The sequence below is a fragment of the Coturnix japonica genome, chromosome 18 (assembly GCF_001577835.2).
Source record: "Coturnix japonica isolate 7356 chromosome 18, Coturnix japonica 2.1, whole genome shotgun sequence".
Classification (NCBI taxonomy): Eukaryota; Metazoa; Chordata; class Aves; order Galliformes; family Phasianidae; genus Coturnix; species Coturnix japonica.
Window position 1 is genome coordinate 8,922,564 of NC_029533.1, and position 546,009 is coordinate 9,468,572.

Genomic DNA, 546,009 nt, shown 5'->3' on the forward strand with positions numbered 1-546,009 from the left:
TTACAACCGTAACACTTTTGTTTCTCCTTGAACACACCTGGTGCTGAGTGCAATCCACACAAGTCAAAAACAGCCTTTTCTTCACCCTCCTCCAGAACACCTGCAACACCCACAGCCCGGATCCGAGCTGGGAAAGTCAGTCCTACGTGCAAGGGGCTGCAAAGATGGAATGGTTTCCATTTGTTCCTCCACACGCACCCGCAGCCTCTGCCTCCTCCCATGTCAGCCTGGCAGTGGCAGAACACCGTCCTCCCTTCTGCCTACAGTAAATCCACAGTATAAAGTGCTGGTGTGCTTGAATGAGCTGATAGCAACGCGACTACTGTGCCAGCGACACGGGCTGAGCTCTGGGGGCGGATGGTTTATATAGTAACAGTAACAGCACTGCCATATCACAGAACCTCAGCTTGGTCAGTACAGATAACCACGGCCTGGGTGCAGCTCTGCGCTGTGCTACGGCAGCTCTGGCTCCAGGGTTAGGAAGGAAAGCACAGATAGAGCTGCTGCTGTTCCCAAGACGCTACGCGGACTTTGAACAATTTCTCTATAGATTTCTACAAAAATATAAAAAAAATCTATCAACGTAACGGTCCTACAGAATTCCTGTGGATTTTATACATTTTGGTTTACAAAAGTCAAATTCTATAAAACCCCTCCCCAGCGGTATTTAAAATTCTCCTATGATTATTGCACTGCAGGGCAGCTGGAGCTGTTTTCCTAAAGGGCACCTAGAAAATAACGTGTCTGCTTTAGAAAATGAACTGTTGGACACGGCTTCCTTTTTCTGAACGCATCACCGTGCAGTCTCCTACTGGCTGCTCTTTGCTGAGTATCCACGTGTGATGTCAATTCTGTGCTGCTCACACAAACTCTGCCAGGGGGTGAAAGCCCAAAGCTGGAAAAGAGAGCGGCCTTCGGTGCTGTTTGGGGCCGGACACTCAGATTAACACATCACCGCTTTGTGCCATGGCGCAGGTGAAGGAGTGGGGCCAGCAAGGTCGTATTTTCCCAGGTTATTCAGTAAATGTGAAAGGAAAGGCCTCGGCTCATTAGGAGCGTAAGACCAAAAAGGGATTAAGAATACTTCCCAGGCTTAGCACACTGTAATTTTATTGTTTCCTTAAATGTGAGCTGGGGGAGAACTGATGAAAGCTTTGTTTGAAGTCACTGCTCCAAACAGGCTCAGCTCAGACCAGGCAGGATGGTGAGGTTTCTCCCCATAGTGGAGAGGGGGAACCAAAACCATCTCTGCCTGCAGCCAGCCCTGTGCTCCTCATGGGGTGCACATGTTGTTTGTGGGGGAAAGCTCCTCAGCTGGAAGCAAAGGAGCTCAAACCCAACACAGGCTTGTGCTGGTTTAAGGACAGGAGCCAGCAGAGTCTCCATGCACACCATCCGAAGGCTGCAGCTATTCACATACTTACAGCCGTGCCTTCAAAGCCCCACTTAGCCTACACCTTCAGGTCCACATCTGCCTCCTGCCAGCCCTGTGAGGAGCGGGGTGAGGCACACAGGGCAGCCACAGAATGGGCTGCTTGCCTTGGAGATGGCTGACACTAAGGGGGTCTATGAAGGACATATGAAGGACTATGAAGGCTTCCATTTCTGCATGCTTTACATCACAAGGACTGTTGTAGGTTGGAAACAAAACTTCCATCGGGTTCTTCACATGAATTAACTCCAGCAGCAACAGGAAAAACTTATACTGAAAATCAACCAACACTTTGGTACCTACAAGACCTCCTTACATGTACTCAGTAGAGCAATTTCCCAACTGCAGTAGGCCTCCATTCTGTTCAACATGTAAACCCAGCAGCAATTTTAATCAATAACTTACTGACCACCACCCTCAGCACGGCTCTCACTGGGGCAGCGGGGCAGCTCCCTGTGGGCAATGGGCTCTGCCTCCAGACCAGGAGGGTTGAGCAGGCCCTGCAGGCAGTTCCTTGTTGTTTGTGATTCCATGAATCGCCCGTGGATGATTTGAAGCATCCCACTCTAAGTCAGCACCGTGGAGCTCCTGCATGCAGCTCCGCATTCCCAGCCCTCAGCCACGCAGCAGGGCGTCACACGGTCCTGTTTTGTGCACTTGCTTTTCCTCTGGATGCTGATTTTATGCAAGACTGGGAATTTATTTTGTCAGAAAGGAACGCTGCCGCATTCTTATATTCTCCAGAAAATGACTCAAGTCCAAGGGGAAAAATAAATTACATTAAATAATTCTTATTTACTGCTGACTGTGGGATACGTTTCCTCTGTAATGCACTAATTGGCTACATTTTGTGCTTTGCAAAACAAAATGAAACCCAAACGAAACGAAACAAAAAAAAAAAAGAGAAGGGATTAAATATATATTTTTAAGGTTAAAATGTTCATAAAAACCAACCTGATCTCAGAAATATTCTGAGACACATAAAATAGAGGAAAATCAAATGAGTCTTTAGTCACAAAATGTACTACATCCCGCAATACTAGATTCAATTAATTTAATAAAATATAATATACATATAGATTCTGCACATTGTATTGCTTTTACCTAAGCAGACCATATGCTTAAGTAAGCGTGATATAGGTGAACCCCTCCTTCAGCTGGTTCTTTAACCCTCCTTTGGAAACATTTTACCCAGCGCCATTTGGGAATACAGTTCTTTTTTATTTTTCCTTTTATTTTTTTCCTTTTTTTTTTGTTTTTCTGTTACGTGAAAGGAAGAAAACATTTGGCACCAACAGAAAAGTACCTCAGGGCTCCATCTCATTCCGATCAAAGGAAAAGCTAGGAAGCGTCAACAAGTCTTTCTTTGGGGTAGGAGATGCTGACATGCTGTCTGGAAGCAACGAATCCCCCGTATCCATTGAGTCCTTGGAGTCACAGGACGGAGCACGCCGCCTCAAGCAGGTATCTCCTCTAGCAGGTGAGATGCTGTGAGGTCCTCTGGGTAGCAAGCCCTGTTCGCTGGGTGGGTCTATAGAGATACACGGAGGGCTCAGTTTTTTCTTTTGCCGCGTCCCTTGCAAGCCTTCCATTTCACTTACCACCTGACTTATGAAGCCAGAAGAGCTAGACGTGGAATGGTGCTGAGGGCTGTTTTCCATTGAGCAGATTTCTATCGAATGTCTCCTTTGATCATCCAACCAAGAGGGTGGTTTTTTTAGAAGACCTTGGGTGTCAACACTGTGGTATTTCTTCAGGTCCTTCAACGTAACGCTGCCGGTATTGCCGATGTTCCTCTTAGGACTGAGAGGCTGCACGTCTGAACAGGCACTCGAGGCTGTGCAAGTTTCGGAAGGGAAAGGCTCCGAGGAGCTGTTTGTTTCAGACACTTCTTGGTCCATTGAGTCTCCAGGCGTCTCCTGATAGGAGTCCACACAAGCACATGATGTCAGTGCCTGCTTTGAAACATTATATTGATTGTGGGAATGCTGCTGTGTGTGAACGCTTGCCCGGCTCCACGCAGCCAGATCTTCTCCTTTGGAGGGGCTCAGGGCAGCTGGTGACTCCTCCTGGGGTGTGCTGGGGATCTCTGGGTTGGGGAGCTCACTCAGCTCGGCGTGGAGGTTCTCCTTGCTGTCCGATGAGTCATTCCTTATGGCCATCTGTATGGAGCGCAGGGGAGTCGGGAGGAGGGGAGTTACCAGATGGGAGAGACAGACCAAACAAAGGTTAGTACAGGAAGGCACAACACTCACAGGACATGCAGCTCTGCTGGGGGCACCCCAGTTCCCTACAGATCATTCTGGACCACAGGATCCAGTGCTTCCCGCAGCAATCTGCAGGCTTATCCCTGTGTAAGTGAATGGCCAAGAAAGCCTATGGCATGGTTTGAAGGCTTTGTTGTTCTGCTTCACTGCATCCCCTGCCAAAAAGGATTATAAATCAGCCCCGTTAACTGGCCCTCAAAGGCAGCGTCTTGGTTTGAGATGATTCTTAAATTATCTTAAAGATTAAAATCTTCATCAAGAAATGTGGAGGAAATGCCTCCAGCTGGTCTCAGTCCTTCAGAGGAGCACAAGGAGATGAAATTCCTTGTTTTAAGGAACGCCTTCATGACAAATTGCCCCCAGAACGGTCCCAGGATTATTATAAAAGCTGTCCCACAAGAATCGTTTGAGCCAAATGATTTCTATTCAGGCAAAGCTCTCATCAGCTGCAGCACACACACGTGCACACAAACAGCAGCACTGCTGTCACACCTGCACAGTGCCTTCCTTTGTTGCCAGTGAGAGAGCATTCAATATACTGAACAACTTCAACCAATACCAGCTGACTAACCCTTCTAGCTACAGCTCCACAGCATCACACTGGTAACCAACCACACCTGAGAGTGGAGCTCACTCTGCACTCCTCAATGCCACCAGAGTTAAGGAGTGTCTGGGGGGCAGGGACCACTTCCACATCCTGACAAGGGACACAGAGCACCAAAAAGTAGAACACGGCTGCAAAAAGTAATTCTTGCCATTACTTTTGCTTGTACACCAACCTGTGTTGCACACAAAGGGCAGAATTGGTTCTTTCTGTCCCTACAGGTCTCTGTGGCAGCTGTTAGCAGTAACTGTTGGTGGCAATGCCTTATTGGTTTGTTTCACAGCAAAAGGACTCAATGCCATTGCAATGGTGTGTCCACCCCTAGCAGGGCTTACACCATGGGCATGCAGTCCTGGAGCCAGAAAAGCAAAGCAGTTTTAGGTTCAGGTAGAAGTCCCCTGGAGAACAGCGTCTGTGCAACGCCAAGGAGCACATTCCATGTGGGAGCTTGGCTCTGTGTTCACCCAAAGCATCTCATCCGCTCAGCTTCATCTGTGCGTGCATCGCTAATTGCCAAACATTCCAGAGTCTAAACATGTTACTGTGGGACTGTCCAGCCTACAGCATGCTGGAGGGGAAGGGAGGTGAAACACACATGTCAATGGTGGAGGAAAGTGCACGGACCAGGGATGTGGTGGACAAGATTTATCTAAGCACAGATTTAGGATAGGAGAGGGGACAACGGGGAAGGGAGAGGAGAGAAAAAGAAAAAAGAATGAAAATCAGAGTTACATGCAATGTAAGTAACAATAAGGAAAATGGGCACTGTAAATCAAAATGCATTGCTGCCTTGAGCTCCAGGGATGTGCCAGCAGCACATCAGCATGGGCAACAACGGGAGCCAAGCAGGAGCATGTGAGCAAGCACAGCTGCTGTGAGCAGCAAAGAGAGTTTGCTTCTTCAGAGCCAAAGTTTCATGATGCATGGCCACCTAGATTACAACTCTAACAGAAATCAAGTCCTGTCGCCAGGACCCACTTTACTTCCATTAATGGTGCTACACGAGAGCAAGCTACACTGCTACACTGGTGTTCAGGGGGTGGGGATGGCCCACAGACCCAAAGCTTTTCTCTGCCTGAAAGGTCACTGCAAGAGTGTGCTGATGGCACTGCATGAGCAGGGAGAGGAGGGTAGGGGTATAAATTAATGTAAATGTATGAAAGGGTTTAGAAGGAGAAGCCTTCAGAAAAGTGAACAAAATTAGGCTGAGAAAGATGGCTAACATGGTAATTTATTCTAGTGAGATCAATTGAAAAAGATGGGTCTGTTATTCATTAGAAAGCAAGAGAGAGTGGTTATGAACTGGAATCATGACATCAATTAGTTCCCCTATTAGCAGTGACTGGAGGAGCTGGCCAGCCCTCCGCAAACGAATACATGCTAGGAATTTCTTATGTCAATTTAGCACTACAGACTAATGTAATTGTTAACCTTGGTACTTTGCATTCATTTCTAGAGCTTAATGAATCAACTGCCTAATTTGTCAATGTTGATTAAAAGATGAAAGAAGTGGGGACATTTTCACACAGTAAAGAAGTTATTCTGGAAAAAATCAAACAGATGCATTCTGTGTGCATAAAATGGGATGCAAACCTCCTGAAGAAGGCAGACCGTGGGGATTGGATGTACCAAGTGCACAATGAAACGCGTTCTAAAACGTGAGAGTGAAGCACAAGTTTAAGTGCTCCACTAAAAAGGATGAATTTAAAGTCATGTTTCCAATCAGGCAGCCTGCAATCTGTGATTACATCTCTCAGATCTTTGGTTGAATCAGAACTTAAATCAACGCCAGGCAAAATAACCGAGATAAAACCAGTTACAAAATAGAACAAGTTCTGTTTTGAATATACTCAACCTTTTCAAAAGCACACAGGAGGTTTGAAAGGAGCCTAATTTTCAGTTCTTGCTGTAACAACAACGTGCTTTCTGTAGTGGCTTCGCACGCAGTGAGGTGCCCTGTGAGCAGCTTCCCCCCTTCAAGAATTGAGAGGAGTGAGAGAAAGGGCAGCCTGGGATGGAGCCTGCAGTCACTGTGTCCTTCCAAGCACTTGGAACCTCGCAGCCATTAAGGATTTGTTCCTTAACCCCAACAAGACCCTGGGGAGCGTTTGGCTGCTGTTATGAAGAGACCCAAAGAAATGAAGCACAAACATTGCAGGGAACCTTCAGGCACGTCGCCAGAGGAGATGCTACACAGCACAGATCCTTTGGAGGCTCCTGAAAGGCTTTCACATCAAAACCCATCAACCTTTTCATTATTTCTGCAGGAGAATTACAGTTCTCCAGAGGTTTCTCTATTAATCCCTCCTTGAATTTAAAGTGTGGGCAACCTGGAAACACAGCAATACAAAACACGAGCCGTGGTTCTGCTTACCTGCCTGCGGAGCAGCCTCTCAGCAGAAGGGGAGTGCACCGGGGCGGCCACGGGGGGTTTGCTCTCCCTGACCAATGGATCGTGAGCTCTCACGTGGTGGAAATGGTCCTTTGGAATTTGCAGGAGAGAGCTGGTGTCTGCTGGCTGCGACTGCACCGATGCCTTTGAACCTTGCAGGAGGAAGAAGAGAGAGGAATGTGACACGTCCCCCTATGTCTGCTGCCCCATCTCAGGGACCTGTCGGGGGAAACCCCATTGTACCTTGGAGCAGACAGCCACAGCAGGAGCACTGCGTTCAACAAGCAGCTCTCCATGGTTGCACAAAACTCCCACCTACTAAAGAATTATTCCAAAATAGTCTATTATTTCATTTTTCTTGGCATTTTCCCCCAATCCAGCTGGGATCAGCTCCCATAAAGAACAGAAGACGATGAACTAGAAGTTCATCTGGAATGGTAACGTCCACGTCCCTGCTAGGACTAATGACTCTGCAGGCACCCACACATCTCAGCCCTGCAGGGATGCACTCCTGAGGGGTTCTGGAAAGGACGTCCCCAAACCTGAGCGCATGCAGAGGTCACCTGCAGCAATTCCAACACCACATGGATGCTGGGACTCACATGGCAGCAAACTGACCTGGCAGCCATCAAGAGTGGCTTTGCAGCGTAGCCCCAGAGAAGGAAACGTGAACTCTGCGGCCTCTTTCTGACCCTCGGTGGTTGCTGGCTGCTGCTTCTGAAAGGTCTGAAGCTCTGCGAGCTCCCCCCACAGCCTCAACATTTTTCAAAACAATTCATTTAACCTGGACCGGATCCCAGAGAATCTCATTTGTCCTGGAATCTTTCCCAGAACAACAGCCCCATTACGAAGGAGTATTCAAACAAATACCTCCTGCGAGCGCCAGTGTTTCTGACAACAAAACCTTTCTCAGCTTGAAATATTGTGGCTCAGTTGCTGTGATTTATTAGAGGCGACTGGCACCTTTTGCTGTCTTCACAGCACTTTGCAATATTACAGGCTGTGAACAGGTGGGGTGACCTGCCCCGTCCCAGCAGCGGTGACATTGTGGGGGGAACAGGACGATACGCACACGACAAGATTTGGGCATCGTACCCAACTTTGAGCACTTTGGCCCCATTCAGGCAACTGGAAATTCACCAGCAGGAGAAAAACGCAGCAGCTTTGACAGAGCTGTGAACAAGTCAGATGCCAGCTTTACCTTTCCAAAATACTTCTCCTATGTGTTGGTGGAGCCATTTTTCAGATGGGTGCACAAGGGAGCAATGCTTATCCCAGCAAGCCAGGGCTGCCCAGGGAGCCTGGTGGAACTGGGAAGTGCTGCCTCGAAATGGGACCCAGAAATTACCCACTCTTTGTTCTCGACATAGTTCTTGTTCTAGACAGGAGGAACGTGTCTGAATTAAGGGTCAGTAGCACAGCACTGGGAACTCCTGCAGCAAACAGGATCTTCTGTATGGCCAAGGACTGTAACGCAGAGGAATTTCATGGCTGTCACAGAGAGCCATACATGCCAGCTCCACCCAACGTATGAGAGCACTGCTCTTGAGTTCTGTGGGATTTGACCAGGATTTCAGCCTCAACTTTTACATTATGTACAAACAGACTCCTCATGGGGCAGCCCTTGACCTTGAGAACTGCGTGTTGTGGCAGTGATTCCTCACAACTCCAGATTCAGCTTCCCCATCGCATCCACATTTTCTTTCTGCTTTCTTTCTGCTCAACAGCCGCTATTCATCCGAGTTCTTATTACTATGCAAATTTCAACATCTTATTTCTAATCTTCTCAAATCTCCCAACGTTCTGAACAGGGCTGAAATGATGTTCTGCTTTCAGGCTTCCCAATGACACTCCTTGTAAAAACTTCTCTGTCTTATCTGTGACAAATGCATGGAACAACAGCCTGCCAGGAGCAAAGCTGAGCACGGGAGGCAGCCGTGCTGCACTGGGGCACCCCACAGCTGGAGGTGCAGCAATGAGAGGCAGCTGCAGCTGCACACAGAGCCCTCAGTGTCTGCAGCACGCTGTACCTAAGAATACCTCAGCTTGTCTCTGAGGTGTGCATCCCAACCACGCACCCCAACAAGGATGATCCTACACACCCCCATCCGCCAATGATCTCACACCAAGATCTCTCTCTGTTCATATTTGTTTTACAGGCACTGAGAGACACCATTTTTCCTTCTTTCACAGATGCTCCTGTACAGAGCTTGCAGAGCCTGCTGCAATAGGCACTGCTGCAAACAAGCACACGGATGTACTGCTCAGCAGGAGCTTCTGCCAAAAGCAGGCAGATGGAGATCCGGCCGTGGCCAACAAGCTCAGCCATCCCACAGTTCTCTGTGAGCTCTGCAGAGCCATTCAATGGGTCCAGACACACAGAGACATGGAAACGCAGCCCAGTTTGGTGCCTCCAAGCTTGGAAAACCTCATCCAGTTGTGGTGGAAAGCCCCACACGGGCACAGGAGGCACATCCATACCTGAGTGCGCTTTGTGCTGGGCCGGGTTCCCATCTCGCAGGGAGGCGGTGCTGGGCCGGGAGAGCGGCTGGGAGGTGTGGAACATGTAGCTGTCGTTGGGCAAGGAGTGCGTGCGACCCACCGACGGCTTCCTGACGCTCAGCAGGTCCTGGCAGGGGGACAGTGCCAGCACGGCATCCCTGCAGCGCAGCTCAGCCTATGGGAGAGAGGCAGTGAGGGAGCAGGAAGGCGCTGCCAGAGCAGTGCCCAGAGACGCGAGTGACAGCCATTGCAACCACGTGGCATGATGGGCATGCACACCGCCGGGATGTACGGGTGGCACAAATGGAGCTACTGGGAAGCTAAACCCCTCCTTCACACCGTCAGTAAACCGTCACACGGAATGGACCACAGAAACAGAGGAAGCAGCACTGCAGGAATAAACCATGACTATTTCGGGGTGTGAAGAAGGCATCATGCCTCAAGGCCAGCAGCAGTCACATGCTTTGCATAACTCTGAACTTCTGCAATAACAGTAAGGCTGTCTCCGTGTGCCCTCGTCAGCAAGTCAGGCTTTTACAAAGGTGAGCAGTTTCCTCTCCTAGCAAAAAAATACCCAAAATCAACAAAGCAAAACCCCACCAGGAGCAGTCTGCAGAGAACATCCTCTACTCTGGCTGCCAGCACCATCTTATCAGTTCCCTTCTCACACAATGAATAACTGAACCCATTTTGTTGAAAGGGAAAAGTAAAGCTACTGCTTTGGGGTTAAAGCCATCCTCAGATTAGGATGGATCTAATAGAAGCAGAGGTTATTGTGTATGTATTGACTGCGGAGTTTTTATAGCCAAAGAGTCCCTTGGGATAGGCAGCACCAGATGCAATATCAAATGGGCTACAATCTGGGTGTGATTTCATAGGGAAATACATCTCCATCCATCCTCATGTGTGACTGTTAGGAAAAATGGAAGCTAAGGCAGCTGCCTGGTGCAGTTCTAACAGAACAATTATCTCACCCTTAAAAGGTTTCCTTTGAAAACCACAGAAATCAGCCGTGATGCCACAGCTCATCCAGCACCTCACCAAGCACTTCTGGAAAATCTCAGACCTGATTTTCTGGCAAATCTCCCACTCGGTGCATTGCAAGTTTATCTGAAAACAACATTCTAAGATCGTTTTTCCCCCATTTTTTTTTCCCTCTAGCGGTAAAAATGAAATTTCACTGCACCGTTTCATTTGCACGAGAACACGTGATGAGATTAAATGGGCTTTTAAAGAAAGGAAATTAAAAAAAGGATGGACAAAGAAGAAAAATAAATAAAGAGCACTCGAAAAGTTACTGCTGGACTGAGGTCTGCAGCACTGTGCAGCTTCACGTCCACTGCTGGGGAAGCTGTGCAGGGCATCCCATGCAGACCCAGCCCGGGGCAGAGCACAGCCCTGTGCTGCTGCAGCTGATGTGCTGTTTTGGTTTGGGAAAAAGGCAAATCTGGAGTTTCCATGAACCAAAAGAAAAAAAATAAATCCCAAAGCAAATCTATTTGGAGTCCAACAAAACTTTCTGCCAGAGGTGCTTTTCAGCTCAGGCTGAGCTGAAGTTAAAAACACCAGAAAACAAAAACATTTTGACAGCACTTTGCAGGAGTTTGGGCAGATGCTTTGAGCAGAACCCTCTGCTGGCACTGACAGAAGCTCAGTCTGCCCTTTTCCCCTTTCTGTTGAGGGCAATCACCTCTCCAAGCTGTGCCCTCCAGACCCTCCTGCTGCCAGCTGTTTGAGCCTCACCATTGGGCACCTCCTCTCCCAGCCTCTCCAAACAAAGTGCCCAACACAAACACAATTTACAAAGTCTTTTGCACATGATGCCATGAAGCATGATGGGAAATATCGTCACGGTTTGAGAGGTGTTTCCCAAAGAAGAACTAGTTAGGATGACGACCAGCTAGAATGGCAGAGAGATTATCAACAACACAAACATCCAACGGCAGCTACATGAACAACAACAAGGAAAACAAGAATGGCCCAAAAATGTTGGAGGAGGAGCTGTTGTGCAGCAGAAAGAAAGCACTGGACTGCTACACAGCTAGGAATGTCTCATGTTTCCAAGAGGAGATGGTTAAGGCAGGGTTCAAAATACTGGTTATTTCATTCAGAAAGGCGCTGAGCGATCCCAGCTTGCTCTTTTTCTCAGGGAGATGACTGCTCTCAGCAAAGCAGCAGCATCCTGGAGAGATCCCCACCTGCTATCCGTGTAACAAACCAGCTGCAATCAGGCAATGAGCCCACAGTGCTGCTGCTGGCCAACATGAGGACCTGTCACCCACCCGTGTGCTGGAGCCCATCTCTTTGCTGAGGACACAGGCATCATCAGCTCATGGGTGTCTCCTCCACACAGCACCACTGACTGGTCTCACATGGAGTGGAAATTTCAACCTTGATGCTTTCCAATGTTGGTTTTTTTTTTGTTGGTTTTTTTTTTTTTTTTTTTTTGCGGACTATTTGTTTTAATTTCAGAAAACACATTGTTCTATATATGATGCCAAGGGGAAAAAAATAAAGGAAAATGGTTGTTCCTCATGAAGAGCCAATTTTGTGGCCAAAGAGTGGTAAGAGCCCATGTCCTAATGGCATTAAGGACAGTGTCCTGCCCAGGGGAAGGCTGGTGCTACTGGAACACGTGCCAGGACTACGAATGCCATTAGGAAGGTGTAGGAGAACGCAGTATTTCGAACCCTGTAAACATCAGACCGTACAGCGACCAATGTATGTACATTGCTTTCCAGAGCACTAAGTAAGTGTGTGTTAATGTCATCAGGAAAAGAGTCATCCGTCAGAGCTAAGGACCAGGACTTTTCAGAGAGAATATCTGACGTCAGAGACAGAGCCTCCATCTCAGCTAGAGGGATCTGAAGGGAGAGATGATTAAGCATAAGAAACCAGGACACAAATCTTCAGAGAAAAAAAGTATCATAATCTAAACACTTCTAGACACTAAAGCAATATCCCTGCTGTGGGAGCAACTACATCATGCACATTGTTACTAGGGACAGAACATTAAAGAAATGGAATATAACAAAGAAATGACAAGAAGAGCGGAACACTCATACTTAAATGCTTACCGAGGAGTTGTGAGGGAGTTTAAAGGCATACACTAAAGCTAGCAGCGTGTGGTGGTGTTCTCCTGCCTAGGTGAAGTGGCAAAAGCAATATTACCTTCCTACAGGTGGCATCCATCCTCCCTGTGAGGGTCAGGCACAAGAGGCTGTGCCACCCCTTGCCCTCCACACAGTGTCCCACCCCTGAGCTGCTGCTGTGAGCTCCGAGTGGAGCTGATGTGTTCCTGGCACAGAACCATCCTGCAGGGGGTGCAGGGGGTGCCCTTACTGTGCTCAGAGGAGAAAACATCCCTGTGCTGGGTCTGTCTGCAGTTCTTGTGCGTCCTGCACAAAGGCCACGCCACACGTCACCTGCAGCTCGGGCACCTGCATGCCATCATGGGCATCCCAGCCTTTTTGTTTCCTGTTATCCCTGAGCAATGTTTTCCCCGACCCTCTATACTTGAAAAGCAGAGGCCCAGACTGGCTGCACTCAAGTTATCCAAGGGCTGGAATCCCTCACTCCAAGAAATTGACATCGGTGGGCTGAAATAAAGTCGGTGATGAGCAAACTGTGAGTGGCTGCAACAAGCCTCTCCCAGAGCTCTACAGGTTGTCCATGTACAACGCCTGAGATACTCTGCAATTCCTCCTCACTTCATGGGGCCCCCAAAGAGGCAGCACTTGAACAGCAGCAGCACAGGGACGGTGATCCCAAATTGGGACAGCAACGGGCGCTGGGGTTGGCAGGAAGGAGCTGTGCACAGCGCGTTGCTTTCAGTGCTGCTCCACGTTCCTGACTGCCCCGGGAACATGACAAATGTTGTGAGCAGAAAAGCCAAAAGGTAAACAAAACAGCCTCCCCTCTCCCTGAATTGGGTTTGAGGCAGTCAAAACATTTGGTTGGAAATATCCGAATGATTTATAGGTTTGTTAATTGCGGCAAGAAAAAAAAATACAAATCTAGCCTAAATTTTCAAAGGAAAAGTCATAGCAAACCAGAGCGCTATATTTTTTCATTACATAAAAACGTCAGAACAGAAGCCTGTTTTTGCTGCAGCAGCACTTTCTGTGAGCGCTGTTGTGACAGCAGCTTCCCAAGCAGCTCCCACTGAGCACCGCGCTGCCCTCCCTGCCAGCCCAACCCCAACCAGCACAGCTCCGAGGGACACAGCTCTGCTCCTTACCCACCCTTGTCCCTAATGAACACCTGAGGTGGATAATTTCGAGCGCTGGGAGCTCGTAAATAAGCACAGTGATTTAGCAAGGAAAATTCTGCTATTTTGAGCCAGAAAGAAATGGAGAAATACAGAATTTGCTCAATTCCAAATGCAGAAAAAGGCACGTTTGAATTGTTGTTATGGCTGCTGCTGTGAGCTAGGGGAAATATTTGCTCAGGAGAACAGCGTGCTTGGAAAAGAAGGGCTTTTATTCTAAGTAAATGAACTAATTTTAAATGAGTACTACAGCCCCTATTTGAGAAAGTGCTGGGGCACACTGCTGCCTGAGGGCGTCATTAGGGGCTGCCTCGCTTCTGAGCTCAGCGCAGATCAGAGATGAGGATCTCATCTGAGGATCTCATTCACGCTGACCCACTTGCAAAAAACCTCTTTAGGAAAAGCATTCAAGACTGGATTTTCCTGCCCTGTCGGTAGGTGTGAGATGCAGAGATCACATCCTGATCCCTCCCAACTCTCCTCTAGATCAGCTCACACTGTCCTCCTGGCTCCGGGTGGGAGCAAGAAGCCAACAGAAGAACCTCACTGGAGGATGCTGCATTTTCCCCACAACACTCATGAGTGGTGCATACAATGAAAACTTCTCACTGCACTGAAGACAGAAACTCACAGCTTGTGATTTTCCTCTCACATTGATATATACAGCTTTCATAAAATCAGATATTACCTCGACTCCCACAGAACAATCCTTCCAAACCCCTGGACTGCATTACACAAAGCAAAGAACTCTGACTCCCTATTAAAGGCCTCAGTGAAATCGAGTTTGGATGGAGACTTTGCAGGAAAGAGGAATATTAACCTGGTTCTCAGAGTTGCAATATTCAGGAGCAGGGAGGGCATAGTGATGGCACACAGAGCCTGACAGGTTGTCCATCAGCTTCAGCTCTCCTTCCAGAGACTCCTGGATCAGCAGGGATATGGTATCAAACAAGTGCCTTTCCTAGGAGGGGTGTGCGCATGCAGAAGGGAAGGGCCAAGCAAAGAGAGGGATGGAGACAGAGAGAAAAAAGGACGGTGTGGAAAACCCAAATGAATAAAAGGGAGAGGAAAAAAAATAAAACAGGATAGAAGGGAAAGAAGAAAAAAGACAAACATTAATGGAGAACAGCAGTAACAAACAACAGGACGGGCAATGTGTGGCAGAGAACAGCGCAGTAATATCACATTGAGCTGCTACGGCTTTCTCCAACCCTGCGGGCAGCGCAGCAGCTGGGATGGGAGCTGCAGGGTTCTGCTCTCCTGCTCTGTGTGCACACAGGAGCACATACCCAGCAAAGAGAACCTCACATTGAACACCTCAGTGACACAGATTAGAATAACCCGACTTGAGGAGGTGCCGAGCATCCTGCCCACTAGAACTGCTGACACTCAGCACAGCCACACACCGTATCACCAACCCAAGTGGGCTGAGGATCCCCACAGTCCTGGCCTCCTTCTGCCACAGCACAGACAGCAGCAGCGTGCACAGGGCGTGCACAGACCCAGCTTCCATGGACAGTGTGGCAGCAATCACAGAATCACAGAATCAATCTGAGGGCTGCACTTTCCACGTACAAATGCCTGATGTGCACAATGGAATGAGGACTGTCATTACAGTCAGACAGCACACAGTGCAAAAGTCCCAGGGACGAGGCAAGCAAAAGAGCATGCTGACCACAGTCCTTGCAGGGTCACGTCCTGGGAATTGCATTCCTCTGCTGCCGTGCTCAGGCATCAGATTTGTCCTGAAGAGTTTGGCTGGCACAATAAATAATTGGAATGAAACGTCCCAGAGGTTTACAATGGCTCCACTTGGGTGAAAGAGCAAGAGAGATGCTCCAGAGATGTTGACCAGAATAAGCCCTTCCCATTGCTGCACTCAGAAGGACAGCTTTAACAGCTGACAGCGCCCTCAGCGAGTTCTCCTGCCATTCTGCAGTTTCCTTTTCTACCCATGTGAGGAATGCTGTGCAGCAATAGAGATGAGGAAGGTTTGCCAGCACTCTGCTCAGTGTGCACAGCAGCAGTTGGGGCACGTTGTTTCTTCCTAGAGAATATAATGAGTCTGGATTTCCCCATATTGCCCTGAACTCCTTTCTTGTGTGCCAAGGAGCAGCTTTGGACTCCATCTCTGACAGCAGCGGCTCCTAATGGAACCAGAAACTGCTGGTAGCTTAGAAACTGAAACAAAGCTTAAGCGGAGATTTACTCTCTTCACTCTTGGACTGAAGATCATAAATGAGTTTTTCATGCATTAAAATACTCATTAGTCCACCCCAGGCAGAGGCCAAGATACGCTGTTGTGAAATCATGATGTAATAAAAGCTAACGAGCTCTGTGTAGGGTTTAACCCGATTTGCCACCAGCTAAGACTAAAACAAGGGCTGGAGCATTTTTCTTGCATAATTCCAGCACCGCTCCCTCCCAGGGGACACGTCTGAGCCATGACCTCACCTCCCCATCCCTCACACTGAGCTCCATGCAGACACAGTGCTCGGAGCCCTGCTCTGCTGCCCACTGCCTGGCTGCGCCTCCAGCTCTGCTGAGCCCTGGATTGCCCCACTGTTTATAGCGTTTTTTCACGAGTTTGATCATGGGGGTGGCTTTCAAATTGAGATTCTATAAAACAAATTTAATACTTAAGCAAAGATTAGCCAAGTTCTATTCCCTTTTATGTTGCGGTTCGTGGCCAGCATTAGAAAAGCAAACTTATTATGCTCGTAATTTTGCTCTCACAAAGGGCCGAGCCCAGACTCTGCATTAGAGCTAATTTGGAGTTCAGCTCTGAACGGGGCAGCTCAGGCACATCTCCAGAACAAACTGCAAAGCTCTGTGCACCGTGGTGGGCTGCAGCCCTGCCCCGTGCTTCCTCCTGGAGCGCCGCACAGAGCAGTGAGGAACACAAACCCTGGTGTACAGCACACCCGCTCCATCATCACCCCTCATGCACATCTTCCCCCAGCAGCACCCTCCAGCCAAGCTTCTCACCATAGGGTAAACTAATGAGAGCTGAGAATCCACCTTGATTTGCAGGGGATGGGGGCATCCACGGGGGCTCTCGGGCCTTTCGCCACCAACGCCACCCATCCAAGTGAAGATGTCCGAGGGGCTGTGCTGGCCAGGGCTGATGGTTTTCATCTCCATCTCCAGTTCTGCCTCAAGCTCTGCCTCCTCCTTCGCCTCCTTGTTGCTCTCCTCCAGGTGCTTCATGAGCACGGCGATCACCACGTTCACCAGGACAAACTGGGCCGTCAGCACAAAGGAGACAAAGTAGATGGGCGAGATGACAGTGTTGTAGCAGGTGGACTCCTGGTCACAGTCTCGCAGGGTGTCCTGAGAACAGAAGGAGAAGACTGAGGGCTGTGAGGAGGCTCTGGGCTGCCAGCACAGTTCCAGTGCCTTGATTTGCAAAGCCCATTCTGCAAGGCTTAAGACCAAACATTGCAGTGTAGTGTGCAGCTCCCAGGCACAGCAGGGTGTGCTGCCATCCAGCAGCTGCCCTGCAGACACCATTCCCCATGTTCACTGGATGCACTGCAACCAGCTGGCACTGTGTGCACAGGGCTGCTTTCCCAAAGGCATGGCTTTATGGCTGTCCACCAGGAGAGGTTCACTCCCAGAAATGAGTTTTCCCAGAGAGTAAATAAATAAATAGATAAAACTTACAAAGCTGAAGCCATAACAAAGTAACACTAACAATAGTAATAGTAACTGTGGGCTTTTAAGGAAACACAAAGCTAAACTAAACTAACATTTTGCAGGTCCCTCACCTTCATGATACCGTTCCAGTTGTCCCCCGTGGACACCCTGAAGAGGGTGAGGAAGGCCATCCCAAAGTTGCGGAAGGTGGCATGTCGGCTCAGCCCCTCACAGGGGTGTGTGTCATCACACTCTGCAGGATGAAGCACAGCAATGAGACCCTGCTCACCCGGCACCCACCCGACACGGGGCAGGGCAGCACTCACCCAGGTCACCAAAGAGCTCCACTCCAAGAGCTGCAAATATGAAAAACAACAACATGAAGAGAAGACCCAGATTCCCCACCTGGAAAGAGAAAAAGAAACGGGGGGAAAAAAAACACAAAAAAAGAACATTCATTGATTTTTTTATTCCAGACCTGTTTCTTGCTGTATTCTTTAATCCAAAACTTAAATTGCTTCAGGGGGAAAATGACCTCAATGTGAGGACTGTATCTCAGACTGTGCTTCGGAAGGGAAATGTGATTATCTAATGACAGCAGAGATAAAATGATTAGCATTCCTCCGCAACAAACGCAGCCGTGGGCCGGAGGAGGCGCGGTGCTGAGGCAGGGGGTTACCTGGGGCAGCGCTTGCATCACAGTGTCCAGCAGAGCTCTCATCCCCACAGCCATCTTCAGCAGCTTCAGCACTGTGGAAAACACGGTCATGATTTGGTAACGGCAGCACTGGTACGGAGCAGAAAACCCCGTCCCTCTCACAGGAGCAATGGGTTGTAGGAGGAGAAATGTGAAATGATGGCAAGTATTCTCTGCTTCTGCCCTTTGATACGGCTCCTGGTTGCTTGGAAACTGCTGAAACCCCTGTGCCCTGCAGCATCACCCACCGAGAGCTGGGAAAGCACCACCGTTCTGCCCGCCTTCCTCTCCCCTCCCATTGGGATGGCACTCTGGCACCCAGCGGCAGCACAGGGCCATAACACTGGCTGAGGCAAGACAGCCAAATGATGAGGTTAAGACTAAAAAGCAACTTCCCTTCCAACTCTGCTTTAAAGCCACCGGCCAGGAGGAGTGGAGTCCTTTGGTGCCTCTCACAGCACTGTGCACACCAGGTTTGTTCCCAGTGGGGGTTGAATTCAACAAATGAGATGACAAATGAGTATCATTCCCCCACTTCCCCATTGCTTTCCTCCTCCCCTCCCCTCCCTTTCCCTGTGCTGTGAGCAGCTGTTTCCCAGCTCTGGGGCCACTTTCCCACTTCCATAGGCTGCCCACTTGCAAACGTGATTCACCAAGGAACTGATTTACACATCTCTTCCAGGAGGCTGCATACCCAGTTGGAAATGGTATGTATTTTTAATTCTGAAAGGAATCCAATGCACAGGAAAAACACTTTTCTCCCAGCCCTTGAGACACAGCAGCATCTCATTTCTTCCCCAGTTCCCTCTTTGCTTAGAAGAGGGCTGCAATCACAGCAATTACGCCTCAGAGCACAACACTGCCCTTCAGGAGAGCCTGGCAGTGCTTTATTAAGAGCCTGAGCACTCACATTTTGCATCTCAAGTCATTTGGACCCACGAGGTCCTGCTGGGAAAGCTCTGGCCCTGAAGGAGCTGCCTTCCCAGCCCAGTACGTGTCAGTGCAGTGCGGAGGGACAGATGGATGCACAGTGACAAGGCATGTTTTGTCACAGTGTGGAGAGATGTAAAGGCTCGAGGGAAATTAAATTTATTAGATGCTTGCCTTTTAAAGCCAATGCACTCAGGCTCATGTTCTGCAATCCTCGTTAGAGATGACTTTGATTTGACTGGCATCATTTCCCAGGTACATCTCTGGGAGTTACAACCACAGCTATTTGTCTTTTAGTTCTAAGCTCTCAGCCTTCAAATTCTCTTAAGATAGAAACACATGGTCAATTGGCTCAGCTCTTTGGCTCCTCACAAGTATTTTCCTCCATTGTTCTTTTATTTGTTTACAGACTGCTGATGCCAGAGCTATGCACATTGTGATGAGGATGTGCCCCAGCACTGTTTCCCAACGCTTAACTCTCTCTCCTGGAGGGGACCCTGCACCTCAACACAAGCAGATTCTGCTCAGTTTGTCTCACCTCGAGCAATCCTGAGAACCCTCATGATTCGGATAATAGTGGGGTTAATTGGTAGCGAAGCATTCACCTCAATCTCTTCCAAAGTGATACCCATGATAGACAGCAGCACAATTGCCAGATCTAATTGGTTCCATCTGGAGAAAACACAAAATGAAGTTTAACATCTACTAAGAAGCTGGCAACAGGAGGCAGCTTGTTTCACACAAATTCCAGGCATTTCAATGGTTCTCGCACTCAAATGAATCTGCAGCATTTTTCTGCGGGTATTATACAAAAGCAGTTACGTTATGAAATCATTATAACTAACACAGCTTGTTATAAAATCAGCCAACAGCCAACGATGCTCTTGGCTCAAGAGAATTAGAAACAAAGCAATTCTGCACCCAAAGGCTGCAGAGCTGAGGGGTGATGCTGGAGCAGCTGACGGACCCTGGCAGACCCAGCACACAGGGGCTCACTGTGGGCTTGCTCAGGAAGAGCTGGACCCTGCAATCAGTTCTTACAGCAAGACCTGCTCTGGGCATAAAAACAGCCCTGAGGGGCGACAAGAGGGGAAATTTTAGAGAAAGATGCCATTCTGTACACTGCTCAGTGTCTGCATAATAAAAGGTCCTGTTCCTACTTGATTCTGTTCTCATTCACCCAGCTCTCCTGGCTCTGCAGCCACAGGAGGAGATGCGCTGCTCAGCACTGCCTTGCTCTCCATTTTCTGCCCACCACATGGGCGCACGTCACACTCCTCCTCACACACACTCCACTCTCCAGCCCTCACCCCAGCCCATTTCTAACCCACCCCACCAAGAAGGATTCCCTCATGTTACACTGCTAACACCAGGAGGGTCACTGGGCTCTAAAACTCCACCCTTGCAGCTGTGCCCTGCAGCCCCCAGGCAGCCAAGCTGCAGCCTGCGTTACCTGTCTTGGAAGAAGCGACGGAACCCGAAGGCAATGAGCTTGGAAACAGACTCCAGGACGAAGATAACAGTGAAGATATAATTGCAAATCTTCAGGGCTTCATCAAGGACCTGTGGTGTGGACAGAGCGCAGAAGTTGGGTGCCAGCTGTGCACCAACAGGTTTGCCCTCACTGTGCTCCAGCAGAGCTGCTCAGTCCCTAACAGGACAAAAGGCTCCACCATGGCCTCAGCAGTTTGACAGATGTCCCACTATGACCACCTGTTCCAGCCACCATCCCATCCCTGCCACATCACTAAACCATGTCTCCTGGTGCCACATCCACCCTTCTAACGAACACCAACACACCAAGAAACCACCGAGTTGGGTACAAAGCTCTGTATGGCACACTGAGCCTCTGAAGTATCTGCAGGACCCTCACAACTGTGAGCAGACTGGAGCGATCCTATGGCCATGGTTCAGCCCTCTGTGCTGTCATCCCACAGCACGCCAACCCCAGGGTCATTACGTAGATGCTGCATACCAGAGGCTTAGAGACAAAATGTTATTTTCCTAAAGAAAATTGAAAACAAAAGCCTGCCCAGCATTGTTGTAATACAAGAGAAATCATAGCTGCAGAACGGCGGCGGCGAGATGCAACGCCCTCACGCGATTCCAGTGCAGGCTCTGCAGCCAAAAACATTCCTCATCACCAAACGACTGAATCACACAGGAGCTGCCCGGGTGTTTGAAGGTGACCCAAACAGAAGAAATAAACTGGGCTTGTGCCTTTCCACTTTTTGGCTCCTTTACGATAGGCTGGAGGATATTTTTCCCCTTTCTTTAATGCCTTTTTTTTTTTTTTTAAATATACATTAAATATTCAAACCCTGTGTAGTTTTAGAGAATATTTCCTTCCATTGTGTGCTGTATTTATTCATTCTGAAAGTAGCTAATAAAAATAACTACAAGTTATATGGCAAAAGCACCTATTTCCATCTCATTCTTACGCACAAGAGGCTTGACAGCTCAGGACAGGCCGTTTTTATTTCCAGAATATGACCCAAACCCAGGAACTGAGCACGCAAATACATTAAAACGTATTTTAAGGACCAGCATAGAACCCGGTGCCTGTGAAAATTAAGCCCTGTGGGACTTTGGGAGAAACTTCGCAAAGCAGAAAGATGTCACAAATGCAATTGGCTTTCCCCTTTTCCTCTTTTGTGAGTATGTGAAAACATTCAAACAGAAGGTTTTAATAATGATCCTTTGAAGCTAACAACACAAATGCACTCCCACCCTGACTGCCAGAGCAGTCACCTTGCACTTCACCAGAGGGGAGAGGTGCAACAGCTCCAGGTACCGACTGAGCTTTGGTACCTGGAAGGCAGGGGTAGAAAGGATACCTTTGGCAGTGCCAAGGGAGGGGATGGCCATGCTGAAAAGGCCCCCAGGTCAAACAGCAGAAGCATCCTTAACTGTGCCCATCAGCCACACCGCGTCGTGGCAGCACACTGACCTTCGGCTGCTGGTAGTGCTCCATAGCCATGGTGATCACGTTGAGGCCGATGACGCCCGTGATGAACAAATCCAGGTAATGGCTGGTGCACATCTGGTGGATCAGGAAGCGGAAGCGGGAGTAATCCGAATAGTAGGGCTTGCACTGCGCCTCTGCAGCGGGAGGAGAGCGGAAAGGCACCTCAAGTCACTTCTCTGTGCCTCGCTGCAGCCAGCACACCTCGCCTCCCACACTGACAAATTCTAGGCTGATTACAGCAACATGCTGTCGTCTTCCCCTCCCTCCCTCTCTGCTGCCACATTACCACCTTTAATACACAGCAGGGCTCCCATCATCTTACAACCATTAAACACCTCAAGAGGGACATGCGCTATACTCAGCCTTACGGCATCAGGGATGAGGTGAGCTGGGATCATTCTGTTGAGGAGTGTTTTCACCACTGGGAAAATTCAATTAAGTTTAAATTAAGCCGACAATTTTTGTAGCTGCTGAGCTTAGAAAGTCCCCAAAGCACCCAAAAGCCCAATTAGCAGTCAGATGTTGGGGACAGATTTTAGTACCAACGGCTTAGAAATAAAGGGCATTCAGTTAGCGGTGGGCTTTGAAAGAGAAGTAATTCGGTCCTATTATATTCTTTGCAGTAAACTGCAGAGAGAACAAAACTCAACACTTGGGCCATCAGAGCCATGAGGAGCGGCCCATAAAAATACCACGGGAAACTGATCAGTCGCAGCCTCAGTGACTAGAAAATAACAACCCTCCATTTAGACAAGATCACCACAGCACAGATTTTGCTGTACAACTCATTCCCAGGTCAGGCAGCCTCAGAATGACACGTGCTCTTTAGACCCCAAGTGCTCCCACAGACAAACTCATTTACTCACCTAATCTCTAATAAGGAAATGCCAAGGCTGAGTATATAATTCAGTACCATTTTCAAGGAGGCATTATAATGCAGATTGAAGTGGAAAGGACTGTCTTGAATATGTCAGAGTGTAACATTACTCTACTAATTAGATGATCAACTGCTTATGAAAATTGTTGAGCTGTAAGAAATTACATGGCTTGATATTTTCTGCAGATGTACAGCTTGATGCATTACTCCAAGCAGAAAGTTGGGCAGAATGGAGCCGTGAAGGCTGGGCTTCAGCTGCCCTCAGGGAAGACTGAATTTAGAAGATTAAGTTTTGCCTGGAAATAGAATTGGCTTTGTCAATAGTCAGCGACACCGCAATCAAAACCATAGGCTGAATGGCTTTGTGCACTCCCTGCTTCACAACAGGATCCCAAAAATCAGAGTTGCTTTGGTTTTTCCATACAGACAGGCATTTCCCCCACAGCCCAGGCACCAGAGAGACAATCCAGTGAGAGGTTTTATTCTGTAGGGGTTTGGAACAACCACAGTCTGGCCTCAGCCCGGTGGCATTAAAGGCAGTGTTAACATTCACTTTCTGATCTGTAACGTGTTTTAGGTGATCTGTGCTGGAGTGCCAAGGCACGATACTGATGGAAAGGTCTGCACGACTAATTTCCACACTGAATCTATTGAGTGCTTATACAGAAGCAGACCTGCAGCTGCTGACTCACTCATAAGCCCATGTCAGATATCTTGGAATCTGCATAAATCTCCATAAAGTCAAGATATCTCGATCACATTATGCTAAATTACGAGTAGCAAATTAACTAAAATGTTTGAACACAATTAAGTCAGGAACAGGACCTATTTTTATGAACCAACTTATCATCTCAGTAAGAAACACCATCGTAATTGGATCACTTCTCTACATTTATGTATAATTCACATTCAAAAAGAAAAATGTCAGTGTTTCTGCCTTTTCTTGCAGTGGATTTACTTATGAATAATCACACCGGAATTCATGTTTTTTCAGCCTTGATTGACAGGTAATTCCAAATCCTACAGAATAGCACCGACACCGTTAGAACAGAGAGAGGATTTAGAGAGAGGCTGTAAAACGTCTCCTGTGCAGGGATCTGCACCTGGATGAGCTGCTGCGTGACCTTATAAGCAGGGTTGCTAATTGCTCATCTACCCTCCCCCATCCCCGCAGCACCAATGCTCTTCCATGCCTTTCCCAGCACATCCTCAGGGTTTCCATAGCCAAACATCTCTTGGTGCCGCTGCTGGTAGACACTTTGTCCTTCACCATTAACTTTGCGAGGAGGGGATTTGTCAGCCCTGTTTATAAATCAGAGCAGCGCTCATCACACCGTGCTCCACATGCTGGCCATGCAAATCAGTGCAGTACCAAAATCACCTGGCGATGAACCAACCACACACCCACAGCATGCTGCCCGGGCACACAGCACTGTGCCTAGGGAGGCAGGGAGCTCCTGCTATCACACAAGCACTGCTTCTATAGGAGCAGTGTGTTTCTGCACATCCATTGGGTGTTACTGGTGCATAATTATCCAGGTGCAAAGCCCCTGCCCCCTATTGCACAGTGTTCTTTGGCATTATTGCAATAAAGTTCTAAACAATACCAACATCTTGGGAAATACAGACATCTGTTAAACTCCAGGTGGTGAACTTCACAACTAACACAACACCACATTACTGTACTGTTACAATACACTGTGTCAAGAACAACAAGAGCTCTGGGTTAGTCTCGGTTATCACTGAAAGGTTAAATGGCTTCCCGGCACACGTGGCATTAAAGAAACGAGGAGAGCAAATGAACAAAAGAAAGAAGAATTAGCAGAATGAGAATGTGAGAAAATGGGAAAATACAGCAAAAGCCCACTACGAAACATCAGGCTGGTAAACAGGATGTAAATCAAGCTGCTTCACTGTGGCTGCAGGCCAGGAGCGGGGGTGAGGGAGCTGTCTCAGATGGAGATGCAGCTCCTCTGGATACAACCAGCTCAGGCTGTGGGTCCTGAGCAGTTTCCTCCCAGCCCAGGTAGGAAGGTGATTTGGGAGAGGGAGATGGCGGCCCCAAGAGCCCACCTGCTTCTCCTCACCCTGGAGACAGGCTCTGTAGTGCTGCAGCAGTTGGGTTACTACCTGGCACAGCAGCACCAGCCTTCATCTTACCATTGTTATGAGCCCTTCATTCAGGTTGTTTCCCAAACAGGCTTTCCCTGCTCCTCCCTGCAGCACCCCATGGGATAGGAAGCACAGGCAATGCCTGCCAACAGCTGGGAGCAGAATGCTGCAGCCTTCCTGGCACACCTGAGCATCTCACCATGCTCTGCCCTCAGCTCCCCCTACATGAGCCCACTGCTTTAAGGCACCACTACTGATAAACCCTCTGCACCCCCAGCCCTGCACCACCCAACTGCAGGAGGCAGAATGCAGAAGGGCTCAGGGGACAGTCCTGATGCACTGGGCAGATATGACAGCCCCATAACTGCAGTCCCTCGGTGGCAGCAGGACAGCTGGTGTCACCACTGGCACAGGGCTGCCTCACAATATTGCCCTGTCAAGAGAGAAATTGCTGCTTTCCCCAAAGTGCCTTTGCAGCCGGAGCTGTGTGGGCGCAGGAAATTGGAATTCACGAGAGTGGGACAATTCCATTACAGTCTCCTCCGGCTTTTCCCTTCTTCTCTAATAAGGGAATTAACTCCTTTGCAGGTCTGGGTATATCTGGAGGACAGCAGCAAGCCGTGAGCAATGAGCCCGTGACGCAGCTGGATTTACAAACTGTATCAGGAATATTATTAGGTTAAAAAAGTAGTTTGCACTGAAGGAACTTTTTTGCTTTTTCTATTTAAACAGAGCATTTCACTTGGCTTTTATTGTACCAAATGGATTTATACTTAAAATAAATAAATAAAAAATGAAATGGAAAAATAAATTATTTCCACTGTGAAGTTTCCAGTTGTGACAGAATGCAGATTGGTGAGAAAAATAGAAGGAAAACTACAAAACTGTGCTGTCTCAGTGAGCACTGGGCAGTGGCACACAGCGCTCTGCATCTTCACATCACCAGGAAGGCAGACCCTCAAGAACCACAGAGATGAGTGTGGTCTGAGGCTCACACATGCAGGTACCCCCTGAGCCATGGGAGGACCACCCCTCACCCCACCACCCAATGGGGGGGCAGCCCCACATCCTTCAAGATGAGACCCAATGGAAAGAATCATCACCTAATGGAAAGAAACGTAGTAACACAAAGCGCAGCCTGAGTCTGCGTGGGATAATGGAGGGGACTGGAATGAGTTGAGTGCCTTAAAAAGAAAAGAACGTAAACCAGGCTCAGTGCAACTGTGCATGAGCAGAAGAGGCATCACAACCAAGCAAACAACAAATGCAGCCCCACACAGTGGGACCCCAGCACTGAGTGATGCCCAACAGCCAGCGCTGCAGGAAGGACAGGACCTGCCAAGGAGGGTGAGAGTGAAGACAAAGAAAAAGACAGTGGGAATGGCAGCGGGAAGGGATCGATTCAAGCATGTTGTGGTAACTTCCACCACAGCCCCAGAAACACAAAGGTGGGAACCTCTGCCCCCTGAGCTGTCCCCCGTGCCCAAAGCTGACAGCCCTCACCTTGCAGCTGTTACCTGTGCTCTGTGCAATGTGTGACAGGTGGATGGAGCTCTGCAGTGGGGGATTTGTCACAGGTTTTAAGAGCACAGTTTTCCCAGCATATTATTTTTGTTGAAAATTACAGCTATATTTGTTTCTATGCTGGCGCCTCTTTAATTATTCAGGCTAATATTCATGAGTTACAAATTAAACAAAACACTTGGCTGATCAAAGCTTCTTCCAAGAATAAAAGGAGGCAGATTGACAGCAGTGCACGGTGGGTCGGGTAGGCAGGGTATGGCCCGAGTCCTACAGAGGGCACAAGGCGGCACCTTTACTCCTTTTAACCCAGAAGATGCCTGCTGAGTTTTGTGCCTCCCTGTGTAGGGAGGAAGGATGAAATACCCTCCCTACGCGGCCCTGCCTTCCAGAGACTCCTGCAAATCGCTCAGACTCCTCAGCCTGAGGTTGGAAAGCCAGAGCAAACAAACCAAAGATCCCTTTCACAGTCCAGTCATTATTCTCTGAAATAAAACAAAACAAGAACAAAAAAGAACACAAAGAAAGGCCATGAGAAGTCTGACAGTGCTGCAATGAAAGCCAGAAAAATAATAATAATAATAATAATTAAAAAAAAAGAGATGACTGCAAAACGTAAGATGACCATTGGATAAATTAAGGATTGGGAAGTGCGAGTCCTGAGCCAGGTCAGCAGACCTGCAGTCAGAATGTGTGTGCCACGAGGGAAGCGCCCGAGCCTTGCACCACACACAGGGTTTAGTGGGATGCCTCCGAGCAGCGCGGCCAGAGTTAGTTACACAGCACTGCCACTCACGGGGACACAACACGACAGCTGCCCAGTACCTGGCACCACGCTGGCTGTGCTCTCCATTAACACATCATCCAGCATTAGATCTAAAAGAACGAAACGGCATTAATCATCCGGCAGGACACGCAGCGAGACCTCCCTTCCCCGTCAGAGGTTCTGTGGTTCTGCACTGCCTCCATTCAGTATCTCCTGGCAGATCCTCTCCTTGCATGGCAGGGAGGGCAGCTCAGGGATTGGGGCTCATTGGGAAAAGCAAAGGGCTCTGGTGCTTCTCCCATGATGGAAGCCTAAGAGAACACCCTGGCTTGGTGATGAGGAGGAGGCAGTCCTGGAGGACAGAGTGGGTACCTGAGGTAGGGCACACATCCTGCTGGGCCAGCACCTGGCAGCAGCCACTGCATTGCCTACACCTCACCAAACCGGGGTCCCACACACTCCTCTGCTTTGCAGATGTCAGACTGGGGAACTGCGTTTGAAAAGTCTATGAAGAAAAACAACTGTTAGATGGGCTATATCTGGCTGAGGGAAAAACAGACATCTGTGGGTGGGTGTGGGCTCTGGGAGACGCTCAGGATGCCCTGCCAGGAGTCCCCATGCAGCTGTTGGTACAGTACTTAACTTGGCATCCCCTGCAAGCTCCCGCCATGCAGGATGAAGCAGCAGCATCTGTGAGCTCCAAAGGCAAAGCTGGACATGGTCAGTTAAAGACAATGTTTTGCTGAACGCAAATGGGGAAAAACTGTTCTGAAGGGATTCGGAGGGCTTCAGACTTTGCTCTTCAAAGGTTTTTATGGCAATTGAATTTTCAGCAATATTTGATCCTCAATAAAGCAGCTGCTTATTGCCTCTTTAATTAGAGGCTTCATAGGACTGAATGAATAACTGTATCTCCAAGGATGGTTTGCAATTCCTTCCCGCTGGGAAACTGCCCAGACTTGTGCCTTCTCTTCATCTAGTTCCTCTAGCATTACAAATAAGGTCATCAGTAGTAACTAAACATCTACTTTCCTTCTACGTCTGCCTTCCAGAACTGTGACTTTAAATAGAGATCTTTCAAAAGCATTTTCTACACCATCAGCCTGAAACTGCATTTGGGAAATGGTGCTGAACAAAAGATGCTCCCAGGCAGCACCAGCTCCTTCCACCTGTACTGCACTCAGCTGAGAGCAGCCTGAAGTGCTTGCAGGGAAAGGTGACGGCAGATAACTGGTTCTAAAACAAACACAAAAAAGGATGATGGTCACAATCCACTTAGAGAAAGAAAAATTTGCTTACCCATCCCAACCAGCAGGGCTCACCAAACGCTCCAAAAGGAAGGATCTCCACGTAGAGATCTCCCTGTGTGGCAACCAGCCCTTAAATGAGGCTCAGGGAGGGGCAGAACCTCCTGGCCACACAGGTGAATCGCTTTCAGCTGCACTCCCAGGGCTGCCTGTGTCCCTTCTCCAGGTGCTCAATCACTGGTTCAGGCTGTTACTCAGCAATTCCCATACAGAGCTGTTCTCCATCACTCCTGAGGGAAACCTCCATCTTCCCACTGAGCATCAAGGGAGACAGGCTCTGGGCATAAAGCAAACCTCATTGCTCAGAGGCTGCTGTGGTAATGCTATCAGTTACAAAACCTGGGAAGGTAATGGGATCTAAGGACAAGGGAAAGTGCTGCACGAGTGCTGAATGGAGAGAGGCTGAGACATACTTGTGTTACGTGGCTGCACAGCTGCACCTGCCACAGCTATTAAGTGGCTCCTCGATTATTAAAAAATAATAAGACAGACAACATCACCAGCTTTCAGAACAAGTGCTTGATCAGACAGTCTCCTAAGCAGTACTGAAGTCTGTCAAAGATTGAGATGTGAGAGGGGACGTGGAGAGAAGCAGAGACAGATTGGGGGGAGGAGTGGGGCCATGGACACGAAGGGAGACGGAGAACCTCTGGGCAGAGGAGACCATGTGAGAAGGGTACATCTGACTTTGGCCCCTGGCTGACTTATTCCTTCATTTTTCAACCAAAATTAAAGAAACAGCACCCAAAGACAAAGATAGAAGACCATTGACAGAGTGGAGGCTGAGCACCTTTCCCTTTCAAAGCCTCCTCCAGAAGGTCTGCAAGAGCTGGGGGCTCAGTTCAGTTTGCATCACTGCCATTTTGCCTCCTCAGTTACTCTCCTCCGCAGCTTTTGTTTTCTAATCTGTATTTCTCAAGCAAATGCATTGATATGTTTCTCTGAGGGGTTTTTAAGCATTACTAGAACGAGATGTCTCCATTATTTTATTACACTCTTGAATAGCAGTGGTGCTACCGTGCCAATAAATAATCCTGCTTGATAAATGGGACAGGTGGCATCACTGTGGCATTACAAGGCTGTAATAAACCAAATAGTGAATCCAGCTATCAGCAACAGTGCTGGTGTCTTGGAAGATTGACGGTGCCATCCGGCACTGCTGATCTTTGCAGTTGTCACTATTTGTGTAACACTGAGCTCTGCCATCCAAGAAGCTCCAGCTCTGGTAATCATTATTTTTTAGATTGAAATAACCTCCAATGGGAAGGTCGTTGCAAATCACGCAGTGATTAAAAGGCTTCCACGTCTCCTTGCTCAGCCTAAAACACACACTACTTCCTTCATGCAAATTTCATAGCTGGACATGCTTTTAGGAGAAGAATGATCACCAGACGCGAGGCAGGGAGGGGAGGGAGAGGGGATTGTGTGGAAGGTCAAGCAGGACTCAGAAAGATGTGGAAAGACTACCGACCAGCCATCTGTTTCTCCTTACTCCTTCTCTTTTTCTCCAGCCGGCGAAGCCTCTTCTCCTCCCTCCTCTTGGCTTCTTCCTCCTCCTGGTGCTGCCGGCACTTGTGGAAGTTCTCCACCACGACCCCCACGAACATGTTGAGCACGAAGAAGCTGACGATGAGCAGGAAGGAGATGAAGTAGAGGAGCATCCACGGGTTGTAGTTCATGACTGGCTGCAAAGGAAGACAAATGTCAGTGAAACCTCAAAGAAAAGGAGAAATGGTCACAGCTGCTACATCTGCAGGCTGGATGGGGGGTGATGCTCTGCAGCAGGGCAGTGTGCTCTGCTCCCTGTGACAACCACAACCCTCTGAGCTGCTTCAGCAGAACAGTCCCAAGTCACAAAGTGTGCTCAGAACCACGTCTGATCTGCCAGCAGCATCCCCTGCAGCCATCGTCGCCCTCACCAAAAACCCAGACCCACGCTGAGCAATTCTTTTCTCCTGAAATGCCCAAACTGCTCTTGGATTCCAGCCTTCACTCTTCAGCAAGCAGAGTCCTCCTGCTGCAGCCCTGCTACACCAACAGTGTGGCAAATCTGTAGGGAGAAGGCTGGCTTCCAGCCCAGGGCTCCTTGCTGTGCTCCCTCCCAACCCACCACCTTTTTGTTCTGGCTCCTTCTTGCAGCTCATACCTGCTGGTCAACTCCCACTGCATCCAGGCCATCGTACATAATATCCACCCAGCCGTCCTTGGAGGCCAGAACAAAGAGAGACATCAGGGCCTAGAAGAACACAGAGAGGATTTACAAGGAGTTGCAGCAGAGATTTTTCACTTGTAACACTTTACTCCTCTTTGCCCTTTCCTGTCTGGAGATCATCATCACCTGGCTGATAATGGGGTACTTTGATGCCCAAGGTTTCTCCTGGCAGCAAAAACTCATCAGTGTCAGAACATGGTTCAGCAACAAGTGCTAATTCAGAAACCACAAAGCTGAACACAAAGCAGCTTCATTTCCACCCTCCAGGTCTCTGCTGCTCCCTGCTAATTAGTCCTTGCCATGCGGCTAAAATAAGGCAGTGTTGCAGAGATAGTTGGAAGTGTCCAGCTCTATTAGACAAGCTCTTCTGCAAGATCTATTTGGTTTGTTATGTAGCAGTGAAGCAATTAAGTACTCCACAAAGCCACATGTGCTTGTTCTGTTCTGAAAAGAAGTGTGTGGCTGCTTGGAAACACCACCTTTGGGACTTACAGAGACAGAACGCTGTGTATGTGAACTGAATATTTACTATGACTGGCGGTGCCCTGTAAGAAAATCCCACGGGATAATAATGCACAGGTTTTAAGTCAAGGAGGTAAAGGAGCAAAGAAGCAGATTACCGTGCTATTAATACCTGGCCGAGATTATCAAAATTATACTTGTGCCGGACCCATTTGTAGCTTGCTTCTGCACAATCCGATTTATTTGTGATGTTTCTGGTGTCCTCCCCCTGGCAGATAAAAAACTTGCCTTTGAAAAGCTGCAAAACACACAAAGAGGAGAGGAAAGGTAACGGCTCAGACCACAGGATTTCTCAGCAGAGGATGGATATTTCTCACAGGGAATTCTGCACAGCTCGTGCAGACCAGACGTGTTCATGTGGGTTACTGACTGAGCAGCCTGTCTGATCTGTGCCTAATGAGTAAACGCATCATTTCACACTGTTCTGGGCACCCACACAGTGCATTCAGTGCTCCAGTTCAGAGCCCTGAGAGCTGCCTGCAGCCCCTCATTGCTGGGCTCATTGCTGGGGCACGCAGGCTGGCTCTGTGACCCAGCTAACAATACTGGCCTTGGAGCCTGTGATGGGGCCGTGCCAGCTGAGCACAGGTGACACTTGGAGGCACAGCCATGAGCTCTGCTGCCAGCGGTCAGAAGGGGACACACTGCAGGGAAGCCAGAGTGCTGCAGCTGGGCTCTGCTGCACGCCAGGCTGGCAGCGCTCTGTCTCGGATCTGAATGCCACTCCAGCCACTGCTGGGCTCTGAAAATATTCCTCTTGCAAGGCGTCAGGCTGGTGCTGGGTACCCAACCCCGACCTTTCTTCCTTCAGAGTAAGCCAGGAGAGATGCAGCTCCTGGGAAGCAAACTCCAGATCTACAAACACCCGAGGAACAGCAGCTTCCCTGCACTTAGCTGCAGGCAGTGGCAGGGGATGAGGACTGCTTCAGATGTGATTGATGCCGGTGGAACAGAGGGGCTCACAGCCTGCCAGACAGCCAGGTTTATTTGCTGACAGAAGCTGCTGTTTCAGGGAGAGCTGGCAACCTGCTCCTTAAAACACCACCTGGGTATACAGAGAAGTGATGCTGATGGGTTTTGATCTGCTGTTGTAGATGAATATCAGTAGAAATAATAGCGAACAAGATAAACCCATACATTACTCCATGGGTTTCCTTCAGGAGTCCACAGCAGCAGAAGGATGTTCTCTAGGCACGTAAAGTTAATCACAATCCAACACAACCATAAAACTCCTGGATGTAAGAAGAGTATTCCCTGATCTTCCCATGGAGAAACACTATCATGTGTAAGGCAGACAAGGGAGATATAGCTCGCACAGATCAGAAAGTTTTAATTAAGCAGGAAGGTAAACAACTGTTCTAATATATTGTGTATAAATACAATTTCTCCTGGAGCCGGACCATGATGCCCATCAGGTGGGAGCAGAAACACAGCTCCTAACTGGGTCTGGAAAGGCAGAGCCTGATTTGTAAGAATGCTGATTGCTGGCGGTGCGTCAGTCGGAGCTACAGCTTCCAGCACTGCCAGGAGGGAAAGGCCGAGGGTTTGGCAGTCTGTTGCTTGTGTCTGATTAATCACCATCCACACGTGGATGAGCACCATGACAGAAGCAGTCTGGTAAAGAGGAGACGCTGTTAGAAGCTCCCAAGTCTGAACTGTCATCGCATAAAGTTCTATCAAGTGTACTTTGATCTCCTTCACATGGGAAAACCAACTGTAACTTGGAGGGATCATCTTTTTATAGAAATAGTTCTGGCCCTCATCTTACACCTAATTACACATCAACATTAACCCAGGACTTTGCTTCCCGAATACAAGATCAGCCTTGCTCACATCTACCCCCGAAGCTCATCAATAGTCACAACTGAACAGAAGGAAGCAACCACAATTAGCAGGGAGGAAATTCAAAGGGTGCTCTGCAGGTTTTGTTGGTTGGCATAAATTTTATGCTGCTTTACAGGACATGGTCAGGGTTATGAACCACCTCAGTATAAGGGGTGGAGGTGGTGGGCTGTGAGAGAGCCAGTCCAGCTGCCCCTGGTTACGGATGGCATGATTCTCTCCTCTGTTTATTTTCGATGCCGTACTTATTATTTATACAGCATATTAGTATTAAACATTATATAAGACGCTTCTCTGAAACAAAGCAAAGCAGAGCAGCTTCCCAAAGCTGGCTGCGACAGGGCAGGTAAACTTCAGAGAGAAGTAAGTGTTATGTCAGAATATTTATATGTAACAATCTCTTCTTTTCAGGTAATGAGAAACCAATTAAATTGGAAGCCCTGCCACTTTTTCCCCTGGGTTCCTGCACTGCCAGGACTGAGGATATTGCCAGCAGTGCCAGCAGGAATCAGGCTTGGAAATCTCTATTTCTGCAAGCTTTCAGTTATACAAACTGTTGGAATCTGAATGAATCTCCAGGTCAAGGTCCCTCTGGAGTTTACACACCAGCAATTTCAGCCTTGAAAGCTTCTATTTCCCTGTTGCTTTAAGCCTAGAAGGAAGGTGGAGAGGAGACGTCCCCGTGTTATCTCACAGACTGAACAGGAATGGGATTTAAGTTTCCCTGAGCTGAGATTTCTGGCAGTACGTGTCATGCTTCAGGCCTCACTCTACTGTGCTGTGGTCAGGGGAAGAAAGAAAGTGGAGAAATAGTTTGATTTATGTCCTGCTGCAGGCAGAGCAGAAGTCCTTGTGGTGGGGAAGTGATGAAGAAAGCCCATTCTGTGCCTCTGAGGGGGTCGTTGTGTTGGCTTTCGTACCACTGCATGCAATAGGAAAGCTTCCAGAAAGTTCAACACATCAAATGACACGCAGCCACGACTGGAGCTTCAGAAATAAATGTTTTGAGAGCACTAGAAAGGCTACACTGTCCTGCTGAGGTGGGACCAAAAGCTGCTGAAGCATATGGGTCTGAGTCATTCTGGGCCTTTAACTATGGCACAATTACCGATTCAAAACCAATAGACATTTCTTGAGCAGGGGCACAGGAGGGGACTCACCTGCACCCCTAAGATCCCAAAGATGATGAAGAAAGCACAGCAGATGAGGACAATGTTTCCTATTGGCTTGAGGGAAGAAATGAGTGTCTCCACCACCAGCTTCAGTCCTGGGGCTCGACTAATGACTCTGTGGGGGCAAAGAAGCACAAAGCCAATGTCAGTCCCCCTTGTGCCTGGTTCTGCCTCTGAGCTGGCGTTGCACCCACCATATGGAGCCATTGCTGGAATCTAGGGGAACCTCCCCAGAGAGATGACAGGCACCCAGCCTTTCTGCAGCTGCACTCTGCCAGGTACTACATAACATTCTAGGCTACGTGGGAAGGTGGGAAGAATAATGAGCACATCACAAGAGAAGCATGGTAGAATCTCTATATAAAAGAAGAAAAACTGTACTACACTTTCAAAGCCCATACTCTGATAAAAGAACAAGGCTTATGTGCATTGGTTTAAGCATATCCCTCCACGCTGGGAAGATGAACGAAGTGTTCAGGCTCACGGCCACAGAGGTGCAGAGCTGGGGCACTGACAAAGGCAGCTGATGGGGCTGTGTGTCTCTCTCCCGCTGCCAGCCGGAGCTCAGCGTTTTGCTGGCTCTGTTATTCTGCCACAGAAGCTTCCAACTCAGGAGATCTGATGATTCTGTGATTCTGAGCTGTGCTTTCCCAAAGCAGAAATAGCTCCTGCAGCAGAAGAGGGAAGGAGGGAGCCAGGGGCTGCTCCCAGTGCTTGGCGCTGACAGGGGCCACAGAACCTTCCCTCCTGCTTCTTGATGCCTGCTTCTCTCTTTTGCCACTGAGTCTTCTCACCACCTCTGCCGTTTAGCCCCAAACGCAGCTGCACCTCCTGGAGCACAGCTTGGAGCTCTGTTGCCTGGACAGAATCCAACTCCTTCTCCTTTCTCCCCCTTTCTGGTCCCTGGTGCTCCCAGCAGAGGTCCCCATGGGTACATCCTGGTGCCCGACGTGCACAGCCTGGCCGTGTGGTGGGGGGGACCACGGCTGAGCCCCATCCCAGATGCTGTGCCTCCCATGCAGCAGGCTGCTCAAGGCTGAATCTCTCCTGGATCCCCAGATGTTCTGAAGATCTTTGCCATCCCTCACACCTTGTGTTCTGAGAGGTCTGCAGGCATCTTGCTTCCAGTGGCTACAACAGACACTGTGTACAATGGGATCTTTGCTGAGGTCTTTTGCCCATAGCTATGCAGGGACGGATGTCAGGTCTTCAAACTTGAAGGCCTTTGGTCTAACTACTGGAACATCCTTAAATTTGGGGGGAAAAGGGCAAAATTTAGTCTCCAGAGTCTAAAGTTGATAATTTTCTCCAACGGTTATTAAGAAAACCTATTCCAGAAATAATAAAGTGATTTCTCCTGTGCTTCGCTGTTTGGTATCCAGCAGAGATGGAGAAGAGGAGGTTGCTCATCTGGCTCAGCAAAGTCGTGTGTGCTGAGAATAAAGGGCTGAGAAGATGCAGCATTTGGCTGCTCTCAGAGCTCTGATCAACAGGGGAATTCCTCAAACGAGAATGCATGAGGGTAGGAGCTGCCACCATCCCAGCTCTGTGCCAGGGCTGTTTCCAGCCCTACAGGGAGAGAACGCTTTGAAAAGATTTTGAAAAATAACAGTTCTTACTAATGAAAACCTTCAGATCTTGGAGCTGCCTCAAAATGACGGCCTGATCCAACGTCAAGGCGAGTCCATGCAGACTCCTGCCGGCTCTCTGGAGAGTCTGATAACTCTCAAAGAAGTGCCAGTGAAATTCTCAGCACTGCCAGATTATTAGTGTCAGCTCCAATATGTCAACACGCAGCATCCCTGCACCTCATCAATATTGCCTGAGATCCTGCTGATATCAGGCCTGCAAATCTGTATTATCTGACCCACCACTCCTGCAATTTACTGCTGAAGGATGCGGCTGATTTGGAGCCCTCCAGTCATACCGGTCACCAACGTGGCAATCAGGACAATTTCAGTTTGCATTAAGCATATGAAAAATGGGGGAGCTGAAGTTAGACCATTTTTCGTTCAGTGTGAAGAAATGCAAATCCTTCCCGTTCCTCCTGGATGTGCTGCCTCAGCACTCACAGTGCTGTTAAACCCCTGGTGTGACACACTCCGAAACCACTGCCCTCCTCACCCAGCTGGATCACATTTGCTGCCTTTCAGCCCGCTAGCCTGAATAGAGCACTCAGATGGAGTAGGAGCACTTAGATGAAATAGCAGATCAACATTAATGGAGACCTTCCTCCACAGATTAAAAAGAAAAGTAAAATAGCAGAGGTGATAGATGAGATGATAGAGTCTATGAAATGGCTATTTGACACCGCAGCGGTATGAAGAGTGAATAATTTATCCATTTGCTTTGAAAGCCAAAGCCCTGGCTCTGTAGGCAGTAAAACAGCACTGAAGTCCAAATAGATTAATTCTGAATACCGTTTCAGTCTTGATTTCTCTTATATCTTAAGCTACAACACTTGATCCCAACAAGAGCAGGTTGAACACATTAGGAAGGAATGTTATTGTATAAGCAATCTCTCTACTGGCTGAAACATCAGAGGGTCATGGAAACATCTTTGAATGTCACTCCTTTGTGAATATATTTTTGGAATTTTGGTCGTAAAACTGGGCTGGAATCCTCATGGACTCAGTCTGGTTGCTGATAATCAATCACACAATCAAAAGCCCATGACTGGCACGCATGGCATTATGCCCGTGCCAATGGCAAAAGCATGTGTGGCTTTGAGTGTTGCATAAAGCAGCAGGGCTGTTTTCACAGGAGAGAATGAGACAGCACAAGGCAGCTCTTTTTGCAAGAACTCCTTCCAATTAGCAGACAGAAAAGCCAAAGGTGACAAGGGCTGTCCCTGCCTTTGAGCTCAGTGCTGCTCCTCTCTGACAGTGCCCTTCTTTCTGCTCACAGGAAGAGAACACAGAGGGCAGCCAGGTCCCTTTGCTGGAGCTGAGGGTGAGCAGTTGCTTTCCAGGAAAGGAAAAGCCACAGCTCGGTCTCCAGAGGGGTCTCCATCTCAACACAAGGAGCAGAGCCACGGAGCACAAAGTGCCGTCTGGCATCCCATGTCAGTCCAGCTGCAGATATGGGGCAATAACAGGGAGCTCCTGGAGCCCCACGGGGCAGTGACAGTGCAGGGGGAGTGGGCAGAGCCACGCGGGGCAGCCCAGATGTGCGGCGCTGAGGCAGATGGGTTTTCACATGCTGAGATTTACGACTTACTGAAAAGCCCCTAGTTTGATGGCTGCTTTTTCATTTCCTACAAATCTAATTACAGGGGAATAGAACTGATTGCGAACATATTTAGAGAAAGGGCTTGTTGCTGTCTTTTTACATTTCCTTTGTAGTATGAAGCCGTATGTTGGCTGAAAACACTCAGACGCTCTCTTGAGAAAACATATCAAATGCCAGCAGGAATGGAATAGCAGAGGAAGGGTCTAACCCTGCACATGCTCCAGATGGCAGCTCTTCCTCCACCCCACAGCTGCTCGATGGACTGTTCCCCGTGACTGCAGACTGCTCATGGATGTGAGTGGCTGCAGTCAGAGATGGGAAGCTGTCCTGCTTTTACCCCCAGGTATCCAGGTTATTCTGGATTCTGGGTCAAAAATCAGCCAGATCAGAAAAGCAGAGCAGGTCTTACAATTCAGAAATAGGGCAGAAACTTCCACCAGAAACAACAGCTGACGTGGAGATGCTGGGGGACACACGGAAAAAATAAGGTCTGAATCTGAGTCAGATAGGAAGTCAGCCTATGGCCAGAGCTGAACCGCAGCACAGTGAGCTCTGTCCAGACAAAAGCAATTAAAGCAGCTGGTGTCCTAGAACTCACCAGTCACAACACACACATCACCCACTTCAACAGATTCCCTTCCACAGCCGTTGAGAATATTTGAAAGACACCTGAGCACGGGCATGGCCATTGTTATTTAGACTTATTAGTCACAGCAGAGCAGTAAAACAACACCTTCTGTCAGAAGCAGAGTCTTTTTTGTTGTCATAAAAGTGAAAATCTTGACTCAAAGCGAACCTTTTATGAAGGAAGATACGACAAGCACACGAAGGTGCTTCGAGCAGGAAGGTTAATAAGCTGCTGCATGAGCAGAACAGCAACAACGGCATTAAAGAAGGACTGCATTGAGCACAGAGGGAAACCTTTGCACTTGGGGTACAGGACAGGAGTTGTAGCTGCAGGAAGGGGTGGTTCTGGTCAGGGGCTGCTTTCACCATCCCAGGGACATTTCAAATTAGTGGGGAACAGAGGGGAAAAGGTTCCTTGCACTGTAGGTTAAGCAGCAGTTCAGTCTCTGTTTCCTTACAAATGATCTGCCACATGCTACTAATTTCCTCCTGTGTTACAAAAGCCATCGACTGCCTGAAGGAAAGGGGGGAGAAGAAGCTGTTAAGCTGCACTTTGCACAGAGCAAATGAGAACACAAATAGCAGGGGATGTGTGTTTTAATGAGCAGAAGAGGCATCGATCAGCTCACCGCCGCACGTGGGGCTGCTCCCAAAGCACTGCAAGAGCCCAGAGCTGCTGAGGGCTCAGCAGAACACAGTCCCTCTCCTTGCACAACTGCTGCACAGCCCCCATGCTCTGTAAGGTCTCCACCCTCTGCTCACCTCAAGGGCCGCAGCGTCCTCAGCAGCCTCAGCACTCTCAGCATCCCCAGGATTTTCGTGCCGCTGTCCGACACCATTGAGACGAGGATGTCGATGACGGAGATGAGGACCAGCACCCCATCCAGCACGTTCCAGCTGCTCTTCAGGTAGGCCTTCTCCCCAAAGCACAGCCCCAGTGCTACCACCTGCCCAGACAACAAGTTGCAACAAATGATGACTTGTGCATCCAACGCGTTTCTCCCAGCGAGCAACCTGCTGAGAATGCATTATTTACAGATACAAGTCTGCAAGTCCATTTGCTTCCCAGTATAGGAGCCTAATGAGACAAATCAGCAAAGTGTTGTATTTCAAGGGCTGTAGAATAACTCTGCAGACATACCCCGCATTGTCCCTTACAGCTGATATATTTTTACTGCAGCTAAGACGTGCTGCACAGAAGCGTTGTTAACATCTTCAGCTCTGGCATATAAAGTTGGATGGTGTTTTATTCCTATAGATTCCTGGAGTAAAGGTGCAGAGCAGCTGATCCAAGCAATCATCTACAAGCTTTGCAAACATGGAAACTCGAGAAGCTTTCCAGAGAGCAATTGTTCAGCGAGATCGTTATGAATTACACAAGAGAGATTTACAGCAGCGGCTTTCTGAGCCTCCCGCCTCAAACCCAGCACAGGGTTTCAATGTGCTCCAGTCTCTGCCTGCTCAAGAAGGCACAGAGCTGCTTAGGTTGTGAGGACAATGGGCTGTTGAAGACAATGGGACTTACATGCATGGCTGATGCTGAGCATGTGCTTGAGAGCTCAGCTGAATAGGGAGGATTGCTGAAATGAAGCATCCCATAATGGGGATCAATCAAGAGCAACTTCAGTGAGATTGTTTCAATGCAAAATGCACATAAGGCACATGGTGGGCATCCAGATGTGGTTCAGAAGATGAGAACATTCACCTCCCTCATCACTGGTAGACCTACAGGTTTTGCACATCCACCACAACAAAACATCACTAACACCACACAGACACTCCTCTCCTCTGGCTTCACTTACCTTAACTGTCATCTCAGTCAGGAAGATCACTGTGAAGATGTAGTTAGAGAGCGTTAGGAAGATCCGTTCCTATAGAAGAGAAAAGGAGAGACAAGGCTTTACATGGTGCTTTTAGACAAATGCTGGCAGTGGTTCTGTGCTGCCTGCAGCCATGTCAGCAATGTGGACAGGAGCAGCAGCACCAGCCCCTCTGCCCTCAGAGCCCACTGGACCCAAAAACCACCACCTGCCCCCCAAACCGCCTCCTGCCTCCCCAGCAGGCACAGGGACATCAGCTGCCCTCGAAACCCACTTGGCAAAACTCTCTGCCCCTCACTGCAGATGTCACCGCACAGTGCAAATATCACCACGCTCCCAATTCCCAGCACATGAGCTCAGTGTCAGTGTGGCTGTGCTGCAAGGCCAGCAGAGCCCAGGGGAGGCTGCAGCATGGCTGCCAGGACTGAAGCCAGTGGAGCTCTGGAGGCTGCTGCCAGCTGAGAGCTGCCCCAAAGGGTCGTTCTCCTGCCCAGAGCCACGGGCTGGAGCTGGGCATGGAGCCCAACATCCTCATCTCATCTCCCGGTCCCTGCACTATCCACCAGACCGTGCAGTCTTCACTTCCACTGTGCCGCAATAGCAGCTAGTGATTACAGATGAGACCATGGCCTGGCTTCCTATCTGTAGTTAGCAGAAACCTTTCCTTTTAATGATGATCATTAAATAAATTACACTTCTCCCTAATCCCTAAGCAATCTCTGATTGCCTGCACTGAGAAATGGACAGCAGAAGGTAAAAGTTGGAAGAAAGTGGTGAGTGTGCCTGTGTGCGTACAATTGAACCAGCCCCAGTTCTGCTAATAACAATTTGGGATTTATTTCTGCTGCTCCCTACAGAGCAATCCTGTAAGAGAAGCAGATCTCTCGAACAAAATGAGATGCAATTCAAACAGGACAAAACACCTTGGCAACCCCCTCAGTTGCCAGATCATGATTTACTGAAAGTGACTCAGGAACCACAGAGCAGCTTGTTTCCATCCTGGGCCCATAATTAATGAGGTCCTGGACCTGCAGCGTGATTGCGGGAGCTGCGATAGGAACCATCTCTGCTGGGCACACAAAGGAGTGCTGCAGGGCAGGTGGTGGGGAAGGGCAAGGAACTGCTGGTGGTGCTGGAGATAGAACAACAATAGTATGGGGGAAAGACAAGGATATTACAGCCCTTCCTGGCGGGCACACGGCTGTGTTGAAGGATAATCTCTGCAGCCCATGTCGCCCACTCTGAGATGGGGAGCGTTTGTTGGCTGGCAGCAGCATCCTGTTCTGATAAGCCAGCTGAAACTGGGGCAGGGGATGAGACCTCATGTAAAGCAGCTAGAAAATCCACAGTTTGGAGAGGCAAAGGACAATTATTTTAACCAACTGAAGTTAAACTAACTCTGGGTTTCCAGATGAGAACTCTGTCCCCGTGAGCAGGGCATGGGCGCTGCTCCTGGCAGCCCAGCTCCTCTCTGCTGCACCCACACCATGGCTCAAGCTCAGCTCCAGCCCTGGATGCCACTCTTCAGTTTCATTTTGGCTACAGACTAATACTGCTGGCACTGCTGGGTTGCACCAAGCACGACATCACCAGCTGGACAAGGCAAGAAAATTTCTGCTCTGCACCACACCACTGCTGCTCCACCATGAGCACTGCTTGCAGTTCTGTGTGCCACAGTACAAACAGGATATACAGCCAGGAGAGAGAGCCCGAAGAAGGGCTGCAGAGATCATGAGTGTCTACAGGGGAAGACATATGAAGTGTGACTGGGTTGTTTGGCCTAGAGAAAGGGTCTGATGGGAGGCCCCATGGCAGCCTCAGAGCTGGACACAGCAATGGGCTCGAGGAAGCCCACAGGATCTCCATGGTGTCCCATCTGGGGAGCAGGGGGTGATTTCCTCCTGCCACACTGGCTGGCAGGGAGCCCTGCTCTCATCCCACAGCTGCGAGGTGATGCATCATGGCTGCGTGATAAAGGAAAAAAATGGATCCGGGGAGGGACCTCCGAGCAAACTAATTCAGTAAAGAGGACTATGAGGAAAGCTTAAAATAGGCACAGAGCAGCCAAGACTCCGGTTCTGAGGTCTAACATTGAAGATCTATGAAAATGAACAGCCTGACACGCCTACGACAACAAACCGTGATTCTATACGATTGCGATATGAGCAGTCTTTGGAATACATCAGCAAGAGCCCAGCACACATCTCAGCCACACTCCATGCTAAAATAAAAGAGCAGCGCATGGTTCTGCCCCTCTGAGTGACTGAAGTGGGTGATGTGAGGGTCTGGCTTGAAAAATCTCTGCACAATCTATTAAACCAGAATGGTTCAGGGGAATGGAATTACAGTGCACATATCAGGCCAGTTTGCCTTGTGCCACAGCAAAGATCGTAGACAAAGGAGAGAGAAGAAAACAAAATGAATGGTATCCCCTGTTCCCTTCTCACCATCCATACGTGCCCGTGAACAACAGATGGAAGAAATGAAGGTTGATCAGAGAAGGAAACAGAGACAGATGTCGTGCCTGTGCCACGTGTTAAAGCTTTGATCATACTTGCAGAAATGGGATATTGCATGGGGGGCCTGGATGTGTGGCAGGCCATGAGCTCTGCTCCTGTTCTGTGAACCAGGAACAGCAGCAGCACGTGGAGCAGGAGGTGGGGAGAAGCCTTCCCTGGGACAGCATCACTCTGTACATACCCCATACCCTGCTCAGCACTTACCCCATACCCAGCTCAGCACAGACACTGGTGGCTCTGCACTTCAAAAGGGAAAAGTGTGAGGGAAATGCTCAGCAGCAGCAATCGAGCCACACGTGCTGCCTCCACAAAGAACATGGAAAACATTAAACTCAAACTCACAGCACTGTGAGGCTCGATTTTAGGTCGTTCCATGGCAATGGTGATGCAGTTGAGGAAGATGATCACCAAGACGATGTGATCAAACATCTTGTGCGTGATGATTTTATTGCACATCAGACGGAACCTGCCAAGAAATAAGAAAAGAAGACAGTGCACAGACAGGCAGTTAGCACTCAGCTGGTGGGACAGCACAGCACGCTCCTGCAGCTCCAGCACAGCCAGGGAACTGAGCTCCCTGTTTGCAAAGCAGAAGAGCCACAGTTCTGCAATCCCGTCCCTGGCAGAGCCCCATGCTGCAAGCACATCTGGATATGAATAGGAAAGGACTCAAGCTGCAAAGATCGATTTCAAATTAAAACCACAGATTTCCAGCCCCGGCAACATTCATGGGGGCCTTAGACTTGCTTGAAGCACAGCAGCTGCTTGCACAGCTCAGACAGGCAGACAGGTGTGGGTCTGCGCCTTGCCAGCTCTGCGGAGTTCAGCTTTAGATTATATACAATAAGAAATGGTTGGATGGAGTTTGGGCCATCCTGGTCTGGTGCCTGATTTAGTGGTTAGCAATCCTGCCCATGGCAGGGGGGTTGGAGCTGGATGATCTTTCAGGTTCCCTCCAACCCAACCATTCTGTGATTCTAAATTCCTCCAGTGCAAGGGCTGAGTGCACACGAGCAAAGGAACAGGAGCTATTTATTGTGACAGATGGTTGTACACTGACCCAGGATTTATAATACCATATTACATTCCCCTAAGTCTGTTTCTGAAAATCCCTCTAATCTCTGTATGAATGAACCCAAACACTGCCCAGGGCCCATCAGCTCAAGCATAGGAAACTCATTACATGCGGGCAGGGTCCAGAGAATCCTTTACTGTGTTCTAAGTGTGCACTGACTGCAGTTAGATTTCTCTGAGGCATCAGTGCCCAGCACACCCTACCACATGAACTGCCATACCTAGAATGAGGAGCAAAGACGTAGATGGACCAGGAGTCTCTCTCCTTGCAGCAGGTGGGGAGATGTGCCCGTACCCAGGCCTTCATGCGGTCCCTTTTGCTCTAGGAGGAAAGTGGAGAGCAAAGATGTACCAGGAGGAAAAACAGAGAAAAGAGTTAACATCCACAGAGCTCCCAGGCAAAGGACCCAGGGAAATTTTTAACTGAACAAATACCCCCAGGTACTCAGTAAAACCAAAGGAAAACAGCCTTCCCCTAAAGGACCTGTAGGAGAAGGGTCAGGGTTAGAGCTGTGACGGTGCCATGAGCCCCTGCAGTCACATCTTCCTTCCTGCTGTGCACAGTGCATTCAGCATGTGGCAACCTAAAAGGATGAAGATGGCAAGTAAAACCCTCATCCAAGTGGATCATAACCTGCTCAGCTCAGCCACAACCCCCCTGGCTTCTCAGCAGGTGCCTACTTGAATCTTATGAGGGATTCCTGCTGCTTGCTGGGCCATGCCTTATGTCTGCGCACCACTGGGAAGCCAAATAAACCATTTGGAAGCTACATTTCAGTGAAGGAACATGATGGCAGAAATCTGCCTCTCATTCAGCACAACCAGATCAGACCATGGATTATGAAGGCAGAAGGGAACATCGTGCCCTGTCTGACCTCCTGGATGAGTACAGGCCATCCAGCTCCCCTGAATTAATTCCTCCTTGAAACCACAGCACACCCTCAGCCATACGTATTTCAGACTGTCGGCAAGGTTGTTTAAGGGCAGGAAGGCAGACTGTAATGCTTTGGCCAACAGATCAAGAGAAGACAAGAAAATCCAGTACTGAGGTAACGCCTGGTCCTGGCTGCAGCAGCCTCAGGTTAGGTTTTACCTTGGGTGTCCAAAGGGAGTCCAGGAAGTGAACCCACAGAGCAGCGCATGCAGCATCACTGCAGCACTTCACATTCACGGACAAATTAAAGCAAGTTCTTGCTCATTCATTACCCCTATCTCCTCACTCCCACACATGATGCTCAAGGAGCAGGGCTCCAGCACTGCGGAAGGGGAGATTCTATCCTCGCTTGGAGCCAAACTGTTAGCAATTTGAGGTACTCTGGACTGTAAAAATGGGATTTGTTAGGGTAATTGAGTGGAATGGAGGCAATGCTTTCTGCTACTGTATGCACTCAGCCAGGGGTCTCATTAGCAATAGGTAATTGCTAGTGTAGTGCCCACCTTAATGAAAGCCCTTGGTGACAACCTGAACCCTTTGCAGAATGAAAACAACCTTGTGAAAATAAAAGGAGAGGTCTGAGGAACAAACCAGCTGGATTTTTCTCCCACCTTCCTTCAGCTGTTCATCATTCCATCTCTTTCCATGCCAGCACACCCCAGGCCCAGCACATCAGTGGGTTCAGGCCACATTTGGGCTGTTTGTACATTCCTTTTCCAACTCCAGGCAAGGAGGCAGAACCGCTCCCCTTGCTCTGAACTACATTTAATAGAGCACACATCCTGGGGCTGTGCTGTCCCTCCCAGCAGCCCGCTCTGCTGCATTATCCAAAGATGTAACAAAAGGAAATAAATGGATCAGCCCTGATGTCTGCTCGAAGTCACAGGCAGAGCAGGGATTGCTGCCCCAGGACACGGAGCATCGCTGCGGCTCCGTCCGGTTCATTTTGCAAGCTGGAAGCTTTCCAGGAGTATCCAGTATTCAAAGCAGTTCTGGTATTTATCATGGGGATTTGTAGTGAATGGTAATGCGTCAGCAGCACAGAATGCTTCTTTCTATTCCTTTGTCCAATTCTAATGCCAAAGATATTTTGGGGTTTGTCTAATTGTTGCAGCTCGCAGTTCATGGGCTCAGACAGATAACAAAGGCAGAAAGCGATCTTCCATCGTGACCCCACTCAGCGTGTCAGCACGAGGGCAGCACAGCGCTGCTCTGAGCGGGGCCAAGAGCTGTCCCAGAGTACAGCCATGGGAGTCTAAAGCAAAGGAATGACTCCAGATTTCCACGGGTGGAAGGGCACGGTTTGCTAATCTGTGCCAAATGCAAGATGTCTGCAAAATGAAAAGCGAGCGCTTCCAGCCCAAGTCCCATCAAACGCTTCCTCTGCGAGGTCCAGACACACATCCACGGCGCACAATCAGCCTGATTGCTGCTCAAGCCTGCATTATGCTCCCAGCCATATATCAATTATGTTATTTAAATCATACCCATTTGTCCATAAAACACACCTGGACAGGATGAATAAAGACTGGGCAGGGGGACTCGGGGGAAAGAAAACCGTTTCTTCATTTGCTTGCTGGTGGTTTCACCAAAGCCCCAATGGCTCCCACTGGCTGCCCCCCCTCTGCACACCGGGATGTGGAGATGTTGGCTGCCTTTGCCCCATAGCACAACCCCCCCCCCTCGCCCCCACTAAGGAGAGTTGTTGATAAATAGCTTCTTTTTTTAGAACTTTTAGATATTAATGTAGTTCTGAGGGCAGGATGAAAGGCAGCTGGCATTAAAGGATGACTGATGCACTCCTTGGAGTAAGGGAGAGGGTTAGATTTATAAAAGATTTATTATAAGGATAGGGGGGAACTGCTGAAAAACGCTCTATGAGCAGCAACAGACCTTCAGGCAAGCTCCAAGCTGCACAGAGGCGCTCAGGACCTGATTATTTCATTTTAACTGCGCAGCAGGGCAGGCTGGGGTGGTCTGGGGGAGCAGCAGAACAGCACAGGAAAAAGTGCAATAGCCAGAGAGGGTTAGAGCTGCAATTGCAATGGGGATTTTGCCCTTGGGAGGAGGGGACACACTGGGTACTTCTCCTCGATCCCACACTGAACACTCAGCATTTGGATTTTTCTTCCCTTTCCCGAATACAGAAGTTTTGCAACTGGCACAAGAAGGGACTGATAACACAGCCCAGGTCAGCAGATCTCCAGCACAGCCCCAGGTCCTGCCATGCAAACCCAACAGGCAGCGGATCTCAGCTCAGCTGATCTCCATGTCTACATTTGTGCCATGAAGAACAGACTTTCTTCCCCTGATTTTGTACTTCAGGGGAGAAGAGCAGGCAGGGCCTGATTCTGAGCAGTGGAAATTCCAGATAACCTCTCTGAAGGCAGCGGAGCAGCACTAATATAATGGGAGTCTGGGAGATCCAAAGGCAGCCTTCACACTGCCTTTATTTCTGTGTGGCAGCAATCAAAACCATCCAGCAAGGAGAGCTTGTTAAGCTTTGTTGCAGAAGGGCACATTTAGGATCACTTTGATCTGAATAACAGTTGTGTTCTTTTCTTCTTCCGTTGGTAAGGGAGTTCTAATTTATTTTTTTCAATTTAACAAAATAATGCCATTTTTTTCCTGACTCTGCCAAGGCTCACACAAGGGCAAAGAAAACCCCACAATGTCAGGGGAAAATCACAAAGGAAAGCTCCTCAACCTGGAGAGCCATTGCGCCAATCAGAGCAGTATTTTCTAATCCACCTGCTGCAGTGACTCACAGTGAGTTCACATCGTGGGGCACCAGGAAAGGCAGCTGCCAGCTGAGGACATCCCCGTAAACACAGCAGGGCAGGGTGTGCTCTGTGACCCTGACTTGCCTGTCCTTTCCCCACGCGTTTGAGCTCCATGGAAGAAAATCCAAGGACCTTTGGTCTAACCCTGCTTGGTCAGAGCCCAGCACACAGAAAGAAGACATTTGGTTTCCACTAAAAACAGCCACCATAATAAAGATGAAAAACACGCATCTGACTGAGCAGTGCACTGCGAGCCGTGGGGAGAGGCAGGAGGGATGTGTCCCACCACGAGCTGCCCAATGTGATGGAGCTGCCGAGGAAAGGAAGGGACCCACAGGGCATGTGAACCCAGAAATCAGCAGCCATTGGCCATAAAAGCCATCCCTAGCCAGCTATGGAGAGTGTGGTCCCTCGATCACTTGGAATAGTGTTTTTTCCAAAAATAATTACCACTTCTATTCTTAAAAATTCAATTTGTTTTATGGAGGTTAAAAACCGGGTTAAGACAATCAGTAAAAATCCCAGGCTGAGGATCCATGCTGGAGATGTAATGGGATAATGGCTTGTTTTAAAGGCGATTTACGGCTGAGCGACTCTATTCTGCCAGCACAAGCTCTCTTTCTCCTCCCGGTTGCTCTCTGGAGTCTCCACTGCCTTTTGCATCCTTTCACATGCTCCAAATCCCATTTTCATTCAACAAACTCAGTGAAATACAGTAAAATCATGCCCAAAAGCAACAGCCCTCATTACTGCCCTGGTTACCATCACGTGGCTGTACCCAAAACCCATCAGCAATCCATCAAACACCCCATCCAACCACTGCATCTTTCAACCCACAGAACAAGGAGAAAACCCTTCAAGAGCTGAAAATGCCCCAAAAGGAGCCTGTGCTGAGGCTCCAATCACACCACAACGCATTCCCTGGCTCCCCCATCTGGGGGCATTTACACCATTTGAGCAGTGGCAGCACTTGGCAAATTATGTGCAGTGATTTGAAAGTGCGGATGCAGAGAATATGCAAAGCTGGAGATGCTGCTTTACTATCTGGTGCTCTAATCAGCTCAAAATTACAGCTGATTTTTCTTCTCCTGCTGCCATGCTTTTAGCTAACATTTCCTAAATAGCACTTCTCAGGCCTGTGAAAGAGAGACACTCATGGACTAATGCCTCTTCATATTGAAATTAATGCAAAGCCTTGGAAATAATCACCATCTCTGCAGGACTAATGCCTCCACGGGACTTGTGGGCCCAACCTTGCCTTTGCACTGCCTGTTGATGCCAACACAGATTGTCTATTCCTATGGATGGGGGCTGAAATCCAAATACCGGCTGGTGAGCAGGGATATGTTTACTTACTAAAAATTTAAAAAGATAAAACCAGAGTTGTGCAGTCATGGAGTAAAATCATAGAACCATCTGGGCAGGAAAAATACCATCAAGATCACCAAGTTCAACCACAGCCTGACCTACCACCACAAAACCACGTCCTTAGCGTCCCGTCCACACACCTCCCTTGCCTCCAGAGACAGTGGCCAAGATAGCCATGGCTCCATGCATTTAACTGGAACCTGATATCTCCACCTGAATGCTCTGACACAGCAGTGAGACACTTAATGTAATGTCACCAGGCTGCTCCTGGTGACCCCCAGCTGCGGTGCTGGTGACATTCAGCCTCTGCCTTGGCTGTGGCATGCTCCCAAGAGCTACAGAAGTCATTTGGATGAGCAAAAAGAAACAAACAAAGCCCAAACCAAGCATTTAGCACCTCCTTACCATGTTGCCTTCATCGTCAGCATCATCACAGTCTGGCCGAGGGTCGTCCAGGTGGAGCTGATGGACCAGCAGGCCAGGAGAGGTTTTCCCATTGCAGTCCTGGTGCTCAGAGGCAGTGGTGCGACTGCTGTGCATGCTGCTGGTCCGGTACAGCGAAGGCACCTGCAGGGTGTCCTGGAGGTCGAAGGAGCCCTTTGCTTCCAGTGACTCCATGCGATGAGGTAAGGAGCCGTTGACACTGCCAGCCCGGCTGGAGTGTTCCTCATCCGAGCTCTCCCCATCCTCTGAGCTCTCCTTGCCCTCCCCGGACAGCAGGGACCTGCGCTCACTGCTCTGGCCCCGCCGCTTGAGGCTGGGTGCCCGGCCGATGCTGTTCCAGCTGGAGCGGCGGCTGGGCCAGCTGCTGCCAGTGCTCCAGGGGCTGTGCGGGGAGCTGCGGGCGCTGGGCTGCGGGACAGGGATGGGGTCAGTCTGTGCCACCTGCCCACACCAGGCCGTTCTCATGGCTTGGGGGGGCAGATGGACACAGAGCTGCCTCGTGTGCCCCACAAATGCTTGTTGGGCAACCACAGGATGCTCCAGTCCTTACCGGGGATTTGAGCTCATAGGCAGCAGGGTCCATGGAGACGCCACTGGCTCGGCGTGACTCATAGCCCTGAGCTGCATCCCCAAACATGGCGCTCTTGGGCATGGGCATCGGCGTGGCTGCGGTGTGGATGATGAGTGGAGGGGTGAGGCTTTTCTTCAGCTCTGGGTGCTCACTCAGGGCCATCACTGGAAGGCACAAGGCAGGTTTTAGGGTCCCACTGCTGTGGGCATGCACACAGCCTGCCATTGGATGGGCAGAGCTGCTGCATAGCGTACGTTTGTCCTCCTTACATCAGGAGAAAGGGGACTAAAAGCCATATGGGGGCTGAGAGCTTTCCAACAGCATGGTGGGGAAGAGCAGGATGTTGAGAACGGGATTGGGTACCAACAGAGAGAGCAGATCCCTTACATATGACCCCTAACCTTCCACCAACACCCCCCTACTCTTCCTCTACAGAACCCTGCCTGCACTGGGCTCCCTCCCCGCTCTCTTTCCTCCCCCCTTCCCACACTCTCAGAGCTCCCGTACTTGTGCCCCTGTGAGGACACTCCACTGGAATGGATTTCAGATCTGAATGCCATCAAATTTCTTTTGCCTGCAGCTCATGCTCCCAGCCCTGTAGCAGCTCGACAGAATGTGAGATGAGATGAGGGCATTGTCCCCAGGAGGGATTTCCCACTCAGGATAAATTACTTTCACAGCAGAGGGGGTTGTGCAGCAGGGCAGGTGTCCCGGGCTCTGTACTCACAGACTGGGTTTGACAAGTTTTTCTTCAGTCCACCCTCCTCTTCCAGGCTGCGGAGGAAGAGCTCACCCTCTGAGTCAGACTTGGATGCATCCCCCTGCAGCAGACAGAGTGTTTTAGTCAGGGGGAATGAGGGGCTGCCTGCACAAACACCCCTCGAACACACGGGACCGCATTGCCAACACCACACCTACAGATCCACCGAGCTGTGTACCACGATGCAACACCACCTTTCACAAAATGAGGCATGCACATATTTATACCACAGACTAATTAACCTCCTACCAGGAAGACTGGCTGCCTCTGATTCCAAACACAGCCCCAGAAAGGGATCAGGGAAATAAAACATAAAAAATGCATTGCTTGTGTTTTTGTGCTGCGGGAATTGCACACCAATGTCAGGGAAGGATGAGCAACGTTGGGACAAAAGTTGACCCTACTCATTTCTCTCAATTTATACACCATGGCTTGAAACTCCCCCTGTGTGGGCAATCCCACGGCTTCCTGGTGATGCTTAAAGAAGCCACCAAGGACTCAGGATGCTGACTTTGCAATGCAGCCATGAGTACACGATTGATGGAAGCCCCAGTGGTGTAGAGAGGATCCAATGTCTGCCCCCTGGATGGCCAGCAGGTCCAGCTGCAACACAACAGAGGTCTGGGGGGTTTACATGAATTTTGAATCCTGAGAGTTACTGAGAACCCGGGCTCAGCCCCCGGAGAAGGGCTGAGGTTTACCACAGCTCAGTGTGCTTGCTCCATCTCACAGCACACAGCTGGTGAGGGACTTCCCTGCACGCTTCTGTCCATTGGCACTGTGGAAAGGTGCTTAGGGTGTGGTATAGTGAGCATCCATCCAGTGGGAAAAGGTGCTCGCCAGAACCATGCCAATCCACCAGAGGAGGACTTAGGGCTAAAAATGCTCTTCTGGCAAACAGCACCAAACCCCAGCATGGTGCACATTGGGAGGGAGGAGAGGAGGGGAGGGAAGGAGGAAGGATGCTGAGGTGGAAGCCAAGCAAAGTCTCCCTTAGCTGGAAGGAACCAGGAGCCCAGAACCCCAGCAAGGCCAAGCTGTCCTCAGTCCCCTATGGAGGTTTGGTGCTTGGGCGCCAGGCAGTGGGAAAGCACAGCAACGTGGGGCTGCATTTCTGGAGTGCTCTGCAACAGCCCAGAGGAAAGTGAGAGGGTGCACAGCATGTGCAGAGATGGGAAAGCAGAGTTGCACAAGGACTCCCCCAGCACCAAACCCCACATCTGGGGACAGAAGCATCTCCTGCAAGCAGCGAGTGCCAACCCCAATGCACCGCCCATTACCTGCTCCTGCACTCCCAGCTTGCCTTTCTGGATAGAAAAGGGGTTGTGAGAGAAGAGGGAGTTACAATCCTTCTGGGAAAGGAGGGCATGTCTGGAGGGACCCCAGGGCACAGCGGCTCTGCCAGCACATACCCAAGGTGACAGGATGCATTCGGATATGTCAGGAAAGGATTTTGTGCTGAAGGAAGAGCCAGACTTCTTGGAGAGGGAAGAAGGGGAAGGCAGTGGTGAAGAGAAACACGCAGCCAGCAGCAGAACAAGGCCTGGAGTGTGCTGCACTTGTGGGATACATGGTGTCCTCAGCCTCCTGCACATCCCAACCTTCATCCTGAGATGACTGGGTGTCTCTGACTGACCTCACCCTACAGAGCATGGGGCTCTTGCAGGCTCAAACTTGATTCCATGTCCCACGTGGGTCACGGAGCAGATGTTCCTGGGGACCAGCATCACTGCCCGACTGGCATGGGTGTGAGCACACTGCTTTGGTCCCATCCACTGCAAACCCCGTGGGTGAGCTCACCTCACTGCAGGACTGCACAGAGAGCTGAGCCTGGAGCCACCCTGCTCCCCAGAGCACCCACCTTCATTCCTCCAGCTCCCCCAGAGAAGGAAGGGACTTAAAACCAAGGCTGACTCAACAGTGAGGACAACAAAAAGAAAAGAATGAGACCCCGACAACCCCTGACAGCACGACAGCTACAACGATGAGTGAGGACGGCAGCACGGCGTGTGACCAGGCACCATGAGGGACACAACCATGGGGGTGTGGGGGGCTCATGCGTGGCCGTACATACCGCTGCCGAGTCGCCCGGCAGCTGAACACAGCTCAGCTGCCCCCCAGCATCTTCCCGCTTGGAGATCTCCTGAAGGAGAAACAGGGCAGGGAGGGGGGAGGAAGGGGAAGGAGGGTTCAATTTTCACAGTTTCAACAGCAGAAATGAGAGGGAAGTTAAAAAAAATAAGAACAACACAGGGAGAGGTATGGAGGAGATGGGGAAGGGCACATGGAGAAGGGCAGCATGCAGCCACGATGAAGAGCTGGGGGAGCAGCCCCGACGAGGCCAGCCTTACCTTTAAATTAAGTGTTTCAGACAGAGAGCTTGATGCAGCTCCGAAGTGATAATTGTGCTAATGAAACACCGGCTAATTATCGAAAACACGATTTCTTCTTTCCTTTTTTGCAGCTGCATAATGGGATCTTTATTTATTATGCCATCATTAGGCAGCAGCGGAGGCTTCTAATGAATGTTTGATTAACACAACATCAGCCCTCTCACAGCCAGGTGAAATACCTCCAGCACTTCTTCTCAGCACCAGAACTCAGTGCCTCCCAACCCGCTGGGGAAGCAGCGGCGCTTGTGGCCCTTGGCTCATCAGCATGGGGTGGGATGTGTGGCCCTGGGCACACTCACTGCTCCCCAGGGGCAAAGCAGTGGTGCTCCAGCCTGCAACACACAGATGGGGAACTCGCCCTGCTCCCAGCTGGGGTGATGAGTTTAAGAAAGACCAATCCCTCACAACTTGGAGTTTTCTATGGTTCTCTGATCAGTTCAGGGGTCTGAATGGGACATGGGATCTTGCCTTGGACACTTAACTTAAAGTCTTTGTAAGAGAGAAAGAGGAGGAAAAGCCACCAAAAGAAAACACATAAACACTTTTCCTTCACAAAGACAATCCCACTGAAACCAATAGGGGTGCAAAAGATACAGGACGTAACAAAGACACCATCCAAAAGTCTCCACATGGGGGAAAATGGGCTTCAGTCCTCTGGTTGAAGCCCAAGTGCTGCTTTCTGTGGGTTCTGCTGCTCCAGCCAGAACACTGCAACACCGTGCAGAGTGAGCACGGGGCTGGGGGTGGCCCCTGGGGACCAGGGAGCAATTAAGACACAAGGTGGGGAAAGGGGCAGAGCTGGGAGTGAGGACAAGGCAAGATGAGGCCAGGAGGATCGCCAATGGAAGAACACACGTTGGAGATAACATTGTCAGGGAGTCCCTCATGAGAGCAGCTTTGTGTCTGACAGAGAGGAGCCATTGTTTGCTTCAGAGAGAAATCCCCAGGGCACAGACCTGTGCTCAGGCAGCGATTTCAAATGAGCAGCTCCATCAAATGGGGTCCCCTGCACGAACACCCAGCCTGAGTTCAATAGCAGAACATGAGCCCAAAAATAGCTGCGCTGCACCACGTCCTGAGTGCGCCTCGCACCAGGGGAACAGGTCACCAAAAAACAGAAAAAATAGGAGAAGAAAATCAACCCGGCAAAATATATTGCTCCATATTCAAAGTTTGGAACAGCTCCTTCTTCTTTCCCGATTGCTTATATACATCTGCTGCCTAGCAACTGGGGCTGCAAAGCCGTGCACTAAAATTAACGAGGTGCTTGCAGATTGAGGAAAGGCAGTCAAGGACTGGGGAGATAAAGGCAGCCGCTCTGAGATTGTGTTTCAGCCCGGAAAGCTGAAGAGAATGGAAAAACACCTCGCTCAGAGGAAGGGTTGAGTGCAAGGGCTGGAGAGGGACGCGGGGTTTGTTTACAGGGAGAGCTGATCTCGATTAATTTTGCTGAGGAGAGGATCCTTTGTGCGCTCACTAGTGAAGCCCAGAAGGAGAGGTGTGTGGGAGCTGCAGGGATGCAGGGCAGCGAGGTCCAGGTGTGGTGGCTGTGCTGGATCCCACCCGTGGGCTCCTGGCCCCAGCAGCTCTGGCTGAGCTCCCTCTTTCACACATTCCCATTTACCAGAGGAGCACTGAGAGCTCCGAATAGCAAAGATGTGGAAGGAAGATGATTAGTAAAACACCTCTCTAAAAGCCTGAGATACAAAACAGCACTGTAAGCAAAGTGGTTAATTGCATGAATCAGGTGCAAGGCCATCAAAATCGCGGTGGTTGGGCAGAGCTATTTCCCGAGGGCAGAGAAGGCTCCGGGCTTTGGAGGCTGTGCTGGGTTGTGGTCCCAGCACTCAGTGCTCACCCCCTGATGCTGGCACAACAGAGATGGACCCTTAAAGCTGCGGCCATGGGAACAAAACCGCAGCGCGTTGCGGTGAACGACAGCGAGCGGTGCTGCGGTGCCAGCTGGCTGCAAGCGAGTGGGGAAAATTGCTGCCAGCCAGAAGCAAGCAGAGTGCCACGTGCTCCAGCACCAAACCAGGTGGCGGGGATAGGGGGGTCACCTCCCCTGGGGGCAGCAGGGTGGGGAAGGGGTGGCTGCACAGCAGGGCTGAGCCTTGGGCGAGACATGGGGCTCTGTCACTCAGGCGACCTTCAGAGAATCAATTTGCTCAGCTGAACAAAGGTTTGGTTTCAAAGCTATCATCGCTCCGCAAGCAGCCAAGGAACCTTCTACCTCTTCTCACTCGGGCAAAGGAACACTGAGCTATGGAGGAGAACCTGGCGGTGACCTTCCCTTCAGGCTGAATGGTGAGGGGGGGTTACAGAGAGAAATGGCCACAGCAGTAACAATTAAACAAGAAAATGCCGACACACAATGAGAGACGATACAGAAAAACGAGAGAATTTCTTCTATCTATCTCCTGGTACGATTCCATTAATGTAACTCTAGATTGCACTGCAAAAATAATAACAATAATAAAAATAAATACGGTTCTGTGCATAGTTGTTCCCAGGCTGGTAGGATATTAGGACACACAAGCAACAAATCTTAAATAATATTCCACTGCTCCGACTCAGTTATCAACAGCACAGACAAAGTGTAAAAGCACAGCCATAGGAGTCCCAGCAGCCAGCTTTGGGCTGCTGCTCCCCCTCTGGTCCCCATCAGGACGCAGCCCCCCATCCCTCTGCACAGTGGGAATCTCCTGTGGGGTGGGTAGGCACCCCAGGGCCCCACTTTGGGGTGCAGCTCCCAGCTGAGCAGCTAAGACACAGAAATTACAGCTCCATGCTAACCCCCCAACCTTCCCAAAAGCCCACAGCACCCTGGGTGCCACATGGAGCTGGCAGGGATGAGGACCAGGTGCCTTAAAATGGAAAGCATTGTGGTGTTGGAATTAGGAGAAGCTCCATGAGCACACATCGCCAAAGAAGTCAATCATGCTCCTCATCTCCCAGCAGCCTGCGTAAGTTTTCAGGAAGGGTTTTAATCTGGCTCACAAACACGGAGAGAAGTGTTTCAAAGGCACTGTCATAGCAGTTATCCCATCTGCAGTGCCTGACTCACCGCTGAGTTCTCCCTCCTGCATTAATGCTAACAATGCTTTTCATTTAAGCCCTTCATTTAAAGGACTTGCTGTATTAAACTGTACCTCAGCTAAGCAGAAAGAAGGAATGAAGAAAAAAGACCTCGTATTTTTCCCCACTTCTTTTCATGTACCACTCTGGTAAATGTACTGTTGCCCACTTTGGAAACCACATTCCTGCTGCAGGTCTGGAGGCCCTGAGACGTTCAAAGCCAACAAAGGCACAAGTGAGAGAACATTACCTCCGCCTGGAAACCCTCCACCAGGATGGCCACCAGCAGGTTGAAGAGAACGTAATTCCCAAACGTCATGAGGGCAATGAAGTAGAGTGCTGCCCAGGAGGAGGTAGATGCCATGCCATTGTAGAGCACCTTGTTCCAGTCTTCCTGGGTCAAAATCTGCAAAGAAATTGTCTCAGGAGCATGGAGACAGAGCAGCATGCTGGCATCTGCCCTGGGTGAACAGCCAGCAAAGCACCCCAGGCTTGGACACGACCTCGAGTTATAACTAACATGCATATTTCAATGCCTCTGCAATGGCTCCACCAAGCCGTGCCATAACTGTCCCACCCCCACAGCCCCAAAGGGCAACAGGTCGCTCTGCCCAATGCTCAGTACCTGGAAAACAGTGACGATGGCCCAGAGCAAGGAGTCGAAGTTCTTCCTGTCGGGCAGAGTGTCGCCATCCCGCTCGGAAGCGAACTTGCAGCCAAAGAGGTGCATCCCCAGAATGCTGTGAGGAGAGCACAGTGCTGAGCAGGGCTGGGCTGCAGTGCTGCCGCTGGCCCCCGGCCCCAGCAGAGCCCTTCCATTCCATCTTTTAAAAGATGAGTCATTCCTTCAATGAAAAGCACACCTCGAGAATGTGCAAACTGAGAGCAAATTTGGGTCAAATCCGTCGCACGGCTTTGAAAAGTGAGCCCGTTCCTTCCCCTTCTTTTCCTTTGTTTTGTCAGTCACAACATTTTGTTTCAGCTCTTTCTAAACAAAATGTTTTGACTTTCCGCTTTGCGATGACACAATTTTCTGCAAAACAGGCTTAAACTGAGCGGGGAAGACAAAAAGGGATCCTGAGAGAAGCCTGAATGGAGCATATCAGGGGGCTCACCACATCTTTGCCGATTTTGACATGAAAGCAGAATACCTTTCATTTCACATTGATGCTAAAGGAATAATTTGTCTTCCCCTGCTCTCGGCCAGTAACCTGAATAATCACATTATTCACAGCTCCGTTCAGCATCGCGGCAGCAAACAGTGCTTTGGAGCAAAATGCCTCACTGGGAAAAGGATCATTACTGCGCAGAACGGCTTTCATCAGCCTTCCAGCACTGGGACGCCGGAGGAGTGGCTGCTGCAGGGCTTGAGTTGAAATCCAGACCCAAATCCAGGATACTGGGGCTCCCCCAAACCTGTTTCTAGCTTTCCCACCACAGATCTTCACTCCTGTGAGGAGGCCAGGGCAGGAGCACCACTTCGGCTGCTTTTATTTTAGCAACATTGCCCCCTTCCTTAACAACATTCTCAGCACCAGCCTCATCTGCATGTAATGGGACAGATGTCTCGGGGTGGTAACAAGGAATCATCCAGATGAAGGATTTTCCTTGCAAATCATCTCATGAAGACAGATGTCTCGTTTGGCCAGAATTAAAAGAAGATTGTCATCAAACCACTGTCAGTGCTGCTCTGGGACTCAGCTCAGAAACACCCCACTACAGCCCCCTCACATCCCCATGGGATCCCACTGAACACCCCAGAATGAAGAGCTCTCACCAAGCACCCACCTAAATATGAAAATGAAGAGCATCAGCAACATGCAGAAGGTGGCCACGTTGTCCATGGTCTTCATGAGGACGACAAGCTGCCGCTGCAGGGCCGGCATGAAGCGCACCAGCTTCAGAACCCGCATGAGCCGGAAGGTCCGCAGCACTGAGAGCCCCCCGCCTTGCTGCCCCACGATCTCCCACACGCTGAGAGGAAAAGAGTTTGTTGTGGGATGGGCAGAGAACACCTGGCTCAAAGGCATTGGGAGAAGAAGCAAAGGAGAGGGGGGAATTCGGAGGGAAGAGAGATGGGAAGTGGGAAACCCTCCCCAGACAGAGAGGAGCTCTCAGTGCCTCCTGGAGCTGAACCCCACCAGGGCCAGGAGCCCTCAGTTGCAACCACAGTCCTATATGTGCCCAAAAGCAGTTATTTAATCAGGCATTGGTTGTGCCACTTGGGCCCCAGACTCTGCCAAAATGGACAGCTTTCTGCATGGGCCTCTCTCTGTAATGACCAGAAAATAATCCCAAAACATCTATCAGCAATTGCGTCTAATTATGTTAACTTACAGCAGAGAGAAGTGTCATAGGAAGGCAGTTATGCCCACTCACCATTACATCCCATTTTAATGAGCTAGCCAAATGAAGGGAAACGCACATAAAGAAAGCTCTAGGTTTGTACCTAATCACCACGATGATCCCATCAAAGATGTTGTACGGGTTCTTAATGTAGCCAAAGGGGCCGTAGACAAGGACTTTGAGCAGCATCTCTAGGGCAAACATGCTTGTGAAGACGATGTTGCTGATCTCCAAGGCGTTGGTGAGCTCCTCTGGCTGGGAAAGAAGGGGAGGAATGGTTCATTGTCCATTTGTTAGGCACGGGCACACTTACACCTGGAAATATAGCCAGCCTAAATAGTACAAGAGTAAGAACACTGAGGCTGATGGTAGCGGGGCAATGTGGCAATATGTCACTTGAAGCTCAGGAGAGAGAAGGAAAACACCATTAGTTATTTCAGGTTTATACATCCATTGGAAACTGAGGAAATAAATCCAGCCGTGGACTTCACGTAAATCTCAGCATTAGCAGCAGGTTCATGTACGAGTGTCACAAACCAAAAGATTTAAGCTAAATGTGCGGGCGATGTGGGAGCCCAAAGGCTTGGTGTCACCATCCTGCTCAGAGCATCATCGGCTCTGCTTCAGAGACAGAAGAAACCAAAGGTTTTACAGTTATATGCTGTCTATAAACAGTTAAATCTCCATGGACTTCCAGCCCCCGCTGTTTCTGCGTGTTGAAGTCTCCAGGCACAGCTGGCCGAGCCCGTTTAGCTCCAGTTCCTCCACCCCAATGCGGTGGCAGCTGGGGAACCAACTGCTCTGACGTTATCTCAGCAGTGCAGCAGTCCCGGAGGACCTGCAGAGGTCCCGGTGGGACTTTGTGATGACAAAGCAGCCGTCCCCAGGTGGCAGAGCAGGAAATGGCAGCATCAACAAAGAAAAGCAATTGAAAAGGAGAAAAAGGGGATTTGAAAGCTTCCTACACCTCAAACACCCTGGTGGACAAGCATCCCCTTGGCTAGCAACTGCCAAGCACACACCTGATATCAGCTAGCATTCAAATGCCAACACCTCAGCTCTCCATATTAAACACAGCACTGGTTTAACATTCCACCCCTATGGAAACACACATAACCAACAAACAGGCTGGGAACCCATCCACCGAGTTGCACCTCAGGACAATTTCAAATAGCTGAAAGTCTACAGCAGTCCCACAAAAGCCCCGTGCTGCCGCAGGAAGGAGCATCCCAAAGAATTATTCTGCACTGGGAAACAGCACATCCCAAGGCAGAGGATGGGTGCTGTGAGTTACTCAGAGGGTTTCCTTGGGGTGCTCCCACGTGGGTGATTCCCTTCATCCAATGGTGCAGCTCATGGGGTTCCACTTGGCTCCACATCCCTTCCGGGGACACATCACTGCTGTGCCATGAGCGGCGCCTTCACACACCTGGGAATTATCCGTGGGGATGGAGGTGGGCTGAGCTGTGTGCCCGCCTGAGGGGATGCTCACCCTGCGGGGACTCAGAGCCTGGGGGCACCACCAAACCCCAGCTATAGGACTCCCAAGGAAACACAGACACATGGAGATAATGAGGCTGCTCAGAAGCTGCTGCTGCCTTTGGGAAATCACAGGCATGTCTGAAGCATCCTCCCTTTAGCAGCATTAAAATCCTGTGAGGAAGTGGCCTTTCCCATCCAGTGGGAATTAAAACTGTCATCTCAAAGTAGACAGAAGAGTTTCAGATACGGCCAACTCAACACTTTGAAAGCCCTGTCTTCCATGTCAGCCTCTATTCCCTCATCCATTTGCTCTGTACCGCAGATTAGAATAGGAAAATATAAATAAGTCAGCCTGAAGAAGAACACGGAAACTTTAGTTCACAAAATGTTCAAACAGATGCTTCAAATATCTCAGATAATATATTTAGATATATATATATATATGTAAATATATATTAAGTGAAGTCTGCTAATCTCCTCATTAGTGGCAGCAGTGATTAATTACAATGAAAACACCCTATGATTAAACAAGCAGCACCCAGAAGGAGCGAGACACAAATATCAGCTCATCCTCCATAAATCCAGAATGGTGTCTCCTGGACACTCTCCCCACCGGACACACAGACGTGGTGCCCTGGATACATCACCCCCTGTTAGCTCCGTGTTTGCGCAGTGTCAGTGTGTTGCTGTACTGTGCAGCACGTTGATGAGAGCTGGCAGCACATAAAACAGGAGAAGCAGCAAACAAACACCGTGCAGAAAAGCAACACAGCAGGGAGTGGGGCATGGGAGGGGTGAGGGCATGGGCATGCAGAACACCCCAGATTCGACTGCAGCAGAAGGAAAGCATCCATCCCATTCACCTCCCTTCCCTCATGCCAGCTTGGAGCAGCACCCTGAGCCTGACCCAGTGCTCACATGGGCTGCACTCCCCCATTCCCCTCAATGGGGTGATAGAAAGCTACCAAACACCCTGGCACACCTTGCAGAGATCTTACCTCCTCCAGCCATGACAGCAAAATGTCTGTGCCAGGACCCAGGTATTGGAATCAATGATCCTTAATGGGTCCCTTCTAACTTGGGCTATTCTGTGGTCCTAGGGCACACAATGCCCATCACCACTGGACCTACCTACAGGGTCCACATGGGCACACCTGGAGCGGCTGCACCCTGCCAAGGGGTGTCTGCACCCTGCCCAGAAGCACCCCGATGGCCTTCCCCTTTATCTATCTCCTTAACAACAAAACAGAACATCAGAACCTTCCATTCTCCAGTGCAAAGAGGTGCCCAGGGGGGAGCGAGGGCCCCGCTGAGCCCAGCAAAAAGCATTGAGGACAGCACACAAACTCCTGAGCTGTTCCCCGACTGCAGAACAGAGCCCTCCTGAAAGCATTTCCATGGCAACTAGAGAAAAATACCACAGAAAGAAAATAACAACCTCAGCTATTTCCCAGGAAACACCAACATTTTACTGAGTCATCACTTGCAGATTTTATATATATTTATATATATATATATATATATATATATTTACATTAGAAAAATCAAACAGGTCACACAAACAGGTGAATTGTCTCTCCTCAGCCTCCTGCCCTCCCACCAAGGCCTCTCTGCACTCCCTGTGGGTGCAGACGTGAGCACTGTGTCCTCCTCAAGGCCTGAGCAAGACCTGGGGCAAAACACAAAGAATTTGGATGAAGGGGAGCAGCCATCAGTCAGCAAAATGCCCTGTTTGATACTTACTGCCCATCACTTGGAGCTGACAGCTGGCTTCAGCAAGAAGCAGATGGACAAGGTGCCCAGGCTTTCCCTACAGATCCTTTGCCAAAATGGCTAGAAATGAGAATTTCCCTCTTGGAGGAGGGCTTGGGAAGCAGCAGGATGGAGGGATCATGCTCAGCTCCTCCACCCACCGCAGCCAAACATACATTTCCCCACAGCTGTGCCCCTTCACCCACCCCATAACTTCACTGAGAGCCTGAGGGCACCACAGTGTGCCACCCTGCCCCATAGACCTGCAGTCCCACAGCCCCATAACCCCACACCTGCTCCTTTCAGCCGCAGCAGCTGCTCTGCCTGAACTCCTCATCTCCCCCAGCCTGAGATCTCAGGATGAGCATTATCCCAGAAAATGCAAGAGAAACACGGAGCAGCTCATCCCTGTGCTGGGTTTCGGAGGAGCTTAAGCTGAACAAAAGCTGCATTTCCACTTGGTCACACCTTGTAAGCACTTGAGATTTAAAGCCCTCTATTTCTAGTTAAGCTCCACCAAGTTTCCAACTTATCTCCCCATTAGTACTTGAGAAGTACCGAGGGGAGGGAGGACAAAAAGACGCAGGGAAGGAGTAGGCTGAGAGGCACCTGCACAGATCTGAGATCACCTTCTGGCGCCCGAACAACATCCCTGGTGCTGACAGGCGGCTGCGGGGGAATGCTGGTGGTTTCCTACCGTCAGCAAAAGCATGTTCGTAACATGCTGAAATCTGGGGCTGAGCAGGGACACGGGCCGACCTCCATCTGGGAACCTGGGAAGACGAGAGGTGATGCCTGGGAGAGCACAGAGGAAGCTGCAGTCAGGGCATGAAAGCCGGGGTGCTCCTGGGCTTTGCTGTGTGCGGGCTCCCACACGGGGGTCACAACCACAGCCATCAAAGCTGAGCAGATAGGAACGCCTGACTAACTGCAGAGCAGGGCTGCGTCATCTGCACGGGGACGGAGCCATCTCCAGAAATCATCCTGTGATTTGGCCGAGCAGTGATAACATGGGGTGCTGATGGCAGCTGAAACAGCAGCTGTGCAGGGTGAGACCGGGCAGCACGAGGAGCTCCGACGCACTGGGGAGGATCGATGCTCACAGCTCCCATCCGCAGAGCTAAGGAGACTTCAGGGGATGTCTCAGACCTGCATCAGTTCATCCATAGCTCATGCAGAGAACTGAATTGTCTGATAAGAGCTCGAACATTTTCCTGCTGCGTGAAATCTCTTAATTCTCCAAAGATTCCATCTCCAAAACTGGGATTAAACCTGCTGTATGGGCAGGGCGCTGCTGGGAACACACCTGAGGACTCAGCTCTGCGGGAGATTGGGAGCAAGTCCATTAACAGACACGGGTTCCTACAAGACCTTATAAACCCCTCACGGCGCTGAGGAGTGGGAGAGACCCTGAGGTCCAGAGAAGGAATTACCCCCAGGGACAAACACGGCCAGCTGCTTCTGAAGGCAGCCATCCCAGTGATTAACAGCTCCGATGCCTCCCATTAGCATCGATTTGACTCCCCTGGTCTCCAACAATAAACTGTTAATAAGAACAATTCTGCTGAAGCAAGAGCTAATTGAATACAACACGTGCAAATCTATAGGGCACCTTGTTTTCCTGCAGGCTTAGTGCCCCGCGCAGCTGCAGTGCTGGGAAATTGGGATGTCGCCTGCTCTGAGCCAGCAGCTTCTGAGGGAGGGGAAGCCTCAGCCGCTGCCAGAGCTCGGAGCTTGGCTGGGATGAGCTGGCACGGGGCTGGGAGATGTGTCACAGAGTTAAATAGAGACATGGGACATGCACCAAAGTGGAAGCAGAGCTGTCTCTAGGAAGCAAAGACATGTATGAATGCGGGACTTCACAGGCTCCTGGGAAGAACATGCACTGCCCAGGGCAGGGAATCTCCTTGGTGCAGAGGGACACATGCCCGTGCACAAGTGTCTTCCTGGATCAAAACCTAACAGATCAGATTTATAGGGGGAATTGTCAAATTGCAAGCTTCATAATGACAAGATCAGGATAGGCTGCTGACAAAGGGCTAAGGGAGCCCAGCACTGCCTGGCATTGATGTGGTGCTTCCCATCCCTCTGGAATGGATGCTGCCTGGGGACAGGACTAGTCTCTACAACCCAAGTGCCACCTTGCCACCAGGCTATGCAGGTGACCCAAGCAGTGGGAATCCCACAAGCTGCAGCTCATGTGATCCTCCACCAGCTCCTTCAGGAGGCAGAGGAGCACTTGGAAACTGCACCGCTGCATTGGTTTCTATGCTGAGTGCAGGCTGCGATGTTCTGCAGCCTCTCCTGTGTACATCAATAGGCACTGTAACCCATTCCACCAGAGGGCTTCCCTGTGGCACAGATGGTTGATATTTCTGTGCCACGGCAGCCATCAGATGGTGGTGGTACCACTGATAAACACTGCATCAGCTGTGCCGTCACACACCCGGCACCTGCAGCAGGACACAGCAGGACTTCAGCTTTAGATGCTGCTGTGAGCTCAAAGCCTCAGCAGGGCCCCTTCCTCCTCCCTCTGAGAACAGCCTCCCTCTGCCGTGAGCTGCTCTCCCTGGATGCTGTCCCAAAAAGCCATTCCCCTTCGTCACCCCTCCAATTTGCTTTCAAAAACTGGGGAAAACAAAAGCATCTGTAGAGGTCTGAATGATTTCCTCTTCCTTTCCACAGCCCACAGGTTGGGTTCTGCTGAGATCCAAACCCCCACGCTGTGGCCTCTGTGGCTTTGGAGCAGCCAGCGAGGACCTTTGGGCTGGGACCATGGCTCCTGCTCCTTACAATGGTGAAATGCCGCAGAGACAGCGGCTGAAATTCAAGTGCTATTCAAACAAACGGAGATGTGGGGAATAGTTCATACCGAGAGGGTTCAGACAAGGAAAATCAGAGCAGCCAGGCAGCTCAATGCGAACCAGACTTTGAAAACAAAAACAAAACCCCGAGCCCTTCCTTAAGGAAGCTCTCACCGAATTCTTTCCCCTGCTGAGAAGTTCAGCATCACGCCTTGCATTGAGCCTCTGCATTTCATTCCAAGGAAGGGCTTGAAAGAAAGGAAAGCAGCACATTGTGGAGCACAGCCTGGCTCACCGCCAGGGCCGGGGGGAGCACAGAGCAGGAGCCCTCTGGCTGAGCAGCACATTTTGCTCCTGCACTATGGCAGAACAAGCCTTCGCAAAGCCCCAGCATCTCAGCAGAGGCTCAGCTTCCCTAAGGTGAGTCAGTCGATTGGTTCAGCAGTGTATTTAAAATCCCCCAGAGCCTACCCTGAAATCACCTTTCTATTTCCCTACCCAAAGCTAACAGTTTCTACCTGCATTTTGCTCCAGCTCCGTAACAAAACAAGCTCTTTAGCAGTCACATCAATAATCCGCAGCAATCTGCTTGTCGTTCCCCTGATGGAAAATTTCACACCGCTGCCCAGCAGCAGCACCAAGCTGAGTGCTGCCCCTGCTCGGACCTCTGCCTTCCTCCCATGGCAGAGGCACAGCTGGCTGCACAGCCTGCCCGCAGCACACCACTGCGCCCTGCCAGCTGCACCCACTGCTCACACACACACCAGAGCCATGTGGAAACAGCCCCATGCCAGGCAATAAAGTCAGCCAGGGTGCTGCCCAGCGGTGTCTGAAGGAGTTCAGTTCTTCTCCCTGGCTGTAGTGGGGATCAGCACCAGGATGCTCTGCTGGTCCCAGAACTGCTGGATCCCATGGAACCAGCCCATCCCAATCCATCCCACCCCTCCCACAGCACACAGCTGCTGGGGTACCCTCTCCCCTCCAGCACTGTGCTGGTAAGGAACACAACGCTTTTGACAGGGCATCATAAAACATGTCCTGAAAGTATTTATCCTAATATAGCTTGGTGTGCTCAGGGCTGCCTTGTGTAGAAAAAAAAAACCCAAACCAAAGCAAACCAAACAGGAAAGGTAAATTTTCATTAAGTAAGCAGAGAGATTAATATAGAAATTCACAGAGTCAAGCACTCTTTGAGCTCCATCACCTCTCTGCAAACAATCACCCAATGAAGATAAATTTGATGAGGCTGATCACCTGCACATTTAAGAAGGGCTCTTATAAAAGAAAAATCTCATGTTTCAGTGTTTATCATCCCTGCAGAAAGGCCTGGTCCAGCATTTCTCCACTCCAATTCCTGCTCTCATAACTGTCAGATTATGAAACTGCAGACTATAAGCTTCTCAAGTGAACAGAAAAACACCTCTCTGTTCTCTGCCGCCACTCTAAGCAGATGAACTAATAAAAACAGGCTCAGCTATGCACTCTGAGTGCCTGGGAGAAAGGAATCTGGAACAGTAGTAGCTTCAAAATACTGTCAGAGAAAGCAGCCACCCACAGGATCTGGAGTCCCCCACACACATCCGCTTCCTCCACCTCGTTACCAGAAAACCACCACAAAAATCTGCCTTTTGCCATCTACCTGCCCGTCAGGGCACAGTGCTGGTGGGGCAGAGGCAAGGATTTTCTCCAAGACAAAGAATTAAGGAGTTGCACTGTTGCCCTTAAGGCAACAAGCCAGGAGCCTAACCATTCCATCCATCCCTCCAAGCACCCATCCCATCCATCTATCTACCCTTCCTCCAGCCATCTACCCATCCATCCATCCATCCCATCACAACCACCCTTCCATCCCAGCAGGACAGTTCCCATGCACACACCAGTAGCCCACAGCAGCACCTCCTGAAATGCTGAATGGGTGACCAGCTTTGGCCTCCCACCCCTGGACAATCCCAGCAGATCTGCTGTCACTTTCCATGCACTCAGAGGAGACATACAAACTGTGATCAGTTTCCATAAGCCGTATCCCTGCAGGTCCCCATGAGATGAGCTTTATTTCTAAACAAACATGGACTCATGGAAGGTTCCCCTGCAGCTCTGTGAGCATCTCTGTGATGAGCGGCTCCCCACCTGTGGGACTACAGGAGCACAGCTACTAATGCATGCTGAAAACAAAGGTTAGCCAGCCAGACTGCATTAGGACGTCACAGGGAAGGCGCTGGTTTGAAGGGACACATTTAGCACATCTGAGTCTCCCTGGCGTTCAGGCACTGAGGCATTAATGCCACAGGAGGACATGGGATTTGGAGCCACTCTGCAGCCACCACCACTGGCACTGAGGGCAGGGATGGAACGTCTGCACTTCCAGCAAGCGCAAAATGTGCCAGAAGGAGAATAAACAGCAATGAGCCAGGATGCAAAGGGTTCCCAGAAGGGGCTGGCATGGGACAGGGAGAGCCCCAGCACCCCAAGCAGCTGCTGGGGCCGAGCAACAGCATGTGTGCAGAGAGATTGTGCAGCATCTCAGCACCCAGAGTCATGGCTTCTCCAGCACAAAGCACACAGCTGCAGGAACCAGCCCAGCCCATCCCGTGCAGCATCTAAGGGGCTCAGGGTAGGGGAGCAAAGCATCCAAATGCAGCCACAAAAGGGACCAGATGGTGCCTTCTGGGAGCAGAGCTTGTCATCCCTATGGAGACACTTTAGAGTGGCAACCTCTTTTCTTAATGACAATATACAGGGAAAAGCTCTGCAGGAGCACAGCCGCCTCTTGCCTGCAAGAACTGTGCTAATAGAGTGGAGGAACGGCCTGCGATGAGTCTATTTTGGATTCATCACACTGCTGCTGCAGCGCTCACCAGGGAGCTGAAGGCATTTGTTACTTCCTCCCCTGGGATGGTAAATTCAATAGACCTTCTGCCTGCGGCTGCACTGACCCCAGCTGCCACGTGGCTGTGGTGCCGGCACAAAGCTGAGCATCCCTGGGATGTGGGATGAAGGACGCAGGAAGGAGTGAGGCAGCCAGCTCACCTGCTCGTGGTACTCGATGCCCATGCTGAGAGTGTTGATGAGGATCGCGATCATGATCCCACGGTTGAAATACTTGCTGTCCACAATCTTCCGGAAGGTCTCGCACACGATGCGCCAGAAGGCCAACACCCGGCTGCTGCTCCTGGCCCAGGCTCGGCCGTGCTGCGGGTCCCGCTGGTCGCTGTAGTGGGCATCCTGTGTGAACTCGTACACCCCCTCGCTGTCTGAGTCTGTCTCATTGTCTGTCTGCTCAGCCTCGTTGGCCAATGCCTTCAGGCAGTAGGGGCAGCTCTCGGGGCTGCGGGAGCTGCCGTCCAGCTTGGTGCAGGAGCTGGTAATCTTGCAGGAGCTTGGGCAGGGACCTGCAATGCCAACATTTAGGCATGCCATTAGCCAGGACAGGAGCAACACCCTATGCACAGTGACAGCAAAATGTGCTCAATAGAACAGGCCACCAGAGCCTGCAGAAAACAATCATCTCCCATAACCCTGGCACATGGTGCTACAATTAGCAGAAGCTTCACCACCAGCAGAACTCCCTTCCTGCTCCAGCTGGTTGCAGATGCTCCAAAACCCCCAGCTTTCCCCTGCCCCCAGCTGCCAGGTGGCTCCTAGGATGACAGCAGCAGGGAAATGTTCTCCCTGGCACCAGCTGCAGAAACCCATGCAGCAGCATCAGTGCAAACCCAGCAATGCTGCAGCTCAAAGCCCAGATTTGGGAATATGGAATATGGCTTTCCCTGTACATATCCTGCCTGGAAAGGCCAAATCCTGCAGTGTTCAAGGCCACAGCGATAGGGCGGAGATGGCATTGGCTGCCTGAGAAAGCCTGACCTGGAAACGCTTCTTGGAGCCTAAATGTGTTTGAGCTCAGTTGGCTCAAGCTCTGAAAGCTCAAGATGTGGAAGGGGAATAAGCACCTTGCAGGAAAGGGGTCAAACCCTGGCTTTGGGAGAGCTGCACTTTGTTCCTGATGCTGTTTCAGTCTTCCTGAGCTGGGGAGTGAAAGGATGTGGGGAACACAGGGATCTGGGGAGGGGACCCTCTGATCACAGGATAAATAGCATACTGGGAGAAGACTGGGAAGAGAAAGAAAATGGGTTCATTACAAACAATCATTTCCCTTGGATTGGTTGAAACCTCCCTCCTGGTTTGGGCTGAGATGCACTGGGTTGGTTGGAAGATTCCCATTGGCCTCACCTCGAAATCCATCACCTTTATCCGTAACATGGACCGAAAGGAACCCTGCAAAGGTGTAATGGAAAGAGAAAAGAATGAGAATGGAGCTCCTATTCCTGCTCCACAGCCACACTGCTGACCCCAGCCCCACACTCACCCGTGCTCTGCGTCTCCAGCAGCTTGTGCATGGTGCTGTAGGGCCCAGGTGGGATGTTCAGCCCACTCAGTGTGCTGCTGCCAGCCCCCACTGCCGCCTCCCCCAGGCTCTTCTCCTTCCGCGCCTCATGGGAGGTGCTGGGGTGCACCGTGGGGTACACCTTGCTGCCCATCACCACGCTCCTGGGGATGTCTTCTGGGCTTGGCTGCGGGGAGGCTGCCCGGCAGCGTACCGGCTCCACATGGCAGTCAGCGTGGTAGATGCTATGGACGGATTCAGTGCCACTGGCCGTGGCAGTGGAAGCCATGTGGGGGTTTGGGGCCGATGGGGGAAGCATCAGCCGGTTGGTCCCATTGTGGAGAGAGCCAGTGTCCACATCGCTGATCTCCGGGCTGGCGTGGGGCGCCCGCAGGTTCCCATTGCCCAGGTGGTAGTGGTGGTGGTGATGGTGGTGGTGGTGGATGAGGTGGTGCACCGACGACCTCCTCCTGGAGCGACGCTTGCCAGCATGGCGCTCAGCCCCCGCTTTGCTGGCAGGGCTGGCCAGGAAGCCCATCCTCACGCCTGCCACCCGGTAGAGCTCCACCAGCTGCTTGCTGCCTTTCCGGGCGATGTATACCAGGTACTTGAGGAGCTCATCATAGCAGCTGCCTGGCTCCGAGAAGCTGGCCAGGGTGCTGGCGTTGGACAGGTAGCGCACCCGCTGCTCCTTCATCAGCTGGCTCTCACGCTGCTTTGTCTCGGAGAACTGTGTGGCTATCACCACCAGGCAGAGGTTGATCATGAAGAAGGAGCCCACCTACAGGGATGGGAGCCATCAGCCCCAGCCAATCCCACCCCACAGCCCTGCCTGGCCCCACATCATCAGGCACACAGACCCCAGTAAGAGCCCCAACCCCCAGGACTCCCACACCAGGGCTCTGCAGAGGACCTCAGAGATCAAAGGCAGGAGGAGATTATTTTGACAAAAAGCTTTTGCTCTTTTAAGAGGGTGTTTTTCTCTCTCCGCAGACGGCACTTGTAATTATTGCAATTAGCGGCATTACGATGAATGTGCTGAGCCTTCCCGATAGGAGCGTTTTTTCTGGCAGCATGTGGGTAGCTTGTGAGCAGATCCCTTCCCCTGCTAACGGGATTTGCAGGTTACTGTTACGCAAGGGCTGCAGCCACAGCTCAAAGATCCCAGTGCCAGGCCAGCTCCCACCAGGTCCTCCTTTCTGCAAATGCCAGACTGGACCGCAAAGAATTTCTGACGTTCTAATGGGCTCTCATGAACCACCACCATTACTGCACAGCACCCAGGAAAGCAATGCTTCCTTTCCTCTCCATCCTTATGGGAATGCAGAGGGTGAGGGGTTCCTTCTTTTGGGGGGAAGCTAACAGGTGAACCACAAAAAGTACTGTGGACAAAACAGCCTTCTCATCAGGGTTTGACGAGGATCAGAAACCTCTCCAATGGCCCAAAGGAGGACGCGCAGCTATTTTGTTGGATTTGGGCCAATTAGACAGGAAAAGAGGGACTCATCTCACTTATCTCAGCCACATCTGAGTGAGGCACCTAATGATCCTTTAGAGTCGGGAGAGAAACAGGCGCATCAAGTCTGCAATGCATCTAATTTATTTTGAATGTCTACCTTAGGAACAGATGAATCACCTCCTAAAGCACCTATTTTTCTCTCCTGATGCTGAAGGGAGTCTAGACAATGAGCTCCCCATCACAGCAGACATTGCTGCTCCCAGCCTATCACAGAGCCCACCCCACAGAGCTCTTTGCTGGCTCTGCTGTGGATGGGTGCAGTGACACCATGGTGAGGGTGGGCTGTGGGCAGGAATCCCTTCCTCCTTTCTCAACCTGCGCTCTGATGTTTGGGGCTGCCTCCCCTAAATGTCCCTTCTGTGCCTGCTGGGCACTTGGATACAGGGGAGCTCCTGGCCAAACTACCTCCCCCATCCCCAGAGAGGTGTTAGAAGAAACAGCAAGTGTATCTACCAGAGCTTAAAAGCATCTTTCCTTCATGTTTTCTACCTCTCCCACATGGCAGCAGGCTTTACATTCACTGTGCTCTCTGCCTGACCCTCTGGGTCACTCCACAACCGCGTGTCCCCACGAGGGCACTCACAATGATCAGCAGGATGAAGTAGATGAAGTTGTAGAAGGAGTGTGCGTCCATGACGAAGTACATGATGTCCACCCAGCCCTCCAGTGTGATGACCTGGGGGGGCAGAGGGGGAGGACAAACCCATCACAGCTCCATCACAACCCCAAGGGAGCAGGCAACATCACTGCGTGTTCTTACACCCACAGCTGGTCTCAGAGCAGTGCCAGACACAGAGGAACCAAAAACCACCCTCACCCACACCACTCCCATGTTGCCAGAGAGGCACAAACGCGCCCCACAGGATGGTTTCCATGCCAGCTCACCTGAAATATCGCGATCCAGGCGTAGCCGATGTTATCAAAGTTGATGGCGCCCTTGAAGGGGTTGTGCTCCCCGGCAGAGCAGTTGGTGTAGTACTGGTTCCAGTTGACGCACGACGTGTTGGTGGTGTCATTGTAGGAGTAGTAGTCCAGGGTGCACTCCAGGCCCTCCTCCCTGCGTGTCGGGATGCTCCGGCAGTAGCGCATCCCATTCTCACGGGGCTGGGAGCAGATGAAGGGGTTCTCATCCTCGTTCTCAGTCTGGTAGTACCGCTCCAGATCCACTGTGTAGGGGCTGCAAGCAGACAGAAGGGCTGCGGTTTGCATGATGGGTGCAGGCAGCCTGGCATGGTCACAGCTGTGACAAATTCTAATGTCTTTTATTCTGCATTTTAAAGGGTTGTTGGTGTTACGGAGATTCCTTACATCTGAAAGTGCTGTGCTCTGACCAGGGGCACTGAGAGCAGGGCTTAGCCCAGCTGGACTGCTCTGAAACAACCTTGCTGCACTAAAATGGGAATTAGTCAGCATAAGGTCCTGTATCTCTCATCCTCCTGGAGAAGCTGAGCACAGTGTGAGGATGTCCACATGAAAAGACCTCCAAGGTTCCTAAAGCAGTACCTTCCCAGTGCCTGTTCAGCCCATAAGTAAGCTGTAAATTCCCTCTGAGGGTGGCCTCATCATATTAAGTGTGGCAAAAACCCTTCAGGGAGATGAAACTACCCACAGCTGGCCCAAAGTTTGCTGTCTGCAGAGCAAGGAGCCATCTCCTTAATGCCACCAAGACTCCCACTAAAGCTTGCAAAGACGCTTTGAAGCCTGATTCAGCCCAGTTAATTCCTGCAGAATTGCCTTTAATGCTGTTCAAAGCTCATCTAAACCCCTGGAATTCTGGCTCAATTAACCAGCACCAAACCCCATCACTTGGTTGGAGTTACTCAATGGTGAAGCGGCCCCTCAGATCTGATGCTGTTTGCTTTGCAGGGCACAGCTCTCCTGGCTGTCCTGGGAGGGCACAGCCCTCAAGAGAGCTGCTGCTCATTCTGGGTATGCATGGAGAGGATAAGAGGTGTCCCGTGCCAGCTTCAGGCTGGGCTGCCCATTGTGACACTGCTGTGTGCAAGGCAGAGATTTGGGGCTTGTAGGGTCAGCTCTGAGGAGTACATTTGGAACAATGCACTCACACTGAGCAGCTTTGCTAAATGTATGACCAGCACCATCAGCCTTCCCGAGGGTGTTGGTGAGACAGCAAATGCCACACCAACAAACACCACCAGCTGCTGGGCAGGGTTCAGATCTCAGCGCCTTGACAAATGCAGAAAAGGTCACAGTTAATGATATGCTGCATTTACAAAGCCTGAGCTCTTTGTCCTGGTGGTTCTTTGGAGGATCTTATCAATCACACAGCTTCTCCAGCACTGGTTGAGGGCTAAGGGCAGCTCAGCAGGACACAAATGGCAAATCATCACAGTGAGCCGAGCTGGGGACGTGGTGGCATTTGGGAGCGGGGAGCACGCAGAAGGACGGGCTTATTGATAGAGGAGCATGGCTGGAGGATGGCACGAACTCACATGCTGAAGTTCTCGGGGAGGAAGCAGCGGTTCCTGAGCAGCCCTGCCCACAGCTGCACCCCGACGATGCCGAAGATGAAGAAGACAAAGAAGCAGAGCAGGAGGACGTTCCCCAGCATGGGCAGAGTGTCCAGCAGCAGCGTCACCAGGATGCGCATACCTGAGGAGAAGGGAGCAGTCATCCAAGGGGGACATTCTCTGTTCCACCCGTGGCCCCCACTCTCCTCACCCTCCCCACCACAGTCCCAGCAGCCCCACAGCCCACCCCCTCTCCCACCCTTCATCCCCCACCCCAGGTTCCCTTTCCCTCTGAAAGTCTTCTGCCAATTGCCAATCTCCTGTTTCCCCAGGTCCCATTCTGACATGCCCTTGCTCATCCGTATTTCCTTCCACATTTGGGATATATTAAAATTCCCTTCCTAAATCCCCTCATCCACCCTAAATCCTCTCTCTTGCTCAAAACACGGGCAGTTTATTCTCACAAGTTCAGGAACAGCCAGTTCTGTAACAAAGACAAATTGATGGTGACTCGGACTTGACATTTACACACAAAAAAATTGATTTCGTCTGACATCTCTGTAATATTCAGCTCATCTCTCTCCTTCTTCCCCATCTTCTGCATTCTCTCGCTCACTAATATTGATTCTCATTTAAGGAAAGTCTCACTGTTGCACCCTTTGCTTTGATACTTCAGACTTTTTCCTCGCTTCCTGCTGCTGTCATCTCCTCTATCACGTTTTTCCTTCTCCTCCTCTACTGGGGAGCAACCACAACACGTCAGCTCCTAATTAACCAAAACGACTTTCCGTGGTTACTGCATTTATCATCATATAAAACTCTCTTCTCCCTGCTCCCACCTTACATTTCTATCCCTTCGCAGCAGCACAGAAGCCAAGACAGACTACCTGGGATGTGAAAATGCATTAAGTGCATTACATCCCCAGTTAGACAGCGGCGGATGATTCAGCCATCCATCAGCTCAGCAGCTGGGAGAAAACATTGCTACCAGGAGTCTGGAGGTGCTGCACTGATTGAAAGAGCAGCAGCGTCTGGGTTAAGCATACAAGTCAGGATCAGAGAAACAAATGGAGTCCTGGCTCCTGCAGCATGGAGGGACAGGAGCGACACCAATCTGTTCTCATCTGTGCACTGGGTGAGTTCAGGGAACCTCAGTTCATAGACTCATAGAATGGTCTGAGTTGGAAGGAGCTCTAAAGCCACGTGGTTCCACTGCCTGCAGTGAACCCCCAGCTCCAACAGCCACGTTCTTAGGAAAGAAAAGAGATCATCCCTAGAGAACAAGCATTTAGAATCACAGACCATCCCCAGTTGGAGGGGAGCCACAGGGAGTTGATACAGCTACAGCAGAAGATTGGAAGCATCCATGTCTGTTCTTCCACCTACAGGGTATAGATACAAAGAGTTCCCATCCCCAGAGCAGCAAAGCCCAACTTACTGGGGACTCTGTTAATGGCCCGGAGCGGCCGCAGGACACGGACGGTGCGCACGGCCGAGAAGCTGACATTCTGCAGGTCCAGTGAGTACTCCAACATCCTGCAGAGCACAGCGGGGAGGTCAGAGGGAGCAGCACAGACATCACCAACGCAGCACTGTGTGCCCAGTGCTCAATGAGGGCTTTGTTCCTGGCAGGAAAGTTTGCCAGAGGAATTAATTAAGGGTTATCTGCATATCAGAACAAAGTCAGTGAGTGAGGACACCCCACACCATCTCACACAGGCACAGTTCTCACCTCTCACCTTTCCCACCCATTCTATTTGCTTTTGCATGGGGTCCAGGACAGAAAGTCCCCGCACACTGCAGGGCTTACAGCAACTACTTGTTTGCAGTGCACAGCTCAGGACACCGCAGCACAGCTCTGCCCAGGTCTCCCTGCTGCTGCACACCATCCCCATGCTCATACCCAGCCGTGCTCCATCCCCACAGCACCAGGACTCCTGCAGAGCCCCCCAGGAGCTGTGCACAGAGCGCTGCAATGAGGCACAGCCAGGCACACACAGCAGCACATGGGCTCCTGCTGCCCGAGCAGTCACAGGACACACATCCCATCCCAAAACCATCAAATTCCAGTTTCAAGATGGTTGGGTGGTTCCCTCCCTCCAGCTTTGATGGTCAGAGCCTCATTTCAGCCTCAGAGTATTCAGGATGAGCCTACATTAGTTCTTACACCAGCACTGACTTTTGGGTTGCAGCTACTCTTTGTGGCTGGTGTTTGCCCACCCCACACATCAGTGCAGCACACCTCTCCTTCCTGCATTTCACACAGCCAGACAGGCGCAGCTCACCCCGCCCCATGGCACAGGATCCCCTGCTCACAGGGCACAGCCATGCACAGGAGGGACCAACCCTGTCCCAGTACCCAGGGAGGGGACGTGGGGATGTCACTTTGCTGTGAGGTGACAGGTGCAGTTACCAGCACATCACATCCCCGCAACGAAAATCCACCGTGCAAAAAGCCCAAATGTCATCTCTGCTCCAACGTGAAGACGCGATGCCTGTCACAGCTCCATGCTGACAAGTGCCCGGGGAAGCTCAAGGTGCAGAAAAATGCTTGGTGCTAAATAGAACAGCTCTGTACCAAGCGCTGAGCCTCAGATGCCAGAGAGAAAGCAGAGCATTTAGGACTTTCTAAGAACCCAGAGTGCTGTGCGATGCTCTAAGGTGCAGGTGGAACCTTTGTGCTCCTCCCAGAGGGAAGGCTCCAGGGACAAACAGATGGACAGATAGACACATAGGCAGACAAGGTGTACAAGGAACAACTCATTGCTGTTCTGCCTGGGGACAGCTCTGGGCTTCCTCTCATTTACAGGAGATGCAGAGGGTTCTGAGCTGCCCCCCAGTTGGGACATGGAAGAGCTGGTGACAGGAGCCAGGTGACAAGAGTGGGTGACAGCCACTGCATGCACCGAGCTATGCAGCACAGCATCCCCAGTGCGGGCAGAGAGCCACTGCTGTCTACAAAGCACAGCAACCAGAGGGTAATAGTAACCCAAAGACAAAGTGAAATGTCTTCTGTGGTGTCACAGCTTCAAAAAGCCACAGTGACATTTCCTGGCAGCCCGCACAGGCACTGCTTCCTGAGCCTGGCTGAGGGCTGCCCTCAGACAGCAGGGCATGGAGCAGAGCTCTGTGCCATGGCCACAGCTCGGGCTGCTCCTGCCTGCTGGGGCTGAGGTCAGAGCTGCAGGCAGAGCACAGCTTGAGGCTGCGCTGCGGGTGATGGGTGTGCAAACAGACAGGGATGGAAAAGCAAAAACCTGATCACATCTCCTTAGCAGGCTTCTATAGGAGCTCCTACAGAGAAACAACCCTTGCTTCACCATCACATCTTTCCCTTGTTGTCACTTTTCAGTAGTCCATGAGTCTGTGAACAACTGCTCTCAGGGACAAAGCATGGGAAGAACAAAACTGAAATCCCACTCAGAGCACCTTGAGAACTCACTGAGAACAGCAGCCACTGCCACCCAACCAGAGCACAGCGCTGCTTCCACAGGAACAGGTCAAACATCCCCCTCGTCCTGTGCTTTGGCCACTCTCTCTTTTTATGTTTTAATTAAAAACAAATATAAAAGAGTAAGTTTTGTTACCGATGTGCAGTAACTATAACACATCTTTCACATACAGCCCGAGAGAGCTCCCCTGCACTCAGCGCAGCCCAGGCCAGGCAGGTGATCTGCACTGTGCTCTGCACTGCAGGCAATGCAGAGTGGGCAGGAAGCACTGCAGACCCAACCAGAAACGTTGGGGCAGCAAAGGGAGAAAGAAGAGGTGTCTGCTCAGAAGAGGCTGCCAAGCCCTGTTTCTCCTCAGCTGTAAGCCAAGCATTTCAAGTGTTTAACTTGGGAAGAAAGTGCTTTAAGAGGGCCGTCCCCATTACAGCAAGTACAACACAAACAGACACTCCACCAAACAGTGCTGGAGCACAGAGCTACGGCAGAGCCACGCTGCTCTGACAGGGAATGGATGGAGCTCGGCCCCAGAACAGGATGGATGGAGCATGGTTCCAAGAGGTGATGGAGCACAGCCCCAAAAGGGCATGGATGGAGCACAGCCCCAGCAAGAAGGAATGCAGAAATGCAGACACTGGGCAGAGTCTGATGACCTTCGGATGCTCCTTGCAAATGCACACCCCCCCAAACAAACCCTCTCCTTCACAATAACAGCACGTAACAGAGCGGTGCATCACAATTTTTTCCCTTTTCCCCATAACCCACAGCCAGAACTGCTTTTTGCTGAGTTTTGATAACACAGCGCTCTGCTCATCTGCAGCAAGTTTCCCTGTAATTACAGAGATATGTTGCAGACATCACACTCTCTACAATTAGCCCTAATTGCATTACATTGTCACAAAGAAGTCATTTATTCTCCATGAGCTCGTGAGATGGCACTGGGCAGTTTAACAGAGCTGAACAGCACAGGTTCCAGACTGGAGAAGATTTAGGGCAGGCTCTGATGGGCAAAGGACTGCCTGAAGCCTTGATGTGAGACCATAATAAGGACACTACTCTTTTTATGAGGTTTCTAGGAGCACGAAGGTCTGGAGCACACTCACCTCTACAGCTCGGCTCTAGAATATTCCCCAGTTCTCCCCAAGGAATGGTCCAAGCACTGCTCCCCCCTGACTTCACTTGGCTGGGACCTCACCTCTTTGGTCCTATCCTTTAAGGTGTCTTTCCCCATTCACACAGCTGTCCCCAGCTCATGGCACAGTGGCCACAGTGAGGGCGCCCAAAACATCAGTGCTGCAATGATTCCCAGGGAAGAACTGGGAGACCCGGTACCTCTGTACTGGTGGCACTGGGCCATGCTACAGCTCCCCATCAAGGTGCTGCTGGGCCACAAGCCGACATCTGCCGACAGACATCTGCTGACACTCCTCTGATGGGAAACGTCCCAGTGTGGGGGGACCCTTTCCAGGAAAATGCAGTTTGATCTGCAGCTCTATCAAAAGGGGAACATTTCCCCAAGGTAACTCCAGGCTCTCGGAGGAGGGAGGGCTCATGAGCAGCTCCAGAGCCAAAGCAACTCAGCGCCCTGGCTGGGGGCCAGGCACTTCTCATGTGGATTCCCAGCCCCAACCAGGAGGTTCTCGGCTGCTGGAGGAGCCCTAACTCAAACCAGGTGCCTCAGGAAGGAAACTGCTCCAACAGGCAAACTTGGTCGCTCTCCCTCAGAAACAACACAGAGCACAACCACGCACATCTCACTGAAATAACCTCCCTGGAAGGCAGCTCTGTGCTTCAAACGAAATGCCGATCTCCCTCGGGCAGACCGCACGGAACCCAAACCACAAGCACAGGACACGAGTGGGATGGAGATTGCTGCAGCGAGCGGCTCTTCCAACCAAGTGACTGCAGGGTGCTGGGATGGATGATGGCAGTGGCCATGACGCCCAGCAGGAGCCCCCGGCACTCACCCCCACACAGCAGCCGCACTGCAGCCCCTGCCCCACTGGCTCCAAAGGACACGCTCGCCCGGCTCACCCCGCGATGACGATGAAGAAGTCCAGGCGGTTCCACGTGTCTCCAAGGTAACACTTCTTCCCAAAGATCCCCAGCGCCACCATCTTGACTATCATCTCCACGGCGAAGAAGGCAAAGATGAAGTCGTCAAAGCTCTGCAAAGAAACAGAGCAGGGCTGAGGGGCAGCCGGCACCAACCTGACAGCAGCCACAGCGCTTGCCCGGCGCAGCTCAGTACCTGCAGGATGCGGCAGCGCGGTGAGTCGCAGGCGATGTCCTCGCAGGGGTGGAACATGCCCAGTGTCACGCAGTTGAGCAGGATCACCAACATGCTCACACGCTCAAACCAGCTGCGAAGGGAGCGGTCAAGGAAGCGCAGCACCGGGCACCCACACCCCTCAGCCCGGCACTCCACACTGCAGTCCTGGTTTTATCCCTGGTGCAATGGATAGGGAACGGCAAAGTGCAATGCACCCCGGGGTGCTGAGTGTCACCTCCGACACCCCAAGAACCACCCCCTCATTGGCAACAAAGCACTAAGCGCCATACACCTATCATAAAATGACTCTCAAAGTTAAGCATGCCTTCCCCTCTCCAATGCGTTTCCTGACCCCTCCTGCCCTGCCCTCCTGTTGGTACCTGGCACACAGAAGCTGCATCACGCAGACAGGAGCAGACAGTGCTGACCCAGTGCCGGCTCCTCACCTTCCCAGCAGGGTGCTGCCCGCAGCCACGTTCCCCTGCTCTGCAGTTTGGGATCCCAAATACCAACTGATGGCTTATTTTCCCCATGGTGACGGCAGTGGCTACTGCAAACGTGGAAATGCTATAAAACCAGAGATGCGTGGTAGGAGTGCTCGCTGCTGATATGATGGATTAAAAAATTACATTAAAAGAATGATATAAACTTTTAGGAGGAAAAAAAAAAATAAAAAAAACCACCACACCATTAATTTCTTCTCCTGACATTTTACAGAAAAGCACTTTAACAACATTACAATTTTCTATTAACCATGTCACAGCTTATCCCAGGGGCATTCCCCTGAAGACAGCGACTGAACCACTCATTCCCAGCCCAAATTAAGGCTGTCGAAAACATTAACATAGCAGGAGAGGGGCCGGCGGGGCCCAGCAGCACCCAGCTGGAGCCGTGCTCTGCGATGGGCTGCGTGCATCCCTGCCATCCCGGGCACAACGAGCATGTGCTGAGCACACGCATCCACCCAGACCACCAAGGGTGAAAAGATGCAGAACCACGGAGCGAAGGCGCAGAGCCACAGAGCCCTGGCAGCCGGCACAGTGTGCCAGCAGGGAATTCCCAGCTCTGGGGCAGGACTGGGTGCAGCTGAGGCACCCTGGCGCACAGGAGCTGCCCAAAGGGTGAGGCCACGGGATGACCCCGTGCGAACTCCTGTATGATCACACGGGGCTGAGTCAGTGGCGGGTGCTGGCAATCTGGGGCGGTTAATCTGGAGAAATGTTTACAAGCCATTGGAAGAGAAATTCCGACTGCCAGGTTGCGGCGACGAGCCGGGATGCTTATCCCAAATATAGCCCTGCAGGGGCACCGCCGCGAGCAAGCAGGGTACTGCGGCAGCACTCCCAGCTCGGGGGGCTCAGAATGCATCTGCCAGCACCACCAGCTCTGCCCAGCCCCTAAGAAAAGGAGGAATTTAAAACCCACCAAACAGCAAGATCCCAAATTAGTGCCAGAATGAGTGAGCGTCTGACAAGGGCTGTGCGAGATGCTCCGCACGGAAGCGAGGAGGCTCAGCAGAGCCCACGGGGTCGGCCGGGAGCCTGGAGAGCCAGACTGGCAGATGGAGCTCCAGCACGCTGCGTTCCTGCAGGGAGCTCAGCGCCCTCCTCATGTGTGCCCGGGCCGTCCCGCATCCACCGCTGTGCCACCCAGCCACAGCCCCAAAGAAGCATCGCTCAGCACACTGCCTGTGGAGCGTAACGGGGCTCTATTTTATGCTGGCATTTATTTTGCCCAGCTTTAATGCAGAGGCTCTTATCAGTAAGTCACTGCCTCTGGAGAGTGCATTTCAGCCCAATATAACACTTACTCCTGATTTAATGGCCCCAGGATGGGACAGGGAAGGGAGCGCAGGGCAGGTGTTAACATGCAGCTGAGAGAAGGTTGGGAGTTTTTGGTTGTTTTTGGTGGGGGTTTTTTTGCCTTTTTTTTTTTTTTTTTTTTTTTTTTTTTTTTTTTTTTTTTCCAGCTGAATGAAACGTTAAGCCCTTTCTTCTGCTAATGGGATTTCCAGAGCTGCACAAAGTGCTGATGGCTCCGGCTTTGTACCGCTGTTGTTGTTTGAGCCCAGGGGCTGACAAAGGCAAACCTCAATTAGCAGGAGGTGCTGTGCTGGATGCTGCGCTGGCAGCAAAGGGGCAAAGCCGTGCGGGTACGTGGGCTGAGGAGCCCACGCGGACAGCACCAGGCGATGGCTCTGGGCCACCACCCCGAGCCCCTGGGCAGCCATCGCACAGCCCTGGGCCTCCATCCCACTTTCCTGGGCCCCTCATCCCCTCCGGGCGGTGTTCAGCAACGACCCACACCCCCACACACACGATGCAACCTCTGCGTGCCACTGGATGTCTGAGCATCCACCCCACCACCATCAGCCCCACTGTTTCACCATGAGCAGCAGTGCTCTATTTCTGCCACAATGACATATCCTGCACTTTTGCCATCACTTCCCTCTTAAAATGTAGAACAATGAAAAGCTCACGAGAATGTAAATCCCCAGAAGTTAATTTCTTGCTGGAATGGAACCTTTGCCCCAACAAACGCCCTCGAGCCCCGCACTACACCTGCACATGCACGGCCGAGCACAACCCTTGGTAATTAAGAGGCAAGAGCCCGAGATTCAATTAGCCAGAGCTCTCCAGCTTAATGTAATCAACAGAGGAATATATTGCATTATGTTTGCTGTGATTTGGTTGCAGAAGTTGGGATTAAATTCTGCAGCAATGAATTAAAGGGCCGTGGCTGGAGGGCAGCATCCGCCTGCTCAGCTTGGGGACAGCACTGAGCATCACCCCATGCTCTGTACGGCCTGTGGGCGGCTGTTGGGAAACGTGCAGAAAGCACGGATGAAGCCTGGAAAATTTTGTGCAAACGCACTGTGAGAATTGGGTTGAAATGTGACAGCCTTCCCCTGCAGTGTCACCAATCCCAACAGCTTAGGAACGACACCGGGATAAGCTGCAGACGTTAATGAGAGTGGAGTTTGAGGCTTCATTCACATCATCAATTCCAGAAATAGAGCCTTTGACAAGAGCATAATGGGACTTCCAGGGCCTGGCCTTTGGGGGAGAGGCGAGCGGCAGCACTAAGATCCTAAAACATTAATTTGGGCCGTTTGCAAGGAACACTCAAAGTGCTCGCAGAATTAATCTGCACCGTGGGTGGAAATAAGAACCCATTCCCTGCTCAGGCTCAGAGCATCCTGCCTGCAGGAGGAGGGCTGAGCATCATGTACCACGGGGCAGCCAGAGGGTGCTGATTTGGTGGGCACAGCAGTGATGGGTTGGTGGTTGGATGGGGGGATCTTAACAGTTTTCCAACCTCATTGTGTCTACAATTCCTACACAATCCCACACATTTTGTGGCACTTTGGTTCACATTTTGAACACCATTCCACTCCCAAAAGCTGCAAAGTGCCCCCCAACACCACCAGCACCCAGCATAGCACAGCCACCTTTCCCATCCCTCTGCAGGAAAGCAGGACTGATTTAACATGGGAAAACGAGGATCTCTGGGAAGAATCACCTCAATTGCCCTTTCATTCCCCCCCTGCTGCGTAGTCTATGCTGGCAGTTGGGCCAGGGGCTCCTTGCTGCCTGAGTGCTCTGGACAGCACTGAGCAGCACAGCAAGGCCGTGCAGGTGGTGGGGAGAGGAAGGATGCTGCTGTTAGAAGGGATGGACTTTGATGATAAATATTTTGTCAAAATAAAACAAAACAAAAACCCAACAAGGCTCTGATTTCCCTCAGTGTTTCAGAATTGTTCCTCCTTTGCCTTTTAGATTTGTACGTCAAGCTTTCCTCCAGTAACCAACAGGATTTAAAATCTTACTGCTTACAGAGGAGAAAATGAAGATAAAAGAGCGCAGCAAGCTGAGTGCCTTGCATAATCCCCAAACTTCAGAAGCCGGAGCTTTCAAGCACAGCCCCACATCTCCCCTCCATGAGCTGCCAGGGGGGCAGCACAGCTCAGGGGCCAGCACTGATATGGGGGGCTGTTTTGTTAGAAAAGCAATCAATAGAATCAAACCTCTGGCCAGAGTCTCACAGCATGAATTCAGCCCTGCTCCTCCTCCTCACCCCATGGGTGGATAAGCCAAGCAGAAATAACCAACCTTGTTCCCCCCTCCACTCCCATCACTGTTTTCACACCTGGTGACAGCAGGTGACCGGTGGCTCTGCCATGGGTGGGACCACATGGGCAGGAGCTGTGCCATCCCATTGGGAAGCCTTGAGGACCAGCATGTGCCATTGGGCACAATGTCAGCTTGAGCAGCAAATCAACACCAACACTTGGAGCTCACACTATGCGCCAAAGCCATCCTTGTGCACCATGATATTCTTAAGGCTTCTCCCAGCAGCCCTTAGGAAGTGCACGGTGGATACACACAGGCCCCAGATACATACATATTTAAATGCACTGTCCCTTAGAAATGCCCTTAACGCCCCTGAGAAATGCAGCACGCAGAGAGCACCAGCTCTCTTGGGAAAGATCCCCAGTGCAGAGCCCCATCACTGCCCACTTGTAAGCACAAAACCACAACTGACAGCTGTCACCACTGCAAGGCTCCCCAACAGCCACTCTGGGATGCCTGGGATACACCATCCCTGATCCAGCTTGCTGCATTACCCAAGACAAAACCGTTATGCAATGCTCCCTAAACAAGTCACGGTGAAACCTTTACAACATCCTACACCAACACATCGTTGGGATATGTCACATATTTGTCTTATTTTGTTCCTTCTTTGTCCTTTTTTTAGTCTCCTACTTTTTCCCCCTTGGAAGTACGCTGGTTCCCATGGAAACAATGATGTTATGGGTATGGACAGAGCTCCGGTGACGTCCACAGGTTGGGTATAAAAGCGGATTTATGTAACACTGAGGAATAAGAGAGTGGCAGAGGGCTCTCTGCATGGCCATGTGTGTGGCACAGTGCTGCCGTGCCAGGACTCTGCTTGGTCAGCCAGGTTTGGCACCAACCAAGCAGGGAGGAATGAAAGGAGGAGATCCTGAAGGCAGGGGAAGGGGGACTGGGATGGATGCAGTACCCCCTGTGCCTGCCCAGGGGTGGTAGGAGGCGGCGCAGCAGTGGGGCTGGGCTGAGGATGCACACTGCACGTAAGGCCCATAAACACATTATTCAGTGCTGAGACCTCCAGAGGGGGAGCAGCTCTGGGGCATTTCCAAACAAACATATTTGTTTTCACCACACTATGGCTCAGCTTTGCCCCCATCACTATCTAATGCTCACACCAACAGCATCCTCCAAACCCCATCAAGCCAAGGCTCTGCACACTGCTGCCTTCCTACAGGTGATGGAGCTCAGCCCCCGAGCTCGGTCCATTTGCACACCACAGACAGACACAGATTGGGAATCACGGGGAAGGAACTGGGAGGGATGCGGCGGAGCAGCGACATTCAGCTCCACAGACCTGGAAGCGCACGGCTGCAGCCACATCTGCACAGCACTCCCTGCCCTTTCCCACCCTGATATTTTAATCACAGAAGGGTATGAGCTCAAAACCCCCAAGGAAACCCTGCCAAGCTCTACAAAAAGCTCAGAGGACAAATCCAAGGACAAACCTGGGATCGTTTTAACCCTATGAGCCGAGATAGGGCAGACACCATCGGAACCAGGCAGCTAAAGCAGAGCAGGGGACAAAGACCCCATGTCCCCTCCTTTCCCCTGCACTGCCACCAGTGCCGTACCCTGGGGCACCATCCTGGGGCCATCCTCCCTGCAGCTTCAGCGTTGCCACAACAGTGGCAATAACCACAGTGACAGCATCCTTGGGGGCTGTGCATGGGCACCAAGGACTGAGCCCTTCCCAATTAGCTGTCTACATTAATTGGTGCTGGGTATGGTTTTCCATAGACATGCAAAGGAATAAAGCTCTGGGGTGACTCAACGTACCCACAAAGCTTTGGCTACTTCTTCTGACCCTGCTTCAAATAAAGCTAGGAAAAAAAAAAGAAAAAAAAAAAAAAGATGTTTACAAAGTCTGCATATGATGACGAGTTTCCAACTGGACCGCTTCAATGTTTCGCTTGGAAACAGAGCCAACATCTCCCTTCTAAAAAAATATCAACAGAAAATACAATATTTCAATGCAGGTTAAGTACTTAATTAGACAGAGACCATCTTGCACGCTTCAGATTATCAAGTCCAGGACCAAAAACAAATAACATTTTCAGCACAGACAATGCAGAGCTCCCACAGCCTGGTGAGCACCATGATGAGCACCAGGCCCAGGACAGACCTGGACCCTTCCAGCACCAGCAACCACAGAAACAGAGTTATAGAATCACACAAAGTCAAAGTTCAGCCAGTTCTAATGCCTGTGCTGTGGGCAGGACCATGCACTTGTTCAGCACCTCACTGCTCCTGCACACACATCTGCAGACTCAATGGGAACAGATTCATCAGCAGCTCATTGCAGAGGAGGGGGAAGGAGACAGAAGCAGAGGTGAGGAGTGGAGCCAGGGCACACAGCCACCAAGAGCCACATCGCCACCCCACCAGCACACAGCTGTGGCACAAAGCTCAGCTCCAGGCACCCACAAGGCATTTGGTTTGGAGCACTACAACCACCACATTCACCCAATCCACCTCAGAACTCAAATTTGAGTCTTTTTCTTCTTATTCAGGGGTATAAGGGCACCTCGTGCTGCTCTAGGATGTGAGCACCTGCACACACAGAGCTTGGTACAAAGAGCCCTGCCTGCTGGAAGGCTGCAACAAGCCCCAGCAGCTAACACAGACACACAGCCCACCCCTCTGACACACCATGGGACAGGGCACCTGCAGCCCAGCACCCAGCAGGAGCGGGCACAGCCCCAACACTGCCAGCATGGAGCTGGGGTGGATTCTGCTGCAGGAGGGAAATGTACTTTAACAATTCATGTGGAACAAAATAATCTCCAGAAAATAAAAAGCACAACTTCTCTTCCATTAATAACATACCATGAGCTGCGCTGAAACGACTGCAGCCTCCAGCCTGTGCCCAGCCCTGCTCCACCACTGCTTCACCTGTCCCTGCTGCTCCCCCCACTTCTCACCTCCGCTCTCTGCTCAGGAACAGGCAGGAAAGCTCTGCCCCTGCCCCAGCCCACGGCTGCATCTCACTCCAACCCCAGCAGATCCCATCATTCGCTCCCTGAATCACAACGGGCACCAACAAAGCGAAAAACAAGAAGGATGCAGAAAATGAAGGCAGCAGGGGATCAGGTGGTGACCCCTCACCGGCAGCTGCCTGCGGTCCCTGCAAGGCCAGAGCTGCACCCGCAGCCAGGCAGGTTGGAGCCCAGAGCGCAGCCCAGCAGCACCACAGCTCTGCTGCACACAGTGGGGACACGAGCACTCACCATCCATTTGCACCTCATAAAATTCTCATTGCTTTCGCCTGTAATGAGTGCAGTGACCGCACAGCCGCTGATTAAAAATACCATTATTTCCAAGCAGCCTCCTGAGCGCAGCAAGGACAGCACTGCTCGGGGGGCTCCTTTAAGGAAAACACCACATTTTGCTCTTATCACTCATCAATAATTTTGTATTGATTAGTGGTGACACTCCATAGGTTGGGGTGCAGTGGCTGTACCGAGAGCCCCCACCACGTCCTCCTTCCATCGTGCTGCTGAGCCAGCAGAACCAGAACACACCACGCTCACCTGGGTGCAACGCAGCCGCTCACGCTCTGGAATTCATTTCTCCCACTGAAGCTCAAAGGAATGAGACCGTCCCAGGTTCCACCCCAGGGACCTGACCAGGGGTCTGCTGAAACCAGGCCGCTCGCCCAGGTGCTGAGCTACAGACTTCGGCCAGCTAAAATTAGCCGGAAAGCTGCTCTCATCCCGCTCCCTCAGCCCATGCCTCAGTTTCTAAAACCAGCCAGGAGAAGAAAAATTATTCCTCTCCGACCCTTTCAAGAGCACTCAGAGATCTCGGGCTGACAGCGCGGTTTGGTGCAGACGTCTTCATTATTCTTCCCCTCCGTGGAGCGGTGTTAAATTTTTCCCCATATAAAGTCATTTTCTAAATTAGGTGAAGACGGTGAGTTTTGCGCTGGGCACATGTGGATATTTTTATAAAATGTTTAAAACTTCCCGTCTGACTTTTCCTGCCCTTGAAGGACGATGCACCAAATTAAACCTTCCCGTGACCCCATTTCGTGCCACGTTTGAATACTCCTGAGCAAGACTTTGCCATGGAGCAACAGCAGCACGTTCACTTCGCTGGCGTGAAAATGGCAACGTTTGGTGCTTGGGGCTGGGAGGAGTCTGGGACATCCCCCATGGGGTTCACACATGGGATCCCAATGGGACTCCAGGTCCTGTTGCTGCTCCTGTAGGCCAGCCGTGGCCCCTCCCATGGCTCCCAAAGCCACAGGGCAGCTCCAGCCACAGCCTGGGAAAGGGCAAGTGCGGTCACATGCCAGGGACAGGACGGGGTCACAGGGCTGTGCAGGCTGCAGCGGTGCTTAACCCTTGGAGAGCCCTCCCAGGGTTGGTGATCCTACAGGTGTGGGGTCACAGCTTTACAGGGAGAGGGCATGGAGCTGCCCGAGGTAGGAGGTATGTCCCCTGCTGAATGGGGAGCTGCTGTCACCTGCCCACATGGATTGAGGGGCACAGAATGCCATCAGGGGAGCAGACCCTGGCTGGGACACAGAGTGGGGACAGAGGTGGCGCAGCCAAATGGTAACGCAGAAGTTTTATCCCCCCAAAACAACTTCCTGCCCTGAGGTCTTTACCATTTTTAACATTGCTGCAGCATTATAAACACCCACCCAGTGTGACACTTGCCTGCAAGCCATGGGCTCACGCTCCAGCCCAGGACAACTTCATTGCGTGGCTCTGAGAGGCGCTTACAGCAGCTGGAGGGCACGTGGAATCCTCTTGGAATATCATCTGGTGCATTCCTGTCCTGCTGACAGCCCCCATCCCACAATAGGGACTGAAGCACCCATAGGAAGGATGTGCACCTCCTGGTTCACGTAGCATTGCATGCTCAGAACCACACTATAGAGTCTCACTCCTGCTCCAAGGAGGTTCACAAGCATACAAATCCCATACACACTGGAAAATCCAAAGCCAGACCCAGGGGAAAGGCACAGGGATGGGAGCCCAGGGGCACTTCCCATCCCCACTGTGGACACACGGGAATGGGGTGCTTGTCACCTGATGCCCATAGAAGCAAAGAAAATTGGTTATTGGCCACAAAAAGCTCTGAGCTGAGCACTGCAGCTACTCACAGCCAAACCCAGTTCTCAGAGCCTTCAGGGGTCAGGAACCTGCAAAGTGAGCTGCATGTCCACATCAAAGGCAATCACCATCAGAACCCTCCAAATAACGCATGCAAACAGATGGTTTGCACATAAACTGAGCAAGCCAAAAATCACCAGCGGAAGTGATGGGGGGAAGGAATTCTCCGTGCTCAAAGAAGGTTGAGATCCACTTGTGGGCAGCTCGAGGAAGGAATGCAGTGATGTTGGTCAAGGCAGTATATTAGCTCAGTTATTCATGACGAATTATTGGCCCCGCTCTATAGGGCGGAGAAGGAAAGCAGCACCAAAGGCTCAGTGCAGGGCAGTAAGCTCTGCTGCTGGGCTGAAGCAGGAGGCACTGAGAAATGCCTTGCTGGGGATGGAGCAGGGATGGTGGATACTGGGGCTGGGAATGTACCTCAATCACCTCAGCCCTTGATACATCTATGAGATTTCTCTGAGCAACCTTTTCCAGTGCCTTTCCACGCTCTGTGTGAAGACCTTCCTTCTATAACGTTCCATTTCAGCCCAATTCGAGGTGCCAGGCAGGGGGATGATGCAGCAGGACACAAAGGCTCACAGCAATGAAACACAACCAAACCTTTGCCCCGGTACGAACTGCTCCATACAGCCCCAGGAGGAAATTTCTAGCAAACCCAGCCAGCAGCCCTGGCATAGATGGGCACAGCTATGGGGGGGTCCAAATGAAATGGGGAAAAAAATAAGTAAATAAGCACTGAGCAGAGTGCAGGATTTGAGGGGCAACTCTGCCACAAATCATAAACTAATAAAGTAATTAAAAAGGCACCTCCCAGGACGAAGCCTCCACCCAAAGGTGCAGGAGCCCCAAATACACCCTGAGCACGTGGGCTGCCACCCTCCCGCGCCCCAGCTCTGTTCCTGGCCCTGTGTGAACACAGCACGGTGCTGCTTTCCCTTCCTCAAGGCTGTCACTCCCAGGGAGCCACTTCCTCTGCAGTGACGTGACCACGCTCCCCCGAGGGCTCAGCTGCCCTGGGAGCCATTCTCAGGCCCATAAAACCGCAGCTGGGCTGGGGATGGCCAAAGGATGGGAGCAGTGGGGAGGCAGAGCCCATCCCATGCAGCCGCTGCACAGTGGCACGGGATAAGCAGAGCACTTTTTGGCTGTTCCTACAACACAGCTTGTGCAGAATGTGAACCCGTTCCCTGGGGTTATTATTAGAAGCAAGATATTTAAATCAGAAAGTGAAGCTGTGGGATGTGCCAGCGCTGAGCTCGGACTCATCCCATCCCATCAGCTCCATGCAGATTATGGGGCTCTGGGGAGCAGAAGGGCTTCTCTGTTGGCAAATTCCTCCCAGGGAAATAGTGGGTGCTACAGAACAGCAGCAGCCAAGAAAAAGTTACAGGGATACATCAATATTTTAAATAGGAGAATACAAAATTGTGGGAGCATCAGGAAGGTCACAAGTGGAGGGATTGGAGGCAGAGCTTCCAGTTGCCAATCCCCATGTCACAGCAGTGTTAGGGGACACTGCAACACCCACACTGCAGATGGGGACACTGATGCAGGATGGGTCCTCAGGGCTTCTGACCCCCTGGGACCCCACACCTCACATAGCACTGATGGATCCCTGCAGACCCCAGAAGCAGCACAGAGGCAGAATGGGGCTGGCAGCCCTCTGGATGGGGGTCCCCATCACATTCCACCCCCTCCCCATGGCAACACTGAGCTCATGGGATGCACGCACCGGGAGATGCTTCTAGCACTGCTCCCCCTTTCAGCCCCACAATTCAGTCCAGGAAGGCCAAAACCTCTTGGGTCTTCCAGCAGCTGTGCTCAGCCCATGCTGACATTTTCTGTTAACAAGAAGGGTTTGGGCAGAAGGGACCTACCAGCCCTGAGATCCCAGCACCACGCAGATGCAGCAACCCATCAGCAACCCATTCTTTGCAGGATCCCCAACACAAACTGACCTAGCATCCCAAAATCCCACACATGGCATGGCGCGATGCTGCCTCATCCCCATTATCTGCTCAGTAGCCCTCATTTAAAAGCAAGCCCTGCATGCCAGCACTCTTGGAGCAGCCACCAAGCAGTGAGGGAAGGAGCATTCATGGAGCTGTGTGAGATCTCCCACAGCCCTGATGCTCAGGGTCACTTCTGGCCACGCCACTGGGGCTCAGCTGGCAGGAGGCCGGGGGGCAAGAGGGGCCACAACATACACCGATGATGGGCAACAGGGAGAGCATCGGTGCTCAGAAGAAAGGAGGTGCCAAGGCAGCCCCTACATTGCTGCGACAGCTCCCCAATGCTCCCTGCCATTTTATAAGCATAATATCCTCCATGGTGGCACACAGCCCTGGGATGGGTGCTGGCTCCTGCACCCCAGCTGCACTGAGGCTGTGGGAGGTGGGAAGCAGGCAGTGAGTGCAGCACTGATCCCAGCCAGAAATAACCTCCCAGCCCTGCAGGTTTTGCCACCTGTCCCCACCTTCCTCCAGCGCAGCCGGCAGCGTCCTGGATTCCTAACCTGGAAAGCAGCGAGGCAGAGCAGAGCTCTGCTCTTTGGGACAGTGTGAGCTGAGCTGCAGGCAACCCAGGACAGGGATCGTCTCCACGTTATACCCAGCAACACCAGCAAATACTGCACTAGTTCAGAACCAGGGGGCTCACTGCTAACACAGTAATCTCTTTTGCCCACATGCATCCATCTGGAATCGCAACAAAGGAAAAGCACAGCGTGTTGATTGCCAGCACCGGCCACTGGCAGATCATCACCCAGTAACACTCAGCCAGATTCCAGCAGAAGGATGCTCGCTCCCCCGAGCTCTGGGAGATGAGCAGCTCACAGCAGCCCTTCAGGGGTACAAACACCAAACCTTCAGCCAGCGTCACAGTCCCTACCACCACCACTGCTCGCCCTGGGCTGGCTCCAAGCACAGCATGGCAGCTCCATGCTCCGATCCCTGGGCAGCAATGGATTAGTTCAGTCACGCAGCCCTATTGATTCAGGAGCATTAATTGGTCTTCACTGTTCAAACAACCACCTCAATTAGAGCCACTTTTCCTTTTTTCCTCTTTTTTTTTTCCCCCTGGATCTTTACCCTTGGCTCCATTTGTTTAAATACCAGAATACCTCCACTGGCCTTGGGGAGAGGCAGCGTTAACAGTACATTTGTATCCAATTTATAGCAAGGCTCTTTACAGCCTTAATGAGCATTCCTCTAAAGAAAAGGAAGAAAAAAGGACACACCCTGAGAAGAGCTGTGCCATGTCCAGCCCTGCAGCCCCCCACTTCCCTCACCTCACCCCAGCCCACTGCACAACAGCCCTTGAAGTCACTCTAATACTCATTATTTCCTTCTAGTGATTTCCCACTCACAGCATCCCAAGCCAAAGTCCCACTGGACAGCACACGAGCCCAAGTCCTGCACAAAGCCAGCGAGACCTGGGCACTGCTGAGTGGTCCCCCAAACCCTGTGCCCTGAGAGCTCCTCACCATCCCAATCCCTGCTGCCAGCCCCACAGCCCCCAGCAGGGTCACCTCAGGATAAACCCAGAGCAGAGATTTAACGCAGCGATGTTAAAAACCCACCCGGCCCGTTTCCATGGGTACGGGAGGCACATGTTGCTATGTGATGTTCGGTCCGTCGTCATGGAGATGGCAGGGATGTCACCATGCAGGGCTGATTAGTTGCCATGGCTCTTAAAAGGCAGTTGTCCTCTGGGGACCTCCAAGGACCACCGGCTTCCCCCTTCTCTCTCTCCCAGATGCCACCAAGGTCCCCAGGACATCGAGGCCAGAGTGATGGGCAGCACTGAGCTGAGATGGAGGCACTCGGCCCCACGCTGCTGCTCAGCACATCCCCCCATCCTGCTTGAGCAGAGCACCCAGCAACAGGGATCTGTGCATCACATTATAACGTGACAGCGTACGGACACCCTCAGCAGCCCCATACAGGACCCTCAGCCCTACAGGCAATGGGGTCAGGCTGTTCCCTTCCATTTGCTCCTTGTTCCTGGCTACAAATCATCACACCTGACCCCACTGATCCCAAATCAGCTCACGGTGAGGTTTGTATGCAGCCACATAAACCCCTATGGAAAATACTGATGTACTTTATTAAATAAATTAAAGGTATTATTTTCTCGTTATCTTGGTAGGCTTTCTAGGAAGGATATAATTTTTTTATTTAACTCCATTGGACAAAAAAATCCCCACAACCGAAAACCTATAGAAAGGTACATTATCCTGTAATGGAAAATTGGATTCCTCCTACACGATACTACAGTGCAACTTAACTACAATATATAGGAATATAACACGTTATTAAGTGGCATTGTACCTTTCTAGAAAGACCTACAGCACAAGATTCTAAAAATTACTCCAAAACCTGACGAGGTTTCCATTTAGTCCAGCTGGTTTCCTTTCTACTGCATTCTGCAAGGCTTTTCTGAAAGGCATCTCCAAACAGAGCCACCATCTGAGAATGCCTCCAAACACCTCCGGGCACAGCAAACCCAGGTGGGAAACCCCGCTATGGCCTTAGGATGGATGGACCCAGGCATGGCTGTGACACAACTCAGTTCTTGAACTCAAAGAAATACCACTGATGTGGAGGGACAGAGCTGGCCCCATCCCTTGGCCTCACCAAGTCAGTGCATTCTGCACCATGCTGCAACCAATGCCATCCCCTCCTGCTCACCACCACCCCACATACTGGGGGGGTCCAAGCAGCTGTCAGTATGTGCTCACATGTACACCCATCCCTCTGCAAAAATGAATGGATTAGGGATAAAAGTTGCCTCTAGCTGTTGCCATAGAGACTCCCTGGCTCAGCAGAGAAAACCCAAATCTTGTCAAAAACGGAAGAATTTAAGATTTTAATCAGAGGGAACACACAGGAGGCCACAAGCATCATTTCATAGCTTTGCCTCTGCCCTGCGCTCAGCAGCAGGCACCAGGAGCTACCTGGGGAGTAGGAGCTATAAAAACCAGTGGGAAAGGCAACCTCCCCATAGCCCCCATCCAGGGAGGGCTGTAAATGTGGGCTCTGCCCGGGAATGGCTTGGAGAAAACAGGGACTGAGGAGCAGAAAGGTTCAAACGAGCCACACAGAGGCTCCGTGCTGCTCTCCCCGCTGGCAGGCAGGGAACTGCAGCTCAGCGCCAAGCGGCCGCGTCGCACTGCCTTCATCCACTGCCAGAGGAACAGCACCAAACCCAACAACACGAGCGAGGCAAAATATTTCCCGGAACCTCCACTGTTTCTACCACAAACTTCACCTCTCTGCCAGTGCAGCCAGCAGCGAGCGACGGAAAGAAAATAGAATAAACACAGCAAAACCCAACCGCCAACACCACGAGGTGGTTTTGGGAGCGTGTTAACTCAGCGGCCACATCCTCCACACTCCCTCCTGACCTGAGTTCTGCTCTGACCGCAGCGCAGACAGCTCAGCACTCCGGCATCCCTGCTGGGCCGAGCACTACGGTGCCACCACATCCCCTTCTCCCACTGCTTGGCACCTGTGCCGGGATGGGGTGAGCCCTGAGGACGGGGCTGCAGTTTTTAGGGGAGAACCACAATGCTAAGGGAGAGATGGTGCCAAGGGAGGTTGTGTCTGTGTCTGGCTGAGAGACACGGTTTGAGGAAGACCAAACCGAGGGACTTCCAGAAGGAGCGGTGTTGGCTCATGGAGTATTGCTGTATGAGCTCAGCCCCTGAACAGGGATGGAAAAAAAATCACACAGCAATCTTGGTGGGAGGATGCAGCACACAGCGGCACGAGCACAGGGCGACCACTGCCACCACCCCAAGGGGCACCACCACAGAGCCCACGGCCGGGGGACACAGACCCCACGCAGCCCACTGAGAGCATCCCTCCCATCACACAGCACGGCCCTGGAAGATGGCTTGGGCTTGAAGGCCATTGGGAAAGGAATTTCACGGCACCTTTCTGTGTTTTTGCATCTCTTCTATACCACATAGTTTCGCACCCTCCTTGCACCCCCCAGTCCACTCCTGGGCTCAGCTTTGATTCCCTCTGCTCAGTGCAAGGGCTTTGAACTGGGACCCCCTCCTCACAGGTGCTTCCCCTCTGCTCAGCAGCAAAGCAGCTGCCTTCCATGGGCGCAGCCTGACACTGACACGACCTCGAGACGCAGCTCCAGCACACAGGGTACCACCTCCCATCCCCAGCGAGCGCCTGCGATGCGCTTTGTATGGGATTCACCAAAAGCAGGGAAAGCCCCCAGCGCCTGGCACTGAGCCCTGCCCAGTGCCCCCCCTCCCCCAGCGCCATCCCATCCCCCCGGCAGCTCCGCCGCGCTGTGCTGTGTGTGGGTGTATTTGGAAACGAGATCTTTCCAGCTGAACTGCAAAATGAAGCACAGAGATCACAACTCCTCGAATAGATTCATCGCACACGCAGCCCCCAGGCTCCATCCTGCCCCTGACGGGGTGCTGAGGCAATGGCAAAACCCTGAGGTGGGGAATCGAGGGGTTGGGGAGGAAAAAGGAAGGGATGGGGGGGGACACAATTGTGCTTTTGGAGCATCATTTTGTGGCAAAGTGGCTGGAGTGGCGCAGGCAGCCATGGAGACACAGACTGGGTGCAGGATGGGCCCGACTCAGTAGCTCAGGGACATCCCAGTGCCACTCACAAGAGAGGTGACAACAAGCTGTGGCCCCGCTGCCACCAAGCATTTTCCCCCGAGAAAGGGCTCCAGCAGCAGGGCACCAAGCTGGACCCATCCACAGCACTGAGCGCCCGTGGGATCACAAACAACCCTGGGATGTACACGAGGTACAGCCGGCTGGGATTCATGCTGCACACACACAGTGAAGAACAATCACAGCCCCACCAGCACAAAGCCAGATCTTGGGTCAGAGGAACTCAGATTTCTGACCCAAAGAGGCAGACCTGTGCCGTGACCCCGCAGATTGTGGCCTCAGGAGTATATCCCGAGACATATTTATGTTCTTCTGAAGCCAGATCAGTCAATAGCCACATACAGTAGCAGCCACAAGTCAGATATTAATCTAATTCCTCTCCTCCCCGTCTGCCCAAATAAGCATTAATCCAGCGGCACACGAGGCCCCATTATCCATCATCCTTACAGGGCGCTCTGCTCTCCAGTGAAGGCAGCAGCGCTGCAGCCAGGCTGCACAGACAGGACGGATCCCAAAAGCAAACAGCCTGCACCTACCGGCAGCCACGGCTCCTCGTGCTGTTAGCAGACAATGCCGAAGCAGAGGGTGCTTAATGTGCGGCATCTGAGAGCCTCACCCAGGGCTCAGCACAGGGAATGTCTCCTTCCTTCAGCCCCCGGGCGGGCAGGAGCCCCCAGGAGCTAAAAATGAGCCTTAGTCCCAATTAACATCTCTGTTTGCTTAGCGTGACTGTCAGCTCAACACAAAATCAATGTTTTGGCACCGAGTCAGGCGTGGGGGCGAGTCCTGCCCTGCAGGAGGGAGCTTCGTCCTCACGAGGGGTTAACAATCATGTTCTAATTGAATTAACAAATCATTAATGAGTCCTATACAGCATCTGGGCACTGCTTTGGACTGCTGCAGCCACTGACGCCCCGGGAGCAGCAGAGACAATTGGTACCACACACAGAGAGAACCAACCTGACCCCATTTGGCCCCAGATCCTACAAACCAGTGGGCATAAAGCCCCCTCCCAGCCCTGATCATGTTGGGGGCATCCCAAGGTGGGATGGGAGGATTTGCCAGGGGAAATCTCTTGGAAGAGACCCAAATGACAGACAAATAGGATGCTTTGCTATAGAAACCCTGCGAGCGTGAGGCCAGAGCCCAGATTACAGCCAATAAATCCCCTTTTCTTCATGAGCTCATCTTTGCCCAGCTCCCAGCTCTGCCATCACCCGCTCCAGGGGCTTCAAGCACTGCAGCTGGGCTTTCCCTGCACCCGGTGCACACCCCAGAAGAGCAGGACTCACTGCCTTCACATGTGGAGGGTCAGTCCTGACACCTCCGTGCCATTCACATACATCTGAACACCTGAAGGAGCTGGAGCATCCCTGCTCATTGCAGGGGAATGGGACCAGGCGGCCATTCAGAGGCCCCTCCAGCTCAAACAAGTCTGCGGTTCAATGTGCACAGCCTCAGCACAGGGACAAAGTGCTGCTCCCAGCACTGCTCAAACCACCGCTCTGCAAAGAGCAAGGAGCCAGCTCCAAACTTTCTCCCAGCAAATATCTCGTCTGAAAAATGTGCTTTTTTCCATCTGCTTGAAGCCTCCTTGCTCAGGCTTTGGTAGGAAGCAGATGTGAAAGCATCCCAAAGCACGCTCGATTGTTACTCACTCCGTTATATAAAACCATGAGAATTTCCTCCTCTTTTTTTTTCCCTTAGCGCCAGGCCGGTTCCTGGCTGTGAGGCCGCAGCTCAATGCTCAGCCAGCCCAGGTTGGGGGAAACCTCCTCGTGCATCACCAAGCAAAGGGAAAATTTCACATCTAGGTTGCTGAGCGGAAAGCCAAGGCGCGCCGCAGCCACCGCCAGGGGAGGAAAAGCCACGGCCTGGCCTCGTAACCAGCCCAGAAACACTCAGCCCTCCTAATTATGTGGAAATTCAACCCGCAGCGAGGCTTCCCAGCCCTGCAGCCTGGCCACAGCGTGACTGCCCCAAACCCCACAGTGGGACAGTGGAGCCGAGGGCTCTGCAGGGGAAAGCAATGGCACAATCTGAGAGACAAGGCCACTGGGGAGGTTGTGGGGAGAAGTTTTCCCTCCCTCCCAGCAAAAAACAGTGGGTATGAAAACAGAGAGCTGAGAGAGACCTGGGCTGGAGAACCCCAGGAGATCCCAAACCTGATTTTGTCTGTGAGGGAAAAAAGAGAGCAAAGCTGCCTTTAAAGCAAAAATAATAGAGAAGTATTTTTCAGCGCGGTGCCAAAACATCTGCAGGGGGTGCGGGGGGAGAAGAAAGCAGAGCATTTTGTATGCATCATAAAACCCCGGGCATTTGTAGAGCGGCTCCAGCACCCCACGCCACCACCCGGGGCAGGGAGCACCGCCCGACGGCTCAGGGATGTCCCCGGGATGGGCAGCGGGAGGTGCTGGGCGCTCAGCTCCGCAGCGGCCCCACGAGCCGCCCCATGCAGCCCCACGAGCCGCCCCATGCAGCCCCATTGGCGGCGGCCCGGAGCAGCCCTGGACGCTCCTCGCTTTGAGGGTTTCCCCCTGGGGGTGCGGAGCCGTCCCGCGGGGCAGCCGGGACCCCGCGCTGGATGACATAACAGCATGGGCTCGGCCCTTTGTCTGCGCGCCGAGAGGGAGGGAGGGAAAGAAAGGAAAAAAGAAAGAGAACTTCTGGAAGTCATTACGGTTCCTCCGCTCCAGTCTCCTTTTGGCAGACGGCCCCCCCCCCCAGCCCTCCCCCCAGCCCGGCTCGAAATGCCAGCCTATGATTTTTAAATGAGAAAAAGCTGCTCTCTACTCCAGCGCTTGGATAAACTCCTACACAAACTTCCAGATGTGACACAACCGCCTGGAAGGGGGAATTCGACGACGGATCTTCTTAAAAAACGCACGTGGATTGAGCGGGGCGGCGGCGCCGGATGGATCCGCAGATCCCCGTTGGGACGCGTGTGTTCCCCGGGTTGGGATCGGAGCTCCCGGCGCTGCTCCCGAGCGGCAACGAGAGGAGCCCGGTGGGGGAAACTCTGCCCGGCCCCCATCCCGCAGGACTCCGAGCGGCAGGGATGAGGCCCGGTGCTATTTGTCCCTTGGGAAGGGGAATAAAAGGGAAAATAACCATGATAATAAAACCCCCGCTGCCTGCCCTTGCTAGAAGGAGACGGGTCTTGCTTTTCCCTGAGATCCCCGCCGAGCACGGCACGTCCCGTCCCTTTCACTCCCATAGCCCGGGGGGATGTGAGACCACAGCCCTGACCCCGCAGGAGCCGCGCGCTGGGGGCTCTGTGCCCCCCATCCTGAGCAGAGGCCCTGGGGGTTGGCAGGGCTGAGCTGAGCACGGGCTCAGGTGGAACAGAGCAATTCTGACCCCTCTGTGGGTTTCTCAAACACAAAAAAAAGCCATCTTTTTCTGTTTGAACCTCTCGAAAACAAAGCACTTCAGTTCATTAAATCCAGAAGCGAAGCGTTGCACAAATGTACTGAACTTCAAAGCCCACTGCTCGTGCTCCCGCCTCAGCACACCCTGTGATCCACACGGCCCTTATCTCCACTCTACAGCTGAGCCCTCAGAGCTCCAGGCTCTCCCGCAGAGCCCGGGCACATCCCCACATCCCTGGGAGCATTGGGCACACAGACATCCCACACCAAGCAGCAGCACCCGCTTTGCTTCCTCCATCCTCACTCCTCAACCACAGCACAGCCCCCAAGAACCAGCCTCACCTCTGCCCACAGCAGCAGGCTGGCACAGACCATGCTGCAGCCTTTTGTCTTACCCTCCCCCACGGTGCTTCCATGTTATAAGAGAAACCCCCAGTAATTTTCTTCCCCCCACCCCCATAGGCTCCATTTCACAGCACCTCTGCCCAGCCCTGTGCCCACAGTGTGGAGCAGCGACCACTCAGCACATCCACCCCATCCCCTAACCTGGTGCCAGGCTGTCAGTCCAAGAGGACAACAGGGTGGATGGGGTGAGACTGAGTTTGGAGGGTTAAAAACTCAAGGTTTGATGTTCTGGAGGGTTCGATGTCTGGATCAGAACAACCTTGACAATCACTTTCCTGCCCTATGGGAGGTCAGCACAGGTCCCCCCCTCAGCCAGAGGGAAGTAACTGCCCAGGCAGAGGATGCTCCACATTGAACCAGGGTGGAAAAGTCCAACACGCAGCCCATCAGCCACAGCCCTGTCACTGCTGGGGACAGAAGCAGCATCCCAACAACTCCCAGTGCGTGGGGATGTGGAAAGCCCTGGGGACACACCAGCCCTGGGGACATGGGGGCAGTAAGAGGGTTGTGGGGACAGCAGCAGCTCTGACATCCCTCCCCACATCCATCAGCCAGGTTAGCACGCAGCAAACTGCACCATGGCTGTGCCGAGCCAGCAACCTGCATGGCCACACCATCCATCACCTGGCTGAGGGGCACCAGGGGACATCAGACAGGGCAAGCATGAGAGCCCCCAGCTCACCCAAGGACAGGTGAAAGCAGGACAAGACCCATGGGCAGCCAACGAGAGCCCCTCCATCAGCTGTCAGCCCCCGTGGGCCAGGAGGGACTGCACAGCCACATGACCCCAGCACCGTCTCTCCTCTCCAGAGCAGCCGGTGGCAACAAAGACCTCCCAGCGACAAAACTGTATGTTTTTAGCACCGAGGCACAATTCCTAGAAGATGACAGTGTGAGAAGAGCTGCTTTTCTGACCCAGCATAATAAGAACTATGAAAAGAGAAACGTAACAAAAATACATGAGCAAGCAAAGGACCTGGAATGCAGGGAGCCAAAGTGATGGGCAGGGCTCTGCTCTGCCCAACTGCACCTCAGCCACGCAGCAAGGGATGGGATGTGGGCATCCCACTGCCCAGAGCCCCCTCCCTCAGCACACAGAGGCAGCGACCCCCCTGGGGACACACGGTGCATCCAGCCCCGATCACAGGGAGGAGGGGTGAGGCTGCAGCAAAGCCAACCAAAACCACGCAGGTGTGAACACCTGCTTCCAAACAGCACCATTAGGAGGGGAGGGAGAAAAGGGGCGGCTCAAAAACATACTGAAATCAGCTGTCATAAACACTATCAGTCAGAGGAGGCGAGCAGAAGGCACAGCCCTGCAGCTGGCCAGCGCTGTTTCTTCCCAGAGAAGAACGCCTTGCAAAGTTTGGAGATTTCCTGAGGTGCTGAAATCAGTGCAGCTCTGAATTGCTTTGCAGGTGTGGAAGAGACCTGGGGGAAACTGCAGGGGAGCATTCGGGACTGGGAAGAGAATCTTGTTTTCCCTCTCCTGGGGATATTCTGGAAGGAGGCAGCCCACTTAGCAGACAATTTACTGCTAAGCCTAAGTGCAGCACAGTCACAACTCCAGCAGCCCCTCACCACCAGTCCTGAGCTCAGCCCCATGGAACTGCCCACAGTTCCCACGAGCACAAGACGTACACTGGGTCCCTGTGTGCCATGTTACACACCCTCCTGCTGCCCAGGCCTTTCCTGCTCCAGACGCGGGGTTCCTGCCCACCCACACGGCCCCACTAAGTTCCCATCCTGTTGGCAGAGGTGGCTCCCATGCACCATCCCTGCCAGAAGCTGCTTTATCTCAGTTAGATTTTTGTCTCCGCAGATAATAAGAGCAGCCAGAGTTCGGGGATGGTAAAACGCTCACACTGCTAAGAACCGTGTGCCGGCTCACTCAGCTCTGAGCGCAGCTTTACAGGCATTGAGACCGCGGCAAGAAGTGGTTTTTCCTATTGTCTTTTTTTTTTTTTTGCTTCTACCCCCCTTCCCGTTTTTGAAAGCTTGAAGTTGGCTACAGCAGCTCAGACACAGCCTGCATGGAGCAAACGGAGCTGGGAAGGGGCCTGGATGCCTCTGTGGGGCTGCAGCAAGCAGCAGCCCTGGCCCCCACGTACCCGGGGGGACCCACACTGCCTGCCCTACCCCGACCCCCTGCGCTGTGAGCACACCCCGGACCCCGCCCGGTGGGATGTGAATTATTCAGGGACCCCAAAGCCGAGCAGCAAACCAACCCCCTGAACAACCGCCTACCCCCAGATTCCTTAAAACCCTCGGGGAGGGCAGCGGAGAGCCCAAAGCGGGTGAGAAACGGGGTCAGGGAGGAAGGAGAGTCCTGCAAGGAAGGGCGCTGCGGTCAGGGCCCCTCAGGGGAGTGGATGAGGAGGGGTGGGGGGAAGGCTGCAGCCCGGCTCCCCGTGCACGGGGGTCGCGCTGGGCAGGGAGCCCCGACCCCGGCAAACTTCGAGGCCGGACAGCGGGGAAGGGCCCCCTCTCGAAGAGCAGCCCTCAGCCGCTCAGGGGACCCCGGGGGACCGCGCTCTTACCTCGCCGCCGCACCTGCAAAGGATACGGGTTGCAAACCAGGCGGAGGCACCAGCTCCGTGGCCGGCTCTCCTGGCTCAGGTAGAAGAAGACGACGGGGGCCAACGCCGGGTAAGGCAGCCCCTCCGCCTCCGAATCGCCGCTGCCGACCTCCCGCTCCCCCGGCCCCGGGCGGCCCCCGGCCCCGGACAGGTCGTTAAGGCGGATAAAAGTCTTGGCTCTTCCTGGCTCCGGCTCCTCGTCGGCCGCTCGCGGTCCATCCTCGTCCATCCTCCGGCGGGCGGCCCCGGGAGGGGCCGGGGTAACGCGGGGCGAGCCGGGGGGGCGTCTAGAGGGGCGCGGCCATAGCGGGGCCGGGGGGCTGGGGGCTGCGCCGGGGCGGCTTCAGCGGCGAGGCTGCATGACCGGGCAAGCCGCTGCCTCGCCCCCCGCCGGGCCCGGGGCCGGGCCGCCCCCCTCGGCCTGCCCTGCCGGCTGCGGGCTCCGTAGCTCCTCCTCGCCGTGCCTCCGGGGAGCCCGAGCCGGGCCGGCGGCGGAGAGGCGGCCCCCCACCGCTCCCGGTGCTGCCCCCGAGCCTCGGGGAGGGCCGCCTTTAAGGGCTGCTCCTGCCCCCCCCGCGCCCCACCATCTGCCCGGGGCCGGGGCTGCTGCCGCCGGAGGATGCTCCGCGCTGAGCCGAGCGCTCCGCACAGCTGGATCCCTCACTCCAACTTCAAGTCCCGGCTCCTCCTCCTCCCGCGGCCAATAGGGCTTCGCCCCCAGCCCCTCCGCGCCTTCTCATTGGCCGCCCTGCGTGTCCGTCCGGGCAGCACAGCTGGATGGGCAGTTCGCTCCCCCGGCGTGGCTGGACGGGGCGCACCGGACCGGGGGGGTCGGGAGGTTGTACTGCCCCGGGATGGGGTCGGCAGAACAGAACGCTGGAGGAGAGGGCGGTGTCCCGCGCTGCTTTAGACGGAGGCAGAACCTGGCGAGATCCACTGCAGCTCCGGGAGAGGGGAAGGCGGTAAGCGGCGGGGGGAAGAATGTGGGGCACCGGGAAATCGCAGAGCCGCCCCTCCTCGCTCCGAGAGGGCAGAAGAAGCGGCAGCGACCGAGGGCAGCAGGAGCAGCTCTGAGGAGCGCACAGCCCCGGTACCTCCGGGGGGCTCCCCACCCTTCCTGAGCCCTGCCCGACACCCCCACCCCGCTGCAGGGCCCAGAGCCTCCTTCCGCTTTCCCCGCTCCGCTTCCTGCACCGTCCCCGAACACGCACAGCGCCACCGGGATGGGCTCGGAGGGGGGCAGGGGGGGGCACCTCCCTTCTGACTCGGGCCCCAACCCCCGGCACATTCACTTGACCCCCCCCGGCCCGGGCAGGGAGCCCCGTGCTGTGGCAGAGCCGCTCCGACGGGCACCGCCCCGACCGCAGAGCGGGGGGAGCCGCCCCCCAGGAGCGGCGGAGCTCCCCCAGACCCCCGCACCGAGGACGCGCCCGGAGCTCCCTCTGCCGGTGCGATGGGAGCCGGCCCCGACGGCGGGGACCGCGCGGAGAGCATCCATCCGGCCGGGGGTTGCACCAGTCACTCCGAATGCCTGCAGCTCCCCGGGCTGCGGCAGAGCTCTCAGTGCTTAAGGCATCCCGGATGATTAAAAACAGCTCTTTTTTTTTTTACCCCTTTTCCTTCAGTGCTCGGGGTCACTTTCCCAACATCACATCTACATGAGCACCCCCCTGCCAGCAGCTACAGCCAGCCCCACCACCTGCAATGGGAGCAGAGGGACAGCACTCACCTCACCCCAAATGCCCCTCTGGTCCGGGTCCCGCTGGCCCAGCAGCACACTCAATCTTGGATTCACAGCCCGTGCTGTCCAGCCCCAGACAAATGACATGTTTGTTGGCACAACGTCAGGGCCAGCCAGAATTATGCTGCAGAATTGTGAGATGATGACCAGGGAGGGGGGGGATGCAAACCCTGCAGCCCTCTGCACCACCCAGGGAGCCCCCTGGTAGCCCAGGGCACGTGGGCACAAGAGGCCCACATGTCACCAAGGCATGGGTGGCAAAGGAGAGGGCTCCATCGATCCCCCATGTTTCTGAGAAGGGGATGGGATGGCAGTGCCCTGCAGAGCTCAGCCTGCTGCCATACACGCAGTGCTCACATTCACACTGCAAGGTGCACCCTCAGATCAAACAATCCAACTCCACATGTCCGGCCCAGCAGCTGCTTCTGATCCCATTCTCTTTGTATCCCGATAACATACAGATGGTCTTTGTGTGTTGTTCTGATTATTTAAATGGATTGGAAGCAAACATTTTTTTAAAAGCTGAAGCTCTGAGCCTGTAAGTGGGTTACCAGATTATACGCCATCTCCATTTTAATTACATTTGGCTCATTTTGTTTATTGCATACATTTTCAAGAATTATGCTCGTCGTGAGAATTGGAAGCACTTTGCTTTAGGAGGTACCTGCCCTATAAAGGGACCCGACATCACACACAAGAGCCCACGCTCACATCCCTGTCTCAAAGAGCTCTCCTTCCAGCCAGGGCAGAAAAAGAAGAAAGGCTCATCAGAGGAGCATATTCCTCTCCATTTGAAAGGCAACATCTGAGCATCGGGAGATGAAGGCAGCTGCAGCCCAGCAGGGTGTGGGCAGCTGTGTGCTACAACAGGAAAAAGGGCAGCGGTGCTCACTGCTATTTCCACACCCCACTTCCATAGGGGAATGCCTACAAACAGAAGCCACCGACGGAGCCATTGCCCACAGTGAGGACAAGGTCCTGCACCATCCCTGAGCGTCACCCAGGCACCACTCGCACCCTGCCAGGGTGAACCAGGAGAGGAGCGAGCAAGGAGAGGGCGCATGGCTCCCACCCAGCCAGGAGCATGGAAAGCAGCAGAAGTGACCCCAGCAAGCAGAGGTGCACACTGAGGGACCTGGGATGTAAATGAGAAGAAATTTCAGTGCAGCCTGAGAAACTATTGAGGTCACATTCCCATCGCACACGCAGCCCTGGCCTCCTAATTATACCAAAGATAGCACAGGGGACAGTGATGGGGTGAGGTGGGGACGGGCAGTGGCCGCCTTAGGGCTGCGCTGTCAGTACCGACTGTGCTGATAGCAGAGCTGGGGGATGTGGTTAGTGGGTCTGGTGGGGATGGTTGGGGTTGGACCGGTTGACCTTGGAGGTCTTTTCCAACCTTATATTAGAAATACCATGTCCCCAGATCCTCCATCAGACCGCCCATGGGAACAGGGGCTGTGCACCCCATCACAAGGAGGGGAGGAGACGACAGCTCCCGGCCCAGCCCTCTGGGTCATTCTGGAGGAACCCTCCACATTTTCCAGGTACTTCTAGGAAAAGCACCGTGAGCTCCATGTCAATGGGGAGCTCCAGAGGAGCAACCTCACCACAGCCAACTATGGTGCAGTGACGGGATCCACAGTCAGCCATACAGGAGCTGCGTGGAGCTGGAATGGGAACAGCCGACATCTGCAACTGTTTTAGCAGGAGGCGGATTGAAGACAGCCCCAACAGAGAGGCTCCAGCCCTGTGAGGACGCGGCGCTGTTTGCTCGGCTGCTGACGGAGAACTACAGTAGCTGCGGGTGATTTCAGTAAGAGGGGATAACATTTCTGTTGGTTCTGGGAGCCGTGGATTCAACCCATACCAGCATCCAGCTCAGGTCTGAATCACACTGAGACACAAAGCTCCCCTCGTGCCTCAGAGCAGTGAAAGCGCGTGTCTCTCCCCCAGGTCAGCCCCCACGGCCCCACTAAGAGCCTTGTGTTCCCCACCCAGAGCTGTGTCCCAAACCCAAAAGCTGGGAACCACCCTGGAAGGGCTGGGAGGAACATTTAGTCAATGAGAACACAGGAGGCTACAGGCTGGGCTTTGCCTTTTCTTTTTTTAATGAATATTTTTTATTATCTCTCCTGATCTTTATTAAAAGAGAAGCCAGGCAAGTAGTTGGAGGGAAAATATACAAAGGCACAGAGCAGCACCGCTGCGCAGAGGGACCGTGCACAACCATCGCCATCCCGCTGATACATGGAGCAGAATTAATAATTCTGGCTGGGGAGCAATTAGTTTGGGCTGATGAGCTGCACTTTCCTGTGTGATCAATGGTTGCACCTCCACTTTTTGCTACGCCATCAATCCGTGCCCAAGCAGGGCCGGGTGCTGCAAAGTGCTGTGTCTGCACCATGGAGCCGCTGGGCACGGGCACAGCTGAACCTGCAGCACAGAGAGCGCTGTGAGCTGCTGGAGCAGCGTGGGGCAATGGGGTCACAGAGAGATTTATGGGGAAAGCAGCTTCTGTGGCTGCCCCCCTCCCTTACCTTTTAAAAGTCTCGCTTACCTTAGTGCTTGCTATGACTTTAGAAGGAAGGGAATCATTCTTTAAAGGCTTCATTGGGTAGAGTGTACTTTAGCAGCTAGATCTCATATCTGGCCCTCAAAAGGAGCAAGAGGACATCAGCCCACAGAGATGGGTTCCTGTGTGGGACCAGGGCCTCCATCCCCCTTGGAATGCAGCCCCACACCCAGACCCTCAGCCCCAAACATGGCACAGAGACACCAAAAACACAAACAGGTCCATTGGAAAAAGTGGGGGGGGGTCAGAGGGGCTTTTCTGCTGCTTCACCATCTTTTCTCCCAGAGACACCCACACTGGAGTGCCCAGCATTGCACTGGATGTTGTCCCTATGCAGTGTCTGCAGCACCTGCTGCAGATCTGATCAGGGTCTGTCCCCATACACCCCCACCTGCAGCCAACACACCCAGCAGCAGCTGCAGCCAACAGCATACATGGCCCAGATTTTCCCCACTTCCCTGGTATAAAACACAGCTTTCAAGGAAGAGACAGCCTTCAGAAAGGGGAAAAAATCCCAACTGAAATGCAGCCTTCTGCTGCTGCTGCCTGAGACAGCCCCATCTGATGCACGGCAGGCTGTGCAGAGGGCTGGCCCTGCATCCCACAGCCCCACACCACGCTGAGCCCCACGTGCAGCAGCCTCCAGCCCCATATCTCAGTGCTGCTCTGCAGTCCCCACTCTACAGGGCTGGATTTTGGGCTAACAATCCCTGCCGGCTGCGTGCACACAGCTGCAGTGCTGCAGTCCCAAATGGGTTCCCCAGTGGGACACAGCACACGCCCCTAAGCTTCCCCAGAACCTGCCCCAAACCTCCCAAAAATCTGCATCTCTTGCTTTTCTCTCCCCAGATCTGTCAGCCCTCATTCCTCACAGTCCCCCTCCCCACCCTCTCTGCTTTCATCTGGTTCCCATGCAGCACGTGTGCTAGGAGCGAGCAGCTCGCCAGCAACACTTCTATCAGCGCTCCCACTGTAATTGAATCTTCAAATCTCGTCTGACAGGAATAGACAAGAGGGAAATGAGTCTCATCGGCCATCCCCCGGCACAGCACAGCACTGGGATGCCCACAAACATTGGTCCCAGCAGGGCTGGGAGCGCTCCCAGATCTCCCAAACACAGTAAGGCTCCGAAATTGGTCAGCGTGATCTTGGAGAGGAGGGGAGCAGAGCTGGCCTGGCAGATAACGCAAGGCTGCCACAGCAGAGGGGCTGCAGGGCTCAGATATCAGCTCTGGGGCACAATGCCCTCACTCAGCACATGAAAAAGGACCCATGCAAATGGTACGAGCCACCCTGCAGCTCTCCTGAGCAGCTCCAGAAAAGCAGCGTCCAACTCTGCACCCCAACAGCACACAGCAGCCAGAAGCACTCGATAATCAATTGACCCAACTGATTTTAAAATAAAAGAATATTAAATGAACACACATGTGTCCCTGCCCTGCAGCAGCTGAGCGCCCAGGGCTGTCCCACCTGGTGCTGCCAGTGACGGTGGCACTCACACAGGGACCCCTCCTGTGCAGTGGGTTTTCTTCCCAAACCCCTCCCCATCAGCATCCACATCCCAGCAGCAGCCCTTGATGCAGAAGAGATTTTTTACTTTTTCCCTTCTTGCATTTTTTTTCCCTTCCTTTTTAAGATCTCTGCTGGGAAATCTTTGTAATTAATGACCCTTTAAAGTAAAATATAATTAAGAATAATGTGGAGCACGCCGCAGCAGCTCGCGATGCCGGGGGGAGCGGGCGGCCGAGCGGCTCCGGGCGCGATGACGCTGCCCTCGATGGGCACCGACGGGGCTGCGGTTCATCACACGACACATCGGAGGGGACGCTGGGGCTGGATGCGGCTTTGCCTTCCCGCAGGTGCGGGACCCCCACGCGTCTGCTGCTCGCACGTGGCGCAGCCGATGCGCTGGGGAAGCTCGTTGGGCAGAGAAGCTCCGTTCCCTCCCAGAGCAGCCGCTTTCGTGCCGATCCTCCGTCAAAGCCGATCGCCCCTTTACAGGAGCCCGAGCGCCGCAGAGGCGTGAGAATGAGGGACGGGCTCATTGAAATGTAATGCTGCTGAGATCTTCCTTCTCCTTCCAGCAGAGAGCAGATGTTCCCGTTCCACGTAGGCACTGCCCCAGCGCGAGCTGGGTGCTGATGTCACCGCTCATAGGTGGTTTGTTGTCATGCTACAGACAAACCTGACATTTTCCCTTTTAAAGATACACTGGGATGGATTCTGGGCTCCTGCCACCGCAAACATCCCGGCGGAGCTGTCAGAGGGATCCTGTCCTGAGCGCTCACAATTCAAACGGCGCTTTGCATTTTCAGCAGGGTACACGGCAACACAGGCAGCAGATGGAGCCCAGCTGGGGCGGGAGGGCTGGAACACCAGGGCAGGAGCACAGGAGAGCTCAGCTGGGGGCTGGGGGCACCGCATGGCCGCGGTGGTGCTGGGGGAGATGGGGGGGGATTTATTTCATGCTTTCCAGATCTGGCTTCTATCTGTCGTTAATGTTATATTGCATAAGCAGAGATAAATCTGAATGGAGTTAATACCCACCGAGCATGATGCCGAATATTCATCTGCTGGCAACCAGAACGAGGCAAATGTGAATCTTCATTACCAGTGGAGGTTGTTAAATATTTATGTTTTCTGTTTGAGACGTACTGTGACACGTGAAACTCAATTACAATATAACTAAAACCCAGCCTAAATTATAGATAAATGGCAACAAATGAAGAGAAGTCTGAAGTTCAACGTGCACAGCCCTGAGGGAAGAAACAGACAGACAGACAGACAGACAGACAGCTGAACAGACAGACAGCTCCTGGTCCTGGTATTTGCTTTCAGCCCAGCTCCAGGTACAGCTCCTGACCCTCACCAGAGCCAGCCTGCATGCAGGAGTGGCCTCATTTTGCCAACAGATGAACTGTGCCACTTAGAGAAGAAAACAGCAATAAGGGAGAAAATTAAAGAAAGACGGGGGAATTTAAATTAAATGTGAATTACTGCCTTCTAATCCCACTCTTAATGCTGCTCCCTATTGCTGCTGTGCCTTCGCACCGTCCTCCCCCATCAGAGCAGGATGCTGCCCAGCACTTCAGTCCTGCTCTAGTCTTTCTAAACGTGGTTTCGCTCAGCCATCCCTGCTGTCTCCTTAAGGGCCTGGAAATAGCTTTGTCCTCTTCTTTCCACCTTTAGTTTCCATTCATTCACCAAAATACTGATGCACTGCTCAGCTCCCTGCAGCAATGGCACCCACACCTCGCCTGCAGTGACCTCACTGCCACCGTAAGCAGCGCTTGGGCGCCATGCAGGGCCCTGTGACTAATTTGGGATGCGGTGGACATGTTTAATGGGCTGCTATAAATATTGATGGGCTGTCAGCAGTGAAAAAGGACCTTACTCCCATTGCAGTGCTGTGTCAGAGGGGAGCAGGGGGTCAGGGGCCGAGCCCTACTGGCACCACAGAGCTCTGCATCTCCACCTCTCCCACTGCCGTGGCCCCAAAGCCTCCACGCTGGGATGCACAGCCTGTCATCTGCTTTGCTGAGAGCCTATTGATTCCTCCTGCCCGTGCTTCACCCCAACATATCGACCCAATCTACTCTCTGTAACTCAAACTAAATTAGCTGCCTTAATCTGCAGATAATTGCGGCGAGCCCGGCTCTGCCTGTCCCAGATTCGCAGGTGGTGGGGACAGGGAGGAGATGTGGGGACAGCCACCTCACAGCCATAAACGGGTCCCACATCTGGGCCCACCCAGTGGCTCCCAGCTCCCATCCCCTCCCTTTGTGCACCCCGGAGCCCCCGGCCCATCCTGGTACCAAGGAGGCAGAGCCTTCCTCCCCAGTGAGGCACTGCTCTCTGCAAACACCCTCCCCCGCCTTCTGTAAAGCCTCCAAAACACACATTTAATTTAGATTTAACGCAATAGTTACCATGGTCAGTAAATACCAAAACCATATTAGAGGAGGATTAATAGCCGTGTCATGGCCGCAAACCACTGCCTAATCCTGCTCTGAGCGCCCGCTCCCCTTCACCAGCAGCAAAAGGAACCGCTCCAGACACAGCACTTGCTCAGGACCACTGAGCACCATGTGGGGAGAAGACCCCCGGGATATCTTGGAACAGGCAAAGGGCAAATTTGCCCCACACCAGAACCCCTACAGCCCCCAAACCTGCCCTTCCACACTGATGCTAATTGCCTGCTCAGGCAGCAGCAGTTGGGTTCTCAGGTGTTGCCTAATTGCCCACCCACGCACAGAGCTGCACACCTGCAGGGGGCCCAGAAGGGGCGGTGGGAGCCCTGCAGCCCCCCCTGCAGCCACACCATCCCCACAGGCAAACAGCCTCCACAGCCCCTCTGCATTGGTGTCACATCAATACTGGGATAAAAGCGGACGGCACCGCGCCGGCAAAGCCAGAGAATGTTAATTAGAGGGAAAGCCTCATTAAAACAGAGCCGCAGTCTCAGTGGTGTGGGGGGGGAAGGAACAGATGGCACAGGGCACTGAGGGGCTGCATCTGTGGGCACCCCAAGGGGACGCGGTGGGCTGCATCACTCCCCATGGAGCAAATGGGATGCACCGCTGTGCTGTGCAGTGATACGAGTCCAGTGCAGCCTCAGGGTGAACCCCATGTCTGTCCACACACAAAATGCAGCACCACAAGTGCCACAGCAGCGTTTATTTGCCACACAGAACTTTTCCCCATTTTCTTTTCTTTGGCCACTCAGCCCAATTCTTTCTGACAGCCCCTTCCCAGCACAGCTCTGCCCAACGGCTGCAGACAGAGACATGCTGACACTCAGTGGGGAGTTGGGAAAGGCACCCGCAGCCTTTGGCATGGCACAGCATAGCACAGCATAGCACCCCGTACCCGAGCCCTTTGGGGATGACTGTCACCACGGGATGGCCACCTCCAGATCCCCAAATGACAGTGTGGGGTGGATGCAGCACCGGTCTGCCCTGCGTGCTGTGGGGATGGGGAGTCACATCAACCCCCCCAGCAAAGGTGTCCAGTTAGAAAACAATAGCAACTCAAAAAGCAAAGAAAGCAGAAGGCAGCAGCCATCCGCCAGAGGCAGCGCTTTGCAGCTGGCTTTCCAGAAACACTTCAGCTTTTAAAACATAAAAAATAAAAAACCAACAACAGCCGCCCCGTCCACAGCACAGGAAGCATTCAGCAGACGAGGTGCAACATTCCTCTTTGACTTCAAAGGCATTTCTCCTGGCCAAGCACCCAGGCCTTGGCACAGCCCCTTGGAACGCCCTGAGAGCACCACTGCCATCTGCCACCAGCCAGGGCAGCGCTGTGCTGGGATGGCAGCAGGCAGCACACAGTGGGCACTGGGCCGGGTGGGACACAGCATCACAAGGAGAGAAGCTCCTTTGGAAGCTCCCTGTGCAGGCCACGCCATGCATCCATCATTGGCAAAGCAGAGTTGTGTTGGAAGTGCTCAGGTTTGGTCTCGTGCAGCCTGTGCCCAGTGTTGGGAGCAGCCCCAATGTAACTGATGGACATTACAGACTGTCATTGAAAAGCACCGCAGCTGCCCGCAGTAACACCTCCACAAGCACCTGACCTCGAGCTCACCCAGGAGCATTCAGCAATTACCCCAGGTTGCTATAGGAACCAGAAGTAGTTTTTGCATCCGACCGCTGTGTTAACGCTGGGACTTGTATTCGTTTCTCTTCCCTCTGCAAGAAGTTGCTACTGATGAGCACAGGTGCAGGGGGGGCACCAGCAGGGCCATGCGGCCCCCCATGGCACCACAGGGGTTTGGGGTGCTGGGACTCAGACTGAATACCCAAAGCAGCCCAGTCCTCTTGGTGGGACAAAGGGGCTCAGGCGCAGAGCAGCTCCTGCAGGGCACGGGGCTCAGTGACAGGCAGGGAGCAGGTGAAGTTGCTGCAGACATAGGCGGTGGCTTTGCCCTCTTTCCTCTCCAGGGAAGACAGGAATGGCAGCTGGCGGTAAAGGAACCCAGCACGGTCTCCATCTGCGAGCATCAGCACCTGCAGAGGAAGGAAGGGGAGGGGTGGAGGAGCACAGCATCACCCCTTGCAATGGCAGCCCTGCTCCCACAGCTCCCCATGGCACGGCACAGCAATGGGCACGTGGCACCGGGAGGAAAAGGACAGAGCTGCTGGGATAACGAGCTTCTTTGGAAAGGAAAACATTTGTTCAAGCCTCGGGCCTCGCGGGCCGATAAGGACGGCTGGGAGCACACACAGCCCACCTTGCTCGGCCCCTGCCTGGCCCTCAGCCCGCTCCCCCTGCCCTCCCCCCTCTCTGCCTTTGTCTGGAATTAATTCCAGGAGTGATTAATTACCAATTCATGTCCAATCTGAAATTCATTATTCATTTTTCTCACAAGCTCCCTAAGGTCCTTTTGCGGGGCCAGGATAAAGGCGAGCCAGGGAGCTCACATGCTGCAGCTGAGGAGATAATGGGATCCTCCATAATTACCCTAAAGACCATTAATAGGGCCGGGATCTCAACCAGGATGGTGATCCAGCCCGCTGGCCCCAGGGCAAACACAGCCATGGGGAGGGCAGTGATGGGGTGGGTGGCATCTGGTCACACCGATGGCCCTGGCAGTGGCACAGGGAAGGCAGCACAGCAGCACTGCACCCCAGCACAGGGCTCCTCCATCTACCAGCGCCTGTCACAATCTGCTGGTACCCTCAATACTGCCTTATCATTGGCTTCTCATTACAGCAAGGATTTCAATGTGAGGTTTGTAAGGAATTAATTACTGGAGCGACCTAATTAATTGCATTCCAGCAGCCCGGGCTGGCCCCCAGCGCCCTGCCAGCGTCGGGGAGTGGGGGCGATGCTGACGTCTCCTCCAGCCCCAGATCCCAGAGCAGCTGCATCCCTGGGGCTGTGACTCAGGGCTGCAGCACTGGGGCTGCTGCTGGGGTGGGAGGGAGGGAGGGAGCAGCCAGAGGGATGGGAAATGGAGGGGCTGCACCTTGTGTCCTGCGCAGCCAGGAGGGGCAGGTGCAGGAGGCACTGAACACAGCCAGGGTCCACTCAGTGCCCACCTTGTGCCAGCTCTACATCCCATTGCACATCTCCTGCCTGTGCCCAGCCTCAGCCTCCCAAAGACGCTGCTGTGCTCCTGGAGCCATCGGCTGCACCCCCCGCCCAGGGGGCAGCTGGAGTGTCCGTGGGGATGGCAGAGGGGACCTCAAAGCAACACAGTGCTTTCCCAGCCTGCAAACTGGGTCACCCACTGTAATCCTTCCGAGGAAGCAAGAGTAATCAAGGCAGAGCAGAGAGGGCTCAGATGCAGCATGGGGAGCAAGGCACTGCAGGGGCAGCATGGGGAGGACTGAGTGTTGCATCCCCATGGAGAGGGCTCCTGTCCCTCTGAAACCATCACCGACTACTGCCAGGCACTCACAGAACATGGCCTCTATGGGCAGCTGACATGGGGACAGACAAGGGAACTGTCCCAGCTCACCCCCATTGGGTTACAGAGGGACGTTGGTGCCTTGGCCAGGGGATGCTACAGCCATGCTGGGGACACAGTGGGGTTGCAACAGCGGTGGGGAGTGTGGCTGCAGCCACAAGGACAGGACAGGGACAGGCTGGCTGCTCTACCTTGTTGGGGATGAAGGTGGAGTGCACACAGCGAAGCATCTCTTTGGTGTCTTCTCCTTGGGGGTCCCCACAGATCACCACCTGTCCAGAGACAACACAGGTGCAAAGGGCTGAGGTTCCGTGTCCCCACTCCTGCACCCAGAATGGAGGAGGGCACGCCAGCCTGTACCTGTTTGAGGGTGTGATGGAACAGGGCAGTGGCGCGGGCCATCTCTGGCAGGGCCAGCGGGATCTTCTGCAGCCTCTCAGAGAAGGCAGCCAGGATCTGCCCAGCCTTCTCCACCCACTCCATGTGGCCGGAGTACGAGGCTGCTCGGAGCAGGTTTGTGACAGTGACGGAGTTGGCAGCGGGCTCCGCTCCATCCTGGTCTGCAGGGGACACGGTGTCACAGTCAGCCCAGTGCCAGCACCACCCCTGCCCTGCCCAGGGTCCCCACGCACCGTCCTTCAGGCGCAGCAGCAGTGAGGGGTCACCAGCCTCACTGGAGAAGTATGCAAAGCCCTTGGGGTCCCAGAAGAGCTTGTCCTGTGTGTGCTGGAGCTGCAGGGCCCACTCCAGCCAGCTCTGGTCCAGGGAAGCTTCGTAGAGGTCAAAGAGACCCTGGATGATGAAGACGTAATCCTCCAGGAACCCATGAATGGGAGTGGCACTGCAATGGCAGACGGGGACAGACATCAGTGTCTGCAGCCCAGCAGGGCAGGCTGGGGGAAACCCTCTTCACTGCTGTCCATGACCAAGGAGACACCACCTTGGCTACTTCCCGAGCTCAGCCATGGCTGTGCCAAGGCTCCGTATGGGGCAGTGCGGGTACGCAGCAGAACAGGAAGGCTCTTACCACTTCCAAAGACAGGAAATGGAAAGGACTTGGGCTGAGTAACCCTTCCTGCACCACCACTCACCTCTGCTCCACCACATCGGCCTCGCCACGGTAGCAGCTCCGCAGCAACCTGCCACTGCCCGGCTCCACGAGGTGCCTGCGCACAAAGGCAGCCGCCTGCACTGCCCGCTTCACGTACTCCTGCTTGGCCAGCACTGCTCCAGCCTGGGCAAAGCCTGAGATCATCAGTCCTGCGTGGGCACAGGGACAGCTCAGGCACAAAGAAACATCCCACAAGGACAGGGACAGCACCCTGTTCTCACCCCGCTGACACTGGGTGGGCACAGACCTCGGTCCCATCCCTCCCTGCCCTGCCAAGCAGGCTGCACCACAGAAGAGTTTTGCTGCTCTCTGCTGGCAAAAAGAAAATTAAAAAGCCCAGCACAGCAATATCCCACACCAGCAGCAGCTGCACAGATGGCTGCAGACCCACTCACCATTCCACGAGGCCAACATCTTGGTGTCCAGGTGGGGCCGCGGGCGCTGTGCCCGGGCTGCCTGCAGCCTGTTCCTGCCCTCCTGCAGCACAGCACTCAGCTGGGCCGGCTCCAGCCCGAAGCGTGCGGCCGTCAGCTCTGGGGAGGAGCGCACAATGAGGACGTTTTTGCCCTGCAGCTCCTTATGGGGGTCCTGGAAGGAGAACTGCACTCTAAGAACACCACCCAGCCCCACATGGCTTGGACCCACGTGCCTCGGGTCCAGCAACGCCCCCAGTGAGCTCTGTACAACCCCTCACCTTGCTGGGGCTCACATTGCCCTCCTCCTTCACCCCGTAGTGGTGCATGAAGACATCTCCCAGGGTTGTCCCCTCTGCAGCCCCCTCCACCGGGTCAGGGAGCAGAGCCCGGACCTCCTCAGCTGCCCACACACAGAAAGCTCCCTCCCGCTTCTCACTGGAGGTGGCTGTCGGGTAGGAATCTGCATCCTCTGCACTGTAAAAGCCTCCAGCCTGGGGAGAAAACAGCAGATACATCCAGCTGTGGGGGCAGCCCTGCAGCACAGCACTGCATCGCAGGCAGGGCAGGTAAGTGACTCCCCTGCCTGGCTCCACTCGGGGAACACACCTGGCTGCCCAGGTCCCGCGAGGTGTACAGCAGGATGTCAGCAGCAACGTCAGCAAAGAACTCATCACCAGAGATCTGCAGGAGAGAGGAGGTGGTGATCGCTCTGCTGTGCTACAGCGGGCAGGGGGAAGAGACACGGCAAGAAGTAACAGGACACGTGAAGAGCTACAAGGGGGAGAAGTGCTGTGAGTGTGCAAGGACTTTAAAGACGAGGCAGATTTAGAGCCTGAAGGGCTCATATCACAGAGCTGCACAGAACTCCTGCCTGCACGAGGAGCGCTACAGATGGGGAATGGGAGTGCTCTGTGCCCACCGATGGGAGCCCACAGCCACACCTGGAAGGCTCTGCTGTACACAGCTGCCAGCTGCCCCTGGTCGTACAGCATCTTCTCAAAGTGCGGGACGTGCCAGTGCCGGTCGGTGGAGTAGCGGTGGAAGCCCTGAGAGGAACACACTGATGTCACCACTGAGCTCCACCCATGGTTTAACCCCTGGCCATTCCTCCTACCTGACCGATGTGGTCATGAATGCCCCCATGTGCCATCATCTTCAGAGTGTGCAGTGACATCTGCAGCGCTCTGGCCCCTTCTGGGGTTGTTCTGTGCAGTGCCCAGTAGGTGAAGAGGAAATTCAAATTCACTGAAAGACAGGGACAGGCTGCAGGGTGAGCTCTGTGCCCAGCAGGGCTCAGCCACAGGGACCGCACTGACCTGGGGTGGGGAACTTGGGGCACTGTGAGAAGCCACCATAATCCTCGTCGTAGGAGCCAGAGAGCTGCTGGAAGCAGGTGGTCAGCACCTCCTGGGCTGGGGGGGCTGCCTGCCGGTCCTGTGTGCCCACCCGGGACAGGGAGCGCAGCACTTCCAGGATCCTCTGGCTGCTCTGCAGCAGGTCCTCTTTGTTCTGCCTCCACTGAGCGGCAGGGAGAAAATCACTGCTTCCTATTCTTGCCTTTCTTTCTGCCTCCCAGCCCAACCTTCGCCTCCACTTCCCAGTGCCCTCCCCATGAGCAGCGCATCCCCCACCCCCACCCCACCCCCATTTCCTCAGTCACTGCTCCCCACCACCCCCCATTCCTGAGCACTGCCCCCAGCCGCCCGCTCTACCTGCTCTGCAATGTGGAGCAGCACAGTCCGGAAGCCCACGTGGTGGGTGCTGTCCTCAGGGGGGAAATACGTGCCCCCAACAAAGGGCTTGAGGTCCGGAGTCAGCCAGACGCTCATCGGCCATCCCCCTCCACCGCTGGTGGCCTGTGGACACGGGGCACAAGGATCTCATAGGGAGCTCCTCGGGAACACAAAATGAACCTCAAGAGAGAAGGGCAGAGTGTGCCCCGGCCCTGCTGCACCTCCCCCACCTGCACGAAGGTCATGTACACTTTGTCCACGTCCGGCCGCTCCTCACGATCCACCTTGATGCACACAAAGTTCTTGCTCATGATCTCACCGATCTCCGGGTTCTTGAAGGACTCCTCCTCCATCACGTGGCACCAGTGGCAGGTGGAGTACCCCACTGAAAGCAAGAGCAGCACACGGGGTGAGGCCACGGAGCAGCCTGACCTGGGATGGGAGCACACGGACCATCACAGCCCACACTGCACCATCCCACCCACACCCCTGTCTGAGAGCAGAGTCCCAGATCTCCCTCAGCTCTGGCTGTGCCCACCGCCCTCTGGGGCACCGCCTTTCCCAGCACCCACCCCCCGATGCAGCTCTGTGCCATAGGAGTGGAGGTGCAGCACAGAGGCATCCTGCTGGCTCATCTCCTGCTCTGGATTCCTCAGCTCCCCCAGGACAAGGGCTTTGGTGGCCCCTGGATGCAGCCCTCCTCCCAGCAGAGCTGTTACAGCTCTCAGTGGGAAGGAATCAGCGCCGGGCAGCCTCACCCACAGCTCATTTACTGACACACATAAGGTACACCTGGCTGCCAGTTACCTGACAGGAAGATCAGCTTGTTCTCCTGCTTCGCTTTATCAAAGGCTTCCTGACCCCACGGGTACCTGCAGAGGATGAGGAGCAGCTGCCGGCTCTCACAGCTGCCATCAGAGCCCACTGTGGAGCTGCACATGGGGAGCACCGTTAGGAGAGGATGAGGAGGAAGGGCACGGTGTGCTCTGTCTCACCAGTCCACGGGGTTGTGTGCGTGCTGCTGCAGGTACGGGGACCTCTCGTAGATGAGCCGGTTGGCGCGGCGGGGCGGGCTGCTCCTCCCAGCCGTGGCCATGGCCAGGCTGCCCGCTAGGAACACCGGCCTGCAGCACGGGATGCTCTCATTAGTTGTTGGCTCATTAATCCACCCGTTAATTCACTATGTTGACCGACGTGGGGTGGTGTGTCCCTGGCACGCTGCACAACCACAGCCCTCGGTGAACCAGTGAAACCCCCCCGGGCTCTGCCCCAGTATTACCGCACACCCAGGGGGGCTGGGAGGGGGACAAGGAGACCCTGGTGCTGGGAGCAGAGGGAGGGGTGCGCGGATATGAGGGGCAGCAGCAAGGGGAGCAGGAAGGAAACGTGGTGGAGACACGGTCACGAAAGGGAGGATACAGGAGAGAGAAAGGCAGGGGGGCTACAGGCAGGATTTAGGGGGATGCAGGGGAGGACACGGGGAGGATTCGGGGGACACGGAAAGCGGGCAGGGAGTGCTCAGGGCAGCGCTCGGGCACGCAGCAGCAGCACGGAGCGGCACACAGGGCGCTGCAGGGAGCGGGGCCGGCACCGCCCGACGTGCCGCAGCGCATCCCCCGGTCCCGCCGCCCCCGGGGCCCCCCCCGCCCCTCCCCGGTACCTGCGGGCCCTGCGCAGCGGCGCCGCGAACATGGCGGCGGGGGGAGGAGCGGGGCCGCCCTCGAGCCGAGCCCGCCCCGCACGGGGAGGAGGGAGCAGCCCGGTAAGGAGGAGCAGCCCGTGTCCGTTCCAGTTCTTTATTGTCGCGGTCAGTTCGTGGCTCCCGGTTGCCGGGACGGCCGCAGCGGTTCGGACGCGGAGCGGCTCTGCCGGCTGCACGCGCTGAAGCACAACGCGACGCCCCCCACCCTTTCCTGCCACCCCCCGAGCAGCGCTGCCCGCAGCACCGAGCGCTGCTCCCGGTGCTCCCCGTGGGGCGGAGCGCCCGGCCCTGCACGGCATCCGGGGGGCACGGGGGAGCGTGAAGGGCAACGCGGTTGGGGCTGACCCGGGCTGGAGAGCGGAGACACGGCGCCCAAGCGGAGAAACATCCAGAGCGGGGAGAGCGCGAACCGGCCGGGAGCCCCGGGGCGAGGGCAGCACGTGAAGGGAACGGAGCGTTAACAGGGAACGGGAGCGGACAGGAGGCAGCCGTCTGTCTGTCTGTCTGTCTGTCTGTCCGTCCGTCCGTCCGTCCGTCCGCCCCGCAGTCAGACGCCGCGCGCACAGCGGACGGTCCCGGTGCCCACGGAGCGCTCCGGGCGCGGCTCCTGCGGGCGGTTCGTGCTGCCGGCCGCCCCCGACGGGGCGAGCGGGGAGGGAGCGGCGGGGGAACGGCCGGGAAGGGGCGCGGAGCTGCTCCGCGGTGCCGGCCCGCAGCCCTCAGAGGAAGGGGTTGAGCCCTCCCTGCGGGGCCGGGGGGCCGCTCAGCGGCAGCAGAGGCTGCGGCAAAGCGCCGGGCAGCTCCGGGAACGGGCCGGCCCCCGCCTGCGGGAAGGCACTGGCGGAGGCGGGCAGGGCGGCGGGGACGCTGCTGAGCGGCAGCGGCAGAGACGCGCTGTAGGTCATGGCGTTGGCGGGCAGGGCGGCGGGCAGCACGGGCACCGGGGAGCCGGTCCGCATCTGGTTGAGCGTGGGCTTGGGCTGCTCGGCCAGGCTGAACGGGTTGGTGGGGGACGGCGTGCTGAGCCCTGCGGGAACACACGGGGAGCGTCAGAACGACCCGCCGCCCCCCGCTCCCACCCCGCGGCTCAGCCCCGCACCCACCCGACAGGAACGGGTTGCGCGTCTTGGCGGCCTGCGGCGGAGCCACCAGCGAGTCCAGGTTGACCAGCGAGGAGGCGGCGGGGCCCAGGAAAGCCTCGGGGGTTTTACAGTCCTTCCGCTCCTTGCTGGATTCGGGCAGCGACTCGGCCAGGTTGGCGAGGTCAAAGCTCTTGTCCTGCTTGGTGCCGGGGAACAGGTCGCCGAAAGGGTCCGGCTCTGGGGTGGGGGAGAGCGCCGTGTCAGTGGGCTGCAGCCGCTGGGAGCGGACCGCAGGGCACCGAGGGCATCCCCATCGCCCCCGGGCTGCACCCAGAGCAGCCTTTGGCCACGCCAGCAAGGAGCCGTGCACAAAATGGGAGCAGCTCCTGGCTGTGCCCCTGGAACCGCCAGCATGGACAGCGATGGAGGAACGTCACCGCCCGCCCACAACGCCCCGTGTCCCCGCTTACCCGCGGGGCTGCCGGGCTTCACCGAGGAGAGCGGCTGTGATTGCTCCATCTCCGGCTGCTCGGCTGCCTCGGGTTGCTTTGCAAACAGGTCGAAAGCATCCCCCCCTGAAGCTGGGGGGAAGAGGTGAGATTCAAGGATGGGAGCAAGGGGGGGGGCTGCGGTCAGTGCAAGCATCAACCCGGAGTGACCAGGATGGGCCACAGCAGGAGCTTGGCCTTGAGCAGAAAATACCCCCAGGCAGCTCAGCCAGGAGGGAAAAAGCACGAAGTGATGGTTTAAAGACCAGCGCTTACACCCAGCTCTGGTTATGCTCTTGCCCCTAGGGACCAAAAGACTGAGCAGCTCCCCATGCGTTGTGGGCAGTGGACACAGGACTGCCACGAGGTGGGAGGAAGCAGCCAAGGAGGAAGCGAGAGCAGCACCAAGCTCAGAAACAAAGATTTCTCCTATAAAGAGCCCCCATCTGCAGCACCGCACCTGCAGATACCAACCGGCCTGTCTCAGGCTGTTTGAGAGGGGGCAAAGCCAATAGATACCAATAGGGAACATCACCCCACTACAAGAGCACTCCTCTGGGAGGGCTTCATTAACTGTGCTAGGGTAAGTACAGCAGCCTGACTAGCTTGCACTACAACCAAAAGGTTCCGTGAAGTCTCCAGCACACCAAGGAGCGAGAGGAGGTCTGGTGGGAGAGCAGAGCTGGCTGCAGGAGAAGGAGGGGCACCCAGGATGTCAGGGACAGCCAGCGCAGCGCGTGGTCCCTAGCAAAACCCCATCACCACCCAAGCTGCTTACCAGGGTTAGGCTCAGCCACAGCAGCCCAAGGGTCAGTGGCCGGTGTAGTGCTGGAGCCCTGGGCCGGTGGGGACGTGGCTGTCCAAGGGTCTGAAGGGGAGAAGCCGGACAAGGTGGGTGCCTTCCCCCATGGGTCAGCAGAGGCAGGGGGGAAATCCCAGGGCCCAGCAGTGGTTTGCTGGGACGTGGTGCCTGCTTGGGGCACAGCCTCCCCGCTGCTGGATAGCACTGGCACCCAGGGGTCTGCTGTGCCAGTCCAGGCTGCTGGCTCTGCTTTGGGTTTCATATCTGAAAAGACAAGGGAAACCACAGATAAGAGTGACGCCTATCAGGGATGCACTTGAGGACTGTGGATTCCCATCAGCAGCACCACCCGGCTGTACAAAGAACAGGGCAGCAAAGGGAGGAGAAGCCAAAGGTCTTCACTGTGGACCAGTTGGGGATCAGGCAGAGACAGAGGGAGGGGAAAGGACTGTGCCGCCACCCCAAGCTTCAGCAGCCCCCACCTGGCATATCCCATGGGTCAACAGACGTGTGGCTGGAAGGAGCTGGGGCCGGCCCGAATATATCTGCCAGCTCCAGGATAGAGGACTGCAAACAGAAAGGGAATAAAGAAATGAGGGGAGCCCAGGGCTGACCTGAGAGCCCAGCCCAGGGCCACAGCATTGCTTAAGATGCTGCATGTGTGGCCGTCCAGGCCCCCGGTGCTTCACCTGGCTTTTCTTCATCTTCTCCTCTTCCTCCTCTTCCTCCCCACCTTGGGCAGTCTCCTCCAAGGCTCTTTGCAGCAGGGAGTTCTCCCCTTGCCATGCCCTCACCTCCTGCAGGAGGGAACAAGGGACGGAGCTGTGAGCACCAGCGGTCCCGCAGCAAGAGCAGAACCTTCTCCAGGAGACAAACCCAGCACAGGAGCTGCCACCGCATCCCCCAAAAGTCCCAGCATCTGAGCACAGGGCTGAGCGCACCAGGAGAGCGCACAGCGAGCAGCCCCACAGCAGGGAAAGCAAAGCGAGCGTGAGAGTGCTGCCGGCAGCGGGGCTGCTGGACGAGGCAGAGAGAAGCCCAAGTGCAAGAGACGGGAGCGCCCAGGGCTGCAGGGCACGGGTACCTTCTCATGCTCCTCTTTGCTCAGCGCGAGCGCTAGCTGCAATTGCCTTTCTTCATCTGTACTGGAAATTGGAGGAAGTGGCTTCTGCCAACAGAGGAAATCGGGTGAAATTTCAGCTGGAGCTCAGCTTGCCAAGCAGCTCGGTGGGTGCCGTCCTCACCGCCAGCACCCTGCGGCCCCTCAGCTGCCTCACACTGCCCACAGCTCACTGCAGAGCCCAGCACCGGGAGCCCCGAGCAGCCCGGGATCAGGGTCTGTCCCATACAGACACTCACAGCCAAGGCAGCTCTTGGGGAGGGTTCACCCCTGTACTGCTATGGCAGCCCTGATCACCACCCCGTGATGTGGGGGGTGTGTGTGTGCACGGCTGTACACGCATGCGGGAGCGTGCACAGCCCAGGTGGTCTCCAGCAGGCAGTGCTTTCAGGAGCGTGTTCCTACAGCACACATCATGGCAGAATGTGGAAGCTATAAATACTGCAATTCCAGGACAGAAATAGGGATACACATATGCTGTACAGTCTCCAAAAGAGCCACCAGGCAGGGGAAGCGGGCAGTGCTAAGTGCTGTGCTAAGTATGTCTCCTAGTCCAGCTAGCACACCGTGCTGTCTGCCCAAGGACACTGCCCACATGTGGGGACGCTGGCGACGGCGTCCTTTGTGTGTGTGTCCGTCCCCGTGTGCTCCACACACACTGTGCCAGCCAGCGACAATCTCAGCCGTGCAGATAATCTGTCCCCAAGGAAACGGGGCCGTGGAGCAGACAGGAGAGGGGATGAGCCCAGAGGAGGCATTGCAGTTGAGGCCACGGCTTGTTGGCTGCCCACATCCCCCGCACAGCTCCTCCTGCTCCAAAGGAGCAGCCATGGGCACATTGTCCCCTGCAACAACAGCCTCCGATAAAGGTGACAGCAATGAGTGACAGGACTAGAAGCCCTCAGTGAAAGTCAATCAGGTTTGGTGATGAAGAAGGACCACCCCCTGCCATCCCAGGTTCCCAGAGAAGTGCTCGTTGCCTGTGTCTCATCCATGGTGCTGCCTCCATGCCTGCTGTGACTGGGATGCAGGCACACTGCGAGCAGCCTGGTGCAGCTGCGGGTCAATGCACAGCCCCAAGCCTCCCCTTCTCCATAATGGCCAAACCCCTGGGTACGGGGCAGCCCCTGCCCCACTGCCCTACCTTCTCAGCCTCCTCCCGACTCATTGCCAGAGCGAGCTGCAGCTGCAGCTCCTCCTCACCCGTTGTCTGGGGACGCGCTTGCTCCAGGTCGGAGGCGAACCGTGGGGATGAGGAAGAAGCTAAGAGAAAAAAGAAGAACAGGTGAAGAAGTGGTGCTGGGACTATGGGGAGATCAGCCACCTGTCAGCCTCCTCCCAACCCCATCCAGGTCTGCAGCTCCAGTGCAGTCTCCCAAAGGGACGTACCCCAGCATAAATGCTTACAACCTCAAATGAGCCACAGCTTTACGGCAGCTGAGCATTACAACCCTAAGAGAGGAGGGGAGCGACGGGCACCAGGTGGGTGCAGCGAACCAGCACAGCCTCCTCCCCCGCAGCCCCTGGGGCAGGACTCACAGTTGAAGGAGGAAGGTGAGCCCCGCGTCCGGCCATAGTCATCCCCGTAAGGCGATGCATGGCGGCCGTAGGTGGACTGATGGCTGCCGCTGCCCATCCCCTCCAGGGCCATGCGCTCCTTCGTCTGCAGCGCGTGCGCCCGCTCCTGCTTCAGCCGCTCCTCGTCCTTCAGCAGCGCCATCACCTGCTTCACCTTCTCCCGGATGTTGATGCCCTGGTCCTTGCCGTCACGGTCCACATACTGGAAGTCCTTCAGCGTCTGGATGGTGTACAGGTTCTCCCGGCATTGGTGGGTCACCTTCTCGGAGCCTGTTTTGATGAGGTAGTCCAGCAGGGTGAGGGCTTTGTACACGTGCCGCCAGTTCTTGCCGCTGTCGTTCAGCCGTCGCCAGATCATACCCATGACCTCAGCAAAGGCCACCGTGTTGAAGGTGAGGTCCGCGATCTCCGACATCAGGGAGCTGGGGGGGCCCCAGGGGTCATTGGAGGTGGCCTCCCGCACCTTGATCTCCGCCTCTGAGTAGTTGTGCACGATGTTCTTCACCTGCCGGCGCAGGGCCGACGTGGTCATCTTTGCGCCGTGCCCAGGACCCGCTGTCTGCGGGCGCTCACAGCCTCACCAGTGCCTGCAGTGGGGAACGGGGACACCTCAGCACTGCCCCAGGCACCAGAGCCCCATCCCACAGCACCTCGGGCACCCCTCGAGGTGGAAGTGCCCATTGCCATGTTGTGAGCTGCTCACGGTCACCGAAAGCAGGCGGGATGCAGGATGGGAAAGAATCGTACAGCAAACCAACAGCTTAGCACTGCAGAGCTGCTGAGAGATTTGGCTTCAGATTCAGCAACATTTGGATGAGCTTTTAGCAGGCGCTTCTGCTGCTACAAGCACCCACCTGAAAATGGCAGCTCCCTCCTCCAGCCCCAGGCTGCCTCCAGGCCTCAGCCCCACGCAGCCCCACGCGCTGCCTGCAGCCCTGCTAAGGCTCCAGAGCCACCCAGAAGGCACCACACAAAGACCAGCCCCAGTGTGACTCCAAGCCTGCCCTGACCTACCAGCACCTGCCCTGACCTACCGGCACCTGCAGCTGCCTGGGTCATTTCTCCAAGCAAACGTGGTTATTTTGCTCCTGAGGAGGAGCCACGAGCCACCAAGTCAGAGCACTGGCATCCAGCAGTGGGCAGACAACACAAAGCCTTCTCAAAACCCCAGATCCTGCCTGAGCCTCTTCTGCACCTGGGAGGCTGCTGCTGCAATGTGGTGGCAATGCTCCTATAACTGTCAGCAGGTCCCCAAGGCAGCCTGTCCTGCAGGTTGTCCCTCCCTCCCTCACACACCAGCAGCTGCCCCGATCCCTTCCTGCTGGGCAGCACCGTCCTTTCAGGCCACACAGAGAGGTTGCAAAACCACACGGCTGTGCCGAGCCCGTTCCCCATGACCCCATTACAGCGCTGTTCCCTGCTCCACACGAGCCAGACCCTCAGCCGCCGGGTGGGAAAGAGCCTCTATCCCCGCCCGGTGCCTGGAATCAGCAGAGCCGACGGGCAGAGCTGCTGGCGCCGGGTGAAGCTCCTCGCACTCCCGCACCAAAACTCACCGGCAGTTCCGCGATAAGCCGGCGGGCCCGGGCCTATCTCGGCAGCACAGCCGCACACAGACGGCAAGAAACCAGCGGCCGCCCCGGCTCCCCGCACCTCCCCGCACCGCAGCCACCGAAGCCCCGCAGTCACACAACCGGTCCGGCCCCGCAGCTCCGCCGTCCCCGTGAGTCACAGAGTCACAGAGTGACGCTGCCGGCTCCGCCGCTCGCAGGCGGCTGAAGTTTCTCTCCCGACACTTCCCCGTCCCGGTCCGTCCCGCAGCGCTGCGGGCACTGCGGCCTTTGGCTCCCTGTCGCCTGGGGAACGCTTCGGGGTGAGGGTGGTGGCGGTGCGGCAAAGTCCCCCGGGACTCCGACCCGCACTGTGCCCTCCGACAGCCGCGATAAAGCCGCGATAAAGCCGCGATAAAGCCGCGATAAAGCCGCGATAAAGCCGCGCCGTCGGCCCAGCAAAGCGCAGCGCTGCGGTGCGGTGCGGGACGTCCCTCCTGCCGCCAACACGTCCAGGGCCTGGCACGGCCCCAGCGCAGCGGGGTCGGGATGGGAACCGGGCCCAGGTGGACCTGGATTCTGCATGGGAAGAGATGGAGATGGAGACGGGGCTGGGATGGGGGCGGGGGGGCACGGCCCGGCTGAAGCGCCGCAAAGAAGAGGAGGTTTTGTCCAGCACGGCTTTCCCCAGAATATAAAGGCAGTGAAATAGAAGCTGTGCGGGAGATAAGGCACCGCGTGTGGAATTACTGCAGTGACCTTGAGCTCGGGGCTGCCAGGTGGGAGAAGGACGCCGGGACGGGTCCTCATCGCTGCGACCCGGCACCGGGAGCGCGGAGGTGGGAGAATACGGCCGGGAGAGCACGGGGGGGCGGGGGGAGAGAGGGACCCGAGGGGAGAACGAGGAAAGGGCAGAGCGGGGAAACCAGCCGGGGAGGCCGGGGAACGCGGCAGGGAGCGGGGAGGAAGGGAAGGCTCGCTTAATCTTTAATCAGGTGCAGGGCTGGGAGGAGCGGCGCACGAAATGGAGGGAGCGGAGCGGCCCGGCCCCGAGCACCGGAGCCCTTCGGGGGCCGCAGCCGCCCCCGGTGCCGCCGGGACTCGGGCAGCCGCGGGCCCGGCTCGGAGCAGCGGCACCGCACGGCCCGGCCGCAACCCGCGTCCAGAACCTTCCTCCCTCCGTCCGTCCCTCCTCCCTTCCTCCTCCCGCGGTCCTTACCTACGCGGACTCGGCCCCGCCGTGCCGCTGCCGATCCCCCGGTGCCGGTGGGAGCGCTGGAGGCGGCCGCTGCCCGCCCGCCGACCCGCCGGGCTGGCTGGGCAGGTCCGGCCGCTCGCCTTAACCCTTTCGGGGCCGCCCGAAGCCCGGCACGGCCGTTCCCCCCCCTCGGCCCCGGGCAGCCGCGTTCAGCCCCCCCCGGTGCGCTGCGGGCCGCGGGGATGCGGCGCCGATCCCCAACCCGCCGCATGCGGGAGGCGGGGATGCTGTGTGGCTCCGTACTGCCCCCCATGGCTCACGGCCAGACGCTGCGAGCTGAAAGCTTTTTGTTTTTTTTTTCCTCCCATTATTTTTAGGCAGAACCGCCAGCCCCGCTCCGATGTGCTCCGAATGGCGCTGCCCGGCTCCCCCCACGACTCCCCCCGCCCGGCATTGCGGCTCCCTCGCTGGTACCCGGGGCTGCCGCGGCGATCCGAGTTCATTACAATGTCTGCCCGGGTCTAAATTGGGAGCGGATTCTTGCCGTGCCCCGAGCAGCTCCCGCAGCCCGGCTGGGGGCAGAGGAGGCATCGGATGACATTACAAAATAAGTCTCTCGATCGTTTCGGTGCCACCCCCGCTCTCCCGGCCTCTGCCTTCCATTTTAATCAGCGACAGGCCTTCTAGCGCTATGGATGCATATAATCTTTTTAATATCGCTGGCATTTTCCATAATAAAAGCTTTCCTGGGAGCCGGGGCATTCTGGAGGGGGGCTGCCTTCCTCGCAGCACACAGCAGATGCTGCAGCTCTCCCCGGGCTGAGGCTGCAGCCTCGGGTCACGCAGAGAGGGCGGCAGAGCCGCACACTGCACATCCCAGCAGCTGGATCTCACACCGGGGTTTGGCCACACGAGCTGAACGCACACGGAGCAGCGCGGCGCCTCCAGCACCCAAACCCTCCTCCAGGTCAACCCAAGCAGACCTGGCCCAGTTTGCGGCCCTGCAGGGGCTGTACCAGCACAGGGTTGGCTGGGTGGGCTGCAGCCCCTGCCATAAGCAGTGGTGAGCCCTGGGGCAGCCTCTGGAGGGGTGCAGCGCTTTCCTGGACTCCTTTCCCAGCCCCTCTAACAGTTACGGCATCTCCCAGCCCCACACAAGCACAGACTGTGATTTGCAGCTCACGGGCAGAAGGTCGCTCACCTCAGTGACGCAGCAAACAGCACAAATGATTAACAGCAACACAAACAGCGTGGGCTGAGCCTGGTGCTGGGCCTGGCACGGCAAAGGACTGCCCCCACTGCTGTCCAAAGGCAGCCAGGCAGCTCAGCAGGCTGTGAACAGGGACTGCGTGTTTCTAAGAGCGCCCTTTGAAAACCAGCTCTAATTTCACCGTGTTCCCGGTCACAGAACTTGCACAAATCCATGTAAATACAGTGACGGAGCTGGCTGCATGCTGCCCTCAGCCCGACCCTCCCATGCCCTGCTGTGTGCGGCCCCAGGAAGGTCGTTGTGAGTCTGCGGGAGCAGCAGCAGCACTCAGCACCACTCACTGCATTTCTGTTCCTTCTCCTTTGCAGCAATGTCAGGGCAGCAGCCCCGTGCCACCGGGCTCCTCCCGTGGGAGAAGAGAGAGCGATGCACGACGTGCTGCCCTGCTATGCCAAGGAAGCTCCCCGCTGTCTGTTCATTGACAAGCTTTGCAGAGTTCAGAGGTGGAGATGGGCCTGGTTTCTCCAGGCTGGACTGGAAGTGGGGGTCCTGGGATGGGCTTTCCCATCGTTTAGGGTGAGACCACCCAATACAAGCACTGTGAGACAACCACGTCATCTCTGTGCATCCTCTGTTCGTGCAGCATCTCTCCTGACTCAAAAGCAGGTGGCTGGAGCTGTGTGAGCTGGTAACAACCTCCAGGAGGGCAGGAGCTGCTGTCAGACCCGTGGGACACATCCCAACTTCAGGCCTTTTTCCCCCCTCTCATTCTCAAACTGTTGCTGAATTCCTCATTGCAGTAATGCTGAGCAGAGACTTTCCCTACGTGGTTCAGTGCCTGTTAAGCCAGAAGGGGCTCCTTCCCTCCGCAGAAGCCAAAGTGCTTCTCCTCAGCCCGTAAGGTCTCAGAACACAAAGGGCTGCACGCAGCACAGCCAGGCTGCATTCAGCACAGCACTGCCAATAGCAGCTCCTCCAGAGATGTGAGTTAAAAGGGGAAACAAAAGGAAAGCACCTCAGCAGAGGGAAGAGTTCTGCTCTCAGTGAGGCTCAGACACACGGCAGCAGGTTCCCAAAGTAACCCTGCACCTGCCTGGGGCACACAAGCCTGGTGTAACCACACAGCGATGCGCAGAATCTGGAACAGTCACGCTTAGCACGGATACGCATCTGCTGTCTAAGAACCTCAAAGGTATCATGAACCTAAATTAATAATCTGCACTGATGTCATTTCATCACGGAGCCAAAGCCTCCCTGCGGAATGTCGTCTGGCTGCTCCAGCAGGAAAACAGCACAACAGCAGCACGCGGCCATGGGACACACACAGCTCTGCCTTGGAAACATGCACAGCCCCGGCTGTAGGGAGCTGTGTGCCCAGCGAACGCTCCAGCCCAGCTGTGATGCACGAGGAAGCTCATTCAGAATGAGGTGACACACGTGTAGGCTGGTAGAGGCAGGAAGGGCGGCTCCATCACAGCCCCAGCCCTGCTCTCTGTACCTGGAGCACAAATTTCCTCATTTCAATTCGACTGATGAGTCCTGGAAGTGAGTAAGAACTGACTCCGAATCAGGCACGGATACATTAACTGGATAGCAGGAGACAGCAAGATCATCCACCTGCCTTTGTGCAAGCGTGGCTATTTCTTTATTTATTGAGACTATTTCTACTTACAAACAGCTTCACTCTCCCACTTTAAAGCACAGCGTTTTGTTCTAGTTCTTCTAATAAGGAAACCATCTGGCTCACCATTGAGTCCAGCAGCCCATAAACCTGCAGCAAAAGTTAACAGAAGATGCACGCGATGAAAATGAGTGATGAAATCCTGATGACAAGATGGGCAGAACAGAGATGGCTTTAACACAGGAGTGCAGCAGCCCGTGGGCACACAAGCAACCACAGAGAAGTGGTGCCTGCTCACAGATCCCAGCTCCAGTAATAGCTTTCCTGGCTATGAAGTGTGTTTAACATTGTCTGAGATACAATTAATTCTGCTGCTCCCTCAAGAGTCCCTAAGTGTGCAAAAGCCATCCCAGATAGAACTCCCGCATGCGGCGATGCCATGGCTGCCTTTATGTTAATGGGTTGCAGCCTGCAATCGAGGCCGCCTCACCTCGCACGTCACACTTACCTCACTACAGAACTACAGACACACAGTTACCTGCTTTTCAGCTTAACAGAACACTGCACCTCTCCAGCTCCGCCTCAGGGTCAGTTCAGAAGCAAAGAACAGAAACCAGAAATGAAGGTACAAACTTTGGCTGGACTCACTTCAACATAAAGTTTCTCCTGGTACAGAGCCCATATGATGGGATCTATCTGCTCCTGAGGAAGTGTGACAGGATCCGGAGCTGCAGCTTCTATGGGCTGTGCTATCTCCTTCTCTAACGAGCCGCGAGATTTCAGCCTCTTCTTCTCTTTTGCTTTTGACTTCCTGCTGGTTGGGTGCTCCTGCTCAGGGGCAGAGTTGGAAACAAGAAGTGACAGATCTGAGAGCACCTTTCAGACTGCACAGCACACATCACGGCCTCACAGGTACCACGCTGTCTCCAAAACACGATGCTGTTTTCCACAGCATCCCAACACAAACCTCCTTCTCTTTTCCAGCAGTCTTCGTTCTTTTTTTGTCCTCTTTATCCTTGCCACCAACTGATGGTTTCTCTTCTTTTTTCCCAATTGTTTTGTCTCCTTCTGTTCTTTCCATAGGTTGCTTTTCTTCCCCTGAGAATGAATTCCAGTTACCGAAAAGCAACACTTATATCCAGAAAGACACCCCGGTGCACCCAGACAACATAACCGCAGTATTTTTCTGCTGTGTTTTTATCTGCTGTGCTCTCTGGTGTGATTTCACATAAAAGCTTTGTGGGGAACTGACCGAGCTGCCATCCCAGCTGAAACTCAGTGAGTTTTTTGGCTTGCCAACGATGCCCAGAATCCTCCCGCTGTGCTGCAGCCACCGCTCACCTCCTCCCTCTGGAAGATCATCCCCGCTGGTGTCCTTCTCAGGAAATCCAAGCTGGGACCTCAACCGCAGGGAGTGACCCACCAGCCCATCCACCGCCTCACGCCACAGCTGGAGACTGAGAAGAGCATCAGAAACAGAAGGGAGACAGCACAGCATGTGGGTGTTTTAGGGCGCAAAGGGGAACTGTGTTCTACCCCCTGCCCAGGCCTGAAGGCACCTTACAGCCAGGGGCTGCCCTGTCCAACTACACCAACGGCACCTGACATCGAGACACGGCATTACTTCCCTTGGCTTGGAGCCTCCTGAGGTCTCCATGCTTCGTAAATCAATGGACTCACACAGACCCATAAATACTAGTGTGAAATTAGGCCTCCTGCTCTACTACACAACACGTGGTAAATCAGCCCTGAGCCGCGCTCTGCTCAGGAGGAATCTGCCTCCTTCTAATTTAGAAGCAACCGGCAGCTGTTAATATGGCACAGTCTGCACAACAGCGCAGAATGGAGACGCTGTGTGAGGGGGAATAAAGTTCCCTGGTAAAAGGGTACAGAAAATTGCCCAGATTTCATAAACGTATCCTAGAATAATCTTGCCAGAAATAACCCCGCATACTCCCCAAAATTACATGAATATTCTAATCTTATCTCCAGAAAGAAATGGCATTTGGATTAGATAGCTGCTACAATTAGCCTCTAAGAAAGCAGGGCACAAAAAAAGACTTCTAGACTTCCCATAATTACACACACTCTGAATCACAACACTGCAATAGAGCTTGCTAAGCTGCTGATCACAGGAGATATTTGCAAGCTCTATCCTGCAGAGGCAGCTCACCAGGTTTGATACAGAAGGTCTGACTGAATTGGCCTCTGCTCAGCACAAAGCTCCAGCACCGCCTTGTTGAGCTGGCACAGCGCTGCTTCTCGCTGCTCCTCCTGAGGGATGGACTTCAGAGCCTGGTATGAGAGAAAAGCTTCTCAGTGCTCCTTCCTGCCCTCTGCACCCCGAATTCACCGCAGCTCTTCCTGGATGCCAGTGTGAAACCAACTGGGACCAGGAATTCCACCCCCAGACACAGCCTGAGATTTGGCCAATGCACACAGGTGAGATGTGCTGCCCTGATCTCCCAGTTAGATCCACCCATAGTCAATCCCTCTGCAACTGGGAGACAGGGCTGCAGCAGGTCAGGCCTCCTGACAGCAGAGAAGCAGCTGAGAAGTTTCCAAGAGAGCAATGCAGAAAAAGTGCTGACAGAACCCCAACCACTCCTGCTTTAATCTGGGGAGGTCTGTACTCTACCCACAGCCCCTCAGTGCTCTGGTGAGCAGCAGGACTCTCCACATAGAAGAGCCCTTGGGGAAGCCACAGGAGGCTGTGGGGTCCCGCCTGCGTCCCCGTTCAGCTCTGGGATGACAGGAAGCTAATAGGGTAAGAGCTTAAAGTATCACTGCATTGTCTGGATCTCTTTTCTTCTGCACACAGCAGCCCTCATGGTCTCCCTCGGGTATTTCTTTACCAGAGCACTGAGGGTGCGGTCAGCAGAGCTGGAGTGCTTCTCTAACACACACCATCCATCACCCCTAACTCGGAGATGGCTGGAAGCAGAGCTCTGGGTGGGCTCACACTGGGGTACAACAGACTGTAAGGGAAATGGAACCATCACCGGGCTGTCCCTGTGCTGGAGGGACCCGCAGTGAGCACCTGCTGCAAGTCCTCGACTGAGAAGTTCCACCCTGAGGCGCTGGGTTCCTCCTCCTCCACATTTGCCACTTGACTCGGAGTCACTTCGATTGTGCTCTTCCAGCCGTCCACAGCACCCTCCTGGTCTGAGGGCACCTCCTCCCCGCAGGCTGATGGAGCAGCCACGTGCTGTCTCCATAGGTCACGCAGCTGCTCCACCACTCGATGCTGATAATGCAACTGATAACAAAGAAAAGGTAAATAGCAAAATGAGTTACGTCTGTCCGCTACAGACATAACTGTTCCAGCTCTTGTGGCAGGTGGTGGGAGCCTCCGAGCGCCCCATGGGCACAGCCCCACTGCTTTCCTTTCCTTGCTGTTTCAGCGGTGCAGCCACTGAACCACACAGCTCACAGCTCACCTTGGGATTCTTCCTGTGGAATAACTCTTCGTCTGTGACATACACCCCCACGGGAGATGGGCTGCGCTCCGGGGTCCGAATTTGGACAAGAAGGTCCTTCAGAGTCTCTTCTACAATCACAGCACCCTCCCGAGCAGCCAGGTCAGCCTGCAGCACAATCACACCCACGCTGCTAAGCACACGTGTTAATGCAGGATTACAAGGATAACAGCAAACCCCGCTCAACTAAGCAGCGTCATTTTCACCTTATTACCTCCTACCACGCAGTGTGATACACACAGCTATTCCCACTAACCAATGGAGTTCACTACAAATAGGAAATTCATTTTTAGAGGAGCCACTGCATCCAGTTCAGCAGCACAACCACATCTTTGTTAACAAGATGGCAACGTGCTGCAGGATTCTTCCATTTTATTTAGCAAACCTGCTTAAGCACATTCAGAAGTTTAGAAAATCAAATCTCACTCTCAGCCTTAATTGCACAGCAATAAAAATACCACGTCCTCCACTCCCTCCCTTGTCCTCTGTTTGCATATTAAGTTCAAAGCTCACATTTACCCAGTTACACGCCCGGTTACCTCCAGTTTTTCTCTGAGGTCAGCCAATTTATCCTCACACACAGCAATTCCCCACAGGGTGACCTGCAGCAGAGCTCCTCCTAAGAGCAGAGGATGCGTCCTGAGCTCCCAGGACTCACTGAAAATGCCGGTTCTCTCAGACTTGAAAAGGAAAAAAAACCTCCTGGTTTCTCCAGGCAGAATTACACCTGGAAGGAGAGAAAATGCATCGGTCTGTAAGAAACCACCTGGTTCACGTGGCCCTTTTCCAACCCCACTGAGTGTCCTCAGCTCTTCAGGAGACTCTCCTCAGCCTTCCTGGTAAGCACAGCCAGTCCAACCGTGTTTCTTCTTACAGATTTACCCCAGCCACCACATTACTGAGCTGCTATTTCTACCACTGCACACTTCCTTGACAGCAAACTCAGCACCTTCTGTGGTAGACGATGCCCAGTTTGTCATCAGAAAGTGATTCACGACTCAGTATTCCACCCATTTACATTCAGAGCAGGAACAACCTTCTTTCCTTACAGTCCCATGAAAGGGATCTGCCTCGCACACCTACTGCTGTGAGTCAGCCTGCCGAGAACCACCCATGGTTTGCTCTGCCTTGAGTCACAGCATCCCAGACAGCTCCTGGCTGTTTGCTCCATGCTCTGTGCACAGAGCTCTCAGAGATCAGCAGTTCTCGTACCTGGTCTGGCATCAAAGTAAAAACATCGCATCCGTGTCCTCGTGGTTCCTCTGGAAGGGATGTGCTGGGGAAGCCTCCTCCAGTCGTACCAGACAGCAGCCGTGCCGTCGTTGCTCACTGTCAGGAAGCTTTCAGCTTTCTCACCAACCACGGTCTCAAAAGTGATCCTGGCAGCGATGCCAACCTCATCCTACGAGGAAAAAGGACAAAGGTAACAATTTCAACTCCATCTTTCCAGAAACCAAACCACCACCAAGGGGCTGAACCCCGACTGGAGAACTGGCCCAAGGAAGCAGCCATTGTGCAGAGGGCTCCTGGGAATCCGAGCTCCACACCACAAAGCAACCATTTCTGGTTCCAAAACTCTCAGGAGCAAACATGGGACACTGGATTGTTCAGAACAAATCCCCCATTCTCCATCCTGAGCGTGACACTCATTGTACAGCTGTGACTTGGGAACTCAAACAAGCTCAGTTCAACTAAACAATAAGAACACACAATTACCCTGCAAGAAGCGATGCGGTCGATCCAACGTGCAGGCTGCCCACAGAAGTCTAAGGATGGACCCAGCGCTGTCTCTGGAACCTCTCTGCAATTGTCCCTTAAGGAGTCACTGCTAAAAAAATGACAGTGTTTCTGTGGAGTGAAACTCATTTCCAGCGGTGACTTTAGTATCAGAACACACCTTTTACTGCGCCCTTCGGAGACTCCTCTCTGCTCTGATCAGAACAGCTCAGGAGATCCCCCCATTCCAATGGTGTGTACCCAAAATTCTTTACTACCACCATCAAACAAAACTTACAAGGTCTCAGACTCTTCAGAAGCAATGGAAAATGGAACAGACAGTGCTGAGACAGACGTGAGCGGCCGCCCTTTGCCAACCACCTCCAGGCCATCCAGATCCTGCACACACACAGAAGCACCAACTCTTAACTGCCCTTTTTATATGGAAAATAAGACAATTGAGTGAAGTTCAGCTGTCTCACTCCTGCAGCAGCTTCCAGACACATCCAACCAATGTGAGAGAGAGCGAGGAACTGCTCGGAGCCCCTCAACAACCCTGGGATGGGAAAACTGCCTTCAGAGCTTGGAGGGCAGCCCAAGAGTCACAGAAAGGACAGAAATCTCCTTCATGGCTGCGGCCCTTTGGAAATGGGGGAACCTCCAGGACAAGTACTGCAAAGCCTCACAGGATCCTGACGCTTTGCTGGATCCAGTCTGTAGCTATTCTGTGTTATCCTAAAGCACTTCACGAGAGGCATTGGATGCAAAGAACATTCTCACTCCTCAGACTTACTGGCTTATAAAAACCCAGCTCCTCTAGGATACATTTCAGTTCCTGCCGCCGCTGCTTCAGGAAAAGGCTCTTATCCCAGGTCAGACGGAACGGGATCCTCTCTGGAGGCTTCTCATCTGTTGGAGCACCCACACAGGAGCTCACCACCTACTTATTTCACTCAGCCCTGCACACAGCACCCAAGGTGTGCCGCAGCACTTACAGCACTGCAGTGCTCGTGCAGCAGCCCACACCAGCCCTGTGCTTACTGCAGGCCCAACCAAAGGCAACTGGGAAGCAGCCTCTGTACCACTGGGAGGGATCACCTCGTCCTGCTGCTCCCTGCACACTCCCTTACCTGTTTCCATCTTAACAGTGTGGGGCTTCCCCACGTGGGTGACAGGCTCAGGGCAGCCCCGTTCTGTCCGTGTCAGTGTCACCGTCAGACCCGTCAGCTCATCCCCAATGCGCTCAGGTTGGCTCCAGAACTCACTTCCTACTCGGTAGCCCTATGGAAAAACAATGCTCCAACCAGCACCCTCAGGGATGTGCAGCTGTTTGCCACTTCCACAGGGACTGGCAGCTGAAAAGAAGGTGGTACCTCGCTCTGCCCGTGCAAATGTTTTAGAAGACCATAAATAATCACCCCCTGCCCCATATCCCCCTCTCTGCATGGAAGGACTTTGGCAATGATCTGAGGACAGATCTGCGCGGCTCGTATTTGCAGCAGCAGCACCTCAGCTCCTTCACAAGAACGGAGCAGCCAGGAGGCAAAGGAAGGGGGCTCTCACCTTCCCAGGAAGCAGAGCAGCGAGATTACGGTCAATGAGGTCCCGTTCTTCCTGGATCTGTCTGTAACCCTCCACGATGCTCATCAGCAGCTCATTCTCTGGCTTCTGAAGAATTTCTATAAAGGAATATGAAAGGCACTGTGCTTCTCTGGGCAGATCCTTTACTATTTTCAATGTGTAAACCCCTTATACCACCCTCATCAAGCCCACTGTGTTTCCTGCAGCCAGAACCAGCAGCTCGCCCTGCAGGGCCACCACGGGCAGCAGCACCCACAGCACAGGGAGCCCAGGGAACTCAGGTCAGTGGCAGCAGCAGGACTAACCCAGGTTGGTTCTGGCCATTGCTGTGTGCTGTGCAGCCATCAAACAGCCTCATGTGCACCCAGAATCTCACAGAACAGGGTCCCTCATCCTCTCACCTCCCAGATTCCTCTCCTGCTTCTTCCTGATTGCCATATTGCGGTGCCAGTTCTGCAGAGCTTTGTGTTCTGATGTTGGGCTCTGACGAAACCTTCTCTTTGTCTCCCCTCCACGCTGCTCTTTTAACAATGCAGCAACACGTTGACGAGGAACCTGAATGAGATCCACCATCTGAAAAGAAACAGCAAAACTGACCTCCCAGTGCACACACTGCAGGTACAGCCAGAAACGGAGGATGGGAGCAGAGAGAATCCTTCAGGCTGCAGCACCTTCATGGACCACAGGGAGGTACAAAGATGGGGCACTAAGAACACACTCAGAAATGATGGATTGAGCCAAGTAACTGAACTCAGGCAGTGACGTTATTGCAGCCCCAGCTCTCCCAAAGACGCCTGATCCCATCAGCACAAACACAAGAGGAAGCTCCTGTCAGTCTTCCCTCCACACTCTGTGCCTGCACACAGGACCTCAAAACCCACTATGCAGTTTCTCTGCAGGCAAACCCTCCCCACAGAATGATGAGGAATGAACCCCAATCCTCAGGAATTAACCCCAATCCTCAGGCCTGATGTGTGTGTGACAGGTGCTGAAATCATCATCACACATCATCATTCACCCCTCAAAAAGCACTTTTATATTCAACCTGAGTGTTTCCTCTGGCCAAGGCTTCCATCTCCAGCTCCTGGAGACTTCCCAGCACGTGGTGAGGAAGAATTTCTTCACAGCCCGCATTGAACGGTGCCGGTCCTACAAAGACACCAGCCCCGGAGCAGCTCACTAAGCACATCTGGGCTCGTCACAGCCAAAAACCAAGGGCAGACTGAAGCTCAACCCTACCGGAGAAGCGCGGCGGCTCCCGGGCTGTCCTTGTGAAGGCCGGCCGTGCCACCAGGAGCTGCGCTGCCTTCCTGGCCAACCTGGGCTGGTGTTTCCGGACGAGGAATTTCCTCCTGACCAGGATCCTCCCGGCATCGCGGGGCGGGCGAGGAGCGTGGAGCTGCGGGCAACAACCACAGCACTAGGTACAAAGTGACCTCTGTGTTCCTTCTGACCCACCCGGACACACGGGGAGCCCCATCAGCTGGGGGAGAAACTGATCCCAGCACCCAATGTGAGCCTGCACCATGAACCTGCACCATGAACCTGCACCATGAACCTGCACCATGAACCTGCACCATGAGCCTTCCCAGCCGGGTGCAATGTGAGGCCGCTGCTTTGTCTTATGTGACTGCAGACACCGGGCAGTTCCCAGCCCGCTGCTCTGAGCCCACGTTACAACCGGGGCAGGGGAAGGAGCCGAAAGTTCCCCATAGTTTCCTGTGCTGCTCGATGCTGAACGCTGCCCTGCACAGTGCAAAGGGACGGGGCCAGCAGCGGCACAACACAGTGCAGTGCATCGCATTGCATTGCAGTACAGCACAGCACAGTGCATTGCATTACACTGCAGTCCATTGCATTGCATTACATTGCATTGCATTACATTGCATTGCATTACATTGCATTCCATTGCATTACATTGCATTGCATTGCAGTACATCGCAGCTCGGTGCCGTGTCCCGCCCCGCTCTCACTCTGTGCAGCTCCTCGTCCCGCACCGCCAGTTCTCGCACATCCCGGACCCGCAGCGGACACAGCGCGGGACGCGGCTCCTCGGGTTCGGGCCGGGCCGGCTCCGGCGGCTCTGAAACGCACAACGACGGGCCGGGTCAGCGCCGGGAGCAGCCGTGCACCGCCTGGGACGCGGCCCCGGGTTTAATGATGGAGGTGGTTCCGGTGGTTCCGGTACCGGACGGGGTTGGGGACGCGTTCCGGCCCTTCCCTCGCCCTTCCCTCCTGCGCGGCGTGCGGCCCGAGCCCGGCATCCCGCGGAACGGCGACACCGCAGCCATGGCAACGGGCGGCCACCACCGAGACGAGCGGACAGAGCGGCCCCAACGCCGCCGCTCTATGGTGCCACTCTACGGTGCTACTCTATGGTTCCGCCCCGCCCCGCTCCCGGCACAGACCCACGCGGGATGTCGATGCTGTGATGGAGCCGCTGTTGTTCCGCTCCATCCGCCCGCCCCGCATCGCCCCGCACCGCGCGGCTCATCCCGCGCTCCGTCCCCCGCCGTCCTGCTCCATCTGCTCCCAGCGGTGCCGCAGTTGCCGCAGCAGAGCGGGCAGCAGCGAGTCCAGCACGGGCAGCCCGGCAGGGGAACAGCGCAGAGACCTGGACGGGATGGGACGGGACGGGACGGGACAGCTCAGCATCATCACACGGCTCAGCATCACACAGCTCAGGCCCGTCCCGCATTGCTGCCCGCCCCGTGCCCGCATCGCTGCCCGCCCCGTGCCCGCCCCGCCGCTCACCGTCCGTCCAGCCGCACCCAGCCGTTCTCCTGCAGTTCTGCCGCTTCCCCCGACGCCCCGAACGCGGCGTCCAGGCTCAGCCGTGGGGAGAAAACCCCCCATCGCTGCGGGGATGGATGTTCAGCGGCGGCTCCTTATTGCGCTGCCCGCCGCTCACCCGCCGCTCACCTGATGCGTGACGCCCTCAGCCGTGCGCAGCCCCAGCGCCAGCAGCTCCTGCAGCCTGCGGGCACGGCGGGTGTAGGGACGGGGGAAGCACAAAGGACCCCCCACCCCCGGCCCCATCCCGATGCTCACTGCTCCAGCGGGCTCAGCGCTGCTCTCCGCCGGGTGCCGTGCCCGCAGCTCCGCACCTCCCGCATCCACGTGTCAGGGTGCGGTGTCTGTACACGTGCCTCCCGCACGCGGCCGCCCTCACCCCACGGCACGAAGCGGCCGTGAGCCCCTGCGAGGGAGCAGAGAACGGACGGTGCAGAGAGCGGACAGGGCGCAGGGCACACACAGCCCCGCATAGTTACCAATACCAGCCCCAGCACTTACCCGGCCCCACACCCACGTACTGCTCTGCCCGCCAGTAGGACACGTTGTGTGCGCTGTGGGCGCCCTGCAGGACAGCGGTGCGGTCAGTGAGGAGGGGCTGCGCCCGCGGTGGGGGCACCAGGCGGGGGCTCCTCACCTGCCGGGCAAAGTTGGACACCTCGTACTGGTGGAAGCCGGCGGCCGCCATCGCGGTGCGGGCGCTCAGGTACATGTCGGCCAGCAGCTCCTCGGGGGGCTCAGGCAGGACCCCCCGCCGCACATGAGCCTCCAGCTTCGTGCCCCGCTCCAGCGTCAGCTGGTACAGCGCCAGGTGGTGGTCGCACAGCCCCAGCGCCGCCTCCAGGCCGCGCTCCCAGCCCTGCAGGCTCTGCCCCGGGAGCCCGAAAATGAGATCGAGGGAGGTGCGGCCGGGGAACAGCTGCCGAGCCGCATCCACCGCCGCACGCGCCTCCGCCGCCGTGTGGTCCCGGCCCAGCAGCCGCAGCTCAGCATCGTCCAGTGACTGCGGACGGAGCGCGGTGACAGCGGGGCCGCGTGGGAACGGAGGGGTGGGATGGAACGGGATGGAACGGGATGGGATGGGGCGGCCGCGCTCACCTGGACGCCGAGGGACAGGCGGTTGATGCCGGCCGCCCTGAAGGCAGCGAGACGCGCCGGGTCAGCGGAGCTGGGATTGGCCTCCAGCGTCACCTCGGCTCCAGCCGGGAGATGAGCGACCGCCGCAGCCGCCTCCAGCACGGCCGCGATGGTGCGCGGGGCGGCCAGGCTGGGGGTGCCCCCGCCGAAGAACACGGAGCTGACGCTGCGGGGAGGGGGAGCTGCAGGCGGCTGCTGAAGGGCGCTGTGTCCCCACGGCCCCAATGCGGGAACCAACCTCCGCACGCGGCCGATGCGCAGCAGGGTTTGCGCCTCCCGCACCAGGCAGGCACGCACGGCCGCCTCGTCCACGGCCGGCACCACGTACTTGTTGAAGCTGCAGTACGCGCAGTGCTTGCGGCAGAACGGCCACTGCGGGCACAAGGCGGCCGTGGGCACGGGGCCGCCCCACCGAAGGGGCTCGGTCCGCACACACGGCGCGTGGAGCCCCCCGTGCCCACCGCCCGCCCCGCGGGGCGCTGCCCTTCACACCCACAGCCCCGATGCGCTCGTGGCAGCGACACCCCGCGTGTACCGGCTGTACCCGCAGTGCCACGAGTGGGACCCCCCGTGTCCGAGCCCCGCTCCCCGCGCACAAAGTCCCCGCGCTCACGTGCACGTAGAGTGACGCTGTGGCGGGTCCCGCCGGTTCGGGGCCGGGATCGGAGCGGGTCGGTCCCGCCCGCAGCCCCGCAGCGCGGCCCGGACCCGTCCCGCGTGGCCGCATCGCCCCGAGCCCCGCACGGACGCACCGCGCCGCCATCGCCCCGCGCAGCCGCATCGCACCGCGCAGCACGAGGTTCCGTTTTCCGGTGACCTCCAGGTTTGAACCGAGCGCGCAGTTACTGCGCGTTAATAACCGCAGCTGTCATTAATCTGTCATTAATCCGTCATTAATCTGTCATTAATCCGTCATTAATCCGTCATTAATCTGTCATTAATCCGTCATTAATCTGTCATTAATCTGTCATTAATCCGTCATTAATCTGTCATTAATTACACGTTCGTGCGGCGTCTGATGAGCGGCCGGAGCGACAGCGCGAGGGGAGCGCGGGGCAATGGGACACGAGGAGGAGGAGGAGGAGGGCGGGGGGAGCTCGGGGCCGGTCTGCGCCCCACGGAACTGAAACGAGACACCGCGTGGGGGCATCGAGCCGGACGGCGCTGACACCGCCGACATCTGACATCACTGACATCACTGACATCACCGACATCACCGACATCTGCCATCACCGACATCTGCCATCGCCGCCATCGCCGCCCGCAGCCCCGCTCCGCCCCCCGCCCCCTCGCTCCCACGGCTGCGAGAAGAAGCGGAACCGCCTCGTTCCCCCGCTCGTGGTTGCGCAAAGCCGGCGCCGAAGGAGCGGAGCGTCGTTTCTTAACGCGGGCTATTAATGGAGGTGGAGAAGTGGAAAATGCCCGTGACAAAACGGACGGGAAAACCGGCACCGCAGGTTCCCGTTTTCAGGCCGACGTCACCGTTTCCTGCCCCGGTCCCAGCGGGGTTTCCCGGCTGGAGGCGAGGCCTATAAGACACGGCCGGGATGGGCCGCAGCTGCACGGATCGTGTATGGGCTCGTTGAGCGCTGCGACGTGCAGAGCTGGGATGAGCATCCGCGCTGCTCCGGTGAGTGCACGGCGGGGTGCGGGCAGCGATCAGTGCTGGGAGGTGGGGAAGCTTTGGGATGGGGTACGGGCGGTGCTGAGCCCCGGGGGGCAGCGCTCAGCGCTCAGCTGTGTGTGCTCATGGTGCGGGGACACGGATGGGGCTGGGGGGATCCGCGTCCCTCCGTGCTGCTGTAACCGCCCCATGTGGGGCTGCTCTCTGCAGGCTGCCCGCACACACAGGGCAGGACTGAGCTCACCTTCACCTCCCAGCGGCCGAGCCCAGGGATCCCACACCCAGGTGAGTCCATGGGGCGCCCCTGGGCAGCTGGGGCGGGACGGAGGTTGGAGGTGCCGAGCAGGGAGGAGAGAAACTCCTCCCAGTGCAACCCAACCTGTTCTGTACCTGGGTTAATGCTGTGGGGGGCAAAGGAAGGAAATGAATCCTCCCTTGGATGTGAGGCCCAGAGACCCGCTGTGTCTCCAGAGCCTTCGACTGCAGTTGCTGCAGCCCAGGAGCTGGTTCCTCCTGTGTACAAGGCTCTTACACTGTGTTACATCTTTGTGCATCACATATCTCGGGGTGGGCAGAGGGCAGGGGAGGCCCTGTATGTTAAGCTGTGTGACGGCACTGTGGGCTCAGATCTGCACGGTGTGATGCTGATGATCTGCTGTTCTTGCAGGAAGCACCTACGAACATGGGTCACCTCAGCGAGAGGATCTGCTTCCATGGGTAGACCCCACGGTCCAGCTGGGAGAGCCACTGCAGTGACCTGACCTCACTGGCACGTCATCGCTCCCCCTTTGCACCCCTCAGCCATCACAGGACGAGGCTCAGCCGCTCCAGGAGGCGGAATGAGGTCGGGGAGAGTTGGCTGCACTGTGATCTGCAGCCCAGCTGGCGTGGGACACTCGACGCAGGGGGAAAGGAGCTCTGCTCTTCAACTCCTCGTCGCAGTGTTTCATGGTTGGGAGGCACCAAACTCCCGTAAAAGCGCTGTCCCGGGTTTGCTGTGCTGCACACTTGTCGTGGGACAGTAAGTTTGGTATTTCTGTACTGTGCTTACTGTCTGCCTTATCCAAAGCTACAGAAATAAACACCACTGAGTCTGTGCTGGTGAGGTTTATTGTGGGTCAGAAGGGCTGGGAACAGGGCGAACATCTCCATCCAGCCATGGGAGCGTCTTCCTACAGTCAGCCTTTCTGCCTCAAGCCTCTGCCCTTCATTTCAGGCTGATCAGCTCTCATTTTACTGGGCGATTTATGTGCCCTGTGAATCCCAGCAGCACCCAAACAAAACAGGCGTTCACCAGGCGAGGCTGCTGCAACTTCAGATATCAGTAGAATTAGGAAAAGTGCTACCAGCATCTGCTCAGGCCCAGAAAGTCCTCAGAAATGGCTGTAGCCAAGTTGCTCAAACAGAAACAAGGCTTTGCAACCTTCACCAAGTCTTAGTAACAGGACAAGGTTCCAGAAATAAGCATCTTGTCCTCTTGGCAAAGAAACAAACCTAACTGGAAGAAAGGCTCTGTTCTATAAGCATGACAGCACCATCAGTCTGAGGGCGAGGAGAGAAGCCCTCCACTGCTCGTCACAAGGCACAGGTGAAAAGGAGACGTAAGGCTGGATGCAGTGAGTCTGATTTATCCCTTGTCTTATTCTCCCTCCTGAGCTCAGAGCTGAAGGTGCTTCTCCATCTGCTCTCTCAACTTGTATTTCTGAACCTGAAATAAGGCAGAGGTGCAGAGGTTCAGACAGCACAGCAGGGCACGGCTGCTCACCTCCCGCAGCCCCTCTTACCTTGCCTGACACAGTGAGCGGGTACTGATTCACAAACACAATGTAGCGTGGGATCTTGAAATGGGAGATCTGGGGAGAGAAAGCCAACAGCTACAGCACCTGCTGGGAGCAGCGTGTGCAGCCTGTAACATCCACTGTGCCACAGCTAAACCGGGACCAGGCGAGCTGCATCACTGCATTGGCAGCCCCCAGCTGCTGCTGGCTGTGGGGGCCTGGCAGGGCACTGGGGCGCTGGGCACACAGGAGTGGAAGACACACCTTCCCTTTGCAGAAAGCTTTAATATCATCCGCTGCACAGCTCTGCCCAGCTCTCAGTCGGATGCAGGCACAGACCTCTTCTCCCATCAGTGAATCCTTCACTCCAACCACCTGGTGGGGACAGAAGGACACGTGAGCCTGGAGACATCCCCCTCCAGCATCTCGCTGTGCCTGCAGGGGGGAGCACAACCCCGACCCACTGCGGGGTGCACGAGGTGGGGCTGTGCATTGGGATGAAACAGATGAAATGGAACAGTGATGGCCCTGACCAGTGCCTCAGAACCCCGGCCATGTGTCGATCCTCCAGTGCAGAGCAGTGACACGCAGCCCTGGGAGCGGCATAAACAGGGCTGGTTTGCATCCCATTTGCACTGGGGCTGTGCCAAGGAGACATGCCAGCCTAACACAGGCACAGCACTTACTAAATAACTGGTTTATTTATGGGGAAACTTGTCTGGAACAAAACATAGAGGAAAACAATCCCAGCAGACTGGGAGCAGCTGCTCAATGCTGCACATCATTTTTGTCTTGTGAACAGATAGAACTAAGTCTAACTCCTCATCTCCAGGGATTTGCTGGAGGAGCCTTTTTCGATTTAGAAGTGCTGTAGTTCGCTATCAGTAGGAGCTGTCCTTGCAAATGGCTTCCACGAAGAATTTCAGGGAGCGTTATGGAAGTGGACAGGCAGTTTAAAAGCTGCAGAATGAGTCACTGCTTTGCAGACGTCAAACTGTTGCACAAAGATTTTGTCTGACCTCATGTGCCTGCAACACTGAAAGGCCCAGAGGTTCTGCCCGCCCCACTGCCGTCCCCACCAGCTGCAGAACAATATTGCACTAAAGAAGCTGAAAACGGGAGGACGGCCAGGTACCAGCAGAAGTCCCAAGCATCACTGTGTACAGGTTTTTCACCCCATAAACCACCACTGTTTAGCCACCCCCATTCTCTCCTGCTCACCTGGACCTCCTCAACCTTGGGGTGGGTGTGGAGAAACTGCTCGATTTCTGCTGGGTAGATGTTCTCTCCTCCCCGAATAATCATGTCCTTGCAACGGCCTATAATCCTGCAGTAGCCATCCTCATCCAGGGTTGCAATGTCCCTGCAATGACACCACAGTCCAAGTCCTGCCCCCAGCTGGCTGGAAAAGCAACTGGTTCACCCATCAACCTGGAGGCCAGATTAGAATACCTGGAAGGTAATGGGTGAGTTGCCACTAAAACACATGGAAGAAACTCCTGCAGAGATCAGAGAGCTCCTGCTATAGGCAGACACTGTCACAGGCAGCATCTACAAACACCAGGGCTCAGAGGAAGGAGTGTCCTGCTGTTGCTGTCCTTGTCTGTGCTGCATGCCTGCAGCGCTTTGCCTCTTGGAGGAAGCACAGTCACACCAAGTAAATATCTGCGAGTCCAGGAGCAGTTTGCACTGAGGGTTCTGTGCTAAAAGCTGTTCTGGAGTTTCATGGAGAGGAACTGACAGATCAGAGAGCTAACTCTGGCCAGCTTTCCCTACTTTGAAATGACAGCTAAACCATGGACACATACACCCCCGTGCAGTGTCCCCATCCAGGAGGGACGTGGGGGAGCAGGCTGCTTTCCAGACTCACCCAGTCTTGTACCAGTTATCATCAGAGATCACTTCACGCGTCCTGGCGGAGTCATTCCAGTACCCCAGCATGACACAGTAGCCACGGACCTGAAGCTCCCCAGGAGTGTTCAGAGGCACAGGCTTCTTCGTTTCCGGATCCTCAATTTTTGCCTACAGCAGAAGAGAAGCAGAGCCTTCGGGGAGCTGAGCCAAATGCTGTGGCATGCAGCAAATCCAGGACCAGAGAAGACCTGGAGCAAGTGGGGAGGATCGTGTTCACCTCTGTGTGGGGCAAGATGGATCCCACTGTCTCGGTCCTTTTGGTAATGCTGTCAGTGGGGAATCCCATGAAGGTGACAGGGCTGTTTTCTGTGGTCCCATAGGCAACCTGTAATCACAAGAGCACAGCTCCAGCCTTGGGAAAGACGAAGGGAGTGATGACCACAGAGGGAGATGGGGTGGGAGGAGGATGTTATCAGCAGTCATTCCAGTCACAGCAAGCACTGTGCTCTTGCCAGAGACAGGCTCCTGGAGCACTAAGGCTACAGAAGCTCTGACTGCGAGCCGTGACCTCGCCACGTGCTGACCTTGCCTGTGTGCCCTTGCAGCCATCCACTCAAGGTGCTGAGTTCACCTTCCATCTTCTACAGCTTAGGGCAAAGAAAAAATCAGTTGGATAAAACCCTGGAGCCAGCAGTGGGCTCCTGTGGGAAACCACGTGCCCCGCTGCGTGGCTGTTTGCTCCAGATCCTTTTGTGCAGACATCAGCTCCCATAACCCTCCTAAAGACATCACGAGGCTGCACAGCGCTCAGCGCAGCTGCACTTACAGACCAAAAGCCTCACAGCAGGACAAAAGCTGCTTGCTGCTAACCCTCCCTCAGCACTAATCCCACCGGCCGGCTCTGAGTCACCTCAGCTGAAGGTCAATTCTCCTCAAAGGAAAATTCCAGCTGGTTGTGCCCGGTGCAGGGGCTGGAGAGCTCACCCGAAGCCAGGAGGGAAGCGCTCAGGGCAGGTTGGAGCTATGGCCAACAGCACCACGCTGCAACTGCTGCTCGGTGTCCAGCTCCTGGGAGCACTGCTTCAGCAGTGGGACATGTTGGAGCCCTTCTCCACTCTCTGAGCCACTCAGAACGTTGCCCATCATCACCAGTGGGTGCTTTGTTGGGAAAGCACAGCTTGGGAAGGGCCAAGGCAGGAAACATCTGCACCCTTTACCACAGCTTCAAGGACTGATCCATGAGCAGCTCTGATCCACAGAACCTGAATGTGTCCCTTGTCTTTAGGACTCCACGGCTGCTGCAGGGGTACACTGACACCACTGGGGTTCTGCACGGAGCTCACCAGGCTCTGGGTGCTGTGCTCAAAGCTAAACAGGGACTTCACAAAGGACCGTGACAAGGAATCCAAGAAGCTACGTGTGCATCCCCAGCAGGCTCCACGTGGTAGTGGTAGGAGTGCTTGGCACTCTGCAGCTCTGAGCTGCCAAAGGAGCTCACGTAGGGTGCAGTCTGCTGTAACATCTGATGTGCTCATTTGACTACAGTGGGGTCAGCATGAAATCCGAGCTGCAGATTTGTGGGAGCCTCTTTGCCAGGAATCTGGAGGAGATCATCTCCAAGATGCCACAGGAACCATCTGGTGCAAACTGTGACTGTAACGAGGCTTCTCCTACCAGCCATAATGACAGCCTCGCAGTCAGGGAGGAAAGAGCTGAATGCTCAGAAAGGATTTTTCTTCCACCCACTAATACGGGTCCTGTGGCTGGATCAAATGGTTGACAAGACACAAATCCAAGATCTTAAACACTTATTAAACATCCAAATGCCTTTGTTTGTCTGCTTTATCCTACTGGATGGATTGGAGTGTCAGTCCCAGGATCCCGGCCAAGCCCTGAGTCAACCCTTTGTGCCGCTCAGCATCGCTCCAGTGGTTTAACTGGAGGCAGCAGCACGCAGCCCCTCGCAGGATGCTGCTGCAGCACACCAGGCTGCTCCAGCTGCCTGGCAGCACGTTGTGAGCACAGCCATGTACCCTGAGCACGGGGGGCTGTGCCTCAGCTGGTGTGTCCCCATTACTGCTCTCACACCCTCAGGACCAGAGGTGGCACAGCTGGTGCTGCTGGGAGCCCCATGCCCTAACAGACCCAGTGCTGGGTACAGCGCTGCTCTGTACTTCTGTGTTTCTTCTCTCTTCAGACACTGCTTCTGTCTGAGTAGTGTTTTCCTCACCTGCACAGCCGGGTCTCAGCAGAGGCTGCAACATGCCCTCGCAGAGGCTGTGCTGTCCTGCCCTCACCCGACGCGTGGCAGTTCCTCCAAGGGCTCCTTTGCTCAACTCCAGCAGGGGATGAAACCACGCTTCCACAGAACTGATTTAAAGTCCAGAGATATCCATGAAGATTCATAGTTCTGGAGGCCCAGAGGGACACTTATGCTCATCCAGCCTTGTCATTCTCTACATTTCAGTCCAGAAAACCTCACCCAATAATTTCTGCATCAGATCCATAATTTCCACTGGAGCTATATCTAGTGTCAAAGCAAAGCTTTAAAGGTGGCAGGGAGCCCAGCTCGGACTCCTGGCTCTGAGAGGAGCTATGAAAGTTCAGAGTATAATCGACTTTAAAGCCTTTTTTCACCGTGAGGGCTGCAATGACCCCCAGCACCCAGCAGCCCTGCCTTCAGCAGTGACAAGGACAGCTTCAGGACCAGCTGCTGCCTTGCTTGCTGCTGCTGACAAGAGACTCATTCTTTGTGAACCCTAAGTCTGTCTAAACTGGGAATAAAAAGCACATCTTCACAGAACTCTGTTTTTTAGAGCACATTTCCAAAACATTTCCTGCTGGCGCTGTTTGAACAGCAGCCACTGCGGCATCGGCAAAACAGGCTGAAGAAGGCAGCGTCTAAAAATGACAGATCAAAACAATCGCAGTCCAGTCTGCTCAGCAAACATTTGGGAAGCAATCTGGCTCATCTGGTGGGTACAGTGGGGGCACTGAGGGCCCTGGGCTCATCCCAACCGTGACACTGATTTACTGCAGCACTTGGAGCGAGGTCCATCAGCTCCGTGCTCGTCGGTTTTCCCGAGCACCCAATGGCAATAAAAACAGCCCTTCCCTCCCTGCCCGGCTGTGAAAGGCTGCGGGGAGAAGGCTGACGGCAGCGCTGGGAACCAGGGGTTACACTGGGTGGACCTGGAGGGGAAGGTCGTGGCTGAGCAGGGCCTCGCTGAGCTTCACACTCCTCGTCAGCACCCTCCGGTTGTGCCGCACTGCAGAACGATGCCAGGCCTGGAACTGCTGGACTTAAATGTACAGAAATGGAGCTTTGCTGAAGACAATACTGGCCTCAGAAAAGAGAAGCAAATTGACCATGAAATAATAGGGATTTTCAGACTTCAAAGAGGCATAATGAACACCAGAAAGCAGCCTGACAACCCAAGAGATGTGCTGAGGGACTCCGAGCAGCTCTTTGATCCCTGCCCATTGTAACAGGCCGGATGGATCTCATTACCCCAAACCCACGCGGAGTGTTTTGTCTCACATATCCCCTCCAAAGCCCTTTCCTCAGCAGCCAGATGCAAATTGTTCTTAACCGAGCCACTATCTTTCCTCACGCAGTTGCTCACCACCACCATCCCTGAGCTCACCCATCCTCTGGGCCGTGTGTCTCATTGCCTCAGAGCTGACCCACCACCACAAGTTGTATTGGAATATTCCTCAACCTCCAGGTCAACTTTGCTGCTGCAAAAACAGCTGCTGAGCCCATCCAGCCCGTGTCACACGAGATTTCATTTCCTACCACAGCAACAGTACCATCTTTGTGTCCCAGCGCCAGGACACAAATAAGCAGCTTTTACAGGACAAACCTCCAGGGGTGGCCACCCCACTGGCATTTCTCCCCACACGAAGAGCTGCCAAATATCCCCAGTTTGGATGAGACTTTAAAAGATCCCAAAAATACCAGGTGCCCAAAGCGCTGGCTTTGTGTCGTTGCACACAACAGCTCTGCCTCACCAGGAGACCAATGCAAAAATGGCAGCACATCTTGCCTGGGCCGGACCAAACTGGCCCCAGCCATCAAACAGCCACTGCTGCACGAGCTGCTCCTTGCAGGTTGGGGTTAAACCTGCCTCCCTTCTTCAGGCTCACATGAAATCTCAGGGTTTGCAAATATTTCCCTGGCCCTGCCAGCACTTTGGAAACGCTGCCCAGCAGCAACAGGCAAAGGCACGAGCAGTTAGTTGGTGCTTTACTGACTGATCGCTTCAGAAAAGGTCTTTGTGCATAATTAACTCCACCGTCCCTTGTGCTGGGGTGTCAATGCATTTAGGAAAAGTGGAACTAAAAGGAAAAGGAGAGAGGGAACACACAGAGACAGAGGTCCTGCAAAGGAGGAAAAACACTGGGCTGGTGGAATCTGAATGCTGAAGCTGTCAGAGAAGGAAGCTGTCCAAAATGCTGGGTGCAGAGGCAACATGCAGACAGACATGGAGAGCTCAGTCCCATTGGGGACGTGGCTGGCCGTCTGGGATCTCACTGCTTTCATGCCATACACAAAGTCACCATTTTAAATGTTCTCACAGCACACTCCCGTAGCTTTGCAGCTTTGCCACGTACTTGCCCAGCTCACTGAACTGCCTGGGGGCTTTTGGGCTTGCAGGGTGCACACGGCATGGCTGGGGCAGCGGTGAGGGCAGGGCAGGTTACACGGAAGAAGCCAAGAGCATCGTGCAGCAGTCACTGGGATCAGAGAGAAGGGAAGGGTGGATGGGAGAGGAGTGGGTGGACAACTGGAGCCAAACTGGCAGCGTATCGATGGGTGGAGGCCACGCTACAGTGGAAGAAAACCATCAGATGGAAGGAGGAGCACCCACCACCACCACATCCAGCTCTACAAAAAGGCCAGGTCCTTGTCCTCACAAAAGGAATCCTTTGAGCACATAGAATAAAAGCAGTAAGTTGGACCCAAACTCAGCACTAAATGCCACTGCTACTGGTGGGTTACTTGCACTTTGCTGAAAGCTGGGGATTTCTCTGGGACTGCCTGGAGATGGAGCACCTGGACCCCATTTGTTGCTCTGGCTCTTCAAACACTGCTCCGTGCCACACCATATCACACTGCAGAGCCTCACCTGCACCTTCTCCCACCTGCTCCCTTACCAACACCAGGCAGAGACATTTGCTCAGCTGCAAATGTGGGACAGCCAATGCCACCAGGGCAATTCCTCAGGCTGTCTGAGCCACCTTTTCCAGCCAGAAAGGCAGCCTGGAGCCCAAGGGGGTGATTGTTGCTGTGCACTGATGTACAAAACTAGATCTGGATCCCCTTCAAAGCTGCAGAGTCAGGGTTAAGCAAGCAACAGAATATTTTCACGTGGAATAGTATATGAGTAGCAGTTTCAGTACACCAGAATACCAACAAAAGTACCTGTTAATACCAACAAAAATAAAGATTACGCATGGAAAAGACCATTTCCAATGTTGTATCAAAACAGCTCTGACCTGCAACACCAAAGCAACACCCCAAGTCTATATTTATACAGTTTCAAAACCTGTATTTATTTGCTCAGCCCACAACGTCTCCAAGAAGGAGAGGAGGGGAGGCCAACAGCTGCCAATTACCAGGCACAGGGAATGTTTGCTAACTGTTAATCAATTAAGAAAGAGAGGATGGCAGAAGAATCCCACCTCCTCTGCCCCATCCCAGCAGTGCAGGTCCCTGGGTAGCTGTGGGGTTCAGGGCTGGATGCTCCCCAGCCCTGCAGGAGGAGCACCAACACTGCTGCCATTGTCAGCATCGGACAGCAAGCCACCCACGAGCCATGAGCAGGACCTGGGCGAGCTTTTGAGGATCACTGTACGCTCAATGGCCAGCCTTAGTCATCCCTGGGCTGTGAAGTCCAGTGTGGGCAGGCCAGAGGCTGTCAGCAAGCAGCTCCAAACTCCAGCAGCTCCAAACTCCAGCAGCTCGGAGCCCAGGGGCCCCTCCGGCAGCCAGGCCAGGTGCCAGGCACAGCAGATGCCAGTCGGCTCCCGCCACAGGAATTTGCTCACCGAGGCATGGAAATCAAAACCATTAAGGGAAAGAACTTCCTTTTATTCCACATTTGTGCCTGGAGAAATGGAGCTGAGAGGCAGACACCTTTTCCCCAGCAGCCCTGCCCTGCTGCCACCCCACAGCAGGGCCCAGCATAACAGCATCCACCAAAGCTCTGCTGCACCAGGGAGCCCTCACTGCAGGGACATCTCTGATCTCTGTGAACCCCTTCTTTACCTGCCTCACAGATGCTGACAAAAGAGATGCTCCATTGCCCGCAGTGTGTGCTTCGTGCCCAACTGCTGCAAACAAAGACACCTCTCACCGTTATTTCCTGGCGGTCCCACAGCTGGGCATCTCTGGGGCGAGGCAGGAGGAATGACTTCACGCTGAAGTGGTGGTGAGGCCTCAGCTGCTCTATAGCAGGGTGTTGCACGTCAGGACAGACAAATATTGAGCGACATGGCCTGGTTTGCACTGAGGTCCCACATGACATCATCGTGTGGCCAACCCCATCTGCCCCAAGGGTTCATCAGAACCTTCATTCACACCCCAGAAACCCCCTCTCTCCCCAGATAAGTCATGCACTGAAAACACCATTTAAACTGACAGCTGCTGCTCGGAGCTGGGGCTGCCAGGCAGTTTGCATAACACCATCTGGAGCATGCTCAGTGCTGCTGGCTAATTCCTCCTTGCAACAATGGAAAAACCCAGAAATCTCTGTGAATAAGCCAGTCTGTGTCCTAAGTCAGCCCTTGGATTTCCTCCCTTTCTTGAGACTGTCTCGCCTCTGCAAAAGCTCCACTGGGGCTCTGTATCCAGCTTCAGCAGCAGAAATCTCAACAAGCTCGCAGTTATGTGCTCAGCTCTCAGCTGTTTGCTACAGCCAGGAACTGGCTGGAAATCAGTTCAAAATGTTCCACATCCAAACCCCACCCCGCAGCTCCTGGATCTCTCCCTTCTCACTCCCCAGAGCAGGCACTGGAGCTTTTAACTGCTTTATCTGCGAGGGACATCCTGTGCATTGCTAACACACTTCCATGTCACAACTCCCTGCAGCTGCTGCTGCATGCACCAGCGTGGCCCCACTCCTGCTCCAGCAGCTTCACCATCCCCTTTCCAATGCCCATGACTTTCTCTGTCCAGCCTCACCCCGAGAGCCTCAGGCATTGCCATCCACCTCACCTAAGCCAGTCCTGCAGTAAGAACCACCACCTAGCACTTCTCTCAGTATCACACCCACCAGCCTGTGCCTCACTGCTCCCGGGCAGGCTCTGCCATTGCTCCATCCCCCAAAGGAACACAACAGCTTCTGCTTCTTGGTGCCACATGCTGAGAATTCCCTTCACGTGCAGATCTCCTGACCGTGACCAGCCCTGGATCTACCACGCCCCACCTCCATAGGGAAGATGCAGCAGAAATCACCAACATCTTTGCTCCCCTTTCTTGGCCAGTTCCCAGGTGCCATCTAGAGCTGAAGGACTTCAACCAAAATTCTGCACTGCAATAGCAGCTACAGCTCTGCTGCCCGTTGGCATGACCCCATGGCTCCCCCAGCCGCTCCAGCCCCTTCTCAGGCAAACTCCTTTGAAATCAACAAGACAAGATCCTGCAGAACCTTTCCTCCACCACAGCAGGAAAAGGTGCATCTCCCCACAACAGCCCAGGAGCTGGCTGAAAGCTTTAGCACAGGCTAGTTTGAAGGGCAGCAGTGCTCCTTGTTGTGCCATCCCAAGGCATCCCAAGGCTTCCATTAGAGCAAAATAGGTTGCTTTTCCCCTCACTGGCAAACCCGGGCCCTGCATGGCTTGGCAGGGATCAGAGATTTCTCACGGAGCAGGTTTGCATTTGTTCCTCTTGACCATTTGCCCCCCCGTTGCAGAGAGGAAAACTACCTTTGCGCAGGCACTTCTGCAGCGGAGCCCGGCAGGACTGAGGACATTCCTTAGCCTGGTGCCAAGGGGTTAAGCTCACAGTAAGTTCCCAAAGCCACTTGCTTCCAACTGGCTGCTGCCTGTGGTTTGTGGGAAGGGATTTTGCTTTTTAATAACATTATAAATAGGGCTGTGTTCAGCATGCTGCAGACCCAGTCACTCTCTCTCTCCTACCCATCTCCCTCCTCCTCCCGCTTCTTCTCTTCCCACCACACTGATTCCAGATCTGACCATGAATCGGTCGGGCTGCTTCCTCAGTGTCCTCGGCCTACTGGCGTGTCTCATCTCTGTTGTGCAAGCGTGTCCCCCGAGCTGCCACTGTCATGGCGGGGACCTGCAGCACGTCATCTGCGACAACGCTGGGTTGAAGAAGATCCCCAAGGTGCCCGAGCAAACACGGCTTCTCAACCTGCAGAAGAACAACTTCCCCGTTCTGCCAACCAATGGCTTCCGAGACATGAAAAAGCTGGTGTCCCTTCATCTCCAGAGCTCACGGATCAAGGAGATCTCAACCGGAGCCTTCAGAGGGCTCAAGAGCCTGGTCTACCTCTACCTCACTGACAACCAGATCAGTGTCATAAAGCCAGGAGCCTTCGATGACCTCTCTGAGCTCACCTACCTGTACCTGGACCAGAATAAGATCCCAGACTTATCCAAAGGGATCCTTTCTCCTCTTGTCAATCTCTTTATCCTGCACCTAGGCAGCAATAAAATCCGGGAGCTGAAAGCAGGGGTCTTCAGTGGTGCTAAAGACCTGCGCTGGCTCTTCCTCTCCGACAACTCCCTCACCAACCTCCTGCCTGGGGCCCTGGAGGATGTCGAAAACCTCGCTGTCCTCCACCTGGACAAGAACCAGCTGAGCAGCTATCCCGTGAGTGCAATGAGCAAGCTGAGAGTGCTGGAGGAACTGAAGCTTTCCCACAACCCAATTGAGGTGATTCCAGACAACGCTTTCCAGTCCTTTGGGCGCTACCTGCAGACCCTCCACCTGGACAACATGAAACTGAAAAAGGTGAGTCCTTTCTCTTTGCCTTTCCTCTGTATACGGAACACAGGGCTCAATTCTCACCTCCTTTACAAACCTGCCAATTCATCGCCCCTCCTGCAGTTTGCAGAGGGGTGGGATCCAGGCCTGCAGTTTCTGCATGAAGTGAGGCACCTGCCAGCTGCAAAAAGCCAGACGTAGCCCACGCAAGGGGTGAGAGCTCTGCTACCCCTTTTTGGTGGGCTGCTTTATGCAAAGCCAAATTATCTGGGGCTGGTCAAGCTCATTGGAAAGGCACTGCTCCAAAGCTGGAGCTCACACCAGTCATTAAGAAAGTATTTGGGGTGCTCCAGGACAATCAGCAACCTTCCACCATCCCAGACCCCAGGCATCTGCCCAGTACACAAGGGACTGAAGAACTGAGTTGCCTGTTGCTGTCTGGAAGGGGGAGATTCCAAAGAGCAAAAGCAGTTTCTCACTCATGCCTTGCAGACAGGTAGACACGTGAATGCTCATCTTCACCTCTCCCCCATGCCTTCCAACTTTACACATTATAAAGAAAGGTTTGTTTATTGATGCTCTCTCAAAAGCAACTCTTGCAGCATCTTACAAAGGGGGTCTGTTCCCACCAGAGTGGAGAAGGAACATTCATATATCCCGGAAAAAAAACCTCCTTCTTTTCTGTGAGAAAGCATCATCCATAGGCAGAAGCATCACACTCAGGGAATGACTCACATTAGGACCTCTTGAATGCCAGGTAGAAGTGCAAGAACACAAACTAGCACAGTGTAAGATGAGCAGCACCTGATGGCAGCCTGACGTCTGAGATGCACCCAACATGGCTGGAAAGGGGGGCATCTTCTGCAGGGAACAACAGCTTTCCCTGGCATGACACATTGCCAGGAAACCCAAAAACAAAGTCCATCCAGGCAAGGCAGCATTTCAAAGCAGAGCAACACCCAGTAAGTGCAAGTGTACTCTATGTGTGGGATGAAATAGGGAACTTCTTAGTAACAAGGAACAACTCAAACAGTCTCATCTATCTGTAAAAGAACAAAGATGTTAACAGCTATCAGAAAGAGATCACACCAGCTTCCACAGGGAATAAAGGAAATTCAGAAGCTGGAGTCACAGCATGCCCGGGTGGAGACTGACACCAGCCCCAGCAGTTCGATAGCAACCAGTCAGTATTTAAGCTCTGCCAGCTCTGCATGCACCCTCTCTTCATCGCAAAAGAAATTACAACAGTAACCCTCAATTTAAACAACAGGAGATTCACCAATTCCTTAACAAATGCACACCGTGACAGGAAGCACAGCAGCTGTTCCCAGCAGGCACTGCTTATCCTCGTGGGGCCGGGAGAGGAACAAGCAGCTGAGACAGTGTCCCTCTGTCCAAATCAGAGCAGGGCCAGGGCAGTCAGGCTCCTAACCCTGCTGTACAGCCAGCATCTCCCAGAGCAATTCCGCTATCAGCGCAGCACAGCCCACTGAGATCAGCTCACAGAGGCCAGCAGTGCTGACTGTCCAACAGCTACAGTACTCCGGGAGTCTCTTAGCTAAGCTCTAAATTTATCCAATGTTGCTTAATTTGGAAGATAGCAGAAGTTCACAGCTTAAAATAGCGCGTTTCCCTGTCAGGTCCTTCAGCTCAGAGGGCCTGGCCGCAGCCCCACGGTCCCACCCGCAGTGTGACGGTGCGTGTGAGCTCACCAGAAAGGGAAGCGCAGGTCCTGACCCACAGGGTCTCCTGGCAGACCCGGTGAATCTCCTTTCTACAGGTCTGAGAAGGCTTCCCCACTTTGACAAAGGGGGAGGAGTGGTTTGTCACAGCCAGGGGAGGCTCTGCCAGCAGCCCTGTCTCTAATGCGTCGCCTCCAAGAAAGTTTGTGTTGACAGATTTGCTTTCAAAAAGAAACTCTCCAATCTGAGTAACTGCTGGCTGAGAAAAAATGGAGATGAAGCTTGAAGGAAAAGATAGGGGAGGGCTGAGGAGTCGAGTCCACAGCCACACAAAGCCTGAGCTCTCCCTTAACGCCTACCCATTAATCAAGAGCAGACGGATCTTGCAGCACCCCTTGCAAACAGCCCCCTGGAAATGAGAAAAAAACAGGAGTCTGAGGTGCTGGAAACCTGCCTCTATTTCTACACCGCTCCGATGCCAAGTGTAACTTTCCACTCGGAGCCATTGGGCACTGCCAAAGCCCACAGACGCCACAAACACTGCCTCCTTCAGCTGCCCCATGGCAGGGAAGGCAGCGGCCCTGGGCGGGTGTCCAGCCTTGGAAGGGATATACCCAGAAAATACCTTCATTAAGAACAGAGATGTATGGCTCGGAACATAAAGAGGGCTGCCCGCTTTTCCTTTATTTAGGAATGTAGCTTCAAAGAGAGTCCCATGTGGATCTGGGCTGCATCTCTCTTCAGGTAGGAGACTGTTACCAGGCACCCTGCATACCTCCCGCCCCAGCAGCTCCCACCAGGGCTCCCCATTGCTCACGCACTTGCTGCCTCCGTGCTCATGGAATGCTCAGGTTCTGAACCCAGGAGAACATCTCCCCTTCCCCATCTCGGTGTTGCTCAGCATAAACTCTCTGTTCAGTTTGCAGACAACGCGTTTGCCGGCGTCACCGTCCTGAAGACCGCCCACCTGGAGAACAACCGGCTGACCCAGCTGCCCCGCAACTTCCCCTTCGACAAGATGGAGACCCTGACGCTCTCCAGGAACGCCTGGCACTGCAACTGCCAGCTGGCACAGCTGCGCAAGTACGGGGCCACGCACGCCTTCCTCCCCCTCATCCCTTGGGGTCTCCTCGGGGTCCCCCAGCTACAAGGGGCAGCAGCAGATGGCAGAAGGCAGCACTCAGCCCGCCAGGTCCTTGCAGCCGCAGCGCCTGCTGGGCTGTGCCCCCTGTAAGCTGCTGTGCTCTCCCCACAGGTGGCTGAAAGCCAATCGCACCCGCACGGAGGACACGTGCTCCACGCCGGCGCAGTACCGGGGGCAATCCATCAGGGACACCCCTGCCCTCCGCACCTGCAAGCTGCCCACCAAGAGGTCCAGGAAGGGAAGCCGCCATTAAGCACGTAAGATGCAGAACCACTTCCTAGCAGTAGATTGCAGCCACTTCTTGCATGGACCTACAGCACACCCCAGTGCCACCAGTGCTACGGGGAGTGCTGTGTCAGATGTCACTAACATGGAGATTTAGCTGAAATCCCACTCTGAGCTGCTTGCTCTCCCTGGCCGTGCTGGACTCCACAGGCTCACAGAGCAGAGACCTGCCTGGAGCAATAAGGATGGAGTCAGCCCCTTAAAGCAGTCACAGACCTAATGACAGGCCTGGCCTGGGACGGCACAGAAGGGCAAAACATGTAATTCAGTGTCAAATCAAGGGCGGCTTTAGCCCACTGCCAGCCCTGGGGTGGGATAATGCAGACTTTGCTTTTCTAATCGACTGGAGATGCTCCTCCTGCTGTCCTAGGGAAGCTTCTCCCACGTCTGGTTTTTAAAGCAGGGCCAGACACAGCTGAGGAATCTGGCCCCAGGCCTCCCAGCCCGTACCTTCCATATGAAAATACATGTCTTCCGTAAGGAACAGTTCCCAGACCAGCACCTGCCTTTCAATAACTACAGTTCCCATCCAAGACACTCAGGTATTTAGAAAAACAAGGGCTGGTGCCTTCAAATGAATGGCCCACAACAGGAAGGATCCAGACGGCCAATATTCTTTGAATAAGGCGCTCCAGGCCAGAGGGTGACTCAGGAGACAGGGCTGTGAGCAATGGGTTTAACTGACATCCACCAACCCAAACACCGACAGTGAAACAGCATCACACAAACACCTCCAACAACTGGAAACCACTAAGAGAAATAAAGGCACAGGAAAGAGTAGCAAGAAAAGCCACAACTGTCATCAGCTCACCCCATCCTTCTTTTGCTCTACCCAGGACTAGATCTGGAGCTTGTACAGGTTCCAAAACACTTTGGATAAGCCTGAAAATGTGTAAGGGAAAGGGATCTTTGTTTATTTGCTAAGTAAAGTACAGTGACCCTGTGGTGCACTGTGAGCAAGAGCTATCGCTGTGCCCTTTGCTAAGGGAAAGGACTCGGTTGAAGTCCAAAGCCCAGTTATGGCCATTTGGCCCCCTTCCTTTCCCTGAGGAGACACATAACAGGATGGAGAAGATAAATTTATGCTCGAAATGTCAGGGATTGTGCCAGCAGCTCTGAGCTTCCTGAAGTGATCATTTATCTTGTAGTGCCAGAGACGGTATGGATTAGGGATGGAAATACCAGTCATTTCACACAGGGCGGATAAAGTTCTGCACCAGAGACAGAAAAACTTTGGTTTCTAAACCACAGTACTTAAATACTTTGCCTTCTTCTCTCCTGCCTGATCGCAATTTCAGTTCACTCCTCTAGGAGAAAAGAAAACCCGACAGTAGCAGCTGCTTTTCCTTTAGCACCTTTGGCCCAACTCTCTCTCAGAAATTTATTCCATCCTTGCAGAAGACAAAGCTCAGTATCTTCAGGTGTAAGAACCGCAGCGCAAGCACACAAACCCATTCCAGTGTGGTGACACAATTTTAAGTGATAAAAGCTCCCCTTGAGACACAGGCAGCGTTCCCAGATAGCAGCTCCCACTCAGGGTTCCAGAGACACGGTGGCTCGCTCAATGGCCAGGAGCCATATGTCAGGTGAAAGGCTGCCTGGCAGTTCCTGAATTCCAGCTCTTCTGCTTCACTTACGGGCTTTACTCACACAGTGAGTGTAAAAAAACCAACAAAGCGAATGCACAAAAGCTCCAAGTTTAATGATGTGCCTAAAAATGCCCCTAAATGTGGGTTTTTCCTTTCTTCTTCCCCAGCAGGACCCGGTATGGCCTGTCCTGGTGACCGGTCACTCCAATCATCAGAAAACTACTGACTTCTGAGTCCTCCCTTAAGCTTCTCCTATCTGTCAGGAAACATAGCTGTTATATCTGAAGACCTCCAGCCTCCTCCGAATCCCCGCTTCTCTGCTGACTGCAGGATGGAGTCCACCTTTTCAATCTTTTCCGACATCTATATATCTTAAAAGAGGCATTTTAAAAAATAAACGCTGCATGGCCATACTAAGATGAGCTAACCTAGATCCTGCCGGTAAAGCACAGTCATCTTTCCCAGAGGCAACGGAACTCATAGCCCAGATCAACCAGTGTGTCTCTGTCTCTCCCCTTCCAATAGAGTGGAAGCAGGTAGGAAGGCAGAAGCGTTCTTCCCCAGCTGCTCCATCAGGAAAATTGGTCTCAACCTGTGCAGTCCTCTGCCTTCCCCCGGAGGGGATCCCTGCAGGCCAGGGCCGAGGATGGCAGGTGAAGCAATGCCCAGGAACCAGTGCCCCTAAGAGAGAGCTGCCCTTAGCTCTGAAAGGCAGAGATTTCCCTAAGCCAGAAAAGAAATCTTTAAGTGAAGTAGTACGGGGAAAGCCTGGAACTGAAGCAAGCTGAAGACTGGATTCCCTCCCACTCTGTGGGGTCTACCAAGATGTATTTATGTCCAAGAGGAGGAGGTGTGCACCACGCTGCCTTGTTGGAGCACCCTCCTCACCCTGCCCACACTCACAGGATCCAGCAGGACACCAGGATGACTGTGGTTTATTGTCATGGCTGTTACAATACCACAGTTGCAACTTAACTGTGTTTTTTAATCCTAAAGAGTTATATAAATGTATGTATATTTATTCCTCTGTAACTGAGTGTAAATGACCTTCAAGAGGATGAAAATTCCTCTATCTCCTACATAGAAATCAAATTGTATATTTTCTTATGTACATCTTCTGTATAAAGCTCTTGCTGCAAAGATGAATTCAACAAGTCTCCCGGTGTCTGTCTGAGGGCTGGGGATCAGAGGAAACATGAGATTGGTGGCACAAATACAGACTTAATCCTCTTTACCCTACGGGCAGGATCACTGCTCCTGAGGGGAGGGGCTTATCATCCCTTTTTCTACAAAGCAGCAGCATGTGACATCTAATGTGAGTCCCAGGCAGCTGTGGTCATGTCTGGAAATATTCTGTGAAGTCAAACTCAGGCCTGCTATAAAAATAGGTGTCTATCACCTGTTGGAGTCCAGGGAATGGCATCAAAGCTGTCTGTGGTGTTCATGAAGGGTGTTGTATCCAGGAAAAAACTCTGGCTGCCTCTAAGACGGCTCAGGACAGATGCCCTGGACTCTCCTGGTCCTTTCCAGAGTATGCAGTCATCCCTATATATGTCCCACTGCTGGCAAGGTCTGGATCTGCCAACAATAACAGCCTAACCTGACTCATGTGCTCATCCATCACAACAGTACATTTCCAAGTAATGTGGCACTAAGGTAGAATTTGTTTCCATTGAACAAAAAGGCCCTTCTTGGACTCATTCCCCCTCAGGCACAAACCACTCAGATGCAGCATTGCATGGTACCTGAGATAGAGTGAAATCTGAATCAAACACCAAGTGGGAGCATCTGTGACACACTGCACATCTTCAGACCCACCAATGAAATGTCACAGAGTCCCAGCACCCCACGGGCTGATGGCCCAGCTCCTCCACACCATGGGGGTGCATGGAAATGTGATGGCATGGAAGCACATGTGCTCCAGCACAGTTTGTAGTCCTGATAGAGCAATGCTTGGTGCCACACGCATAGATTGAAGCACTCCCACGTTCAGACTCTCAAACACATGGCACGCATGAGATTTTCCATCTGCATGCAGTCCAAGATGGTGGAAGAAACCTCACAGCAAAATGGGCACCAAAATGGGCACCAAAACAAACCAAAAACTCCTCTCTCCAAATCCTTCATCCTTGTAGCACGTGCAAAGAAACAGAAGGGTTTACAAAATCTGAAATACGGCAACAGTAGCTCAGCTTACGATACACCACAAGTATGTCCCTCCCCAGGCTGCCTCCCCAGGCACCACAATGGACAGCAGGCAGGATTCCAGCCTCCCTCCCAGCCCCACTGCACGGCTGCTCCCCAGCCCGGCCTCACACTCACATTCCACCACACCTGACCACCACAGCTCTGGCACAGCTGCTGCCCAGAAATGCCCCATCTCAGGTTTCGGACACAACAAACAATCCTTGCAGCTTTTTGCACGGCAGACACAACTCACCAAAACCTCCGGCATGTGCATCTTTGTTGAAACCATCTTCATGATCTCGGGGGGAACAGGGGAACCTGCAATGATTCCTGCAAGAAAGAGAAGATGGCTATCTCAGAAACTGTGTGTTCATTCATAGGAGCAGTTCTTCCCTCAGCAGGTTCTGCACTCCCAGACTGAAACGCTGGCGAGACCTTTGGGATACACTGGTTCCTGTCAAAATACTTTCTGTTTGTACGGATACAGAAGCAAAGGCTGCAGCAAAACCAGTTTGCCTGAATGAATTAAGGGTTGGCAGAATTCACTTGTTAGGAAAATAAACTCTATAGCACAGACTTAGTCCAAGCTACCGTTCCAGAAAAGGGAAGATTGAGAGCAGAAAGAGGCACAGATTTTTGCAGAACAAATGCTCCATCAGCACCACAAAACCAAAAGCCTTCCCTCCTGCCCTGAATGGAGCACCTGTCTGGGGGAGGACAGGGCACATTTCCACCCATTCAGATGTGCCCTAGGATGACAGAGCGAGAAAGCAAAGTAATGCGTAGGCTTTGGTGCATGACAAGATGAGACAAGGATCATTTTTCACCTAACAGAGCTGATAAATCTGCTGAGGTGTTTCTTTGTGCTCCAGCACCATCTCCTCTCTGCTGCCATTTCCCCAGAAGGGCAGACAGAATCCCTGCTTCAGCTGTTGTGCTGAGTGCATCTGAGATAAGAATCCTCCAGTACATGTTATATGTTGTCAGATGAGTGTCTTTAAAAACAGGCAGGAAAGTTTGGGTCAGAGGAATATCAGAATAGCTGACAGACCACACCGGCTTGGAGCACAAAGTGTCTGCTGCCACACAGTGGTAGCTCACGGTCAGAAGAGCAGAGCGTGATCCAGCTTCCCAGTTTACCATGGCAGCAGCCTGCAGCAGGTGAGTCCCTGCCTGGATTGCTTCAGGATGAAAGAAGAGCCCTAAAAATACTTAGTTCTTCAAGGAAATCCCAAGGAAAAGAAATTCAGCACCAAATTAACGGCTCACACAACATAGCATTTCCCTGCAGAGCGGTCATTTGTTCACAAAGCTTAACATAACCTGCCAGCAAAGAGAGACTCAGTTTCACTGGGTTTTTCCATTTTCTGTCTGAGTTGTCAGACTTACCTCCCCGGAGAGTTGAAAGGTTGTAGGAGTCAAAGTCCGGCTGGGACAGCATGTCTATGAACATGGTTGGCGTGCCAAGTAAGAAGGAGCATCTTCAAGAAGGGGGGAGAAAAGGCAAAGCTGCAGAGCTGGAGCCTGGTGCAGAAACACCTCAATGCCCCGCTCCTATTGCACTCGGGGTACATCACACCTGCCCCACATCAGTGCACACATACAGATGTACAAATAAAATATACGTACATCTATGCATTTATACATACACACATCTGTAACTCCTTTGTTTTCAACGAGGTACACATGAAACACAACCTGGAAATAGCACCAGGGTAGATGCTGAAGCAGTGGGTGGGGGGCCAGGTGTAAAACACACCGGCAGTAACAAACCAAGCAGACAGATCTCTACACTGACCCAAAGTTCCCTTATACTCAGGGGAAGCTCCCAAGTAGAGCCGAGTGCCCTCCTGAAGGGCCTTTGTAAAAGCATGTAGAGCAGCAAAGCTGCCACGCTGTGGTGGGAAGGAAGCAGCAGCAGCAGCAGCCAGGCGGGGGAGGCAGGGCAGAAAACACCCCTCGGGCACTGAACGCTCCGTAGGGAGAACTCGCAGCTCTCACTTCTCTCGAGACACCGCCTCCAGTGTCGCCTTCCCCTCGAAGCTCGGAGCGGAAAAGATGCAGGAGGAGCCGTGCAGCGCCGCCACCATGCAGCCTCCCACCGACGCCAGGCAGTGGTAGAGGGGCGCGGGGATGCAAACGCGATAGTCCTGGGGTGCAAAGGGGAGGCACCGTGAGGAGCGGGGCTCATCCAGGCCCAGGGGACCCCATCTCATCTCATCTCATCTCATCTCATCTCATCTCATCTCATCTCATCTCATCTCACCACTGCAGCTCAAAGTCCTGAGCTGAAGAGTTCTCCCAGTTGATCTAAAACTGTCTGGATTCTGAACTTAGTTCCCATTGGACACAAAAGCTATGCTGATGCTTCTCGCCGTTAATGACCGTTAGTTTGGGACGTTTTTCCTATCAAAATTACATTCTGGATTCTCACAATGTCTTTTCCTTGCCGGACTTCCTGGGCTGGTGCTGCTTACTGTTATGCCATAATGTGCCAGAAGAGAAGCATGGTGGAGCTGTTTCAGATATGAAATATTATGTGGGATTTGGTACACGCTATTAATTGTATTTTGTTTTTAAAATCACCACAGGCTCTGATCGAAACATTCTCTCCTTATTATTATAATGCTTTTTTGGATCAGAGCCATGGTGTGAGAAATAACCACTCCAGAACTTCAAAAGGAAGGATTTGCACTTCATTATTGCTAAGAGGAACTAAAAACACAAAACATCAACAGGATCTTATCATGAAAAGAGTAGCAGGAGTGCACGCGTGACATGAGGTCACTTAAAAGAAATCAAAGCCCCACTCAGCAGAATTCAAAGCTCACATCTAGAGCTCTGTGACTGCTCGCAGGGTGTACTGACCACAATGAGGAGCAGTTCATTTCACCATTTTCACCCCCTACAAAAACACTTTCTAGAAAAAAAAATAAAACAACAAAAACTCCTTGTGAATCTAAAATGCAATTTCAGTGCAATTCCACACGGGAAAATGAGGGCAGAGCTTCCATCTGCAGGCACAAGGAACTGCCGGGCAGAACAGAGCCCTGAGAGCCCCCCTGTTCCGTCCCACCCCAGCACAACACCTCTATAGTGAGCAGCATCCCTCAGCACCCTTCACAGCACAACACCCCGCCCTGCTGAGCAAGCAGCAGCTCCCCACGTTTGGCCCCAGTGGCAGTGGAAGCACAGCCCAACCCAGCTCCACTGCAGGACCCACCTGCTCTGTGATCCCCAGCCTCATCCCAATTAGATTCGCATTGTTCACAATGTTTCTGTGAGACAGCGTGGCTCCTTTGGGGCTTCCTGTTGTCCCCTGAAAGGCAAAGAGCTTTCTACAATGAGGTCACCTTTGCAGAGGGCGCGTGCACTTTGAGGCCAGCTCCCAGGTACAGATCCTGGTGCAATCTTACACTCCATCTCTTCATTCCCTTTCCTGACCTGAGAGATGGGATTTTTCATTTTTTCCATTATCAGCACTCAGTCCCAAAGCAGACAAAAAAAAGTGGCTCAACTACAGCTGGAAAATTCACATGACACTTCTTGACAAAGGGCTGAGCAGTGAGAAGTATAAAGGGGAAACCCCTAGAAGAATTCCTCCATTCTGCAGCAGAGGGTGGAAAAAGGCAAAGCCGGGGCTTGGTCAAAAAGAGCATTAGGCAAAGGAAGCTCAGCATCTAACAGCCTTTTCTGGGCCCCAGCTGAGGAATGCAAGCACAAGGCAAGAAGCAAACAGAAGCACCTACTGAAGTGAACTGGATGTTGACTGGTTCATTGCAGGAGAGGGTCTTCTGCAAGGCTCTTAACTGCTTCATATGACTGCTGTCCCCAGCCTGCAGCACTTCATCCATGTGAAAGGTACCGGGCAACTTGGAGTCCAACATAATGACAGTAGATAGGTCAGGTAACCTGGTAGAAGGAAATATACCATCAGGAATGGAGCAAGGAAAAAAACTGCCCAAACAGCCATATGGAGGCTAAGTGGCTGCAAAGCACCCTCCACTACAGCGTGTTGTGTGCAGCTGAGATGACACACAGCAGGACACGGGTGCTAGGTCAGGTATTCCTAACTCACCTTTTGCTCTTTATTCCCCCTGGACTGGAGTGTTCCACTTCAGGACATGACTGCTTTAGAATATCATAGTATTTCTGCGATTTAAAATGAGCAGGAAACACCAGTGCCTTGCAGCCAACCTGTGAGGGGAGACAGAAAGTGATCAGAACTCATACTGGGGTGACGTTCAGGTCACACTGAAGAGCAGAACCTACGACACAGTGACCCCACGTGGCACAGATTCTCCAGTGGCTCTTCATGGGATGTTCTCCATGGCTGCTCTATGTAAGCACACGATCCTGACTCACCAAACTAAACCTGAAGCTTTTTATAGACCTCCCTAGTAAGAGCCATCCTATACAAGATTAAGGAGTCACTGAAGAGCATATAAGAGATCTTTGCAAAGTGAAAATGCAGCAGATGCCCTCTTGGCTGGAGGTTCAGTTCCAGCTGGGCAAGAAAGCAGAGCTGCAGCTGAGGTTCCCTACTCTCAAAGTATCAACACTCTTCATTGCATTGTGAAGGCAAAGGACAGATCTTTCAGGAGTCAACAGAAAGCCCAGACCCAAAATAAGAAAAGAATTTGAGTTGATCTGAAAAAAGGATATTTGAGGAGCCTCGAGACAACACAGAAACCTAAAAAATGCCTCTCAATTTTAGCCAAGGTTTGGGGCTTTGGGGCTTTTTGTTTTAAAAGATGCACAGATTCACAAGTGTTCTTCGCCTCCCGTTGTAGTTTAAGTTCTTCTGAAAATTGAGGCATTTCCTTTTCAACTCTTATATTCACATAATCCTGAAATGAGGCACTTGAATTACTCCAAGAATCTCTATTTATTTTTCAGCAGAAGCAGCAATGTGTGGAATTTGACCGAGATTTGTGAATTGCTTTCATCTCCCAAACACACATTTTTGTCAAATAAACTGTTTACATAGATTATTTACTGGCTGCTCTCGTTATTTTCCCAGGATCCATCAAATCAAGAGGCCAAATCTACTCCAATAAACTGCTTTATTTGACAGTTTATATTAATAAACACCCTCTGGAGTGCACCAGAATGGAAGACAAGCAAATTCTGCTCTTCCCCTTCAGCGCTCTGGGCTTACACTGCAGCGTAAGATACTGCAGCAGCAATGCTGGCAATATTGCCATAAGAGGGTTAAATGAAGGATGAAATGGCAACTCAAACTACAGCCCAGCAACCAAATTCCAGACTGATGATGCAAGAAAAAAAACATCTCATGAAGCAGCAAGAAATCCTCCACTTCCTTCCAGACAATGCAAGAACTTGCATGGTGGTCTTGTTTTTGTATGGCCGTCACCAGCCCTGTTCTCTGGCTCTCCTTGCCTCTTCCTAATATGCTTATTTGTTTAACCAGGTCATCTCTCTGTACCATCTCCCTACTATTTCCTTTAACAAATTGCTGCTTTTATGATTTCTCATAACAAATCAAGTAGAATTAACAGAGAGTGCCATACAAACCTTCCTGATCACAAACTCCAGCTCATGGGCCTGATAGGCTGGATTCACAGATACCTGAAGGAAAAACAAGAAGGGTAATCAGAGTAACCTTACCTCAGAAACCCTCTTCCCTAACACAAACTCCAACAGGAAAGTTCTCACAGAGGCAGGTCACCATATTGTACTCCCATGTCTCCGTCTCCTTTCCCAACACACTGATAAAAACCCCAGCACTTACCAGGATGATTCCTGCCTGGGCAGTTGCGAACTGCATGAGAACCCACTCATATTTATTGGGACCCCACATTCCTAGCCTGTCTCCCTTCTTCAGGCCAAGAGCCAGAAGTCCAGCTGCTGCTTGGTCTACCTGTAAAATGCAAGACAAGCACCTGAGGATCATAAACATTACACGGCAGTGGATATCCTTCCACAAAGTGGAAGCCCAGATGGGCTGTCTGTGTGATGGTATTGCTTCAGAGTAGCTTTCCTCATCCTCTTCTTCCTTTCCCCTTCTAGGATAAGCTCATTTCCTTACTAAGCAAGATGACTTCCATTGCCATTATTTCTTGAATACGGGGGGTGGGCAGATACTGGCTTGGATGGCTCAGTGGTTTGGCAGTGGTGCTTGCTGTGGGGGCTGGATCAGCTGCAGAGCCTGGTGGGGAGCTGAATAAGATCCAAAGGCCTCCTCCTCTGGAAGGCACTAATAGGTGCAGACCAGGCCCCAGCACAGGGTGGTGAGCAGCAGATCTCTGGCTTGGCCAGGATCAGGCATATCTTCTCTAAACATTCTATTGGTTTTTTTAAGATTCTGCACTTGTTCAGGATTGAAGTCCAAAACCACTGGAGGTGACAAAGTTGAAAGTCAGACCAACGTGACCAACACAAGAGCTAAAGCCTGCTCCAGGTGGTGAAAACATCCTGACTCAGCTCATAGAAATTACTGCCACCACCTGATGTATTAAGTATGAAAGTTCATTTTGGAATATACAGTAATCATTTCATGGACGCTGTCTTCTCCCTTTGATCTGTAAGGACAAAGGCAGCACTCACCCACTGGGTGTTCGCTCTGGCAGTGCTGTCACTGCAGGCTCAGAGCCAGTGCAGAGATCCACACAGGACAATCCTTGCTCCTGAGCTAACCAATGAAACCAGCCTGGATTCCTCCATTAACACCAATTGCTGTCCCAGTGTATCTGTTTGGGCTCTCTGACATGAATGAGACACTCACCTCCTCTTTGAACTGAGCAAACGTTTTCCGAACTCCATCTCGGTGGAAAACAAAGGCGTCACGGTGGGGAAACCGCTCTGCTGTCTCATCCAGGCACTGGCCTACAGTTTTGTTTAGAAGTGGAATGTCTAAGGTCCCTTGGATATAGCTGTCAGTCACCCTATGGGATGCAGAAAGTGTCCCTGTGCGCAGGGCGCTGTGAAGGAAAAGAAGCTGTGAGACAGATACCAGCAGGGCTTTCTCTACTCTCACAAATGCACTGAGCACTTCAGGACCTACCCCACATAACACCAACTCACTACACAGGTGGTCACCTCCCAGCTCACCCGATTGACTTTCTAGTGCTGTAATGGAAGATACAAAGAATTTCGTACCCACGAGGTTCAGATCAGGGCTCTGGTTACAGCAGAGTGTCTTTTTTTAATATAACCAGTCATTACAGTGCTCCCAGTCTGGAGGAACCATCAACCCGTCTGCAGCACCAGCAGTATCTGTATGAGATCTAAAAGTCTGAGCCACTCATCCCTGGATCATCTTTGCAACCTCCCCTTGTGCTGTTCCAGCCTCGGTTATCAGCCCTGAGTGGCTCATTCCCATGAGGTGTGAGCAATGCATCCCACTGAAGTCAGCAGAGAGCTTTTGCTTTGCATCAGCTCAGACAGCACTCCAGTCAGCTACCACACGATCACAGCACAGCAGCATCCAACCCACTGGCCTCCCCGCAGCCATTGCATCACCTCCTTGTTCCCCCAGATCAAAGTGGCCATCCCAGCACATCCCTCACTCACCCCAAGCAGAGCACCTCATACCAACCACACCTGCAGGAACATGACTACAGTGGAGTTAAGACCAGTGCTCCTGTGAGATGCCACATAAATATGAGGAAGGTGGTTCAGTGCCAGCACTGATAAATCAGTGTCAGAGCTGGTATTATCTTCCTTAGATTTCAAAAGAACAGACACCACCCTGAAGGATGTTAGGCAAGATCCCAGGACACAAACATGTTTGCTCTCACTTATCTCTACATGTCAGAACCACCGTGAGATATTTCCCTCATCCAGAAAGAGAGATGAGAAGCTGAATTGGTGAGCTCCAGCAAGACACAGGTACCCTAAAGGGAACCACAGGCAGCCAATTCTGTGCCTGAAGATCCAAATGACCTCCAAAAGCTCTTGGAAAGCAGCTGCCCTGCCTGGAGATGCCCACAGCAGCAGTGCAGGCACACAGCACAGGACTGAAACCAAAACACTGCTCACCCATGGGGCAGGAGCCTGCAGCAGCACCAGGGAACATGCACTGCCCAGTGCTCAGTGTTTCTCTCATTCATCTGGTGGGAAATCTACTCCAAATGTATCTAAATATCAGGAGAGATTTTGGATCCAGCAGCTTATTGAGAGATTGTAACATTAAAAAGTGCAAATAATTTGGAAGGAAAACAGTGACAATGTTTGGCAGGGATGTTCATTATAATGGCTTCCTTCTGCTGGGAAGAGATGGCTGAGAAAGTTAAACAAAACTCGGTGCTGTGCCATTTTAACCTGTTCTAAAAAGACCTGTGGAGAATGAGACAATCTTATCCCAAAGAATAAAAACCTCTTAGGAGAGATCAAAGGAGCTGAGCTTTAACTGAGAGCTCCTAGCAGGGAAATGATCTGTGTGTACAGCACTAAGTGGGCTGCACATGTTTTACTGCCTCCAGGAGCAAAACCACAAAGAGTTTGCAGCCCTGGAGACTGCAGCAATAAAATGAGGAGCTACCAGAGCAGCGAGGGGAGAGAGCTGCAGGGCCAACAATGCAGGCTGGCAGGAGAGAAGAGGACATGCCCACAACAGAGACATCAGGGATGGAGGACAACCTGGGAGGTGCTTCAGCAGAGAAGGGCCTTGGCAGGAATGGTGTGACACAGTACTCGAGGGGCACAGAAGTGATACTGGAGGCCAAACTGGAGAAGAAACAGGAGAAGTAGCAAGAAACTGTGGGCAGAGCAGTAGTGAAAAGCATTTTAAAATCACTGAGACTTTCCCAGCTGCTGCAATCAGCAGAAAAGCAGCAAATTCCTCTGAAACCACAGCTGTGAAGGATCACAGAAACAAGCAAACGTGAAGCTATTCATAGAATGGCCTGGGTTGAAAAGGACCTCAAAGTTCATCCAGTTTCAACCCTCCTGCCACGGGCAGGGTTGCCAACCACCAGCCCAGGCTGCCCAGAGCCACATCCAGCCTGTCCTCAAATGCCCCCGGGGATGGGGCGTCCACAGCCTCCTTGGGGGAGATCCAAGTGCTGCTGTTCTTCTCCCTGGTTTCTTCCTCCTGCTCTGAGCCTTTCTCCACCCAACAGGCAGGATGCAGCCCTACCAGCACTCTGCACCTGCTGGGTCCTCTCCTTATTTTTCTCACCTACTTTCCTCTACTCTGGGATATTCCCAGGACAGACAGGGTTAAGCAGCACTTTCAGGCTCTGCAGCACTGCCCTTTGTCCACAGATGTGGGGCAGAGGAAAAAAAAAACAAAACAACAGATCACCCTGAGATCAAATTTTGCCCATTTGTTATGGGATCAATGCTCTGCAAAGCCTTTGTGCTAACTGCAACCTAGAACTTGCTTTCCTGCCCATGAGAAACAAGATTAACATGGGGTTACTTCCACTGCCAAGTGGGGTTCTGCCTCCTGGCTGGCACAAGTCGAGCTGTTGCCCTTGGGTGCAGCTGAGCTGAGAGCAGAGCAGCACAGCCTGACCCTTTCCACACTCCTTGTTAGCAATAGTAGCACAGCTCCGCTCTGTTCAGGCAGCCACTTCCCACAGCTTAGTACAGCAGTTCACACTGCGGCTCTGAGGGCTGCCCCAGAAGGAGGGAGGATATAATCAAACAAGCAGAAAAGAGAATTGTCTTTTGTTTCAGAACTCCTGGGCTGGGCACATATAAAGGCCAGGAGATGAAAGCAAGCTCCACAGAAGAAAAGCCTTTGATAAGAGCTGAAAAAGCTCTCCCTAATCCACAGATGAGTGTTTTTAGGGAGGCAATAAAAAGCACTGCAGTTCCTGCCATTCACTCTGGAAATGGTGAGCTGTCAGCATGTTGCTGTGGAGCAGTTTTAGCAAAGCCCCTTCCATACCTCGCACTGTCAGAGCAGGAAACCACAAACTGCAGGGTATCACTGGAGACTGCAATGCTCACACCTCCCTATAGCCAGGGCACCTCCAGTTCCAGTGGAAGCAGAGCTCATCTCTATGGTGACGCTCCACATTTCCCCACCAGCTGCGCAGAGAAACAAGTGAGCTCCCTCGGTCAGCCGGGGTCAGGTGAGCCTGGGGGTCAGCGAGCAAAGCCGACCTGCTTGTGCAAGAGCACTTTCACCGGGGTCACCTGGAGCGCAGCAGGCTCTGAGCTGTGCTGTGCTGGGAGCTGCTCAAGGCTTTCATAGACCGCGACCCTCCTGGGACACAACCCAAAGGAACCGTTACCAACCGGGTAGAAAAACACATTTGGTCTCACATGTTCCCTCAGCACGGGGCAGACAAAACAAAAAGCAGAAAGAAAAGTGGAGAATGTTCAATTGAAATCCAGACCCTCCAGCTGATACAGTGTGATCCATGTGATTTCCTGCCCTCCTGAGCTGCATGCACAGCCCTGCACTGCTGCCAGTGAAGGTGAGACACCCACAGCGGGCAGAACAGAACTGCCCGATTCCTCCCAGGCCTGTGGGGGCCCTGAGGGGGGGGGGGAACCTCACAGGGGTCAGATCCCCACAGCCCATGTATGAGGGCTGGTTTTCAATATGAGAAGGAGCTGAAAAGCTCTTCATGCGAGTCCCAGAAATTCCCCCGCACAGAAAAGCTCCGGGGCCTCATCCTCACTCCTTAACACACAGATCCCAACCCAGCAGACGGATCACAGCCGGCCCAGAAAGCGCTCCCACCCAGCAGGCACCCATCAAACCTTATAAAGCAGTCTGGATCAGCCCCAGGAGCTGCGTGTGATTAACCCTAGCCAAGGTTTTACAGCCGCTGACATAAGATAACCAGATTCATTTCTCATCTTTTCCCATCTCTGCAGGAATCACCACTCAGGGCGGTGTGAGCTCACTGCACCGCGCACGTGGATCGGAACCGACCCAACTGCAGAGCTCGGACCTGGGGAAGCTCCGGGCCGCCACGTGCAGCTCCTCATTCGTGCAGATCTGACACGGCCACCTTCCCAGAGCAACGAGTTCTGGGTCTTTTGTATAAAGCAACTGCAAGGAGAGTGGTGAGCCGGCACTGCTCGGCGCTGCCTTCACCTCTTCTTTGCTCTTTAACGCAGCGCAGTTGGCTGCGAGGTTAATCACCGTTTGATTACTTTGTGTTTGTTGACTTTAGTCAGAGGGATGGTGAGTGTTCACAGAGTGCTCGGGTTTCAATTCCAGCAGACCGGCTGTGCTGTCCCGTGTGAGCCTTTCCCTCCTGCGCTGGTTCTGCCCAAAGCACAAGTACCGCTCAGTGCTAAGAGCAGAATTTCAGGCGTCTTCACGTTACTAGAAAGTTTATTCTCAATACTCGGTGCGAGTCACGGTTCCTGCCACCCAGCTTCACCCGGAACGCTGGGCTGGAGTCCAACCTGCAATCAGCGTTCTGTGCTGCTGCCCTCCTGATCCTCTTTAGAACAGATGTTGAGACGGTACCTCCCCATCACAGCGCAGCTGAAAAGAATTACCTGCATGCGAACCCTGCTACTTCTTAGAAGTCGCGCCTCCGGGTAGGATTAGAGGCAGAATTTCAACTAATCCTTCCAAGCATCTCCGAAGCCAATTGCTTTCCCGTCGCCGTTTTTCCCAGGAGCTCGTTTCAAAAGGCAGCGTTAAACAAAAGCAAGAGCCGACCAGCTGCAGAGCTCGGAGCCACGGCCCCGCCGGCCCCGCACCGCCCTGCCCAACAGCCTCTGCACGGCCCCGCAGTCCCCCCGTCCCCTCCATCCCCCTCACCTTGCACCCGGCCCCCGGTAGCTCCCCCCCTCCCCCCCACCTCCCAGCCCCGTCCGTACCGCGCACGCAGGAGGAGCAGCCCGCGGCGGGGCAGAGCTGCGAGCAGCGCGGCTGGAGCCATGTGTGCGGTGATGGCAGAACCGGGGGGGCCGGGCCACCTTCCCGCTCCGCTCCGTACGCGGCTCCGGTGGGGGCGGTGCGTGGCACGGTTCGGCCCGGCCTCCTCAGCCCCGGTTTGGCCTCGCCTGGCCCCGGGGAGGGCAGGGCTTGGCTTGGCCGGCCTCGCCCCGCAACACCCCGGCCCCGGAGGAAGGAGTGGGGGTGGGAGCTGGGACCCCTACTCACCGCCCCCCACCACTGCCAGGTAGAGCAGGTTGCAAAGAATCTTCTCTGCGTGAGGTATCCCATTAGAGCAATGGGGGACGGGGATGCTGCGTGTCCCAGGGCACGGCCGTGGCTTCCCGGGATCCCTCCTTTCCTTCCCGGCCACTGGCTCGCTGCTGACAGCACTGAACCCCGCCGCCCTGCTCGCTTCCCTTCCCAGCTCCCTGCCCTGCAGCAATGTCCCTCTGCTCAATCCCAGCCTCAAGCACTACGCTGCAGCCGCCCTGAACCCTACAAGCAAACCCAGTGCCTTGGCTGACACGGACTTTGCTACAAGGACTGAAATTGACAAGGCAACCAGCGCTGCTTGCTTCTGGTTTTCTGCATCTGTCAGAGCTCTATGAGTCATTAATTGATTTCAAGCCTTATTCACATGAGTTATCACAGTTACCACTTCACTAACAGCTTTCAGCACTCCCTGGCTGTCTGTGCCCCACCACATGCAAACAGAGCAGTGAGGAGATGCAGAGCTGGGCACGCCAAGGGAAGGGGGAGGCAGCACCCAGAGGAGCCCTGCAGCACACGGCAGCACTGACACAGGCGCAGAAGGGCTGGCGTGCATGGCATTCCTTGTAGCAAATGACTGATGGACTCTGGGCACTGCTGGGAGCCGGGGTATAAATGTGGTACCAGAAGGTAACCTGTGTCTCAAACATCACACGGCCATTAACCAGGCGGTGCCACCAGCAGTGGGCTGAGAGGTGGCCTGATTCTCACCCAGCCACTGACCTGCAGGACGATCACTAGCAGTTCATTTTGCAACCCCTCTGCCCAGATGGGCACCAGAGTTCAGCAATGGGAGATGCACAACAGATCTTATGAACAAGGGCATCAACACTGGCTGCAGAGAATCTCAGAAATCAAAGCTATAAAATATGCTCACAGCACAACCTCATCATGAAATGCTGATTGCAACCAGAGGAAAACAAAAATCAGTGTCCGTGATAAAAACAAACAAACAACAAAGAGGTGTAAGACCTCCTGTCCCCAGCACAGATCTGCCCTCTGAACAAGTAAGTGCACATATGTCACAATGCGTGTTTGGGCTCAGAAACTCAAAGCTTGTCCTCACCATAATCCCGTTACTGGGGAGCTCTGATTTGGTTCTATCTCAGGAAAAACTCTTCCACCGACTTTTCTGGCCGTGGGTCACCCGGGACAAGAACAACAGAGCACTTTGCTGGCGGAGCTTTTGGATCAGAGGAGAAGATGCAGAATTCCTCCTCGCAGAGCGGAACGCCTCGGTCCAGCTGCAGCTCCCGAGAGCCGAGTTCGGTGTCCGTCCGGTGGCGGCGCTCCGGGCCGGCAGGGGGCGCTGTGCAGCTCCGCGGTGCGGACGTGGACGCGGAAGTGGCTGGCGGGGCGGCCATGGCGCGGGGCGGCGGCAGGGCGAGCAGCCTGAGGGACAAGTTGGACGGCAACGAGCTGGACCTGAGTCTGTGCGGGCTGAGCGAGGTGCCGGTCAGGGAGCTGGTGAGCGTGCGGGGCGATGCCGGCTGCGGGGCAGCAGCGCCGTGACCCGCTGTGCGGGGCTGGGCAGCAGATGGTGCCGGGTCTGTTTGTCAGCGCTGCCCGTCCGTGCCAATAACTGCGGCTTTTCTCTTTAAATAAAGACACAGTCCCGGCTGCCGGCCCGTCGGGATACAGTGTAGCTCCGCGGAAGGGCCGATACAAAAGTAGCACCTTCCAGAAGCTCTCTGTGCCTGCACCGCATCCCTGCGCTCATCCCGTACTTCTCTCCCTTTCAGGCTGCGCTTCCAAAAGCGACCGTGCTGGATCTGTCCTGTAACAGCCTGGTTTCCTTGCCGGTAAGATGCCCGACCGCCCTGTGACGGTGGAGCAGGGCTGGTAGGAAATACCGGGCAGGGCTCCTTAGTGCTCCTGCAGCCCTTGGCTCAGTGTGAGCTGGGGGCTGCTGCCAAAGCAGGGCAGGTAACGAGGCAAACATCAGCAGCACTGAGCAGAGAGTGCAGAGCCCTCCTGCCAAAGACCCGGTGTGAACACAGAGCGGGTCCAGCAGCCGCAGAAATCCAGTTGTTTCAGCTGTATTGCTGCTCACCGCCATCTACATCACTTTCCTGAGGCAAAGGGAGCGGGGGGTTCTCCCCCACCCCAGCTGTGTGGGAAGCTGAGGATCTGTGGCCTGTATCAGGTGCAGACCCTCCAGCACATCCCCGCAGGCCGATGCTGAGATGCTTTCCCTGCTTTGTGCTTGTTTCAGTCAGATTTCTGCAGTTTGACGCACCTGGTGAAACTGGATTTGAGTAAAAATCGGCTCCAGCAGCTGCCCGTGGACTTTGGGCGCCTGGTCAGTCTGCAGCACCTGGACCTGCTCAACAACCGCTTGGTCACGCTGCCCGTCAGCTTCGCACAGCTCAAGGTAAAGCCGTCAGCCGGGCGGTTACGTAAAGCTTTGGGATGCAGCCCAGGGTCTTGTGATCCTGCTCGAGTTGATTTCTCTGGTGAAGCATCCATCCATCCTGCTGACTGCTAGTCCAAAATCCAGCCGTCTCTGCACCGCAGCCCGGTGGAAATTCTCTCCCATCTATTGAGAGCACCGAGCTCGCTGCTTGTCCTCTGTGCCCATTTCATCATCCTTGGGAAAACCGAGTGACTGCTTCTGCTTTGAATGTCTTAAATAGCCACGAGTCTGTCGTGCTGTTTGTGGTCAGCTGCCTGCAGTGTGCTCTGACAGCCTGTCCTCCGCGTCCCTTCCTGCAGAACCTGAAGTGGCTGGATCTGAAGGACAATCCCCTGGATCCTGTTCTAGCTAAAGTAGCCGGAGACTGCCTGGATGAGAAGCAGTGCAAGCAGGCAGCGGTCAGGGTAAGGAACCTGCCTGCTCTTTTACTCTTGTTTCTTGTCTTTGGTGGCGATGTTTCTTCCTCTCTTTACTGAGCAAGCTCTAAAGTTCCTTCAGCCAGTGAGGTGCCAGTTCTCTGCACTGATTTTACTGCATCCATGGCTACAGAGAAAACAACTGAGCTGAGCGGGACTTTCCTCCCTTAGTAGAATTAAGAGGACTAAATGCTGCTTTGCTGAGGAACTGAAGGCACAATCAGACAAAATAACTTGTGTATAGGCTTTGTTATACTCTACAGTATAAAAATCTTCATAGAAATATTATGGGAAGCCATAGGGTCATGTAAATAGCTGTTGCTGGGATTCGTGGAGTAAAAATAGTTAAAATATGTACTTCTGTTACTGCCTTGCCATGCTCCCGTGAAATAGTTCAGTCTGATGAAACAAGCTGTTCCATGATCCTCTGTAACCGATAGCACCAGTTTTCCATATCATTTTAAAGCAGAGACCTCTGTTTCTTAACTGCAAAGATTCATGTAGCAAGACTTCCCTTCAAGTCATCCCTGCAGGGCTCAGTCAGCTGCGGCCATCAGAGCAGATCAATGGTCAGATCCTCTGATCCTTCAGATACGCTGCAGCCATTCCGCTCTGAACTCCCCCCACCGTGAGCCTTGTGCAGACATCTCAACTTGTTCTCTTGGACCTTGAAGGTACTGCAGCACATGAAAGTGATCCAGTCCGAGCAGGATCAAGAAAGGCAACGAAAGCTCCAAGCAGAGCGAGGTAAGCACGAAGTCCTCACGTGCACACTGCTGAATTCTGCCCATAGAAATGATTGCCAGCAGGCAAATAGCTGTAACTATCGGAATTCTGAGCAGGGTAGAATGGCTGGGTGGAGAAAGACAACCTGGGACACTATGCTGGCTCTTGCCTTCCTGCCAGAATCATAGGATGGCCTAGGTTGGAAGCTACCTTAAAAATCATGTAATTTCAACCCTACTGCCATTAATCCCCAGAAATGGAAAAGAAGCGTGAAGCAGAACAGCGAGCCAGGGAGGCTCAGGAGAGGGAACTGAGGAAGAGAGAGAAGGCAGAAGAAAAGGAACGCAGACGACGGGAATACGATGCTCAGAGAGCTGCAAAACAGGAGGTGGAAAAGAAAACTAAAAAGGAGACTGCGCAGACCCGAAGTAAGTAAGAACTCCACAGGGAGTTCAGGTAAAGTGTATTTTAATGTCTGCATTGTGGAAAAGAGTGAACAAGACCACTGGCACAGAACTGCATTATGCTTAACCTGCATTATAGCTTTGATAATGCCAGACTTGCATTCATGCAGCTCAGGTACTGAGTGAGACCAGGAGTGGGGGAACTGCCAGATTACATTTCATGAAGTTCTGAGTGTTCCTATGAGCTTCCTTTCCACTCATTTAATCTTAGATGTACTGAACTATGGTTTAAAAACAGATCTTGTGCAGCACACGGATGCTCTACTCCTTTCTCAGTTCTTCCCATGAAAGCAAGTCTCATGCTTTTCACCTTAAGTAATGAGTTTTTTGAGAAAACGTGAGCATAGCACAGGCTAAAAAGCATGATGCTGGAGCATCGCATAGACTGTTAAGGATATCTGAATAATTCCTCACATTCTGCCTTGCAAACATTCTTTTTGCAGAGCCTGCCTCCAGTTCTCGCCCACCTCAGCCAGCCCGGCACAAGCACTCGTGGTCACGGTCGGTGCTCAGGGTGTTGCTGCTGGTGCTGCTCTGCATCCTCTGCACTTTGGCTGTCTGCAAATTGACAGAGCTGCAACACCAACCACTGTGTGTCAGTGTGAACACTCTGTATGAAGACGTAGTTGCTGCCGTGCAAAACCACAAAACCCTGCAGAACATGCTACAGCAGAACTCACAGCAGTGATCGTCCTGGATGGGCACTTGCTTTGTCAGCATCTCCTTTCACCATCCACGCAGCCAGAATTCCTATGGAATTGTGTTCTGATGAAACTGCTTTTTATCCGTCAGCATTAATTTGCTGGTCCACTCCGCATAGAGTTATTGTTTGGATCATCGTTGCTGTGCATGTTTCTCAGTTGGCCTGTCACTCCCATCATCTGCCTAGATTAACTTAATACCACTCACCTCCAAGGGACTTACACTTAGATCTGAAGACACAGAAAGATGTCAATTTATAGGAGTGGGGAAAAAAGACTTTCAGTTACCTAGGTAGTTGTAGCTCAGTAATGGAGGTATGAGTTTTTTTAATACATATCCATTTCTCGCTCTCGTTTCTATTAGTGCTAAAACTGATGACATGGCTGTATGGGAGTATTATATGTAGGCCTACTCCAGGACCAATTACATTTGTGGAATGGCTGTGCATCTGTATGTTGGAGTGAAGAAGCTGATGTACTATTGAAAGAAACTGAATGTTTTCAATATAACATTTTTTGCATCAATTTATCTGAAGTGAGTATTTATACTGCTAGCACAGGATCCTGTTTCCTCTAATTAGGTACCTAGAGACAGCTAAAACTGATTTCTGACTGCGTACAGTAATCACTCGTTTTAGCCAACTAGGACCAACAAAGGAGCTACAGCTCCATAAGGGCTTCTTGCCAGCCTGCAGTCTTGTCAAAAAACGTGTGAGAAGGGGGGGGATCTGACACATACAGACAGGAGTGAGCTGCTGCAGCAGCACACAGCGCTGGGTGGCACTGTTGCAGCAGCACAGCCTGGCACAGACTCACCTTGGGGATGTTGCAAAGGTTGGGAGGTTTGGCACATTGTCTATAGAAGAAAACTCAGCCGTGTGAAGGCATAATAATTCTAAATAATCTCCACACAGAGGAAAGCCAAACAAGTTTGTCATATCCTCACAGGGTTCGTGATTGTTAAAACAAGTTGAAATGTAAATGTAATGATGTAAGTGCAGGTTTCAGAATAGCCATGCTACAAGCTCCACAAACAAATACCTGTGTTTGTCACCTGATCTACTCCCTCTTTTGTAATACCTGGAATGACTGCTGACTGCATTATCACACTGACACGAGGAATGGCAATTCCTCTGTTCCTCTGTTATTGCACTGTTACAAGTCATTTATACCATTTCATATCAATGACCAAGGTCATTATTGAAACAGTAAACCTCCACCCTTTCATGGCTTTACGATACACCTGTACTTCTCTCATTACCTTTCAGAAGAAACCAACAGCATGGATTTAAAATAGAAGGACAGAGAGGCTTCCCATCCCTCTGGCTTAGCAGCACATTGTACAATTTTTCTAAGCTTCCTTGAAACAGCTTTAGGTTTTGGTTTTGGTATTTAACTCATCCTTTAAATGTCATTGTTTACTATCCAGAAACACAGCAAACAACATTCAAAGCAACATACCTGCTGGTCAGCACCTGGCAGCAGTCTGCAGCTCTACCATCTACAAGAGAGTCCTGCTTAGGGCAGCAAATGCACGGCTAATAAGATTTGTCGCTTTAGGTCAGAGGCACCTACTGGCCACACTGAGGCACCTGCTGTGTATAAAGCCACTGTAGCTCATGGGTACTTTTTCCATTTGAGGTAGCAGTGTTCCAAAGGGTAACTTCCATGTATTGAATGCAGTTCAATTCATACTCAGCACTCATTTAGTGAGTGCCTCTGTAGCAAAAGACCTCAGCTGTCCCTGTGCACACCAGTTCTGATGGCTCTGTGGAAAGGCAAGCATGATCCTCAATCTAATTAATAGAAAGCTTTTTCTGCCAACTGTTTAGACCTCATAATTCCAGCACATATAATCAGATTTCAAGACCCTCCATAGATTAAGCTGTCTGGAGACTGAATCAGGGCAGTCTAAATTTAAATCTGAAAATTAGTCTTACTCATTCCCATCTGGCACAGCAGAAAACAATTAAGAAAAAAAAAAAGGTCTATTTTGTGAGGTAAAGTTCTTTCCCCTCACCAGAGCAGGTGCTGGGGGCAGCACTACGCTGTTTGAGCCATTTGTCACACTGAGAAAGGAGAAGGTATCTCACTGGATACCAGTAGAAAACATTCAAAGGAAGACATGCCAGGATCACAGAACGACTTGAGGTCGGAAGGAACCTCTGGAGGTCATCTGGTCATGCCTGTCCAAAGTCCAGGAAGTGCATTAAGAAATAATTAAATTTCTATAGAAAATTATTTATTCCCTTGGAAGAATTCTTGACACATAAGAAAGGCACCACCAGTACTGTAAGGCATGTCCAATTCATGCTGTTATGGAAGACATTCAACATCTTTCTTGTGTAAACTCCAGCAATTCAGCAATTTGGTCCAGTTTCCTTCTACCATGATAAGGACTGGAAGTGCTTCAAGTCTTCGAGCTACAACTGAGGAGTCCACTTCCCAGAAGGAAGATGAATACAGCCAGAGAAACCATAAGATCTTCATTTTGGGGCTATCCAGTGACATCCAAATAGAGATCAGGATCGAGGGAAGTCATCTGCAGATAGATTCGTCTGGAAAGATCAGGTCCAACCCGGCGGTAGGTGGCCGTCACACCGGTACCGCGGCGCACAGGGATGTCTGCCAGCATGTTTTCCCTCTCCTGCTCTGACGAGCATTTACTGTAGGCCTACAAGCAGCACGAAGGAACGACGACATCATCTCTTTGCATCCATTGCTCAAAGAAAATGAATCAATAAATAAATCCTACACACCTGTGACAGCTCCACACTTTCACAATGAAAATACATTTTTCACCTGGGTTTGGAGGCAGTCACAGAACCCAAATTACTGTGGTCAGATAGAACAGGTTAATAGAAGACTGTGAGGTGTGACACTGCAGTAGGTAAGAGTGGACAAGTAAAGCAGGGCTGTGTTACTGTGATGTCACTGGCAATTTCTTTGGCTTTTCTCTCTGAAGGGGAACTCTCACAAGCTCCTCAGTTCTGTAAAGCTAAAGCAACATGTACCAAGGAACTGAGTTTCTTCACCACCTTACTAAACACCTCACACAGAATCCTCGTGTCAAAGCTAACACAAAGTTAAACAACTCCTACCATTCTTAAAGCAGCAGTCTGTCTGCACACAGCCCTCAGTACGCAGGAGGCATCCTTACCTGGACTAGAAGCTGAGGAGAAGGGTATGCAGACACAACAGCCTCAGCCATCTCCCCGCTGACCCGGTTAAATTGTTGTATCTGCCTCTTCCAAACTTCCAGGAGACCCTTTCCAGAATGATCCACTTTCACACCTCTGCACCACTTGTTCTCTAAGTAGAAAGAGAATCCTGTATTCTGCTGCTCTCGTCTGTGGACAAAGGATGGAAAAGCAAGTGACTATCAAAAAAAAAAAAGTTGCTGTTCCTTTTCATCTGTGGAAACAGCTGAGCTGTTCCTAGTCAGTAACGTCTCAGTCCCTATGGAACAAAAGCTAGTACTGTGGAGATTAACTCAACTTGCATTTCCTTCCCACTCTTAAAATCAGCCTGAGAACAGGACCTTGACTTAACGTCAAGTGAGGCTACAATTTGAAATCGAAGTCTGCCCTCACCCCTGCTATTTCCTCTTAGTAAGCCTGAAAGCAAAACCTCTCCAAAGAAAGCATAACCAAACATCATCTGCTTACTCACTTGAATGGTGCTTCAGCTACAGCTTTTGTGAACATAGCGGCAAACTCTCCAAGTTCCTCCCAGCTCTCAAAAAAAGTGACTTGGACACGTGTGCAAAGCTGCAAATCCACCAAGGCCTGTAAACATCATTGAAAACAGCAGATGGAACAACTCATCCTCTTACATCAAACTCCATTCATGACTGAAGCAACAACAACCAGTCCTAACATCTTGGTGTAAGTCACACCCATTCCTATTTTGGAAACGGCTTAAGGCAAAGTGTTCAGGGTTACTTTGCTGCTGTTTAATAGTAATTCAGTGCCAGATCAGCTGGAAGATTCCCATAACATGCAGGCAACTCACCCTGGACAGCAACAATTGGCTTTACCAGTAGGCCATGAAGTACAGGAAATGCTAACAGATTCATTTTTCACTTCCAGAATCAAGGTGAACAAGGCATGTTAGCCCATGAAAGAGCAGGTTTATAACTGAGAAGAAGGGAACTAAAAGAGCTCTGCTGATTGTACATAAATCAACAAAAGCTGAAGATCCCAGTCCTAAAAAGCATGTGATGGGGTCGAGTGTTCAAGTAGTGGCAGACAACAACTGCAGACTTGTTCTACTCACATCTTCCACATCCAGTCTGGTGATCTCCAGGCCAGGATGATTAACTTGTTTCTTCCTCTGATCTCCCCCATCTTCTCCCTGGCTTCTATTCACTGTTGTCTGTTGCAGTCTCTTTTTTGACTGAGCTCTGAGACATCTAAGAGAGGAAGATCAGATTGGGAATTCAGAAGGGCTGGGCTGCTGTGGAACATAAAACAACTCAGTACCAACACCCTGTGTTAAGAGAGGCTGAATCTGTAGAGAAGGTCTATTAAATACAAAACATTACATCTGACTAAGAAAATTCCTCTCTGCTGCATTTATTTATTTATTTTTAAGCCACAAAAGCCTTTCAAGAAAGTAGCTGTGAATACTTTTGACACCCTTGCACACTTCCCAAGATATTTATTACTGGGCAATGTGGTGACAAGTCAGATAGACCTTTGCTTCTGTTCCTATGTAAGAGATGTGGGACAGTTCTGGATGGGAATTCTTTATATGCTCCAGTCTTCGCCAGAAGGAATTGATGTAAAACACTTGCTGCCTTTTTAAGTGAAACAACACCGACATATTTGAGGAGAAAAATTCTAACCTGAAATATTTTTCTACTTCAACAACTGTTAGAGCCAGAATTTTCCCAGGCATTTTTTCCATCACACGAGCTACAAAGCTCTGTAAAGTCTCCTTCTGTTCTGCACAGCCCCGGGCCGCCTGCAAAGATCAATAGAAAAAAGGAGTGGGATCATTCCGAGTTGCACAGACAAGCCCAGCAAGGTATCGCCCGATGTTGCGGCTAAGTCTCAGCATAAGTGAAGTTCTGCTCCTGTAGCCTCAGGTGCCAGCAGACAGCGCTTCATCTAGTAACAAGTTACAGTAAAGAAAACAATAATAACAAAACATACAAAAAGCCCCACAACATACTTGACCTGACAACATCTATTAAGATAATGTTACTTCTTAAAAAGCCTCTGAAAAACAGTAGCTAGGAAAGAGAGCTTGCCAGAACTCTGCCTTAGACAATCTCAGTGTTTTTAATCAAGTACAGGCTTCTAAAAATCAGACTTATGACTTACTAAAATCATAACTTCCAACTGAAAAGGGACAGCAAATACCAGCTGCCTCTCCAGAAAAGCACATTGAGACAGCACAAAACTCGTAAGCAGACTTACTTGCTTGTAGCTATGAACCATAGACAGGAACTCTTCCAAGCCAAGCAGAACCAGGAGATTTGGCTCTTCTGTCCATTCATTACCATCCTCAGCCTGCCCAGATAAAGGAAAACAATAAAAAAAACCAGCCAAGCTAACACGCTGTTTGCAATTCAAAATCAAAGCAGTGCTCTCAACTTGAGGTAGGGAAATGGTTTAAGGAATGTTTGCTTGGGATGCTAAAAACAATTATTATCAAGTGCGAACAACGTGGGAAGAAAAGGGCAGCAAGAGAATCAAGATGTTGTCCCCGCACCTGAGCCAACACTGCCTTCCTCCTCCAGGTAACGCTGCAGGGCACAGCCTGGCTCTCCACCACACACGAGTAATTTGCAGCCTGCAAAGCAGCGCGGATCTGTGCTCCACCTTCCAGCTGTAAGAGAGCTGACATGGGCACACGGGTCAGGTTCCTGCGGCAGGAGCTGCCGTGAGGCCGGTCGTGCTGCCCGGTACCTGTGTCCAGCACGGCACTGATGTATTTCTGGCACTGCCCCGGCCGTTGCGCCTTCAGCACTTGGCCCAGCACCTTCCTCCTCTCTCTCTCCTCCTCCTGTTGCCTTTTCCGCGCTTCCCGCTCCTTTCTCCTCTCGCAGCCCGCCCTGCAAACCGCCCCCCGTTCCTGCTGGCTGTACTTGGCTTTCTTCGGAGGGGGAGATGCTCCCTCACGTCCTCCGCTCCCCGGAGCCCCCTCGGGCCGCTCGGTCACAGCAGCTGCGGGCGGTAACGAGTGTCCGCCGGCACCGGGCGCACTAACGGGGCTGACGGAACGTCCGTCGGGCGGCAGCAGAGCCGAGTCCCCGCCATCATCCACCAGCAGCAGCTCACGGCGCCCATCGCTGGGACAAAGGCCGCGTCCCCCCGCTCCAGCCCCGACACCCGCCGAGGGAGGAACCAGCCTCCGCCTCAGGCGCTCGGACAGCGGGGCGACCTCTACCTCGTCCTCGCTATCGCTGCTCAGCACCACGACGCCGCCCCCCGGCCTCACTGAGGGACACGAGGCCCCGGCGGGGGCGGACCCGGCAGTGGGGAGCGGCTGCAGCAGAGCAGCGAGGGGCGGCAGCTCCTCAATGGATGGCGGCAGCTCCTCGATGGATGGCGGCAGCTCCTCAATGGATGCCGGCAGCTCCTCCATGGATGGCGGCAGCTCCTCAGCGCTGCCCGCGGCCGCCGCCATTTCCCGCTCACGGGGCGGCCGTTGGAGCGGGCGTTTGGCGCGCTGCGCGCTGACTGGCCGGATCCCGAGCGCGTGCGCCTACAGCGGGAGCTGATTGGTCCGAGTGCGCGTGCACGCTTGTGTCCGGACCAATCGCTTCTCACCGCCCTGGAAGGGGAAGGGACGGGGCGGTGCAAGATGGCGGCGGGGTAAAGATGGCGGCGTGGGGGCGGCGGGGTGAGTGCGCGGCGGGACGGGGCTGAGGGCCGGGATGGTGCTGAGGGACGGGACGGAGCCTCTAAATCGGGAAAGATAAACCCCAAACGTTCCTTCACGTCTGTGTTGTTGTTCTCGTTCCCTTCCAGTCCTGTCGGTCTCTCCTCCGGCGCTGACCGCTGTCCGATGGGCCTCCAAGAAATCCGGGGGCAGCTCCAAGAACCTGGGAGGCCGCAGCCCCGGGAAGCGATACGGGGTGAAGAAAGTGGAAGGTGGGGCCGGGCACTGACACTCCACGCTGCAATAAGGCGCTGTGCGTTGTACGTGTTTACAAAGGGGAGAGTTACGATGTGGGGAAGCCAAAGTACAGATTAGTGCAGCAAAGCGCTTAATAATTAGTGAGTTTGCTCATGGAAACACGGCGGTGTTAAAGGTAATAGAACAAATGGCTTCAGCAAATAGAAAACACCTTGTGCTCTAGAAGCAATCTCCTCAAAGACCAAAATTGCATTTCCCCACTGTTTATCAATTGCCCTCTGTTTCCTAATGGCATTTTCTTTTAGGTGCTTTTTGCGTTTCGGTTCTTCCATAGACAAACCCCACATACAGCTCTTTAATTCCTGGAACTGTTTGTTCCTCTGCCAGCCTCAGGGCTTCAAGGAGCTCCGTTTCTCTGTGGTCTGATTCTGCCGCTCTGTTGCAGGTTCATTTGTGCACGCAGGCAACATTCTGGCCACCCAGCGATTGATCCGCTGGCATCCAGGGGCTCACGTAAGTAACAAACTTTATTTCAAAACCTGAAGCAGCAGCTGCTACTGAAGCCAGGATATCACACAGCACAGACAGAGCATCTGGTGTGCTGCGGTGAACGACCTCCAGCCTTTACTTTCTAACACCAACCTGGCTCTTTTACAGGTGGGGATGGGCCGGAACAAGACACTCTACGCCCTGGAGGATGGGATTGTGAGATACACTAAGGAGGTGTACGTACCCCCACCACGCAGCAGCGAGAGCAGGGAGGTGATCTGCGCTCTACCCAAAGGTGCAATTCTTTATAAAACCTTCATCAGTGTCATCCCTACCACAGAAGTAGGAAGTTTCAAGTTGGTCACCATGCTCTGAGTCTCCTGTGTGACACAGGAAGGGATGGGAGGAGGCAGCTGGGACAGACCACTGCTGCTGGACCGTTGTCTGAAGATGACAAGGAAATTCTTGCTCTGAAATTAACTGTGCTTTGCTCTCTTGCTCCCAAAGCACACGTAGTTGGTGTTGAGACATTGAAATCATCTGCTGGCCATTGTAAGAATGTTCAATAAATGCACTGGAGTGCTTGAGAGTCTTGACTGTTCATAGAATGTTACCTGTGCTTCTTCAGTTCGCCTTCCCCTGTAGAACCTGTTCCATTGTTCCACTGTATTAGTTCTATCTAGAATCACCCTTATGACAATACTTGTACTAATCGTTCTATCTATTTTTACTCATTTTGAGTCACTGCTGCTATATTTGTTTCTTAGCTCTAAGATATTACAGAGGAGGACAGATTCCAGCTGTACCTAACTGCATCCCAGCAAGCTCGGTTTCTGCTAGTATCTAATTCACCGCACTGATCAACTGAAATACCTGGAAGCGTTCTGTTTATAACCATGTGAGGCAATTCTGTGCTCATAGAGCTAATTTAGAGCATCTGATAAGAGGCACAAGTCTGAAATGGCATTTGAAACTCAGCAGCTGGAGGTGTCTCATAAAGCCATAATCCAGAAGACTTTTCTTTCTGTCTTTCCTCAGTCATTCCATGACCGCTCGTGTTACTTCAAAGGAGGGAGCCTGAATGTCTTATGGCCAAACTGATCTCATTTTATCTACAGATTTGTAAACAATTTGAAGCATTGGCTTTACAGTAGAAAACAGGTTATCAAAATTGGTAGTGCAGTGACATTAATAGATTGTCTTCATTACAAAAGAAGACAAGGTAAAATGCATCAGAAATGTATTTCCACCTTTGCTTTACGTTCCCCATGGAACCTCTGGCCATTTTGCCCACCCTGCCGTCCTTTCCCAGGTTTCACACCCAGTTGTGCAGCTTGTCTCAGTGATATTTGCACACAGCGCTGCCAGCGACACAACGCCTCCAACCTCGAGTTCCTCCATATCTCTATCTGAAGTTCATACAAAGCTGCTGCAAACTGCAGAGGAACGTTGCTGGGAGAGCAGAGCAATGCTCTGATGCAGATTCGTTTCTTCATTAACAGGTCAGGATTTCCACTTGGTATCTGATACATTGATAAAGTAAACAGCTTGATATCATAAACAGATGAAGTAGCTCAACACGACCATCAGAGGTCAAACACCGGGTGTGCTTGGCAGTACCTGCCACTCCCTCACAGAGGTAATGATCCACCAGCCACCTCCAGGAGCTGAGCAGACCTTCACCTTTGCTTTGCCCCTTATGCAGAGCAAAGCAGCTGGTCTGTTGCTGATCCGCTGCCTTGTGTTTGGCAAAGGGAAGAGCAAGCAGGCATCCCTGGTCACTCCAGTCAGAGCTCTGTGGTTATCTCCGTGCTGCAGGGTGAACATCCACACCAGCTGGGTCCGACCAGCCTGCCTCCAATCGGCTGATTGGAAACAGGGAAGGTCTGAGGTTTGGCTGATCCCTGCGGGGATGGGAGCGATGTCCCAGGCACTTCTGTCACTGATATGAGGGAAGCAGCACGGGCAGGCTGGGGTCTTACACAGCTGTGTTTCGCTGGCTTTGGTAGCTGAGCGAGGCCTGGGAAGGCTCTGGCACAACACGTCTGTCCGTGGCCTCTGAGCTGATCCCCGTTCCTGAGAGAGCAGGAGGGTGCCGCAGAGCGTGTTCATAGGGAGGAGGCAGCTATTGAGAGAGATCAGAGACAAGCAGATCACCCACCTCCTCTTACACAGTGGACACGAGGCACAAAAACACCCCCTGCCCAAAATTAAGTTCCTCCTGAGAGCAGCAGGCTGCTGGCTGGGACCTGCAAGGTGAGAGCCGAGCTCGGCACTTGTTTGCAATGCACTGGGACAGAAACCCACAGGAGGTGCTGCAGCGTATCCCACCCGCTCCCTCCAGGATCCCACATGAGGTTCCTGCTCTGTCCTTGCAGGCTATAGTCTGTAACTTCATAGAGTTTTCAAGGCTCGGTGCTCTTAGTTTAAGCCCTTGTGCTTTAACACACACTTCTGAGCAAGTCACTCAGGCACAGGCCAAGAAATGTTAAGAGTTCGATCACTTGTCCTTGGTGCAGCTGGGCTTCACTTTCCTGTGCCCTGAGCGCTCTCATAGGGCAAGTAATCATTAGTTACAGACCCGCATGCTGAGTGCCAGCTGCTGACTCTTCCAAATATGACACTGCAGCACTACAGGCTGAAAATCCAGGTAAATCAGGGAGTGCTTTGTGCTCCTCTAAGGGTTTCAGATATTTCTGTTCTGCTTTACTCAGCAGGGGCTTTTTGTTCAGTGGGAGTCTCTTGGGATGCTGCCACCAGAGCTGCTTGGCAGATGCATTTGCTCTGCTGTACTCTGTCCAGGGAGTGAAATCTTAAATAAAATAGCACAGCAGGCAAAGCCTCTGGCTCACAACAGGCCGTGAGTGCTTTGAGGTAACGGCATGGGGCTGGCAGATGTGTCCTGCTGGGAGAAGGGAACAAGGAGCCATGGAAGCCTTAAAGATCTGGCACAGAGCAGCGATCAGAAGGGCCTGCTCTGCCATCAGCACTTACTCCCAGCTCAGGCATTTCTGCAAACGCACCGGGAGAGATGAATCATTAACCGTGCGGATGCACACAAAAGGAGCCTCTGAGAACAGCGTGTGCCCTTCCCAGAGATAAAGGCTATCGGAGAACGGGGAGCAGAGTCCAAAACCAGCGGAAATCACTACAGCCAGATACAGATGGGAGCAGCTGCCCCCCAGCCTTCACCGACCCAGAGCTGGGCTCACCTCCTGGGCAGGCTCTGCCCACAGCCCGAACCTCTCTGCGATCATCTGATGGATCTCCCGCTGCCGATCCTTCTTCCGCACGCTCTCGTAGCTGGGCAGGGGGGGCTGCTCCCAGGATGGCAGCTGGTAACTGCTGGGCGGCGCGACACAGAACAGCTCCTCTGCCTGAAACACCAGACCCAGCAATGTCAGCACAGTGGGCTCTGCTGGGAGCCGTGGCCCAATGGTGCCTCAGCATGCTGCAGGTTCACAAATACAGGGGCTGCTCCTTGAACCCTTTAAACAGGAAACCCACACACCCTTCCTGGAAGTAATTACACCACAGGTGCACGATGCAGATGTGCTCTGTGAGATCCCAACTCCAGGGAATCTGCCCAATCAAAGCAAGACATAAGGACTAGATGGTGTCCTCTGTAACATCCCTGGGCCTTCCCCAACAGTTCTTACACACAGAGAGCTTCTTCAGAGCGCGACACCTCTTCCATAACCCCTGAGACCTTCCCAGGACACCACAACCAGTCTCCTTCCATGATCCTTGGACCTTGGCTTCCCTTCACCCCTGATCCCCTTAGGGAAAGCAGCACCACCTGCATGCCAGGATTCTCGGCAGCGCTCTCCAGCCGTGATGCTCTGCACTGGGGTCCCACCAGCCGCTGGTTGCTGCTGAAGTACGGGGGATGGCAGTCCTGGAACGAGGGGTCGGGGAGGAGGAGTGAGCTGAAATCCCTCCCGCCGCCGGCCGTGCCCGTGCACACCACACACACCGTACACACCGTACACACCGTACACATCGTGCCTGCGCCCCTCCCGCACCCAGAGCTCCCGCACGGTCTGGCCGGGCAGCAGCAGCTCCGCTCCGGGCACCCATGTCGGCTGGCAGCGCTGCTGGGCGCCGGAGGCTTCACGCAGGCTCAGCAGAATTAGCTTTCATGGGGGACAGCGTGACATAAAGGAAGGGAAAACAAGGAAGCAGTGTTCCACTGCTGTAGGTAGGAGCTCCGGCACGTGCTCAAGGTCACAGAATTTGTAAATGTTTATCTATCCGAGCAACACTGCGAGCAGCTCCGAGCAGCGATTACAGCTCTGTTCCTGAGCAGCTCTGCTCCTCCTAAACGCGGTTCCCCATAAAGGCGCTGAGCACCGGCCAGCAAAGATCCCTCCCTCGGAGCAGGGCTCGGGGCGCTGCCCGCTCTCACACAGCCCCGTTCCTGCCCTTTTCTGTGTCCCCGGGCCGCTTCCGAACCGCCGACCCCGCGTGGCTCGGAACGGCGCCTTCCCCGGGCACCGCACAAAGGCCGAACAGACCGAACACGCCGCTTCCAGGCCCCGTCCCCGCGGAGCCCCTTCCCCATAAAGCGGAGCAGCGCGGAGCCCTGCGCGGCAGCGTGATGAACGAGGGAAGGGAAGGGAAGGGAAGGGAAGGGAAGGGAAGGGAAGGAGGAAAGCGCGTCCCGGGCCGCCGAGGGAGCCGCGGCGTTACCCCCCCACGCGTTACCCCCCCACCCCCGGCAGAGCCCGGCACGGAGCACTCACACACTGCCCGGGGCTCTGGAAGAAGCGGCACGAGCAGAGGAACTGGCAGCACGTGGGGTCCCGGCGGTACAGGAGCAGCAGCAGGACGAGCACCGCCACGAGGAACACGGACGTGGACACCGCTAACAGAGGGAGAGGAGACGCGGTGAGCGGCGGGCGGAGCGCGGCCCCTTCCCCGCGGGGAATGTAGGAATAAAGCAGCGGGGGAAGCCGGACTCGGCCGCTGCCCGACCCGAAGGCACCGAGAGCCCCGCGTGCACCCGGCGCTTCTCGCCGTAACGACACGCGTCGGCTCCGTCCCCAAAGCGCGACTCACGACCAGCTCCGCTCAGCTCAGCTCAGCTCAGCTCAGCGCCGCCCCGCGCCACCGCGTATCTCGGGACGCGGCCACTGCCCCGCGGAGCGTCCGGGCGTGCGGGGAGCGGGAGCCGTTACCGGCTGCAGGGAACGGACCGAACGCTCCCGGCTCCGTCCCGGCGCCGCGTGGGACCGCGGAGAACGGCCCCGGCCGCGCCACTCACTGGCAGCGATGACGATGGCCAGGACGTTGCTGTCCATGTCCTCCTCGCCGAGCTCCGCCATACCCCGACCGCTCCGCTCCGCAGCCCGCCGGGCCGGGCCCAGCGCAGCGACGGCAGCGGCACCGCCCCCGGCACCAGGGGAGGCGGGACCGGAGGTCGCCGTGGCGACGCGACGCGCGGGCGGAGCCCGGGAGGGAACGGGCACGAGGGGAGCGATCGGCGGAGCCGCGTGAGCACCGGGAAGGAGGGCCGGTAATACAGCGGGAAGGAGGGCCGGTAATACAGCGTTAAGGAGGGCCGGTAATACAGCGGGAAGGAGGGCCGGTAATACAGCGTTAAGGAGAGCCGGTAACTCACCGGGAAGGAGGGCGGGTAATTAACGGCGCATCCCGAACACGGAGGGGAGCATCACCCACCGCCCCCTGCGCTTTGCCGCGGGACGCAGCGGTTCCGCTCGCACGGAGCCGACACAGCGCAGTGCGGATCCAGCTGTATTTGTGTCGATGTTGCATATTTCAGGTAACTTTACATCACGCTCCCGGTACAACGTTGACGCTCCGCCCGGCGCGCACCCACCGCGGGGCAGAGGACGAGCAGAGCAGCCCAGGACACTGAGCGAACATCCCGATCCCGGCAGCACCACAGCCCCCATCGCACACGAAACGTCCTCGGGCTGCTCACAAACGAACTCAGCCGCAGTTCCACGCTCGGGGCGGCTCCTCGGGGTGTCAAACCGAACCCGGCCGTCCCCGCAAGGAGCGGTACGAGCTGCGCACAACGACGGGAGGCGCCGCTCCATCGGGCGGGGGAAGCAGAAGCAGCGCGGAGCGAATGGAGCCGGCCGGATCTCGCCCATTTCTTTGCTTTGCAGCCAGGGAAGCGCAGCAGATCCCGAGAGCTTCTGCTGAGCCAGGAGAACGGAGCAGGCGGAGCCGACGGGCCGTGGCACAGCACAGCGGCACGGGGCAGCCGTATTTTGGCAGGAGGCGCGTCCCGGCCCGGAGCTGCGGGTGGAGCGGAGACAAGAGGCCGCAACATCCCACGGCGGCTCCTCGGGCTCAAAGCGCCTCCGGGCATCGCACAGCGGCAGCTCCAAGTGTTTGGCACCGTCCGGCAGCTGCCGTGAGGGCGGCACGACGCGGCTCCTCTTCAGCCCCAGCAGGAAACGGTAAACAAAACAATAATAAAAACAATGTAAACAACCCGGCACCCCGACCTGCAGCACCAGGACGGCCACGAGAACAAGGCTGGGACAGTCTCAGGGGATGTGGAGACACGAGGACATCCCGGGCTATGCGGGGTCTCGTCTCTATTGCACTTTGCATCATATATATTTCTATATATATTTATAAAAATACAAACTAAAGGGCTGGGGTCGAGGGCGTGAGATGCAAGCCCTGGGCCAGCAGCAGCTCCATGCACGAGGCAGGCTTCGCCCTGCCCTGCTCCTGTCCGTCCCTGCACACCCTGCCCTGCAGTTCCTCGCCAGCCTCCCAGGGGAGCAGCCCGCAGCACGAGGCTGATCCTGCAGATCCAGCCTGGGCAGGGCGCTGAGTTGGTGCAGAGCCCACCCTGTCAGCCTTCCACCCTCCTCCATCAGCCCTGCCCAGGACACCAAGGCCTGGATTGAGAACCATGCAGCTCCCAGCTATCTGCACTCCACAGTGATGGGCATCCCAGCACGCTCCTCCTGGCCAACAAGTGCCCATTCCTGGGGGAGATGGGTAAGACCACCTTCCCCTCCTCCAAAAGAAACCCACGGGAGGATCCGATCCCCTCAGCCCGGCACTTCTCCCTTCTCTTCCTCAGGTAACTACGGTGTGAATCACACGGGGTGATGCAGTCTGGAGCCCCTCCCAGGGCAGTGATGCAGGATGCCCCTCACTCCCAACGCCGCCCCCCGGCTGCTCCTGCTACCTCAGCCGCCCATCGGGTTTGATGGGCCCCAGTTCTGATTTGGGGTCTGGGGACAATGAGCTCCAGGAGGTTTTGCTGCAGATCTCCAGGGAGGAGCAGGAGTCGCCGCTGCCAACACAGACATCAGCCACGGACCAGAAGGTGCTGATGGCGCTGTCTGCCCACTCGTCCAGTGCCCGTCCCGTCAGCTGTGCTTTCTGTGCTGCTGCCGCCTCTGCCTCCTCAGGATGGGGCAGGTTCAGGATCCCCCCCAGGCCCTGGAAGCTCTGCTCCATGTATTCGTTACGGGGGGGGCCTCCATGCAGCCAGCTGCTATCGTCTGTGAAGGACAAGGAGAAAGAGATGTTACACTGCAGATCCCAGCACTTTGCTCCTCCTCCCAGCACCCTCAGCATCCTGGCCCCTTGCAGCCCCCACACCCCAGTCCAAGGAACAGGGAAGCAACTGGAGAATGGATGTGGCAGACCAATATCAGTGCACTGGCCTCATTTGACACACACGGATACACAGAGGAGGATGACTCCTGCAGTGGCACGGGCTGCAGGCTGGAGGCTAAACACCAGGGGGAAGCACAGCAGCCTGCCCACAGAAAGACCTCAGCCCTGATCCCAGAGCGTCCTCACCTTTCCTGAGAGGCTGCCTGCGGTTGAAGGTCTGGGGCACCACCAAGAACTGGTTCTCCCCCAGGGGTTCCCAGAACTGGAGCAGGCGGATGGTCCAGATGCCGGGGCGCAGAGGCCGGTTCAGGGGTGGTTTGTACTGGGTGAATTCTGTCTCAGCATCCACTGTGATGTCATAGGAGGCGGCAATAACATACGTGGGGTCGATCCACACCACTGTGGCTGTCAGGTTGGGGCCTCGCGACCACTTCTGCATGGCCACGGGCTCATCAAAAGGCCCCATCAAGCCTCCAAAATTGCGGAAGAGCCTTTCCTTGGGGTCCCACTCTGTGCCCACCTGCAGGGACAAGAGGTGTGGAGGGGACATTGGGCAAACATGCTACCAGCTCAGGATTTATGCTTCACCATCCCAAACTGGGGAGGGAATGACCTTTGGATCCCAAAGCAATGCACACCCACCCTGCACTGCCCTCCTGTCTCTGCCTGCACCACATTGGTGCCAATCCAGCTGCATGTGATGTCCTCTGTAGCCAGAGGTGTTGGCACCAGCTGCCTCAACTACCCCCTGAAAGATCCCTTCAAAGCCTTTTCTCCACTGTCCTGCTTGAAGCCAAATTCCTGGACAGAAGTCCATTCTCAGCCATGACAATGGCTTCATGTCCCTCTGCCTTGCTCAGTGTGCAGGCTTGGCGAGAAAGAAGGGCAGCACAGTAGAGAAAAGATCAAGAGGAAAGCAGCATTTTGAGGGAAACTTTTCCCATACCTCAAGGTTCTGTAACCGGTTTGCCTGTCCTTCATGACCTGCCAGCTTCAGAGCTCCTTGGGGCATCATCCACACCTCCAGGGACTCTGCCCGGCCAGTTGCTGAGTTCTGCACTTCCTGCATCACCAGGTAGCCCTGGAAACGGTCGTCATAGAAATACAAGTGAACACTGGATGGGAAACCTCGGGGCTCAAATCTGGAGAAAGACAGAGGTTGCACAACTGAGCATCAGCATCCTCCCAGCACAACGTGCGGCCACCCCTCAGAGCCTGGACCGAGCCACGGTCAATGCCCCACCTGCAGAGCTTCTCCTCCTTTGGTGCCACCACAGACATGGCTTTGCGGAGCCCCAGCCTGGAGAAGCCCGTGTAGAAGGTGAGGGTGACGTCGCTGAGGCCACTGAGCCCATCGACGCGGTCGTAGACGTTCTCCCAGTAGGCCTTCAATGCAGGCGTGTTGGGCGGGTAGCTGCCATACAGGTGGGTGTCCAGGATCTCCAGCACCTCCTGATTGACTGTTGACTCAAACTTGCGGGCAAAGAAGGTGGGTCTGGAGAGTTGCTGGAACAACACAGTCATTTCTAACAGCAATGGTGGCTTCCCCTCCGCCCTCCCACCTTGGCAGGGCGTCTGGGTGAGAGGCAGAGCGAGAGGAAGCATGCGAGGATCCATTCTGCCCCATCTGATTGCACAGGATAAGGAGCAGCAAAGCACAGACTGTGTGTGGGATCCTCTGTGGCAGGATCAGTGGGAGCAAGGAGTACGGTTACTGGTAATGCAGACGGGTTCCAGTCTCTCCCGCTGCCTTCCCCTCTATGTGCTCAGCAGCATCCATGCATCATTCACTCTTTGCAATTTGCAATCTCTGCTCAGAAGGGCTCCCACCCACCAAAGCCCCTGCAGAGCTCCAGCCAGGTGGCACAGCTTGCAGGATCAGTGCAGTGCACCATGCAGCGCTGCAGCCCCTTGCTAGAAAATCCTGCTGAGGAACAGGGATCTCCCAAACCTCTGCAGTTCAATTTGCATCTCAGTTCGCTGAGAGCACAGGAGGATGTCACAAAGCATTTTATCCTGCCAAAGAAGACAGCACTTTTTTCACAGGTTTTAAAGAACAGATATTTGCCCTGAGTAACAGGTCCACAAAGAGCAGGGAAATGGGAAAGGAAGCCTGGGAAAAGGAGCAGCATTGTGAGCAGACACCTGGCTGCTGGGCAGGACAGTCAGCATAACTGTGCCAGCAGAGCACTGAGACACAGCTGTGCTGAGCCCCACCAGGGCTGGAGAGCCAACCCTGCTCCTGTTCCTCCCGGGCCGGGGTGAGGTTTGTGCAGAGCAGTTGGCTCTGCACCCAGGGGGCACTGCAGGGGAGCTCAGAGGAGAGCCGGGAACAGAGACAGGGAGGAAGGGAAAGAGCAGGAGGAGAAAGGAGGATCTTTTTCACCTGTAGCCGGAGGAAGTCCTGGGGTTTGAAGTCATTTGGGGAGCACCCGCACCAGTCGACTATGTGTTTATATTGGCACTTACAGCCCAGCTTCCGGTTCCAGTTGGTCACTCGGAGGTTGTTATCGACCAGCGTCTCGCAGGCGTGGCTGTTCTCCAGCACCGTGTGGAAGAAGGACTGTACAGCAAAGGGACAGCAGACACAGCGGGGATGGAGGGTGGTTAATGGAGCCCCCTACCCCTCACTCACAGAAGAACAGGAAGGCCTGGATGGCTCCAGTTCCCAGCACAGGGCAGCCCATAGCAGATCAGCTCACTCCTGCACATCACTCCTTATCCAGCCCAGAAGTTCTGGACCCAGTGCACAGGGCTGGATACAAACACAGCCCCCTGGCAAATCTGCTCCTCTCCCCCCTTTCCTACCAGCAGTCACAAAGCTGCAAGAGCAGAACCTGCAATGCCCTTCCCAGTACCCGGGGCAAGGATGGAGCGGGGCACTGTTCAGAACAATGGAAAGAAGGTCCCACCAAAGGCAGCACCACGTTTTGGTTTGTTTCTTGTGGTGAAGGAACAAGGCTGAGAGAAGATCTCACAGCGCAGGCAGCTCTGAGCTCCCCTCCTGCAGCCCAGCAGCACCCACCTCGGCCGGCAGCAGCGTGTAGGTGTAGAACTGGCGCAGCTGGGACACCAGCTGGTCGTCGGCATAGACCACGTACTGCACGAAGCTGCGCGTCAGCGAGAACCAGTCGGAGCCGCCGTCCACCACGATGCCCTCGGGGATGTGGCGCTCACCCAACCTCCACATGTGTGTGTCACACTCCAGGAAGAGGCGGTCCAGACCCTGTTTTCTAATGAACCTGGGCACAGGGACAAGCACGAGGCGTTAGGGACGTCACCTGCTTTGCCAGGACACAGAGCGGGTCTCTTTTAGCGGACGGCCCATTTTGAACACTCCCAATAAAGCTGGCCGCTCAGCTCTGGCAGATACAGCCAGAACCAGCCCCTGCCCAGCAGTTTTATTTTTTTCCCCTCACATCTCCCCACTTTCCTGTTCCTCCCCTTGGTCTTTAACTGGGATTACCTGGCATTGTCCCGGCCGTGAGACTTCAGGAAGTTCTTGTCTCGGTATTTGGACAGGAACATCACTAGTTCCTCATTGGTCCTGATGGGTAAATTAGAAAGTGTTAGTGGGACAAAGCAGCTCAGGCTGCAGCAGCCATCAGGCACAAGGAGCCTCAGGCTGCCTGGTAAGTGCTGACTCAGTCCCTTATCCCGCTGCTGGGCAGACACAGCCCCTCTGTCTGGCACCTGCTGAGGTGTGCAGGGATGGTGCACACCCATGTCTTCACATGTGTTCATGTGCACGTTCTCCTGCAACACCCAGGCAACAGGAAAATACGGCCTCTGAGGTACTGGCTGTGCTCCTCTACAGAGATGGGACCAGCCTTGCCCTGAAGCAACAGCACCAGCATGTGGATGCAATCTCTAACCTCTTCTTCCTTGAGCTCTTTGCTCCTCCCAGCAATGTTACTCCCAAGGCTGCTGGGAAACCATGCAGCCTGAACCCCTCCATCATCCTCCCTGACCCAGCAAGGTTCCCACCTCGTGGGGTAATCAGTGGCACTCAAGTTGATGAAGAAGTCCCAGGGCCACTCGGTCAGCTCCAGCAGGTCCTTCATGCTACGCAGGTACATCTTCAGCAGGCTGGCACCTCCCCAGATGGTCACCATGCGCCAGGGTGTCACGCGGATGTTGGGGTAGTGCTGGGCCAGCTCCACTGCCTCTCGATGGAGGTAGTTGGAGCGCTGCAGGGGACAAAGCTCGTGGTCAGCGAGCAATCCTCCCCCCAGGGCCCTGCCCTCCCCACCACCAGCCCTGCTCTGTCTGCGCCCTTCTACCCTCCCCACTTCCCTATCTGCCTTCCTGAGCAGTATCAAGAGTCAGACCCTGCAGTCCGTGGTGCCCCAGCCCACACCATGGCTAAACTTCATGCTGCTCCTCTCAGGGGTTGGATGGGAGACTCTGGAAAGGGCAGCCAGGCAGTACATCCTCTCCTTTCTTCCCTCCCCCCCTTCACGCACCTTGTCGACGTGGATGTAGAAGAAGTGCTGCTGGTGGTACACAGCCTTGATGAGCCGCTTCAGCTGGCGAATGGCCCTGCCGTGCACCACCAACATGTAGGCGATGCGCACAGGATTGCTGGGGGGCACCTGCTGCAGCCGGCCCTCATCCCACTGGATCACAGGGCTGACCTTCCCTGCATGAGGAAGGGAGGGTTGTCAGCCACCTGCCAGCTTCAGCTCCGGACAGCACAGCCACTGCCCTACAACACACAGCAGGGCACTCGGGCTGTGGGATGAACAGCCCAGCTTAAGGAGGCTGGCACAGCTTTGATTGGATTTCAGAGGCAGCAGAAATCTGGGAATCAGTGACAGATTGAGGCAGCTTTGGGCCAGGTGGGACAGTCTGGCTGCACAAAGAAGGCGGCCCACACATCTCACCAGGACAGTCCAGGTGCCCGCACACGAGCAGGACTTACCGGAGAGCGGGCAGTGGCGAGGCACAGACAGAGGCATGAGGCTGCCGGCCCGGTGCAGACACACCACGTTGGCAATTTCCTGTTGGCACTGCTTGCTGCTGGCTCTGGCCAGCGCCGAAAGGGCATCTTTGCCTGTGATCTCACACTTGGGGGTGAAGCTGTTCTCAGTGGGCTGCGGAGCCCCCTCCACGCTGCCCGTGTCACCCTGCTGGAAGACGGCCAGCTGGGCATCCCCGCGCGGCTCCGTCAGGTTCCTCCGGCTGGAGGAGTCCGGTGCAGCCGGCAGCCGCCGTCCCGCTCTGTGTCTGGCTGTCACAGCTCTCACCACCTTTGACACCAGAGCCCCAGGGCTGTCCAGCCGTCCCCGCCATCGGCCGTGCTTCCGGCTCGCGCTGCCCCGGCGCCCAGCAGAGCTGTCTGAGTCCTTGGAGCCATCGCCGTTTTCGGGCAGCCTGGCTTTCTTCTGCCGCTCCTGTTCCAGGTGGATGCAGAAAAGGACACAGTATTAACTCAGGCCTCCACTGTTCCACTCAAAACCCCCAACTCCAGCGCCACGGCACCTCTATGCATGGTGCTTCACCCCCTCACAGGGACAGCCCCCAAGCCTCTATGTGCCAGCAAGAGAGACACTGGTGTGCAGCACCCAAGATACACAACCAGGACATTGCTGCAAGGTGCCCTCTGCCTGCCTGCCACACTCCAGGGTTCTTCCTGGGCAGAGAGCAGCAAGGACAAGCACAGGTTCCCCTAGCTGGTGGCGGTGACTTTGCAGGTAGCAAACAGACCAGCTCCTCACTGTCACAATCACACTGTGAGCTCGAGCTGGCTCTGAAGCCCAGTTTATCCAAGGGATGGAGTCCCAGACAAGAGGCGGCTGTACTCATTGGGACTGAAAGTGTAAGGGAAGAACCTGCTGTGCTCCCTTCCCCACGTCCTGGCTTCCAGCACTCGGCTGGAGCGGATGCAGTGACCGCCAGCTTCTCTAGAAATCCCTTTAACAAACCTTCCCACGGAGCCAAGTGTGTGCAGAGGGAACAGTTAATTGCACTTCATTACCTCTGCCAGGCTGGCTGATTAGCAGAAATGAGTTAGCCTTGGGGAGAGCGAAGAGTTGCTCCTGGACAGAGAAGTTTGGACGGTAGCAATGAGGGAGGCAGCTGCAGGGCCAAGGAACGGAGCTGCCCATAAGAGATGCTGTCAGATGCATGAATCCCATGGGTTACTCTGGCCACAATGGTCCCATTCAAACCCTCTGGGAGAAGTGAGCTTGGGCTCCAGACTGCAGAGCTGAGCACCAGTGATATGGGCAAGGCTGCCCAGGGCAGAGAAGGGCTTTGGCTGGCACGGCCACCAGCACAGCACCAACCAGGTGTCACCGCAGCCAGGTGTACAGCCAGCCCCAGCCAGGAGCTGAGCAGCTCATCAGCACTGCACAGACCCATCTGTTTGGAGAGTTATGGACCTGCTTTCACGTTGCAGGAACAGGGAGCCAGGAATTGACTGATGAGCAAAGAGTCCCTTCCACAGACTCAGCCCAGCCCCAGAAGACCCTCTGGCCCTGCCGGCACAGCCCAGCAGGATGGATGCCCACGCACAGAACCCCACGTGTCCCCTGGAAGGAATTTGGCTGCTATTCACAGCAGGGAATTCCTCAGAAACATCACCAGCCTTTCTACAGCTGCCAGCTAACAAACTGAATGGCTTCTAATTACTGCACCACAGCAGAACGATCCCTCCACCCAGCCAGGCAGAGAAGAGCTCCAGCCACGTCGCTCTGCCGTATTTAGAGCTCACGCACAGGACTCTTTGGCAGAGCTCCTGGGAGAGCCAGCAGCTGCATGTCCATCCCAAACATGGATGACTCCAACCACCTGCCGGTGGTCGCTTCCTCCTCCTGCATCCCAACTGCCCCCATTGGGGTCCACGTGGAGCCATGACCCCGGTCCCTGTCAAATACCAGCTCTCATCAGGAAAAACAAATGCCCAAATGTTCCAAAGTCACCAGGGGACGTGACGCTCAGCTGCTGTCAGTTCAGCCGGCAGCAGGTCCTCAACTCATGATTCAAATGGACTCAATCACAGCTCCTAAAAACAAACTGACTGGGGGAAAAAAAAAACACAAAACCTGAGAAATCTCAGCAAAGCTGGGAGATGTTTTGTAGGAAGCTGCTCTGGAGGCTGCAGCACATGGATGACAGCAACACTCCAGCACCAGAGAGGGTGGACAGGAGGGAGGTGAGAGCACGGAGACGTGATGGGGCTGCAACACTTCTCCCCAGTGACGGCTCCTCACCTCCACCCACAGAGACACGATGGTTCTTGTGCTCAAACCTGCACAGTGCAATGAGCCAGCGGCACCACGGAGCTGCCAGAACGCTGCTCAGGAGCCAGCAGTGCTGCTGGGACACTCAAGGCTCACCCCAATGCTGCACAGAGCATGGCAACTTGCAGCTCCCTCGTGCTCACTCCTGCGAGTCACGGCTGGCTTGTGGTGGGGATGAGCCAGGCTAGAGCAGTGTCCATTAGTGGGAAGGAGCCATTTAGTCAACAAATTAGATCCCAGAGTCTCCCAGATCCATCCAAGCGCACAAGGTCAGGTTCTCCAGGGAGTTCTCCTGCCTTCATCTCTACCAGAAATACCCCAGGGAACAGCGGCTCCTCCAGGTCTGGCTAAAACCAGAAGCTGCAGGAGAGCACAGAGCAAAGAGCTTTGTTGTCTTTCTAAACGTAACAGTCAACTGGGCTTTTCTCCACTTGCTGATGGGTTTGAGCTGTTGGTGAAGTTCCGGATGCTTCTTGCATTCTCCAGAGAGGCTTCTCCATTCCATTCATAACAGCTGTAATCCTGCTGATGGTGAGTTGTTCCCTGTACAGACGAGGGGGCCCATGGCCAAAACTGTCCGTGCCCAGCTCAGTGCAGGAGAGGCAGGAGGAAAGCAGGACAAACAAACTACACAGGGCAGGAGTGAAAGCAGGCAGAGCTGATGGCAGCGGCACCATGAGCTGCCTGTCCAAGTGATAACAGCGGAGCAGTGCAGGGCAGTGCAGAGAGGGAAAGGGAAGCTGGGATTAGTGAAATGCTCCAGCCAAGGTCAGAGTAAGAGCACAGGGCTGTCAGCCACACCTCCACACTCCAGCATCTTCAAACCAAAGGTAATTCGTGTCCCCTCTCCTTGCCACGTGCAGCTCCTGGTTTTGACTCACTGCTGCACTAACCCAGCCCTGGGGCTGGCATCGACCTGCTGGGTGTGTGACCGTCCTGCAGACCTTCCTCCTGCTCCCCTGTAACTGGATAACGGGCTGCTCCGCTCCTTTCTGCCCTCGGGGAGAAGTTTCTAGTCCACAAAAACTCCTGCGGCTGCGGGGGCACCTCCAGCAGCCAGGGGGGCAGCCACGGAGCGGAGCTGAGGAGCTGCTTCCCTTCCCTTCCCTTCCCTTCCCTTCCCCGTGTGCTCGGGGTTGGAGCAGTCTCTGCCGCTCACTCCCCGTATCAGGCCAGGCCTGTGCGCAGCATCAGCGGCTCCAACGAACAAACGCATCGCCATGCTCGGCCCGGCCCGTACAGCTCCGTGTCAGCGCTGACCCGACGTGCCGGGCCCGCAGCCCCCGCCTCATCTTCCCCGCACGTACCGGAGCCAAAACCCGCGGCCTCAGCGCTGTGTTTCGGCCCAAGCTCAGCCCGGGGCCGCAGGCAGCGCCCGCCCCTCGCACCGCAACCCGGGGAGCGCCGGACCCCGCTCAGCTCCAGCTCCAGCTCCAGCTCCAGCTCCAGCCCTGCCCTGCCCTGCTCTGCTCTGTCTGCTCTGCTCTGTCTCCCCTCCCCGCATCCCGCAGCCCCGCTGGGTCCCGATGCCGCAGCCCGCAGTCACCCCCGTTCCGCCTCGCCCCGAGCGGATCCCCCCGACCCCGCCGGCAGCCGCGGCCCCGCTCGGTTCGGTTCGGTCCGACCCACCCTCCGCCCCGGGCCCGGCCCCGCCCGTTCGCCGTCCCCCCCCCCCGGGCCGCACCTCGGCCGGTCCCTCCTCGTCGAGGCCGGCGGAGCTCCAGAGCACGAGTCCCTGCAGCAGGAGGATGGCGAGGGCCGTGGCCACGGCCAGCCGGTACCGCCGGCCCAGCTTCCGCACCCGGCCGCTCGCCACCATCGTCACGTCACGGCCGCTCCGCCGCCACGGGGCGGGACGAGGCGCGCACGCGCGACCGGGGGGGGCGGGGCCGGCGGCGCGGGCACGAGGGGCGTCGGAGCGCGCGCGTGTGTGCGCGTGCACGTGTTCCTGCTCGCGGCGCGTGCGATCGTGGCGGGGGATACGAGGGGACGGGGGGGGACGGGGGCGGCCCGCGGGGTCCGGAGGGTCCCAATGGAAACCGCGGGGCCGGGGCTGCCCTCGGGGATGCGGCCGGTCCCGCGGGCGCCGCCGTCTCTGTCCGGAGCCGCAGAGAGAAGAGACGGAACCGTGCGACGGATCCACCGGGTACCGGCTGTTTAATGGGAACGGAGCGACGTTCCGCGGGGAGCAGCGCGTCGGGTGAGCGCCCAGGGGTCAGTGATGAACCGAGCTGGGGCGCGGGGCGGACGGGAGCGGCTGTGCCAGCTGAGCCCGGGACACACAACGTGGACTAGTCCGTGCTCCCTGCACGGCTGCCACATTGGGCACGAGGTCCCTGAGCGCAGGAGGTGATGTTATTATCCCCTCTTGCTCAACCTCTTCCTGTCTTGGGCTGTTCCAAAGAAGCACCGGAGCCTGTGAAAGCAGCCGCTCTGTCGCGCAGTTGGTTCCTGGCTGCCCAAAGCTCCGTCACGATGCCCCCGAGTGGGTCCCGGTGTCCCGAGCAGCTCCCGCTGCCATCGGCCCCAGCAGACAGCGGCGCTGGCTGCCCATCCTCACTGTGCTGCACGCTGCTGCCTGGGAACCACGTTGGCATAGAGCTGCTCCTGCTCCTCCAGAGGGATTTTGCACACCTGGGTATTAGGGGTCTCCGTATTCACTGCCAAATTCTGGGAAAAGAAGGAAAAATACATATAAAGAACAAGGAACATCCACACAGCTGGAGCCGCTTCCATCCCTCTCAGGTGCCCAGTAGCAGCCAAAGGACCAGAGAGCACGAGGGCACCCTCATTATCTGGTTATCATCCACGTGTAACCCGCTCATCCAACCTGTCCTTGCCCCAGACCAGGTCCACCCATTACAGCCCCCAGGTGGGGTTTCTGCCTGCTGCTGCCTTGTGCTTTCCCACCTGGCTGGGCTTCTTGACCTCGGAATATTCGGTGTCTGTTTGCAGGGATACAGGGGCAGCCCTGACGTTGCTGTACAGCTGCCTCTGCTTCGTGCCCACATGGCTGATATCCACATACTGCAGCACCTCCTGCAAACAGCCGAGAAGAGTCAGGGCCTGCTTCCAGCAGCTCCCATCCCACTGCCCTCCGTGACCAGTGCTGGGATGGTGGCACAGAGTGCAGCACTTCCCACACAGCTCCCCGTGCTGTTTGCCTTACCGCGTTGGCTGTGCCATGAGTGCTGCACATCTCGATGGATGCTCCTGCGAGGGCTGCGTGAGATACAGTCATGGTCAGACAAAAGGGAAAGCAGAGGAACAGCAGCGTGTGAAACCTGCGCTGCTGCAGCCAACCTCACTGCAGAGCAGGAAGGAACCCAGAGCTCCTGACCCAAAGCAGCTCTGCAGCAAACACAGACCCACTGGAACAATGGCAGCCCCGACACCCCTCCCTGTCCTGGCACCAAACTGCATCAGATCTCCCAGCAGAGGGGCACAGAAGGCACAGGTGCCAGCTTTGCTTACCCTTCTTCCTCTTCCGAGACAGAATTACCAGAACAACAGCAGCAAGTGCAAGAAGAAACAAAACCACCGCGATGCACGGGATGAGGATGTCCATCACTATGTTCAACCTGCAAGAGGAAAGAGTTTCTGTGGGCAAAGGGCTTGCCTGGAGAGCAAGGGAAGCAGGCAGGCGGTCCTTGGCCTGCAAGGAGCAGCAGACACCGTTCTGAGAGCTGCAGCACCTCCAGTGTTTCAATAACCCCCTATTGCCACTAGTTCTGCTCTGCTTTGGATGCCCTGTTTGGTGACCTGCTTTGCTGCCAGCAGTAACAAGGCACGGTCACTGTGTCAAGGGGACTGGTTTAGAGGATCACCCTTGTACACGCTGATGGGAACCTCAGCCTTGCCCACGTCTTGCATCACCTCTGAGAGACAGAGGAGAGGGGAAGCTCTGCTGCTGCCATCCTGCCCTTGGACATCCCCTGTGAGGCCACGAGTGACTGCAAAGCAGAACAGGACCCAGCTCAGCGCATAAGTGGCTTCCCACAAGCAAGCAGCCCCTGTTCGATATGGGGAAGGAAATGGGATCAGTGGTGCAGCCCAAGCTCTCTTCTCACACAGCTGTGACAGGTCCCACATTTCTCTCTGTGCAGAGCAGCTGTCTGGACACAAGGGCACCTTCTGAAGGCAAAGGCAGGAGGTCTGAGCCCGCCAGGCAGCGCAGGCCACGGGTGGTACTCACTGCCCTTCACTGAGGTCTCCGGGGGAAGTGGGGTGTGCGGTCTGCTTTGTAGTTTCCTGCTGGGGAGACATCCACGTGGGGCCTGAAATGGGGCCAGAGGGAATGGCTGATGTGGAAGGCAGTGCTGTGAAAGAACAGGAAGTGCTCAGCACATCTGCCTGCCACCATGGGAAACACTGCAGGCTGGGAGAGTCGGGGGTGATGCACTCAGTGTCACCCCAGGGGACCCAGAGTCCCCTCTGCACAGCGCACACAGCCCCAGGGCTGAGGCTCTGAGCCCCCTCCCCAGGGCTGCAGCGGGGCCCAGCAGTCCCAGCCCCCCCGTCCCCACACACACCAGCGGTGGTACCTGTATGGCTCTGATCTGGGGGTCTGCTGCTCCTCGGTGGGAAATGGGGTGGGAGTGAGGGACCCCGTGGTGGCACAATATATGGGCCAGGGGAGCACAGGGAGAGGCAGCAGGATGAGAACAGGGTGGAAGCGGAGCATGAGAACAGGGTGATGCCCTGCAGGGAGGGGGCAACTGAAGCTGGGGCAACAAAAAGGGACCATGGTGAGAGCCCTACCATGGTGGCAGCCTGCACAGCCTGGTGACACATCCCAGGGCAGCTCCATGTTGGGGCCCAACTCCTCCCCGTGGCTGCATCCCACAGCCCTGCTCCTGGCATTTCTCCTTGGGCATGGGGAGCCCCACGTGCACTGACCTGAGAGCACGATGACCTGCACCTTGTTGGTGACATCCTGCTGCCATATGGGTCTCTGCACCCCACAGAGGTACGTTCCCGCATCCCTTGCAGTCAGGTCCTTCATGGTCACAGTGAACACCCGCTGTGTGCGGTTGTCCCAGATGGAGATCCGGCCCCACTGCGCCCAGGGCTGCTGCTCCGAGGTGATGATGTAGTTTTTAAATGAGCAGCTGGTAAGTGTCCCAGGGTGGCACCAGTATTTCGGGTACGTCTCATATCCCTCCTGGTAGGAGCAGGACACCGAGAGGGACCCCCCGATGTACCCCGTCATGGAACTGGGTCCGTGCAGCGCCCAGCCGGGGAGGCACAGCTCCGCACAGCAGAGCAGCAGCAGCAGCAGCTTCATGGCCCCACCGGCTGCGGGACGCCGAGGCTGAGGAGCAGCGGAGCTCCGCGTGCCGCCGCCTCCGGGACCGCTCCCGTCGGGAGGCTGGAACTCGGGCCCAGAGGTTCCCCCCGCCCCCTGCACCCCCTCGCGGCGGCCGGAGGGAAGCACGGAGCCGGGCGGGGGCCAGGAGCGGAGCTTTATTGCGGGGAGAAACTGCGCGAGGCTGCGGGGCTGCGGGTGGCCACTCGGCAGGTTCAGCCATAGCACCACTGTGCCCATGGCCAGCAGCGCCAGCACCTGCAGCCCCGCCAGCACCGGGAACACGGACGGCGAACCGAGGCGGCCTGGAGCCGTGTCTGTCCCCGGAGCGGTGTCCGTCCCCATCGGAGCGTCCGTCCCCACTGGCAGCGGCCGTGCGGTGGTCGGAGGGAGCGCAGTGTCAGCCCGCAGTGTTGTGTCTGCGAAAGCGTGCAGCAAACTGAGCAGCTCCCGACGCTCCCATCTCTGCACCCCGTTCCCAGCTCATCTCACAGCCCTGCCCCGACGTGATGGTTGTGGGTCTGGGGGCAAAAGCTCTGGTGCCGGGCAGGGAACGGGCAGGGACTGACCTGAGAGCACGATGACCCACACCTTGTTGGTGACATCCTGCTGCCATATGGGTCTCTGCACCCCACAGAGGTACGTTCCCGCATCCCCTGCAGTCAGGTCCTTCATGGTCACAGTGAACACCCGCTGCGTGCGGTTGTCCCGGATGGAGATCCGGCCCCGCTGCACCCAGGGCTGCTGCTCCGAGGTGATGACGATGTCGGTGTTATATAAGCAGCTGGTAAGTGTCCCAGGGGAGCACCAGTATTTCGGGTACGTCTCATAACCCTCCTGGTAGGAGCAGGACACCGAGAGTGTCCCCCCGATGTACCCTGTCACGGCACTGGGTCCCCGCAGCGCCCAGCCGGGGAGGCACAGATCTGCACAGCAGAGCAGCAGCAGCAGCCGCATGGCCCCACCGGCTGTGCTTCCACCCCGGGCAGCCCTCCTGCAGATCGTGCTCTGTTCCTGTCCTTCAGGGCTGTGCCTTCCCCTTTCTGCTTCACTCATGGCCGGTCACTTGCACAAGTCAGCCTGCAATGTGCAATTCTGGTTTCCTCTGCTCTTGGCTCATTTCCTTCATCCTTCTGTCACCGGCAGCACTCAGTTCTCACACCCTGTGCCTCACTGCCCAGCTCCCAGCCCAACACTGCCCTCACCCATCGCACCCCTCTCCCCGAGTCGTGTCTCTCCAGGCCTTCCCCCATCCCCAGTTCTCGTCCACCTTCAGCTCCAGTTCCTCCCACCCCTTGCCATTGCCCTGGCTGACAGGTCGGGTTCAGTGTAGCCATGGAACGAGGTTCCATCAGGCTGATGGGGTTCCCACAGCTCTATTTGGGCAAGCTATCGTCTGTGACACTCAGAATGTACTGGGAGAGGATTCAGTGTGCACTGAAAGGCCCCACGTAAATGGCAGCACTGCTCCTGCTGCCACCGAGCACAGAGTGTGGAAAGGAGCACCATCCCTTATGGAGATCAGCAGGGGGTGGATGTGGAGCCACGGATGGGACGCAGTGAGGGGAGGAAGCAGCACTGCAGATAGGTGTGCTGTGAGCTCTGGGCTTAGGATGGACAGTCTGAGGAGGTGGGTGTTCATCCCATGGAAGGACGCAGCTCCCAGGCTCAGCCAGCTGTGGGTGTGTGGGGCAGGGCTGAAATCGTGGGCAGCGCAGTCAGGCTGCAGTGCAGGGCTCCCATGTGACACCGTGTCCCCAAAGCTGGGGGCTCCCCACACAGCAGCACAGCCCTGCACATTTGTCAGCAGCCCATGGAGCCCCAGCCAGTGCTGGAGACAGACAGACAGAAAGACGACACCTGCAGGATACCCAGACTTTGTTTCAAAATTGCTTTTTGTTGGCACTTCCAGCTCAGCACAAACTATCTCTGCACAGCAGCCCTTCCCTCGAGCAACTTGGGGGGCACCAGGAGGGGCTGAGGCTTTGCAGGAACAGAGCTGCCTGATGCTGAGCAGCTCCAGTGGCTCAGACCTGGCAGGGCGTGGGGAAGGGGAACAGAAGGATGCTGTGGGGCTGCCGGGGGGTCGGGCTGCTGGGGGGTCGGGCTGCCCGGTGCTGCGGTGCTGCTGGACTTCTCAGATTGCTGCAGGTTTTCCCACGGGCTGCAGCCCCTGTGCCACTTCCTCAGCCACACGGCTCCACACAGCAGGGCCAGGATCACAGGCACCTTCGCACCGATGAGCAGCAGCAGGAGGGTGATGTCGAGCTGGGACCTGGGGAGAAGTGAGATAGTGACAGAGCTTGTACCAGGTCTGGGCAAGGAAGATGTGGGCTGCAACATCCCCGTGCCCGGCATCCACCTGCTCACCCTCCGGGATGCCTTGGGAGCAGCCTCAGGCAATGTGACCCCGAGCCCCAACTCACAGTGCTGAAGGCTCCTCACAGCCAGTGGGGGACGGGACTGTCTTTGCCGATGGGTGCACATCACCGGCCTCAGCTGTGGCTGAAACAAGTGCAGAGAAACAGAGTCAGTGCAGGACCCCCACAGCCCGTCCTGCCCCCAGAGACCCCCACCCAGGGACCTTGGAGGAGATAGAGGGGGTCCGTTGCCCCTTAAGGGCTGTGGGCATCACCCTGTGCCAGCCCAGCACCCAGCCCAGCTCTGCTGCTCGGGGTCAGCTTCATCCCTGTGGGCGTACGGAAAGTGCTGAGAGCTGCAGAAAAAACCACAGTGGAAGCACTGATGGCACAGTGCTCTGAAATGGAATGTTTATATTCTTCTTGGAGAAATGTTGTGCAAGAGAAGAGCATCACTGCTGTGATGTGGTGCAGGCACACCCAGGAGCCAGAGAAAGAGAAGGGTCTCTCCTGGAGAGAACTGGAAACCCAAAGGGTGGGCTCAGAGCAGCAGAGACATTGCCAGGGAGCGAGGGAGAGGTTCTGCTCTGTGCAATGCTTTCCATCCTCCCTCTGCCTCCTCCAGCACCAGTCCTGGTCACCCTCTGCCTTACCCTCAGACACGAGCACCTTGATTCTGTGCCACTGCCTCTGCCACCGGTATTTCCCTGTCCCGCAGTAGTAATAGCCCGCGTCCTCCGGTGTCACATCTCTCATCGTCACCGTGAATGTGAGTGCTGAGTGGTTGTCCCTGATGGACACTCTGCCCTGTGTCACCACCGCCTCTGAGCCATTGGTTTGGGCCATGTAGGTGCAGAAGATCTTGAAAAAGTACGGCTTGCACCACAACTTGGAGTGGAGCTTGTAGCCCAGCTGGTAGCTGCAGGACACCGACAGCGAGCTGCCCCGATGGGCTGTCACCTGCGAGGGAGCCGATACCATCCAGGCACCTGCAGGGAACATGAGAGGAGCCGTGAGCTCAGCCAGTGCTGGGAGATGTCCCCAGCCTCAAGAACAGATCTCCCAGTAAGCATGGCAGTAAGACAGAAGAAGCCTCTAATAGCAGCAGTACGAGGGGCAGTGTAGGCTGGAGTTGTCCGGGAGCTGCAGGCACCAGGGGAGGATGGTGACATCTGAGCTGTATCCCACAGCATGGCGGGTATCCCTGCTGCATGGCTGCAACCCCTCTGCCTCCTCTGACCCCAAGCATGACCCAAACTTACCTGGGAAAAACATCCAAACCAGGATAATCCTCATTTTTCAGCTTCTCTCTCCTACCACAGACCTTTCCCTGTGGCGAATCACAGAGCTCCCGGTGGATGGGGCAGGCTGGCATGTGCTCATGTGTTCCCAAGCCTGTCTCCCTGGGCAGTGTTTGCTTGAGACTCCGTATGTCTTTTTTTAAAGGCATTTGCTTCCTCCCTCCCATCTGAGTCACTCTGATCTCATGATCTTTCTCCGGAACCACCACCGGTTTCCAGCAATACACCAACATGCAGAGGGCTTTCCAGCCTGGTGCCCATCCCAGCGCCCCAGAGGGACTTGGGGTCCCAGCAGAGGGGTTTGTGCCACCCGCAGACCCCGACTCGGCCCAAACCCCCACACAGGTCCTTCACTGCTGGCACAGTGAGCGCGCTGCCTTTGTTTGGTTCATCAAGCAGAAGTGCCTGCTGCCCCAGGAAGGTTCTTCTTTTGGCACAAATGAGGTTTCTGGGTGACATTGTTTTTCTCTCTACATGTTTCCAGCAAAATTTCAGAACCCGAACAGTCTGCACACAGCACGGCTGTGGCTGTGACCTTCCCCTTGGCTTTCCTCCTCAGTGCCCCTGAGAAGACCTCGGGGCAGCTCCTTCCCATCCTGCCCATCTTCCCCATGCCCTCCCACGCCACTCACCAGCACAGAAGGAGGAAGTTCTGCATTTTGCTCCTGCCCCTGTTCCCAGGAACCTGGGGTAGTGGCTGTGAACTGCTCCCACCCTTGTGGCCTCAGGTCACTGTATGTAGCAGAATGTTCTAAGTACAAGATGTGGCTGGAAACTGCCAGCATGCTTTTGCTGATAAACCTCATGGGGAAGCAGTGAAACCTCATCTGCCGCCCCATCCCCGTTCACTCTGGCTTCCCTTTCTCCCTCTGCAGTTTCCATTCCCCTTTCCCTGCTCATCCCAACCACTCACTGACACGGCCCCAGCTCCATCAGTGTGTCCTGTGGTCCTTGTTTCACCTGCAGGATCCTGCAGGCAGAGGCACCGGATTGCCCCATGTCCTCTGCACTGAGCTCTGTAGGGTATTTCTTTATTGCTGTTTACATACACCTGAAGGAACCTGCATGCTGATGAGCCAGGAGAACACCCCGTGCATCAGCATCCAAAGGAACGGGGATCTGGTCTCCTCCCATCCTGGGTGCACCACTCAATCCACGGCAGCAAAGCAGAGGAGGGAAGCTGGGGTGCAGCAGGGTCAGAGCCCAGTGGCTGCTAAGACTGCAGTAAGGACAGGGGAAGGGACCGCTGCTCCCGGCACAGAGCAAAGCCCGAAGCGATGCCCACAAGTGACTCCCCATCAGGACTGCAGGGAATCCTCTTCTCTCTGAGCATCAGCTGTTGATGTAAACTCTATCATCCCCGGGCTCACTGTGCTGCTCCTCTGTGTCACTGCTGTCAATGTGGGTGCCCTGGGGGGTGACCAACCTGCATTGCCCCTGCCCGTGCTGCACGCACCTCCCTGTGCTGCCAGCACTACCTGGGCCGGGCTCTCACCTTCCTCAGGTACAGCTCATTGTCATAGGTGTTGTCCAGCTCTGCAGTAGGGTACGGCTGTTTGGGGGCTGCGGGGCCTTTGGAGCGAGGTGGTGGTGTGTCCCTGGTATCCTGTCCAGCACCAGGCCGCAGTGTGGGTCACAGCCCCACTCGTGTCCCCACCACTTCCAGCCCTGCCCCTGTGCAGCCGCAGCAGCCTGGAGCTGCAGGGGATGTTTGGGGGTCCGTGGCTCCAGGGGTTGGTCGTGCACTTACCTGAAGGTGCTGCTGTGACGTTGAGCACAGCTGGGTGATTCCTGCTGCTCCCTGGGGTTTCTGCAGAGCTGGGGTCAGGGAGAAAGGGTCATCAGAGCTCACATTTATCAGGGGGGACAAGGCTGGGATTGTGCCTCATCCACACTGGGCAGGGACCCCCAGCTCATGCCCCAGTGCCGTTACCTTCCTTCCTCCTCCTCCTTTTCTGCAGGACATGGATGAGCCCAGCAGAGCCAGCCATAGCCAGGAGGATCAGCAGCACCACGGGGGGCAGCAGGACCTGCAGGGATGGCCCAGAGAGGCTGGGAGGAGAGGAGGGGGGCTGTTGCCGACCCTTCTGAAGGTGGGTGTTTTCCTTCTGCAGCCCTGCACTGTGGGATGGACCACCAAGCAGGGCCAGCGGCCTGAGATCACGCTTCGATCCCTGCTGTTGCATTGCCCCAGAGCATACGGGCTCCATCTTGTGCCCATGATCCACCAGGCCAGGGAATGTGGTGCCCCACCATTGTGACCCCACTGCCCTCCCTGCCGTGCCCATGGACTCACCCTGTGGCAGTGATATTCGTGTCATGGGGGAACTCCATTGTGGTGTTGGAGATCCAGGGCTCAGGGCTGGGAGCTGTGGGTATGGCTGTGTCAGGGACCGTCCCGGTGGGAGCTGTGCCCCCACAGCTCAGCTGTGAGCTCTGACCCCTACCCTGCCCACATCCCTGTGGGATGCCATTGCCAGCATCTCTCTGACAGCCATGAAACAGAGCTTTCCCAAAGCTGGAGGGGCTGGATCTGCCCCATTTCCTCAGCTACAAACTCAGATGTTGTGTTACAGCCCTGCTTTCATTTTCAGAGGCCTTGCAGGCTCTCTGGCTGCAGCACTGTGGCTCAGCTGTGGCTCTCGCTGCTGATTTTAGGCAGTGGATTTCCGTCCTTCCCGTGTGCAGTCTGTGCTGGAGCCCAAGCAGCAGCCCTGACCTGGCCACAGTGCTGCATAACCCTACACGGGTCTCCAGTGCTCTGCATCCATCTGTGAGCAGCAGAGCCAGCCCTGCTGCTGCTTTACACGGTGCCAACTGATGTAACTGCAGCAGGGCCGAGGGGCTGCTCATCCCATCACTGTGTCTTCCTGGCACAGCCCAGCAGCCCCCTAGAAGAGCTCTGCCCAGCACCAACCCGAGCCCACTCGATGCCAGCACTCACCCGGTGTCACCCTCACAGTGACCGGCTCCATGATGTCCCAGCCTGCCCGCTCCACCCCACACCAGTAGCTCCCAGCGTCCTCCATGGAGAGCTCCTGCACCGTGAGCAGCACCACGCAGAAGATGTGGTTGTCTGTGATGGAGACGCGGCCGTGCTGGCGTGGCACGTCTCGTCCTGCAGTCTCCACCACTTTGTGGCAGGAGCCCCGTGCAGCCCCGCGGCACCAATACTTGTTGTAGCCCTCGTAGCCCCTCGAGTACCAACAGCGCACGGAAAGCGTCTCCCCCTCTTGGCCGCTCACCTCCCTGGGCACAACCAGAGCCTGGCAAACTGCAGCAACAAGGGAGAGAAATAGCAGGTCAGTGTGCAGGCCGCCTTCCCCTGAGGTGCTCCCATATGGCAGAGAGAAACCAGCACTTACTGGGGGGCCCTGGCTGACTGCTTAACCCCACAGGGACGAGTGACCGCCTCGGTTCTAACACCCAGAGGGGAACCCACAGCTGGGGGAGCAGCAGCCCCAGCCCTGCAGTGCCCGCTCTGCCCGTCCTCACCTGGGAGAAGGAGCCAACCCCAGCCTGGCCGTACCCGCATCCTCCTGCTCTGCCCTGGGCATCAGCCAGGAGCACAGTGTGCGTTGTGTGCTGCACAGGGAGTGTGAGAGGATGCTGAGCTGGTTCCAGCTCTGCTTTTCTGCGGTTTCCTCGTTCAAACCAAGTTACAGCACATGGCTCTGCTCAGGTTATTTTTGTGTGGGGGAGATTCAACCCGGGGCTGCAGATTTTCTGCTGTGGGAAATGAGCCTCTGAGGGTCATTTTTCAAACTGACTCACCTGAGGGGCTGGGGCCTCGTGCTCGGAGTCATCAGGGAGGGGATGCGGCAAAGCACAGCCTCCTCTGAGGGGTGTGAGGATGCAGAGATCATGCACTGAGCACAGCGGGGTGGCACAGGGGGACCTCACCCCACACTGCAGGGCAAGGCCTTCTGTGCTGGGAGAGGGAGCTCTGCAACTCCTCATCCTCCTGAACTGGAGAGATGGAGAAGCTCAGGCACCAGAATGAACACAAGCACATGCAGAAGTGCCAGCACAGGCGCAAGCCCCAATGCATGTAGGGCAATGACTGCTGGCTGCACATGAGAGATGCTGAAATACTGTAACACTGAATTATGAGGTAAGCCCGAGTTCTTCACAACCCAAAAAAAGGCGTGAGCTGACCAGGAACCACTGGGCAGGAGAGACAGTGAGAAAGTGACCCTGCACTGCTCTGTGTCTGCACGTGGAGGGGCACAGCAGCTGCACGTGCTGCTGGTGTGGCAAAGGCTCAGCAGCAGCGGCTCTGCCTGGAACACAGCATGGGGTGAATGCCTACAAAGGCATTTGCTGATGGAGAATTCCCAGAGCGGTTCAGTGACCTGAAAGCAGTCAGGAGCGTTTCTTCAGAAAGCTGCTTTGTTAGAGATCGTGGGAGCAATTTTCCAAGCACATCCGTGCTATTCTCATTAGATAAGAAACATCATTTCCCCCCCGTTTCTCTGTCTCAGGTTTGGTTTCTGGGACGGATGTGGTCAGAGAAGGGCTGGAGTCCTGCACTGAGGCGGTGAGCAGCAGAGCAGTGCAGGGCAGCTGCTGCCTGAGAGAAGCAGCGCTGCTGAAGCACTGCTCCGTGCCTGCTGATGCATCCTGACAGGCACAAAGCACTGCTTCCATCTCAGCCACGTCTGGAGCAGAGCGGCTGCTGGCCATGAGTCCATCCTGCAGCCCCCGATTGGTGGCTGTGGGATGGGGTCGATGCAGACAGACACCATCACAGTTGCTGACGCAGCTCTTTGGCTGGAGGAGCACAGACCGTCTGGGCACTACATTCTGCTGCCATCCCCGATACCCAAAGTAAACCCAAATCATCCTCAAATGTGCTGATTTAGCAAAGCTAGCAAAAGCGAGATCCTTACAGACAGCATTGCAGGGAAGGCCTTACTATGGGCTGTGCCTTAGGCTGACTCCTTAACCAGAAAGGCTGGAAAACAGGATCAGCTCCAGCAGGGCTCATCATCAGCTCCAGCAGGGCTCACACCGCCCCATCAGAGCATTGCACAAACAGCTCAGGGGACAGTGAGACAATTAATGGGGTTGGACAGCTGAGAATAAGTGGGAGTGGGAAAGGGAGACAGTGCAGCAGGACCTCCCAAGATGGACACGGACCTTCCAGTACCCAGAACCTTCCAGAACCTTCCAAGGGCAAACAGACAAATAAGCAGATGATGAGAGGTATGATCTGCCAACAAGCAAGACCAGGCAATAGGCAGGTTCACTTGAAATCGCTCCTGCCATTTGCAGCTCATCTCCTCTCATTTCATTGATCTGCACTGATTCCAGCTGCCCAGCACCTGCACAGGACCATAAACTGCTCTGCAGACACCAGGAGCTTCTGCTCAGGTCTGTGAGGGGCTGGGAAGGTCGGCGTTCTATTTTATTTTATCTTTTGAGGTAGGGAAAGACAGTCCTTGTGTAATGGACAGAGGGTGCCCTGGGTGCCCAATTAAGCTGCTGATACCCCTTATCTGTAACGGGTCAGGTCCTCATCAGACATAAAGTGCCATAAAGCCTTTGGAGCAGCACCCGTCCATGCTGCTGGAGAGCTGTGTGCTTCCCGCAGCCGTTCCTCTGCTCCTCACTGCTCTCCTTCATGACTCAGGAAATGGAAACAAATATTGCTGGAACAGAGACAGACAGAGAACGTCCTCCAAGCCCTTCCTGCAGCAGAGCTGTGCCAGGAATCCCCACGCTGAAGTGAGCAGGGCTGCAGCTTCAGACCCGCTGCTATTCTGGGGGCTTCACTCCTTGTTGGGGATGGATTCCTGACCTTGGCCAGCCCCAGCCCCCCTGGCACACCGGGTTGGTTTTCTTCTTTTTCTTGCTGTTGTTGCCAATCCTCCAACCGGGCAGAACCATCTCTGCTGTCAGAGGAATTAATGGGCAGATATAATTAGCAATGTCAGGCACAGACAGTAAACCAGCAATTTAATGGGTGCAGATGGCTCTTGGAAACACGGTCTGCTCCTCCAGCTCGGGGCCGTCTGCTGCTCCGGAAGGAGGGGACAGAGGAAATAGAACTGAAATAAGTTTCCCAGCAGAGCTTTGTTTGTTTCCAGTCTAATCAGAAGCACCAGATTGTTCTAATGAGAGCTGTCAATAAGGGGATTTCAATTAGATACTTTCACCTCCAGGTCGAGGTACAGATCCCCTCTTGTTTCTTCACTTGATTTGAGTTAGTTTTGGTGTTTGTTTGTTTGTTTGTTTGTTTTCTCCAAGCAAATTCCTACCTCTGCTTTCTGAACGCAGTGCTTTCAAATGGAAGCTGCCGGGATGGCCAGGCACCTCACAGCGCTCGGGCTGGGAGCGCCGTGCTCTGCGGGTCAGGGCGCAATTTAATCGCCGGCGGAGGTGGGAGAAGGAACGAGAGCGGGACCAGCGGTTGTGCCGATCCCACGGCCCTGCCAGCTACCGGGCCGGACTGCTGCCTCCCCCCCCCGGGACCGGGGAGCGCTGCGGGCAGGGCGGGCACGGCAGCGGCGAGGAGCCGGGCACTGCTCCAAGGAGCGGCTGATCGAACCGAACCGGGCCGTGCTGGACGGGACCGCGCCGTAGCGCGGAGCGGATCCGGGCGCTGCTCGCGGTGCTGCAGGCGGCGCTGCCGCTGTCCGCGGTGCTGCAGGAGCGGCGCATCCCGGACACGCCCGCCCCCCCCCGCCCCCCCGGCGGCCGCAGCCGGCCCATGAGCCCGGCCATGGAGCCCCGCAACGCAGGCTCGGAGGGCACCGGCTACAACGAGGCGCTGCTGCACAAGGTGGGGCTGCGTGCTCGGAGGAGCTGCCAAGTGCGCGGGGTGGGGGGTGATGGGGGGGTTCGCTGGGGAGGTGTGAGAGTCATTGCCGGGGCGGGTGACTGCTTCAACTCCTCTGGCAAACAAACTCCGTCCCGCTTCTTTCTCTCCCCTCTTTTCCCCGTGGGCTCCATCCGCCGCCACGTTCCGCCGGGGGGGCTCGGTCCCGAAGTGGGGTTGCGGTGAGGGGGGGCTGCAGACTCGGCGATGTTCTTGCAAAGCGGAACGAGAGGAACCGCTGGGAAGGGGCCAAACCCCGCGGCACAGCCCGCAGAGCCGCCCGGCTGCTCCCGCTGCTCGGACGGAGCCGAACCCCGGGGCTCCCCGCCGGGGCCACAGGAAGGAGGTGGGACTTCCCTGCCCCGGAACAGCTGAGCGCCACGAGATTCCGCTCCTCTCCTTCGTGCTTTAAAATCGTTGTTTTCCGCGGAGTCCCTGGGATTGTTTCATAACTCCACGTTGCGTGGTGGATGACAGGAGCTGCTGCTGTCCCTGCAAAGCCGGGCTGTGCCCCAGGGTCTGCAGAAAGCTTTGCTGGAGCAGAGCAGCCGCTCCCTGCCCTGGCACCGCGCTGCAGCGCCAGGAAATGCGGGAGGTGCCGATCTCTGCCGGATCCTCGCATCTCCTTCTGTCTGTCCTCACACCGCTTCCCTGCAGTCCCAGGTGTGACTGTGCAGGCACGGGCACCTCCAGGGAGATGGAGCACAGGGAGGAGCTCAGTCGAATTCTCATCTCAGATCTGCCCATTTTAAATCCTACTTTACTCGGGGCAAAATGCCCAGCCCTTGATTAGCAGGAAAATACCAATTACTACCGCACTCAGTTCTGTTGTGCACCCAGAACACGGGACGTGCCTCCAGGGATGATTAAAGAAACTCCAACTCTTTGCAGACTCTTAACCTTCTCCTCTCCAGCACGGAGCTGCTGCAGTGAAGAGTCAACACTGTTGGAAATGAGTTTCCAGGTGGAGGAGCTGCCTGGGCAAATAACCATCCAACCCCGCAGTTGCTGTTTCCCTTGGGATTTTGCTGCCGCTGCTGGCTGGATTGCTTGTCATGCAGAAGCAAGTCTCCTCTTGCTCCTGGGATGTGAGGCAGAAAATATCTCTGCAGATACAGTTTCTGACCAAGGAATCACATTCCAAGTGTGCTGAAAAGTGTGCTGCAGTTTGCAGTTTGAGCTCAGGTCCAGCCACTGCATGTTTAAGCTCCAAACTGAACTGAAAGAGCAATCTAAAGCCACGTGCATGCTCTATCCCTGTCTCATACCACTCGGCTGGCACTGGAACTGCACCTCTCTAAGCTGCCTTGACAGCCGTGTAAGACCTCTCTTCTCCAGGCGCTTTGACCCAGAATATCTTCTTTGCTCACTAACTACTACTGGGATGCTCCCCTTCCCAGCTGGGCTTCCTGCTGCAGGGGCTGCTGCTCTCCTGGCACATGCGGTCCAGCTCTCTCTATGATTAACTCCTGAAGCAATTCCTGAGTTTTCTCTACTACAGATCTGCTATAAACCCTCCATTAAATTATAGAGATAGGGAGCCTGCCTTCTATACAAGTGCTCTAAATCCTGGGCCCTGAGGCCTGCTGGTGCTCACTGCAGCTTGCTTCCATCCCTCTGTAATTGAGCCAGGATGGAGTGGGGCTGTGGGGTCAGTTTGCCCGGCACAGTGCATTCGGAGCATGGTGGAGGCATGGCTGCAGCTGTGGGAACACCCACATCCCAAAGGATGGGGCCAAGTCCACTTATGAGTAAGAAGTCTGCCAGCAGAGTGTTTATTTTAACTCTTGTCCCTGGGAAATTGCTCAAAGTGCCTCGGTTTCCTGAAAGGATGGGAACGTCTGCATGCACAGCTTTGCAAGCAACACCCAGGTCTGGCAGAGAAGGGTGGGAGGTGTCTGTGTTCACACGGCTGGTCTCCCTCCGGCCTGGGATTGGGGTAATGCGGGCAGGCACTGAACAGAAAGGAAAGGTCGGGGCTGGTGGGAGCAGGGGCTGTCTGGGATGTGGAGCAGCAGCTCGGGAGGTGACAGCAGTGCCCGGCTCTGCCGTCTGCACAGCACTGACAACAGCTCTGCCCCTTGAGGAGACCTGTGGGGGTTTGCACGGTGGGACGGGGGGCAGAGGGACCCTGCGGCTCTGTCACGTTGCTTCAAATGCAGCGCCGCCAACGAGAGCGTTGCGGTGTCACAGCGTTAATGCAGCGTGAGGGCAGCTCTGCCCCAGAAAGGCTCCGTGCTTTGACAACACGCAGCGGCTGTTGTGTGCAGCAGCCCGGGGAGACGCTCCTCATTAAATCACGCTGGACCCGGCCCAGCGCTGCCAGGTTCCCCCTTTCTCGCAGGGCTGCGCAGACCGAATTTCCTCTCCCACGTGCAGAGCCCGGAGCTCAGCCCGGGGCAGAGCTCATGCACTGCAGGCACTGAGCGCTGGGGGTCCGTCCCCAGGTGGGCGGTGGGGCTGAAGGAGCCGGCAAAGGACAGAGAGCAGCGGGACGAGCCGCCTGGCCGCAGAGCAGCGCCCAGCGAGCGGCCTGTGGAACAACCTGCGGCTCGGCCGGGCGGCTCTTCAGGGCCGGGCTGCAACTGCCGCCCCCGCTGCATCTGCTGCAGCCCCGGAAACATGTTCCCATTTCCTCCTCCCCAAACCCTGCGGCTCAGCCTCGTGCTGTGCCCCGGGGCTGGGACACCCTCCGTCCCGATGTGCTGATGTCGCTTTGTTGATCTCCCGCAGACCATCCTGGTTGGAGACAGCGGTGTGGGGAAGACGTCTCTGCTGGTCCAGTTTGACCAGGGCAAGTTCATTCCAGGCTCCTTCTCTGCCACTGTGGGCATCGGGTTTACGGTAAGGACCAAACAGTCGGTGCCGGGCTGAGTAACACCGTGTGCCTTCAGGGGACGGCTCCACTGGGGTCAGTGATGCTAAGAGTGCAGAACTGCAGGGGGTTGTGTGACTGTGAGCAGAGCTCAGCCAGCTGCGTGCTGCCAGGAGCTGTGCTGGGGCTGCTGGGGGTGGAGGGAGGTTTCATGCTGTGAAACCCACTGTGGTGCTGTGCCCATTGCTCCCAGTGGTGCTGTGCCCATTGCTCCCAGTGGTGCTGTGCCCATTGCTCCCGGACAGCTGCTCACCGAGTGGTCCCACAGCAGCTGGCCGTGCTCTGCTGTGCAGTTCCTGGCCCTTGGAAGCTCAGGCAGATGGCAGCAGTGCTGGCAAACACACTCAGCCTCCATCCAGCAGCTATTTGCAGCGCTGCCGCGGGGCTGGCAGCAGGGCTGGCACACGGCTCCAGTCCCGGGGAGCAGATCCCACGTTCAGGACCTCGTGTGCAGCCCCACGTGGAGGGGGCAAGGCAGGCTGGCTCTCTCTCCCCTGGCCACGCAGCGAACAGAACTTATAAGTCCCCCGCTCGGCCCGAGCAGTTACGAGACTGGAAATACAGGTTCCATCTCTCGGCGTTTCCCGAGGGGCAGAGGAAGGGTTGGCTGCAGCTGGAGGTGCTGCTGCTGTGGGCGTATCTCTGCCATCGGACCCCCCGCGCAGCGCCCGCCCCGGGCTGGGGGAGCGGAGTGGGGACGCTGCTCCGTGGGCTCACACGGCAGTGTCTGATCCCGGTGGGGCCAACGGATTAGCGCTGGGATCGGCACACGATGGGGTCGGAAGGAATGCTGTGGGGATGGGCGGGTGGTCCTGGCATAAATCAGTCGGAGGGGCTGAGGGCTCCTCGATGGGCGCTGCCTGCCGTGCCCCGGCAGCCCGAACACGTGCGGTCGGATGGGGCTTTGCTGAGAGATACATTCAGGTAACGCACCGTGCCCGGCCATCCCTGCCGGACCTCTTCCATTCCAACACTTGGGCTTTTCCCAGGTTGTGCATGAAGTGAAGGTGACCCAAAGGGCCGTGGAGGACGCTGGGGGCTGCCTGAGGGTCCCGCAGGGGGACAGGAACCTCGACACCCACCTTGTGTAAGACACAGGCGCAGCATCTCGCCGCAGCCTGTGGCTTCCTGCTAACGGCCTCTGCTGGCTTCCTCTGCGCCTCGGGGCTAAGGATGGGGGGAGGGGGGCGCAGTGCTGGAGTGTCCCACCCTCAGGGTGGGCTTCGGGGTGAGCAGGGGGAGCCCGTACCCTGCAAACCGCAGCCCCCTCTGATGCTGAAGCATCGCTGTGGGGCTGGTGGCTGCTCCGCTGGGAATGAGCGGTCCCTTCTCCCTGTGTGCTCCCTGGGGGCAGGGATCCGGCTGCGCCTCCTCTTCCTCATCTCGCGTGGGGCGGTAACAGGACCGGGGCGCAACACGGCGGGAGGGGCTGCCCGAGGAGGAGGAAGAGGAGGAGGAGGAGGAGGAGGAGGAGGAGGGAGGGCCGGGACTCCGCAGCTCCGCTCCGACACACCCATGAGCGGAGCGGGGGGCAACGGGACCCCCCCTGAGTCTCTGCAGGACTATGAGCTGGCCGGCAAGGTGGGAGACAATGAGGGAATGGAGGCTGGGGGGAAACCTGGGGTCATCTGCTTCATCTCACTGCACTGGGAAGGAGCAGGGACAGGAAGGAGCAGCAGGGGTTCACTTTGCAAGAGAAGCAGCATCTCAGTGCAGTGTGGGAAAGGGCTGCAGTGGATGAGCACAAGGGGAATGCAAAATCGGGGCAGTGTGTAGAGCTGTGCTGGGATGGAGTGAGGCAGTGCCTGCCTGGGGCCTGTTTGCTTTGCAGGAGGGGACAAGGCGCCCTGTTTGCTTTGGTGTTTGTGGCAGGCAGGGCCCTGGGAATCCAGCAAGGTTTGCCCAAGCAATGCACCAGCTCCTGGGCTGAGTGCACCTACTGTGGGGTATGGGGCTGCCTCATGTAGCCCTGTACCCGTGGCCGGTTCAAGGCTGGAGATGCTCCATAGATGGGCAGGAGGCGCTTCTCAGTGCTGCATCCCCACCAGATCCCTTCCCCTCTCCACTCTGCTCCTCTCCCTGGGGCTGCACCGTGGGGCTGCACCGCTGGGTGCCCTACAGATGTAGGATGTGCCCTGGGGACAGAGGGACGCAGGGTCGGGCAGTGGGGCGGCCCTGCTGACACCTCTCCCCGCACCCATCTTGCAGGTGATGTTACTCGGAGACTCGGGCGTGGGCAAAACCTGCTTCCTGCTCCAGTTCAAAGACGGAGCCTTTCTCTCCGGGACGTTCATAGCCACCGTGGGCATAGATTTCCGGGTGAGAGCGTGGCAGCCTGCCCCAGTTCTGGGTGTGTGTGCCAGCATTCCCCGTTAGGAGTTCTGCTCGGCAGATCTCATTTGCTGAGGCCATCAGACCCATCCAACCTCCCCTCCCCCTTGACGCCGGGTTGGCTGCAGTGCCGCCTCACAGCCCGTCCTGCTCAGCCGCTGCCAAAGGAAGGAAGCGCGGCACGCTGCCCATCAGCAGCTTCCAGCCTCCAGAGGCACTTCTGGGTTTCTCTCATCACATTTTCTGTGCTATCCCTCAATTGCTGCCATCCCCTTCTTGCCTGAATTTCCACTTCATACAATTCCGGGCAACCAAATTTTTTATCCACTTCTTTATCCCTCCAAGTGCCATTCTGTAAAAGACCCTGAAAGACCCTTTGGGCAAGTTGCTTTTTCCCTTGCACCAGCCTCTAGAGGGAAGTCCTCGTGCTTCTGCATTCACAGCAGCAATTGCTTCACCTCCAGAGCCACCTTCCCCACTCACTGCCCAGAGGATCTCACCCCAGTGCTGGGGGTGGTGGGAATGGGGTTTGGAGCAGGAGCAGCTCCCAGGGCACAGTGCTGTGTGAGCAAAGATTTACATTGGGCAACCATCATAAGAGCGAGCAAGCATACAAACAAGTACACATTAATATGCAGATCATGCAGGACCTCCCACAGCCGTGGCGATGGCTGCAGGCGTGGGGCTGGAGCTGTGGGGCAGGTCGGTGTGTCTGGGGTTTGCAGTGTCGTGAGCTGGCTCACCTGTGGAACCAGCAGCTCCTGGGAGATGAATAACATCTGAAGCAACCTGGGCAGCTCGGCTCCATCCCCTGAACAGGGGGACAGAGAATGCAGAGCCCTGCACTGGGCAGCTCCGTCTCCAGGATGCGCACCATGCTGACGGGCTCCTGTGCTTCTCTCCTGCAGAACAAGGTAGTGGCAGTGGATGGGGTGAAGGTGAAGCTGCAGGTGAGTTTTGGGAGTGGATGAGCAATTTGCAGCCGCCCCCTCCCGCCCTCACCGCGGCCATTTCCCGGCAGATCTGGGACATGGCAGGACAGGAGCGGTTCCGCAGCGTGACCCACGCCTACTACAGGGATGCCCAAGGTGGGTTTGGGGTCGGCGGGGGCTGAGCCTCGTACGTGCGCTGCCCTGCGGCATCTGCGCCCTCTGCCCCTTCCAGCCCTGCTCCTGCTTTACGACATCACCAGCAAAGTGTCCTTCGACAACATCCGTGTGAGTGTCCCCACTGCCTGCCATGGGTCACGAGGGTGTCTGTCCCTGTGCCTGGGGACATCTGGGTTGTGCGGGGCAAAGGCGCCGCCTCAGTGCAGTTCTTGCTGTCCCCACAGGCATGGCTGACAGAGATTCATGAATACGCACAGCAGGACGTGGTCCTTATGTTACTGGGAAACAAGGTGCATGTATGGCCAGGGTCCCACCTCACCCCACACCGTCCCTTCCCTGACGTGCCGCCTCCATGACTTGGCAGGGCTCCGGGGTTCCCTGCCGGGCTTTCCCAGGCACGGAGGTGACCCCAAAGTTCTGGGGGCTGGAGGAGGCCGTGTTCCCAGCAGCCAGTGGAGGGCAGCACGGGGCTGAGCGCCGGGTGTGGGGTGTTCCCAGTATGGATGCTCCCAGTCTGGGATGTTGTACAGGTTGTCCAGCTGGGTCCTGGATGCACGTCCCCAGACCTCAGATTCCCAGCTGTGTCCCACATTGTCTCCTGGGGTCTCAAATGCTTCTGCGAACCCAAATTCCAACTGGGAGCTGGGTTTTGTCCTGGGTACAGGCTGCCCCGATGCTGGGCACCAGATGTGCTCCTGGGTACTGAGTGCTCCCTATCCCAGACACCAACAGGTGTCAGATGCTCAATGAGCTCTGCATTCTCCTCCGGGCACTGCGTGTTCCTGGCTCACTGAATCCAGCTCCTGGAGTTCCTGGAAGCCCCCACACCTCCCATGCTGGACAAGGCACAGTGGTGATGCTGTCCCTCTCTTTCAGGCCGATGTGAACAGTGAGAGGATGGTGAGGACAGAGGATGGAGCCTCACTGGCCAGGGTGAGTTACACCTGAACCTAATCAGCCACATTCCCTGCTGCACACCATGTGCTCCAGGCCCTGGCACACAGCTTGGGGACTTCACGGCTGTGTCACCTCCTGTGCTCCATGCTCTGTGTAGCACAGACAGCACAGCACTGGGACAGAGCAGAGAGGGGATGGCATTTGTCCTCAGACCTCGTCCAGCCAAAGGGTGCAGCTCAGAGTGCTGTTTTGGGGCTGGTCTCCAATGGGTCTGTGCTGCCCTCACAGGAATATGGGGTGCCCTTCATGGAGACGAGCGCCAAGACCGGCATGAATGTGGAACTGGCCTTTCTGGCCATTGCCCGGTGAGTGCTGGGTGGGATGCAGTGCGGGGGGTGTCTCTGAGGGGTGACACGTCCCCACTGTCCCCAGGGAGCTGAAGCAGAGAGCGGTGCAGCTGCCAGAGGAGCCACGCTTCCAGATCCACGACTACATTGAGGAGCAGCAGAAGAGATCCAGCTGCTGCGCCTTCCTTTGATGGGGATGGGCACGGAGTGGCTGCCCTGGGCATGGTGGGCTGGGAGGAGCAGGGCCAAATCCTGCCCATGGTGGAGCAGAGGGTCACGGCTCTGTTCCTGCAGGGCTCTGAGCAGGGCTGGATCCCATTGCCCTGTGGGGCTGTGCCAGGATCATCCCGAGTGCCCCAACCACGCTGTCAGCATCAGCCCGGCCCATGTGCTGGGGTGTCCCTGCCTGTCCATCCCGCTGCAGTTGGCACCACATACAGACACCCCCGGAGCACCCGGTGGCCGCTGAGGGCACTTCCAGTACACGCAGCACTTTGGAAAAGCTTTGTTTTCCCCTCTTGCAGCTGCAGAAATTGGAAGCTTTTCTATTGTTATTTACTTCCCTTTGAGGGAAAAGCTTTTTTCTTCCCAGTCGTTCCAGACAAACCCATCACTTGGGCTGTGGATGGGGCTGAAGTGGCCCATGGCATCACACCCCGGGCACTGTGCTGTACGGGGCAGGGAGACGGGGAATATCTGGGTGTGCTGCTCCAGATGCCAAGGGCAGCTGCAGAGGGCACCACTCTGATGCACTTGGGGTCAATTGGTCACATCCATCCCCACGAGGACCCCCCTTTCCCAGAGCCCCCTTCACCCCCGCGCCCCCCTCGGGTCCCTCTTTGCAAGTGCACAGATTAAAGCTGGATATTTTCAAGGCTTTGCATCTGCCTGTTTTTCTCTGTGTGAGAAATCCCTGCCCCGGGCCCTCCACGTGGGCGGCCGTACAGCACGGCGGGGAATGGGATGTGGGGCACGCAGCGGGGGAAGAGCCCGCAGCCCCCTCCAACTCCCAGCGCTCGGGCCGCACATTTCAGACAGTCCAAAGGTGAGAGGGGAAGAATAAACACGGCCTGTTAAATTAAAACCAACCTCCTCCCCTGCTGTTCTCATGGTGCGGAGTCCAGCATTCCCCAAATAACTCCGGCTTCCCACCAATGGCATCAGCTGCCGCCTCTCGGCTCATGGCTGCGAAAAATGCCGGACATTCAGCACAAGCGGCTCTTGGCTCCGCGCTGCTTCCCACCCTCAGCCGGGCTGTGCCGGCGCTGCAGGAGCTGTGCGGAGCTGTACGGAGCTGTACGGAGCTGTGCGGGGCTGTACGGAGCTGTACGGAGCTGTACGGAGCTGTACGGGGCTGTGCGGGGCTGTACAGACCCCCCAGGACCCGTCCGCTCTGTGGGTCGCAGCTGTTGTCGGGACGGGCCGCAGCAGCAGCTCCGTGTTTCCTGTCGCTCTGGGCTCGTTTCTTATCGCAGCCCCGCGCTACAACCGCCGCTACCGGGGCCGGGGCTCGTTTCCTGAACGAGAGGAGCGCTCCCCAAAGGGCACCACCCCCCCCATCCCCTCCCGCTCTGCCTTCCCACCCGCGCTGATCTCCCATCCCGGGGCGTTTCGTAGCCCCCGTAACCGGCTCTGAATGGCGATGCTGTGTGATGATGCTGTGTGATGCTGTGTGATCCGGGTGGTCCCGTTGGGTCCCGTTGGGTCCCGTTGGGTCCCGGTGGGTCCCGGTGTGTCCCGGTGTGTCCCGTTGGGTCCCGGTGGGTCGCTCCGTCGCGTTGCGGTTCCGCTGCCCGCGCCCTCGGGGCTACATTTGCATAACCCCGCCCACTCCCTTATTTGCATAACCGGTCGTTATTTGCATAATTCCGCCTTATCGCCGTCCTGAGCCCGCCCCCTCCCTCTCTGATTGGCCGGCTCCGCCTCCAGCCCCGCCCCGCGGTATAAAAGCCGCCGCCGGTGGCGGGCGGGCGCAGAGCGTTGAGTCGCGGGTCGTAGTTCGGCCGCCATGAGCTCCGCTCCGCCGGGACCCGCCGCGCCGCGGCTGTGCTGCATGGAGAAGGGCCCCGACGGGTACGGCTTCCACCTGCACGGCGAGAAGGGCAAAGCGGGCCAGTTCATCCGCAAGGTGGAGGCGGGGTCGCCGGCCGAGCGCTCGGGGCTGCGCGCCGGGGACCGGCTGCTGGAGGTGGACGGGACGAACGTGGAGCGGGAGAGTCACCAGCAGGTGGTGGAGCGGATCCGGGCCGCGGCCGGGGCTGTTCGGCTGCTCGTGGTGCAGCCGCTGCGCGAGGAGCCGCCCGGGACACACGGCGACACCGACGGCCGCGAGCAGCGGGAGCCCCCGGCGGAGCGGGGCGGCCACGGAGACACAGTGAGTGCGGGGCGGGGCGGGGCGGGCGGCATCTGGCGCACGTAGGGCCGGCCCGGTGCCCCCGGGGCTTCGCTCCTCGCTCAGGTCTCGGCCCGTCGGGTCGCGCCCCCCCCGCTCCGTCCTTGTGCCGCAGGAGCGAAACGGGGTCAGGCGTGTGGCGAGGGGGGGGCGGGGGGAGCTTGATGGCGACGCGTGAGCACGGGGGGCTGCCCGGCCCGGCCCGGCCTCCTGCCGCCGTGTGTCCTTTGCTTTGGGTTTTGCTGTTGTTTGCTCTGCTCGCTCCGGGAGTTCTCACTTCCAGCCCCCAGCGCTGCGTCGTCACCTCCAAAGAAGAGAACAGAGCAGGTGCCGGGTCGCCCCGAGGCTTTTGGCGTTAACTGCCTCTGAAATGCAAATAGGATTTGGCGAGGGGAGGCGTCGTGCTGCGCCGGCCGCTCTTGCCCTGAACTGCCCGGCTTCAGCCGCGCCGCGGGGATGGGGAACGCGGAGCCCTTCGGGTTTCAGAATGTCCGAAGCACGTAGGAGTCAGCGGTTGCACAAACAGGGCGCTGCAGAGGGGTGAGGAATGGAGACCCGCTGACCTTTCCTGCCCGCAGCAGTTTCTAAGGGACGCTCGGGGCTGCCGCGGATAAAGCCGCTTTTTGTTTGCTCGGTGAAAACAAGTATTTGTTGTTGCGACCGAGGCGCTTCCTGGGAGGCCGTGACACAGAGCTGCGCTCCGCTCCTGCAACCCGCCCGCGGTGCCGAGCTGTTGTCCTGCAGGGCGAGGTGCTGCTGTCACCCAGCGCTGACTCTTCCCTTTGTCTAAAGCTCCCACGGGCCGCCCGTGGGCTCTGGTGGCCGCAGGGTGCACGTCGCCCCAGCTGGAGTCTCAGGGCAGGACACGCTGCGTGGGAACGAGCAGGCTGTGCTCCCACGGCATCCAACATATGGCGCAGTGCTCGCGTCCCCCCCGGCCACCGAGTCCTTCTGTGCTGCGCCCTCTGCTCCGTGAGCTGGAAGGATTCATTGGGACGCGGCTGATGGGGCCGGGGAGCGCCCTGCCCTGCACGCCTCGGTGCGCAGCTCCGTGCGGGGGTGGGACGGTTCCGTGCGGTTACCGCTGACAGCTCCTGTCGGTGTGGGAGCAGGAAGTCGGTGACGCTGCTGACACGGGCTGATCTCGGTGCAGCCCGGTGGTTTCACAACAGGTCGCCGGAAGCCGCGGGGCTGGGGCCGGTTCCCAGCCTGGGGAACCCGGAGGAGCCGCAGGACGGCGCTGGGAGCGGAGCCACCGAGCGGGGCGGGTTGTGCCCCCGGGCCGTGCCCGGCCGCCCCGTGGTGGGGATTCTCCCGGGATCGGTGCCGGCAGGAGCGCGGCGAGTCCGTGTGTGTCAGAGTCCTGTTTGCTTTGTGGGGCAGGGCTGGCCTTTATTTGCATGCAGGCTTGGAGACGCGTGTTGCCAGCGGCCGGCTGTCAGCCTTCCTGCTCTGTGCTGCTCTGTGCTGCTCCGAGCGCTTAACACCTCGGCCAGGACACGGTCCCCCTTAGCAGGGAGCATTGCCACAGCTGGATGCCACCCCAGGGGACATGATGGGCTTCAGGACGCCCGTGAGTGCACCCACCCACAGCGGGCATGGCTTTAGGGTCCTGGGGGTGGCCCCAGGTGGCAGAACACAACTTGAGCCCTGCTGGGGCTTTGCACCACATGGGACTGTCCCCGGTGTTTGTCTGTGGGTGGTGGCCCCCCGCCCCACACCGTGTTTCCGGAGGCTTCAGCTGCACGGCAGTGCTTTGATACAGCTCCTCGTGCCGGGCTTTCACTGCAGCACTGCTCCTGCTGCCCAGCGCCAGCTGTGCCCAGTGCTCACAGTGCTCAGATGCTGAATGCAGCGCTTGCTCTCCCCTGCAAAACCCATCTGAGCCCCCGGGTGCAGGTTGGGGTGTGGTGAGTGCAGCTGGGTGCATTGTGCAGGGAGAGCTGAACTGAGAAATGTATTAAATTACTTCTAGAGCCAACTGTGCTCGGGAGCAGGAGTGGGCTGCATGAAAAGCAGCTCCAGCCTGGCCCTACGTGACAGGGATGCTGCAAGAGGCTGCTTTGCATCCCCTTTGTATGGGGCCCCGGCGCGTGTGCCAGATTTCAGGACCCGTGTGAATGTGCTGGCCTGGCTGTCCTCGCAGCCCGTGTTTCTGCCGGCTGCTGGGAGCTGCCTGCAGCTTGTTGCTGCTCACGGGGCTGCAGGAGCTTCCTGTGAGCTGGGGCTGCAGATGCTGCTCATTGGGTGCTGTTACTGCGCTGGGAGCTGTGGGCACCCCGGGCGTTTTGCTGCTCCTGTGCTGTGCAGGCTGGGGTCCCTCCGACACCAGGCACTGTGTGCCCTGCTTGGAGCTGCTCCTGCAGCCATGGACGGGACACGATGTGCTGCAGCTCCGCTCCCTCCCGGCTCTGTCAGCTCTGCTTTTTGGACTTGGCACATCATGGCCCACCTGGAGCATTGCAGCAGCCGTGCTGTTGTGTTGCAGCCCCATCTGACATCCCATGCAGAGCACAGGGGATGCACTGGGCAGCTCCCGGCCAGCACATGGACACAGCTGGCTGCTGGTACGTCCTGCCGTAACCTTTGGTCCCCAGCTGGGCGTTGGTGAGCCTTGACCCCACGGTGTTGTGCAACGGGGACGGGGCTGATAGCAGCTGTGGGGCTGTCACACAGGCTGTTCTCATTGCGTGGCTGCTCCAATGTGTCACCCTCGGCAGCGCCCTGTGTCTGTCCTTGGTGCCAGCCCAGGATCATTGCTGGCCAAGGGAGTTTCGTGGTGTGATGTGGGTGTGCTGTGGGTAAGGAGCAGCGCAGGGCACGCACGAGGGGAATTCCTGCCTGTCCCCAGGGATGGTTTGGGTACCAAAGTAGGACAGACGAAGGGAAGGATAAGTGATGAAACCCCGTGGTGAGGGATATTTTAGGAACTCCAGTGTGACTTTTGTCACTGGGAAATCCCTACCGCTGATCGGGGGCTAACGATCAAGACAGTATCACTATGCATGTATTATGTGAGTAGGATGAGAGGTGATGGTTTTACACTGTGCCGGGGACTCAGGTTGGGCATCAGGAACCATTTCTTCACCCAGGGGCTCACAGTGGAGCAGGGGAGCCCTCTGGGGGTGCTCAGCTCCGTGGAGATGTGGCACTGAGGGATGTGGTCACTGGGGAGGGGTTGGATTGATGATCTTAGTGGTCTTTTCCAACCTTAATGATCCCATGAATCTACAACTATGAACAGTTGGACACTGAGTCAGGCTGGGGTGGTGCCACCAGGAGGTGAACGCCCCACGTGCTGCTGCCCTGCTCCTGCAGGTCCTGGTTTGCTGCAGCCATAGGTTGGGCTGCTCAGTGTGGGTGCTGCTCTGTGAGTACCTGGGGTCCCTTTGGTGCCACCCCCAGATGGGGGATGATGTGGTCTTTGTGTCTGCAGGAGGTGGGACCTGTTGGCATAGGGTGAAGGTGGGTGCCTGCCCTCCATCCAGGCTGCTTCCTCCTCTGCCTTCACTGGGCAATCTTAATCCCAAAAGGAAGAGCCCGATCTGAGGATGTGTGTAATAACAGGCTTCCGTAATGGAACACCATAGTTACCATGTTCTGCACCTAACCAGGCAGGGCTGGGGCTCACGGTCTGTTCTGGTCTCCATGCCCAGCTGGAGGTGCCCACAATTGTGAATTTCATGGGTCTGCAGCCCTGTGCCATAGCAGGGTGAGGGCTGAGAGCCGCCATCTCACAGCCATCCCTTCACTGTCCCCTCGCAGGAGCTGCGTCCCCGGCTGTGCCACATCAAGAAGGGCCCCAACGGGTACGGCTTCAACCTGCACAGTGAGAAGAGCCGCCCTGGGCAGTATGTTCGTGCTGTGGACCCCGACTCACCGGCTGAGGCGGCGGGGCTGCGAGCCCAGGACCGCATTGTTGAGGTGGGTGATGGGGTCAATGGGAGGCCAGCAGCATGGTGTGTCCCTGAGATACGGGATGGGCGGGCAGCGCCCAGGAGCTGCTCCTCTGGGGCACCCCCTGCCCTGAGTGCTGGCGGTGACTCAGAGCAGAGCCATCCCACCCCTGGGTGCAGCCGTGCTGCTCATCAACCTGTCACCCCGTGCAGCACCGCTGTCCTGGGATGGGAGGGCACAGACGTGAGGGTGTGTGGTGGCTGTGTGGGTCCAGGGCTGCCCGTGCTCGCCGTGCTGGGGTCAGCCGCCCTGTGCCGTCATCTCCTGGCACTGCCCCGCTCCCCGTGCAGCCCTGTGCTAATCGCTCTGAGAAAATCTGCTTTTAATGAGGTTGTGCTGCTAATCCCTGCACGTCTCCGGGCATCCGCGGGGGGCTGAGGAATGTCCGTTATCTCCGTGACACCCACAGGTGAATGGGACGCCCGTGGAGGGCAAACAGCACGCGGATGTGGTGGCGGCCATCAAGGCGGGCGGCGATGAGACCAAGCTGCTGGTGGTGGGCGTGCTGGCTGATGAGTTCTTCAAGAAGTGCAGGGTGGTGCCCTCGGAGATGCACCTGGCAGGTGGGTCCGGTGCCAGGCATGGGGATCCCATTGTGCTGGGATGGGGGTTGGTCGGCGCCTTCCTGCCCGGCCCACAGCTGGCACGTGGCTGTGGGGTGTGTGCTGGGCAGGGTTTATTGCCCTGTGGTTTACACTTTGACAGGGCTTATGGCTCAGGGAGCGAACGGAGGGTGTGTGGTTGTCCTTCACTTTGCTCCAGCCTCGGCTCAGCCTTGGCCCCCTCCCTGCCCTGATGGTGGCAGGATGCAGCCCACGTTGGCTGCCCCGGAGCTGTTGTGCCCACGGGCACCGATGGTCACAGCCCTGGTGTGTGCCTGTCCCCACCTGACGCCGTGTCCTCTCTGCAGGTCCCTTGCCTGAGCCCATTGCCAATGGTGATATAGAGAAGGTGAGATAAATTCCTTTTTGTCCTTTCTAAATCCCACCTATGCTGGTCTGTAGGCATGGAGCCCCTGGGTTTGGATGTCCCTCCTTCCTTTGTCTGTGGGTGGTTGGGTGACCCACGGGCTGCCAGGGTCGAGGCTCCCACACTGTCACACGAGAGCAGGTGCCACTGGGAAGGGGAGTGGGAAGCAGTGGCCCCCAGGAAGCAGATCACTTATAGGCTCTGTCCTTATGATGCTGTGGCTGGGAAGGAGCCCTCGTGCTTCAGGGAAGCAGCACCCCATTCCACAGCCCTCCTCCTGCTGCTGCAGCTGGGAAGTCAGGTTTAATCCTCCCAGCCTTGCATGGGCAGTGCAGGAGGTGTTTATTAGCACGGAGCTCTCAGCGGATTACGTGCAGGGAGGAAGGATGAGGGATGGCAGCAGCCCCAGGGGTGGCTTCCAAACCTCAGCTTCTCTCTCCTGCTCTGCTTCCTGCAGGAAAATGGTGGAGAGCCACGGCTGAACTCGGTGTCAGAGAGACCCCCCAGCCCTGCACTGGCTGCATCCCCTGAAGGCAGCGAGACCCACAGCGAGGTAGGGGCGGAAAGAATGACTGAGGGGGGGGTGGGCAAAGTCCCCACATGGAGGCTGAGCTCCTCTCTCTCCGCAGCCCGATTTGCAAGAAGGGGACAAGCGCAGCTCAGCGCCCAGCTCCCTGCTGGACCTCGACATCCCGCTGGCCGTGGCCAAGGAGCGTGCGCACCAGAAGCGCACCAGCAAACGGGCTCCACAGATGGACTGGAGCAAGAAGAACGAACTGTTCAGCAACCTGTGAATCCGCCCCGGGGCAGGGACACCGGCCCCATCCCCTTCATCCCCACCACCCTGATGGGGAGGACGGGGCTCGGGGTCGCTGAGCATCCCTGATGAGGATGGTGACGGTGCCCTGGGTGCTCCTCCAGCCCCGGTGTGAAGCTTTGTGCGCCCGGCTGTGTGCAGAGCTCTGGGGAGGTTTGGTCACTCAGAGTGGCCGGGTTTGGTGCCCCACGCTTCTCATCCCCTCTGCCAGCTCTCGTTCTCCCATCCCAAAGCCCACCTCTGTTTCAGCCCCCCCAGATCATCTCCCCTTCTAGAGGCTCTCGGTGATTCTCACCATGCCCTACACCGCAGCAGTTCCTCCTGGGGTTGGCACTCTTAACCTTGCAGTGTCCGTCCACAATGACCCCATCCCTTCGTTCCTGTGCCCACAGAGCTGCTCTCAGAGGCACTTGGGCGTCCTACAGCCTCTGCCCCAGGGTTGTTTTGGGAGAGGAGAGGTGTCTGGAGCCAGCACAGCAAGCAATAATAAGCAATAATCACCCCCGGTGCTGCTGCTTGCTCCCAGAGACAGAGCCGGTCAGGGCTTGTGTCCTACACTGCTTAGTTTAAAGGGTTCTCTGTAGACTCTCTTCTTTCTCCAAAATGAGAGTTTTTCCAATCACACAGTTTATTTCTTTTTTTAATGTATTTTGTGGAAAATTCTTCCTGTGGATGTTTTGTTTCTGTGTTTTGCAATCAGGTGTCGTGTTGTCAAGATGAAGATAAATTCTGTTTACTGGAATAAATCTTCCTGACTTCACATGTCCAGCTGGAGGCCAAATCCTTGCGGAGCCGTGGATCCCAGGGCATGGTGCTGGGGGGGGCCTGGGGGCAGGGGCTGCAGGGCAGGGCAGCATCCCTTGTGAAGGTGGCTGTGCACGCTGGGCCCTGTCTATGGGCAGACACCTTAGAGTCTGAGTTTGTTCGAATGTCTCCCTGGAGCAATTAAGCCATGGTGAGCTGATACAGGATTCGGTTTGGAGCTGGGATGGACTAATGGAGAAGGCTGGGCTGGTCCCAGTGTGAGTTAATGCCTTGGGACGATTAAAGGGCTTTAATCCCGCGGGGGGGGGTGGGGGGAGCCGTTCCAGTCTACTGTGTGCCTGCTCTAATCTGCCCATCCGTAGGGACTTGTAGGGACGTGGCTGCCAGCTGGGCTGGAGGGAGGCAGCGTTGCTAGGGGCTGCCCCAACCCCAAACAGCCACCACTGCTCCACTGGGGTGTGGGGTGAGCCTGAGTGCCTGGGCTGCCTTCTCAGAGCAGCGGGCTGGAGGAGAGCAGGGCACTGCCCATCCAGAGTGGGACCTCTGAGGGTTTTGCCAGCCCTGGGGCAGGGGCTGAGCCCCTCTGTGGAGGTTGGAGCCTGCAGCCGGGGGCTGTGGAGCTGGTCCTGCTGGGCTCATACAGCTATTTTTAAGCCCTGTGTGCTGGGACAGCTTATGCAGCTCTGTGCTAAGCCCTCCTGCTGCAGCGGGAGAGAGTGGGGGAATGGATCCTTTGCTGCAGCCAGAAGTGTGGCTCAGTTGGCAATCCTGAGAGCTGCGGATGGGGATGTGTTGAGCCCCCCCTCCCAAGGGGTGTTCTGGGACAGACCTGTTGTTGTTTTGGGTTGCCAGGGTGAAGGCTTTTCCCAGCTGCCTGGGGAGGCAGGGAGTGCCTTGGCGTTGCCTGGGCACCAGGGATGCCAAGTGCAGTCCTTGCTGATGCCTGAGCAACCACTGGGCTGCTGTAGCCGGAGTAGCACCCTGTGCCTTGGGGCTATGTGGGACTGAAGCCCTCAAAAGTAACACTCTCATGTGAAATGGAGGATGAGAAAAACCCTGACCTGCTGTTCCAGGTTGGGCTGGGCAATGGGAGGACAAGGCTGCTCTCTTATCCTGTCTCTTCCAGTCATTGCTGCTACTCTGGAGCTGGGTGAGGGCCAGAAAAGCAGCTTCCAGGTGGAGATTTTCACCAGTCAAAGAAAGCCCCACCGCTCCCAGAGGTACCTGAGATTTTTATTTTGTAATTATTATTGAATAGAGGACAGGTTGAGCTCCCAGAGCACTCAGACCTCCTCTGCAACAGTGACGAATCTTGCTCTGAGGGCAGTGGAAGCAGGAACACGGGTTGCTGCTTGTCCAGAAACTGGTTGTACCAGGAATCTATTAACTGCTGGTGACTGCAGGCCCCGCTGGAACAGCATGTTAAAGTCATGGAGTCACTCCGAGTCGAGTCTGTGAATTAGCAGCTATTGTCCAGGTCCAAAGTTCAGGCAGCATTCTCAGCTGTTGCAACAAAGTGGAAAAGTGACAAGATAACAAAGGAGACAGAACAAATCAGTCAAGTGCAGCCCTGTCATTTGTGCTTAGACCTCACAACAAAGTCCAACCTTCCCTGGAAACCAGGTTTGTGTCTGCATCTACCTGTCAGCTGGAAGCTTCTGTTCAATGTAGCTTTTCTTCTCCACGTGTTTTGTCTGGTCCAGGAGCCACTGTCTCTCTTGGTCACTGATATCCAGCCTCAGTGTCACCTCTTGGAAAACACTGTTCACAGAAACCTGTATCACACAGAAGAAACAGAGCTCCCTCCCAACCATAGGACAAACACTGCTCATGTTGGGGGTAGAAGCCGGGCTGTCACCACACCTCCTTAAAATGAAGCTTCTTGAACATGCAAATACTGGCTTCATTTTCCTGACCAATCTTAGCCTCAAATTTGGTGATGCCGAGCTCTGTCACTCCTACAAGAGAAACCAGAAAGACAATAATTACTGTTACCTGCTTGGCTGCCAGATCTACAAAGACACAGGGCTGCAACTTCTGAAGCAGATGCTCCCCTTATTGCCCTGTGCACCTCACCAGGAACACGTGCTTCTAGATCACATCACAACTTTACCCTTGCCTTGAGCCATCCTTACCATAGGACATCATCATCAGAGTCGCCTCCTTGCCAAATCCTCTGCCACGATAGCTGGGTTCTGAAAGAAGGAGCTGCAGAAGTCAGTGTCTTGTCACATGAGACAAAGCAGCTGTACTGGATTCTTGTCAGAAAATACTGCGACCCAGAGCAGCAGTGGATGCCATTCAGGGCTGAACAGTCAAGGTAATGCAATGAGAACAAAAAGCTGCAATAACATCTGTGAATCTGTAATCTCTCTACTGCTGCCTTTAGCCAAGGTGACAAAGACCCAAGACAGCAAGTAGAATCTTACCTGCAATCATTATTTCAATCTCGCCCAAAGTTGGATCCTCGGTGTCAGTGAGGAAGAGATTCACATCCCCCACCATGCAGTCCTCATCCCTGCATCCCTGCTCCGACCAGCGCTCCCTGTCCAGCACAATGAAGGTGCACTCTGGGGAGAATAAAAACATTATTAGGGCATGTTAAGTTACTTATGTAATACTGAAGGCTGAAAGTGAAGGTGTGCAGCGGGCAAAGTGACAGCAGTTTCCACACGTTAACAGTGAGGAAGTGGTAATAACTGAACTTCCTATGCCAAGCATGCCTGCTTTCATCACTAGAAGTAGAAATCACTGTGTGCTTATGCAGGCACTAAGACTAGAAATAAGCATGAAAGGAGCACGGAAATGTTCATTCTCTGATGGAGGTCTTGCTGTTTTTCCTCTCTGCAGCAAGTCTGGGCAAAGAACTGTTTGGTGCACAAGACATCAAGACTTAGTGATTCATCAGTCAGCCTTACTGCTGCTTTCAGCAAGGCTCTTCATGCCAGCGGAGACAGACGTCTTAGGCTGAGATCTTTGCCAGCCTCGGTATTTTGCTGCTCACTGTACATCTATGGGGCTTTTATAGGCAGTGATTCACTACCTGTAATACAGCCAGGGAACCAATTCAGACAACACATCTCAACTGGGTGATCACAAAACCATTCAATTTCTCAAGGAAAAATACAGCTCCCTTCCATGTCTTTATGACAGTCGGAACTGGGGGGTGGTGACTGTGCAGCAGCTCATCAGACAATGCTCTGTAAAGTCAATCAGGTGTCTTTAAAAACCACACGAGAAGGACAGCAGCAGCCCTGGCTGTTCTCTGGTTCCCAGCACAGCGAAGGCCCCTCTCAGCCCTCCCCCCCCTCATGAATCGCTCCATGCTCTCACTGTCGGCATCGTCCCTCCAGCTGCGCTGCATCTCGTACTCCTGCTCCAGGCTCAGCGGTTCTGAGGCCGTCAGACGCTGCAGCTCCTCGCTCTGCATCCACTCGTGGTACCTGGGAACAGACACAACCGGTACCGGCCTCATGGCGGCGCTGTGCCCCCAACACTGTGCCTGGCACCTGGCAGCTGTTCTGTCCTATAATGGCAGCCTGGCGCTCACAGCAGCTTAAAGCACCTGCAAACCTCTCTAATATAAACGTGGCTCTCTAATATAAACCTCTCTAATATAAAGCAGGGACCGGTGCTGCTGGAAATTCAGCTGCATTTGCTGATCCCGCAGCTCGGTGTGAAGCGCATCGCAGTGCACTGAGCACCATAATGCACTGAGCACCGTAATGCACTGAGCAGAGCAATGCACTGAGCACCACAACGCACTGAGCACCGTAACGCACTGAGCCGAGCACGGCCCCGAGTTACAGGCACATCCCGCTGTGCGCGGTGCCGGGCGGTGCCGTACCCTCGTACCCTCGTACCCTCGTACCCTCGTACCGGGCCACGTGCTGGCTGCAGTACGGAACCAGCGCCACCCTGTCGCCGCGCAGCGCCGTGCTCTGGTTGTTCCTCATGGCCCCGCTGCCATCAGGGCGGACCGGGATAGGGCCGCTCTGTGCAGCGGTAACTCAGCGGTACCGGGGCGGTGACGGCTGGGCCCGGCTGGTGTCGCCGCCCTCACTCACTCACTCACTCACGGCCGTATCTCCCCGTTCCCGTTATTCCGTCCCCGCGGTCCCGGCGCTGCCGTGTGACGCAATCAGCCGCTCGCCGCCGCACGCATGCGCACAATCTCCACTCGCTTCCCCGTCGCTGACGGTGACGTCATCGCCCCGCCCACTCCGCGCACACGTGACCTCGCAGCCCCAATCGCAGTCGAGCCTCTCACGCCCCCTTCTCCCCATTGGGAGCGAGCCGGTCACGTGTGCGGAAGTAGCGGCTGGCGGGCCGCGCGTGCGCAGTGAGAGCCGGGAGGGGGAGGGAGCGGCGGCGGCTGAGGAGCCGGGCGGAGCGTGAGGAACCGGGTGTGCGGGCACCGAGCGGGAGCTGCCGCCCGCCCTGCCGGTACCGCGGCGATACGGTGTGAGCCCGGGTAACCACGGGAGCTGAGAACATCGCCCTGCCGGCCTGCAGCTCCCCCTGCCGCCATGGCTGGAGGCATCACGGACACGGGGGAGCTCTACTCGCCCTATGTGAGTATCGACCTGCGGGCGGCGGGTCCGAGCAGCGCCGTGTGTCCGTGTGTGTCCGTGTGTGTCCGTGTGTGTCCGTGTGTGTCCGTGTGTCCGTCCCCGTGTCCGTCCCTGCGCTCCGTGCTCTCATACTTCCTTAATGCTCCCATCAGCGCACACTGTCACGTGCAGCTCCCTTAAGGTGTGTTGCTCCCGTCGCTCCGATGCTGCCTTTGAGCTGTGCCGTCGGAGCTTCGGGTTTGTTCAGTTTCCATCGTGTTACCGAACTGTCCCTATTTGTGTCTGTTCTCTCAGTGAGTTTATTTCAATCCCGTTCACTTACAACACTCAGATGTGATATCTCTGCTCTGTGCTGTCCTGTCAATGTACACTTACTCCTTTGCTGTTACTGAACTACAATTTCCATAGCCATGTGTATCCACATCCCGTCAGCTCTCAGACAAGTGCTTTGCAGTCACTTTTTCCCCTCCCGAATTCACAGAGCCCTGGACATAGAGTCAGTACTGAAACCAGCATCGTTGGCTTCCAAATGCTCTAAAACATCCAGCCCTGTGTTAATGATTGAATTCAGAGTAACTGGAGATTCGGCTGCAGAAATGGGCCGCAGCTGAGAGCACAGAGCACAAGGCAGTAACTGGGACACGTGGGCTCTAAGGGCGGGTGTCACCGACTCTCACATCACGTTGGCGCTCCAGCAGCTGCACAGAATCTCATTCATAATGTCGAGCACTCTCGTGTTTCCTTGAAGACATCCAGCTCCTCCACACACACACACACACACACACACACACACATCACATTCATCACATTCCCATCTCTGCCTGCTGGACCCAAGTCAGAAACACCTGAGTGTTTTATTTTAGCGTCCTGCAGCGAAGTAAATGGTGGCTGGGAGATGTGCGTGCAGAATGACAGCTGTGCTGACTGAATGAGAGGAACTTTCTGACAAGCTGCAGTGGCTGATTTTTGTCTTGGGAGAGCCCTGGAAAGATGACGGTGCTGCAGTGAATGCAGGGCAGGAGCCCTTTAAGGTTTCTAGGTAGTAGTTCTCTCAGTGCCCATTTCTCCACACTCCTATGTTTATTTCTAACGTGGGCTCACGCCTATCTTGCTCGCAATGACTGCTTTCTGTTTAAGTTTGTCTGTTTGATGTGGATGATCTCTGGCGCAGCTGTAAATTCATTCTGGATTATGTGGATGGTTGCAGGTTGGTCTGGTTTACATGTTCAACCTCATCGTCGGGACAGGAGCCCTAACCATGCCAAAGGCATTTGCAACTGCAGGGTGGCTCGTCAGCCTCGTTCTCCTGATGTTCCTGGGCTTTATGAGGTAGGATGCGAGTGTGAGTCTTCAGGAGACTGGGGGTTTGAGTTTGATGGAGCTGTAACAGTGCTGAGGTTTACGCTGCTTTTCTGAGTGATCCTGTCCCATGTTGTTTGAGCCCTGATCTCTGCAGCTGTGTTTCCTGTGGACCCTATTTGGAGGGACACTAAGCCCCATGTCTTGTCTGATGGGAAAGACTTTGTCTCTAGTCCAGACTCCCTTGGAAATGTCCCATGCTTGCCTGTATTACTGATCAATTCCCAAAACATTAACTGTGTTATAAGCAACATAAGTTTATCTCCTTTGTGATTTGTACGTGGGAAGCAAACTGGTTTTATCTTGACGTCTGGCAGCAGAATGGGCAGCTGCAAGTGTGTCAGGAGAACAAACTACTGCACAGCTGGACCCATTGATCCCCTCACCCTTTGTTGGACCCATTGATCCCCTCACCCTTTGTTGGACCCATTGATCCCCTCACCCTTTGTTGGACGGAGATCTTGGAGCTGGTCTCATGACTTTCATGCTGTTTTACCATGAGCTTCTGCCCAGATGTCTGTCTCCTCACTGGAGCAGCAGGTGGAGCTGAAGACTGTTGATACAGCAGTGATGTCCAAATAGCTTGAGATTCTCAGGTTATTCATAGAATTTTTTCTGGCTTGGTTTAAAAATAAGAATAAAATCCTTGTCCTGCTGTTTGCAAGAATAGGATTTAGAAGTTCCTTTCTTGTGGATATCCAGTTCTGTCAGCCTGGATGTGCCTTTGATTTGAAGGCGTTACTCTTGAAATCTTTTAGGTGCTACTATATAGAGGTAGCCACGCTCAATACATTAGTATTGATGTTAATGTTAACTAATGTATTAATGTTCCTAAGTTCCTCACCTCAAAGCTACGTGCTTCATAGGCTTGATTAAAATGTAAACTGTGGCAGTACCAGTAACTGGTAGATTTGGAAGCAATTCCTTTAGATAGTTGCTGAAAAATGTAGATTTGTCTTATGAATTAGCTGAATTTCTCTCCCAAGCTACATGACTACTACTTTCGTGGTGGAAGCCATGGCTGCTGCAAATGCCCAGCTGCGATGGAAGAGAATGGAGAAGCGCAAGGTTTGTTTGGGATTTAATTTTCCATTTTTCTGGGATTCTTTTGTCACATAATGCTTGCCCGAGATTCCTCTGTCTTTGCTTCGCCTCATTAGTAACTCCATTAAAGGAATAAATTTCTACTCTACTTAACTTTGCCTTGTAAAATATGGCTGTTAGTTCCCTGTGGGGTTGCTCATTAAAGACAGGATTTTCTGTTCCAGCTTTGAAAAATCCCTTGTGCTGCTCACATCTCTCACTGATTGTGCTTTCCTTGCCCAGAAGCATTGCTCAGTGAGTGCGGGGAGGTGGCAGCCAATATAGTGGTGCCATTTGGAGTGTCTATAAATCCTTGCTTACCTCAGGTCATTTAACTGGGACAGGTAGGAATGTCCTTGCTGCCAGTAAGGATGTATTGGAGGGAGCGGACAGTCCTGAAGTATGTCCTTGCTGTAAAATTGACTTGTGGCTTTCTGGATTCTGGTGTTAGCGGCTGTTCTGGGTCTGGGCAAGGTATAACTGCACTGATTTAGGTTCCTGCCTGTATGTGAGTGGGCTGGAGTTATGAGATGGGTGTTTCTGCTCTGACCAGCTTTGTCAATAAAAATGTTAGGACCATTTATTTATTTATTTATTTATTTTTTTAACCAGTTCTGCAACTGTGTCCATCTGACAAGTTGTTTTACTTCCTAGTGTCACATCTCACTGTATGTACTGGATGCTGTTGCTGTGTGTATGACCTGCTAGGACAGCAGAGTGCCACTCACCTTAGCCTGCTCTGCTGGTACTCATTTCTGCTCTCTGCAGTATCCCAAGTGTGGGCTGCGATCTCCCTGGCATTGCTGTTGTTTGTTGGCCTGTCCTGCCCAGCCTTATTGGGGATCTTTGAGATGCTGGAAGTGAGGCCACGATGCTGGTGATGCCATAGTTCGTGTTGTGGTTAGAGGAAATCTCAGCAGTGTTCTGATCTCTTCTTCCAGGAGGATGATGAGGATGAGGATTCTTCTTCTGGGGTGTCTGACAGTGATGTTCTCCTCCGAGATGGCTATGAGCGAGCAGAGACGCGGCCTATCCTGTCAGTTCGTAAGTACCTGCTTTGTGCTTTGAGACCTTGTCTTTGCAGACTGCATTCCAATGGTCTCTAGGAAGTGAAGTAGGGCTCTTCTGTCCATTTTGCCCTTAGTTCTCTATGTTCTTATTCCAAAGTCCTTCGCACTTCCAAGATAAGACTCATTGAGAATTCAGTTTACCTTCTGCAGTCCGATAAAGATCTTTCTTTTCTAGGTCACTAAGATGAGAGTACCTTACTTTGAAAACACTTTGGCTTCAGCAGAGTCATTGGACCAGTGACTCTGCAGCTGTGGAGTGCTAGATAGTACATACTGACCTTCATGCTGTTCATAGAGCTGCTTGAGTGCCTTCAGGTGGTCTGGCCGCTGGGTTTATTGGAGGGTCTGGTTGAACCCCTTCTTGTTTGTAACTTTCAGAGAGACGCGGATCACCAAATATCTTTGAAATTACAGAAAGAGTGGAGATGGGCCAGATGGCTTCCATGTTCTTCAATAAAGGTAAGTGATTCATGTTTTTAAGTCCTTTCTGGCCCTGCTGTGTATTGTGTACATGTCTTTTCCTCAAATCTCAGTGCACCTCAGTGCAGACCTGCATCCTGAGTTTCATCTGTCTACAGCAGTAAAAGTCACTAGTTCCATCTTGGTAGCACCTGAGAACGAGATGTTTGGTCCTCCCTGAACCCTGTAAGCCTCAATTTGAAGGATTGGAGGCTTCTGGGGAGAGTTCCTAAGAACTGCATGTGTCTGGTGGGGGGCTGTCACCAAGAGAACTGCAAAGGTGTGAGCTACTGGGTGGGAAGGCTTCCTGGTGAGCATGTGGGGAGCAGTTGTCTTTTTTGCCATTAAGTATCTTTGCTGGTATGTTAGGGAGTAAACTTGTAACTGTGCTGTGATAAAGCCGTATCCATTGCTGCGTATAGAAATTCAAGCTACGATTCTAAAACTTGGTGAAGAGTGCACTCGAAATGGTGTGCAGAGCCAGAAAATCATCAGACATTATAGATGTACCATTTTGAGTCTGTCAAGCCCCATTTCTTGTGGAAAGGAGCATTTTCTCTCATTCACTGGCTGCCTTACGAAGACATGGTGGGCTGTTTTTCTCCACTGCATTATGTCATCTTTATACCAGTGTAAGACTGTTTCCTCTGAGGGGCAGCTGGGCTTAAGGAATACGTTTCAGGAGGACGTGAGGATGACCCCTCTGGAGAGCAGGGTGTTACTGTGCTGTCTGCCTGGTGCTGGGTGCTGCTCATCCAGTAGAGGGTGCTGGAAATACAGGTCTTCTGGTGCTGGTAAACGTTTCCTAGCAAAGCAATATAAACTGCTTAGTGTTCTGGATCTTAATCCCTCTTCTTAATGTTGCTTTAGTGAGTGATCTGATTTTTGTGTTAAGGATCTCCCCTTGGACCAACTCAGCTTAATGCCAAGGCATGAATCTCTGCAAGAAATCAACTGAAAGAGCAGCAGACCATAGCTGGAAATGTAGCTTGTGATTATTGTGAGAGGAGATGAAGACTGTACAGTGAAGGGTCTGGGGCAGCTGTAACTCACTTGCTGCTTTGCCTTCCTCTGTGCTTAGCAATGGGCCGTTGTTGAGCCCTCATTCAGAGATGCTTTCCAGTTTGCTGAGCAGTTGCTTCTGCTTAGTGCTGAGATACTGGGCCGTGCTTGGGAATCCTGGCTCCAAGCACTAATCTCTGCACTTTGACAGCTAGCAAGTGACTGAGTGGGTTTTTCCCACAAAATGCAATGTGTAGATAAAAAACCAAGGCCTCTGTGGGCTGTGCAGCCTTCAGAGAAGGCTGGTGAAGGCTTTGCAGCAGACCTTCAAGCCTCTGATATCTATCGTTCTCTGTTCTTTTTTCTTGCCTTTTTTTTTTTCCTTAAACAATCTGACAGGAGTTGAATCTGCAGTCCTGGGAGGTAAGCTGGGGATAAAGCTCCATCTCAGACTGTCTGCTTTCTTAAAGGGAGCAGCCCGACTCAGGCTGTGACGGTATAGATGCTCTTTGAGAAGGGCTGGCTCTGAAGGGCTGCTTGTTGGGCTGGTGCATTTTGGTTTTTAATTTGCAGTGTTGGGTGCTTTCTTCTGGGTCTGAGCAGTCATTTATTGCAGTAATGGATTCTGGACACATCTATCGTGCTGCATCCCCACAGGAAGTCATTGATTTTCCCATTTTTTGTCTAGTAATGAAGGTATTGATTAGGGAGGATCAGTAGCAGTTTATAAAAGAATTGGCAATAAACTCTTCCTGCCTTTGCAGGGCATGAGTTTTGTGAGGGCCGTCATCTGGGCTTCCCACAGTCGGTGCTGCAGTGGGAGTGCAGTGTGTGCTGGTAGATACCTGGTGCTGCAGCTGCGGTGTAGCTTGTTGTATGAGCCTTATTTCCTCCAGGGAGTATCTGAAACCTGACATCAGCAGCAGATCCCCAAATCAGAATCTATTCCGAGTCCGTCTGTTCCCCTGCTTAGTGGATCTTGTGATATCTGCCATACATCAGATACTTGTTATAACATGCAATGTAATGGAAATTGGCAAAGCACACAGGAAAACTTTGGGACTCTCTTGAAAGAAAAGAATCCAAGAGTCTCATCAGTCATCTCTGACTTCAGCTGCTGATTTCATCTCTCCATGCCAGTATTTCCCTGAGTCCAGACAAGGCTGTTTTGTGTGTCCCATGTAAGATGTTCTTAAACTCATAGATAAATGCAAAGCGAACTCGAGAAAACAAAACACTGGGGAGCAGGAACAGGTGGTGGTGGTGTTTTATTGTGACACTGGGGCTGCAGGAGCTGTTTTAAAGCTTTGCAGGTTTGAGGTGTGACTCAGGGTGGAGATGTTAAGGAAATTCCATACACGGCTTCAGCCCAGTGGAACTGGATCTGCGGGGCCAAAACCTTCATGTGAAGGTTCTCAGGGTTTTCAGGCACAGGGTTTGGAATCGCTGGAATACTAGAGGTGTGTGCTTCTTCATTTATCTGTTCTTCAAGTTGTGTTCACACCAAATCTGTTGCCATCAGCTGGATGTTTGCCTGTGGCTGTTCCAGGTTGACAGCTTCATCTGGCAGATGACTTAGGTGAGACCTGTTGGCCTTGACTGGTGACTGTAGGATGGGCTTAAATGAGTGCCTAGTTTGAAGGCAGGGTATTTAATGAGGCAGTTCAGCTCTGAGGCATCAGTTCCTATTAGTTCTTGAGCTGCAACAAAGGTCCCTGTGCTGCTGACGTGACCCTTGTGTGGAGCTTCCTGCAGAAGTAAATTGTGGAGGGAAATTGTGATTTCAAGACCTTGAAAGAGTTCTGTGGGCTGTTAATTTAGAGTGTAAAGTTCAAGAATCCCCGTGTGCTGTATCTCAGTGAAAATATTTCCTTTTCCTGCAGTGGGTGTCAACCTCTTCTATTTCTGCATAATTATCTACCTCTATGGGGACCTGGCAATCTATGCAGCGGCTGTTCCGGTCTCTCTCATGCAGGTGACCTGGTAAGTGTGCTTACTGCTGTGCATTATGCAGTAGCAGAAATGAGGGCAGGTTTTTGGTTTTGATGGGACTGTGACTGGGGACAATCAGGGGTTTACCTTTAAATGCATAGTAGTCAGTGAGTTGCTCTGTTACGTATTGCAGAAATTAAAGAGTGCGTGCCCTCATGGAGGGAGGGGAGAAACACAGTTTGGGCCTCTGACAGTTCCTCTTCATGAATACAGTGAAGGGGAAGGCATCTGCTGGGAACTAATTACTGTCTTTTGTTTCTCCCTCCTTTTCCAGCAGTGCCATTGGCAACCATTCTTGCAATGTTGGAGATGGCACAAAGTACAATGATACAGACAAGTGCTGGGGGCCAATTCGAAGGATTGATGCCTACAGACTGTATCTGGTGAGTTTCTGAAACCAGCATTACCTTTATTTCCCTTGAAATTTTCTTTCTGCTGGGTGGGGATCTTTTCCTTGAGATAATGTGCATTTGAGTAACAGAGAACGTGAAGTTTTCAGTTCAGTCTGGCCTTGTTCACCAAGCAGCTCTCTAGGATGGGTGACGTGGCTGTGTTGTAGATGGCTAATGGTTAGAATCATCTTTCGGATCTTAAGTAGACTTCTGTTCTCGATGTTCAGTATTATGTTGCCTAAGTGTGATGTGTGTGTGCCAAAGGGGTGCTTTTGGTGGCTGGCAGAAGGAGTTGTTTTGAGATAATAGTTCTCAGTATACTCAAGTATGTTAACCTCTCGAGTGCATTCTTCATGTGAATAAAGTTGTTTACGCTGCTGGAAAATCTGCTGTTTGAGAGGTGGTGTAAACAGGCCACTTAACATCAGTGCGATGTGCTACTTTAGTAATAGCTTGCTGTCTAGTTCAGGATTCTTCATAGCATCTATTACTGTGCTGTGGTTCCGCTGTGAAGCCAAGGGTTTCCCAGAGGATGACAAGCGCTGCTTGACTCGTGGCTGGCAAAAATTGAGCACTCGTACCTGGAGATAAGTGTTAGCAGAGCAAAATGAGAAGGCGGCGTATAAGCTATGCCAGTGTGGATTTTGGACAGTGATGTTAGAGGTCTCAGAAGTGTTAGTAGTCTGTGTATGGGTACCTGTGTGTGTGCATGGAGAAGTCCAGGGGCAAAAACTGTGTGCAGCCATTTAGCAGTTGGTACACTTTGGATGTGCAGCCGATCACCTCAGAGCTGTTGTAGCATTATTGCAAAAGTAAGAGCTGGGAGTCAGGAGTATTACTGAACGTCAAAGCCTAGTTAATTATTTAAGAGAAATATTATTGCTTTATTAAATTGTCTCGATCTGCTTCCTTAAAATTTTCACAAGATTGAGGATTTCTCCCTTGAATCTCAATAACTCTGCCTGGCCCAGCAGAACGGGCTAGTCAGAGAAAGCAGACATGCATTAATTATTGCCCGTGTCTCTCGGATATTATGTCTATAATTCATGAAGATAATTGTTAAGACCTGAAGAATTAAGAAAAAAACCACCATAAAAACCAACAGAAGGAAGCAGTGGATGCACTGTCTGTGTGCACAGCCCTCAGAGGCACGTTTCCCTGTTTGCTTCCTTGTGTGGATTTGGAGAATAAATATCTGCAGTCTTTTGGTTGTGGTTAATCCTTCCTGTCCTGTAATTGAGCAGAGGTTTCAGTGCCTTTCTGTGCTCCTCCTTACAAGTGGGGAAGGATCGTCTGTGGTGGATTACTGGGGTGGAGGGAGAGGTTGTCCCATGGTCACTGTGCTCAGGAGGCTGCTGGTGATCACCGTTACCTCTGAGCTGTGTGGGGTCTGTGGGGGACAAGGGCTTGCAGGTGTGAGATGCATGAAGAGCATCATAGTTGGTTTTGGTCCCGTGGGAATCACAGCCTTTAGAAAACTTTCTCTGTTTTCTCAGCCTTCACTTCCTTTTTAACATTTTCTTTTGTTGGAATAATTGTGGCTCCATATTTCAGTGGACAAGCAAAGTCTCTTTTTGCAGGCAAAGTTCCCCCATGGCCAGGGGACAGATGAACCCTGTGATCCCAAGAGAAAGCATCTGAGCTTTTGGATCGGCCCTTCTGTGCTCAATGCCTGCCTCTACTCCTCTGGCATTGTCTTAGTACCGTATGTAGGTTTGGGGCAGCTATAGGAGCACGATGGGTGCTCACATCTACAATCTGTTCCCTCTGAAGCAGGTCTCTGGGTGTAGTGCTGTATCTCTTACTGCATACATGGCCCCCCACAAACCCTTTTTTGGGCTACCAGGACAAATATTCTATTTGAGGTCTTCTGCAGAAATGGTGCCAATAGTTCTCTTGTGCCAAGTGCCTCCGGTCTGCCAAGGATCTGTCCTGCCTTCATCCTATTGACTCTTTTTCTCCCGCTACTGGCTTCTTTTTAATAATGAGAACAACAAAAAACTGTTTTAAACATTGACTCTTCAGCTGCAGGGAGAGAGAAAGAATGACTGATGTAAAAATCCTATTTCATGGTTTATTGTCCCAAAAAGCCACTGGAAGCTGTCTCGGCTCTGATCACTGTGAATGGAAGCTGAAGAACGTACATAATGAGAATATTTAGATGGATTAAAGCTTTCTCCCGAGACTTGCTTGTCTGCGCAGCATCTTTATTGCTGCTCCAAATTTTCTCACCTAAGTGTGTCTGCAGAGTCCTCGGAGACCACTAGACCCCTATTAACCTTTGTCTGAACAAATGGTTATCTTGCTGCTTGTTTGTAAATTGCCTTGGAAAATAAGAGCTTGCAAAGCACATAAGTGGAGGCGAGTGCAGGAAGTCCTGAAATGATCCCTTGTTCCTGACCCATCTCTTGCTGCTGCTGTTTGCCTCCCCTTTGCACCTCAGGAGTCCTGGAAGGTTTGAAGGCTTTGCAGGGCACTTCCAATCCTGGCAGGTCCAGAGCACGCAGGGCGAGTCGGATGGAGGAAGGCACGTGTCTCATGGCCCAGCGACCTTGTTGAAGGCAAGCACTGATTACAGTTAAAGCGATCGATGGCTTTCTAGCGCTGTGTCTGATCGTTCAACGCTGTCGAGCTCCTGACAGCTGAAGTCCTGAGTCCCTCGGCTGCTCGGGTGCCAGTGCTAAGGGTGGTATTCAGTCTTCTATGCTGGATTCATGCTTCAGTGCAGTTTCTTTATCATCCTCTCTGTAAGGTCAGCTGGGTGTTTTCCGTGTAGACTTCAGGGGTAGGAGCAGCGGGTTTCAGTTTCAGATCTCTCTTGGAGAAGACTTCTGGTCCTTTTGTTGCAGTTTCTAGAAAGCAGATACTGAAATAAATGAGAGATTTAATCCTGGGAATCAGCAGCCATTCAGTGTCTGATCCAAAACGCTTTCATGACCTGGCAAGCCCTGCAGTTCTGCACCGGGGCAGCCGCTGTAGCTTAAATCTCTACTCTCCACTCAACCCTCCTTTTCTGGCAGTTTGGGACGTGGTGTCTTCCCGTAATGGGAAGGAAATGGCTTATTCTCAGGGGAAGCCATATACCTTTTGGGAAAGAGGCATTGGCACGGGTGCCCCTGGTAGCCTGGCTGGGTAGCGTGTCAGAGCTACCAGTGCATCTGTTCTGTCTGAGTCTCTGTTGGTTTTGTAGCTGATTGGGAAAGGGACGCGGCATCCGCTTTTGCAGGTTCACAGATGCTGCAGTATCGCAGGCAGCACAGCGGGTGCGGGCCGGGCGGAGATGGGAGCGCAGATGGTTTAATGGAGATTATCCCAGTTGGAAACATGCTTGTGCAGTGAATAAAATGAGTGAGCTCGCCGGCACTTCCCATCCCTCATCAGAAGGGGACAATGTCACCCCGGCCTGGCGCTCTGATCAGAATGCCGAGCTGCCAGAGCGGGGCTGGGCCGCAGCCACGTGAGGCCGTGCAGGGGGGCAGGAGGGTGGGATGAGGACACGTATGATTGCTCAGTGCCAGCAGAACTTAATCGGCAAATGCGAAGGCTGAACTGATAAGTATTGATGTAGGAGCATCTCCGTGTGCCTGGCCATGGTGCTGCCTTCCCCAGCCCTCCTTGGCTGCAGGCGGCAGCTCCTTGCTTTGTGCCTCAGGTTCACTCCTCTGTACATTGTGTGTGTGTGCTCCTCCTGCACTGTGCACAGGTACCCAGAATTGTTATCATCTGAACCTCCCAGCAGTTTTGAGGGACCCCTCATGATGGTTCTCGAACATCCGTGCTTGATGTAAACCACCTCTGGCCAATTGGGAGTTGGAGGAGCAGAGCTGGAGCGATGCTGCAAATCGAGTGCATTTTCCAAGGACACCTGGGTCTGCAGCAAGTGCTTTTCCTCTGTCCTGCCTTCCTCAGCTGTGCCCTGCAGCAGCATCCAGTAGTAAATGGGTCACAGCTGCTGTCTCCTGGATATTTATTCGTACAGGTTTTGCTGTCTAGAGCCCTTGAGATCCAGCAGTGAAGGTAGCTGTCTTAGTGCTAGGTGAGATGTCTGGAGCAGAGAGGGCTGATATCACAGCACGTCAGTCAGTGTTTGGGATGCCTTGAGCTCCCAGGGTAAGCTAAACTAGGGGAAGGGAAGGCAGGCTGATGGAAGCTTCCCCTGCTGGTGGGGAGCCATGGTCTTATTTAAACAAATCTCTTAAACTGTGGCGTTACAGCTTACGGTAAGGATAAGGATACAGCTGGGATGCTATTAGCATGTTACCCAGTGCATTGTACACTCACAGTAAGACCTTCTTGCCAGTTTTATTGTGCTATATCCCCTACCACAAACATTCTAATGTTTTTTATTATGATACTGATATGGAAACAGAAACAAATGTGCAGAAATGACTCTGCTTCTCTGCACAGATCCTGTTCTGAAAGCATTGCAAGCGAGGAATCTCTTCTGAAGAATCGGGTGTTGGGCCATTTCTGTGTGTACAGGCACCTGAGCTTTGGGCTCTTACTGTGGCAGGAGAGGAACTAGCACTGCATTAAGCATAAATATCAGTAACACTGTTTGTTACAGATGCCTCAAAAATACAACTTTGCTTGGCTGCAGGCCTGGTCTTGAAGGCTGATTGAAGTCTTCTCAGCTCAACAGCTTCTGGAAAAGGAGCTCGGGTAGTTACTTTTCTTTGAGGAAGGATAGGAGCCAATTCTGTTTAGAATAAATGGTGTCTGGGTGTGGGACAGGAAGGCAATTCTCAGCATCCGTATTGTGAAACTAATAAGGTTGAAATTGGTGCACAGCCTTGTTAATATGGAATAAATCCTGTCTCCTTCATCCTGGTCTATTCTTCTTCTGTGGGCTTGTCAATAAATCCCCTCAATTGCTCACTCATCATACGGCTGTGACAGACAAACCAGCTGTTTCAGAGAGTTTCCCTAATACTCTGTGTTTCCTAATACCGGGGGTTTCAGGCAGTAACTGGTCTTGTAAGCAGGAGGCTTTTCCTGGCCTCAGGAGTGGCTGAAAGGGGCACAGTTTCTTGTGAAGGTGGAATATAAACTTGTATTGGTGACAGTAGGGATCAGCCCCTGGTGTGTGGGTGTTTGTTTTGTTCTTGTTGTAACCAATTGAATTTGGACTAAAAGAAACGTAGAAGGAAGTCTCCCTGTTACTACAGCTGGGGAGGAGAGCAGCCTTTGGTATAAAGGAGAGAAACTGCAAGATTGAAGCAACTAACTTTAAAGGATTAGCTTGTCTCTTTTCACAGCAAAATCAATAGTGCAGGGGACTGAAATGTGGCTCTGCACAGCACTGTCTGCTCCCTTCATGGCTGGAAGGTCTGTGTGGGAGGGCAGAGCGCTGCTGGGCAGCTTCCTATGTGCAGGCACTGGTGGTGTGCATGGCCAGCTGTGCTGCACGCACCGCCAGCCCCAGGGGAAGCCCTGGTGTGACTGGTAGAGGCCACTGGTGAGCTCACATGTGCTTTGCTTCCACATATGGGAGCATTCTGCACACTTCAGTGCTTGATTGGGCTTACGTGATGATGGATGGTGGGTATAAGCCTTAGCAGCAAATCCTGTGAACAAATTGGGTAAAGAAGTGGCTCTGGATGTCTGTTTGCTTTTGTGCACTTCTGCAGCTTTGAATTTGCCAGAGCTGTTCACTGCATTTGAACTACAGCCCTTGCAGCCCAGCAGACATTCCCAGCAAGGCTGGGAGGCCACACTGCTCCTTTTCTAAATAAAGCTGCCCTCTGCAGTAAGCTCAGTTGGGCAGCACAGCACCAAAGCTGACACTGTTCTCTGGGTGTTGGAGGACAGTCTCTCCTAAACAGGGCAGGTGTCAGAACCAATATCTGTTGGTGATTGCCAGCTCACAGCGAGAGCTGGAAAGGTTTTAAAAGAGCCTCCTAAAGTCCCTGTCCTGGGCTGGGCTGGTCCAGGAGGTTCATTGATCTGCCAGTTTGGGAATACGTCTGTAGAAAGGAAGTTCTAAATGCTTTCCCTTGTGCAGTGTTACTCTGTGCAGTGGTAGTGACATCCTGCAGCCCAGGGCTGGAGGAGACCTGTTCAGTTGTGAGTGCTCCCTTGGGAGCTTCAATACAGCCCTTCTTCTCAACAGCGTGTTTTCCAGTATTTTGTTTGGTGTTTTAACACAGTCTTGTTTCTAAACAGAGCTCCAGCCTTGCTGCCTGCCTGACTTCATCAGCGTTTTCATCAAGTAAGGCAGCAGTTCTGATCTTTCCTCCACTGAAACTGTCATTAATTCCTTAATATACAGATTGAACGTAGCAGGACTTACAGAACTGTGCAGTTACGCCACTCTAAATATTGCCAGAGGCAGCGGAGGGAAGAAGCTCTGAACAGAATGATATCTCTTTAGGCTCCTAAATAAGTCTACAACTTCTTAACATCCTCCTAAATTGCACATTATGTCTGGTTGAGATCACTGACGTTCTTGTCCAAAAATGTGGATTTTTGGACGACATCAGCAAATCCCACACGTGGCTCATGCTTCTGTAAGCAGGACTATAAATACAAATAATGCAGCTGGGATTTATCTTGTAAGTTGAACTCGGTATAATACTCTCAGGCAGATCTGATCTCTGAAGCCTGTTGCACCAGCTTGGTGCGTGCTGCACAGCTCACACAAGCAGGAGGCTGGCAGTAAGCAGGCTGGCACTAAGCAGGCTGCCTGCTTGCCCCAGGCAATGAGGCTTTCTCTTGCTTTTGTGCTGCTGCAGAGTAGTTAAAGTGTGGGACATTTCCTTTTCCTTCAGGCAATTCCTGCCTGACAATGCGCGGTGATTGGGATGATGCTATCCATGAAATTGCATCCTCCAGGCAGCTGGAGGATTCTGTGAAATTCAAGAAGTTCATGGGGGGGGAAAAAGTCAAGGGGAAAAGGAACTGGATGATGGAGTGACAGAGCTGCATACTGTGCTGTTGGCAGATGGGTTAGTGGCCTTCAGGAGCAGTCCTTGCTGATCCCACGTACCCTGTAACCCTGGCACTCCATGGTTTGATGTGTTTGCGGGGCCCTCTGTGTATCCGGATCATGCTGGCCCATGTCTCCCTGGCTCTGTGCTGTGTAACCCAGGGGCTTTTTGGGGTCGATACAAACACAGTTTGAGTTGCCAATACCCTGAAAGAAGAGGCAGTGAATATGCAGGGATTTGGCGCAGTGTCTGTATAGTAATGATTATGCCCTCAGACTTCATCGGTGGGAACTCATTAATTTCTTGTACCGTGCTAATAAATCGAGAATTGGGTAACCTTGAGTCACTGTCTGCCCCAGAGTCGGGGAGGAGGAGGATTTTGTTTTGTAGGCTGTGAGAGGTCACAACCAGTTGGTGATGGGAGGGGGGGGAATACAGCCAGCCCTGGCTCTGCAGCTCCACTGCCGTCCTTCCAAGTGTCACAGAGCAGCCATTCGGCTTTCCTGCATCCATCCACTTTGCTGCTTCCCTCCTGCTTGTTCAGATGCAATTAGGAGATGCAGAGTAAGGGAGAGCCAGGGGTCAAGGAGGCGCTGAAGTGATTACAAGATGCTGCAAATGGTGTTGCCATAAATACTGCAATGATGAAAAATTAGATGCCAGTCACCTCGGGGTTGCTGCTGGTCTCCATCTTTCTCTTTTTGCAGTAATGATTATGGAATTGTATCTACCTCAGAGAGTGCATGCAGGCTTCTGCTGGCTATGATCCTACATAGCCCAGGTGTGCCAGGGACTGCAATCCTTGCACTGAATGACTTTGTGCCTGTGTTTTTTCAGTTTAGGAGGAGGAATAACTCGTTTTCCAGGATTTTCTTTCCAGACTGAAAATCTTAAAGCTCTTACCAGGCTTTAGAAGCTGTGCTGTGAGTCAGTGGGGAGAAAAGAGCATCACTGTGTACTTGGTTCCACCCCGCTAAGTAGCTTTGGAGCTACAGATGCTTTCTTGTGCCTTGCAGGATGCCTTCCTTTTGGAAGGAGCCCTGGGAGCACTGTCACAGGGATCACAGTGTCTGGCTTACGGGGTGCTGTGACTGTAGGTGGGTGAAATACCACTTCCTTTGCTGGCAAGAGCTTGTGACGACAGCTGAGCTCTCAGGGGATACCTGCTCCTGCCTTAGAATGCCAGGGAGAAAGGCGAGTGAGGACTCCTGGTGCTGGCAGTGAGTTCCATGTGAGTTATGAGTGTGAGCTGCTGCCAGGTGTCCCAGGAGTGGCACGTTAATTACTGGAGCTGCTGTGGCAGCAGATGTCTGCTGTACTCAAAGCGTAACCAGCCTTCTTTCCTTATCCATAAATATTGCTTGTGGGATGTCTGACAGCTGAGTCCTCCTTCCGTGGTGACTTTGTTGCACTGTGGAGGGATCTGGAAATTAAAATCCTTCTTGTGTCTCAACCTCTTTGAGCAATCCTTGTTGTGTTGTTGAGTTCTCTTTTCTGTCAACTTGAAAAGCTTCATAAAGCTTATCTGCTGATAACGTGCTGCCTATCAGCACAGCCCCAGCTTCCAGCCTTGAGAGGTTGTGGATCTTCAGCTCTCTAAAAAACTCCTTCCTGACCAATCAGATTCCTTTCATATATTTATATCTGTACTGTCCGCTGCAAGGGGTAAAGCTTCACCAACGAAAGCTTGGATGGCAGCCCTCAGCAATGTGCCATCTGGCTCCTTACGTGCAGGTATGAGCTCATGCAGAAATGTAGCCTCTTGTCACAGGAGCAAAGAGGAGGAGAGGCGGCAGAAGGGGCAAACGTGATGCTGAGCTTCAGACCCTCCGCTCTTGTTGGGCTTCAGCTGAAAGTTGCTGAAGATTTGGTGTGAGTGACTGGAGCCTGCTGCTGGGTACTGCAATGACTGCCACAACCTGAACTGTCTGCAGAGTGGCTGCAAAGAGGCTTGTGGGTGAGTGTGGATGAAGTTGCAGGAAACTTAAAAGAGTTTAAAGTTCTGCTTTTTTTTTATTTCCAAGTGGAATAAGTGAGGGAAGCATTTCAGCTTTAATGGTTCTGTCCAAAGTCAGCCCTAGAAGCTCCCCAAGGATGTGAATAAGAGCACCAGTTCATAAGGAAGTACTTCTGCTGAAGACAGCAGGTCTGATTCAAGCTTCCAACAAAAGATGAAACCTCTGTCAGTGCAGGTAAAATAGCTTTTGGGTTTTGGTGGTTTTTACCTCCAGTGATGTCTGTGCAGACAGTCTGGAGGAGAGTACCTGACAGAGGAGCAGAGCCCCTGGGCTCTCCTGACATCTTGCTTGTATAAGTACAAAGAGCAGACTGGTTTCTTGTATTGTTTTGTCTGTCCCTTCTAGAACTCATCTGGGTCATAGAGCAGCTCTGAGCTCAGGGGCTTCTTGCAGAAGCAGGAGTGTCAGAATTGCCACTGCTGACAGCATGTATGAAATGTCAGCTTCTTCCTACTGTGTTCAAGGAGACTTGGGTTGTCTGAACACTGAGTCCAAGCAACCTTCCTCTGGGAGGTGCTTGTTCAGTAGAGCCTGAATCTGGGAGAATGTGGAGCGAGCTCTGCTGAATGAGGGTGAGTAATGTGTGGAAATAGGAAGGAAGGGGTGGCTGGGACCTCAGCCTGAAGGGAGGCATTGAAGGAGGGAGTGCTGTGACATTTGTCACCCCCGTGATAAAGCCAAGCGATTCTTAGCGACATACCTGAGACCCATTTACTTCATATTGGAATGACAGCTTTGTGCCGTGCAAGTACATCAAATACATTTGTCCAGAATTTCTCAAACACTTTCTCACTCTACGAGTAGCTGCTTCTTTCAGTGAAGCTGGTCTCTGCTGTTAACATTTTTCTCAGGTAAATATCCTGCTGAACCTGTCTGAAGGCTTCCAGGTTCTGAATCAACAGAAAGCAGTAGCTACTTGTTCTTAATTCACTGCTCGGCAAGTGCCAAGTGCAGATGCTGATCTTGCAGATGAGTTTGTGGAGCCTGAGAACAAGCAAGTTCTGATGGCAGTAGTGAAAGAAGCCGCTTCTCAGTTGGTACAAATGCATGCAGGCCATTGTGCCTGAACTGCTGCATCTGATGCAGGGATGGCTGGGGCCCTGATTGTGCTTCCTGAGCTGGATTGTGTAAAGGCTGCATTCTGGGAAGTAGATGAAAGCCATTGAACTGCACTGGTCTTGGGTGGTAGATGTGCTCTTCAGGTCAGTAAAGAGCCTGTTGAGTCAATACAACCCTCTGAATTTGGTGTGAAGCACGTTTGTGTAGACTGAAAGACTCCAGGCATTATCTGAGCATCCTTAGTGGTTGAGAGCTGTCCTGGTGGACCTCTTGGCTGAGACTGGGCTGAGTCAACAGGCAGATGCCCTGCTAACGCTTGGTCTTACTCCTGCCTTTTTGAGATGAGCCAATAAGCAAGGTTATGTAACCAAGCTTTAACACAAGAGCTTTAATCAAATACACTTTTATAAGTGTATTTTCAAGAATATGTATTCCAGGCAATGGTAAAGCCCAGCGAGCTTTCCCTGTGGCAAGAAGACTTGAATTGCCTAACCTGCATCTCAGTTTGAAATGCTGAGAGCTGACATGAACTGGGAAGGGGGGGGTTGTGGTGCCCGCTGTGTTTGTGTGCTTTGGCTCAGTGGAAGGAATTGGAAGACCTTGCTAAGGGCACGAGCAGGGTGATGTTCTGCTCATGGCCCTCGTAGGCCACAGGGCAGAGTGTAAGTTGGAGGGGGGGGAAGCTGCTGTTCTTTTGTGCTAGTCAACTTCCAGTTTTCTGGCTGAAAACAATGGTAAAAGTGAGAAATACTTGTAGTTAATGTGCTGTGCCTCCATGCTGTTTTCCAGCATAAGGAAGAAGTAAACACTTCTGCATCTGTTGCATTTATTTGCTGTATGTGCATTCTGTGCACCCCATGCAGCAGGCCTGGCTGCTTGTCTGGCATTGCCCATTGGGTGGAGGAGGTTGAGGAGGGATCTGGGAATCATTCTGAACTGACAGCAATGGGTGAACACGCAGGAAGCTTCAACTGTGCTCGTACATTGGGTTAATGTGCTGAAGTTCAGGAACAGGATGATAAACTCTTTGATGTCTAAGCCAGCTGAAGAGTTGAACTGGAAAAGTTTGGAGAGCTTTTCAATCTAAGAGCTCTGCATACTTGACTTTTGGCAGGGATAACCGGTGCCGATTCTGTGTAGGCATCAAATTGTTTGAATTGTGCATCTAATGAAGCACTCCATTAATTATATTCCTCTGGGGAAAACCTTGAGCTTAGAAAACATCAGGTAGAAAGTTTGGTCTATGTCTGAGGTGCTTATTTGGGCTTACTTTTTCCTTGGGGAGAAGTTATGAAAGTAATTAACTTCCCAAGCAGGAAGAGCAATTCGGTGTCTGGCACAGCGAGGCAGAGAAATTAGATGTCCTCGCTGGAAGCAGTGCAGCTCTTCTCACCCTCTTAGTGATGGGTGTCAGTAGGCTTCCTGGCCCTGGGACATTTATGAGGTGTGATGAGATTCAGTCTAATCCAGGGACTGAGCCCCTGCCCCACGTGTCCTGGATATTGATGAAGAATTGTTTCCTCTTCCTGACCTGTGCTGCTTCTGTACAAATTCATCACAAGCTTGAGAGTAACTTCTGGCAATAGTTTATGTCTCCTGTGGTTTGCTCTCGGTCCTTAAGCTGCATCTCTTTAAAATCATAGAATCATAGATTATGTACGCTAAAGTTTGTCCTTTGCCATTTGTGTGCCGCCCTGAGACCAACTGTGGCAGTTTGTAGAGGGCAGGAGAGGATGGAAGGGATGCGAAATTTGAGTTCCTGCTTAGAAGAGAAAGGGACAAGAGGAGGAAAGAGCAGGGAAGGCTTGTAACTGATTGATGTGCTTCTGAGTGTCACAATCGTAAAGGTTGTTCTAGCTCCTAGTCTTGTCAGTCATGCCTATAATGCTGTATTGAGTGTTATTCCAGCACTTGCTCCTCAGAGCATGAATTATTTCACTCTAATCAGAATTCTGGATATGCTTTGTCTTTGTTTTTAAGCTTGCAAAAAAAAAAAAAAAAAAAAAAAAAAAAAAAACCAGAAAAAACAAACCCCAAAGTCACAAAACCAAGTGTCAGTGATGGCCCCAGGTCAGAATGTCTTGACCGAGCAGCGTGTGAAAGAGCTGAGGGTTCCTTTCCTCTGGTCCCTTTCCTGGATTGACTTGAGTCATCTGAGAATACTTGTGATGTGAGGAGGTTCCAATTTGCCTTGCAGATGTTCTCAGACAGGCTCAGGAGAGGTTTCTTGGGGTCGTACTTGTCTTAAAATAGCCTGGTTTCTGTTCTGTTGCTGACTCTGTCGGGGCTGACAGAGACCTGGGGGCTCTGCTGCCTGCCCTTTTGAGTCTGAGCTCTTCCCTTCTGGTGACACCTTTTGTTGGGAACTGCTTTGAGAAGTCATGAAAAAGAGTAACGTGTAAATATTAATGTTGAGCATTTGTCTTTAGAATCCCTTTCAAATTCTGAATCTAACTGCACAACTGTGCACTGTAGTCTTCTAGATACTGCTTACCTACTGCTTACCTACTGCTTTTGGACCTGCTGCTGTATTGCTGGCTCACAGCCGTGGCAGCTGATAGTCCAATCCATGTGTTGCAGATAGGGATCTCTTTTGCAGCACCCATCTTGTCTCCTGTCCTGGCTACACGCAGCTTCTCTCAGTTCACATACACACCTCGGTCCAGGTCTGTTATTTTCCTGCAGTAAAGCTTTTTCTCACCCTGGTTGAGGTGGGGCTCTGGATGTTACAGAGTGCTCCTCCAGGCATGGGCTGACAGCGTGAATGTGTTGTGTGCTGCAGGAGTGTGCTAAAGCAAACTTGTGCAGGATATCAGTCTTAATGTTTCCAGTTCTGATGGCTGTATTTTACAGCCCTGCAGCAGGTAGGTGCTGTGCTGCTCCCCAGTTTATCTTGCTGAGACTCACTGATCTCTCAGCGGATGTCCAAGGGCAGTGAAGAGATTCCTCACTGCTATGCTGAGTGTCATTGGATGAAGCTCTTATGACCATCTCTGTTTTTTTTTCTCTTCGCTTTACACAGGCTTTCAGCATCCAAGTCAACAGCTTAACTGTTAAGCTGTAAGCTTCCTGCTGTAAAACATGCAACTTAATGTAGGGAAAACCTTTTTATTCCGTTGTTGTTCATCCTCAGACACCTCAAAGCTAGCTGTCTACGTTGATGCAAGCAGACTGGTTGCAGCTATTGCTGTCCAGACCTAAACTGAGCGTGTACCTGGACAAAGAGGCCACCATTTAATATTTAATGTTCCGTAAAACTGCATTCAGGGCTTGTACTGAAATGTGTCAGTAAAGACATGCTGTAGCGGTGATAGCAAGCAGCTGAGAGCCAAGAGGATCCTGTGCTCTACTTCTGCCTGAGGCATGTTCTCTGATATCAAGCAGCTTGCTTGACCTCTTGTATTGCAGCCAACCTAGCTGTAAAATTAAGCAACACAGAAAGCCCTGTGACAGACGGACGTGTCTGGAGGTGAACTTTCAAGGCAAGCTTCGCTTTACTGATAAATTCATCTTAGTAATAAAATTGTTGTTTTTTAACCAGCGCATGTTTTTTGTTGTCCTTCCAGGCAGCATTCACGCTTCTCTTGGGTCCTTTTACCTTCTTCAATGTGCAGAAGACCAAGTATCTTCAGATCGTGACGTCTCTGATGAGATGGATAGGTGAGTCTTGGCAGGCCCCCACCTCTTCACTGTAGGTGGAACCTGAGTCATGCTACTGATGCATCTTTTTGGCAAGATATATCTGTTTGGAAGCAAGCGCTTGTCAAAACAAACTCTTTGCAGAGGTCTGTCCAGACCTGATATCCCCAGTGAAACAAGGGGAGTTTGTCCTAGGATGAAAATTCTGATTGAAACAAAATAGTCTCAGTCAGACACAGTCTGGTAGGTGAAGTTTTAACTCTGTTTAAGTGAGAGGTAGAGGGTGTTTGGAAGAGTCCCCTGTGTCTGGGCTAAGTATGGTGATCACTAGTTACTGTTCCAGCAGTGAAGTGTGCAACAGATTTTCAACAGCCATAGTTCTGATCTGAGAATAAAAAGTACTCCTGTAAGAATTTCTGACCTTACTTTCATCATGTTTGCTCGTCTAAAAACCTCTAAACCAACATGTATTGTCCTTGGGAAGCCCCACTCTCACTGGCTTTCCAAAATCTTACTGCCAAGCACTTCTGAGTAGACAGAGAATTCCCTGAAGGGAAATAAGACATCAGTGTTGGCAGTGTTGTTGTCATCCAAAGATGCAGCTGCCTTATATCTGGCTTGTATGTGTACATGGACCTGAAAGGCTGAGAGGTGGGAGAGTGTTACAGAGGCTTATGTTGATGCTTGTCTTGATGTGCATAACCTATACAGGGTAACTGCTATTCAGGACTAACAGCTTTACAGCACCAGTAGCCTTTTGGCAGGGTAGAACTCTGCTGATTCATGGACCCAGTCCACCTGAGCACACAATGCTCTGCTTATACCCACCACTGGCTTAGGAAGAAAAGTTGATTCTCAGGCTGTTTCCCACCACACACACATTTGACCTGACTTCAGGGGATCATATTCCTCTTCCATGAGTTCAAAGGCCTGTAATCCTGTTTGGAAATGGCTGGCAGTCACTGCAGCGGCATAGAGAGCCTGTTCCAGTGAATATCTGAGATGGGGTTAAGCAGTCATCACACAGGAAGACGAGGTTGGGTCTTAAGCCCTCAAGTCTCAGATGCTGAACAGCTTGAGTTAACGAATGCTGACCTCACATGGTGTGAAAATCCCAAATGTCCATTTTTTCCCCCCTTTATTGTCTGAGCACATGAAAGGTTTGGAAGCCCCTGTGTCCTTCAGAGAGAGGGGTTATCTCATTATGGGGGTATTAAAGGAAGTTTTTTAAAGAAGTGTAATCTCTTCAGCACACTGGCCTGTTTCCAATCACTCAGCCGCCTCTTTCCCGTTACAGCCATCAGTCAGACCTCATCCTGTCTGTGTGACAACCTGATGCCTGTCTGCCCTGCCTCTGCATTCCCTTTAGCGAGCTGCCTCCAGTAGGAGGATTGCTAAACCTTGGCATAAATGCAGAGCTGACTCTTTTCTATTGCTTGATGGAGAGGGACAAAAGCAATGTTTGGAGAAGTGTAGGAGAAATTCATGCTTTAGCCTGATTGATTCCTGCGTCAGTGTGCTGGAGAACAGCTGCCCCAGATAATGATATTTAATGACCCTGACAGCACCTCAGTGGCTACTTAGAGCAACGGATTCCGTATGTGTACAGTGAAGGATGGATTTATTAGGAAAGACGATTTATCAAGCAGTCATGTGATGCAGGAACAGAAAAGCTCTCGCTGCAGACTCTGGGATGAGTCCCATGCTGTTTAGATTTATCAGGCTGGCTTCTATGTCCTCACATCACCTGCTGCATCACCTCCTCCTCTAAAAGCTGGGCTGCGACTTAAATGTGGATTGGTCTTTTGTTGCCTCTTAGTGAGCTTAGGTCCTAAAGAAAGGTATTTTCTGGTGCCTTGTGGACTCTTGAACTTGTCCTGCCTGAATGCTGTGGGTGCCCTATCCAGGCATAACCTGAGCCTTCCCTTTTCTTCCTCTGGTTGTGTTTAGCTGTGTGATGCTGAAGGCAGTTCTTCAGTGAAGCACTGAGCTGTAGCACTGGATGCTGGAGCTGCAGACTGTTTGTTTTGCTGGGTTAAAGCTGCTCTATGGACAGTGCCTCCTGTACACCCTTCTCCCCAGCCCAGTGAAAAGCCCTTGGATTTCACAGCAGCAGCGGCTGATGTAAGGCTGCACTGCCTCAGGTGTACTGGCGATTAAGATGACAGTGGCTGAGAGGATAGTTCTTGGCAGCAGGGAGGGCTTGCTGTGCGTGAAGGTCATTTCTGCTTGCGTTTGTAACGGTGTCGGTGCTGCCTTTGAAAGTTGCTTTCCCTCTCCCTACTGATCTCACTGATAATCAAATGTCACCAGCCTCTTCCCAGAGCCTCGTGCTCATGGCAGGCAGCACATCAGCGAACAGCCTGCAGCAGTCTCTCTCTGCACCTCTTGGACAGGAAAAAATTCACTCTGTAAAAATTCAGTCTTAAACATCGGAGCCTGAGCTGGAAAGCAAAAATAGGCCAGCCTGAGGAATGTGGGGATGCAGCAGGGATCAGCCCCACATCTGGCAGCTTCTATCCCAGGATAAAGCACTGGCCCCAGCAGGCACCTCTGAAGCCTCTGTAAGGAGAAGGTTGAAGGAGGAGCTTGCAAGCCCAAGTGCTCTACTGCTGGTGAGCCAAACAGATGGACTCCTGTTGTTTGGGCCTGTTGAACACAGCTCATCTGGAAACAAGGCTGGCACAGCAAGGTTTTTCCTGTCAGAACTGATAGGAGCACAGTGGGTGGATCTGCTTCCCCAGCTGGACTGGGGCAGGAGGAGAGCTTCCAGAGGTGTGAGCTGCTGGCAATCTTCAGAAGAGCAGCAGCTCAAACCCTGGCTCCAAAACCAGATATTGCCTCATGTGAGGTGGTTGAATTGTGTGGTACTTGGAGCTTGAACTGCTGACTTTATTGGTTCTTGAAGGTCTTGCTTTTCTTTGGACTTGGCCAATGTGTTTGTTTGCCTACACCAAGCTCTCGTCACGTTGCCATCAGTAAAATCTTTTGCCAGCCCTTCCTTTCTGCCTGAGCTGCCCTGGGGGAGACCTCAGCAATTGGAGCACAGGTGTAGAAGAAACCAGCCTGCTGTGCACAAAGGGCTGGTCAGAAAAATCACTGCTTTACATTCTGGTCATGATGCTTAATGTGAAGGTTGGGTCTGAGGGACAAGACTTTGTTGGCTCACTCAGTTCTTGAGCAGTGTTGCAGAAGGCTGACCCAACTGAGCTGTCAGGAGATCATAGCCGTTGGTATTTTCAACTTCACTGGTTAGAATTCAGGCTTTTTTCCTTCCCAAGGGCTTAAATCTGTGGTGGTGATGAACTGCTCCCTCCAGAGACTTGGTATCTTGCTATTTTTTTCCTCTGTTTTCCTTTCAGTCCTGGTCTGTTAGGCAGTGTTTGCTGTTTGCTTCAGGAGTTCAACACTGAGTGAATGGAGCTGGAAGAAGTGAGCTCAGAGAGTGTCAGAGCAACCCTACCTCTTTGTTACTAGTAATAACTGCCAGCAGCATCATAGGAAGGGGTATGGATTAAGAACGATAACAAACGGGGACGTGGCTTGGTGGAGCTCAGCAGCAAACACTGGGCTATTGTGTGTTAAGCAGCTAACCTGATTAATTGCAGCCTGTTAGAGGGTGAGATGCCCAGCTCTCTAGGTGGGGACCGTTGGCTTTAAAGACATTGGTAATGTGATTATTGCTGCTGTTGTTGAATGGTCTATGGCAAATGTTCCCAGACAGTTCCCACGTGGGACATTTGCTGTATGTGCTGCTCTTGATGCTGTACTGCAGATATTAAAAAGTATTGTATTTTAATAAAGAGACATTTTATAGGGGAATAAACTGGGATTGGCTGCTGTGGGCTCAGAGCTCTTTCCCTGTAGTACAGTTGGACCTGCTCACGTTTGTTCCAGGACCTGCAGCCCTCGCTCCCATCGCTGTCTGAGCAACAATCTCAGTTTTGTCCAGAAATTAAATCCCCTCCCCAGGCTCTTTTCTCTGTCTGGTGAGGTGGAGGGAGGAAGTGCAAGAGTAGCCATGAGGCACACAGTGTTTTCTTTCCTCTGCAGGGTATTTGATAGAAGTCTCCCAGGCAGGAAACGAGGAAGGAGCTCTCCCAGAGCATTCTGGTGAGGCTGCCTTCCCTGTCTGATCATTTCTTTGGTGCTTCTGCTTTCTCCACCAGAATCCTGTGCTTTACAGGACTCTGCAGAGCACTGGTCTCAGCCCATTACGCTTTGTGAGCAGTTCTCAGCTGTACTGTCACTGCCATCCTTAGCAGGCTTAACTAGCCGTGCACAAGTTGATTCAGTACAGAAACCCAGAGTCGCTCTGCTATGTGCCTTCAGCTGCAGCACTGGAGACTGGGGATTATCTCAGAGGCTGGTGTAGGATGGGGAGTGGCAGTACCTGAAGTCCTGCTCGCAGTCTCCTGCAGGGACGTTATCCTGCCAGTGTCTGCAGCCTTCAAGGTGGCCTCTGTATCCAAAATGGAGCTTCCTGCAGCATCTGGGTGGGGGACCCGTTAAATCTCTGCGCCTTTCACAGAACGAGGCGTACAGGAGTGTCAAGGAAGAGGGAACGGAGCTGTAAATCAGGACACTGTTGGACGTTCAGCTGGTGTAGGGATTGTGACATGAAGTAACTTTGGAGAAACTTGTTCTCATATCCTTTTTGGAACAGAGAAGGCTGCTGCCAGAGCCCAGGGTAAATAATTCACCAAGAAGTGAATATATTTATGAAGAGTTAGTTAAAAGGCAGTGCTTCTGTCATGCTTGCTCTTGGTCTTGTCAGTTGAGGAGCTCATTTCAGTGGTGTTTATGGGGGGCAGTAGGGTGAAGCAGTGCTGCTATAAGTGAAAGAGCCTCGTTAGCTTCAGATGGAGATGGAGAGTGACGTGTGGTGCTGGATGGGACCATTGACATCCCACGTGAGGAGCTGATGATGTTCCTAAAAAGAGCACTTTGTCCAGACAGCAGGAGGTGAACTGATGGGTCTGAGCTGGACACATAAGGGCATATCCATCATATCCATCCCTTGTCTGGGTGCTGGTGGTGCCCATGCAGATTGTCAGTGGTCTGTGAGTGGCACGCGAGGTTGCTCTCTGCTGTTCATAGTGTGACGAATGTGCTTTTGGGGCAAAACAATAAAACTTTGCTATGTTGGCCCAAGGCAGGATGGGTGTGTGGATAAGGATGTGGGGATGTTAGCGTGCTCACATATGGCTGTGCCTCCCTCACTGTATGAGCAGCAGTCCCCTGCCATGTGGGCTGTGCCTTAGGCTTTGCAGCAGGGAGGTAAAGTTGTCCCTGCTGTCCATTAGAGGAAGGAACTGCACTGTCCCACAACTTCGGCTCATACCTTTCTTGTGGGAAGTAATTTCCCTCTTCTTTCTGACATTGCTCTCTAGAGAATAGCTGTCTGCAGTGAACAGTTCCATCTTGTTTCCCCACGGTCTCTGCACTCATAAATCCTTCATCTTCTTGGAGGCTGTTTTAGGTTTGGTCATTGCCAAGTCTGATCCTTAACTACTCCAGCTCCCACATCTGAGGGAGCAGATCTGGTTTTTGTATTCTCTTTCCCACTGTTTCACGTAGATACCTGCTCTGAAGGCTGGAGAAATGGATCACTTGGTGCTCCAGTGTTTACAGAGAGCTGGAGGCCATAAACAAGTGAGTGGATGTAGCTTCCGTGGGAGAAATCAGATAACTGACCTCTGAATTTAAGAATCAGCATCTTAATTTCAAGATGCTTTCTTTTGCTTGCGCAATGAACTGCATCCATGCTTTAGTACTTCAAATGCCAGAGCATTTGTAATGTCTCACAGTGCCTGTGGGCTCTTACACTTGCCTGTGATGCTGGTGGAAGGCAGCCGGCTCTGAGGTGGGAGAGCAAAGGAGAATATCCTGGGAAGACATCAGTGCAAAGTGGCCAGCACAAGTATTAGCTAGGGATGCAGGAGGTGCAGCCGTCCTGGTGTGATGCCGTGCTGCTCGGTACGTACAGGGCTGATGCTCTTGCTTATATGGCTCCTCTCCTGAATTCTGTCTAATGTTAAATTAAACGAGGTCTCTTCAGTGCCTCTCTGTGGTCTCTTCCTTCAGCTCGGTGAAAGTTCAAGACCAAGGCTAAGACAGAGAGCAGACTTCTTACTTTCCTTTGGGTTCTTTGAAAGAGAACGAGCCTTGGAAGCTCAGGAAAATGTTCTCTCAGAATCCATCATGCCACCAAATGCATGAAGAGGGAAGCAATTGGCGTGCACTGTGATGGGGCGATTCGTTATCATTATTTCCTGGCATATTGATTCTCCGCTTCGACAAGAGAGCTCTGTCACACCGTCGGGTGGCGGTGACGGATGGCTCTGCCTGCTCAAACAAATGGCCCTGCTGGTAGGGGAGCAGTGAGGCATGGGCAGCTCTATGGGCAGCACAGCACAGCATCTCCAGCCCTGCTGGGGATGGCAGGTGATGGTCTTGCTGGGCTTCCATTGTGGAAAGAGAGTAGGAACAGTGCTGGAGAGGATGAGACTTATGCTGTGGTGAATGGGTGTGCAGGATCATTCTTCTGTTAGTGTACAGCTAGCTGGCACATAACCTTTGTTCCGATAGGCTTTTTTCTTCCAGTAACTCTTCTGGTCACGTGTGGTTTGTAGTTGTTTGCCTCTATGCTTCTTAGACCCACTAAGCCCATCCTTGTTTTAACTGGACCAAGCGTTCTGATGGTTGGAGTTCACTGTTGAGCCTGGGAGGTGACAGCTGCCTTTGGTGTGTCTTCCTGGGATCACAGAGGCACCCAGTGTCGTGGTTCTGCATAACCACACTTCTGAGTTTGCTTCCTCCTTGTCAAGTCATTTGGATTACATGGAAGCACGTCTCTCTCGCTGATGTTTCCCAGTATGGCTTAGTCTGGATCTTCTCTGTTATTTTCTGCATGCTGATATAGAGGCAGAGGTGGGCCCTGACGTGAAGCATCTCAGCAGCCTGGTGTTTTACCAGGGATGGAGGAGAGTTAAGCTAGAAAGCCATTCTGAGCAGTGTTTCTTCCAGGAACCTACCACAGTGGATGAGAGAATGTTTCATCCTTGGATGTTTTACGACAGCAGCCTTTCTGCAGAGAGATGAAGCTCGTGTTTGAGTCAGCATTCACCATCTGCAAAGGTGCTTGCTCTGACTCTGCAAAACAATCCTTAAACTTAGAATGGCTCGATTACCATCCGTGCAGCGTTGTTATGCTTCTGTCAAAGCTCACAAAATCTCTGTATTTCTAATATCCCCAGGCTCCCATATTTCCCCTAAGTGCTGGTATCTGGATGTGTTCTCATCCATATTCATCCTCCTTCCACCTGCGAGAAGCGCAGCATAACTGTCCTGTTCCTCAATCACCTCCCGAGTCCAGCAGGGGCTGCCTGCCAGGTCTGCTGTGTCTGAGGAGGAGACGGTGTTTCCTCCTGGGAGAGCAGGACGAGGGGTCTGCAGGGGAGGCAGTGGGCAGTGATGGCACGTATCACCATTTTTGCCTTTTGCAGACTGTCCTTTTTTCCCTCATGTGTTTTCATTTACATCCTTCGGTTGAAAAGATGCTCAAACCTCAAGGAGTGGTCAGAGGAGACGAGTAGAAATGTCCTCTGCGCCTTGTGGGCTGCTGAGCCCGTCTGCGCTGTGTGGGTTTGGAGTGCAGCTCCCAGATTGAAAACTGGGACAGACAGAACCCTCAATTGTTTGTTAAGGACTTTAAAAAAGAAAAGAAAAGAAAAAAAGCTATAATACTAATGTTGCAAAACGAGGCTTTCATGTAACCTGCCAACAATCCATCGTCACCTTCCTGTCCTTGCTGTTGGTCATGATGTCTGAAGGGCTTCCATCCCTTGAGCATGTTGCCTCAGTGATTTGTCCTACATGCAGAGGGTAGATTGAAGCTTTAATGGCCCCATGTCTGACTTAGAAGGGCTTTTGCTGGCGAAGCACCACTGCTGTTCATGTGGCACCTGCAGGTGAGTCCGAATGGTGTGTGGTGTGAGTGCCTTCAGCCCCCTGCCCCAGGTGGAGGATGTGAGCAGGAGCTGTGTGTGCCTGCAGGCTCCTGTGCTGCCTCTTGTCTGCTCAAAGCTGCCTGTCAGTCAGAGCCTGTCATCTTCTTTTCATCTTGATTTATCACCCTGCATAACTAGGTTTCAGAGTTTCATTTTGGGCTCGCCTCCTCCTAGGGACAGGCAGATAAATCTGGCATGCAAATGGTTTAACTCTGTGGTTCCAGGAGAGGTTCACCCTCACCTGCTGCTGGGAGTGAGGAAATGCTGCTGTCAGGGCTGGAATCGGGCAGCACCAGCACTGCCTCTCCCAGGGGTAACACAGAGCGGTAGGGCAGGGAGCACAGCCTGCTTTATTGGAAACAGTGCTGGTGCAGATCATAGTAATGGACTGTCACTCTTCGTAACTTCAATCTCTGATAGGTTTAATTTCTGAAAAGTGTTTAAGGGGGAAGAAAAGGATCACAACAAAGGCGGAATTAATTCTAGCTTCTGAAGCCATATACTCGTATCCATCACTTCAGGAATCCACTGGAAGCCTGATCCGTCACAGCTCCCTGTCAGAAAAACACACAACGAATTACTCTTTTCCATAGCCCTGTGTAGCTGGACATGAGGAAGTGGAGAGTGCCCAGCGCTCCCAAGGAGGTCTGCCTCTCACAGTACCACAAAGGGATAGATTTGCTGTCATCTCCCCAGCGCCGTGTTTTCAGAGCTCTGTTAGACTTGTCCTGTCACCAGGAAGCAGTTGGAAGTGAGAGGTTTCCCGAGGCAGTAAGAGATGAAATAGGGAGTGCAGCTGGGTGAGTGCTGAGCATGAAGCTGCTGTTTGGATGATGAGGAAGGAATGCTGTGAGAGCAGAAACTGAGCTTTGGAGAGCCCTGAGAGCGCACAGGAGAGAGCAGTGTGCAGTTACAGTTATCCTGGTGGTGCTGGGGCAGAAAAGGAGCCTGTTCTGGAACTGCTGCTTCTGTTCCCATCCCCAGCACAAACCTTCTGCCTCCAGCTGCCCATGCCAGGCATAAGCAGGTGGGTGTCCTCACCTCCCTGTGTACACTGCCTGGCTCCTGCTGCTGCCTCCTGGGGGCTTGGCCATGGGGCTGGCTGCTCTTCTGTTCAATTTGTTGTTATTTATGACATTCAGAGTCATGCATAATATGAGTGTCAGCGTTTTTGCTTTTTTTCATTACCTGATAATTCATGGCTGTGCTTTGATGCCTTAAACCAGTGCAGGAGGCAGCTCTGTGCATGCTACAACAGCCCATCCGTTGCCAGCATCAGGCTGTAAATTTTACTGTTTTGTGCCCTGCCAGGCAGGTTTTTTTTCCCCTGCTCCTTGTTAACTCCAGCTGATGATCAAACTTCCCAGGTCGACATGATTTTTGTGATGCCAGAATTAGTTTTCTGCTGTTTTTATGTGCCATGATAGGAATAATGGTCTGGCAATAACCACTTCTGGCTCAAATTTCCACCAGCAGAGTAAATAAGGGTATTAGCCCAATCTCCTCAATTCATTTTTGTCCGTGGCGTGTCACTTTGTGATAAGCTTTGTGCAATGTTGTTAGGCTATTCCCTGACATAAGTGAAGGATAGACGAGCAGACTTTGTGCCTAGAAGTGATGAATTTTAATAGCAGTCTTTCGGTGCTGCCTTCGTCCCTTCCAGACCAGCTCCTCCACCCTGGGATTAACTGCAGCAGCCTGGATGTGGCTGGTTAGTTCTTGCTCTGTTGTGCTTGACAGATCACAGGGACAGGAAGGCTCTGTAGTAGCTGCTGTTCCCTTCTACCTGCTTGTGTACACAGGTGAGGCCTCGGAAGCATTAGTCCAGTTGCAGATGCATAGAAATGTTACTGGGTTTGACTGCAGCTGGGCTTCATCTTTTCTGCTTTTAGAGGTCAAATCTCAGGCGTCTCTGACTCACTTCCAAATGATGTTTACTTGAGGTGTGTGGCAGAAGCATCCATGGACTGAGACCCTTGAGGAAGATGGTGATGGTCTCAGCCGTGTTTGCTCAGGGTCCTTCAGGAGCATTATATTAACAGATACAGAGTCTGTAACCTCAGCTGCAAACAGAGGTGGGAGAGAGAGTACCTGGGGAGGGAGACGCCTGCCAAAGACTGCCTGATGCTTAATGTTCTGACTGGCACTGACAGCAAATCCCAGTTAACTCCTGTCTGCCTTGCCTTTGGTGCAGTGTGTTCCCCACAAAGGAGATGCTCCTGTGGAGCAGCAGAGCTGGTGCCAGGCCTGCCACTGCCACTGGGAGGAAGGTTGTGGGGAACATGGGCCTGGGTTTGACCTGACGTGTTCTCTCTCTCCAGCTTTCATCCTCATGATAATTCTGGCCCTCATCCGCATCAGCAGAGGCCAAGCAGAAGGTCACCCGTCCATGGCCCAGCTGTCGGGCATCCGCAACCTCTTTGGGGTGTGCGTCTACTCCTTCATGTGCCAGCACTCCCTGCCATCCCTCATCACACCCATCTCGAAGAAGAGGCATGTCACCAAGCTCGTGCTGCTCGATTACATCCTGATCCTGGCGTTCTACAGCCTCCTGTCCTTCACGGCCATTTACTGCTTTCGCAACGACACCCTCATGGACATGTACACGCTCAACTTCACCAACTGTGAGATCATCAACGTTGCCTTCATTCGCTACTTCTTGGGCCTCTTCCCAGTCTTCACCATCAGCACCAACTTCCCCATCATCGCGGTGACCCTGCGCAACAACTGGAAGACCCTTTTCCACAGAGAAGGGGGCACCTACCCCTGGCTGGTGGACAGGATTGTCTTTCCTGCCATCACGCTGGTCCCCCCGGTGCTGGTGGCGTTCTGCACCCACGATCTGGAGTCCTTGGTGGGGATCACAGGAGCCTATGCTGGGAACGGGATCCAGTACCTCATCCCAGCTTTCCTGGCGTACTGCAGCCGCAAGGACACCCAGCTGGTCTTCGGCAGCGGGACGGTTAACAAGCACCTCTCCCCATTCCGACACACCTTCTGGATAGTGTTTGTACTCATATGGGGCTTTTCTTGTTTTGTGTTTGTGACTGCAAACATTGTCCTCAGTGAGTCTAAACTGTGATGGGGTGTAGGCGTTGTGCTCCCCGTGGGGCTCCGGGGACTTCCACCCTCACCAGGACTTTGGGGGGAAAGAGGCGATGTGAAGGGAAGCCCCCGGGCCATTGGCGTGGTGGTGCCGGTTGGACCTGGACACAGACTTTCTTCACTCCAGGCTGAGTGTGGATGGAGTGGGCTCAGCCTCATCATCCTGGTTCTCAGACCCACTATCCAGGCAGCCTGCACGCCATACCCATGTCCAGCCATTTCTGCCTTCAGCTCTGTTTGAGCATCGCTCTGTTCTTACAGACTCTCTTCTGATGCTGCAGGTTTCAGTACAGGGAGAGCAGGCGGCCTTGGCTGCTCACTACAGTAATCAGCTCCATGTTCCTTCTCCCCTGTTAGGGACTCACTGTGTGCAGAGTCCAGCAGGGGTTTGGGGGCAGGGAGTCTCCTCTGTCTGCTGAGACCCCTCCCAGCCAACCTCCTGTGCCTGGGCAGGGGAGAATGGAGAGTCTGGTTTGAAAACAGCCCTGGCTCCGAAGGCTCTGTGCTCTTCTTTCCAGAGCCATCAACCTGTTTGTGCTCTGGGGAAGGATTGCCTGCTCATCAGAGCTGAATTTCTCCAGGCCAGGAGTTCACTTTCACACTTCTCATCCTGTTGGCCTTCGCTCTGGCAGCCCCAACCCCATGGAGGAGCACAGGGATGTTGCTCTTCCTGCTGGGAAGGAGCTGCAGCCTTGCTTCCTTTGCCTCCTGCATGCTGCTCGGTGACTTCAGCTGGCAGAGCCCTTTTCCATATTGTACAGGGCTGGTACGACAGGCCAGACCCCAGTCACAGTGGTCGGGGTTTGTGTGGGCTGGGAAGTGCTAATTACCCAGTCCTGACACGCGTTAGGCCTGCAAGAGCTCTGGCTGTGCAGGCTGATGCATTTCCAGCCTCCTGTGCTGGGTAATTAGCCTTGAAACAAGGTGGGTGTTAACTCAAGGGAATGGGCTGGTGCCAGCAGGAAGAGGCCGTGCCATGGCTCAGCTGTGCTGCCTCTGTGCAGGAGCTGGGCTCCCTTCATTGCAGGGCACAGAGCACTGGAACTGCTCCTGAATCTCCGTGCTCTGCACAGCTGTGAGGGGACATTCTGCAGGTCCTGCTGGGCTGATCTGAGCTGTCGGCCTCCTGGGCGCTTCCCTGCATGCGTTGGGCTGCTTGCTGCGTTAGGCAGCCCGTGCTGCAGGCAGCAGTTGCTGCTCCTGAGGCGCCTGTTGGTCACCAACACCGCACAGCAACAAACATCGTGTGGGTTTTGTAACAAAAGCAACAACTTGAAAAGTTTTCACTTGAAATGTTTGAAACCTTTCCTCCCCCTGCCCGCATTAGCCAGGTTCAAAGCCAGGTGTGTGTCACTTCTGTTATCTCCTCTTGCCCTCTGCACTTGCTGCAGTATTAAGTGTTACTGTAAGCTAAAGCAAGCTTTGAACTGCAGCTCTTTTTAATCAAGCTCCGTTTTCAAGTAGGACTTTCTCGTTTCCATATGACCTGAAGTGCTCCTCCGGGGAGACTGCAAGTACCTGGAGCTGAATAAAAACACTCGATGGTTTCTAAAGCAAAGTCCTCCACCTCTGCAGCCTGAGCGCTGTGCCTGCATCCCTGCCAGGCTATGGGGGAGGATGCAAGGGGTCTGTTTCCCTCAGCAGGCACTGGCAGCCCTTGCTAGTGAATTGAAGCATCCCCAAGTGCTCCAGGGAAGCTGATGTGGCATCTTTGGTGCCAGATGAGCAAGTTGCTTTGCAGGTGGCTGGTGTTTCATTTAGGAAGAGTGGCAGTTTGGAGAGTAAACTCAGTGGGCCTTTGAGCTGGGGGTGTTCTGTGCGGTGTGGGGCAGACACTGCTCCCTCCTCTGTATGGGGAGTGGATGGCAGGTGCTGTGCTGGGGCACACGGGGCCATCCTGTCCTCATGCAGCAGCTGTGAGCCGGGCAGAGCCAAAGGAGGAACTTGATGCTAATGAAAGCAGCCTTCAGAAGGCTATAAGGGCTCGGGCTGCTCCTCTGGAGTGCACAGGTGTGGCTCTATGGAGGAGGCCAATGTATTTCCTATTGCACCGCCTGCCCTCAGATATCCCCCCTGCTTCTGCAAGGCGTCCAGCTCAGCCTCACCCCTTCAAGTGCTGATTTGAATTTCTTGCCCCCATATTTCACTGCCTGCCAGAGAACAGGAGCATCATCCGATGATGTTACTTTGCTCCCATGTGTTTCCCTTCCCCCCTCAGGGCTGCCCTCCCACTGGCTGGATGCTGCCCAGCCCCTCCAGGCACAGCATCCTTGGTGCGTTTCCCCTCCTGCCCCCTGGGATAACCACTGTCTGTGCCAAAGCACAGCTGCAACTGGGCCCCACTGTGAGCCCCACCTCTTCCAAGGGCCGGGCTGTCTCATTTGCTGGTCTCACCCATGAAGCTGTGCCTTCTCTTCCCTGGTGTGTGGCTCTCCCTGGGCACGCTGTGGGCAGGGGCTGCTGGGCCCGGTGGCAGACTGTGCTGTGGGAACACAGACAATGTGAAGAGCTGCAGCCCCCAAGGAGTGCAGGAGCCTTCAGAAATAAATCACCCCAATTCCTGGACTCCTGCTGTCCTCAACAAACCTGTCCGAAGGATTGGAGCGGTTTAAGGGAAGGAAACTCCGCGGTGGTGAGAGCGTTTGTCATACAAAACACTACATAGCGATGCCTTAAAACTGATGGGCAGGGGTGCTGAGCAGAGCGGGGTGCTGTGGGCTGTCAGCCCCCTCCACACCGAGCGGATCCATCAGCATTGGGCTGTCACCCATGTCATTAGCTCATTAGCAGGGGTTCTCACGTGGTGCTTGTCCTGAATGCAGCCAGTTCTCAATAAAAAGGGATTCAGACCAACAACCTGCACGCGGCTGTTCTGCCTGCCCTCCTCCCCATCACACACTCTGCATCCTGCAGGGACTGCAGGCGGATGGGGCAGGGGCCCTCGGTGCTGCTGCTCCGTCAGCTGCTGCCTGCGAGCTCCATTAACACAGCTGCACTTTCCCCTTCTCAATTATACCTCCTCACACTTAAAACCAAACAAATTGAATTGCTCCGCTGCCTCGGGCTGCAAAAGCAGTTTCTGCCAACAAATTTATTATCGCCGTAAAGCGCGGCTTGATTTATGTTAAAATATTAAAACAGACCTTTATGATGGAAATAAACACTTCTGCTGCGATTCTCTCCTAGGACTTCACAGGCAGCGCAGGATGGGGGGCTGGGCAGTAAATCTGGGGGGCAAAGAGGCAGCGGGGATGGGCTCAGCCCTTGGTGACGTGAAGGACGGGGGGAAAAACCCCCGTCCTGCCAGGCAAGGAGAGCACAGCCCAACGTGCAGCTCTGAGCCCCCCCAGCACCACGGCTGCTCCTCTCCCACCAGTGCCCCACATTAGCACTGCAGCCACAGAATGGGGAAAAATGAGCCATTTTCCACATCCCCATTCATGTATAAATCAGCAATGCAGATCTGGGGCCATTCCCACCCCATGGGCACCCATCCCTGGTGCCGCCTCCTGTAGGTGCCCCGTGCCACCCACCGTCACCTCATCCCTCCTGCCCTCCAAGTCCCGCAGTGAAGTCCTTCAATAAAACATGAAGGAAATGCATTTGGCCTCTGCTGAGTCACCAGGGATATAACTAATTAATTAGAAATGTGGGCTGGGGATGGTTTTTTCTCCCTTTTTCCTGCTCCATTTTGTCCTTACAGCTCCCAAACTGGCCTGGCCTTGGGCAGTGCTGAGCCTGGGCACTTCCCACCCCACACGTGCCGTGTGTCTTTGGGCCACGAGGCCACAATTTGGGGAGAACTTTCCAGGGCAGCAATGCAGACAGCCCGTCCCATGGACACCCATTGGCCAGTGCTGCCCCTCGTAGCCCAGTGACAGCCCAGCACACTCCCTGTGCCTCCATCCGGCTCCATGGGTTCATTTATCCATCCCTTCCACTCTCCATCACTGCTGCCCTCCCGTGCCAAGAGGCCCTTCAAGGGGCTGCCAAAGCAATTAAGTGACAATTGCAATGACAGATAAGTAACAGGAATTAAAACACTGGCACGTGATGGCAGCCAGGCTGGGGGTGGATGCAGAAGCACTGGCTGGATTTAACCCTGGCCAGATGGATGGATGGACAGACAGATGGATGGATGGACAGATGGATGGAGGGACAGATGGATGGATGGACAGATGGATGGAGGGACAGGCCCTGCCAGCACATTTGTCCTTGTGCAGCGCTCCCCAGGGCTTTGCTGCCATCCCCACGGTGTGGTCAGCCTGGCTGAAAACAGCCCAGTGATGATGGCCTTCAGCTGGGACAGGAAAGGGAGTGTGAGCCGGGGGGTGGAATGATGGCACAGCGAAACAGCAGCAGGAGCAGCACAACGAGAAGATGCCACAAGAATAAAAAGAATTCTCACCCATCTGTGAAGATGTAACTCACCAAAGAACTCCACAGAAGAGGGATCTCCAGCAAGAGCCCATTCCCCAGTGGGGTCAGCCCATAAATGAGGTCTGAGAGGTGCGGCCACGCTCCACCCCTTCCAATCACAGCTGAATTGCCTCCACCTGTGCACCCAGGGCTGACCTGGTCTCTTCCAGGTGCTCAGTCAATTCAGGCTGTGACTCAGCAGTTCCCATACACACAGTGAGAAGCCAGGAGGCTGCAGCTGAGCTCAGTCCATTTCCCCCACGTCCTGCACTGCAGTTCTCTCCCATCCTGCGCTCGGCTCATCACACGGGGCACAGGGATGTGGGTAGGGACGGGGCTCAAGACCACGGGTGTTGATGTGGGTAAGGGGACAAAGCCAAGGGCAGCACGGGGCTCAGCAGCAGCGCTGGAAGAAGGGTCCCCAGCCGGTTCAAAGTGTCACTTTAATGACCTGGACAGGATGCTTGGAGTCCCTCGATGAAACCAAGACAGAAACATGGTGACAATGAGTTTGGTGTCCCCATGTCCCCAGCCAGCCCTGCCTGCGGGGAGAGCCCAATCCAGCCTCGAGGGGGCTCTTTAGGCCTCCAAAGTGAGCAGATCTGGTTTGGAGCATCCCGCTGTTGTGATGGAGGATGCCCGAGTGCCTCCAGGAGCAGCAGCCCGGCGCAGGGAAGCTGGGCGAAGGGCGCTTGGCTCCTCTCCGCGCAGAGCGGAGGCGACCAGGGAGCAGCGCATCTCTCAGAGCGGCCCGTCCCCATCAAACCTCTGACTCCAGGCTGTTGACCCGCCGCCAGGACCCGCCGGCACCGGGACTCGTCACCCCGCGGGCCGCCAACCGCTCCGTGCCCCCCGCGCGGACCCAGCCCGGCTCCCCCCGCAGCCCCCGGTCTCTGTAGGCTCCGTCCCAGCGCCCCGACCCCCGGCCGCCCCCCGGCCCGTCGTGGTGCTCGCGGGGCGACCGGCCCAGGTACAGCGGGTGGCCGGACGAGTCCGCGCAGACGTAGGACGCGCACGCGGCGCCGCGGGGTTTGTGGCCGCACGCTTCCCGGTAGGACGGCAGCCGGAGCAGGGGGGAGCGCGGCGCCCGGCCCGGCCCCGCCAACCGCCCGGCGGCCTCGGGGCAGCTCGGAGCGCAGCCGTGGGCGGCCTCGGCTTCGGGGAAGAGGTCGGGGACGTCGCCGCGGGCAGCGGGAGGTCGCGCCCCGCAGCGCCGCAGCCCCGCACCGCGATGCGTCTCCCCCCGCTCCCGCGGCGCTCGGTTCGCGCTCGCCCGCCGGTTCGGCTGCTCCCGCTGCGCCGCGGCTCTGCAAGTCCTGGCGGCTTTGGGGCAGGAGCTGCGGGAGCAGCCGGGGAAGGACGCGACGATCCCCCCCTCCCTTCTCGTCTCCGAAGCCGGCAGCGGCCGCGGCGCCGTCCCGTCCCCGCAGAGCAGCGGGGCGCTGGGCGGCCGCTCCGCCCGTCTGTGCTCCCGGTAAATGTCCGGCGGCGGGAGCTCCCTGGGAGGCGTCGGGGCGGCCACGGGAGCTCCGACATGGTTCCCCATCAGCGCGTGCTCCTCGAAATCCCCGTCCGGCGCCGGGAGGTGCGGGAAGGGCCCCGGGACGGCTCCGTCCGCCGCATCGCAGCCACGAAACTTCACGGGGTGAAGGACGCGGGGGCTGCGCTCGCTCGTCCCTCCCCATCTCTCCTCCCGGGAGTCCACGGGGATGGGCAGATGCAGCCCCCGGGGGGGCCCCTTGGGCGCGTGGGCTCCGCGCAGCCTCTCGGGGTGCGGGGGGCCGCAGGAGGGAGCGCGGTGCGTCCCGGTGCTGTTCTGCACCACGAGCTGCGGGGTCCTGAGCGAGAAGGTGGTCTGCAGGTGCTCGCTGCGGCTGCTCCAGTCCTCGATGGTGCGCGTGGCGTGTTCCAGCGAGCCGCCCACGCTGGCCGTGGACACCATGTCCTTGGCCGCCTGCAGCATCTTCAGCACGTTGGCTTGGGCTGAACTCGCCGTCACGTCGGGCGTGGGGGTCCGCCCGGGGCTGCCCAGGGTCTGCACCCCGCTGAAGCAGCTGTAGATGCCCTGCAGAGACAGCGGGGACATTGCGCCGTCAGCAGAACGTGGGGCCACGCAAACAGCCCCACCGTGAGCTGACATTGCGGGAGGGCTGGGAAGAGGCAGGCGTTGGCCTCAATTAACTGCAAAGCTCAACTTGGACCGACAAAGCCCCATCCCCACCATGGAGCGTCTCCTATCCCCCAGCATCTCCCCACACCACACAGAGCCAGCAGAGCCCAAAGGATGTCCCCTCGCGGCGCCCCACGGCGTGGTACACACCCTGCTGATGGCCAGGAGGAAGTCGAACTTGTGGGACTTGGGAACACTGTGCCGCAGCTTCCAGTAGACGAGGTGCTCCCAGGCGAAGACCAGCAGGCTGAGCCCCATGGCCACCAGCAGCATGTAGAAGACCCCAGCCATGTTGTCGATGTCCAGCTTGCTGCTCATTACCTCGTTCTTCTCGTTCTGACAGATCCCCGATAGCCACACCGTCTCCAGCTTTTGGGTCTCACCTGGGGCCAGGCAAACACACAGGGATGGGGTAAAAGCCTGTCACGGGCATCACCTCCCCCAGCACAGCCCCTGCCTGTTCCTACCCCACCGTGGTGGTGGAGGAGGATAAAATCCACCCAAACCCCAGAGCTGCTATCATAGATCTAACATGGACTGGGATGGGTGAGGCCTTAAAGATCATCGGCTCAGCCCTCACCACTGAGCATCCCTCGTGTTGCTCATCCATCTCCAGGCCTTCTCCCATCTCCTTCTCCTCTCCAGCCCATCCCCTACACCCAGCTCTGCCCCCCCAGCCCTCAGACTTTGCATTTGGCCACCTCGGAGATTTTCTCATATTTTGCATATGGGATTTTGCAGCCCTCAAGAAGAGCAGAGACCACAGAGGGAATAACCCCATCCTCTGGCTGCAGAGGCACTGATGGATTCTAACATCACCTTGAAGGAGCAGCCCAACTTCCCCAACCCCTTAAGGCCACCCTACGATGATGGACCAGGGGCTCCCACTGAGATGCTGTGGACACGCACCATCTCCCAGGAACTGCAGCAGGGCCAGGTCGATGGCTCGCTTCCAGCGTGAGTCCTTCTGCAGGGCGATGCCATAACCCGTGGTTGCAAACACCTTCCCGCTGCCGATGGTCACCAGCTTGCAGCCCTCGTCTTTGCCCGCCATGTAGTTGAGCACTGCCGCATCGTAGATGAAGGCATCCAGCTTCCTGTTCACAACCAGGAGTGCCGGGTAAGGGGGGGCTCCTCGGGAGGGGGGCAGACCCCTTTCTGGGGGAGCTGTGCCCCTTTCAGTTGGCTGCGTCCCAGGGCGGTGCCCTTTGGAGGATCTCAACCCCATCCAGGGGAGAGGAACCCAGCCTGGGGGGGGGTTTATCCCACCTGGGGGAGCTGTAGGAAGCTCTATTCCATCTGCATGGGGTTGTAGCATTTTTGGGGTCCCATAACACAACTAGGAAAGCCTTACAGACCCATAACACCCCAATGTGAAGAGCCATACTCTCCAGGTGAGCTGTGCCTGAACTGGGGAAGCTACAGCTGAGTTAAAGGGGCTGCACCCCAGCTGAGGAATCCGTACTGCACCCGGGGAGCACTGCATCTCATCTCAAGGAGTCACATGGGGCTGTACTTTGTTTTGGGGAGCCATACCCCATTTTGAGGCTGGTGAGGGCATCCTCCACAGAGCGCTGGTTGTACTTCACCATGTGGGTGTGCATGTCGGGGTAGTTGCTGCGGATGTTCCTCTCGGTGCTGCCGTTGGGGACGGTGCCGAAGCGGAAGGGGGGGTACTGCTCCTGCGGCTTCTGGAACTGCAGCGGGTGGCAGCATCACAAGGGGGGCACATCCCCAATGTGTCCCAGCGCCCCCCCCCAGCCAACTCTCTGTCCTCCCCTGTGTGCACCACCACAAAGCCCCTTAAGGGGTCCCCACCTGGGTAACCTTAGTCTTGGGAGGGGGAAGAAGAGCCCAACCAGCAGCTCACCTTCCTGTCGCTCAGCCCTGACACAGTGTCGATGTACTGCTCCTGGATCATGAAGGCAGCCAGGTTGGCAGTGTAGCTGGCAAGGAAGATGACGGCGAAGAAGGCCCACACTGACACCATGATCTTGCTGGTGGTACCTTTGGGATTCTCAATGGGCACGGAGTTGTTGAACACCAGAGCCCACAGCAGCCACACTGACTTGCCAATAGTGAAGGTGGGACCACCCGGCCCTGGTGAGGACAGGTACAGCAGGAAGAGGGACAGGTGTCAGCAAGGGGACGTGTCCCCTCCCAGCTCCCACTTCTCCCCACTCACTTTTGCCGCTGGTGAGGTTCTGGTTATAACCAACAGGGCTGAAGTACTCGAACACAAAGACGGTGACAGCCACCACGGTCAGACACATCACAAACATCATCACCCACACGGCTGGGCTGTAGGGCTCTGCAAGGCAAGAGGGTCTCCATCAGGTCAGCCCGACACCCCAAATCTCTTCATATTTCCCATGTGACCATGGGTTGCTCCTGGTGGTGGCCCTGCCCATGACAGTGGTACTAATTTCTGTACAAAATGCCCCCACTGGGGATGGGGCTCATCAGCAGGGAGGTGCGGTGGTGGCACCGCAGGATGCGGCCCCAGCCCTGCTGAGCAGGACAGAACGGCCCCTGCATCCCATGGCCATGGGGCTGGTGAAGGTGACCCCACACCTCCATCCTTCCTCCTTCATGCAAAATATGATGAGGAAAAAACAATAATAATGGGATTGCTTTGGCAAGGGGAGGAGACAGCCCTGACGGCGGCTCAGCCTCCTTCCCTGGGGAATTGCAAACTGGATTTTTTTTGACGTTATTAAAACCAAGTGCTGTTCCCAACCTGCTCTTGCAGCAGTCTGGGCTGATCCCACCCGTGCTCACCCAGGAAGGCGGAGGGGGAGACGGTGCCATTGCTCCTGGCCACCATCACACTGATTCCAGTCTCCACGAAGGGCACGGAGAAGTCCACAATCTCGGAGCGCTCCTCGTTGATAGTGAGGGACCCGATGGCCATGTCTGCGCGCTTGTAGTAGACCTGGGGAGGGCGAGTGGCCTCAGGACGGGCAGAGGAAGAGGAGGAGAGCCAAAGACAGTGCTGCTGGTGAGCCCCAGCGAGCAGCGCCCTGGGCTGAATCAGAACCACGGTGTGGTTGGGTTGGGAGGGATCTCACAGCCCCAACCCTGCCCTGGGCTGCCTTCCTAGTAAAGAATTTCCTCCTAACATCCAACCTAAATCTTCTTTAGTTTAAAGCCTTTTTCCCTTTTCCTGCCATCATCAGACCACCTAAAATGTCACTCTCCATTTTTTTTATAAGCTCCCTTTAAGCACTGAAAGCAATGAGGTCTCCCTGGAACCTCTTCTTCTCCAGGCCATACAACCCCACCTCCCTCAGCCCCTCCTGGGGGATCACAGAACCACTGAGGCTGGAAATCCCACTGAGGTCACCAAATCCGACCCCAGCCCACCCCCTGCCCACGTCCCTCAGTGCCACATCTCCATGTTTCTGAGCACTCCCGGGGGCTTCCCCTCTCCCCGTGCTGCTGCATCACCGCTCCTTGGGAGCCGTTCCTCCTCGTGCCCCACCCGAGGCAGGACGGCTGCCCGGCCCTACCTCACCAATCATGCCGTTCCACACCCCACGCACGATCTTGCCGTGCTTGCCATTGGTCACCAGGTAGAGGTCGTAGGAGAACTTCACCGTCTTGGCCAACTTCTTCAGGATGTCGATGCAGAATCCTTTGCAGCACAGCTTGGTGTAGGGGTCTGCGAGGCCATCACTGCTGAGACCATGGCGAGAAAAAGGGGTCAGGGTTCTGCAGAGGAGGCACAGCCCCGAGCTGTCCCTGTGCTCAACGCTGCGCAGTGTGTGTGCGAGGAGTGGGCTTTGTGCTCTGCAGGGTGCTGGGGGGGCAGGAGGGGAAAGGGGAGTGGGGGGGAAGGGAGAAGGGGGAAAGCGAAAGGGAAGGACCCACCGATGGGCTCCCAAACCCCCCCCCAGTGGATGAGGGCGGAGCCTTTCCCTGCCCCGCTCCATCCAGCAGGACGCACAGACCGCTCCTGCTCCGTCTGCAGCCCGTCGCAGCAGCTCCAGCCGTGCTGGGGCGCACAGGGGATGCGGTGCCGCTCACCTGGCCGAGGCGTTGCTCTGCTTGCGGCAGGGGACGGTGTTGCGCACACAGACGCCGGTGCCGGGGTCCGTGTTCTCCACGATGACGAACGGCCGCTCCTCCAGCGTGGCCACTGTCAGGTGCCGGTTGTCCACCACGGGCTGCAGGAAGGAGCCGTAGCGGGGCCACACCGGGTACTTCATGTGGATGATGCCGTGCTCCCACTTCCCCACCTGGCGCAGGACAGAGCGCACCGTCACCGCTATGGGGGGACCCGGAGTGGTGCTGAGCTGCGTGGTGAGCACTGCCCAGCTCACACCACACACACACAGCCATTTTTCACACAAAATGTTTTTAAACTCCAAAAAGCATCTCCAGATGGTTTGTTTCAGGTCTGTGCCTGCGTGGCCAGAAGCATCGGGCACAGCCTGGAGTGGGCCTGGCAGAGGAGCAAGGGATGAAGCAGCTGTAGGGTGGGGAAGTGCACAGTGAGGTGTGCAGGGCTGCTCAAGGAGAACTGTGGATGAGGGAGATGCAGTTGTGGAGGGGGAGGGGGGAATGCTCCAGCCACGAAGCCATGGGTGCTGCTGCATGGGGGACCTGCAGGGTCCCGAGGTGACAGGGATAACACCGACACATTGGTGTCAGCCATAGAGCTCACATGGCTCACGGGGCTCCTACCATCTCCCAGAGCCGGTGCTGGTTGAGCGAGATCACCACCATGGTGGGTCTGACCAGGTAACCGCCCTCGTTGAAGGAGAAGTCCCTGTGCTCCCACGTCACGTTGAGGAGGTGCCTGGGGGGCACAGCACCCAATGAGCCCAAGCCCTGAATGTGCCCAGCTGCCCCCCCGCAGCCAGGATGCCAGGAACCCAGAGAGATGCAGGGTGAGGAGAGGAGGCCCAACTCAGCCCCTGTGCAGCAGGGAGCCGAGGCAGCCTCCCTGCAACAAGATGCTGAGGATGGACGCCACAGGTGAGGAAGGGCAGAAGCACAGAAACTGCCACAGCACCAGAAGCTGCATTTGCAGCACAAAGAGCTTTAAATCCCCTCCTAGGTCCCCCACGGGTAAAGCAAGAGCCACTCCATAGTGCTCAAGAAGCCAAGAGGTGCAAGCTGTGAGCATCCTCCCCCTGCAGCCCTCCTCCATTTCCCCATTCCCCAGCAGTGCACACCAGTGGTGCCCTGGACCTCACCGGTAGAAGCTGGCGTTGGCAGCAGCAGTGGGTGCCCGGCAGTCCCGCCCCACATCCGGGAGGAAGCCATGGGCTCTGAAGAAGCTGGCTGCCCCCATGGCGATGATGGCCACCCCGTCCCGCACCTTCTGCCGCAGGCTCAGCTTCCAGCTCTCCGTCACCACGCTGATGAGGCCGATGGGGAAGGAGGTGGGCGGCTGCTCCATGTTGCCCACCGTGAGGCTGGGCACGATCCAGATGTAGCCCGGCCCCACCAGCCCAGCTTGCCCGGCCATCTCAAAGAGGAACTCGGCCTCATCCCGTGAGCAGTAGACCAGGAGCACCTGGGCGTCAAGCTGCCGCAGGAGCCGCTGCGTCCTGGAGCTGCTCCGCTCCTGGCTCATCTCAAAGGTGAGCACGTCCTGCAGCTCCCAGCCAAAGTAGCTGGCATCAGTGAAGGAGCGAATGAGCTCCAGGAAGATGTTATAGCCCGGGTAGAGGCTGGTGATGACGGCGAAGGAGCTCCAGTCGTATTCCTCCAGCACCTTGAAGATCACCTGGATCTGCTGCTCGATGGAGACGCCCAGTTGCAGGAAGGCTGAGCTGGGCTCCTGTGGAGGAAGAAGGGCTCAGGGGTGGTTGTCCCCATGGCACGGGGCTCCCCACATCCCTGCAGCCCTCCGGGGAACCACCAACATGCTACGAGCTGCTGTGGTCTGTGGTCTGGAGTCACCCAAAATGGGGCCAGGCCATCCCTGTGGTTTCTGCATAGCACGGGGTCGAGGTCTCTCACCTCACTGGTCAAAACCCACTGAGCAGTGCCCAGTGGGGACCGTTTGCTTCCCACACGGAGCTGGGAGCAGCTCCCGCACCGCTACCTGCTGCTGGCTCCATCGCCCGCCCCACCTCCCCAGCCATCTGGCCTCTCATTAGCAAATCTTAATTGATCTGATTCTGTCTTAAATGATGCAGCGAATGGCATTTTCAGAAGGTCAGGAGCAGGCAGCAGTGCCTCGCCATGCAGAACGCCTCCACCTTTGGGTTTTTTCCCTGACACTCCCAGAGGGGTCTGGACAGTGGGGCTGCTCCTGTGCCACCCTGTGGAGACCCCTCAGGGGCAGCTGCAGAACAGCTGGGGGCTCCAGTCAAGGCTACCTCACCTGCTGCCACCCAGCAGCTTGGCATTAGGGTTAAGAGCCCACTACCCCAAGCATCTGGGGGAGCCATTCCAACGTCTGCCTCTGCTCTCTTTGAGCAGGAGGTGGTGATGCCATCCCTATGGCCAGCACCAGGATCCCTGGGAGCCAATATGGGAGGAGATGACCAAATCCTGCCAGGACATCCAAGGAGAGTCCCACTGCCCCGGCCAATAACCACCAGATGCCAATTCCAGACCCCAAATAACTGGCAGCCAAAGCCTCACCTTGGGGCTGAGGACCACCGCAGAGCCCCCGCTGATGCTGATGATGGGGACCTGGGTCTGGGAGGAGATGAAGTCCAGGATCTGGGCCACCGCCTCCGTGCCGACATTGTCCTCGAAGACGATGCCATGGATCTTGTGGGTGGCCAGCACGTTGCAGATGTGGGTGAGGAGGGTGCTGGGGTTGGTGTTGTTGACGATGACGGTGATGGGGTGGATCTCCAGGGGCATGTCCAGGAAGCTCTGGGGACTCAGGCGGGAGCGGATGTGCAGCGGGTAGGACGTGCCCCCAAACACCACGGCCACGTTGACCACCGGCTCCGCAGGGCCGGGCAGCAGCACATCGGTGAAGGCAGCTGAGCAGCCCAGAACAAGAGACAGCAGCAGGGTGTGCGCTGGAGCTCTGCCCATGTCCACCGCCGTGTCCCTGTGACGATGGACACAGCCCTCCTCACACACTCATCTGTGGGGATGAGACCCCAGGCACCACCCCAGCAGTGGGTGACCCCAGCAGAAGGGGGGTCTCTCCTCCTTTGGAGGCTGAATGTGGTATGGGGGCGACCACAGGGCTGTGCCCCCCAGCTCAGCCCCTTTGGGAGTGCAGAGGTGCTGTCTCCCAGGGCCACATTGCTTACCCTTATCCCCAGCAGCCACAAACCTTTCCCAACCTGCTCCTGCTTCCCTCCACCACCTCATCACCATCCCACTGCCACTTTGCCCTCCTTCCCCTCTAAGCCATGTTAGGATGCTCCTCAGTGCCCACAGGCAGGGACAGGGGCAGCACCAGGAGGTGCCGGGAGGAGCTGGATGCTCCCTCGTGCCTCTCTCCACAGCTGACAGACACCTCAAATATTTACAGGCTGAAAGCTTGCATTCCCCTGTGCACCCTCTGCAGTGCAGAGCGTGGAGCCCTGGCAGGGCAGTGGGGCCTGGATGTGCTGGGGCAGAGGAGAGAGGAGCCCCTCAGCTCCTGCTGCTGCTGCTGCCTGGGAGGAAAACCCCCAAAAGCTCCATCAGCTGCTCACCAGCTTTAGCTGCGTGGTACCCAGCTCAAGTACCCAGCAGTTCCTAAAGAACAACAGGGGAGAACAAAGATCTACTTTTGCTGCCTGGCATAACCAGAACTGCAGGGCTGGTGGCCCATTTGCAACAGCCAGTCTGGAACGCCAACCCTGAAGCCCCAGGGCCACCAGCTACACGCCACCATGGTGGCACTGCATGCAGCAAGATGCCAGCTGTCAGTCCGTGCTCAGAAATATCACTCGCAATTAAAAGCTGCTGTTGCTCAACGCATCCTTGGCACAGAGAGTGAAAGTTTGGGGTCTGTGCTGGGGCTGCCACAAGGACCCTGTGTCCTGTGACACGGCACAGCGCCATTTGGTGCAAAGCACTGCTGGCATTTCAGACTGAAAATATGAGAAACAATCCAAAGAGGTGCCTCTCCATGCACCTGGTGTCACAGCACGGGGCTGAGCTGCTGGACGGCCCCACAACCCCTTCCCACATCTGTGCCCACCGCAGCAGCCACAGCGCCGAGGTGAGGGCACAGCCCATGGTGACTGATGGTGCCCCACACTACGGCACAGCCCAGCCAGCACCGCCTGGACCACACCACAGCTCCTCACTGCCATCCCCGGGTATTTTTAGTGCCACGATAAATAATTCATTGGGAATCCGGCACCAGCTTCCCGAGCGGGGAGGAAGAGGAGCAACACACCACCCTAAACAAACAGAGCCGCTCTCCCAGCAGTTCTGCTCGTCTGATGGCTCCTCAAGGACACTGAGATACACCCTGGGCCCTCACTGCAGCTCCTCCATCCGCACGGCCACACGCATCGCCCACACCATGCTGCCATGGGACGCCAAACCCCATCCCAGTGTGGGGCTGCACTGAGCTCCAGAGACCCCCCAGCAGCCATCAGACCACACAGAGCAGCACAGCCCTCTCCAAAAGCCAAGCACTGCTTCCAAAGCGGCTGCTCCGGCTGGGCTGCAACTGCCATCCAAAATCACCAACCTACATCACAGCAGGGGGCGGATTTGGGCAAATGGGATCAACGTGGAGCAGCGTTCCCTGGCTCTGTCCCCACAGCAGGGTGACAGCTGCAGGGCGAGGAGGTGGGCATGGCACAGAGCTGCTCAGCCACCGCTCAGACCAGCGGGGAATAAACCCAGCAGCGCTGCTGAGATGGTGCAGAGGAGGGGGTGTGAGGTTGGGCCTGGGGGAACAGCGGGGTTGGCTCAGGGATTACCCGTGGGATTGGGGCTGTAGCGTCGTGTCTGGTGCCAGAGCAGCCGGTGCAGCCCTGAGGATGCCAAAATGGCCAGGATTGGGATGCAGAGTGAGAGAAGCAAAGATGACCAGCAAAGCTCACCATCAACCCAGGCCTTGTAGGGGTGGGAGAAGGGGATACGAGGGAGAAGGTACCGAACCACAGCAGGGCTGCTGGGGGCTGGGGACCAGGCTGAGCCCAGCAGATCCACGGGGGGGGGGGGTGGCACAGGGCAGAGCCCAAAGACCTGGGGACCCCGTGCTGACTGCAGGCAGGAGGGCTGATGTGGGAGCGAGGGATGGGGCAGCACCAGCACAGGACTCACAGAAATCTGTTCCAGACACGCTCCGAGTCCTCGTCTTCCTCCACCTCCCAGAATATTATTTTAATGCAACAAGGAAAGTTGGCTTCTCTCTTTAAGACTCTTTTTGCTTCTATCCATCCCTTCCTTCCTGCTTGCAGCCCCAGTGCAGTGCGGGGGGGAGGGGGGGGGATGAAGGGAGGGGGGACCGTGCAGATGCTGTGATCTCAGGGATGGGAGGAAAAAAATCCCGAATTGCAAAAATCCTCCTGGAGAAGGAAACCTTATCTCAAAAACAGCATCGGAGCCCGAGGAGCACAGAGAGCAGGAGGGGACCGGGAAGGACAGCGAGGAGCGGAGCCGCGCGGGGATGAGGGGGCACCGATGGGGCCGGGAAACGCGTCTGGTGCTGGGCAGGTGAGGGGCAGCCCCACAGGGACCCCGATGAGCCCCTGATGGGGGACAGTGGCAAAGCCGCCCCAGCCGCCCCCTCCGGCTGCCCGGGGACGCGGGGAGAAGCGCCGTCTCCTTTCAACCTTCATCCCGCGCCGCCCTCCTCCTCGCAGCACCAGTTGCGGGCAGGGCCCGGCGCGCCCCGCACACACCGAAACGCAGCTCAAAATAAATAAATAAAAACTCGGATGTGGATTAACCGAAAACAAAAGCGAGCGGCGGGTTACGCAAGGTGCCGCCCCGCGGGGGTCCCCTTCGTTTTTGCGCTTCCCCCTGAAATAAACCCATCCCCATCTCGACATGAGGAGCGATGCGGCTGCGAAATTTCCAGGTCCCCCCCCCCAGAAAACCCCAACTCACCGCTAAAAGTTCCTGCCGAGCCCGTCGGGGGCCCGGCCCCCCCAGTCCGCCCGGTACTCACGGGAGCAGCGCCGCTCCGGCTCCTACATGCCCCGCGCCGCTCCCGGGGGCTCCTCCCGCTGCCGCCCCCCGCCCGGGGCAGCCCCGGGGCACGGTCCGGCCCCGCTGCCGCCGTGGGGTGCGCGGTGCCAGGGCGAAGGAGGGGGGCGAGCGGGTGAGGGGGGGGGGTCCGGCCGTCGGTCCCGGACTCGTCCTTGGAGGAGGAGGAGGAGGAAGCGCCGCAGCTGCGGCGGGAGAGAGGGATGGGAGCGGAGGAAGGAGGGAGAGGGGTGGGTGCGCACAGGGAGGGGGAGGGGGGGGCGAGCTCAGTCAATGCCAGCAGGTGTTTCAGAGGGACCGCTGCCCCCAGCTTCATGCTCGCGGCTCCCCGGTAGCCATAGCCGGGTCGGGACGGCTGGGGATCGGGGAAGAGGCAGAGATGCGGGCACGGGGAGGGGGGGGCAGGAAAAGGAGGGGTTGGCAGAAGGACGAGACATATGTCCTCCCGGCCCCTGCCCTCTGCCGAGCCGCAACTTTGCCGCTTGGCTGCAGTCCCCCCGCCAAATTCGTGCTCCGAGCGTGGGGAGCCCACGGATCAAAGCGCCCCCACGAAAGAAAAGAACCCTGCAAAGTGGCACAGCCCACGGCGAGGACCCCTTCCTCTCCCCGGACATCGCCCCCCTGCAGCTCACCCACAGAAAGAAGCAGCAGAGACTGTATCCTCCCCCCCCCCCCCCCAAACGCGTACACCCCAAATACCTTCCAGCCTTTTGCTAGCTTAACTGCTGGGAATCGTCCTGCTGCGCATCGTGGTGACCCCATCCAGCACGGAGCGGACCCGGGCCCCCATCCGCAGCAGGGGGGGCACAGGGAGCGCAGCCCCCGCCGGCAGCAGCAGCCTCCAGCTGTCGCCAGGGCCCGTATTAAGGCATCAGCTGATTCCCGGCACTACTCGGGGGGAGAGCAGGGGGAGCCCCGGCAAAGGCAGGGGGAGATGGGCAGAGCCCCATGGGGTCCCGTTGCCCTCAGGCTGGGCGCTGGGTTCCTCCTGGTCCCCAGACAGCACCAGCCGCCTGCGGCACCCGTGGCACCTCTGGGGGTGGAGACGCCCGGCCCGGGGGCACTGGCACGGCTGCCACCCCCCACCCCAGCACCGCAGCCGCCTGCTGCACCATCACGTCCCCGTGCCACCCTGCGCTCCGCCGGCACCAAGCGCAGCCCAGCGCCCACCCACGTGTCTCCTCGTGGAAAGGTCGTTCAGGGAGGTTTTAGTCTATGCCAGCCCCGCAGTGAGCGTGGGACCTCCACATGCCTTTCCCCAAGGCCGGGGTCCCCGAGGTTTGCAAACGATGCCAAAACAAATGGAAATTGCGTTTTCCTCTTGGCCTTTGCTTTAACCCATTGATGGGCAGCAGTCTGGCTGTCTCCAGGACAGCTCGCACACATCAAGGCGTGAGGATTCTGCAGAGCTCAGGGTGTGCAGCCCCCTGCTCGGCGTGGGCACGGTGCCACCTCCTGCTCCAGGAAAAGGAGAGGGAGGCTGAGCAACAGGTCACTGCCTGCAGTGCTCTGCCCACAGACGGACAAGGGTCACACTTGGTTTCAGCACTGCAAAGGAGGAAGGGCACCTGGCTGCAATTAACCCTTTCACCAAGGCCTGGATTGGGCCCTGCCATAGAGCTGATCCTTCTCACACGATCCAGCCCTATTCCCACACCATCCCACCTCCATCCCATGGGTCGTTTCCCCCCCCCATGGGCTCACACACTCACCCAGGCACAGTGAACAGCTGGGTACATCTGGAAGGTCCTTGCAGCAGTGATGGGCCTGGCAGTGCCGCACCATGCCAACCTAGCAGCTATTTTATCTCCTCTAAAGGTATTAAAATAAAATAAACATTTTCTTTCTGTTAAAAAAAGCAGAATTCCTGCCCCCAACCTGCAGCCGTGGCTGTGCCCTGAGCTTCTGTAACAGCCCCAGCGCACGGCACTGTCCCGCAATCATCAAAGCCACCTTATTTCAACACATGAATAACACAAATCCTTCTTACATCCCCCTCCAGAAAAGCGCCCTGGTGGTTATAAAGGTCAGAGTAGAACAGAAGCACCGAGTGCACCCCGGGAGGAAGCCCTCAGATATTTCCTCCCAAAAGAAAACCTCTCATTTCCCCACTCGGTGCCATCCAAGCTGGCTGTGCTGTGCCCCTCTCTCCTTCCTCTCCTACAGCACTGTGCGTTACCCCGGCAGATCCCCAGCCCACAGCAGCCCCTCTCTCCGTTACCTTTCCCTGCTGTGTGCTCTGCAGGAGGCTCCGTGTGCTGCTCGGCGCTGACAGCTCCTGGTGCACAGCCACATCCTGCAGGGAGGGCCCGCAGTGGCCATGTGAGGGCTGCAGAAATGCAGGACGGCCGTTCTGGGAGGACAGTGCTGCTCCATTCACTACTGCAGGCTCCTCACAGCCCACAGCAGCCCCAGCAGCGCTGGGTCCCTCTGCTGAGCCCCACTTCACATCATGCCGTCACCTGAGGGTGGCACATGGGATGGATGCTGGGGTTTGGTCCCAGCTCTGTGCCTGTCCTGCTCCTACCAGCCCCCCCCAGAAGTGTGGCCAAAGTAAAGCGGTCTGAGCCCACCCATGGCTGAAACCGGGAACCAACCTCATCCTTTAGCCAGGGCTCATTTAACAAACAAATGTGGGTGAAGAGCACCTTCATGGGATCACTGCTGTGCCCCTTAAAGGCATCTGGGGCTTTGGTACCCACACCGAGCTGCCCACTGCCCTGATCCTGGCCACCAAAAACAGAACGGAGGCAGGAAGCGAAGCAGAGCTGGCAGAGGTGGGAGCAGGGCTGTGAGGACGGGGCTGTGCGCACACCATGGCCCCGCTCTGCTGCCACCCACCCTTCCTGCTGAGTAATAAGGGAGCTGAAATAAACAGGGATAATTCCTGCTCCCGGGTGGTGGCCGCCTGCAGGGCTGCCCCAGAGGCTGGAAGTGGAAATTTCCCAGGAAGGGAGGAAATCACTCAGTCCTGGGGTGACTCCAACAGCGGCCTCACTCACCCCTAAGCAGCGCCTTGGGGAGCTGCTGCGCCCTTCCCAGAGACAGAACCACGGAGCCCATCATCTCTGCTCCCCTCCCAGCCCCAGGGAAGCTCACACCAAGTTGGGGTATCCTCCCACCCCACATGGCTATGGGGACACTGCGATGTCAGTGGGTGCGTTCTAGTGGCACAGTGCCTGAGGGGCACGTCGTCCCCTTTCTTGCTTCAGGCTCCCACAAAACTTATGGGAGTACAGAGCAGTGGGAACAGAGTCCTTCAATGGGGAAATGTGGGCGCTCTGGGGGCTGTGGGGCCAAGGATGCACACGGAGCCCTTTAGGAGAAGGGATGCGGCTGAGCCGAGAGGAGCCCATTCCTTTGGTGCAGGGGAAGGGAGGCTGGGAACCCCAGAAACGGGAACCTCGGCCCCGCTCCCACCTGGGGGCAGCGCTGGGAACACGAGCAGCCCCTCCCCGAGGCTCAGAGCGGGGCTGGAGCTGCGCTGGGCCAAAGCGCTGAGGTCAGCGCAGGAGCCATCTGTTCCCCGGCAGCAGCAGCGCAGCTCGGGGCGGCTCTGGGGGCTGGGACGGCGCAGCCCCGGGTGACACTCAGCCGTTCCAACACTGCTCAGAGGCTTTTCCCAGCGTTTTCCTGGTGGTGGGAGCTGGTGTCTATGTGGCAGCCGACCTTCCTGCCGCCAGCAACCTGCCTCCAGCTGCTTTGCCTCTCCGACTACATTACCTGCGTTCTGGATGCTCCCAGTGCTCATTGTAGAAGCCCAGTTTCAGCAAGCAGCCGCTCACGAAGCCAGCGAGATGCTCGGAGCTCATCCCAGCTGTAACTGCAGCCTCCCAGGCTCCATTCCGGCAGCACACGGGTGTCTGTCCCTCACAGCGTCGCCTTCCCGGCTCCTTCCCCACGGCACAAATGGCTCCGGAGCCGCTTTTCCCCCCCGGCTGCTCGGGGCGGTGGGTCCGTGCGCTGCCGGCGGTGAGCGCAGCACGGGGCAGCGCTGAGCGGACACGGCGCAGCAAACGGCCGCAGGATGGAAAGCAGCACCCGCTGCTGGGAGGGACCCGGTCAGCACGGAGCACGAGGCGGGCAGCGCTGCCGCCCAGCCCCAACAGCCCCAACAGCCCCATCCCCATCCCCGGCCCCTCAGCGCCACCTAACGACACGGCCACGGGGACAAGGACATTCCCGGGGAACCAGAGGCTCATCCCAAAGCATCACCTGCCCGGGAGCTCAGAGCAAGCACCGCAACCTGCGCCACGGCCACAAAAGCGGCTTAACATGAACATCCACAGAGTGTAAAAGAGAGCTCCGGGTCAGAGCCAGCCACTGCTCCCCCATCCACTCAAGGCAGCCACAACAGCCCCGTCACCACCAAACTTCCAGCTCTGTGCACGGCTTCACCCCCTGATTCCAAAGTGCCTGTTCAGCCCTGAGCCCAGAGCTGATGTAATCTCCTGCTTGAGAGTTCAGCATTAGGACGGCATCAGCCCTGCGACGTAACGAGAGCCACATCACACCAGCAGATGTTCCACAAAAGCTTTATTGCTCGTTTGCGTACGAGCTCCCAGTCCCACATTTCCTGAGTTCCTTAATGATCTTGCAAATGAGATTTAAATAGAAAAGGAAGGGGAAAAAAAAAACTACAGAAAAAAAAGAAAAGCCACTGATCCTCCTCGCCTGGGATCAGAGACAGACACGGGCACACAGCACCGGGATGGGGGTAAATCCTCCACCCCAGGAGGGAACGTGGAGATTGTAGCTAAGCGTGGAACTGAGACAGTCGCTGCCATCTGCCCTGGCTTCATTTACCCCCACCTCCATCACGGAGCCAAAGTTGTTTTTATACACAGCCACAAGGAACAGCCGCCCTCGCTGCTTCCACAGGTCAGAGCTGGGAGCAGCTCCAATCACACAGAGGTGACCACAGCGGTCAGGGGCAGCGTGGGTGGCAGCAGGGAGGGGGCCATGCCGGCCCGGCCTCTGCACCACGGATAAAGAGGAGATTACTGCTCGCAGCTTGTAATCTGGCTTAAACCCTGACACCGTCACCACGGTCAATTTAGGCTAAGAGAAGCATTTAATAAGCCTCAAAACATGCAGACAAAAAAACCCCAACCAACAGTGAGCAACGTGAAAGGGAGCAAGGCACTGCTGCATGATTCAGCTCCAGCAGGTTCCAACACACAGGGCATCTGCTGTGGTCCAGAACAAGGCAGTTACGTGTCTGTTATCCCATCTCACTCCACAAGCTGGAACCCAGGCTATGATAGGGTCCAATTGAGGAAGGCAGAATGCAAACTAATGCCCTTGTCTGCTTTGTTTAGAGCTCCCAGCAGGCAGCCAGCAGCAGTCCCTCCCTGCACAAGAGGAGCTGGCTGTTGCTGGGACAAGCTGCAGCAGACACGTGCTCGGCTGGCAGCTCCTGAGAACAAGGCAGTCACAAAGGAGCCAGACTCGAGTGGCAGGTCCAAATTGTCTTTCCTGGAAGGGTTTATTTTAAAACAATTATTATTAAAAAAAAAAGCCCACTCACACATGAATGACAAGGCAATGAAGTCATTTGGCTTGAGAGGCTTAAAGGGGAGGCAGTAAGACACAACAAAGTTACTCCGCGCTTCTTGCTCTGGGCACAGCATCAGGCCAAGGCTCCTGCCAAGCACGCAGCTCCCCTCACCTGCTCTGGCAAATCTGCCAATGCCAGAAGGACCCAGACAACACAAATCATCCCTAGAGATGTGGGGCCGGCCCACAGCCTCAGCTGCTCTGAGTCACTCAGGGAACACAGAGTTCACTGTTACCAGAAGGTCCTGAGTGCCACGTTCATTCCCAGGTCGGCCATCAGCCCGGCGCTGCCCCAGGGCAGAACTGCATGGACCGTCCCTGCAGCTTCAGTGACCGATCAGCTGCAGCATCTCCTGAGGATCCACTATCTTCTCCCGGGGTTTGCCAGCAGCTTTTCCTCTTGCCACTTCGGCAGCGTCTATCTTCTCCCACTCTGAGAAGGAAACGGGACGGATCCCTGGGGTGATGGTGAGAGACAGAACTGAGACATCAACCAAGTGAAAACGAGTTCAGCCTCACCTCCCCATTAGCAGGGACCTGATGCGCAAGCAAACCCTGACCTTTTCCAACACAGCATCAGACTTTAGCATCGCACAGGAATAATAATTCCTAGCACCAGGAGGAGAGAGATCGTGGGTTCCAGTCAAATCTGATTAGTCAGACCTTTGCAAGCCATAACAACAGTGAGCACAGCACCACCTTAGGGGACAACACACTTACAAAACACTTCCAGTTCACTGTTAAACCTCAGACAGTTAAGAGGCAAACATACGCTTTAATTGAATGCCTTTAAACACTGCAGTAGTAAATGACTCTCTTGGGCATTTTAATCTTTTCCCCAATTTGCCTGGAAGGATTGCTAGGAAAACCATTCAAGAGCAATAACTTGCTGTCTACACCACTGACAGTGACATTTTGCCCACGGTGCTTTTAATGGCCTTTCCCAGAAAGCGGTCATTAACCGTAGCAATGATGCTGACTTCAAGAGAATCCAAGTCCTACCTGCACTTTGGAGCAACAAAATAGCAGCATAACCCACAGCCCCCAAGGGTGACATGTTGGACTCGCTGCCCCAGGATGCCCAGATCCAGGATCTGTGTTGTACTTCATATCAGCTGCTATAGAGGCTGACACACACTCACCTCGACTCCGCAGGATGCTGCCCACAGCACCAAAACCTTCTCTGGAGACAGACACATCCAGCACACCCCCCTGGAGATCCTCCAGCACAGACTGCGCAGTGTCAAAGCTGTCATTCATGGTGGTGATGATCACACCCACGGGTCCTCTCTTCACCCACCCGCTGCAGTACAGACCTGCATGGGCACACACAGCAGCCAGGCTCAGTCTGGCACGTGACCATGGACCCTCATGGATGCCCAGTCCCAGCTTTGGATGTCACATCAAGCTGCAGGCAGCAGCATAATGCACCCCTGCTTTGGAGACAGAGTATAGTACTCTGACAGTGCTGTCACAGGAATCTCTGTACCTCCAGACAAGCACTAAGCAGCCAAATGGGCTGTACTGCTTCAGTAACAAGACTCCAAGGCCTAATAAAACAAAAACCAAACATGCCCTTCAGAGCCGTTTGCTAAAAAGTGCATGTCTGTAACGTTAGCTGGGACTGGGACAGGTCTTTAAGTCTGATTTTCTGTTCTGCTGCACAGTTGCCTTGTATTGGTGCCCCCAGGGAGCAGAGCTTCCCACCTTAAAGACCTCAACACACCAGCCGTGCTCCACCCACATCCCATAGGTGTCTCTGTAGATACAGACCTGGAACACCCATCACTCTGCCCGAGTTGTTGGGGATAATGCCATGTTGGGTGTCGAAAGGTACCGCTGGGTCCAGGGGCAGGCTCCGGTAGCCAATGCTGCTGAGCACCAGCCCACACTCCAGCTCCTCCATGTCTCCTGTGGGGACAGCTTTGGCAGAGTCACCTGAACCCTGAGAGAGGGAAGAGGTCGCTGACTATGAGACAGTCACCAGATGAAGAACAAAAGATACTTCAGATACCCTTAATCCTCAGTGTAACTGCTAAAGGCCCTTCTGCAGCAGTGCTGGGAAAAAGCTCCCTTTAAAAATGGAATGGTTCTTGGTGGGAGAACCAGATTCCACGGCAGCCTACCACAAACCTCTCTGATCAGTCAGACAATGTGAAATCATCTTATAGAAAACAGCTGCCAAGGGCTACAGGGATGTACTGCTCAATCCCCAGCCCTTCTAGGGTCAGTCTGGCACCCAGGACCCCTTGAGAACCGTACCTCCAAGCGGGTCAGGGCCATGCGGACACCCCTCACCCGCATCCCATCAGCAGTGGGCAGCACCTCCTGGGGGCTACGCTGGAACTTCAAGCCCCACTGCCGGGGGACTGCAGCCTGTGCCACCGCTGCCTTCTCCCTGGGCTTCTCCAGGGCTGTTTTGATCATCAGCTCAGTCAGTCGTTTCCTGGGCCTGGGGGCATCTAAGAAGAGAGAGAGACCAGCAAGGAATGTCAGCAAAGCCCCTCAGGACACTTCATGGCCATATCAAGGCAGTTTTCAGTGATGTGTGAACGTCCATTCGGAGTTTGTCGTGCAGCTGGGAGTTCAGCACCTCTGAGATGACAAATGGCAGGTCAAAGTGACCAGGAGAGCTTCTGAGGCTTGATGCCAGTGGGACATACAAATCAAAGCTTGCAATGCTGCTGTCCTGCTGGCGCTCAGAGGCAGCAGCCTGTGGAGAAGAGCAAGTCTCTGGACATCCCTGAGCTCAGTGTTTTTTCCTTCTCACTCTGCAGGAAGCTTTTAAATCAAAAGCCTTGAGACCTCTCATGCGAGGCTCTCTCAGCCACCCCAAACCTCCAGCCCTCATCACTCAGACAGCAATTATATTCTAAGAAACAGTGCTGCTGTGGAAACATAGAAATAGGCTGCTCTCTGCTGTTTGAAGCCTCCCATCACTCTGTGAACAAGCCACACCACCAGTCTCTCACATGCCATGCACAAGATAAACATTTCCCAGATGCACATTCTGAGCACCTCCAGAACACTCCTGAATGTTTGTCAAGGTGAGTCCCTGTCTGAAGGAACGTGACACACTTTCCTCACCTTTAACAGCATTTTCAAGGCCTGTGAAGTCAGCGGGGTTCAGGACAGGTTGGGTACCCGGCAGATTTATCATCTCCCGCAGCTCCTGGGAATTACAGGCAGGGAGATGTTACCTCAGGTGCAGAGATGCCATCCAACAGCCCCAGGCAAGTCCAGACTGGGAGGCAGCAAATGGCTGCAGGAACTAGGACACACAGTCTCACACACCCACTGACAGGCAGCCTAGGGTCCAACTCTGAGAAAAACACTGCCCTCCAGCACCCCCTCCATAGAGACAGAGCGAACCTTACCTTGATAGTGAAAGCAACTTGGAGAGGTCCCCTTCTCCCAGCCAGCCACACACGCTTCACCTTGCTGCAGGCTAGAGCTGCCAAGGAGCTGTCAGTGATGTCTGTCTTCTGCAAGACAAAGACACATGACAGGAGAGTGGGATGAGGTCAGATCTGGAGGGAGCAAGAGGAAGGGACAGCCTCTGAAGGTGAAAAATCAGCGGAAAAGCAGGCTGTACATGCAATGTAATCCTTTAATTCTCATAGGAAATAAAGCCCAACTTTTTAGGTACCAGAATGGCTCCATTATTTTGTTCATACCTTATGGACTGTGGGGCAGCAGCCTTCCCTGATGAAAGAGCCCAAGGGCAAAGAGGACTCAGGAAGTATATTCTCAGCTGAAACACATCTCTTTCTCCTAAGAATTGGCTGAAACCAGCAAAACCCAGCACCCACCCAGCAGAGAGCAGCTCTGGGTCACAGCACCCCAACTCACCCTGAGGAAATCCAGCGGGGAAAGGAGAATGCGGGCGATATCCAGAGCCACGTTGCCATGGCCCAAGATCAGCGCTGTTTCACAGCTTAGGTCAGGCTTCAGCTGCAGGGAGCAAAACACCCTTCCATGAGCAAACTCACCAGGCCTCTATGACATCCATCCCCCTGGACCCATGCCTACCACCCAAATTCCCTTCTGCTGCAGGTCCCCATCTGGCCTGGCCAAAATACACTGCCAACCTACAGAGCCAGCTAATCTGCTCTCACTGATGCGCAAATTGTTCACATTTCTACCATCTAAGAAGGATTTAGCATGGTTCTTGCTAATCTTTTCCAATTGCAGGCCTTTCAGGATTTAATCTGGAGCTGGATGTCAGCATTCAGATACAGCATGGGAAGGAAAGGCAGGGAAACAAACTACTGTACTCACATCTCGGTTCTCAGGCACTCCATTGTACCAGCCCACAAAGGCTCGGGCTGAGTAAACCCCACGGAGGTTCTCCCCTGGGATCCCCAGAACCCGGTTGTCTTCAGCACCATAACTCTAGGAACACACAGACACAGAAAAGTTGGCGTGTGCAGGGTTTGATACTGAAACACAAGTCTGCCCTTCTGGCAATTGCTGCTGCTGGGACACTCCATTTGCCCACCCTCACTCACCAGCACCACGGCATGGTACGCCTGCTGCAGCTCTGCCACTGTGACGTCCCTTCCCACAGTGACATTCCCATAGTAGGCACAGCGATCTGAACGTGCAGTTTGTGTGAACGTGTTGATCACATTCTGCCAAGATCAAATAAAACCAAACAAGCAACATTATGTTCAGACCACAGCTGGTCCAAGGTCCACGTCCCCATTCTGCTCAGCCTTGAAATGTTTCTTCCTGTCTTTGATTTGGTTATTCGGAGGCTCTTATCAATCAGCAGTCACAGATAACTAACGCACTGTGAGATAAACAGAGAGCAGACTTGGCACAGTTTCCACCTCCCCTTGTGGAAACAAAACTCTATTTTTTGCACCCACCTGGAGAAGATGGGGCCATTTTAATACCTTCGACCCGTCTGAGTAAAGCCTGCTGTAGGAGAACACCCCTTCCCAAGGTGATGCTTGCAAAGGAGCCCTGTCAAACAATTCCTTCCATTCATGGTGCTCCCTGTCAGACCCTACTGGTTTCAAACCTTCCTGAAAGCCACTACACCGAGAGGACACAAGGGAGGACAGCAGCCCAAGTCCTTTCTTCCGAGTGACTGAGGCTATTCAGCAGAACCACTGCTTTCCCTCCAGGTACAACCAGACGTACAGTGGAATGGAACAGCCACCCCAAACCCATGTACATCCTTTATATCCATACTTCTGGTTTTTCGGATCACAGATGCATGCATTTTGTTCTGACAATCTCCTGAGATTAAATGGGTAACCATTACAAGATACTGCTCCATCTGCATCTCCTGTGTCCTCCCACTGCAACCACCTCAGATACAACATACAGGGCTTTGAGGACACTGAAGGGCTGCTCCAGCACCACAGCCCCTGATCAAAGTGAGCCATGCAGCCAGCATGGCCTGCACTCACCACCACATGCACACATGTGGGCAAGGGAAGGAAGTCAGCACTGACCTTCACTTCAGGGTGATCTGGTGCCACTCCAAAACGGACAAGCCCAAATGGAACAGGCAGCTTCTCATAGATGTCCACTTGTGCCAGGTCATTGTGCTAAAGGAGAGTCAAGGTTAAGGAATGAGGACAGAAAGGCCTCATTAAGCCCAGCAGCTCTAGAGGGATGCACACCACTTGTCTACCACTGGGGGAAATGCAGGGCAAGAGGGAGTGCTGCACAAAAATCCTGCAGCCAGAAACTGGTGAAGAGAAGGGAAGACATCCTGTTCTAGACTCCTCAATGCTCCTTTACACACAAGCCATTACCTGATCCTGCCAGCTCAGACTGCAAGATGCAACAGAGATTGTAAAGGCAATAACTGCACCTTTTGGGGGCTCTCTCCTTACTCCCATCCCACAGCCCTGCTTCTATGCTGACCTCGTGGCTGTCTTGCTGGGCAAAAGGCACCAAACACAGCCCGCTCCATGCTGCCAGATGCACCGGGCTGAGATGTGACAACAGCCTGAGGGCACCCTGAGCTGAGTCACCTCCATGTTCGGGCCAGAGCTTCACGCAGCTGTTTTGCTGTGAGGCTTTTGTTATCTTCTACTTTCAGTCAGCTTCTTCCTGGAGATTAGGCAGCCCTGAAATTTGTCCCTGAGGCTTTTCAATGGCTAATTTCCAAAATATATCAGAGACATCACAGCACATGGAGTTAATGATGGGGTTGAGCTGCTGCTCCTCTGGTCAGTAACAGCAGTTCAGTTTTATGTTTCAGACTCATTTCCCATCAGAGATTAGCTCAAGCACTAACACCTACAGGGCAAAGGATTACCATTCTGCCCCACCTCAAGTGGAGGAGGAGTCAGGAAGGCAGGGGATGTCACCTGTGTTGGTGAGCACCACCTCCAGACAAAGCAGATCTCTGCTGGTTATTTGATTCTAGAAGAGTCATAGAATTCTAAAATGATCTGAGTTGGAAGAGACATTTAAAGGCCATTTATTCCAACCCCAATTAAACGAGCAAGGCCATCAGGTTGTTCAGATCCCTCTCCTCTCTGTGAAGCCTCTGCCAGTGCTTCACTACCCTCACTGTAAAAAACTTCTTTATACCCAACCCAGGTCTCCTCTCTTTTAGTTTGAAACCATCTCATTCATGACAGACCCTGTTACAGAGCCTGCCTCCTCCCTTACAGTCCCCTTTTAGATACTGAAGGTGTCTCTCGGTTGTCCCTGGAGCCTTTTCTTCTCCCGGCTGAGCAGCCCCATCTCTCACACCGTCCCCATAGGAGGCGTTTCACCCTTCGGCATCACCGGGTCGAACTCACATAACAAACACGGCCGGGCCGCCCAACTCAGCCCCGCAGGGAAAGGAGGAGCCCGCGGTGCCAGGGCCGCCCCGAGCCGGGTCGGACCGCGCTGCAGTGCGAGGTGCCGCACAACCGGACCCGCACAACCGGACCCGCAGCGCCCCGCCCCCCCGCAGCGCTACCTTCAGGATGTGCTGAGCCGTGTAGAACCCCGCGGGGCCGCTGCCCACCACGCAGATCTTCGGGGCCGGGGCGCGAGCGGAGAACCAGCGGCGGAGACCTGCGGGAAACGGGGCGGTGAGAAACGAAACGAGGGACCGGCGGGTGAGGCCGAGCCGCGGGATCCCGGCCCGCACACGCACCCGCACGGGCTGGAGCCGCCATCGCTTCGTCGGTCCCGGGGCGCGGCCGCTCCCCGTCCCCATATACCGGGGTGGAACCGCCCCAAGGCCGCCCCAACCCCGCCCGGCCCCGCGGCCTTGGCGCTCTCGGAGCCGCCGCCTCATCGCCGTGCGGCCGCGCACTGTCACCCCGCGGCACGTGGCAGCCCGGGCTCGCTCTCCCATCGCTCCCGGCTCCCCCGCCCCGCTCCGCTCACCGGCCCGGCCTCCCCTCCATCCCGCGCCGCCCGCTCCCATCCCTCCTGCCGCGGCCCCTTCGACCAATCACGAGGCGGCACTCAGCATAACCCCGCCCCCCGGAAGGAGCATAGAGAGGAAGGGAGGGCAGGGCTTTTCCGGCGCCGCTCTGGCCCGCTCTCTCTATGGTCAAAGCCTCCACGGTACCTCGGGTGGGACGCGCCCCCAGCGCCGGTCCCGAATGGAGGAGATTCCTTATTCATCTCCGAGACGGGTCCGAAGGGAGGAAGCTCCTCTGTAAGCAGGAGCTGAGCATCTCCTGCACCGCCCAGGCCGGAGAGCTGCCCCACAGCCCCCCCACAGCCCCACGTTCCAATGACAAAAAGCAGAAATAAAGCCACACTCCAACACCTTGGGCTGAATTTGCCAAATCCATGTTCCCAGGAGAGGCCGGTTCCCCCCATCCCACCAGGTAAAGCACGTGGCGCCGACACCCCCCGCCCCCAGCACAGCTCGTGGGTAACACCCGGTGACAGCCCCACCGGCTGCTCCTGCAGCAGGACACAGCCCAGGGGCTGCGCTGCGCTGCTTTGCTCTCCCCGAGCAAGAAAGACGTGAGGGTAGAACCGAGCCCTGTCCACCAGCAGCTGCCAGGGGCACAGACCCCACACAGCCCCCACACAGCCCTCATACAGCCCCCCCACACACACAGCCCCCACACACAGCACCCGCTGCTCAGCATCAGGACAGTGGGAGGAACGTTTCCTGCAGCCACCAGCCCCATCTCACTGGATTCCCACCAGCTCCGTGATGGGCGGCGCATGGACCATCAGCTCCTCGTACTTCTGCAGGAAGAGCCGGAGCCGGGAGCCGTAGGTGTCCTCATTGTAGGGCAGCTGCTTCTCCTTCAGGTACTGCGACACGATGGGTTTGATCTGTGGAGACAAAGGGACTCTGCATTTGCAGGCTGGGCCAGAGCACGGCCCTGCCCAGGAGCCAGCCATCCCCTGTGCGGTGTGGGAGCACAGATCAGCTGCAACAGCTTTGCTGTGAAAATTGAGAGGAAGGTGATTTCCAATTGCAGCAACACAGGGAGTTCCCCTGGCACACGCCTTCGTAGAATTAGGATGGATTCCTTAACGAGGCTTTTAATGAGGGTTGGCCCTACGTGCTCCCACTTGTACCTGTGTTCATCCCCATGTGGTGGGGACAGGAGGGGCAAGAGCCCACCACCTACCCACCACCGTGTGACATGAACTGCCTCATTGCAGCCTCCTCACAATAGCTTCATTCTCATCCATAAATGAGGTTGAAAATAAGGTGTTATGGGATGGAGATCCCGGCCTTTGGATCTCCCCCAGCCAAATTTTCAGTGCATCCCTTGGGGCAACAAGGATGGGCACAACCAAAACTACTGGAGCCTGGCACAGACCCCAGGTGAACTCATAACATTTAGCACAGCACTTGAGATGCATCCCATGTGGACAGGCAGGAGGATCCCACACCAGCTGTGGAGGGGACTGACTCACCTTGAGGCACATGTTGTCAGACAGGCTGGGGAAGAGGTGGTGCTCCACGTGGCAGCTGATGAGCGAGTGACCAAAGCACCAGTCAAGCAGTGCATTGCGGGGCAGGTTGAGCACACCCAGACTCATCTGCTGGATGCGCTTGGGCTTCCGATCAGCCGCAAACATGGGGAGGCCGATGTGCTGCAGGAGAAGCATGCTGGGTCGCTGCACCCTCCTGTCCTTGAGCTCACAACACACACAGACCTACCATCCTCAGGCCCTGTGCCCCAGCAGAACCCCAAGCTGTTGTGCCAAACTCCTCCCTCCAGCCCAGGAGCTACATCTCCATTTGCATCTCCAAGTGCAAACACACCAACACCCCAGCCCCACAGACCACAAAGAGACATCACCCAGCCCTTCCTGCTCCCCCAGCCCTGCCTTTCCCCTTCCCCCCCCCCCATAGTGTTCCCATTACATCAGCACAGTGGAGATTACAGCCAAGATTGCTCAACCTGAGCTGATGGCAGCCTGCAAGGACAGGCTCAATGCCCAGCACCACTGGGACATCTTAGAGCTTCATTCCCACCTGGAATATGTTGACATGGATGTAGGGGTGGGCCAGGAGAGAGCGGGTGAGCAGCATGCAGAGCAGGGCAGACCACGGCGACTGGAAGCCCGAGACGTGGCGCAGCAGGCAGTAATGGCAGCACAGCCCCAGCAACATGATGCAGACAGTGCGGAGAGCAGCCCTCATCTCCACGTTCCTCAGCAAGTCTGTGCCAGGAAGAAAGAACTGGAATGTGGTGATGGCCCACCCACCCTTCATCTCCCTTTCTCCCAAACATAGTGATGTGGCTTAGCAGGCGTGGTGGGGATGGATCAGGGTTGGACACTGTGATCTCAGTGGTCTTTTCCAACCTTGTGACTCCATGATAATGCTGATTTGGGGGCCTGGAGGTGTCCCCATGGCAGGACCCTGGCCCAGCATTAGGGCAGGTGCTGGGACACTCAGGCTATAAGATCTATGGATGCATACTCATCTCGGGTGCCTCCACTCCCAGCAGTGCCCAGTGGGCAGTGCTCCAATAGCCTGTCAATAGCTCCTGGGCTTTTCTCCCTCCATTATTTCTTGGCACTATTATTTCTTCCAAGTCACTGCTTTGTCTGCTTGTTGTGCCCCATCCCACCACCACACACGCCTCTGCAATGCTCCCACCAACCCACCCACCCAGACCTTGCTACAGCCAAATAACCAGTTAAAGGAAAACAAATCTGGGACACTTTAAGCTCATGAGGGCTTTTGTCAGAGCTTTCAGTGCTTGATCAAAGGAAATTCTGAAGCATTTCTGAGCATCAGCAAAAAGGAGAGGAGTAAGTGAGCTCAGCATGCCCAGCATCCCAGCCCAAGGCACACACCTAGTGCAACCAGGGGGGTTATGATGGGCACAGCGAGCGGCATGATGAACATATAGATGTAGCGGTTCAGGAAAGGCAGCTTCCAGGTGCTGGAGTCCCCCAGGCCAATGACATTGGTGTAGCCATGGTGGAGCTTCACATGGTTGTAGCTGGCCTGCTCGGCCGTGAATGCTGAGAAGAACTGGGTGAGAAAGAAAGGCTGAGAGGTAACGGCCTTCAGCTGCACCGGGGGGGAGGTTCAGGCTGGGAACTAGGAGAAATTTCTTCTCAAAGCAGAAACCATCCCCACCACTCACTCTCTTCCATGGGTTATATTCCCAGTGCTCAGCGATGAGGTGCTTATGGGAGGGTGGGGGGGACAATTCACACTCACCTCAATGAAGAAGACAGCCCACATTTTGCCCCAGGACTTGGACTTGGTCAGGGCGTTGTGGCTGGCGAGGTGGCTGCCCTTCACAGCCAGGGTGTGATATCCCACGCCAAGGATGAAGACACCCACCAGGAAGGGGATGGTGTGGGCTGAACGCAAGCACAGGAATCCTGTGGAAAAAGCCCGGGGCAGGAGCTCAGTCATCACTGCTGCTCACAGCCAGGACTGAGAGGTGTTGCCACACTAAAACACATTACGGCCTGCTGCCCTAAACTTGTTTTTCAGACATAATTACAGGTATCCAAACTGCCTGAGCCAGCCAGCATCCCTGCACAGCACCCTCTGTGGCTGAGCTTCCAGCTGCAATGGCAGCAGACATTGCTAGGGAGGCACCCGGCTGTCCCCATCCCAGCAAGGGAACCTGCACACACCTCCTGGCTTCAGGTGCAAACCAGAGGAACCCCAGGATGTGCGCGAGAGAGAACAACCAGCTGTGAAAACCATGGGGCTCCATACGTTGGACAGACTTGGTGGCAGTTTCATGCCTACATAATTTACAGACTCCTCTAGGACAGGATTTTTCAGGGGACAAATACAGTTCTGCAATGATTTCAGCAGCCCCAGGTGTTCAAAAGCAGAATCAGCCCAGAGAGTCCAGCCCAGCAGCCCCTGCACCCACCATTGCTCAGGGCATCCCCACCCAAACCCCTTGGCTTCCCTGCCCAGCTGCTGGGCACACACAGCTCTGTGCACCACCTGGTCCTCCCCACCCCAGTTCCATTCAGTGCAGGTTTCCAGCATGGTCAGGGTGCCCCAGCAAAGGGCAAAGGGTTTATTGCAGTTTTGTCACAGCTTGACAGGCTTCCAATAGGTTTCCAACACAAAGTCCTTTGCTCTCAGCAAAATTTCACCAATGTGAAAGCAGTAAAAGGCAGCAGGACCCCAAGGGGGCTCACTCTTACCTGCTGGCAGTGCTAGGAGACTGCAGCTGAGGATGCAGATGTCCACGCCGTGCCTCTCCCACCAGCTGCTGCTCCCCACCACCTTCTGCACCCTCTCCGAGAGCTCGGCCATCAGTGCTTCCCCACTCCTCACCCTCTGCAGGGCCCTGCACGCGTCTTCTCCCCGTCCGGAGGTCAAACCTCCATCATCCAGCTCCGGCCACAGCTCCTCATCCTCTCCCGTCACCCCCGTCCTGCTGACATCGGGAGCCGGCTGGTCCTGGTACGGGGTGTCCCGTGTCCCCTCGCAGCCGGTGACGCCGCAGTGATGCTGGCCGCTCCTCCTGGCCGCCCCGCTGTCCCCCAGAGGCATCTCCCGGCGCACGGCGGTGACACAGCGCAGAGCCCACAGCCCCCGCTGCCCCGGCCGCGTCCCTCCCGCGTCCCTCAGTCCCCAGCGCTGCCGCCGGGCTCCGGGGAAAAATAGCGATAACGATCGTATAACCCCAAAGCCGAGGAGCGTGGGGAGGCGCCGCGCCGGCACCGCACGCAGCTCTGCCCGACGCCGCGGAGGTGCGGGAGGGAGGAGCGGGGCCGGCGGGGGAGGAGGCTGAATGCAGATGAGCGACCGCAGGAATCCGCCCGGTGCCCATTTCGGGAAGAGCCGGGGACGGGAAAAAGGTGAGAAAGTGACGGAGAGACGCGAGGAGATGCTGAAGGGAAAGGAGCCCAAAGCAGGAAACAGCTCCAGAAAACCCAGGCGGAGCATCTCGGGACAGGGCTTCGTTTCCAACGGAGACAGAATTCCTGGGAGGAAGCCGGGGAGCAGCGAAAAACCAAGAAGTCCCCACCAGAAGTTGCACCATCTCAACAAGAAGGCGCTGATCCCCTTAAACCCCACAGCACTGACATCTGCTTTGCTGCACCCGATGCTGGGCTGCCATGGCCTCAAAATGGGATGGACTCTGGGCTCAGCCGACTCCTGCAGTGATCCGCAGGGGTCACTGCATCGCACCGCACCACGTTCTGAGCCCCAGAGGATTCGTGTCACACCCTGAAATAATTCAAAAGATAAAATAGAATCACATGCTGCAAAAGGGCAGAACAACGAGCACACTGCAGTGCTGCTGTAAGAGAAAACCGAGCAGCTCTGCAGTGTATACTCACTTTGTGAAAGAGTTTCCAGAGCCACTAAAAAAACTTCAGCATCCACAAGCTACAGTGGGCACGTCCAGCATTTGGTGCAGAGCTCCTTTCAACACCGCCTCATTAGCAGGGGAAGCCCAGGGCTGAGCAGAACCCTCACGTGGTGCAGGTTGCACTAATGTGGCACTGGACACAGCATTGGGAAGCTTTACAGGCACATTCTGACCAACAGCCTCGTTACTGGAGGAACAGGGTAGGAGTCAGTGCCACCACCAGAGGACAGTGGCAGCACAGTGAGAGGCTGCTCTGAGTGCTAGAGGGCCAAAGGTGAGCTGCGGCACAGCCAACCCTGCACAACTGCAGGATGGGGCAGGACTGTCCTGTGGCAGCGGTGGAGGAGGAGGTGTGGATCACTGTCAGGTCCAGGAGCAGTCAGAGGCAGCAGGTGAGGTTGGGCTACTTGTTGCAAGGATCTGGTGGGCACCAGCACTGATCAGCACCAACAAGTTAATGAATGACCTCAGGTACGCACGGGGCTCCCCAGCTCAGGAGGAAGATGAGCAGCTCTCCTGAATAGCACAGCTCCCTTTGCTGCCCTCCCTTCCCAGGAGCCAGGATAGTGTCTGACCTCAACAGAGGGGAATCTCCAGTTAAGATCTTGGAGTCTGCAGCCCTAAATCTGCTTCTTCGCTGCCCTGTAAAGATCTATTTTCAAAATGAACTTTTAAACCCTGGTTTACATCTTGTTTTTACTATGTACATCTAAGCCACACAACCTCATTGACCCCAACAAGATTTTAGGGATGAAAGCAAAAGATAACATGCCCCCATTCCCACCATGGAAACAAACACCTCCAATTTTGCAGGGAAAAAATAAAACAAAACACAGCAAAGACTCACAAATCCTCCAGCACAGCAGGATGCAGAGATCAGTGTAATCCCCGGCTGTGGAGCAGCGAGCTGCCAGCTGCCATCGATCTCAGCCAGCACATCACCAGCACAGCGCCCCACAGGCACATTGGGCAGAGCCTTCTACAGCCAAATGGGGCACTCAGCCCCAAAGCAGCGAGTGGTAGCAAAAACTGCAGCATTTGCATCTATGGGACAAAAATCTTCACCTCTATTCTACTTAGACCATCAGCACAGCTCAGCTTTCCCTGCAGTCCTTCCCCTTTTTAACACCTGGTTTTGGGTGGGGTTTCCTCCCTGATTTGAAGCTGAACACATGGGCAATCAGCTTAATGAGGAATTAATTACCATTATCCCCTTCCCAACAGGCAGAGACTATGCACCGTCATTTGTCAGGGGGCTGCTCCTGGTTCCCAAGGAGCCGAGACTCTGGGGCTGACCATCTCGCTTCCCGCTGAACCCCAGCCCAGGACAGGGAGCTCCATCTGCAGGTACTGCCCGGCTTCACCTCTGGGCCTCCAAAATCTCTCCGTGCCCTCCAGCTCCATACAGGGCTGCTGGGGGAGCAGAGCTGTGAACGTCCTCTGGGCACCTCAATATTCCACCCACGAGGTGAAGAAATGTCCTTGATGCCGCTTGAAAAGTCTCTGTGCAGGCACCAGAGGGAGTCACAGCTCCACTGTCCGTCTGCAAGAACAGTCATTTAGCCAAAATACTGATGCAGGTGGCTCCAAAAAGGAGAGTGAGGCTGCCACCCTGTACCACGAGCACCTCTGTGGCTGCTCCACTGCTCCCCTTGTCCCAGAGGACACCTGTGTTTCTTTGGCAGGAAGGGACTGGGAAGGGGTTGGCTATGGTTGTTCATTTGCCCACGTGCTCCCAGCACTGCCAGGATGGTGAGATGGTGCACTTTGCTTCAAGAAACAACCCCCCTCACACTCCCACACCTTCCCTGGACCATCCTGCTGCCATTCCCAGACCATGTTTTCCATTTTATATATCAGCTGTGAATAAAGCAGCTGTCATCCACCCCTGCTCCATGCTGGCTTAATTTCAAAAGCCTGGCTGGAGGTGTCAACTAATCACAGACTTCCTCCACTTAGCAGCTCAGGGCGCAGGTGATCATTAGTTTGGGTGCCTCTGCTGTTGCCCCGACCGAAACTGCTTGCCCCCACCCCTCGGTCCCCGGTGTCATCGCATGGCAGGGTGTTACCCAACACAGGGCTCAGGGCAGGATCTGTCCCACTCCACGAGGCCGTGCTGCCCAGCTCACAGCTGTGTTCTTACAAAGGGGGAACCCTGGGTCCGCCACCCCAGCTCTGTTTGGTTGCAGAGATTTGGGGCGCATCAGCGGGGACTGATCCCCAAAACTAAGCCCAGTTTTCATGCAAACATGGCAGAACCTGGCGCTGACCCTCCCAGTCCCCAGGCTAACGGGATGGCCACACACATCCCCATGGGCAGCACATGGCACACAGCCGCCCACACGACACTTTTCCCACTCTGCACCTGCAGCGGCTGCCGGCTGGGTCTAGGAACAAGGGACATGTCCAGCCTGCAGGAACAGAGGGACATGGGCAGGGCGGACCCTGCAGGACAGAGCTGCAGGTGTTGGATAGATGCACCCAACTCTGATGTGTTCTTGAGTCTGGGACGGCACAGCCAGAACCGGCATCGTGGGCAGCCTGCTGCCACCCTACAAGGTTATTTCTCAAGAGCACAGCAGACAGGAAGGGACACAGCATAGGACAGCCCGGCACCGACTGCCTGTGTCCCCAGCAGTACCTGGATGTGTCTGGCTGCACTGCTGTGTTTGCTGTGTCTCAATAACACAGAGATAAGCCAAGGCCTTACGGGAACCTCTGCTTTGACTCCATTTCTGTGCCTGGATGTGATCATGAGGTGCTGCACAGGACTCTCATTGAAACCAGAATAACTGCAGCATGAAAAGCTCCCCACTCAGTACATGAACGCCCCAAACTCTCCAAGAGCATCCCACACATGCCGCCATCAGCCAGACAAGGAGCTGCTTGGTGTCGTCTCTGTACCTGGGATGGGCACTGGTGCTCAGCCACGGATGGGTGCCACCCTCGGGTGCACACAGCTGCAGGTGCCATAGCCAGGTGCCACCCGGGCAGAGGGGAAGCGAGGGCATGCACAGCCATGATGTAACCCTGCCCTGGAGGCCGTCCCTGGAAGGGAGCGAGCTGCCCGGCCGGGGTGGGAAGCCAAGGCGCTGTGTCATCCCTTCAGGCTGGAAATCTGGGTAGGAGCCAAAGGGCTGCCCAGATCACACCTGGCTCCGAGAATGTGCCCCAGTCTCAGCAGGTGTTGCATGCCAGCACCTGAATTCCATCTTTGGCCACGGAGGGAAGGCAGTGGTCAGTCAGCGGGGCGGGGGAGAGGGGCTGCTGTCAGCTCCCTGCTCTGCCTGCTGACAGCCCCCGGGATGCACGCAGCCGACACACGATGAGACTTGTCCATCTCAGGAAAGGCAGAACGGGGCTGAGCTGCCCCCAGCCCACCTCTCCATGGGATGGTCCGGATTCTGGGCAGGGGCAGCCCACCAGAGCTGGCTGTGTTTAATGCGGGTGCTCAGATGCACTTTGCCAGCCATAGGGATAACTCACGCAGCAGCTGGCAGGGATTTCATCAGCACAGCCAGACCCATACAACCAGTTAGCTTGGAAAAACAGGGACAGTTCTAATGACAGCTTTGGAGCAGAGGTGCTCTGGGTCCCAGCGCTTTGCAGGAACATCTGGCAGAGCCTGCAGGGAGCTGTGGGGCAGCCTCTGCTGCAGGCCCAGCCCAGGGCAGGGAGAAGGAGACATCCCAGCTCCCATGTTTTGCAGCTCCAAGGAATACAGGAACAACACAAAACTGCTACATTTTGCAACTGGAGTTGCAAAGCCGCCCATTCTTCCCAGCCCCAGTTCTTTAGCTTTCCCCCTACAGACGTTGGAGGCAAATGCAAGTTGCTGTGTGCTAATCCCAGCCTGAGGAACCGGGAGCCACCCTGACCCAGGCTGCATTGTCTCTGGATTATACCACTGGCTTCATCCAGAGCCGGCCGGGATCGGGGTCAGCTGCAGCTGCCGTGCTCCAGCACTTGGCTGCGGGGTGGCCAAGTGGGGCAAAGCAAAAGAGGGAGGAGGCCCAGGAAAAGAAATAGGGCTCAGAATAGAAACCAGGTTAGGGATACACTGTGGGTGGCAGGAGCAGGTATTGCTGGCTGCCATGGGAGCACTGGGGACCACGGCTTCCTCACCATCCCCAACAGTGTGGCCAACACGATGCCATGGGAGCTTGGCAATGCAGCAGGCTTGAATGGTCTTCACCCTTGGACTTGGAGAGTCTTCCAGCTGGAGGGCACAGGGGGAAAGGGGCTGCAGGAACCTGGGTGCAAAAGGGATGAAAGCTCAGCCCTGAACCGAGCCCAAGTGCTGGGGCAGCTGGATGGTGGAAAGGGAGAACTGAATAGCAGGAAAAAAATCATCAGATATTTTTTCCTCCTTTCCTCCTGAGTGGGAGAAAGAACAATCAACAATGAGCCAAGAGACGCAGATAAGCCCGACCTCCCACTGCAGGCCGGCGGGGCGAGCGTCACCGGGCTGGCACTGCCCTGCAGCACTGCAGGCTCACACCGTGACACCGGCACAGGGAGCCCGCGGGAGGCCAATGCCACCCCACACACATCTGCCAGTGTGCACAGGAACTGACCCATGGCCACGGCCCTGCTGGGCTGCAGCCAGCTGGAGCTGGGCACAGGTACGGCATGGAGCTGATAGGGGCTTTACCGATAAAGGCTGCAGGCAGTTCTGGGAATGGCTCTGCTGCCCGCCCCCAGCCCTATTCCTGAGAAGGATATTGTCCTACCACACAGTGTAGGTGATGTCCTTGGGAAGCAGCGTGATCTGCTGGGAGGGCAGTGACTAAAGGGTGTTTCCTGTTGGAAAAAAGGGGTGAAGCTGAACTGTGTGGAGGTGATGGCAGGTCCCCTTTGGGTACGTAGGATTCAGGCTGCTCAGGGAGCTGTGGCTTTCCTGAGTCATGGACCACCCTGGGGAAGCCAAGTGTCACCCAGGATCTATCTGTCAACTTCAAATCATGAGAAAACTGCTTCCATAACACCCAGAAGGATAAATGCTGCACATTAAGTCTAATACCATCACCTCTGCTTCTCCCAGACACCAGGCTGTCGGTGCCCCCTCTTCATTCCATATTGCTCCATTCCCAGTAATTCAGGGGATGGACAGAGTGCATTCATTCAGGCCTCAGATCCAGGACCCACTCACTCCCCAACAGCCCAAAGTCTCCCAGGAGGCACCCTCAGCACCCACGTCACACACAGGCAAAACCAGTCTGTGCTGGGGACACATCCCAGTTGTGGCACTGGTCCTGGCCAGGACAAGGCAGACCGAGCCCATCGTGCTCCTGCCCAGGGAGCCAAGTGAAGCCGTGGGCTGGGTGAGTAATCCCCTGGGCTGGCTGCCTCGAATACTTGGGGCTGATCTATCGCCTGCATGCCGGGAGGTGATGACCGCTGGCCAAGGTGTGGATGCCTTCCTGGAACTGTGAGCGGGGCTCAGGGCCACATCCCAGCATTATGCTCACGCTTCTGTGCCATCACTCATCCCCTTGCTCAAAGCAGAGCCTCCAGCCCCCAGGCAGATGGGCTGTCCCCCACATCTGCCCCCCCAGCAGTGGCTCTAGGGGACATGGACACCACCACGTCTCCCACCAACGCCACTCTTTGCTCTCCCCATCCATCGCTCTGGGGAGCACCCCGGGTGTGACTGAGCCCCAGGGGCTGCTCAGCCCTCGCAGGCTCTGCCCCAGGGCAGGAGCAGAGCTGTGGTCACAAACACGGTGGCACTGCTGCTATCCTGCCTACACCGTGTAACCTCTTACATCAGAAGGCACCCGGCCAGCTCCTGCCTCCTGCTGCGCCAGCACTCACAGTCCCACACCATGAGGATCCTCCATGTGCACATGGGACACCTAATCCTCACTGGGACAGGAGAAAGTTGTCCTCCCCCTCAGGGAACACACACAGCAGCCAGCCCTGGTGTCTTCTGAAAGCACAGAAGAGAAAGACAGGATGTCTTAATTCAGTATTTAATGTCTTCTCTATTTTTAATTTAAGAAACTTTGGTATGAGGACAACAAGCTGGCATTTTCCCCAAGCATGGGAACCCTGGGCCCCTGCAGGCTTTCCAGACCCACACAGATGGGTTATGGGGTGCTGGGGCAGCAGGGCCAAGGCATTCTGCATTGGGTAGGACACAGTGCCAAGAACAGAACGCATCCCCTCACTTCCCCTTCACAGACATGAGCTATATGGAAAACCTCTGTGGAGATCTTTGCCTGGAGGTGCAGTGGGCAGCCAGCTCACAGCACGCTCGGGGCTGTGCAGGATGCACGGAGCACACACTCAGGGTCCATGCATGTGTTAGCAAGCGTGGCTGAGCTCAGGGCATTACAGCTGGGCGCCCGCTGTTGTTCCCCGGGCCTTCTGATTGCCCCTCGTGGGATGCAAAGCACTGCACAGTTTGTGCCCAGCTCCCTTATGTAAGAATGGTGGGGATCAGCCCTGGTTTGTAGGTCAGAAAATGGAGGTGCAGGGCAGGTAAGGGATTGGGCTGGGTCAACCGGTGAGTCAGTGCCAAAGGAGGGACCGGCACGGCGGAGGCTTTATTAGCAGGTGAGGGGTGGAGCGAGGCTCCCAGGCAGGCGAAGGCACGGCCGAGGTGCAGCACTGGCCCATCAGGGTCTCGCCCTCTTGCCTCGTGTCTCCACATCCTCAAATCCCCAACCGCTGGCCATGCAGCCCCGCTGCCCCCAGTGCCACCCCTAAGGGCACTGGAGCTGCCCGCGCCCGCAGCCCCGCAGCTCGACACGGCCGCAGCAGTGCCAGGACGCCAGGGATGGAGCAAGGTCAGTGAAACAGGTTTCTCCTCCTCTGTCCCTCGAACTCGGCGCTTTCATTCGCCCTTCCCTGCACAGGTTGGGAGCTCTGCACTTGTTGACAGCGGCTCTCGTTAGCTCTGTTATTGAGCTGGGATGGGGCTGGACGTAGCGGCTCAGTGAGCGGTTGCCTCATGCGTGTCCCCATCTGGGTGTCTTTGCTGCGGCTCTTCCTCCAGTTCTGTAAAGATTCTTCGTGCTTGGAGACCCCTGCTGTGGGGAGGGGGGTTCTGGAGGACCAGCCTCCATGCCATGGGCTGCAATAAGGCTGTGGGTCTGCCTGAGCACCTGGTGCCAATGCTGGGGACTGGGAGCAGGGCAAGGATTGGGGTCATCTGGGAAAGGCTGAACACAGTGCCTAGGACAGGAGCCAGGATCCTCCTTCTGCCCCATTCAGGGTTTTTGTCACCTCTCTGAAGTGCTCCCACTCTCCTCAGCATTGAGGAATGGGGTTGGGGACACACAGAGGCGGCATTCCCAAAATGCAGCCTGAGCCAACTGGGGCACCCCATCCCGACCCATTCTCACCCTCCTCCGGGGCGCAGGTCCCTGAGCAGGCCCCATGGTCAGCACAAGGACTGCAATGGGGGACAGGGAGAGCTGAGAGGTGATCTGCTCTTCCTGCTGGCAGCAGGCAATACATGCAGGTTGGAGCTTGGTGTGCTGCACTGGGGAAAACTGTTTCTGGTTGCTGCTCCCCCACCTCATACACTTCTGCAGAAGCAGCTGTGTACCACCACCAAGAGGACTGACAAAAGTGATCACAGCCACAGCTCCACAGCTGCAGAGCAAACGTGCTGCCATTGCCACAGCAAAGCTGGAAATCTCAGATCAGGCACGTGCTTACAGCCAGGTTCCCATGCTGTCCACTGCAAGGCAGCAAGTTTGGGCTGCACCCACACACAGTCGGTGCTCTCAGCTCTGCACTGACCATGAGGAGAGGTGCTGGGACGCAGACACTGCTCTGCACCAAAGCTGTGCCCCCACTTCCCCAGGAAGCTCCATGCTGTTCCCTAAGCTGGGAGCAGCACTGCTGGGGTGCTCAGTCACAGGCAGAACCCATGTTGGCATTTACAAACTGTGTGAAGCAGACCTAGAAAATAATTGTTGTGTTCATGCTTACAGTTGCAACCCAGCACCTGTAGGGCCAAACCCAACCCCAGCAAGAGGAGCAGCATTTGGGGCCACATCCAGCCCTGTGATCTGATGGGGACAAAGCCACGTGCAGAGGGTGCTCTGTGTTGACCCTCCATGGTGCTGCCTCCATCCCGGCCGTCCCTTCCCATTGTACACCATGTTACTCAGCTGTCTGGCCAGGAAGTGAAGGATCCCAGCAGGATAGGCAGGAAATTGTTAAGCAAATGGTGTGCAATGGTGAACGCTGGCCTGGCAGGTCGCTGACCCCTGCGCCGCCCTCTGCCTGGCACTGCCATCAGTCACCGGCTCCCAGTGCAGAGCATGACACAGGGCTGGGGACTGAGTGCTGCTGCTGCCCTGCCTCCAGGGGACACCTCCAGCTATGGGACCCACTTGGTGTCCCACAGCCTCTCCTGGCTTCCACTGTGGTACCCGGCAGTTAGGGATGCAGCATCTTCTGCACCATCAGGGTAGAGAAACACATGCCCAAACACAGAGGCTTGTTTCTGCAGATTTAGCACAGAGAACATCACAGTGTAGTCTGGTGTAGAGGGCTTAGGGCATAAAGGGATGTGGATTCACGGTTCCCTGCTGGGTCTGGTCAGCCCAGCTGCTGTGGCTGGTGTTTGCTTGCAGGCAGCCTGGGGCCAGGACAACCAGCCTGATGCCTGGGTTTCTGTTTTGGGAGGGTATAAAAGGGTGTTCTCCAGGGTGTGCCAGCCTGAGCCTCCACCCTGCTTTCACAAGCACCCACTCTAAAAGGAGCTTGTTGATCTTGGTGGCAGAGGAGATGCAATTAATAGCGGTGAGATTTACCTGCCAGGGCCTGGCTGTGCCAGGGGACGGGGGGCAGCCACATCCCCACGTCCCAGGGATGAACAAAGTTCAGCTCCATCCCCAGCCCTGGGGGATGCAGCAGCCCAGGGTGAACCACCTGCCACAGGACCGGGGGACACCACCCCATATGGGGACACGGAGCATCCTGCCCTGCAGTGCTGTGGGAAACGGCACGGTGGGAAACTGAGGAGCCAAACACCACAGCAGAGCTCAGAGAGTGCCCGGGTCGCTCCTCGGGTTTGGTCCATCCCTGCAGTTGTGGAGGTGACCACGTTGGTCTCAGGGCTCGGCAAACACGGGGGCTGCCTGTGCCCCGTCTGTCCCGTGGCACATCGCTCTTCAGCTCAGCCTCCACAGCTGCTCTCAGGAGGAGAAAGAACCCAGTCGGGAGAGCGAATCTCTGTGTTCCTACAGCCCGACCCAGCTCCGCGGCCCCGCAGCGCGGCCCTTCGCGCTTCCCGGGCCGGACCCAGCAGAGGGAGCTGCGACACCGGGAGCTGAGCGCCCATGTCCCGGGGTGCTCGGACCGGGCCCCGCTGCGCGCAGCCTGGGAAGTGCTGGGTGAAATTCCAGGCTCAGATCCTGACCTGCAGGGACAGGACGGACACACTGCCCGCGTGGGACAGCCATCCAAGCGGCGTGCTGTAAGGCAGCAGCAGCAAAAGGCAACTAGCCAGCAAAACAGCATCTTTGTCTCAGATCATCACAGTTCCCGCAGCACAGATCAGTCTCACGGTCAGGCTGAGCTCCACTGGCAGAAAGCAGGGCTGGAAAGTTTCCAGCTGAACAGCCCCAGACCAGCGTAACCAGAACTCCCAAACCACAGCATCAAATAATGGACTGAAGTAACCAAGGACCGGGAGACAGAGCTCCACAGCTCCCTGCTGCTCTACCCAGTGCCCCAAATCAACCACTTCCTCGAGAAAGAACAGATGTGATCGTTTATTTTGGGTCCCTTCAAAATACCATCACACTGCTCCTTCCTTTCATGGCTTCGTGTGGTCCCAGGCCCACATGTGTTCCTCTGGTGAGTGGGGGGGGGTGGCAGCTGCCCGGTCCCATCCCAGCCGTCCTCCATCAGGTGCCGCTGGGAGCATCTCACGGACGGAGCAGGATGAGGGAGCAGGAGGGCAGGGCACAGGGATGGATGGGGATGGCTGCAGCTTTCAGCTGCCCCAGGAAGAGTCTCTGGCTTGTGATTAATGGCAACTTAGAACTGGGTTGGTTTTGTTAAAAATAGTAATAATAAAAAAAGTAAAATGCTGCTGCTGCTATCTGCAAAAGGAAAGAGAAAAGCCTGTCAGCACCCTGGAGGTCCAAGACTGTGCTAGAAGCTGGAAAAACAAGCATGAAACATACAGATTTGTGAAGGATGGGAAGCAGGAGGAGCACAGTGGCTGGGATGTCAGCAGACGTGACAGCGGGGACAGCCATGCTAATAACTTCAGTTCACCTCAATGGCAAGCATGCAGGCCTCCAAACCAAGCCAAACAAACTCTGGAAAGGCCATAAAGTAACAGCTCCAACCCAGATAATGCAATCTCCAAAGATCTCTGAAGATCTGAAGCTCCTGGGGAAGGATTGCCAATGGCACTGGGCAGTGCGCTCAGCCTGCTCCCACTGGGAACCATCATTACTTCTTTCACAAGGTGAAGAGTCAAGGCAAGCGTGAGTGTGGCTGGAAATCCTTGCTAGAGGACTCAGAAGAATCAGACCACAGAGCAGTTTGCATTCATAAAGGTTATGAAACAAAGCAAGGACTTCACATCCTGCCCAGCCACAAGGGCTGTTGAGTAATGAACTAATGCTATTGCCACCTCTCTGAACTCTCATCATTTCCACACAAGCAGGAATTTGCCCACACACAGAAGCACTGAGGTTACCTGGGCTCCTACTTTTCCAGGTGAGTTGAAAAGCAGACCTTACATTATCCAAATCTCCACCCGCCGAAAGGTTTAATCGCTCAGTGGCCCCATCTCTTACTTACAGTTCAGTGTCTACAATAACATCTGGCCTCTCCAGAGTCTGCCGTCTCCTCTGGATGGCATCCACAATCTTTTTCCTGGGGCCCAATGGGATGTTGATGCTCTTCAGGTCATTGTCTGAACACAGCATGAGGGCCTCCAAGTCGATCTTTTCCTTCTTCAAGATAGAGATGAACTCAAACATGTGCAGGGAAGCCAGGAAGGTCTCCAGGGGGCTGGTCTCAGGTTCGTCATCGTCATCAAGGCCCAGCTCCACCTCGTCCCAGGGCAGCTCCTCCGCGTTCCTCTCCTGCAGGCTGTTGGCACTGCCAATGCTGTCGTTGAGACTTGGCGAGCGCTGCAGGCGGCTGCGCAGTTTGACACCCAGCCCGTCCGCGTTGCCTTCCCCCGGCACAGCGGCGTCCTCGCGGCCGATCCCGAAGAGCCCACTGCTGACGTAGTTGCGCCGGAACACCATGGTGCCCAGCCCGGGGCGGTTGAACAAGGACTCGTGGCCGGAGTCGGTGCTGACTTCTGAGTGGGCCGAGTCCATGTGCAGGCCCGGGTCGCTTATGGCACGGGAGACCGTGTCCTCGTCGCTGAGGAACATGTCCCGGATGTTCCGCCGCGTCCACTCCTTGGGGCTGGCGTACGTGCCCTGCTTCACAAACATGACGTCGTTCCCCAGCTGCAGGCCGGACAGGGACCGCACGCTTTTCCTCCCATCCTCATAGATTTTGAACGTCCCGTCCACCTGCTTCTTCTTCTCCAGCTTCTTCTGTATTTTCGTCTTTCCCTTGGCTGTGCCGTGGATGGTGGCTTGTGAGTATGGCAGAGAGGTCACCATGGACATGTGCTGGAACTTCTTGCTTAAGGTGCTACTCGAATAGCTGGAGAAGCTCATGGTGTCTGAGTTATCCAACATTTCCTTTCTGTACCTTTTCTCCATCCTTTCATGGTGCTTCTTCTGCAGCTTCACACAGTCCTTGATCCTCCGCTCAGCATCCCGGAATGCCTTGTCCTTCAGCTTGCTCACCAGCTTGGGGTTGAGGCTGCTCTGCTTCGCAGCAATGGAGTCCAGGTAGCGCACACACTCCATGTGCCCCTTCATGGCTGCCATGTCCAGCGGGGTGTGGTAGTCGTTGTCCAGGCACCAGATGTTGGCCCCAAAAGAGATGAGGAAGGAAAGGCAGTTCAGGTGGCCGTTGGCTGCTGCCAGGTGAAGAGGAGTGTTCCCCCAGATGTCACATTTGTCTGGATCCCCCCTGGACAGCAAGGAAAAGAAGTCGTTAGCACACTGCCTCGACTGACAGACCCTGCTGAGAGGTGTCCTAAAGAATGAGCAGTTGAAGGCGCACAGGGTGAAGAGGTACCTGCACAGTGGGTCTTTTTCTCATCTCCCACAGCCCAGTTTTAAGTCTTTTTATGGAGTGTGTAACGCCATGGAATCATGTGCCTGACAGACAGACCTTCAGCAATTCCCATGACTTGAATTTAGCGCTCAGGAGATTCGTGTTTCTGCATCAAACCAGTTTTTGGAGGAAGACAGGCCAGGTTCCAATTAGCCCAGAACTGAAAATGAAAGGCTGACTCCAGCTCAGGCCTCAGAGTTTCCAAACTCAAACATACCACTAGGGGTTATGCAGATGCCATCTTCAAGTCTTCAATCAGATTCCACAGAGGGACACCCCAAAATGCCCCTTCATACACCACAACCCAAGTGGGACTCCATGACATCCCACCACAACAGGAACACCACCACAGAAGGGCCGCCCCATCCTCAGCACAGGCTCTGAACACCGTGCTGCACCTTTGCACCTCCCTGTGATCCGTGCCGGGGAACCCAGAGCAGCAGGGCACGACTTCAGGAGGGAACGAGGGCGAGGCTGCAGCTCTGCCATGGGGTTGGGGCTCTGGGGGGGTTGCCGTACCACACGTGGTTTCGATTGCACGTTGGTATGAGCACATCCTAAGAATCCAGTTTCAGAGAAAGTGCAGATAAGGTTTCTGCACTCCTCAAGAGTTGGACGTGTGATTAACGCCATTAATGTCTCTTCTCACATCGTGGCCTGTCCCAGCCGCACTGCTGGGCACAACTTGCCCACACCTCCTGCCTCCCCTGACGGGACAGACATGACCACAGGACTTGGGAGACTTTCACCATTCTGCCGTTCCCCTGTATCTATGATCTGCTGAAACAAGAGATGGCTCACACCCCTGCTGGCACCAGCTTTCACTCGAGCGTGTGTGCTAATGATATGCAGCCAGCAGTATCTGTCAACAGAGCACTCTCCTTAAGAGCATGGATAAGGCAAAGCTTTCTGTGAAGGCTGCATGGCTCCAGGCAGCTCCTGCCCTGTTCCCCTCTGCCCTTCCCTATGGGCTCCATGGGAACCTGGCACTGTCCCTTCACCACAAGGCTCCCATTAAGCAGCAGCCAAAAGGCTCAGGACTGTGTAAGGGAACTGAATCCCACAAACACTACAGGATTTATGTATTCAGAGCTTTCGACATCTCTCATAGAAGCAGAGAAAAGATGCAGAGATGAGGGGGCTGAGAGGAGGAGGACGGGAGGCTGCGGGAGCCCATCAAGGCACCAGGAGAGGTCCTGCAGCAACACCGAGCTCCCAGGAGCAGTAACTCCCCAGCCTTCACTCCCACCCCTGTAGTGACATGTCCAGGCTGGGAAATTCATGGGCAGGATAAATATTTGATGATTTGCAAGAGAGGAGTAAATTATTGATGCAGCTGGATTAAAGAGCCAGCGAAACTGGAACTGCTGGGGCTGGTGGTGGGGTCCAAGGGCATGAGAGCAGCCACACATGTATGCGGATCTGTGATTCGGACGGGCACTTGGCAGTGGGCTCAGATGGATCAGCCTTGCAAGCTGCATGGATGTGTCACCATAACGTTCCTCTCACATCCACCCTGTTTGGGTGGCAAAGAGCAAAGCCAGAAAGGTCCCAGGGGATCCACATCTGAAGGTCTACTTTGCTCATCCTTTCATTGCCTCCAAGAATAAATGAGGGGAAAGATCACCAAACCCAGCTTTCCCTGGACATTTCCACTGGCTAGAAGCAAAACTTATAATGCAGAATTAGATCCCTAGGTGCCTTTGTCCCATTAACGTCTGCCAGAGGCATTAAAAACAAGGAAGGAGCAATGCTGACTCGCAAAGTAGATGTGTTTGATCTGGATAATAACCAGCCCTCCCCCTGGTGGGTGCCCGTCTGCCCAAAACTTCCCCTCCAGGGCACTGAGCATTGGCTGATGCTGACTGCAGGTCCACTAAGTGGGAACACATTTTAATAACAGGTGTGAAGTATGGAGTTTCTCAGCTTCAAAGTGGTTTTGAGTGCTGAGTCAACTCCCATAATAATCGCTATTAAAAATGCAGTTAATTGAGCTCCCTGGGTGGATGTGTGCACCTCCTGAGTCACCGCGTTCTCCCCATGACACGCACGCTCACTCCCTTCCTGCCGGTTTTCCCCTTCCACTTCTCCCCTGGGACCCCAATTAGCCTGGGACCTGCTGGCACTTACACACGTCCTCCCCTGGCCACACGCACAGAGTTCCTCCATAGCAAGGGGCTGGCTCATGGCACACTCAGGTGTGGGAGGAGTGGAGCCTCTGACTGGGATGCAGAGCAACCCTGGGATCTGCAAAGCAGATGGCAGCATGCAGAAAATCATTCATGGCTTGAGGAAAAATCAACCAGCTTCAGGGCGATGACGTAAGCAAAGCTTAGAAACGAGCAGAAAAATGAGCTTGGGAGCCAGCATAGAGCCTGAGGTGCTGCCCTGTGAGCTTTGCTGAGTCAGGGACTCAGCTTTTGTCCAATGAGTTCAGGTTCCACACAACCCAGCACCAGATGCTCCACGTGAGGCTCAGCTCAGGGCTGTCTGCGCCGCTGGTCGCACTCCATCCCACTCCTGTGCTGACCCCCAGGCTGCACCCCTGAGCCCCCCACTGCCACGGCCGCAATGCACAGCACTGCCTGTGGGTCTGTACAGCAGAAAGATGTGCCCTGCAGCCCTGTGGGCTCCCACAAAGTAAGGAGGTGCTCCCGGCAGAGAGCCTCAGCCCCTGGAGATCTGGAGCTGGACTGACGCCCATCACTGCCACAGCAGTGCGTAACAGACCGTGCTGAAGAATGACCGTCTGAAAATCTGCAGCACTAAATGCCAGACAGCCTCCTTTACCATCCATTGTGTTAATTGAAGGGTTTTTTTTTCCTGTGCCAGAGCCCAGCCAGGAGGAACAAGAAGGCTTTTTGTGTCTCTAATTAGAAGGATGAGCACTGCTGTCCTCTCTGCCCATCCCCTCCAGCAGTGGCACTGAGGCAACAGTCCACTGCAGCATCTCTCCACTGCCCAGCACTGCTTTGGGGCACTGGGCGCTCTCAGGTGCCCCCAGGACCCCAAATCTTCCCTTGCTCTGCACCATTTCCCCTGCCCAGCACTCCTGGATGGGAGTATTTCCATTCCTCTGCACGGGATGGAGGGATGAGGAGGTTTTGCTGCTGTCTGTGTGGTGCTGGGCATGCAGAGAAGGACGCCTGCTTTGCCCTGCCATCCTTCACCTAAAGGGCACCGTTCCTTTGCCGTGCTATTTTCCCTGTCAGCAGCAAATGTATATTAGGCCATTAATTAATCAGCAGCCGAGCAGCGCTCAGACAGATCCAGCAGGATTTAATTTAATGTGAATTTATAAAAGAAGCTCCCATGCAGAACTGTAACCCTTGAGCTTGGTGGAAGGCACAGATGTGTGGGTCAGCACTGGGCAGGCTTTGGACCCAGCCCCTCCAGCACGGCTCCTGGCTGTCAGAGCATCTGCTGAATCCTTTCCAGCCCAGCTGAGTGGCAGCCCAGGGCATCCCCTCCTGGGCTCTGCTCTCAGCACAGCATTGCCCTCTCCCCAGTGTACATTCCATCCTGAGCTTTCCCCTGTTGTGCCAGGCACTAAGGGACTTATCAGAATAGATATACACAGCCTTTCTACCTCTGGATTTGAAGAGAAAATGCTTTATAATGGAGGAGCTGTAATGCGTGACTGAGCTCTGCCTGTAAACACAGCCCTTGGGCCAAAGCAAACCAAAGCATCTGGAGATACAGAGCCCAAAACAGGAACAGCAGAGATGCAGCTGATCATATACAAACACAGCCCAGGGTGGGCGCAGGCAGGGAACTGTCATCCTGGGAGCTGACAGATGAGATGTTCAGCAAAGCTGTACAGAATGAACACTGACATGCTCCTGAAGGAGGTGAGGGAGAACAGAGGAGAACAGGAAGGAATCAGGTGCAGCACACCTTGCTGTAGCACAGACCTTGCAAAGCTTCAACCTACACCAAAGCACAAAGCCCCACTGGTGCCATTTCCTTCCCTCTGTGCATCCACACCAGCAACCCTCAGACCTGGCAGCCCCTGCAGGGCCTTAAATCTGCCCCCACTTAATCTGCTCCTCAGTTTCCTGAGCTCCAGGTGCAAACCAGGCTGCTGGTGGGACACATCCTGATCTGTCTTTGGGTAGGACAAGAGAGCATCACCCACTGCCAGCTGGCACAGCATGCATCCCTCCTCCATGCAAGCGTTTTGTGGGACAGGAGGACTCGTTGTCTCTGTCCCCTCATTCAGGAGAGCTGGCTTTGTGGCAGTGACCCAGTGTGCCAATGTTTCAGCTCTGTCTGTCCTTACAGGACCTGACTCAGGGCTCCCACAGGGAGACACAGCCCTACACGGGAGCTACAGAGCAAAGGGCTGGTTATAGGGTCAGAGAAGCTGGGAAGACCCAGAGAGGGCTTAGGAAAAGAACAACAAGGAGAGAAAAATAACAAGTAGGGGATAGGAGTGAGGGTGGTATGGACAGCAGCCATGGCTTTGTAGGACAGCTGCACAAGGAAGGGGACAGCCGCAGTCTGCACCACCCTGCGCAGGGAACCGCGCACTCCCCAGCACTCACCCTCTGCTGACGATGAGGCGCAGGGCGTCCAGGTTGCCATGGTAGGCAGCCCATAGGGTGGGGGTCATGCCATCCTCGTCCGGCGAGTTCAGGTCCTTCTTGGTGGCTTCTTTCAGCAGGTCCAGGTAGCCATCCCGGGCCGCTCGGTGGTACTGGTCGTTCATGGTGTGCAGCAGTCCCTGGGGGAGCACATGGGTGCACAGGGGGCTCAGGGAGCGGGCATGGAGAAGGGGAGCTGCCAGGAGGGCCCCGTCACCTTGTGCAGCTCTGCCCTTAGCAGGACACCTGAGAAGTGCCGGCAGGGAGGCAGGGACTCCTTCCAACCCAGACACGCTCTCCAGGGCTTCCCCTGGGTCCTAAACATCCCCTGGCACCTTCGCTGGCTCCGCAGCGCAGCAGAAGCTTCAATTAAGCAGCATTGCTGCACCAGGCTCAGCCAAGTGCTGTGGATGCGGGGTCACCCTGAGACAGCTTGCCAGGTCTGAATGTCTCTTAACAGAGCAGGCAGAAGGCATTACGGGCTGAATCTTGCCTGATGCCCCACGCACCTGACCTCAACATGGTCAGCGAGGGCTCATGAAGCAGCAGTGGGAGCTTAGCCCCATCACAGCGGGGACATGGAGGGACCCCAACGCCATCCCTGCATGTGTCTGAGTACCTCTAGTACCTCTGCCACAACGTGTCAGAGGGGCAACACGAGCCCCCCAGCACCTTTCATGCTAACACCAAATTTCTGCAGGGAGCTGCTCAGCACCAGGGAATCTGCTCTCACGGGATCCTCAGGCCCGGGGCACCCTCTGCTGTTAGGAGGTGCCAAGATGAGCCCGGATGTTGCCCAAGGCACGTGGCTGCAGCAGCGTGTTGTATCACCAGTGAATCCCAACCCCTGGGCCATGCCATCAGGGAGGAGGAATTTCCTGCTGCTCTCCATGCTGAGCCCCAGCAGTGCCCTGTGGCAGCGGGGTTCTTTGCCGGCCTCGTGCCTGGCAGCAGGGGTGGCACAGGATGGGCTGGGAGCGGGGTGAGAAGGGGAGGGCAATGCAGAGCAGCACCGGGTGCAGTGATTAAGCATGGGGTGACGGCACCGAGTCCCACCCCCGGGTCCTCTACCGCACAGCCATCCGTCATGGATGCACCACACATAGAGGTATTTGCTGCCGGGATCCTTCAGGTGAAAAGCAGCCTAGTAATGCCTGCAATTCATTACTGAGGTTATTTAATGATTCCTGCACTATTACTCGCTACACTTGTTATTACCGTGCTCTGTGGTGGCTCCCACGGGAGACCGAGAGTGTTGCCCAAGGCAGGAAATGCTCGTTCCTCTGTTTCTGCTGTCAGTGCAGCTCCCTGCACGCTGTATTGTCCCCAGGCATTGAAGGCCAGGCTGGATGTGGCTCTGGGCAGCCGGGTCTGGTGGCTGGTGACCCTGCAGGGGGTTGGAGTGAGATGATCTCAGAGATCCTTCTCAGCCCAGAGCATTCTCTGATTCTATGGTTCTATGCACAGTCTGCAGAGCCCACACGCTGTCCCCAAATAAAACCAGCGTGGATCAGTAAAATGTAGCTGAAAAGTCATCTGTGTTTGACCAGACTTTCCAGTAGGCCCCGTATTCTTCAGTCTTTGCTTACAAAAGTTTCCTACTTACTGGGAAGATGCTGGATATGTGAGGAAAAGGAACACACCAGCGGCTCCACATCCGTGGGCCAGTTTTTAGGTGGTCCGACATGGAGCCAGGAGTTGGACCTCACGGGTCCGGCCCGGTCCCGGTGTGAGCTGCGGGCGGAGAGCGGCCCCGCTCGGCAGAGCCGCGAGGTGCGGTGCAGCCGGTGGGGGGCAGCAGGGAAGCGGCGCCGCCGTGTGCGCTGCGCCGGGGAAGGGAAGGGAAGGGAAGGGAAGGGAAGGGAAGGGAAGGGAAGGGAAGGGAAGGGAAGGGAAGGGAAGGGAAGGGAAGGGAAGGGAAGGGAAGGGAAGGGAAGCTCCCGGGGAGGTTTTTCCTATCGAGGAACGAAACCCGCTGTGCGCTGCGTCTCCTCGTCTCCTTGCTGGAATGTAACAGCGAAGTCACACCGAGCCCCACTGCGGGCTCCAGCCCGCCCCACTCTGCTCCCATCCCAGCTGCTCTGTGCGCTGGGCTCGTTTCTCCTTGAAATGGGAGAGGAAAATCTCCCAGCGGGCAGCGAAAGGCCGATCCCACCCCGAGAGGCAGCGCCCGGCAGAGGGGAGCAAAGATTCCCATCCCCAAACGCTGCTCCACTTTTGTGCTAAGCCTTTGTCCTCATGGGCGTCGTGGGACGAAGCCGAGCTGCCCCTGGAAACAAAAAGATACAAACACAAATTTCTTCCTTTTCCTTAAAAACATTCCTGTGCAGGGCAGGCTGGGAGCGCGCTGAGGGGAACGGCACAGGGTGAGGCGCAGTGTTTGCCGTGCTCAGTTAACCAGAACACCAAGCCCAACTCCGTCAGCAAAAAGTTCATCACCTAAAGTGTCTCCTCTCGAGGCATGAGATGCTGCGGTGCAGTTCGTTGGGTTTGGTGGCTCTGCTCTGCCTATGGCAGCTGTGACCCTGCAGCCGAGCGGTCGTGCCATGCTCAGCAGTGCTCTCACCTCGTGCCCTCCCCAGGTAAATAACCCTTATCTCCTCATCTCTCATACTTCCCCAAAACCAGCAATTGCCCAAAATGGATCATGTGAGTTTCCCTGAGAAGTCCACAGAGCACTGCTGCCAGCACCAGACATGGCATAAATCACAGAGACATCCCAGCGGGTATAAATTCTTTGACTGACTGAGCTGCAGCAACGGGGAAACCTCTCCAGCAGCCCAGCGAGAGCAGAGATTGGACTCCAGGCAGCAAAGCAGGTTGGTGCAATGCTCAGTTTGAGCAATCGCTTTGCTTTATTTCAGGAATTGAGGCGCAGGGCCTGGCACAACAGGCTCACGTCACTCTTGCAGGAACTGCTGCAAACCACAGTGTGATGTTCTGAAGGCTCCCAGGGTTTTCTCACCTTTCCTTGGCCATCCCCTAAGCCAGCATGACGTTTTTTCTCCGAACATTTAGTGGTTGGCATGCAGAAGTCAAACCACGTTGGACATTTGCCCTGGGATATTTGATCTTGGGAGTGCACTCCTGGTGCCTTTCCAGTATCTTACATCAATAAACATCGGTATATACGTTGCATGGCAAATTAGGCATTGCTTTGTTAAACAGTCCTGTTATCTGCCCATGCAAAAGCATCTTAAGCAAGGGGAACCGGGAAGAAGCAGCATGAATATAAGCTCATCCCTCTTCTTGCTCTTCCTGTCTCAGACTTTTGCGTTCCTCTGACACTTTCTCTCCTCCTCATGCCATGTCTCATGTTGGTCCAGCCCTTGGCTGTTCAAAATGAAGTGACCTCGTGCTCGTGGTCTCTCCTCCCAACAGTGTCCCCCCTCAGCTGAACCATGACTGAAGAGCCCCTGCGGAAGGACAGTGAGATCAGACGGTCCAACTCCAGCATGGGCTGTGGATCCAAGGATGACAAAGCCAGCCTGGCTTCCAGCCAGACGAGGTCCCTCAGCCTGCAGCCCCACCAGCCCTCTGCTCCAGGCTCCAAGGAAGTGTGGAAGAAGGGTGGCCGCATGTTCTCCATCCTGCTGGCCGTGCACTTAGCCCTGCTGGCGTGCACACTGGTGAGCAGTGGGGCTTTTGAGAGAATTGCCGTGCATGATTACGATGTCTTTTTCCTACTGACTGTCATGATGCTGGTAGTCATCATATGGATTATCTTCTACCTCGTCAGCACCTCCCGGTGCCCAGATGCCATCCTCTGCAAAGACTCCCACGCTGGACCCATCTGGCTGAGAGGTAGGACCTTGGGGGTGAGGGCTGGAGGTGAGACTACAGCATTACATACAAGATGTCAGGGATGACTTAATGTTCATTCAAACCCTTTGAAATGTTTTGAATGCATTCCATAGGAGGGAAGCTCTACTTTATCAGAGCACTGAGTTAATTTCATGTTTACACAGTCTGCTCAGGCCCAAGAATCGCATCTCCTCCATAAAACTTCCTTCATCACAGCCACGATAGCTCATCTCCACACAGTGCATACTTACTTCCTTCTCCTCCTAAATCCATGCTGGAGGCATTGGGAAGATGGCATATCCAGGCTAGAACCATGGTGATGTGGCAATGAAGGACATGGTTAGCAGGCATGGTGGGGATGGGTCAGTGATCGGACTTGATGATCCTAGAGGTCAGTTCCAACTTTAATGGTTCTATGAGCAGTTTGTGTGAGCTTTAATTATTACACAAAGGAACAACCACCTGGGACACAACCTCCTTCCCCTGTGCTGGTACCATCATCTGCTCCTAGACCCTCAGCTACCAATTCTCCCTTTATCCACGATGGCTCTTGGTACTTGATAATACTGGGTTCCTCCCCAGACTTGCAAGATCTGCTGTCTCCAGTCAGAGCAGAGTGATGATCTGGGTGACTTTCCAAAATCCCTTCCAGCCAGAACTACTTCACATGATTCCATTGGTGCTAAGATGTCTTGGGTGGTGGGAAAGGAAAACTGAAGTAGAAATAAAGGTTCTCCATGGCAATAGTTCCTCTTCTTCCTTTCATCCAACTGCATTAGCCTGTGTGTGCAAACATCTTCTGTTTGGTTCTGGTTCTTCAACAGGAGGCCTGATCCTCTTTGCCATTTTCAGCCTCGTTATGGATGTGTTCAAAATAGGATATTACTCCAGCTTCTACAGCTGCCTGTCTGCAATCAAAATAATGTACCCCATCGTGCAAGCGATATTCGTGGTTGTGCAGGTGAGATGGCTGAGCTGCCCCGGGGAAGAAGCTCCAACCCCAAAGAAAGAGTTCAACAACTGAGGTGGGAATAGGGTTTGGGCATGGGCAGAGCAGAGTAAGTGGGAGTGGGCAGGAGGAGCAAAGAAAGAACAGCCAGCATATGAAATGATCAGGAATATGGGCTAACAGCCACAAAGCAAGAGACCCCTGCTTCAGAATGATGATTTTCTTGCAACTAAACTTTCTTGCATCTCCTCTTGTCCTTGCCAGACATACTTCCTGTGGATCTCTGCCAAAGACTGTGTCCATGTGCACCTGAACGTTACCAGGTGAGCACTGCTGCTCTTTGATGCAGAGGAAGGAGGTCTCTGCAAACCTCCTGCATTCACACAGCTGAGAGGCCACAAGGGAATAATCCCATCTGCCCTAACACTAGCCCAAATTCACCTGCTGGGCACCCAGCTGGCCCCAGGTCCCGGCTCTTGCAGTTGAGGCTTATGACTGATGGATTGAGCAGAGCTGGGATCCAGTTCAAGGATATGAGCATTGATCAAACAGATTAGTACGAAATAAATAATTAGTACTAAGTAAAATCCTTCATTGCTGACTTTTTCCTTCCTAGGAAAGACAAAGTTGCAGTAGGTAAGCCTCAGGCTAAACAAGAAATAGGATCTTGTCCACTTTTGCAACACCAGACACCAACTGAAACCTGTTCATCCATCCTGTATTGAGTTATTTCAAAACCAACAAGAGGATTTTGGGCTTTGCTAATTCTCAAAAAGATGGACCCAAAGTAAGAAGAGAGTGAGAGCAGCATAACAGAAGTTTGGGCTTTACAGCCCTGACCATTAAAGTGTCCACAAACCTCATCCAGCAGTTCCTGCAGCCCCTCTTATTGTTTGCACATCTACTATGCAGATGGGAGAGATGGAGCATAGAGCCATTGCCTTAATCTCATCATCCTCTTCTTTCTGCAGGTGTGGCTTGATGCTGACTCTGACCACAAACTTAGCAGTGTGGATGTCAGCGGTGACAGACGAATCTGTTCACAAAGCGCATTCAAAGCTGAAGAAAAATACAACAGAGGAGCTGTTCAGGTGGCTCCTGAAAGGTAATTCCCTCATTTGTGAAGCCAGATGGTCCAGGGATTGAGCTGAAAATCAGGTTTTACCCATTTTCAGAAGGCCCATCTAGAGCCACTATATTAGCAGCAGAGTGGTAATGTTCATTTCCCAGTGAATAGATGGAAGAGTCAGGAAGGTGGAAGGGTTTGGACGAGTGGAATGGGAACAAAGAAGGAGGAAAAGAAAGCTCTAACCTGCTGCCTGTCTGGCTTCTTTGGAAAAACATGAATACCAGAAAGCTGAAGCAGATGTGTCCTCGTTTCCAAAGCTGTCACATTCTTTTGTTGGCTTTGTTTTCTGTGACCCAAAGTATTTGGTTCTTTGGGGCTGCCAACAAGTGCTGGCTTCCCCCCGTAACACCGCTGTGTCTGTGCTTTCACCTTCTTTCAGTGGGAATGAGAAGCAGCTCGACAGAAGCGTGCAATTGCAACAGCCAAATCTGCCAGATCTTCAAGAACGGCTACTACTGGCTGTACCCCTTCAACATCGAGTACAGCCTGTTCGCCTCCGCCATGGTTTACGTCATGTGGAAGAACGTCGGGCGCTTTATAGACCATCACTCCCACCACATCCAGCACCTGAAGTTCAAGCTCTTCAGAAGAACCTTCTTTGTGGGCATTGTGCTGGGCCTCATCATCCTGGTGAGCGGCTTAGGAGTCCTTATCGTTTATGAGGTGCAAGTAAATTCCAGCACTGAGCCCAGCAAGAAGAGCCAAGCCCTCACCATGTACTACATCTTCAACATTGTTTGTCTGGGCCTGATGTCCCTCGTCTGCATTGGGGGCTCTGTCATCTACCGCTTCGACAAGAGAGACATGGATCGGCACAAGAACCCGACACGGACGCTGGACGTGGCGCTGCTGATGGGGGCTGCCCTGGGGCAGTACGCTATTTCTTACTACTCCATTGTAGCCATCGTGGCCAGCACGCCCAGGGACGCCATCAGTGCGCTCAACCTCACTTATGCCCTCCTCATGATCGCCCAGCACACCTTCCAGAACATCTTCATCATTGAAGGCCTTCATCGGCAGCCCCCCAAGGAAGACCACAAGCACAGCTCACACCAGAAGGAGCTCTATGGACTCACCTTTGTCAACGTCAACGCGGTGTCCCTCCGGATGCCCGACAGCAGCAGCGCATCGGCACCAAGCACCACCCCCGGCTCTGAGGGCACCCATCCTTCTGACCTCGTGCGGTCCCTCACGGCCCCCAAGAAGATAAACTGGAGGAGGAAGTTCTTAAGGGAGATCTCCATGTTCCTCCTGCTGTGCAACATCATAGTGAGTACATGCAGAAAGAACTCCTTGGGGTGGGGGAGGAGAATATAGAATGACCTGAGGTAAAGAATGGGTTTTCTAGAGAGCAGGCAGCACAACTTTTCTCAGTACCCACAGCCTGGGAGCCCAAGCCTGGCCCCCTGCAGAGGTGCTGGGCTGCACACTGCAGCTTTGCAGGGCCTCCGAGTGCCCAGCTGGTCACAGACATCGTGTCCTCAAACCAACTGTATGTATCAGCAGACAAAGAGCAGCCTGATGACTCCCACACAACCAGATACGCACATGGCTGAGCCCAGCTCGGTTTGCACACGCAGAGCTGCTGCCAGCTCAGCCCTGCTCACACCACCTGCTCCACCCAAGCAGCCGCTACCTGCAGGCACAGCCTGCACAACCGCATCCCATAGCGAGGGCTTTGGCACTCAGTCTGGGGCACAGATGGCAGTTCTTCCTGGGGCACAACAGACCATACCTGATCTCGATGCCAACCCACACTCCTGGCCCATGCCCAGGAGTCTCTCCTCACCTCTCAGTAGCCGTCAGTGCAGGTGGATGCTGTGCTATACACCTTCCTCACTGCAGTGTCTTCTCCCATTTCTCAAACAGCTCTGGATCATGCCAGCATTTGGTGCCCGGCCCCACTTTGACAATGACACAGAACTGAACTTCTATGGTGATTCCATGTGGCCGGCCATTGTGGACATTTGCCTGCCCTTCGGGATCTTCTACCGAATGCACGCAGTGGCCAGTCTGCTGGAGGTCTGCATCATGTCCTGATGAACTCTCACACAAGGAAGATGAGAACCTCCTCAATCCACCCACCTCCATCCCCTCAGCTGGGGGCCTGGCCCCACGTCCTGCAGGCTCCTCACCGCTGCCTGAATCGTGTCCTTGCACAGTGCTGGGCATTTCTGAACTGTTAGTGAAGATCATCCCAATAGAGCTCCAGATTTTATTTTTGCTACGTGTGTGTGGATGTGCACTTGAGTGTGTTTGAAGTTCTCAGAACTTAAAGAAAAATAGGAAAAAAAAAAAAAAAAAGGAAGGAAGCAGAGTAGGATGATGGTAATAACCCTCAGCTCATGCACAGAGAATCACCTTCCTCCCCAGTGCCCGCTCACCCCACAGCACTGCTTTACTCTCCCAGGAGCACTTGGCCCCATGGCCAGTCGCTGCCTCACAGAGGGATCGGCTCAGGAGGGAATGGCAAAGGAAGGGAAACCACTGCAGCTCCAGTACTGCCAGTCAGAACCCACCCCCTGCCCTGCAGAGATGTGAACAAATTGCTGCCACCAAAGGCTCTGGGAACACTCTGTTCACCCTCTGCATCACCCGTCCCTATTGCCCGCACTGAGCCCTCCCAGCACAGCCCTTCCCCTGCAGAGCAGGGTGGGATGCTGACGGCTGCGCTGCTGCTGGCAGGGCTGAGCATGGGGCTGCCCTGGCACTTCTCCCCCGTGATTTTCCTGAATCAGTGCTCATGAGCCACAGAGATCATAGGGGTGAGGGAGCACAATGAAGAGTTTTTCTTTACTTCTTTTTTAATAGATTTTTTTTTTTTTTAAATAGCTGAACCTTTTTGTACACAAAATTATTTATTGATTTTCACTGTAGTGCTCAACTCCTGGAGGGTTCCCTCTGTGCCCCACAGGGCAGAAATCATCCCAAAGCTACAGCCTCCCCCTCCAGCTCCTGCAGCCTCAAGGTAGGAATGCAATGCACTGCAATGCACTGCCAGCCTTGGGGGCTTTGGGGCGCACACACAGCCCCAGCACGCACCTCTGGGTGCCTGCAGCTCTCTATGGACCATGGCATCACAGAACGGGTTGGGATGGAAAGGACCTCGGGCAGACCCTGTTCTATGGTTCCTGTTCCCAACCCAAGGCTGCAGGCAGTAGGAATGGGCTCACTGCACTGCACGGAGCCCAGGCAGAGCTGAGGGCTGCCCACACTGCCCAGAGAGGTGTGTGCCCAAAGGGCACAGCTGTGCTTTGCCTGCACCCCAACACACCCACAGTTCGTGTTCGAATAAAGAGTGCTCCAGAGATGGCAGAGATTGAGCCTTTTCTTACCGGTGTGTGTGTGCATCTGCCAGAGAAAATACAAAATAGAACAGATTGCCATACCTGGCATTGAGCTGAGTGCTTTTCCAACTTCCATGCCCAGGGACTGCCTGGATGCGGCTCCTCAGGTGGGTCCTTCCCTCCACTGCCCCTCCCAGCCCTGCAGACTGGCTCTCGTATCAGCATCGACCTGGTAAAGATAAAATCTCTGCTCAGAAACATTACCTTTCCTAAAACAAAACCCTCTCAATTTTGGCTGCCAGAGCCATGGGTTATGGCAGGAATGAGACACACATGGTGCACTGACATCACTCCTACATACACCCTTACTCTGCTTTATCCCACACTGCTCAGGGGAAATACCTCCCACAAGCACAGTGGGAAAACTGAAGAGCTGCAGGAAAGCAAAGGGCTGCAAAGGGGTTCTCGTGTTGTGTGAGTTCAGTGGGAGCTGAACCCACCAACACAAACCCAGCAGCCCGGGGTCAGTGCAGGGCCTGCATGAGAGGCAGCAAGGAGCAGGAAATCAAAAAGCTCTGCTCCAAAAAGAGCAGGGAAGGTCACAGGAAAGGCCATGGGACACGACCTGAGTCATCATCCCAGTGCTGCCATAGCTTTCCATCCCCTCCTCTGCTTCTTAATCATCTGTTATTTGAGGGTGCGTTTTGTTTTGTTAGGGGAAAAAGAAGTTTATCGGGGTGATTTGCTCTGAGGCGTGTCAGAGACAGGGGAGGAATCCAAGTTAATCATTGCTGTCCGTGTGGAGCTGGAAGTGGATGCGGCCAGAAGTCCCAGGGCAGGGGGTGATGATGGGGCTGCAGCACACGGTGGGGCTCAGCCCTGCAGCAGGAGCACAGCGGGGCCTGGGCAGGGCTGGGACAGCACTCTGCAGGGGTCCTGCCCTGCTGAATCTCCCACCAGGAGCACCCGAATTCCATGGGGAGATGCATGAAACACATGAGGAGAATGCAGAGCTGAGCATCGCCAGCACAGAGCCTCATGGGCTCAACCTGCCCAGCTCTGACCGTGACCCAGTGGGCGCTCACCCACCAGCCCCACAGGAGACGTCACTGTCATGATTATCAGCAGAGGGAAAGGAGGAAGGGTGTGGGCTGCCGGGAGCCGCAAGGCTCGCAGCATTCCTCAGAAAGCCCTTGGGCAAACACAGCCGCTGGGCACCAACCTCCTTCCTCCTTGGCTCCTGTTTACAGATCCGCTTGGCCCGGCCTGGATGCTGTTAGTGCTAAGCGCACAGATAACACCAATAATAAGCACCTTGTTGATAGCACAGGGGCAAACTTCGCTGATAGCATTCAGCTGTTTGCCCTCAGCTTCCCAGTAAAGGCAGCTGCTCCCACACAGTGATTGGAACTGCCTGGGACTGACCCAGTCAGCTCAACTCATCCTTTTCCATTCAGCCCCACTCCTGCCTATGTAACAATCGCATCTCTTGGTTAAACTTGGATCAATACACCTTAAACATCTGCCATTCTGAGAACCACAGAATCATCTGGGTTGGAAGAACCCTTTATGGCCACCCCACCTCCCCCCCCACTGCCCACATCCCTGCTGTGCCCAGCACCCTCAGAGCTCTCCCCCCTCCACATGCCGCCACGTTGCTGCTCTTTCCAAGAAACGTTTCCTGACACCTCAGCTGAACCTCCCTTGGCTCACCTTGACCCGCTGCCTCTCACTCTGTCACCACCGTTGTTCAGCATGAAGTTCTGATTGCCCCCCCAGGGACCCACATCTCTGAGTCTAACTGAGCTCCAAAGCCAGAAGACACGTCAGGCTTTAAGTGCAGCTCTTTGTAGCCCTGATGCACAGCCCTGTTAGAGAAAACCATGGGCACACGCCCAGCACCGGTGTTTGTTTGGGCCCTTCTTTAATGGAAGAACCTCTGATTTCAGCCAGTCTTCCTCACCCCAGGATACGGACTCCTGGCTTCCACTTCCCAGTTCAACTCAACTTAGGCTGAAAAACAGCCAGATTTGCTAATGCCTCACATGCAAGTCATCAGCTCTGCTCAACAGAGCGCCCAGCAAACAGCTCCTGGGTGATCCCAATTCCCTACAAAGCCCCCAGTGATAATCACAAAAGCAGCCTGCAGCCCTGGACAGCCCGATGGTGCCCAGGGAGCAGCAGAGCAGCACTTCCGTGCTCCTCCCAGCAGGATGGAGCTGCTGACACTTTGGAGCATCTTCCCACAGGGAGTCGCAAAATGCTGCATCAGATACAGCATCCCAGAGCCGAGGGTTGGGTCAGGCATTAAGCAGCACCGCTTTACCGGCACAGCTGAGCCACAGCGGCTGCTCCGGCACACGCTGGGCGTTCTCACCTAGAAGAAGTGGGCCCCATTTGCTCTTGTTTTCCATCCCTTTCGTCACATCCCGACGCACGATAACCCGTGTTCCCCACCCACTCCACCCGCTGTTGGGCTCTCGGAAGCTTTTCCCAGCTCTCACCTCCCAGCTCACGTGTTTGGCAGCCGCAGGAGCCGCAGTGCTGCTGGTGGCTCATCCTGGGACACAGGCAGCCCCTCTCCTCACATTGTGCCGGGCTCAGTCAGAAATGCCAAACCCTGTTTGGAGCCACACAACCAGAGCGATCAGCTCACCACAAATCCCAAGGCAGAAATCAGTTTGCCATGCAATATGAGGGGAAACAGGGACGGCACAGCTTGGACCCAGAGCTGAGCCCACAGGGTCTGTATGTGAGGGTCTGGTTCTGAAGTCAGCACTTACAGCTCAGAGCCATCCCTCCCGAAGCCGCTCTGCCAAAAATGCTCAGATTGGAGCAGTCCCCACACTTCGGCTGGACGATGAGCTTTGTCTTTTGGAGCAGTTGGGGTATCTTTGCCATGGGTAAGGACACAAAGTAGTGGCTCACTGGAGAAAAACCTTCAGAACTGCCTGGAAACAAAGGAGTGGGGATGGTGAGTGGATGTTAGCCAAAGCTAAGTGCTCCCATCCCAGAACAAGGCTCACACGAGATTAGCCTTGAACTTGCTCAAGCCATGGCATGAATTAGTCACAGCGGCTTGTGGTTTTACCAGTTGGCACATCCTGTGCCAGGGCTGCTGGCATGGGGCAACCCAGCAGGTGCATAAAGGAGCCGTTCCCCATTGGTTGCCCTTGTCAAAGACAAGAGCGTCTTGCTGACTAATTAATGTAATGACAATAATAGATCCAAAGTAAACAAGGTGGAAAAAGAAAATCAATGGGCTCAGAGCAGAGGCCACACTGAGCGGGGAGCAGCGCTGCCGGCACCTCAGCCCGGCAGGAGAGGCACAGAGCATCGCAGCAGCACGGCTGGGAGGTAAGGATGGCTGGGAGGTAAAAGGACAATTGGGAGGTAAGGACAACTGGCTGCTCACAGCAGAGAAGATTTTAGGGTACGGGGCCGCAGCAAGCAGCTGCCATGCACAGCATCGCCTGGGCACTGGGACCACCAGGATGTTCTCCCTTCTGGTTCTCCTGACACCCTGGGCTCTCTGCTCACTCTGTGCCCCTAGAGCAGGGTAGGAGAGGGGAGAGCCCCTCGTCAGCTCTGTCATGACTTCTGCAGCCATACAAAGAGCCCATAAGCACAAGGAGGAGGTTGGCCCCTCCAACCAGAACCAAACAGCTCTGAATTTTAAAGCAGGTCTGAGCTTGCTCTTCATTCCTACCTATAAATCTTGGAGCAACAGAGAGAAGGAAACTTGAACGTGGGGCTGTGCGTGGAGGTGAGAAAGGTGAGGATGGGAAACTTGGCGCCTCTGGTCCCAGCAGCTCCCAGTGCTGGTGGGGCAGACATCAAATACCCATTTTAACAGCTGTGTCTATCTACATCTTTTGGCAACACGACCTTTTTCCTGCTACCCTACAATGACTCTGTCCCCAAATACCAAACCCCATCTACTCTCCTGCTCACCCAACTCCCTGTGTAACCTTCCTTCCCCTTTAACCCCTCTCTGCTGCAGGTGACCCACAGGCAGCCCAGCCATGTCAGGCAACAAAGCTTCCAAGCAAAAGCCTTGCCACCACTGTAACAGCAGGTCAGCCTCGGCCCTGCCAGGCACCTCCACGATCCACTACGAGAAGTCGTGGCTGTACCGGCACTGCTCCCTGCAGCAGAGGGACAGGCAGGCTCAGAAATCGGGGCAGCTCTTCTCGGGGCTGCTGGCCCTGAACGTGGTGTTTCTGGGCAGCGCCTTCATCAGCAGTATGATTTTCAACCACGTGGCCATCACGCTGGCAGATGTCTGGATCCTGCTGTCCATCCTCAAGGTCTTGTGTCTGATCTGGATTATCTACTACCTGCTGGGCACCAGCCGGCAGCCGCACGCCGTGCTCTACCGGGACACCCACGCTGGGCCAGTGTGGATTAGGGGTAAATCCTGCTTTAGTTCATCATCCCATGCCTTCCCCTTTCCTCCCAGCACTTGGAAAATACAGAAGTTCTTTCCTTGCCACTAAGAGTGTGAAGCCACAGGAGGAGTCAGGGCTTTACCAGGGCAGAGCTGGAGCCACTGGGAGGAAGCAGAGCAGCCAGGAGAGCCCTGAACTCAGCTGTTCTCCATCCTCCTGGGCAGCCCCACGCTTTGGTCCCTTCTCAAAGCTGTGCTCAGCATCCGAGCCCTGCAGCCCTGCGCTGCCCTCCAGGTTTCTGCCCTGTGAGTCATGTTCCAGTGTGACACCAGCTTCCATGGAAGCTTTCTCACACTTTGTGAGATGCCACTTTTCTAAACAACCCTGTGTCTGTCTAAGAGGAAGATTCCAGTTAGTGCAAGCCTTGATAATTAGGTGTGGAGAAGTGAAGAAAGCTGAAAGCTGCCTAAGGACCTCATGCAGAGTCAGAGGGGGGATGGGGGAGCAGCAGGAGGGTCCCAACCTCTGCAGGGGAGTGATGCAGAGCCTCAACCTCACGTTCACACCAGGGTATTCAGAAGGTAGAAACAATCACCTGCATCCACTTACCTCCTTCACTCCAGAGTGCACAGAAAAGGCTAAAAACTGCTCCCACCTGCTGTCCAAGCACAGAAACACCTTGCATTGTCCCAGCACCTCACACCAGGCAGAGCACATCACCAGGCTCAGCAGCCAGGCTGCCCTTTCTCAAAATCAGGAGGCCTCCATGCAGACAGCAGCCCTGCTCAGATCCGGGAGTCCTCGCTCCCCATCCACCCTCGGATGCTCCACGGACTCATCCCTGTTCACTCACTGCTGCTTTGCTGTTCACCCAGGGTCACTGCTGCTGTTCGGCACTTTCAGCATCCTCCTCAACGTCTTTCAGATCGGCTACAGCGTCATTCAAATCAACTGCAAATCCAAGGTTGAAATCGTGTTCCCCAGCATTGAAATCCTGTTTGTTGCCACCCAGGTAATGCACGTTCTCTGTTCTATTGCTGGGGTGAGGGAAGCAAGGATGCTCAGGAAAGTGAGTGCACACCAAGTGTTCTCATAGGCACTGAAGTAGCAAAGACCGTTTCAATATCACCATGTGAACACCTGATGTGCCAGATGGAGAGACAAAAAGATGTGGAAAGATGTCACCCCGGCTCTGTGACACACTGCAGGACCCAGATTATTTTGTTTGCAGCAGCAAAACGGGGAGAGAAAAGAGGAAACTCCCCAGGAATGTCTTTGCACCTGCCTCCCTGCATGCAGATACATCCCCACCAAAACCCTTTGTGTGCAGGAGCATCTCACAGGCAGAATTCCCACCTCCATGTGCCATGGGTGCAGGCACACACGTGCTGGAGCCGCTTAAGGATGGCAGCGCACGTGCCAGTGCTGCTCAGGCACACAACACGTCCTGCCAGGCAGCCACATGGCTCTGTGCTGCCTCTCCATGCCCCTGCACACAGCACTGCCGGCTGCACCCCACTCATGCTGTGCTTGTTGTTGATCTGCAGGCATTTTTCCTATGGCATCACTCTAAGGACTGCATTCAAGTTCAGCACAACCTCACCAGGTACGAAAAGGGGAAAAAAAAACCCCAACTTTCTGCTTCTCTAGAGAGAAGCTCTTTCTTTCTGTTTGTTATCCTCCTCATCTCTGCTAGACCTTCACCTGCCCTCACCCAGAGGGCACAAACAAGAACCAGGCTATGATCAGACTGGACTCGTCCTCCTTCCATCCACTCCAGCTCTCCCCTTCGCTTTGCACTCACCCTCAACTGCTACAAAGCTCACTTCTCTCTCTTGTTCCCAAATACCCTCCCACCACTCAGGAAATGACTCCTCCATGGGGGTGGTCTCCCTGCTCCCATCACCAAGAGATGCCCCAGCCTTCCTTCCCACAGCTGCACCCAGGTCCAGGCTGGTGTCATCAGTGAGCTTGCTCTGCTCCTCCACAAACAGGAAAGCCATACACCACTGCCCATACACAGAGCAGAGCCAAAAGCACAAGGTTTGTGCACATCCTTGCATGTGAAAGCAAGAAGCAAAGGGCGGCACTCCAAGGCAGGTGGGCACACAGTCAGGTCATAAACCATCTCCACAGGCAGGGCTATAAAAGCATCTTTCTGCTCCTCCAGGTGTGGGCTGATGCTGACCATCGCCACCAACCTTCTGCTCTGGCTCCTGGCGGTGACCAATGACTCCATCCACATGGAGATCGAATCCCAGCTGCGAGAGGTGGAGCAGCGCCTGGCAGGCAAGGCTCCTTTCCCCACACCCCTGCTCATGTTTGGCTGACGCAGTGGGCTCAGCAGTCCTCAGTCACAGGGATTCAAACAGGACGAGCAGCTCCTCAGAATCCCGAGGCTCCCCCATTATCGGATGTTGACCATCTCCCCCCTAATAGCTGCCTTCCTCTCCTTACATCCAGGCAATGAGACGGACACATGCACGTGCCCAAACACAACCACGTGCAAAGTCTTCCAGAAGGGCTACATCCTGCTCTATCCCTTCAACACTGAGTACTGCCTCATCTGCTGCTCTGTGCTGTACGTCATGTGGAAGAACGTGGGGCGACGCATCAGCCACCACCACATGGCTCACGTCAAGCCCAAGTTCAAGCTCCAGGGAGTGGTCTTCGGGCCACTGCTGGGTGCTGCTGCCGTAATCATTGGGATCTGTGTCTTCATGATGTACCAGATCCAGGCCACGGGCTCAGCCCCCAACTACCAGGTCTTCGTGTTGTATTATTCCTACTACATTGTGCTCCTGCCCCTGATGTGTGTGGTTGCAGTTATTGGGACAATCATCCACACCTTGGAAAAAAGGGAGCTGGACACGTTGAAGAACCCAACCCGCAGCCTGGATGTGATCCTGCTGATGGGAGCAGCCCTCGGCCAAATTGCCATGTCCTACTTCTCCATTGTCGCCATTGTGGCCACCAACCCCAGGGACATGCTGAACAGCCTCATTCTGTCCTATTCTGTCCTCCTCATCTTTCAGTACATCACCCAAAACATATTCATTATTGACGGGCTCCAGCGGCAGCCATTTGTAGCAGCAGAGGCCCAGCACACAGCACACGCTGGGCAGCTTTCCACAGTCCCAGAGCTGCCTGGTGAAGGGGTGACCACACCAAGCAGCAACCAGGAGCACTCACAGACCTCTCCCAGCAAGGAGGATGAACTGAGTGAGGAGCACAACCGTGAAGCCCAAGACCAGAGGAGAGTGAGTGTGCTGGAGCTCGGGCAGGAGTTCCGGAGAGTTTCCTTGTCCTACATTCACACTTACTCTCACCTGAGTTGGAAGAGGAAAGCATTAAAGGAGATCTCCTTCTTCTTGGTTCTTTGCAACATCATAGTAAGTATTGCTTTCTTTGCTACATCACAGCTTTGCTGACTTGTGGTACCGAGACAGACCTGCACCTTTCTTAGGGCCGCCATTCTGATCAGGAAAGCTTTGTCCACCAGGATTCAGCCTTCTGGGCAGCTCAGACAAGGCTGCTTTGTTAACGCTCCACTCCCGGAATTCCAGGCTCCCTCTTTTACCTGAAACATGGCAACGCTTCCAGGGAAAGGCAGGAGGCAGCCAGTACATCCTTAGAAGCCAGGGAGTTGTCAGACTCACTCAGGGTGCTCCATGGAATAGCTGGGGGAGGGTCCTTGTAAGCAGGTCTCCAGTACTGGAACTCACTCGATAAAGCAAACTTTCAATCAACATCAGTTTTCATTGCAGCTTTAAGAAAGGGAAAACAATTGGCCAAGTGAAATTGTGTGCAAAGACGAGACTGCCTGGGGCAGAGCGAGGTCAGTGCTGGGTTCCCAAGAGTTTAACTCTGTTACACTTGTAGCACAGATTCAGCAGCACAACTTTCCTGCTCTTCTCTCCGATTCTCTTGCAATATTCCTACAGTTCCTTGAGCCAGCGCTGCGATAGCAGTGCAAAATGACAGTCTGCCATCCCCTGATGTGTGCCGTTGTTTTTCCCTTACCCCTCTGTAGCTGTGGATCATGCCCACGTTTGGGGCTCACCCCGTGTTTGAGAATGGGCTGCAGAAGTCATTTTATGGCTACTCCACCTGGTTTGCCATCGTGAACTTTGGCCTCCCACTGAGCGTCTTCTACCGCATGCACTGCGTCGGGGGGCTCCTGGAGGTCTACGTGTCAGCCTGAGCCAGACGAGGCTGCGGTGAAACGGGGCTGAACAAAGAGGCAGGAAGCAGCAGCTGTGCACGTGGAAGCTGTTCAGCTTTTCCTCTCTGGCTTCTGCTTTGACTTCTTGCACAACATCTCCATGAGCTTCCAAAGAAAAGGAGGAGGTTTTGTGTTGCTGCTTTTTTCCTCCAGAGAGAACAGAATGAAAACTCATTAACAGGCTGCATTACTGCTTTGCAGAATCTCGCTGGTACTTCTCAGTATCTGCCAGTGGATGCTGCATAAAAAGTGGAACTTTACCAGCTGCTTCTGAAATCTCCCAGATAAAAGAAAGCAAGAGCAGCGAGGGCTGACCTGCACTGCACATAAGGTCTAAATGCGGACAAGGACCACCACAGCCTCAGTGCTGCTTGCCACCACCCCGCAGCACAGAAAGGCCCTAAAAGCACACCCACAATCATTCACCAATGAACCATATGTACACTCTATACATGTCATTTCCAAACAGATCGTGGTGCTGGTAGTCACTCTAATGGCCAGCACAGGTTGATTCTGCTTGTTCCCATTGCTGACATCCAGCATACCGACTTGTGCTGCTCTTGTAGGACTCTGCTGCATTGGAACATCACACTCCTGCAGCTCTCAGTGCCAAAGAGAGGACAGGCCTGCAGGTCTGCACCATTTCAGTGCCTCTCTTCCCACTGCTGGAAATGGAAGCAATAACATTACTTTGCCTCAGTGAGAACAAACACTATTTCCCCTTTCAGGCTCTCTCAGTCTCAAGTAAGGAAGCCACATCTGATCTTTACTTGATGCTACTTACAATGCTCTCACCAGTGTGCACTAGCAAAGGTCCCACCCTCACACACAGAGCCATTTCAAGGAAGACCCACAGCACCCACGGCCAAACCTCCTGCAAACCTTCTCCACCCCAACACTCAACCCCACAGCTGCTTCGCACACCCACAAGCATTTCACAATGTCCACACAGAGGATTACAGTTATGTGGTGTCTGACCAACAGCTCTATGCACTCTGCAGGTGATGCCTGCTTGGAAAGCACACAGGAGAGCAATGGGGCTTAAATACTGCAGGTCTTCAATACAGACTCTGATGAATGAAAATAAAGACAGATTGAGAACTTATGTGTGTGTCTGGTGAAATCTCTTTTCCGCTCTTCACTGACCAAAGAGTGGCCTCAAAAAGTCAACCGAGCGTTCAGAGGTCAGACAAGATTTAAGGGCAGGTCCTTGTTTACAGTCAATCTATTTTTTGCTGTTGAGATCTTTCATAACCTTTACCCTCTGCCAAAGCAGCAAAATGCATCCACGTCTTTACTTCAGATCACCTGCAAACCAGCCCCAGAAACAACGTGGGTTTGGATCGGAGCCTGAGGGTATTTTTGGTGACATTCATTTCATCCCGGTCAGGAGCTCCAGAACTACAGACTCCTGCCCACATTACGCTGCCCATAACTCAGCTTCTGGCAGTGGAAGCTCTCCCTGAAACTAAAAGTGAGAATGACTTCATGAACATGAACTTTGCCCACTGAGAGCTTTGACTTAAGCCTGTGTCAACAGAAATATGGCATGAGAAATAACAGCTGGATAAATTAGGCTCCAGTAAAGTTAATTATTATTCTCATTCCCATTGGTACCTACAGGAGATACATGCCAAGATCCACCCCTTGCAAATGATACAAGAAAAGTTTCAACCCCCCTCCCCAGTCTCTGACAGCAGGAGGACAAGGAATGATTTACTTCATGAGAAAACTCAGACTGGATGTTATTTTAATGATATAAAAGCTAAAGCTCTATTTAAGTCATTGAGCCTCCACCGAGCCACTGACTTGGGAGGTTTCCCTCTGAGACACAATATTAAGTCCCACAACTACCACAAACAGGCGCAGACTGAAAAGGATGTAGCTGAACAGGACGGCCTTCCTGAACACATGAAGAGCATGAAGCCCTCCCTCCAACTCTTACCAAAGGCCACTGCAGATCAGATGGAGTGCTCTGTGTCCCTTCCTAACAACACCCAGCTCAGGCGCTGCAGATACAGGTAAGGAACCTACAAGGGACAAAAGTAAAACACCCCTCCAGGTCAAAGAGAAAACTGGAGTCGAAGGTGTCAGCCCTTTCACACCAGAGGGTGAAAGTTCAGGTTCTTCGCAACTCCGGCTCTGGACTACGCTGTGTCTCTATCCAGGAGGGGCACAAACCACAAATGTAAAGTTTGCTCACAGCCACCGTAACCATCATTTGCTATTTGCCCACTGCGAGCACCTGCAGAGGTTCCCTCAGGGTCAGGCACCCGCCCTACAGGTCTCAGCTGCACAAAGGTCCCAGCGCACACTTGGCCAATTCAGGAACCTCCATCCTGTTTGATCCAGTTCCTTTTCTGCACCTCTCCAGGCTGTTACCTTGGATGACGTCTCGCGCCGTAAGCACAGAGATGGACAGAAGCGCATAGTCCAGGCTCGTGTTTCACAGCCTGATCTTCATCGGTGATGTAGAAATTCCATGCGCTGCAGAGGAAGGCAGCACGTGGTCCCATAGCAGCACAGCTACACAAGCACGAGATAAGCAACATTACAAACTTCTCAGTGAAATAAAATGAGCCACATATTGCATGTTTCAGATAATCTTTATCTTTCACTCTGTAATTAAGCAAATAGTTTACAGTGCAAGTTGATTTTCACAGAACAAAGATTAGACTCCAAACACCAAGAAAAACAAAAAATGTTTCCAAAGGAACTCACAGAGAAATAAAGCAGAAAAGATGGAAGAAATCATAGGAGTCAGAAGATCCACAGGGGAGGAGGCAAGCACGTGGGACACGAGATGTCCCGCTCTGGCTGTGGGGTGTGAGCGCCTCCCCCACCAAATCACATTCTTATATATGAGAGATTCCTACTGAAACAGAAATCTCACCCTGCTGATATCCAAACAAAGACTGCATCAGGATGAGCGTAGTGCTAAACAACAAAGTGGAGTGGAGATGGAACAGGGGAGGGGTGAGGAAATTAACCTCTATTTCTTGTATTTCTTATCCATCAGAAAAACCACTGGGGCTTTATTTCAGCTGCCCTAGGACTACAGGCTGCTTTCAGTGTCAGAAGTGCTTAAGAAAACCACTTGCCTACAGACCAGCCAGTGGAACAATACAGCAGCACTCTCTCCAGGAGACAAACGGCAGATCATCCAAGCTGCCATCACACTAACTCCAGCACTTAGGGAAGGACTACAAGAAACAAGACCGCACACCTGACCCTTACTCAAGAGTGGGAGACCAGTTCCAAGGAGTGATCTCACTTGTCTGTCGTAGCTCAGAACAGCTCGTGGCCCAGTGACCCCCAAGGCTGAGGACCAGGAGACCAAAGATTAAGCCTTGGTGAAGTAGGAAAGGTCTCAGCTCACAGCAGGACCCCTCACATTGCCTTGTCTGAACACCTCACAGGCCTAAGGCAGCAACCCCGCTCCACAGAACATACAATTTGATGACTCCCAGGATGGTGGGTGGAGACAATGTGCAACTACATGCTGCTAAACCGTGCCAGCAACAGCCAGCCTTCCACTGCTTCCTGCTCTGCCTTCCCAGGCTTTGCTCATTTGGACCCTGTACATTCAAGATCTGATATCTTGGTTCTTAGCAAAATGCCCCAAAGAATCAAGTTTTGCCTCAGCACTCACTGTCCACTCCCAAGTGACACAGAGATGCTTTTCCTCCTATGGCTTCCAAATTCCTCCCACAACTTCCCTGAGAGCCACCCTCAATTTCTGGCTTCAGACAGTAGTGTGCAAAAGACCCTCCTGCTCCATAGACAGAGTCAGAAGGACATGGTTACTCCCAAACCCAGATGACAGTGTCCTTTCAGGTAACTGGTGAAGTACAACACAGGTTAACCATCTCTTCTCCTTGCTCGCACTGAGCCAGTCCATTCCTTCCCGTGTGCTTGTGAGAATCAAACAGGGCTTTCCAAACTGACACACATATGCTTCATTGCAACACTTGACCATGAAGGACAGGTTGCCAGGCCTGGAAGCCAAAGAAGAACTACCACACCAGAGTGACACCTACTAAAGGACTCTTTAAGCAGCTTTCCAGGAAAGGAGTAGAGAGATTGAGAGCTGAGGCACAAAGTTTTCCTTCAGTAACTTCTCCTTTCATTTGGACTGGAAAGATTTCCCTACCAATATACAACTGAGACTTCAGGGAGACACCTGCAGTCAGAAGTGATGGCCCAGAAACACTGTGGAACCACTTGAAAGTAACTACCATTTCCAAACCCCACTGCCTGCAGGAATAGCACCCAATTTACAGTTAGTCTTTTCAATTAAATGCTGACACTGAGAAGGGCAAGGACTGGGTCAAATTGGTTTCCAAACCAAATCCAGGAGCAAAACACTAACTGAAGAGTTAAGAACAGTCTGATTTCTAGTGCAACCACAACAATGGACGATCGCTTAGACATCTTTCACTCAGGGTTCATGGTGAAGGGTAAAGGAAGAGAAGTGAGCTGGGGGAGGGATGCCCACACAGGTCCCAATTAAAGCTTTAAATGACAGGGAGATAAATGGAATGATTGTCCTTTTGGTCTCCCAGCTGGATGTGAAATGCAGGAATAGCTGTGATGAAGCAGCACACAGCAGAGTCCTCAGATCCAGTGTATTTCTCTTAGTAGAGGTTAAGTGCTCTCTTAGACTCGCTGAATTTCAAACAGCTTCACATCTGTGTCATACCAGATGGGGGGATCCACATTCCTGGGAGAGAAAGACAAGATTCACTTTACTCTCTGTGACTGGGTACATGGAATTCAAACCCTACAGCTGGGATTACTGGAGCTGGCTATACAAAATGCCAATAGCTTTGCAAAAAAGGAAATCACTGGTTGAGAGACAGCAGCCCTTAAATGGGTGACAGTATCTACAAGATTCCACAAAGGCAGAGCTTTGCATTAAATTTTCCCCTCTAAGCTGCAGCAGAGAATAGAAAATCTACAAAATCCCAACCAAGCACTATGCCCACAGCAACTTCCCTCTCACCTCCCACTCAAATTTTTGGAGCACCTAATTCACACTACTCTTTTCTAGAGAAAAAGCATCTTTCTGTCCACTAAATGAGAGGTAATCTTGAGCTGGCCCAGTGTCTGCAATTCTCTCTACAAGCTCTGGAAAAGATTGAGTCAGACTGCACCCAGATGGTTTACCTCAAATAAATAACGCCCCACATGTAGGTCCGGAACCACATAGCAGTGCCTGAGTTAGCCTGATACTTGCGAATGAGGATGGGGTGAGGGACAGGCAGCAGCCCCACCAGTGTGCCATGCTGCAAGAACTTGAGGATCTCTGACTCATCTGTGAGACCCCTGTAAACAGACAGAACAGGAGCATAACTGGCACATCCCACAGACTGCTGCAGCACAAAGTATCAGTCCAAAGAAACACACACACAGTCAGACTTATGGCTATCAAGAACAAACATCCTCTCCACTGACTAAGGAGCTGAGAATGCATCAGAGAAACAAGAAGCCTGGCAAGCAAAATAACACCTCGGCCAACACTGCAAGGCTTTCAATTATACTTTACAAGGGAAGTACTTACTTGTCAATGCAGATCTTCTCCACCTGAGGGACCAGTACCTGTAGCAGCCGCATGATGGTCTGCAGAGGAAGCTTTGACTTCCAAGACATCACCTGTGAGTAGCAAAGTCCACAAAGAAATCAGTACATTGCATGAGTAGTTTTTCCTACAGGTACCTCCACTGTTTCTACAACAAATGAAGTTTACAAAAATCCCAGAGGCAATAGATGAGCTGAGCATGCAACAGCAGTACAATAAATCCTGGAACAATAGAAATCAGAGCCACCCAATGAAGCTATGGAGGTATTGGTTTAACACGGATAGAACAAAATACTTCTTTGTGGCTGATGATACACTTGTGAAGCTTTTACCAGAAGTTAAAGATATCCCAAAGAAATGTGTTACCCAGGAGAAGTCTCTGCTTTGGGAAAAAAGGAAAGGTAAATTAAAAAAAAGAGAGAGAGAAGAGGACTGTGGGTGGAGCAGAAGTAATTTCTGCCACAACTCTTCCTTGTTATTTACTTCATCTGTTCAGATTTCCTTACCCAGTCGGGAGTTGGGGTCCACTGTCCACTGGAGGATGCACTGGAGAGACGCCTTCGATCCCGCTGGGGATGTGACACTTCCTATCAACAAACATTATTTAAACATAAAGTCACACATTAGAGCAAGGAACAGAACTCGCTGACCGCTGAACCAATTTTTCCAGAGCACAGCTGGACAAGACAAATCAGTCTGTCCCCAGAACAGATCAAATCCCAAAGCCCCCACTCACTGAAATATTTGCTTCGACACAGTGAATTTTTCAGACCTCAGTACACCAAGGCTCCCCTCGGGACTTTTTGGTGCCTTCTGTGGTACATCCTGAAGAGTATTTCTCCAAGGGGGGGCTCTCAGCAACTCCCAACCACACCCTCTCAAGGAACAACACACTCATGCCCCAAACGGGAACACCATCACAGAATGACCTTTGAAAGGCTCTGGTTTCATTCTGGTTTCATTCCTTTTGGGTAAGAGACATCACTACCACCTTGCCTTTCAAAGTCAGCCACAGAAGCATCCCAATATTCATGATGTAACAGAATGGAAGCCATTTAAAAATCACTGTCACTCTCTGCACAAGGTAAACACGGAGAGGCTTTTCCCTGACTTTTTTTTTCACACCCGACTTTTCTACTAATCAAACAGGATCAGCATTTCCTTCCAGCAGCTATTCTACACCTCCACAATTCACGTCACAGGACGGCGCTGCCCAGACTCATTCACGTCACCTCTGCAACCAGAAACAGCAGCTTTGGGGCAGAGCTGTGCTGGAACCCACTGGAAGCTAACAGTGCTCTGTGATGGGGAACAGCTCAAACCAGCTGCTGGACAAAGACACGTAATGACCCAAGATTCTGTTTCAGAGGCTGCTGGAAGAAGAAAACCCTTCTCCTTCAAGTTCTCAGCAAAAATCTCCCTTAATAGCAGCATTAATTGCATGCTTAAAGACGTCTTGCTGACCATGGTCCTTCATGTAGCATCAGGGAAGGCCAAGAAGGATAAAAAAAATGTATTCTAGACTACTCAAGGATACTGTTCATTCCAGTTTCCTCAAAGACTAAATGACAATATTACTTTGCAATGATTGCAGACAAAGCCTTACTGTTTGGCCTCTGCGCCCTGTCCCCATCAAGCTTCTAAAAATAAAATTCATAAAAGCATAAAAACTTTTATCTCCTTCAGATGACTCTACCCTCTTCCCCTTTCCTCGTGTATCCCACAGCCTTGCCTCCATTCCAGCTGTCATCCTAAGGCTTACAGCCGGCTGATATATTTAGGAGAGGTGACATGAATTACAATGAAATGTGAGGGCTGTTTGACATTTCACAAGAAACATTTGAAATGTTTATGGCTGATAAGGGAATTACATTGCAACAGATAAAGAAAGGAATTTAAGTCAGTCACAAGGGTGAGGACCCTAAAATTCATCCAGTGCCTCTTATTAGTTCATCTTAACTCAGTAGGTTGGAGTCAAGACAGAACACAAAAAGACATCACTCAGACAGTCCAAAACACCACAGTCCCTTGAGACAGCTGCAGGCGACCTGAAGCGCTATTCGACTGCAGCGATGCTTCTCCCAGAAGCATATCCCACACCCAATGCTTTACTGCCCTTCACCTCCTGTCTGCTTTATGGCACCACAGCAAACATTCAGACAGGCAAAGAGCACTGCCATAGCCAGGGAGAGCAACTATCCATCAAGGACCAAAGATCTACGTGCTTATACACATAAGCAAACTCAGCAGGGAGGATCAGGACACAAAGGCGCTCCCTTAAATATGCCTCAATAAGGCAGTGCCTGCCCTTACCCCACTCCAGGGCTCCCCATCACTCACAGCTGAGGGCGGGTTACCCTCTGGCAGAGGCTCAGGCTCCAGCGAACGCATGGTCCCATCCTCTGACACCTGTGACTTCTCTGTGAGCTTGTCAATCCCTGTGTTCAAAACACAAGAAGCCCAGAAGTACAGGTGAGTTAAATATGTCTTTCTCTGCCCTACCAAGCACAGACACTCCATGCATCAGCTGTAATCTGAAACACCCTCCTTACAACAAGAGCAGCAAGATGCCACCTTGATCTCATTGCCCCAGAGTTCACTTGCCCCTGGGAAAACACTTCTTGATGCAACAAGGATACAAGTTCACATGAATACTGTTAAACTGAGGCAAGAAGTCAAAATTATGAGAAAAGGTCATGCAGACACTAAATCTGAGACAGCATTTTACTTTGACCTTCCCTCAACTTGGATAAACTGACCTAAAACTGTGTCTGAAAGGCAGTAAGTCATCCACAGACGTAAACTCTTAATCTCTTCCCACACCCAGTGAAAGGGTGAGTCCTCTGTACCTCACAGTGAAAGCAAACTTTTCTCCTGTTACAAAGATAAACTAATGCTGACCTGGAGTAGCCACCAGACTTGTCTTCAGTGTCCCTGGCTCAGCGGGGGCAGCAGGACGTGACCCCTCCATGGAGGCTCCATCCTGGGAGTTGGTGCGAGAAATAGGCTCTGGAGATTTCTTCTTGCGCTGCAGCCCCTTCTGGATGGACTGCGAATCCGTGGGCAAGTTGGCCAGCTGATGAAACACATTCCGCTTGCGGATAACAGCATAAACCAAATTAGAGTTCCCTGCGAATTACAGTAACAAAATGAGCAGAGAAGGAAGACTTAAAGAGCTCTGCCAACATAGCGTACCTCACTGGCAACATGAAACCTGATCACTGAGACCCTGTAAGCTCATAAAAGCAACAGTGCAAAGAAGAAAGAGCAGAGTTATGTAAACTTTTATCCATTATAAAGCCACAAGAAAATCAAGTTGTATCTTTCCTAGGCTGGAACGTTGACAAGAAATTGGTTAGAGAATGATATTCAAACACATGAGAAAGAAAATGACACTTTAATCCACGTAATAGCACCTGTTTTGGAGGAAAAGATTCAACATTTTTCCATTTTCAATAAGAGGCTCACAAAGTACGTGTATATTCTCCTTCCCCTCTGCCCATCTCATTGTATGGTCTGAGGTTATGCTGACAAATTGCTGCTGCCTCATTTTGCCCAACCCCAACCCCAGTTACCTACTAACACAACTTCTTGATCCCAGACAAGTCTTCCCGTAGCTGGTTGAGAAGTTTCTTCCCCATTCTTGTGAATCTGGACCTTTTCTGAATGTGCATTTAATGTTCTCTTGGACTAAAGTAGCGTAAACCCACTGAGCATGGAAGTTTCTTACCATCAAACTGGTACTGAATTATGTTGTTGAAAACTTCCAGCAAGAAGAAAACAAGATGGTGGTTCTGGATAGCAGAGAACAAGAACCAGGTGGTGGAGAAAGCTTCCAGGAGATGCAGTAACTTGTTAGCAGCCACCATGGAAAGAGACTTCAGATATGGAGACACTATGGAAGGCAAACACATGACAATTAAGAGACAGAATCAGAGACCCACACAAAAACACCATTTAAAACATCACTTTTGCCATCTCCTCACTATGCACTTCTGGGAAAGTTTCATGAGATGGCTGAGCCCAATAGGGGTTACAGAAACACTGAAAATAAAAGACTCCAAATAGATATATGGACTAACAAAAGCAAATGTTTCCGCCTTCAGAATTTCTCAAGGAGTTTTACACCAGTAATATCACGGCTCGTGTCCCTTCTGCAAATCTTGTACAGAGCCACCCGAACTTCTGTAAAACCCAAGGGAACACAGTGTCACCGCGAGGACATGGCACTCCCTGCTGGAGAAAAACAGCACTGCCACCGCCGTCAGCGGGCTGGCAGGAAAATGCCTCTCTGCCACCCCAGAGCTGCTCCAGGAACCCTGCTGTCATCTTGTCCCATCTGACTGAGCCCAGCCAATACACCTGAAGACAGATCTGATCTGCAGCAGGCACCTCTAGCACAGAATAGAAAGGGTCGCAGTTTCCATCAGCAGTCACCGACACTGGTAAACATTAACTGGCACAGATAGGAATGCAGGGAGACAGAGCATGAGCAGCTGACCCTTCTATGGGTTGCTACTCCATGCAGTAGTGCTTACCGTTCACAATGATGGTGAGCAGGCAGTCAAAGAGAGGCTGCAGACGCTGGTGCCCACTAGTTATGATCTTGTGAAAGACCTGCGGTAGGGAAAAGAGTTCTTGAGCAAGGCAGAACCTTACTGAAAGCACCCTCTCAACCAAAACCAGTGCCACCCCCACACTAATCACTTCCTGACACCATTCCTTCCAAGGCAGGGCCTTGCATACTCCACAATTACACAGGTGGAGAAGGCTGCTCTCACTGCAAACTCGTGCTCCAAGAGCGCAAGCTTTTATTTACAAGGAGTCCTTTGGGGATATGATTACTGCTCTACAATACTGCAAACAGAAACTGACTGAGCTGTTCCAAAATGTACAGCCAGTCCGGGACAACAATAAGTTACCAGGAAGTAAGGACTACCTTCACCTCCAGTGGATTTTTGGCTCTAAACCTTAATGATAGCTGCTTGACATACCAAGGAGCTAATGATCTCATGTCCAAGTTTAGTGCAAAATTCTAACTCCAGTGTTTGTCCTACATTTCTTAACAACACGCTCAGAGGCATGGAAATATTCAGCTGCCCCACAACCAGCCCAGACATTTCCAGTTTTGGCCTTCCCGCCTCTAGCAGGCATACTTTTAGAGTACACAGCATAATGAAAACACAGGTGATCTTAAACTAATGAAATGTAATAGCAAAACACATTGCATCAAGAACAGTTCTGGTAGGTGGATTCTTCCTCCTCCTTCTAGTGGTAATCTCCTTTAGAAGGTTTAATCAAAAGCTGCTGAGAAATTCCTCCCTGACAAATAAGCACCAACATGCCAGAAGGGCACTGCACAAGGCCAGTACTGCAAAATGCAGCGTGTTGGCAGCAATGGGACCCTCATCACTACCAACTGCAAGATGAATGAAATCTAAAGCTGCGGGTTGAGCTTGGTAAGGACACTGTTGTCCTCATTCTGTCTAACACACTCCATGAAACTCTGGTTGCTTGGGACAGAGCCAGCAACACAGTCAGATTTCCAAGTCTTAGAGATCATCCACCCATCCCATTGCACCAGACTCGGAGTCCTTTAAACCAGTTCAGCTCCACCCCAGATCTTGCTCTTTGAGATCTGCACAACATGTACCCCTCACCAGACACATCGCCTCGGGTTAACAGGGTGATGAACCACCAGTGTTTGGACACACCCCATATACTTTCTGGCTACTCAGTGGAGGGGTGATCTAGGAAGGATCAGTAAATTGTTCTGTTTCCTCACTCAGTTTGTGGAGATTTTGAAACAAGGGTTAAGAGGGAAAGAAAAGAACTCCTAGAGCTATACTCACTATGATGAGCAGATCCGCATGAGTCCCTGTGAAGACAGGGATGTCCATAGGCACTCGTACAGAATACGGCTTGTTCAGTCGCACCCCAAAATTACGCTCCCCACTGAGAAGCAGGAGGATAAATACCCCAATGTGCATCAATCCCACTCGTGCTGCAGAAAAACCAAAGAAACAAACAAGAAAAACAAAAACCTACCACACCAAAGCCAAAGGACTGCTGAAAACTGGAGGGCAGTGAGGAAAGAGGAGAAACACAATGGGACCGAAAGAGAAACGGTAGACACCAGAGTATCCTGATTAGGAATGTCCTACACAGACCTCCTTCAATTGTCAGTACCAGTGTTTGCTTCAAGCCTGTTTGAAGTCAGTACAACACAAAGCCTCAGGTAGATTATGCTCTTCATTATGTTCTTGATGTAAATTACTATAGCAGAAAAGATCTGACTTCTTCCAGCAGTGCAGCATGGTGTTACGACTAACTTATACCAAAAGCAAGAGAAACTTGCTCATTTTTTCCTTTTCTTCTTAGGATCAGGGAGGCAGTTTTTGACATAAGAACTCAAAAAGCATTAGCACGTGCTAAGGATATCCCTTCCACATGCTGTGGTATAGACCATGCCCCGCTTCTAAGTCCATTACAAATACCAATCTAAGTGAACTACTCCCCCTCATCCCTGCAGAAGGCTGGGAACACACACTCAAGCAGCAATCTCAATGGTAGACAGGAAGCATTTTAAAAATATCTTAGCTCAACTGGTAGGCACAGATCATCCCAATTAATGAGAACAACCAACTTACACTGGTCTGCTCTGGCATCATTGAGAAAATACAAGATTGGGACAAGGATATCCAGAACATCACTGCTCTTCAGCACAAAGAAGAGGAATTTCTGGAAAAAAAAGAATTTCAGACAGTCGTAAGAATATTTGGTTTCATCCACCATCCACAGGGCTCAGGCCACATAGACTCAAGCTAGCCAGTCTCCCTGGAGCCAGACCAGTCCCAGCCCACCCAGCTGTAAGCAGCACTGCTGACAGGCGCACCACAGTCAGTGCTCACTACCTGCCTGTAACCTCTCTACAGAGCTCTGTCCAGCCAGAGCCACACCAGGCTCTGGGGATCAAGCAAGGAGGGGTAAAGCTCAACAAGCAGCTCCACACCTTGTTGAAGTCACAGAGTTTCCAGAAGAGGACGAGAAGTTCCTGATGGAATTGGATCTTCTTGGCAGAGTTTGGCAGGTAGGTCTGGACCAGTGGGTTCGATAATAAACGAGCCACTCCTTTCAGGATGAACTGGAAATCCTGCCATCAGAACAGGAAAGAGACTGTGGTGGGCCCAGGGCTAGCTCCATCAGCATGAAATCAGACAAGAAGTCATTCAGGACTGGAGCACATTACCTCCTCTCGGTGTATTCTTGAGAGGTAATTCACAAACAGATTGTCTGGTCCTGGAGGCTGTGTTCAAAGACAATGAATGAAATGCTTATGGAATTACAAGATTTAGTCAGAAGCCAAGTGCAACCAGTAGCTCTAGGGGCTCACATCTCTCATTTAAGCTTTGCTCTCTGAATGATCCAATTCTACGTGCTAGGAGACAGAGCACTTCCAAAATCAGTAGTCAGGGAATTTTTACTTTAGTGCTCCTGATTCAAGTCAGTGACCAAAACCTGACGGTTTGGTCACCTATGGCTGCTTAGTGTCCTACATGAAGGGAAGAGGACTGGGCCAGAGATAGCAGACTGCAAGGAATGGAGCATTGTTGCACCCTACAGATTAGCCCTGCATTCAGGAAAAGCTGGCGTAAGGGGGTCACAGCAGTTGGGAAAGTGGCAAATATGGATCCCGGGGCCACTCACATCCACATCATCCATGGCCGTGCCAGTAGTTGTGCCATCCACAGTGGGACTTGAACTGGTGGAGCTGTCATAGTCCAAAGTGACAATCAGCACCTGGGCTGCCTCCTCCACCAGGGGCTCACGGTAGTCAGAGAAAAGCAGATGATTGTAAGGAATCCCATAACCCACCGGATCGTAGGCACAGACGACATTCAGGAGCGAGGTGAAGAGGGGGAGTGCATGTCTGGGCAGGAGAAAACATTCTCAGAAGGCAGAAATAAGAAGTAAATGATGCTGCCTCGGGGAGAAACAGGCATCCCTCCCCAGGATTTGGGGATCTTAACAAAGGACCAGCACCTTCTCTAATCCACCCAGCTCCAATCTATGACAGTGACCAGTGACTGAGCAGCACAGGGACAAGAGCTGACACTCATCTCCCACTGGTCATCTGGACTAGAGCTAAAAAGAAAGGGGAGGTTAAAAAAAAAAAAAAAAAAGACTGTGGCTTCCCAGAGAAATTCCACGCAACAATAGGAAAAGAGACAGGACCTTAAAGCTCTCCAGACTCCACAAAGACCAAACTGTGCTGCCCCCAGTGGGCATATGAAAGTCCCAGAGGAGACGATGTCACCAGAGGGCAGCATTCACCTGCCACCATCACCAGCGACTCAGTGAAGTGCCACACCACCATTCCCACAAGGGAACAGGATCTACAGCAGGGGAATGCATCTGCCTTTCCCACATGACAAGGACCACTCCTGTATCAAATTCCAGTGAGCATCATGCTCAGTTTTGCCCTTTGCTGATGAGCAAGGTTTCTCACTAAGTAGAGGTGCTAATAGCTAAGGGCTGTTGTCCAAGTCCTATGGCCAACCACTACCAACATACTCCTTTGGAAATATCTCAGTGTATTTCTCCTAGCACTCAGCTTTATACCCTCACCTGTTCTCTGTAGAGCAGAAGAACTGCACCCAGGGGTTGGTGTTGCTGCTGTCTGAAGATGGAGGCAGATACATGGCCTCAGAGAAACAGGTCAGCAGCAGCTTAAGCAGCTCTGTCCTGAAAGAAGGGAAGAAGAGGTCAAGTCCTGGACTGAAGCACAGGAGGCACAATCACCACAGCAATGTATAAGCTCAGTCCCATCCTGAAAGTATTTCCTATAGAGAAAGCTGAGTCCATTTCATTAGCAGCATTTCATTTGTAAGCACTGATCAAAATGCTGCCTTTTGAAAATAAGAGATACAGAGTTCCTAGGTCATTTCAAAGGGTCATTTTGACAGTTTATGTCACAGACACCCCACCTCCCATATCACACTACAAAAAGTTACTCAAAAGCACAACCAATTTTCTCTTTGCTGCCTGACATGATGGATTAGAAAGGGGGAAGAGCCCTGCAGAAGTCACAAGTGCCTCAAGAAGCAAGGAGAGCCCATCTCCTTCAGACCCCTCAGTCTCCTGAGCCCAGCTTCTCTCCACTCTGCCTCTGCAAACCCTCTTACCTATTCAAGTCATGAATGTAGTTAGGCTGTGGAGAGTGAGCAAAGCCCACTCCTGCCTCCCAGATGTACTCGCAGCTGTCAATGGAGTGGATATCCTCTGCTGTGTCCTATGGAGAGAAACAGAAGATCAGAGCACAGGCAAGTGCAAGAGCTGATTACGGGTATCCAGGGCAGTTCAGCCCCACCCTCAACGGTAGCAAAGAAACCAGCAGAGATGCATCCTGACACTCTAGTTGCACGTACCAGCCTCACTCAGACACCACCTATCCAGGCACTGGGCACCATGCAGTATAAGGTTCTTCCTCCAGCATGCCAAGGCACAGTGCTAGCCGCCTCCGCTAGAAACTGGCAGCCAGAACAAAAAGATCCAGGATATATTTTATTCTAATTATAGGATGCATCACCACCTCTTCTCTTTTCCTCCACAGCCCAGATGAATATAATATACTTGCATCTAGTACCCTTGGCATGCTTTGTCTCTTTCCTTAAGCTTAATTAAGCAAATTCTACCACCAACCATTTTTTCTCCCTGCAGCTGGGGAAAGCAGACCAGAGAACTGTTTTTAATTGCTCTGAATTCCTGCTGTGTAACTTCCTTCCCTCCCACAATGGTAATGATCTCACTGAGGGCAACCAAGACGCACTTAGCACACCAGCCACAGCTCCCACAAAACCAGCATGCTGACAACAGCTACTGCTAACACGGAATCAACCGCAGCTTACTCGACAGTCCTTGCTTTTCCTGCCTCTCTACTCAGTTCCTACAGTCAGGTTGGAGCTCACCCATCGCCAGGTTCCTCACCCAGCTCCTCAGAACAACTCTTGGTAAAACTGGAGCACTTAAGACCTCTGTCCATATTCAGATTGCCAGTGAGAAGAACAAGGTGCTGAACGTCCCTGCTCTAGTGGAAACAATAGGAGAGCCACTTTGCCAGCAAGCCCACATCTTCCTGACAGGCAAGCTGTAGTGCAGAGAAAAACACTAGCTTCTCCAGCTGACATTCACCCAGCTATCCCAGAACACCTGCTTTAGAAGATGCAGACACTACACACTGAACCCAAAACATTGATCCGTGTTAGTCTGATCTAACTAACATGGTCAACTATCATGCAGCTAATCCATCTCTATGCAGACAACCTCATGATTCAACTCACCACCGCGCTTCTCCGGTGGCTTTGCACAGTGAAATCTGGACAGAAGAGCAGATCTGCGACAGCAAGGAGCAGCGACTCAGCCAGCGGCCGGGCATTTTCATCATCTTCATCTCCCTAAAAGTGAGAATTGTGAAAGAGTACTGTTAGTACAAGACCATACATTAACACTGTTATTACAGCAAATGAAGATGCACTCTCTGTGAATATACAATAAGTTACAGAGGAACATGAGGGGAATAATGACTATATGGGAACAAGGTCTTTAATGTGACCAAACTGAGTGAATAAAGTATTCCAGAGCACAGCTTTTCTTTTCCCCTTGAAGCGACCTCAAGCGAAACAGATTAGAGGTAACAGCAGAGATAGCAAAACGTTTGTACTGTACCAACCACTGCCAACTCCCTATAAACTTTCTCCAAAACACTGCAGCACATGTAATGCTCAGGGGAAACCACGTGTTTCAGCATGGTCACGCTGACCTGCAGATTCAGAAATCTCCAGGAGAGCGCTCTTCATGCATAAAACAGCAGCTGCCAAGGGAGAAAGCAGGTAAACATGTATTCCTTGCCTACCTCAGTTATGCTTTCAGCGGTATTTCTCTCATTTGCAGAACACACTAAAGCATGTTACCCTGATCCTTTCCACACTGATTTCAGTTCATACTTTCCATACTGGAAAAGCCTTCCCTCACATACCAGCTCTCTCCTACAGATACACACCCAAGTGAAAACCTCAGGTGACGCAGAGACCTGTGCTAAGCAGAGCAGCTGAGGGCGAGAGCACCAAGAATCAAAGAAAAGAAACTGACTTAGAAGATGCCACCTAGTTTCTGCATAAACAGAAATAACAACAGTGCAGCTGTCCTCAAACGCTTCCTTGCTTCCTCCCGCTCACCCTCCAGAAAGGAGAATAAGTGCCAAGAGACAGACCCCTCCTCGGCCAGCCCCAGGGACAGTTGACCAGAAGAAACCTCTCCAGTCCGGGTCCTCAAAGATGTAAGGCAGGATACGAGTGAGGAGCCGACTGCAGTTCAAGACGATTTGCCTCTCCTTCTCTGTGTGGCAGCCACTCTCTGCTCCCTGCACCAACTTCTCCACAGCCTGCAGGAAATAAAAGAGAGGTAGCATTAGCTTGGACAGGAGCAAAACTGCACAGCTCTGACCTGCTGGTGACATCTTCACATAGATTTATAAGCACTGCTAGGAATCCATTTCCCTGAGTTCAATGGTACCGCCTCCATTGCTGTTAGAAATACTGAGGTAAACAATCTTAACCAGACCTTCTTCAATTTCTTGTCTCACCACAAGGGATCTTACATGTCAGGGTAACCCACACAGCATAAGCGTTGCATGGATAGAGAGCCACAACACCTGCAGGTTCCCTCCAGCACTGACAGCAGAAGTAGAACTAAGGATTCACCATGCAGCTTTTTAATTCATGGGGTCATATTCTCCACTTAGTTTCATAGCAGACTGTCTGGGCTCCTGACTCCGATCGCCTGCATCACTGCCCTTATGGATATGTAAATGCTGTTTGTACAGCCTCAGCCCATCCACGCACAACTCTGTGACTGTGCGTAAATATTTTTCCAGGCACATTTATGACCCTGCACAGCAGGGATGGAGGCTGAGTCTCCAGCTGTGACTGCAGATGACCTCTCAGCCATGCTGCTGTGCTCCCCACAAATACACAGCACAGCACCAAGGAGGACGACGCCATCCTCACCTTATAACACAGAGTTGCCAAGTTGGACGGTGATTCCTCTCTCACTGCTCGGATCTCTGCAGCTGGCACAAGGGCAAAGACATCCTGCACTGACGTGGCTGTGTCTGCCCAGAACTGGTCCCAGAAGGCATCATCCGTTGCTTCCACAGGCTGCAAAGAGACAGAGCTACAGAGGCAGAACCAGCATCCAGTGAGCTCCAAACATCAGTGACTGCAACCGGACTGGGGATGCAACCATCACCACAGAGAACAATAGAGGATAAATAAAACACCAGCACTGATTTATATTCCACTTTTTTTAGTTACCAGAGCCTTGGCTGATGGGAACCTCCCAAACAGAGCACTCCCTCAGCATTGGGGGGTGACCATTTATGTGACCAAGCACATCAGACTTGGACATTCCATGTCTTCCGCAGAGCCACAACACATCACCTGAACCCGCAGAATGTGATGCGTCACCACCACCGGAGGGCAGCAAGCGAGAGGAGCCAGCGCGGCTGCCAGGCTGGTGCAGCAGCTACTGCCCCCGGGCTCTCCTATGTGCTCCTGTAGCCGAGAGGCTCATGGCTCACCCCACTCCTTTCTGCCATGCAATGAATCAGCCCAAGCTACTCTCCACTCACAACCGAATCCATGAGTTAAAGCATCTTCTGCTCTGATGCTGAAGTCCTCTTTATTTTACCGCCTGGCCACCAAACCGAATTCCTACCGAGCCCTTTTCCAAGGAAGACAGACTTTTTCTAAGGGATGGGAGATGGCAGCTCCTCAGCGGGATGTGCAGGACAGCCAGCTGCCTGCAGATGACTTGCAGCAGAACTCGGCTTCCTAAGCATGCAAGAGAGCTGCACTATCTCTCAATCTGTGCACAGAATGCCTAAATGGAGAGAGGAGAAAAGCTATTTGCAAGTCAGATCTCTAATTATGCTCCTCAAAAAGAGCCAAGTACTTGGGAACACAACTATAATGCAGGAAACATCCTCCACTTCCTACATCCCCTTCCAAACCGGGCACCACAGCGGCAGGGCTAATTGCCATGTGCACCTGCTGGCTGCCTGCCACAGCCACTCCCAGCAGCAGGGAGCAGCAACTCCTGCTAACAGGAGATTATGCATCAATAATGGCTTCACTCTCATCTAGAGGGGAAGGAGAAAACCATTTCCCTGCAGCGTACACAGAACCTTTTCCTGCCTGTATCTTCCCTGGAGGCTGAACACAGCGCTGCTCCACAGCCAGCAGCGTGACAGCTACGACTGTCTCCAACAAGAATTACATAGAGATGGAGGAGCACACAGCAATCACCCGAGCTGCAATGTTGGATTCTGCAGCAGCAGTAACGTCTGCCATCTTGGCAATGAGGTTATGCTAAAACACCATTTCTTTGCTTTTTAATAGCTGCATTAAGTCATCTCCCCACCCAACAGATGGCATCCCATGCACAGTCCTAGGGCACAATGCAGCACTGACTCACCCGCAGCCCCCCTGATCTAATGAACCGTCTGGCATCATAAAGCCATTTGATGCACGTAACATTCATCTCCCAAGAACATTGGTGGATGTTTTAAAGCTGACTGTGTTCTGCGTACAGCATCTCCTGAGACCTAAACTCCCACCTCCTTGTGCTGAGCTCACCCAGCAGCCTGTGCGTAGCACACAGGAAAGGGAAGCACAGCGACCTGGAACAGCCCCATTCACTGATCACCTGCTGCTGAAACCACGTCTGTACTGAAGGAAGGAGCTGCCTGCAGCACTGACTGCTGCTGTGAGCACAGCAGGCAGCATTAAATGGATGCGATGGCTCACAGCGGACAAGGGAGGTTTTTATTTTTGCCTTCTGTTCACCTCCACAAGGCTGACCTCCCACCTGCACACTGGCTGCACAAAGCAGAGTCAGTCCTGCAGGCACATCCAGACTTTATTTCCCCAGTAGTTATAAATTAGGAGTTTCAGGTGCTCTAAAACACACCATCCACACACTGCAAGAATCAGAAAGGGAAGCCGTGTGAATTACAAGCATCTCGCCTGTTAGTGAGCAGGGAATCACAGCCCTGCACAAGCAATCCTAACAAACAGGATGTGCCATAGGAAGAAAGAACACGGTGCCGAGCTGACCACTTCCTATCAACAGGAAAAGCTCCCAGAGCGCTGCCTCCCCTGTGTGTTACCGCCCTCAGCACAAAGCTTTTATCGTCTTCACTTTCACACACAGCGCCTTGTCACTTTCCATACAATTCCTCACCAGCTCAGGCAGCACTGCACCTTCACATCCAACGTCTTATATCCAGCACCCGTTCCCAGCTGCCCCTATTAGAGGACCATCCTCCAGTATTCACTTCGTGCCACCGTGCTGACCAGCCCAGAACATTTGTGTGTAGGGACCATCATTCACCCAGGACTCGATGCCCGAATTTCCGACCAGTCTTTTCCAGCCAGCAGTGCGCTCCTTTCCACTGAAATGGGGCAGAATTTAGAGCACGGTGACCACAGAGCCATCCATGCAGCACCAGACTGAGCCCTGTGATGCCAGGCAGCCCTGCAGGTACCTCTGACCACCTGTCTGGGAGCTACTGTGCAAAAGTAAAGCCCGAGGTCAGACTGATTCAGAACGTTAATAAGTAGCAGGATTTGACTCTCGCTGCCAAGGCCGGCAGCCCCACACTGCTCCCAGTGCACAAGGGATTTCTTTTCATAGCGTACTTGCAGCCCGTAGGGGAGAATCGAGGAGAGATCCCAAACAAGTCCTTTGCCCGGCTGCTGCTGGACAGGGAGCTGGAAAATACCAGGTGTGGAATTCCGGCATTAAAAGCTTTTCTGTCAGTGACTCACACATTTGCAGCATGAACAACCACTTTTCTCTGGTACCTTTTTAATAATGGAAATTGTTCCGAATTGATCACTCTGATTTTTCTTTTTTAGTATTTTTTACATCTTCAGAGTTTCTCTCTGACAACCAAAAATCAGTCAAATCAGTCCCAATTTTTTGCCCATCCTTGGTTTGACTTTCAAGGTCCAGGCCCCACTCGTGCTACCAGCATTGAAGCATTATGTTACTTACAACTTTGTTGGCTGGGTTTTTTTAAATGCCCGCGCAGCACACGTTCTAATTAATGAAAGCCTAGAGATTAACAGCAAGTCAGCTATGTCAGTGCTGAACTTCCACCAGGCAGCGAACACTGCTTCCTGCTGGAGCACCTCCTCCCTCACAGCCTCCCCAAACACAGCACAGCACACTATTAGCTCACAGCTTCATGTTACCTAAGATCTGCCAAAATCTGTTTGTCCAATTACTGAATGGAAGAGAAGACTGAAATAAATAAATTAATAAATAAAAAGAGATGCTGCAGAGAAAGCAAAGCACGTTTTACGTTAATAGCTTCCGAGTGGGGATTCGACTCCATCCATCACTGCCACTCGATCCCAGGCCTGCACCTATGGCTGCTGCTGGCAGCGGCTGCGAAGGCTCCAGCAGAGCCCAGCCGTGCACAGCGGCCATGCGAACAACGGTGCCCTTCTCCAGTATGTAAACATGGGAGTGCCAGCACCCCACCCTTGTTCCACATGGCACTCGGGCTCACCTCGACCACAAAGACATGAAGTTAATCCAGACCAGAACACTGTTTCTCCTTCCTTTACCCGGGGCCCCAGAGCACCTTCCTTCATACACACGTCAATACATGAGGGAGGGCAGCTCTGCTCTTGCTGGCAACAGGAGGCATTGCCTCACACGGGGTTTTCTTTGTGGGCAGCAGCCTGAGACGATCCCTTTGGCACAGGCAGGTACTGGGAAGCCGGGTTTCATTCTTTTCCCCCAGGCTCCCATTGTAACCTCGTTCCTGATAACAGAACGACACTCCACATCTGCAGGCACCCCAAAACATCCTGGCAGCCAGAAAGCCGTGGCAGAACTCCTTCCATCGCTAATTCACCTGTTTCTCCGTTTCTGTGCTGTCTGTTGTGAGGATCTCCCCGACTCACCGCAGCCGTTCCGAGTCACGCAGACACAAGCGATAAATTCTGCCTCGCAGCCCGTGATCGCGGCTCCTCCGAGTGTTCCAGCCTTACCTGCTATCACCCCGTCCCACCCCTCGCTCTGTGCCTCGTCGCAGACCTTCCCCCCTCGCCCTTCCCCTCTTTGCGCCCGTTCTCTGTTCTGACGCTGTTCCTCGGCCTTACTCCCATTACCTCGCACTCTCCTGGCATTGGAGCGGCGCCCACCACGCGACGCCTGTCGGTGTGACCGCAGCGTGTGACGCCGGCCGCGCTGCGCTGCTCCACCGCAACCTGCGGGAGCGACGCGTTGTCCCACAGGCCGCGTACAGGGATCGCTTCACGCGGCGGCCCCCCCCCGCCCGGCGTCACCCGGAGCGGGGCACGATGCCGGTGGGACGGCGCAGGGCCGCGGTGTCGGCTCGGCCCCGCACACGGAGCCCCGCCCGCAGGCCGCCGTCCCGCAGCACCGGGGCTCGGGCTCAGGCCCCGCCGTTCCTCGGCCGCCTCAGGGCGGCTCCTGACATGGCGGCCCCCCCGCGACATGGCGGCCCTACCTGCGTCTTGGTGGTGAGCTGGATCACCGCCTTCCTGAAGTTGAGCTTGGAGTCCGCGCCGCCCATGGTGCGGGCTGAGCCCCGGCCGCCCGTCACGGCTCCGCTCCGTCCTGCCCGGCTCGTGCCGCCGCCTCCATCGCTCCGTCCCGCTGTCAAACCCTCGCGGCTCCGGCTCCGCCCCGCCCGGCCCCTCCCTCCTCTTCCCTCCTCCTCCCGGCCGCGGTCCCCCCTCCTCCCCTCGCCCTCTGCCCAGCCCCGTTCTCTCCCCCTACCTGACACGGGCCGCTTTGTAGCCCAGGTTCGCCCCGCTGCGCTGAGCTCCGTCCGGGCTGTTCCTGCTCAGACCCACCCGCACAGCAGCGCCTCGTGCTGAGGTGCCGAGCACCACGCATCGTTTTAACCGCACGGGGACCCTGAGCAGCCGGGTCTGCTGCTAAACGTGGAGCCTGACGGCCCTGCCCGGGGCGCTGCAGATCCGTGATCCTGGAGGTCCCTTCCAACCCGGGTGGTTCTAGATTCAGTGATTCTGGGGCAGATCGCGTCTTTTCTGGGCTCTTGTATAAACATCCCACCTGCCTTTCCCGTAGGCACCGCTGCAGGTAACGCAATTGGGTACAAATCTGGAGAGCTCCATCACACAGAAGGTAAAATTCACCTAAAAACACTGTCATATGTTAGTTCATACCTGGGAGTCTCTGATGGACTCCATGGCTAACAAGGACAAAGAAATCACATGAACAGAAGTTTGTATTCCAGAAAAAACAGGAGAAAAGCCTGGAGGACAAGCACTGCCTTCTTATCAGGTTGCCAACTGGAGAACATAGTAGAGAAGATACCAGGCTAAGGTGATGCTACAGGTCCGCTCATACAGGTTCCCTCGTTCACACCCACCCCAACGCATCCGAACCAGGTGACAATGCCACATCCCGATGGAGACGAGGCTGACACTCACCCGAAGCTGCCCGTGGTGAGGCCGGACCGGCAGAGCCAGAGATGCCCGCACTCCGACAGGGGAGGCTGAGGGCGGCTGGGCGTGGAGGAGGAGGAGAAGGAGGAGATCGGCCTCGCCCCCCCTCCCTCTCGCCGGCTTTCCTTGCAGCATTTCCATGCTAGAGGTCTCCACCGAGCTGCGGAGAGAGGATCTGCCTGGCTGCGCCGGGCCCTCTTCCTTCCTTTGTGCATCCCCCGGCCCCGTGCAAGCCGAGCCCCCCCCGCTCCTCCGGCTGCGTCCCCATTTAATCCCCATCTCCCGGAGCCTCCCCTGACCCCGGCGGCAGCAGAAGCCTCCCTCGGAGAAGGCAGAGCCCGGCAGCCGGCGGGAGCCGGTTGCCACGTCGTACCACCCGCTTCCCGGCCCGCCGGGGGCACCGAGGCCGCATCCCTGCCTCCATCCCTGCCTCCATCCCCGCTGCCGGCGGCGGTGGGGCCCCCTCGGCGCATGCTGCTCGCCTCCCCCGGCCGCTGCTGCTAAATGCTGAGCGCCGACAGGATGGAGGAGTTTCAGAGCGAGGAAGAGGAGCCCTGGTACGACCAGCAGGACCTGGAGCAGGGTAAGGACGGGGGACGCGGCCAGCTGCCAGGGATGGAAGCCCAGGGCAGAGGAAAAAAACAGGGGGAGGGGGAAAATCCCGAGTGAGGGGTGAGATACCTTATCTCAAGGCTTCTGTTTGCTCGGCAAACCCAGCACCTCATCTTGCAGCCTCACCTCCATGGAAACGTCAGCTCTGCTGCTCCATAGCGGCTTTCCTGAGCAGGGAAAGTTTGAGACGCAGGGAGCCCAGATCTGCCCTCAGCTCCAGCCGGGTGTCCTCTGCTGGTACAGCAAGCTGGCTCCCCAGAAAACATGCTGGGGGCAGAATCCAACATGGATAGTTCTGACATTGCCTTCATCTCCAGCTGCAGGCGGGCATCGGGCACACCAGTTAGAAACAGATCATCACAAATAAGGTACTGCTAAGATGTAGGTGCTGGAAGCGCTGCCCAAAGCTCTTGCTGTCTGAGCTTACTTGCAAAGAACACTTCTAAATCACCTTATTACTGCTGGAGGTTTCTCCAGTCGGCCCTAAAAGTGGGAAAAATTGAGAAGGAGAGAAAGGAACACCGAGGTTCAAACAGCAAAAATAGGTTTGGCAGAGAAAGATAAGCTTTCACTTGTGTGATCTGTTTTGAAGCAACTGCCTGCATTTGCACTAGTTCTTTGTAAGGTTTATCCTAAGCTGTACAGTTAGTAACTGTTTATTCAGGGCTTCTTTTTTCTGAATGCTTACCTTCATATTTTGAGTCCATATGCAGTCAGCAAGTAGCTGAAAGAAGTGTTTCAGAGCAGCTGCCCAAGAATTAACTGCACTGGCTTGTCAACGTATAGAGAACAGTTTTCAGTACCCAAATGCAGTCACCCCTCTGATGCGCTATGCTCTACATGCATTATGGTTCTATATCTGCTCCATCCAGCTGACTGCCAACAGGGACATTGCAGCCCAGCTGCAGTGTCGCTGCCCACCATCGCTCCAGTACATTATGTCATGATTTGAAGTTTGCACAGCTTCAGCTGCAGGGCAGAGGCCCAACAGGGAACGATAGCCAGCCCAGAGGGATTTTGCAGCTGGTTTTTGACCTCAATTTCTCAATTGACAGGAAGCATTAGTAGCTGGATACTAGGCCCTCTTCTTTTAAACACAACACTCAGATTAAACCAGGGCAGAGGATGAAGATGGAGCTGTCAGCTGGGTAAACAGTGCAGCCTTTGACTCCTCAGAAATTCACAGGGCCCCATGTGCAGGAAGCAGACTGCGGAGCAGCAGCACTACAAATGAGTAGCTGGGAGTGCTGAGCAACACAGGACTCAGATTTTTAGCCTAACGCTGTCCCCGGTGTCAGGTTCGTGAGTCAGCACTGGTTCCCAACACTAAGAACACCTTCCTGCTGCCAGCCAGATTCCTTGCTCTGTCCCAGCCGTGTACATGCAGAAAAGCTAACTCCAGATGTCCTCATGCTGAGGACAGGCTCCACCTTTGAGCACACACAAGACTGGAAAACAGACCCAAAACAAGGCCCAACTGTGGGGCTCACTGTCTCTGTAAGAAAGGGGGCTGCGCAGGCTTGCACAAAGTCAGGAGAGATGGAAAAGGCTTTAACTGGAATCAGCCAGCTGGAAAGGTCCTGCAGGGTAATCACAACCATAATTAATTTGCACAATGCATTATGAAGGACAGTGCCAGATTTGGTCCATGTCTGCTGTAGCAGCATCCAGAGGTCTTTGGGGATGGTACAGCCCCTACGCTGTCAGTTTGGAAATTAGGAGTGGAAGCACAGCGAGACATCCAGTGCAGCATGATGAAGAGTCGTGCTGGCATTACTGAAAGGAGCAGCATGCCAAGGAAATGCCAAACCCAGGGCTGGCAGCAGCCAGGAAGGCAGATGACAAAAGCATAGACTTACAGACTGGTCCTTGGGAGCAAGGGTGGGAGAAACGAGCAGCAACATGAGCTAGGGGAAAGACGGTTCTGCTGTGCATCACTTGGTTGCTGGCCTTATCATCATCTCACAGCATCAAACATTTATTATATTTACATCCAAAACTGTTTGCTAAGCAACAGATGGCTTAACCAGGAGCTCCATGATGATTGTTAATTAACCATTTTAGTGCCATGGACAAAGCCATCCTTTCAGCTCCATGCTGAGCACCTGTTACTTTCCTCCCCATTCTCCACAGAGCTTTGGCTTGCTGAATCAATTCCACTTTCCCAAGAGAACAAACCCCAGTTATTCTTTCCCTCCTGAAGGGCCCACAGTGACTGACTGCATCCATCACACACCTCAGAGGAAGTAGGACCCTGACCCCAGCTTCCCACCACATCCAAGTGGGACTGGTGCCTTCCAGAACCCTTGGCCCATTCCCTAACAATACTCCCACACTGTTCAAGGTGACATACCAAGCACCTCAGCAGGCAGACACATAGGCTCACATCCTAGCCATGAGAGTCAATAAGGAAATAATAGTAGTGTCCTCTGGGTTGTCTCATTTGTATGATTTAATGAAAGCTGTAAAAATTGAATTCAGATTGCTTACTAGCATGGCTTTGCTTACTGCCCAGCTTTCCAGGCAGGAACAGATATCAAGGACTGCTTTGATTCAGCCACAACCTCCTCTTACCCAGCCTGGGGGAGCAGTGCCTGTAGGTGTTGCAGCAGGATACAGCTGTGGCAAACTTTTCTCCAGTCACTGGGAGCTGCGATGTGGCTACAAGTGCACCATACCCTGAGCACAGGGTATATGTACAACCAGACCCAGAGAGAATGAATAGAAGCTAAAATTAGATGATCTGAGCTGGGGACAAGTGAGGATGTCTTTTCAGCTCATCAGAATCATTTGTGTTCAGTAGGCCATGTGCCAGCAGAAGCACATCTGGATCCACACAGAGCAGAACAGACCCAGCAGCCATCTGACAGCTCTTTGGCCTTATCTCCTCCTTCCCATATCCACATCTTCCCAGCCTCCCTCTTCTCTGCCATCACTCAGGTCTAAACCAGAGGAGCAGAGTGCACCCCAATAGTAGGGCTCCCAGCACCCTCAGGAAACTGAATACAACCTCAGTGTGTTAGCCAGCAGGACAAGGAACCAGAGCCATCCCATCACCACTGCAAGACCAACAACCCTCTCCTCCTGGGAAGCCACAGAAACTTTTGGGCCAAACCATCTGCAATGCAGGCTAAGGACCTTATGGCTGTCACCTCTGAAGGTCTCCAGATTTAAGTATCTTAACTCCTCCTCCTCCTGCCAAGCACCTGACTGCTTTGCTAAGAAGAAAAATGACACAAGGTGCTGAGCTTGCACCACACTCCTCACTCATCCACGTGAAGTCCCAGGGTCAGCAGTATGCTGGTGACCAGCTGCAACCATACCCAGCAATTTTCCACATCACTCAGCCTACACAGAGCAGTCCATACAGCTGCAGTCACACTCTGCTTGCCCAAACACCGGGAGCAGGTAGCACTCCAAAATCTGTCCCTCTTGTTTCCTTCCTGGCAGCCCTGCTTACCTTCCAGCAGCACAGCAGGTTTCCTTCATCCCCACAGCAGGGCAGGACAGTGCTGCCCTGCATAGCTCAGCCACTCATTTAGCCACGCACTGCTGCAGGTAGGTTGTGGAAGTGGAAGGTTTTCAGGGGCTCATTGCTGAGCTGCTTGGAGATGAACAGAAGGACTAAAGCACAGGGAAATAAGGTGACATTTCAGTTAGTCCTCAGGGAGAGGAAGGTGGTGAGAGCCTCCAGTTCTGGGCAGAAAATATCCATATGCATTTTCCTCAAATGTAAATTGTCCTGCTGTGCGAAGGAGGCAAACAGGGAGTAAGAATCCCACACTGTGACTCCCAGGACCAGCCTCCTGTCTGACACAGAAACTCCTTTCTACGTCTGCTGAACCTCAGGCACATACTTCCAGCTGTGGGAAGGAGCAGCATATGAGGAACTGCTGTGTGTTCACAGCCTTGAAGGACCTCCTGCCCACAGCAGCCCCAGCCACTGCTTCCTTGTGGGCCAAGGAAACTCGAGGATGGAATCACATCCATCCATGGTTCTATCTGCCACACTGTGGGCAGCTGTAGCAGTTGTGCTGAACTTGGTTGCCCCCGCCAGCAGGAGCAGCTGAGCCAGCCAGCAATAGCTGCAGGTGGGGTGCTGGTCCTCCCCGGTCAGTTACAGCCTCCTGCCCCCAGAACCATCAGGGGATTCCCACATGGCAGCAGTCCATGCATGTGTGTCTTTAGCTTTAAGAGTAAAAGCCTCTCTCTATTCACGGTTCCCCACATCCCAACATAATTAATTAGCTAGAGCTTTGCTGCCTGGAGGAAGGCTGCACACAGGAAAATATTGGCTTCCTTTCTCTCTCCTCTTTCCTCACTTCTCCTCATCTCCCTTGTACGTATTCATTCAGTATTCCTTCTGATCCGTTGAATGGGCACATTGACATGGCTTTTTCACATATGCCCACAGGTTGGCTGTGAGATGTGCAATGGCAATTGCTTCATCTGCATCCCAGTGCATTCCCTTGCATGGGCTAAGCACTGATTCCCTCCATCACCTGTCACAGAGCAGCAGTTAGAGATATACAAAAGCTGATATTCACTGTAATGTATCCAGACAGCACAATGTCTTGCAACTAAGGAGAAAAATAAATGAGCAGTAAGCACACCCTACCCTGGGGTAAACCAGCATAGCATCATTTATTTAGATTTTGAAAGGAATAATTGCACCTGCCCTTGACTCTAAGTACCCGTGTGTAATGGAGCAGACAGCAAATGCAATTAAATTAAACGTCAACAGCATTAAACATCAGTTCTTAACTCTCGGTCTGCCCCATCCATCAGCTCACAATCACCCTGTGCTCCCTCCAGAGTCCACACACCAGGATTCTGCTCACTGCTCCTCCCCAGTCCTCACCGGGTAAATCTGCTGTTGGCAGCAGCAGGAGGAGCAGCCCTCACTGTGGGCTATTTAGGAAGGGACGACAAGTAATTCCTAAATAGACACTGAACCAAAGGACATGTCCTGCATAAAGCCCCACACAGCATGAGACCAAGGACCTGCAACACCCCTTGCAAACCTGTCTGGCTCTCACAACTCTGGATCACCACCAGCTCTCCCCAGGAACAGAGGGGCATTAAACCCCTGTAACTGTCTGCATCAGCCCTTCAGTACCTGCTGGAAATCAGCATTTCCTGATGATATGGACCAGGTTTCCCCCATCCTGACCATTGAGAGCTCCAGGGAGCTGGATTTCATATCAGAGGAAGGATGGGGAATGTGCCATAATGCGAGCTGCCCCACAGCAGCACACATCCACCTGTGCAGGGACTGCAGCAGGGGAACACCCTGTGCCTTGTTCCGCAGCCTCTTTAAGAGAGTGACAACCTGCTGCAGAATCAGGACTTTCTGGGGGGCGTTACCCAGTGATGCAGACCCAGCACAATTAGCTCTGGGTCACCTCTGCAGCTGCAAGGCAGTTGTCCCCCAGGATGAAGGGAAAACACTGCAGCAGTAGCAGCTCCCCTCTGCGAGGCAGCGCCCAGATCAAATGCCAGCTCCCCTCCCACCCTCTGCACTCTCTCCTCATTATCGCCCTCTTTGCTTTCCCATAGAAGCTCACAGGGAGGCACAGCCCTCTCTCTCTAGATGGAGATCTTTGTTTAGGATGCAGAGCATCTCCACGGCTGTATTCATTCTCAGGGTCATGGTCCCCACCTCCCAGAGCGAATTCAATCAATGCCATCTCCTCAATCCCCTCCACAGATCCAGCGTCCCTAAGGGCACCGTTTTTAAGTTGAATATTGGCTGTTTCAGGGGTGCTGCCTTCAGCCACACACCATGGCTTCATTTCTCCTGCACAGAGCAGGGAGGGAGGCATCACACTAACTGCTGAATTAGCACAGGCTGTACAGCACTGCCTGCCCAACCTGATGGTGGAAAAGCAAAGAGGAATACAGAACCGAGGGGGAACTTTGTAGAGAGAATCCCTGAACAGCCCTTATTGCACTGGAACATCTCACGGATAAATTCACACCCAGCCCCAGATTGCTGTGCTCTCTGTGGAGAGGAGCTGTGTGCTAACCGAGCCTGCTTGAGCTAATCACAGCTTTTCTAATCAAAATGAATCTGCTCTAAAGAGGACATTAAAACATCCCTACAGCATCCCCTCCCTCCTACAGCCCAGGGAAAACAACAGGTGGGAAGGAATGGACTCAGCAGGTGTGGGGCAGACAGGATTAGGGGGATGCTTCAGCTGGCAGGCAGGGAGCGGACGTGATGAGGGCTGAGGCAGTTTAGTGACACCAAAAGAACAGATTCCTCCATGTCCTTCAAGCCTGAAATCTCTCCGGCCCTTAAGCTCACAACAGAAAAGAATCAATTTCCTCCTCGGAGCTCAGCCCCGTTCTTTCTTCTTTCCCACTTGTCCCCAAACGCTGCCCATTTCCCCCATTAAATTATTGCTGACAGAGTCCTTTAAATTACAATGCAGGATCTCACACTATGTAATCCACTTAACTCAACTCCAGCTGATTAAATTGGATGCCATATGGTGAGAGAGCATTGGGGTAATCCATGGGGACGGGGACACACTTGACTCATTACCTGAAGCCCTCTGCTCCGTGCCAGGCTCTCCTTGCTGCAGGGATCAGGTAGGACAGATGTGATTTGCAACACGCCCCTCTCCAAGTAAGGACACAGGCTCTGGCAAGGTGGCAGTGCCATTAAGTGCCAGCCCAAGCAGCTTAAAGGCACAAGTTCTCCATCTTTGCTGGTGTCTGTCTCCAGTCCCCAGCTGGCACAGCAAACACTTGCTCCCCTGAGAGCACTTTGGAAACCAGAGAAATTCAGTGCTGAACAAAAAGTCTGTCCTAGAAGGATACATCCCTATAGCCCAGGAGGGCTCACAGCCCTCAGACCAGGTAGCTGCGTGACAATGATGACTGTAATTAAAAAGTCATTTCCTTGAGTAACACCCTGAATGAGAGCACTGCTGGAAGTCCCTGCCCATGGCAAAGGGGAAACCTCAGGACACACAACAGCTGCTGGGGATTTAGCACCCAGCACCACTGAGACCAAAGCAATTGTCACTCAAACTAATAACACAGCAGCACTTACCCAACAGGAGGATGACATCCTAGCACTCCTCCCACGTAAGAGACTGCATCCAAGCAGCCAGCATCAGCCTCATTTCACAACATGACTTCTAAAACGAGCAATTTTCCCAGGCACAGGATATACCCAAGAGGTCCTGATTCCCCTCCTATTATCCTATTAATAAGTTATCACTGCTTCCCAATCAACTGCATATCCAAATTAACTGCAAGGAGAAACTGGAGCGGCTCTCAGCCCCAGCAGAGCCTCTATGAAACACATTATAGCTGCAGGCTGGAGACCAGGGTAGCCTCAGGCTGAGGAAATACCAGGGCAGGAGCAGTAACACACACCAGTACCTGTTTTCCTACTTTCTTGCTTTGAAGGCTTATATTCTTCACCAAACAAGCCAGACATCCTCCTCTTCCATGGGAGCACCAAAGGAAATGAACACCCATACAATCAGCTGAGGCCAGGCTTTATAAAGACAACCAATTGCTTTGAAAACAAAGGGCTACGATCAGAGCCAGCTGTGCCACCACAAGCTCACAAACAGCATCACCTGAGGAGCTCAAGTTTTGGCCAATGTAGGAATCACAGAGTCCTGGGATGGAATTTCTTTACCCAGGACAGCAAACTCAGTAATTTAAGCAGCTCACACTGTCAATGTCTATTTTCCCTACGCTCCTCCTAACTCCCCAAAATCTCAGCAGCCTCCTCAAAGCATTCAGAGGTGGCAGCAAGGGGATACGTAGCCTTAATCCTCGCCTCGGAGCTACCCAGAGGAGAGCAGGCTGCAGGCCTGACAACCCCTGGGGCCATGCACGATTCTATTGCTCATGTCACCCTGTTAGTGGTGATGGATGGAGGCTGACAGGGAAGGCAGGGCAATCCCTTCATTAGAGATAACAATATCATTACAGAGCATCCCCAAGGCTCTGTGAGGCTTGGCCAACCCTTGCTCGTATCCTGAAGGATGCTGAGCTTCACTCAGCCCCAGAGGAGATGGGAATGAAGATGAGGATGGGATGGGGGACTGATCTTCAGCCTCAGCCAAACCTCAGGTCTGATTCTGGCTGCACAGCACATGGTGCCATGCAGAAAGGTGACGTAGGATGTCCCATGCCCAGCCACCCCTTGTTCCTGCAGCCTAGCAAGATGGAATAGGGCAGATTCTGAATGTCTTATAAACGTGTATCTGCATCAAAACCTGCTGCTAAAGCAGCCCTGTGCAAAGCAAGCTGTGCTTGGAGCAGGAACCACAGCGACTTTGTCCCTTCTGCTCTTCAGACTTGCACTTGGCTGCTGAGCTGGGGAAGACACTGCTGGAGCGCAACAAGGAGCTGGAGGAGTCCCTGCAGCAGATGTATGCCACCAATGAAGAGCAAGTACAGGAAATCGAGGTGGGAACACACCTGGGGACGGGAGCGGCTGGGTCACCACTGTCACCTTGGAGTGACACTGTCAGATCCAGCAGCACAGACTGCAGGAAGGGATGTGCCATGGGGGATGGAAGCTGAAGTCCCTTCCATATGCGCCTGCAGCAGGGTGGATTAAGGTGTGGGTAAAGTGCTCCCAGCCCCTGCTGGCTGACCCTCCTACCCCCTGCACAGATGTGCACCACATTTTGGTTGCAGCTGGGGCACAAGTGGCCTCTTCCTGCCCACCCACCAACCTCTGCGCTCATTTCTCAGCACTCCGCTGCTGCTTTTCCTTGGTTCCAGGCGCTCTTAATCACGTTTGTTCTCAGGCAGCCCCTGGGCTCCCCCCAGAACACAGCCTCCTTTGTCCGAGGCACAAAACAGCTTTTTCTCATAGAGCTGCAATCTGCAATGCTGTTTCATGCACCCTTTGGGGTCGGGGCATTACTGCCCACAGTGCCAAGCTGAGAGGCTTAAACACACTGCGCAGGGTGGGTTTGCATCTACTGGAAGACTTCCAGAGATCTGTGAGTTAAAAAAAGAATGGAAACTGCCAATTTACATTAAAGCACAGGGCAGAGACAGGCAGGGAACTCCCAGCACGTGACACTGTGATGAGGGGGGAGAAGGGCTTTGTGTCTTCACAGCCCCAGATTTAGGGTCTGATCCCAGCCAATGCCCTTGTGCCAGGCTGTGCGGGGTGAAAGCTTTAGACGACTCAGAGGCTACAGGAAGGGGCTGTGGCTGCAGCTCTCACATTTCACAGATTCAGATTTTCTGCAGCCTGAATTCCTACAGAAATGCAGCCTCTGCGATTGATCTGTCAGCGATGCAGTAACCATTGGGCCAAGCACACTCAGCTCCAGTGAAGGGTCACATTCTCAGGGATATCGATTTCCTTGGGGTATTGTGAATAAAAAAGAAGCCAAATAGAGAGAGTGAGGCTAATGCTCTTCACAGGGGATGGGGGCGGGGGGTCAGTCATGTTTTAGACACAGTCATGTAAGCATGAACACCTCCACTGGAAGAGACTTCAATCAGCTGGAGGATAAACTGGCCACAAGACACAGTGAAGCTGAGGCTGTAGGAACTCCTGCCCATGAAACAACCTGGATTTGGGATGTGGAGTTTTTTCCCTTTTTATTTTCTTGCAGTACTTGACCAAGCAGCTCGAAATGCTACGGCAGATGAATGAGCAGCACGCCAAAGTCTACGAGCAGCTCGATCTGACGGCACGGGACCTGGAGCTGGCAAACCAGAAGCTTGTGCTGGAAAGCAAGACATCTCAACAGAAGATACAATGGTACGGCCTCCTCTGGTCCCACACAGTGAGGCTGGGACCCCTATCCCACTTTCCCTCTGCCCTGGAGCTCAGCTTGCTCTCGCTGCTCCAGCCATTCTCTTATCAGCCAGGTTTGGCAGCTGGGACCAGGCAGAGACAGGCACAGAGCCCTTCCTGCATGGAGGATGAGCTTCCTTCAATAAGAGGCACATGAGATGGTACAGGGGAGTTCCTAAGCACACAGCAGCGCACTGGGCACACATCCAGCATTTAGCTAGACTAGTTTGTTGATAATTTCTTCTCATACAATAGCCTCATGATCAAGGTCAGCCCTGGAAACAGACTAAGCCACGTCCTTGTGCCACAGCATCTTCTGCAAACAGCTGTGCAGGTGGGGAGTCTCGAAGCAGAGGGGGAGTTTTGGAGCAGCTTTAGGAACTGTGCCCACAGCCAGAATAAAACAAAATCTCTGCCCAGTGTTTATTTCTTCAAGAGAAAGAGAAAAGTGCTTGAGCTCCTGCAGCGCAGAAATATTCCAGGACAGCACTGGTGTCCCAGAGCTGACTCAACCAACAGATCTGAGGACAGAGGGTCTCCTGCTGGTATATCCCTTGGCACTGCTTTAGTCCTCCCTTTTCTATATCTCATCCCACCCAAAAGAGAGGGCAGCCTCTGCCATGACAGCAGGCACTGTCATGCTCTCAGGGCACACACTGGGACCTCCATGGATCAGCTCTCCCTATGGGGAAAAAAGCCGTCTCACAGATCCGTGCCCACTGTGCCCAACTCCTCAGCTGTGCTCCCTGCTCTTTCCACAGCCTGACGGAAACAATCGAGGGGCTGCAGAACCAGGTGGAGGAGCTGCAGAAGCAGGTGGAGGAGATGCGGAGTTTGGAGCAGCTCCGCATCCGGCGGGAGAAGAGGGAGCGGCGCCGAACCATCCACACCTTCCCCTGCCTGAAGGAGCTGTGCTCCAGCCCCAGGTACGCAGCAGGGAGGGCAGAGCTGTGCCTCCAGCGGCCCTACAACCTCTGCCCCATCCTCTGCCCATCTGCAGGGAGGCAGAGGTTCAGCCTCTGTCTATAGCAAAAGCCAGGGCAATTCCAGCAACTCCCTCAGCCCCAGCAGCACAAATCAGGGTATGCCACATGCTGTACAAACACCTTAAGCACTATTGCACACTTGGGCCTCCTTAAATCCCTGCCACTGTGCTAATTCACTGACTCTCTAAGGGTGTTTCTTGCTCAGCTTTGTCCACAATAGAGGCTTCTTTAAATAGATAAGTAATCAATAAAGTTTTTTACTGAAAGCATTCACTGCAAGAGGAGACAAACAGCAGCACGGGGGATGTTATGAGGTTATAATAACCCCCAGCAAAATCCACTCAGTGTCCCAGCAGTTCTTCCCCTACATTCCCCCCGTGTCCCTCCATGCCTCATGCCCACAGCACATTGCTGCTCTGCAGTCAGCTCTGAAGGTCACTCTGCCCTTCAATAACATGGAAATCTGTTCAGCACCCCCTGCGTCCCTCCATGCCTCCCGGGGAAGCCACGGAGCTTTCAATTTCCAATCTGTTCTAACAGAACAGGATGTCACAGGCACTTCACTGAGGAGGAAAAAATGATTTCCCAATAGAAGGGAAGTGCACTGTATTGCTTCCCAGGAAGGGAGCAGCGAAGAAGAGGAAACTCATCATATCAGCATCTCTTTCTGCCTCCTTGCTCTGTGAATTCTGGAGGGTTTGGAGCTGGCTGCCCAGGGAAATGGTGGAGTCACCATCCCTGGGGGTGTTCAGAACTGAGATGTGGTACGAGAGCTGTGCTCAGTGGGTGTGGGGGGATGGGCTGGGGTTGGGCTGGGTGACCTCAAAGATCTTTTCCAGACGTAATGATTCTATGGTTCTTTGATTTGCTCACATGCTTTTTGCTCTTCCAGGTATGAAGACGCTTTCCAAGTCCACAGCTCCTCAACAGAGTTCAACCAGAAGCCGCTGGAGCGGGAGAACGAACGCCTCCAAGCCATGGTGGACTCCCTGAGGTCCCAGGTGAACCAGGAGAAGCAGCGGAAGGAGCGGGTTGAGCGGGAGTACAGCTCTGTGATCCAGGAGTACTCGGACCTGGAGCAGCGCGTGTGTGAGATGGAGCACTGCAAGCTGCGCATCAAGGAGCTGGAGGCAGAGCTGCTGGAGCTGCAGCAGATGAAACAAGTCAAGAAGTATCTGCTCAGCAGGGAAGACAACCTGTCCGAGGCCCTGCTGGAGCCACTGAACAATGCCCCAGAAGCAGATTACATCGACCTCTCAGAGGAGGAGGGAGGGAAAAGTCAGGGGCCCTCGATGACACCTTCCCCAAACCACCCCGTCCGGAAGAGCTGCAGTGACACCGCTCTCAATGCCATCGTCACCAAGGACGCCGTGAGCCGGCACGAGGGCAATTACACACTGCATGCCAACAACGTGCGCAAGCGGGGCATGTCCATCCTGAGGGAGGTGGACGAGCAGTATCACGCTCTGCTGGAGAAGTACGAGGAGCTCCTGAGCAAATGCCGGCAGCACAAGGACAGCGTGCGGCACGCGGGGGTGCAGACCTCCCGCCCCATCTCTCGTGACAGCTCCTTTAGAGACTTCCGGGGAGAAGGGTTTGAGTTGGAAGAGCGGAAATCCATGGAGAAGACCATCAGCAAACACGTGGAGGCTGTGGACAAGCGGCTGGAGCAGAGTCAGCCCGAGTACAAGGCACTTTTCAAGGAGATCTTCTCCCGCATCCAGAAAACAAAAGCAGACATCAACGCCACAAAGGTGAAAAACAAGAGCAGCAAATGAGCCCTGCCCCTCTGCAGTCCCCGCGTGCTATCCCAGCAGCCAAGTCTTCAGCTCCAGGAAACGCCACCAGCCCCACTGCTTTGAAGGTTTGAGAGGCCTCACGTTATGTTCTCATACAGGAAGGGAGCGTCCATGGTATAACTGCAAGGAAACGTCACAGAGACCCGGTTCATGTTTTTAAGCTGGGGCTCTGGTGACTTGTTGGACAAACTGTACACTGTAGTTAGAGGATTTCAGAGTCTGTATGATGGATCTCTGCATGAGCCAGACATCTCAACAGCAACAGAAACCACACACAAAGAACTGCACAGCTCCTCCACCTTTTTCAGCTTGTCTTACAGTCCAGTTACCTGTGAGCAAAAGCCTGGATGTCCTCCAGCACTGCAGCAGCTGGAGTGCAGCTTCACAGCAAAGCAGTAAAAGCCATCAGAACTTTATGGGCTGCTCGAGAACATCAGCCCAAGCCTTCATGTCGGTTTTATGGCTAAGAACCTATGCTTGTATCCAAGAGACCCACCCCCAATTTCCCCTTCCCCAAAGGGCAGTACCTTCTTGCTGTTCAAGCCATTCTCTTGTCAGTCAGGTTTTTCAGCTATTTACAATGCAAGCTCATTGCGACTGGAAAAACTTGAAGAGAAACATAGAACTGATTGTTCTGTCTTCATCAGTGTCACTTAGTAACTCGCTCCATACCCTCCAGACTTTGTAGGCATATAGGATTTCCTCACTTTAAATCTCTTCCAGTACTTCACCCCAGGTGAATCTCTGTGCCTGGCAGAAACTTGATGACCAGGGCTTGTCCATAAGCTAGATAAGAAGTAGTGTTACAGTTTCACATGCTTTCACCTCACTGTTCAGGTACCAGCCCTCTGCACTGTGCTATCCAACAGGACGTCATTGCCTCCATTGCAGCAAGCTCCTCCAATACAGCTTGCATGGTCTTGCAAAGCTACCTAGCAGTGACTCACATGCAAGTAGAAGGATAAAGCACAGCACTTGTACAGCACTGAGACCACTGGCCCTGGCAGCGCTGATCACACACTGCCCTACGCTTTTGCTCCATGTTCCCAGTCAAGAGCACAGATTTCAGTCTTCTGTTGGAAATAATCTGTCTTGGCTGAGATACCATCTCCAAAGGTCATCACCTCTTACCTTCCAGCTCACTTCCAGCACTGGAATATCTTCACTTTTGCTTCCGTAGACATGCAAACACAGCCAAAAGGCCACTGCAGTCTCAGGAATCACCACTTTCCATTTTTCATAAACTAAAGAAGCTGACCTTGTTTGGACAGACACGTTTTAGGCAGAGAAGCAGTATTTCATTACAGCTTAGTCAACACCCTGAGCACTGTGCCACAAGAAATGAGCAGTTCAGTGTAAGCTACCTATCCTGTGCTGGCCGGGAGAAACTGTGGGCCAAATCTGGATTCTGTTTTCACCAGCTTACATCCCAAAAATCTGGGTAAATAGTTGGGATTTTTGCAACATTTATTTATGTCGGTCTGAATTTGGCTTTGGAGGGGGAAGACTTAAAACTGAACTATCCTCCAAGTCTCGAGCCTTGGCACTATGAAGAGCCACCTCCCTTTCACTCACAATGGAGGTAATGCAAAAAGTATCCCCTCCATCCTTTGTCTTTCGTTAAGCTGAGCACCGCAGAGGTCAGTCCGCGGGTGCGATGCCCAAACCCACCTGCTCCAGGCGCCTTCTCCTCCACTCCCCACCACCAAACGCTCCTTGCTTCCAAGCTCTGCACCCTTCAGGTGCCCTATGGCCCCGGCTCAAGAAAATTAGGAGCCATCAGCACGATTGTGGCTACCAGCTCTATAACAGTATGAGAACCTTCATGCCTTATTTATTTATAATGGAAAGCAGTTGACTAAAAATAAATAAATAAACAAAATGAACAATGGCAACAAAAGCTGCGTCCAGTCAATTTTCTCACAGTGTTCCAGTTTCTGTGCTATTACAGTGGCTGGAATGACCACTCTCATACAGTTATACCAGGGATCTCTGAAGCAATGTCATTTTAAGTCAGACAGTGTTTCCTCTGCAGTCACCTGGCTGTTGCCTACCTGTGGGAAGAGCAATTGCCTTCACTTTCCATCTTAAACAATAGCATGTGTATCGGCATCCCAGTTACACATACATCAGATTAAATATATTTCCAAACGCTTTCTTCTCAGACATAAAGAAGCACTAGTACTCTCAGAGCTCAGACTTCCTTTAAAGCTCTTTTTACTCTTAGGTCCAGCACAACAATTATGTCTTTGATACCATGTATGATTTGGGTCAAGTAACTGCTTCAGGCTTCTCTGCAGAAAGCACAGAGGATACACTGAACTACGCTGCTGCATGATTTATATAATGCACATGTTGTGCACTTGGACTGAGAGCATTTGCCACATGATGAAAACACCCTTCTGTTAGCTCAGAAGTTTATAAAACTGAATAATTTCTAAGCTCATAATTCCAATGTTGTTTTTGTTTTGGTTCTTTGAATACCAGACATCAAGAAATGACTGATGTGAGTAACAGGATATCAGCACTTTGCTTATGAAAGAAGCAGCTGCCATAGATCAGCATTTTGTTCAGCAAAGTGCTGAGGGCATTTGTTCTGCATCCAAAAATATGAGTGACCATATATATCTGTATGTCCTGATGACTGTGATTCAGAGTCACTTGGTTATTTCTTTTCTTAACTTAGACTTTCAGCAATCAAAGGAGGAAAAACTTAAGCACGTTTTGACCTTTTATCCCACCTTCTATTTCAACTTTTCAAATTGCTCTGAAAATTCTAAAAAAAAACCTCCAAATAGGGAACTACTAATTTCAGCGTTTATCAAAAGTACAAAGTAATTCTCAGTTTGAACTGGATGTGGGAGGCAGCACTAACACAGACGCTCCCACCAGGTCCAGCCACCCGAGCAGCTCTGACCCTGCTCACAGCTCTGTGTGTCTGCACGAACCTTCAGCTCGTCCCGTCCCCTCCGCTCACATTAAAGCCGTACTGTGCACAGCGGCGCTGCTGACCCTGATGGCAGCTGGTAACGAGTCGTTTGTTTGGAGGCCTCACCGCCCTCCGGCCACAGTCACAGCGCTGGACCTGTGCCTTGCTTCCAATTAACGTGACCAGATGGCACCATCTGCTCTGACAGCTCTGCTTCCCCCCTCCTACATCCCATCTGCCGGTTGGGGAAGCAGAGCAGGAGCCCATCGTTACTCGTGATTCCGACCCAGTGCTGCGGTTACGATGGATCAGAACGGCCCCGGTCCGGATGGGATTACAGAGCAGCGCTGTGACGGCAGCCCCGTGTCACACCCCGCTGTGATGGACTCCATCCCCGCTGTGATTGATTCCATCCCCGCCGTGATTGATTCCATCCCCGCGCTCACTCCCCGCTGTCCGCTCCCACCAAACCCCGCTCCATCCCGCAGCTCCATCCCGTCCCCCCGCCCTCCCCGGCCCCGCGCGGCCCCGGAACGCAACGCGCGGGCGCCGCTTCCGGTCGGACGCCATTTCGCGGGCGCCGTTTCCAGGGGGCGGGGTTGGGCGGCGCACTGTGAGGCGCCAAGATGGCGGCGCTTGTCCCGCGCTGTCCCGTCGGGCTGCGGCTCCTCAGCAGCCGCTTCTCGCACCGCGCCGCCACCGGCAGCGAGTTCCGCAGCGCGTACAGCCTGGAGCAGCTGTACCCAGCGCGGGACGGCGGCAGCTCCGGACACACGGCGAGTGGGGGCGGGGGCGGGAGGGGTTGGGTGAGCTGGGCCCGGGGGCAGCGGGGCCTCAGTGCGGCCACACGGCAACAGGCCCCATGGGCCCCATGTCCCCGCTGTGCCCCATATGCTCTATGTTCCCCGCCGCCCATCGCTCACGCCGCCCCCTCCCCTGGTCTCTTCCAGGCGCAGCCCCAGCCCGCGGCCCTCAGCATCCCCATGGGTGAGTGTCCCGGCCCAGCAGGGCTGAGCCCGGTACTTACGGTGCACGGAGCTGTGCAGTACAGCAGCACAGAGCCGGCATCGAGCTGTGTGCTCCGTGTGCTCCAACAACACATCACCCACTGTTCTTGTCCTGGTGATGAAGAGCAAATATTGAGAATTAAAATGGACTGAGTCCAGAAAAGCCAGTGTTCAGTTTGAGCTGAAGGCTCCACCATTGGGCTTCCTTCAGTCTCACACACAGCGTGTTGGGACATGGCTTCCCTCTGTTCCTCAGCACAAAGCTGAGGGCACCGTGCTGCTGTTCTTCTCTTCCAGACCGGCTGACTGTGTCCTACAGCCGGAGCAGCGGCCCCGGGGGGCAGAACGTTAACAAAGGTATGAAGGGGGTTCTCTGCCTTAAAGCAAAATCCCAGTCAGCATCCAAGCCTGAAAGCTGCTTCTCAGTGCTCTGCGATAAAATATGAGCTTGAAATTAAAAGAGCACCTTGGTACTACCTGATGTGAATTCTTCATTATTACGTACATCTTAACACAGCTCCTTATTCTTTGCAATGCTTGAGACCAGTGGTAGCAGTCGTTTACCCAGAAACACTCATCCTGTGTCACAGGAAACATCACTTCTGTAATCCATTTTCAGTGAGCATACAGCAAACAAACCGGATTCTTAAGCTTTTCCATGCAGTAAACTGTTGGCTTAACTCAAATAAGGAAACAAAAAGTATTTCCTGTTCTGCCAGGTAGGCATTGGCTGGTAATAGCAGTAAGTCTTGTAACATGTAGCAGTTCAAATACCATAAAATTGTCTTTTAGAATAGTGTGCAAAAATGTAGCAGGAAATAAGTGGTGATCCTTCAGGAAATTCACACGGTATCAGCATACGTTCAAAGCCAACAGTGAGCAGACTGAACTGCCTCATAAAGCCCAGGAACGCGGCCCATTGCGCTGAAAAGGTCCCGTTTTTCCTCCCAGTGAACACCAAGGCAGAAGTCAGGTTCCACCTGGCAACAGCAGACTGGATCCCAGAGGCTGTAAGAGAAAAAATGGCATCAATGGTAACTCTCTGCTCCCTCCCAACACTTCACTGTTCCAACTAAAGTTTGCCAAGTCTAACAAAGTTTCAGTGATCACGTCGTGCTTTTTTACCTCCTCAGCACAGAAATAAGATAAACCGAGCTGGTGAGCTGATCGTCAACTCCGACCAGAGCCGCTACCAAATGAGGAACCTGGCGATTTGTTTGGAAAAGATCAGAGTCATGGTCACAGAAGCTACTGAGAAGCCCAAGGTGGTGTCTAAGGAGACAACACAGCAACTCATAGCCAGGTACCATCGTTGAAACTGCCTCTATTAACACAGGGGAGGTGTATGGGAAACTGGTAATCACCATCCTTCTTGTATTATTGCCATCTTCATATTATTTTCACCTTACAGGAGGGAAAATAAAAGAAAAACAATTAACTGTCATTCTAGAAGCAACTCTATAAACAGAACAGTAGGACCTTGTGGTTAAAGTAGCACATCAGAACACAAAGTGTCTTCTCAGGAAACACTGTGATGTGACTCGGGGGCAGACGCTCCTTGAGATTCTCTGTAAACAAAGCAGCCACAACAACAAGGTGACATCCCGTCACTGGGGGCGTCCAGACCTGCGGACATTCATCAGCTCTTCATGGAGCGGCTCTTTGAGGTGTGTGCTTTTTTTCTTTTGTTCACTAAAGAATCTTTTCTTTGTGTTTTAGGGTAGAAAAAATGAACCGTGAACGATTAAGACAGAAAAAGATACACTCAAATATAAAGCAGAGCAGGAAGGCGGATTTCGACTGAGAGCAGCAGAGATGGAAGGATTTCACGTACCTTTGTAAGAGAATGTTGTTGGTGCTGTAGATGGTACCAAACTGAGCTGGATAACGGCTGTCTGCAAATGTAAATAAAAAACATGCTCAGAACCTGCGGGCTGCGTGTGCTTCATCGGGTCCCCACGTCTTTGTAAGAGCTCTGTCTGCTGCTGGACCCGCGAGCAGCACCGGGCGGGTGGGAAGGGAAGGAGGAGTAGAATCAGTGTGAGCAGCAGCGCGGAGCAGCGCCGTGACCCGGCCCCGCGGGTACAGGAAACACACCGAAATGGGGCATTTGGCGTCATTTTGCAGGGCCCCAGTGGCCTAATGGATAAGGCACTGGCCTTCTAAGTCAGGGATTGTGGGTTCGAGTCCCACCTGGGGTGAGCTGATGAGGTGGTGCGCTCTTCTTTTAGGCAAGGAACCAATAAAAGGGGGGTCATCTCTGCCCCCACGTTCACAGCTCTGAGTGCAGCTCTGCCTCGGTGCTGCTCCACCCCATCCCTGCACACCCTGCCCACGAATGGGAGCAAACAACACACGAATTCTTTCCCGCAGCCCTTGCAGGAACCCGGGGGTAAGAGAGACAACACGGTAACAAAAGCATTTCTGAGACAACACGGTAACAAAAGCATTTCTGCTGCCTCAATCGTCATTGTGAACAGCGAACGTCACTGCCCGCAGTCACTGCACGCGGGAGGTTCTGGAGGCGGCCGAGCACTCGCACTTTTATCACGGTCAGAGCAGCGGGGCACGGAGTCCGCGATGGAAAAGAAGAACCGGAATGAGAGCGGGGAAAAGATCCACCCCAGATGGGACTCGAACCCACAATCCCTGGCTTAGGAGGCCAGTGCCTTATCCATTAGGCCACTGGGGCTGCGCCGAACCGCCTTCCGCTGCCCCGGGTTAACTCCCTCCTGCCCGCGGGGGTCGCGCGGAGCCCACCCGGTGTGTCCCGCAACGAGCTGCCCGCACACAGCGCGCGTACAACGAACATACACCGCACAGAGCCCATACACCGCACACAGCATACGTACACCGCCCATACACCGACAGCGCGTTGTCAAAGCGGCTCCGCGCCTCCCCCAGCAGCGCAGCGCAGCTCCCGGTACGAGCGCAGCTCCTGCTACGAACCGCGCGGCCGGAGATGCGAGAACCGACGGGAAATTGCAGAACGGGCCGCAGTGAGAGCGCGGGTTAGAAAGTAAGAGAGTGCAAAGGGAGAAAGGAGGAAGGGGAGAGGGGAGAGGGCACGGAACCGGGGACGTCTCACGGTGTCTGTCCCGCCCCAGTGCCGGGATGGACCAAGAACGGGCTCCTCAAAGCGGGATCAAAACCAGCTGCTGCCGCCGGCGTTTTATCGAATCGGCCGCAGCTGCGATTCGCACCGACCCACAGCTGGAGCGGCACAGCCCGCCCCAAAACTGCGCCCGTGGGGAAACGCAGCCGGAATTAAACAACACGCGGTTTAAAACAACCTTAAAACAACCACGAAGGGACTCGAACCCTCAATCTTCTGATCCGAAGTCAGACGCCTTATCCATTAGGCCACGTGGTCCCCTCACCCTGAATTTTGGGAGCAGGGTCCCACACCGGCAGGTCCCGCTGCTGCCCCACAACTGCCCCCCCCCAAACCCCAACACACAGCACCCACAGCCAGCACCCACACACAGCACCCACACACAGCACCCACACACAGCACCCACACACACACACAGCACCCACACACCCCTACACAGCACCCACACACACACACAGCACCCCCCCCCCCACACACACGCGCGTTGTTTCCTCCTGCCGGAGCTCGGCACGGAGCTGGGACAGGAGCAGCTGAAGTGCCACGCGGTCCCAATCCGGGCTGAGCCGAGCGGGGCCGTGTTGATCCCCGTGTCCGCAGCCCCCCACGGCTCCTCCCGCGGTGCAGCCCGGGGTCGATCTGGGCCAGAGCGGCTCCATTTCCAGGCAGCGGAGTCATTTCCTCCCGCACCTATCAGGGAGAAACGGCTTGGAAGGAAGCTTCACTTTAGGTTTCACTGGTGTGATGTTACCGTGACCGCAGCTGCCTTTTACAGTCCATTAACTCTGCAGGCAAAAAGACCCTCGAGCAGCTTTTTAATGCAGCCGAACGGGGAGGGCAGCGTCCCGCAGCATTTCTGCGCAGGGCTGCGGTCCCGGAGCAGCGCGACTCAGCGGAGCGTCCGCCTCGAGCGGCTCCTGCGGCACGTGGATTCCCGGAGGAGTGAAACCTCCTCCCCCCCAGCAGACCCCAAAAACCCCAACAAACCCCAACAAAGCCCAACAAAGCCCAACAGACCCCAACAAACCCCAACAAACCCCAACAAAGCCCAGCAGACCCCAACAAACCCCAGCAGACCCCAATAGACCCCAACAGACCCCAGTAGACCCCAATAGACCCCAACAGACCCCAATAGACCCCAATAGACCCCAACAAACCCCAGCAGACCCCAGCTAATCCTGCCCGTCGGTGTCAGCCCCGTCCCGCTCCGAGAAGCTGCTGGTGGATGCGCCCGTCGGTCCGTCACCCGCTGATGGGCCCGAAGGAGCCGCACGGGGCTGTGATGGGGCCGGGCGTTGGGACAGAGGGTCCTCGAGGGTCCTCACGACTCGGGGACGTGCCCGAGCTCAGTCCCCAGTTCTCACGTTACATTCAGACCTTCCATTGATTTCCTGCCCCGCGGGGTGTGAAATTCCTTCTGGCTGCGCCGTCCGTATCGGCACCAGCTGACAAAGGGGGACGGAACCAAAAGGGCGGCTCAGCTCACCCCAGATGGGACTCGAACCCACAATCCCTGGCTTAGGAGGCCAGTGCCTTATCCATTAGGCCACTGGGGCTGCGCGGGATGCGCGCTCCCGCTCCTGGGAACGGCCCAAAATGCGGCGCGGGGCGGGGGGGGGAGGGGCGGGATGAGATGGAACGGAATGGAACGGAACGGAACGGAACCGAACGGAACGGAACGGAGCGGAACGGGACGGAACGGAACGGAACGGAATGGAACCGGACGGAACGGGACGGAGCGGAACGGAACCGGACGGGACGGAGCGGACACGGGCGGCGCGGGGCCACGCGGGGCTCGTTCCGCGCTGCAGGATGAGCCCGCACGCACCGCAAAAAACAACACGGCGCTGACGGGACGCGCCGCTTCCCCGTCTGCCGGGGGGGGGAGCGGCTGTAAAAGGGGGAGCACGGCAACCGACCACGAAGGGACTCGAACCCTCAATCTTCTGATCCGAAGTCAGACGCCTTATCCATTAGGCCACGCGGTCACGGCTCTGCAGCCCCCGCCCGGCCCGGCCCTGCTGCACGGAGCGAATCGGGCGGGAAACGGGGAGAGGGAGGGAGGGAGGGATGGTGGGTGGTGGATGGATGGATGGAGCACCTGAGGATCCACAGGCCATAGTATCCAAGGTTGGGGAGCCCCATAAGGAGCGATGGAGGAGATCGGGGAAACCGAGAGCAGAGAAACTGGGAAAAAGCATTTGGGGATGGAGCTGTTCAGGGTTATTCACTGCGTGGAGGAATGGAGCCCCCGCACCCCGAGGTGAGCAGCAATGGGAGAGCTGTGCAGCAGAGGTGTTTGGCTGCTGTCTGCAGTGTCCCAGGGAACAGGATTTTCCAACACAATAACAGGCCGATCCCCCACATTTGAAGCATCACTCATGATGATGGACGAAGGAAGGGCAGAGGGAGATGTAAAATAAACGTCTCTGAGACTTTAATCTTAATGGTGAGGACTTGGAGCAGCACCTCGGGAGGACACGGTGTCAACTAGGAGGCAGAAACAACATCAGTGATTGCACAAAGTGCTCAGCACGTAGGGAAAAGGGAGAGCAGCCTCTGCCCCCCAGAGCTCATTTTCCTGCTCTGTTTCAGCAGCGTTGCACTGGCCCTGCAAATGAGACAAGATTTGCTGTTGAGTGGCTCTGGCTCCCAGCCCCTCCTTTGTGGATACGAGCCCTTTCTTCTCTCTCCCTCAAATTGTTGGATCTTTGTTTAATGCTCTTCTTTTTCCTTTACCACAACTAAACACCACTCCCAAGAGCCCACTGAGTGCATCAATCCATTAGCAAAGTCTTCCTTCCAATGCAAATACAGAGTCTAGCTCCTGTTTACAAAACACCAACCCCTCATTAGTAAATATCAAATCAACTCCTGCATAACAACTGACGTATTTTGGAACCGCTCATAAGGCACCCAGTGCCATCTGCCTCTTTATTTGGAAGCAGAAGATGCAGCGAGTGTTGATAGCACTGCTCACACTTTCTGTTGGGACAGGTAGGTTCAAGAGGACTGGAAAAGCTTTGAGGAGCTCTGTTCTCATCTGCGTGAGAAGGGATCGATGATGTTTTGATACCCACACCCCACACCCTTCCTTTCATACGTCTCTCCTTCACAGGTTGAGATCTCTCCTGATCTTTTTTTTCTATTAGGAGCTGCTCCCAGGTATATCTGCACCTACTACGATGTCATTGAGTACCTGAACATCTCCTCTCACAGCAAGCTGCACACACAGATACTGCCAAAGACGCACTGGAAGGAGCCTATGGAAGTGATGATGGATTTTATGCTAATAGCAATTCTGTCTGTGGTAAGGATGCACAAATGTTGACCAGTCTTCATAACAGAAATCTGTGCCACTGTTGGGTTTAGGGCTGATCTTTCTGCAAGGCAGGACTGGGTCAGCAAGACCTGTGTGTCGGCTGCTTCCACGTCAGCTTTCTGCTGCTTGGAAGCTCATTTATTTATTTATTTGTTTGTTTGTTAAGATCTGGAGGATTTTGGAAGCTCTGGAGGATTCAAACAACCCAACCTGTCCTCCTGAGCTCAGTTTCCACAGTCTGTGCTGTCCACTGCAGGAGCAATGGTGGAGAGCTCCAAAGCTCCACATGGGGTATAGCTAAGAAAATCAATTAAATACCTTCCATCTTGTTTCCCTAGGCTGAAAAGCTCCAGACCGTCACCTTTTATTTCGTGTTGAGCTTGGTAGGTTCCGTAAGACCATTCCTCTGTGGTTCCACCCAGCACCATGGATGGGGCTGAGCCCAGCACTCACCTTTCTCCTTCCCTCCATCCCCAGGAGTGGACAAACACTTTTGCCACGTGGGACCCGCGGGATTTCTGTAACATTTCTAAGATTGTCCTGCCCATGGATTCATTCTGGTCACCCCCGATCTTCATTTTGGAAAGGTAGGCTCTCCTTTCATTGTTACCCACCAACGGGAGAAAAATACTGTGGATGCAAAGCGATGGTAATATTGTAGGAGGTGGGATAAATTCACAGTTAAAAGCTGTTCCTGTAAGTAAGCGAAACCGAGGAACTCTTATATTAATGGGAAAGATAGCTTATATAAAGCACATTGTGGTGGAGTAATTTTGTAGCATCTCCTGAAATGCAACATACAGGCTCTGTTAAGCCTGAAGCAGCAGCAGGGGGGATGAACAATGTGGTGGGATGAAATCACCCTTAGCACCATCGGGCGCGGCCACCGGTCCTTTGGCTGCAGGGAGAAAGGGTGGGAGTCAGCAGAGAGACAGCACTGAGCCTCTTCCCCAGAAAGCCCACGTCCTTTCCACTGCATTCCATGTCTGTGTGGCTGCACAGAGTCATCCTAAAGGGACACTGACAGCCCCGGCTTTCGTGTGACTGAGGATCATCGCAGCACCCACAGCTCTGTCACTCTCCTGATTTGTCTCCTGCAGAGTGAACGAACAGAAATCCAACCTGGAGTACATCGCTGTCACACACAACGGCACCTTCAACGCCAGCCTGCCCTTCCAGGTCACTCTAACGTGCGGTTTGATGATCCTCAAGTTCCCTTTTGACACCCAGACATGCAACATAAGCATCGCTTCATTTCTCTACCCAGGTAAGTGGCAAGTTAAGTTTTACTGCAGATAGATAGGTTAAATGTGCAACAGGGAGAGCTGAGGTGGACCCTGGCTGACCCCTGCGCTCCCTTAGCAGCACCACTCGCTGTTGGGGGAGTGCTGCTTAGTTAGAGGGAAAATAAGCTCAGAGTTGGGACGTGTTGGCATCTCTCCCAGCAACACATCTCCAAGCATCTGGAACGTTCTCTGGGTAGTTGTCCCCTGGGACTGGTCTTTATAAGCCAGATGACAGCCTGGCTGTGAGAAGCCTGATATTTGTTCACATCTGATTTTTGCTTTCCTCATGTGTTGGGAGGGGAAGGAAGAGGAAATAACTGACCTCTGATAGAAGGCTCCATTCTGCCATTTCTCTCCTCTCCCCATTGCTCAAACAGCAACAGACCTTTCCATGAAAGTGAAACGGACACCAGCTGAGATGCTGGTAAACAGCCAGAGCTTCTTCCTAACGGATGGGGAGTGGAAGTTCACCAACCTGAGCATCAATGAATACATGGAAGAAATAGATGACGGGGAATTTCCTGTGATCACCTACATGGTACTGCAGTAAATTCATTTTGTTTTGCGCTAATATTAAAGAAAAAAAAAAGTATGAAACAAGACAGTTTTCCACATTAGGGAGGAAGCGTCCACTGAGCTGTGTCATCTCTTACTCAGATTTTGTCCATCTTCAACAGATTTCCATGAAGAGACGGCCCACTCTGTATATCCTGAACCTCATCCTCCCAACGTGTGCCCTGTACCTGCTTGACATGGCCGTGTTGTTTGGACCCAGCTCTCTGGAGGAGAAAGTCAGTTTCCAGATTTCCATCATTCTCGGCAGCTCCATGTTGGCTGTGATTCTCAACAACATGCTTCCAACTTCCTCCAACGAACCACCCATAATAGGTACTCGTCATTACTGATGAAATTCTGCATTTTACTCAGGTAACGAATTCTGGGCATTTATGGGCACATTCACGAGCATTCGTGAGAAGTTAAACTTTCCCAGCCGGCTGCAGGCAGCATTTTCCTCCTTTCTCAGGGGTATTACAGATGGAATAAAGCCAAACCTGTTATACAGTGACTTACTTGTTTTCCTGTGTTGTTTTGCAGTGCTCTTTTTCTTAGGCACCTTCCTGCTGATGATCATGGCTGTGCTGGACACCTTCTTCCTGTTGCACCATCAGCACAAATCCCTACGCTTGGGCAAGGCTTTCAGGACTGTGCAACAAGGTAAAACAACCCATAAACTCTGAAACGAGCAGGCTGAGCTGCCTCACCTCACCTGCAGGGTGCAGTCAAGGTGGGTTTCCTCCAGACAAGCAGAGCTCCAGCCAGATGAGCCCTGTCAGCCACCCAGCGCCGCCCCGTCCCAGCGTTTGCTTTTTGCAGGTGTGCACCCTGAGCCAGCAATGACAACCAACCCGGGCACAAAGCATCCTACTGAGAAGAGCCAGGAAAAGCTGCAGCAAACCAGGCCCTGCTGGGAGACACCGGAGCAGGACCCGGTTCTGGTAGTTCTGGAGAAGGTGCTTCTCTACAGCCATTTCTTCTTATCGCTGTTTTTTTTTGCTGTTATTTCTGTGAAATGGAGCAGTTAAGGTCCAGCTCCGTGTGGTTCTCGCTCAGTCTTTCTCCATTTTATTTCTTCAAAGCCCTCTGCTGTATTTTCTTCTCCTGCTCAATTCATAGAACCAGTTGTTCCAGTTGCCTAAATTAGATAAAAACAAAACACCAACCCACAACCAGAGCACAAGGTCTGCATGGTGTGTGCATTGTACTCCACTTCCATAAACATACATACATGTATCCGTGGGCTACCAAAGTATTTAGATAAAACTATAACAGAACTGGAAGATCTCAGTTCTTTCCAATGGTAATTCTTACAACCATATCAGAAAAGGGACATGGAGCCCTTTTTCATTTCTGTTTTCATTTTGAGGAAAGACATTTTAAGAATTCCTACTCGGATAATTAAATAAATCACAGCATGAAGCCTTTGTTCCATCATTTCTGTTATTTTCAGTGAGATCTGCAAAACAGAGAAATGCAGAACAGCAGGATCACCGGGATTATTGGGGGGGGGACACACAACACTTGGGATGTTTTAACTATCACGATTCTGAACTTCTGTATCTCACCTAATTCCATCAGCTGCTGTTGCAGTTGGCTGCACCCAAACCAACACAATCAACCTGGAAAGCAGCCCCTGCCTCTAGAGCTGCTGAGACAGAGCACACCCTGCAGATTACTGCTAGGTGTAACTTATCCTCTGGAGCTGGAGTGTAAGTCTGTCTCCTAAGCAACAACTCATCCACAAAAGCAGAACCACATTCCCTGCACTGTGTGGGTACAAAGGTGAACGGGAGGTTTGTCTGCGTTACAGAAGATGCGTTAGGACTCAACATCATCCTCAGATCCAGCCGAGATCTCGGTACTTGTTATAAAATCAAGTTCATCAGTACAAGACAAAATCCATGAAAACACCCTCTGTGCATTGCCATAGTTCTCAAAGCTTTGCAACCTCACATCTAAGATCTAAGCCACAGACAGGAGGGAAAACACTTTTATTTAAGATAATTCATTCTGATAGTCATCAGATAAACTGCTTCCAAGCCAGTTTACAGATCAGCAATGGGTTTGTGTGGCCAGAACGGATACTTCTCCTTGTCCAGCCTGGTTTCAGGGAAAGCTTCATGCAAGTCTTCAAAAGTCATCTGCTCAAATGGAATCATGCTTTTGAGCTTCTGAAGCTTGAAGTGGGAGCAAAGACAAATATGTTACAAGTCACTCATCAGCAAGAAAGAGCAAAGCACACACAGGAAAGAACAAGGTGTGTGCCAAGCAGGGTTACAGAGAATATTCACAAAGCAACATCCGTACTTACTTGCTGCTCATACTCAGCAATACGAGCCTTGGAAGCCTTCACATACTCAACAATGTTCTTAGCCTGCAGGAAAGCAGAGGACGTGGTGAACATAGTTACAATAAAGACGTCAATCTAGAGTGAACCTGCAACACCACCTTTTAATTTCACATTACAATTCACTGTCATTGTGCAAGTGGACAAAACCTTGAACAAAATCCAGACCCCTCCCAAAGCCAAAAATCTTTTGTTTAGCCAGAAGCCAGAGACATTAAAAGACCAGAGAGCCACGTTCTCAGCCCGCTCTGCCTGTACAGATGCCAACACAGAACACACCCTCCCTCTCACCGCTTTCCATCTTCACAGGACTCAGAAACAAGCCTGGCATTCAGGAGCAGCTCAAACACTTACAGCTTCCTGCTCTTGGGCATCAATTTTGGCAGTTTGATTATCCACTGGTTCAGGGACCTTCAGTGCGCTGAACTGGAAAAGAAAACGTTACAACCACCTGATTTACAGAACCTTCATGTGAAAGGTCATTCTCCCCAGCAGCAGGGGAGCATTCCTTCCACTCTTCCCAGGACATGACATGCTCACAAATGCTTGAGTGAGCTTTTTAAAACTGATCTCTGCATCCTGAATGCATATTTCACAAGCAGCACCACTCACCTGTGTGTTCACAGTGATCTATTACGTATTGCACATCATCACTAGGACACATAACACTACACATATCCATCACAGCATCGCACGCAGCACCACGAGGAAGTCTAACACCAAAGACATACCCTGTTGTGGACAGATTTTCCTCAGAGTTCCCACATCTATCCAAATTCTGTGGGCTCTCTTGTCTTATAGCAGCCAATTTCCGTCCTGCCAGTGACACTGTGTGACCTTCATCAAGTGCTTGGCTCATTCTTTTCAGTTCATTTCTAAATAGTCTGACAACTGCATCAGCATCAGTCAGATCTGCACGTTTCTTTATCTGCAGACTCACACTTATCATTTTCTACTATTCAGTAAGTTAAAGAAATACACCAAACGTTTGTGTTAGGAGAGACAGTACCTAAATTCGCTCCTACAGGCAAAAGAACTCATTGAGCTTCCTTTGTTTCAGGTGAGTGACTGATCTGCAGGATGTAAAGCAAAGGAAGCTCCCAGCCACAACTGAAAACACTGCTGTTCTGGTGTTTTCCACTAAAAGATAAGCCCCGTTTAAGCCTCCAAAGAGCAGCAACACACAGCTGACAGATACTGACCTTCTTCTGGAACTCATCCACCATGCCGGCTTTCGCCACAGCCGCCTTGTAGTGAGCCCAGTCGATGGTGGGGGGCTTCTCGGGGAGCGCAGCCAACCTGAGGAGAGGGAGGACAGGGGTCAGTGCCAGCACAAACCTGGAGCTGTCACGTGCTCCCCGCTGCTTTCAAGGCAGTTCACAGCCCGTCCTGAGCTGAGCAGCCAGTGTCTGCAGGGCCCGAGTGAACGAGCAGCGACGGAGCAAACGCCCAACGCCCCAAAACAGCTTCTTCCCTACGGGCGGACAAATGCAGCGCACAGCGCCCCTGAGAGCTGACACACACACACACACACACAGACACACACACACTGGCAGGAGACACACACACACACTGGCAGCAGACACACACACACACTGGCAGGAGACACACACACAACACTACACACAACACAAACACACAACACAGCATAGACACAACACACACACAACACAACAGACACACACAACACACACACACACACAGCACACACACACACACACACACACAGCACACACACACAGCACACACACACACAGACACACACACACACACACAACACACACACACAGACACACACACACACACACACACACACAGACACACACACACACACACACAGACACACACACACACATACACACACACATACATAGATACATACATACACACATACACGGCTCCGTGCCGCACTTACCGCGCGCTCAGCGCGTCGCTTCGGGTCTTGAGCGCGTTGAACATGGCGCGTTGGTTGGCGGGAACCCGCTCGGCGAAGGCGGCCCAGTCCACGGCCCGGACGGCAGCTCTGCGCGCCGCCATGACAGCGGGCTGAGGAACGGAACGGACGGAGGGTCACGGCGGGGAGAGATCGGACAGAGCGACCCCGGAGCACCGAGATCCTTCCGGACCCCTCCGTTCCACCCGGCAACAGGCGACGGAGCCCAACAGCCCGGGACAACAGCCCGGGACAACAGCCCGGCCTTACCCGCCCGTCCCGCCCCGCTCACCTTCACCGTCCGCCAGCACCGTCCTCTGACGCAGCCGAGCGACGCACCGGAAGTCCGGTCGCCTTCGGCCAATCAGAGCGCGGCGCCAGCGGAAACGCGTGATGCCGCTCCTAACCCGGAAGTAGTTGTTGCGCCGGAAGCGGCGGCGGGGCGGGATGGCGGCGGGGGGCGCTGAGTGAGGGAGTGTGTGTGTGTGTGTGATTGTGATTGTGTGCCGCTGTGTGAGTACAGCCGAGTGCCGCCGAGTGCCGCCATGGCGGAGCTGGCAGCGGCGGAGTTGCCGCGGGGCCGCACTCCCAGCCCTGGTCCCGGGGCGGTGCCCGGTCCCGGTCCGCCCAGCCCACGTTCTGCCGCTCCGGGTTTCTCCGGTTCCGCGCCGGGTGCGGGTCCCGCCGCCGCGTCCAAGTGGGTCAGGCTGAACGTGGGGGGCACCTGCTTCCTGACCACCCGGCAGACGCTCTGCAGGGACCCCAAGTCCTTCCTGTGCCGCCTCTGCTGCCAGGATGGGCCCGAGCTCAGCTCCGACAAGGTGAGGAACGCCACGAACCGCCGCTCGCAGTTACCGGTACCGCGGGGTTTGCACAGTGTCTGTGCGATGTTTGTGTCCGTTCCATTGGGAGCTCGATCCGGGCTGTGACACGGTACCGGTCACCGGTCTCAGCAAAGATGGGGGATGACGTTTGGGATGAGCCGGGCTGTCATCGCTCTGAGCACAACACCCGGCTGGGCCGCAGCATCTCCAGCCGGGTCAGACACAGAAAACAATCCCGGCTGAAGCCTGGAGCCACAGCTGCATTTCTCAGACAACCCAGATTCCCAAAGGAAAAGCTGCTCAGTGTGTCATTTGAAAATGAAATGTGTCTCCCCGGCACCACTTAACTCTGCTTCATTTCTGTGCACACCCAACAGGATGAGACAGGAGCGTATCTCATCGATAGAGACCCCACATATTTTGGTCCAATACTGAACTACCTCCGACATGGGAAGCTTATAATAAACAAGGAGCTCGCAGAAGAAGGTAAGAGAAACATACAAAGGAAGAAGATCTGCACGCAGTGATTTATAGCACTTTTAGAACAGCATCTCTTCTCCATGAACAGACAGCAGTTCTGAACGAGCAAGGAGCTTTGGTGACCTTCCCCTGAGTGAATGATATTAGAGATTGTACCTCAGGGTTTCTTATAATCCCAGAGAAAAAGGAATAATCCCTCTTAAATGTTAACTACAAAGCGGGACAGCAGCTCGTTTTCTTTCAGCCTGGGAGCACGAGGTCAGTGGTGCAGTCCCTTAATCATCCAGGGATTTTCTTACATGTGGGAAAGGTTTGGAGTCAGTAGCAGGAATCGCACTCCTGTAGCTGCGTTGTGTTTGTTCTGCTCTTTATAAAGTAACAGTTTATCTCTGCTTTTGATTCCTTCCTTAGGGGTACTTGAAGAAGCGGAGTTTTACAACATTGCGTCGCTTGTGCGGCTGGTGAAGGAGCGGATACGGGATAATGAGAACAGAACCTCTCAAGTAATGCACATGAATATTTGCATACTGAAGTCAGTCATTTGCTGTAGCACAGTAGGAGGATGTGGCTGTAGGTGCTTCCAGTAGAAGTTTTTAACAGTGTTTGTTTTTAACAGTTTTTGACAGTGACTATCAGTGCTTTTAGTTAAAGCTAAGGCATAACTAGGAAATATGTCCATTATGGTTTCACAAGTACAGGCTACCAAGTCATCTTGTTAATACTGTAGGGAAAGACAATGGACAGTTAAAAGTGCTATGAACAAAGATAGGGAAACAAAACAGACTGCTCAGGGAGGTAAGGAATAGTTCGGCTCTTCTTTCCCTGAACCACATTCTGCCCTCTATGTCAGTCGCTGTGGCTGAACTGATATCTACATCCCAGTACATTCAATTTCGGGACAGAAACATTATTTTAAAAACAGTAAATGTCTTAGGAAGACCACGGAGTGCTGCTTTCAGTGGCACATGGGCACCTGGAAGGCTTTTAAAAAGCATTCTGACTCCACGTAGCAGTTTTATAATCAACTGGATGATCACAAGAATGAGACCTCAGGATGCCCGTGTGGCTCAAACTTCCTCAAATAGCAAGCAGACAGAGCAGGAGGCCCCATAAAAGGCTAATTAGTTTCCTAGCTCGATACCAGTAGAACAATTGCTAAACTCCTGCTTGTTTTTATTTTTCATTCTTTAGGGACCTGTGAAGCATGTTTACAGAGTCCTGCAGTGTCAAGAGGAGGAGCTGACACAGATGGTTTCCACCATGTCTGATGGGTGGAAGTTTGAACAGGTACCAGTAAGGTGTCTAAGTGTGTCTGGTGCTTGTCCGGGTAACAGCCTTACAAACACACTTTGGGAAAGCCTGTGACATGGGGATATGAGAAAGGATTTGGCCTATTGGCACTTCAAGTCAGAACAGGTCTCCCTGAACACTCCTAGAACGACTGCAGGAATAAAGTAGAAGTCAAGATTTACTAATAGAATCATCCTTACCTTGGTTGTCTTCTGTCACACAGCTGATCAGCATTGGATCTTCATATAACTATGGAAATGAAGACCAGGCAGAATTCCTCTGTGTTGTGTCTAGGGAACTCAACAATTCTACCAATGGCATCGTCAAAGAGCCCAGCGAGAAGGCAAAGGTGAGGCATCCCCTCACACGTATTGTCTTGAATTCCCCTATGAAAAAAAAACCACATCTTACACTAGGAGATCCATAATTTGCAGCAGCAGTTCCATATACCAGCTTTCATATTTCCTCCTGTCTGCATGACCTTCCCTTCTTAAAAGATTTCCTGGTTTACCGTATATTCAAATTAAGGGGGGGAAAAAAGAGGAAAGACTTGAAAAAGAGAGGATTTTGTGACTGATGGATACTGTAAGGAAAAGATTGACATTGTTTTTTCTTCTTCAGTCCACGCATTTTCCTCAGGTTAGCAACAAAAGATGACATTTTTAACTCCTGGCAGGCAGCTACAGCATTTCTAGAGAAGAGACTCTGTTTTAACCAGCCTGTCATTCAGTACAGTAGCATAAAAGCCAGCAGGCTACTCTCTCATTTCTTCTCTTGTTAGACTACCTTTCCTTCCTCTACAAAAACCAAAGAATCATGAACTTTCACTTCTAAACTTGCCTGAGTTATTTATAGAGGCTCTCTTCTTTTTCAGATTCTTCAAGAACGAGGATCTCGGATGTAATTTGAGCGTCCACTCCTCTAGAACTCCAGATGTCAAAAGGGCAATCTAGCTGGGCAGAGCATCTCTCCACAGTGCAAACTTGCCCCTGTACAGTAACCAAGCTAATGCAAAGCCAAGCCTGTCCTGCCAATTATGAGTAATTCTAGTCCTAACCAAAGGCTTTCCTCCTGTTCTGGAGAACAAGAAAGGAGAAAACTCTTCCAGGTGGATAGTCCATTCCACAAGTATTTATTTTTTGGCCAGTACTGTACTGAATTTTTCCTACAACAGCTGCACTGGGTTCCCAGTTGGATTATTTGCAGTGGTTGCTCAGGTCCACTCAGCCTTGTGGTCAGTCCTACCTAATGCAGGCTGCCATGGGTGGGAAGATGTGTGTGACCCGTGCCACTTCTTGCACCTATGTCTACAAGCACCAGAATAGCGCAGAGACCTTGCAGTGCTCCCTCCTGATCAGCCGGTCCCCCACAGATCAGAACAGGGCTTTAAAAGGAGGGACAAAGAAACTACTTGTAAAAAACAAACTTTTTCATTCTTGCTTTATATCTGTTCCTTATACAGTTCCTAAGAGCTGAGCTTAGATACTAAGGGGAACAGAGTTACGTGGACATCTAACATGGGTTTTGCTGTTAACACTATTACATACGGGCTCCTGGAGATTTCCAAAGCCCATTGATTCTCATGCATAAAAATAGACCTGTGTTCACCCAGAGCAGTGACAGAGTAATGGTTCTGTCCTGTACACTTCTCTATTGAAGAAGGGTGGTGACATCTTCCCCTTCAGTACCTTGCCATGACCATATATCTACATGGTGCAAAATCACAAGGTTAGGGACTCATTCCTGCCAAGTTCAGCTTTGCCTTGTCTGCAGCAGCATGGGCTCTGTCAGCTGCCTTTTCACCAAGGGAGGACTGCGGGCAGAATTTCTTTTGTACTGTAGCAAGCAGGTAGGTTTGATTTTACCCACAGGACTCTGCAGAGGAGATCCACTATTTACATGCAGTGATTTAACTGCATCCTCCCTCATGTCCCCAACCTTTAAAGATCACCTCAAATTACACAGGGGCATCACAGAGTTGGGGGTGGGAGGGGGGTGTGTGAAAAGTTGCCAAACTGTTGTAATATATTTTGTCCAATGTGTCAACTTCTGTGACTTTTTTTTAATGCCTTGGATGGATGTGCAAAATGTTCGTTTGTGCCTCTTGAACTCTGATCTTAGCCAAATCGCAGTCACTGTTTCCTCTCTGTTAAGCTGTGCCATCCCTAACCAAGGGCATGTCCCTCCTAGTCTGGTAAATGAAATTTGTTAGGAATTTGCTGCTGTGCGTTTTTCTTTCATCCCAGCTTTGTTCTTTGAAGCCCAAACTGTTGCTTCATGCAAAGCTTCAGAGATGTTGGAATTCACAGACATGGACAAGCTCAGAGCAGATGATTCTCTATAAGGTATCAGAAAATTCCTCACCTGGTTTGAAGAGTCCGGTTCTTTCATGGACAAACTCAGCTACCTGTGGTCTCCTTACAGTGCTGAGATGGAAATAGGCAGCTCTCCTGTCTCATCACTTATTGCTGGCAGGGCCTGAGAGTAGCAAAGCTTACCAAAGGTCTGACAACCAGTCCAGCAAACAAGGCATGCAGCAAAGGTGCGGCGCAACGCAGCTGCCCTTGGCCTCTTTTGGTACACACTCATGCCTGTCCTTTTCCATCTTTTGCCAATATACCACACCTCCACTGGAGGCTTTGCCTCGTCCACAAGAATGACCGGTCAGTTATCTGTTCTAGCTTAGTCCTGGTAACAACAGACCATGCCAAATGTCTTTGAATTCATATCCTGTCAGTTATAGCCTATTGAAACACTTGCCATTGTGCTGAAGAACCCATCTCTCCTTCCCTCCATCTGCCCCATTTATAATGTAGTGAGATTGTATTGCTGTGATTAGGGCATACACCTTGGCTGGGCCTAAACAACACTGTGATCTTATAGATATCTCTCCTCTGCCAGTATCTTGTAGTCTCAGTCATTGTGCTCTCAGCTGAGAAATCAAAAAGTACACGTATATAAGTTAACAGCCTGGAAAGCACTCTAATTCTCATTCATTCGTGTTCTCTCCCTTCCTTGGAGGAGGGAGTTTCTGGGAACTGTTAGCAAATATCAGACTGAAGGTGACTGGGGCTGGGTGAGCTGCATCTGTCACATCAGTGCCAGCTGAACACCTCACATTCACAGCAACACTAATGAACTCACAGGAAGGGAGACATTCTGTTCAGTACAGGTCAGGCAGGTAAAAGCGATACCTTGTTCCAAAATGCCAGGCATAGTAAAGCCCACGGGAGATTGCCTCATGCAAAAGTGATAGTGATAGCATCACACATCACACATTGCACTCCCTCCTGAGCCACAAAGAGACAAAAAAACCAACAATTCCCAGCTGAGCAGAGCAGCTGTTTAACTCATGTTTAACTCATACATGTGAAAGACTTACCAAAGCTGCACCGTGGATCTCCCTTCACGCTGCTCTCTGCAGCGAGGGCTTGTCAGTGCATTTGAGTCTTCTTGGCTTCAGTTGCACAGACACTGAGTTCATTAGGGCTGTCATAGAAAAACAGTCTGTTCCTGAATAGCCCTCATTGTTGGATGATACTTGGGACCAAGCACAAAGACCATGAAGGTACAATCCCAGTGGAGGATTTCTCCTTCCCTGATAGTGTTAATGACCTGTACCCCCAGGCCAAGGGCCGCTCAGCAGATACACCAGCTGCATCTCTATTGCTCAGCACAGGGCTTTTCCTTGTCACCTTTCACTCAGTCACAATATGTCAAAACCAACAATGAAGATGAGATTTGGCCCGTTCACTCAAAGGCAGCACGCTGCACATGGGGGGAGAGGTACTGGATATCCAGAAATGTTTGTACCTCCTGGGAAAGTTCACTTCAAAACATTAATCCTGGGAATGGGAAGTGAGACTCTTCAGGGTTTGGTTTTTAAACTGGCCAAAGTTGTTCCATTATGGCAAGACTGGAGAAAACCTCTAACGGCGTCTCTGTTTCTGTACATTTTTAAACAGATTTTCTCAGGGGTGACTGATGAGGCAGCATTGAAGGAGCAGCTCCCAGCCCTGCAGCTGGGCTGTGGGCTCCTGCCTGTGGGTTTACCTGCAAACCCCGAGGTTTTGTACAGTTTATCACTGTCGGTGCCCATTGCTACTGTTTCTCTTTGTTTATTTAATGTGTTTGAATTACAGTTGAGATGCTGCAATTAATTTGTTTTTCCAATAAAGGTTCTGAAATGGGTTTGAAGCATATGAAGAATGTCTGCAGCCTGTGCTTTCTGTGCACCCATTCACAGCCTTTCCAACACAAATAATACGTTTTAGGGGAAGAAGGATATAAATTAAGTACCTGCATGTGGTTCTCATTCATTTGCGATGACTTGCCAAGAGGAAAAGTCCTGTTAGATTGTGGAGTCCTTCTTGGTTACTTTCAGAGAACAAAGGCAAACTGAAGCATTTCTCTGATTTTCTCATACATAAAAGAGAAAAAAGAGACAACGTGTCAAGATTTGGCGATGCCAGAATTTAAGTAACAGTCGTGATTCAGGCCTGACACAGGGAGGGGAAAGGAGGAGGGGGAGGAGGGTAGATGAGTAAACAGTGGGGAAACTTGGATGAACTTAATCTTACTCTGAACCAGAATTTGCTGCTGCCCACTGCAGCTGCCCTGAGGCTGCTGTAAAGCAGCTGAGCAGGGAGGGCTAAACACATGCCCACAGCAGAGCTTGGCACTGAAGTTGTGCAAGATGAGACACTCACCACACGGTGTCATGCAAGGGGTGCATGCAGGCACGGCAGCAGAAACCACAGCTGAACCAACCACAGCTGAACCACTCCAGTAGGTTCAGGACAACACCTTCAAGCCTTGTCGACCCACCCCATATCTGCATGCCAGACAGGGCTGCAGCTTAGTTGAGGCATCTGTCAGCATCCAAACTCATGGCCTAAGGCTCCAACAAAGGGGAGTGGAAACCACAGCTGCATTTTTCCTCTCTGCAAGTCTAGGAGATGACAGAGCTCTGCCCGCGGCCATGAGTGCATCTCAGTGCCCATATGCTGTCTTGGTTTTCACATAACACTGTGGCTCACCCTCTGCCCACGCTCTCCTGCACCCTGGGCAAAGTCACATCTGTTTGCAGGTTGAAAGCTCATAAATATTTGTAACCCAGCTTACTGACTTGTTTGGGAAATAAGGACCGTAGTCACATCCTTCCACCTAGAACTGGTTTTGAAATGGTCACTGAAGATTTAACCCAACTTCTATCCCAGCAAATAACCCCTGAAATACCTGATCACTCAAGGAGGGCAAGGAGACATCCCAAAAAGAGAGCAACACCTTTTTATCATCATCTTAGAGCAGGGCTGTTTCTCTGTCTGCACCTACAACACAGCTAACAGCAGTGTTGTTTACACCTCCTCCAAACAGCCACTCATTAACTCCCCATTAATGAGAGCCAACTCCAGCATGAAGATGCCCAAGCGCATCTTTCTCAGATCGAGCTCTGAAGCTTCTGGACACCAGACATCAGCACACACAGGACAACATGGGGAGGAACACAGCATCAGGAGGGCAAGGACCAGCACGCAGGAGAACCACATGCAGTCACCCACCAGGGCAAGCTCTATCTTGACAGATTCCTCCAAGCCAATGGAAGCTGTCGGCACTTGCACCACTACATCAGTCACTTCAGCTCTCATTTCCTACCTCCAAGCCAACGTCTTCAGTACTGGGAGAGAGTCATTTTTGAACCTCCAAAACAGACATCCCACCTGGTATTCCACCTGTGTTCTTGGTAACCGATGAGCTCAGGGCAGTCAGGCAGAGCTGAGACCAAGCCAAGAGAAGAACAGTACTGGGATATCTGCCCAAAGGCTGCGCTAGGCAAGGAGCCAGGCTTAAATGCAACTTGGGAATCAAAATAGGTGGGGAGAATGTGGGGGAGGGGAGTCGAGTCAGATGAAGCTGCTCAGCCTAATTAGGACCTATCAGTGCCAGCAGGACTCACCCTTTGCAGGGGAGAAGGTGGGAGCAATGCTGTGATGTTGAGAAAGTCACCTGGCATAAAACACAGGATGAAAAGGAACTTAAAAAGTCACTCATAGAGATGTTTACCAAGAGAAGTGCTTGGCTTTCCTACCCCCAACAGACACGGAGTGACCCCCCAGGACTTTACTACCCAGCTCCGTTTACAGTAAACACCTGACCTCTGTGCACACAACCTATTTTACATTCATAAACACTTGCCCAGCTCACACTGGGCTGAGGCAGGGCAGCAAGAGGATGCTGCAACCATGCAGCAGGATGCAGAGTGAATGTACTGTGAACTAGAGAGCCTTTCCCCCTGCTGCCCTCCCTGCTCCCAGCCATAGGTATCCTACCAGCTCAGAGCTGCCCCATCCACTCTCCTGGTTTCTCCTCCCATTGCTGTGTCCCGATGAGCAGTTTTGGATAAGAACTGGGCTGCTTTCCTCACAAGGTAGCCCACCAGCTGCCAGCTCTCACTGAGGCTGATGTATAGATACCATCATCATCTGCAGGCTGAATGTAAAGCTCTTCCAAGGAGAAGGAAGAAAATCTGCTGGACACGCTAAGACATTGGGCAGGGCAGCTGGGAACAGAGAGGAGCTGTGCTTCTGCCTTTTTTGGGGGGGTTTGCTGTTGCCGGGGAGAGGTTTTAGGCCATCATCCAGCACATTCACACCAGAGACACAAGCACTTGAATTAGTTGCATTATCTGCACCCAGCTAAAGTGGACAAAGGATTAAAGTGTGCTGAGCACCACCACCATGATTTGCATGTGAGAGCCCCTTCCCACAGGCCCCCTCTGCTTGCAGCCCTTTTTTCCCTGGCTGCGAGCCAGCCGGCACAGCAGCCCTGTTTACAGAATGATGCTGAGCTTAACGTTGCAAAAGACTCCATCAGAGCTGCTGGGCAGTGCTGGAGCAGCAGCACCCAGCACACCACGATGAGCCGCCCGCGCTGCGCTTCTGCCCCTCGCATCGCCAGGCCTGGTCCAGCCCCAGGTATGGAACTGATTCTGAGCATGTTGCCATGGCGAGCTTGAAATAATGAGCAGGAATGAGTTATTATTCATTTTTAAAGCTGCACACAACACTCAGCTGTAGCTATTGTTGTAGGGGTAGGACGTTAGTCGAGTGCTAAATAAATACTGTGTGGTGCAAACCTTACGGGTGCTTTTCTTGAGCTTGTCCAGCTGCCAAAGATTTGTTTTGTGCCTTTATGCGTGTGAAATGCTCGTTGTGTCACACTGCTGATCTCACAGGAAGCAAACCTGGCATCTCTCAGAAGCAGCTCCAGACCTAAAGAGATAAAGCAAAAGCACATCTTAGATCACTGGATCCTAATTAATCAGTGACTTCTAAAATGTTTTTTCAACACTAGTGATTTGAACCATATGTGCAGTATGACTGTATGCTGCCACATGCGAGCTTTATATGTTTCTATTTTTCTTGGCATTTGCAGGGTTTTTTGCTCACTCCTCTGTGTGAGGACTTGGTGACCTTAGCAATTGCCAGCAAGGGGACTCTGTATGATGAAAGCAGGTGAAAGGGAAAATAAGGGCGGAACTGGGTAAGGCCAGTTCATACCTCAAGGGAGGTGTGGTCCCATTCTGTACCTGGCTGCGCTCACTGTCTTGTGCAATATAAAAGGGGAAGGCAGTCATTTCTCGAGCAATCTGCCAGGATCCTGCAGAGAGAAGGAAGGGAGGCCCTGGAAGAAATGCAGAGCAAGAAGTCCAGAGTATGCACTGCCAAGGGCTTGGGACACGCTGGTGCCTCTGAGCCCAGGGAATACCCACAGCCCTTGTCTCCGTAGGTCCGTTCCCTGTGCTGAGGGCTGAATGGTAGCTGCACTCCCTTCCCCAGCAGGCTGCCGGCGAGCAGAAAGAAGCCATGGCCCAAGGAGGAGCAGCAGCGCGGGGAGCTGCCAAAGTCCAGGACCAGGGATGGGCATGGATGGTCCTGGTGGCCGCAGTGGTGCTGCAGGGGCTGACGCTGGGCTTCCCCTCCTGCATTGGAGTCTTCTTCACTGACCTCCAGCATGAGTTCCAGGCCACCAACAGCGAGACGTCGTGGTTCCCCTCCATCATGGTTGCTGTGCTGCACGCAGGCGGTAAGTAGAGGCCATAGGGATGCCCTCTGCTGCCTCCTGTGGCTCCAGCATGGACATGGGGCCTTAGGAGGGTACTCAGCATTTCCCTGGGGAGGAAGGGACAGGGAGGTCTGTGCAGGTTGCTCAAAGCTACTTGCATGCCCACAGAGCCCAGCACCAAGTGTCCGCATATACCAACTTCTCATCCACCACTCTAAGAGATAACCAAAACGAGGAAGGTGGATCTCTTTCTCAGCCCAGCTTCTCCAGGACAATGAGAACTTAACTATTTTTTACAGTTATGATTAAATAAGCTGGCAGCCACCACTGGATCTGGGATACTTTCTTCCATTCCATTCCACGTACCTGCTCTGCTCCCCCAGGCCACCATCTGAGGTTCAGGGCTGAGAGCAGCTCCTTGGGCAGTGGCACAGTCCATGTGGACTCCAGTTAGCAAAGCACAGAATGACTCCCACTGAGCTGCTCTCTTGGTTCACAGTTGCCCTTTTCCAATATTGCTGACAGGTGACACAGCAGTATGGGGAAAAACAAAAAGCAGAGCCCTGAGTCGTACTGATGTGATGGCTGCAGCAGGTTCAATATCACTGTGCAGTACTTGGCTGATAACTGGACATGGGGGAAAGAGAGTTTGCACCTTAGCAGAAGCAGCTGGGCCCAGAGTTGCAAGGCACAGAAGGAAAGACCTCGGGTGAAGCAGCTGCAGAAGGAATCGGCACTAAGTTCAACAGAAACAGAGCGGTGCTGTGGCTGTTTGACTTGGGAAGCTGCTGGGCACGACCTGTGGTCTGGGTGCCGTTAGTGGGAAGGAAAAGAATGGGAACCAATGGCTCTGGGAATGGTCTGAAAAGCAGCTCAGTCCCAACATGCCGAGGAAAGACAAGTCTGGCAGCATCTGTAAGGAAATATCAATTCTATCTTCAATAATTAAGTAATTGTTTTGTGGGAGTCTGGGACCGCAGTGAAAGTTAATATAAAGACAGCCAATATAGATCCAAAAGGGATTAATTGCACAAGAAAAGAGCAGCCTCATGGTGATCACATTCACCAACAGAATTTGTAAGGGCATTGCAAATACAACTCTCCAGAGTCACACTAGTACAAATGCAGCAGTTTTGTTGGGAAATAACACAGTCACTGGCTGTATCACAGCCTGATGAATACTTTTTCAAAGGCCAGTCGAAGTCCAAGGTGAAAATCTCCCAAGCAGATCAAAATACACACAGTCCTAATGCTAATAACATTCAACTGCTCGCTTGATTATGCGGATTTCATTTCAAACCAAGTCCTGCTTTAGGTCACAAATATGCCACAAGTTATTTTCCCCACACTGACTGATTCCTAATTCTGGAGCTTGCAGCCTTTTTGAATTTGCCTACATAATTTTAAGTGTTAAGAGGAGGAAAAAACATTAGTAATAAAGCCTGGAAAACAGTGCAGATCCTGGCAGGAACACAAAGTGAAGCTGCCATCAACGCCTCCTCTACCAGAACATGCAGAGAGAAATGCTTCCCATTGGCAGCCTGCAGGTCACAACTATCCTTACCCTCTCCCAAAGTCCATGACATTAGGAACCTTGTTATTTACCCCACTCTCATAGAACTCACCAAAATTGCCAAAAATTATTTGTAGAACCGATACAACATGAGAACAGAATCACACTTCCAAAACTTTTACCTACTATGAATCACAGGGAAGCTTAGGAATCCTATTTAATGTCCAAAACCCAAGCAGATCATGGGTGCACTCCCATTAGCCAACAAGCTGACCAAGCTCTTTGGAGGATCAGGGAATGCATTCTCTACTTCTGGTTCCTTCCTTAAATTTCACTGCTGGGACAATCTGCAGGCTCTCCAGCCTAAAATGTTTGATAACTGCAGCATTCCAGCACCCACAAAACAATCCTTTCTTCCCTAACAACCTCCTTCTTATTTTACTTTTCTGACTGCTCCCAGGGCCTCTGTGCAGCATCCTCGTGAAGCGCTTTGGCTGCAGGTTTGCTGTCATGGTTGGAGGCCTACTCAGCAGTGTGGGCATGGTGTCCAGCTCCTTCTGCAAGTCCCTCAGCCAGCTTTACCTAACAGCTGGCTTCATCACTGGTAAGTACAAGGAACAGCAGCAAAATCCAGCTGCTGCTCTGGGAAGTGGTAAAAGTCCGGTCTAAGCACTCACATTTTTCACTTAGCTGTAAAACAGAATAAATCAGAATCCCACAGCTCAGCAGAAACTGCATGCTGGGTAGGTTTGCCTTTCACACCCATTTAACACACACCTCACCCAGTCAGCTCATATCAAAGTGCTTTTCCCTGGAAAAGGCTACAGGTCTCTGAGGGGAGAGCAAAGGAGCTTCACAGCCTTTTGCCTTTGAACAGGGAATTGTTCTTCCATCTTGCAGTGCAGTGTTGGGATAACATCCTCATTTGCCCTTCATTTGGGATTACTGATCATTAATCTCTGGGGGATGGGATGTAGTCACCTGTGGGAACATCAGGGTTTGGGGCTCTTTTTCACCTTGTAAGACACTGCAGAGACATCACGTACTGTTGTTTTCTCTTTCATTCTTATCTTTAGGTCTGGGGTCATGCTTCAGCTTCCAGGCAGGAGTGACTGCACTGGGCTACTACTTTGTGCGGTGGCGAACTCTGGCCAATGCCATGGCATCCACTGGTGTCTCTATTGGTTTGACATTGTGGCCGCTTCTTTCTCAGTACCTGCTGGATGAGATGGGCTGGAGAAATACTTTTCTTATCTTTGGAGGAATACTGTTGAACTGTTGTGTTTGTGGTGCTGTTATGAGACCAGTGGAGTTTGCAATGGGATCACTATTGCAGTTTCCCAGCCCAGGAGAGGAGCCAGGGAGTGGAGCGGAAGAGGCTCAGCTGTCCAGTGGAACATCTCCCCACCTAAAGCTCCAGGAACAAACCAGGAAGATAGCATGCTTCCAGGCACTGCAGAAGTACCTGGCTTTTGATATCTTCTGTCAAAACAAAGGGTACCAGATTTACACAGTTGGAGTGACATGGATGATGATGGGGTTTGTGTTACCCCATGTCTACCTTGTACCTTATGCCATCCAGAATGGAGTGGAGGAACGCAGGGCAGCCCTCCTCATCTCCATTATTGGATTCATCAACATCTTCATACGTCCTCTGACAGGGCTGCTCTCAGGACAATCAGTCTTCACAGGGAGACGCATCTACCTGTACAGCCTGGCTGTGCTCCTCTATGGGCTGAGCAACTTCATTTGCATTATCTCAGCCGAATTCAGCATGCTCATCTTCTACTGCGTCATCCTCAGTATAGCCATGAGTGGCATTGGGGCCCTCACATTCCAGGTGCTGATGGATGTGGTGGAGATGGACAGGTTTTCAAGTGCTCTAGGGCTCTTCACCATCCTGGAGAGTATCACACTCCTCATTGGACCCCCTTTGACAGGTGAGAAAAGCTATTAAAGCAAATTGGAGAAAAACAAGGCTTTTAGACACTGATGACAAGTGTTCGGGAGCATACTGAAGAGGAATGAATGAGTTTCCAAGTCCACACAGGCAGCTGAGTTACACAGAGGGAGCAATATAAAAGGGAGAGTCAGAAAGGAATGTCCTTCTCACAGCTGAACAAGGATAATTTCTGTAGCTGCCCAAGTGCCTCTGAAGCAACAGTAGATGGTGAAAATATTGCACATTTGGCAGGCAGCTTCCATAGGCATGACAGCAGTGAGAACTCCTTTCCCTTTGAGTGGCAGAATACAGAGAGGAATTACAGTAGTAGGATCATGCTGTCATAGAACTCTCACTGCTTTCCTAGTATGCACTGATTTATCTATGAAGTCTCAAGAAACTGCAAACATCCATACATGTACTGTGATCAGAAGTATTACCAGCTCTACATAATTGAAGCAACTTTATAGTAAAAGCCCCTTCCACTCTTTGTTCTTCCTGGTTCTGGAGTGTATTCATTTTTGTCTGAAGGCAAGAAAGGAAACTAGTTATGGCCTCAAATGTAATGAATTACTCACAGATTTCACAGTTCACTCCAAAAACCACTGAATGACTTGTCCAAGAAGTACCTCCCTGGAAGCACTCAAGGCCAGGCTGGATGGGGCTGTGAGCAACCTGGTAGAGGCTTGGGTTGGAAGGGACCTTTAGGATCCTGGTACAGCAAGATAAGCTCAATTTCTTGTTGAAGATCAAAAATATGTTGAAGACTTATCCATATATAAATAAGCAACCTGTTGAGGAGACATCATATATTTTGCCTGAATGCCTTTTGCCCTTCTATCTCTAGTGTTAGGGTTAAAATACTCACTTGACATATTCTTCTAAATGTTGTGCATTGAGGCACTCAAAGTTAGTTGCAATGCCCAGTGTGCTGCGAAATTTTCTCACACTATTACAAGTTTCCAGATTCAAACATGTCAGTCTTGGAAAGACTTCCTTATTTATTTGCTCTGTTTTCTGACCTGGGTTGTACTAAGGTCATTCATTCCAAAACCCAAAAAGTAGCAGTGACACAGAGGTCCTCTGGTAAGTAAACGATCAATCAGTACATGGGGAAAAAGTTACAATTTCCTTCCTTTCCTGATTTCTCTGTGTATCAGAAAATACTTCTCACAGAAACAGAAACACCGCCTGATAAATGACTACAAACAAGCTTTAGAATCTGGAGAACAGATCTTAACTCATTTATGAATGCTTATCTTTTCTATGGGGCATCTTCCCGAATTGGTTAGATTTATCATTTCTATAAATGTCATTTATATGACCTTTATATGATATGTGTCTTTACCACACATCCTGTCTTTAAGCTGTGGTTTCCATTTCAGGTCTCCTGGTGGATATAACCAGTGATTTCCGCTATGTCTTCTACACCTCGAGTTTCTTCCTGATATCAGCTGCACTATTCATGGTGCTCAGCTTCTGTGCTCTGGAAAAGAAAAACAAATTGAAAGACACCTCAAAAGTACCTCCAGACAAGTCCACCATATACAATGAAACACCAAACGAATCACAGTCTGAAAGTCAACCCACTCTAGCAGTTATGCACATCACAAGCATATGAGAATAATTAACAATGATGTGTTTGCACAGAGCCACACGAGACCCAGCCTGATGACAGATGAGAAAACAAGGGTCTGCATCCCACAGCCATCACCTGCCTCCCTCGGTGGGGCTGTGTCAGACTCCATGTGAGCAGTGTGGACCGCAGGCTGAGCCCAACACATGGTGCCAGCTGAAGGACAGACTGTATTTTCCTAAAGCAGGCCATGGGACAACAGCCATGGCAACCAGCTCTGAGAAATAAAAGTAATGTCGATTCAACTGATTTAAGGTGGTGCCTTTCTGAAGTCACTGGAATTTCATATACACATTCCTCTCATTAGCACTGGTAAATAATTACTGATGGCTATGCACAACGGTAGGTCTTGCATAATTATTACTTGCCTACTCTGAACACGTAGTTTTGGTGCAGACTTACGTGAACTTTCCTGGTAGTCTCCCACGTTGAGGAAGGGGGAATAAGGCAAACACTTTGGACTGGAAGCGTGTTGTTATTTCCCACATCTCTAAACACAGTGCGGAGGCTGCCAAGTGAGTCACACAGCTCAGACAGGACTCTGCAAAGACCAAATATTTTTTTCTACAAGCGATATATGAGTTCTTCAAAGCTTCAATAGTTCCATGCCAGAGCAACAAAAGGACTGAAACCATACACTGTCTGCTTTGTATAATCAGTAGTGTCTCAAGTGCTTCCCATGTATCATAAAAAGAGAATAATGGCTTCTACAAATACATCTCTTTCCAGCATTAACTGGAACCAATTATTTATTTGTTTGTTTATTTATTGGGGGGGGGGGGGGGGGGAGGAATTGCAAAACAACACAGGGGAGCAACACAGAATGAAGGTAAACATCCACACACAGAGCCAAATTCAGAACCACTGGAGTTCCCCCTTGTGGAAATGAATGCTTTAGTCTCAGACTCACACCAGCACTTTCATTACTGATGATTTCACTCAAGCATACATAACACCTATATATTAAAAAGAAATCTGGGGGGAAAAATACAGTAGGAAAAGTTGGTGTTAACTCTCACATCCATGCAGACTTTAGGCTATAAGAGGCTTTTCCCAACATGCTCCTATGAGTTACACTTGTATCAGCCCTTCAGAAGAGTTCCTGCTCCCACAACTCAGAGGTATCTCCATCAGTAGTGTTTTGCAATTACTGACCCAGTGTGCAATTCCTGATAAGCATCTACTTCAAAAAGATTACTAGTGAGAGAGATACAAATCTATTCTCTAGTCCCAGGTTTACTACTTTTGGAAATGCAGTTATGTCCCATAACTACAAAGTAAACAGGGACTGGTGGCCCCTCAGCTTACTGAGGCTACTGCCATTCTTCCAGGGAAAAGAGGGGGCTTCATCCTTGGATCAAGTCTCAAGCCTGTTCTAGTCATTACAAACAGAACAGCTAATCAGCTGAACAGACTGACACTTCTCCTTTCTGTAATTCTTAAATCTGAAATTCTGTTCACTCTTAATTATTTCCCAGCTGTACACAGCAGTGCACAATAACTTAGGATGGGGAGTTATGAGAGTGCTTTATGGAGCTGATCTTTGATACTCCCAGACTCAGTGCGAGGGCCATTGGAGTCTTACACAGAGGCTGAGAGGTCTCTGGGAAGACAAACATCAAACAAATCCATCCTTCTCACTTTTTTTCATCTTGTTTACTAAGAACTTCCTCGCAGCCTTACAGAACTTAAGCTGCCTGAAAACAGTTATCTCCCCTGGTTATTTACACATACCTTTAGAATCTTCAGGTCAGAAACAAGCCTCAGATGGAAAACAGATAACACTTTAAGCTGTGTTTCCACAGGTAAATAATGAGACTGACCTGCCATAACAGAGAAAACCAGCTCCCTCCCCTCCTACCTCTCCTTCCAGCCTGAACTCCCAGCTGCCTTGGGCAGGAGCTCAGTAACGTGTAACTGAAGACATTGGGCACACTGAGCATGCTGCGGGTAACAAACATTGCCCCTCAGTACATTAATACTCAGTCTTAAAGAATCTTGACGCCCAGAAGAAAAATAAAACAATAAAAATTCTTGCCACCAGTTTATAGTTGTCCCAATACGTAGGGCAAGCACAGCTTAATTACCACCTGTTTTAACATCTACAGACAGTGGAATAACCCCGGACTTAATGACTGACAAACACTAATGCTGCAGCCAGGTTACAAACCTCTGACAGCCAGCAGAGCAACAGGAAATGTCAGGAGACAAATAACCCTCACCCAGTCCCCTCACACTCTTTCCTGCTCCCTCTGTCATTAAATGTATCGTTAACTTTGCGAGCTAAACATATTTTGCAACAAGCACCTTTTCCTACTGCTATGAAACATTCACCAGGAAGTTCATTTGAAATATTGCAAAACTGTGAACCTTATAAGACTCAGATAGTCTGCCAGGGTAAATCTTGGAAAACTTTAATTAAAAACAAAACAAACAACAAACAAACCCAAAAGGTCACGGCAAACTTACGTACTCTAAAACACCTCAGAACTGCAAAATCACTCAAATGAAGAGTTTGGCAAAATTTGCAGACCCAGTCAGTAACTGCAAGAAAAGAAACACACCCACCAGAACCTGAAATTGACCAAATTCTAACTCTGTTGAGATATCAATGGGCACCACTGTCATTAGACTACCCCTAAGGCTGTTAATACCACAGCTATGCTCAGGCAGCCTGTGCAACATGGACAAAATATGGCCCACATCACCCGCACAAACAGCCTGAGCCAGCACTGCTGCCAAGAGATGGTTGTGTACGACCAGGAAAACTTCCTGCAGCATTGCAGCACACGGTGATGATCAGATGCACTCAGTCATGTAAGCAGCACGAGCACAGCCTGCAGCCCTTACAGAACATCTCTGCAGACCACAGACCTGGGAATGTTACCAAACTCTATGGGACAGCTCAAATTAAATGCACAATGTTCCTCACATCCGTTAACCAGCCTGGATTAGACTCAAAACAAGATAGAATCTAGAAGCAGCAGAGCACGCAGCTCGCAGTGAGGTGAGCAGCAGCGCTGCAGTGTGACCCGCAGGGTGCAGCTCTCGGGGATGCACCACCCGACCAGCACGGGCTGTTCCTAAACGCTGCTCGCAGTGAAATCACTGCAGGGGACAAAGTTCCCATTGGTTTTGTGCTTGCAAAATCCTACTGACTGCCCACACACACACACGGTACCTGGGAACTCAGCGCTGCATTTTCCTCCTCCAATGCAACGCGCTCCTCCCCTTATTGCTCAGTCCCACTGTCCTCAAACACTTCTGTCGGTTTGCTTCTCCTTGTTTGCTTTCTCTTCTCTGCCCTTCTCACACCAGCCCCGCTCTGGTCCATATTAGTAATGACAGATGTCGCTTCAAGTGCACTAACACAGTTACAGGCACGAGAAGCACACGCGGGGGTGTAAATTCTGAGGCCTGGGGGGCAAGCAACCAGGTGGCAGGGAAAGGTGAAGAACTGTGCAGAACAAAGGGGGGAAACGATAAAAACACGTGTTTGCCAGATACAGAGTGCAGCAGTGATATGTGCCTTCACTTATTGACGCACATGAGCTGCCCACAGCCCGCCCCGCACGCGGAGCGCAGCCAGCAGCCGCACCGCCCACAACATGGCGGCCGGGGAGTAACGCCCACAACATGGCGGCCGCCGGTGTCCGGAGCGCCCCGTTGTGCCCCGTGCCGGCGGCGCGGTCCAGCTGATCGGCTGGTTCTGGTTCTCAGCTCGGGATGGAGCTGGGCAGGTTGGAGTACCTGCAGGCCCTCGTCACGGAGTTCCAGGTGACAGACAGCCCAGGTAACCCCGCGTACAAAAGCGAAATCTCCATCTACCACAGCCCCCCTTGCCCCGTTTGACGCGTTGCTTCCCCGGCAGAGGCCAGGCGGCAGGTGCTGGCCAACCTGGCCAACTTCGCCTACGACCCCAAGAACTACGAGTATCTGCGGCAGCTCCAGGTGCTGGACCTGTTCCTCGACATGCTGACGGAGGACGACGAGACCCTGGTGGAATTCGCTATGGGTGAGCACAGCGCTGGGTGCGCCCCGATGCTTTCCCTGTTTCTCTAAAACACAGGTAACAAACCGGGGAAAATGAAAATAAACGCTGCAGCCACACGGCGCCATAAATGCCATCACTGCACTGAGATGGACAGGAGAAAATAAAAGGCAACGTAGGGCAATTAAAAACCCATCATTTAATTCCTGGTACCTTGAAGACCGATTGCCCCCTTACCACACAGGGAAACTGTCTGTGCATGTTGCCTTAAGAAAAGTAGTAAAGATGGAGTGTCCGTCTGCGGACAACTCAGTGCCGGCACCACACAGGTCAGGGCCCAACTGCTGGTACCAACAGACGGAACGTGCTCCAGCTGCTGCCATTCATTCCCAGATGAGGTGCCCTTCAGAGCATGGAGTGTGTCCGGATGAGGCTGCAGAAAGAATCTGTCTTGCATGTGTCAGATGCTTTTTTCGCTATTTCAGGTGGTCTTTGCAACCTGTGCTTGGATAAAACTAACAAAGACTATATCCTGGAGGCCAATGGGGTAGAGCCCATAATAAACTGCCTCTCCAGCTCCAACGAAGAGACAGTCATGTCAGCAGTCACAGCCCTGATGTATCTGACAACGCCGCAGTCGTGCCAGCAGACCACAGCTCTCCCGGTGGTGGAATGCATGCTTCGCTTCTCCCTGTCGGCCAGCAGAAGGCTGAGCAATCTGGCCACGATCTTCCTGGAGGATTATTGCACGCCCCTGCAGGTGGAAGAGGCCAGGAACCTGAGCAAACACACAGCGGTGGGGATTCCTCTCCCGAAGGATTGAAGCTGTCAGAGCAGCTTGGAGCTGCTGCGAGGAGCACCCCCTGTTTGCTCAGGTCTGCACCTAATGCTGAGTAGGTCAAGAGTGTGATGAGAACAGTAAAGCAGGAAATCAGACTAGCATTGGATTTTAGTTAGTATTGAAAAGGACCATACAGCACTATAACAGGCCAAGAACGTGGCTGAAAATGGAAGCAAATATTTTAAATAAAAAAGGTGATGGCTGCTGTGCAGCTCTGAACCAGCTTACAGGTATAACCCTTATAGCAGTTACTTTCTCTGCTCGGGTTATTGTTCAGCTTGTATCACTTCCAGTTCCTGGCTGATTTTGCCACAGCTTTCCAGTGTCAACTCAGATGACTTTGAAATGACCCAAACTTCATCCCTCCTGCAGAAGAAATGCGTTTCCCTGCCCTGGTAATTTGCAATCCTATTACATACCTTTGGTACTATACATACTGTCTTATCATCCTGCCCTAGAACAGGTGATAGCTATCCCATAGGTCAGGAAGCAGAAAGCTGTATTTCCCTCATTACCACTGGTGAGAAAGGTGCAGGTAGGAAAAGGGTTTATGGCATTCAGGTTCACAAGAAAAGCCTTTTCTTAATAAAACATTAACGGAGCTGTTGTGTAAACAGTTCTGTGTAAGCTCGTAAATGTTCCTGTACAGCTCTTGCAGCGCAGCCTCTGCTGCTCCCACTAATGCACGTGGGCTGGGAGTTGGAGCCACTTTGCTCTCCTTTTATGATCAGCCAATCGTGCAAAAGGTAACCTGGAGCCAGGGCGGCAAACTGCCCAAAGGCATAGAACGGGGTGGCCCTTTACCACGGTGCTTCTGAAAGGCTGCGAGTTCCAGAGTTCTGCTTTCTCCCCCTCCACTCAGCTCAAAACACGCCATAGTGAGCTTACACCACAGCTGGCTGTTTGTCTTTATAGTTATTCTTCATAACATCACTGCGGCTCCGGCCGCACCAGGACGAGGCACCGTGAGGTGAACCCCGCAACCCCCGCATGAAGCCGAGCGGCCCCTGGCGGCACCACGGCCCCGAGTGGAACCTCCGGCCACAAGCGGGTGGAACTGCCGGCCTGGCCTTAGTGCGGGGCCAGGCGGCTCCGCTGTGCGCTGCGGGAACCTTCATCGGACGGCTGGGCGCGCTCCAACTGCACTCAGTGTTTAGGAGCTGTAGCCTGCTCCGCTGCTCGCTTCTTTCATAAAGCAGATGTTGGACACTTCACACGGAGGCAGCACGTGGTGGTGCCCCATCAGCTGCACTCACGCTCCTGTTCCGCTCCATCCCAGCCCTCTCCATTAGTGCAGGACAACTGAGAGCAGTGCAGAACCAGACCCACAAATAAAACCCACGCAGGAAACATTGCTTCAAAATGTCTATATTATTTACTGTAAGCAACAGTCCAGCTTCGTGAAATTACAACACACACTTTTAAGGATGAGGCTTTCACCCCATGGTCAAGCACCAGCATGATCATGCACAGCATTGAATCAGTTCTAAAAAAAAGAAAAAACCGCCCCGGAATTTGTTCTTTATTTCTACGATCCACTCCACCTTCACCGAACAAAGCCCAGTCAATGCCCTCCCAGCCTCAGGCCAGGTGACGCTGCTCATCAGCCACTATTTGGCACATACCCTGCTTAAAATGGTCCAGTATCAATGTATTGTAAAGGCAGCATGGTGTACACTAACCACTTCAAATGGCACAGCAGGGCTCAAGGCATTCACCCCACACAGACAAGGAGTTCCTTTGGATCCCCACAGTTCACATGTGGAAGAAGGGATGGCTCTTGCTGATCGTTTGCTGGCCTCTTTAACCACGTCTCTCGACCCTCGTACAGCGAAGGGGTTCTACAAACCTCAGGACAGAAACCCTCTAAGCACACTTAGGACCAATCTACTCTCCTTTCAATTACATTACTATACTTCATAAAGCTTTCCCTCAAGTCTATCACTAGAAAACACTCATGTAACTTCCAGCAGATCTAGGGGAAAAACACAGGACAAAAGTGGGAAAAAACCTTGATCTCAAAAGACAGGGGAAAAAAAAAAAAAAAAAAAGATGGAGTACATAAAGTGCTTCTTTTTAATTGAAAGAAATTCGAGATGTACAGTCAGGCTCACGAGCATGGGGGGGGAGAAGGGCAAGAAACAGACACAAGTTCAAAACAGTCAGGAAAGGAAAGGAAAGGTTTAACCAAGGACTAGGCTGGACTTGCCACCGGGTGGATTTCTCCTGGATGGTGCAGGTGCTGGTGCTACTGGGCTGGGAACAGGTGCAGCAGGCAGGGATTTCTCTTCATTCTGACCTGGGGCAGCCTCTACATCAGCAACAGTGTTTTCTAGAAGAAAAAAAGCTTTTTTAAGGTGTTTGATGTGGATGACGAAAGGCAGAGGGTCTCTCTGGCTCAGGCAGCTCCTGTGAGTTCATCCCGGCTTACAGCCACACACACGGAGCTGCCTTCACCTGTTGGCAGGACAGGCTTTCAGCCGCCTGAAATTCTGCTTTTCAGAACTCCAGTGCCTTCAGCTGAGTCTTAGGCACTTGAGAGCCGCATTCTGCAGGCTGCTATTGGGGGATCCCAGCAATTCTGTTCTATTTATTTTTTAACCGACAAGCAGCTACAATCAAGTCTTGTACCTGGTGTGCGACCACCCTAATAATCCAATAATCCTAACTCAAATCTGAGCAAGTGCTGGGAATGGAGTCACAGAAGCATCAGTGCTTATGAGGAGGAGCTCACACTATGTTTCCAATTTGTTAGAGGGGAGAATATCTGACACTTCTGAGGCTTCATGCAGAACAGACCAGGGAATGCAAATCCATGCATGGGTGGGCTCAGATTTACATTGCCTGGAAAGCACGTGCCAGTTTCATCTATTTTAAATAATTCCACAACCACCACAAGGGAAGACAGGACACAGAAGGGATTATTCACAGGAAGCACTTTAGATACTCTGACAAATAATTTATATATCTACTTCACTGACAGTTAATGAGGACAGTGAGATCATCAGCATCTCACATTTTTACAGAGTAACAGAATTAGTTATGAGCCAAAGGCCCAAACACAGTGACACAGTGACATTTTCTCACCATCAGCACATCTGACTACTTGACAAAATTTAGCCATCACCAGCAAGTGAAGACTCCACTGTTCTTTGCTTCTTCCAGGTCATGGATGAAGGCACCCAATAAAACTAATCCCAGCACCACTGCCCATCTTTCAACCTGAACAGCAATTATGAATCCTACCTTTTGCCTCCTGCTTTTTTTATTTAGCTTCTCATCCACCAGAGATGCTTTTCACCAACGCTGTGGCAACTTAACACTGCTTTTTAAAAAACTTTTGATGCAAGATTTTATCAGAAACACTGAAAACCCACTTGTGACCATCTGAATATCCATGCTTGTAATAATCTCAAAGAAGCCCGGCAGCTAACTCCAGTCTTCACGCAACCTGAGATTCTCTGCTGCCTTCACTAACCCACAGGCACACACACACAGAACAGTTAATACAAAGCTTTAAGCTTTGAGCCTGTGCAGCTCACACACTCTGCTGCCTGCTTACTCAGCAAGCTGAGAACAACTGCGGCCATGGCCACCATTCACACAGTGCTTCGCTCACAGGAGTCTGTGCTTCAAGCAGACTGGAGCACTGTGAGGTACTCAGGATGATAATCTTTCTACTGAACACCAGACTTCACCATCAGGTAATGACAGTCACTTGTGACCATCAATTACGTGCTGATTCTCTTTAGTTAGTCCCAGCAATCTGAGTCAGTTTGCCATCAAGTACACTGCAAACTACTGGAACCTTTTTTTGTACAAAAGGAACTACAGATTTCAAACAAGAAGCAAAAACATTTCTGCAAAAGGTACAAGTTCTCTTCCTCTAAACAGACATGGCCAACAGGAAGTACACATCCTTCTTGACACCTACCTTATCATTTTATAACCAGTTACATACAGAAAATAATTTCCAAAACTGAAAGAGGAAACATCTTTTATTTTTGCCGGAATTACGACACTCAGAGGTGTTAACAGGCACTCTGGAAAACCTCTCACCCTCCCAGCAGAAGTCTGTTTGTGATACAGAGATTAAAGATATCTCCCACAGCTCTGAGGTGTTAGAAGTAACACTTGGAAGTACTCGGTAAACAGTCACATTCCACACATCAGGAAGTCAGCTATTCTCAAGGTAAATCCCACTAAGAAGCGATTTTCAGCCTCAAAGACACACAGGAAGCCCTTACGGTAAACACACATGCTGCTAGGTGAAGTGCCTCGGTTTACACTAAATCTGCATTGTCATTACTCACTTCCTTACAAAAAAAAAAATAAAAAATCAACATTTAAAAAGCAACAGGAACTGAAAATCTAGTTAATGCAGATGCTTTCAGATGCTACAACAGTTCTTGATTATTTCTGTGAATTGAGTGTTTGCTGTGTGAGAAGACAATAGGACAGAGGTAAAAGCTGAACCTGAAACCTCTGAAGTTAACTACAGTATTTAATTATAAGCTACTATAATATAGTATAGCCTATCAATCACGTAAGTCCACCTTGCCTTCACATGTTTAGATCTTGATTCCAGTTGCTGCTGCTGGCAAAACAAATGAACAGGACTGTTCTCATTTTTAACCCGATGACTAATGGGGCATCCTGCTATTACAATCCATATCAGCAGCAGCAATTTCTGCTGAAGCAGTTTGGTCATTTTACTGATCTGACAGAAACAAGAGACAAAACAAGCTCCTCTCGAGAGAGATTTTTTTTCTCCCATCTTCTATTTTAAGTGAGAAAAGTGGAAAATGTTTTTACTACAAGCCTGATGGAGAAACTCACCGAATGTTTCACCACCGCCATCTCCTCCCTAGAAAAGAGAAGAACACATTGTAACTTACAGTTCAAAATGTAATTCTGACAACGCTATAATTTCCTTCATTACATGAACAGCTGAGCATTCTCTTCATAATCACTCTGTGCAGAACACAACTTGACACAAAGATACAGCAAGTCCTCTAGTAGCAGCCAAGGTTCCACAATAGCACCAGGTTTTAACAGCGTTGAATCTATGAAAGTTGGTAATTACAAAAAGAATTTCCAGTTGTCAGTACACAGAAATGCCCCTGGGACTGTAGCTGTAGCTTCTGTCTCTAGCTTTAATCACGGCATTATGCAAAAGCCAGAGTAACACTAAAAAGCTCTGTACCACTATTGAGTAAACAGCTGGTGTGGAAAGAAACACATCTGATGGTGTTACTAAATATCACGTGCGAAAGAGAACCAGCAACAGTAAGAACAGATTGAAGAACGTTTCAAACTCTACAGTGCTTCCAACTCTGCATATGTCACTGATAAAGTCACATACAGAGAGTGATGCAGCCCGTTACCACGCTCTTCACAGGAATCATACTGACCTTTGGATCTACCACATCTCCACAGGCAACATCAGCTGAATTTCTCTGTGGTCCAGACGATTCAGTGTCTTCCCTGATTTCACCTGGCTTTGTCCCTAGAAGCAGAGATTGATTCTTTGATTGGCTGCAAAATTAACTTACTGGGAAAGCAGATGAAAAAATGGTGTGGCGTGTTTTGCTCTTTTTCCTTCTCCCCCTCCTTCTTTTTTGAATTAAAGTTTTACCATTCGAAGTTTGTCCTGGATCTTTGTATGACTCACAAACTACAACAGCAATTTGTGCAGCTGAGGGCATCACTTAGATGGAAAGCAGGGTCCTATGGCCATCTATATGGGAAATGATCTACAAAATGGAAATGTAATCCCAGATGCAGATACAATGCAAAGCAAAGCCTCCTCTGATTAACCAAGAACAATCATTCCTATCCCACATACTAAGTCACAAGTTTGCCCTACTCTAACGTAATTCATCTGGAGAAATTGCATCCGAAAATACACTCCCCCTTAGCTACCTGCTTGCAACAATGCCTAGGTCCAAAGTTCACATATTAAATAAATAGTAATAATAAATCCCATGTTAGTAATCCTCATTTCTAGCCCTGATCTACAAAGCAAGAAGTGAACTCAGGTTTCCACCTGTAGATACCCAAAAATGGATTAATGCATGTCAGCAAACCTGCAAAGAAAGCAGCGCTCTTACCCGATGATTTAGCCCAGGAAGGTGGATTTTCTTCAGGAGTTCCAAAGATGCTGGATGCCATTTTGTTCTTTCGTGTGGGTTGTTCTTTTGGTTCATCAAAACCCAAGGAAAAGTTGGAACCACCACCAGGAGGACGCAGCACTCTGCAGAGAGATGCAGCCTTACAGCCTGCAGCACTAAGCAACTTACAAAGAAGGCCTAATATGCTCAGAGATCCCTGCTGGCTCTTGTAGCTGTATGGGCTGAATGCTGCCAACGTAAACAACATGAGGTGTCTGTATTAGGACCTGGCATTGAATAACTGACACCCACTGATATGTCTTGAGTGCATAACTCGACCTATAAAGCTGAACGGCTTCCCAGCATTCAATCCAGACATTTTATCTCCACTGCTCTTCTCTTTGGTGTCATTTATCAAGTCTAACAATTCCTGTACTCTGCTCGCACCCTTTCTTCTCTCAGCATCAACAAAAGCTGTTGTCAGTCTTCAGCCTGACCCCATTAAAAGTAAAAAAATATTATGGGGGCATGTCAGAATCCAGGAACACAACAACAGCTGTGACGTTTCCTTTAGAGAACCCTGTGAAGGCAATTCATCTTCAAACTGGTGGTACAGCAAAGAGTAAAATGTGGCATATGAGCCACAGCGCTGCTTGCAACTGGGCTGCAGCCTCATAGATTTGTTCCATCAGAAAAGCCCTCACCTGGAGGCAGCCTATGGGCGGATGTTACAGACATTTCAGCGCCCAAACACAGCCCAGGTCTAAGTAGGGAAGGGACACGCTCCCGCTTCTAGTAGTTTAATAAAAGACTGGAACTATAACAGGTCAGAACTTAACAAGCTCCGTGTTGTTGTGAATACACCAGAATTCAACACAAAGAATTTGCAGCACCACCACAACTGGTTACAGCACTTGGATTTTTGAGGCTTTGTCCCTACTGCTTTGGGGATGCAGCTCAAAAACACTTTCCCAGTCTATCGGACTTCAAGACCACAGCCAGAAAATAATAAAGTGTTTGAAATGGGTATTTACTGCTGCTAACCTGATTTTAATTACAAGATCGGGAGGATTCCAGCCAATTGGGTAACGTATGTAAGAAATCCAAGAACACTCCTACAATTTGCTGCTTCTCCTTTCCAAATGAAGAGATACGAGACCATGATCCTGAATTTCCGGAGCCACTTTGGTGTTCTTTTAATACAGAGATGCCCGTGTATTTCTCAGCCTCATCTGTTGCACTTACCGTGTGAAGAGCACAGTGTTCGAGTGCCCACGCCCACACGTTACATCATCGTTATTTTACTACAGCGGTGAAACCACTGCTCTCCTGACAGCGTAAGTTTCCAAAGACTTAATGAAATTAACAGAAAGAGTAACTGCAGCAAAAGAGCAATTACTTAAACCATTAAATAATCGCTTTTGCCAACACCAGTTGGAGGCTGGCAGGTCTCATTAGAAGCTTCTCCCCGTCCCGGTGTTTGACGTGTCTCAGCACAGGACAAGTTCCCTTTGTTCCGCGCTACATTCGCTCCTCGTTCACCGCCGCCTTCAGGCCCGGGCTGCGGAGCCGAGTTAAGGCGCCCCCCCCCGCTCCCTTCCCCGAGCATGCTCGGTGCGAGCCGAGTGTTAAAGCGGCGGTACACAATGAGCACAACGAAGCGGGGCAGCGCCGGACGGGGCGCGGGCAGCGGCCGCCACCTCAAAGGGAACCCGAGGGGCGGAATCGCGGGGCGCAGCTCGGGCGCTGCGCGGGGCGGGCGGCGGAGCAGACAATGGAGCGGCTCGGCCCCACCCAACAACGGGGCTGCTCGGCGGGCGCGCGGGCGGGGGGGGGCGGGGGCGGCACCGAGAGAAGGGAGGGGAGAGCAGGAGAGAGGAGGAGAGAGGAGAAATGAGGTGAGGAGAGGTGAGGTGAGGTGAGGTGAGGTGCCCCCGGGGCGCTCCGGCCGCGCTACGCCCAAGGATTCGCCTCGTTTCTTTGTCAGGAAGCGGCGGAGGCGGCGGCAGCTCAGGGTGGGTCTGCCGAGCTCCCACCCCCGCGACTCGCCCCCCGCCCGCGGCCATAACGCGATCACGGCCCGTCCCCCGCCCGCAGCCGCACACCAGCCCCACACCCGGCTGTGTCCCCGCTGGGCGCGGTCCGACCCGCCGCTCGGCCCGGCACGTTCCCGGCCCCCGCTCAGCCGCCGCTTCTGACTCCCGGCCGGCGTCGACCCGAGGCCCGTTAATCAGCCCCGTCCGTCCGGCCGCTCCGTCACAGCCCGACCCCGCTCGGAGCCGCAGACCCGCCACGCTCGTCACTAACGGTCCCCAGGGCCGCAGAGCCCCTTCATCCCCACCGGACCTGGAGCTGTTCCTGCCGCTGGGGTCCATGCCCGAGAAGATGGTTGTGGTGGTCATGGCGGCAAGGACGGAGAACACGGGGGAAGGGGAAAGGGCTCCGTTAAGGCGGCGGTGGGGAGCGACGGTCGTGGGAACGGAGCTCCCTCCCCCTCTCGCCCTGTCCTCGCTGCTGCCGGTGACAACTGCAGCCGCCGCCCGCCCCGGTCGCGCAATTTATAGAGTGCACAAGGCCCGCCCCCCACAGGCCCTCTCATTGGATGGTTCAAACAGAAGGCCGAGTTTCTATTGGGCAACGCCTTGTCACTCTGCCCTTCGGCCCGCCTACTGGTCCGTCCTGAGGCGCCCTGTCTCATCCTCTCAATCTCATTGGTCGAGCGATACGTCCGCTTTACAGCGACTGACTGCCCGCGTGACGGAGATGGCGGTTGGCGATAGGCGGGAGGACGCGCCGCTCACTGCAGCTGCTCCGTGATTGGCTCCGCCGCGCGCCACGCGACACAAAACTCAGCGCGGCGCCGCGCGTGGAGCTGAGCGCGCCCGGCACGTCAGGAGGCAACGAACGCCGACCTTAGAAATACAACGGGGTTGTTTAAAGATGGACAGAAACACATCGCAAAGCGCAGCTTTAACGTTCTAAAGCGTCAGTATTTCCAAGTGAGTCCACTGATCTCCGAGGTGCAGGTCAGCCTTTACTCTGCCGGTTCCAGGCGTTACACAGATCGGCACAAACCGGCGCTGAGGTTCATTGGGAACGAAGAGATTTGAGCGGAACGAGCCGCAGCAGCTGAAACAGAACGAGGCGAACGATGCACCTGAATATGAGCGTGAACAGCGCAGGGATGGACGGAGGGATGGATGATGGATGGAGGGATGGATGATATGGATGGATGGATGATGGACGGATGATGGATGGTGGATGGACGGACGGGGCCTTTCCGTCACTTGGCAGCGCTCTGTTTCCCAGCCGAGCTCTGGGAGCAGCCCGGGGCCGGCAGCGCCAACAGGGACGTTCTGTTGTAATTGTAAGGCCAGCACCCAGCTCTCGGGTACAGGCAGCAGCTCCACACCCAGCTCACACCGACCAAGGAACGGCTCGAGATGCCGGGATGAACAGCACCGTGTCAGGAGCTGATACATCCGGGTGACCCACAGCTCATTTCTTTTAGGAGCACAGTGACAAACACTAAAGGAAAATTCAGTTTATGACGGAGTATTTCCACAGCTGCCACATCAACTGAACGCTTCTCTTATAGTCCTGCACAGCAGTGTTGGTTATAGCTGGGCACAACTCATTTCAAGATGGCCTCACTTTGTTAACAGAACATTGTATTACAAAAGCCCTGCACCTACGTTAGCGACAGATGAAGCACCACTGTAGGAATTAATGAAGTCAAGACAGTGTTTTTGAAAGCCTGACTTCTATTGCCCCGGGAAAGAAAGATATTGGACAAGATACAGCAGGGAGCTTTGGGCTAAAAAAACAAACCAAAAACAAGCTGTATGCAGGAGGCCTCACCCTTTCTTCAGAAACCAAAACAAGTCCAAACATCTTTGTTTTGGCCAAACAAAATAAAGACAACTTTCACCTGGGATAAGCCCTGGCATGACATCAAATCAATGAGTTCTGGGCAGTGCTGTCAGTTGTGTGGCCGGGTTGGAAACCAGAGATTGTGAAGTCCAAGAGGAACATACTTTAAATCCAACCTATGGAAGGCACTGAATCCATCCTGCTTTTCTTTTCTCCCCAGGCCTTCATAGCTCTACCTACAAAAACTTTCATCCACAAAAAAAGCAATTTTGACTTTGCAATGTGCCACGAAGTCTGTGAGATCCACGACAGAATAAGAAATTACCTGCTTAGCATTAGATTTATCTACAAGTTACAATAATGGCACAGAAGCAAAATCCTTCCACTACACAGTCAAAAGCATCTGAAAAAACAAAACCCCAAAAGACACCACCTTTCTAATAGTCTACTTCACACGCAATTAATCTAACATTAAATAACTCAATGCCATTAAAACATAAACTGAACAAATAATTGTCCATCGACTAAATACATGAGTCTATCACTTGGCAAAAATCAAAGGACGTCCGGATCCAGCAGACTCAGTACTAGCACATAACAGCTGCTTCTTGAATCAACTATTACGGAAACTATCACCACAAGGTAAACTCTGCTAACGATACCTAAAGGAGCATCAACTGCTTGCAACTACCAGAAGATATCTGAACATTCCTAGGACATTGGAGTGCTTTGGGTCTATTGAGCAGAGTTATATCATCTTTCACGTTCATAGGTTTCATACACTGCAACCTCTCATCTCCTCCGAGAAAACTCACAAACCACAGCTCTGTGGAAAAAAATGATGAAAAACGTCATGGTCGCTGCGTCCCAGTGTGTCCGGGGGACAGAGCCCTTTCCCTGTCAGGCAGGAGCAGTGCAGTGGTAAAGCAAGACCTGGAATCCTCACCACCACAGCTGGATACGCCCAAAAAGAAAACTCAGTTTTTTATTTTTGCTTTACATTTCCAAGCATCTCCCATTTGATACCATGGTAAACTGAATGCTTCACAAAATGAAAAGTCTCTTTATAACTTAACGTTTACATCAAAAGGCATTCAAATACAAAGTATTAAATATTTTTATACTTTTGTAACAACAATATTGGTGTTTCTAAGAAAGACTGACAAGAAGAACCCAACCCAAAACCATAGGCAAGTAGGTCCAGTATTTTGCAGTTTGCCTAATGAAACATTTTTGGCTTAGCAGAACATACACAAAAATCAAAATAAGAGAAAGCAGACTCTATTTCCAGTTCCACTGCTGCTTGGTGCTGAGAGCTCCCAAGGAAACCTTTCATTTTCCAATAGTCTTCCCACTGCAACTGGGGATTATGTTTATTTACTTACCACACAGAAAACTAAGAACTGAAAAACATAAAGTGCTGCAGAGCAAGAGCTACAAGTTCTCAGTACTATTGTTCCACAGGGGAGGGGAAAAAAAAAAAAAAAAAAAAAAAAAAGAAAACTGGTTATTTTAAACAAGAAGTTTATTTAAACAACAAGACGCTTTACTAGAAGGGAGAACTACCTAGGATTTTTTTTTTCTTTTTAAGAGTAATTTACCCCTACTGAGACAGATTGCTCTACAATGTAACAGCTACGTACAAAAAAGTTATAAAATTGTCCTTGGTTTTACAATGATAAAAGAAAAACATTGAAATTATCCAATCAAACAAAGTATGTAAGGTTTTTCGTTTTTAAACAATGAGAGCAAAATAACTTACTGGAATATAAAGATAAAAGTAGAAGGAGCATGCCACTAGTGGAGAAAGGGCATTTTCACAGAACCAGTTTGTCTTCCCACCCCATCTCCATGTTGATCAAAACATACCATTGGCCATTTAGTTAAAAAAAACACGTGTTGTCTGTGCACATACACCAGTTACCTTATGTACAATAGAAGGAATAGGAAAAAAAAATAATCAAGAGAGAGAAGAGAGAAAACTATACTGCAGTAGTCAGGATGTGGCTGAACCAAGTCTTATTTTTCTAATTGTGAACGTGTTGCCTGTGGGAGCACAGTTCTGGAGAGGAAAGTAGCAGGTTCTTTTTTGTGGTTTGTTTTTTGTTTGTTTGTTTTTTAGTAAACTCCTCCTGTTTGTTGCTGGAACACATCAATTGTATCTTCATCCTCCATTTCCAACTACAGCAGAAAAAAGAAAAAAGGCTTTCAACTACTATAAGTTGGGTTGCTTTCACATTTCCTTCCTTCATGTGTACACAACTTCATTTTTTACACAACTTACCCAGCCCAGCCCCACTCCCCTCCACCATCATCATCACTTTATGCATTTAACCTACGTCGCCATGATTCAAAATCAAAGAAATGATGCAGAGTAAGTGCCAGTGGGTAACTTGCCCTAGCATTAATTCTTGCACGTAACTTCAGGGCGCACTGTAGATCTCCTACAGGAAAGATCAGCACTTCTAACACCTTCATTTTATTGCCTACTTTGCCACTGCATCTTCTTTCTCCTGTGTAACTCCTCCGTTTACCTTAGAACATTGCCACAATTCCATTTTGCTGCTGCTGTTCAAATGTGCAAATGGCTTCGACTACAGCACTAAAGAAAGCATACTATAATTAAAGCCCCTAGGCCAACCATGCAGTAGAACAGAGAATCAGTAATTACGAAGAAATAAAAGCATTTTATATGGTCAACAATGTAACAATCTGCAGGTGAGAAGCAGCAATTCTGCACTGCTGTAATTCTTTTTTCCACCGTAAGCTCTGCAGTTGCCGTTCCTGGGATGCTTTGCCTACAGACAAAATCTGCACCAAGTCTAGAAATACAACTCAGGTTAGTTATAGCGACTTTTTCAAACAGTCTCAATTTCTGCTCCAGGAAATAAAACTGGACTATGGCACTTAGTGCAGTTATCAATAGACTGATCCTGAGCTTCAGGATAACAAAGGTGGAGAAAAAGGCACCACATTGCTTCAATTCAGCATTTGAAGTTGAAAAGTTCCATAGGTTGTGGCTGTAAGGAGCACATTCTCTGGAGAATCTGCCATAAGCCTTCTAAAAATAAGGGCCTCTTATTTTGTAATGAGTAGCTCTAAAAACCATATAAAACTGTAAAATTCTATTTAAATGCAGCTACATGGAGCAATACAGAAAAACAGTCTAGTGACAGAAAACCACCTGGCTGTTGGAACAGCCTTTGCTTTAAGCACATTATAGACTACCTGAACTCCATGATATTCATTGACTTTATGCCACTGAAACAGCTTCAAATCAGAAGTAACAAAAAATGACTTTTTGTGATACAAAATGCAAGTTTACAGGCAGGGTCTCTCATAACACCCCGGTGAGGCTTTATTTAAAAAAAAATAAATAAAAAATGAAGTTCCTGCTTCAGGAAAAGCTCAGTTCTTACCTTACTGGTTCTTATTTCAGAGCCGTGACTCAGTAACATGGAAGTCTTATAAAATTCAGCACCTACTAACACTGTACTTCACCTCTGTATTGCTACAATGACACAGGCTTGTTATGTAAAACACACATGGAATCTCAGATTTCACTTCCAACAGTTCTAAAGAAATTCCATCAAAACATAAGCAACAACTCTTGCAGCATCTTTCAAGCACAGCTCTTTAGTTTTGCTTTTGTGCTTACCTGTGCAGGTGTGTCTGTTTCATTAATTGGCTGCCCATCAAACCGGAATCTGATTTGCCTCATTGACAACCCCTGAGCAAAGAGAAACAACACAGAAAGATGGTAAGTTTTGTAGAAAACCACTCACTACTTTTCTCTTTAACTTGTAACTAGGATTGCAGTACAGTCACTAAAAGCCATCATTCATAATGCATACAGCAGTCCTCATACTCCCCTCATGCACTGACTTTAAGGCATTCATTTCACTACAAATCCCTGCAATCTGTTTTGCATTAAACACTGCGCTGTGTCCAATTACTATGAGCAGCAGCAGTGTCCATCCACCCACTGAATGTTACAGTAATTTCTAGTATACAACTGTCACCCCCAAGGCTAAGATTTTTATAATTCGCAGGGAGGGAAAGAGGGGAAGTAGATACAATGCTTTGGATAACAAGTGTTGAACACTAATATTAAGTACAGCTTTTTAGCTCTTTTCCAAAAGCAAAGGTATCCTAAAACATTTTCCCAGGAAAGGAACAGCTGCCTGTTAGCACAGGACAGTGGCACAGGATGACAGCCAATGGCAACATGTTGACCTTGAACAAGAAACAAACAGAGCAAAGTTTCTCCATGTACAGGTGAAATGAGCTTTCCAAAGAAGCAGATCTTGAACACCAGAAATTATTAAAGAACATCTTGAACCAGCACCTCTATCCCACACCCCAGCCATTTTGCTGGCCTGTTCCAACCCCCAGAAGATTGCTACTCATTCCTCCTTGAAACAACATCGAATACATCCTTCTAGTGTGTCTTAAAGACTCTGCAGCATTCACTCAAAACATTTTCTCATTTCAGAAAAGAAATGGCTCCACGTCAGGTCAGCAACTGGCTGCTGCAGAGCTGTGCTCTCAGGCTCTGCATTTCCTAAAATACATGCTGCCTATTTAGAAACCTTAAGGGTTTTTTTGCAGGTTCTCGAGGACTTTGAGCTGAATAAATGGTAGCTGAGAAAAAACTGAAAATCTGTACCTTGGTGAGATTAATACCCACAAAGAGTGTACTTCAATAATTATCTTAAGTGGGAGAAAATGGTCATAAATAGTCTTGATTTTCTAAACATAATTCAAGGCTTAGGCACTGCCATTTTCATCTACTACATGCAATATGTGTTTTTATTATTTAAATTGCTAAATAGTCTGTTATATACAGCGTCTACCTCTGTAAAATCAAACCTAAATGTTACTGCTTAGGAATTCCAATATTGAGTATGCCTAGTAAGCAATATGATTTAAGTCTGCCTTTCCAATACATCGACTACAAATGCTTTTAGAGTTTGAGAAGCACCTCTGAAATCAAATGTAAATGCGAGTCCATCTCCACAGAGATATCCTTTAGATACCTAACTGCTTCAGATCTACATCTTTCACTATATACGTCTCTCATTCTTTGTTTCCCCCTCCAACTTTTTATTTAAGAAAAGTAGAAATCTGTGTGACAAGTTATAAAATACAACTTCTGTTTGTATCCAAGTAACTGCAGTATCTTCTCCAGGTTACAAATCATTAACCAATCCCTGGCCTCCCAGAAAGACAAATGGAACTGCACTACATTGGAAAATGGAATAATCGAGTGATTTATAGAACGTAAAACAACTCTACAACAGAGAAAGGGGAAGTGAGCCCACGGCCTCAAACACTCACAACACATCCCCACAATTTTCACATATGAACACACATGTCCAGCAAGAGGTGACATGTTCCATGTCTTTAACAGTACTGCTGTGCAACTGCTGCAAACCCCAGTTTTTTACTATGACTGTGAATTAGAGCTTGCTTTTTCTGAGTGGTGATGTAGTTACCTCAGCATCAACACTGTTGTATCTGCATGTTCACACAGTCACTGAGTATTTGTCTTAACAATGTTTATCCAATTTCAAATAATTTAGACCTGTAGAGATGGAACTTTCAAAAGGCACTTGATAAAATCCAGCACTGACAGCAGAGACAAAATTTAACGCATCAGAACCTTCAGAAGCAGCATTACTTTAGTGCAAGTGCTTTTCCAACCTGCAGAAATTCCAGGTTGGCTGCAGCTGCCACCATGGCAGCAAAATACATTTTTTTTTGGTCCCTCAGAGGGAGGAGAAGCATCAGAAAAAGATAAACTGCATTAAGCACAAACGCTCCTTCCTAAGGTAGATGTTAAACACTTTTAGACTTTGAAACATTTAGTGACATTCTCTCATCAGTGAGAGCTCTATGAGCAATCTAGTAGTTCAGTCACTGTTATAACACATGCTTATCACCCAACTCTCCTCAGGTTCCTTCTGCAGGTTCCTAACACACCCCTTCCACCATGACAACTCTGAGACACAGAGCAATGGCTCACACCAACAATCCAGGTTTCATAAAGATAACCCACCTTCATTGAACCCATTTCCTGTCACCACTCTCGGTCCTTTCTAGAACAGATCTCAAGAACAATTGATCTCACCACACAGTTTCTGTTAAGCTTCTATCATTCTGTATGTTTACACAGATTCAAGACTTCACTGTTTCCACCCAGCCTTTAGGAGATCCCCTCTCCCCAAGACAATGGTCTGCTGTGTCCAGGCAAGATCCATACCTGTCGTTCACAATAGGCTTTCATTAGTTTACTAAGTGGTGTGTGCCTCTTAATCTTAAACTGCACCACAGACCCATCTTGCCCTGCCACCTTCAGATTAATGTGGTCATTGTTTTCGGTCTTCACTCCTTCCTGCGGAGGAAATGAAAAAAAAAGTTTTCTTAAAAGCTACGAAAAGTTCCCATTTTATCAGAGTGCAACAGGTCATTACAGAGGAGGAAATAAAGTTATTGTTACCCTTCACCAACATGAAACGTTGAGTAGGAAACAAAGGGCAGCACAACTTGGGCAATAAACAACAACAAAAAACAACAGCAAAGAGAGTTGTCATCCCCGGGTGGTTCACGTGCAAAGCAGCAGCGAGCAGCACTACAGCAGGAGGAAAATAAAGTTATTCCTGTCAGGGGCACATTAACACAGCGCCGAGTTACCGGCCAAAGGAGTAAAAACTGTGACCGTGATCCCAAGCAGCGAGGAGGCCATTTCATGCTTTATCTCAAACTTTTCTGAACTCTGCTGAGAGACTTCTCTCCAGAGCAGTTCAACACACTTTAAAGGGCTGCGTTTGGAAAGGTGACGAGGTCTGACCGGCAGCAGCGCCCTGCTCCATACAGCAGCGCCCCGCTCCATACAGCAGCGCCCTGCCCCATACAGCAGCGCCCTGCTCCATACAGCAGCGCCCCGCTCCATACAGCAGCGCCCTGCCCCATACAGCAGCGCCCTGCTCCATACAGCAGCGCCCCGCTCCATACAGCACTGCACTGTACGGACGCTCCTGCGGCGCCTCCCGACGCTGCCGCTCCCCCCGGAGCCCCGCAGGGTTCACAGCCGCCGCCATGTGACAGCTCCGCGCCGCCTCCTCCCATTATTCTTCAAAGTCCGTTTAAAAACGGAGAAAGGAGGTTAAAAATAAATAAATAAATGAATGAAAAATTAAAAGAAAAATTAAAAAAAAAAAAGAGGAGGGAAGTAAGAAACAGGGGAAAAGAAAAAGGTGTGTGTGTGTGTGTGTGTGCGCTGGGGGGATCCCGTGGCAGCGCCGTTTGCTGGCCGCCAGTTTTGCCATTATTTTCTATTGGAAGCCGAAGCGCCGCGCGGTTCCTCCGGGCCCGGAGCCCCCGGGGCGGGCGGAGCACGAGAGCAACCCGGGATGGGACCGGGCGGATCCGAGAGGGATGGCGGGAACCGGGGAGCCGGCAGGACCGGCTGGGAGAGGAGGAAGGAACGGCACCAACCGCCCCCAGCGCTGCCGCTGCATGAGGAGGGCGGGAAAGGAAAGCAGCCCACGTTCCCCCGCCGCCCGCCCCGGAGATCTGCGCCCGCCCCGGGAGGCCACGGCCGCGCTGCACAGCTCCCAGCCGCCCCGCACGGCTCCCAGCCGCCCCGCACTCATCACGGCCGCACTCATCCCGTTCTCACTCATCCCGGCCGCCCTGCACAGCTCCCGTTCTCACAGCTCCCGTTCTCACAGCTCCCGTTCTTTCTCCCTCCCCCCGTTCTCTCTCCCTCCTCCCGTTCTCACTCCGCTCCGCGCAGGAAAATGGCGCGCACAGGCGGCGCGGCCCAGCCTGAGCTCCAGGCCCGAGCGCGGCTCCGGGGCCTCCCAGCGCCGCCCGAGAGGCGAAGCGAAGCGGGGCAGGGGGCGGGGAGGCGCCCGCCTCACCTTGGGCTTCTCGTCGGCCATGGCGAAGTCGGCGGGGTCCGGGACGCTCCGAGCGCTTCACAAAGGGGGGGAAGGATCGACCGAGCGCGGCGGCGGAGAGAGGAGGGAGAGAGAGGGAGAGGGGAAGGCGGGGGGGGAGGGGGAGAGCGCGCACGCACCGCCGCGGGGCCGCGCCTTGCCCCGTGCGTGCGCGCGCCCGCCGAGCCGTCCCCCGCCCCCCCTTCGGCGCGGCCCCGCCGCCCATTGGGTCCCGGCGGGCGGAGGGGGCGGGAAGGACGAGGGGGCGGGGAGAGCGAGAGCGCGCGCGCGCCCCGGCCGTTACATAACGCGGCGGCGGGAGGCGGAGCGTGCGCGCTCCCTGACGGCCGCCCGCGCGCGCCCCGCCCGCCCGCCGGGCGCAGCGGGCCGAGCCGAGCGGCGGGTATTGTCCTCCTCAAAATGGCCGCCGGGCCGCGCCGCCCATCCCCCCACCGGCCGGGCAGCGCCCCGCTCGGCTCCTCGGCCGCGTCCCCGCTCTGCCGCCCCGCTCTGCCCTCCGTGACACGTTCCCAGCCGCCTCCCGGGTGCTCTGGGGCCGGCCCGGTACGGGCGCTGTGGGGCGGGCTGTCCCCGAGGAACGGGTTCGCTGCGGGCCGTGTGCGCTCCGTGACCCGGCGGACAGCGCTCACACAGCGGGGATCATTATCACCGGCAGAACAACACAGTCAACTTTTAATTATCTTCCTCAAATGGCCGAGAACGTGAAGCAGCGCCTCAAAACAAACTGTGCATCTTGTCACGTCCTTCACTGCGATGGTTCCTTCATGTTCACTTCAGCGATGCACTGAGTGCAGGCCTGACACAGCACGTCAGCCCTGAGCTGCCTCCAAGAGGCTCCTCCACCTTTAGGTACCAACAGAACATCAGCCACCATCATTTGTCAGCCACCATCATTTGTCAGCCACCATCATTTGTCAGCCACCATCATTTGTCAGCCACCATCATTTGTCAGCCACCATCATTTGTCAGCCACCATCATTTGTCAGCCACCATCATTTGTCAGCCACCATCATTCCCACAGCTCGTGTGGCACACAGCCCCGTCCCGCCCTCACCCTGCAGGCCGGCTCTGCCGCCATGTTCCCTGCACAGAATCCAGGCCTGCCCCGCTCCAGGGGTGAGATTTGTCAGAGTAACTGAAGCAGTGAAACCCCACCTGAATGGAAAATGAACTTAGTGAGCACAGGCTTCAGATTGCTCTCCCTGCAGACTCAGCTCTGCCTTTCTGCCTTTCAGCACATCCCAATGCTCCCCTTGGAGGGCAGACACGCAGGTGTTTTACTGGAAGAGTAACACCTGTAGGAGCTGGAAGCCAAATATTTGCCCAAGTCCAGTTAGGAAAATAACAGCCACATGAGATGGTAGTGACGGCGGCACTGCTGCAAAGCTCCTATGAATGGCCGGGCCGGGGTCCCACAAGCTGCAAAGAGTTCCGTCTGCTTCTGAACACCAAAAGCATAACTCAGCTACAGTTGCGTAGAACTTTTCAGTATTTTACTCTTTCTCTGGAGTCTGTGATTCAATTCTGGAAAATACCAGAGGTGCTGGAAGATGTGACCCCAGGTGGCAACCAAAATGCTGCTTTAAATTGTAACCAACTGAAATTAACTTTCCTCTGAGCACTACTTTCCCCTCTTATCTGTGTCACTTCCCTTGATTACCATTATTACTGTTCCTGTCAGTGTATCCTGCCTGTTTCATTACTTGTGGTATTACTGTTGTATTTATTTAAGCTACTGGAAGGCAAGAAGCTCCTGTGTCTGGAGAAATCCCCCTGCCGTACTTTGGCAGCGTGTTAGCGTCCTCCTTCACCTCCTGTTTCAACCTCAAAGAGCAACGAGCAGCACATTCAAACCACTATCTACTTCTTATCTTTCTCTCCACAACTAAGAAGCAGGACCGGGTGTGAGAACAAGGAAACTGAGCATCTTAAAACCCACTCTATTCTTCTACCTCAGACACTGTAGACTGCATTTTTAAGCAAGACTCAAACCCCATTGGGCACAATGCAGAACAAAAGAGAAGGATCTTAAATTCTATTTTTAGAAATGCAACATCACAGAGGAGCCAATGCTGTGTCACAAGACCCGATATTGGTTGATGGTCTTGTTTGTCTTTGCTTTTGTCACTGCTTTCCACTCCCTCCTTTAAGATCATCACCGTGTTGCAGACCAGGAGGAGGATTTCTTTGGTTGTGGCTTTGGGGACATGGGAAGAAACTGGGCAAGGCCGAGAGCACCATGAAGAAGCTGAATGCCAGAATGAAGCAGAACATATATTAAGGCCAGCATCACAAATAGAACAAACCTGCTTCAAAGAAGACATGAAAATAAGCTGGATTTTATGAAAACATGGAATTTCTCTACTGCTGCAAGTGGTATCTGCTTGGAAAAGCCAAAAGATGTTTAAGCTGTAGCACCATTGGTCTCGCCACCAATTACTGATCCCCTAATCACAGAGGTTTCGACACCCCTGTATTTGTACGGCTTTTCTTTTTACAGAACAAGAGGAAACTCACATTATGCAGGAGATCGAGTTGAGCTAACAATAAACAGAGTGCTAGAAAATGCAAAGATAACTGGCTACACAACAGCACTCAGAGCAAGCCATGGGGGGGATGGCACACTGGGAACTACAAAAGGCCCATTCCTGCAGTCCAGGCTGCAGCAGAGGGGGCAAAGGCAAAGCTTTATTTCTCTCTGAGCTCCTCCTTTTTAACACACAGAGTTTGAAGAGATGTGAATGGGGAAGTGCCACAGCTAAAATTCCACAGAAATTCCAGCTCTGGGGAAAAAAAAAATAATCCTACGTTTCTCAAATATTTCTGTGCCTCGTTCTACTCTTGCACAGCAGTTTTATACAGAAATGTGACTTATCCAAATCCTGCAGAGCACTTATGCTTAATTCTCCGCTCTTGTCTGAAGAGGGCAGGGAACTGGGCATTGAACCCACATTCCCTTTCACACCAAGCCTTCAAGAGATGAAGATTTTTAAGATAAAACGGCTGCAGGCAGAGTGTATGTGCCAGTCCACATTAGTGAGCACAAGCCTAAAAAGCAACTCCAGACCCTTTGAAACTTTACTGCTTTACAATTAGTTCAATGCAAAAATGGCAAGACAGCAGTTACTAGAGCTATAACCAAGGGAGTACAGCTAAGGCTCCTTTGTCATCCAAATTGTCACTCAAATTCCAGGAAGAAAATGCTGACCCCAGCGTGGTGCTGGAAAGCAGCGTTCCTTTATTTCCTTTATTCCTCACCACACTTACCAGGTGACTTAACAAACACGGGTGACCTAACAAACACGTGTGCTCTCTCAGAGTTCAGGTTCAGCATTTAAGCAGTTAAGACATACATTTCATTTTTCCAAGAACGCGTTAATTTATGTTAATGCTCCTTTGTGTGTGCACAGTTGCATTTAGTGGTCGCACGCCCACTTACTTTATCCCCATTTTTCCACCCTTAGCTTCATCACAGACACTTCTGGCTGACCTGTAGCTGTTCTTCCCTAACCTGCAAACCCCTATTGCTTGTTAGGCCAGAACGAGCAACTTCCAAAACAGTTCTGTGACAATTTGAGGCACACGTCCTTGCCCCGGTGAAACGCAAAGACAAGGAGTCTGTTATTCCTGTGAAGCACAATTAAGAGAAAACGAGGCTGTTCACTCACCAAGCAAACTGAAAGTTTTAGAACTAGCACTCAATGATTCCTTTGGCTAAACTTGTACACTGGCCCTTAAACTAATATATGGGATTCCTATTGCTAAGGCAGTCAGCCTACAGCACCTTCTCAGCCTGAACCCTGAAGGGGCGAGTGGCTTATTCGGATTTTGCTCTTCATTAATACTAGTGTAGCACCAGGAGCAGAAAAGCATTGCCGAGGTGATTGCCTGTCTCATGCTTCCCCTTTCACGATGCTTATCCTCCTTGCCTTCTCCCAAGCTATGAAATTACTTTCCAACCTTCTATTTTGTAACCCTTTATTCCCTTCCTCATTAGACCTCAAAGTTTTGCTGCTTTCTCCCATCCCCAGAAAACAGTCGTGTTCTTTTGGCTGAACCCAGAGCTGTAGCTCTCAAGTCTTTTTGAACACTGTGTACTTCCACGCTGCCATTCTGGTTGTAATTCGATTCAGTTACAGACTGGTCAGGCACAAGAGCCTTTCTGAGCCAGAGTGCAGGCTCATCTCTCTCCTAGATACACGCAGACCTCCAGCCAACCTTCCAAGAAGGACTAAGACACTGCAAACTAAACTTCACCTCTGCCAAGGTCATTTCCCTCGGCAAAAGTCACTTTCTCAAGGGCAGCAGGAGCTGCAGCCATGAAAAGCTACTGGCGTTTTTAGTCAGTGAGCAGAGGGGCTGTGTCCGTCAGCACAAAGCAGGAAAGGAGCTGCAGCTTTACATCAGCTTGTAGTTTTTCAGTCTTTGCACTGGATGGGATCCTGAGGCAGGAGGACACTGTCCCATTCCTACACCCTCACCTCAGACATCAAAACATCCTTCAACACAACGACGAAAAGGAAAATAAGAGCAGTGAGACCAACAGACACTGCCCAGGGCTCGGGCCTCTCAGCAGCGCTGGTTCAGGCTGAGCAGCACCTGCCTTTTTACTGCCCGTTACAGAGCGACCGCGGCGGGACAGCGGGACACGGCGGGACAGCGGGACACGGCGGGACAGACAGGTGGACACGACACAGCTCCGCTCCGCTCCTGCCGCGTCCCCCCCGCCCCGCTCTGCCATTACAGCGGCCCGTCCTCTCCTCCCCTCCCCTCCTCGCGTCCTCCCCCGTCCCGCCCCGCCGGGGCCTTCAATGCCGGCGCTGTTTCCGGGGCGACCGGCCGCGCCTGCCCCGAAGTGTCGGAGCCCCGTCGGTCCCGAGGGCCCGAAGCGGAGCAGCCCGCAGGGAGCCTCGCTGGCTGCCGGCTGCGGGTAACGCTGCGGAGCTCCGCGGGGCGTTGGGCAGCGGGGCGGGCAGCCGCCAGGGGCCTCAGCGCGGGCGGGAGCGCGGCGTGGCCATGGAGGAGCCCGAGACGGAGCCGCCGCTGACGGTCAGGGCCGGACCGCCCGTCCCCGTCCCTTCCTTTCCCTTCCCTTTCCTTACCTTCGCCCCCCGCTCTCCTCTCCCTTCCCGCAGGTGGTGCCGGGCGCCGACCCGGCCCGAGCTCAGCTGTGCTTCGAGTGGGGCCCCGCCGAGATGCTGCTGTGCGAGACGCTGTTCGGCCGGGGCGGCAGCGCGGGGCCGGGGCCGGCGGGATGCGGCGCTGCGGGCGGCGGGGACGGAGCGGCGGGTCCGTCGCGCGTGTTCGTGGTGCGCAGGGATCAGGACATCTACATGGAGACGCTGCGGAAGCTTTTCAACGAGTCCCACGGCATCTTCGTGGGGCTGCAGCGCTGCGAGGAGGAGCGGGCTGCCAGGGCGAGGAACGCGCAGTGAGTGGGGCCGGAACAGCCTCCTTTTGGGTGCTGAACAGTGCGTGGGACCCTGCACAGCACGGGCAGCACCCACCAGGCTGACCCTGGTTCTGGAAGCATCCACGGATGCACAGAAAAGGGACCGTAACCGAAGCAGTATCTCTCTGTAAACGATCCTTTTTGTGTTTGGCAGATTAGTCCAAGTGAGTAAAAACTACCGCTCGGTCATAAGAGCCTGCATGGAGGACATGCACCAGGCTGCCAGTAAGTCTGTTGCACTGCAGTAAAAAGATGCTACTTGTGATGATAAAAATAAGATTTCTCTTGGAAGTTGCTATAGCTACTGAAAAACAGCCCATATAAACTTCAGTAATTAACAGGATTCCATCTTCCATCATTGAGATTTCCATGTTGGTTCATCATCTCGTAACTGATTTTGGGAAGACTTGCAGTATTTTCATGTCATGACTTGTGGTTTTGTGGAAAAATGAGTCAAATTCACCAGCTTGCTCCTCTGAAACAGTGAGAGGACTCACTGTGTCTTAACATCCTTGTCCTGTAAATATACCAGATTTATAAAGAGTTCTGCAGGGTGAGCTGAGCTGTATCAGCTGTGCACACATCTGGGGCTGTACCCAGCGAGCGATCAAGGACTGTATGAATGAGCTCAGAAAGTTTTGTTGTACCTGTAAATATGCTGCTTTTTATGCTGCTTTTTGACTTGGTGTATTTTTCGCTCAGTTTCAGCCCGGGACTCTGCCCTGCACAACCAGTACAGCATTCAGGTAACGTACAGTCACATCCACGTAGTTGCATGAATATTGGTTAGTAAAGCCACAAAGACCAACACCGTGGCTGTAGTTTGTTGTTTGAACAGCACTGATGTTGCTTAGTTTGCCTTTAGTTCCTTCTGTGCTCTCTAACTCTCAGGAGATTAAAAAGGCTTCAATTAACACTTTCTGCACTGTTCTGCATTTCCCTGAGGAGCGATTACTGTTGCATTTCAATACACAAACCACCGATATTTTCTAAAATGGATGTGTATAGAGAAGTTATGGCCTGTTTCTGTCTTTTGATTATCTCTGGAATATCAATGTGACATTTCTCTTGTCTACAAAAACCCATCTCTGTGGGCAGCACATTCAGCTGTGCACTTAAAATTAAATAACAGGAACAATTATGACCCTGAAACGCAGCTCTGCTTTTTGTCAGGTTTCTATTCTCTCTGCCATGGAGCTGATCTGGAATCTGTGTGAGATTCTGTTTGTTGAAGCAGCGCCAGGTGAGCAGTGAACAGTTCTGATGTTAAGCCTGAAAGTGGTCTTGTTTGCGTAATAATCGTTTAAAATGTAGACAGCGTGCGTGGTGCTACATCTTAATGCTTACTGTGGAGTGTATGACAAGCAGCACCGAATTCTGATACCTTTTCTGCCTCAGTAAATTGCATTTTTTTGTATTAAATTATATCAGGATGCATTCTACTTTACACTGGCTTATTTATTTATTTCTCACAGAAGCATAATAAACAAAAACTTGTTCCCAGTTTATTTGACCTTAAAGCATAAGAACCTTCTTAAATTAACTGCCTGGGGACAAACAGTTTGGGAACTAACAGTGATACCTTCTCTGTGTAAAGCTGGTCCTCTCCTGCTTCGTCTCCTTGACTGGGTTCAGCTTCACATCTGTGATGTAGACAACATGGTCCGTGAAGTTCTGAGCAGCGAAAATCCATCAAAACACAAACTCTTCTGGAACGTGGTGAGTACAGCCCCCTGTCAGACGTTTAGATGAAGTCGTGCCTGTGTGTCTCGCATTCCTCTTCTCAGCACTGTAGCACATCTCAGAAACTGATACCTGAGATGCTGCTTCTGTCTTTGTAGTTTTAAGATAAAGCATTGTCAAGGTCATAGAATCACTCAGGTTGGAAAAGACCCGAAGGGTCATCAAGTCCAACTACAGCCTAACCATGCTACCCTACCTACCCAACAGCCCTCCGCTAAATCATGTCCCCGAGCACCACATCCAAATGGCTTTTAAACACATCCAGGGACAGTGACTCAACCACCATCCAATTTCATGATTCACAGAGGTTGTATATTCAAATTAGCAGGGCCTAGAGTTGAAATCTTGTAACTCTACTTGGCTTTCTTGAAGATTCTCCTGATATTCCACCTGGGTGCGTGGTAGCCCTGCACAGCTTGGTACTCACAGACGTGCTTTCTGCAGGTGGATATCTTCGTACTGCAAGGCCGAATGGATGAAGCACGGCACTTGCTCTCCAAGGAAGCCACTGCAAATCCCGCATCGATGAACATGTACAAAATCCTGGATGACTTGATGAAGAAGATGCCTGTGCCCAGTGTATGTCCAAAGCAGATCGGTTTTTTCCACTGTTTTTTTTTTTTTCCTTTAGTTCCATTAAGAAAGGAGATAAGAGTGAAAACAGAACTAGTCCAGTCTGTTTCACCTCTGCTGCGGCTCCTGTAACATCACAGGCCGTTGACCATTAAAACATGTGTCTTAATCCTTTACAGTAAAAAATACTTGTCTCAGTTACCCAAGAGACCCAAGTACACAGCTGAAAATCTGTTAGGTGGTAAAGAAACATAATCAGAAGTGATGTTTTTGTAGCAAGATTCATTGCTGGGTTACCTGAAACTGATCCTCTTGAGAACTTACAGGGAAGTCTTAGAAGATCTTACCTGCAGGTTTTCTTCTGTTGCAGTGATCTCCTCGTGGAGGAAAAATTGCAGCTGCATCTTTCACTGGTTGTCTTGGAGTCCTTTTCCTTTATTTAGATACACAGATTAAAACACTTCAAATGTAACTGGAGAACAAGGAAAAAGCTGACAGCAGCCTCCTTACCTTTTTAGCATGAATGAGTGTGAGTTCAGACCACTTGTTCTGACTTGGTATTTCTTTTTTATTTTATGCCACTTATTCCATTCAGCCTGGTAACACCCAAACGCTGACTGAGATGGAGCTGAAATGGCAGCACTGGCACGAAGAATGTCAGCGTTATCTACAGGATGGAACCTTTGCTTCCAATCCCCACATGGAATCCATCTGCAAGGTGTGTCTTGGTTGAGAAGAAAGGAAACTGGACAAGTTTTGGATTGTTGTGTACTTCAGAAGCCACGCGTAGTCATAAGTTACTTGAATATGTTAAACAATCTGTTCATTAGATCAATTCTGAAGACTGTTCTCCTGTCCTGGGCTCTTCATTAAGCTGTAACCTTTGCAAAATAGGAGTAGTGCCTGTAACAAGTGAAGATGCAGCTGCGTGCACTGCTGAATTTGCAGAACTACTCCTTTGTTTTTCTTCCTGTTAGATTCTGCTGGGAGATGAGAATGCCATACTAGAAAGAAAGGAACTCATGACTACTTGGTACCACTTTATGGTTACTCGACTCCTGTATTCGCATCCAACTGTGAAGCCAATGGAACTGCGGTTCTACGCACAGGCAAGAAATATGATTATATTTATGTTCTGCAGTTTAATGCACAGAAAGATGATGGTACTTAAAGCTTTGGGAAGGCCGATGTCTTACAGAAACTGTGCACCCATAACACTTTTCCTAGAATTTTTAAATGCACTGGGAGGCAGATACAGAAAAAATAATGGTTGAAGACCGGGTCTCTTTAGTGTCTGGTGTTTCCCATTTTGGTCCTCAAATTGTTTTTCCAATTTCCTAATGCTACAATTTTGCTTCTTGGGTGTGTTCAGCCTCTGTGATGCACTCTCCCATAAAACAGTGTAAATGAGGATACTGTATCAAAACAAATAATTTTCCTTCTATTCTCTCGCAGCAGTTTTTAATCACATCTTGTAATCTTATTCCAGTCTAGTATGGACATGTTCCTGGGAGAAGAAAGCAGCCCTGAGCCTCTAGACACAATTTTAATGGCAGCCTTTGAATTTGAGCTTCACCAAGTGATCAAGGAGTGCAGGTTGAGTTCTTAAAGTTTTTGTTTCTCTCTCTCTGTTGTATTGCTCCCAACAGTATTTGGGGTAGAGGATATGGGTGCAGCCACCTGACCATCCTTTCAAGGGATGTAGCAAGAATACGCAAAGCGAGTAGGAACTAGAAGTATTCCGTTAGTCCTGGGACGCTGCAACCAGGCACAACCCTGTAATATAGCCTGTGTATGTGCAAAACCTCACACGTTCCTTGGCAGCGATAGGCTCAGCATCATCTTTGTTTTGCTTGTTTCAAATACAGCGTTGCTTTGAGCAACTGGTGGTTTGTGGCTCATCTGACTGACCTTCTGGATCACTGTAAGCTCCTGCAATCTCACAATCTCTAGTAAGTATTGATTTGCACCGATCATTCAGTCACTCAAGTAAGAATGACTGAAACAGCACATCACTTTTGGTGAAAAGGAGCACTTAGCCATCTTCAGAAGGTGGAACACAAAGGCGCTGCATCAGCCCAGACACTCTTCAGAAGCAGCTGCTGTCCTGATTAATTTGGCAAGCTATTCACCAGCACTTCAGCAGCGTTTAGGGTTTGTGGTATGATTTTAAATATATTTTTAGCTGAATTATTATCAACGGCTCAAATGTTTATGATTATTTGGAAATAATGAGAAACTAATCTAAAAAGTGCCTCCATACATAAGTTTGTTGAAAACTTAAGTATGCGCAATTCTGCTATTTGCATTCTCCTGATGTTTCAGTTTCTTGTAACATACAGTAATGACTGCTTTATTTGCTAAATGCTGTAAATACGCAGGTCGTCCCCCTCCCAAGGAGAAAGCTGCCCTGCAAGCTTAGACTTAATAAAATTCTTGTATCAAGATAACCCAGGAGAAAACATCCTGCAGGTGCTTCTGAAATCAAATAAGGAGGTTTTTCTGATGAGGTACAAACAGTAATGACTGTTTCTTTTCTTTCTTCATTCCCTCCCCAGTTTTGGTTCAAACATGCGTGAGTTTCTTATACTAGAATACGCCTCAGGACTCTTCTCCCATCACAGGTAACAGTCTTTTGTTTTTGTTTCCCTCCAGAGGCTGGACTTAGTATCAGGATAGGGAAAAAAAAAAAAAAAGCAAAAAAAAAGCATAATAATAAAATGAAAAAGCAAAACTTTAAGCCACTGTTAGAATTTCAGCAAACAATTAAAACTTGTTGGGTGTATTAACCAGGACAGAACAGCTACTGCCTATGTGACATTTTTGGTACATTTTTGGTACACTGCGTTTTTGAGATGCAGGTATTCCAAAGTTGTGTAATAAACAGATGGTAGAAAGTAAAAACCATCCTAGGTCCAAATACTGTGTTAATCAGAATCAGTTGTTATTAACGCAGACTCCAATTCTACTTTTCTTTCCTGTTATGTTTGTTTAAGATTTGAAATGCTTGACTTTTTCCTCCCCCCATCCTCTCAGTCTGTGGCAGCTGGGGGTCGATTACTTTGACCACTGTCCAGAATATGGCAGGGTCTATTTGGAACTTCATATTGAGCGGATACCCCTTAACACAGAACAGAAGGCCCTCAAAGTGCTGAGGATCTGTGAGCAGAGACAGATGCATGAACAAGGTGACTACCTTCAATTTCACTGTTTTATAGTGACAAGTGAAACGACTGAAATTGATTTTTTTTTCCTTTTCTCCTGTGTTTTCTCCAAAGTCCGAAGCATCTGCAAAATCATGGCCATGAAAGCTCTGCGCAATAATCGCTTGGGCTCTGCCCTGTCTTGGAGCATCAGAGCCAAGGATGCAGCTTTTGCTACACTAATATCAGATAGGTGAGTCTACATCAGGAGCTCTCAGGTGACTTTGGCTGTAGGGGGCTGGTTGGAGTGGGAAGAAGGCAGCCACCCTGGAAAGGTCCCACTGCAGACAGAGTGAGACCAGGTGTCTGCTTCTGGGCTAGAGAATGACATCCCTGGGTTCTTGCCATCTGCAGTAACTTAGCTGTTTTTTTCCTACACCACTGAACTTCCTTCCTTTTCTCATTCCTTCTAAGAAATAGATCTCAACTACTACAGAATCCAGAAGAAAAAGAAAGTGTCAGTAAAATGCACACTGCACTGACTGACCACTCCCAGGAAATGTCTGGATGTCTTCTGACATCCTCAGTAGCAGTTAATAAGATGAAATTCAGTTGTATGCTAAACGTGCCCACAAAGGGATGAGTAGATACAAAGAAACATGAAAATCAGCCTCCCTTTAAGCCTCTGCTGCATTTACTTTCTCCACAGATTCCTTAAGGACTATTGTGAAAGGGGATGCTTTTCTGACTTAGACCTCATTGATAATTTGGGACCATCCATGCTGCTTAGTGACCGGCTGACATTTCTTGGTGAGAAGCACCTAATTTTCACATTGTTATTTATAACACAGCTACCTCGACAGTTTTTTTTACCCTTCCAACACCCACGTGCAGGGAAGTACCGTGAATTCCACCGTCTGTATGGGGAGAAGCGGTTTTCCGAAGCTGCCAGGCTACTTCTGATGCTGATGACTGCTCATATTGCCCCCTGCTCCTTCTGGATGACCCTGCTGACCGATGCCCTTCCCCTGCTGGAGCAGAAAGAGGTGAGATGCTGGTCAAACAGGACAAAGACACCCCACATCCTTTCTTTTCTTCCTGGGAAGTTATCTCAAAGTAGTCACTCTCTACGCTTAATGTCCCCAGGGTAGGACTGTTCATAGTAGGTCAAGAATTGCCTAGTACTCCTAGTGTCTTATTGAGGGTAGGGGAGAATCAGGATGACAAATAACTTAGAACAAGATAATCTTTGCTTTTAGAAAGCAGCAGCCTGTCCAGGTCCTGCTGTAATGGCCTTCGTACCCTCAGGCAGACTGACACTTTCTCCCACCATGGTGTCATCTGTGGACTTACTGAAGGTGCACTCAATCCCCTCATCCAGAGGATCAGAAAAGATATTAAACGGGATGGGCCCTGTAACATGATGGAAAGCATGGCAGTGATAGCAGAATAGCAGGTGAGGATATGCTCAAATGCAGCAACTATGAACACAGAAACAAAGGAAAAAATCTGCTTACCTTCAGGACTTGGGTACAGAGAACTCCAGAGAGACACCCTCACTTTCGCTGCCAGACCTTAAATGAGGGCTGGGAAGGGGCGGATCTTGGTTCCACCCCTTCATCATTCAGCAGCATTGCATGCAGCTGAGCCCTCCTGGATTGGCCCTGCCTTCCCATCAGGTGCTTCATTGCTGCCTCAAGCTGTGACTTAACATTTCTGCTACAGGCCCTAATACTGATCCCTTCTGCCCTGAACTGTCCTGTGAATGAAAGGTCAGAATCAATCTATGCGAGCATGAATGCATTCTCTTTATTCTCAATTGAGTTGTGTTCTCTGACCGTATGTTGTTCTTCAGCATAATCATTTTCATGAAAACACTTTCATTTTCACAGGTCATATTTTCAGCAGAGCAGACTTACGAATTGATGCGATGCCTGGAAGATCTGACAGCAGGGAAGCTGGATAAGCAGAAATTCCAGGTACCTCCTGTTTTGAGGACAACTGGGTAATAAATCAGTGGGGCTGTGGGACAGTCAAGGAACTAAACACTAAACTTGTTTGTAGATGGGGACAGAAACAAGGGAAAGCCTGAATTCCTGAGGCTGGTACTTTTGCCCAGCAAACTGAGGCATCAGCAGAAGATAATTAAGCATACACAAAAATAATGCAGTACTTCCATTCCTGAGTGTTCTGCTGATGTGGATTAGATGTTTTTCCAAGATAAATGTTAGAAATTATACAGACAACAAAAAGCTGGGATATCACCTAACAGCTCAGGTTATTCTAAGCACAGAACAGAGAGACATTTACTACACATGCAAGAGAAAGGGAAAGGTTTGGTAATTCTGTCTGTAGACAACTTAAGAAATGTAGCTTTTACCCATTCTGTGGAGATCCCAATGACAGGGAAACGTATTTTCACTGTTAATGACCTGCGTATTTATTTTTCAAAGCCCAGAAGGAGAACCAGCTCGTTACTGCATGCACTGATCTAACCCAAACTGTGCTTTTAGGATGATGATGTTGAGACCATGAAAGTGGAAATGCTGAGACTTGCCCTTGCACGAAATCTTGCACGAGTCATTGTCAAAGAAGGAACATTGGAAGGATCTTGAAGACAGTAATGTGTGATTTTACTCTCTGTGGGTTATTGTACATAAACATGACTGTTTTTTCTAAGAATAAAGGTCTTGTTTTGCATATTGCTTGGTGTTTTCAGTTGCTATGCCACTAATTACCCAGAACCGAAACCAAATGCATCTTTTAAGGCACTGGCATTTTAACCCAAAAGGTAGAAGTTGCTGTTTTCTAGTTTGGATGGGCTTCAGATGATGGACTGAACCTTATTGTTTCCAGAACCAGCATTATACTCCATGATCAACCATCAGTGAGGGCTGTCCCCAGAGCAAAGTAGGGAAACCAGTTTATTTAACATGCAGCAAAACAAATGCATCTGAGATGTATTTACAGTAATGACTGTTTGGTATGAAACGAGAACCTCAACCTACTGACAAGGAACACTCATTCATAGCTTAATTCCCAAAGTTTATAACAATGCATTTCCACGCAGCAAGACTATGGCATCTTTCCATTTGGCTGTACAGCAGTGCAGTGCACTGCCAGTAACAGTGAGAACACCACCACTCTGCAGAAAGCACTTGTGCTCCTCTGACTTCCTCAGAGTCACAGCGAGATTCACGTATAGGCATCTACAGCAGTGAAATCTGCTTCCTCAGGATACACCTACAGCACCTGGGCAGATTTAAGTGACCTAAATACTGTCCCTATCCCTCCCATGCCTAAAGTGGCAAGAACGTTTCTGAGGCAGAATTCTTTCCTTGTGCTCTGTCATAGTCCATCAATGTAAGTTGCTGTCACAGAGCTGACAAGGCTGGGGTTCTCATGAGCTTCAGGAGTGTACAGTGACATACTTGGCCAAAGCTTTGATTCCTCCCCCTCGGGGTTTCCACAGTTGCCTGATTTCTCTGATCCTTTAGGCCTTTAAGTCCACAGTATTTCTAGTATTTATTTCTCACCTCAGAAAAGATGACATAACTAACTGCAAGCTGTATTTGAGTTACGGTTTTACAGCCTGTATTAATTCCAGCAGCACTTTGTCCAAGGATCCATCCTACCTGTGCTTTTGTTTGTTACAAACAAACATTCAAACAGTGTCTCAGAGCTATTTGAGGCACTGCTTGAGATTGTACATTGAGAGAAGGAAGGGACTTCTGTCATCAACTTTCAGTCATTTAAACCTAGTTTCTAGTCAATTCCTCTGCCACCTGCTAGCACTGAATACTGATGTCCAGTAAAACCACTCTCCCTCTTCTGGAGATGATTGCACTTAGCCATTTAATACAGAGAATTATTAAAACAGGGCCTGCATCACCACAGCCCAGCAGTGCCTTCTTTCCTTTCCCTGCTTGTTTCTGTCTGGCCATCCTAAAGCTCTACTATTTACATCTCAGTACTGAACTACATAGTGACACAGCCTGCAGGAGGGGATCTGAGAGACACTCCCCATCCCTGGATTAGAGGCTCTAAAGACGCTGCTGGGTGCCAGGTGCCACCCTCCACCAATGCTGAAAACACCTTTCCAGCCCTTTTTACCTCCTCACCACACTTCTCTTTTCCCCACACTATGGAATGCCATGAAGGCAGAAAAATAACCAGTTTAGGCATTTGCATACAGAACAGCCCCAGCTGCCCCAAATGGATACAATAGAGAGGCAGCCCACAGTATAAAATAAATATATTAACTGAAGATACAGCAGTGTCACACAACACAAGAGCTGAGGTCTGCTTACACTGACCACTGGGAGAGAAGCAGATGGAGGGAGCTAAAGGAGCTAAGTGCCATTTCAGTGTTAAAAAACAAAAATAAATAAAATAAAAAAGCATTCCCTCGTGGAACCAGCATTATTGCTTAACATGCTTAGCAGGTCCAGTCTGGCACTGAGGAGGTAAAAGTCCGAGGGAGGACACGTATAAGGGCTCTGCACTGAGGAAGCCTGGGGTAGCGTCATTACCATCATGTAGGTATCTCTGGACAGCAGTACAGGAACACGCTGACTTACACCTGTTGACAGGTCTCCCCTCAAAATACAGTAACTTCTAGTTTAATAGAGTGGAAGATAGAATCAGATTCACCCGGAGGCCAAGATGAAAGCAGCCAGCACTGCGTGTTACCAGCTGCCTTCAGTAAAACATTCTGGACTAAAGCTACAAGCAGAGTGGGCAGGACATGTAAACAAAGCTGAACATCACCAGTGGGTAGCACGTGTGTCCCTCCCCTGTCACATTCACTTCAGTCTTGTGGGATCCTTTCCTGGTCCTGTCACAGAGTCTCTGTCAGAGTTCCAATGTCATAGATTCCCCCACAGCTCTACTGGGGGGAACTGATCCACTTCACCAATCTCTGTGGCAAGCTGGTCTCCCAGCGTGAAGGTCAGTCTGTATCTCAGCCTCACCTTTTCCTGCAGAAAAGACAACACCCAAGAGCAAAACATGAGAAGAACCTCAGTTGTTCTGGAACAACAGATCTCACCATCACAGCTCTACAGAAATCACAACACTGTCACATGCTGCAGAGGGAAGACTCTGGCATACAGCTTTGAGGTTTACGCATCAGGCTACTTAAATAAATAACTGCAGGAAGGGTTTCCACAGCTATTCACATGCTCCTAGCACGATGAGCAGAAAGGGAAGTATTAACCATGCTGTTTCACTGGTCGCAAGCACATCCCATAACATGCCAAAGGGAAGGGACAGGACCCAACATCACACTGTTTGTTCAAGTCTGTCAGGCTGTACAGAACCTCAACACAGCAGAACTCTTTCTAGAGAACCAGTTAATTTCACATCACACTAATCATCATTACAGCAGGGCACATTCAGTGCACAAGGGATTTAAGATAAGCTCCTGAAGCAGCTCCGATTGTTCTCCTCTAAAGCTAAGCCCTATAAGACCGTTGCTCCACTGACGGGAAAAAACGTACTGTGTTTTCTCAAGTTTTTCCTTGCTGAAAAAGTCTGCTGGGGAAGAGACTGCGTATAGCCCCTTTCAAGCCCTGAATTGAAATGTCACTGATCTGCTGCTGCAGTAATTTCTTCTGGAGGGCAAACTAGGAATTAAGAGCTGTGCTTGCTCACAGTTTTGGTCCAATCACCCTCCTTAAATTGTATCATTCTGAATAATGACATGATAAATCCCACTCTGTTATAGTCTATCCTTCTCACCTTTGTAGGATTTGCCAAAAGCATGATTTGGGTGATGGCAGCAGGTGGCTGGATGGGATTGAATGGAGACAGCTCTGTGCCAGAGGGTGGCTGCAGCTTCACTTTCATGGACTGCAAACAAACAAACAAAAAGAATGGAGTAACTCCTACCTTTGGGGACAATAGAAGATGTATGCAGAGGCTGTGGATACAACAGCAGACATCCAAGATGAAGAGAATCAATCAGTGTGTGAGAAAGAGGAGGCAAGAACCGGTCCACTTGCAGAACCCAATAGGAGCAGTCAGACCAGCAAGTCAGTCCAGAGTAAAAGCACTGGGGTCAGAACACCAACTGCACCCCTTCTTACCCGAGTGCTCTTATCGCAGAGGCTTTAATGTAAGCAACTTAATGACAGTGAGCAGACTGTAGCCATTTGGGCCACACTTTTCAAAACACAAATCAGCCATCCAAAATTATGTAGCTGCAGTAACGACCAGAAAGGAACATATTCTTCAATTTAACAAATCTTCATGAAATTCTGATTCCCAAACACCTTAAGGATGGACTTATCCACATAACAGTCCTGTCAATGTGCTATCTGAGCTATTTACATGACCAAACACAGTTGGATTGATTTTAGATAGAAAGAAAAACAAAATGTGTACTACTTGCAGTTCTTGACATGTCCTGCTTAGTGTTTTCTGCTTCTAACAACTACTTTTATGTTTTGAAAATAGGCAAAGCACAGACTACAATAAGGCAGAACCAGTGTGTTGCAATCTAAGTCCCCAAGTTCATACCCAGACCACCCTGAACAGGCAGATTCACACTACTGTGGGTCTGAACTGCGAACCTCTACCTTAGGTACAGCAGCCTGCAGCACAATGTTCTTCACAGGAAGGGGTGCTGTGTTCAGCATCGAGACTACCACAACCAGTACGTCCGACCTTCCTGGTGGGCACTCCTTGGCAAAGTGCAAGAGGATGCGGAAGCCATTCTTGTCATAGGCTGTCACCGGGAGGGCACTGCCTGCCACAGAGCAAGAAGGGGAGAGGAACATAGTTTATGCTGCAGAAAACAATCTCCAGCAGTATTGTCAATCTGAGGCTGGGGTGTCTCACACTTGTTCTTCACTTCATAAACTCCATCAGGAAGCTTTGCTATTAAAAAATGTCCAGAGAACAGTGAAAAACCTGAAGGTACTTACTAGGTTTAATAGATTCCAAGGGAACATGGACATTGGCCAAAGAAATTTCAGGTGCCTTCATAGGACTGCCTTGCTGCTGGAATGATGCTGAATGGAAGAGAGAGCTCCCTGAGACAGCAGTGCAGCTGTTTGGGAAAGGATTTGGGGGTGCTCCTGGGGCAGTGACTGCAGGTATCATTAATGGAGAAGATGTGACAGGGGCTGGCAAAGTAACCCCAGGTAACACTGAGGGTGTTGCCATGCCTTGGGTGGCAGACCTGGAAGACAGAAAAATCATGGCAAAATGAAGCTGAAAGTGAAGCAAGCATTTTAGCGCAAACCCAGAGATAAGAGCAAATCGCAAGGACAAAGCAGCAGCCTGGAGCCAGTAAGGTCTTACATAAAAAGCAGATCTACAAGAAAAATGGTGTTGGTAGGATTATGCATAATTCTTCCTAATTCAGTAAAAAAGCAAGAGTCCCATCCTGGAGAAAAAGGGCTAGGCTAAGATGGCCAAAGGCCTTTGGACTATAACAGCCAGTTTAACTTTACACTGCACACTTAAAATCTGGCAATAGCACAGCTGATGTGCTTTACCTGGTAGTTTCTGCCTTACTCTTTTGAAGCTGGGACTATTTTAGTAGTTCATAAAAATCCCAGTCACACATTTCTACCAAACTGAAGTTGAACATCTGTCTCTGAACCTGACATTACAGCAAGCTTGGTTTCCTAAAAGCTGAGATGAAGGGAAGTCCAAAACTTTTAGTTACCCTTTAGCTTCCTCAAGCAGGTGTCCCAGTGTATCCATCTTATGAGGCATACTGCTCCCCGCAGATGAGCTTAAGTACCCAGAAGCAGCTGGAACTGTCTTGGAAGGCTCCACAGGGGCACCCAGCCCAGCAGAGAACACAAATGGCATGGAGTTTGGTGCAGGCATGCTGGGAGCAGACTGAGAGGCTGTGAAAGCAGAAGGCAGTGTCACTGATGTTCCACATGTGGTCTGCGATGTGTGATGGAGAAGAGGGCTCCCTGAAGGGTTGCAAGCAGCAGTCACCATCTTTGGATTGAAGAAATCCAGGTCCAGCTGCTCATTCTGCAAGAGAGCACAAGTACATGCTCTCAATCACTACTACTGCCCACTGTAGAGGTGGCACTGTTACAGCAGGAGAGAGATTTACTGCAAAAACCGGTGGTGGGTGGCAAGCAGCAAAGCCTGTGGCCTATGTCAGGACTACATCTGATCTGTAATTTAAGCAAAGGAAGTGCTAACATCATGGGGGACAGACTGGAAACTGATAAAGCCACGTTCAGGGATATCTACTCCATTCAGACACAGCTATCCCAGAACTTGGGGATATGCCAGACTTCCCCTCAGTATCAGCAACCCCTCTGCTTGCATGTGATGTTTCTGTAAGGTGACAAAATGTGTCATGAGACCTCCCATAACAGCAAGCCCTCCCTTCCTTCCCTGAGAAAGTCTCTCCTTGCTACCTCAAACATGCTCCACTGGTTGTTTTCTGATGCCTCCTTCCCTGCTGCAGGGGCTGGGTCATTCAAGCCTGAAAGGAAAAATAACAAGTAGGTAATGAGTAGAAAAAGAGCTAGGCTGCATACCATGGCAGTTGTTTCAGTGCCAAACTACTTGATTCAGCAAGTGCCACAGCCCAAAAACCTAATGAAAGACCAAAATGGATTGAAGTGTACACTGATGGAGAGACCAACAGAACCAGTAACCGATCCCCTACATGCAGCTCTTCTAATTCATCCTGATTTACAGCATCTCCTGCTATTCATAAATGAGCTTCACATGCAGGCATTCTGCAGGCTCCTTCTAACACTCCCCATCAGGCACCTTGCTGTTTAGTAGGGCCACAAAGTCAGCAGTGAAATCAGTACCAAACTGCAGTCTGCATGTCCAAACATCCACAGCAATCAGACTGCAATTACACTCAAGGTATTTCCATCTGAAGTCGATTCTGGGAACATTAGAATTAAATACTAACTCAGAGACCAGTTCTTATACTCAGGATGACATGAGTGTCCCAGAAATCCTCTGGACTTCCTAAGAAATAACAGACCTGAAAACATGCAAGACTGACCAGAATCACAGCAAGGAAACATATCCCAGTATAAATGTTTTGGGAATGGCACAAATTACTGTTCCCATCTGCATCACCCAAATCACCAAATTCTTTCAATTTTACCTCTCAAACTCCACCAGAGGGGAGACTTAGGACTCGCTAAGTAATCCACTGGAGGAAGCAAAAGCAAAGGAAATCTGGTGCGGACAAAATATGTGGACTTTGCCAGGCAGGGACTGAGTAGCCCTTTTCTCAGCTCCTTAGTGTCTTACCTAAACACAGAAGCTCCTCATCCAGCAAGGAAAGAGAATTAGTTGTGCTGCTCTGCTGAGTGGGTGCAGCTTCCACTTGGCTCAAGGAACTGCTCCGCAATTGTGAAAATGTCTGTGGAGGAGGTGGGAGAATGGGGATTTCTGCTGGAACTGGGGCTGCTGTGGGAGCTGGCGTCACGGTGGTGGGTGGAACTGGAGGTGTTGGGGTGCTGGTGACATCCAGTCCAGAAAGGTCAATGAGGGTGTTAAGGTTATTTGTGGAGTCACTCCCTGTACCAAACAGGAGATAAGCACAACTAGGAGGGAAGGCAAAAGGCTCAAAGCAAAAACATTGAACAGAAGACACTATAAAAGAGGTGGTTTAGGTAGCATGGGTACTCACTTAAACATGGTTTATGGCTCTTACAAAGGAGGAAGCCCACACAGTGCCCATCTAACCATTTACTTAAACCAATCCAGATGCTTAGGAAATTTAGCCTACCTTACCAGAATTAATAGAATATCCTGCCTAAAATACTTAAAATTTTAGGATTCAAAATTGAATAGTTGGCTTCCTAGGAACTCACCTTCCACTCCTGAGCTCACTCGGAGATCCACTTCACCATTGATCACTTGCCCCTCTATTGTTTTTTTATAGGAATTTATCACACGGGATAAATTGTCACTGGCCTGCAGAATATCTCCTACATGAAAAACAGTTAAACACAACCTTCAAGACTTTAGCCATTTTGCTCCCACTAATGCTCAGAATACTCAGCCACCAGATAAATAATTAGCAGGAAAAACCACAATTATTTAGCTACAAATTCTGTTACTGTTTGTTCTGTGCCATGCTTCTCCGAGCAAGACCTTGATCTTTCTAGGTCCATACACATTACATACACGGTAGCAGTGAAAAAGACTCCAAGGTTTTGTTCCCCATGTAACTCCCCTCCCCTTCCAAGACAGCAGCCATTCCATATTACCACCCTTCCCCAGCCTCCCACTAATACTGTCAAGCCCCTGTCTGAATTTAAATGATAAGCGTAAAGAGGCAAGGACCTTGTCTTTTATTTGCTTGCTCAAAGCAAAGCTCATCCACAGTGAAGACGCATCTTTACAGCACCCATCCCCTTGCTCAACCCTTCAAAGGTCATTGGTCATAACAGCAGTTAAAATGGAGAAGTGTAGCTTATTTTACCCAAGCTGCTGTCATTATCCTCCGTCTCACTGGCTAGTTTGAATAATGTCCGTCTTTTGGTTTCACACCTTTCACAGAGCTCCTGAGAAGAGAAATCAGGACAAAGGGTCTTATCAACCAGGAAGCACTGTCAGCAACACCAGTCAGCACAGAAAGACATTCCAGCATTCTCTGGAAAGCCCAGAACACAGAAACCATCCTCCTTGTGCTGGACATCCCAGCTGTTTTGATTTTCATCTTCTCGATGTTCTCCCAATCTTGTAATGCTAGCTACAGGGAAAGACAAATTTTCTGCCATGTTCCACCTACCCACAGTGCTGTGAGGGACAGTTATTATCAGCAACCAGTGAGCCATAGTAAAAGCAAGAATCAGAAACTGCAGCTTCTTGATTCTGCTACCCCGCATCTTTGGAGAACATAATGGAGAGAGCATCTTTGGAGACCTCAACCATGTGCAAGAGAGCTATTATACACTGTCCTTGCAAAGCACTGAGTCCTTTGGCAAAAGGTCTTTAAAAACATGGCTATTACATAGTTGTTTTCAACAGGAGCTCTTGTTCCTTGTTACTGCTCTCCAGTTTATTGCACTGTTTGTAATTCTTTGAAAAATTAAAAATGTGGAAAGGAGCAAAGGACTGACTGCAGTATTTCTGGGAAGCAGCAGCTCAGACATACCTTCATGAGCTCTCTATCAGCCTCTGATGAGTCCTCTTTGCTATAATGAACCAACATCTCATTCAGCAGTTTCACATTGTTATTTACTTCCTCCAGTGTGTGCATACGTTTTGTCACTTTTTGAATCCGAGCCTCATCCTTCAGGATACAAAGAGACATGAAAAGTAAGCTTTCCTGTAAGGATTCACTGCACCAAAACAATAGGTTGTACCTGTAAATCATACCAGGTAACGTCTATTTAAGGTTGAACTAAAAAAATCCCAAACAAAACAAAACAAAAGCATCAGAACAAAACAGCTGAAAGATGAGGAAAGTCTACCAGGCCCCAGAGGCAGGGGAGGCTTGAATGGCAACATTTCAGTAATCTATACTTCCTCTTCAGTCAAGATGCTATACTTTTTGGAGAGTGGGAGGGACAGAATCACAGTGAGTCATTTCTTGGACTCCAGGTTTGTAATGACTGCTCTGTGTGGATGCATCACAACTCTGCAAACAGGAAGGTGTTTCCATGAGGCCCAGAGATGACTCAGTCTGATGACTCAGTCCTTATCAACCAGAAGTGGTACAGTGGTGTTTCCACCAAATTTTCATAGGAAAAGCCATCTAAAGTGACAAGAAAGAAGTTAATTTCAACATCACATTCAATTATTGAACCTTTATGCCCTGTCCTATCCAGGTGCAACAACTGCAGACATTTCTGTGTTAAAAGTGCCTCCCATCTGTGAGCTAGGGGCAATATTTCCAAAGCATTTATTTCAAGCAGTGCTGTTAAGTCATCAGATGGCACCCTTTTAAGCCACTAATCACCTGGAATACCTGCAAGTTAGTAGTCTTAGAGGTTTTAAGAACACAATAGGAGGCCGGATGTTGCTAATAGTCAGTCTCATTCAGTTATCTATGGAATGGACTAAGACAACGCTTCTGAAACTTGAGAAACCAGATATTTGTCATTCACATGATGCTAAAGTTCTCCAACAACTTCGAATTACCTTTTAAAACTCAAGAAGAAGAACCATCTGGGTTCAGTCCTACAGGACTTTCTTACCTCTTTTACCATGGATTTAATAAGCTTGTTTGCCTCTTGTAAATCGTCTGGGTTTTTGCTTTTCAGTAGTTTGGCTAGAAGCTGTAAGACAAGACAGGGATATTTGGGAAACAAAGACTGGCAGAGGGAAGTTGCAAGAAGAAATTAAGGAACAATTCATGGAAAATGATACACAGTTCACACTGCTTTCAAAGTCAGTGACTTCACCAGGAGTCATATAAGGGTTTATTGTTTCACACAAGTTGCTACATTCTTGCTTCTAAACAGGACGTACATGCCACCAGATCTCAAGAGACTTGACATGAGACAACTATTCCTCCTGTGCATGATTTTTGGCCCTGTTAGCGAAACATTCCTTGCCTGCTAGTATTACAGCAGGATGGCACTTTAGCAGCGAGTTACTACGTACCATAACAGGTCTGAGCCTAGATGGACAAAGTAGTTGTGCTCAAATCAATGAATTCTTCGAAAGTACAGAACACCTTGCCCAAAATAAAAGCCAAATTAATGTACTTTCCTTTCTTACTCTAAACACAAATTAAGTAATTACTTTTTGTTAGTGATTACAACACAAGTCTTCACTATACCTTGGATTTCTCCTCATCATCAAACACGGGGTTTTTGGGACGAGGCGGTGGAGAAGGAATCAGGATTTTTTCCACAGGAATTTCAGGATCAAACATTACAATCCCTGAAAGCAGAGAGGGAACCCACAAGGATTTGCAGTTCAGTCAGGCCAGGCAGTGCACCCTTATATTCATGTGCTGTTGTCAAAGTGAGCAAGCAGCCAAACCGTCCATCGATGCTACTGCACTATTCCATTGTACAACACAGCATCAATAAATTAGTGAGCACACTAGCTATAAAAAAAAATAAAGAACATTTTCCTTGATAAAGGCCTAAACTCCAGCAACTGTTTTGCCATCTCTGTACTGCTTCAAGCCAGTATAATTAATAGTTCTCTGCTGTTTGTCCTTTCCTGTTTCACATCAGCTGTTGAGACACTCTGCAAATTCCCAGACAGCCTGGCTTTGTGCAGTCTCAAGGGCACTACATTTTTTTCTATAACTGAGCTGAGCAGGAACACAGACAGCATTGCAAGCTGGGGTGCTGAGCAGACTCCTAACCGTTAGAACCATGGACAGTGGAAGAGCCAAGCTTTCTTCTTGTCCTGCTGCCAAACACTTGAGATTTGTGCTCTACTCCCAGAAGTTTCCCTAGAACTATTTTATCTTTTTTCTGAAGCCCCCTGTTCCTCAATCAAGCTTTTTCCACTTTGCCTACACAATAAATTTGTATCAGTTACAAATTGTACAATTGTAAAGTGATATGATAAAAAAAAAAAAAAAAAAGCCTACAGGAATGATCTTATTTCTCTTCAAACTGGCCTTAAATCATTTCAAGACTAGTTCCAGGACAGGGGTGGGAGGAAGGGCACAGAGACCCCCACAAATCCAAACATAAGCATTTGCAAGGTGTTTCACTGATCTAGGTACAATTAAATAAAAATAAAAGGCCAACCCAGTCCCCCAGTCAGTGAGGAGCTTTGTTTCAGGGAATTCTTCCCTTGTTCCATGTCCTGTCAGTCTGCTCACATCATTAGAAGTTTTTATGTTTTGTGCCACTCCTGCTGAAGGAAAGAATGCATAAGTGAGCAGCTGACCTCCTACCTTGTCGCTTCAGCATGTAGTAGGCATCTTTGATCTTATGTTCTTCTGGTAGTGCCACTGTCCAGCTATACAGCAGTTCAATTACTTTGGTCTTCACTTTCTCAGAGACCCGATCTCCTAGGTACTAAGAATGAGAAAAAGATGGAGATTCTCCACATTCTTAGTTTCTTTTTGAGAAGAAAGCCCAAACCCAGACAATAAGAGGAGTTCAGTGATACACACTGAAGTGTATAACCAAAGATCTAAGACACCAGATTGAGAGGAAAATATATTTCTCTAACAAGGGTTATACATTAATAGTAAATAGGCACACTTACTGAGAAAAGCCATAACAAGAACACACAAAAAGATTAGCAAACAAATGCTCATTAATATGCACTAATGAATGCAGTGAGGCAGACAGAAACGTTTTGGAAGTTGCCTGCTGCTCATGAAGGCCAGGCAATAAGTAAATGCAGCAGCAAGGCTCAGGGACTAACCTTTGGAGACACAACTTTTATTAATTCATTCAAAAAACGAAACTTTCCCACTTCATTATGAAATCTTCTCCCACAATTCTTCATACAGGCTTCCAGCACCTGCATTCAAGTAACAGAAACAAGAGCTGAAGTGAACGCAAAAACTCTACAGTAACAGCATAGATGTGTTCTGCTTACAGGGGAGCTGAAGGTCCCCTGTCAGTGAGCTACAGGCACAAACCCCCAATCTTCAGGTGACGCACCAAGAAGGGCTGCAGTAACTCTCCTACTCCCAGCAATGTATTTATGAATCAATTACCTCCCCATTAGGTTTCACAACAAGAAATGCAAAAGCCTTACCTGAGAATAACAAAGGAAAGCAGCTGAAACTAACAAAGACTTGTCTGTTGCTACTGACTAATATGGACACTTCAGTTTGGCAAGCACGTTCCCTTCCCAGCACAGGAGCCCCAGAATTAGCCCCAGCTAGCTCCATTAACACACACTGTGCTCCTGTTATACCCTGCATGGAAGATGCCAAGTGACTGGATTGGAGAGAGGTGGCAAGGACAACCTACTGTCAGTGCTTGGACTGCCTCCCATTCCTGCGGCGACTGGATCTTATGAGCCAGGAGTCTCACAGCTATCTGCGGCCTGAAATAAGGCAGGTGCTCATTACAAATGGAGCAGACAAACACAGCAAGGTTTTCAGGCTTTCACAAATTCTGCTGTTTAAACAAGACATTTTTTATATGATTAAAATTAATGTCACTCAGTACTTTTATGCTAACAAAAAATCTTCAGGGCATCTCTAAGCCTGGTTGTTTGCATGTATAAAAGGAAGTAGGGCTGGTAGTCTGAAAGCAATTCCAGATTCCTCCCTGGGATGGGCCAAACAACACCCAGTGCAGCATCCAAGACCAGGAAATTACATCATCACTCAATGCATTAATTTCCTTTTTCCAGAAGAAAACATGTCTGCCTTAGCTCACAGGAATGTTGTGGCCCAGGAAGTTTCCTCAGTTAAGCCCTGTACAGATTTTAATGACGTGAAGCACTGAGAGTTATAGCCCTGTTTTACAGACTGCAAACCAGGATGAGAATCCTGCAGCAGCAGAGGCTGACAAGAGGCAGATTCGGGTTTTACTTTTCCTAGTGCTCAGTGTGCACATAAACCATGCTGCCCTTGACATAAGACAAAGCCCAGCATGAAACCCTGATGATCAGATGACATGTTCTAAATTGTGTATGTTTAATTATCTATATTAATATTCTAAGGAGGTTCAGGACACCCACCCTTCAAGCTCTTTGTTGATCTGGTCACAGAATCCAATGATGTATTCCCAGTCTTCTTGCCTGTTCGATGGGTTAGTGGCTTTATCTTTGGCAAGGGAAAGAGAAGATGTTACTACTCAAGTAAAAAGAAACAGTATAAAAGGTCACGCACTTCCTAGACAAAGCCTTTAACATCTGTTACCAACTATAAAATGAAGAAAGTTCACATGTGCTACATCTGTTCAGGGGAAACGATGTATCCAAGCTGAGGCACCCAACTAACCATCAGGATCAGACTAAAACAAACAAACCAAACACCTGCTATATTCCTACATATTGCCTAACCCCGACAGGAATGTGATACAGTAAGTTTCATTTTGGGAGGAGCAGAACAGGCAGCGCCCAAGTCAAAGGATCCAGCTGTGCTCACACAACCATTGCTATTTTCTAACCTCCTCTTTTATTTCAGCTAAGCACAAGGGAAGCACCTGCAGGCAGTTAGAGAACAGGAAGGATCACCTTCACTCACCCCAGCTGCCTGAAATGAGACAGAAGATGAAGCAAGACGATTGCAGGTGGAAGCGCAGCACTAGGACACGAGGGTGGTTTTACTTCATGGCTCTGCCTCCACCAGATGAGAAAGACAGCGCAGCTGGGAGGCTGAACAGCGCTGTTGGTGAATTTGGCATCTTCCTGTGGCTGGGAAGTTGCTGTGCTGCCAAGCAGCGCTTGCCCTTCCTTTTTGTAAAGGACACAATAGGCACACACACCCCTCAGCGTTTGTGTTACACACAATATGTCTTATTGATGGTTACAAGAAAAGTAACTCAGAAGGCCCAGTGAGAGCACTCGGATGCACAGCCTCTGCAGCCTGCCTTCCTCATGTGCATGGTTGCTCTGGTAATTTATGTACAAGCAATCTGTGCTTCCTCGCCGTGGGAGGAGCTGCGCAATCACACCAGCACAGCACACATCACCGTAGCAGTGACAAGGCATAAATGTTTTATCTTAAACGAGAGCAATGCTCAAGACTTGAAAAACATGCACAGCTCTGCAATAAGGGTTACTGCAACAGAAGCAGGTAACACTGCGTGCAGTGTGGCATTGCTTTGCAATGCTGCTCCTCAGCATGCAATCCATTGCCAAAGCTGCACTGACCATGACAGCAGGATGGCATCTTCTCTCAACTTCACAACTAAAAATAAAAACAAAAAGCAGCCGAGGAGCTTTCCAGGCTGCACAACCGAAAATATCCTGCCCAATATAGATATTCTCACACTGGATCTGGTGAGTCAGTCCTGCTTAGAGGAAAATAAAAGGAAGGGATGTGGGCGTTTCTACATGTTTTACTGGATAGAATTCAAAAGATATTGACAAACTGTGGGAGCTCAGAGAAGGAGCAGAACAACGAGGGGACAGAAGGGATTTGGCTAAAACAGGAACCGAGAGCTGAAACCATCCTGCAGCCAATAACTCCTGCAAGTGATAACACTGTGTATTGATTTAAATTTCACATAAATGAATTTTAAAACAAACAAGAATTATTTGATCTTAACAGAACCATGGCTCAAAAAGCATATTCATTAGGTCACTATAATCATACAAGTATATATATATATAAGCGTATATGTATCTATTAGGTTTTATATTCTGCAGAATTTAGGGGAAACGAGGACTCATTAAGACTGGAAAAGACCATTGAGGTCACCGAGTCCAACAGCGACCCGTCCCGCTGCCCACAGCTCACACAGCTCACATAGCACACACAGCTGGTACCCACATAGCACACACAGCACATACACAGCACACACAGCACATACACGGTCACACACAGCACATACACGGTCACACACAGCACATACACGGTCACACACAGCACATACACGGTCACACAGCACATACACGGTCACACACGGTCACACAGCACATACAGTCACACACAGGACACACACGGTCACACACGGTCCCAGCCGCTGTCAGCTCCGCTCCCGAGCTCGGCGGGACGCCCCGCGGTCAGTCCCTGCACCGAGAACATCATCAGGACAAATCCCGACCCGACGGAGCCACGCGGGGCCTGGGCTCAAAGCGCTCTACGTTTTACAACATCATTCTCCTTAACAGCGGGTTTCAAACACCGCAGTCTGTATCCCCACAACGGCACAGCGGACACACGCAGCCCCCAGCCCCCGCAGCGCTCCATACTCGGATCTCGGCCTGTCCGCCCGGCACCGCGCCGTGCAGCGCAGCGACCATTGACGTGCGAACCGCCGCAGCTCTGCGCCTCGGAGCAACGGCCCGACGGAACGGAGAGAGCGGGGAAAGGGGGGATCGGCACCGAGTAACGGAAGAGTGAGGATGGGGCAGGAGGAGGGGAGGGGGCAAGGGAAGGGAAGGGCGGAGGGGCTCGATCCCGCGCTACTCACTCAGCCACGACTCCAGGCTCTCCCCTTCCGCCTCCGCCATGATGCCGCCCGCCCCGCCCCGCCCCGCCCCGCCCCGCCCCGCCCGCTCCAGCCGTGCGCGCTCCCGCCCCTCACTCAGTGCCGCCCCTCGCTCAGTGCCGCCCCTCGCTCAGTACCGCCCCTCCTCAGCGCCGCCCCGTCCCGCGGTTCGTCCCGTCGGTGCCGGTGTTCGGATCTCGCAGCCGCCGGCACCGGGCGCCCAGGACACGGGCAGGGATCGTTCCGCGCGGCCGCAGGTCGATGTCCGGTTTGTGCTGAGCCGGCTCCTTGCTGCGGTTTATTCTGTTCCTGCAGGCGCGGCCGGGCCGCCTCCATCCGCGGGACTGCGCGCACCACAAGATGGCGGCGCCCACGGCAGCGGGGCTGCGCCGGCGGCTGCGGGCATGGCTGCCTCGGTGAGTGCGGCCGGGAGCCACGATCGCTGCGGTAACAGCGGTAACAGCGGTAACAGCGGTAACAGCGGTAACAGCGGTGCGAGCCGTGCGGGGTGGGAGCTGACGGGCCAGCAGGGTGCCCATGTAGCCGAGAAGGCCGATGGCTTCGTGGCTTGTATCAGAATTAGAGCAGCCGGCAGCAGCAGGAAGGTGAGACCCCGCACCTCGAGTACTGCGCTCCGCTTTGCGCCCTGCAGCACGTCCAGCTCAGTGACTGCCAGCACGCGGCTTCCCAAGCTGCAGTGTTGGGCTCCTATTCAGTTTGCTGTGTTTGTGGTGCAGGGATTGCTTTGCAGCAGCAGTGTGACCCTTGTACATTAATTAGTGCCTACAGCTCTGCTGTTGTAAGTGATGAAGGTGGAGACACCTCTCACATCTAATAGGGATTCCTGAGATGTGCTCTCATGGCTGTCCAGCTCCCCTCTGAGAAGCACCAGGTGTTGACTTACAACGTTCCTTCTTATCTTGTTCTTTGCAGGCTGACACAGGTGAGATGGAGTCGCTACAACCCCAGCTTCCTAGAGCCAGAAGTGAACAAAGAATTGTATCAGAAACCTGTTAATGAGCTGTCTGAAGAGGAAAAGGAAAAGCAAGAACTTAAAGCTGTTCGTCCCATTAAAGCAGCTCCTCCCAGTATCTCCAGCTCCGTTTTCAGTGACCCCATGATCAGGTCAGAGAAAGCACCATCTTTGTTACAGCTAGATCCTATGGAACCAGATACTTGGGAGCTGGACTATCCTTCTTGGCCTTTACTTGCTGTGCTGCACATTGCCTTCTGTTACAGCACAATCTCTTTATTTGGGTTAATCTTTTCCCACAGAGCCAGTCTACTGACTGACAGTGACTAGAGACAATTCAAGCAGATCTAGCAGCACTTAAACATGTGAAAAATGCAAGGGTGGGGACCCTTATTTCTGCAGGTGATTAACTGAGAATTTAAATCAGATTGCACTGGGCTTTGTGTTCACAGTAAATTCACCAATATGATGATGAAGGATGGAAATAAAGTGCTGGCCAGAAGCCTCATGGCTCAGGTGAGTGCTCATGCTTCTTCCTTCTAACTCTTTTAATGCCTTATCTTCTGTATACTTTCCAATGAAGGCCCACAAATGTGTCACCTGTAGAACACATTTTCAACCCCTGCTCTGACCTACAATAATAGTCCTTGGCTGGTGGCCCCATCTGGTGTTGTTCCAGCTCTTGAAATGGGGACATGTGCCCAAACTGCTAATTACAGAGGCTCTGGGGTTTTGAGTGCCAGGCTTTGGAGGGGAAGATGCTTCATGCACACAGGTCTGTATCACTGTCTCTGCTTCGTCCCTTCATTCCCCAGCATCTGTCCCAAGTCATGTTACTTGACCTCCTCACCTCAAATGCAATGTCTAATGAAGATACTGAGAATCTGGAAGAAAGTGCAGTAAAATTATTTCAGTAAGAGAATCCCTGATGGGCCTGTTATCTGTAGGACTGGAAAAACAGCTGTAGGTTCAAATGTATATGGAATTCTTGAAAAAGTGGTCTATTTTCATGGGATAATCCATCTGCTCTATACATCTCCTTTCTTGACTTTATCTCAAGACTCTAGAGAACATTAAGAGGAAGCAACTGGACAAGTACCACAAAGCTCCAGACGATGAGAAGGAGAAAGTTGAATGCAACCCTTACGTCATTTTCCACCAGGCTCTGAAAAACTGCCAGCCTATCATTGGACTCAGCAACATCACGAGAGGTGGCAAAACCTACCAGGTGAAATGAGGGGGTCTCGAGCACATCTAGTCAGGGGAGAATTAGCTAGGGAAGCAAACGTGCTGGTTGCTACCCCTTCAGCTCAGCCATTCCTCTCACCCTGGAAGAAAAACAATTTGCAATCTAGATTAAAACGACACCTAGAAACCCTGTCCAGGATTAGAACCCTAGCCCTGAGCTATGGTAATTTCCCTTAGCAGCATCAGTCTCTGTTTCTCTGACTAGATAAAAAGTAGGATATTGTGATTTAACCCGGCAGATTGCTAAGTACCACACAGTGATTCACCTACTCACACCCCCTTGCCCCAGTGAGATGAGGGAGAGAATTAGGACAAAATGCAGTGGAATTGATGGGTTGAGGTGGAGACTATTTACTAAGGAAAAAAAAATCAAAGAAAATAACAGTATTTATACATACATATATATATACACATATATATGTATATACATACACACACAGAGACAAGTGATACACAAAAGCAATTGCTTACCACCCAATGACCGTGCCCAGCCAGTCCCTGAGCAGCAGCCCCTCCCCAGCTAACTCCTCTCCCTTATATTTGCATTATGTCATATGGTATGGAATACCTCTTAGTTTGGATCAGCTGCCCTGGGCCTGCCTCTTCCCAGTCCCCTTGCTGGCAGAGCAATACAAAAAGCTGAGGAGCTGGAATGTCCTTGGCACTGCCCAGCAATAAGTTTAAACAATGGTGCATTACCAGTTTTGTTTTCCTTCTAATGCCAAACATACCCAGGACTGTGAGAAAAACTAATTTCTGTCCCAGTGGAACTAAGACACATGCAGCAAACATCATCTAAGGAGTCAGAGATCAGTGGCAGGCAGCAAAAGAATGAGCTGTACAGGTGCTCACGGACCAATCCTCTTTTCTGCATCATGGGACTTGAGTAGGAGCCCCAAATCTCTGACTTCGGTCATGACAGCAGAAAAGATTGACCAGATAACAGTGCAGGCTGCTGTCCCTCTCTGTGCAGTAACTGTTGTGGTTTAAATGTGTCCCAGGTGCCAGTCCCTTTGAAGGACAACCGCAAGCGCTTCTTGGCCATGAAGTGGTTAATCACCGAGTGCAGGGAGAACAAGCACCGCCGGACACTGATGCCTGAGAAGCTTTCTGAGGAGCTGATCCAGGCCTTCAACAACGAAGGACCCATCATCAAGAAGAAGCATGTGCTGCACAAGATGGCAGAAGCCAACCGGGCTTACGCCCACTTCCGCTGGTGGTAGGGACTTTGCACGGGATGCACACACTGCAGAGCTCTGTCTGTCAGTGCTCTCAGGTTGTGGGGAGCAGAGTCCCCGGGCCACCTGCTTGACAGAAGCTGGGAAGTAGAGGGAAAGGTGGAAAATCCCTTCTGGACAGCAGAACTAAGCCAAGGAAAGCTTCTCCAGTCCCCACACAGTTCATTTGCTTTGCGCTTGTCTGGATGGGAAAAGGAGGAATCTGAAACAGTTACTGATCCCTGCACAGATATGCTAGTTTTTTCATAATCACTTTTCTGTGAAGACAAGCCTTATATGCTTTTGTTACAGCAACACTGTACAAAATAATCTGTTCCACTCATGTGTTTCCTAGGGACTTTTAAATCTGCTCTTGCAGCAACATTTTTCTGGCTGCATAACTAGGAAAGAGCAGATCTGGAGGGTTTTTTTCCATACCATAACAAGCCTCAACTTTTGGTTCTGCTCATCAGCAACATTGTACAGATTTCAGTGGAGTGTTAACAGAAAAAATAATACCAGTGCTTTACAGGGAAGGTTTCCTGATTCCAAACTGTTGTCTCTGTTGCTTTTATCTCACACTGTTCTTTCCAGCTGCTCTGGCTGCATAAGCGCCCTCTGCCACCCTGTACTGGAGGAAATAATTAACATCACAACCTTCTTGCCTTCATCAGGAGCAACTTTTAAGTATTGCTTCCAGCTCAGCAGCTGCTCAGAGAGAAAGCAGGGCACATGTTAGTGGAAAACTTTTATTACAAGAAACACCCAGTAGACTATTTTGTTTTCTTTCTTCCTCTCCCATTCTCATAAGAAACATACTATATTTGAACCTCACCAGATTTTGAAAAAACCCAGAACAGTTACTATATAAAACATAAAATTTGTGTCTAGCCATGTGTGCTCAAGAACCCGTATCCTGTTGGAAGCTGCCAGCAGATATTTGTAGCTAGTGCCCCATAGTTATACACTCACACAGATACTGCCAGTCTGCTGGAAGTAGTGAAAAGCAGCAATGTGTGAGCTGTTTGGGATGCATCTCACAGTATGTTCCGTAACTTTTCCCAAACAACCTGAGTTGGGACTGTGAGCTGGAAAATATTTCCCCTCTGCTTCCCTCAGTAGCGTTGGCTCTTGGGTCAACCAAAATGCTCTTGGCCTTCCTTAACGCTTATAGAAAATGCTGGTTTGAGCTAGAAGCCTTGCTTCCTGCTGGCAGCAGCCCATTGTTAAACAAAATGAGTGGAAGAACTTGCTGGTTTCAGTGTGCCCCCCTGTCTAAACATTCAAAATCAGGCTAGTGCCAGTCAGACTGACAGCTGGCAGTCATATGACCAGAGGCTCCAGCCAGTATAAATCCTATTTACAGGAAGTGCTAAAACAAAGAAAACAGAAAAAAAAAGAAAAAAGAAAAATTCAAACTTAATATTAAGCTGGTGAAAGTGCTGTGGACATCTTCACTTCTGCTGTAGAGGGGTTAATCTGTCACTTCGCTATAATAATATTTCTGGGCGGCATCTGTCATCTTCCAGTCAGCAGCCCGAAACTCAATGATCTCCAGCAGCAGGAGCTGGGACAGGGAGCTGAGCCCCTCCTGTAAAAGAAAGCCATCTCGAAGGAGGGAGAAGAGCTCATCCATCCGCTGGGAGTTCATCTTCTCTAGCTGTTCACCAATGCGATGGAGCTGTAGGACCAAGCAGTCCACCTTCAGAAAGAAGAGAAGGAGGTGGTTGAGTACAAAGGAGAACTTGGGCCTGTCAGTGGAGGCCCCATCAGTCACCTCTGGATCAACTCATGCTGTTCCTTCTGCTCTGAATTTTTTCTGTCCCTTCAAGTTGCTGTGATCCAGGAGGCTGAATGTCTGAAAAGTACTGGGAAAACACATCCTGACCTCCCCATCTTGTGAGCAAAACTGCCAGGAAAATGCACCATGAACAGGTGAAACTGTTTTACCTTCGTGCAGGATGCCCACAAGAAGTTGGCAAGACTGAAAGCAGAAGCTGGAGTAGGAACTGAGGGAACTGTAAAAATCCTACAAAGTCAGGAGATTTACAGGAAACGGGCACTAACTGGATCTTGGGCTCAGAGGGGTAAGTCAGTGGATCACAGGGGTGGGAGATTTGTGCTGAGATGAGATGAGGGGGGGGAAAAAAGCCAAGCGCCTCATCCAAGGGCTCATACACTTTTCAGTAATCCATGGGCAGCTCAGACATGCCTGGAGCATATTTCTGCACCTTTATATGCTGACCAGGCACACATAAATCTACAATTCCAGAAGAGGCTGGAGCCTGCTGGCACTTGGCACAGCATCAGCTCTGCAGGCCCAGACAAATGAGTAACAGCTACACAAAGCATTGCGCGTGTCACTGAGACCTGCGGGACACACACAAACTCTCTGTAGGCTTGCAGCCGATGCAGCCATCTGCCAGCACCTCCTGTGGCTGCAGTGCCCCAGTCTGGCAGCTGCTTTTCCAGATGTCCAGCAATCAGGGTTGCCAGAAAAGCAGCTGCTTTCTGGGAAAATAGGAGAGAATAGTTATGTTTTCTTTGTATGATGGCAGATGAATTTGCACAATGCTAGATGTCCCTTATCTCAAGGATTGGCTGCGCTGTCGGGTCTCTGCAGCAGCCTTCAGCCAGTAATGGCAGAGGCAACAGGGGAAAAAACAAGGGAAAAAATGCAATGGAAGGATGTGCAGCATGGGCAAGGGAGTCACAGCACCTCCATCCTGCTTCCTTCTGGAGCACAAACCCTCCTGTTCTCCAAGCACACAATGGGGAGGGAGGCCCCTGCCTGGCCTTAAAGCTCTGCATGCCCCAGGGCTGTGCTTTTTGCTTGCCCTTGGCTGAACAAAGGGTGCATGACCAACCCTCCTCCTCACCTCTTCCTCCTTCTGTAGGCTATCGTGTTGTGCTAGTCGGAACAGACAGTCATAAACAGGGTTCACCAAAGCCATCATGGGCATGTTGTTCACCTGTAAGGAGGCAGGAGCTATTGTCAGCCTGGTGGCAGAAGGGGAAAAGCCTTCAGCTATTTTAAATCTTCCCTTGCCACAGGTTACATCAGGATTTCAAACTCCAAGTACAAAACAGTAGCTCAGACTTAGCAACTGGCCTCAAAGCCAACTCTGCCTCTTCAAGGCTGATGACCTGCTCAAATGTAGCAATAACCTGGGAGCATCCTCGCTCTGAGAGCTGGCTCCCACTGCTGAGCCATGGCCCTGGGGTGTCATAACACACATTCAGCGCTTCTACCCTGACCCTGGGCCCTTCTGGTACCTTAGCAGCAGCACCAGACGCTCCTGCTCTGGTTCCTTACCTTCAGGTAGTCAAAGATGTTGCAGATGAACGTGACGTAGCATATCCATGCCTGCAGTGACCGGTTGCGCAGATCCTCCCTGTCCTTGTACTCCTGCTGCAGCCGGTTCAGCAGGCTCCTCCGGAAGATGCTCTGTCCGACCTGTTTGCTCTCTGCCTAAGAGCCCACAAAAGCAGGATGGAAGGATGAAACTGGGGCAGAGAGGGGCAGGGGGGACTGGGATCTGGATGTTGCAGGACCATACTGATACCCTCCTGTGATGCCCAGAGACATAGAAAGGCTGCAGATATCTGCACCCACCAGCTGCACATCTGTGTCCTGCCAGTGCAGGGGCCAGTGGAAGAGTCGGAGTGCAGGGCTAGAAGAAGTCCCGGCCTAGCACAGCTTAGCAGCGTTTTCCTGGCAGACACAAATCTCTCTCACCTGGATGATGGTGTAGCAGATGCGCCCTGCTTCCTTGCTGAACACACAGTCTTTGAGGGACTGGTCAACTATAACATTGGCCACTTTGTCCAGGTCCACATTGCTGGGGTCTGTAGAGAGAAGAAACACTGTCAGGATCTAATATTTTTTGTGTCCTGCTTGTGCTAGGAAGCAGCCAAGGTTGGTATGGAACACAGTAAAACCATGTCATATGGTACCAAAACTCATGCTCACTCCCACACGGCCCCTTTTGCACGCCAGCTGCTTCGGAGATACCATCTCCAAGAACCACACAGACCTTCCAGGCTGGACTTACAGCCACGCAGATGGAAAAGTGATGGAGAAAAACATGGCAATGAAGGGAGGCAAGATTGATCTGAATCTGAAGTCCCAGCACTGCTTTGAAGTCGGGCTGGCAGCAGACAGACAAGCAAATTTCCATTGGGCTTTGAACTGAGACACCTGTAAGCAGGAGACACCGGGGGATGGGGTGCAGAAACAGCACAGGGAGAAGAGTGAGGGGCGAGATCTGAAGAGAGATCAGCTGGATGAGAACAGGAGAAGAAGGCATCCCAATCAGAGAAAAGCACTATGATGAGCATGGTCCTGAGAACCCGGATTGGAACAGCTACACCTTTCAGCAGCGAGGTGGAGGTGGGGGAGAAGAGGCGGGGAACAAAGAACTTCCTGAAGGGATTCAGTCTTGTAGAAACAGCATTTATGAAACAGCTTTTCTACACTTAGCAATTGGTGACAGCAGGAGGGGACAGGTATTCAGCCACATCAGTGAGCCAAGCTGAGTGCGGCAGAAAGGCCAGAAAAAGCCTGCTGACCTTTGAGTGCTGTTTTCAGCAGCTTCTGAGTCTCAGTGTCAAATGACTGTATTTTATACTCTTCTTTGCCTGTTTCCCCCATGACTGGCTTCCTCCAACAGCAAGAACCAGGGGAACAGATGTGCTAGCAGCAGCCCCTGTGAAAAGAGCAGACAGGGCTTAGTTGGCCAGAGAGCCCAGACCTCCACCAGCCACGTGGCAAATCCCATCCAGTCCGGGAGCCCAGACTTCAACCTTGACACCCTCCAGGTAGTAAGAAATATCCTGTTAATGCAGCATCCAGCTCGAGCCCTACATTTGGGCAAAGACCAATTCCCACATTTTTTTAAGCCTTGCTTCCTACTAGTTTACGACAAGGAACTTTTGGGCATCTTCAGAGCACTTTCGTTCTTCTGATGTGAAAATCAGTCTATTGATGTGCAGGTTTAAGCAGGACAGCACGCCAGAGCAAGCCCAAAAAGTAACTGTCTCCCTCAAAAGTCTTCCCTGTGGCTGCACCATGGGGAGGTACGAATGCAGGACACTCCATGCAGACACTCCCTTGTGCCTTTGAAACAGCAATTGAGATGATTTCACACAAACCTGGGGAGATTCAGAACCAACACCTAAACAATCCAATCCTCTCCTGCACCAGAGGATTCGACCCCCAAAACGCAGCAGAACACCGGAAAATGTTCAGCCAGATTCCACCAGGCTCCCATCTCCTCTTTTGCAGCGCTCTGCAGTACAGTGCTGCTGAATAATCTCTAGATTATTATGTTTTTGCTGGTTTGTGACACAGCAAAGATGGCAAGAGGGTGCACACAGCAGGGAGGAAGGGCTCTGACAGGCTTCCTCTGACACAGGACAATCTGCTGCAGAACGCGGGGCTGCTGGACCTGCAGCAAAACAGGGAGACGGCAATTGAACAAACTAGTTCTTCCAGCTCTCTGAAATTCCTCATCCGTTACTCACTGCTCTGTGCACACAGGTCAGCACTGCGATCTGCCGCTCGCTCTGCCCGCCTGGTGGCACCGTGTCTCCCAGTATCGGACCGAACCCACGCTGCGATGTCACCCAGCGCAGCCCCGATGTGCCAGGCCGGCACGTGCCGGGTGGGAACGACAGAGGAGCAGCGAACCTCCTCTCCTACCACCGAGCGTCCACCCGCGGCCGCCTGCGGGCACCGGGAGGGCACCAGGCACCACCCGGTCCCCTCGTCCCGCCGCCTCCCGGTCTCCGGACTCCCAACCCTGGCTCAGGCCCAGCGGCCCCGAGGGAAGATCGGGGCTGGGCGGTCGCAGGGAGCGGGGGGGGTTGTGGGACGGGGCACCGACCTGCCGGGCCGGCCCCGCTCCTCCAGCCGACACCGCGCCGGGCGGAGCGCGCAGCGCAGCGCCATGACCGAACCGACAGCGGCAGCGGCTTCCTCTGAGGTCATTTCCTCGACCGAGGCGGGGAAGGGCGGGGAGGGCGGCGCGGGGCCGGGCCGAGAGCGGCTGCAGCGCCGCCTGCGGCAGCACCACGGCGGGACGGGACGGGACCGGCACCGGCACCGCTCCGAGCCGGGACCACGAACATCCCAAACCGCCGCGGGGCGACGGCTGCGCTGAGCTCCGCCACGAGAGTCGGCGGGACGAGGCTGAGGGGCGCCATTATTCCCCGATCTCGTCAGGCTGAGCTACAGCGGAGCGGATCCAAGTCCCGGCTATAACGGAGCGGATCCAAGTCCCGGCTATAACGGAGCGGATCCAAGTCCCGGCTGTAGCGCTGCTTCCTGCCGGGTGTAGAAAGTAGCAGGGAAGTTCATGGAACAGGAGCTTCAAACACCTCGTGCTCCTCAGGAGCTCGCACTGAACGCAGCGTAACTCGCACTTCACGTTTTTTCTCCCGCTTGGAGCTGCTGCAGCTTTTACGAGGAGCAGCACGGGCAGAACGCTGCAAATACGAGCCGCAGGAAACGCAGCACGAGCAGCTCGTCACGTTGTCTGCAGCATCGCGGGGCTGAACACGAGGCCTGGGATCCTTCCCGTGGGTTTGTGGCTCAGGACGAGCCGTGACCGTCCCGTGCAGCTCCCAGGGATACACAGCGCAGCGCGTGGTGCGGCTCGAGCTGCTGATGGCTCCAGGAAGCAGCTCCAGTCCCGCAGGATCCACTGTGCGCACACAGGAGTGAAGGAGGAACGAGAAGCTGCAGCGACACGATCACAACAACGTATTTAATGCTCCGTCTTTATCAAGGCGGCCACGCGCTTTCAAGCACTTTGCACTCAGATGCTCAGATTACAGCAGCTGCAAAAGACCCACCCAGACAACAGATGGAATCACTGTTCTGCATCACAGTAACAGCTTAAATGCAAATTAAAAAGTCAACTTCAGAGCTAACTGTCAAACATCCATTTTAAAGATGCAGCTCTGGATGAGCATCTATCTATATATCTATAATGCCATCTAGGAACTCAAACACACAATCAGTGCTATTGGAAACAGCGCATTCATCACAGAATTTGTGTGTGCGGGTTCTCCCGTCTCAGGCAGGTTTGGTGGACCCCCATTACCACGGCGTGATTTGTGCAATCACAGAATCGGACCGTAATGATCACCTACTTTCACCACCCTGCCATGGAGCGGAGCTGCCTGCGCAAGAGAGAAAAGAACAGGCTGTGAACTGCAGGCCGTAAGAAAGAAAATAAAGTGCAAATGCAGCATCAAGCAGCAGCATCGTGCTGGTGAGGCAGCACTAGAACCCAACTGTGATCCAGGGCAAGCACAGGCATTCACTCAGTTTACCAACTGTCTTGTCAGAGCCTCTGCCAGGTAGTTGTATGCTTGGCTCCCCAAATCACTAAACACATACTGACATCGGGAGAGAGAGAACAAAGAAGTGCTCTCTTTAACAGCTTCCAGTAAAGCAGTTCAGTGCATTTAGCAGAACTGCAGTCACCTTCATCTCCTGCTTGGACAAAGGACATCATTTCCTATGGGCTGGTGGAGTTCCGGGTGCTCTGACATTTCCAACACGATAAAGACAGAGCAAAGCCTTCAGTTTCCCTCCTGCAGGAGAACACTGGGTAGCCAAAACACATTCCCCTTTCAGCCTTCCTTCCCCTTAGGGCTTTCAGCATTCTTCAGGGCACACAGCAGGCTGCAGAACAGCTCATAGGTAAAGAAGATGAGACCAGTAGAGGCAGCAGCCTTCAGCAAGCTGGGTGAAAGGCCCTTAAAGAATCCACCTGGGCCCTCCTCTCGCATGATCTGCCTTATGCAGTCCAGTAGACCCCTATAAATCCGCACCTGGGAAAGAACGGCAACAAGGTTAAAATAAAGAAATCCAAGACATCCTACTTGGAAAAGCACACAAACTCCCAGATTATACCACAGAAACATTATCTAGACATGCAGCCCAGAAATACTTTTCTTTTGTTATAAATAACCGAAAGTTTCAGAGTCGGTTTGATAAGAGCGTTGGTAGAAGGAAAGTATATATTGTGCATCAGCAACAGCTTAAGTAGATTGTCCCCCCCCCTTTGTCTTTATAACTCATCATCAGCTTCAAGACAGCCTAGATGAAGATGGATGACAAGACAGAGCACAGATATACTGGACAATGTAATAAAATAATCCAGTTTATTCAAGCAACTATTCCCAGCATTGAGCGAGAAGAATGCTTAGCTCACAGAAGCTAGAAAGTTGTCAGCCCATACACAAAGACAATAAATACTTCTAATGAACCATCACTGCACTCCAGTGATGAATGGGCTCCAGGCTGCCTTGATGTGAATATAGATGTATGAAAAAAAGAGAATTAAACATTTCCTACCTGCCCAAAGGCTGCTCGGGCGCGCTCAAAGCCACCCACTTGCAGTCGTTTTTTGATCAGGTCAAAAGGGTAAGTGAGGGTTTTACTGATGATTCCAGCACAGCTGCCACAAACAAGGTTTTTAACATTGCCTGAGAAACAGAACGAGGAAAACACAGACAGAGAAAAGATGGTTAACAGAGACCTCAGATTGAAAAGTTTTTTTATTAAAAAAAATTAAAACCACTTTTTAAAAGAAGGAAGGCCAGAAAAACTCTTTAAAGTTACAACCATCTTTTCTGCACAGTTTGGACCACTGAACCTCAATCTATACTCTTCCACACCAGGCTCACAACGGCCACTGGAGCCAGAGTGTAACAGCTCACCTTGACTGATTACATCAGTTTATGATTTTGACCTGCCAAGCGGCAATGCATGAAAGAAACAGTCACCAGCCCAAGAAAAAGCACCTCGGGCTGCTGACACTTTGCTTTCCCATCCAGCAACATTTGCTTCATGCCCATTCCAAAACACGAGGTGCCTGAAAACTTCATTCCACTTACTCTGGAGTATCCCTGCAGGGTTATGAATGAGTGATGGGGAGTTTAGATGCTTTTAAGAGGTTGCATAGAAAAAGTTGATAGGAATGAATACTGAGCCTTATGTCAGTGCCCCAGAATAATATTCACCATCACTTTCTTTTAATATCACAGCTTCAACTGTCCGAAGCACTTACCTCCTTCTTTTCCTTCATCTGGAATCATCCGTTCTGAAAACTGTTGCAGAATATTGTAGAAGGAAAACTGGAAACCAGCATATGGGAAGACAGCAATGAGTGTAGGGGTCAGACCTCTATAGAAAGTCCGAGGCCCTTCTGTCCGATACATGGTCACCACTGCATGGTGAAGATTGTGATAGATCTAGACAATACAGAAGACATTGACTTGCCAGTGAGATATATATATATATATATATATATATATATATATATAAAATAAAAATCAATGGTACACAGGTCACCCTGGACGCAACACAAACATTGCACAGTAACAGCAGCTGCTCCTTTATGCTGACCCACTGTTAGCACAGACTGTTTCAAACTTCCCGTATTCACAGAAATGAAATACTGCTATGGCTTACAATTCCAAACATCAAATCCTTAACATACCTTAGGCTCACCCTGAGCAGCAAAACGGGTACGTAGCGTGTCAACAGGCTGAACTGCAACAGTGGCTGTGCAAGCTGATAGTCCACCACAGGTGAAGTGCACAAAGAAATCGCGGGCATTGTACGAGGTGACGTTGTGCACCAGCTTGGTCAAGCTTTCAAACGTCATGAACTTGCAGAAACAAACACACAGAGGTCAAGGCGTTATTCCTTATCACTGACACAGATCTCCCACTCTTCTTTCATTTTAGTGAGAGCTCCATCCACAGCTCATAACCACCTCCTCTATCCTTCAAGAGTCCTTCAGTTTGCAGCCTGCTGGGCACATACTAAAGAATGCCTTGTAAAAATGACTGAGAAGGCTGAGGAATGCTCGGGTACTGTGACCTCTGGTATTTCTTGTACATCTTGTGTTTAGAGCTGCAAAAATCGTATTTTAATGCTCTCTCTCATCTGGCGTCATCTTACCTGAACTGCTCCGTAGCCGACTGAAAGGAGCTGAGCAGGAACGTGGCCCTTCCAGAAGGCCTGCACGCCCTCCTCCCGCAGCATGCGCCGCGCAGCCTGCAGGATGCCGTGATATTTGGCCCCCGGAGCTTTGCAGGAGAGCTGCTCGATTTGAAGCTGGAGGAAAACAGAAAATAGTTTCAGTTCCATGTTGTGATCCAATGAGGTTCACGTGTCCCACGCAGGAATCCACAACCACAGCAGCACCCAACGCTGAGAGAAGGCGTCCTGCGTCTCCTCACAATCACATGTAGAATCACTCGGCACGCTTTTATAAAGGGCTCTGAAGAATAAGAACGCACACACCACGTTAAAGTAGCCAATAAGGATGATAGAAAAGTTCAGTTTGTTTAGAGAACGAGGGAAGGAACAAACTGAAGGACACGCGGTGCTGGTGGAGTGTCCGAGCTACAGACAGACGCCGCAGGTTGGAGGCAGCGCTGTGAGCTGAGCGCAGCACCTGGCGCAGGTCGGTGCATCGCCCCGTTCGCTCAGCACACAGCGCTGCGCTGCCAGCGGCGGCCCCGCAGGGCAGGTACCTGGAAGCGGATCTTGATGACGTCCAAGGGGCTGATCAGGACCCGGGTGACGAAGCCGGACGCTGATCCCGCTGCAGCCGCTTCAGCCGTGGACACGCACGTCGCCTCCGGGTCGTAACCGACCATGGCCGGTACCGCGAGTCACTGCGCGCCCCGCATCCCGCACGGGGCTCTGCGGCCCTGAGCGCCCACAGAACCGCGGCTCACGGCGGGGCACGAAGCACCGCGTCCTCCCGCTCCTCGTCCCGGAGCAGCCTCTCCTCGCTCCACGGACCCTGCAACGCAACCGGAGCGGCGGGACGCGGCCCCACGGCACACACTGAGCACACACACACAGCACAAACAGCCCCACGGCACACACAGAGCACACACACACTGAGCACACACACACAGAGCACACACACACAGCCCCACAGTGCACACACACACACACAGCACAGCCCCACAGTGCACACACACACACACACACACACACACACACACAGCACAAACAGCCGGCGCTCACACACACACACACTCACACTCTCACACCCGTCACAGCCCCGCGCCGGGCCCAGGCTGCCGTTAGCCGCCTCCTGGCCGTCGTACTGCGCCTGCGCCGCGCGGGGGACGCTGGGAGTTGCAGTCCCACAGCGCCCCCAGCAGCGCCCGGCCCGGCCCGGCCCACACAGTGCGGAGAACAGCGGGCGGCACCGGGAGAACCGCGATAACGGGCCGCGGGGTGTGTGTGTGTGTGTGTGTGTGTGTGTGCGTGAGTGTGTGTGTGTGTGTGTGTGTGTGTGTGTGTGTGTGTCTGTCCGTCTGTGGCCGGTACCGGCTCGTGGTGCCCAGCTCTGCTCCCTGGCGGCGTTTCCGGCCTTTCCCCCCTCACACACGCTCCCAGCAGCACTTTCCCCTTTAAAGCACGAGGCAATAAAGCTCTGCCCGACTCCGCGCCGCTCGCTCTGAGCTGCAGCTGTTCCAGCAGCTCGTCCTTCCCCCCGCCCATAACCAACCACCATCACCGTCCATTACCGCCAGGCAGCGCCGCAGGCACAACGCCCAGCTCAGGGGGAGCTAAAAACAAAAACCCAAGGACAAAAAGAAGGAAGAAGCGTGTAAGTGCCACCACCAAACTGCGCTGACACACGCGCTGCTTCCCTACCTGACAGTGCACCAACACACTCCTCTCACCTTCCGTCGCCATTTGCCATAGTGAAGCAGCGCGGATCGCGGTTGGCTTCGACTGAAGCTCAGCATTTCCAAGATGCTTCATCAGCTCAATTCTGGTCGGACGAAATAACAGACAAATGCTCAAGTGAAGAATTCAATGTATATTTATTATTCACAGTTAATTACTATCTACCAAATGCTGCTGCAGAGTTAAAGGATTAAGTACATAGGCCTTTTTTATTTAAACACTGATTTTTTTAATATATATACACACACAAGACATATGTCTGCAAGGTTGCATGATATACACCAATTCCAAAATAAGGAAACAATCAAATGGTCCAGGTGTAGAATGCCAGAGATTCTTTTTCCAATCACTTTACAAAGAAGGAAGTGACAGCTAGCAAGGAGAGGGGGAGAAAGTAACGCTCTACAGGATAGCTCTCTTTCATCTGCTGGAAATTAACGTGTAAGGCAGAGTTTATCTCAGGAATCAAACACTGGTAACACTCAGTACAAAAAAGGCACCCTCCAACAATAGACTGCCTGTACTGGGCAGGGCAGGAGGAGCTCTCCACTGCAGTTATTGATTTGTTGTTGGAGTGAAGGGATCCAAACGGCTCTCAAAAGGAAAAACAATTGAAGATTGGCACAGGGAGTAATGCAGTTTGATTTCTTTCTATCCAATTCAACGTCACGTTGCTCTGGTGGAAGAGCAAGCGGCCGCAATATAGGCCACTATGAAAAGAGGTGGGGATTACAGTCATCGAGCAGCCTGCCGTGAATAGGGAGTCTAACAGTAACACTGACCTGAAGAGGGAAGAGAAAGTGGAGAACAGTGACGCCAACCCCACTTTTCAAGAGCAACACAACTGCAAATACTCCCTACCCAGGCAAAAGAGGCTGATTACATGCATCACATAGAAACATTCACTAACAGCATAAAATGTTTTCAAGCACTGTTTCTTGAGGTTTTTCTGCATTATAATTTTCCATCGATGGAATGTACATTTTATAGGACATCTCAGGGCTACTCTTTCTCAAATTAATCACTTAACCCTCCCCCCCCTAAATAGTCTTCCTCATTTTCCCTGGTCATATCTTTCCCCTTTCTCTTAAATCTAACAAGGCTTCTGGTTTCAGCTTCTCAGGTTTGAGCAGCTTCAGCTGCCAAGGAATGACTTTTTCTTTTCCTATAACAAGGAAAGTCAAAGAACAAGTCAATTCTTTAGAACAAAGCTCCATCTCTGTAGATTTTTTTCAGATATCCCTTGATAAAGCCACCCTCTTTTACACCTTCCACCCAAAAGTATTTATTTACAGGTAGGCAGAAAAAAGCCCTCTGAAAAGCTCTGGACTGTCCTTTTAACTTAAAAAATAATTAAAAAAAAAAAGGGAAAGGCACTATGGAAAAAAATTACAGAATGTGCTCAACCGTACAGTTAAGAAAGAAACAAAAAGGCTGTAAGCACAGCAATAACAGACTTCAGTTGTAATTTGGAGTTTCTCAAAGCAACTCTGTGACTTCAACAGCAAAAACAAAACAAAACAAACAAAAAATAAATCACACGACTCTTCTCCTTTCCAACTTGGAAGCTGCTGAACTTCAGAAGAAAGTGACAAAGGAGAAGAGACAGAACTGAGAGCAATACCTCATCTTTCCCAGGCAAGAGCAGCTGAATGCTGAAGGCAAGAGCAGAAACTTTTTTTTTTAAAGGCAGGACCGTGTATTTGGTTCTTCTCTCATGTCCCTTCATGTCAAATGAACCATTTGCAGAGAGAAAGTACCAGCAGAGTTTCTCCCTTTTCCTTTAACTGCATGGCTATGATTTTAAATGGCATTAAAACTCCATGCCTGGACAGAGAAGGAGGGGGAAACAATACAGAAATGAAAGGGAGTAACCCAGGAGCAGCTGAGGAAATTAATTATTCTTTTTTTCTTTTTTTTTTTTTTTCCTTAATGATAAGTTTTGATGTGCAAGTTTAACTCTTCCCTCCCCCCCAACCCCTCCAGCCCCTGAAGTTCCACACTGTGAAGGAGGATCACCTCATGGTGAAAGATGACTCAGGTTTTATCGCCGTGTGATTTTAGGTCACTGGCTGCAGTTAGGCTCTGTATGTGTATTTATTGTTTCTCTTGTTTCTTTAAATAATCTCTAATATTTATCTCTAGATGTTCCGGTTCACTGGGGTCACATAGTTGCGTGGAAACATGCCCGTCTGTCCGTGGCAGGCTCCCTTCCACCAGTTGGGGTCAGAATTGTCAAGGACTTGGATAAAGTCTCCACGGCGGAAACCCAGCTCTCCTTCCTCCTGGGGATCAAAATCAAACAGCGCCTGAACGTACGTCGGTTGCTGAAAATAAAGAAAAAAGATGTGTGGAATGAGAATCATCCTCAGCACACAAGGCATCTGCTTCCTCAAGCAGGATTTCAACTGGAAATCTGGAAACAGTGGTGTGTTATCAACATGTTTTTGTCCCCAAAAACAAAAGCACAACTCCATACCAGATACTATGAAATAAAATACTCTGTCTCAGCTGAAATGAAGTCAATAAGTTCCAGTAAAAGTGCAAAATAAAACCAGCAGATGTCTCTGATGTTGTAGTATTCATTTTCCAGTGTCCACAACTTACTATGAAACTCCATACTCTACTGAATTACAAAGGTATTTTTGCTTGTTCGCCCTGTTTACATCAAATGATGACATGAGTATTACTAATCTACCTGGCCACTGTAGTACACAAAACTCCTCTGCAAAATTGGATGTTGGCATTCTATGTGTTTCCCTTCAGCTGTTCCAGTATTAGAAGGTTTTGCTGTAGTGTGTTTTGTCGAGTCACCAAATGCTTCTATTGCTACAGAAAAGTTACACATTCATTTAAAAATGCATCTGCATTCTTAAAACTTGGGAGTCTAGAAAGGTACCTTCACGCTGCTTGCCATTTTCAACCAGCTCTTTTCTCAATCTGTTTGTCATTAACCAAACAGTGCAGAGCCATATGTTAATTCAGATGAACCATAGGGAAGGCTGACCACAGCACCCACACAGCAGTACAAGTTCCCATATTTCTTCAAGCTAGAACTAGAATACTGCATACAGAGGCAGTTATACCCAACCCAACATTTTGTTTGTCCTGGGAAACAAAACAAAGACAGACAAACCTGACACTTAGCAGTATTTTTTCAGTTCCTTTTCACATTTGCCAGGTTTAAAACATATGCTACTACCTGTAGCCACTTCTTCAGGCAAGACTACTACCAAAATTTCACTGCTTTTGGGGGGGGGGGGGATGGACGGGACGGGACAGTTCTGGCTATGAACCAGTACATAACTGTGCTTTCTTACTGTGTCCTAAAACAGGAGTAAACACCTTCTTAATTCACAGGAATTGGATTATCTTATTTCAACAGTACCCAAAAACATTAACACAAGCCAAATGTTCAGGCAGCAACAGTAACACCACCAGAAATGGATACTAAGTTTTAGCAGGTAGGCTGTGCACAAACATCCAGATTATTTTCCAGTACAACTCTGGCAGCAAGATCCAAAAATAAACTCCTACAGGTAAAAAGTCAGCTTTTCTCCATCACCATCAAGATACAATCCCAGATGCAACCCATGGTTGCATTAGTTTAAATATGCTCTGAACAAACAGTTCTCTTACCTGTGGCACCTGTTCAATATCTCGTAGAAATATTTGCTGGTTCCTGGAGACAGATGTGGATCTGTGATAATCTACCAGCTCGTTCAAAGAATTGAACTTCACCACCCAGAGGAAATACTTGCCAGCCCCATCTCTAAGCACCTTGAAGTGCTGCACATCATTTCCAAACCTGTGGGAAATGAGCAAACAATACAGAGAAGAACACAGTCACTGAGCACTCTTCTAGGATTGTGAGACTTTACAACACAAAAATCATTCGGGACATAGCTGGTGACAATGATTGCAGGTATCAATTGGCTGCTGTGAAGCAGACCCTTGAAAACATACAAAAAGTGCTGGGAAAAGAACTGCCACAAGTACGGCAGGACTGTCTCTAAGCATGGAGTTACAAAAAAAAAATGATGTATTGCAAAACAGACAGACTTTTCCACTTCTATATTTTGACATGTGATGGCATTCAACTTTTATTCTACGTAAAGTGCAACTCCAAAGTTTTTCCAGATGAACAGCACGTTAGCATTTTTACTTTATTCTGAAACAAAAACACTGAAAATGGGTGAGGAGTACATTCTCCACCTGGCATCAAGAGCTTAAAGTGCAGGCATAGTCTTGGCTACAACGTTAACATGAAACAATCAGTGAGTACTGCCTTTGCTGTTTCCTCTTCAACCTGAGAGATTCTCATCATTTCAAATCTTGCAAATCACTGTTTGGGGGTGAGTGGAAGAAAGCTTTTTCTAAATTAATCCACCAGGAAAAAAAAAAACCAAACTACCACCAGGTGGCAACACTAAGCTGACAAGATAAGCAGAGCTACAGTCAAAACCAAGTTTCATGAAGGAAGTTGATGTCTGCAATGGAGCTCCCATTCGTATCTTGTATTCCAGCTCAGATTATTGTACCCAGCAGAACTATAAACACCTTTCTAAAAAGAGTGGTTTTAATTCAGTTTGTTGGCTGGATCAAGACTGGTGTACAGGATGACAAAATCTGGGTACAGCCCAAAGATGAGCCAAAAATACAGCAAACAAGGAACTGTGCGTGAATAATCAATATAAGATACTAAAGAAAACCCTGTTCATTTCTGGAAGGAAAGGGGAAGGTTACAGAAAGTTAAGAAAGATAAAAATCAGCTGCTGAGGATGGAATTCCTTCCTTCCTATGCTACCTTACATCCCATACTCTTCCAACTTTTTAATACTTCAATTTATGGCGGCTTATACAGAGCTGTGAGATGGTTAAACATGGCTCACATGTTAACTATCAGAAATTGCTGCTGATTAAAAGTTAGCATTTCTAGAAATGTTATACAAGGATGGGAACTGTTCCTGCCTACCTTCAATGTTACTAGACAGAAAGAAATTCCTCTATATTGAAATTCCATTAATGGAATGCATTTGAGAAATGGAAAAGAATTTGTTTTCATTAGCTCCATGTCCCAGTGCTGGCTAAGATGAATATCCCCAAAGCATGTGCCAAGCAGTCATGAAAAATATTTGGAAGTGTATTATCCAAAGACAGAAGAGAATAATGACTTGTTCTATGGAAGAGGAACAAAGGAGGATGGAAAGCAGTATGTACAAACTGGGCAGTTCATAGTTGGAGGAAGGAGAAATGGGATCCACAAATTAACAAATAGTGCCTGAAAACACTTAAGTCAGACAGCAACACACCACCAAGTCAGCCATGTAGGCTCATTACAAAACAGAGCTTATCTGTACTTCCTCTTTAATAAAGACAAAAATACATTATCACCAGAAGAATAGGTATGCTATCTTGATTATTGCCGCTCCTCAGCACTGATAATCACTTATCTATCCAGGAGTCAAAATGAGCATCAAGTGCCCTGATTTCCACACGATTATTTCTGGGCACTACTTACTTGACCGAGAGAGAGAAGTCCCCAGGAGCACTCTCGCTCTCCCTGATAAGGAAGGCACCATCGTGTCTCTGTTTGCCTAACATCTCTTCAGCCTTCGCTCGGGGAATCTTTCCGAAGAACCACCTGTGGAGTAAGCAAGAAGAAAACAGAGAAAGTTAAGGAGTTGAACTGTCTTATGGAAGAGCCCAACACAGGTATCCCCACGGAGATCAGATGAATTCTAGCAGAAATGACTGAACTGCATCTATTTATTGTTAATCTACTACAGGCTACCAAACTATGCAACTTCTCACATTTTGTCCTAGCAGTGAAGCTACCATGATTTCATGAGCACATGCTCACAATAGCCCTATTTCATCTAATTTAGGGAAGCAGAAATGCAGTAAGAGTGAAATCCTTAACATATAAAGGCATTTTCAATTACTTTCCTTCTAAATTCTCTTGAAAAAATACTTACACCTCCTTCCAACAACACTGACACCAGCTCTAAGAAAAGGAATGCTCTCTTTCTTACACCTGGTCAGCTGGCTGAAGTTTGTTTTTGTATGCCCTGCTGGACTACTTAGAGAGCTCTTCATTATTGCTCAGTAAACACGATAGTATACAAACTTTTTGTAATTTCCTCAGGTTGCTAATGCACTAATGAAGACTTCCAGCACTGCTGACACATGATCCAGATGCCATCAGCAGTTTAAATGTCTTCAGAAAAGGTCAATTTATCTATGCTTAAAACCAACCAAACACAGGCACTACCACCAAGGCTCTACTTACGGATGTGGTTTCATTTCTATGTAGTTCTTGGGAATGAAGCCATCTTTTCCATTGAGTTCTGCCTTGTACCAATTCTGATCACATTCTTCATTCAAAACCTGAAGGAAACAAAAAAATAAGCTTACTACATTTCAAGTTCCAGCAAAACAGACGAAGACACAAGCTTATTCTTTCCACTTGTGTCTCAAAGATTGTTCATATAAGACGAGCCCTTAAAAACACATAGTCAGCCATCCCAATCCATCACATTTTATCAGCCTTCAAAACAAGGTGGATCAATAATTTATAATAAACTCCATGCATTAATACACAAATCATTATTTCAAATCATACTCTCTCTAGAAGTTTTGTTGCTTTATTTTTCATTGCTTTTCTGCCAAGCGGTGCAGTGCAACAGACAAGGCAGGTACACTGACTAAAAACAGCCTCTTGAATAACAGAGCATTAGGTTCTAAGCAAAAGATGCTACAGTTGAAATCATCTCTCCCCAGAAGGATTTTATTTGGGTTTGGATACAAACACATATTACCTGCTCACCTCCCTACACCCTTTCAAAACTGAACAAGTAAGTTTTTTCCCCAGCATTTTCATTCCTCCTCGTCTTTTTGATGTCATCTTTTCCCTTTCTAACACGAACCAACAAAAAAAATAGATCTGAGTTGGAAAAAAAAGCTTCTAGCCTGAAGTCAAAAAAGCATCACATGATTAGCACTGCCTGAACATGGGGAGACAAAGAAATATAGAGAGAAAGCCAATATGAATGCAGCTCCAGAGATCACAGGGTACACACAAAGACACAGTGAAGATACGCATCAAAAACACCTTCATAAGCAATTTTTAATTTTTATTTATTTATTATTTTAATGAGTTTTATCACTAATAGATTTGGAAGAGACAAATCACATCGGGCTTTGGGTACTCATTAGTGCTTGCCCTCAAATGAAATGCCTCCGCAGTGCTCCCTCACTGGCACGTTGTTTTGTGATAAAAACGAGAAACAGCTGGATGAAAGGCACAGTAAGACCAACTGCCTACACGTATCCCCACACCACCTGCTCAGGAGGCTTTGAACCCTCCACAGCTCCCCTGTCCAGGAGCTTGCTTTGCTCCAAGGACCTCCTGCTGCTTCACTTAAAACTGACATATCTCCATAGCTGGCTGTCTGCTCCTGAATAATTTTAGCCATACAGAAATGACTATCTCTTTAGAAAGCTCTATGTTCAAGACTCATTTAGAGAAGAATCACCTCCAGAACACAGATATCTAGAAAAATCATTTGCTCTGACAGCATTTAAAATAAGCATCCCTTGAACTGTTCCCAAGACTTAGTTGAGCAGAAGTGACTTTCACTGCAGTACCTTCATTTCAGATCAACTGTGCAGTCAGGAGGCAGTAATTGTGATAGCTGCTAAGTTTTTAACTGCTGCTATGACAGCTACAAAAGAGCCAACATTTCAGCTTCCAGTTTTGCACCAGTTCCACCCACTAAAGAAATGCAACTGAGTAGTAAGACAAGAGCACAAATCTTTGCACAGGGGCATCCAGCCTAGATGTTTGCATCTAATATTACTCTCATTTTTCTTTTATTCTTAAGCCCACAGAAATGACAGAACAGACCTTTGGTAATTAAACAATTTTGTTGCAAAATGTTTTAAGCATCCAGTCAGTCCATCTGGTCCAAATCTTCAGCTCCCAGGAGATTTCTAGATAATTATCACAATTGCAACTTCTTATCTGGATACTTTAGAAAGCAGGTCTATACCTCTAAGGAAAATATGCTTAACTCAAACTATTGTAAGAGTTTTCTAGACTTCCTGAAACTATAAAATCTAGTGTAAGTATTGCATATATCACTGAAATTTGCTTCAAGAAGACCCCCACATACAACTAAATGCATATAAATTAAGCAACAAAATTAAACAAAGATTTCCCCAAATCAAGATAACCTTCAGAGTCTGTAAAAAAAAAAAAAACAACAAAAAACAAACCAACCACCCTAAAAGGCAAACTCCTATTTTTATTTTATCAACTATTACAAATTGCTGCTCTTCGTGAAGGCCAAAACATAAAAGAGCTCTTTGCAGCCAGTCCCTGAGCTGCCGTAGATCCAATCAAGCCCATGACAGAGTGACTCTTCCTTTCCATCTGTGCTGAAGAGGAGGAAGAAGGGTGGATATTTTTACCCATTGCATTTGAACACATACTACCATGTGATGTCCTCAGCCCATAGTCAGCCCTGATTTACAGTAAAAGCAGTTCAACTGCTGCCTGCAAGTTTCCTACTTTGATAACAGAACTCATCAACACGAACGCATCAGTTCCCATGGAAATGGAGAAATGGCACCACAGAAGAGCTGCACAACAAGACGATCGAGAAGCTTTAGCCAAAACTGCTCACACAAAGAACTCACAGCTTTTTTTGATCCCATACTAAGCAAATATTTCTGTGCATAGCTCTTCCACCCTGACGAACCATTGCACACTAGGCTTGACACTCTCAAAGCCAATCTTCAGGAACACACACATTCTACATCAGAACACAACAAGCAGATCTGTCATTTGCAGTTCTCAGGCTGACTCCCATTTGCAAACATAAAACTAAACGTAAGCCCTCAGATGTGTATTTACATGCTTGCAAAGTTAGCCAAATTCATCAGAACGCTTGGGTTTTGGTGCAACAAAATCCAAGAAACACGTTCAGGGAGGGCTCTGCCTTTTGGCTGAACTCCCATCCCCTTCCCCTGAACTGGGAGCTTTCAGGAATCTTGTGCTAACTGAAACAGAAGGCAACTACAGCTGCTATAATACAACATCCTGTTAGCTGCCAACGTGGTTTTCTTCCAGAGCATAGTTCCACTGACACCATGGCAAAGAAAACAAAGTGGTGTATTAAAAACACTCATAGGTCTCAGGAACCCAAGGAAAGCGCTCACAACACTCCTGCCACAGCAGGAGTTAAATTTTAAAAAGCATTTCAAAGCCAGCAATGCTGAAACCGAAAACTTTACACTCAGAAATTACTCATCTCAGGGAGGAACAATGGCTGGGAGGTTACTTAATTGAGTCTTAGTGACACTGAGCTGCACTAGAGGCTCTGGGACTGTCAAGTCCTCACCCTCCTTCCAAGCGCTTTGACGCAGCTTTCCATTCTTCAGCTCCTTTTCTACTCTAAGAGAAAGGATACAAGCCAGCCACAGCACAAGCAGGAACCTACTGTTCCTGGGCTGCTACACCTGGAGTCCAAGTGAGTTCAGTGGTCCCTTCTATATCTTACTCCTCACTGAAACTTGCTGCAATGGCATTGCAAGGTATTAAAATTCATCTCTTCATGTAACATAAAAAGTGGCCCAGGATGCTGCCTGTCAAAGAAAGGGTTAAAATCAGGACCTCAAATCTAGAGACCAAATGCAATGAGATCAGAATAATAACATCACCATAATCTGCCTCACACAAATAGCTTGGATCAACCCTAATCTCTTCATACTGAGACAGATGGAAAAAGCATGAAATCAGGTATCAGGAGGCCAATTTCCTAGAACAGACAACTTTAAGGTTCACCTCAGCTTAAATCAGTATTTTGCTAGATTTGTACCTATTTAACCATTTTAACATAGCATATCAGAAGGCAGAAACAAGCACCTCCAAACCCATGCTAATATAAAAAAGTCAAAGCAATTTTAATATGTTGCAGAACATTAAAGATGAAAGACCAACTCACTAAGATTCCAGCCAATTTCACTTCTAGATGTTTTTTAATTATAAACACAGCGAGTAAAGAGTCAGCCATTTGAAAATCAAAGATCCTAAAACTGCACATGGCAAGAGACTGCTTATTGATTTATACTGTAAGACAGATAAACACTGTTACAGTGGGAATTTACATCTGCAAGTAGTTGGACGAAGCAGTTACAGGCAAAGGACAATTTTAATGTATTAATAAATATGATTTATTAATTAAGAAATGTAATTTAAATGTGTTAATTAATAGACCCAGCATGGAGTGATGCCTCAACTCTTCTCTTTTGCAGGATATAAACAGGGACAGGGAAGCATAAAATAGCCTCAGATGGAACATGGCCAAGAATTGGCAATAGGGAAATGTGAGTGGGTTAAGCGTGTCATATTTTAACTCTACACAGGGTCAGGAATATGCCTAGAAATTAAACAACATTTAAGGGAATGTAAGCAAGAAGTTACATTTTGGCTTAGCAGGACATAAGAACTCAGTTTTCTGACATATTAAAAACATATTTGGGGCACCTAGAAGATAATTAATTTACCAATAAGGAGCCACAATTATATCCAGCAGAAAAGAGATCCAACAGCTGCAGAGTGACAACTTTCATCTAGCATGTTTTTGATTTTTTATAGCAGAATCTGATTTTACTGAGCTATGTTTAGCAACATCTTTAACTGGAGAGGAAATGCACAGGTACTTGGTCTGGCTGATCTTCAGAGAAGCCATAACATGTAAGAGAACTTTTCCTGTTACCCAGTCCCTGCAAAGCTGCTCAGACTTCCTCTCCAGGGGACATGCACACGCAAGAGGAAGGCATTTGCAAACGGTTTCAGAGCACAGTGCAGAACATCATCTGACTCATTCCAGTCATATTTGCATAATGTAAGCACACAGATCTTGCAAACCTTCATAAAAGCGTAAAAATGCATCAAAAAGCACAACATATCAAACTAAGCAAGATGAAGGGAGCTTACTTGAGCTCAAGAACAACATACTCAGAGCATTTCACAGAGCACCTTCAACCTTATAATACAGAATCAAATGAGAAGAAACAAGGTGTAGTTTTAATGTAAAACATTCTATTAGAATCAGTGATACTGACACCTGCATACAACACTGAATGAGGGAGGAAAAGAGAAGAATAAATACACCCAGCAATGGAGAAGTATTTTTAATGGACTGCTTTTAAAAGCCAAGAAATGTACATTGTGTGCCTGTCTCCCGATTAACAGGCACAGCTTTCATCTGGTTTTTTGTACTATGGTATTGCACTAATAACCTGAAGTTTCAGGACAGCTCTAACACCCCATTGTCACCGACACTTCCAAGCCACTTTGGCCACCTGAGGTTATTCTGACAGACCAAAGGGCTTCCATTCAACTTTGGCTATTTCCATCCAGTCAGATTTTCCTAGAATAACAAGATAACAATTTCAAATAACATGCACTAAAAAACTCTCCCTAACCAAAACCACTCAGTACACACTGAATTCAAACTTCTGGGCGTGGAGGGAGCAAACAACTTCTAAAAAACAGTCAACAAAGCAAAGATGTTTCACCAAAAAACCCGCAATTTGTTGGATTTTGCAACTAAATAACCTTTGTGAAAATACATTTGATCACAATCCTATGCCCTAGGCTGTTTTCAGAAGTGTTTATACGAATTTTGGAAGCCAGTGAACACAAACAGTTCCAATAGGTTACGCTCAGCTACCTCTGCAAATCTACAAGTGCCTACAATAACTTGGTTGAGACATAAGCCCTTTGCTTCCAGGTTTTCTTTGCTACTTGACCATGAGGCATAGAAGTTGTCCAGCAGTTTTTAAACACAGTAAGTCTTCCTAATAAAATGACTGAGGATACTCAATAACTGATCCACAACCAAACTCAGCTTTCACAAAGCTGCCAAATCCACCATCCTTTTCAGCACAAAGCTTCTTCAGGACTTTCACAGCGATTCGTGTCCTTTACATATGTAAACCTCTATAGGGCAAATGCATAACATTCTATAAAAATAGAGACTAAGTTGGTTTTGCAAACATTTTATGTTGATCTTTAATTTACCATAAATTTTAAGATGAGATTATAATTGCTTTCAGACTAGAATTGAATAAAGAGCTCTTCTATACCTCAGAAATCCTTCAATTACATTTAGATTTAGCCTTCACTGTGGCTAAAAGTGTTGATTCACTCCATTTGTTTGTTTTTGTTTTTTTTCCTCCTCCAAACTCATCACTGAATTACGATTCAATTTCTGGAAAACCAACTGCACAACAGAATGAAACATTCCCAATGCTACACTCAGAGTTAGAATAACAAAATTCAGAATTACCATGGCCTCAATTTAACCATAAGCAGCTCAACTACTTCTTGTACAACTGGAAAGTTCAGCCCTTTGAAAAGAGAAAAGAAAATCACATCCCACTTCAAAGCCTGTAAAAATATGTATTCCTCACTAGACAGAAAAAAAGAACAGATATTTAATGATGGTCTGAAGAGTTGGAAAGAGGGATGCCCAGACCATTAACAAGGAAATAATGATAAATAATATGGATTGCTCCTCTGAAGCAAGGATTGTTATTGTGACTGACATACATCTACCCCCACGATGAAGATAACACCAAATGTCAGAAGCCCTTATGAATGGCAAAATGCAGAAGCACCAGAAACTACTCTGCTGAAGGAAGAAGCTTGACCAGCCATGCAGTAAGAATTATGCCAAAGCCAAAGAGTTTTTAATGGTATACAATATATGTTCATTTCAGTATCAAAACAGAGTTTCTACTCTGACTTAATCTAGGAAAGTACAAGGCTAAAAATAACTCTAAAACAAATTCAACTTGGGTTTTGCCTTAGAAAAGGGCCAATACCACAGTTGTGCGTGGTTTCTGAAAGCAACGTTCTGAATTATGTACCAGGAAAGGGGCATAAAAAGAAAAAAAAGGATATTAGCATGTTTAAGTGATGCCTTCAAAAATTTCCCCTTACGTTATAAGTTCCTCTTTCAGTTCAAGGCTAATAAAACAGCATTAATGAATGCATGATTTGCTCCATACAAGGCAAGTTAAACATTTAAATGCCAGAAAACTTTGCATTTCTTAAAAGACAGCAGTCATTGTATCTCAGTCATTGTATCTCACTACCACGTGGCTTGGGAAAAAACACTTGTCCAAAGCAACTAAGGATTAAGTAGTGAAAAGAGTGAAAAGAGTGCACTAATACAGAGCTTTTTTTTTTTTTTTTTTTAAATTTACTGTAATATCTCAGGTAAACAGAGAAACACAGAACTGCTAAGTACTGGCACATGCCTTCTCCCCCTTCCACCTTTAAAAATATCACACTTAAAAAAATCCCACAGAGCTCTACTAGAAAAGTACTGCTACTTTCCCGGGTTATGAGCAAAAAAAAAATAAAAAAAAAATAATAATTCAAAGACTGTCCTTGAATAATGCAGATATTAATACTAATAATGCTGCATACCGAAAGTAGTAAAGCACCTTGCTCCAGAATCCTAAGACAGATGAGGCACCAAGATCTTCAAGCAAAAGATCAGAGATAAGTAAAACCATCTCCTAATTAGTGTCTCTAATTAGTAGAACAGTTCCAGGTCAAGAACAAATTAAAAACAAGAATAGAACTCATTACAGCTCTGTTGCAATAACCTGGAAGGGATATCAGGGATATCATAATGCAAGTCACTTACACCCTAGGGTATATTATTTGACCACAGGCTAATTTTAAGCTCCCAAGTACATTACAGTAGCACAATATCTCCATTGTGTTTCTCACTAAAAGCTAAGGCACCAGAACTCCCCCCTTCTGGGAGATCCTGATCAGATCAGCGCCTTTACCACAAGAAACCCCCCCACAGGGCCCCGATTAGGAGTCAGTCATTCCTACATAACAAATAGATGCTTAAACTATTCATTAATGTGGATACCTTTAAAATCTTCCAGTTCCCCAAATTCCTGTGTAGACACTTTCACATAAATAAAGGCTTCCCAGGACTCCAATAAATGAAGTCTGTCTTGCTGACATACTCAAAAAACAGCATCAGGTCTCCCCTAAAGATATTAAGTACACCTATATCTTGCACCATGACAGATGTCAGTTGGTCCCAGATGGTTTGCACAGCAATATTGCTACCATGCAGTCATAAAACCTTCCTGGCCATACAGCTATCCAATTAAGTTGATTTTCAAGCAGCTGTTTGGAAGCTGGGCTCTTTCAGCAAAGCTATAAAAGCAAAAAGCAATCTTCACCTCAGACCTCCCATTTAATCACTGGCAAAACAGAAAATATAGCTTCATACAAAAGACTGATGAATCACTAATTGAGATAAGCTGGAACAGTCGCAAGCCTTGAGAAGACTCAAGATTTTCTAGGTTTTGCAGGGATTGTTTCACTCAAAGAATCTCAGGTTTTCTGCTACTCATCTCCATAAATGCCCCCATCGACAAACAACATAAGAAAACTCTTCAGTAGCTTAGGACGGTGTTGAAAGAGAAAACAAAGGTCAGTGTCCAGAATGGAAGGTGACTGTTCCAGAGTGATCCCGTAAAGGTTCAACAGATTTACCACTGATTGGAGAGAGTGACAGGGGGAAGCAAAACTTTGCCAAGACAGAACACACTCAAATCTTAAAACTGATGAATTGTGTAAGTAACAAACACTACATGACCACTGATAAATGGCAGAGTAAACACAATAAAACATAACCAAAAACCACCAGAACTGCTACTGTACGAAGCTGTAGGCTTTAAACTATCTATCACTCCTCAGGAAATACACTGGAATGATGAGGGTGCTAATCTGAAAATTTAAAAAAAAAAACACACAAAAACAAATCAGAAACATTATCCAAGTGTTCCATGAAGAATTAAAACTAAAGCAAACATTTTGCTGCTGTGTATCTATACCGTGCCATCCGCTGAATACTCTGAGTACCTGTAATCAGTCCATCTCAGAACAGATATGAATTAAAAACAACTGAGAAAGCAACAAGGAAAACATGGTTTGACTTCTGCACTACGCAGCCTCCCTCAGGAAAAAAAAAAAAAGCAATAAAGACCAGAAGCCATTCGTAGTCTTTTCCCCATGAGAGGCACAGGAGCTGTTCTCCTATGAGCTCTCACAAGGGGAAGGGAACAAAAGATGGGAAAAAATGTAAATAAATTTATGAGGTAGCAAATTTCAAATCAATTAAGTGAATAACTTCATCCACACAGTACATAGTTAAGTTATGAGATCTTAATACTCTAATATATACGCAGTCTCAGATTTAGAAAGATGCATGGAAGGTACGTCCCTAAATATCATAAAATGATTATCATGAACAGTTTTGGAGGCTGCCAGCTCACTTTGCACTTTATTAGAACTTGCTGTACAATCCTATGTGTTCAGCACAAGTTACCACAAAAAACACATTTTAAAGTTTATTAAAGCAATTCTCACTCAAGTTGTCAGACGGTGGCACCAATCAGGCATGTAAGATATGGCAACAATCTCAGTCTCAAAAAACCAAACAACAACAAAAAAAACCAGGCTGCTTCATAACCATTTTTCTGTTCCACTTGAACACCTACTCTTATGAGGTGTTCACAAGATGACTTTGAATTTAAATTCATCTATCACCCATGATCAGCATTTACATATTCAGCAGAAAACGAGCCTAGATCCTGACCAACAGAATGTAGCTTGAGTCATGACAGAATGACATCTGAAGCGATGCTTATCTAAACAGATAGGAAATTTTTTTTAAGGATTAACTTTATATAGTGTCCCTTACACTGTAGGTAATGAGAAAAGTCACAGGAAGTATTTTCCTGCCTTTCTTTCCTCCAAAAACCTGAAGGATGTAAAACACATTTTTATTTCCTTGTCTATATTCTAGTCAGTGATGCTTGGAAGAGAATGTTAGTTAATCACCACTGCAGAGCCAGCAAAGGAAATGAAATAGCGAGAACTGCTGCAGAACAAAGCTGTAGATAACATCCCGAGCACTAAGCTACTGCAGTATCAGTTTGCCCATCTGTGTAGAAATGCAGAACGCATACAACTCACTGCTCACCTGCATTTTGAGTTCTGAGAGAAAACTGGAAATGGCATAGACTGAAGGCAGCTTTCCTAACAAACTGTTAAATAAAGGCAGGAAGAAATAAAGCACTGAAACCTAGTGCCACTTCTCACCAGTGCTCTAGTAGAATGGGTTATTACACACAAGTTCAATTTCCAGTTCATAAATGTTAGCGTTCAGAAGAACAGAGCTCTTTGCTCTCTTTTGTACCTAAATATTAAATTCAGAAGTCTCAGCTTCACCTCTTTAGTCAGCACCTATCCCACCAGTACTGAATGGAGAGAACAGGGACAGGAGGGGAGAAGGGAAATATCCTTTGCCACGCATCTTGTTAATCATCACCTTCCCAGGAGGTAGCTTGATCACCAAGGCATCAGACCTTTGATACACAGAAATAAGCACAGGCTAAGAATTCATCCAAAGTGTCATTTAAGTTTTGCAAATAATGCTGATTCCATGAAGTCATTAGTATTATCTCCTGTAGGAACCTCCACTCTAAAATAGCTGGACTACTGTTCCACCTCTGATCATGCAGTACAGACATGCCTGTAGTTTCCGGTATATATAAGTAAAATCATAAACCATTTAGTGAAGATTTTCATTCAGAGGCAGCCAACAAGTATGGAAAACTGACAGCATCAGTATAATAACCTTAAAATAATAGTAACAGTTCAATCTCAAGGAAATTGTGGAAATATACTAACGTTGCCTTTAGTAGTTCAGTGAATTAATCTAAACTGGAAGATGAACTTTACAATAAACCACTTCCTTTTTGCTCAGTCTGAGATTTTAAGTGTTGTTAGAGGACTAACACTTAACTATTTCATATACAAACAAATAGAATCAGCTTTGCCCAGAACACTTATAGGCTGTAGTTACTGATTTCTAGTATATAGTTACTGGCCAGAGGTAACTCCGGCACAAGGAATTATATCAAAGAGTCATGCGGTTCACCTCTTACGTTAGGCTTCGTTGTACACGAGCAGACTGCCCCCTTGCTTAGTTGGAATCTGATAATAATAATAAATGAAAAAAAAAAAAAAAAAAAGGAAAAGCATCACATTGCAGCTCAGCATGCACATGGAACAACTAAATCAAATAACCTAGCAAGCCAAGATGTTATTTTTAGATATGTGTACGCAAGCATCTTTCAGCAGACTGACACAATTCACAACAAAATCCGGATCTCATAGACAAACTGTAATGACAGCACTTCTGTTAAATTGGTAAAAAGCAGCTGGAACTTCAAATCAACATAATTTCCCCTTATCATAACAGAATGCAATATGTATTAAGTCAATATCAGATCAGCTGAACTGGCTACTAGCTTTAATCTGTGCCTCATCTGACATTTAAAACTCCAAAAGGCTTTACATAGCACACAGCATGCAAGAGTTAAAATATGCCAAGCGGTAAACAGATACATGAACAGAACCTTAAGGTGACTGTCAAGTGTACATTCAGAGTAGGAAAAGAAACCTTGATTTTGCTGAATGGTGCTGTCAAGTGATCAAAATCAGAATTCCAGGGAACCAGGAAAGCTGGTTTGTGTCACACAAAAGTGAAAACCTCAAAATTAAAGATGAAAGTCTCTTTTGTTAAAATGCCATCCAAGTAATCTTACTCAAAAACAATCAGTAAGTACTCTTGAATTATGCTGACAACCACTGAAAACAGGAACTGATTTGCTTCTTCAGAGGATCACTTTCCAGCTATGCCCCAGCTCTGGGAAAGAAGAAGGAAAAAGAGGAAGCAAAGTCGCGGTCTATTTTATTTTGTTTTAAACAATTCACAGCATTCACTAGTATGATTAGTTATTTCATACAACCATTTCAGAAATAGTCAGCAGATTACCTTCATGTTAAACTGTGCATTTCAGATTAGATACAGGAAGAACAGACAAAAGAGGCCTTGGCTGGTTGTATCTGACAATTTTTCTACTCTTACCACTTTATTCCTGCCAAACCACCAGCAAACATCATCACACTTCAGGTCTGGATACCTTCTAGTTAGCACAAAGCCCAACAAAACCAGAAGTTGCCATAAATATGTAAGGTTTTGTGTACTCAGAACTTGAGTAACAAATACAGACAGAAACTGGAATTACTGAGTCCCAATAAAGACAGCAAGTGAACGGGGCTAAGACTGAAAAAGCACCATGACAACTGTCAACTACTCATAGTGAAAAACAGTAACCAAATTTCAAGTAGGAATTCTTCAAACTTCTGTTGCTTTTAATAATGAGTCAGGCTATCTTCATGCACTTGACAGGATGCCAGACACCAAGTTTTATGAAGCTGCCACTAGTTCATGAAAAGAATCAGACCTGAGAACTGCAGAACTGTACTGAACCTTTCTTTCCTCTGGGAAAGGCAAAGCAAGTAGCAATTAGCTCATTAAAGCAGCTTGAAGAAAGCTATCAGTTTTTACCTCCTGAACAGCAACACCATGCCCTGCTATATAATCATTAAACCAGTATGAGGATCCAGCGTACTGCCATGGCTACAAAAACCATAGGAGCAGCTTTTATGACATACTGCCCACAAAAACAAAAAAAAGACAAAAAAGCCAATCACTTCTCTTCACTCAGCTGTTTTACAATTGCAAGTCAAAGGTCAACTATCTTCACTCACTTTTGGAATCCTGCCACAAGATTACTAACAACCACAGCTAAAATGCCATTCAATCAAGTCCAGAATACAGTGGTTCAGCAATAGCGGCACCATGACATCATAGTCAAGTCATCTGCTGAAATCAGATGAAGCCAGACTGGGTGCATCTTTGCCTTCTCTATGCACAAAGAGAAACACAAACTTTTAAGGAGTGGGAAATAAAGGGTTACAGATTATGTTCTTTCCTTAGTGTGGTTAAGACATAAAATTTCTCTACAAAACTATTTCCTGCCACCATTATACATGGTACCAAATTTACCTTCCAAAGCTGCACCAAGATCACTAAGACAGGTAATAGCTAGATTTGGAGAAGCCTTCACTATATGTGTGAAGCTATACACATGGCTCAGCAAAAGCTATCTAATGACTGAAAGTACATAGCAGCATTCAGCAAACTACGAGTTTATCTTCCCAGTTCACTCATTTAAGGACAGCAGAACTGACTTGATAAATAAAACAGATTGCATAAGGCACATGAACGGGACACCCTGAGTCTTTTCAGTCACAAGTGTAATACTAAAGAAACAGATCTGGCATGCCTGATGAAAATTAATTTCTACAAATTGAAAGGCATTTGAAGAGACTTTTGAAGTGACAACCTACCACAGAAGCTGTCAGTCTGAGGAAAATGAACTTTACCAACTCCGATTGCTGGTGGCTTATTTGTCTGACATCTGCCAGCTTTACACAGTGAGCCTTACCATACTACACAACCTCACTACAACCACATGCTGAAAAGATCCCTGAAACTCATGGAGTTCTCTCCAACTTGAGTCACAACCTTGTGTAAGGCATGGTTTCTAATTTCCACACCACAGTTCTCTCATCAATAAAGTATGTATATGTTTCCAAGTATTTCCAGAATACAAGATAAAAAGAAATAATAGTATTGAGAAGTGCTCATCATGGCTCTGAGAAGCGTTCTGTCTAGATTTCAGTTAGATTAAGAAAATTCCCATGTTAAGAAAAACAGATTATTGTGATGTAACAGCATTCGTGCTGGCACCTTTCTACTACTGTGACAAAATCTACATCTGTGAGATGACATCAGGGGGCCAAGACTCAAGTACACTTTACCATCACAGCAGTTTTAGTACAAAACTTAGTGTAAAAATCTACTTTCCCCCTTTGTTTCCTAGAGAATAAACGAAATTTAAGAAATCGCTAATGACATTTTTTCATATACTTCAAACAGCTACATCAAACTAGATAAAAAAAATGAAGAACACTAAAATAAGCTGTGTTTTATTATATTCATTTTCCTTTCCATTAGCATTTGCTACAAGTTAACTTCAACTAAGCCTGTCTTCAAATACACCACAAAAGCTGAGGGCAGTTAGTAGAGACTGAAAACAAAAAATAAACAAAGTTATCACAGAAGAAATCTGGTGTTCTGACAGTTCTGAACGTTTCAAAACATCAAAAGGAAATATTATAGTAATTACACAGCTATGGGAGTTGGGGTGCACAGGTGTAAAAAGTAAAAGACGTAGCAGATACAGTTATTTTAAATGCACAGTTTCAAGGCAGAATACAATTTTGCAGCCACTATCCTTTAAGAGCTATGCAGTAGTACTGCATTTCTAACAAAGCCCTAATTTATTACTGAAATGCCAACTGTAAAAGAACCATGTAAGTTTACATGTAGAGGACTCTTATCCAACTTATCTTAAAATAGTGCTAAATCAAGCCCTTCCCTGGTAAAAATCCTGAGCAGATGTGTAATCGCATTGAGGTCTGCAGGAGTCATTTGTCAATGTGCACAAAGTCATGGCCTTACATCTGCAAAACTGGCACCACTCAAGGCAGTTTTTACTCAAGGCATTTTAGAAATCAGCATCTTAAAATATTTCTACAGAAATATTTGGAAAGAAATGTCCATCTTACACAAGCATGATGTAATACTGACTGAATGAAAATCCATTACAACATGATGCAAAAAAAGCTCTTTCTAGTTGGAAGTAACCTAGCTCAGAACTGTGCTTCACTGAAGCCAAATTGCTACAGATTTTTACATTTTACTCTGAATTTTTGAGCTTGTTCTGCATGTTATTTTAAATAAAGTTTTAGAAGCTACTTTATTTTTCAAAGTCCTTTAAAGAGGAGTTTTAAAAAGCTTTTAATATATTGAAAGAACTATAGATCAGAATTCCTCTAACTCACTCAAATACTCACATCTGTACAGATTCATTAAACATAAACCCAGAAGCGAATCACTTGCATTCATCAGGACAGAAGATAAAATTCAGCACCAACACTTGACAGCCCAATGCTAAAATATTAACTACTAAGGAAAAAACCTAATCACTGCCAAAATCTTTGGCAGGAGGCAAAGGAAAGGATGACCACGTTGATCTTGATAACTTTTAAGGGTAACCTATTGTGGAAGGGAATTTAGCACGGAGTACGCTGAATTGTACTTCTGCTTATTTGCAGGCTAATTTTTCAAATATTCCACAGACTGCAAAGAGACTAAGAAAGACTTTGGGACACACGATTAACACAGAAAGGAAACAGCATCTGCTCTGGCCAGCCTGGTCTCAAGGAAATCCTACAGTACCCTGCTAAAGGGAGACGACCCTCCACTGAGTTCCCAGCAAAAGCCAGGTCCAATGGACAGGAAGTGACTGACCAGACAGAAGTCAAAGAGCCAAAGGCAAAAGAGGGAGTCCCTAATCCTTCACTCTCCACTTACCTTAAGTATATCCCCCCGTTTGAAGCTCAGCTCGTCGTCTGCTGTAGCTTTGAAGTCGTATTTGGCGATGGCTTCCATGCTGGGGCTGCCGCACCAGGCAGTGCGGGCAGTGGGAAGGAAGCACTCCCCGCAGCCTCCTTTCCTCCCGCGGCGGCTCCCGGCTCAGCCCTCCCGCGGCCCGGCTCCGTTCGAGACACCGGCCCCGTCTCTCACATACAGGGGAGGCCGGGGGACGATCCGCCCTAGAGGAGAAAGAGCAGGAGGAAGAGCCGTGCCATTAGGGGAAGTGGCCCGGATCGATGGCCGGGGCCGCGCCCAGAGCCGCTCCCTCCAACCGGCGCGGCCGCCGCTTCCTCCCGCCCGTGCTCGCCCAGGCCCGGCTCCCCCGCGTGACTCGGCCGGCGACCAATGGGGCGCCGCAGCCGGCGGCCAGGGGCGGCACCAACAGCAGCCGGCGGCCCGGGGCGGCACAAGGCCTCGAGGAGCCGCGGCCGGGGCCCTCCGGCAGGCAGCGGCGCCCCCCGGCAGGCAGCGGCGCCCCCCGGCAGGCAGCGGCGCCCCCCGGCAGGCAGCGGCGCCCCCCGGCAGGCAGCGGCNCAGGCAGCGGCGCCCCCCGGCAGGCAGCGGCGCCCCCCGGCAGGCAGCGGCGCCCCCCGGCAGGCAGCGGCGCCCCCCGGCAGGCAGCGGCGCCCTCCGGCAGGCAGCGGCGCCCCCCGGCCCCGCGCAGGCAGGATCCGAGGACGGCGCCGCCTGCGGGCGCACAGCAGGAGCGGGGCACGCCGGGGCGGGCAGCGAACAGCGAACCATGGGCAGGGAGGCACCACTGGGGACAGCGCGCTCCTCTTGCGCTCGAGACGCAGGTTACACCGTATTGACAGTTGTATTTTCTTCCATTCACACAGTTTACATCGATTTAAATAGTATAAGACAAGCCAAAGAACTCTCTGTACTTGTACAGAATACTCATCTTAGAAGTCCTATATTTGTACATAGTACTCTGTAAGAGCACTTAATAGTAACATCTATCAAAGTGTCATAAAACAATAATATATAGGAACAACAGTTTGGGCTCAGTTTAACATGACACAACCTTTCTGACGCTCTGCCGCCCTGAGCAGTCAAACAATAACAAACATCTCCAGAAGCAGCACATAAAAGCGGTGCTGAGTCCAGCGTCTCTTGTGGCACCAGAGATGACACCACATTTGGTATTATATACACAGACACCCCAAAACTCCTTTAAGGACCCAAATATAAATCCTGATCTGGGTTAGAATAGGATTTAATCTAAGCCTAACTTCATTTGATAGCAGAGAAAGTAACAAAACTGAAAGAAAGAAGACAGTGAGTTAACAACCACCACGAATAATCCTTTGCAGAACAGCAGAGCTGGTGCTTGTCAATGACTCCAAACAGAACAGATCTTACACCAGCTCACACACACACCTGCTAATTCAGTCTGTTGTGGTCACGGCCCTACACAGAAAGGCAGCGCTATGGCTGCTCTGCGGAAAAAAGAAACCTGCCTTACATGAGTGCAGTGAAGCACATAACGTTTGCCCAACCTTCAGTCTATAAAGAGTGATGAAGCTTGAGGAATAAAACAACAAAACTCAACTAAGATTTCTACTGCAGTAAACTGGCAGAATGAAAAGGCATCTAATGTACTTAAAAAACAAACAACACCTCGCTAAAGTCTCCACATTCACAGTTTGGGACTTTCTTTTGTACTCCCACACACTGCTACAAAAACACAAATACAAGTGACAGGGCTGTCACCAGCCATGGACATCACAACTGAACAGTCTGTGCTACTGCAACTACCAGGAAGAAACGGACAGGATCCAAGCTTAGGACCCTTTAACTATTATTAACTACTATTTATTTTAACTATTAAAAGAAATCCACTGCACAAGGGAAAAAAAGTAAGCTTCCTGTGTAAGTGCCTTGTGCCAGGTCCCTGCGCACTGGAAGCACAGCTGCAGGCATTTGCCTCTGGTTGGCTGCTGTCAAACAGGACACACTGCGCACCATCACAACTCAGCTCCACGAACGTAACTAAGGTACGACGGGTGAGGGCAGTCAAAACCACAATGAACAGCTGCTGCTCCAGCAAGATCTTCAATTTGTCAGAATATCACTGTCTACTGCCTCTTACCTCACTGAGATTTGCTCTTAAAAAAACAAACCCCAAAAAATGGGAAGAGGAAGAAAAGGCTGCAGATGCAGCTAACAGCAAACTTTTATTGGCAATACAGTGCTACAGATCAGGAAGGAATGTAAGTAATTCTAAATAGAAACCTCGTCACTGCAGCCAACAGGAAACAATTCTCATCGTCTTTTTAAGCAATATTTCAAAAACCATGTAGGTAAGGTGGGCTTCAAACACTGCTCCTACAAAGGGCTTGTGATCTGTGTGAATCTGCACTTCTGACTTCAAATTAACCAGTTAAAACAACATAACAAAACAAACTGACCAGGTAAAACAGAAGTGACCAACTAATAATATACAGCCATTTGTTATGACCAACAAATTATTCTCCCAGTTATTAAGGATATTTTATAAAACTTTATGAAATAAAAAGAACTCTATTCGAGGACAGATGTTGCATGAGTTAGTAAGACTGTATCCAGGTGCTCTATAGGTTATTTGAGGCTATACTGCCAAGTTAAGCCCTAGTGCACAAAACCAACCCTTAATCTCAAAACAGGAAGTCCAGAAGAAAAAGCTAAGGGAAAAATCGCTATCTTAGAAACTCACATTTAATGCTTGACCCAAAAGGTTTAGAAGAAAGACGAGCACGGATGTTAACCTGACTACGGGTTACTCACAACCTTTCGTACCTTAGGATTGGACTTGAAACCCTAAAATCCTTTTGCGGAGCGTTTAAAACACGCCCCAAGAACCATCCCCCCTACACACACCCCCCCAAAGACGCAGCCCCAGACCCCAGTCGCAGTCCAGCTGGGGGCCTGAGCAGCGCCTGACCGAACCCTCCCCAGCAGGCAGCCCCTGAACACAACGGGAGCTCGCTCGGCCGCCCAGCCAGCGCCTCAGCGAGCAGCGCCTCGGGAAGCCCGAGCTCAGACTCGGGCCCGCAGCCTCGGCACCGCGGAGCACGGAGAGGAGGCGGAGCCGTGCGGAGCGCAGGCCGCGACGGAGAGGGCCGCCCTTCGCCGACGCTCGGCGTCCCGGGAAGCCGGGCCTGTGCCGGAGGAGCCTGCCGCTCACCGGAGCGGGTCGAGGGCGGGGGGATCGGCGGCCCGGCGCCGGCCCGCCACACGCGCCCCCCCCCCGCTTCCCCCGCACTCACCGCGCAGCGCTGTGGGCCGCCGCCTCTCCCGAGGCTTGCCGTCGCCCGCTCGCCCCTCCAGCGCCGCCCCGGTCACCGCCCGAGCTCCAGCCCCGTCCCGCGGCTCCCCCTCCGCCCGCTCCGCCGCCGCCACCGTCCCCTCGGCAACTCTCGCGAGAGCGGCCCTGTCACCAACTCGCTGCTCCGCCCGCCGCGCTGCGGCGCATGCGCGTCCACCTCCCGCGTGGCAGACGGGCAGCCCCCTGCGCGCACGCGCAGCTCGCACCGGCAGCCGGGACCGGGCTGCGCGGGGCCGGTAATGCGCTGTTGTATGTGCGCCTCTGCTGGACTGAGCGCGGGGCGCCCTGCACCGCGCAGTGACAAGCACATTCGGAACGTTACTGCTACGGAAACTGCACCCGAGCATGAACGCTGCGATCCTCGGAACTGGGAGGGTGCAGAGATCCACAGCTGGAGCTCTGCAACCGGCTGCTCCGAGCTCTGCAGGGGAAAAACAGGCCTTACAGTGTGCGCAGGGCAGGACCCAGAGCGCACGTGCCGTCACCCCAAGGTCTCATTGCACAGCATTCTTAGAATTCCTTTAGCTCCAAGAGCCTGCAATTAAAATACTCAATTCCTCAATAACACAAGTGCATGAAGAATATTTCCTCATGCTCTAGGGAGAAAAGCTATTTCTGAAACAGGCTTTCCAGAACCGCACTCGCAATCCTAGAAAAAGGCTTTTTTAAAAACAAAAAAACAAAACTAACGACAAAACAACCCACCATCGCGTGCCAGTTTCCCAGAACAAGCACTGACCAGCCACGAGCAAATTACTGACGGTTCTCTCCCCATAGAGGGTGGAGAAAAAGAGCCCTGGGAGCTGAGGATGTTCCACGTGTTTCAGGCATTGTTTGTGAGGATGCACAAGTCGTTTATCGGGGATGACAGACTGCTGCAACCACAGCTCGACTCCAACATGTCTCCAGTCTCGCGCTAGCACCGACCTCGAGTCTCTGGTTTCACCATCTGACTTCAAAGGGAAGATTTAGAATTTCTCAGTAAGTTCAACAACAATCGCAGCAGTGACAGCAGGTACTTGTCACAGGACTTGAACAACCAGACATGGCCAACAGCTGCCACATGAACCACGGCTACTGTAAGAGGCTGTAGCTGCCCGACTTTAAAAGGGCAGCCCTACAAGGGCAAGTCATCAACAGATTTTAGAAATAGCAGAGATCAAAGTGTTATGGAAAAATACTTCTGATAAAGAAGCTGCTGAGATGCACTTACAGATCAGGGAAGGTAGATTGTTCCCCCTCCTCGCAAGCACGTGAACACTTTAAAATGTACAACTTACTGCACAGATACCAGAGCAGCTTCACGGCGACAAAAGCCGAAATCCCAGCACAGCTGTAAGCCCGGGTGGAAGACATGTTTTACTAGAGGATCGATTTCAAATTATGCGCTAGTCCAGGAATAGCTTGAATTCTCTATGACCATTTGTGGTGATAAAACAATCTAAGAATAGTTTTGAGTATTTTAAGAACTTTTAAGAGAAGACTTGGTGCCTGACACTTGGATCTTTTCTTAAACGCCTCAGAGCAGCCTAGACAAATCAATGTGTGATTTTCTGCTACTAATAGATTTTAAGACTACATCTTAAAAATCTATTCAGAACACAGAGAAAAAGTAGCTTTTATTAGTAGCTTACTTGAGACCCACGGGGAATCTGCCTCAGGAACCAAGTAATCCAGCCTCCAAACCTCTGTTCAAGATGCATCTTTAACCTCTTCTTTAAAGCATTTTACTAATTCGGTACATTTTGCTGTGGTGGTGGAACAACCTGAAGAGGAACTAACAAGAGGCTCACGCAGCACTAAGCCCACGATCTCACGTATCCCCTTCCCTGTATCGTGTCTAAACTACAGCAGAAAATCCCCCAGACCTGCCACTATTTCCTTTTAAGCGACTATGAAGGGTTACAGCAACTCATTACCACCAAAGCACAAACAATTTCAGCACCTGCAATTCATCACCAGACGAACAGCGCTTCTGTGAGGAGGATCCTCACACGGAGCAGCGCGTCTCAACCCGGGACGTACGAGCGCCGACCTACGGGGATGACGACACACGCGAACCGTATCGGCTCTGCCGGTAGCTCGGGGCTCAGCACAGCGGCACCACGCGCCGTCCCCGCGTCACCCCCGATTTCGTTCCCATATTGCGCAGCGGTTCAGATTTCTCCTCATGTTACCGGCCTCGCTGCCCCGCGGCTTCCTGCGCAGCGACACTCACCTCAGTGCTCCCGCGCTGCCTCCATCCGGCCGGTGGCCGTGACACACAGCGGCTCCCGCAGGTGCCGGCCGCCGTCCGTCCGTCTGCGGCGGGGTCAGACGTGGCCGCTCCGTGAGGAGCCGCCGCTGCTCAGGGCGACCCGCCGCCAAAGCGCCCGCTCGGCTTCGCGCGCTACTCCGACCTCACCAATCAGCGAGCGGCGTACGGGCAGCCGCCCGGGATCCCACCAACCAGATACCGGCTTCTTGAGGAAGCCGCCGCGAGTCCCCAGCGCCGTGGCGGCCCGGTTCGCCAGTGACGCTGATGGCGGCCCCGGCGGCGCTGGGAGAGGCCGGGCGGCTTCCCCGCCGAGACGGCCCGGTGCGGCTGGTGAGTACAGGCCGAGCGGCGGCGGCTGCGCTCCGTCCCGCCGCGGGGCGAGTTCGGGAGGGCCCGCGCTCCCTCAGTTGGGATATTCCCCCTTCGGCCCCGGCCCTGTATAGAGGCCCTTGCAAAGCCCTCCCTTCCCCTCGGGCCGGAGGCTCCCGCGCAGCGCCGTTACCCTCAGCGGAGCGATACCCGGCGGCTTGTGAAGGAGATAGGAGAGAAAGAAGCGAACAAATGGCAGAACGCTCCGACGCGTAGCTCCGGGGCACACGGACTCGGTGTTCCTGTCATTGAAGCGGCAGCTGGGCCCGCTCGCACGGGGCGAAACGCCTCAGCGCCCACCCGGCACGTCAGGGCTCGTGTGGCGGTCAGGCCGGTACCTGCAAACTGCCCGAGTCTGACGAGCACCTGAAGCTCCCAGCAGGGCAGGAACCCGGCGGATCCATCCTCCTGAAGCAGTTCCCAGTAGCACAGCTTCCCACACACACACAGTTTCAAAAAAGACAAAGCCCCTATGGCAAAATTGATTAAAATCATGTTGTTTGTTACAGCAACAGTAGGAACAAAATTCACAGTTGGACAATGAACAGTACAGCATGCACAAGATGTGATAATGTAGTGCATCTGTATTTCAGATTCCTTAAAAACAGAAGTGTAAACAAACTATTATTAGCTCCTGTGCTATGTTAAAGTGCACATGGAGCACAATTTAAATAACCTAGAAGGCTTAAGAGTCACATTAAGAAATCTCTATAATACAGACATACATGCTGCTGATTTATACAGGCACCATAAGTCCTTTTGGTTAGTACTTCATCTACTCAAGCTCATCAACACTATTCTTAACTTGAACCTTTTAAATAAGTGTATCACCAACACTTTATCTGATGAGGAGATAATAAATATTAGTAGCTTTAGCTTAGGTCCCAGGAACAAATAATGGCAACGCAAGTGGAACTGAGAAAACTAACCTGTTCCCTTTAATCTTAATTTTATAATCTTTAGATTTGTATTTCTCAGAGGTTATCCCTGTTTCAGATACGTTCCTATCAGGCACAGCAAGCACAGCTAAGATCAAACTGCTCAAACCAGAGCTACCCTTCAAGTAAGTGCTCACGTACTCCCACGGCTGGTGAAGTTTGCCAGGAGCCATGGGGGACTGGCCAGCAGACAAGTCCTTTGGTAGGGCTGACTAAAAACAAGGCCTGCCTGGGGTGTGGGGCAGCACTGTCCTGCTGGAACTCATGAAAATAGTAAAATATAAAGCCTGTTGAACTGAACAGTACATTTTCCACTTAAAAGTCATACTCTGTTTGAATGAATATACACATCTGATTTTCCTAATAGCATTCAGATGCTGTGCCTGTTTCTGGGGAGCTCTCAGGAAACATTCTTAGCACTATGTTTGTTAATGCTCTACTTTCAAAGAAGCAGCATTGCTTCTGACAGGGTCTTAGCAATACCAGGTAAGTATTCACAGGTAGGCCAATAGTCATATACAGAAAGAAGAATGGAACTCACCCAGCCAGCGAACAAGCACCCTACGCATGCAGCAATCCTTCCCAAAAGGCAGCCCCCCTCCAGTGCCTGGCCTTTACATGAGCCCAGGGTGGCTCCACCCTGGGCCCTGCCCTTCTGCTCACATGGGGAGCACAGGTGCACATTGATTGTGCTCCCTGGGCCAGCTACATCCCTTCACCAGGTGCTCAATTGCCAGTTTGATTTGTGACCTGTAACAATTCCCCTACAGTTAAATGTCTCCAAATGCAAAACACTGGTGTAAGCTTTTTTGCTTAGATTTACTATAAGCAATTATATAGTCTTATTTATAAAGTGAGATTAAAAGCTACACTTTTCTCTGAGTCAGTGTACATCAGCAAAAAAGTATTTGCTAGAGCAGCCTGTAGATACAACATGGTCTTTTTAATTTTATTTTGGGCTGCTGCTGCTTTGTGGTTTTCAGTTCTTTAAATATTTTTATAATTGACATTGTTATAAAGTCCCGGTTACCGTAGCAACCATTGTCATGATGATGAGTGACAGCTGTCAGCCTTGCAGTGAATTCTTGGTACTTGTGCTGTGAAATGTTTGAGTTGCCATTTCAGATACCATGTCACAAAGCAGGTGATGCGTCATCACAGCAGAAGCTGGAGAGGCCCTTACAGCTTTTTTTTTTTCTTTTTTTCCCTTTATTCTTTGGAACAAGTCTAATGCACAAGTTCTGTGCTGAAGAAAGAAGGAAGGAATCAGATATCTTTGGGGTTTTTTTTTAAATTCTCAGCAAGTGCTATCTCCCAAAAAGCACCATTTCAATTGGAAGACAAATTTTGAAGTTAATTTCAAGTTTAACCCTGTTCCTGAATCAAGGTAGAATAGATCTCTCTCTAATTCCTGTCACCTAGCAAGGAGAGTGAAGGCTGTGTGAAATCCAGTTCTTCAGAGCCATGCACAAACGAGACAACTGAGATGATAATACTTAGCACTTACACAACCCCAGTTCAGAGGATCTCACTTTACAAATCCTAATAGCTTTACTTCACAGTTTCTCTGATGTGGATATGTTTGTCCTTATCAGAAATATGAGGTTATTGAGGCAGAGAATGTTGAGCTCATCCAAATTTTAGCAAGTAATTTTTTTTAATTTTTTTTTTTGGAAGCCAATACCAAAGCCAATTCAGTTGATTTCCTTTTCTCCCTAAAGACTTGCAACTCCCCAAATACATTTTTTTTCCCCAAGTGTCTATAGAGGAGAGTTGGAGTGAATGAATGCACATCTCTGCACATCTGTACACTGTACATTGCCTGCAGAATTCATAATCTGCTTCAGCTCCTTATTGTGTGAAGCCATTTTCTGTATTTGCAAGACCTCTGTGAGGCATATGAGGTTTTAGTTGCTATGACATAATTTTTTCAAATTAGAATATTTATTCTAATAAAGTACGTATTTGAAAGAAAGCTTGTAAATCTCTGTTTACATGGCTACAATACCAATCCCAGTGTAGAACTTCAGGAAAGATATTTCTCACTGTAGTTTGTCTTTTCCTTTAGCATCACTTGACCTGAAACTAATTCTGGAGCAGCACTGAGCACATATGGTGATGAAACAGTGTTGCATAGATTGCTCTGATTACTTTTACAAGCTCTTAATATATTGTTCATTTTAACAGGTTTTGATTTTATCTAGATAAGAATTATCTTTCCAGCTAGTCTTTCCTTTTTAGCACTTGTGCTTCGTATGCCGCTTCCTAGCACTGAAGGACTTCAGGGTGGTGTTCCTAAGCATGCAAATGATGTGCCTTGAACTTTAAGGAATGGCATGCTTTGCATTCAAGATCACATTTCAGTTTGGTGCCTAAATCAGAATGTCATTTGCTGCCGTGTAGCAAATCTTGCCTCCTGTCCAACTGTCTCCCTGCACAGCCCCTTCTGCTAATGATACAGACTCTGAAGAACAAACAGCTGAAGATATTTCTTCTTGTGCTGCTTTTGTGACTGGGGCTTCTCAGTTGCCTGATCACGACATTGATAATTATGATTTTGAAGTGCAGATCCACAGAGAAATACAGGCATGCAATTTTTTGTTTGAATGAGTGAGGAAAAGGTACATAAACCCCCTGGTAGATCTGCTAATGAATCTTCTGTTGGGGGTGGGGTAAAGAGAAGAATCATGGATTTATTTCTTAGCCCTCTCATTATTAGTGGCCTCAGTGATGCTCAAGTTAAAGATGAGATACTGATGCTCTAAGCTGCTGTGTGCAAACATGCAGAGTTGCATTTTCCTCTTTCTAATTCCCAACGCTCTTTGTCAGCTTTGCTCCTGTAACTTTATCTGACCCTCTCTTTGCAGTTGCTGATTGGCCTGGCTGGGATACAGCGTGCCTGAAAATAGCTCTGTTCCCTCTATGCGTGCACATTGACAGGACTCTCAGAACAGAGCAGAGCAGAGTCCAGACCTGTGGCAGATAGAAAACTGCACTTGCAGGCATTGGTTTCTGCTCTGCAAGCAGTTCTTTGATAAGCAGAATACTGAATATTCGCTGCTACCCAGAATGCAGGGGCAGTACTTGCCTGCAAGAGAGGATATTTATATCTAGCACTTCAGCGTGGCAGTAAGTGGCTTTCTGAGTAAGCTTTGGATGCCTTTTATTTTCCTTGAAATTATGTAGCACCACAGTATTCTGAGCGTATTGTAGAATCATATCATAGAATCACAGGATGGATGGGTTGAAGGGACCCTTAAGATCATCTAGTTCCAACCCCTTTTCTATAGGCAGCAAAACCTCCTGCTAGATCAGGTTGCTCAAAGCCCCATCCAGCCTGAATTTATTTTTTTTTTTTAATGCTTCCAGGCAGGAAGCATCCACAGCATCTCTGGGCAATCCCTGGTGAGACATTCTGCTCCAGTGGCTTACCACCATCACAGTCAAGTTTCTTCCTAATATCTAGTCCAACTCTACACTCTTCCTGTGTAAAGCCATTTCCCATTTTCCTGTTGTTACATGCCTTTATAAAAAGTCCCTCCTGAGATTTTCTTTAGGCCCCCTTCAGGTACTGGAAGGCTCCTATAAAGTCTCCCCAGAGCCTTCTCCAGGCTGAAAAGCCCCAACTAACTCAGCCTGCAGGGGAGGTGCTTCAGTCATTTTGGTGGCCCACCTCTGGACATGCTCCAACAGCTCCATGACCTGCTTGTGCTGGGGGCCCCAGAACTAGGCATAATACTCCACCTGAGGTCTCACAAGAGCAGAGTAGAGGGGCAGAGTCACCTCCCTTCACCTGCTGGTTATGCTTGATGCAGCTCAGGGTATGGTTGGCCTTCTGGGCTGCAGGTGCACATCGTCAGCTCATGTTGTATCTTTCCTCAAACAACATCCCCAAATCCTCCTCAGGGCTGCTCCCAAGCCACTCTCTCTGCCCAGCCTGTATTTATGCTTGGGTGCTGTAGCACAGCAGTAGTGTTGTAGGTGACTATCGCAAGGATAGCATCTCCAGAATCCTTGGAAGAAGAGACTGTAGTAAAAGATTAGTAAAACCCAGTTGGCAAAAGCTGGCAAAAAGTCCTCTTGTATCTAGGAAGTATGTGTATGGTTTGGATTTATTTGCAAAGCTAGCTACTTCCTTGTTTGCTTGGATTTACCAGAATTGTATGTCCAAGTCCCAAGTTTGTGTGATATTAAAAAATAGAAACAAGAGCTATTAAATAACAAAAGATTTTCCCAAGACCACTCATTGCATAATCTTACAAAACCTCATTGTGTTTATATAAGAGAGAATACTCTGAAGAAAGGTACACATGCCCTTTGTTTTGGATCAGGAAGGATGTTTTTGTATGTGTGCAAGGAGTGCTCATTTGTGCTATGGGAGATCAAGGAGCATATTTGCTAGAAAAAAGTTGGGAGCTCCAGAGCTGCTTCCTAACTTTAATTCTGCTAGAGTCCCAGTGTGCTAAAATAAAAATGGTCTAGTTACTAGCAGCATAGCTCTATCAAAGATTGTGAGTGCTTGTCTGCAAATGGATGAATCATTACTGCAGGCTTCATTAGAGATTGGCTGGAGAAAGCCCCCATTGATAAGAAAAGCAAGATAAATAGCCATGGATAGCAGCTTGCTCCAACACCTGGCAGAATCCTGAGTCTGGTCAGCTTTTTCTGGGGGCTTACCTTAAAGGGACCTTGAGGTACAGGGTACTTAATTCATCTCTGTTTCCAGTTCTGGGGGGTAGCTGAGCTAATGGGATCAATTCTGAGTAAAGAGAGAGGTGCTGTCCTGTTGGAAGCACTTTCTGCTCCCCACTTTTCCTTTTAAAGAACAATTTGAATTATGTGACTTCCATAAATTTCTTGTCCTAAAGGCAGTGATACTGGGAAATTAACTGATTCCCTTTTATTTCCACAGATGGTGATGTAATAAATATAACCAGGTTCATCTCTACCTAGGAGACATTCTTCCCTGAGAAGCAGTCCACTTTTGCTGGACATGCTTACAGAATTGCGTAGCCATGGACCTCAAGGAGAAGTATCAGGTAGGTTTCCTGATAAGGATCATGTCTAACCTAAATGTTGAGTCCTTCTAATAATCTTCTATTATTTTGAGTCAAGACCGACCGCTTGGTGTTCGAATGTGACAATATAATCCATGGTTAATGCAAAAATTGAGACTTGACACTCATCAAGATGTTCTCACTTGTCTCAGTAGGTAAGGTCTGCTGTGAGGTTCTCCAGTGAGGCAGAGTGCTGTTCCGTAAGAGTCACCTCCTTTTTTATATCCCATTGGTCAGTATTCAATGTGGTGAGATCTAGGTATCTTCAAAGTGGTGAACAGACCTGTGAGTAGGGCTTTCAAGATACAATGTTGTGATTTCTTCATGCGCTCACAAGCTGTAGATTTTAATGGCCATTCAGTTTTGTTTTAGGCAATGTCAGATAACAGAAGTGATGTATTTGGGAAATTAATTTCCATTTGATGGATTTACACATGGCTTGGCCTGGCAGAGGCCAGAAATTGTTTTAAATATGTTGGGTTGCTAGTGGGTGAATACTCACTTTTCAGTTAGTACCCTTTACAGGGAATCTCAGTGGAGGTGAAAGGCTGAACAGCTTAAAGAAACAGCTCCAGTGCCTAGAACAAGTCCTTTTTAGGCTGAGACTGAAGCATCATGGTGGAACAACATAGATGAAGTATATCATAGAATCAGGAAATCATAGTTCCAACCCCCCTGCCACAGGTAAATGTGGTGGCTGCTTCCTTTCAAGAACTGAGACACTGATTTAACTGATTTAAGAGACACCTGCATGTGATCTTCAGAGCTGCACAATATGCTGAGACTGGAATTCTTTGCAGTACATGCCAGTTCCATTTTATACAGCTTGGCTATAATCCTTGGCAAACTATTGATATGGTTCCAGTTCTTCACCCTTTTCTATATGGAAGGAAAGTAATTGATGTAATGATTGCTTTGCAAGGCTGGGTAGGTCAGACAGAATCAGGACAGCACTGAAGCAGGAGCTATATAAAAACCTACTTACAAAGATGTTTACCTTCAACAGCAAAAAGGAAGCATTCCTGTAAAATGTGAGAGTGAGGGAAAGTTCATTCCTTCCTTGCTTCGAAAGGCCTTTTTGTTTCATTACCTGTCATTGCACTCAGTCCTTCCCTGTCTGCGCTATTTCTTTGCCGCTCTGTGGTACTGTACAGTTGGCAGCAAGCAGTGAGCCCCAGACATGGTGTATGGCTATGAAGAGTCTCTGTGACCTTTTGGTTTAGATAGGGTGGCTCAGGATGTGTGAATGCTGAGAGGGGCATTTATTGCTTTCTCTGTGTCTTAGTTTCAGCTGGGAAGACACGCTATCAACAGGAAAAGAGGGTAGGAACACCTCAGACCTGTAGCCATCCTATTTATTTTTAAGTTGAGCTTGAATTCAAAGCTATGGAGTCCCCTGGATGATTCTCCCAGAGTTACATAGGAAAGTCAGCATTCCTGGGGCTCTAAATCTCTTACCTCTTTCTATTCCCTTAGCTGCTTAGGTGTTCCTCTGTAGTATATTTTACAGCACTTTGTCCGATGTAATTTGCCATCTGTTTTTCCACAGACCCCTGTCTGTCAGCATCAGCTCTTTCTATGTGTGCATATGCTTCTCTACAGGCAGGCAACCCAGGGTTTCTGGCTTAATCAGCTCCATCTGATGAATGGACCATTCTTTCATATATCTGGGGCTATCCTGGGCAAACTTCCTTCTGTTCTTGTCTTTTTTCCTTTCTCTTTCTCATCCCCCACCCCCATGCACCGCCTGCTTGCTGGATCTGCGCAGCATGACTGGAAACAGGCTGAATTAATCAGCAGGCTGGTGCTTCATGCTGCTGCTTCTGTCTCATTCTCTGCAGTGCTTGTCTGTGTGCAGTCTTTCTCTCTCTCCTTCTCTGCTCTCATTTTTGGAGAGCAGCAGCAGTGCAGGTTGCTGTGTAAGTGGATCAGGAGTGCAGGCCAGATGCTCTTTAAGCAGGCTGGTCTCTGGATCACCCACCGAGGCAAATGCCGCAAAGTAAGTTTCTCTCTCTTAATGTTTAAATTCAAAATGGCTTTCCCTCTCTCCTTCCCCAACCTGCATCTTGCCTGATGTGAAATGCTGGTGTGAATAAGCTCTGCATGAAAAGCTTGGAGGTTTTGAGGAAAGAGGTTATAGCAGGAAATGAAGCAGTGAAGATTTTTAGCAAGGGAATGACTTGTTGTTGAAGGGGTTGGGGAGCGAAGCCTTGTTTTAAATCACAGATTTAACCATTGGACCAACAGGAGGGGGCAAAGATGAATTTAGCTGCTGACTCCTGCTTTGCTACTCCTCTGCCTTTTGATTTAAATTTGTCTATTTCTTTTATGTGCTTTGATCTGTGACTGCTGAACATCCATACTCCTTTTAAACATGTTTTGTGGTGCAACTGCTGGGCTATTTAGTACTTTTAGTCTTCAGAGTCTTCAGATAAAGAAGTGGGGATGGGAAGGAAACTAGTGAGAAGACGAAATAATTGCTGAAGTTCTGTGGATTTCTGAACATTACTTGTCTCAGGGAAGAGATTAATATCCTCTGGAATAAGCTCTGCATTGGCGCAAATCACTATAGTGTGTATCAAAAGCAGAATAAATATGGAGTCTTAACTGATCTCTGATCTTGGGGAAATACTGTAACTGGATAAATTAATTACAGATTTAGAATTACTTGGTGCAGGTGAGCTTCAGAGCACTGCATAAAACACCGTCTCATCCTGCTAGCAGCCTGGTGGAGCAGGTAACCATGGCTGGGGATGTGCTGCTGCAAACAGGACCAAAGAGTCAGACAAGCAAAGGTACAATTCAAAACAATAATGCTGCTAAGTTGCTACTAGCTGAGGGAGAGAGAAAGCGCTGAGCTTTGCATTACCCATTTAGAAAGGTTGATCGTGCCTGTTGGCATCTTACTCTGCTTCACAGAGGGCATAAAATTTGAATGTCATTGTGTGGTATAAAATAGACTCTGTTCCAAGCAAAGTGTAGTGATGATTCAGGCAGCCAATTAGTGCTGCTCTGGCCAGATATCATAGATCGTTCTCCTGCTGCTGTTTTGTTTTTTGCATTGTAAGCCTGCAGGCTGTTGGTGATGAGCAGCAGGGAGTTCGGAAGGCAGCTTTCCCACTGCAGCTCCTACAGGCACTCGGTTACCATGCTGTGGGGCCTCTTTTGTCCTGGGATGGGCGGGTTCTGGGCTACCTTTCATCCTGCTGCTGCAGATGGAGGAAGGAGACAGTTGTTGACTGTTCTCTATCCATTAATCTGGGCTGAAGACTGCTTTTTTCAATTGATTTGTGACCACCAGCAGTTAAGCTGTGGCTGCCATGCTTTGGCATGTATGGTCTGCCACCCCCTCTGATGGGACTAAAAAAGCTGCACTGTAGGTCGTACAGTGATGTATACAGTTATAATGATGTGCCTCATCATAAGCAAGAATCTGACTTTATGTTACACATATGTATCTGGTGAAGGTGTTCCTTCTCATGTGCTTTTGAAGCTGTGAATAGCACTTATATTTCATGAGGTGTGATCAATGAATTAGGTTAATAGTGTGAAAACTATTACTGTTAAATTAAAAACTGCCTTGTTTCTGCTAGAGCAATGCAAAATAGCTCTCAGAAAAAGGAAGCAGATTCTCTTGCACAGTTTCCTGCCTCCAACTGTTGAAATCTGAGAAGCAGTTGAGTCCAAGTGTTGAAAAAGGGGTCTTAGTGTGTGTGTCCTGGAGAGAGGGAAAGAATCTGACAGCTTCCTACTAGGGGCTTCCCATACCACTCTGAGTCAGAGAGGTGGAATTGCAATCTATGAAAACTGAACCTTCCAGCACATCTTCTGTTTACTATTCACTTATCTGTTTTAACAGCCCTTTTAAAGTCAGTTATGTTGAAATACACAGTAATCTTGGTGAGAACCCCTTATTCTGCAAGAGACCAAATCCACAGAGGGCAAAATGTATCTACCACTGTGTAAGGTTGAATAAGCGTGCATGCCTGTAGGAGCCGTGGGATGGGTGAGTTTTATAGTGTAGAACATATATTTGTGCTCCAGTGTTTTTTAATGAATGTTTGGCACATGGTACAACAACACATATCAGTGCATACTGATACAACAAAAAATATGCTACTGTGGATGTGTGATGGTTGCATGAAAATAGGAGGAATTCAGGATAATAAAACTTTGTGCAGGAAACAGACATGACTAGATAGCGATGCTCAGGAATAACTTTTCATTGTAAGAGAAAATTCAGAAGGTAAACAGTGTTTTCCTAAATGCAACCTGAAAAGGCAGGCAAGGCTGTTGAAAAAAACTCCTGGGGAGGACTGGGGTTAGGGTAAGGGCTGGGGTTAGGGTAAGGGCTGGGGTTAGGGTTAGGGCTGGGGTTAGGGTAAGGGCTGGGGTTAGGGTAAGGGCTGGGGTTAGGGTAAGGGCTAGGGTTAGGGTAAGAGGGCATGGGGTTAGTTGGTGTAGGGCGGGGGTTAGGGAAGGGCTGGTAGGGTGGGGCTTGGGGTTAGGGTAAGGCTGGGTTAGGGTAAGGGCTGGGTTAGTGTAAGTGGGTGTTAGGGTAAGGGCTGGGTTAGGTAGGGCTGGGCGTCTAGGTAAGGGCTGCGGGTTAGATAAGGGTCTGCGTGTAGGTTCAAACGGGCCATGGGGTTTAGCTGTTAAGGCGGTGCTTGGCGGTTAAGGGCTTAGGCGCTGGTGTAGGCTTATGGTTAGGGCTGGGCGTGTAGGGTTATGGCAGGGATTTCGGGCCGATGCCTAAATGATATTTTAAAGAGCGGCTATCAGCCATTTCTTGACACTTCTGTTACAGTTTCTGGTTGAGTCATCAAAGCAAATAGATTCAAAGTGCAAGGTTAGTTTCTAGTAGAAGTTCATCAACAAAAACACTCATTTATGGAACATGAAGAAATGTGCAAACCAGAGTTGAGATGCACTGGATGTGTGTGCATATAGCTGAACAGCAGAGCTGCTGCAGGTTGAGAGTAAGGTGGATTTTGCAGTGCTGGGAAGAGCTTGTGGCTGCAATAGCAGGAAAAGCTGCAGATCCCGCCTGAACTGTATTTGCTAGAATTTGTGTCACACTAGTGGGAGCTGCAGAGGGAAGCTTCCTGCCTGCTTTGTGTTCCATAGGTCTGTACTCTGTAAACAGCATGATACACCTGAGCATTGCTAATTCACTGTCACCTTCAGGGTATTTGTATTAAAGCATGAAATGCAAATGAGATCTTCTGTTGCGCAGTACTGTGGTATTCTCAACAGCCACCTGCCTGCTTTTCCTTGTTGATTCACTTTCAGTGATCTGGTAGACCCAGAACCTCTCAGCAGTCTTGGATTTGAAAGGAAGGTAAATGCTCGTGTTCTTATCCTGGAAATACAAGCATTTTCCCTACTTTCATGATAATCAGAAACTCATGGCAGCACTGTCCAAATAGCACTCCCTTGGTTTGCATCCTCTCACGCTCGTGCCTCTTTACTGCATATGCTCCCTTCAAGCCAGAGTGCCGCACCACTATCTTCTCACAATTCAGCACTAATGACTTCAGTGCTTTCTCTTGTAAAAGGATTTGTTGATGCTGGAGTCATCTCCTGAACTGTTGAGTGGCCTAGCATTTACATCTGGGGGATTTTGTAGGCACAGAAGCAGAGTTTAGAACCAAAATTTGTAATTAGCAGTTGTAGAAACTGGACTCCTCTTTTTGAGCATTGCGGGTATTCTACTGCATAGTTGTTAATTATGTAAGCAAAATCTATCCTGTATCAATAAAATTTCAGTGTAACTATCTGTGTTATTTTGTCTCTACGAGCTGATACCAGTTCAGATGTATGTAACCTCAGAACTGAGCAGTCTCTCTTAGTATTGTCCCCAGCCACTGCTTAGAACCTTATTTTGGAGAAATGACTTGGTGTATTGAGTATATTGGTGCTATAATTCCAGCCAGCAGACACAAGAAGAGAGATGATTTCAGGGAAATGAATAATCAAACTGGTTGTGATGAGTGTGGGGCATTCACAGTGGGGTGCTCAGTTAGCCAGCAGAAACAAGCTTAAAAAAAGAAAGAAAATAGGAAAGTACTAAACAGGTTCATTTTTCTGGAACTTCAGGATGAGATGACCTCAAGTCTAGGCCTTACCACAAAGAAAGCCCTTATGATTTTGAGAGACCAGTTGACAACATTACTGGAGGGACATCAGAAGGAACGGAAAAAAGTGACTTCGTGGAAGGTGAGACACCAAACAGCACTAGGTTGGATGCTCATTTTCCCCTTCTCAAAGCAAAGTTGATGATTAACTGAAAGTTGGCTACATTTCCTCTTTGACTGCTGCTGCAGAGTTTACAGGTTTAGAACTGCCAAAGTCCTTGGGAACAAAGCAAGGAATTACCTAGGGGTACATTTCTCAGCACTTTTCTCAGGGCTGCTGATGTGCTACAGGAGCTTAGTTTCAACTATGAAGGATGTAACATCTTCAAGAGCCACTAGTGGCAGTGTGTACAGGAGAGCTATATCAAGTGAAGAGGAAGAGAAGTGGAACTCAACAGTCCCCCTTGTCCTCCGTTTTTATCTGCTACATGCATTGAATACAAAGCGCTAGTGTTTATTCACACTACTTAAACGTTAAACATGTTTCTTTCTAGATACTGACAATGGACCTGGCACAGAAGTCTTTTAATTCTTCCAAGCAAGACTAAAGATAGCAATGTGCACCCAGACTCCCCAGCTGAACAACCTTTAGTGCTGTAGCATTTGCATAACTGATCTGGGATGCATTTTAATTCTAAGGGGATTTACAAAGTTGTGTTCACCTTGGAGTGTCTGTGAACTGCTGACTTTATCTTTCTTCAACTTTTTTTAATACCTTGCTCTGTATTTTATGAATGCTGTCTGCTGCTTTCCTTTTGTAGGAGGCATGGAGAAGCAGTTTTTTGTACCATGGTAACCGTTGTTCCTGTTTCCACTGGCCTGGTGCATCTCTGATGCTTCTGGCAGTGGTGTTGCTGCTGTGCTGCTCTGGGAGCCAGCCACAGGGAAAGTAAGCAAAAAATCATTTACTAGTTGACTGAAGCAAATAGTAATTTTGCATCCTCTTGACTCTGTGTATGGCAGACATATCATTGTCTCTCATTCTGTGTCATCATGAACATGTTCATACTGGTAATTCTATCCTTCTGCCTTCCACAAAACTTCAACTAACTTAATTCGACTTCTAATCGACCCATAGAGCATCTTGTGCTGTATGAGAGCACAGTCTATGTGATTTTCTTTCTACAGTTTTCCTATGTCTTAAAAAATCCTGAGACATTAGAATTGTTCAGGAGGGTTTTGAAAGTAGAGAAGTTACTGGCTCATAAGAGAAACTACTGTACTGTTGCAAGAGCTGTAACATGTTTGACTGTATTTGTAAGGTTGTTTTTTAATTGAGACAGGTCTTTTCAAACTTCCCTGGTGTCATTATCTTGAAGAAGTGTTGTTGTGTCTTCTCTGCTGTTCTTTTTAAACATGAGTCTTTGGGATGTAAGAATAAACAATTGAACAGATGTGCAATTATCTCTGTGGGTAGCAGGCAGCATACTTTGCTCATTTACTCAAAACTCCACAGCTTTCTGATTTCTTTTATTTTTTTGCTGTGCAAAGCCAAGGTGCTGAAGTAGTTAATGCATTGGCACTCTTCCTCCTTCTCCTCTTGGATCTCTTCATGATTGGACGTCAAGAGAGGCTGAAGTGCAAAGAGGTGGAGAGGAGACTTCAGATGATCATTGATAAGATAAATGGTGAGGCCTCATTCATTTGTATGTCATTTGGATTTGTGTTCGTTCCACACTGGATTTTTCTTCAAAACTTGATCATGTGTTATGAATTGGGCTTACTAGCCTTGCCCTGTGTTACACAGAAACAGCCTATAATAGCTATGTCCTGTATCATGTCTGTCCTGTGGAATCGCTGTTTCGAGCTGTGGTGTGGCCATGCGCTTCCATCTGGTATGCTACCAGATAGGTGTGTGTTGTATCTGTGCTTTGGAGTAATTAAAATCCCAAATTTCTTACAAAAATATCTGCCTTGCTACACATGATGAAAGAAGAAAATGTGGGATTGTGCTACAACATAGAACAAAAGGAAATAAATTGCTGTACATAAGCATCTTCTCAATGGGGGCTTTTGAACTCAAGGTGGTAGTTCATTTCAGTGTGGCACCTTTAAGGACATTCCTTAGCATTTTCACTGTACAAGTATGTATTTAATGTTACCATGTGACAGTGTTTAATTGATTATATGGGCTGGAGCGGGGGGGAGGAGGGGAAGCCAACAAGGTTAAAGTTCATGGGCATGGACCAATCTTAGCACTGGAGGGCCTGTAGCCACCATGAAATGTAAACTGATGTATGATTGGCCTCTTCTGAATTTTATCGCGTAATTCCTTCACAATGTGTCTTTCAGATACACTTGACAAAGAGGTGAAATGGCCAGACTCCATGTACCCCGATCTCCATATGCCTTATGCCCCATCCTGGTCCCTTCACTGGGCATACAGGGATGGTCATCTTGTGAACCTGCCTGTAAGCCTATTAGTAGAAGGAGATGTCATTGCTTTGAGGCCAGGCCAGGAGTCGTTTGCTTCTCTGAGAGGAATTAAGGTAACTTGCTTGTCTTAGTTTCCTGGCCTTTCCTTTTCTTATTAATACTCTAAATCTCAAAGTATGGATTGTGGGAATGTTTGATTCTTCTGACTTTTTAAATGCTTTGAATAACCAAGTGTGTTTTGTTACTTCTGAAGGTCCACAAGCATTTAATTTTGCTTCAAGTTTGAAGCAACGGTTTAACTAATGAATTTTTGAGAGCTGAGATAGAACTGTAACAAATGGGTATTGTCACTTGTGGTAGGAGAAATCCTGCTGGACTAAACTTCCGGTCCCCAGAAGCAGGATTCCACTGAGGCCCCAGATGAGCAGCCTTTGGCTCACTGACTTTTTTTCCTAGGATGATGAGCACATAGTTCTGGAGCCAGGAGATCTATTTCCACCTTTCTCACCTCCACCCTCCCCAAGAGGAGAAGTGAAAAAGGGACCTCAGAACCCTCAGCTGTATCGCCTGTTCCGTGTCTTGAAGACTCCAATAATTGATAATGTCAGGTGGGTTAAATACTGTGCTCAGTGGCTTCAATAACTTATCTTGGTCCTTGCTGGTGTCTTGTATCAGGAAAAAAATGAAATTTTACCAGTACAGCCCAGGAATTTCCAAGTATGCTTTGCTGTTTCTTCTGTATTACCTAGGAGTACCCCAACAGTAAGATTCTTACTGGTTGTCTTCACTTGTCCTCCTTAGCTGATAGTTTAGGCTGATATTTAAAAACCTTGCATGCTAAGTATTACTATTCAGTTCATTACTTTCCAAGTAAATTTGAACAATGCAGGGAGGTTATAGATTTCATGCATTTGATGGCAGAAATTTGTAACCCTGTTGAGATTATTTTAAATCTCAGAGATTGAGACTGAGGATATAGATTAATTGATAAATCTCTGGTCAGTGGCATCTTCTGTAATTCAGAAGCCAGGATCTTGAGGTAATTATAAAATCACTGCATCCTTTTCAACTTGAAAGCAAGGCACATTTTTGGGAAAAAAAGAATAATAAAAAAAGAAAGATGTTATCTTACTTAAAGTTGTTGAATCTTGGTTTCTCTTTCAAAGGCTCCCCTTAGCATAGGCTGAAGACAGTTTCTTATCTATGAAAAGTGCAGGGCTAGGATGTTGTTTCCTAAAATTGCAAGCTGTTTTCCATTTTTTCAGGTGGTGTCTGGAAATGGCATTGTCACGTCCTGTGACAGCCCTGGATAATGAGAGATTCACTGTGCAGTCTGTGATGTTGAAATATGCTGTCCCTACTGTACTGGTAGGTCTCATTTCAAGCCTTTGGTATCGAATATAGCTGTGTTTTGTCAATAAAGATGAAGAATTTGCAGCCATCAACAGGAAATTGTGGCCCAGCTCTAACTCATGCAGCTAAGTGTGTACCTTAAGTAGTACGGAGGAGCAAAAATACTGAGCTGCCCATCTGTGAGAGTGAAGAACTGCAACAACAGACCAAGTGTATTCTCCAGATTTTTTTTTTTTTTTCCCAGGGCTGAGAATGTTATAAGGAAGCAAAAACTTCTTCCTTACAAGTACTAGTAATTTGCTGATGGTGTCAACTCTGAATTGCAGGCTGGCTTCCTAATCACCAATGCTGTGCGCTTCATTTTCAAAGCTCCTGGAATTGCTTCTTGGCAGTATACTCTTCTTCAGCTACAGGTAAAGAATGTGCTGAGCTCCTTTCCACCCCAAAGCACCCCTGTGGCAGTTCCCTCCATCAGCAATTTGCTTCATGCCATGACAGCATCCTGTGTACACAGTGCCTTGTACACATCATATCCAAGAGCTCTCAGTGGTGAAGAACAATAACTCTATGCTTTCTGTTCCTCCTGTACTGTTCTTTGTTTTCTCTTTCTCTCTCGCCATGTATGTTTATATCCATATATCTAAATACACATATATATTTGCCTATATGTATGTGGCATATTTTTCTTTTAAACTCTAAGAGCTAATGCCAAATTCAGCAAAAAAGAAACCAACAACTATGAGTTGATGCAATTTATTCATAGCCTTCTTCATTACAAACTCTTAAGGGTATATGTGTCTCCCCTTCTGTGCTTCTCCCTGTATTGTGTTGCTTTCAGTGCATGCTGTCTCTGTACTTCCTGCGGTTGCCTTTTACCACTCCACTGTGGTGGAAAAGAGGTTATATGACAGTTCTAACTTCTTCTTGTCTCTGTGATTACTTGTGATCAGAGGTTTTATTTTTTTCAGGTGAATGGAGTCCTGCCCATCCTTCCGTTGCTTTTCCCTGTCCTGTGGATTCTTGCTACAGCCTTTGGAGAAGCCAGAGTCTTGGCCCAGATGAGTAAGGCCTCATCCACCTCACTGGTGGGTATCCACATCAAACCATTGCAGAGGAAAGGGCAGGAGATGAGAAAGGGCTCTGTGAAGCAAGCGCAGTGAATTCAGCACATAATCAAAAGACCTTGTTGGATCTTTGAGTGTCCTGGCTAGGTCATTTCCCTGAGGCACCACATGGCTTTTTCTCGCACAGATGTTTCAGTTTTTTAGCTTGCCTACAGATACATTCTGTATCCCAAGAGTGATAGGAAGATTCAGTGATTCCCTAAATCTCTTTAAAGCATGTGCTTTCTATCAGCTAAATGTAATCTATCAGAGGAATCAACATGGAGATGAATGCTACATGGCAGCCATAACTAGAGAACATTAAGCCTTGGAGAAGGAATGGGATACATAAGATCCTTTCTTGTAACCTGTGGGCTGAGCAGCCCTTTCTTGAGGCTCTGAGGCTTGGCTTGCAGACCTAGCCTTGCCAGTGGGTCAGAAAGTAAGGCAAATTTCTGGTGACTGTTCTGGTTTGGCAAATGGAAATCCGGTAGTCTGATAGATGTGTAATCCTGAACTGGATATGCTGATGGGTGTCTCTTATTTTCTCCCAGTGGCAGTGTTGGTGAGGTGCACTCTGCTGTTTGTTGTCTCTGTTGATTTCTGTTAAGCCTGTGCTTGAATGGAGTTTCTCTCTCCTTCATGTCCTTCCTTGGTCTCTGTGGTCCTGGTTCTGTGTTTTCTATTCTTTGCCCTACAGGTTGTATGTGACTCAGCTGGGAGGGTGAACTCATGCTTCCCCCTTCAATGACATTTTGCACCTTCAGCATCCCTTTTCAGTGTTTCCTCCTTTCTGCATTTTCCATCCTTTCTCAGCATCACTTTGTTACTATCCTTGGAACCATCTCTTCCCCTATATACCTTGCTGTTTGGCTGGGAAAAGCCAGAACTCCTTAGCTTCCATGCTTCATCATTCTCAACATACCCACTTGCCTTGTTACTCTCATTTGTACCTGCATGGTGCTCTTATGTATCTTTTTTTTGTCCAGGCAACTAATTCTGTCCAGCGAGTTCTTTTTCTGTGACATCTCAAATGCAGTCCTCCATCTTTGTTGCTGCAGAAAAAACACTGTAGTGTGCCATTCTCACGCTTCACTATGGAAGTGTACATTTGGCATCTCTATTTCACCCTTTCCTTCTCTCTTTTCAAAATGTAAGACCTTCTTCCTCTCCTGTCACTTGGCCTGTGTGACACTTTTCTCCACCTTCTGCTCCCTTCCATCACATTCAAGCTCTTTCTTTTTTCTTTTTTCTTTCTTCTTTTTTCTCTTTCTTTTTCTTTTTCAGGCCGTAGGCAACTCTTATGACCAGTTAGTCATAACTGCATGACAGATACCAGTGGCTGCCCCAGAGGAGCCCCTGCCTCAAGTTTCATTACTATGGTTGGATTATAGCAGCATTCCTTTTAGAAGGGGATTTGATGTTGGTTTGAAAATATTCCTTCTGCTTCTGACAGATTGTTTCAGTAATGATTTAGTATTAAAAAGTGACATTCATATGTTAGTGTTTTTGTAGGATCTGATTTCCAGCCCTTGAAACTTAATTTCCTTTGTCTCATAGATTTAAGAGCAAAACAATAAAGTTTCTGTCTGTGGGAGCTGCTCACAATCCCTTTTACCATGTCTTTGATTAAGTAAACTATTGAAACACCTTGAGTCACTGCAAACATACTTGCCAACTCTCTGATGTTTGTTTTGGCTTTCCTCTTAGCTTTCTCCAGTGCTTCAGGATCACTGTAGAATTATGAATCTCCACAATCCATAAATATTCTAGTAGCAGTTGTGCTTAATGTTCCCTTGTTCAAGGGAGTTCACAGTAGAATTTTTAGCTGTTGCCTTAAATGGCTAGCTGTTGTTCTGCAAATAATTTGCAGAGTTACTGCTTTCTAAGATGGAGTCTCATTTTATTTAGTACAAATTTAATATTTTCTTCTAGGAATGTAGATTTATTTTTGAAGTGCTGCTGTGCATATTTTTGCTTGTTTTCTGAGCAGTCCATACTGTTGAGTAGAAATGATCTGTTCTCTTTAATATCTGATCCTTCCCCAGTATTGCTTGCAATATCATTTGCAATTCCACTGTTTTCATCAAACAGTGGATTGGTGAACTTGTTAGTTTTTTGTCAATTTTTATTTCTGTTTTCACTCTTTCTCAGAAGCAGACATTGTTATTATTTTTAGTATGGGATCGTTGCTTGTTAAATTTAAATAAAATATTGCCAACAGTTCCTAGTTATCCTTTGAGGTTTAAATATTTCTGATAGATTTGTGTTGGCTTTTTACAGATGTTTAAAGCTGATTTCTTCCTAAGTAACATATATATGCATTATTATTTGGATTATTGGTTTTTATTTTTAGTATGTACAAATTTAATTGCCATGTTCATCTGTGCCTATAAAACTGCTTCAATTTGAACTGTTTTTCAAATTTACATCTTCTGTGGAATTCTTTTATGCTCACAGTTTTTCCATGTAATTCCACCACCCCATGGTAGTGCTCTGCAATAAATTATTCCTTTTTGTTTCCTATCCACAACCCATTCAAATTACCTCATTCCTTCAGCAAGTACTTGCTTTTGCAATCACTCTCACTTAGTTCCTTTCTTTTAACTGACCTGTGTCCTTAAGAAACAAGTCAGTCAATACTGACTTTCTGTCTTAAAATAACCATCCAGGAAGATGTTCTGCTGGGTCTAATTGCTATTATTATTACTACTTTTAGGTAACGACTGCATCTTCTATGATGTACCAGCACCAAGCACTTTGTTCTTCACACAATGACACAGTCCATTACAGATTTAATTGCTTAGAAGAATTTATTGATCTGTCTTGGTATAGTACTCCTCAAAGGGCAGGACTTTTGCTTTCTTCTCTCTAAAGGCATAGTAGGGAAAGATCTTCTCCATGACACATTTCTGAGCATAATTATAGTAACTGGTCTCTTTTCTTGCTGCAGCTTGCTAAGTTTTCAGAGGACACTCTCAGCAGCTACACAGAGATGGTATCTTCTCAGGTACTATTATTATGAATTGTTTTCTTACATCTTTCATCCTTTCCCTTCCTTTCTGATCCCCTGCTTGTTCCTAGAGCCTTTTCTGCTTGTGCTAGTTGTCTGTTGTCACACTTTTGCTGCTTTAATTTGCTGTGCATGCAGGTTACATGTCTTTCCCCTACACCTGCCCATGTAGACTCTGCTCTTCTGAACACAAATTGAGGCAACTTTAAGTACAGCTGTGCTTTTCTGAATATTGCAGATGATTTGAAATCAGCTTTTTCTGTCCTGAAGAAAGTGCCTCTTTCAAGCCCTATTACAGGGGTAAAATAAACTTCTGTGGTGTGTGTCAGAAAGAAGTATTTTACTTTTACTAGAAACACCTACTTCTCCAAGCCAGAACTAAAGAACAGTGCGAGAAGTGGTCAGCATCAAGACCAAATGTGAAAAGGGGAGAGTAGGATGTTCATGCTAAAAGTCTTATCCTGTTTCAGAGGCTTGTTAATGAGCTTAAGCACATTACTAATCCTTCAAAATCTGGGGCAAATAAACATTCAAAAGAGATGTTTTCTGGGGGAGGAACTGCACCTGGTTACTCTGAAAATTGCATCACCCAGATTAAACTGGTAGGCGGAAGAAAGGCACTTTGCTACCTATTCTAGCATTATGATTCCCATTTCCATAAGGAAGCAGACGAACTCCAGAAGCGAAAAATCCTACGTACCATAAGGATCAAATTATATCCCCTTGCTCCTAGCCACATAGAGGAATGCACACTGAGACATGTGCTTGCCCTGCTGAATATTTTCCTTCTCTGCTGGTTCATCATTTAGCTGAGCTGTTTTTCAGGTACTGAAATGGGATTGATTTGAGCTCTCCTTCCCATTATATAAGATCCTTTTCTTTCCTTTTGCACCCATGTAAAAACTTTACCTACAAGAAACTGGTTTTAACAAGTGTTTTATTTTTTTTCCCCTCGTGCTAGCTCTTGCATTCAGCCTTATGACTGTACTAACCATTAGGATCTAAGGAACTAGATCTAAGGATCTCTGAGGGAAATGCTCTGCAGTGACAGCATTCCAGAGCAACAGCTAAAAAGCAAAAAATATTGTAAGGCAAACCTGGTTTTGCTGGCTCTAGTAATACACAGAGAAAAGTCAGGTGTTTGAATTGATTCCTGCCACCCAGACCCCCTCTGGAATGTTTTCATGTGGAAGATACAGGGTGCCACCATGACATTTGAATTTTGCAAAAAAAAATCTCCATCCTTCCATTTATTACTGCATTGATGCACTTCATTTATTCTTTGTGGGTAAGGAGTGCCTTCCCCTGAAAATAACAGCACCGTATTAGTTAACTGGTTCCCACAAAGACTGATGTTTAGCTTACGGTGTATCACCATGTTGAGCCTGAAAGCAGGTAATGTCATACTTCTTCCTTCTCTCCCCTTGTCTTCTCTGAATGAGTCTTTAATTAGATGATGTTCTGTGCTTCCCTTGGCAGGAAATGATACGCTGTATCTGGAGCCATTTCTTGTGTGTTTTAAAAGGCAAATCTCCAACACTGAGCTTCACCTCCAGCTTGCTCCATAGTCTGGGATCTGTCACTGTGAGTACTGTTTGGCTGTCAGAAAGAGAAGCCCTAAGTAGGAGCTTCATTTGCATAGATCATGTAGTCCTTACCTGAGCACAGGCTACTCCCATCACCATGATGGGAGTAAATACCCCTCAGTTATCTTGCTGAAGATCTTAAAATTGTCATGTCTAAGCAGAATATTGACAGGCTAAAACAACAGTGAGATATACTCTGTGCCATCTAATACGATGTCTGTATGGTTTACAGCCTTCTTCTGCTAACTCCTGAAACAGGTTCAGTAGTTGCTTCCTTACCACGGGTTTCATGCCTGATTTTGTAGTCCTAAGATAAAATTGGTATTAAACAACCAATATGTCCATGTAGAGTGGGAAAATGTCAGATGCTGAAGATTCTTAAGACAGAAGGTTGATGGAGGAGAGACTTATCTGGCCTCCTATGTGTTTATTCAACTTGATGATATTTGCAACTATGTGTGAATGCTTAGATGCATTTTTCACTGAAATTTTGCATTCTTGGGGTTGTTATGGGATATTCTAGGTGCTCTGCTGTGTAGACAAGCAGGGGATTCTCTCCTGGCCAAATCCTAGCCCAGAGACTGTTCTGTTCTTCAGTGGGAAAGTGGAACCACATCATGATAGCCATGAAGATCTGACTGATGAGCTCTCTACACGGTCTTTCTGCCACCCTGAGATGGACGATGAGGTGAGGGATATGTAACCCATAATGTAGCATGTTAGCTGTAAGCATAGTATGACTGACATACACAATTTGGTATTACAGAAGAGTCTTTTTGCTTGTGCAGAATTCTCATGACCATAATTCTTTGTTTATAAGATTAAGAATCCATGAGGATGAGTTCTTATAGCAGTCATAAAACAACATTTTTTCTTCCCTTTCTCTCTGTCCCCACTTCAGTACATTTTGCATATTAATCAGAAGTGGTTCATGTTCAACTACTGAATCACAATTCATTTTGTTGGTTTCTTGCAGCCCCATGAAAGAGACGCTTTGCTCTCTGGCCCCTTGGCAGACACAGTCCATGTGACTAATGAGCAAGAGAGGAACAACTGGTCTAGTGACCCTCCAAAGGCACCTGATGCCCATACCCACCGAAAGCCAAACAGCAGAAGCAAGCATCCCTCTGGGTCCAATGTGAGTTTTAGCAAGGACACAGAGGGTGGAGAAGAAGAACATACTCAGGTAAGACATATAGAAGGGGCACACCGTCTTTTGTGGATCTATTAGACAGACAACCCTATAGAGTCTTCTGTTTGGGGAATTTGAGAGTTCGCTGGGGGATTCTGGGTTCAAGCTGTAATCATTGTAACTAACTGGAATTTTCCTATCTGTTGGACCAGGTTGCTGGTGACACTGAGGCAGTAACTTGTGAGGCTGAAGACTTTGTATGTGACTACCACCTTGAGATGCTTAGCCTGTCCCAGGACCAACAGAACCCCTCTTGCATTCAGTTTGATGACTCCAACTGGCAGATTCACTTGAATTCCCTCAAGCCTCTGGGTCTGAATGTGCTGCTCAATCTCTGCAATGCCAGTGTGACAGAACGCTTGTGCCGTTTCTCTGACCATCTCTGCAACATAGCCCTCCAGGAAACTCACAACACTGTGCTGCCTGTCCACGTGCCTTGGGGCCTCTGTGAGCTTGCCAGGCTAATAGGTAAGGAGAATTCAAATGTGTGGATAGAGAAATCAGTGCTGCCCATTGATACTTAATCCTTAGAAAGCATATGCAAAATAATTTCCCAGTTCTGGTTTCTGAGAAGGTAGAATTACAGAGCTGACTCTGTCATTGTTAGGTTGCCAAAATAGTCTATTAAGGATGGCGCTTTGGCAAAGTAAAAAATGCCATCAAGGATATTTCCAGCAAGCCTTGTCTAGGTTTGGTATTCTCCTGGTTTGAATCTGAAGTTTTTGTTTGGGGACAAGAATAGCTCCTAATGGAAAGATAGATGCTCTGTCACAGTGCTTTACCAAGAGAGGGTATAGATGATGTTGGGTACCTCAGCTAATTTTATAGATGAGAAAACTGAAGCACACAGGTGCTAAAATGCAGCACTAGAATTATAATCTGAAAGCTTTTGAACTCAATTCTGTCCTTGTTCTTCACAGTTCCTTTCTTCAATGAATCAGAAGCATGAAAGTTGTAATTACTAGTAAAATCTAGTCCTTCTGAATATTTTTTCATCATAAATCTTGGAACATCTTGGCGTACGTGCTTTGTGAGCACAGATCAACACTAGGGAAAGTCAAAATGAGAGCAGGCAAGATAGATGGCACAGAAGCAGGAGACAGGAATATTCTTTTGCATTGGTTAGCATCTAATTTTTTCCTCATATTCATTTTTCAGGTTTCACACCAGGTGCCAAAGATCTTTTCAAGCAGGAGAATTATTTGGCCTTGTACCGCTTGCCAAGTGATGAGATGGTTAAGGAGACAATGCTGGGGAAGCTTTCATCAGTCACCAAGAGAAGACCACCCCTGAGTCACATGATTAACCTGTTTGTGAAGGACACCACGACCAGTAAGGCTGCCTCTTTCTTTGTGTGTTCACCTAGGTCAGGAGGATCTTTTTCCCAGAGAAGCTAGAAAATGTCATTCTGGAACAGCTTGGAGTCCCCAACTGGTGATAGCCTTGCTCTGCCTATGATCAGTACAGATAAGTTCAACAAACTTAAATGATCAGTGCTATGGAATACTGCAGGAGTGGATCAAGGAACCACTATTTTAACAAAGGAGCAGTTAGTATGATCTCTCTTGCCTGAAACCTTGTATGTGCGTTGCTGAATCATTGTTTACCTGTATGTCAGGTACTGAGCAGATGTTTTCACATGGGACAGCCGACATCATCCTTGAAGCCTGCACAGACTTTTGGGATGGTACTGATATTTACCCCCTGTATGGCTCTGACAGGTGAGCATCCTTGTCATTTGGTGCATTTAGGGACTGCAGCTAAATTGCAGCAGTAACCTGGTCACTTGGTATTAAAAGCTATTTAATAGAAGCTTGAAGTAGGTTATGAACATAAGTTGTGTCTGCTTATAATGAATTGTTATGATTATAGGAGTATAAGAGATGATGAATTAGATTTCTACTGCCATGCAGTAAAGTCATCTGGCAGTCACATAAAGCATATCAATAAGTGTGTTCACGGAGTGCTGTGTTCTTATTCATCAATCTGTCTAATCAGTATCCAGCAATGCTCTCCACTGCTTCTGTTGGAACACAGCCCTGCACCTCACAGAGCATGTTTTTCTAGCTACCCAATTAGTGACTTCCGTATCAAACTCTTCGTATGTTGTCAGAAATACAAAACATTTCTGCTAACTCTGTTTTTTGTCTCTTCCATATAGGAAGAAGGTGCTAGATTTCTACCAGCGGGCCTGCCTCTCAGGGTACTGTTCGGCTTTTGCATACAAGCCGATGCATTGTGCCTTGTCCTCCCACCTCAATGGCAAGTGCATAGAACTAGTGCAGGTCCCTGGGCAGAGTGCTATCTTCACATGCTGTGATCTGCCTGGAACAACCCCCATCAAGCAGAGTAGTCGGAGGAATAGCTGGAGCTCGGATGGTATGTGTTTTTGTTCTGTCTATAGTAAGTTCTAGTAGGCTGAGTGCTCTTTCTGGTTGATCTAGAGCTGTAAGAACATTGTTGCACTAATTAAGCACTAAGGGTGTCTGGAATAGATGCATTTCCAAAAGAAGTAATGATGTAGCAGCTGCTAAGTATGACTCTGGTTCAGCTATGAGAGCTTGCACGGTAGTTTTTTTGCCTTGGGAAGTCTGTTTCTTTATGCGTGCAATTGTGAGTCAAGACTTCTGTTTTGTTGTTTTTTTTTGACGCTTAGTGTGCTATCAGACTGATTTTATGGAAAGCACTTGTTTTTTCAATGCAACTAAACATTTGAAGGTGTGTGACTATTCTCCACTGATGGATTTTGCTGCTGTACTGAAGGATAATGTTCCCAGTAGATGTAGAGTTGTATCTCTCCTCCAGAACAGCAACTGAGAAATAAGTACATACCATTACATAAAGTGATACAAGAGATTCTATTGTAAGACTAACCTCAATTTGTTTCTGCCTTGGTCTCCCGTGCTGTAAAACATGAGTCCATCAGCCTCTCGTACTCTGAAGCCTCTCTGCCTCAGCAGACTTATCATGCTTATAAGCACAGTATGATGTATTTAAAATGCACATGCAAACATTATGCAGCACATATCCTCTACCTTTCTGCACCAATTTCTTGTGAATGATCCTTCTGTTTTGTCTTTTTCCTCTACATGCTGTTTCATACTCTTGGTCTCACGTGTGGGGATGTCCTGAAACTGCTTCTGTGATTGGGTGTGCTGGAACAAATGAATGCCTCTTCAACTTTCCTCCATGTCTGTGTATGTGTGTGCTGTGTGTTTCTGTGTCTGGATACTGTGTCCCTTCACATTACCTTAATGGCCTCTCCCACCATGTGTATTCTTATTTGACGCACATCTGGACTCTTGTGTCTCAATGTGATGGTATTTGTTTGCATGCCTGAAGAAGGGATTGGGGAAGTGATGGAGAAGGAGGACTGTATCCAGGCTCTGAGTGGACAGATCTTCATGGGAATGGTCTCATCTCAGTATCAGGCCCGTCTGGACATTGTCCGCCTTATTGATGGATTGGTCAATGCCTGCATTCGTTTTGTCTACTTCTCCCTGGAAGATGAGCTCAAAAGCAAGGTGAGCTGTCTTTGCTGAAACCCCTGAACTTGCATGTCCCAGCTGTCAAACTGGAGGGTTTATCTCCTATGCAATGTAAGGTTAACCTGATTCACTTCCCTAGAGGGTCCAGAAGGTACTCATACGCCAATATAGCATTGGTCTGCAGTACTCTTCGTGTGGATAGCTACACTAGGCTCTTTTTGCCTGTTCTCCTCTAGGTGTTTGCTGAGAAGATGGGTCTTGAGACTGGCTGGAATTGCCACATATCTTTGACACCTAATGGAGATGTGCCTGGCTCTGAGATCCCTCCTTCTAGTCCCAGCCATGCTGGCTCCCTGCACGATGACCTACATCAGGGTGAGAGAACTTCACCTAATCCACTCTGAATGCCACATGTTTCCTGAATGGTTCCTTTAAACCTGTTCATAGCGTTCTGTTTCCTTGCCAGATACCCGATCCTTCAGATCTTTGAGCACAAAATGGGATGGTACTGAGTGTGCATGTGTGAGTGAGAGTGCCTTACACTTATATATTCATTTATTAAGTGTGTATATATATATATATATTCATATATATTTATGTATATATATATATATACTTATACATTCCTACCCAGTCAGTACTCTAGCTGTTGGAAACAAGCATCCTTCCATGCACAAATTGCTATGCTTTTACAAGTGCTTGTTTGTGATTTTGTTTCTTGCTAAAATGGTGGTTAAGCCACTGAAGATCACTCTTTTACCTGTTAAGTAGTCTTCTTTTACTTTAAGCAGGCTTCCATCACTCTCCTTCCAAAAGAAGAAAGTGCAGAGACCAGGCTCACATATCTTCTACTGCACACATTAGTCATCTAAAAATACTGCATCTTAGATGATTGAGGGGGATCTAAATGTCGTTAACTTAAAAAATAAGGCTTCACATTTTCTGACTTCTGCAGTGCCGTGTGAATATATCATGTAAGTGGCACAAGAATGGCAAAGTTTGGTTTGGACTTACTGTTTATGCTGTCTCTGCTCCAGTTTCTCGAGATGATGTAGAGGGACTCCTACTAATGGAAGAGGAAGGACATTCAGATCTCATCAGCTTTCAGCCAACAGACAGCGACATCCCAAGCTTCTTGGAAGACTGTAACAGGGTGAGGCTCGTTTTCCTTATCCTTTTCCCTGTGCTGTTGTCATGGTTGCTAGTATCATAACAACATATTGGGGAATTCACTTTTCAAGCCAATTCGTTGACTGGTTCATATCGGAACTCTAATTTTTCTCCCCCACTTCCAGCTTGGAAACTAGGGGCTGGGAAGTGTGGATTTCTGTAAGTTAATCACTTTTGCTGAATGTGTTTATGTACATCTTCTATGGATATTAAGAGGGGAGATAATGACCTGCAGAGTGGCCCTGAGAGGCTCATCTCAGTCTGTCTGGATCCCCTTGTCTTGTGCTGTCATACTGACATTACAAACACTAAAGGACTGCACAGAATGCCTGGCACATCAGTGTAGAACAGGAAGACTTCTAGTGGCCTGGAAAAACCAGCTTCTGTCTGTATTTATCCTGGGAATCATAATTCTAATTTCAACAATTCCTCAGTGTCTACCCCCCTAATACACACACTCCTGCTTAGTCTCCTCTTTGTCTTTTTCAGGCCAAACTCCCACGGGGGATCCACCAGGTCAGACCTCACCTGCAAAACATTGACAACGTGCCTTTGCTGGTGCCCCTCTTCACAGACTGCACACCAGAGAGTAAGTAGCACAGAGTCTGGGTTTGTCCTAGAACTAGCTGTAATTACTTTCCCCATCCATATTCACTGGCTCATCTGGGTGCAGACATTACTGAATAACATAGATCAGAAATCCGAAAGGGCATTTATTAATTATCCACTATTGCTATGTGTGGGGAGGCAGATCTTTATTTTAATACAATTTTCCTTATCTACAGAAATGGGCTAAGAGTCTCTTCACTTGCAAAAAAAAAAAAAGAGACACAAGTAAACATCCACAATGCTACTGCTTTTTATGAAGTGTTATTAGTGTGCTAGGAGACTATGATCTGTGCTTGCAACCTTTGCTTCCTTATGTAACTCAGAAATCACCTCCCAGAAGTATTTTTCTCTGGCAGTTACCATGGCACCATTAGCTGCTTTGCAGTTTTTGTCTGCAGAGACCCAAAAGAACACCATTTCTTTTTCTCAGAAACACTATTTTATCTAGAAGGTATGATTGGTCAGCTGGCAGATACCTGTCCAGTCTACAGTGTAAATCCCAAGCATCACGATGATTTGACATTAAGTACGTTTAGGCACAGTTTAAAGGAGTGACAATGAAAACCAGTTACAGACTGCTCTGCCTAGGTGCTCAGTATATTTAATCTTCCTCTGGCTGAGGTGAGAAACTTCATCTAACTTCTTGCTGTTCTGCAGACCCAGGTGCACCAAACATTTAGATTAGTTATTTACATAGGCAGCTGTAGAGAAGGTGGGTGTTTTTCTTCCCTTGGACTCTTCTAGAAGACTCTCATCTGCAGAGTACTGCGCACAGAGCTGCAGAAGAAAAGCCAGATCAAAACACATTTTCGATTTAGAATCCTCAGGAAGACATTAATGAAAAGATTAAGGACTTAGAGGTAGGGCTGGGAGTGGAGTTACAAGGACTTGTCTGAGCAAGGCTAAGCATGGTGTGCTTCATTACATTCTTTTTGTTCCTTCAGACTTAGAACATCAGTGAGCTGCTTCTGAGCAGAATTTGAAATTGTCTATTTCAGGTTTGAATTAAAGTAAATTTAGTTTCTGCTGTTTTCTAGCAAGACCATCTGATGCTGAAGCCATTTATGTTACACAGGGTATACCTAGAACTCAGGCTAGAAAGAGACATGCTAGAGGTACAGATCTCTGGGTTACAGCATTGTGAATCACAGTTCAGTTCCTTCAGTAGGCAGATAAAAAGGGCACTTGAACTGCAGTTAGTTACCAATATGATCGTGCCCTTTGACTTTGGATCTGACTACACATGAGGAATACCAGGAGGGGTCATTTAAAAAAAAAAATCTGTCTGCTCACTATCCAGACTACAAAGGATGTGTGAAACCTACATGCTTAATGAGATAATGCGCTTTCTCTTGTCCCCTTGCAGCCATGTGTGAGATGATTAAGATCATGCAGGAGTATGGGGAGGTGACTTGCTGTCTGGGGAGCTCTGCCAACCTTCGGAACAGCTGCCTCTTCCTGCAAAGTGATATCAGGTTGGACTGGATTCAGAGTTCTCTTTTGCCTTGGGGTTATGTAGTGCCCAACCATGGGTCACACCTGAGGACTGTCAGGAGGATTGCTTTGTCTGTTGTTGTTAGCTGGGTGTGTCACTAATAGGGACATTTTAATGGTGTTGGGTGGGATCCCATTACTTTTGAGTTGAGTGACTGCTTAGAGAAAAATCTGTAACAAGGAATCAGTCTTTGAAAGGAGGCTGTTACTCCTGCATGCTGAAATATTGCTCTCCAGATAGAAATGCAAAATCTTCCCATTACCCAAAATAGTGGCAGTGTCCCTCTGGATCAGCCAGTTTGCTGACCTTGAGACACACATCCAAATATATTCATTATTTCTCTGAGAATGACTGAAAGCCTGGGGTGATTGATCCTGAATCTCAGCTAAGGACTTCACTACCAACATGGCACAGCACAAGTTTACAGGCTGGCCTGCAGTTGAGAACAGTTTCTCCTCTGGGATGAGGTCTTTCCCTAATGCTCCTGTGTCGTCCTTACAGTATAGCACTGGACCCTCTCTACCCATCCCGCTGTTCCTGGGAGACCTTTGGCTATGCCACCAGCACCACCATGACTCATGCCTCTGATGAGCTCACCCCACTGCAGCTCTCAGGACATCTCAATAGCCTGCCTTGTTCCATGTCGTTCCGCCAAGAAGAGAGTACCAGCATTATAAGGCTTATAGAGCAGGTGAGCCAGACATATCCCCTTTCTAGTTTTCTCTATCTTTGGCCTGCCCCTTTCTGCCTGCAGCTCATGAGGAGCAAAGCCAAGAGCCCATGAGAGCAGTCTTGTTGAGTTGCCTGCAGTGAGCTGCCAACATTAGCTTTTCTTGGGTCTCCTGTCCATTGTGCTTTTCTGCACAAAAGATTCTTCCTGTCTGACCCTTCTGGTCCAATATATGGAGGATGACTGGGAATGGTGCCCTCTGGTACCACAACAAGAAAATAATTCAACTAAATGGGACATAAACTTGTTGAGATTCACTGGCTGGAAAATAATGCATACTAGAGTGAGGCATCAGCCCAGAAAATCCAGGAGGTTTAAACAAACCTACTCCTTGATTAAATTCTGTCCTTCCATCATGACATCTGCATCTAGGCAGAATGCCTCGCCTCTCCTGCAGCCCTCATGATCTGCCCCTGCCTGCTGTTGGCTGATAACTGCTCCCATCACAGTGAGGGCTCTGAGGGTTTGTGCTTCCTTCCAGGCCCGGCATGCAACATATGGGATCCGCAAGTGCTTCCTCTTCCTGCTGCAGTGCCAGTTGACATTGGTCGTCATTCAGGTGAATCCTGGCCTGACTGGGGACAGCATTGAGGACAGGGGTGCTGGCAGGGATAGTGGGTGGCTGCAGTAGAGCAGCCTCACAAGGTGGGGAGATAGCCTTCAGGCAGTTTAATACAGCATGTTTAAAAAAGTTACAATAACGACTATAAGATCCCAGTCTGCACTGCCCCTTCTCCTTGACCCTCCTACAGAAGTTTCTGTCCAACTCATTTTTCCTCGGAGAAAAGCATCACCTGCAGTGCCTGCCCTAGCAGCCTAAGAAGTATGGAGGGGCTGTGCAGCAGCCCACTATCAGATTGCACTAGTGTTCTGTGGGAAAACGGTGGCACCTGGGGATAACAGGGCTGTCCTAGCACTGCTCACACTCTTCATTCTGGACTGTTCCTGTCTAGTTCCTGTCCTGCCTGGTACAGCTGCCTCCCATCCTAAGTACCACAGATATTGTGTGGCTCTCTTGTTTCTGCTACCCACTGCTCAGGTGAGTGTCAGGCAGGGTGGAACATCCTGCTTTCAACCACCTACCACACAGACAATTCTCCCAACCTGCTATGTCTATGAGGAAAGAAAGTGACATCACCCACAGCATGCTAAGGAGGCTGCAAAGGATTAGTCTCAATGCCTGCTATGACAAGGTGTTGGAAAATACAGATAGGAGTATTTTTGTACTGCATGCTACCTGAGAGCTTATTTTATCTTATGGTTTGAGCTTCCACCTGAGAATCATTTCCTAACCCTGATTCTGCTGCACTGGCTGGGGTGTGATGGAGAGCATAGGGTGTCAGGCAAAGGCCAAGGTACCGCAAGTCAATTCTCCCTATAACACATTTGGGAGTTGCCTCTCTCCATTTCCTCCTGCCATGCCTGAGAACTGCAACAGCATACAACTGAAGGAGTGGGATACAAGCGCAGTTCAAGTACTCACCATTTAAGTGCCAATGCTCCAGTCCAAGAAGGTTCTTTAGTTTCAGATGTTAGCTCACAAAGCAGATTTTGTGCCTGAACTTATTAATGAGAAACTAACCTTCCTTTTTCCAGCATTTCACTCCTGGGCAAACCTCCCCACAGCTCCATCATGACCATGGCAACAGGAAAAAACTTGACTTCTATTCCTAAGAAGGTAGGTGGCCCATCATATAAGAATGTTTCCTCCTTCCTTCTCTTCTTTGTCCCCACACTGATGCATAGCTGTGGACCTGTGCTAGCATAGGCCTTCCCAAATAACTCAGTAAACTGATCTGTGGCATAAGCAATCCTTACCAAAATTCTTGCGTGGATGCAAGGAGAGCTTCTTGTTACCCATATGCCTATATAGCAGATTGACAGTGCAACATCCAGAATCTGTACTGCATCCTCTGATAGTTCATGTTGGGGACCTTGGGCCAGTGACATGCCTGTGCTACTCTACTGCCTCTCCGTTATCCACAGACTCAGCACTACTTCCTGTTCTGCTTCCTACTGAAATTCAGCGTGACCATCTGTTCCTGCCTCATCTGCTTTGGTTTCACACTGCATGAGTCCTGCAAAGAGGTGAATACAACCAGCCTCAATCTCACAGCCTGCCCCTCCATTATGCTGCGCAGGTGAGGAACCAAGTCTGGCACTGTAAACCCTCTTGCTGTTCCTAGGTAGAAGTGATCACTCTCTAACAAGCTTCAGGCTCTTGCATGAGCCAATCTTAATGTCTTTACAGAGGGCTGAGTGTTCTTCCTAGCTTTGACAATAGCACCTTTAAGGCAAAACCTGGCCTTGTTCAGTGTTGCATAGTATCAGGACAGCCCATTTTTCAAGTGATAAGCTGACTCCAGTCTTACACCTTGTTCTCTCAACTGTCAAAACAAAACATGGCCCTAGAGGGAGCAGGTCAGACTGTAAGTTCCTATCATTAACTTATTTCTTGTGTTCTCTCATTTACTAGCAATGCTCATGGTGCTCCTGACTGGTTTGGGACATTTTCCAATGCGCTTCTTGTAGCCCAGAAGCTCACAGCTGGCCTGATTGTTTTACACACAGGTGAGTCCTTATTCTCAGCACCCATCTCCCCAGTTCTAGGAGAAAATGCGCATCTTATAATGTATCTCCTCATGTCCCCATTATGCACAAACTCCATTAGAAGCAGAGACTCTAATGGCCTCCTGACAAAAACATGAAGTCCCTTATATTACCGTACATCACCCTAACAAATATATGCCAGCACCTTCAGAGTTGATTCTGTCTTTTACCTGCCTGGTGAAGCACCAATTGTGTTCCATCAGAAAGGCATCCTCTGTCTTTGTCTTCATGTAAATTAACTAGCAGGGTTCTACAACTCTTCAGAAACGTGCCTCACCTTACAAGTCCCTCCATTCCTGTCTACATCTTACAAAGAACCCCCATTCCTTCTCCCAAACATCAGTGGTGTAGCTGTGACAGCCCTGCAGGCTGAGGGGAGCCAGGCCCTGGCTGACCCTTAGCGCCTGTGCATGGTTGCCTGTCAGAGTAGCTCCAGCTGCTCTCCTGTCATCTTAAAGAGCCTCTGCTCTCTTTCCACCACATTATGTTGCACATCAGTGATTAGTAGAATATTTCATGTTGAGATGTGTAGGGTGTCCAAGTCAACAGATTTGAGAGATGGGCCAATTTTTGGTGTGCATTACATAAGCACGCCAGGCTGAGAAACAGCTTTGGCATCCCTTTGGTATTTAATGCTGTGCAGTATTATTACTGTACCTGCCTTTGCTTATTCAGGGACTTAGATTTGCTGTGGGCAGCCTGACCTGCAAGGACCTTGAATGAGAGCTTAGTTTCAAGAACATAAAAATTGTACCCCTTTGGAGTAAGAGATGTTGATGTATATTGTGAAGCATTGCATCTGTGTGAGAATGTAAATAACAGTCTGTTTTATCTGCCCCTGTAGTTTTCATATCCATCACCCATGTCCATCGCACTAAGCCCTTGTGGAAGAAGAGCCCCCTCTCCAACTGGTGGTGGACTCTCACTGTAGCTATTGTGTGAGTATCCCCAGGCCCTGATGAGGGATTCCAGAGTGCTGATGGGAGGAGGGCTTTAGACCTTCTCCAGTACCAGATTGCTGACGCAGAAAAGTGGTAGCATGAAGCACTGTTTCTGCATTGCTGAACTGCACGCAAGGTGAAGTATCCCTGTGGTGAATCTGGAGATAGTTTATCTGGGCCTGAATCCTGATGTGCAGATCCTGGAAAGTGTGTTAGCTCTGCTGAGAACTTGCTGTGTCTGTTTATGATCTTAGATTACTGGGGCAAGTAGCACAGACCCTGCTGGACCTGAAGCTCTGGGAAAACCTCAGTTCTCCGCTGACTTTTAAGGACATTTCCATCTCTCCAGTCTCATGGCTCCTGGGTTTTCTTTCCTTGATCCTGGTGGTTATCATCAATGAGATTGTCAAGCTGCATGAAATAAGGTATGGGAATTGTAGGGAAGATGCAGACAAAGGGCTGGATCCTTAATGCAGCTTAGTCTTGAGCTGCAGAGCAATAAAATACAGAGAACAGGTGGAGAATAAGAAGGAAAAGGTGATTGCATTGTGTAAATCACCTGGCTATTGTGTGCAAGCTCATGTTCTACCTCTCAGGGAGGAAGTACAGAGGAGGAAAGAAGGTCAGAAGAGGGCAGGAACAGTGAGACCAAAATCCCTGATCTCTCACCAGTGCAGGGGAGATCTGTGAAATGCCAAAAGTGGCTTGAAGAGGGCTGTTCTCTATATCTTGTCCCAGCAGGGACAGGGAAGCATTGAATCATGGCAGAGGAAACAATGTCTTCACACAGTGCCTGGATTGTGGGATGCATTTCCATGGGAAGTAGCGGAAACCAAGAATTGGCAGGCAAAGTTCTGCCTAGTACAGGGAGCAGCTAGAGCTGGGAGTTAACACTAATGAGCACTGATTCAGGAAAGGGAGTTGGTGGGGAAAGGCAGTAGGGATTACAGGGAATGTTGATGGGTACAGCTTCCATTTCTCTTCATGGAAGGGGGTTCATGGTCCATGGCCAGGGGTTCCTCTGCTTCTCAGAGCTGTGCAGCTCTGGAACTGCAGTGGGGCAGCTCTGCCTTTTGCCCCTCCATGTACTGACTCTGCTGTTTTTCCTGTCTCCTCCAGGGTCCGGGTCCGTTACCAGAAGAGGCAGAAGTTGCAGTTTGAAACAAAGCTGGGGATGAATTCGCCATTTTAAACCCTTTCAACTTGAATTCCCTGAGACCAGGGTCACATAGCAACATCCTACAAGGGGAGAACAGCTGCTCACAGGCTCAGGAAGTTTCCTTTCACACATACAGACCAGACCGCCTCCTTGCAAAACTGCATCAGCGCCTTTCAGGGGAGGCTCAGGCAGGGTTCTGCTGTTGGGATCCCCCAGTAGGTGTGCAGTCTCTCTCTGGCCTGCCAAGTTGCTCAGAGCCTGCAAGCTCTGCTGGCTGTTCAGGCTGCTCTTCCTTTATTTATTTATTAGTAGAGGTTTTTGTTAGTATGATGGTGATGCTGAAATCAACTGACTCCTTCATTCTGGGTTAGCAAATGTTTTTTTATTTTTAATTTTTTAATTTTTTACCTGATAGGATAATCTAGGGCCAGAAGGGGAGCTACAGGGCTGCTAAGGCAAGAGACTTCTATTGGAACCCATTTTTTTCCCTCTGCTTGCATTCCTGGATGATGCATGTGTCTGCATGCCTCGCATGCCCTCAGCGACCTTCCTCAGCTATCTCTCCTGCTGCTCTTGAGAGTATTGCGGGAATGTGACCTCCAGCCCTCACCTGGCACAAAGGGATACTGGGAAGGAACTCTGCTACCATGCTAGGAAAGCCCCCCATCTGTCATGGCCAGGCCTACCCTTTAGCGTTGTTGTAGCCACATGCCAACTGTTAAGTGCTTCAAGAGATGAATGGGACAGGGCTGTAAGACAAGCTGAGTTTAACTCTACTTCTGCAGAGCGCAAGGAGTTAGGAGGACTTGCACAGCCCAGCTTCCTCCCACCTATTTGAACCATCTATTGTCTGCTTTAATAGCCCTCAAAGAGGTAGGTTTATAACTGTCCTAATTTTTGTGATTTGAATTGCTTTATTACTTCAGTAAAATGCCTACTTGAGAGAGCCACAGCAACATTTGCAGCTAGAGATAAAACCTCAGACCTCCCTGCCACCGAGTGAGGGAGGTGTCGTTCCATCTGTATCTTGCAGTTGTGACTAACGTGGAGCTGGTGGGCAGCTCCTTTTCTAGCCTGAAAATGTGCTGTACCCAAAGCATAGGGATTCCACCCTCCCAGTCATGCCTTTCTGTGCTAGTACTTGGAAGTCTCTCCCCTCCATGCTTCTCCCCATACAGCTGTACCCATTCTTCTGGAGATATCTTCTGCTTGGCTGGGGGAAACATTCCACTGCTGGCTACTGCAAACCACAGTGTGCCCCCAATGCTGCACACCACTCCTGAGCTCTGATCAGACCCCAGCTGCACAGGGAACAGTGGTGTTGTTGTGGGCTTATAGTTGGGGGCTATGCAGGAGCACATAGGCTTGCCTACTGAAATATTTACAGCTCATGGAGATGTTGACTCTCTTCCTTGTTCTAAAACTGGTTAAACCTGACAAATCCTGGTTTTGCTTCTAGTATTAACACTACAGTACGCAGCTGCTGTTTCCCTGTGGTGTCCTAGGCTAACACATGCTGCTGGATCCCCAGCCCTACCTGCTGCTCCACCTCATCTTCCTTACATTTCAGCAAAAACAGGGAGCATGCACAGTGCTTGTCCTGCCACCCAGACCTTATCTCTTGCTCTGTGCCACTGAACTTGTGGTTGACAAAAGGCAGCAGCTACCAGGACCTGCTGGCTGCACCTTCCACGAGAGGCGGCGCATCCCAGGTTTCTTTCTGTGGGTGATCAACAAAAGTTACTGTTCTGCATCCTCCCTCCTGTGTTAAATCTGGGCAGAGCCAAGGCACAGTAAGGGAGCCTTTAGGATGGTCTGACATTGCCCTCCCTTCCTTCTACCATTGAGGCACCTGAGAACCAGAGTGAATGGCTTCAGGAAGTTTCCTACATCAAGATGTTTTTAAATGGTGTATATTTTATATTAAATTTTTGGGGGATGTATGTAAAAATATTTGATTTGTATTAAAACTTGTATTAAAAAAAGAAACAAATGCTAACACACACACATCCAGTATATGAACAGCAATAAACTACTGTCTTGGATAACACAGCCAGTGAACGCAGGATGAAGTCTGCACTCTGCAAAGTGAGGAGCTACGAGTGTGTGTGGCTGGTTGTGCCGTAGGGTCATAGTTGACATCGCTCACCTCTGTTGTAGGAACAGCCTGAAACCTCGGTACTCCCAGAATCCGACCCTGACACTTTCTCCCAGTTTTTGCTGAGCCTTCAGCAAATGAAACACAGTGGTGAGATGAGGCCCCGGGCTGCTTGTCCTGAGCAAAGGATCCAAAGCTGGGCAGAGGGACGGGAAGGCAGCGCTCACCCCCCGTGTGCGCATCACGTGCTGCTGTCACAATCGTAATGCTCAGACTGAACGTTTTTAAGCGTGCAGGGGGCAGGACAAAGCTGCTCCTCAGTGGACTTCAGACAGAGCAGGAGATGAGCTCGTATGATTTGACATGAAGGAGACAACCATGCAGAACTATGAAAAGGGTAAAATAGCCCGACTGTTTAATAGAATTCAGTCTCAATGGGAGTTAGTGGAAAACAAAACACATTATCAACACAAACAGAGCAGAAGGTTAAAACCTGTTGTCAGTCTAGTGATGACGTGGGCGATTTGTTTGGCCTCTGTCTTGCTGCACAGAGCAGGTGCAGGCAGGGTCGGTCCCAGCTGCAGTGCACATAACTTACACACCATACAGTAGCTTCAAAATAGAGATGTAGAGCTTAAAAAATAGGCATTCTTCTAGAAAAACCAAGTGTTTAATTCCCTTATTGACAGAGTGGCGTGATGCTGCCCTCAGGTGGCTCAGTGACAGCTCCACACCAGCGTCCTCATCCCTGACCCGAGTACAAGACTTGTGGTTCTGGCTAGTAAATATATATAGTAAATCACATTTAAAATATATACATTGGCCTTAAAAAAATTTACAGTTTATCAATGTCAGGAAAACAAACAAGCAAAAAACCCCAAAAAACTGGATTTGTCCCAGATCGACTCATGAGAATAAAGAACAGTTTGTAAAGGTTTGTGCAAACCTTTTGATAAAGTGCCACTGGCTGGAGCTATTTTGAAAGCATCGTGTCCACGATGCAGCACTTGCCTGTCAGACGTGGTCATTTCAATACACACAACATGGCCCACAAGAGCCACTTGGGCAGGTTCTGCTCCTCCATGCAGGGCAAGGAGCTGTGAACAAGCTCCTTCAGTCTCACATTCCCCAAAGGACTGGGAAAACTCAGCCTCTATAGCCACCTTCTCCCTCTCCAGTTTGGTTTTGTGTGGGACATTCTCTAAAATGGGTAGGAAATGGAATTTATTTTTCCCTTTGTTCAGAATTTTTCTAACAAATGGCACTTCAGTACAATCTTAGGTTCCCTTCTGGTGCTCCAGTGCTTTCATTTGCTTGGCATGCTGAGCACAAGCCAAGTTCAGGGCTCTTGGTCATATTTAGACATGCACTACTAAACAGATCCTGGAAGAGAAATCTTTCTTCAAACCATGCAGCTGCTCCTATTGCTCGGATGCAATGAGCTACCATTGCTGTTCCCCTGCTGCAGACACGGCTGTAACTGCATCCAGTGTGTGTGCACAGCAGCTGCTGCTGAGCTGCGTTCACCCCATGTGTGGGATCACCTCTCATGGGGTTAGCACTGCATGGAAGCCTGGTCCCAAACGCTGCTGCTGTGTAACAGCATTCACAGCCTGTGCCAGCATCTTCCTGCAAGGAGACTGCAAATGGGATAGAGGGAGTAGGAAGAAGGTCCACACCCAAAAAAAGAACAAAATGAGGGTTTAAAAAAGAACAACAAAAAAAACCCACCACTAACCATTCTGCTACGTCATCCCTTGAAGCACGAGGGCTGCACTTTGGGTAGGAGCAGCATCAGCAAGAGGCAGCCTCCATGGAATACACTGCTCTGGACTGCCTTAAACGCATCCGTGTGCGGCATTCAGTGCCACCGTCCCCATGACCGTGGGCACAGGCAGTGCCAGCCCCATCCTGGGAGGTGCGGGTCCCACCAGGGCTTTCAATCCACTCACATTACATGCTGCCTGACGTTGATGCGTTTGGAAAAGCAACAAATAAAGCAGGAATGTTCCTTCTCACTCTATGAGCTGCCAAATGAGGACAAGCCCTGTCTTCTTTCAGCTGCTGTCAGGCAGGGCTCTGCGTGGTAGCCAGCTCCATGGCAGCTGCCCAGGAAGGTCTTTCTTTTGACACACTGTTGGCAGGGGATAAATAATAAGAAGCAGGACTCAGTGCGGTGAGGAAAGAGAAAGGTCCCTTCTGGGGACTCCTCAGTGCAAGGGAGCGAGGGCTCCCCCATGGCCTCCAGAAGCACAGCCCTCCTGGGCTCTCCTTCTACCAGTCCAAAGGAAGATGCCCAGCTCCCTCGGAAAGCAGCAGCGGTGACAAGAGGCAAGGCAGCTCTCAGTGACGTGAGGGATGAGGAGGGCCATCCACAGCCCCAGCAGTGGTGCAAAGTGCAGGGAAGGGGCAGCCGGAGGGACCTGAAGGCACCGCTTGGTACTGATCCATTCTTCCCCCATCTCGCTGACAGAGCAGACAGAGGCAGGAAAGGGAAAAAAGGAACAAGCCTCAGTCCAGCATTGCATCCAGCTGGTCAGCCAGGTCATCAAACATATTGCTGATGTCCTCCAGGATGTTCCTGGCCAAGTGCATGGCCCTGGGGGGGCTGGGGAGGGAAGGGACAAATGGTTAGAACGCAGCCTGAAGGCTCAAGGTGCAGATGGGGCAGAGGCAGCCAGGATGGACTGGATCCTCCAGACACAGCCAAACCTCAGCCTGCTCGACCCAGCTGTCGCAGGCATGTGCTGTCTGCGTGCAGGTGGCTGCAGCCCGCACACAGCCCTGGGGCTGCCTGGGTACCCGCTGCTGCCTGCAGGGCTGGAGGACCCCAGCCCTCTGCCCATCCTCACTGATGGCTCCCCAGTTCTGTTCTCAGGAGTTTCACCCCAGCATCTTCCTCTCCCCCAAAGCCACCTCACCTCTGCACCTCCTCCGCTGTGATCTTCTTCTCGGCTTCCTGCAATGTGGTGATGCTGGTGTGCTCCAACCGCTGCTGGACCAGGGCAGCCCCTGGGGCAGAGGGCAAGGGCTTTGCAAACACTTTGCCACTTGCCTCCAGTGTCAGCGGGCTGGGACCAGCCGGGGACCCAGAAACATCTGGCATCAACTCAGTGGCTGCCCAGGGAGCGACAGTATGGCGGGAGGGCTGCAGGACCTGCTGGTAGATGGTCTTAGGCCCAGAGAAAACCAACTTGGTGGACGCCACAGAAGTGTGCTTGGCAGGGATGTCTGAAAGGGAAAAAGCCTCATGGCACGTGGTGGCACAGCTTCCCCTCACTGGGCGGGCTGGGAATGCCACATGGAGCCCGTAGTGGAAGGAAGGAGCCTCAGACCCTGCCACAACCCTAGAGACCTCCCCACAAATCCCCATACCTGCAGCAGGCATCCTCACCACAGCAGTGCCAAGCAGTTCTGTGGGGCTGGGGACTTTGATGGGGCTTGGTGCCTTCTTAATCCCTTTCTCCAGTGACAAGATGCTCTTCTCTATCTCAGCAATCCTGAAATCTACACTGTCATCATCAAAAGCATCACCAGCCAGTCCAGCCTGAAGTGCTGGCCCCTGTGTGGTGGGGCCCACGATGCTTACAGCCTGGGCCTGCGCATACTGGGGTGCAGAGCTGGCCCCCACCTCAGCCTGCCCTGCCATGCTGAATGCCTTCAGCACTGCCTGCAGCGGCTCCCGCTCTCTGAAGCGCGGCCGGCGCTTCACTGTGTCTGACTCAGTGAGGTTGAACTCCAGCACGGGCAGCTCCTTGGTGGCAGCACAGACAGCCGGCTCCTTCCCATCTGTGCACGGGGACTCTGCAGGCTGGGAGCCAGGCTCTGTGTCCTGCACTGCAGTGTCAGCCTTGGGATGCCCAATAGGCTTTGGTCGCTGCTTGATCGTTAAGTTGCCTTCTTCTGCAAAGGGGATGCACTCACTGGAACTGTTCTGGGAGGATGAAGAGACCTCTGGCTTGGCCTCTTCTTCTGTGTCTGAGCAGGCGTCCTCCTGCCTGTCCTGCACAGCCTCTGTCGTGGGAGTACTGGGCTCACTCAATGTCCGTCTCCGCGGCTTGTTGCTATCAAAGGGGTCCCGGCCAGAGTCAGAGAGCACAGTGCTGCTGGGATCACAACTGCCATGGGACTGATCAACCACAGCAGCCCTAGAGAGAGAGTCCTGAGCCACATGCAGTGGTTTCGGGGCCAGCAGAGGTTTGGGTGGATTCAGCCCTGGTGTTTCCTCCAGTGCAGCCACCAGGCTCCTCACTGTCCTGCTGCAGCCACTGTCACTGGGGCTGGCACCTGTGTCAGCCATGTCCTGGGGAACAGCAGGCTGTCGCTCAGGGTCCGGGGGCTGCTCACTATCCACTTCAGCAGTGGGAGTGCTGGAGACAGAACTAAGACGCTTGGGAGGCGGCGGCGGGGGGCCCTTGCGCTTGGCCCGGATGGCAAAGGACTGGCTGCGGGTCACCTTGGCCTCTGTCTGCAGGCAGGCTCGTGGCATCTGGCTGCGGCCTGGACGCCGTGTCAGGGTGGCATAGGAGCCCAACGTGCTGGTGGGCATCCCCTCCTCCTCCTCATGCTCCCCATCCGACAGCGCATAGCGGTTCAGGCTGTGTGACCGCTTCTTGTTCTTGGAGCCATCACTCCCCTTGTGCTGTTCCCCTGTCTGCCAGGCATTTGGGGCCGTGGAAGCCTTCAGCAGCCCACCAGGGCTGCACTGACTGTGCAGGTATGAGAAAGCTTTTGGGGCTGACGTTTGCAGGCTGCTCTTCTGCCCAGAGGAGAAGGAGGGATAGGAATGTGCCATGGTCTTGGGCTGCTCTGCTCCCTGGATGGAAGCGGTTCTTTGGGTTTTCAAGGAGACATGTGGGTACATAAAGACATATGGAGCTGTTGCCTTGCTGGGAGTCTGGGGAGGGGTACTGGGGGAGACCACCAGTGTCCCCACAGGGCCAGCACCTTTCTGAGCTGTCAGCCGGCCATATTGATCTGTGCCTTCAGGCAGGTTCCTCTCCTTGAGTGGGCTGCCCCCACTGCCATTGGCGAAGCCATTCAGCCCCTCGGGGGAGGTGAGCTTCCCACAGGGCTCGGGGCTGGGCTGTCTCTGCAGGCTGGCCAGGCCTTCCTTGCTATGGGGTGGCATGCAGGACTGCCCACTACTGCTGCTGCTGCTCTCTCCGCTGCCCAGGCTCTCCTGTGAGGGGCTGGAGAGGTGCCGGGACAGTACATGGTCCTGTGAGTGCCCTGAACCCCGGGACCGTACCCCAATGCTCTCCTGGCTCCGTGACATTCCCTGGCTGTTTTTGATGCTGAGCGTCTCATGGCAGCTGTTGGACATGGCTGTCTGGAGCTCATAGCTGAGCTCGCTGTCCTGGAACGTTGTCATTTTGGGTGTGTTTGGGGACTGGCACTCCCCATTCTCCAGTGACTCAATAGTGACAATGTCCAGGGCACCTGGGACTTTGTGTCTTGTCAGTGTCGCTTCTGCTTGGCTGAGGCTTTTGCGGAGGTCTTTGAGCTTCTTTACAGCCAGCATGATCTTCTTCTGGTGGCCTGGGAGAGAGTTTCAACAAGAAAGGGACATTAGGTTGGCTCCTTCCCTCCCAAGGCCTTTGTTTTTTGGCTGAGAACAGCCAAGGTCACACCATCAACCAGGTCAAAGGCCTTCAGGTTATCCAGACCCTGCCCACGGGAAGAGATAAATCAATGCCAACTTCCAACCAGTACAGTATGACTCCCGTCTGCCCAGGGCAGTCTTTGGGGATAGCCAGGAACTGCCCTTTGCAGGTGTGCAGGACATGCCTGCACTGCCCACCCTATGCAAGGTCAGGACATGGTGACATGGCCAGGAGACTCAGCTGCACTGGGCTACCCCTACACTGCAGCAAGGACTCACCCAGCTTATTGATGCCAATCTCTTGCAAATCCTCCCATGTCAGGTCCGTGACAATGGTGATGGAGTCGTAGCCATTGTTTACCAATTTTTTGTGGTACTGTGGCAACCCAATGGCACTGAGCCAATCCATCAGGTCAGCCTGTGAAGAGCATGGAGGTGCTGCCATGAGCATGAAGGGATGGGCACTGCCTTTACCCATCTCCTCCCTGCTCCTGTCTGGAAGGCTGCTGTCTTAGGATCTCTAGCTGCATTAATGCAGGCAGTTTCAGCATTCATTTACTTATAGCTTCCCCATCTTGTCTTGGGGAAAGGCAGCTCTGAGTAAAGAGGATCAAAGAGGACTCACCGGGATATAGTTAGGTAGCCACTCAGCTATACTAAGCTGCCCAATCTCAGTGGAGATCTTCTTCCTGTGGCCTGGTTTGGTCACACCGATGGCTGTCAGGTCCTAACACAAGTAGAGTGGGGCTACAGTTAGCAGCAGCATGGAAAGCATGGAGCAGTGAGCACCTACAGCCAGCAGGGCAAGGGGTGTTAGCCTGCAGGGAAGGACTTGCCTTACCTCTGGCGTCATGCGACTAATGGTGGGGACATCATAGCCAGCATTGAGGAAGTTGACAGTGTATGACTCCAGCTGGAACTCACTCAGCCAGTTGTAAATGGCTTCTGCATCCTGGGGAGAAGACAAGGCAAAGAGAAGTCTGTGACGATGGCTGTAGGGTTTGGTTGGGGCATGACAACAGGACCTCCTTGAGCAAGACCCACTTGTCCCCAGCATTCCCAAAACTCAGTCCCATCTCCCCACTGCAGCGAGAGTTGGGCAGAGAACCCCAGACATGGCCCTCCCACCCTGCATGCCAGATGCTGACTGGCCTGATTACCTTCCCCTCAAGGAGATGCTCAGGTCGCAGAAACTGGTGGGAAAAGACCTTGTCTCTAGGGGTGCAGCTGCCAGGGGTCTGGTGGCCTGGAGGCCCTGGCAGAAAGGACAGGGGAGAGGAGAGAGTCACATGGGAACTTGGGCACCACACGGCCCCAGGTACAGGGCACAGCTGTCCCCAAGGCCCCATGGTGTTGAGACATCCCTCACCTGTCGTGGAAGTAATCTGTTCATTGCATGGCTCTGATCCCAAAAGGTGTTCCTGGAGGTCATCACCAGTGGAGGGCAGTGGCTGAGGGAGAGGAAGAGTGAGTGAAGACATCCCTCTAGGAGGGCCTTATCCCTGGGATAAGCTCCAGCCCCACAGGTGTTTCCCCACAGCAGCAAATACATTTTGGTAAAGGATGCTCAGCTTCATCAGTCCCTGCTTTGTCAGGGGATGCAAGGGAAGTACAGGGCTCCATCATCATCCTGACTCAGAATGGGTTAACCATGTGGAGGAGCGTGGGTACAGCAGGGGTGGGCACACCTACCCTAGTGTTCTCGATGATGATGTTGGTATTTTGCCCATTGGTGCCCTCAGTGCTCTGTCCACTGCCAGCACTGCGGATGCTGCCAATGCTGCCCTCGCTGCCCACGCTGTTCCTGTCTCCTGCTGCTCAGGATAGGAGAGGAGGTTGTCAGCAGTGCCCTGGGACTGGGGCACAAGGGTTCCCATGTGACAGCACAAGGACAGCAGCAAAATCCAGCCTCCCCCAAGGTTCTTCCAGCCATGCATCATGCATCTGTCCCTCCTGGCACACACAGCACAGATACAGTGATCTGGGCTGGCATGGGACACACAAAAGGGACATGAGAACTCAGTCTGACTGAGAACACTGGGAGGGAAGGGGCTGCTCTATGGGTTCCCCTAAACTCCCTTTCTCTACAGTTGCTCCCTCTTGTCTAGCTGCTTCCCTGTGAGGATGTGGAAGGAGAGTCCCCCATGCAGGCAGGGCTGCGGGCAGAGGAAGGTCCCCAGTTGTTCTCCCTCCCCAGCTGCATCCCTGACCTGGGCTGTCAGGGCCTGGGGCTGTCCAGGTTAGGGTGAGGTGGCCATAGGATGCTGGAATGCTTGGGGCTGCCTGCTGCGGACACTCGTCGGGGAAGTGCTGCAGCTGTGGAGGGCTGCAGTCAGGGAGCGCTGTGAGGGCCCCAGGGCTGCCCTGGTGCTGGTGCGTGAGCGCCATGCGGGGGAGGATCATGCCTGCATTCAAAGACAAAACATGCATGGTCAGAGTTTGTGTAGAGACAGCAAGGGGGCACATCTGAGTCTCAAACCCCAAATTTCTACCCCACCAGTCACACAGCCTCCAGTTTCCACCAGAATCCTTTCTTTCCCTGCCACCTGGGGCTGCAGGGACCTGTCTATGGGAGGTGCTAGGAAGGGTGAGACGGTTTCACACAGGAGACAATACACCCAGGATGGTCACTGACCTGTTCGCTTGCTGATGACTTCAGCAATGGACGGGGGGAAGTACCCAACACGATCGGTGCCTTTCTGAATGTCATGGATGTGCCCCTTCCATCGCCCATCTGGATGCTGCTCCAGGACCTGATGTAGGGAGAGGAGGATAGGGCTGGTACTGTGGGCAGTGGTGGACATGGGGGATAGGGAGTAGGGAGCAGCCTTACCGTAATGATGTCTCCTGCCCGGACATTGAGAGCAGTTGGGTCATGGAGGTTCCAAAAATCCTTCAAAGCTCGGACCTTCAGGATTCCTGATGCCTCTGAACACAGGGATGGAGGAACAAAGGAAGGTGTCAGAGCACAGTGTGGCAAGGGAGTGGTTTGGGAATGGCAGGAGGAGAAAAAGAGTGAAGAGAGGGGAGAACATTAACACTGCAGGTAGGACTTCATCACTGGGGACCACTCATAAGGAGAATGGGAAAACATGTGATGGGGACTG

The 546,009-nt window shown here is 51.7% G+C and overlaps 42 protein-coding genes, 6 long non-coding RNA genes and 5 other non-coding genes across 109 annotated transcripts in view; 22 read left to right on the plus strand and 31 right to left on the minus strand.

Moving 5' to 3' along the window:
• Positions 1-987: 987 nt before the first annotated feature.
• On the minus strand, positions 988-100,714 carry CACNA1G (calcium voltage-gated channel subunit alpha1 G). Of its 2 annotated transcripts, XM_015880222.2 has the most exons (39): positions 100,373-100,714; positions 78,090-78,201; positions 77,873-78,006; positions 73,828-73,925; positions 72,372-72,531; positions 70,804-71,095; positions 70,502-70,594; positions 68,382-69,180; positions 68,246-68,290; positions 67,046-67,407; positions 58,084-58,235; positions 57,423-57,608; positions 56,260-56,374; positions 55,885-56,040; positions 52,238-52,306; positions 50,131-50,224; positions 49,383-49,567; positions 48,794-49,240; positions 43,525-43,625; positions 42,572-42,695; positions 39,693-39,761; positions 38,653-38,837; positions 34,021-34,147; positions 31,131-31,256; positions 30,431-30,520; positions 29,756-29,969; positions 27,037-27,087; positions 21,684-21,835; positions 20,187-20,296; positions 19,272-19,405; positions 17,786-17,856; positions 17,433-17,511; positions 17,238-17,359; positions 16,456-16,800; positions 14,288-14,428; positions 11,927-12,061; positions 9,177-9,372; positions 6,678-6,847; positions 988-3,594 (listed from the first exon to the last, which is right to left on the minus strand). In XM_015880222.2, the coding sequence occupies exons 1-39, from the start codon at positions 100,612-100,614 to the stop codon at positions 2,740-2,742; spliced, it is 7,338 nt and encodes a 2,445-aa protein (XP_015735708.1). In that variant the 5' UTR covers positions 100,615-100,714; the 3' UTR covers positions 988-2,739. The 2 variants fall into 2 exon arrangements, with proteins under 2 accessions (XP_015735708.1, XP_032304110.1); XM_032448219.1 differs by lacking the exons at positions 11,927-12,061; positions 14,288-14,428 and having other exon boundaries at positions 16,489-16,800; positions 29,777-29,969; positions 100,373-100,712.
• LOC107322315 lies at positions 17,867-19,261 on the plus strand. Its single transcript, XR_001558889.2, has 3 exons — positions 17,867-18,276; positions 18,431-18,510; positions 19,143-19,261. It is a non-coding gene; the product is annotated as an uncharacterized LOC107322315 (long non-coding RNA).
• Positions 100,715-109,363: 8,649 nt separating the features above from the next.
• Positions 109,364-117,396, minus strand: SPATA20 (spermatogenesis associated 20). The gene is made up of 17 exons (XM_015880201.2): positions 117,036-117,396; positions 116,371-116,499; positions 116,183-116,247; positions 115,606-115,760; positions 115,355-115,498; positions 114,959-115,160; positions 114,757-114,887; positions 114,584-114,688; positions 114,249-114,323; positions 113,921-114,133; positions 113,622-113,814; positions 113,207-113,375; positions 112,748-112,956; positions 112,476-112,675; positions 112,307-112,387; positions 110,502-110,709; positions 109,364-110,391 (listed from the first exon to the last, which is right to left on the minus strand). The coding sequence occupies exons 1-16, from the start codon at positions 117,374-117,376 to the stop codon at positions 110,539-110,541; spliced, it is 2,583 nt and encodes an 860-aa protein (XP_015735687.1). The 5' UTR covers positions 117,377-117,396; the 3' UTR covers positions 109,364-110,391; positions 110,502-110,538.
• Positions 117,158-125,162, minus strand: EPN3 (epsin 3). Of its 3 annotated transcripts, none has more exons than XM_015880203.2 (10): positions 124,917-125,162; positions 122,109-122,734; positions 121,714-121,832; positions 120,534-120,617; positions 120,139-120,246; positions 119,932-120,016; positions 119,426-119,713; positions 118,630-118,740; positions 118,181-118,396; positions 117,158-118,104 (listed from the first exon to the last, which is right to left on the minus strand). In XM_015880203.2, exons 2-10 carry the CDS (start codon positions 122,677-122,679, stop codon positions 117,797-117,799), a joined length of 1,890 nt encoding a protein of 629 aa, XP_015735689.1. In that variant the 5' UTR covers positions 122,680-122,734; positions 124,917-125,162; the 3' UTR covers positions 117,158-117,796. The 3 variants fall into 3 exon arrangements, with proteins under 3 accessions (XP_015735689.1, XP_015735690.1, XP_015735692.1); XM_015880204.2 differs by lacking the exon at positions 124,917-125,162 and adding an exon at positions 123,704-123,728; XM_015880206.2 differs by lacking the exon at positions 120,534-120,617 and having other exon boundaries at positions 124,917-125,161.
• A 2,543-nt stretch (positions 125,163-127,705) lies between these two features.
• MYCBPAP (MYCBP associated protein) lies at positions 127,706-136,766 on the minus strand. Its single transcript, XM_032448327.1, has 19 exons — positions 136,691-136,766; positions 136,476-136,609; positions 135,742-135,901; positions 135,548-135,651; positions 134,904-135,075; positions 134,485-134,600; positions 134,052-134,202; positions 133,715-133,830; positions 133,220-133,320; positions 132,922-133,033; positions 132,418-132,607; positions 131,745-131,932; positions 131,167-131,313; positions 130,767-130,985; positions 129,900-130,021; positions 129,068-129,183; positions 128,694-128,824; positions 128,375-128,554; positions 127,706-127,876 (listed from the first exon to the last, which is right to left on the minus strand). Exons 1-19 carry the CDS (start codon positions 136,764-136,766, stop codon positions 127,799-127,801), a joined length of 2,613 nt encoding a protein of 870 aa, XP_032304218.1. The 3' UTR covers positions 127,706-127,798.
• Positions 136,501-139,198, minus strand: RSAD1 (radical S-adenosyl methionine domain containing 1). 3 transcript variants are annotated; one of them, XM_032448217.1, is made up of 10 exons: positions 138,968-139,198; positions 138,671-138,804; positions 138,394-138,598; positions 137,933-138,298; positions 137,797-137,860; positions 137,554-137,701; positions 137,425-137,479; positions 137,257-137,360; positions 136,985-137,116; positions 136,501-136,585 (listed from the first exon to the last, which is right to left on the minus strand). In XM_032448217.1, exons 1-9 carry the CDS (start codon positions 139,193-139,195, stop codon positions 136,993-136,995), a joined length of 1,428 nt encoding a protein of 475 aa, XP_032304108.1. In that variant the 5' UTR covers positions 139,196-139,198; the 3' UTR covers positions 136,501-136,585; positions 136,985-136,992. The 3 variants fall into 3 exon arrangements, with proteins under 3 accessions (XP_032304108.1, XP_032304109.1, XP_015735697.2); XM_032448218.1 differs by having other exon boundaries at positions 138,394-138,804; positions 139,046-139,198; XM_015880211.2 differs by having other exon boundaries at positions 138,394-138,804.
• Positions 139,199-141,148: 1,950 nt separating this feature from the next.
• On the minus strand, positions 141,149-172,802 carry ACSF2 (acyl-CoA synthetase family member 2). 3 transcript variants are annotated; one of them, XM_015880214.1, is made up of 16 exons: positions 172,695-172,802; positions 166,280-166,475; positions 165,287-165,415; positions 165,070-165,123; positions 163,610-163,728; positions 163,281-163,443; positions 162,755-162,850; positions 161,533-161,681; positions 160,921-161,012; positions 159,785-159,861; positions 143,966-144,073; positions 143,705-143,856; positions 143,056-143,197; positions 142,099-142,209; positions 141,841-141,909; positions 141,149-141,764 (listed from the first exon to the last, which is right to left on the minus strand). In XM_015880214.1, exons 3-16 carry the CDS (start codon positions 165,353-165,355, stop codon positions 141,714-141,716), a joined length of 1,452 nt encoding a protein of 483 aa, XP_015735700.1. In that variant the 5' UTR covers positions 165,356-165,415; positions 166,280-166,475; positions 172,695-172,802; the 3' UTR covers positions 141,149-141,713. The 3 variants fall into 3 exon arrangements, with proteins under 3 accessions (XP_015735700.1, XP_032304107.1, XP_015735701.1); XM_032448216.1 differs by lacking the exon at positions 172,695-172,802 and adding an exon at positions 171,298-171,424; XM_015880215.2 differs by lacking the exons at positions 141,149-141,764; positions 141,841-141,909; positions 142,099-142,209; positions 172,695-172,802 and adding exons at positions 143,287-143,333; positions 171,298-171,433 and having other exon boundaries at positions 143,081-143,197.
• Positions 151,781-158,495, plus strand: CHAD (chondroadherin). 2 transcript variants are annotated; one of them, XM_015880218.2, is made up of 4 exons: positions 151,781-152,671; positions 155,246-155,409; positions 155,582-155,727; positions 157,512-158,495. In XM_015880218.2, the coding sequence occupies exons 1-3, from the start codon at positions 151,892-151,894 to the stop codon at positions 155,721-155,723; spliced, it is 1,086 nt and encodes a 361-aa protein (XP_015735704.1). In that variant the 5' UTR covers positions 151,781-151,891; the 3' UTR covers positions 155,724-155,727; positions 157,512-158,495. The 2 variants fall into 2 exon arrangements, with proteins under 2 accessions (XP_015735704.1, XP_015735703.1); XM_015880217.2 differs by having other exon boundaries at positions 151,786-152,671; positions 157,515-158,495.
• Positions 172,803-172,817: 15 nt separating the features above from the next.
• Positions 172,818-176,880, plus strand: LRRC59 (leucine rich repeat containing 59). Of its 2 annotated transcripts, none has more exons than XM_015880219.2 (7): positions 172,818-173,095; positions 173,371-173,430; positions 173,844-174,002; positions 174,344-174,448; positions 175,135-175,207; positions 175,441-175,614; positions 176,094-176,880. In XM_015880219.2, exons 1-7 carry the CDS (start codon positions 172,832-172,834, stop codon positions 176,336-176,338), a joined length of 1,080 nt encoding a protein of 359 aa, XP_015735705.1. In that variant the 5' UTR covers positions 172,818-172,831; the 3' UTR covers positions 176,339-176,880. The 2 variants fall into 2 exon arrangements, with proteins under 2 accessions (XP_015735705.1, XP_015735706.1); XM_015880220.2 differs by having other exon boundaries at positions 172,818-173,077.
• Positions 176,881-178,146: 1,266 nt separating this feature from the next.
• Positions 178,147-183,061, minus strand: EME1 (essential meiotic structure-specific endonuclease 1). 4 transcript variants are annotated; one of them, XM_015880208.2, is made up of 8 exons: positions 182,270-183,028; positions 182,073-182,200; positions 181,778-181,870; positions 181,201-181,319; positions 180,630-180,765; positions 180,024-180,139; positions 179,512-179,701; positions 178,147-179,025 (listed from the first exon to the last, which is right to left on the minus strand). In XM_015880208.2, the coding sequence occupies exons 1-8, from the start codon at positions 182,988-182,990 to the stop codon at positions 178,849-178,851; spliced, it is 1,680 nt and encodes a 559-aa protein (XP_015735694.1). In that variant the 5' UTR covers positions 182,991-183,028; the 3' UTR covers positions 178,147-178,848. The 4 variants fall into 4 exon arrangements, with proteins under 4 accessions (XP_015735694.1, XP_015735693.1, XP_015735696.1 ...); XM_015880207.2 differs by having other exon boundaries at positions 182,073-183,032; XM_015880210.2 differs by having other exon boundaries at positions 178,965-179,073; positions 182,073-183,049.
• A 48-nt stretch (positions 183,062-183,109) lies between these two features.
• Positions 183,110-184,535, plus strand: MRPL27 (mitochondrial ribosomal protein L27). The gene is made up of 4 exons (XM_015880221.2): positions 183,110-183,206; positions 183,335-183,457; positions 183,889-183,956; positions 184,101-184,535. The coding sequence occupies exons 1-4, from the start codon at positions 183,185-183,187 to the stop codon at positions 184,305-184,307; spliced, it is 420 nt and encodes a 139-aa protein (XP_015735707.1). The 5' UTR covers positions 183,110-183,184; the 3' UTR covers positions 184,308-184,535.
• A 5,141-nt stretch (positions 184,536-189,676) lies between these two features.
• On the minus strand, positions 189,677-200,664 carry XYLT2 (xylosyltransferase 2). Its single transcript, XM_015880223.1, has 11 exons — positions 200,484-200,664; positions 196,477-196,948; positions 196,019-196,194; positions 195,540-195,742; positions 195,019-195,099; positions 194,578-194,794; positions 193,939-194,115; positions 192,796-193,058; positions 192,499-192,694; positions 191,739-192,072; positions 189,677-191,434 (listed from the first exon to the last, which is right to left on the minus strand). Exons 1-11 carry the CDS (start codon positions 200,616-200,618, stop codon positions 191,112-191,114), a joined length of 2,577 nt encoding a protein of 858 aa, XP_015735709.1. The 5' UTR covers positions 200,619-200,664; the 3' UTR covers positions 189,677-191,111.
• Positions 192,694-194,945, plus strand: LOC116654201. The gene is made up of 2 exons (XR_004309185.1): positions 192,694-192,873; positions 194,024-194,945. It is a non-coding gene; the product is annotated as an uncharacterized LOC116654201 (long non-coding RNA).
• Positions 200,665-200,932: 268 nt separating the features above from the next.
• On the minus strand, positions 200,933-205,251 carry LOC107322373. Of its 2 annotated transcripts, none has more exons than XM_015880354.2 (7): positions 204,677-205,251; positions 203,699-204,526; positions 202,995-203,076; positions 202,274-202,380; positions 201,969-202,021; positions 201,710-201,838; positions 200,933-201,469 (listed from the first exon to the last, which is right to left on the minus strand). In XM_015880354.2, the coding sequence occupies exons 1-7, from the start codon at positions 205,161-205,163 to the stop codon at positions 201,356-201,358; spliced, it is 1,800 nt and encodes a 599-aa protein (XP_015735840.1). In that variant the 5' UTR covers positions 205,164-205,251; the 3' UTR covers positions 200,933-201,355. The 2 variants fall into 2 exon arrangements, with proteins under 2 accessions (XP_015735840.1, XP_015735839.1); XM_015880353.2 differs by having other exon boundaries at positions 202,995-203,118; positions 204,677-205,248.
• A 717-nt stretch (positions 205,252-205,968) lies between these two features.
• On the minus strand, positions 205,969-207,951 carry LOC107322375 (protein CD300H-like). The gene is made up of 4 exons (XM_015880356.2): positions 207,730-207,951; positions 207,121-207,456; positions 206,534-206,612; positions 205,969-206,382 (listed from the first exon to the last, which is right to left on the minus strand). The coding sequence occupies exons 1-4, from the start codon at positions 207,761-207,763 to the stop codon at positions 206,031-206,033; spliced, it is 801 nt and encodes a 266-aa protein (XP_015735842.1). The 5' UTR covers positions 207,764-207,951; the 3' UTR covers positions 205,969-206,030.
• A 136-nt stretch (positions 207,952-208,087) lies between these two features.
• On the minus strand, positions 208,088-213,660 carry LOC107322374 (CMRF35-like molecule 1). The gene is given in 11 exon segments (XM_032448328.1): positions 208,088-209,178; positions 209,264-209,374; positions 209,519-209,586; positions 209,702-209,889; positions 210,065-210,137; positions 210,713-211,042; positions 211,264-211,314; positions 211,317-211,391; positions 211,394-211,442; positions 211,543-211,606; positions 213,572-213,660. Coding segments are annotated over 11 exon segments (1,176 nt in total). The 3' UTR covers positions 208,088-209,100.
• A 190-nt stretch (positions 213,661-213,850) lies between these two features.
• On the plus strand, positions 213,851-223,024 carry RAB37 (RAB37, member RAS oncogene family). 2 transcript variants are annotated; one of them, XM_015880351.2, is made up of 10 exons: positions 213,851-213,941; positions 214,051-214,555; positions 217,325-217,435; positions 220,706-220,747; positions 220,819-220,885; positions 220,962-221,014; positions 221,131-221,196; positions 221,783-221,839; positions 222,092-222,168; positions 222,236-223,024. In XM_015880351.2, exons 2-10 carry the CDS (start codon positions 214,484-214,486, stop codon positions 222,339-222,341), a joined length of 651 nt encoding a protein of 216 aa, XP_015735837.1. In that variant the 5' UTR covers positions 213,851-213,941; positions 214,051-214,483; the 3' UTR covers positions 222,342-223,024. The 2 variants fall into 2 exon arrangements, with proteins under 2 accessions (XP_015735837.1, XP_032304138.1); XM_032448247.1 differs by lacking the exons at positions 213,851-213,941; positions 214,051-214,555; positions 217,325-217,435; ... (1 more) ...; positions 222,092-222,168; positions 222,236-223,024 and adding exons at positions 218,710-219,047; positions 219,675-219,785 and having other exon boundaries at positions 220,962-221,199.
• A 1,087-nt stretch (positions 223,025-224,111) lies between these two features.
• On the plus strand, positions 224,112-231,051 carry SLC9A3R1 (SLC9A3 regulator 1). Its single transcript, XM_015880339.2, has 6 exons — positions 224,112-224,524; positions 228,308-228,466; positions 228,909-229,062; positions 229,410-229,450; positions 229,926-230,021; positions 230,098-231,051. The coding sequence occupies exons 1-6, from the start codon at positions 224,159-224,161 to the stop codon at positions 230,260-230,262; spliced, it is 981 nt and encodes a 326-aa protein (XP_015735825.1). The 5' UTR covers positions 224,112-224,158; the 3' UTR covers positions 230,263-231,051.
• A 1,211-nt stretch (positions 231,052-232,262) lies between these two features.
• NAT9 (N-acetyltransferase 9 (putative)) lies at positions 232,263-235,240 on the minus strand. 5 transcript variants are annotated; one of them, XR_001558913.2, is made up of 7 exons: positions 234,930-235,223; positions 234,384-234,493; positions 233,480-233,620; positions 233,186-233,245; positions 232,914-233,008; positions 232,692-232,811; positions 232,263-232,553 (listed from the first exon to the last, which is right to left on the minus strand). XR_001558913.2 is itself a non-coding variant. In XM_015880342.2 (7 exons), exons 2-7 carry the CDS (start codon positions 234,478-234,480, stop codon positions 232,550-232,552), a joined length of 531 nt encoding a protein of 176 aa, XP_015735828.1. In that variant the 5' UTR covers positions 234,481-234,493; positions 235,122-235,240; the 3' UTR covers positions 232,263-232,549. The 5 variants fall into 5 exon arrangements, 4 of the variants coding, with proteins under 4 accessions (XP_015735828.1, XP_015735826.1, XP_015735827.1 ...); XM_015880342.2 differs by having other exon boundaries at positions 232,692-232,825; positions 235,122-235,240; XM_015880340.2 differs by having other exon boundaries at positions 232,692-232,825; positions 234,930-235,220.
• A 133-nt stretch (positions 235,241-235,373) lies between these two features.
• TMEM104 (transmembrane protein 104) lies at positions 235,374-270,904 on the plus strand. Of its 2 annotated transcripts, none has more exons than XM_015880322.2 (9): positions 235,374-235,624; positions 236,832-236,953; positions 237,970-238,051; positions 239,008-239,110; positions 239,515-239,595; positions 242,481-242,580; positions 242,867-242,972; positions 256,554-256,647; positions 266,960-270,904. In XM_015880322.2, exons 1-9 carry the CDS (start codon positions 235,580-235,582, stop codon positions 267,718-267,720), a joined length of 1,494 nt encoding a protein of 497 aa, XP_015735808.1. In that variant the 5' UTR covers positions 235,374-235,579; the 3' UTR covers positions 267,721-270,904. The 2 variants fall into 2 exon arrangements, with proteins under 2 accessions (XP_015735808.1, XP_015735807.1); XM_015880321.2 differs by having other exon boundaries at positions 235,375-235,624; positions 242,864-242,972.
• Positions 270,905-272,587: 1,683 nt separating this feature from the next.
• On the minus strand, positions 272,588-288,488 carry GRIN2C (glutamate ionotropic receptor NMDA type subunit 2C). Of its 4 annotated transcripts, XM_015880315.2 has the most exons (14): positions 288,145-288,245; positions 286,643-286,883; positions 280,939-281,362; positions 279,537-280,126; positions 279,022-279,136; positions 278,362-278,573; positions 277,845-278,010; positions 277,114-277,267; positions 276,518-276,643; positions 276,203-276,432; positions 275,869-276,029; positions 275,242-275,429; positions 274,483-274,715; positions 272,588-274,227 (listed from the first exon to the last, which is right to left on the minus strand). In XM_015880315.2, the coding sequence occupies exons 2-14, from the start codon at positions 286,795-286,797 to the stop codon at positions 272,923-272,925; spliced, it is 4,059 nt and encodes a 1,352-aa protein (XP_015735801.1). In that variant the 5' UTR covers positions 286,798-286,883; positions 288,145-288,245; the 3' UTR covers positions 272,588-272,922. The 4 variants fall into 4 exon arrangements, with proteins under 4 accessions (XP_015735801.1, XP_032304124.1, XP_015735804.1 ...); XM_032448233.1 differs by lacking the exon at positions 286,643-286,883 and having other exon boundaries at positions 288,145-288,488; XM_015880318.2 differs by lacking the exons at positions 286,643-286,883; positions 288,145-288,245 and adding an exon at positions 285,121-286,621.
• LOC107322360 lies at positions 276,353-277,993 on the plus strand. The gene is made up of 4 exons (XR_001558912.2): positions 276,353-276,445; positions 276,554-276,669; positions 277,085-277,333; positions 277,908-277,993. It is a non-coding gene; the product is annotated as an uncharacterized LOC107322360 (long non-coding RNA).
• A 452-nt stretch (positions 288,489-288,940) lies between the features above and the next one.
• FDXR (ferredoxin reductase) lies at positions 288,941-297,327 on the minus strand. Its single transcript, XM_015880338.2, is given in 13 exon segments — positions 288,941-290,437; positions 291,123-291,296; positions 291,754-291,925; positions 292,243-292,442; positions 293,068-293,152; positions 293,358-293,465; positions 293,833-293,934; positions 294,262-294,375; positions 294,492-294,614; positions 295,449-295,544; positions 296,921-297,018; positions 297,101-297,166; positions 297,169-297,327. Coding segments are annotated over 13 exon segments (1,605 nt in total). The 5' UTR covers positions 297,305-297,327; the 3' UTR covers positions 288,941-290,306.
• Positions 297,328-297,734: 407 nt separating this feature from the next.
• On the minus strand, positions 297,735-302,828 carry FADS6 (fatty acid desaturase 6). Its single transcript, XM_015880334.2, has 7 exons — positions 302,719-302,828; positions 301,573-302,605; positions 300,614-300,780; positions 300,241-300,421; positions 299,411-299,598; positions 298,846-299,025; positions 297,735-298,251 (listed from the first exon to the last, which is right to left on the minus strand). Exons 2-7 carry the CDS (start codon positions 302,318-302,320, stop codon positions 298,102-298,104), a joined length of 1,614 nt encoding a protein of 537 aa, XP_015735820.1. The 5' UTR covers positions 302,321-302,605; positions 302,719-302,828; the 3' UTR covers positions 297,735-298,101.
• A 9,638-nt stretch (positions 302,829-312,466) lies between these two features.
• Positions 312,467-321,368, minus strand: USH1G (USH1 protein network component sans). 3 transcript variants are annotated; one of them, XM_015880350.2, is made up of 4 exons: positions 320,729-321,368; positions 319,472-319,650; positions 313,536-314,777; positions 312,467-312,823 (listed from the first exon to the last, which is right to left on the minus strand). In XM_015880350.2, the coding sequence occupies exons 2-4, from the start codon at positions 319,633-319,635 to the stop codon at positions 312,820-312,822; spliced, it is 1,410 nt and encodes a 469-aa protein (XP_015735836.1). In that variant the 5' UTR covers positions 319,636-319,650; positions 320,729-321,368; the 3' UTR covers positions 312,467-312,819. The 3 variants fall into 3 exon arrangements, with proteins under 3 accessions (XP_015735836.1, XP_015735835.1, XP_032304195.1); XM_015880349.1 differs by having other exon boundaries at positions 312,467-314,777; positions 320,729-321,367; XM_032448304.1 differs by lacking the exon at positions 320,729-321,368 and having other exon boundaries at positions 312,467-314,777; positions 319,472-320,672.
• Positions 321,369-322,241: 873 nt separating this feature from the next.
• On the plus strand, positions 322,242-327,619 carry OTOP2 (otopetrin 2). The gene is made up of 7 exons (XM_015880347.2): positions 322,242-322,329; positions 322,892-323,314; positions 324,139-324,275; positions 324,528-324,586; positions 325,235-325,368; positions 325,772-326,661; positions 327,262-327,619. Exons 2-7 carry the CDS (start codon positions 322,912-322,914, stop codon positions 327,430-327,432), a joined length of 1,794 nt encoding a protein of 597 aa, XP_015735833.1. The 5' UTR covers positions 322,242-322,329; positions 322,892-322,911; the 3' UTR covers positions 327,433-327,619.
• A 4,344-nt stretch (positions 327,620-331,963) lies between these two features.
• OTOP3 (otopetrin 3) lies at positions 331,964-338,391 on the plus strand. The gene is made up of 7 exons (XM_015880199.2): positions 331,964-332,036; positions 332,683-333,092; positions 333,946-334,082; positions 334,618-334,676; positions 335,241-335,359; positions 335,534-336,462; positions 337,104-338,391. The coding sequence occupies exons 2-7, from the start codon at positions 332,705-332,707 to the stop codon at positions 337,272-337,274; spliced, it is 1,803 nt and encodes a 600-aa protein (XP_015735685.1). The 5' UTR covers positions 331,964-332,036; positions 332,683-332,704; the 3' UTR covers positions 337,275-338,391.
• Positions 338,392-338,957: 566 nt separating this feature from the next.
• On the plus strand, positions 338,958-340,966 carry LOC116654210. The gene is made up of 2 exons (XR_004309241.1): positions 338,958-339,316; positions 339,670-340,966. It is a non-coding gene; the product is annotated as an uncharacterized LOC116654210 (long non-coding RNA).
• On the minus strand, positions 339,883-360,339 carry HID1 (HID1 domain containing). Of its 3 annotated transcripts, none has more exons than XM_015880292.2 (19): positions 359,755-360,339; positions 354,942-355,091; positions 354,146-354,316; positions 353,217-353,330; positions 352,062-352,168; positions 351,505-351,621; positions 350,584-350,806; positions 350,126-350,182; positions 349,889-350,029; positions 349,527-349,617; positions 348,729-348,880; positions 347,415-347,493; positions 346,607-346,771; positions 345,778-346,005; positions 345,190-345,314; positions 343,383-343,463; positions 342,859-342,950; positions 342,465-342,623; positions 339,883-342,018 (listed from the first exon to the last, which is right to left on the minus strand). In XM_015880292.2, exons 1-19 carry the CDS (start codon positions 360,151-360,153, stop codon positions 341,955-341,957), a joined length of 2,715 nt encoding a protein of 904 aa, XP_015735778.1. In that variant the 5' UTR covers positions 360,154-360,339; the 3' UTR covers positions 339,883-341,954. The 3 variants fall into 3 exon arrangements, with proteins under 3 accessions (XP_015735778.1, XP_015735781.1, XP_032304171.1); XM_015880295.2 differs by lacking the exon at positions 359,755-360,339 and adding an exon at positions 359,483-359,674; XM_032448280.1 differs by lacking the exon at positions 359,755-360,339 and adding an exon at positions 359,121-359,473.
• A 580-nt stretch (positions 360,340-360,919) lies between these two features.
• Positions 360,920-375,545, plus strand: CDR2L (cerebellar degeneration related protein 2 like). Its single transcript, XM_015880296.2, has 5 exons — positions 360,920-361,032; positions 369,391-369,503; positions 370,676-370,824; positions 371,622-371,786; positions 372,739-375,545. The coding sequence occupies exons 1-5, from the start codon at positions 360,954-360,956 to the stop codon at positions 373,622-373,624; spliced, it is 1,392 nt and encodes a 463-aa protein (XP_015735782.1). The 5' UTR covers positions 360,920-360,953; the 3' UTR covers positions 373,625-375,545.
• A 1,609-nt stretch (positions 375,546-377,154) lies between these two features.
• On the plus strand, positions 377,155-379,507 carry MRPL58 (mitochondrial ribosomal protein L58). Of its 2 annotated transcripts, XM_015880254.2 has the most exons (6): positions 377,156-377,350; positions 377,525-377,561; positions 377,879-377,938; positions 378,533-378,615; positions 378,715-378,884; positions 379,301-379,507. In XM_015880254.2, the coding sequence occupies exons 1-6, from the start codon at positions 377,201-377,203 to the stop codon at positions 379,383-379,385; spliced, it is 585 nt and encodes a 194-aa protein (XP_015735740.1). In that variant the 5' UTR covers positions 377,156-377,200; the 3' UTR covers positions 379,386-379,507. The 2 variants fall into 2 exon arrangements, with proteins under 2 accessions (XP_015735741.1, XP_015735740.1); XM_015880255.2 differs by lacking the exon at positions 377,879-377,938 and having other exon boundaries at positions 377,155-377,350.
• Positions 379,508-379,709: 202 nt separating this feature from the next.
• Positions 379,710-379,782, plus strand: TRNAR-UCU. Its single transcript has one exon. It is a non-coding gene; the product is annotated as a tRNA-Arg (tRNA).
• A 418-nt stretch (positions 379,783-380,200) lies between these two features.
• Positions 380,201-380,273, minus strand: TRNAR-CCU. Its single transcript has one exon. It is a non-coding gene; the product is annotated as a tRNA-Arg (tRNA).
• Positions 380,274-380,511: 238 nt separating this feature from the next.
• Positions 380,512-387,283, plus strand: LOC107322327 (5-hydroxytryptamine receptor 3A-like). 3 transcript variants are annotated; one of them, XM_015880251.2, is made up of 9 exons: positions 380,512-380,600; positions 383,846-384,003; positions 384,354-384,398; positions 384,493-384,602; positions 385,116-385,282; positions 385,679-385,839; positions 385,979-386,189; positions 386,397-386,516; positions 386,676-387,283. In XM_015880251.2, the coding sequence occupies exons 2-9, from the start codon at positions 383,959-383,961 to the stop codon at positions 386,882-386,884; spliced, it is 1,068 nt and encodes a 355-aa protein (XP_015735737.1). In that variant the 5' UTR covers positions 380,512-380,600; positions 383,846-383,958; the 3' UTR covers positions 386,885-387,283. The 3 variants fall into 3 exon arrangements, with proteins under 3 accessions (XP_015735737.1, XP_032304175.1, XP_015735736.1); XM_032448284.1 differs by lacking the exon at positions 380,512-380,600 and adding an exon at positions 382,769-382,956; XM_015880250.2 differs by lacking the exon at positions 380,512-380,600 and adding an exon at positions 382,846-383,690.
• TRNAR-UCG lies at positions 380,882-380,954 on the minus strand. The gene has a single exon. It is a non-coding gene; the product is annotated as a tRNA-Arg (tRNA).
• On the minus strand, positions 382,177-382,249 carry TRNAR-CCU. Its single transcript has one exon. It is a non-coding gene; the product is annotated as a tRNA-Arg (tRNA).
• On the minus strand, positions 382,609-382,681 carry TRNAR-UCG. Its single transcript has one exon. It is a non-coding gene; the product is annotated as a tRNA-Arg (tRNA).
• A 550-nt stretch (positions 387,284-387,833) lies between the features above and the next one.
• Positions 387,834-390,541, minus strand: ATP5PD (ATP synthase peripheral stalk subunit d). Its single transcript, XM_015880257.2, has 6 exons — positions 390,432-390,541; positions 390,122-390,252; positions 389,409-389,505; positions 388,561-388,632; positions 388,171-388,233; positions 387,834-388,036 (listed from the first exon to the last, which is right to left on the minus strand). The coding sequence occupies exons 2-6, from the start codon at positions 390,241-390,243 to the stop codon at positions 387,905-387,907; spliced, it is 486 nt and encodes a 161-aa protein (XP_015735743.1). The 5' UTR covers positions 390,244-390,252; positions 390,432-390,541; the 3' UTR covers positions 387,834-387,904.
• A 15-nt stretch (positions 390,542-390,556) lies between these two features.
• Positions 390,557-394,952, plus strand: KCTD2 (potassium channel tetramerization domain containing 2). Its single transcript, XM_015880253.2, has 6 exons — positions 390,557-390,960; positions 391,341-391,449; positions 391,855-391,946; positions 392,635-392,730; positions 392,957-393,082; positions 393,608-394,952. The coding sequence occupies exons 1-6, from the start codon at positions 390,685-390,687 to the stop codon at positions 393,635-393,637; spliced, it is 729 nt and encodes a 242-aa protein (XP_015735739.1). The 5' UTR covers positions 390,557-390,684; the 3' UTR covers positions 393,638-394,952.
• A 1,170-nt stretch (positions 394,953-396,122) lies between these two features.
• On the minus strand, positions 396,123-409,493 carry LOC107322335. Of its 6 annotated transcripts, none has more exons than XR_004309236.1 (4): positions 409,070-409,493; positions 400,293-406,429; positions 397,033-400,004; positions 396,123-396,222 (listed from the first exon to the last, which is right to left on the minus strand). It is a non-coding gene; the product is annotated as an uncharacterized LOC107322335 (long non-coding RNA). The 6 variants fall into 6 exon arrangements; XR_004309240.1 differs by lacking the exon at positions 409,070-409,493 and having other exon boundaries at positions 400,293-405,738; positions 406,291-406,404; XR_004309239.1 differs by lacking the exon at positions 409,070-409,493 and having other exon boundaries at positions 400,293-404,260; positions 405,601-405,707.
• On the plus strand, positions 409,492-412,771 carry ARMC7 (armadillo repeat containing 7). Of its 2 annotated transcripts, XR_004309234.1 has the most exons (4): positions 409,492-409,681; positions 409,760-409,903; positions 410,365-410,754; positions 411,636-412,771. XR_004309234.1 is itself a non-coding variant. In XM_015880256.2 (3 exons), exons 1-3 carry the CDS (start codon positions 409,615-409,617, stop codon positions 410,700-410,702), a joined length of 549 nt encoding a protein of 182 aa, XP_015735742.1. In that variant the 5' UTR covers positions 409,492-409,614; the 3' UTR covers positions 410,703-411,334. The 2 variants fall into 2 exon arrangements, 1 of the variants encoding a protein (XP_015735742.1); XM_015880256.2 differs by lacking the exon at positions 411,636-412,771 and having other exon boundaries at positions 410,365-411,334.
• On the minus strand, positions 412,073-419,402 carry JPT1 (Jupiter microtubule associated homolog 1). Its single transcript, XM_015880258.2, has 5 exons — positions 419,180-419,402; positions 416,834-416,976; positions 416,135-416,229; positions 415,560-415,587; positions 412,073-413,052 (listed from the first exon to the last, which is right to left on the minus strand). Exons 1-5 carry the CDS (start codon positions 419,233-419,235, stop codon positions 412,904-412,906), a joined length of 471 nt encoding a protein of 156 aa, XP_015735744.1. The 5' UTR covers positions 419,236-419,402; the 3' UTR covers positions 412,073-412,903.
• Positions 419,403-421,673: 2,271 nt separating this feature from the next.
• On the minus strand, positions 421,674-428,831 carry SUMO2 (small ubiquitin like modifier 2). Its single transcript, XM_015880259.2, has 4 exons — positions 428,635-428,831; positions 426,972-427,103; positions 424,365-424,436; positions 421,674-422,887 (listed from the first exon to the last, which is right to left on the minus strand). The coding sequence occupies exons 1-4, from the start codon at positions 428,653-428,655 to the stop codon at positions 422,825-422,827; spliced, it is 288 nt and encodes a 95-aa protein (XP_015735745.1). The 5' UTR covers positions 428,656-428,831; the 3' UTR covers positions 421,674-422,824.
• Positions 428,832-433,589: 4,758 nt separating this feature from the next.
• NUP85 (nucleoporin 85) lies at positions 433,590-442,284 on the plus strand. Of its 3 annotated transcripts, XM_015880276.2 has the most exons (18): positions 433,591-433,722; positions 433,809-434,104; positions 434,280-434,350; positions 434,828-434,871; positions 435,299-435,368; positions 435,723-435,844; positions 436,313-436,447; positions 437,037-437,159; positions 437,419-437,550; positions 437,931-438,037; positions 438,310-438,393; positions 439,000-439,065; positions 439,478-439,629; positions 439,720-439,837; positions 440,294-440,394; positions 440,479-440,630; positions 441,477-441,563; positions 442,098-442,284. In XM_015880276.2, exons 1-18 carry the CDS (start codon positions 433,690-433,692, stop codon positions 442,197-442,199), a joined length of 1,995 nt encoding a protein of 664 aa, XP_015735762.1. In that variant the 5' UTR covers positions 433,591-433,689; the 3' UTR covers positions 442,200-442,284. The 3 variants fall into 3 exon arrangements, with proteins under 3 accessions (XP_032304173.1, XP_032304174.1, XP_015735762.1); XM_032448282.1 differs by lacking the exons at positions 441,477-441,563; positions 442,098-442,284 and adding an exon at positions 440,844-441,128 and having other exon boundaries at positions 433,590-433,722; XM_032448283.1 differs by lacking the exons at positions 441,477-441,563; positions 442,098-442,284 and adding an exon at positions 440,893-441,000 and having other exon boundaries at positions 433,590-433,722.
• LOC107322347 lies at positions 435,563-437,063 on the minus strand. The gene is made up of 2 exons (XR_001558908.2): positions 436,952-437,063; positions 435,563-436,874 (listed from the first exon to the last, which is right to left on the minus strand). It is a non-coding gene; the product is annotated as an uncharacterized LOC107322347 (long non-coding RNA).
• A 177-nt stretch (positions 442,285-442,461) lies between the features above and the next one.
• On the minus strand, positions 442,462-457,637 carry GGA3 (golgi associated, gamma adaptin ear containing, ARF binding protein 3). Of its 3 annotated transcripts, none has more exons than XM_015880274.2 (17): positions 457,572-457,637; positions 455,170-455,254; positions 454,452-454,527; positions 453,895-453,993; positions 453,416-453,539; positions 452,333-452,436; positions 451,746-451,826; positions 450,701-450,838; positions 450,026-450,107; positions 449,412-449,528; positions 448,846-449,115; positions 447,984-448,051; positions 447,263-447,585; positions 446,514-446,770; positions 446,166-446,335; positions 445,327-445,437; positions 442,462-444,563 (listed from the first exon to the last, which is right to left on the minus strand). In XM_015880274.2, exons 1-17 carry the CDS (start codon positions 457,609-457,611, stop codon positions 444,453-444,455), a joined length of 2,256 nt encoding a protein of 751 aa, XP_015735760.1. In that variant the 5' UTR covers positions 457,612-457,637; the 3' UTR covers positions 442,462-444,452. The 3 variants fall into 3 exon arrangements, with proteins under 3 accessions (XP_015735760.1, XP_015735761.1, XP_032304172.1); XM_015880275.2 differs by lacking the exon at positions 457,572-457,637 and adding an exon at positions 455,678-456,878; XM_032448281.1 differs by lacking the exons at positions 453,895-453,993; positions 454,452-454,527; positions 455,170-455,254; positions 457,572-457,637 and having other exon boundaries at positions 453,409-453,522.
• Positions 457,638-457,723: 86 nt separating this feature from the next.
• Positions 457,724-461,580, plus strand: MRPS7 (mitochondrial ribosomal protein S7). Of its 2 annotated transcripts, none has more exons than XM_015880279.2 (5): positions 457,724-458,005; positions 458,523-458,714; positions 459,015-459,078; positions 459,623-459,790; positions 460,812-461,580. In XM_015880279.2, the coding sequence occupies exons 1-5, from the start codon at positions 457,950-457,952 to the stop codon at positions 461,031-461,033; spliced, it is 702 nt and encodes a 233-aa protein (XP_015735765.1). In that variant the 5' UTR covers positions 457,724-457,949; the 3' UTR covers positions 461,034-461,580. The 2 variants fall into 2 exon arrangements, with proteins under 2 accessions (XP_015735765.1, XP_015735767.1); XM_015880281.2 differs by lacking the exon at positions 457,724-458,005 and adding an exon at positions 458,080-458,194.
• Positions 460,142-467,017, minus strand: MIF4GD (MIF4G domain containing). Of its 2 annotated transcripts, none has more exons than XM_015880282.2 (6): positions 466,916-467,017; positions 465,600-465,736; positions 464,767-464,876; positions 464,344-464,499; positions 463,907-463,999; positions 460,142-462,729 (listed from the first exon to the last, which is right to left on the minus strand). In XM_015880282.2, exons 2-6 carry the CDS (start codon positions 465,679-465,681, stop codon positions 462,502-462,504), a joined length of 669 nt encoding a protein of 222 aa, XP_015735768.1. In that variant the 5' UTR covers positions 465,682-465,736; positions 466,916-467,017; the 3' UTR covers positions 460,142-462,501. The 2 variants fall into 2 exon arrangements, with proteins under 2 accessions (XP_015735768.1, XP_015735769.1); XM_015880283.2 differs by lacking the exon at positions 466,916-467,017 and adding an exon at positions 466,554-466,665.
• Positions 467,018-467,783: 766 nt separating this feature from the next.
• SLC25A19 (solute carrier family 25 member 19) lies at positions 467,784-471,990 on the minus strand. 3 transcript variants are annotated; one of them, XR_001558906.2, is made up of 7 exons: positions 471,591-471,990; positions 471,013-471,168; positions 470,546-470,716; positions 470,114-470,297; positions 469,399-469,529; positions 468,523-468,872; positions 467,784-468,215 (listed from the first exon to the last, which is right to left on the minus strand). XR_001558906.2 is itself a non-coding variant. In XM_015880277.2 (6 exons), exons 1-6 carry the CDS (start codon positions 471,714-471,716, stop codon positions 468,672-468,674), a joined length of 969 nt encoding a protein of 322 aa, XP_015735763.1. In that variant the 5' UTR covers positions 471,717-471,990; the 3' UTR covers positions 467,784-468,671. The 3 variants fall into 3 exon arrangements, 2 of the variants coding, with proteins under 2 accessions (XP_015735763.1, XP_015735764.1); XM_015880277.2 differs by having other exon boundaries at positions 467,784-468,872; XM_015880278.2 differs by having other exon boundaries at positions 467,784-468,872; positions 471,013-471,334; positions 471,591-471,696.
• An 898-nt stretch (positions 471,991-472,888) lies between these two features.
• On the minus strand, positions 472,889-499,989 carry GRB2 (growth factor receptor bound protein 2). 2 transcript variants are annotated; one of them, XM_015880271.2, is made up of 6 exons: positions 499,835-499,989; positions 494,244-494,485; positions 479,063-479,160; positions 478,292-478,414; positions 476,410-476,578; positions 472,889-475,097 (listed from the first exon to the last, which is right to left on the minus strand). In XM_015880271.2, exons 2-6 carry the CDS (start codon positions 494,319-494,321, stop codon positions 474,912-474,914), a joined length of 654 nt encoding a protein of 217 aa, XP_015735757.1. In that variant the 5' UTR covers positions 494,322-494,485; positions 499,835-499,989; the 3' UTR covers positions 472,889-474,911. The 2 variants fall into 2 exon arrangements, with proteins under 2 accessions (XP_015735757.1, XP_015735756.1); XM_015880270.1 differs by lacking the exon at positions 499,835-499,989 and adding an exon at positions 497,558-497,686.
• Positions 494,543-495,118, plus strand: LOC107322299 (proline-rich protein HaeIII subfamily 1-like). The gene has a single exon (XM_015880200.1). It carries the CDS (start codon positions 494,543-494,545, stop codon positions 495,116-495,118), a length of 576 nt encoding a protein of 191 aa, XP_015735686.1.
• An 80-nt stretch (positions 499,990-500,069) lies between the features above and the next one.
• Positions 500,070-537,260, plus strand: TMEM94 (transmembrane protein 94). 4 transcript variants are annotated; one of them, XM_015880263.2, is made up of 32 exons: positions 500,070-500,203; positions 506,093-506,219; positions 512,337-512,456; positions 513,136-513,263; positions 513,866-514,002; positions 514,667-514,863; positions 515,207-515,358; positions 516,016-516,118; positions 516,430-516,516; positions 517,072-517,188; positions 520,160-520,216; positions 521,699-521,803; positions 522,329-522,493; positions 522,782-522,991; positions 523,150-523,465; positions 524,156-524,329; positions 524,616-524,718; positions 525,159-525,376; positions 526,340-526,521; positions 526,722-526,860; positions 527,523-527,638; positions 528,145-528,244; positions 529,631-529,739; positions 530,261-530,450; positions 530,971-531,048; positions 531,443-531,528; positions 532,086-532,167; positions 532,476-532,630; positions 532,966-533,060; positions 533,944-534,037; positions 534,295-534,465; positions 535,160-537,260. In XM_015880263.2, the coding sequence occupies exons 2-32, from the start codon at positions 506,196-506,198 to the stop codon at positions 535,230-535,232; spliced, it is 4,083 nt and encodes a 1,360-aa protein (XP_015735749.1). In that variant the 5' UTR covers positions 500,070-500,203; positions 506,093-506,195; the 3' UTR covers positions 535,233-537,260. The 4 variants fall into 4 exon arrangements, with proteins under 4 accessions (XP_015735749.1, XP_015735750.1, XP_015735747.1 ...); XM_015880264.2 differs by lacking the exon at positions 500,070-500,203 and adding an exon at positions 505,833-505,874; XM_015880261.2 differs by lacking the exons at positions 500,070-500,203; positions 506,093-506,219 and adding an exon at positions 508,078-508,236.
• A 424-nt stretch (positions 537,261-537,684) lies between these two features.
• CASKIN2 (CASK interacting protein 2) overlaps positions 537,685-546,009 on the minus strand; it is a 31,499-nt gene continuing 23,174 nt past the window's right edge. For 6 of the 10 annotated variants that reach the window (XM_032448291.1, XM_032448286.1, XM_032448289.1 and 3 more), the window contains exons 10-20: positions 545,736-545,830; positions 545,538-545,655; positions 545,113-545,307; positions 544,595-544,716; positions 544,272-544,353; positions 544,063-544,157; positions 543,744-543,854; positions 543,528-543,629; positions 543,182-543,320; positions 540,219-542,838; positions 537,685-539,905 (exon numbers count right to left, since the gene is read on the minus strand). In XM_032448291.1, coding sequence (XP_032304182.1) covers positions 539,809-539,905; positions 540,219-542,838; positions 543,182-543,320; positions 543,528-543,629; positions 543,744-543,854; positions 544,063-544,157; positions 544,272-544,353; positions 544,595-544,716; positions 545,113-545,307; positions 545,538-545,655; positions 545,736-545,830 — 3,776 coding nt within the window. In that variant the 3' untranslated portion in view covers positions 537,685-539,808. The remainder of the gene's footprint in view (positions 539,906-540,218; positions 542,839-543,181; positions 543,321-543,527; positions 543,630-543,743; positions 543,855-544,062; positions 544,158-544,271; positions 544,354-544,594; positions 544,717-545,112; positions 545,308-545,537; positions 545,656-545,735; positions 545,831-546,009) is intronic. The other 4 variants (XM_015880268.2, XM_032448292.1, XM_015880266.2 and 1 more) reach the window with 2 other exon arrangements.

Coding starts and splice junctions, on each gene's coding strand:
- CHAD (XM_015880218.2), top strand. CDS start 151,892: ATGAATCGGTCGGGCTGCTTCCTCAGTGTCCTCGGCCTACTGGCGTGT. Junction 152,672..155,245: donor ACAACATGAAACTGAAAAAG/GTGAGTCCTTTC, acceptor CTCTCTGTTCAG/TTTGCAGACAACGCGTTTGC. Junction 155,410..155,581: donor CAGCTGGCACAGCTGCGCAA/GTACGGGGCCAC, acceptor CTCTCCCCACAG/GTGGCTGAAAGCCAATCGCA.
- SLC9A3R1 (XM_015880339.2), top strand. CDS start 224,159: ATGAGCTCCGCTCCGCCGGGACCCGCCGCGCCGCGGCTGTGCTGCATG. Junction 229,063..229,409: donor CTCGGAGATGCACCTGGCAG/GTGGGTCCGGTG, acceptor TCCTCTCTGCAG/GTCCCTTGCCTGAGCCCATT. Junction 229,451..229,925: donor CCAATGGTGATATAGAGAAG/GTGAGATAAATT, acceptor TGCTTCCTGCAG/GAAAATGGTGGAGAGCCACG.
- LOC107322375 (XM_015880356.2), bottom strand. CDS start 207,763: ATGAGGATTATCCTGGTTTGGATGTTTTTCCCAG. Junction 207,457..207,729: donor GGTTTGGATGTTTTTCCCAG/GTAAGTTTGGGT, acceptor TGTTCCCTGCAG/GTGCCTGGATGGTATCGGCT. Junction 206,383..206,533: donor TGTGAGGAGCCTTCAGCACT/GTGAGTTGGGGC, acceptor ACTTCTCCCCAG/GTCCCAGCTCGACATCACCC.
- CDR2L (XM_015880296.2), top strand. CDS start 360,954: ATGCTGAGCGCCGACAGGATGGAGGAGTTTCAGAGCGAGGAAGAGGAG. Junction 369,504..370,675: donor AGCAAGTACAGGAAATCGAG/GTGGGAACACAC, acceptor ATTTTCTTGCAG/TACTTGACCAAGCAGCTCGA. Junction 371,787..372,738: donor GAGCTGTGCTCCAGCCCCAG/GTACGCAGCAGG, acceptor TTGCTCTTCCAG/GTATGAAGACGCTTTCCAAG.
- FADS6 (XM_015880334.2), bottom strand. CDS start 302,320: ATGCTCCGCCTGGGTTTTCTGGAGCTGTTTCCTGCTTTGGGCTCCTTT. Junction 300,422..300,613: donor GGGCTGTCTTCTTCATTGAG/GTGAGTGTGAAT, acceptor TTTCTCACCCAG/TTCTTCTCAGCATTCACGGC. Junction 298,252..298,845: donor CTGACAACATGTGCCTCAAG/GTGAGTCAGTCC, acceptor TTGTCTCCACAG/ATCAAACCCATCGTGTCGCA.
- LRRC59 (XM_015880219.2), top strand. CDS start 172,832: ATGCAGAATTCCTCCTCGCAGAGCGGAACGCCTCGGTCCAGCTGCAGC. Junction 173,096..173,370: donor AGGTGCCGGTCAGGGAGCTG/GTGAGCGTGCGG, acceptor TCTCCCTTTCAG/GCTGCGCTTCCAAAAGCGAC. Junction 175,615..176,093: donor GGAGACTGCGCAGACCCGAA/GTAAGTAAGAAC, acceptor TTCTTTTTGCAG/AGCCTGCCTCCAGTTCTCGC.
- NUP85 (XM_015880276.2), top strand. CDS start 433,690: ATGGAGGAGCCCGAGACGGAGCCGCCGCTGACG. Junction 434,351..434,827: donor GGACATGCACCAGGCTGCCA/GTAAGTCTGTTG, acceptor TTTTTCGCTCAG/TTTCAGCCCGGGACTCTGCC. Junction 436,448..437,036: donor AGAAGATGCCTGTGCCCAGT/GTATGTCCAAAG, acceptor TATTCCATTCAG/CCTGGTAACACCCAAACGCT.
- MYCBPAP (XM_032448327.1), bottom strand. CDS start 136,766: ATGCCGGGCTCGGGCCGCACGCCGCGCAGGAGGGAAGGGCGAGGGAAG. Junction 133,321..133,714: donor AGCTGGGTTTTTATAAGCCA/GTAAGTCTGAGG, acceptor GTGTGTGTGCAG/GATCTGGATGGCCTGGAGGT. Junction 130,986..131,166: donor TCCACAGGAAGAATCCCAAG/GTGAGCTGTGAG, acceptor CTTTGTTATCAG/TTGCATTATCAGCATCGAGT.
- JPT1 (XM_015880258.2), bottom strand. CDS start 419,235: ATGACCACCACAACCATCTTCTCGGGCATGGACCCCAGCGGCAGGAAC. Junction 416,977..419,179: donor AGCGGCAGGAACAGCTCCAG/GTCCGGTGGGGA, acceptor ATCTCTCTGCAG/AGTGCTGCGTCCTCCTGGTG. Junction 413,053..415,559: donor TGGCGGTGGTGAAACATTCG/GTGAGTTTCTCC, acceptor TTTTTCTTCTAG/AAAACACTGTTGCTGATGTA.
- EME1 (XM_015880207.2), bottom strand. CDS start 182,990: ATGGCGGCGGCCGCGGGCAGCGCTGAGGAGCTGCCGCCATCCATGGAG. Junction 180,766..181,200: donor GAAGTAGAAAAATATTTCAG/GTTAGAATTTTT, acceptor TTCCTCTCTTAG/ATGTCTCAGAGCTCAGTCAA. Junction 180,140..180,629: donor CCAGACTGGATGTGGAAGAT/GTGAGTAGAACA, acceptor TGATGTTTACAG/GCCTTGGTGGATTTGCAGCT.
- MRPL27 (XM_015880221.2), top strand. CDS start 183,185: ATGGCGGCGTGGGGGCGGCGGG. Junction 183,207..183,334: donor GGCGGCGTGGGGGCGGCGGG/GTGAGTGCGCGG, acceptor GTTCCCTTCCAG/TCCTGTCGGTCTCTCCTCCG. Junction 183,957..184,100: donor GCTGGCATCCAGGGGCTCAC/GTAAGTAACAAA, acceptor GCTCTTTTACAG/GTGGGGATGGGCCGGAACAA.
- MIF4GD (XM_015880282.2), bottom strand. CDS start 465,681: ATGGGGGAAACAGGCAAAGAAGAGTATAAAATACAGTCATTTGACACT. Junction 464,000..464,343: donor ACATCTTTGACTACCTGAAG/GTAAGGAACCAG, acceptor GCCTCCTTACAG/GTGAACAACATGCCCATGAT. Junction 462,730..463,906: donor GCCTACAGAAGGAGGAAGAG/GTGAGGAGGAGG, acceptor TTCTTTCTGAAG/GTGGACTGCTTGGTCCTACA.
- EPN3 (XM_015880203.2), bottom strand. CDS start 122,679: ATGACCACGTCGGCCCTGCGCCGGCAGGTGAAGAACATCGTGCACAAC. Junction 120,247..120,533: donor GCAAAGAGGAGCATGAGAAG/GTACCCGTGCCC, acceptor TCCCTCCTGCAG/GAGGTGAGGGCATGGCAAGG. Junction 119,714..119,931: donor TGACCCATGGGATATGCCAG/GTGGGGGCTGCT, acceptor TTGTCTTTTCAG/ATATGAAACCCAAAGCAGAG.
- LOC107322327 (XM_032448284.1), top strand. CDS start 382,782: ATGGATGGAGCACCTGAGGATCCACAGGCCATAGTATCCAAGGTTGGG. Junction 384,004..384,353: donor TAATAGCAATTCTGTCTGTG/GTAAGGATGCAC, acceptor TTGTTTCCCTAG/GCTGAAAAGCTCCAGACCGT. Junction 386,517..386,675: donor TTTCAGGACTGTGCAACAAG/GTAAAACAACCC, acceptor TGCTTTTTGCAG/GTGTGCACCCTGAGCCAGCA.
- XYLT2 (XM_015880223.1), bottom strand. CDS start 200,618: ATGGTGGCGAGCGGCCGGGTGCGGAAGCTGGGCCGGCGGTACCGGCTG. Junction 194,116..194,577: donor ACACGCTGCTGCCGGCCGAG/GTGGGTGCTGCT, acceptor TTTGCTGTACAG/TCCTTCTTCCACACGGTGCT. Junction 192,695..192,795: donor AAGGAGGAGAAGCTCTGCAG/GTGGGGCATTGA, acceptor GTCTTTCTCCAG/ATTTGAGCCCCGAGGTTTCC.
- ATP5PD (XM_015880257.2), bottom strand. CDS start 390,243: ATGGCGGCGCGCAGAGCTGCCGTCCGGGCCGTGGACTGGGCCGCCTTC. Junction 389,506..390,121: donor AGCGACGCGCTGAGCGCGCG/GTAAGTGCGGCA, acceptor CCCTCTCCTCAG/GTTGGCTGCGCTCCCCGAGA. Junction 388,234..388,560: donor ATGCCCAAGAGCAGGAAGCT/GTAAGTGTTTGA, acceptor GCTTTCCTGCAG/GCTAAGAACATTGTTGAGTA.
- OTOP3 (XM_015880199.2), top strand. CDS start 332,705: ATGTCAGGCAACAAAGCTTCCAAGCAAAAGCCTTGCCACCACTGTAAC. Junction 334,083..334,617: donor TCCTGTTTGTTGCCACCCAG/GTAATGCACGTT, acceptor GTTGATCTGCAG/GCATTTTTCCTATGGCATCA. Junction 334,677..335,240: donor GTTCAGCACAACCTCACCAG/GTACGAAAAGGG, acceptor CTGCTCCTCCAG/GTGTGGGCTGATGCTGACCA.
- NAT9 (XM_015880340.2), bottom strand. CDS start 235,006: ATGAGGAACAACCAGAGCACGGCGCTGCGCGGCGACAGGGTGGCGCTG. Junction 233,621..234,383: donor CTGGAGGGACGATGCCGACA/GTGAGAGCATGG, acceptor TATTCTCCCCAG/AGTGCACCTTCATTGTGCTG. Junction 233,246..233,479: donor GATTGAAATAATGATTGCAG/GTAAGATTCTAC, acceptor TCCTTCTTTCAG/AACCCAGCTATCGTGGCAGA.
- MRPL58 (XM_015880254.2), top strand. CDS start 377,201: ATGGCGGCGCTTGTCCCGCGCTGTCCCGTCGGGCTGCGGCTCCTCAGC. Junction 377,562..377,878: donor GGCCCTCAGCATCCCCATGG/GTGAGTGTCCCG, acceptor CTTCTCTTCCAG/ACCGGCTGACTGTGTCCTAC. Junction 377,939..378,532: donor GGGGCAGAACGTTAACAAAG/GTATGAAGGGGG, acceptor TTTTCCTCCCAG/TGAACACCAAGGCAGAAGTC.
- KCTD2 (XM_015880253.2), top strand. CDS start 390,685: ATGGCGGAGCTGGCAGCGGCGGAGTTGCCGCGGGGCCGCACTCCCAGC. Junction 390,961..391,340: donor CCGAGCTCAGCTCCGACAAG/GTGAGGAACGCC, acceptor CACACCCAACAG/GATGAGACAGGAGCGTATCT. Junction 392,731..392,956: donor ATGGGTGGAAGTTTGAACAG/GTACCAGTAAGG, acceptor TCTGTCACACAG/CTGATCAGCATTGGATCTTC.
- RAB37 (XM_032448247.1), top strand. CDS start 218,739: ATGCTGAAGCATCGCTGTGGGGCTGGTGGCTGCTCCGCTGGGAATGAG. Junction 220,748..220,818: donor GGGTGAAGGTGAAGCTGCAG/GTGAGTTTTGGG, acceptor ATTTCCCGGCAG/ATCTGGGACATGGCAGGACA. Junction 220,886..220,961: donor CTACTACAGGGATGCCCAAG/GTGGGTTTGGGG, acceptor TGCCCCTTCCAG/CCCTGCTCCTGCTTTACGAC.
- MRPS7 (XM_015880279.2), top strand. CDS start 457,950: ATGGCGGCGCCCACGGCAGCGGGGCTGCGCCGGCGGCTGCGGGCATGG. Junction 458,006..458,522: donor CTGCGGGCATGGCTGCCTCG/GTGAGTGCGGCC, acceptor TGTTCTTTGCAG/GCTGACACAGGTGAGATGGA. Junction 459,791..460,811: donor GAGGTGGCAAAACCTACCAG/GTGAAATGAGGG, acceptor AATGTGTCCCAG/GTGCCAGTCCCTTTGAAGGA.
- GRB2 (XM_015880271.2), bottom strand. CDS start 494,321: ATGGAAGCCATCGCCAAATACGACTTCAAAGCTACAGCAGACGACGAG. Junction 479,161..494,243: donor AACGGGGGGATATACTTAAG/GTAAGTGGAGAG, acceptor TGTTTCCTTCAG/GTTTTGAATGAAGAATGTGA. Junction 476,579..478,291: donor GACTTCTCTCTCTCGGTCAA/GTAAGTAGTGCC, acceptor CATTTCCCACAG/GTTTGGAAATGATGTGCAGC.
- ACSF2 (XM_032448216.1), bottom strand. CDS start 171,359: ATGGCTCCAGCCGCGCTGCTCGCAGCTCTGCCCCGCCGCGGGCTGCTC. Junction 159,862..160,920: donor CCTTTCAACTCTCCGGGGAG/GTAAGTCTGACA, acceptor TCTTTCTTGCAG/GAATCATTGCAGGTTCCCCT. Junction 141,765..141,840: donor CGCTCACTGTGTCAGGCAAG/GTAAGAGGGGCT, acceptor GCCTTATTTCAG/GTTCAGAAATACAAGTTGAG.
- TMEM94 (XM_015880261.2), top strand. CDS start 508,183: ATGCTCTTTAAGCAGGCTGGTCTCTGGATCACCCACCGAGGCAAATGC. Junction 517,189..520,159: donor AGGCCTCATCCACCTCACTG/GTGGGTATCCAC, acceptor TTCTTGCTGCAG/CTTGCTAAGTTTTCAGAGGA. Junction 521,804..522,328: donor ATAGTCTGGGATCTGTCACT/GTGAGTACTGTT, acceptor GGGATATTCTAG/GTGCTCTGCTGTGTAGACAA.
- USH1G (XM_015880350.2), bottom strand. CDS start 319,635: ATGAACGACCAGTACCACCGAGCGGCCCGGGATGGCTACCTGGACCTG. Junction 314,778..319,471: donor CGCCTCATCGTCAGCAGAGG/GTGAGTGCTGGG, acceptor CTTGCTGTCCAG/GGGGGATCCAGACAAATGTG.
- RSAD1 (XM_015880211.2), bottom strand. CDS start 139,195: ATGGCGGCGCGGTGCGTCCGTGCGGGGCTCGGGGCGATGCGGCCACGC. Junction 138,805..138,967: donor TGGCACTGCGGGTACAGCCG/GTACACGCGGGG, acceptor TTGTGCCCGCAG/TGGCCGTTCTGCCGCAAGCA. Junction 137,861..137,932: donor TGTCCAACTTTGCCCGGCAG/GTGAGGAGCCCC, acceptor GCTGTCCTGCAG/GGCGCCCACAGCGCACACAA.
- HID1 (XM_015880292.2), bottom strand. CDS start 360,153: ATGACAGTGTTTTTAGGTGAATTTTACCTTCTGTGTGATGGAGCTCTC. Junction 355,092..359,754: donor TACAAAGCGGCCCGTGTCAG/GTAGGGGGAGAG, acceptor GTCTCTTTGCAG/CCTGTGGAAGCAACGGATGA. Junction 342,951..343,382: donor GGACCCCAACTCCCGACTGG/GTAAGGAAATCT, acceptor TGCTACTCACAG/GTGATGTCTTGGAAGTCAAA.
- ARMC7 (XM_015880256.2), top strand. CDS start 409,615: ATGGAGCTGGGCAGGTTGGAGTACCTGCAGGCCCTCGTCACGGAGTTC. Junction 409,682..409,759: donor CCAGGTGACAGACAGCCCAG/GTAACCCCGCGT, acceptor CTTCCCCGGCAG/AGGCCAGGCGGCAGGTGCTG. Junction 409,904..410,364: donor CCTGGTGGAATTCGCTATGG/GTGAGCACAGCG, acceptor TCGCTATTTCAG/GTGGTCTTTGCAACCTGTGC.
- SPATA20 (XM_015880201.2), bottom strand. CDS start 117,376: ATGCCGTGCAGGGCCGGGCGCTCCGCCCCACGGGGAGCACCGGGAGCA. Junction 112,957..113,206: donor GCCGATGTGGTGGAGCAGAG/GTGAGTGGTGGT, acceptor CTGCCATTGCAG/TGCCACTCCCATTCATGGGT. Junction 112,388..112,475: donor TCCATCACACCCTCAAACAG/GTACAGGCTGGC, acceptor GTCTCTGGACAG/GTGGTGATCTGTGGGGACCC.
- GGA3 (XM_015880274.2), bottom strand. CDS start 457,611: ATGGCGGAGGCGGAAGGGGAGAGCCTGGAGTCGTGGCTGA. Junction 453,994..454,451: donor AGGCAGTCCAAGCACTGACA/GTAGGTTGTCCT, acceptor ACTTGAATGCAG/GTGCTGGAAGCCTGTATGAA. Junction 448,052..448,845: donor TGAGGAGCTTCTGTGTTTAG/GTAAGACACTAA, acceptor TTTTCCTTTCAG/GCTTGAATGACCCAGCCCCT.
- TMEM104 (XM_015880321.2), top strand. CDS start 235,580: ATGGCTGGAGGCATCACGGACACGGGGGAGCTCTACTCGCCCTAT. Junction 236,954..237,969: donor ATGTTCCTGGGCTTTATGAG/GTAGGATGCGAG, acceptor TTCTCTCCCAAG/CTACATGACTACTACTTTCG. Junction 238,052..239,007: donor AGAGAATGGAGAAGCGCAAG/GTTTGTTTGGGA, acceptor CTCTTCTTCCAG/GAGGATGATGAGGATGAGGA.
- CACNA1G (XM_015880222.2), bottom strand. CDS start 100,614: ATGGACGAGGATGGACCGCGAGCGGCCGACGAGGAGCCGGAGCCAGGA. Junction 38,838..39,692: donor TGACTGAGATGACAGTTAAG/GTAAGTGAAGCC, acceptor TTGTCTGGGCAG/GTGGTAGCACTGGGGCTGTG. Junction 17,512..17,785: donor TGATGCAAGCGCTGCCCCAG/GTAACCCCCTGC, acceptor TTCTCTTTCCAG/GTGGGGAATCTGGGTCTTCT.
- SUMO2 (XM_015880259.2), bottom strand. CDS start 428,655: ATGGCCGACGAGAAGCCCAAG. Junction 427,104..428,634: donor TGGCCGACGAGAAGCCCAAG/GTGAGGCGGGCG, acceptor TTTCCTCCGCAG/GAAGGAGTGAAGACCGAAAA. Junction 424,437..426,971: donor AAGCCTATTGTGAACGACAG/GTATGGATCTTG, acceptor CTCTTTGCTCAG/GGGTTGTCAATGAGGCAAAT.
- OTOP2 (XM_015880347.2), top strand. CDS start 322,912: ATGACTGAAGAGCCCCTGCGGAAGGACAGTGAGATCAGACGGTCCAAC. Junction 325,369..325,771: donor GTTCAGGTGGCTCCTGAAAG/GTAATTCCCTCA, acceptor ACCTTCTTTCAG/TGGGAATGAGAAGCAGCTCG. Junction 326,662..327,261: donor TCCTGCTGTGCAACATCATA/GTGAGTACATGC, acceptor TTTCTCAAACAG/CTCTGGATCATGCCAGCATT.
- SLC25A19 (XM_015880277.2), bottom strand. CDS start 471,716: ATGGTCGGTTACGACCCGGAGGCGACGTGCGTGTCCACGGCTGAAGCG. Junction 470,298..470,545: donor CTGCTCAGGGTGAGCCTAAG/GTATGTTAAGGA, acceptor TGTATTGTCTAG/ATCTATCACAATCTTCACCA. Junction 468,873..469,398: donor CCCGAGCAGCCTTTGGGCAG/GTAGGAAATGTT, acceptor GTTCTTTCCCAG/GTGCGGATTTATAGGGGTCT.
- GRIN2C (XM_015880315.2), bottom strand. CDS start 286,797: ATGGAGCAGCACTGTCCTCCCAGAACGGCCGTCCTGCATTTCTGCAGC. Junction 276,644..277,113: donor CTCCCCCTCCGCCTTCCTGG/GTGAGCACGGGT, acceptor CTTGCCTTGCAG/AGCCCTACAGCCCAGCCGTG. Junction 275,430..275,868: donor CTCACCAGCCTCAAAATGGG/GTATGGCTCCCC, acceptor GGTTGTGAACAG/GAAGCTGGATGCCTTCATCT.
- LOC107322373 (XM_015880353.2), bottom strand. CDS start 205,163: ATGAGTGAAGCAGAAAGGGGAAGGCACAGCCCTGAAGGACAGGAACAG. Junction 204,527..204,676: donor GTGGGTCATCGTGCTCTCAG/GTCAGTCCCTGC, acceptor ACGCTTTCGCAG/ACACAACACTGCGGGCTGAC. Junction 202,381..202,994: donor GGAGACCTCAGTGAAGGGCA/GTGAGTACCACC, acceptor TTCCTCTTGCAG/GTTGAACATAGTGATGGACA.